The 543811-nt window shown below is 41.2% G+C and overlaps 3 protein-coding genes, 1 long non-coding RNA gene and 2 pseudogenes across 34 annotated transcripts; 2 read left to right on the forward strand and 4 right to left on the reverse strand.

Moving 5' to 3' along the window:
• Window positions 1–980: 980 nt before the first annotated feature.
• On the reverse strand, window positions 981–71487 carry LOC120891841 (uncharacterized). Of its 13 annotated transcripts, none has more exons than XR_013435358.1 (7): window positions 71294–71483; window positions 70882–70993; window positions 54777–54925; window positions 52345–52491; window positions 43728–43840; window positions 4883–4976; window positions 981–1098 (listed from the first exon to the last, which is right to left on the reverse strand). XR_013435358.1 is itself a non-coding variant. In XM_078040560.1 (4 exons), the coding sequence occupies exons 1-4, from the start codon at window positions 71340–71342 to the stop codon at window positions 59214–59216; spliced, it is 405 nt and encodes a 134-aa protein (XP_077896686.1). In that variant the 5' UTR covers window positions 71343–71487; the 3' UTR covers window positions 59092–59213. The 13 variants fall into 13 exon arrangements, 1 of the variants encoding a protein (XP_077896686.1); XR_013435356.1 differs by lacking the exon at window positions 52345–52491 and adding an exon at window positions 36698–36816 and having other exon boundaries at window positions 4941–4976; window positions 71294–71481; XR_005736407.2 differs by lacking the exon at window positions 52345–52491 and adding an exon at window positions 36698–36816 and having other exon boundaries at window positions 71294–71481.
• Mkln1 (muskelin 1) lies at window positions 6653–309638 on the forward strand. Of its 19 annotated transcripts, XM_078040543.1 has the most exons (23): window positions 6653–6777; window positions 71904–72046; window positions 75335–75438; window positions 83965–84064; window positions 91453–91573; window positions 123359–123523; window positions 183828–183897; window positions 192775–192917; window positions 194220–194308; window positions 200589–200698; window positions 202410–202602; window positions 221170–221247; window positions 224188–224253; window positions 239555–239667; window positions 250921–251133; window positions 257883–258104; window positions 260426–260555; window positions 282135–282282; window positions 285346–285460; window positions 288155–288294; window positions 293001–293103; window positions 300378–300432; window positions 309281–309638. In XM_078040543.1, exons 6-23 carry the CDS (start codon window positions 123504–123506, stop codon window positions 309400–309402), a joined length of 2130 nt encoding a protein of 709 aa, XP_077896669.1. In that variant the 5' UTR covers window positions 6653–6777; window positions 71904–72046; window positions 75335–75438; window positions 83965–84064; window positions 91453–91573; window positions 123359–123503; the 3' UTR covers window positions 309403–309638. The 19 variants fall into 19 exon arrangements, with proteins under 19 accessions (XP_077896669.1, XP_077896678.1, XP_077896668.1 ...); XM_078040552.1 differs by lacking the exons at window positions 71904–72046; window positions 75335–75438 and adding an exon at window positions 42429–42582; XM_078040542.1 differs by lacking the exon at window positions 91453–91573.
• LOC120891840 (uncharacterized) lies at window positions 131152–142304 on the reverse strand. Its single transcript, XR_005736406.2, has 3 exons — window positions 142044–142304; window positions 137027–137098; window positions 131152–135301 (listed from the first exon to the last, which is right to left on the reverse strand). It is a non-coding gene; the product is annotated as an uncharacterized LOC120891840 (long non-coding RNA).
• On the reverse strand, window positions 165642–165993 carry LOC120891839 (immediate early response 3-interacting protein 1 pseudogene; annotated as a pseudogene).
• Window positions 260952–265787, forward strand: LOC101960395 (succinate--CoA ligase [ADP/GDP-forming] subunit alpha, mitochondrial pseudogene; annotated as a pseudogene).
• Window positions 309639–321035: 11397 nt separating the features above from the next.
• Window positions 321036–368642, reverse strand: Podxl (podocalyxin like). Its single transcript, XM_078040559.1, has 8 exons — window positions 367899–368642; window positions 330786–331367; window positions 328870–329138; window positions 328534–328605; window positions 326943–327093; window positions 326651–326712; window positions 326308–326475; window positions 321036–325039 (listed from the first exon to the last, which is right to left on the reverse strand). Exons 1-8 carry the CDS (start codon window positions 367972–367974, stop codon window positions 324845–324847), a joined length of 1575 nt encoding a protein of 524 aa, XP_077896685.1. The 5' UTR covers window positions 367975–368642; the 3' UTR covers window positions 321036–324844.
• Between the last annotated feature and the right edge of the window lie 175169 nt (window positions 368643–543811).

Consider the following 543811-nt stretch of genomic DNA (forward strand, 5'->3'; position numbering starts at 1 on the left):
CTTATAGACTGTTTCAGTGGGTTCGTAATTGACCTTCCTGGCCACGTTCTCTCCTTAATCTAGTTCAGCCTCCATCTTGCTGCCAAAATTCATATTTTTATTTTTGAAACATAAATACTTATGTCTCTCCCTTCTTTAAGGACCTCTAAGAATTACTTCTTGTCTTCTGTGTAAAGTCCATATTCCTTAGCTGTTCATCAAAGTTCTTGAAACATACCTAGAACCTACTTATCAATCATCTCCAACCTGCACCAGACCGCTTCCTGTTCTCTGGACATTTTCTCTGTTCACGCCTTTGAGCCTATTTATTTATTTATTTTGCAGTGCTGGGGATTGAACCCAGGGCCTTGCACAGGTGTGGCAAGCACTCTACCAACTGAGCCTTTTTTAAAAAAAATTTTTTTAGTTGTAGATGGACATAATACCTTTATTTTATTTATTTTTATGTGGCACTGAGGATTGAACCCAGTGCCTCACACATACAAGGCAAGTGCTTTTCCACTAAGCCACAACCCAGTCCTCTTTTCTCATCCTCTTCCCCTTAGGGGGAATAAAAACTCTACTTTCTCCTCTTGGCCAACTCATCTCTCTTCCTTCAGGGCCCAGGCCAAACTTGAGCACCCCTGGGGAAAGAAGTCCTCTTCAGAAGACAGGTCAGGGTGACAGAGATGGTATTTGTCTATTATTTTTGTGGTGCTAGGAAAGAAACCCAAGGTCTCATGAACCCTTTGCAAGTTCTACCCTTAGCCATATCCCAGCCTCCAGGGTGTGGTATTTATAGCAATGGACTGACTGGGCAGTGACAGAGGTGCAAGCCCAGGGTGACTTCCAACATTCAGAGATCAGAAAGAGACCAGCAAGAGACTAAGAACAAGAAGGAAGGAAGACAGCAAGTGTCAATAAGAAGGCACCAATCATCTGTGCTAAGAGGCTACCGAGGGGGTGAGATGTGGTCTGAAAACAAACCATCGGAATCAACATCATGGAAGCCACTGAGACTTCATGGCTTGTTTAATGGAGTAACGGGAGCAGAAGGCTGATGGGGTTGGCTTCAAGAGATAGAGATGAGGCAGGAGATGCTTCTTGAATGGGTGAAGCCTGGATAAATGAAGAAATGATATGTCAGAGAGGATCCCATGAATTCGGAACTAATATCAATGAATTATTTTGAACTCTTAAAGTAGCTGAAAAATTCCCAAGTACAAATAAGGGTGTGATTTCAGGGTCAAAGTTTTTCACAAGTGACAAGAGAAGGCAGAGTATGATCACTGAGGCAGTCGATTAGTCTAAGGACAGTTCTTTGTGAATTCTATTGTGTTTGTATTTCCTCTCTCTCTCTCTCTCTCACTCTCTCTCTCTCTCTCTCTCTCTCTCTCTCTCTCTCTCTCTCTCTCTCTCTCTCTCTCGCCTCAATTCATACAGGCCTCCATGCCAGCCTTCTCAGAGGGGAAGATGGAGTCCCAGGAAAGAGCTGTCACTACAGGGACTTGGTGTAGAATTTTCAGAGGCCATTTCCAACTACCTCCTCCTGGTGTTGCCAATAAGAAATTTATAAGGCTGGTTCTGTCCTTTTGGAGGCTGGGCAGCTCCAATCTGAACAGTCTGAAAGAGGTTAAGAGGAAAAACCTGCCCCATCCAACCATGCATTTGAAAATGCTTCGGGGTGTTTGTTTGTTCAGGAATTAGAGTTTAAACCCAGGGGCACTTTACCACTGAGTATTATTTTAAGACAGGGTCTCATAAATTGCCCAGGCTAGTCTGGAACCTGCAATCCTCCTACCCAAATTCCCAAATCACTGGGATGGCTGGGGATACATCTCAGTTGGTAGAGTGCTTGCTTAGCGTGCACAAGTCCTGGGGTTCAACCCCTAGTACTGCCTCCCCTCCAAAAATCACTGGAATTACACATGTGAAACCACCATACCTGTTGGGTGCAGAGCAGGCTGAACTGTGTTGTCTGCAGGGCAGGCAGAACAGATGTTGGCTGCAAGATAGCCCACACACTCAAACCCCACTCTGTCTGGTCCTTTATCACCTGTTGCCTCAAGTCTGAACATTCAACCCTGCTCAAGGCTGAACACTTAACACCCCTTGGGCCAACAAGGCAGCTTGCAGACCCAGAGGCCCCATTAGATTTGGGCTATAAAAACTCCCTCCTGCCAGACCTCCCCTCTCTTGCGCTCTCTCTCTCTCTCTCTCTCTCTCTCTCTCTTTATCTTTCTTGCGCGCACTCTCTGTCTGTCTTGCTCTTGCTCTCTCCCTCTTCATCTCTCCTCTTCTCTTCTTTGTCTCTCTCTCTCTCTTTTTCCTTCTTTCTTTTCTCTTTGTTGCACTGCTGCAATAAAGATCTTTTGGTTGCTCCGAGTGTTGTGGTCACTTTCCTTTCAATACCCACTTGTATTTTGAAGTATTTCTACATACAAAATTTTTATAGTAAAATATAATGGAAATGGGCTAAGAGACCACCTAGATTTGATGAAAAAGTCCGCTGTTTCTATTAGTCCCTGGAGGATAATAGTAATGAAATATGGATAATACAAATCTTGGGGAGACTAGAGAAACCTTGACTGTGTGCTTTTCCGTCTGTGATAATCCTTAAATAGTGAGTACAGATCCACATAGAAAGTGTTTTTACTTACACTACTGCAGACAAGACATTTCCCTTTATAGAGTCATTTACGAGGATCTCAAGGCCTGAGATGGCAAACAGGACCAGTCATAGAATACCTAAAGCACCCGCCATCATACAACCTTCTGCAGTTCTCCAGATGCATAGAGTGATCTTATTCACGTCATTGCACATGCTGTCCCCCATACCCGGAATGCACAGGTCCTCTCCCAGGAGTGCTTGGCTCTGAGACCACCTCTGTCCAAGGCCTTCCCTTTTCTTATTCACTCAGGGACTAAATCAAGGGTCAGGCCTGTTTCCTCCCCAGGAAGAGCCATCCCTTTGACCTTTTTAGGTTGGTGACTCCCAAAGCCTGTGGGCACCCCATATAGATCAAGCCAGATTTTCTCTCAGTGCTCCCCAAACTATTCTTGTGCTTATCTCTATCTCCTCACCTTCCACAATGAACAGCAATTGTTTCATCTGGCTCTTTACTAGGCTGTGCGTTTCTTAAAGTCTTTGATTTTGTTTTTATCCTTAACATCTAGAATAGTGCTTGATATCTAAAATAATACATTTTGGGCACAAGAAGTTTGTCAAATGAATGCATGAATGCTTGAGAGTGTGAGGGAATGAAAACATGAATAAATACATTAAAAGATCAGAAAAACTCTCTGACCTGAAGCTCATGAAAGAACAAGAGTATCAGTGCTTTTACGCATGTGCTAAATTTGTATAGGTAATGGCGCTTCCCAGGTCAAGGCAACAAGACCATTATGACATAACTCCCACCGAGAGGGGATGACACCAGAGTGGCTTGTGGTGTGTGTGGTGCTGAGAGCCCTGCTGAGCATGAGCAGAGTTGGCCGGGAGTTGATTGGTTAGCTCTAGATTCCTGAGGGCAGCTGGATCTGAGGAGCACGTGACTATGTTGGTCCTTGTTATTTCTCCCTAAGAGATTTTTCATTTTCAAATGTAAGGGCGAGATACACCTTTAATAAACATGTTTCTCCAAAATGTGGCTTCATTGTTAATAAAAAGTGAAAAATAAACCAGCAATGACACCTCTTAAATGGAAGTTACATTGAACCAGTCATTTCATTCCCACCTCCCTGGATTTCTTTCATGCCTCATTTATAAAATGATAATAGCCCTTACTAGTATTTACATTATAAAAGCGTTGTTACTCTAAATTAGATAGTCCTAAGTGGGTAGGGTGTCTTCTGTGAAAGACAAGCATTATACACAAATGAGGTATTATTATTTAGTTTTTCCTTTTCAGTCCCCTCAAATGAGAATTAGATGAAAATTCTGCTTTAAGCAATATCTAGCAGGTAAATGATTATTGACTTTAGGGAAATGGAAAAACAAAACAAAAAAAAGTCTTCAGCTGAAAGCTCGGTTGGCCTTCTGCACACTAACCAAAAATATTGGGCTAATCCGTGCTGTTTGCTAGTGTTCTCTCTCTTTTCTGTGCTCTAATCACAAACTGAAGACCGTTAAGCCTTTCGGTTTCCTCACAGTGTGCACTTTAGAGCACCTAGATGTCCTGGAAGGATCATAATTTAGAAATCATGTTTCCACTTTTCAAGTCACTAGGTAGTTTTCTTATTCACTCAGGGACTAAATCAACGGTCAGGCCTGTTTCCGCCTCAAGGAGAGCCATTCCTATGACCTTTTTAGGTTGGTGACCACCAATGCCTGTGAGCACTCCCTTAGCAGCTCCTGGGCCAGAGCTTTGCTGTCTCCTCAGAATACAGGGTCATGATGGTAGGAGAGGGGATTAAAGTTGGGGGACTGTTGTGAATGTCAGAAACTTCGTATCATGAAGGCCTGAGAACTAAAGCAGGGCCTCAGAAGCATGCAGAGTGGAGATGTGGACATGTGGACAGCGTAATCGCATCGGGCCTCTGAGCTTTACTTCCTTTCTGGTTCTTTGGTCCCTGTTCTTGCACGGCCCCCTGGACTCCTGCAGCATCCAAAGCCCCTCTAGCATCCATCCATTATGTCCTGGCTCACCTTCACTCCCTGGGACCAACCTTCAGCATGGCTTGCCGTTCTGGTCATCTGTTTTCCACCTGACCCACTTATTTTGGCTTCTGGATTTTGCTCTCAGAGAGACTCCCTGCTTGCATAGCTGCCTGGCCAGCTGTGGGGCCAGCTGCCTGTTCCTGACTCCAAGGTGACCAGACTCCTCTCCCCTCCCCTGGCTGCTCCCATTACATGAGCCATGACAATAGGTGAGAGATAATGACTGTGAGAACCGTGTCTGACCAGATGTGTCCCTCTGTAGGTCATGTCGTTGGTGGATTGCTCAGAGAGGTCAGCGTACCTTCTTGCATCTCAGCAGGCCTTGGCCCAGGAACACCTACAAGGAGAACATAAAATTATAAATAAATGGCTTACCTTACAGTTCTGGCCTAGTCTGGGGCTGCTGGTTGGACCATGTCTGCCCAGAGCATTGCCAACAGTGGTCAGCTGAGCTAGTGTAAATAAAAATCCTTGAAAATGGGCCTCCCTCAGGACTCAATTTCCTTCCCTTGGGAAGAAGGTCTAGGGATCATGTCTTCTTCCACTTTGAAGGCAAACTTTTGACATATTGTCTGAATTCATTGGTTCCGTGGTCTCCTCAATTCACTGTGACCTGACTTCTGTCCCCACCAGCCCAGCTCCTTACCAAAATGGTCAGATATTTCCTTGGTGCACCTGTGGGGGCTTCTCAGTCTTTCTTACTTGATCTCTTGACAGCATCTGCCTTTATTGCCCCCACCCTCGTGTACGTGAAATGTGCTTCCCCTCATCCTCTGAGATAAGCTCTGCTTCCTGTCGCTCCTGTCTCTCTGGCTGCACCTTCTGGTCTGCTTCTCAGGGACCTTCCTCTGCCCACACTGTGAGCTTCACTGTGGATTCTAGGGTCATGCTATGATTTCTAAACCTGTGTCTTCTGACTTCTGGACCAACCGCCCTCTGCTGCTCTGACTGCTCACCAGGCATCAGAAAGGAACCCATCCAGGGCTGAATGGGTCACCTGCTCCCCCACCTACTGTCCATGTCGTTTTCATGTTTTCCACTGTCTTATGAGAGACATCACTATCCACCTCATTGCCCAAGCCCAAAATCCGATCTGCAGTCTCAACTTCTCCCTCTTTGAAATGTCAACGTGTCATCAATCACCATTCCCGTGCAGGGTACCTCCTCGATAACATGGCTTGCACATTTCTGCATAATGCAGTCCTTTTTACCTCTCCAGTCTCATCCCTGACCACTTTGCCTGATTCTCTCTGCCTCACCTGCATGGAAGTGCATTCAGGGCTGGTATCTGGCCTTCACGTTCCGTTCTGTTATTTCCACAGCGTGTGCTGTGCCTCTACCTGAAACGGACATGCCACCTCCTTAGGATTAACTCTTTCTGCTTAGAAGTCACTGACTTCCCACTTCCCATCCTTTTCTCTGTTCAACACACTGCTTCCTTAGAGCTGGCTTTCCTGTTTCTACCTCCCTCTCTATTGTGAGCTTCCTGGAAGCAATGACCATATTTTATCCTATTCCCAGCACCAACAAAGTATATGGTACAAAATAGATGACTGAATGTAAATACCAAAGGTATCATTGTGAGGTATAAGATGAATTTCCAACCAAAGGGCACAACTAGAATTTTAATAAACAAAAATTTATCAAGTCCCTTAATAACAGAGGGATGTAAAGATTGGAAATATTTAGAAGAACTGGGCATACCTGTAATCCCAGAGACTTGGAGACTGAGGCAGGAGGATCACAAGGGTGAGGACAGCCTCAGCAACTTAGCAAGGCACTAAGCAAGTTAGTGAGACCTTGTCTCAAAATCAAAAAATAAAAAGGGCTGGAGATGTGGCTCAGTGGTCAAGCACCTCTGGATTCAGTCCCCAGTACACACACACACACACACACACACACACACACACACACACACACATATTTTAGAAGAATAATCAACATTAAAATCATGAGCAGAGAGCAGTTGATAGAGGCAGATTTCCAATCTGTCACTATGGACTTCTTTTCCAGAATTCAATGTGCAGACTCTCTGAGCCGAGCTTTGGGGTCACCTAAGTACCCCATCCTCCAGATTCTTCGCAGGCTATTGGACTTGGAATTCACTCCATTCTTGAGAACATGGGGATTGGAATAAGGTAAGCAGTACTTTTCAGCTTTTTCCTCTATTGTTTTGCTTTCAACCATGTACTGTGCCTGTAGTCTCAGGAGTCTTCATTAGGAGATGTGACTGACTTCCTGGCAACTCCACTTGTCCTTAAGATATTTGAATATCCTATGTGGACAGAGAAATGTGAAGTCCTTTCAAATTTTCTTTTTTTGTTTCATGACTAATTAAATTCTTCATCATTGCTCTATTGATTTTTGTTCTAATATAATTCCATATAGAGAAAGGGGGTGTTGAGAAATCAAGAAAGACTTGCTGCCCACTTGGGAAGAACTTTTGGGTCAGATACATACCGGGAATGCAGGACCTGCGCATTTTGCTTTAGCCATACAGCCTGTAGACAGTCCCCACCTCCATCCCTTTGTCCAACTTCTCTAGTCTTTTATTTGCTTTCATTTTTCATAAAATTGAATGCAACTTACATATCTTCTTATTTTTCATTGTCTATTTCCCCTTCTAGAACAGAAGCCCCAGGAGGGCAGAGATTTTGTTTTGTACGGCACTTGGAATAGTTCATGGAAGGCACTCAATAAATATTTGATGATTGAATGAATGATTTTTTTTTTTGAGATGGTATCTCACTAGTGCCCAGGCTGGTCCCAACCTTGCGGTCCTCCCTCCTCAGCCTCCCATGTAAAATGTTCTTCCATGTAGCTAGAAATACAGCTGTGAACCACCATACCTAAATGATGTCTTTTATAAAGGTCTTTAAAATATATATATATATTCTGGTTGTAGTTGGACAAAATACCTTTATTTCATTTATTTATTTATATGTGGTACTGAGGATCAAACCCAGGGCTTCACACGTGCAAGGTGAGTGTTCTACCGCTAAGCCACAACCCTAGCCCCTAAAAGTGTCTTGTTTTTAAGAGGCAGATGCATACCCAGGTTTCTAGATCCAGTACAGGTTTGGCTTGCAACCATGTGCCCCCTAACACTTTTATTGATGACTAAGCTGGTGACATTGATGGGCATACTGAACAAAGTTACAGATGACACACAACAGTCAGGATTTCCTCCCCCTAGCTCCTGACAAATGTAATAATGACTCATATCTAACAATCTAAAGCTAATGGGTACAAATATAAAGTGCTCAACGATCCCAAAATTCAATTATACAAGTATAGAGTGGGGGCGGGATAGCTTATAACTGCACATGTCACAAAGATTTAGTCCCCTGTTGATTGTGAGTGGATGATGAGTCAACCTGGTGTGATGTTGCTTCAAAAAAAAAAAATCAATCTTTTGTGTTAATAGAAATATGGTGTTCAAAAGGGAACTAGTTCTCTAATACTCTCTGGTGATCAGACCACATTTGCTCTATTTAATGAATGCTGGACTTCAGACATTCAGATGTTGAAAATCAGGAGATTATTCAAGAAGAGTAAAAAGTATTATAAAGAATCTGGTAAACAGTGTTAATCAGAAATAGCAAGAGGAGCTAAGGCTATGTGTGGGCATGTGAGAGGAAGGTGAGAACTGGCAGTTCATAGCTGCCTTCTGAAGTTCCAGGGACCATTCCACATTGGACAGATTCTATTTCTTCTAGGTAATCCCAAATGATGGATGGAAGACCGATGAGTGGAAGATATAAGAATGCATAGCTCAATTCCCTGAAACTTAGCAGCAACTCAATTTGCTTAGCAACCAAATGGACAAGCATAGGATGTAGTAAATTCCTGACCCTGGTGGGGTAGCCAGGCCCCATTTGCAATGGAAATTTGCAATGGAAATTCAAACAGTGGGGTGAGGGAGCCGGGAGAGTGGGGTTAATCATCACAGAGAGCACACATTGTGTGTTGTTTATGTGGCAAGTACCATTGTAAAAGATTCCCAGGAGTTTTCTTTCTAACTTACCAATCCTATTAGCTCCATTTTACAGATGAGAAAAATGAGGCATAGAGGAATTTTTCTCAAGTTCTTACATCTTGTTGCAAACCAGATCCAGGATTTGAACTCAGGCAGTCAGATTCCTTACCTTGATTATTATTCTATAAAGACCTTTACTTCCAGGAACCCATTCTTTCCTGTAATCCAATCCAATATAGTCATCAAACCAAGGAGTTTATTATTTCAAAGAGTAGGTGATTCTACAACAAGTAGTTTCCTTCTACATGTAGTATGTAGGGACTAAATTCATCTGGGCATTTGCCACTCTTGGCACACTGGACGGAGCTCAGCTTTGGACCTTGCAGTCAGCAGGTGCTCAATAATATTCAGTGAAAAGAATAAACAAATGCAAACACATAAAATTGGCAGAATCTCAGTACGTTCTAACTGGAGAAAAACAAGCACTTCCTGTGTGATCCACTGAAGACACCAAGCAAAAGTGACAATCCATCCAGCAAAAGGCCTCAAGAATTCCTGCTCAGTTGTTTGGACAAGGCTCATTTGAATAAAAATTAATTGAGTAACTATCTGGTGCTGAGGATGCAGAGGTGACTCAGATACACTGTTGGTTGGGGAGTGGAGTGGACAGGTAAACAGATCACTATTGTGTGTATGTGTGCACACATGCATATGTTTTAAGTATCATGGAAACAGAACAAAAGAAAGGAACTGATTCTTCTTGGTTGAACAAGATGTCTAAAATTTGATTATGTTTTAAAAATAACTTATTTAAATTTTTTTTAGTTGTAGTTGTACACAATACCTTTATTTTATTATTTATTTTTATATGGTACTGAGGATCAAACCCAGTGCCTCATTTATGCTAGGCGAACGCTCTACCGCTGAGCCACAACCCCAGCCCCTAAAACTAACTTTTATATATGTTATCTTGTTTGAATTAATTCTGTCTTCCTGAAGACCACACGAGACAGTGATCCCTTCTAGAGTAGAAGATGAGATAGAGTCCCAGAGAGGGTCAATGTGATCCCCAAGGTCATGCAGCTGGTACTAATAGTTACTCTGGGCTGAGGCTCTGTGCTAAGCCCTTTTAGAATCTTGAAGCCTCACAAAAACTCGGTATGGTAGTTATTGACATCATTGCTGGCTTATGAATGAGAATATTGAAGCACAAGATTTAAAAACCTTGCCTAGAGTCACATAGCTAGAAAGTGGGTAAGTCAGATTGGCACTTGCATAGCCTGCTTCAGCGGGCACACCCTAGCCCATGGCTCTAAAACACTTTGGTTCCCTGAAGAGCTGGAGCCACACATTTGGACTCTTGACTGCAAGTTCAGTTTTCTTTCACAGTACCTGGCTCTTTAGCAGCTGTTGCATCTAAATGAGAAGAAGTGGTAGGCTGGGGCTCTGGTTCAGTGGCAAGAGTGCTTGAAGAGCATGCAGGAGGCTCTGGCTTCAATCCCCAGTAACCCCTTCCTAACACACACACGGTGGTAATGTAGGTTGTGCTCTCCTGGTATTTCAGGAGCCATATGGTGAAATCTAGAAGGTACATTGACCCAACAACTGATCAGTAGCATGGCTCAAGCTTTAGACTTTCTGTGTTAGGTCTGCAGGGTTTTTCATGGCATTTAGAATTTGGCCTGCTGTTCCCCAGGACAGTGCTCTGGGTTCTCGGGGGATATGACTTGTTACTCATAGAAACTAGCCACCAACACTTACCCTGCAGCCTTCTGAAATGTAGTTTAAATTTTTATAAAAGGAAGAAGACGAGATGTAAAATATTAAGAATAAAGCAAGTTGAATTCAAAACCTTGTAAATTAGCAAGAATGGAGATACAGCTAAGGAGAAATAAAGCATATAATTGCTTAAATTGTCCAAGCGTTCTCTCTATAATAAAAATTCTTGGGTTGAAAAAAATAGTTCAATCCGATATTATTGTGCTTTCTTAATTAAGTTGGGCTGGCTCTGTGGCAAATCTAACTGAGAAAGAACTGGTTACTAAAATGAATGAAGTAGATTACCCCTTCCTCAATAATTACCACTTAGGCCAATGTGGATTTGACCTATGAGATCAAAGCTATTGTGTTTTTAAGATACCCATCTCCCATAATTTTTTGGAGATGTGGTAATTTTAAAATCAGCTGCAGGCCGGGATTTCTGTGGTAGGCGGCAGGCAGAAAAGGTCAAAGCTCTTCGGCATTCTTTCCTTCAAAGTAGGTGGGGTTTTTTTGGTTTGTTTGGTTTTTAGCGTTTTGTTTTGTCATTTATGGAAACTTGGTAGATTCGGCTGATTATCTTAGCCTTTGTGTTTATGGATTTCTATTTTCTTGGCTGTAGGTCCCTGGAAACATTTGTTCCACCAGTGGCAGGAGAGTGAGTTTTGACATATTTTATTTTTGTAGTTCCAATTGATTCCTAATATCCCTTAGTTCAAGTCTATTTCCAAGGTGTCTATCTCATAGCCCATCTTTATGTCTCCATGGATAAAATGTTCCTGGTAATAATCGTTGTGGCCTTATAGGAACAGTTGATGTGAGGCTCCCCCGTGGATGCTCATCAGGATGATTCTGTAATAACAGTAGCTAGAACATTGAATTTTACCACTGGATGTAGCATTTAGCATATGAAATTTCAAGTTTCTTAGATCAATTATTTTTGAGTTACCAAGTAGCTGTAATCTTATAAACATTTTTTTTTCAATTCATTATTGAATCAATAAAACTTGGAAAATTCTTTCCTCATATATTCCATTCTTTAAACCTGAAGGTAAATTACTTTGAAAAAACCACATCACAGTTTCTCATAAAGCTAAGAGCAAATGAATAGAGGGGGCTCTGCTAGCATTTGGGATGTACCTCTAATTAGAACTCTCGGTATTTTCAACATATAATTTACTAAAAGTGAGGGTTTTGATTCCAAACTTTGAGTCCATGGGGATGAAACAAGTGACCCGTGTTGGAAATATGACAAGAATCAATTTTCTCAGGTTGACCTTTAGCTCATTCATCGTTAAATCAAAACATTGTCTATGCCTAGATTTCAAGATGTCTGAACTTTCTTAAGTTTGCTACAAGATCAAAGCAGAAGGCTAGCTCTGCTTTGCCCTTGTGGAGAACAGATTGCCCTCTCCCTCCTCCCGGACCCTTGACTTTGATTTTGCATGAGAGCATGTTCCACCTCAGCTAGCAACATTTTTGCTCCGCTATTGAGTCATCTTTACCTCCTGTACATTTCCCAGGATGTGGGGGGGAGCAGGGTACCTTGTTTTCACAACCAAAATAGATGGATATCAACCTTGAGCCAGTTTGACCTACTCTCCAATACCAGGCTGGGTCCTAGACACGGAGGACTGTTACAAATGTTCTCAGTTGTCATTATTCATAATGTAAAAGTGGATAACACAAGACTTGGAATAGCTTAATTACTATGTGACCTTGAACAAGCAATTGAAACTCTTTCAAAAATAACTATCTCACAAGGTTATTGTACTAAATGATTGGGATTATATATAAAAATAATTAGCACAGGGCTGGGGCTGTAACTCAGTGGCAAAGCACTTGTCTAGCATGTGGGAGGCACTGGGTTCAATCATTAGCACCATATTAAAAAAATAAACAAACAAAATAAAGGCACACTGTCCATCTACAACTACAAAATAATAACAATAAAAAAAAACTTAGCACAAAGCCCGGAAAATAGTTGCAAGTGTAGACTGAATTTATGTGAAGCATATAATAATCCATGGAAACTCAAAAGAAAAAAATGACATTATCTTCCTCTAGCAACTTTTTAATTAGAAAGTTTCACTTCCAAAAGAATAACTACATCTACCTACTTTCTTTGAAGTCTACATTCAGAACAAAAAGGTACTTCAATGATGATCCATTAATATTTCAGAACATTTCACAACAGTTTATATAGGAGAAAATTAGGTGAATAAAAGGAAGAATGAGAATTAGATAAGTAACATTTCTCTATTTAATAGTGATGGAGAGATTATAAAGCATCGGGATGATTTTATAATTATATATGCAATTATAAAATATGCAGTTATTTTAAGTTTATTTGGTTATTAAAAGTTTTATTGATCTGAAAGGATTGATTTTAAAAGATTAATTGAATGACTAACCATGTCATACTTCATATTAGTTTTTAATATACTAAAAATACCCATTAATTATCTTTCTTTCATTGCACCTGTCCTGGCCTACATTAATTTTAGTGATACAAAAGAAGCAATTCAATTTGATAAGTGTTTGTTCTCACTGCATATCAGAAAATAGGGAAAAGAACCCTGAAAAAAGGACTCTCCCACGTTGTCAGGAACTAACACTGTAGCAAAATTACAGAGAAATTTTGTTAGGAAACCTTTGCTCATCTGCAGGTTATTTGACTGAAATCGGAGGTGCCATATTTCAGCACAAAGGTGATTTTCGAGGAGAAAGTTTGCGCCAAACTGGATCAGTTGTTTCTATGTTACGTAAAAAGGAAGGGAAAAAAAATAACCATTTACTTCCAAGCCATAAATTCAAGATGATTCCGTTACGCCAAAAGACAGAATTTCCAAGCCACAAACTTGATGTTAGGGATAGATTTTCATAAACTATTACCTGTACCCACTCAAAACTAAATATAATTAATACTAAATGAGTGGCCTTGCCTAATTATATTTATAAAGTATGAAGTTATTTTATTCATGGCGTCAGAGTTGAATTATAGTTGAATTGTAAAAGTGATATTGTTAAACAAAATATTTCTCTTTTCAAATAACTTTTTTCCTGATCATGAAGAATGCATGTGGGGGCTGAGGGTGTAGCTCGGTGGTACAGCGTGTACTTAACATGCATGAGGTCCTGAGTTCAGTCCCCGGCCTCAGAAAATAAAAAGGAATACATGTGCAATGTAAAATATATATGTAGAATATACAGTACAGCAAAATAAAGAAAATAAAAATCACCAAATCACTCAAAATTTTATCATACAGAGATAATCACCTTGAAAACTTTGTAGCATTTCCTTATAATGGTATTTATGCAGTGTCTGTGCACTGGCATGTGCCTAATGCGCAAGCCTCAAAATACTGACTATATGAAACGCATATTAAATTTTATTATAGAAATTTTAAAACATAAACCAAAGTTGACAGCATAATGAACCCCATGTGCCTATCATCCTACGCTTGCCAATCAAGAACCCCTTCTACTCTCTTGTTCTTATTTTTTCTTTGTAGTGCTGGGGATCCAACCCAAGGCTTTGAGTATACTAAGCAAGTGCTATGCTACTGAGCTACATCCCCAGTCCTCTTTACCATTTTATTTTGAGACAAGGCCCTGCTAAATTGCCCAAGCTGGCCTCAAGCTTGTGATACTCCTGCCTTAGCCTCCCAAATAGCTGGGATTGCAGGCTTGCACCACCGTGCCATCTTATTTTGAAGTAAACTCCTGATATTGTATCATTTCATCCATAAATATTTCAATCTGGATCTTTAAAAGATAAGAACTTTTAAAAAATTCACCATTTTCACATCTAAATTAATGAATTATTTAAAAGTATGAAATATTCAGTGTTCAAAAATTGTCTCATTAATTTCCTAATGTTTTTATAGCTTGCTTATTTTGTTGTTTTGAAGTTTTGGGTACTGGGGATTGAACCCAGGGGCACTTTACCACTGAGCTATATCCCTGGCCCTTTTTTATTTTGAGACAGAGTCTCAACTGAATTGCTTAGGGCCTCACTAAATTGCCCAGACTGGCTTCAAATTTGAAATACTCCTGTTTCAGCCTCCTGAGTTACCAAGATTACAGGTGAGCAGGCCACCAAGTGTAGCCTGCAGCTTCCTTGTTTGAAGCTTGAAGCAAGACTCAAATATATTTACACATTGAGATTGGTTGATATTATCTGTCTGGCCTATCTATCTCAGTCTGTCTTACCCTCTGTCTTTCTCGTTCATTTTTTTCCCCCTGTGTTGGGGATCAACTCAGGGCCTTAAGCATGCTAGACAAGCACTCTACCACTGAGCCACATTCCCAGCCTAATATGCAAGAGAGGCGGGGAGTGGAGAGAAGAGGATGGGGATGGGAAGAGAGGGGAAGAAGGAGAAAGACAAGAGAAGAAACCAAACCTGGCTGTTTCTCCTGTAGTTTCCCATAGCTGGATTTTCCTGCCTACATCCTCATGGTATAGTTAACATGTTTCATGTTTCTCCATCTTTTGTATTTCCTGTAACCATCTACAGCTTTTACCAGATTCAGTTTTTTTTTTTTTTTTTTTTTTTTGCTTATTTGCTTCACAGGTTGTGGTGTTTTGTCATTAGGATGTGTGTGATGTCTAATGAGCTCTTCATTTGTGATGTTACCTAGGTCCACTAGTTCATTAAGGATTGGAAAAAGGTAGTATTTGAATCTTATTATTCCTTGAGTTGATATTTTGGCATGTGTCAATCGTGTTTCTGTTGTTTGGTTGTTTTAAAAAGCTTTTGTTTTTTGTTTCTGTTTCTCAATTATCATTAGAACTCATTCCTTGAAACAGACTTAATGTATTACAGTATGTCTGATTTTTTTTCTTCTAGTTTTGTTGTTGTTGTTGTTTGTTTGTTATGGTACTGTGGATTGTACCCAGGGTCTTGTGCTCATTTCTTCTACTTATTGCTCAAATGATCCCTATTTGGTCTGTGATAGCATTTCAGACTGTCTCCTGACATCTTCTGACATAGCTCCAGGTTGTCTTTGATAGCTGCCCTGCTATTGGTATAAGATGACCTCGGCTCCCCTTGTATATTTCCACATAGTAAAAATATGTTTGTATTCAAAACTTCAGTGTATGTGTGTGTGTGGGGGGGTGTGGTGTGTGTGTCCAAAAGCCATAGGGCAGAAAGGACCTTCTATAATAAGACTAGAAATGAAGCAAATGTCCATTAATTGGTTGAATAAGCTATAATACTCCACACAATGGGGTTCTCTGCAGCTATAAAATGGAATTGGGAGGCCAAGGCAGGAAGATTACAAGTTCAAGGTCAGCCTCAACAATTTAGCAAGACCTTCCTTAACTTAATGAGAACTTGCCTCAAAATAAAAAGGGCTGGAAATGTGGCTCAGTGGCAAAGCACTCTTTGGTTGAATCCCCAGTACTGGGAAAAAAAAAAAAAGATATTGGGAATCTTTAAATATAGGTATTATAGACTGATCTCCAGGATGTATTATAAGCAAAGAATCAGGGGAGTGCTGGGCAGAATGGCACACTCCTGTCATCCCAGCTATTCAGGAGGCTGAGGCAAGAGGATCACGTGAGCCCAGGAGTTCCAGACCAGCCTGGGCAACATAGTGAGACCTGTCTCAAACAAACAAAGAAAAAAATATGAGGAGAGAAAAGCAAGTAAAGGATACTACCACATATGTAAGAATGAACATGTGTGTGTGTGTGTATATATATAAAATATACACACAAACATATACATGCATATATGTATACATATTTGCTTATATTAAAAACACAATGGAAGGATAAACATCACAAAAATCATAGTTACTTATAGAGAAGAAGGGAATAAATTGGAGGGAATAGGGACCAAAACTGGACAGCTTTGAATTTACCTTACTTTGTAGATTTGACTTTGAAATCATGTAAATATTTTACATAATTATGAAAATATTTATTTTAAAAATGCAGTTCCTAAATGTTTTTAAAAAGACCTTGTGTATCTTATTGGTGGCCTACAGGGAACTATGTAAAGTGACTTCAAAACATACTAATTTAAGCCACACACACAGCATGTCCCTGTCCCAGCTATTTGGGAGACTGAGGAAAGAAAATTGCTTCAGCCTGGGAGTTTAAGACCAGCCTGGGAAACATGGTAAAATCTTGTCTCAAACAAAACAAAACAAAACAAAAAACTCTGCCTAATTTGGCTATAAATACTTATATGGATATATGCTAAAGAAAAGGCAAAAACATTTTAAAAGAGTTTTTAGTAGTTATGAGCCAGGCATGGGCACAGGTGGGATTACACCTGTAATCCCAGCAGCTCAGGAGGCTGAGGTAGGAGGATCCCAAGTTCAAAGCTAGCCTCAGCAAGAGCAAGGCACTAAGCAACTCAGAGAGACCCTGTCTCTAAATAAAATGCAAAATAGGTCTGGGGATGTGGCTTGGTGGTCAAGTGCCCCTGAGTTTAATCCCCAGTACTCCCCCAAAATATAAGTTTTTAGTAATCATATTGTTGATGGTAGTGTCAATATTGCTATTCTGGGAAACATGAGATAAGCTAATATGAAGGACTATTATATCATGCTTGGTGTCCTTGGGAGTCAGGATCCACCTGGGAGAATAGGAATACAGATGTAAAATAGAAGAGGTTAGATACAACCCTGCAGGCCTGAATTTGAATTAGAAGTTATTGATATAAACTGACAATATATATGTCTATATATAGATATATTTCCCAGCTCCTCTGTTCACTGAAAAGACCTAGAAACAAAACCAGCAGCAGTGAGCACCTCTAGTATCTATATTATGATCTGGCTGAGGCTAGAAAAATATTAACACTTGTATACATAAACACACATCATAAATATATGTTCACATGTATATTTAGCTATTCTTTTTTTTTTCAGTTCTTTACACTTAGATTTAATGATGCGACAAAGTCTTTGTGCATCTCTTATTTCCTAAGTACAAATTTCTGTAAGTGATGAAAATGCCCAGCAGGTAGGAACACTTTGAAGCTCTTGATTGATTGTCAAATTGATTGTCAAATCGCCTCTAGAAAAGTTATAACAGGTTCCATGCCACGTGACAGGGTGGGAGAGAGTGACTGAGTCACTGTGCTCACAGTGATAGATAATTTTTGGACATTTACGCCAACATGCTTCCATCAATCTGATAAGTAAGCTAGAACTACTCCTGTATTTCTTTGTCTTCCTCTCTTTGGTTTTTCTTGTAAAGAATTTAAAAAAAATTATAAATGCCACATGAAAAACCATATTGACGTAACACTCTCATATTTATGTTATGAATTAATAATTATATATCAACAGAGATTGAAATGGCCTCTTTAAACTTAATGTATTACTTATCATTAATGTTTTGAATTTATACTTTAGTTGTACAAGTACACATTACAAATGTATTAAGATATGACTTGTTATAATAAAGTTTTGGTAATTTTGGTAGGTATCTTTGAAATTCCTGAGGATTTTCATTGTAACCTCATCTTTGCAGAACTCTTTATATGTGAAACTTATTTCCCAGACATAGTTTAGGAAGTTAACTAATTATGTAAACACTGTTTTATATATCTTATACATACAATTCCCTAGCACTATTCCCAATCACCTATGAAAGCCAAAAAAAAAAAAAAAAAGAGTAGCTTACAGACAAAATCATCTACTGCTGCTGCTAGAGACCTCTTAAACTTCATCTGGTCTAACTCTTTCATTTTATACTTTGGAAAACTAAGGCAAAGGGCAGTTATGTAACTTTATTAAAGTCACACAGCTTCTTTGGGACAAAAAATCAAATCTGATTGAGCGCAGTGCCCTGTTCATGTAGCTTCTCAGAATGAGCAAATCTTGAAGGCAGTGTGCAAAAATGGGAGTAGCCACTGTGCTAGGGAACTGGAATTTGGGTGTCTATCTTCAAAATTATGTTTCATTTTTAATAAAAAACCTTATAGAAAATGGATCAATAACAACATTGTAAAATCAGATAAAATATAGTAATATTTGAGAAGATAGAAATAAAGTATGGTGTTTCTAATATTTAAGAGGGATTTACAGTAATCAAAATATATGGCATCTGAATATACACACATACATATAATATATAGCATATATAATATGTAACATATTATATATGCTATAAAGTACATATTATATAGCATATAATGCATATATTTTATATAATGCATTGTATGTATATATAGTATATGTATATGTGTTTGTATAATTCAGGTGCCATATATTATATATTATATGTATATATAATATATTGAATAGTATATTATATATATGCTATATATGTATAAATAATATATTGAATAATATATTATATATATGATATATATGTATATATTTCTGTGCACTGTTGAAAGCACTTTATTTACATTATCTCATAATCGCAAATGCGGGGAGGTTCTATGACTTGCCCCAGGTTGCTCCAGAGTGTCAGACTCAGGATTTGAACCTGGGCAGACATAGACATACTGATTCACTTGAAGTTTCAAGTCTCTACTATCAATTGCATTGCCATTGAGGGTTGGTGATCGACTGAGTCTCATCAGTTATTTCCCTACAAGGTCAAAGTGACACCTTAGAAACCCATTTGTTCGAGTAACTTCAGTGGTAGAGAACTTGCCTTGGCATATACCAGACCCTGGGTTCAATCTCTAGCACTGCAAAAGGAAAAGGAAAAGGAGAAGAAGAAATCTACCACTTTGAACACTATGATGAAATTTCTTGGTGCAAAATTTCTTAGAGATAGTTCTTCTAAGCCCTCATCTGTCACTTGCTCACTATGTGATTTTTCAATCCCTATCTTCAAAATGGGTGTGATAATATCTATTCATAGTATTTTAGAGAAATAAATAAGGTAAATTGCATCCATTTTTAAAATTTTTTTTAGGTACCAGGGAATGACTCTGGGGCACTTGACCACTGAGCCACATGCCCAGCCCCATTTTGTATTTTATTTAGAGACAGAGTCTCACTGAGTTGATTGGTACCTTGCCATTCCTGAGGCTGGCTTTGAATTCACAATCCTCTTGTCTCAGCCTCACAAACCAATGGGATTGTAGGCTGCACCAACATGCCCAGCAAATTGCATCCATTTTTAGCAGAATATCTAACACTGTTCAATAAATAACTGATACCTTCAACCATCACTGATATCCTTGTTGGTATTATTAATATCATCATTAACAACAGTATCGCTGTTACTTCTTTCTCTCTGTTGACCTCTTTTTTAATGCAAAAGCTCCGGGAAGGGATGTTGCATTACCCTTGGGGCTAGTGACTCATTAGTTGTTTTTTCTCCTGACAGGAGTGAGCAGAGAGGTATTAAAGGCAAGAAAGGAAGGGAGATCTCAAAGAGAGGTGGGAGACCCCAAAAGACTATTCAAGCTGAATTTTCCCCTAGAGTAGGTGGGATAAGTTTTCAAAACAGCTCATTTGAAGTCCAGTGCTCTTTTATGGGATCCTGGGATCTTTCTTAGGATTCCAAGAGGCCTGAGAGGGAATGAGGAAATTCCCTCTTAGCAGATTGCAGACACCAACTGCCCAAGGACTCCCAGACCCCATGGTCACCTGCTTATTAAGCCAAGTTTGTAGAAGTAGCAAACAGCCTTCCACAGTCTCTTATGTTTACTGTGCCTGGAAATAGGCCTTTTGCCATGGAAAAGTTCCTTATTGTACCCGCAAGCCCAGGACTCGAATTGCACAACATAAAAGGTCTTATTAAGACTTCTTATGGGGGCTGGGATGTGGCTCAGTGGTAGAACACTTGTCCAGCCTGTGCAATGCCCACAGCCCCCCCAAAGACTTGTTCTTTTTTATTTTTTCCTTTGGTACAGGGGATTGAACCCAGGGGCACTTACCCACTGAGCCACATCTCCAGCCCTTTTTTGTATTTTATTTAGACAGGTCTCAACTGAATTGCTTAGGGCCTCAGTAAGTTGCTGAGGCTGGCTTTGAACTTGTTATCTTCCTGCCTCAGCCTCCCAAGACCCTGGGATTATAGGTATGCGCCTCTGAGCCTGGCTCTGAGTGCCTTTTCTGAGGTGTCCTTCCACTCTTAACTAAGAGGTTAGACGTCTAAGGGTGGCCTGCAGTGACATCCTCGTATCTCCTTCCAGAACCCCCAGGTGGTCACTGAAGTTGAGGCCACCAGTTTCTCCCTCAGGTCCGGGGATCTTTCTATCTCCTGTATTTTATTTTTCATCTTTATGGAAAGGACATAGGCAAATGGTACAGAATAAAATGGTGCACAGGGTATTCAGTGAAAGGTGCATCCATCTCACTCGGTGCCACGGCCCAGAGGTCCCCACCATTTCTGCATCCTGCTATTCTGGGTGCTTGGGATCGAGCACAAACAGCACAGTCAGGTCCCTGCCATCTAGTAGGAGTCGATGGCCACCAACAAGACATGTGATCAGATGATCATAGAGCATGCTAGAAACGGTGAGTGCTATAAACAGAAATGGGCAAAGGTGGGGGCAGCATTAGAAGTCACCGAGGCCACACTGAACAAAGTCCAGAAGGAGAAGAGGGAAAGAGCTGCTGTGGGAGAGGAGTGTTCCAGACCCCAGGAGAACAAGAGCGGGCAAGTTACACATGGCGTGGGGACAGGGTTTGATTTTCATTTATAAAACGCAAAGCCTCACAGAACAGGCACTCTTCGGAGCACCTGACATCTGTTAACTCTCTGCTCGTCACAACAAGCCCAGGAACTCTTGTCTTCCATTGTAAAGGGAAACTGAGGCATAGAAGAGTTAGGGGAGGTATCCAAAGTCACAAAGCTAGCAAGTAGGGAGACCTGGACTTTAACACAGGCTGCCTGGCTCTGGGCCTAACCACTGCTCTCCATGCTCCACAGTAGGGCAGGGGGCTTGAAGAGGGGTGGGGCTGGACCTGAGAGTGAGGTGGGACCCTCAGACAGTCTTGAACACAGGAGTGACAGGTGCATTTGCTCAGAAAATCCTGACACACCACATGCTTACCTGTTTATGTACCTGTACATGCATTCGACCTTTAGGTTGGACAATAAACTTAATGCTAAACTTTAAAGCAATTTTCTTTCTTATAAATATTTTTTAGTTGTTGATGGACCTTTACTTTTAATTTATTCATAAGTGGTGCTAAGGATCAAAGCCAGTGCCTCACACATGTTAGGTAAGCACTCTACCACTGAGCCACAACCCCAGCCCTAAAGCAATTTTCATTTATGGAAAGAAGAAGGAGGTTTGCTGTTACATATGCTTTAGTTAAAGATGATATCAAACAATATTTCGGTCATGAGTGATTGCTTCTATTTTTAAAGTCCTACAAATGTCTATTCTGGGGCTCTGGCAATACTTGTACCTGTGACCAGATTTCCTTAGGACAACAGATCAACTTTTTTGTTTCAACAATTCATTGGTATTTTACATTCACAGTGTTGTGCAACCATTGCTACTCTCTGGTTCAGAACACTGTGGAAAGAAAGTCCCACACCTGTTACTCTCAGTTCTCCCCTACCCCTGGTTAACCATTTCAATTAACAATTATATCAGCCACAGATCTATATTCTTCTCCATGGATTTCCCCTTTTTGAGCTTTTCACATAAGTGGAATTATGCAGTACCTGACCTTTTGTGATGGGCTTCTTCACTTGTTTTCAAGATCCATCCCTGTTGTAGCATTATTAGTCCTTCATTCCTTTTTATGGCTGAATAATACTCCTTCTATGAATCTACCACATTTTGTTGATCTATTCATCAGCCTGTGGACATGTGAGTTGTTTCCCCTTCTTGTCTGTTATGAATAATGCTGTAAGAAACCTTTGTGTACATGAATTTGTGTTAACATCTTTTATGATTCTCTTGAGTATGTTCCTAGTGAAATTGCTTGGTTTTACCACAACTTTTTTTTTTTAAGATTTTTTAGTTGTCAATAGACCTTTATGTTTTATTTATTGATATGTGGTGCTGAGAATCGAACCCAGTGCTTCACACATGCCAGGCAAGCGCTCTACCACTGAGCCACAACCCTAGCTCCAACAAATCAACTTTTAATCACAGTGTGTTGCTTAACACCCTACTACGTGGAGGAAGGAAAAATATAGGAGCAGGTGACGGCTTTCACAAATGTCTTCTCATGTCATATTTATATGAGAAGGTGACAAATTAGTAGTGCCTCCTTCTTGGGGTTTCACGAGTTAGTACTGGTCACTGGAGTTTACTGGGTATATTCTCCATAAAGATCCATGCATCAGATGGGGAGCGACTTTAAGGAGTCACCCCTAAAAATAATCTGAGGACCCAGGCTTGAGCAACCAGCCTCTTCAAGGCTCCTAAGAGCATCGTAGACAGGATCAGTCTGGAGAAGCGTTGAAACGTTTCCGGAGAACTCAGACTAATATTGATGATATTTTTTTTGCATTCACTAGATGTCTAGCATCATGCTAAGGACTTTGCAGCTTTTTCAATAGATTCACATTCTCCATACTGTAGCCACGAGGCACATATGGCTCTTTCTTGAGCGCTGGCAATATGGTTGGTCTGAGTGGGGAGATGCCATGTGGGTCAAGTTCACGTGGGATTTCAGAGACTCTGAGAGAACCTAGAGTCGCTCACTAATATTTCCTACAAGTTGAAATGATAATTTGGACACGAGTAAAATGTAACACTAAAATTAATTTCACCTGTTTCTTCTGCCTCTTCTTAGTGGGCTACTCAATTTAAATTACCCATGTGTTTCACATTGCGGCTCGCATTATATTTGTATTGGGCAGCCCTTGTTCTAGATTATTCCTCCCAGTAATTTGATCAGCTGGACGGTATTATCATCCCCACATTATGGGTGAGGAAATTGAGGCTTAGAGAGCTTAAGTAAATTGCCTGTGATCACACAGCTGTGGCTTCAGCACAAATCTGTTTGTCTCCAAGCCTCAAATCTTACCCATTACTCTGTGCTGTCTCCCCCAGTCCAGAAATACAACCCATGTAACACAGAAACAGTTATGATCATTAGCTATGGCAAAAAGCTGTCTCCATTACAGAGTACAAGAAGAGTGGCCCGTGCCATTCCATAAAGTAGAATTCAAAGCTAGTTGGGAGGAATTGCTTATGGGCAGGTTTCTTAAATGCTCACTCTTTGTTTATATCAGTGTGGGGTCACCTGCCCAGGACAGAAGAGAGGTAAAGCTTCCGGAACCTTCCTTTCATTTCTCTGACCTTGGCTTTCCTTGGACGCTCAGGTGGCCGCAGCTCTGACCCTCCAAGGGAGAGGAAGGACAGCAGGGTGGATGAGTGCTCCAGCTTCATCCCTGCCTCTAGCAAAGCAGAAGGCTTTCATTTCCTCCTGTCTCATTCAAATGTCAATGGAACATTCCTCACAGCAGCCCTGCCTTCCTCTAGTTGCAGTGGGAAGGGAAACTGTGAAGCAGACAGCCCTTCTTGTTCCTTTAGCGTTCTCAAACACACGTCTTAACTCTGCCACGTCTTTCCTTTCCTTAGGGCCTCTGTGTTCCTGGCTCACAAAGTCTCGTGAATGCATCGTTAATGCTAGCTGTTACTATTTTTTAAATGCTACGACTTAATTTTATTTGCATTTTTACTTATACTGGTGTATAGCGTGTATCAGGAGTATAATTTGCTTATTTAAAGTTCCAAGGAGGAAACCCAGTTTAGGACACATTAGCTCTTTGACTATTTTTGCAAGTCGGGAAAAGGGGGGACTAGGATAATGGCGAATTGTACTTGGCCACTGAACCTCATTCCCAAATGTTTAAATCCTTCTCATATTTTTTAGGGACTAGAAATGTTGCTGGGAGCTGTTAAGCAAAGGAAAAGGAAAACAATCACCACACACACATGCTTCTTTTCTTTTTTTCCCCCTAGACTGCAAATTTACAGCACACAAACTGGCAACTCGATTACTATAAACACAACTCAAAAATCAAAATCTAGAAAGCCAAAAAGTTTCTAGAGGTGTACATGGTATGTGTTTTTATTGTTTGTTTTCCCCTTTTAATTCAAGTTTTTAGTTAAATTTTCACTTTGCCTTACATAGCTACATGGAAAATAGATCCCAGCATTTGTTTTTTTTTTTGCTTAGTCATTCTTCCTTAAAATAACTTAGCGGTTTCAGATGCAGTTCAGATGAGATGACAATGAACTATAGAAAGAAGCCAGAAAGATAGAATGGTGTTGGGAAAGGTATATGGAGCTGGGAACAAGATGACCTGAATTCTAATTCTGATGCAAGAATGAATTAGCAACAAGGCCTTGGGGACATTAAGTCCCACCAACATTTTATTGAACACCTAGTATGTTCAAGGGATTGTCATAAGTGTTGCGGGAGCTATAAAGATGTTCAAGGAACTTATCACCTACTAGGGAAGACAGCACATTCACAAACTGGGGTACTACATGGTGCCCAGTGTGTGAGTAATGCCAAATTTATGTGAGCACAGAAGGAAATAAGCAGAAGTGCAGCCAGGGAGATTGGAGATGGATTTGTGAAATGGTGGTATTAGGAGTGTATCTGAGGTGGTCCTAGGAGTGTGGGTAGAATTTCTCAGTGGGGCTGGGAGGGGAGAATTTTGTTAGTTTGTCTTGTTTCATTTTGGCCATCCTGGGGATTGAACCCGGGGGTGCTCTACTGCTGAGCTGCATCCCCAGCTCTTTTTCATTTTTTTGAGGCAGGGTCTCACTAGATTGCCCAGGCTGGCCTTGAACTTGCAGTCCTTCTGCCTCAGCCTCCCGAGTCGCTGAGATTCCAGGTGTGTATACCAGTGCAGCTGGTAGGAAGGGGCTTTTAGATAGAAGGTTCAAGGACGGAGAGGCCATGTGAGCAAAGGTGTGCAGAGCTGGTTCAGGAAACTTGTTAGACAGGAAGGCAGTTCCTCTGAGTATTAAGGGGCGATAAGGTTTAACTATGAGATTAGAATGGAATTGTGGCAGGGCTTGAATTTCACTCTGAAGAATTGGAACCTGGTGCAGAGCAGGGTGACAGCAAAGGTGAAGAGCAGACCAGTGAACTATCAGCCTTGCCAGAGTGACAGTTCTGAAAGCAAGGGTAGCCTGAGTGGAGGAGCAAAGAGAGAGCTGGGATGGAGACCAGTCAAAAAACTGTCAGGGCACGTCTAGGCAGCAGGACTGGACAGAGAAGGCAGAAGCAGGAGATCTTTTGGAGGCAATGTTGACAGGGCTTGGTGACAATTAATTTTGAGATATAAAAGATGACCATGACCCGGGCTCTGAACATTATTGAGTCAGATAATAGAGTTGCCAAGAAAGGAGGAGGTCATAGGAAAGATGCTGAGTTTGGTTTTGGGCGTGTTTAGTCTATTCTGAACACGTTGGCTAAAGCAATCACAGAAGAGCCAATTCCCAGCTCCTCCTGCTCAAACACCTCTCTGCCTTCTCATTTTACTCGAAGGAAAAGAATCTTTCATGGCCAGTAAGTCCTCACCCGCCCTGCTGCCCCCTTTCCTTCTGACCTCATCTCCTTCCACCTTCCCATCTTCTTACCAGGCCATATGGGCCCAGCATGGATCTGCCTTAGGGCCTTCATGTTGTTTCTGCTTGAAAACTCCTTCCTCAGACAGCTCTCCTTCTTTTCCTCCTCATTTCCTTCATCTCTCTCATTCAAATGTCAACTTTTTAAAAAGGCCTTTCCTGGGTTGAATCGTCCTGTCTGAAACACCCCACGTCCCCCACTCTCCTCTGTAGCACCGATCACCGCCTGACATACTAGATGTTTACTGGTTTATTATCACAGCCTGAAAACTGAAGCTGTAAAAAGAAAATTAATAATGAAACAATCCAGTGTTTTCAAGGGTGCCGTGAGGTTTGTCGATTCCACACACCCTTCCTGGGACTGGGATGATAAGTAATTTGAAGGCAGTCTGGCAGGTAAGTATGAAGAGTTCATAAAATGTTTATGTCCTGGAACATTTTGTTTTGGAAATTCTGAAAGTCAGTTCTAAGAAGGTGATCTAAAGCCTGGAAAAGAAAATGGGCAGGAAAATGTCGACTGAAATGTGAAATATTTATAATATCCAAAAAGTTGGAAAGATTCTCAACGTCTAACAATATAAGATAGTTAAATTAAGTAAATTACTGTTCATTTGCTTAATGATATATTATTCACTTGTTAAAAGGAGAGTTATGAGAAGTTGGTTAGCAACAAGGAAAATGCTCATGAGATAATTTAAAAGAACAGGATCCACAATTGTATACCCTGTGATTTTGATTTCAGTTTTCTTTAAATATGCATACTAAAAAAGATGAGGAAGAAATTAACCCAAACACTGCTATCAAATGTGCTAGGCTAATGGGATTCCAGATGGCTTATTTTTCCTAAATCTTTTGGATTTTCTGTATTTACATTATATCATTGTTGTAACGTGGTTATTTGATTTTTAAAATTTTTTTTTTTTTTTTTAAAAACACTCAAAAGAAACTGTGGCTACAACTCAGCTCACCCTCTAGACTGCACTGTTGGGTCTCAGTGCTCTGTGTGAGCTTCCAGGTTGATGGACTCTGCCTTTAACACCAAGGGTCACCCACATAGACCACTGGCCCTGCCACTTATTAGCCTTCCACATCTCAGTGCCCCTCAAATTGACTCCTTCCTGGGCTCTCCTTCCCTGCACGTCAGACTGTGTTCTTCTGATTATGAAGTTCACAATTATGAAACAATAAAGGCTAAAAGAACACAACTTGCCCCCGTGCACCTTGATGACATTTAGTGGGTTTAGGCTAAACCACCTTATTAATGGCTCTTATTTTAGCTACCCCTGGGTAGACATCTAGGGTACCCATTTTTCTGTCCTCCATATTGCTGATCACCAGCTGAAATATTATATCTTTACTTTTTATTATCATGACTGAGAAACTGAAGTTATTAAAAGAATAATAATATTCCAGTATCTACCCACTAAGCACAGGGTAAACTCTTTGTATATATGACCTCATTTTATCCTTACAAGCCAGAGAAAGAAGTGCTACATGTTAGAGATGAGGAAAGTGATGCTTAGAGACATTATGTCATTTGCTTCCTTACAAAGGAAGTTACCAAATTGGAATTTAAATCCTCATCTTGGGGCTGGGGGTGTGGCTCAGTGGTAGAGCACTTGCCTAGCATGTGCGAGGCCCTGGGTTCAATACTCAGCACCACATAAAAATACATAAATAAAATACAGGTATCGTGTCCAACTACAACTTAAAAAAATATTTAAAAAATAAATAAATCCTCATCTTTCTGACCTCAAATTCCATTGCCTTAGCTGTTATGTTGAGGAACATGTATCAATTACTGAAAGGGCCAAAGTTAGTATATTATGTAGACATTGCCCAGGCAGACTAAACAATTGAGAAACTGAACAACTCAACCTAAAACTCATCATCAATGGATGCTAAGTGTCTTTATGTCTGAGTTAACCAGTCAGATGCTTTAAACTTTCCTGGTATATGTCCAAGGTATCTTTAATAACTATTCGAGACTCTAAAATTAACAATTTAAAGTATTTAACTGTTTTGGGCATCTACAATATTCTAAGCAGTTAGTTATTAGATAAAACTTAATTTTATCTGCTTTGATTGATGCCCTCCTTTGAAGGGTTTAGCAGATTTCTTTGGGACAAACAACAACTTATTTTGATAAAACAAAATCCTTAGTTATTAAATATTAAGTGGGAGCCTTTAAAAATGGTTAGTTGGACTTCAGAATTGAGACTATTAATAGGAGACATATACCATGCCAAAAGGAATGTGCACGTTATAACTAATACTATTTCAGAGGAAATTTCTAACAAAAAGAGATTTTCCATGCAATAAGCCATTTATTTCAAGCAATAGAAAGTTTAATAAAGACCCTAAACAAATCTGTTGTAGGATGAAAGAAGGAATTGAATTGAATTTCCCAGGAAATATCACTCCCAATGTTCACCAGCCTAGCAGTGTTCCTGAATGGCTTCTTTGGCTAAAATCCTACCTAGAAATGCCTTCAGCTCCTGACATAGATATGAGCAGCCACAACAGGACTGTCCCAGCCGTTTGAAAACTTTCTGTGGGCCAGAATTTGTGGCACACTAAACTTAGTTATTTCATTTTCATGTCCAGCATCCGATAAAATAGGCACAAGTGCTATACTTGTTTTATAGATAGTCAAAGAAACTGAGGCATAGATAGGTTAAGTAACTTGTTCAAGGGTCCATACTGAATAAAACACCAGATATGTTATATTGGCTGTGTCGCCTTCTCTGTCATGCTGAGTGAATAACATTTTTTTTAAAGGAATGTTAAGTTAGACTATAGCTTTTATGTGAAAATGAAAAATGAAGGGATTTTTGAATTGCTGCAGTTCTTATATGCCAGTGATTAGTTCCATTGGAGAATTGGTTCAGTGAGAGTTCAGATTTTAAAAAAGTCTGAAAGTGTGTGTTTCCTTTGGATGTTTTGTGCTTCCCTCTTGGCTCCTTCCTGCTCTGGCTGGCTGTAAGATGGTTTCCTCTTGGGTGTGTGACTGCTGGAGCTGTCCTTGGTCTGAGAGGTCAGAAGAGAAAAGTCTTGCCTGGGGTCCCTGACTTCTCACAAGGCTGTTGCGTTGCTCGGCTGATTCATAAAAATCCTCCAACAGATTAAGAAAATTGTCCAGAGAGGCCATGAGAACTCTAAAGGACTCATCCTAGTACATTATCACCTTTCTCTCATTCGAGCAGAGTTTTTCCACCTTAGATCAGGAAGCAGGGAACCTGCTTGTGTTGAATTCCCATTTTCTACACAATACAATTCTAAACTCTGCAGAAGATCAAGATATCTTCGCTCTCAAAGATTTTACTGCAGTGGTAAGACACTCCCACATACGAAATTAAACAGCCCAACACCAGAAAGAGATGAATCAGAAGCCAGCAGAGTGCCTGGATACTAAGTGTTTGAAATCCAAGGCAGGGTGATGGGGAGGAAGTCAGCAGATGCTGAAGCAGTGGAGAGAAGTTTATCATAGGACTTGAAGAAGAGGAAGATACCCACAGCACTGAGTATACAATATCACCCAACTTGTATGTGTGGAGAAGGATACCTAGCAAGTAAGAAGGAGGGATGCCTTAGTCCGTTTTCTTTTGGTATAATAACAATACCACAGACTGATTAATTTATAAAGGTAAAAAAGTTTATTCAGCTCATGATAAGCCCAAGAGCATTATACTGACATTTGCTCACCTTCTGGTAGGGGCTTAGATGCTGCATAACACTGCAGAAGGGCAAGAGAGTAGGAGCAGGAAGAGAGCAGAAGAGTCCAAACCTGCTCTTTTCGACAACTCTTGAAATAATGAGCACAATCCCAGGAGAACTCACTCACTCGGGAGAGGAGGGCATTAACCCTCTAAACCCTCCTACAATTCCCACCCCTGACACAGACACATTGGGAATTGGGGTTCAACTCTAGAGGGAATGCATTCAAACCAAAGTGGGGAGAAGATGCAATTAGTGGGTGGTGAGGGAGGGGAAGGAAGGACTAGAATTCCTAGGGACTTTCAGTTCTTACTGCACTTCTTAAATTTCTATATCGTTTAGGTCTGTCTCCAGTGAGAATGTATTCATGCATTCTTTTTTATTACTAGGAAATATGAACTTACTCTGAAGGGATAGGGCTTGGGATTACAGAACCAAAGGAAGAAGGTTGTTTCGGGTGAGAAGAACAGCTAGAAAAAATGCCTGCAGGTGACAATGTACAGGGTGTGTTTAGAGATCAGTGAGAAGCATGGGACCTGCAGAAAAGGGATGTAATAGGACAGTGGGTTGGGGTTAGGTGGAGGACAGCTGTGAACACAGAACCCGGGGAGGTGAGTCTTTCACCTTTGACCAGAAGCAAAGATGAGCCTTTGATGACTTGGCTTGGGGTTGATTAATCTGGCCACACAAAGGTTAATTTATAAGCAGGCACACTTGGAAGACCCAGCAAAGTGAGATCCATGAATTCAAATCTACCTTTCTTGGACTCCATGGAAGTCCATGAGAATGTCTCCTACAGTAACTTCAGCAAGAAAGGCCTGAGAGACATAAGCCTGTTGGTAGAGTCTTCAAGAAAATGAAAAATGAAAATGCTGTGAGATGCGACGGGGGAGCAGCCACTTATACTTGATCCATAGTATTAATTCCACTATAAATCTTTATGTAATAGTTGACATCTGTGTTGAATGATTCAAATGTATGGGGGAACATGTTATCCCTAGCATATGAGAAAGGATGGATTCAGATCTGCAAGTCAAATAAAAATTTTTTGATTAAAAAAATGAAAATCAAAGAATTCTATCACAGGTTCTTTTAGCGAATTAGTCCTTTCTTTGGGTAAGTTGATGAAATCAGTATTTTATTTAAACTTATGTTTATAATGACAGTACTATTCAAGTGTACACATTATATTTTGGACAGACACGCAGACACTCCTTCATACAGCAGAAATCTATGGCTACCTGGGGGTGGGGAAGTAGCTGACCTTCCGGCTCATCTAGGAGGACACCAACCCTAATATGAGGAAAAATCCCACAGCTGGTTGAACCTTGAGTCATGCATTGTGACTCTTTTCCCGGTGATTGGAGGAGATGAATTTCTTTATTGACCAAGTGGAGGAGGGACACATCAGAGTCCCAGAATGATGATGTGAAATAGGTTTATAAAAGCAGTCTGCATCTCCTGAAATGATCTGGTAATCCCAAGTGCTATTTGAGAAAGAAATTGACAATTGAAGTTGGTTGTCAGTTTTCACTTTCCTCCTTCTTCAGGCTTGTAAGATGTAATTCCCAGTGTATCCTTCACCCCATGTTCCCCACTCTGACATCCCACGCTGTCCCTCCTTTTTCAGAGAGGCAGATGGAACTCTTAAGAGACAAAGCTGAGTTTCCTTGTCTGGTGATGGGAAAACAAATAATGGGACAAAATTACATGGAAAGAGAGTTTCCTAGTTTCATTTTCCTCCTGTCTCTTTTCTTAATCATTTAAAATTTATTTTGTGGCATCTCTTTCTATCACAAGGGTGAGGACAGTAGGAGGTAGACCTCTGCATGTTGGGAGAAGGCAGGAACACGAGATGACTCTGTACCTTGTGTGCTCAAACATGTACATTGTACCCTGACATTTTTCAGAATAAACAATGACCCTTAATATTTTTTTTCTAATCATTTTCTTTTTCTTTCTTTTCTTTGGTACCAGAGATTGAACCAAGGGGTGCTTAACCACTTAGCCACATCCTCAGCCCTTTTTTTAAAATATTTTACTTTGGAGACAGGCTTCAGTAAGTGCTGAGGCTGGTTTTGAACTGATGATCCTCCTTCCTCAGCCTCTTGAGCCACTGGGATTATAGGTGTGCCCCACACGCTCAGCACGCTCGGCTCAAATCATTTTCATGTAGTTCTCGACACTGATTTTGAGAAGAATTTATAATTCAATACAGCAAATATTTACCTCTGTCTTCCAAGTTAAATTTAAAATTGCTCTTATAGTCCTGATAACATTGTGTTAATCAAAAGGGTTGCAGAAAACAAGAATCTAAGAATCTGTAGACTCCAAGCTTCTAGAATAATTCAGACTGGGCAGTTCTGTTCTCTGTCTTTCTCCTCTCTCTTTACTCTGTTTCTCCTCCCTTCTCTTCTCTCCCTCCCTGATAAATGGATACTCTGTATAAATTGTGAAAGGGTATACTAAAATCTATCACTACAGTAGTCATTTCATATATGTATACATATGAGAGAGAGAGAGAGAGAGAGAGAGAGAGAGAGAGAGAGAGAGAGAGAGAGAGAGAAAGAAACAGAAGCTAAAAGAAACTTCTCCCTGAGTTGGATGTTCTCCTACATCTGGAACATCCGTAAATGACAACAGCTTCAGCAGAGACTGGGAAAGAATATTTATGAATGCAGAAATTAATGAGAAGGTCATTCAAAGCAGAATACAGGAACTGGTTTTGCAATCACACAAAAATGTTTAAAAGAGAGAAAGGAGTAGAGATTGGTGAAAAATAAAGGCTCTAAGACGATGAAAACAAATTGTTAGGAATAGCTAGACAGGAAATACTGTGGACCAAAAAGAGAAAAACACCCTCCATTTACCTGTTTGTATATCCACATCTTTGAGATGGAACATGCAAATGTATGCAAAAACACAAGCATTACTCTGATGATGCTGTTATAGATCCCCAGAAGCAAAGGAACAAGCACCCTATTCATTCCCAGATGACTTGTCAGTTTATCCTGGGTTTGTGAACTAAAATGAGTTGGGGAGCTGACTGTCTTCAATGGATTTCTGTTTGCCCTCTAAGTTCAGGGCTAAAACTTAATTTTTAATATAATTGATATTTTTATTATGTCTTATTTTATTAAAAGTATATATCAAGATATTGAATATTTATAATTTGTAACTTATCCCATATATTTATAATTTGCTTGTGTGAAATAAATAATTTATTAAAATACACACTTAATATTATTCTTAATAGATGCACATATTTTCATAAATTAAAGTACTTGTTTCTGGAAGTTCTCGCCTTTCCTTACCTATTCTATTGTTGTTTCAGACACGGTCTCTCTAGGTTGTCTAGGCTGGCCTTGAACTCCTGGGCTCAAGTGATCCTCCTGCCTCAACCTCCCTAGTAACTGGGACCACAGGCGAGTGTCACTGTACCCAGGTCTATTTACCTATTTTTAAATGTTTTAAATGCTTCAACATTTTGTGGGTTGTCTTGAAGATTTATATCAGTGTTTTCCTTGTTCTGACCAACAGCTCAATCTAGGAGCCCTATCTTCTCTCCCCAAAAATCTTTGTTAACTTAAAACGTTAATATTTGGGGGGGGGGCTTATAAAGACTTCTTGTCCTGTAACCCTCATTGACAAAGTTTTTGTCGATTGTCTTCGACTGTCCTTCATACTAGCTTTTGCCAGCAATAAGCAGAAATAAAGCTGAGACTGTGTCAAAAAAATTCACTGCCCACATTCATCCTTCTTCAGCAGGGTTTACTCTATAGTGCTCCGCATTCAGCAACTGTGCCAGCCGGCGGAAACAGCCAGTTGTTGTCTGAAAGGAAGAATAATTGGAAACATGGTGCCTGTTTCTTTCCCTGCAAGCAACAATCCATCCATTTAACATTCTTTTGGTGCTCTTGAATTCCGTGGTAGACAGCCTGTGTTCCCTGTTCCGTGGAGGCCAGTCTGAGAAATGCTGACCTTCCAGTCTGCTGCTGGCCCTTCCAATATGGAGCAGTGACAGCCATCCCATGGCCCGGCCCCTCTTCACAGAGCTGGTTACACACCAGCAGCATTATGTAGGTAAATGGCCATCGGCTGGAAAGGACTAGGCTGGGTGAGGTTAAAATTAGGAAGGAGAAAATTTGGGACTATTTCCATCCCTACCCTATAGATAAAGAAACAAAGCCCAGAAAGGCCAAGTAACTTGCCCAAGGTCACTTTGCTGGCATGCTACAGAGCACACATGATAGAATTTGTCAACATTCCATATCCATATAAAAAGATTGCATATGCTCTTTTTGTAAGGTATAAATATCTAGTTTATATTCTGTTTACTATTCACATACATATACTCATATTATATATATCATAAGCTTTAAATTAATGTAATTATAATCATCTGTATTCTTGCTTGTTTTTAATGTCATATTCTATCAAGTTCTGTAAGGGGTATATTAAAATCTATCCCCGTGGTTGTCATTTCATTTCATAAAGTGCTACTTGTCTTTTGATATTTTTTTTTAAATTTTGTGCTTTGTTTTTTAGTGCATAATAGCTGACGACTGTTAAATCTTTTGTTCATATTTTTATTTATGCCAAATGAATTGGGCTCCCTTCATATAAAAAAAAAAAGACACTCAAAGAATAGTGGCTTCGGGGGCTGGGGCTGGGGCTCAGTGGCAGAGCACTTGCCTAGCATGTGTGAGGCACTGGGTTTGATTCTCAGCACAGCATATAAATAAATAAAATAAAGGTCCATTGACAACTAAAAAAAATATTTTTAAAAAAAGAATAGTGGCTTCAATACATAGAGATGTATTTTTCTCATGCATAAAAGATGTTTGGAGGCAGGGAGACCAAAACTGGTATAATGGCTTCGTGGTCACCTAAACTGCAATGGTCTTTCTATTCTGCCACCTTTAATATGTGGCGTTTACTCTCCAAGTCCTAGTTGCAAGATGGCTTCTGCAGCTCTCACTGTCACATACATACTCTGGGCAGGAAGGAGGAAAAAGAGGAAGGTCAAGAGGAAGAGTTCCCCACAGAATTGAACTTCATCAGGCTTCACCCACTAACCTCTGCTTACAACTTAGTATAAAAGGGGGTGGGAAAATCATTATTTTAAAAGTCTGGACACGTTGCTGTCCTTAATTAAACTGAGATTTTGTTAGCCAGGGTGAAGAGAAATAGATGGTACAGGCATCTACCAATCTCTGCTATGTACCTTTAAACATTCAGTCCTCTTGTTTCTATCTAATGCTTTTGGTGTTCAGTTTGATATTAATATTGCTGTTTGCTCTTTTGGATTTGCCTGATGTATATCTACTCAATCATTTATTTTAAAACTTTCTCTGAATTGAGTTCCTTATCCATGGCTTAATTTTTGTGGTTGAGCCCAATCTGAAAGTTTATCTTTTGCAAGGGAAATTCAACGCATTTCAACATATATCATTTTTTATTCTTATTGTTTTGTTTCTACTATTTATTATATACTTCCTTGTTATTTCCTTTTTCTTCTTTCATTAGGTTTTACTGACTTGATCATTTGTTAACCTATCTCCCCACCCCCCATCAGGTAAAAAGTTTTCTTCTAAGTAAGTGCTTTCATCTCTTAAATAAATAAATGCCTTTTCCTGACATAACCATATCCTTGTGTCTCAGAGATTCACCATGAAAATGCTGAGGAAGAAATGCAATTTATTTCTTCAATAGTGACATAATAGGCAAGGTCACTGGTGCCATCTAATAACTAAGGAAGCTCATTTTCCTCATTTCCTTCAATATCATATGCAGATAGCAACAAATATCTTGCCAAGTCTCTTAAGTAGAGCTGGAAATGAGCCCTGTGTTGACCAAGGTGCAACAAACAGCACTTCTCATATACCTTTCAGGGTCCACCAAGTTAAGAAAAAAGGAAACCTATTATTCCCAAATTCCAAAAGTCTACATGGGGATGAATTATAGGAAGTATGTATCCTTATACTTCTTATTCTTTAGTGAATGCAAAATGAGTTATCATGGATGATAAGGCAAATATCAATGAAGACTGCAGTACATTTTATAGCTTGCTATCCACATTGCATTTATTTATTTATTTTTGGTACCAGGGATTGAACCCAGGGGTACTCAACCACTCAGCCACATCCCAGCCCTTTTTATTTTGACACAGGGACTCACTATGTTGCTTAGAGCCTTGCTAAGTTGTTGAGGCTGGCTTTGAACTTGTGATCCTCCTGCCTCAGCCTTCCAAGTCACAGGATTTCAGGTATATATCACCACACCTGACCGCATTTGTTTTTAAAGAGGTATGAGCTGGACACAATGGTGCACACACCTGTAATATTAGCTACTCAGGAGGTTGAGGCAGGAGGATTGCAAGTTTGAGGCCAGGCCTGGCAACTAAGTGAGAAACCTGGGTCAAAATAAAATAAAAAAGGGCTGGGGATGTAGCAAAGTTTGTTATAACTCTATATGGAACTTGCATATGAAATGTAGCTTTAGATTACTTGGTAAAATTATTGATTTTTTTATGCTTCTACATTTAGGTGAATAGATTGTTTTGCAAAGAAACCTTTTTTCTCTTGTCTGGCTCCAAATTATACCTTCCACTTCATGCCACAGCGGTATACTTGTTCCCAAGAGCAATCAAGGATCCTAAAATTAAGCAAATAGTACAAGTGCTACCACTTAGATAGGAACGCTGCTCTTTTTACCATGGGGAACAATATATAAGAAGAAACCTAAGTTTTATTAAAGTCATATAACTTCTACCCAACTTCACAAGTCTAATTTACTTCTTTCTTTAAAAATTATTTTAGATCTCTTCTGGGTATGATTTGACTATAAACTGTTATACATCTTGAAAAATCTTAGAAGAATAATTCTATGCTGCAGACTATTTGTACTCTGCAGAACATTTGTAATATATATGAAATGAGTTAAATAAATAAGTAACATATTACAAACAAGAAATTGAAATAAATTAAATAAATAAGTAACATATTATATACAAGAAATTCTCTACCTTGGACATTTGGGTTATAATACCTGTCCCCAGCACATTCCCTTCCTTCAGCATTAAAATCACAGAGATGCCCCTGAACGTACCTGCCACTCCCCATCTACTGTTGTGGCCAAGGGTCAAAAACGCAGTTGGGCTGTTGGCAATGCCTCCCTTCCCATTATCACTGTCTTCCTGCAACTCTCATTCCTAGGGGCATGGCGTCCTAGGAAGAGAATCATTAATAAGTTTAAGTCCCCGCTTCCTCCTCTTCTTAGATACTTCCATTCTGCTACTGACTATGACAGGGCTTGGCCTCACATCAGCCCCAAACGGGGAGAACCTGAGAGGGACAGAGAAAAGTGCCTAACAAAAATAAAATTATTCAAAAAATGTAACTAGAAATAAGCATGTCATCAGGTTTGAACACTGAAACGTATTAGTGTATAGTGAGAGTATAATTTTACTGGCTACTCATATATCTATTAAAAATGAGACTTGGCCAGGTGTGGTAGAGCATCCTGTAATTCCAGCAACTTGGGAGGCTGAGACAGGAACTTTGTGAGTTCAAAGCCAGCCTCAGCAACTTAGGAAGGCCCTGTCTTTAAATAAAATATAAAAAGGGGTGGAAAGGTGGCTCAGAGGTTTAGCACCCATAGATTCAACCCTTGGTACCAAAAAAGAAAGAGGCTTGAGGAGGAGTTGGGGGTATAGCTCAGTGGTAAAGCTTGCACAAGACCCTGGTTCCATCCCCAACACCAAAAAAAAAAATAAAAAATAAAAAATAAAAATAAATAAAAGCCTTAGTAAGAGAAGGCAACACTTAGCAAAGCCAAGTCATTGGTTTTCTAGATATTTCTAGTTTTGTGTTATTCAGGTTTAGAGAACTCCATGGGGAATCAGACATTTATATAAACTAACCTAGAATATGCCATTTAATTTAACTCTTAGTGTCTCTTTTTACTTTCTCTCTAGTTAGAGGAGGGAGTCCAGAGACTACATTTTATATTTTCTAGAAGCATTCTGAGAAATAATTTTGTTGGAAAGATTTTTCCAATGTATGATATAGAATTCTGTTACAACAGGAGATTGTCTTCTTTGCTAACAACACATAGGGAATAAAGACTATAAACAAATTAATTGTTCTTAGAGTCTGTTTTATAATGTCAACTCTTTGTGAAATTTCCCACATAAGGTACCATGTTTTTCATTTTCTTCTCAGCTGGCCTTGGCTTACAGCCGTGATCTGCCACACTCATGTATCAGTGATGTGCTGGAATACAAAATATACAGGATCCTTGCCTGGGGTGCAATTTCAGTGTTCTGCTAGCAGCATAAGAAAGGCTCTGACACCCTAGTGGGGTATGAATGCCTTGAACTCCATGATCCTTTGTGATTGATGTGAGCATGACATGCGTTAGGACTTTTTTGGTTGGCTTACTCGGATTTCAATCAAATGTTAAGGTAACTATGGGGTAAAATGCACTAGGGAATGTATTACATGGTATCAGAAAAGGCGCAGAGTGGCTTTTCTACTCAAATAAAATTAAATCCTGAGAAATAAAACCCTCAAAGGAACTGAATGTAGAGGAGAAAGGGAAAGACAATACCTTATCATTAAAAATCAATCAGATATTTACTAAGTGCGTCTTCTGAGGATTCCTTACATTTCAGTAGCTAGCAGATCTGGGTTTACAAAATAGTCTCACATGCATTATCTTATTTGATCCTCCCAACAACCAGTGAGAGAAGAGAGGCAATCTGAAGATGAGAAAATTGCATCTCAGACTTAAGTGCTTCCTGAAGACCTTACACCCAGCTTCAGAGAGTGGAGGGGCACTGAAATTCCCCCCACACACACACACACACTCTGTCCTGGGCTCACTCTTCCTCCACCCCTGGGTATTGTGCTGTGTTTGGTTCTCCAAAGGAGTCTAAAGAAGTGAAGACATGATCTCAGCCCTTAGGAAGTTTATGATCTTAGATGGGGAAAATGCAAATTTTCATAATGAAACAAGCAGAGAATCCTTAAGTGTTAAACTGTAGTACGCAGGCTATAAATACAACAATTGGATTACTTTAATTGAAAAATAAGGTGCTATAAATTCTACTCAATGCCCTGAAAAAAATATGTGAATAGGTATTTCTGAAGGTTTTCAGATAGGCCATCAACATTTTCCTGGAGAAGTTCCATGATTAATTCTTATTTATTTATTTATTTATTTATTTATTTATTTATTATTTTTGGTAGTAGGGATTGAACCCAGGGGTGCTTTACCACTGAGCCACATCCCCAGACCTTTTCATTTTATTTATTTAATATTTTGAGACAGGGTCTCACTAAGTTACTTAGGGCCTTGCTAATTTTCTGAGGCTGGGCTTTGAACTTGTGATCCTCCTTCCTTAGACTCCCAAGTCACTGGGATCACAGGCAATGTGCAACTGTGCCCAACCCATGGTTAATTCTTGACCAGGAGGAAAGCCAACAATCACAAGCTTGCACAGTTTTACAAGGACATTTGGTTGACTGGAGGACCAAACTGCTGAGTCTCTGACCTCATACTGGCCTCTGTTATGCCTCAGACTGAGGACTGGAAGTCTGTAGGAGCTGGTCCTGGCCTTGATATATTTGTTAGGTCCTCTAAAACATCAGTGGAGGCCATCGAGAAAGGCTAGTTGGCCTCCTGTTATTTACCTAATTTGCAAAGGGAGTAAAGAAAAAGAGGCTTTTTTTTTTTTTTTTTTGAGAAAACTGCCAAGAGACAGAAAAATGGAATACATTTGCTCTGTACTCAAAGGGACCACGGACTTCAAGGCTCTGTGGAGATCCTGTGATCATTTGAATGTTCTACTATCCTAATGTTCAAACCTAACACTTTTCAAGTCCCAACTTGTTTTAGAAGCAAAATTCTATTCCAACTACCTGTTTTTTGTCTTTTCGGCAGAGCAAGCCTGTGCTGAGAGACAGTTATGAGACAGTCCCTGTCTGTCACTGTCTTTGTCTTCCCTAAGGAGTTGATGTATTGCTTGAGAGGCCCCATGGGGACTTCCAGAGCCACAGTGAGTGACTGGCCCCCAAACTTTTACCAAACATTGCCCGTGCCAGCTTCTCAAGCATTGTAGCAGTCCTGGGTAGTCTTCATCAAAATGCCCTTTGCTTCAGCAACTTAACAACAGTAATTTGTAACATAAGCTGGGTGTCCCTGAGACTCTGCATCCTCTTCATCTTCTCAACACCTAGCAATGTCCAGCGCAGAGATTTTAAGCTCATCTCTGGAACAGGGTGGCATGGGTGGTTCTACTGGACGATCACCACCAGGGAAGACAAAGACAGCCTGCTGACGGTGCCCGGGAGTCACTCCTCAAGCGCCAGTGAGTGCCACCCAAAGGGAGGAGAGGATGGGGGGGGAAATCAGATTGCAGCTCAGAATGCAATTGTTACTGCAAGAGCGGAACAAGAGCAGACCTTGCAGGTACCGCTAATGCTACTCACAACTCTACTCACACGGCGCACTTGAGTGTCAACGTGAACACAATGCCATCAACTTGTAAGCCCAAGCATATAACCACTGTCACGCATGACCTCGCAAGCGCCTCCTTTGGAGCCGTTTTTTCCAGGAGTAGAAATAAGTTAATGCTGAGTCAGTCACTAGCTTTCACTTCACCCCACAGGTGTGAACAGGGCCTCTGGGACCCGCTCTGTCACCTACTGGTTGTGTGATCTTGGTAAAGTTATCTAAAAATTCTCTGTGTCTTCGATTCCCTGTATGTGAAATGGTGATAATTATATCAGCTCCCCCATAAAGATGTTATGAGGATTAAGTGAGGTTAGAAATATACGGGTCTTAGAACATGCTAGAATGTATTCTATACTGGGTTCATCTAATATTAAAGTCTTTGCTCCAGACACTGTTAGGTTTTGAGAAGTGAAAACAAAGAATAGGCAGTTGGTGCCTCCGTGGGTCTACAGTCTACATTGTAAATCGCTGTTTTAATGACTTGTGTAGCCTAGCCCAAGAGTCAGAAAATGCTCAATCAGGGTTTCTGAATGTGATTGGCCTGGGGAAACAAGCAAGTTATACCACCAATTTTAATTAAATGACGGTATATACGAGTGTGTGGTGTATATATATGAGTTCTGGTCCCATAGAAGCATTACCTCTTTTATTTATTAGTTCTGTAGCATGAGTGCTGAGACTGAGTGTGGTCTGGAGGTTGAGGGTGAGGAAGTGGAGGTGCACTCGGGGAAGTCTTCCAAGAGGCTGTATCATTGAGCTTGGTTTTGATCAGTGAGTAGGCGTTAGCCAGCAAGAGAAGAGGGCTAGGAGTGTTCCAGGCAGAAGGAACATTGTGTGCACAGTTAGAGAGGCGTGAAATAGCACAATACATTCAGGGAACTCCAAGCAGGCAAAGTACAAGAGCAGCCCCATCATCAGTGTAACACACAGCCTGTGTTTGTGAAATGAGTAGTTGAGATTAGAGGCTGTTAAATCAAACAAAACAAAGGAGACTTTGCTTGTATCATTCTGGCCTTTAGCATGAACTAAACAACCAGCCAAGGACAAGCGGCTCTGGAGTTTTAGTGATGAGGTATTGTATAAGCCTGGTATAAGCGCTCTATAGTCAGTCCCGTTGTGTATCCTAGAAGAAGTCAGTCCACTCAATTTGTCTTTTAATTTTTTTTTCAAAGTAGTAGAGGTGAATTAACAATAAAGTTGATGGAATCATGGTATAGGTGAAGATGTTTTGGAATAGTCCTATATTGCTCTAGATCAGAGGTCAGCAAGCTGTGGCTTGAGAACCAAATCCGGTCCATGGCCTGCTTTAGTAATTACGTTTTACTGGAGCGCAGCCATGCTCATTTGTTTGCATGTTGTCTGTGGCTGCTTCAGCGCTGCCACAGCACAGCAGACTGTACAGCCTGCAAAACCTGAAATATTTCCTACTTGGCCTTTTACACTAAATGTTTGCCAATCCTTACTCTAGATTCCGTTTTCCTAATCTGATAAATCAAAACCAATATTTAAAACAAGGGCTTGGGTTGGTTGAGAATCAGTGTGATAAACAATAGGTTTATTGGATTTTTTTAAAAAAATTCACTAGTAAGGAGCAAGAAGATTGCAAATATGTTAGCCATAAAGTATGAAATATATACAAAATAAATGAATCAATGTAGATGCTAGGATTACCTTTCAGATTTGACTCTGAGACTCCTGGCTGTCAGATACCAACTAAAAGACAGGAATTGTTCCTCTAGTAGTTACCTATTTCCTCATAACAAATTATCTGAAAATTTAGAGCCTTAAAGCAACGGTCCTTTAGTATGTCTTATGAATTGGTGAGTTAGCTGGGTGGTCCAGCTGATCTTGGTGGACTTGTTCATACAGTGGTCAGCTGGCTTGTTGGCTTGGGGCTGGCTGGTCTAGGGTGACCTCAGCGGGGGACAGTTCATCCCTCCTGCACACACTCTTGTCCTCCAGCAGGCTGGCCTGGGCTTGCTTAGTTACGAGTGGGAGGTTTTGAGAGAGAAAGTGGAAGCACAGACTTGAGGCTAGCTTGGAAACAGCACACTGTTACTTCTGTTGCGTGGCCAAAGCAAGTCAAAAGGCCAGCCTAGATGCAAGGGGGAGGGGGAATAGACTCCCATTCGTGATGAGAGGAACTGCAAAGTCACATTGCACGGGGAAGGGAAACAGGAGGGATGGAATTGAGGCCACGTTTAAAATCACAAACAATCAATCATAAGCTAAAACAGCATGTATCCTGACCACGCATTTTTAAAAAGTCATCTCTGTGGTCTCAAGTGGAAAGAAATATTCATCATACATGTCTCTTCAGCCCCACCCACAGATATGAATCATCAGTGTCTTCGACTAAGAGGACCATTATCCTGTAGCTAATGACAGATACAGAGGAGGAGTGGAAAGAAGCCTGAACCAGACCTGTACTCAAATACCACTTGACAGATTTCACTAGGAACCAGACGCAGCAGGTATAACCAATGACCAAACTGAACAGCCTTTGTCACTAAAGTCTAAATTGACCTATGACATCACTGCCAATCCTTCCATTCCCCTCCACCTTTTTTATCAGGTGGTGGCAAAACTGGTCCCTTAGGACATTGCTATCTGTTGTTTCTGGATGTGACTGAAAAGGCAAAAAAAATGGGATAATTTTTTTTTAACTCACCAGCCATGGGATGATTTTTTTAATTTCTTGCTAAAAAATCTTCACTATTACAAACTTGCCTCGATAAATAATGTTAGGTATAAATAGCAACAGTGATGTCAGAAAACCTCCTTCACTGTTCCTTTCCTGGTCCCCTAGGGATGTCAGTAAAAAGACAGCGAACTTGGTAGCCATTGCTTCTTAGACTATCTCAAAATCTTCAGAAAATCTAAAAGCGAAACTCCCAAACCACTCAGACAAAAATCACACAGCTTTGGGTTTGAAAAATGTTCTTTCTGGCCCAGAACCAGTGAGGGTCATTGGACTTGTCTGCAAGAAGCCAAAGCCTTTACACTCAGACTTCAACAGAAATGCCACTACCAGAATGCTGGAGAGGAATGTGCCAGAATTTAAAGAACTATTTAGACTCCTGTTGACTGGCTTCAGAACCAGCTGTGAAGGGGACTATATTTCAACTTAGATACAGTGAAAAGGAACAGAACTGTTGACATTATTGAAGAGGGTGGAGACAAAAAACCCCGGATGTTTGCAGATAACTAATTAATGCACTGGGGGTTGGGTTGGCTTTGGAAGAACAGAGGACACTTCAAATTTTGGTTGTAGAAAATCGGAAGTTAACCTTGGGCAGGTCACAGAAAGATTAAATAGACACAACTACCTGGTGGAGTACCCTAACAAATGTTGGTTCCCTTTCTCCCTCTGGATCTCCTACCCAATTAGGAATTTCTTTAAAAAAAACAAGAATCCTGCCAGCCTGCTTCTCCTGGAAAAATGTCAAGTAGGATAAGCTGCTGATAGATGATAACAATCAACAAACTTCACGTTCAGCTGGAGGGAGCAGGGCGTGTCCCCTCCCCTGCCCCTCCCTCCCCTCATCATGGCTCAGTAGCAGCACAAAGATATTCCCTCCTTCCTGCGGAGGAAGTGTATGTGTTCTCTCAGACCTACCTTGGCATTCCTTGATGTCTTAGAGAAGCAGATGACCCCGGCTGAGCAAGACAGTCAGCAGAACAGCAGCCCTTGATGCTGCATTTGGAAATTTCCATTCTTTGCTTGCAGCTCTGAAAAAAAAAAAAAAAAAAATCTAAAGAGCCCAGTAGCTGGGAAATTTCCACGATGGAAAATTTTAACATATTCTTTAGCTCTAAACTATGCAGGTTTATAGACACTTTTTTTTTCTTTTGGTAATTTCCTTCTTTAACAATAATTTATGAACATGGTAACTCTGGCGCTGTGGCAATAAAGAGGGCAAGATGACCTGGAGGGGAATGGGCTCCGTTTGCCCAGTGGGAGTCTGCGCTATATAAGCACTTGACCACCCAAACCATAGAAATGCAGATCGCTGCAAGACCCACTGGTTGGGAACTTATCCAAAATCAGAGATAATTTGCCCTGGAGCCCTACACAGAAATCTGTATAGAGACTGGAGGTGGAAAGTGATGGATACAACTTTGAAGCAGGACATGGTGAGTTGCAATCTTAGGTAGATCCCTTAGACCACTGCTTCCTAAATCTAATTGTGTATGGGAATCCCCTGGGAATCCTGTGAAGCTGCAGATTCCAATTCACCAGGTCTAGGGTGGGACCTGAGTCTGGGTTTCTAACTGGCTTCTAGGAGATACTGAGGCCTCCCTTCTGAGGACCACAGTGTGTGGGCACAGCAAGGCCATAGACAACAGGTGCTCATCTGTATGAGGTCAATGATGGCAATAGCAGAGCACTGCCTGAGGGGGCCGGAGGTGAACTCCTTTGGGGTGGTTTTCTCAGGTTTTGAAGCTGAGGTCTCAGTAGAACTGAATGTCTCCTGGAGAGATGCACCATGCCGTCCTGGATACTGTAGAACTTCTGGAATATGGGAGCACATGCCATTATCAGCAGGCTACCTATTCTAGCAGATTTCATTTGGGGGATTCTAGAAATCAGTGCCTTTCCAAAGAAACCCCTGTATCAAGTTGATGAAGATTCTTGAACCGGTCAGAATCCTGTGAAGGGGAAGAGCACTCAGAGAATAAATTACCTTCATTCCAGCCAAAATATTTGTTTTACTATTTGAGGAATAAAATAAAAAGGGAATTGGAGAATTTTTCATTTTCTTAATAGCTATCCCACCTTTGAACTCCCTACATGAGACAGACAGACAGACAGACAGACAGACAGATATATCAAAGTCTACCGCATCTGTCCTCCAGGATGTTACTTTCACTTGATCTGTAATGTGTCTGTTTTGTACATTTTTAAAGCAACATTGGTCCCATTTTTCATTTTCCATTCAATTGAGTTCTGCATGGGTTATTACTCCTTACTTTTCAAATAAAAGTACACAGAGGAACAGATGGAAGGAAAGGAGGAGGGAGATTACAATCATGAAAATGTGATTGAAGTCAGAGTGTAACAAGCATGGAAAGAATTTGATTACATAATAAAAAGAATTAATATAGATTAAGAGTAAATAAGTATCCTAGTATGCTAACAGCCACATGATATTTAAAAATTCTAAATGGCATACAGGATTGCTTTAGGGGTTTGGGCGTCAAGAGGTTGGTTGATGTCTTCTCTTTCAGAAATCTTCACCGTAGGGTCAAGGCATGATTCAGCATTGAAACAGGCATGCTGATTACTTGAGTAAAAGAAATCAGATGATCTTTTCTAGGTCTCCATGAGCAATTATTCACCATTCACCTACAGCCAATCAAATAGAATTTGTTTGATCCACCTAAAGCACATATTTTAAAAAAAAATTTTTTTTGTAATTGTAGAAGAACAGCAAGCCTTTATTTTGTTTATTTTTATATGGTGCTAAGCATCAAACCTCACATGTGCTAGGCAAGCGATCTGTCACTGAGCTACAGTCCCGGCCCCTGATGCCACATATTTAAGGAATACTTTTAAAAATAGATTTGAGGTGAATTTCCAAAATGAAAGGGAACATTTTAAAGTGAACAGTTTGGAGGCATTTAATATATTCATGACATTGTGTGACCACCATTTGTATCTAGTTCTAAAACAACTTCATCACCCCTGAAAGGAAATCCTAAATCCCATGAAGAGTTTGCCTCCCAATTCCTTCTCCCCCTATTCTCTGGCAACCACCGACAAACTTTCTTCTCTGTGGATTTAACGATTCTGGATAGTTCTGATAAGTGGATTCCTGCAATATGTGGCTTATCTTCTTAACAATAAACATAATAATTATAATAAAATTTAGCATTGAGTGCTTATAACAGGTGAGGCATGTAATTGTTTTTTATGTATATATTTATTTTTTAGTTGTAGTTGGACACAATACCTTTATTTTATTTATTCTTATGTGGTGCTGAGGATTGAACCCAGGGCCTTGCACATGCTAGGCGAGCACTCTACCTTTGAGCCACACTCCCAGCCCAAGGTATGTAATTCTTACAACAGACTTATAAACAAGTACTGTCATTATTATATAGAAGAGTGTTATGGTCCCCCCAGGAAGTTCAGAGGAGAGCTTTAATCTAGTCATTGGCTTCATCTACACATATGGATTAACTAACTGGATTGTAACTGTAGGCTAGAAGAGGCAGGTCACTGGGGACATGCCTTTGGGTTTACATTTTGTCCTTGGTAAGTGGATCTTGCTCTCTGCTTCCTTGTTGCCATGTCTCCAGCTGCTTTCCACCACCATGGCCTTCCACCATGATGGCCTGCCTCATCCTGGGCCCAGAACTGCAGAGTCAACCAGCCATGGACTGAACCTCTGAGACCATGAGCCAAAATAAACTTTCCTCCTCTAAGTTGTTTTTGTCAGGTTTTTTGGTCACAGTGATAAAAAAAATTGACTAAAACAATGAGAAAATTGGCACTTGGCTAAATGAATTGCCTGAGATCCATAAATTATGGCCTAACAAGGAATAACCTTTGGTCAGACCCACTTACACTAGTGCTTTTTCCAAATGCCTCAGCTATATCTCAACTTCATTTCCCTTATCACAGACAGATGGATGGATACTCCTTCTCAAGTTTAACAACTTCATAGAACTTGATTCAAATACTGAATGTGTTGTTACTTGCTTACAGCTGCTATTTCTCTAGCAGTGCAGTAAGTCCAGGCAAACTCTTTTGAAGAGCTCATTAAAACTGCTAAAATAAAGTCTTAGAAGCAGGTGCATTCATTAGTTGAAATGCAGACGATTATGTTAATATCGCATTCAGGTGACAAATTTAAAGGCATCAAAATCATGGAGGATAAAAGGATTTTCAAAGCTAAAGTTAACTTCTTCCTTTGTAGAACTCTTTGTTCTGTTAAGCATGTGACTGACTGCAGCTGTCCAACTTGGGGACCTCCAATGTTATCTCACAAAAATAAAGCTGTTTTGCAATAATTTATTTCCCTTACAAATTCTTTTTTTTTTTTAAAGAGAATTTTTAACATTTATTTTTCAGTTATCGGCGGACACAACATCTTTGTTGGTATGTGGTGCTGAGGATCGAACCCGGGCCGCACGCATGCCAGGCGAGCGTGCTACCGCTTGAGCCACATCCCCAGCCCTCCCTTACAAATTCTTGAGCCTCAATTTAGAAAAAGAAAGATAAGGAATTGTCTCCACCCTTGCTGCTAGATCTGGCACCCCATTTACAACTTATTTTCCACCCTGGATCCAAGGGTAGGAGAAACACATTTAAAAAGATGATGGAAATATGTAGGCAGAATTGGGGACGTAGCTCAGTGGTACAGCCACATGTGTAATATGCTGAGTTTGATTTCCAGCATAAAAAAAGTTGGGGGGCTGGAGTTGTAGCTCAATAGTAGAGCACTAGCCTAGCATGTGTGAGGCACTGAGTTCAATCCTCAGCTCCACATAAAAAATAAATAAAATAAGGTATTGGGTCCATCTACAACTGAAAAAAAAAAAGTTGGACTGTGAGCCCTAATTTGAAAAAGATGGGCCAACAATTCTTTTATTTTGCCCTTCTTCCTTTTCTTTCTTTCTTTCTCTCTCTTTTTTTTTTTTTTTTTTTTTGATACTTGAGCGCTCAACCACTGAGCCACATCCCCAGCCCCTTTTAATTTTTTATTTAGACACAGGTCTCACTGGGTTGATTAGGGCTTCCTCACTAAGTTGCTGAGGCTGGTTTTGAATATGGGCTCCTCCAGCCTCCGCCTCCTGAGCTGCTGATACAAGCATGCACCACCACGCCTGGCTTGCCCTTTATTCATCTGAAAGAAATGTTGAGTGTGAAATGTGTATGTGACCACTATGTATTTGGCATATTATTTACATATTTATTTTGTGGTGGGCTGTTTGGCTGCTGTAACTAAAGGACCCAACCAGGACAGCTGTAGAGGAATAAGTTTATTTGAGGGCTCATGGTTTTAGAGGTCTTAGTCCTTAGCTCCATTCCTTGAGGCTCAAGGGCAGGCAGAGCATCATGGCAGAACAGTGTGGAAGAGGGAAGCAGCTCAAGAGATGATCAGGTCTCCCCTTGCAAGATAAAAATATATACCCCCAAACCACACCCCAAATTCTCACCTCCTCCAGCCACACCCCACCTGCCCTCAGTTAATACTCAATTAATCCCATCAGGTGATTAATTTACTGATTGGGTTCAAGCTCTGGTAACCCAATCATTTCTTCTCTGAACCTTCTTGCATTGTCTCATACATGAGCTTTTGGGGGATACCTCACATCCAAACCATAACATGGGGACTGAACCCAGGGGTGGAATTTGCAATCCTCTACCTCAGCCTCCTGAGTAGCTGGGACTATACAGGCATGTACCACCACGTGGGGCCAACATATATGTATTTGAGAGCCTATATGCCAGAATATTAATAAGAGTTCCACCAGAATAATTTAAATTTTCTTTTTTTGTCAATTTTTATATTTTATAAATTTTCTGCAATAAATACAAAATTTAAATTTTTTAAAATTGATTTTTAAAATTTTTAAATCTGTGCCTTTTAAAACAATTTTTTTTAACTTTTTAAAAATTATTTTATTTGTTTACTTTTTATGCGGTGCTGAGGATTGAACCCAGGGCCTTGAATGTGCTAGGTGAGTGCTCTACTGCTGAGCTACAACCCCAGACCCCAAATTTGTGCTTTCTAAACTTATGAAAAATTATTGTGGAGCACATAGCCCTTCCACATTCAATAGTTTTACTGGTAAGATTAGGTTACCATTTAGTTGTCTAGCACATGGAAGCTGGGTGAGGTGTTTCTGTAATTCCCTTCCTCTTCTCAAACCCAGGATATCTGTGGAAACATTGCTTTTTCCTTGTAGAAGGAAATATAAGAAAATACAGTTCAGTATCAAGTTACTTAATAAGAATACAAGCATGGTTAAATAGTTTTATATTTTTCTTCAAAACCTCAGTCAAGTGGGCTTGCATTTGATGAATGTAGTTTACCTCTTGCAATGGGAAAAGGACTTTAAAAAACCTATTTAGGACAAACATTTATTTTTAATATTTTAGTTGTGCTCTCTGTGAAACCTTTGTAAACTATACTTGACTTTCTTTTTTAAAAAATGTACAAAAATAATTGTGTTACTGATTAAAACATAAATACTGAAGCTGCTATAGACTTGAACCTTGCTACCAATAGAGCATGTTTATGTAGTGTGTGTGCATTGCTCAGTAGCTTGAAATTAACAAGCTGAAAGACCGCTTGTACAGTGTAATAGTCGTATTTTTGCCTTTCTCCCTTTGTCTTCTACTTTATCTTTCCCCTGTTCAATATTACTTTCTCTTTTTTTCCTCTACATAATTTAGAAGTCCATCAATGCCATTTAAAATGAAAAGCCATACATTTAAAAAGTCAGAAAAATCCCCTTGGGATGGGTTTGGACAGTACTTTCATGTGGTAGTACCACATTGAAATCAGCGGGTATGTTCCAAGACCCCAATGGATGCCTGAAACCATCGATAGTACTGAACCCTATAATTTAATACCTTTTCCATCTTAACTAAGCACTTATCAAGCACATGGCCATAACTTTTGCAGTTAGAGGTGAAGCAAAGCTAGTCCAGATTTTCTCAGATAGAACCATAGACCTCATCAACCACAGAATAGTTTTTTTTTTCCTTTCCTTATTAAGTCAAAACTTTCACCTCTTTCCTTGGTCTCTTGTTGGCATATTTGAGTTGTTAGTACCACTACTCTAGTGCTTCGGGGCCACTATTAAATAAAATAAAGGTTGCTTGAATAAAATCACATGACACATAACAGTCAATCTAATGATTGAGATGACTACTAAGTGACTCACGGGCAGGTAGCATATACAGCATAGATACATTGGACAAAGGGGTGATTCATCTCCCAGGTGGGATGAAACGAGATGGCATGAAATTTCATCATGCTACTTAGAACAGCAAGTGATTTAAAACTTATAAATTGTTTAGTTCTAGAGTTTTTTATTTCATATTTTTGGACCAAGGCTGATTTGAAGTAGCCAAAACCTGAGATGAGGGAAAACTGCTGTATACCTGCCCCTCTTTTTGGTTAGCAGTAGCCTAGCTGAATCTTGTTCCAAACTGCCATAATATGTCTCATTAGCTGAAACTTACATGGATACAGCTCCTTTGACTGCTGGACAGCTCCGAGTCTCCTAGCAGTATTTTCCCACCCACCCTCTTCTCTTTCTGTTTAATTCTCAGAGCTAACACCCTCACAAAGCTGCAGATTTTAGACAAAACAAGGAAGATAGCTAAAAGAGACTCTTGTTCTTCTAGTATGATCCATCACTACCATAAGATAAGAGGGTAAATTTCAGACCATAGAATTTAGAGATGAACATGAGAGGTCACCTTAGTCAAGTTTCCTTTTCATGGATGTGTTTCTTCTAGAGAGTACCTGGTAGTCATCCAGCTTGACTTTGAAATTTTCCAATGATGAAAAACTGTTCTACTTTCGCCCCCACTTTTCTCCTGATAGATGGGTCGATAGAGCACAAATAGCATTATAACCACAATGCCAGAAAGAAAATAAATAAATGAATCCTAATCCTTAAAAAAAAATAGGCTTTTTTTTTCAAATTTCTGTTACTGATCCAGAACCCAGTCTCAAGGAAATATAACCCCTTAGGATTCATGAGGAATGCAATGAGGTTGAATCATTTGGCTGAAAGACACAGATTTTATTGGTCCAGAGTGTCCATTACACCATGAGAATAATACCCAGAAAAGGAAAATTGTATAATTTATTTATAAGCCTGAATACCAGAGTGTTGTTCAAATCTCTTTCTAATTCATCCCCTTTGTCTCCCTGATGCCTGTGCAACAAAAGAAAATTTCTGAAATTATTTAATCCAGGAATCTTGCCTTCAAGGATATGCCAACATTTACAAAGACTAAGTTGAGTAGTGTGTTTCCAAGTTACCTAAATGTACATATTATGATTTTCCTTTCAGAAGAATTAGAGAGTTCAGCAGTATTCTGAAACAACTATATATGAGAACACAAAGAAAAATAATAGCAAAAAAAATTTTTCAGAGACAGGGGGTCCTATGGAAGCCACCGGATATCCTGTCTTTTCACATTGGTTATGTCATCAGACCTTTTTTTTTTTTAAGTGATTGTAATGATTAAAGTGGGGTTGAATTTGGAAAATCAATTCATTAATAGAGAGGATAGAATACTGTGAACTATAATTTTATCTAAGTAAATATAAAGGAGAGAGTTTTTGAATGATTATTATTGTAATGAATTGTAAAAAAAAAAATTCAAGTACAAAAGAATGCAAAGAAGACAAGAAACCACCCTACATCCCATTGCCAAATAAATAAATAAATAAATAACCACCATAAATGTTAGGGGTATATCAGTTCAGTTATAGAAGTAAGGGTACTTTAGAATTTTAAAAGGCAACTTATATTTGGGCAATTGAACATGGCCTTATTTATGGCCCAATTGAAACAGACACAAAACCTGGCATTTAAAAATTATCTATTTACTCTGAACAATTTTGAGAGGAAGGGTATTAATTAGAACATTGAATCTATAAGAAATTCTGAGAATGTGAATTCAATAAGAATCAACAAATGTCTTTAATTTCTTCTGTATATCCATCTTCAATTCAGCTGCATCAAAAGTATATTATGGTAAGATATGTTTTCCTAATTCATTTCAGTTTACAAATCAACTTTATACTGACTTTCAAGACCCTGTAAAATAATCAGGGCTCCAGTCAGCTGGTGCATGCTAGTTGGGCCTTCTAGTTTATTTAGTCTATCCTGGTTCCTTGGACACACATTGTGATTGGTCTTTGTCTATGCTATAACAATTATTAAAGTATTTTTTTTGGTACCAGGGATTGAACCCAGGGGCACTTAATCACTGTGCCACATCCCCAGCCCTTTTTCATATTTTATTTAGAGACAGGGACAGGGTCTCACTGAGTTGGCTAGGTTCTTGCTTAAATTGTTGGGGCTGGCTCTGAACTCGAGATCCTCCTCCCTCAGCCTTCTGAGCCGGTGGGATTACAGGCGTGCACCACCACACCCAGGCAGTTATTAAATATTTTGAACATCATCCCTGAAATAGGAAATAGAGGAAAACCTAATAATTTTGTCTAGCAATTTAAGTTGGAAATACACACTTATCTGCTGACCACATTCCCATTGTTCTTCCCTTTGGAGCAAATACTGAAGCAAAACCACCTTCTTATGATTCTTTTAGTACAACTTTGTGCCGATTCATACTTCCACGTATTGGCAATACGTTTTGTTCCCAGGACGATAGATTTCTGTAGGGAAGAGGTGGATAGATGGAGAGGCATGTGGTAAACACCTTGGTTTATCTGAGGAAGAGGGTGGGTGGCAGTCATTTTACCCTTGGTCTTCACTGAGGTCGGAGCAGTGACCAGCAAGGCTGTGACAGGAGCTCAATTCAGCAGGGTTCCAAGATTATGGAAATCACATTATTCCTGGGACAGGAGATTCTGCCTGCTAGTCATGCCCATCATTATAAATAAATGATGAATGCATGCCCATCATTAAGGCAAAAACACATACTCTTCAATCCAAAGTCCCCATTTTAATATTTACCTAAGAATGTTTTTTTCCCCCCTTTGGCCAAATCTACCTCCCTCCCAGAAGAAGGGAGACTTCTTGTTATTGTAAATAAATGCAGACAACAATGGGGAGATCCTAATGCATCACATCAAGGTCTATTTATACTAGTGATAGCTTGTTATATGGCCATACTAAACATTCCCATGAGCTAAATTTGTGTGTGGGAGGGGTGCTGGGGGTAGAACCCAGAGTCTCACATTCGCAGCAAATGCTCTGACTAAGCTTCACCCCCAGCCCAAGTTTTATTCCTTTGATTTTCTAATTTGGGGGCTGGGGTTGTGGCTCAGTGGTAGAGCGCTTGCCTAGCCTATGTGAGGCACTGGGTTCAATCCTCAGCACCACATAAAAAACAATAACTGGAATAAAGGTATTGTGTCTATCTACAAAGAATATATTAATAAATACATGACAAATCTTTAAAATATATGTATATATATATAAAACAAATCTTGAAAAAAGTTAAATAAATATGTCTCTTTTTAACTTCATCTACTTATTAAGGAGGTCCCTCTCAGTTTCTTTCTATTGAAGAGGTGACGTAATTTTTGTTTATTTAATTTTTCTTTATAAAAAGGAATGAGTAAACTCCCCACACACTTCCCTGCTCTTAAATATACTTCATTAAACTCATGTTGGGGCAAAAAAAAAAATTACAGGAAATTTTCAAACTCAAAGGAAGTTCTGCTTCTTTATGTTGCAAAATCAGAAACATCATGGTCTCCATGATCTTTGTGAAATTCAGGGATATTGCTTCTAACTCTCTAAATGGCAGATTATTACAATTATTTCTGTTTGAAATTTGTACGGCACTTCTCCCATCCTACTTACACTTGAGTAATGGTAATACAAAAATTAGATGCCAGGTCCTGCCTTACTCACCAACTTACATTGAAAAATACAGGCCAGATAGATGGAGGAAGAAAGCCACTACTTCCTGGTAACCCACATATCACAATTGATGGTAATGGCCTAATCAAAAGTACAGATTTCTGTGTAATAATAGCCCTGTTTGCCTCATAAACACTAGACCACTTGATTGTTTTTCCTGGAAAAAAAAAGTCCTAACTAATTTTAGTAAATTAAATCATATTTTTCCACTGACATGTTCTAATTTAAAGATATGACTTCATTTTTTAATTGATCCCAAACTGAGAGTGACACTCAACTGTCCTTCTTTTCTTTTCTTTCTTTCCTTTTTTTAAACCCAGAAGTGCTGTGCCACTGAGCCACATCCCCAGCCCCTTTTATTTTTTTTATTTTGACATAGGGTCTTGTTAAATTGCAGAGGCTGGCCTCGACCTTGCAATCCTCCTGTCTCTGTCTCCTGAGTCACTGCGATTGCCCTCCTGCACCAGTATGCCCAGCTACTGTTTAAAATTTCAAACTTGATTAGCATTCACTAATTCGGTACTTTAGGGAAAGGGCTAATTTGGATTAGTGAAAATTTTGAATGCTAAGATATAAAAATACAGAGTTATATCACCTCATAGTACAATATGCAATTCCAGGACTCTATAGAGAAGTATTTCTGAGAAGAAGGCTACTGTGAGGACTGTTTTAATAAAATTCCTCTTTAAACCTTAGGTAAATTCATGCTGCTAATTGATCTGAATATGTTTAGCTCATCTTCACTCTGTAGTTATTATATGCTTGGCATCATTCTAGAAAAAAATTTTGTCCTCAAGTTAACAATTCACTCTAAATTATCATTCATTTTGCCTAGTGACATTTTATCTCATGCTTCATTCAGCACCTGTCTCCGTGTACTCATTTATTCAAAAGACACTTTAAAGTTATAATGGGATATAAGCACAAATTCAAAATGACTGGGGTCTTAAGGTGAAAGTCATTTATCATGTGGACCAACACCAATCCATCAGTAGAGCAATCGATCAACCAGTCCTTTGTTCTAGCTAGCACAGCTGGGTCAGGGTTTCTCAACCTTGGCACAACTGACCTTTAAGACCAGAGAATTCTTTATTGTGGAGGGCTGTTCTGTGCATTCCAGGAGCTTTAGCAGGATCCTCGCCTCTTTCCATTAGATGCCAGTAATGACCCCACTTCCAGGTCTGACAAGCCGAAATGTCTCCAGACGTTGCCAAGTCCCTGATGGAGAACCAGTGGTTAGTGTGTGTATCATGACTTCTTTATTAGATTATAAAGACTTTGAGGGCAGAGACCCAGTCTGATTCATCACTCTACCACCCCTTCTCTACCACCTAAATTTAGTTTCTGGCACAAAAATGCCTCTTGATGAATGTTCTGAAAGGAACAAAATATCTCTGGAGTGTCTCTGCTGCTGTCAGCCCTGCACAGGGCACCTTGGGAAATCCAGAAGCTGAATAAAGTAAATGGGATGAATTGTCTAGCAAACTTTTACGATTTGAATAATCATCTGTATTGTAGAACCACTTGGCTGCAAAATGTCTACGTTTGTATAAGACTTTCCTATATTCGAAGTATGTCTCATATAATAATGCTGTTTAATTCAGACACCATGTTAATCAATCTGGCCACCACTGTTTATAATGTAAGCTCCCAAGTCCTAGGAACATATTCTTAGGCAAGAGTGGGAGGTATTCCGGTTTCAGTAGCCTTGACTTCGTTTATTAAATGTAACTCTTAGAATTGGCTTAATAATGTTAAATTTAAAGTTCAGATTCTCTTTTGTCACGTTAGAACATCTGAAAGGCTCTCCAGTGATCTAAGTAATTTGGGTTTGTTTAGATTCCTGGAAATTGCCAGAAGACTTTAAGGGAGGAGGGGGAGAAAAAAAATGAGTGAGGAAATTTTCCCCGTGGGCAATTCGGGAAAACAAAAATATTTTTGTGCTGTGTGGAGACTTCTCAGGAAAGGAGGGTTGGCCAGTACTGGCTGCATCTGCGCAAGGGGAATTTCCACATTTGGGAAAACATGATCATAATTAATGACTTAGGAAAGCCAAGAAAATGGACCATGTTGGAAAAATATGATCTTGGATGGCTAAGTCACTGTCAATGGATTGAGCTAGAAAATTGGATTGTTTTAGACAGAGATTTTTATTTGTGGATATTTTCCTATAGTACCCTGCAACTGGGGCCATAGGAAGTCCTGTCCTTGGAGAACTGGCTCCCATATCTAGATCCACTCTCCCTGTCTCCCTGCCTTCAGGGTGTGTTTGCTTTAGACGTCTGGCCTAGCCACTAACTGGTCTGGAGTCTTTTGGATTGAACATGACACAGAGGTCTAGCCAGCAGGGGCCGTTAGTATCTGTTAGAACCAAGATGATTATCCAGGACTCTGGGGTAAGGACAAGAGGATGAGATTGCCTGGTCTGAATGCAGCCATCATCCCAGGCCTGGTGCTCAGAACATTCAAAACTGTCTTGATGCAGACTCACAAGCAACTGAAGCTCAACAAATTTGAGCCACTTGCCCAGGGCCATGCAGTTTTTACCAACCAAAGTAATATTTCCCTCCCTTCTGGTCCTTCACAGAAAGTCTACTTCCTAAATTGGAATGTTCTTCCTCGGAGTACAACCTCCTGCTTCCTTAACCGCTACCTTCCTCTTGCTCTTTCCCAGATCACTTTGTTTAAACTAGATCTGCTCACGGGAGTTCTCTATGGTTACCTCTCCATACTCCAGAGGAGAAATCCGGGTTAACAAGTTCAGCACCATTCACATCTCGGTTTACTTAGGGAATGATTATGCGCTTAAAACATTCTTGACCTGCTTTCTGGTTTTCTTTTACCTGGCAAATCAATTTTATTGAAACAGGTATGATCCTCTTATGCCTCTTCTCTCAGGATTTTCTCAAGGTAGAAAGAGCTTGCCAAATTTGAAAAGATTTTTTAAGGTGAAGGTCAAGTTCTTCAAAAAAGGAAATCTAACTAGGAAAGAAAAAGATCCCTATATTTGACATGTAGACGGAGTATCCAGTGGATCACTGATAAAATGCAACACAATGCTTTGCAAATTAAAAAAGATTACAGGTTCAATCGGGTCTCTCGGAAGGAACAACTCCACACCCTAACCCATATGACGTAGCTTCTAAAGTTAGCTCTGTCCTGCAACTGCAATGAATCCAACAAAACAAACGTAAGCAGCATTGAAGAGTCTAATTGTCCTCGATTGACCCTTGAATATTGTAATTAATATAAAAATTACAGCATTTGGAAATAATTTAATACACTCTATTAAACCTAAAACAACATAATTTGTATTTGGAGTATTTCTTGGGCATAGTCAGACATTATTAACTTCATTTAGAGATCTGAAAACTGAAGAGATGTATTCGTTTTCTATGACAATGGAAAAATTATCACAACCTTAAGGATTAGAGCAGTATCCCACTTATTCTGCAGGTTCTATGGTTTTATAGGTTGCTGTGGTCCAGGTGGGCTTGCCTGGGATCTCTGCTTAGGATCCCATAGGGTAGAAATCAAGAGATGAATTGGGCTGGACTCTCATCTAGAGGTTCTGGGGAAGAACTCTGGTGCAGTAATGCTCACATATTCCTTCTCACTTGGTTTTCTCCATTCTCACAGCCAGCAGTCATGCTGGAGACTTTCTCACAAATGAAATCTTTTCATCTTCCTCTAGAAAACTATTCTTCTAAAGGATTCACTGGATTGGGCCAGGCCCACTTAATAATCTTCATATTTTAAACTCACCTGGGACTTAAAACCCTCCCCAGCTTGAACTCCAATGACAGTCTAACTAAATAACCAGGGGATGGGAATTTGGGGCTGCCATCTTTAGAATTTCATCTGCCGTAAGGAAATAGTCACCCAGTTAATCTGAGACAAAATCTAGAGACAGACTCTCAACAGTACTGAGTCCAATAACTTAATTTTCCCTTTATTCTTCTTATTGTTTTGTTTCTAAACATATATGTATGGTTTGTTTTTAATACATGTGTTTTGGGGGATGCATATCCTCATATTTTTCACTGATGCATGATCAAAATCCCGTTGCCAAGGCTGGTTTGGGACATCGTGTTTCAGAGGCCTATCTGAGAATTATTATCTAGGACTAGAGCTGGACACTGTGCATGGTGGGGGAGCAGTGTTGATAGGTAAGAAAGGACAGTGGCTAAAGTTTCACTGAATACAGAGGAGGAATAGTTTAGTCTTTTCTTTTCTTTTTGTGGTGCCAGGGATTGAACCCAGGGCCTTATCCATGTTAGGCAAGCACTCTACCAACTAAGCTTCGTCCCCAACCCCATAGTCTTATTTTTAGTATATTCACTAAAGACAGTTGAGGATGGAGATTCTCTTATTATTTTCTTTTTTTAATATTTATTTTTAGTTGTAGTTGAACACAATACCTTTATTTATTTATTTATTTTTACGTGGTGCTGAGGATTGAACCCAGGGCCTCGCATGTGCTAGGCGAGTGCCCTACCACTGAACCACAACCCCAGCCCCTCTCTTATTATTTTCTATAGGCAATTCCAGAAGTTCAAAGATCAGGAGACAGAGGAAGGGAGGGGAAAGGGAGAGGGAGAGATTGATTTGTGAATAGAATTTGAGAATCTATTTTTTTCCCAACAGGGAGATTTGGGAATGTGCTGGATAAGCATCACTAGCAGCTACCTAGTGTGGATCTGAATGAACTTCCCAAACTTTTTGTTGTACAATCCCAATGAGTCATGGCCTGCAGGTGTGCTGGAGGTCTTGAATGTGGGCTGAGTTCTTGGTCCCAGCTGACCGTTGATCCAGAAACCTGGGCCTACACAGGGTCACCTTGGGATTGGGAAGGTCTGGAAAAAACTGAGAGGATCCTAGAAAGAGAGATGGAGGAAGATGGCGTATTCATTTCTCTGACTTTATCATTATACCTGGAGGATAACCTAATAAAAGAAAAATCTAGTATTTTGGTCAAGGGAGTGGAGATGAATTTAGCCTTTGGAAAGTCATAGATAGAAATATGAAAATGTAAGAGAAAGGCAAGACATTTCAGAGGCTAACTAAATCTCTCTCTCCTCTTTCAAGTACATTTGGGTTTTCCCTTCCTTGAAATCCTGGGCCAGAAATGGAGAGGAGCAAAACATTCCCCAAATGTTTCTTTTCAGAGTCTCCCAAACCTTCAGAAAATGGTGAGACAATGCAATCATGTTATTAAGCAAAGAGAAAGAAGTCAGTGGAGAAGACATTGAGAAAGAGCAATTTGGTTCAGAGGACACGTGGTTTGTTTGGCTTTGGAAATGAGGACACAAGGAAGAAAGAGGTAGGGCGGGAGTTAATGTTGCTTATTAATTGTGACGTCTTAAAGCAAAACACATTTGAGATTTTTTTAACTGAGTGATTTTACTCTATAAAGGATAACTCTAGGGATCCTGATAACATGTTGCAGATGTTATTTTGATTCACAAAGTTTTCCACTTAAAAGTCTTTCCTTTCATGTCTTCGTTCATTCAGAAATATTGGATGAGAACTTCCAGCAATGAATGCAACAGATGAGGTCCCTGCTTGCATGAAGCTTCGTCCTAGTGGGGAAGTTAGATAATACACAAATAACATGATGCGTGAAGAGGTAAATACCGTGAAAATTAGACAGTGATAGCAATATGGAGAAATAAAAAGAGAGTGAATCGATGGATGACCTGGTGACATTTTAGACTGCATGATTTGGGAACCCCTGTCTGAAAAATGACATTAAACCGTGATCTCACTGACAGAGAGGAACCCATCATGAAAAGATAGGAAAGAACAGCAGTCTAGGTAGCGAGGACAGATGACTCAGAAGTCTCCAAGATAGTAAGAAATATGAGTTTGAGAAAGAGAACCCAAGAGCCTGGAACTCATTGGCAAATGGAAAAGTGGCCCAAGATGAAGTTGGACAGGTGGACAGAGTCTAGACCATTTAGGCATGACAGGCTAGGATAAGGAATTTCAACTTTGGACAGATGGGAAGCCATTGGGAGGTCATAAACAAGGAAGTGCTTTTTTGTTGGGGCATAGAATTGTAGAGAGCAAGAGAAGAAGTTGAGTCGGGAAGTCTTTAGGAAGCAATTGCCATATAGGTGAGAATGGTGGTTTGATCTAGGACGGTAGCAGTGAAGCTGGTATCTGGGGCAGGTGCAGAAGGTGGAGTCCACAGGACTCTCTGTGGGTGTTTATGTGAGATATAAGAAAATGCAAGGACTCAAATCTATTGCCTCTACTGTCAGCTCAGGTACCAGGTGGATGGTGATGCCATTGGTGAGGCAGGTGACATAGGAATAAGAAGAATGGCTGACCCTCTTAATTCCCTCCCCACTCACTGTTCCTTTCTTGCCTCTAACAGAGCCCTGCCTTTGTTTAGAAGGACAATATGTCCAGCCCCAAGTGATGAATCATGATTGGTATAATTCAGTCATAATAGTCCCATTCCCTTTTGCTGGATACTCAATTTTCCCATTTCCTTTGCAGCTAAGGGAGCCTTATTTCTGGCTAATGAAATCTCAGTGAAAGCCTCTGGGCATAGATATGTCTGTCTGGAACACCCTCATAATGGGTGGAGCTATGGTAGATATCTTCTGACTTTAAGACGAGAGGTCTGAAGATTAAAAACCCATATGCTAAGGATGGTAAAGGAGAAAAAAAGATCACCTGAATCCAGGATAATATGGTGGAGTTAGCTGAACCTACACCAGAGACCTTGTTTATGAAAAACAGAAATTAAATTTTGTTTAAGCCTCTTATTGTTATTTGATATGAGATGGTTCAAGAAAAGAATCAAGGGTTCTCCTTTGACTGTGTTGAGTTGGAGATGCCCATTAGATCTTCTTGTGGACATCGCTGTATAATATTTCCCTTCTCTTACCAGTGGAACAAAAGTTTCTAGACCTATTAAATCTCTATATAGACAGAATCATATAGTATATGACTAGAAAACTATGAAAAGATAAATATAAATGTGAAAAAAACTTGCAGTGGCTATGAGGAAGCCCAAATTAGAATCTGACCATCAATATAGAAGACTGACTCCCCCCATTTGTTAGGTTAACAAGATTGAAGTTTTTAAAACAGGAAGTACAGCCAGGTATGGTGATGCACACCTATAATCCCAGAGATTTGGGAGGTCGAGGCAGGAGGATTGCAAGTTTGAGGCCAATCTCAGCAACTTGGTGAGATGCTGTCTCAAAATAAAAAAATAAAAAATGGCTGGGGATATAGCTCAGTAGTAGAGCACCCCTAGGTTCAATCCCTGGGACCAAAAACAAAACAAACAAACAAACAAAAACAAAGCAAAAAAAAAAAAAAAACTCCCCAAGAGAATGGCCAAGCTGTGTGGTAGAGAAAGTCTGAAGACCAAATGGGTCCCTACATTTCCAATAACCTCCATCATTTTGGCAGGGCAATATTGCCCTAAACTAGAGTACATATTTCCATTAAGACACTTTCGTATCTATATATTACAGTGTTCATGTATTGCTATATTCCCTCCTTGAAAAACTTACTAGGGAGCCTAAAATAGGCTAAATTGGGCTTTTAGCACAGTTCTGGTTGCTGATAAAAATCAGCATCTACAAAACCAATTGCACTTCTTCCCATTAGAGCTCTCACCCACTGCTGGATCTACAGTTTTATATATTAAAAGTTTGCCAATCCATGTATTTCCCCCCCCCCCCAGACACTTTATCTGTGCTGGATGGCTTGGACTTTATCTACAGAAAAAAAATATATATATATTTATAAATATATAGATGTATGTATTTTGTTGTCTGTTTGTTTGTTGTTTTTGCCAGTACCCTATCAGACACAGCTATTGATTTTGTGTGGACGAGTAACTGAATCTGCAAAATTGGCTCTGCAGGATAAGTACCTTGTATTCTGCCCATACTGTGAGTCTGTGTTCTCCTGAGGTTGATTGGCTCATCATATTCTGCTTTCGTGTTCCCTGGTTTATCACTGTGCTTGGGGGGTTTTTGCCCCTACACCTTTCACTTTGTCTTCTCCTAATTTATTACAAACAACTCTGGTATTTTTTGAAGTCTTGGATCTGCATTAATTTTTAAGTCCCCAAGGAACATTATGTTCCCAAACATTATGTTCTGCACTCTCATGCTCATATCACTTTGTGTAGTGCCAGACACCTCCTGGGATCCCAAGAAATGTTGTTTCTTTTTAAAAGATGGGCAATTATTCCAGGAGGCCCATAAAACATCTTTCTCAGTTGATTTACTTTCACCATTTACTTATCCCCAGTGGTTTGGGTCAAAATATTGGTTAATAGAAAGATGTCGTCTTTGAGGTCTTGCTAGCTTCTCCTCATTTCTTTAAAAGCGGAGGAGAATATTGACTGATTTTATAGGAATATTGGAAAGAAATGATGAAAAGCATTGGGATGAGAAAGGCTTTCGTTAAAAATATGAAAAGCTAGGGAGATGACAGTGTCATTTTTACTGAGCAGGCCTCAATACGGGCAGAGCTCACTTCACTGCTGGAAGCTGTTCCTTCATTATAAGAACAGCCATCCATGGCAAACAGTAGGAGCTTCTTTGCAAAGTCTCAAGACCGGCTGTGTACACATTTCCTCTTCTCTCAGCTTCTCAGCCAGATCTGTAGCCCTTCAGTGCTTTTCTTCCATGCAAATTGGAACCTTCCTCTGAATTGCTCTAGGGCTAGAGACACGGGATAGGACCATGGACAGAGGTTCAGCCTACCAATCACTGCTGCCTTGGGAAAGCTGTTCTCTTCCTGCCAAGAATCCCTGGGAGAGGGTCTGCAGAGAGACTTCTTTACCCTGGGGTAAATCTTCCCTTCTCTCACTTCCTTTGGAGTGGCATACGTTTCTTCCAGAAGCACTAGCTTCCTCCACCAACTCCATGCTCCTGAGACAGAAGGAATTATCATGTTTGCAAATGGCAGCTCTTAAATGTTTGAACCTATTTCCATTAGAAAATAATTTCAAGCAGAAAAGTACAATTTCAAATAGAAAAATGGTTTTAAAAACATCAGTGTATAAAAAACCACCTTAACAAATCTTAACATTTGATTTATTTGTTTTACAGTTTGCATATAAGAAGTCTTAGCAGTACTGTTGAAGCCTCTGACTGACCCCTGGTTTCATTCATTTCTCAATTTTTTTCCTTCCCTTTTTTTCCAGAAGTAACCACTATCTTGAAGTTACTATAAATTATTCTCATTCATGCTTTTAGACTTTCATATTTTATATATATAGAAACAATATATATACTTTTATATTATATGTATATAAAACAATATTACATAAACAATATGTAATATTGCTTTGTGTTTATAAAGTAAAATGTATTATGTTGTACATAACATTCTGCTTGTGTGTGTGTGTGTGTGTGTTACTGGGGATTGAATTTAGGGCCTCAAGTATGCCAGGCAAATGCTGTGCCACTGAGCTATATTCCCGATCCTTTAAAAAAATTTTTTTTTTATTTTGAGGTAGGGTCTCACTAAGTTGCCCAGGTTGGCCTTGAACTTGTGATCCTCCTACCTCAGCTTCCTGAGCTACTGTGTCACAGGGTTGAGTTGAGCCATGGTGCTCAGCTGCCATTTTAAAATGCATCATTACTTTTTAGATTTATTCATACTGCAACCTGAAATATTAACTCATTACTTAAAACTGTTGAATATTATTCCTTTGTTTGAATATACACACATTCTGTATCCATTCTCTTGCTTTAAGGTTATTTTTAGTTTGTTGTTTGCCATAACAAATAATGCTCCCATTAACATTTAAATACCAGTTTCCTGGAGCACATTATGTGAGGATTTTTCTAGGCCAGAGCTTCTCACCCTTACCTTATTGACATTTTGGACTGTGTAATTCTTTTTTGTGGGATACGATGCTGATCCCTCACCTCTACCCACTAGATATGAGTCACGCCACTTCTCCCTGCCCCCAGTGTGACAATTGAAAATGTCTTCAAAGGTTGCCAAATGTTCCCTCAGGGCAGTCACCCTTGGTGGAGGACACTAATCTAGTCAATGTAAGAAAGAAAGAAACTACTGGGTTTTAGGATGTATTTTAATATATTTTGTCATTTTTGCCTTCCAAGAGTTCTGTTTCTCTATATCTTGTTAACTCCGGATATTCTCAGAGTTTGAAATTTTTGCTAATTTATGGATATGAAACAGTAACTTTCTATTATTTTATTTTGTTTTGCCTTAATTGCTAATGGTATGGAACATGTCCTTGAATCTCTATTGGTCATTAGGGATTCTCTTATAAGATTTGCCTATTCATATCCTTATGCGATTTTCTTTCTAGTTTTTTTTCATTATTATTGCTTTATAGCAGTTCTTAATAATTTTTGAATACCAATACTTTGATGGTTTTATGTCTGAAAAAAACTCTCAGGCTAAGCTTTTCACTTTGTTGATGATATTCTTTTCTTTTTTTGTTTCCCTACTGGGGATTGAACCCCAGGATGCTTAACCACTGAGCCATATCTCCAGTCCTTTTTTATATTTTATTTAGAGACAGGGTCTCAATGAGTTGCTTAGGGCTTCAGTAAGTTGCTTAGGCTGGCTTTGAACTCATGATCCTCCTGCCTCAGCTTCCTGAGTCACTGGGAGTAGTACATGAGGGTGCCACTGCACCCAGCTGATGTCTTTTATTTTAAGGTCCTAATATGCACCAATACTTTCTTTTATGCTTATACTTCTGTGCTTCATTTAATTTCTTCCCTATCCTAAAAGTATAAAGACATTTTTTTTAAAAAAATTATTCTAATTTGTTATATATGATAGCAGAATGCATTACAATTCATATTACATATGTAGAGCACAATTTTTCATCTCTCTGCTTGTATACAAAGTATATTCATACCATTCGTGTATTTTTCATACATATACTTAGGGTAGTGATGTCTATCTCATTCCACCATCTTTTTTTATCCCCTTACCCCCTCCCTCCCTCTCCTTCCCCTTTGCCCTATCTACACTTTGTCTATTCTTCCCACGCTCCCCGTCCCAACTCCACTGTGAATCAGCCTCCTTATATCAGAGAAAACATTTGGCATTTGGTTTTTGTCATTGGCTTACTTCACTTAGCATTAGATTCTCCAACTTCATCCATTTAGATTTATTCATACCATTTACCTGCAAGTGCCATGATTTTATTCTCTTTAATTGCTGAGTAATATTCCATTGTGTATATTTGCCACATTTTCTTTATCCATTCATCTACTGAAGGGCATCTAGGTTGGTTCCACAGTTTAGCTATTGTGAATTGTGCTGCTATAAACATTGATGTGGCTGTGTCCCTGTAGTATGCTGTCTTAAAGTCTTATGGGTATAGCTGGGTCAAATGGTGGCTCCATTCCTAGTTTACCAAGGAATCTCCATTCTGTTTTCCAGATTGGCTGCACCATTTTTCAGTCCCACCAGCAGTGTTTGAATGTGCCTTTCCCCCCACATCCTCGCCAACACTTATTGTTGTTTGTATTCTTAATAGCTGCCATTCTGACAGGAGTGAGATGAAATAGTAGTTTTGATTTGCATTTCTCTAATTGCTAGAGATGATGAACATTTTTTCATATATTTGTTGATTGATTATATATCACTTTTTGAGAAGTGTCTTTTCAGTTCCTTGGCCCATTTATTGATTGGGTTATTTGTTTTTTTTTTTTTTTTTAGAGTTTAGCTTTTTGAGTTCTTTATATACCCTGGAGATTAGTGCTCTATCTGATGTGCGAGTGGTAAAAATTTGCTCCCAAGCTGTAGGTTTTCTGTTCATCTCACTGTCTAAGGTTTCTTTTGCTGAGAAGCAGCTTTTTAGTTCACATCCATCCCATTTATTAATTCTTGATTTTTATTCTTGCACTATAGGAGTCTTGTTAAGGAAGTAGGGGCTTAATCCAATATGATGGCGATTAGGGCCTACTTTTTCTTCTATTAGACACAGTGTCTCTGGTTTAATTCCTAGGTCCTTGATCCACTTTGAGTTGAGTTTTGTGCATGGTGAGAGACAGGGACTTAATCCCATTTTGTTGCATATGGATTTCCAGTTTTCCCAGCACTATTGTTGAAGAGGCTATCTTTTTTCCAATGCATGCTTTTGGCACCTTTACAATAGCCTCAATAAAGATAATATTTTATATTTTTCCTAGAAATAATATTTTACTGTTCACCTTTAGGCCTTTAAAGCAACTTAAGCTTGCTGCGGTGTGCAATAGTAAATGCATGTGCAATTATTCCAATGCATATTTATTGAATAGTTCACCTTTCACTCCTGGTTTTTTATGCCATCTCCAGTTTGAAGTTTTGATATTTAGTGGGAAAAAAACATGCTAACTTATTATTCTTTTTCAAAATTGACTTGACTATTATGGTTGTTATCTGAACAATAGTTATTACCTCTTTCTTCTTTCTAACTGAACCTCGCTGTCTTCAGATATCCCTGGATTCTATCCCTTAGTGTGTACTTGAAGCTCATCATGAGGGCAATTCTCTTCTATCAGAATTGCTTTGGGTCTGGGATGTGTTCCATCTCCTGCCAGTGAGAACTAAGTATACAGAATTGTGCTACACTGAGGATGGAAAGGCATGGGAAAATTTTCCTCTTAAAAAGGTACAAAAGAAAAAAGAGTTACCATCCCTTTCTTTGAATAAAGTTGGAGGAAGATGTGATGCCTGATACTATGGCAGCCATCTTGCCACCCTGGAGGCACAAGCCACACACCCACACACTGAGAGTGGCTTATCAGAAAGATGAAAAGGTCACAGGTCCCGACAATGGCATTGTGTGGCTGAATTAACCCAAACCGGAATCTCCTGTGATCTGAACTAACAAATCTCTTATTGCTTAACCACTTTATGTTGTATATTCTGTTATGTCCAGCAAATGCATCCTCAACTACAATAAGATTTTTGACCCCTTACTTTCCACTTGAATTTTGTAATCATTGTTCCATGTTCCCAACCAGGCCAGGAATTTAAAAACTTGAGTTTGCATTAAAAGTAAATGTTAACTTTGGGAGAACTGACATCTCACAATAATGAATGTTCCAATTCACGGATATGGTATGTGTCTCCACTTATTCAAATCTTCTTTAGTGCTTTCTATAAAAATATTTTATATATAAAATCTACATTTTATTTATACATAAAAATCTATATGATTTTAAATATTTATACCTAGCCACAATGCTATTTCTATTAAGCCTGGTAGCTTTTGTTTGTTATTAAGTATTATACATTTTGGCATAGTGGTGCATACCTGTAATCCCAGCTATCGGGAAGACTAAGGCAGGAGAATTGCAAATTTGAAGGCAACTTAGTGAGACCCTGCCTCAAAATTTTAAAAAAGGTGGGGGAGGGGGAGTTACTGTGGATGTAGATCAGTGGTAGAGCATCTCTAGTTTCAATCTCAAACACGACAATAACAGCGTGTGTGTATGTGTGTGTGTGTGTGTGTGTGTGTGTGTGTATGTGTGTGAGAGAGAGAGAGAGACTGAATTTTGTAACTGATCTTATACCCATCAACTTTGCCAAATTGTCTTTTAATTCTAAAAAGACAATTCTTTTCCACTTCTATGGAGCCTGTTTGAGTTTCTTCATAGAAAATTATATTATACAATAAGAAGAGTTTCTTTTCCTTCTCAGACTTGCAGTAAAGGAATAGAGGCCATCAGGGAGGCCTGTGGTTGCTTGGTCCAGTTGCCTGTCACGTGCACTTTCTCCTGGCCTCATTATTCCCTGGTGGGAGGCCCATCACCAGGCATCAGGCAGCTATTCCAGCCTCTAAGTGTATGGGGTGGGGGCTCAGTGTGGCCTGTGGTTTCGGGCACTGAACCTGGCTTACCACCTACCTCCTCACCCTAGGCAGTCAGTCCTCATTCCCTGGCCCCTCAGAAGCCCACGCTGGCATCCTGGGCCACCGTTCAGATTTGAGACCCAGTAACCCCATCTTCTGCTCCACTCATGGCTTTGTGTCTCTAATCCATGGGAAAGCTCATACATGGAGCCAACTGTGCCTTTTAATTTTTCTTGTCATATTTTAATCACTGTTGTTTTGAATGTGACCAGCATTCCCTGTTGAAATTTAATCCCCATTTTGAGGTATCTGGAGGGTGAAAAATCTGACTATAGTATTTAGAGGTGGGGATTGGGGATGTGGTCAGGATTGGTTAAGGTCATCAGGGTGGATCCCTCATTTGAATACTGGTGACTTTATAAGAAGAGGGACAGAGACCAGAGGACATGTACACAACACACACACACACACACACACACACACACACACACACATGTGTGTACTCTTGGTCTCTTGCCGCATGATGTCCTGTGCCACTTTGGGACTCTGCTAGCAAAAAGATTATCACCACATGCAGGCTCTTGAACCTCTAGAACTGTGAACTACATAAACCTCTTTTCTTAATGAGGTTACCCAGCCTCTGGGATTTTGTCAGGGTAATGTAAAACAGACCAATATGATAACCATTGCTTTGTGTGTAGAGATGAGCATGAGCATCAAAGGCTTAGGTACAAAAATCCTACCTTGACTAGAAATTATGATTCCAACATGTATTTTTTAAAGGGGCACAGAACTAGCTTCTGCCACGGCTGATACTTAACACAGTAGTTATCATCAAATACAATACTATTTTCAAAAAATATTTATGTTTCAATTGTAGTTGGACACATACCTTTTGTTTATTTACTTATTTATTTTTATGTGGTGCTGTGGATGAACCCAGGGCCTCGCACGAGCTAGGTGAGTGCTCTACCGCTGAACCACAACCCCAGCCCTTTCAATACATTTTTAATCATCAAATACAATACAGAATTTTCACAACTTCCTTATGCTTTGTAAACACTATAGTTGTGTTTCTGTTTGTCATCTGGCTAACAGGGAATGGAAATAAACACTATTTTCTGTACCTGAGAAAACCAGTGTCTCTTACTTAGTAGTAATCAGGAATAAGCAGAGAGAGCCATAATTCTGTGAGTTCCTCCAGAGATGGAGCTGGGTGTTGTTGATCCTGTGCTTCATCCAAAATAACCCCAGGGAAAGATTTTGAGCTGAGTAAACCAAACTCCAAAGCCACGCCTGGCTTTATTCAACAGGATGTTCCATGGTCTGAGGGACCCCTAATGAATACCCTCAGGATCTAACGGTGCCATGACTTGAGGGAAAGAAAGGGGAAGAAAGGCAGGAATAAAGGTTGGTTTTAAGCAAGGTGAGTGGGAAGGAATTGTCAATAGCATTTCATCTAGAGTGGATTTTGATTGAGATTTGGATTTTTTTAAATACTTATCTCCTTATATAAACTAGCTTACTATGTAAATATAATCAAAATAACATTCATTAAAATTGCAAAACTTATTTATTAAAATATGTAAAGCAGCCAGCTGCAATACTGGAGACTAAGAAGTGTAAAAATATTTTGTTGAACAAATATTTTTGAGTTCCTACTATGTGCCCACACTGTACGGGAAGTGAGCATACCTGGATAAATAACAGGTTCCTGTGCAGCTAAAACTTCAGGTGGGCCAAAGGATGGGTAAACAAATAATACAAATATGATGGAATAAGCTTCTTTAAAGAGTGTTAAGTTTGTACAACTGTGTTTATTGTAGTTTGGATGCGAGGTGTCCCTCAAAAGATCATGTGTGGGACAATACAAAAAGGTTTAGAGGAGAAATGATTTTAACCCAATCGGTGAATGGATCCCCGATGGGATTAACTGAGTGGGCACTGGAGGCAGGTGGCTGGAGGAAGTGGTTCATTGGGAACATGGATATAGGGTATATATTTTGTATCTGGTGAATGGAGTCTCTCTCTCTGCTTCTGATCATCGTGTGAGTTGCTTCCCTCTGCCACACCCTTCCGCCATGATGTTCCGCCTCACCTTGAGCCCTGCGGAATGGAGCCAGCTGTCTATGAACTGAGACCTCTGAAACCATGAGCCCCCAAATAAACTTTTCCTCCTCTACGATTGTTCTGGTAGGGTCTTTTAAGTCACAGCAGCTAAAAATCTGACTAAGACAGTGCTCATAACAGCCTTATTTACAATAGCCAAGAGGTGGAAGCAACTCAAGTATCCACGGTCAGGAATGGACAGGCCAAGTCTGTTACACATAGGATGTAATACTGCTCAGCTTTAAAAGAAAGAGAAATTCTTGATACAGGCTATAACCTGGACGAACCTTGAAGATATTATGCTGAGTGAAATAAGCCAGTTACAGAAAGACAAACAACTGGCTGCCTCCACTTCTAGGAGGGAGCTCAAGTAATTAAATCCATAGAAACAGAAAGTAGAGATTCTGGGGGTGGAAAGGGAAATGGGAGCGGTTTACTGTGTTGGATGCATGTTCAGTTTCAATTTTACAAGATGGGCGATTTCTGGAGATGTCACAACCATGGGAATTATTCTTAACACTTTAGAACTGTATGCTTAAAAATGGTTAACAAGATACATTTTGTGTATTTTACCACAATCTTACTAAGTAAAAAAAAAAAAAGAAGAAGAAAGAAAGAAAATGATCATTGGGTTCCTGAGGGTTCACTCCTAGCTTCTAGCAGAAGGCCTGATACGTCGTAGGCACTTGACTAATATTTTGCCTTCCTTTGGTGTCTCTCCCTGCCCAGTGTCCTCCACAGCAGGACAAAGGCCACGTAGTTCCGTAGTTCTAGGAGCCAGTTCAGCAAACAAAGGCACTTCTCTCCTCTGGGCACAAAGGGGAAGAATTTCAAATATTTGTGATTTAATATTTGTCTCGATCACACCAACTAGGCTTTGCTTCTCCATTATGCTTATCTGAGCTTTTTGGCATTTAAATTTCCTAAAGATAGATCCTGTTCCTACTTCCCAAAACAGAATAGAATTGTGATGGCCTTTGTAAGAAAAAGGAAAAAGAAAAAAAAAAGTGGAAGGAAATCTGTAAAATGAAATCATTAGGAGGCCAGCGTACAAATGGCTTGTGGGCTCTGGTTGCAGCCCAGCGCAGGAGGAAGGGTGGGGTAATTAGCATGCATTTCACAGTTCTGCAGTTTGTCAGTTGGTTCCTTCCCTTCACGGGCTCTGTCTGAGTCTCTTGGTTTTTTTTTTTTTTTTTTTTTTTTCACTTGGCCAAAAATAGAGAGACAAAAAAAGTTTTCTTGTACTTACTTAGGCTTTTCTACTTTTTTCCCTGGTATGTTTGGTTTCCTCTCGCCATGATCCTTCCTTCTTCCTGCCACCTGCCGGCTTCTCTGCTCCTCCTCCCCTTCTCTGACGTCTTCTGTGGGATGCACACTGTGGAGCCACCACAGCCCGCAGACATCCCAGGAGCCCCATGGGAGGTTCTCGGGGCGCTACTCCTTAGGTTCTGGAACCCTGGCTTGGTGCAGGGTATCCATGGGGGACAGCTGTGTGCAGCGTTTGGCGCTGTAAAGGCAGGGAGCTGGCGAGGGTCTGAGGGACTTGGGTGGGGGGATTCTAATTTTCTGGTCCACACACTGGACAGAGCTTCTCCTTCTGGCTGGGCCTTGGTCTGGGTGTGCACATTGTTAGAAGTCAGAATGAAGCAAAGGTGCCTTACCTTTTCTGCAGGAGAAAATCGTCCGGATGTCTTTCTTCTGCCTTCTCATGCTGGAATGATGGGAGGGTACGCACAGAGCCCACCCAAGACTTTGTCAATTAGGAAACAACCAGTGTCCAGGCGTGGAGATTTGATTATATTACTTTTTAAACATTCCACTTACGTATCTCTCATTATGTGACAGACACTGTTTTAAATATTAACTCAATCCTTTAAATATTAACTTATTTAATCCTTACAACCACTCTATGACTTGGGATCTACTATTGTCTGAATTTTTATGGATGAGGAAACTGAGGCCCGGAAAGGTTAAATGATTTGCTCATGATCACAGAGCTAATCTCTCACAGCCTGGCTCTTGCATCCACTCTTTGAACCTACTACTCTTTGCTACTGGTTTATGTACAGATCCCCAGCATTCCCTTGGAGATTCCATGCCTGATTTTACAAAATCTCTCTCCCCAAGTATCACACTTTCTGCTGGGCGGTGGGCAGTGTGCACATCCCTCTGAAATGTCCACGTGGCTCCTGGGATGTCCGCTGGCTGTCACAGGTTCACAGGCGTCCCTTCTGTAGGAGACCTCAGTATCTGACTTTCTTTCTCTTCCAGAATCAGGGCATAAGGAAGCAATTTCTACCCATACAGACTTTAAGACATAAAATTGCAGCACATCACAAACTCTTCATCCTTGTATGAAGTGCCCTGCCTCCACACAAACAAGGAAACCATCTTGGGATCTGTCACCAATCAGGGTGAGTTTGCAAGGAGTCTTCCTGGCCCTTGGGAACAGGGTCATGAATTTTTTAGATAGTTGGCTGGAGTGGCTCGGAGCTGGAGGACAGACCTTCCGGTGAGTGTAGCAAACTGGTCTGGAGAGAAGCCCGTGACCTTGACCTCCTTACCCTGGGATTCCAGGCGGGGACCTGAACATCTCAGGGTGCTTTCCTAGTCCTCTGACCTTCCTCAGGTCCCTCCCGGTGCTGGTTTCCCTGGTGAGAACTGGGCGAGCAGAGAAGGATTTACAGAAAGGCAGGGTGACTTGTCTTTCTGCTGTGAACCTCTGACTTGTGTTTGGGCCTCACTGTTATACACAGAGAAATGTCTCCAGCTCTTCCATGCCTCCTGCCAGCTTCCTGCTGGTAGTTCCCAAGGCCTTCTCCGCCCCCAGAATGCTTTTCCTAGATCCTCTTCCCACAGGGCCCCAAAGCTAAGCTGCCTGGAAGTAGTGGGAAGTGAATTCCTGCTATAACATCTAAATTCTCTGCACATTGCATTTTTATCTTCCTGGGGACATCAAAACTGAAAAGTTTAAGAGTAGGAGTGGAATGTCAGGTACCCTGCCGTGAGAGGGATGTCGGGGTCTGCTGTCTTAGTACATAATATCAGAGACCAGGTAGTTTATGATCACGATTTTTAGAGGCTGAAAGTCCAAGATCAAGGCACTGGCAGATCTGGTGTCTGATGAGGGCCTCTTTCTGGTTCCTAGAGAGCCATCTTCTCACTGTTTCCTCACATGGTCAAAGGACAAAAGCAGCATTCTGGGTTTTTGCTGTTGGTGGTAGATTTTTTTTTTTTTTTTTTTTGGTACTGGGGATTGAACCTAGCAGTGCTTTTATCACTGAACCACATTCCCAGAACATTTAATTTTTTATTTTGGGACAGGGTCTCACTAAGTTGCTGAAGTTGGCCTCAAACTTGTGCTCTTCCTGTCTCAGCCTCTCGAGTCACTAGGATTACAGGCAGGAGTCACCACACCCAGCTTCTGGGGCTTCTTTCATGAAGATACTAATCCTATTCATGAGGACTCTGGCCTCATGACCTAATCACTTCCCCAAATCCTACTCCTAATGTTATCACTTTAAGTTTTCAACGTATGAATCTGGGGGAATGCATTCTGTCTATAGCAGCTGTGGTCCAGTAGACCTTCCTACGTGTGGATATGCATCTGAACTTGGCCCTGATGTCAGGGCCAGGCCCACAGGTGTCCTCAAGTCCAGAATAAAAACCTTTACTTTAGAGCCACAGTGCTCCCCCTGTCCCCTGCCCCCACCACCGGTTTGTAGGATTCACTAAATCTAGGACCCAGATCCCGGTAGGCATGGGGTCCAGTTTAGGCAACTGGAGTAGAGGCCTTTGTCCAGTCGGGTATTTCCTCTGACATCCCTGGGCTAATGGTCAAGGCTCCAAGGTGGGTCTCTGCCAGGAAAACCTGAACTGAAGAGGAGGAGACTTGGCCTTCGGGGAAGAGGGCCTGTGTCCTGGCAGGCCGGAGGCTGGCTTCTTTTTGCTGCTGATTCTCTGGGTTAGTGCACTTTTGACCCAAGAGGAGGGAAAAAAGGGAACAAACAGTGGAACTGTGACTGTCAGATGTTGCGGCGGGAGGGACTTTTGAACCGGTGGGATGGTGACAGCCATCAGAGGCTGCTGTCTCCCCTGGCCCGTCCCCCTTCCCACCTCCTGCCCTCACCTCTGTCCTCCCTACTCTACTTCTGAACGCCAGCTGCCTGGGCAACACCTTTTGCTTCCCAAGCCTCCTTTGTTGTTTTTCCTTGATCCCTTTCTCAAAAACATTCTCCTCTCTTTCCCTCCGCTCAGTGCCAGACTCCTGGCATCTGACTTGCCGGCTTGCGCAGGCTGCCATCTCTCTCTGGCTCACCACGGTTTTATAATTGCCTCTGGTTAAAGTTTAAATAGATGGGTTTCAGCCCAAGAGAAAAATGTAAACAAGCCCTCTCTGCAGTCTCTCAGAACTGCTGGCCTCCAGTGCTTCTGGATTCTGTGCTAGGGATTCATCCTGCTCCTCCCTAACCCCGGGAGCTGAGACTGGACGCTGGCCTTTCAGAGCCACCAAGGCCTCTCTGAAGCCATCAAGCTATTGAGAGACTTTTAGATGGCCTGGCACTGTTCCTTTTAACTCAATCAAGCCAGCAGGATCCGGTTCCCATTCTAGCCAGGGTATCTGGTGTGATCAGGTGAAGCAGGGCAGCAGTCCTCATGGGCCGGCTTCTAGATAGGAAGGAAGTGACAGGGATTGTCATTTCCCTGCTGGAATTTTTTTCTCTGGGGGAGGATGGGGCTGGATTTGCCGCCCGCCCCGGGGTTTTGGTGGTTGAGATGGTCTCAGGAGTCATTAGAACGGGGCCATGTGGAGCCATCACAGCAGGGAGAGGTAGGCCAGGGTTGAGCTCCTGTGTTCAGGCACAGATTCCCTCCTTTGCTGTGATTGCTCAGAAATAAGCAGGCCTTCCTTTTTTTTTTTTTCTATTTTTTTTTAATTGTTGGGAGTTTTGATTTGTTTGAGTCTTGATTAAGAATATTGATTTTTCTGGGGCTGGGATTGTGGCTCAGTGGTAGAGCACTTGCCTGGCATGTGTGACGCACTGGGTTTGATTCTCAGCACCACATATAAATAAATGAATAAAATAAAGGTCCGTCAACAACTAAACAACAACAACAACAAAAGAATATTGATTTTCTATCTTTTTCTGCTTTGTGTACTTTGTGTACTTATGATCTGGTGTCAGATGGATTCAGCAATACCTTGGAATGGTTTAGTCACGAATTTGATTGAATGATTGCCTTCCCCTACTCAAAAACCTTCCATGTGTCCCTGTCTTCAGTTCAGGGTCTTATTCAAAACCTTCTAAGGCCTGGTTCTGTCTTCACCTTGCACCATGCCAGCCCTGATGAACTCAGGTGACCTCTTCCTCCCTACTCCTGTGACCCATTCCCTCACTCCCTACTCCTCTGCCCCACCCCTGCCCTGCTTAGCACCTGCTCAGAACCATCTCCCTGTGTTCTGTGGGGTCTCCTACCCTCCCTCAACAACCAGGGCCAAGCATCCTTCCTTTAGTTCTCCAACAGCCACGCCCAGCCCCTTTCCTGTAACCCTATTTCCTTGTCTGATTTTCAGACTGTTCCATCAGCCTTGCACTTGATGCTTAGCTCTTTGGTTGTAGGGTGATTTTGTTTTTCTATCCCCATCCTCATGTGTGACCCTCTGGTCAGTGCTCAATAAATATTTAATCTTTGTTTTTCAGCCTCTCTGAAAAGATGTCAATATGTTTAAAACAGAGGAACCAAAAGGAGTGAAGAAAGAATTGGGGAGTCATTAGATTTGGGTTCAAACCTAAGTTCTGCTGAGGTTAGTACTAGGACTGCTTCCCGGTCACCATCCTTTCCCACCTTTACTTTGCAGGTAAAATGAACACAATAAGCTGACTTCTATGGGGTTTTGTGCAAATTAAAATGAGATCTTTCAAGTAAAGAACCTAACATAGTTCCATCTCATCCTTATCCTCTCCTGATGTTAAAACAATTTGAATCTTATTAACCAATTTAAAAAGACAGGTGCCACGTTCTCCCATTACTCACACAGCCTTCCTCGTTGGAAGCATTTCTTCTCATTCACACTTGCAAGTTTTTGAAAGGCTATTTTTTGGGGGGTGGCACTGGACTTATTTATTGGTTATTAGAAGTTCTCTCAATGAGGCTGGGGTTATGTCTCAGTGGTAGAGCGCTTGCCTAGCATGCATGAGGCACTGGGTTCAATCCCTGGTACCGCATAAAAATAACCAAATTTAAAAAGGCATTGTGTCCATCTACAACTAAAAAAAAAAAAAAAATTAAAAAAGAAGAAGATGGGCTGGGGTTGTGGCTCACTGGTAGAGTGCTTGCCTTGCAAGTGTGAGGCCCTGGGTTTGATTCTCAGCACCACATAAAAAGTAAATAAATAAAAATAAAGATACTGTGTTCATCTACAACTAAAAAAATTAGAAGAAGAAGAAGGAGAAGGAGAAGGAGAAGGAGAAGGAGAAGAAGAAGAAGAAGAAGAAGAAGTAGTTCTCTCAGTGGTAGGGGTGAAGGTGAGGCAGCTGGTGTTCTTTATTGAGTTAATGTCACATGTCATCCATGGCGTAATGTCACCTCTTCACTGCCAATCTTAACTGGAAAGAGAGTCTTGAAATATCGGTACACGAATGTGCCCAGTCAGAAGGAAGCCTTGATCCTTCCCATTCGGTCCCTTCGTGCAGCCTCCCGCACTGGCTCTGCCATCTTTGACTTCAGTTGTTCAGCCAGCTTCTCCTTGCTCCAATGGCCATGAGAGCTTCCTTCGAAGCAGCATTTTTAGTGTCAGAGAAGTGACACTGGGAGCCCGCTGCTGCTTTTGTTGCCAGGGCTAGAGAACAGCTGGAGCGGTTTGAGCTCTCTGGGGGAGGCTGAGCGAGCCAGGCTGTGTGCGTGTGTGACTTGTGCGTGGTGTTTGTGTGAGTTGAGAGCGCGTGGGTGTGTGTCCTTGTGGATGGGCGGCCAGATGTTTACATGTAGGTGTTGCCACCGAAAACAGAAGTGGAGATTCTGAAAACAAAGTGGCAGCTCAGGACCTCACGGGCAGGAAAGGGGGAGGTTGAAACAGCCCCGACCAAAACAAAAACAGAGGAGGAAGTTGCATCAGAAGAGGAAGAATGCCAATGTCATGCTGAAGAGCCACAAATGTCACAAAATAAAAATAAAATGTGCTATTCCTATTTTACCTAGGCAAATACTGTTACACTGTTTTCCTCTTTACAGTGTGTAATAAGATTACCGAAATAATATTTTGTGCGGCAAAAGTGAAGAACAACCAGAGAGAGCCACCCACAAACAAAAATTGCTCTATTTTTAAAAAAAATTACATACATCATATTTTATTTATTTGGTTCAGTGATTGATTATAACTTTGCTCTCTAGCTGCATTTAAAGTTTCTTTTTCCTCCAGCACTTAAAACTATTAAAAACCAGTTATGAAACTGACTTATTGAAGAACATTTCAAAGGTCTTCTTACTATTAACACAAACTGAGAAATTCTAATAAAGGTGTTCAAATAATAGCAAAGTGACTGAAGATATCAAAGCAAGAAATAGAGATCCCAGGGATGTTATTTACTTTTTTTCATTTCAGTTAAAGTAGAAATGTTAGTCCCTTTACTGAAAACATTAAAAGGATAGTTTTCCTTTTGATTAGGTTCTCATAACTACACACATTTTTAAAAATATATATAGGACTGGTTTTAGATGTAGGGGTTCTATTTAAAAAAAAATTTTTTTTTAGTTGTAGTTGGACACAATATCTTTGTTTTATTTATTTATTTCTATGTGGTGCTGAGGATCAAACCCAGCGCCTCGCACGTGCTAGGTGAGCACTCTACCGCTGAGCCCCAGCCCCAGCCCCAAGATGTGGGGGTTTTATAAAAAGGTGATGTAATTCTGGGATGAACTTTGCATCTGGGGCTCAGCTAAGCTTTTTGGATCTATTTCTTTATAAGTATAGTCAGGGTTATTGGCTTTCTATCACCTTTCTAGAATTGTAATGACATCAAATGATTAACTGAGTTGCCAATTTTGCCAATAGTTAAATGTATATTGAATTTTTGGCAGTGGACTGGGCAAATATGTGCTCTGGCTAAAGTAATTCTCAACTGAATAAAGTTTTAAGCACATACACTAGTTGACCTGCAAATGTAGAAAGAAGCTTAGGTCAATCAGACAAAGACAAGCAGCCAGAAATGAGGAAATGGAACAACCAAGTATGCCTTTTGCTCTGTGTATATACAGTGGGTGCTCCCTAATAATGTGGAGGGCAAGCTGGAGTTGCAGCTCAGTGGTAGAGAGCTTGCCTTGCACACATGAGGCAATGGGTTTGATCCTCAGCACCACATAAAATAAAAAGTAAGTAAAATAAAGATATTGTGTTCATGTTCAATTAAAAAAATTTTTTTTAATAATGTGGAAGGAAGAAATGGATGGAATGTGTGAAGGAATAAGTATAATGAAAGCAGCTTGAATGCCTAATTCAAAATGAGGTTTAGATTTGGCTTCATGATAGGGTTATAGCATATTTTCCTTTGATTTTCAGAAGTTGTGAGACTCTTTAAAAAAGAAAATATCTATAAAATTAGTTGGGGGAAAAATGAAAATACATTCAAAACTAAGTTTTTAATTTTAAAAGTTTATTTATATATATAAACTTTATATATATGGTTATTATATGTAAATTAAACTATATATTTATATATTAATTTATATATATATATTTTTTTTTTCAGTGTTACTTTAGGAACAAAAAATTCATTAGGGGACTGAGGATGTAACTCAGTGGTTGACCACTTGCCTAACATGTCCAAGGCCCTGGGTTCAGTCCCCAGCACCACATATCACACACGTGTGCACAGACACACACATCCACAAACTGGGAAAAAATAGGTTTATTCATAAAATTATTAAATGTTTAGGGCTATAATCTATTCAAATAATAAAAATCCACTAATTTGAAATGACCTTTTTCTTCTTAAAACTAATTACTACTGGGGCTACAAGCTACTGTATTTTATGATAACAAATGTCATTTGGCTTTTGCAACTGAGAGGAAACCAGTAAAAAATTGGAGAAGAAATCATAAACATCATAATAAAAACAAACAGAAGCATTAAGTTTATTTTTTCTAGATCTACTACCTTCCATATAGCATTTATTTTTCAGAAAATATATAGAAATAAACATTTATTTTTAGAAAATAATTTAAAGGAGTGGGCAAGGAAGAGGGAGAGAAAGACCAAACCCATAGGCTGCAACATTTTTTCAAACAATATTTTTGTTTAACGAGTCAAAGTTCCCACATTCGCCCGTTTCTCTGCTTTCTGAACTTCCACATCTCTAGGGGCCCTCCACCTGGACATACAGTTGGCTTTCTGGGTCCACAGTCCAGCATCCTTGGATTCAACCAACCATTTCATTTCAACCATTCGAAGTCTTTGATTTCAAAAAAAAAATTGCATCTGTCCTGAACATACACACTGTTTTTCTTGTCATTATTTCCCAAACAATATAGTACAGCACCTATTTATACAGCATTTACATTGCTGAGGTATTTTAAGTAATCTAAGATGGACTTGAAGCATACAGAAAGATTTGCATAGGATATATGCAAATACTATGTCATTTTATATAAGGAACTGGAGCATTCTTAGATTTTGTTATCCCAAGGGGGTCCGGAAACCAATCCCCTATGGGTATGGAGGGAAGACGGTATTTCCTGACTTGGAATTTGCCCAAAATCTAAAACATTGCTCCAGAGGAATTACGCAAACTCCCTGGCCCAGCTTGTGTTCTCTTCTGATGGTGTTCTCAAGGAATGGGCAGGAGGAAAGATAAGGTGTGAACTAGGAGATGTTACGTTCTGTTTAACGTTGTGGATCTGTAGCTCTTTCTGTCAATGAGTTGCAGGTCATTCTTAAATTCTGCTCTTCTGCACTGAAGGATCTTAGCCTCTCTTCCCCTGGAGAGCCAAGGAACTTTGCTCTTTGCCCAAAATACCTTTCTCACCCGAAGCAGTTTCCCCTCCTCTGAGAAATGCTGTCGTGTCAGGCTGCACTGCCCTTGAACCAGACAACTTTCTCTGCGTGTCTTTATCTGTCTAAATAAAGCTAACCTACATTTGCTGTCTAATTCATTTGGATGCTTGCTGATGCTATTTAAAGCATCCCTCAAGGCCCAGAGGAAAACAAGATGCATTATCTCCAGTTGGGAACCTTTAGGTTTGCTGGTCATTTAAGGAATTCAAGAATCTTAAGAATTCATTCAGTCTTCACTGGTGCTGATGCAAAGGACAAAGGAACTCTGGATTTTTATTCTAGACAGCTTTCTTTGACTTTATGCATGCCTGGGATCATTTCACAGAGAGGTAGTTACGAAGTCAGTCTCTCTGTGTGTGTGTCTGTCTGTCTGCATCCTGCTCCTCAGGCTTCATGAAATCAACTTTCTGAAGATTTATTGCTTCTCAGGCTTCATGAAATCAACTTTCTGAAGATTTATTGCTCCTTAGAATATATTTTTCATTCTAGACTCCGATGATCGGTTAGTCCACTGTGTGAGCTTACTTATCTCGGGGAACAAATGAGAAAATTCAAAAGCTGCTGTCACCTTCATAAGGAGCCTTTTGATGAGTTTTTGACTTGTTTCCACCTCTCCCTCTCCAGATACCATATGTCCTTTCATTAGAGAACCCTGACATTTCTACATTCCAGAAAAGAAAAGGAAATTCTACAGGGAACGGAGCAGAACACTGGTGTTGTAAATAGGACTCCACTGTGAATTCATGTACGACTGAGAGTTCAGAGAGGCTTCAGATCTGTTGTTTGTTTTTCCAGATCCGGCATTTCTGTGGGTCTGTTGGCTTGCTGGTACAATGGGGTTGTTTTAACCATTAGTGCCCCGCTTCTACCTTAAGCACAAGCTTATTATCAGCATCCACTTGTTCAGCCAGGATTCTGTGACGTCCATTGCAGTGGGTGAGTCAGAAGCCACAAGCTAACAGGTCTATTCCTTCCCACTGTCACCTAGGAAACCATCGCATCATCCACAGGAAATGCAGGCCCCGATGGGGGTGTGCCCGGATCGGGTTATAAAGCTGGCAAAGAGTTTTTCAAAGGAGGTCAAATAATAACATGCAGAATCTTGGTCTAAGGTGGGAGGTGAACCCAGCCTCTGAGGCATGGATTGAGAGCTGTGGGGCAGAAATAGCAGGAGAAATTAATCAGCGCAAAGCACATAAGATGTCTGCTTTATAAGAAAGTGATCACGGGCAAGAGACATACAGACATGATTTGATTCCCCCAGGAAGCAGTATTTATTTACCCGATGGCTGAGGGTATTTGGGGAAGGTGCGGTTGTACAGTGTGCAAAATGAGATGAAGAAATTGACAACACATCAAACCAGGCTTTTCTGTTGAATGAAATGCATGTCTCTGTTTCATGGTCATTATCCCTTAGCTTAAGAAGGTGCTAGGCAGTACCTTGGAGAAAAGCACATAGCGCCCACTGTTTTGTTCTTGTTTGCTGGTGCTGTGCCTGATTTTTTTTCTTTCTTTGGCTGCTACAGTCCTTGATCTGTATATCCCAGTTCACTGCACAGTATTCAGATACCTGTGGATAAGCTTAGTGCAGCTGAGAAAAATTACCTGTACCATTTCATGTTGTTCCAAGCTTGATGGGAAGCTTTACATTCCCATTGCTGCTATGAGTCATTCTACGTCAAAAGATGTGTACCCCCAGGTGTTTTGAGGAGAGAGGAGAGGTAGAAAGCTTGATCACAAACTCAGGGAGATTTAACAGGTGATATGGCCGCCTTAAGAGATTAGGCTGCTTTGACTGAAGGATGGTGTCTAAGAGAGGCAATGGGTTCCAATACCAGCTGGTCAGGTGCATGTCAAGAGTACGTCCATCCTGAGTACCCATTGAAGGAAGAGCAATGGCAAACCTGAGTGTGTTCAGAGGAGGGCAAAGATTGTGATGACAGTTCTAGAAACTGTAACCTTAGGACAATTAAAGAGCATTAGTCTACTTACCCTGAAGGCCAGAGGATCTGTCATGGAAGAGATGGGAATGGGTATCCTCAAACAGTTGAAGTGCTGTCTCAAAGAGGGTTCAGACTGATTTCGTGTGCCCACAAAGAGTGATCATAAATTGTTACAAGTTAAAGGGTGGTGGAGTTTAGCTCCATATAACTAATTTTCTAATCATTTAAGCTGATCAAAGTGTATTAAACTGACTAATACAACAGTGAAATAATTTTGTACCTTTGGAGTTGTTCCAATATTCCCTTATTCATCCAAAAGCATTCATTGAGTACCTGCCATATGCCAGACATGTTAGGTACTGAAGATACAAAGATGACTAACATAGTCACTTCCTCCAAAGGAATTGCAGTCCAGTAGAGGTTCTGTGATCATTTATATGCAGGGATTGTATTTTAGTACATTTTATGTTACTATAACAAAGTACCCAATGCTGGGTAAAGGAAAGAGGTTTAAATACCCTCACAGTTCTGGAGGTCCCAGAGGACAGTACAGTCTCTGCTTGCCTCTGGCAATCGTATTACATCCCAACATGGCAGATGGCATCATGGTGGAAGTGTGAATGAGAGAGAGAGAGAACACATGGCCAGACAGGAAGCAAGAGACAGAGAGTTGAGACAGTCAAACTTGCTTTATAAAAACCCATTCTCAGAAGAACTCATCCATTCCACGAGACCAGCGTTGTTATTCTGTTTAGTACCCTACGTCCTCATTATCTTCTAATAGGTCCCACCTTTTAAAGGTTCTACCACCTCAACAGGAAAATTCACATAATATTCAAAGCATGTCAGACAGGATGAGCAGTAATGTAGAATGTTGTGGAAGAGATTCATGCTTTCATGCCTTGCACAGAAGATTAGATGAAGGCACTTTGAGATTGCTGTCTGTGTTAATGAAGGCAATACTGGCTGCTGTGACAATCAACCCCACAATGTCTTGTGGCTCATGAAACATGATAGGAAGCTTTTGTCCTCACCATACACACCCAAAATGGTTATTTCTGATGGTGGGTGTCTTGCTTCTAAATGGTAATTCAAAAACCCAGTTCCTTCCAATTGGTGATTCTGTCATCTTCAACTTGCAGCTTACGGGGGAAATTCTAGGCATTGGCATTTTGTTGATAGATGGGAGAGAACATGGAGGATCTGGGGGGTTTGGTTATGAGTTGGACCTAGAAATAATGCTCAGATACTCTCCTCCCATTCTATCCAATGGAATTTAGCTGCATGTCCACACCTAACCAGGAGGCAGGCGTGAAAGGCAATCTGGCACGTGTAGCTCAGTGGCAGGACACTTGACCAGCAGGTGCAAGGTCCTGGGTTCAATCTCCAGCATTGGGGGGAAAAAACACAAACCCCTCAACTGGTCGAGCTATTTTGCCAAAAAAGAGCAGAAACTGGTTTCAATGTCTGGTGGCAGAACCAAGATAAGGAATTTGGGTTGGGTGGGGGGGGGGGCTGAAGAGATGGGCAGGGTGCTCCATTTATTTATTTTAATATTTTATTTTTATTTATTTATTTTCTTTTTTGACTAATAAAATATGTATTTATGGCATACAACATGCTTTGATATATACATGCACTGGGAAATGGTTAAATCATGTTAATCGACGTATTCATTGCCTCACATAGTTATTTTAAAAACCATTTTTGTGGTAGATGGACAGAATGTTTTTATTTTATTTATTTGTATGCGGTGCTAAGGATCAAACCCAGAGCCTCACACATGCTAGGTAAGTGCCCTGCCACTGAGCTATAGGCCCAGCCCAGTTATCATTTTTTTGTTGTGAGACAAAAGTTTTAAAAAAAATTTCTTGTTTAAGGCCAGTATCATCATGTCCCATGTTTACAGTAAATGTCTTCCTATTGAAGGTCTCTACTCAGATGTATTATTATTACTTATGGTTGTTGTTGTCCAGCGGTGCTAGGAATCAAACTCAGGGTCTTGCACTTATGAGGCAAGTGTTCTACCACTGAGCTATACCCCAACCCTCAAGGTATAATGTTAGCTCAAAAAAAAAAAAAAAAAAAAGCAAGGTAGAGCATGAAGCAGAGTATGCTACTTTGTGTATGAAAATGAAAGCAATAATACTATTTGCATTTGTTTTCACATATGATGGAACACTGGAAAAGTGAAAGAAACCACAGAGACCCGGATAAAGGCAGAGGGAGGATGGAGACATCAGTGGGAATGAAAGTTTATGTATTCCTTTAAATACTCATTTATTACTTATTTATAAAAATATATAATTTTAAAAAACCAATTTTATTCTATTGCAGGAGAATGTTTCACTGACTGACCTCCTTTGCGTTCAAATGAAGAAAAGTCAACAATAAAATTTCTTGGGAATGTAAGCAGGACATAACTTTTGAGCCTGAGGTATAAATAATGATGAATTCTGTGTCTTTCTTGTTATACTATACCGGATGAATTAGAGTTTTTGAAATAAAATAAAAGAATATTAATGCAACAGCTTGGTTTTATGTGAAATCATCTAAAAGTCTAGAATGCTTTCATATTCAACATTCTTTGTTTATTTTCATAACATTCCTGAGTTAGTCAGTTTTCTGTTACTATAATAAAATACTTGAGATAATTAATTTATGAAGAGAAAGGGTTTATTTGGACTCACAGTTTTGGAGATTCCAGTCCATGATTGGCTAGCCCTTTGTCTTTGGGTCTCTGGAAGCGCTGCATAACATGGTGGAGAAGGAGCTGGGGTCCCACAGTTTCCTTTGAGGGTCCACCTCCAATAATCTAAGAACCTCTCAGTAGGCCCTACCTCTCAGAGATTCTACCACTTCCAGATGATTTCACTCTGGGGACCAAGCCTTTAATACATAGATTTTTATTTTTTGCTACATTATAGCAATTTATAATAACTATTAATGTTCAAATTAATATCTTGTTTTTGTAGGATTCTGTCAGAACCAAGAGTAGGAGTTCAATTGTCTACAAATTCATGTTAGAATTATAGGCCAATGCTTTTTAATTTTGAGTAGACTGATCATTGGAAGTATGTGATAAATATCTTTTATGTTTCACAACATTTTGAACCCAGGGGCATTCAACCAATGAGCTACATCCTCAACCCTTTTTATTTTTTTTATTTTGAGACAAGGTCTCTCTAGGTTACTTAGGACCTTGCTAAGTTGCTGAGGCTGGCTTTGAACTTGCAATCCTTCTGCCTCAGCTTCCTGAGCTGCTGGCAATATAGGCATGTGACCCCACACCCTACAGCCAGGTGAATTAATTGCAACTGGTATGACCTCAAATTTAGAGAAGCAAAAACAATGGTGGCCACTATTGATAAAGTAAAAAACCTTATGAAGCTTGCAGCTGTGGCTCAGTGGTGGAGCGCTCGCTTAGCACGTGTGAGGCCCTGGGTTCTATCTTCAGGACCACATGGAAAGGTAAGTAAATAAAATACAAAAAAAAAAAAAAAGGCTGGGGATATGGCTCAGTGGTTGAATGACCCTGAGTTCAATTTCTAGTACCCAAAAGGGGGAAAAAAATACACACACACACACACACACACACACACACACACATACACATACATATCAGGGCTGAAGTTGTGGCTTAGCGGTAGAGCACTTGCCTAACACATGTGAGGCACTGGGTTCGATCCTCAGCACCACATAAAAATAAATAAACAAAATAAAGTTATTAAAAAAAATAATGAAAAGATGGGGGAAGCAGAACTCTCAATATGTAAAGCACTATTACAACTCACAGTTGCCATTTTTTTTTTAGTTGTAGATGGACACAATACCTTTATTTTATTTATTTATTTTTACGTGGTGCTAGGGTTGAACCCAGTGCCTCACACATGCTAGGCCAGTGCTCTACCACTGAGTTATACCGCCAGCCTGACCAATTTTCTTTTTTTCTTTTTTTTTTTTTTTTTTGGTGGTGCTGGGGATTGAACCCAGGGCCTGTGCATGCAAGGCAAGCACTCTGCCAACTGAACTATATTCCCAGCCCCTGGCCAATTTTTTAATAGAAATGTTTTCAATAAAAAAATGGCAACAGACATAAATGAAATTTATAGGAAAAGATCTAAGTAACAATTTATAAACTTTAGAATTATTTGTTTCTTCTAAAAAATGAAGAGATATAAAATAAAAATGGTACCTAGTAGACTATAAAAAACAGTAACTGGTATCAACAATTGGTGGCAATAGGAATATTGGTATTTTTTCTGGTAGAAATATTAGTTACCAAAACCTTTCCACAGGTAAATTTGAGAACATAGTAAAATGTTAAACATGTTTACATACTATAACCTGTAACTTCACTCTACTAATTTATCCTAATAAAATATTCAGAGGGGGGCTGGGGTTGTGGCTTAGGGGTAGAGTGCTCGCCTACCACATGTGGGGCCCTAGGTTCGATCCTCAGAACCACATAAAAATAAACAAATAAAATAAAAGTTAAAAGGAAAAAGAATCCTTAAAATACAAGGAAAAAAATATTCAGAGGAACATAACAATTTATGACAAATGATATTAATACCAGCATCCTTATGAGATAAGCAGAAGATGGATCAGGTGACATACGGAAATGGGATACAGAGTCACCATTAAGAATTTATGTTAGCTGGGCACAGTGGGGGCACGCCTGTAATCCCAGCAGCTTGGGAGGCATGAGACAGGAGGACTGTGAGTTCAAAGCCAGCCTCAGCAATTTAGTGAGGCCCTAAGCAACACAGTGAGACCCTGTCTCTAAATAAAATACAAAAAAGGGCTGGGGATGTGATTCAGTGTTTAAAAGCCTCCGAGTTCAATCCCTGGTACAAAACAAAACAAAATTAAAAAAAAAAAAAACTTATGTTACAGAACCAGCTAAAAGCTAAAGGAAAAATCTGACTACCCAATGTTCAGTGAAAAGGCATGATTTTTAAAAAATACAGTGAATTCTGTTAGTGCATAAACTAAGACACATTGGTCCTTCAGAGCTTTAAAACTAGGCAGGGTTCTCTCCTTCTTGCTGATATCCATTCTCCTGGGCTACTTTATTCAAACTAGACTAGTTCATACAGACGTTGAAAATCGGAAAAAGCAGCACTTGGTGAGTTTTGCCAAATGTCAAAGAATTCCGCCGGGTGCAGTGGTGCTCGCCTACAATCCCAACAGTTTGGGAGGCTGAGGCAGGAGGATAGCAGGTTCAGAGCCAGCCTGGGTAACCTAGTGAGACCCTGTCTCAATATAAAAAGTAAAAAGGAATGGGGGCGTAGCTCAGAGGTAAAGTGCTTACTTAATGCATGTGAGGCCTGGGTTCAACCTCCAGCACTACAAAAGGAGAAAGCAAAACAAAACAAAAAAACTCCTTAGCAACTCCAATGAGGGAATTTAATTTTGTGTAGAGGGAATTTAATTTTGTGTAATCTAACAGGTCTTTTTTTGTTGCTGTTGTTCTTTTTAGTTATAGACGACAGTAGAATCTATTTTGATACGTTTATATACGCGGAATATATTTTATTCTATTTAGGATCCCAGTCTTGTCGATGTACACAATGTTGAGATTCACTGTGCTGTATTCATAAATGTACATAGAAAAGTTATGTCAGATTCATTTCACTGTTTTTTCCTATTCCTATCTGTGGCCTTCCCTTCATTCCCCTTTGTCTAATCCACTGAACTTCTATCATCCCCCACCCTTATTGGGAGTTAACATCCACATATCAGAGTAAACATTTGACCTTTGGTTTTTTGGAATTGGCTTATTTCACTTAGCATGATTGTCTCCAGTTACATTCATTTACCAGCAAATGTCATAAAAGTCATTCTTCTTTATGGCTGAGTAATAGTCCATTGTGTACATGTACCATAATTTCTTTATCCAATCATCTGTCGATGGTCATCTGGGTTGGTTTCATAGCTTAGCTATTGTGGAACCATCCCTGGCATTCAGCAAAGATTTCAGAATGAGTATTTACAGTATACCTGGATTTTAAATGCTTGCATATAATTTTAGCCCTTATCTGAATAATTATTTGGATCATAGGCATTCAATGTTGTTGACAATTCTCTAATCACACATCCAAACTAGTTTCTATATCTTGGATGACGTTTCCTCATCTCTTGCAAACTGATGTTCAATGTTGCAAGACCTAGACAAAGTTTTTCACATATTTTGAGACTCTCTTTGATTTTCAGGATCACTCCTGTGGGTTGGGGGTGTAGCTCCGTGGTAGAGCACTTGCCTAGCATGTAAGAGGCACTAACATTGCAAAGAACACAGAAAGAATAACTCCTGCTTATTTGACCCACGTGTAGCCTCAGGGTACACATTCTTGCCACATTCATGTTGATCTCTTTATTATCATCATAATCATAAGCCTCTTCCTGATAGCATACTCAACATTCTCATTGCTTTTGCAATAATCAGGCCTATTGGGCTTTATTAATGTTATGAAACACCTAGCACTGAGTACAGAAAACCTGCTGGTAGCAGAAAACTAGTTAACGGAGACTAAAACCACCTTAACCAACCACTGTTGCCATGGGTTGGGAGCAGGTGAAGAGGAACTACTTCTGCTTTTAGAGCTAAGTATTTCTCATCTCCACAAAAGTTCACACGTTGACAAGCTGCCAAAGAACCTGTGCCTTTCCCAGGCATGGTACCACTCTAGTGAAGTGCACTGGAGACAATAACCATCAAATTACATAGAAATAGGTAATCAACCAAAATAATTTTTAGATAGCTGATTTGATTCACATTGACTGAATTAGACTGAGACCATGGGTTTGATTTTTGGGGGGGTTATTTAGCACATGGAGAAAACCCGGGTATTCTCTACCTATATCTTGCCATCTTGCAAATACATGCTCTCCAGAAGGCCTATCTACATTCTTTCTTTTTTTTTTTCTTTTTCTTATTTGGAGCCTGGATTGTAACTAGGGTCGCTTAACCATAAAACCACATCCCCAGCCCTTTCTTGTATTTTATTTAGAGACAAGGTCTCACTGAGGTGCTTAGGCCCTCACTGTGGCTGAGGTTTTGAACTGTAATCCTCCTGCCTCAGCCTCCTGAGCTTCTGGGATTACAGATGTGTGCCAGCACCTTGTCTGGTCATATCTTTTCCATGTGGTCCTTATAGGGCAATGCTGTCACTAGCCTTGATAACAGTATGCAACCTGGCATCTCCAAATTCAGAATCTCAATTAGCCATTAACTAGAGAGAAGATACCTCCGTTGTATGTTTAAAAAATTTTAAGGTATATTTCTAATCATAGGTTGGATCAAATGGAAAATACTAATGAAACGGAAAATACTAATGAAAATCAAGAGGCTCACTTTCCTTGTTGAAAGTATTACAAAATTCAACGTTGGTACCTGCTTCTTCCCCTCTACTCTCCAAGGACCTGATGACAATTAATTCCTATTGAGTCCGTCCGTATTCTGTGATTTGCCAGAGAGCAGGGCAGTGTCACTGGAGAATGTGACGCGTTTCTCAAAGCACAGAAGGCTATAGATTATAACTCCGCTTCTGGCCTCAAATGTAATTTTCTCCCTCAATTTTCAGGACCCACCCCTCCCTCCAGCACCGGAACGGCAGGCAGTTCTCTAAATAACACCATGTCCCTGGCTGCCTAGCTCCCATTTGAAGGGTTCAGCGGGGCTCCTTTGAGGTCTGTCCCCCACCACCCTCCCTCTCGCAGGCGTCTCGGTCTGAGTCTGAGTCAGCCTGTGAGTCACCTCACTCATTAGCAGAACTCAAAATGCCTCTTCATCCTCTAGATCCCTTTTGTCTCCCTTCTTCTAACTGGTTTCCTGGCAGCCTAGGGTCTGGGGACAGACAACCTTGAAGCCAGGGGCTGGACTGCTCCTAGGCTGGGCTGCTCAGCAAGGAGATTGGCAGACGGCAAGTGGAATCAGAACAAGGACACTGTTGCTCACGGTGGCCTCGGGAGGACTCAAGTGGCCAGATTTGGCATCTCTGCCTGTGTCAGTTTATAGGACAGCACAGGGGTCCTTGGATCTTGGTCCTGTCTCTTCTCTTCTGACCCTTCCTCTCCCCACCTCTCCTGTCCCTGCACACCCCCCTCAGGGGTCAGATGGTGAAAACTTGGGGGCTCCACTCTCTGGGGAAGTACCGGGGAAGAGAAACCTCCCTATGGTGGTGGGCACTGAAACTCCCACCTTTTCAGATCTCTTGTTCTCGTCTGTGCTCACTTGATTTTACATTCTTTTTGTGAAAGATGAACTGGAAAGGTCGAAAGAGAGGAGTTATGTTCTGTTGGTGCCTCCTGGGCACACCGAGAAGCCCAGTGAAATGATACTAATGAGAAACTCTAAATTCACTGTAGCCACCTCGGTACCAATGCACTGTTATTAATTCATTAATCTTACTTAGAGCCTTTGTAAAATGGGTGACGCTTTACTCAACTGACTACAACAGTTGCATTAAATCTGATGATTTAGCTTTGAAAGGGACCCCAGAGACCATCCTGTCCACCTTTCACTCAATGAGTCAACATTTACTGGGCACCTTTGAGGAGCAAACCCTAAGCCAGATGCCATAGGGCAGTACTTCTGCCTGTCGCTGTCACTGTGTGCACATGTCACCTGGGAAACCTGTTAAGATGCAGATTCTGATTCAGGAATCTGGGTGGGGATCAGGAGTTCTGCATTTCTATAAGTTCCCCAGAGATATCCATGCTTCGACCCACAGACCACACTTTTGAGTATCAAAACTCTAGGGACTCTGCAAATAGGGACTTTGCATACAGCCAGATAAGGCTCAGCCAGGCTCCATGGCCCACACCTGTAATCCCAGCCACTCTGGAGGTTGAGGCAGGAAGATTGCAAATTTGAGGCCAGCCTTAGCAACTTAGTGAGATCCTATCTGAAAATAAAAAAAGGCTGGGGGATGTAGCTTGGAGGTAGAGCATGCTGGGGTCCAACCCCTGGTACTGTGGTGGGTCCAGAGGGCAGACAAGGCTTGACTTTGTCCTTGAAGAACCTCACGAGGCCCACAGGCTCCCAGCTAAAGGATGCTTCCCTCCATAATTCTCCTTTTCTGCCACTTATATTTATTCATGAGGCCCAAACAGTGCCAACCTGTTCTTCCAATGGTCTCTGCTTTCTCTCATCATTAGCCCCAGTGTAGATGTTAAAAATTGCAAGATTTAGGTTTGAGTGTAGGACAAGAAAAAGGGCTCATATATCTTCAATCTTATCTATGATATCTAGGCTATCTCAAATTACTCTCTCACATTTGAGGCAGAACCTACCCAACAACAAAATATTTCTTTAATCATTACAGTGATCTCCTTTTATGATTGGACAGTTCCTGTCCTTTGCTAATTTTTTTTTATTGTTGTCTTTGTCTCTTAATTATTAAGTTGTGATTTCTCTTTATTAAGACATTAAAGAGAATAAAGTTTTCTTTCCATTTTTTTTTTAAACTTCATCTATTACTTTTGGAGTTTGCAATTGTTGTCTCTAGACCAGCATTAACTTTTTTCTTGTTAATCTGAGCAAGCCCCCTTTCTTCCTTTCCTATAAATGTGACCGTCTAACTTCTGATCCTGGGGCAGTGTGAAGAGAAAGTGCACGTGAGATCCTGCCGGACAAATACAGAACGTGGTTAGTTTATTTTCAGAGTTGTATTAATCCCATTATTTTACTGAAACTAGTAGGAGACACAGAGGCCTGGTGTTGATAAGTTCCAGTTTTGTTTTTGTTCTGCTTTGAGTTTGGTTTGGGTTAAATAAACATGGATTGAGCACTTATAAGAACTCTGAGTTCTGTTTTAGGTTCTTGTTCAGAGTCTTCGGGCCGAGTCAGAACCTGCTTGTGGAGAGTGTCGTATGTGCAAATGTGCTCCTGCTTTCAGTCTGCCTTTTGCCTCCCGGGCCACCCCTCAGTTGTCAACAGGTAACCTCTTCCACCAGAGCATGTCCAATTGTGAAACTGCCTCAGGACTGAGGTTTTTGCCCTGGTTGTTTTTTGGTTCCCACATTTGCTGTCTCATCTCTGTTGGAGGCTTTTATTTGTTAAAATTACTTATCTCTATAGTAGAAGTTATAAGAGTACTAATATTCTCATTTAGATTGACAGGTTTTTGTTTTAATTTTACTGGGAAACCTTTTACTCTTCCTTGCCCTCCTATCTAGAGTGTTCAATGCCTTTAAATTCTATCCACTATTGTCCATTAAAAAAATTATATATATGTATATATTTATATGTTATATTTTGCTATCTGTGACATACAAATATATAATACAATAAAATACAAATATACACAAAACCATTAATGGTAAAATATAAATATACAATATATAAATATAAATGCCTGAAGGCAATGTGTTTTGCCTCTGATGGGTGTTTGTTCTCTGAGAGTATCGAAGCAAAGAACCTCTAAAGGCAAAAATTTAACAATCATCCAGTTTGAGAATGCTCCCCCACCCTTGCTGGTACCCCCATTATTCCTTCCACACACCAATGTACCTCTGAGTCCCTCCACTGAGCATAGATAAAACAAGAAAAAGTCAATATTATTGAATCCCATCCATTTGCCAAGCACTGTGCTAAGTGCTTTCACCTACGTTTTCTCATTTAATGGATCCTTTGCTTACTGACTGCGGAGGAGAGAGTGACACTGCACCTTTGAAGGCTCCCTCCTTCTGCCACAGGCCTTCCTTCTCTGTCTGTGACAGCCTTACACCGGGAGCAAGGGAACTCGGTGTGAGACAAAACCCCCTCTTTTCTCATCTCATCCAGCTCCATGGCAAAAGTTGGTTCCTCATTTCTAGAAGATGAGAGATGCGTTGATTTAGGAAAAAGTGAGTGGGACAGGCTGCCTGCTGCCTAATACCACCCTGTGTACCCACGTGGGTGGGCACCTGCCTTTGTTCTGGCTTCTCTCCCAGACAAGCTTTGCATTCTCTGGGAACAAGGATCCACATAAGTTCCACTTCTCCCCTGACCGACTGATTGACTGATCTCTGAGCACAGGTCATTTATCACCACCACCACCCCCGACCAAAGGCCAAAAGTAAGACACAGTCTCCTGGAGATACTTACTGGTCTTATCCATTCCTGAGATCACCTGCCATTTTCTCCTCTTACGGGGATTCAAATCTTGGACACCACTAAGGAAAACATTGCCAGAGTGAGGTTGCACCAGCACTGAGAAAGGAATCTTCCCCTGGCCATGGGAGGAGGCCCGTCTCACTATCTCAGCTCTTAGGAATGGCTCTCCAGCTGCTGACAGAGCTACAAGGCCAGAAAAGTCCTCCCTGGTGACTAACAGAAAGGAGGCAACCAGAAGTAACCAGAGCTGAGCAGAGGCGACTGTCCCTATTGTAGAAGTGTCCCCAAAGACAGTGGCCAGCAGTGCAAGTCACCAGGCATCAGCCGTGTGACAGAGTCATAGCTGGCCCATTCTGGTGGACGATTGGCACTCAGCAAAAGAAGACTCTGGAAAAGAATGTACTGATCATCAGCATATGGTGACATTTTTATTCTAGAGACTTCTTATTCATCCTTTCACGTATACAATGGACGTGTGAATGAGTGTGCTAGGTGCTAAGCTGGAGGTGGGCATGCTCAGTGCCCCCCAGGGGTTGACGGTTGAGCAGAACGGAGATAGACACAGGAAGCATTAGGAGAAAACAGCAGAGGCACTTAACAGGGGACTGAAGAGTCAGGAGAGCCAATAATGTGCACAGGGCTTATATAAAGGGACAGGAGATGGACACTGCAGGAGGAGGGGCCAGCAGGGCCAAGTCACAGAGGTGAGACTGTGACTCACTGCAGAAGCAAAGGGTGTTGACCATTGTGGTCAGATAGGCAGGGAAGGGGACAAGAGGGAAGGCTGGGGAGGGGAGCAGAGGTCAGGCCATAAAGGTGTGGTCTTGCACGTCATGCTAGAGGGTCTGAAGTCTGTCTCGAGGGTCAAGAACCTATAACTGGCTTTTTGTGGGGAGAGGTCAGGGGCTGCTTTGATTTCTTTTGCACCTTGGGTGTTTATTGTCATCGTTGTTTTGGAGTTAGGGGTTGAACTCAGCACCAAGCATGTGCTAAGCATGTGCTCCACCATAAACCATATCCTAGGCTTATACCTTGTGTTTATAGGGGAAACAATGAAATAATTATCCCTTTAACTTTCCATTAATAATACTTTATTTTTTAAAAATGGAATTAATGTTTTGAAGAGACTAATACTCCAGAAGGCTCTGGAATGGATTAATACTTCTACTTCATCCTGACTCTCCTAACAAACAAATAAAAATTCAAAAGGGAGTTACAAATTAGGTTACAATTAGGGTCATGCCAGGCCCGGTGGCACACTCCTGTAATCCCAGCTACTTGGGAGTCTCAGGCAGGAGGATCCCAAGCTCACGGCTAGTCTAAACATAGGGAGACCCTATCTCAAGATTTAAAAATAAATAAATAAATAAAAAGGACTGGTGATATAACTCAGTGGGAAAGCACCCCTGGATTCAATTCCTACTACTGAAAAAAGAGACAGAATAGTAGTAATAATAATTAGGCATTATTATTTTTATAATGCCTGATATTTAACTCCAAGTATAAAATATTTTGTAGTTTATGGCTACTTTGATTTCTTCCCTTTTGCATAGGATTACAAGAGAACTCTAAAACAGAGCAAAATCTGTGATATACAATATCAAATTCTGACAGTTTGGTTCTACTATCTTATTTTTAAAGCTTAATTTTAATTGTTCAGATTTATGGGGTATGCTGTAACAAGTTATACGTATATAATGTGCAGTGATTAGAATCTGGGTGATTAGCATTTCCATCTGGTGAAACATTTATCATTTCTTTGTGTTTGGAGCCTACATATTCCTCTTTTCTAGAACTTTATAAAGTATATAATAAGTTACTGTGAACTACAGTTACCCTACTGTGCTGGAGAACTCTAGATCTTATTCCTCTTATCTACCTATATTTTGGCACCTGTTAGCCAATCTGTCTCTATCTCCCATGCCACACCCTGCCTAGTCTCTTTTTCTGGACATTTTATCATGGTTGTAGTGTGCAGACTGGACACAGGAAAGCAAACGTGAAAGTACAAGGACCAGTTCAGAGGATCCTGCAGTAATTTCAGAAGGAAATAATGAGGGTCTGGGCTTTCACAGAGGCAAGGGGGATCCAGAGAATGGAGGGTCCCAGAGATACAAAGGAGCTTCACCAAATTAACAGTGGTGGTCAACACAGATGGGACCTGAAGAGCCCACAGTGGCTCTAAGCTTTGGTGGGTGCAGGGTGATGCTGAGAGAAGGCTTGCTGGAGGGAGATAAAGAGTTCATGCTCAAACAGGAAGCTAGGACAGAACCCTTCCCTTCCACTGATAACTGCCTGAATATGATGGTGTTGGGGACTTTCCAGGTGCACCCCCAGCGACTACAGAGAGGATAGAGTTCCTAACATCCTGCCTGGCTTGTTAAGACCAAATCCATGGAGGCCAGGAGCTGCAGATGAGAGGTCTTCAGTACCTGCTGCCAAGCAGGGCCTGACAAGCTGTTTCCATGGAGACGCAGTGGCGTGCGCAAGAGGGAGTAGGAGTGTTGATCCATTCCAGAGCCCTGGGTCACAAGGCTGTAGCAGGCTAACATATAAACAGGAAAAAGACACGATCGATCAGAAAAGGATGTTCAAACCTATTGGCAATTAATTGGGGTTGTAGCACCTTAATTCTAATTTAAATCTAAAATTCAGAAGTATTGGCAGAACACACTTCATGATCCTGCTAGTTATTTTGGGTACCACTTAATGAGAACACAAGGAAGTGGATGCCAATTCAGGCTAACTCCAAAGGTACAGACATCCATCTTAAGCCCTTGTACATCCCTGGACACTAAGTGGCTGCATATCCCTTCTGAGTGTTTGGAGAAATAGGAAGAGATACAGGAAGTTAATTTATTTTGCATTCGCCATGCTAATGACAGTAATGTGGGAAACCTATGGAGCTCTTTGGAAAACTCAGGTGCTAGCAAAGCCCCAGACTGAATGCTGTTGTTCAGCAATTTGAGTAACAGGAAGAACAGAAAGACAACAGCAATGGAGCCCCGAATGTTTGTTGTGTGTGTGCATTTTAAAATAGGCATAACATGAAGTTTACCATTTTGAACATTTTAAAGTGTACAATTCAATGGCATTAAAAATATTCACAGTTTGTGCTGGGGATGTAGCCCAATGGTAGAGAGTATGCTTAGCATATGCAAAGTCCTGGGTTCCATCCTCAGCACCACCTTAAAAAAAAAAAAAAAAAGTTCATTGACAGTGTTTTGTATCCAACATCATTATCTACTTCCAAAACTTTATTATAAACCCAAACAAGAACTCTATAACCATCAAGCAACAACTTTCCCTTGGGCCCTGTCTTCATCCATTTTGTATCATTATAACAAAATGGGGACTTTATAAAAGAAAAGAGGTTTATTTGGCTCACAGTTCTGGAGATTCAAGCATGGTGCTGGTGTTGTTTCCTTGGTCTGGTGAAAGTCTCCTTAAAAATAGCATCACAGTAGTGGAAGAGATCACATGGTGAGATAGGGAGCAAGAAACTGGGGAGGAATCAGGCTCAGTCTTTTTTTTTTTTTTTTAAGAGAGAGAGAGAGAGAGAGAGAGAGAGAGAAAGAGAAAGAGAATAAATCTTTTTTGTAGATGGACACAACACAATGCCTTTATTTTTATGTGGTGTTGAGAATCGAACCCGGGTCCCACCTGTGCTAGGAGAGCACTCTACTGCTGCAGGCTCAGTCTTTTTATACCAACCTGCTCTTGCAGAAAACTAAACCACTTGTAAGACCCACCTTTGCAAGACCAACCTTACAGTGTGAATCCATCTGAAAGGTTAGAATCTCCCTAACCTTATTACTTTCCACTAGGTCTCACCACCTCACTGTGTATCAAGCCTCTAGTACATGAAACTTTGGGGTTCATATCGAGACCATAGCAGGCCCCAAAGATTTTAAACAACTTTGTTGTGCTGTAAAATCTCTGCAGGCAAGATGATGGTTTTTAACTGCTGTGAGAAAACTGGGTTGGTTTTGGTTTGATGAGTTCCCCTCAATTCAGGAATGGGAAAAGGTTGGCCAAAAGGTTCTCATCCTGTTGATGAGCTTGATAAGCATAATCTTTGGAAGAAGACTGATTATAAATATCTTAGTGACTGATGGAACTTATTAATCTTGACCTCCAAGGTATTTAAATGGCTGAAGGCAGTTCTTATGAAGAAGCCAGCAAAGCTAAGTCAGGGCCACAGTCCCTCATAAAGATTCTACTGGAGGCAAACTTGGTCCCAAAGATAGTGGGACATAACTGTGAGAGGAATTGTCTAGAATTAAATTCACTCTAAGTTACCAAAAATGGTAATGCTTGGGAGGATGAGACATCAATCTGGTGGAGAACATTGGCAATGACCAGAAGATCAGAACCTGAAATAACAAAAGTCTAATTACATTTCTTTCACAAATCAAAACATTTTGGGTGGATGGAGAAAAGGTTTGGTGACTTTACTTGCTCATCCAATAAGCTCAAGGTGTTTAGAACATGGTTCTTGGAGGTCAAGGCTCAGTCTGGTGTTCTCGGCTCCAGAGCAGCAACGACCCTCAAGTTCAAGCAGATATATCACAGACACATTGTGTTAGTCACAAATGACAGCTAGAGAGAGAAGATGTGGGGTTGATTTAGTGAAAACTGCTTCACTACAATTGCAGTCTAAATCAAATGTGTTTGGGGAAATACTTTAATATGATATATTCCTGAAAACTGGAGCTCAGAGGAGGTTGACTAATTTACTCTCACCGAGAAAACCAGAGAAAGAACTAAAAATTAGTACCTGTGTTTCCTGATAACCCGGTCTAGTGGTTTATTTTGATCAGTATCTGTGGTATGTGCTTGGAATGCACAAGGGAGATGGTTCTTGGAGCCCTTCTGAAGATTTCCTTTGATGAGAGTCAAAATATAAGTTCCTCATCTCCAAATTCACCTCCAATTCAGTTTTCTTATTTCATTGATTTTCTCATCAGAACCCAAAAACTGAATGGAAACTTGGAAAAACATTGTTAGCAGTCATGAAATGTTGAAGGCTATGAAGATAATACCTGGTGGAACGAGAAGCTCTACAGATCCACTCTGAACAAAACATTCATAACTGATGAGACAATTTTTGAAAACAACTATTTAAAGTCTCTGAAAATTGTCTTAAGGGCATAAAACAAATGGCGAAACATTTATTCAGGAAAATCTACTGCATCTCCAGAAAAGTGGGAGTCTATGGCAACTGGATCAAAAACTGTACTCTCTCTTCCACTCCCCTCCCACCTAGGTTAGTGTGATAGAAGTTCTAATCTAAGTATATGTGACTGGATAAACAGGGTATGTTCTCCCCAGTGACCAGTCAAGGATTTCCATATCTAATCCTAGCTAACTCCATTTCATAAAGACTAAAGTGCAGCCAAGAGGCGGGGAACTCAATCCTTTCATCAACCCCCCACTTTTAGGGTAGAAACTCCCCCCCCCAGGTCCAATAGACTGATAAAACTGGGGCCTAAATTGTAACTCAGTTTACAGGTGGGTGGTGTACAGTGTCCTCAAGGGGAAATACAAGCCAAGGAGATCAGAGGCTACTGTTCCCATCCAGATCTCTTCAAGAAAAGTGGAACACTTTTCTAGACTGCCCCAAGTTCTAGAACAGAGTTTCAGAGATTTTTGCCTGAGAGAAAAGGTTCAGGATAAGAACAGAGAGCTCTGAAGTAAGGGAGTTGATTTTATTTGGACTGTGGAGAAGTTCAAGCTGAAGATAATTTTTGAGAATAGAGATTTTGGTGATAAGCAATTAATAGAACTCTGGTGGCTCCATGACAGCAATAAGCTAAGCTCTAGGTTGGCTAGTTTACCAGAGAAAACCAGGGAAAGAGAGAACTTTCTGAGCCTCCTGGGCTCAGAACAAACCTTAAAGACTGACCTCAAAAACTACCACTGCAAAGATGCTTAAATATAATTGGATCAAACTGTGTAGCAATTTATGTCTCAGAGCATTGTGGAAAATAATAGAGCATGTGAACATACTTTATATACAAACAGAGATATGAAAAATTGTGTTCTATATGTGTACTAAGAATTGTAATGCATTCTGCTGTCATGTATTTAAAAAATAAAAGCAATTTAAAAAAAAAGAAAATAATAGAGCAGTTAGCTGGGAGCCAGTGGAACCTAACAGCTAGGGATCATAGTAACAGAGACAACTTAGAACAAGCAGGAATGGAGACAGTCAAAGAGAACTTTGTTAAAAATATTGTCATCCCTGAGTGACTGTGCATACAACCAAGCCTGTATCTTCTAAGGAGTAACATCAGAGGATTTAGACCATGGGAGGTAGCATTCATTAAAACAATCTAAACAGTTGTCAAAGAAACAAACAGCAATTATCCCTAGCTTAATAGAATCAATAGTCAATATTGCTGCAATAGCAAAAATGTCCCTGAACCACATATATACATACGGGAAGAAAAAAAAAGGAAGAAAGAAAGAAAGAAAGAAAATAAAGTCCAGTTTTCAACAAAAGGTTAGGAGACAGGGCAAAGAAACAATAAAATGGATTGTGACTCACACAAGGGGCCCAGGGTGGGGTTGGGGAAGGACTCAATGAAAACTGCCTGTGAGAGGAACCAGATATCAGACTTATCAGATAAAGACCACAAAGCAGTTATATTATAAGTATGTTCAAAGAAATAAAGGAAATCATTCTTAAAGAAGAAAGAAAGATATGACAATGTCTTATTAGACATTATCAATACCAATAAAAGGATGGGAATTATTAATTATTTTATTCAAGAATCTTATGGAAATTCTAGAGTTGAAAAGTGCAATAACTGAAATGAACAACCACTTGAAGGATTCACTAGTAGATTGGGCTGGCAGAAGAAGCAAATTTGAATATATATAGAGATTATTTGTTCTCAAGACAAGATAATGCCAAGCATAATGATGCATGCCTATAATTCTAGTTATTTGGGAGGCTGAGACAAGGGGATCAAAAGGTCAAGGCTAACCCAAGCAGTTTAGCAAGACCCTGTATTAAAATAAAAAAAGGTTTGGGGATGTAGCTCAGTGGTAGAGCATACTGGTTTCAATCCTCAGTACAAACAACCCTGAGAAATAATTAAGAAATATGGGGGAGAAAAAGTCTCAAAGAAATGTGGAACACTATTAAGCACATCAACATATGCAGACTGGGAGTACCAGCAGTGGGTGGGTAGGGGGATAAATCTGATGAAATAATGATGAAAATTTCTGGAATTTGATAAAATACATTAATCAACACATCCAAAATCAACTAACTCCAAGTACAATAAATACAAACAAATTCATATATCAAGAACTTCAAATACAGTTTTAACACAGAGTCCCACATCCAGATATACCAAAGAAAAAATATCAAAAGATAAAAAAGAAAATCTTGAGAGCAACAAGGTAGAACAACAAAACAAACAAAAACCCAGCCAACCTCATCATGCAAAAAATGTACCCAAATAAGATTAACATCTGACTGCTCAACACAGACAATAGATTCCAGGAGGCAATGGAATTATTTCTTCAAAATGATAAAAAGAAAAAAAGTCAATTAATAATCTCATATTCAGTAAAGTTATCACTCAAAGCTAAAGATAAAATAAAAGCTTTCTAAGATAAACAATATGAGATGCTCTTTTTTGGGGAGGAAGATTTCTGGTAGAGATATAGGGATAGAGATTGTTAAAAAGATAAGGTCAAACCAAACATGAGCATAATGACTTGGTGAATAAAAAAACCTTTAAAGTTCTTTGCAAATCAAAGATCCATTAGAGGAAGCTCCACATTTCAATATTTTAAAGTAATATTTTAACCTAGAAAGAAATTATTAAAGTGGTTTGTTTTTTATAGCAAGGTTCCAGATATTTTGGGCAGGAAAAGCCATCTATTTACTGTCCCATAGATTTATTTTATTAGTGATATGTGTGGCTAGTTTTCCCTCTTCTTCCTTTCTCTTCTGAGCTTACTCTAGTGAGGGTACACTAGACAGCAGGTCAGTCATGAAAAGAAATATGGATGAAGATGAGCTTTGCTAGAGATGCAGGCTAGTGATTTGTTTTTGGTGCACAGATTTGTAAAAGGGAAATGATCTACAGAGTGCCTTTGATGAAAATAGTCCCTTTCCCCTCTGTTTAGCTTCCAGAAATGCAACTGTCTAGTCTTTCAGTATGATTAAGTAGATCAATCCTTGAGGGAGAATGTGGAGGTAAATGAAGACTAGTTACAGCTGAGAGCAGTAATTTCCCTGAAGAGATTTTCTGCACTCTGGTCAGATTAAAACCTTTTCTCCACTTTTTTCTATATCCATTTTATTTCTTGTAGATGGACAGCATGCCTTTATTTTATTTGCTTATTTTTGTATGCAGGCTAACGACTGAACCCAGTGCCTCACATGTGCAGGCAAGCACTCTGCCACTGAGCCCCAAGCCCCAGCCCCCATAACATTTATTTTTTAAAATTTATTTTTAGGAGGTGCTGAGGATCAAACCCAGTGCCTCACATATGCTAGGCAGGTGCTGCACCACTGAGCTACAACCGCAGCCCCTTTTTTCCACCCTTGAACTTTCCTTTTTGATGTTTTTTATATTCAACACCTCTGTTAGACTTACCAGATTAGGACGACTAGCACTCATCATTTGCCACCCACTTTCTTAGCCCTTGAGAGTTTGTCCTTCCAGAGGGTATTGCCACAGGGAACTCATGTTTCCAATTTAGAGTTCCAATCCCAATTGAATGGCACAGACAGCTTTTTTGTCCATGGTTGTAGAATTTAAAAATATGGAAGAATATTTATTTGGATGCAGGAAAAAAAACATATCTTTTGATGTTTCTTGAGGACCACTCGAATTTTAGCAAAGGAAAGAAAACAGCATATGTGGGTTCTTTTTGTTTGGTGCTTACCTCTTGAACAATTGATTCAATGAAAATATAAAGAATGAAGTTAAAGGACTTCATTGTTAAAACTAAGAATTTGTACTTATAAGGGAAAAATGAGTTATTTTTAATCTCCAAATAAATACTTTATTGTAGAGCAATTAAACACCCATGTCAGCTAAACTCTACCCAAAATTACCCTAGATTTCTGGATCCCCAGAGGGTTTTTTTAAAATGGTTATTATTATTGTCTATTTTTTTAGGATTATTTTGTTATTTTCTATTTTAGCTAGGGCAGTTGTTGTGAGTTTTCTGCATAATGAAACAATTTAAACTTAGGATACTAAACTTGTAATTTTTATTATGCAACTGGAAATAGTCATATACCTTTTTCTATATTTATAGTATGATTTTTAAAGTTTCTGGCTTAAAATTTACCAGTTGGGTAAGAGTGTTGATAAAAATCCCTTTGAGGAAATAATCTTTCAACAATAGGCCTCCCAGGGGACCTAGCCACCCCACATGCCTGTCACCTCCACTTGGGTTATTAGTTATTTGGTGATGAAGACCCCACAGTGAGTCAAGCCAAATAGTGTAAAGCATCCTTCTTCATTCTTGTTATCTCTTTTCTTCTTCCTCCTCTCCCTCTTTCCTCTGCTCTTTGTTTCTTCTTCTGCCTCTGTCCTTGTCCCTTTTCATGCCACCCATCTAATTTTTTTTTCTTCCCTTTCTTTGCCACTCTGGCCTATGTTGGTAAGCTTCAATGACTCCCCGATTTCCATTATCAAACTTTGTTTGCCATAGGATCCTCCTGGTCACATTAGCCCATGGTATGTCAACGAACACTTAATAGAAGCCAAGGAGTGAAAGAATCCCAGAGGAGGAGGGTGCTGTGCCTAGGTCTGTGTTCCAAACTCCCCTTTGGCCAACTTCCATTTGTTTTGAACTGCCAGCTGTTGTTTCCAGGCTGGGTCTCCTAGACTCTCAGATAATATTGGAGTTAGTGAAACTATGTCCAGTACTTGAAAAATGCCTGGAAGATATCGTATATTTACCCACAAAAAATAAAACCTGAATAGATCAATTAGAATAATGATGGAAAGTTTCTTTCTTCCTTTTTTTTTTTTTTGATGGGGGGAGGATAAGGGCTGGAAGGTGGGGAAGATTATGCCACACCACCTCATTGTGAAGACTCTATCCCAGACTAGGATGTTCTGATTGGTTGTGGGTTGTCTATGGAGTCCCCTCCTTCTGGAGTCCACAGGAGAGAAGGTGAGTCCAAACAGTATTTAGTTTGCAGCGATAAGACTTAGGCAATTTCCCCAACATCTCCAAACCCTGTTTACTTATCTGTGTAAGAGAGACAATAATTTCTATTTTACAGGCTACTTGAAGATTCAAGATAATGTCTGCTAATCATTCATTAATATAATACCTACAGTAATAAATACTTAATTTATTTTTACAGAGGTAATTAATTTGTAGAGAGAAGTATTTCAAAGCATGTAACTCTTGGGGAAAAAAATGAATCTGGCCATTAAGAGGTTGGGAAGCATGCCCTTGACATAGGTCTACAAGGCTCTATCAAGTATTCCTTAAGATCTTATGTCAATTCTAAGGCTCTGACTTGGGGATGTACAAGGAAGTCCCACATCCTTTGGGTTGATGAGGATCCTGTCTTGAGGGAGAAACTCAGTTTCTTGACGGTGCCTTAGTGACGATTCCTTTATGCTACCTGTTCTTCTGCTTGATTCCTCTGTGATTTTGACACAGCCCTGACAATGAGCTTCGAGAAGTACCAGGTCTGCTCCTGCATACCTTAGTGTCTAAGGCGACTTGGAATTTGGGGTGGGAAGAAAATGACATGGAGTGTCTTGGATGTGGAAAAGATGAGATAAATGAGAGGATTATCAGGGCTTGGGTTTCACCACTTGAAAGGGAGACAATAGAATTTGTTTTCCTCCGTAAGAGAAAAGTACTGTCCTCTTCTCCTATCTCAGTCCCATGGGGACTCTTCTAAGAAATGAGACTTTCTCCTAGGCCTCCCACTTGTTCCCTTTTTCTAGGGGAGGGCACTTTCTCTAGGCACTCCTGAGACAGAGAGATCAGTTGCCACCTTTCCGTTACTGGGCATGGGTAAACCTCTATCAGGTAGAAGCTATCTGACATTTTCTAGATGTCCTGGGCTGCTGCAGAACTTTATTTGGTGGAGCATAGGTGGCCTGGAGGATCCAGCTTTTAAGCTCAATGTTCTACTGGGCAGGCCAGATGAACTTGGAGAATGTATTTTGTTTTAAGCTGAATTTATCCTTTATTATTTTAAAGGCTGTAAGAAGTTATTTTTTAAATGTTTTCCATCAGCACTTTTTTTTATGTATTGTCCTTAACACCCTGAGGCTACTTGAAGAAGGATTTAAATTTCAAAGTCTGGTTTTCAAAGTCTGGTAAGTAAACAAAAAAGTTTCTCAACAACATCTTCAGGCAAGCACCCAAAGTCCTCATTTCTGACATGGTGTTTGGGTCCCTCATAATTGTCCAATAGTATTGTAGTACTGTGCCTAACCACAGTGTTTTAAAGATCATTTTAAAAATACTCCTAGACACAAAGTTGCCTACCAATTTACTTGTTCTTATTCTTCATCATCATGTTTAGCAAAAGGAAGGAAGGAAGGAAGGAAGGAAGGAAGGAAGGAAGGAAGGAAGGAAGGAAGGAAGGAAGGAAGGAAGGAAGGGATTTAAATGTGGAATTATTTGACTAGACTCTAAGCATATTAAATGTAGTAGGCTGTGTTGGGGATTCATACAACAACTAATTTGGACAGGGTTATTCACTGTTCTCCTAAGAGTATAAAACTGTCCAGAGGGATGGATAGAGAAACAGAGGCTAGCATGCCTGGCCTCAGCTCTGCGGGAATTTCAAAGGCTTTAAAATTCACTCCAGAATCCACTCAATGCAGCATGTTGAACTTGGTCTCTGCTACCTTCTTTTACCTCCATCATCTAAGGCTTTGCACTCAGGCGCCAAAAAATTTACTCATCTCTTTCCCTGCTTGAGACCAACAGGAAAGTTTTGAAACAGGGTCAATAGGTCAGAACAGGGTCATTGTTATAACAAATGACCTCAAAATCTCAGTGGTTTGCTCCCACAAAATGTATTGGACTGCTCTTTCTGCAGCCCAATACACATGGGTGCGAGCGGAGGTGGGGGGAACAGGTGATTAGTTCAGTCCCTTAATTCAGGGGCATAAGCTTCTTCCCTCCTGTGGTCATCCTCCCTGAGGTTCAAAAGGTCCTTATTATTCAGCCAGGGGGACAGAGAGCCTGAAGAGAATTGCACAGGAGACTTTTTAATGGTGAAACTAGAAACTGGCATCCATCACTTCCACATTCCATTGACTGAAACTCAGCTAATGACCCTGCCCAACTTCCAGAGAGGCCGGGAAATAGGGGCTAGCTGAATGCCCCGCTTAGAGCAGTTTCTGCCACAGGGGGACACAGAAGGCTCCTCCGGGCATGCAGATAGTTCTGTTCTTGTGTATCATCCAAGGTGTACAAAATAAATGTGCTCTCCTATTTCAGTTTACTTAATACCTAAGACCTATGTTTCATCTCTTGGTCAGTTTCTGGAAAAATTCCATCCACCAACAGAAGCACCAATATCATTATCACCACAAATCAGTCCAAACTGGGAACTTGTTCAATGTAGAGATGCTGATTGTAAATTGCCCTTGCACTTGCATTGCCTGTCCCTCTCTCTTCCTCTCTCCCTCTCTCCTTTCTTTTTGTGGTGCTGGGGACTAAACCCAGGACCTTACACATGCTAGGCAAACACTCTACCACTGAACTACAACCCCATTCCTTTTAAATTTTACTTAGGGACAGGGTCTCACTAAGTTGCCCAGGCTACGCTTGAACTTGGGATCCTCCTGCCCCAGTCTCTAGAATAGCTGGGATTACGGGCATGCGCCACCACCACACCCAGCTCACATTACCTTTGTCATCCATCAGATGGTGCCCATGATGAAGCTGTCAAGTAATCTCCATGTGGACTGTCTAAACCAAACCTTGTCACAAACATCCCATGAGGAGAATCAATGTGTCACAAATATTAAAAGGACTGTCTTCAGATCCATCTTAATCAAGTAGGGCTGTTATCCCCAAGTACCATTAACTGGTAGTTTATAAACAACAGAAATTTGTATCTCACAGTTCCAGAGACTAAAAAGGTCCAAGATGAAGGCACTTGGAGTTTCGGTGTCTAGTGAGGACCTGCTTTCTGGCCCATAGGTGGAGCCTTCTTGCCAATTCCTCACGGGGCACAGAAGTGAGGGAATCTCTCTGGGGTCATTCATGAGAGCTTTAGCTTCACCACCTAAGCACCTTCCAAAGGCCCCAGCTCCAAATACCAGTGTCTTCGGAGTTAGGTATAACTTAAGGCTCTTGGGAAGTCATAACAGTCAGTCCACAGCAATACCTCTGCAAAAAATATTTAAAACGTGTTTCTGTCTTTCTTGATCAGTGTGCTTTTCATAGTTGTCATGACTCTGTTACTGTCTGCGTCCTTTCTTCCTGTTTCTCTCATTAACCAATTTGCAAAGGCTGTTTCATGGTCCTGCCGTTTCAGAGACATCCATTTGTCCTCATTTACTCACAGGCTAGCATTCCCTTGGAGATTTTAGCTTCCTCAGATAATGTTTGTTCATCTTCTTACATAAGGCCGATAATGACATGGACTGTGCGAGGTAATGGTGACAAGGTCCTGATGTGCACTCTGAGCTGTTTTCCCAGTGATTCTGGTAATTTCTTTTTTTTTCTAATCCATCCATTTTTTCCTTTTATAATCCAAGTCATGTACTTATATGACTCCTGGGGTTCAAAGTACAGTCTTCATTCATGAATTTATTCATTTCTTTATGCATTCATTCATTCCAAAATATTTGTTGAGTACCTACCATGTCCTGGACAGTTTGCTAAGTGCTGGAGTCAGAGCAAAGAACTACTCCCATGGAGCTTATTGGAAAGATAGATTCCTTTTACTTTTTGCAGGTGGTGGGGAGTGGTGGGAGTTGGATGGGGCAGGTACCAAGATGGAACCCAGGAACCTTAACCACTGAGTCACATCCCCAGCCCTTTTTATATTTTATTTTTATTGAGTTGCTTAGGGCCTCCATAAATTGTTGAGGCTGGCTTTGAACTGGTGATCCTCTTGCCTCAGCCTTCTGAGCCACCAGGATTATAGGTGTGCACCACCTCACCTGGCCCCCGTGATGACTGTTCTCATAGAGAAAGGTGCAAAGTCCAGTGGACAAGGAAAAGGAGGACCTAACAGCCTTTGCAAATACTAAGGAAATAGCATTTGAACTGGGAGTTTCCTTCTCTTTCCCAGCTGCCAACTCTAGAAACAAAAGACTCTGAACCTTAAAGGATGACACAGCCGAAAACAGAGGGACCCTGAGAGAAAGGCTTGCTTATGACATGACTAAGAAAGAAACTTCTATTGTGTTCACCTACCAATATTTTAGAGCTCGTATGTTAAAGCAGAAAGCTTTATTCTGGTTAATATGTTAATATACGACATTCAAGTAAACTGTGCAAACACAGGTGTGAGTGTCTAATAGAGAGTGCAAATATCAATAAATATTTGATAATGCCATAAGGACATTGTGGGGGAAGTTCAAGTGTTCTCCTGTTGCTAGAATATAAAATACGTGACTGGACAGATAAGCATGGGCCAATCGTGAAGAACTTCGAATGCCACCCTGGAGAATTTTGGTTTAATCTTGTGTCAGAAAGGAAGCCAATGGAGAGCACAATCACTGGAATAAACAGGGTTTCTGCAAAACATGACACTTAAGAACCTGCTTTAATTTTCTCCAAACGTAAGATGCTAATCCATTGATGAAAGAACTTTAGATAAAGGACTAAAGATAAAGGGATTTAGAACCAGAAGGCATTATGGTCTGGTTCAATCTCACTTTAACAAATGAGGCCCAGAGATGTCAAGGGCCTTTGCCAAGATCACCCAGCTGAAATTTGGCAGAGCTGGAGACTAGAAGGCTAGTCTCCTGTCACCAGCCCTACAGCCTTGCTCTCTCTACTGTACCACAGTGTTTCAAAGCAGTTGAGACCAGCTGGTGTGCCTGTTTTCGGTTGCCTAATGAAGACATTAGGGATTTGGAAGCAGGGTATTTTCCATGGATGGCCATCTTTTCTGTAATTCCTCATCTGGCTTGAACCAACCATTCTTTTGGATAAGGTCCATCTCTTCGGCATCAAATTTCCCTGGAGGACAATGAGGAATGTGCTTATTGGCCTGTGGGGTGCCCTTGTACTTTCTGCGTTTTTGTTGAGAAGAAAGTAGCAGTGGCTTGAGCTCTTGTAAACACCGCCCGGTCCCTTGGCTTCTGGGGAGTTTGCTGGCTCGTGGAGAGTGACTGTGGTTCCGCTGGCCAGCGGACTGTCCTTCAGAGGTCAGATCCAAACATCTTCTTCAGCTCGTCTGCTTCAAGGGTGGGTCGGCCACCTATGGCTAAGATTTTAACGTCATTTTCTGTTCATCAATTCACTATTTCTGGTTTTCGTACATTGTTCAGCTGATCCACTATTCATTAAAACGACTGCTCCATATGCTCCCCAGGCAATAGGACGTACATTTGTTTTTTAATGAGAAGTAAGACTGAAGGGCAACCGTGTTGAGGCCCGTCTCAGAGAAGCACGACATGTGGTCTGACTTAAGTAGGACTGGGTATTGTTGAGTTATTTTACAACTGGGGAAGCCAGAGCCCAAGTTGTGGGGAAAGGGAGGCCATTTGTACAAAAGTCTCCAAGAAACCCAGGGGAAGATAGATTTCTGGATTTTTTTTTACTCTGGAGTTTAATAATCACTTTGTTCCTTGTCTTTCGGTTGCATAATCTTTGCTTCCTTTGGATGTTGGTTGCTCCATTGATATCTTAGTTCATTATTAATAGAGGTATTAATCATAATGAGGTATTAAATGAAGATTGTTCTCTCAGTCTTCAAGAATTAGCACCCAGGACAAGCTCTTGAGAAGGGAAAGTGCTTGGGCTTTGAAATTAGAGAGATGTTTGCCAATTATTAACTGTGAGAACTAGGCCAAGATGCTTAACTTCTTTGAGTCTCAGTCTTCTTATATGTAATATGTGAGAATAACAGGGTGATGTGGGGATAACATGCATAGTTAACATGTATAAAGCTCCTTTCTTACTGCTGGGGAGATTGAACCCAGGGGTGCTTTACCACTGAGCTATAATCCCTGCCCCTCCACCTTTTTTTAAAATTTTGAGACAGGGTCTTGCTAAGGCTGGCCTGGAACTTGCAATACTCCTGTCTTAGCCTCCCACGTTGCTGGCATCATAGGCCTTTGACATTCTACCTGGTTAATTATTTCCTTTTTGAGTCCCTGAGAAGATCTCACTAATAGCATTCCTTTGCCCACTTCCCATCTCTGGCTGTAGTCAAGATGAGAGACCAAACAGTGAGCAGATAAAGAGGAGACTCCTGCCTTTACCGTAGGTGATATGTTCAGGTTGCTATAATAAGGTACCCAAAACGGGGTGGCTTATCAACAACAGACATTAATTTCTCACAGTTCTAGAGGCTGGAAGTCCAAGATGGGTGCCAGCATGGACAGGTTCTGGTGAGGGCCTAGACACCAACTGTTAATTTCTCACTCCAGAAAAAGAGAACATTGGCATCTCTTTCATAAAGACATTAATCTCACTCATGAGGGTTCCACCCTCCTTAATCACTTCCCCAAGTCCTCACCTTCTAATATCATCACCTCATTGGGGGTTAGGGTAAATTTGGGGAGAATTGTCATTAGTCCCTAATAATGTTGATTATTCATAAAGCCTGTTCATTGTGAGAGCTAATAGGACTGCTAATTGATTTTCACAATTAGGTTTTACAATTCACTCCTTCGTGGGTAACATTTTATCAGGATAGGCCTATGTACCCTGGGGTTGGGGGGGGCTTGGAAGGGGACCCTGCACCCCTACAGGAGCAGAGCCAGGTGGTATCCTCACTGTGGGCAACGGATACCTATGAGGAAGAAGAGGGACTGTGCTGAGCATGCTCTGTGAATTTGCAAACTCACCAAATTTAGTGATTCCTCTAAGGAAGAGGAAAAAGAAGAGGAGTGGGGGGAACTAAGACAGCCAAATTAGTATTTGGGAACTAAGGGGGAACTAAGACAACCAAGTCAGTCTTTGCCTTCTCCCCCCCCCCCCTTCACCTTCATGTGATGCCTGTTACTTTCCAGCCATTTCTGCTCATGGTGAGTGCAGGTGTTTGTGTGGCACTGAAGGCAGCCTCAGAGAGCCAAAGTCTGGAAGCAAAGTGTGAGGGAAGGGAGGGAACATTGGGTCAGACCTTTGGTTGAGAAAGGAGTGGACACTCGAATCCAGAAAGAAAAGTCTAAGTTCAGAGTCAGGGGTTAGAGGTCTGAAGGTAGGGTCAGGGTTCTAGACAGCAGTTGGAATTTCCAGGCAGGAGAGGAGTGTCCTAGGACCAAATCTCAAGAGGATGGGTGGGCAACAGCTGGAAGTCCAAGAACAAAATGTCAACAAGTTTGTCAACAGGCTCTTAGTGGCATCCATGTCTAACCATGAGCCTCAGAGCTGCCTCTCCAGAGATGACTCTTGGTCCTGGCATTAGGTTATATACCCTCTGCTCCCATTTTTAATCTTTAATATATAAACATTTTTTGTGATTATAAAAATAATAATACTCAATATGAAAAGTAAATAAGTACAAAAATGTACAGAAAATAAAACAAAACAAACCCATAGTCTCATCATAAGGAAAAACTGATGTTAACTTTGACTATATATTTAAAAAGTCTTTCTTCTATGCAGATTATTATGCAGTTAAGGTGATTCTGTCTATACGTCTTAATTTTGCATGCTGAATTTTTCAATTACAATATAATCATCCCTCCATGTTATTAAGAGTTCTCAGTAATTAAATATCATTTAAAATGACATTTTCCCTGGTTTGAAGCACATCTGGACCAATCTCTACCAATTTATGAAAATCCTGAGGATCTGGAGAGACTTTCTTCTAAGGGTTCACCTTATTTTAGATTGGTGAACAAGGCATTCCCAAGGTCCCCCACGTGCCTGTGCAAGGCAGCCACTTGATCTGCTTGAGATTTCTCATGTTTCTAATCACTGTTGACAGAGGGGATCAAAGATACCACCCACCACCACTAGTACAGAGGCAATAATTCAAACCATAGGCTTTTAAAAATGCATCATGTCGTTACGTACTTCAAAGAACCACTGTATTAGTTTGCTTGGGCTGCCATAACAAAATACCACAGAATGGGTATTTAAAATAGCACACATTTATTTCTCATAGTTCTGGAAGCTGGAAGTCCAAGAACAAAATGTCAACAAGTTTGGTTTTTTCTGTGTCCTCTCCCCTTGGATTGCACGTGTTTGCCTTTTGCTGGGTCCTTACATGGTTTTTTCCTGAGACAGCCCTGCTGTCTCTCTGTGGTCCAAATTTCCTCTTGTTGTAAGAACAATAGTCATATTGGATAAGGGGCCACCCTAAAGACCTCATTTTCACTTAATTTCCTTTTTAAAGACTTTACAAATATGATTACATTTTGAGGTATCAGGGGATAGGACCTCAATACATACTGGGTTGGAAGATAGCACCACTCAGCCCATTACAACTATACCTCCTTAAAGAAACCATAAGTAGTCGCAGGCTTGAGATTCAGGGAAAAAGCCTAGCCACCAGATAGTAAACAAATTCTTCATCCCCTAGAAATACAGTGACATGATTACTGTAATTCACAGCTACCAAGTACAGGAATATGCTCTTTCCCAGCATCCAAAGTCATCAATTGCACAAAACACCTATTTCCTGAAAGACAGGATGCCTCAGCCCCCAGAGAAGTCAGTGGAATTGTCCTGTGACTACAGAGCCCAGCAGGGCTAGAAGAATCCGCAGAGGTCTGAGAGGGTCATCGTGTAAACCGCGTTCTCTAGAAAACCGGACTTCTCAAAGGGCTTCTGCTCCTTTATTTGTATTTTTTACGTTTATATTCCTTGTCTTGGAACGCTAAATAAATTACCATATATATTCCATATATGGTAATTTATTACGTTGTATTTGCAATCCCATTTCACATGTGCTTATCATTTTCTTCCTTACCCAAAAGAGCATCATTGAAATTTATAATAGAAACCCCTTTAGGTGTCACCACCCACCCCCACCCACACCTGAGTTCCAAATTTTGTGAAGACAACCTTTGGTAAGTTGTGTTACTCTTTTCTAAACCTTCCAGGTTTCTTCCTTCTGTACTCTCTCCCTTTTGGAAGACTGTGCCTCCTTCCCTCACTGCTTTGGTCAGTGAAATGTGGGTAAGATGATGTGGGTCCTTCTGGGCAGAGTTTGGTTCACCACCTTTCTTTTCCCTCTCCATGACAACCAGTGATGTTTCAGATGATAGCTGCTCCATCAGCCTGGGCCTCGGAATGAAGAGAAGCTGGAGCAGAGCCACGGCTGACTTACAGTGGACAAGTAGCGCGAATGAGGCATATACTGTTGTTGTAAGCTGCTGACATTTGGGGGTCATTTGTTCTTGCAGCATAACCATAATTTTCATGATTGATATGCCACTATAACATATCATTTCTTTCACAAAAGACAGTAAAGCACAGCTTTCTATGACTCGGACTTTTAATGAGGGTTATAAAAATGTGATAAGCCTAGATAGATGCTGATCAGTAATACAAACCACTTCCTAGCTATGTGAAACCACCTCACTCCTCAGGTGGTTCACAGTTATGCTTCAATAACTCCATGTCATGGATCTTTTAAGTCAACAAGGAAGAGGCAAAATTAAGTGACTACTACTTAAGTAGATACTACATCCTTGTGGAATGTAAAATAAGTGGACAAAAAGAAGATTATGCTCAATACATAGATCAACCCACTCTCTTATGGCCATTTTTCTTTAGTCTTTCTTTTCTCCTTCCTTTTCTTTCTTCATTTCTTTTTTTAAAAATGTCCTTTCTTTATAATGCAGGTGATTGCAATAATAGTTACAGATATTGGCCTTGGACAATGATAGAGCACATCTCCTTAGCATGACAAGGCCCTGGGTTTGAACCCCAGAATCACCACCACCAACAGCAAAAACAACAAAGCTGTAGCTATTATTCATTGAGTGAGTTTAAGAAGGAGACAAATTCTGGAGTCCTTGAATACAAAATTTGTCCAACCTTAAAAGCAGGACCCAAACATTACTTTTTCATTTATCTACAATTATCCACATCTGGGTCATTTTAATTATAGACTAGTAGTGGCAGGGCTGGGGATATAGCTCAGTTGGTAGAATACTTGCCTGGCATGCACAAGGCCCTGGGTTCAATTCCCAGCACCACATAAAAGAAAAAGGAAAATATATTAGTTATGGTGGTAGAAATAGTAATAACAATTATTATCAACATTTATTGAATGTCCACATTGAGCTATGTTTTTGCATATGTTGTTATTTAATTCTTCACAAGAATGCAATGGGCTAAGTATAATTGTTATTATAATGCCATTTTGTAGCTAGGACATGAAGATTTAGAGAGATTAAGTGGAGTCTGGAGATTAGCCATTCATTCAACATCTAATAAAATTATCGGATTCTGTAGGACAGACATTATTTTAGACATAAGTATACAGTTGTGATGAAATTAGGTCCCTATTCTCATGGGAGAGACAGATGAGAAACTAGTGAACTAAGATGCTTTCAGATAGTGATTAACACTATAAAAAATAAAATAAGATAATTTATAGTGATTGACAGGAGGGAGAGAGATTGACAAGACCAGGGGAGGGATTCTGAAGACCTAAAGAATGAGAAGCCAACAGTGCAAAGACTTGGGGTAACAGAAACCAAGATCCCGAGCGGGGAATGAACTTCTTGTATTCAGAAACATTAACTGAGCTGGAATTTAAAACTGGATTATTTATGCTTTATTTCTTTTACAGCTTTATCAAGATATATTGTATACATAAAAATCTCCTATTTAAGATGCATGGTTCAATTTTTTTTTTACTACTTTCATAGAATGTGTCACATCTCAACTATCTGATTTTAGAATATTTTTAATATGTTGAAAAGAAATTTTGCATCCATCAGCAACTATTTCTCGTTCCAGCCTCCCTCTAGCCCCCCCATCCCTAGCCCACCACTAATCTACTTTCTATCTCTATGTGTTTGCCCATTCTGGACATTAAAGTAGAATCCCATGATGTGTGGTCTTTTGTAACCAGTTTCTTTCTCTTAGCATAATGTTTTCCTGGTACATCCAATCGTATCCTGTATCTGTACATTATTTGTTTATTATATGGATATACCAGTTTGTTTATTTACTCTTCAATCAAGGGACACAGATTGCTTTCACTTTTTGTCCATTGTAAATAATACTGCTATGGGGCTGGGACTATAGCTCAGTGGCAAAGCATTTGCCTAGCCCATGTGAGGCACTGGGTTCGATCCTTAGCACCACATTAAAAAAATAAATAAGCAAATAAAAAAGTCACGCTGTCCATCTACAAGAGAAATTTTTTAAAAATAATAATGCTGCTATGAACATTCACATGTGAATATGGAGGTTATGTTTTCATTTCTCTTGATATGTGTAGCCTAGGAAGAAATTGCTGAGTAATTTGGTAGTTTTTTGGTTCAGCATTTTGAGAAACTGCCAGTTTTCCAAAGTGGCTACACCATTTTACATACTCAGGGGCAACAGGAGCGTTCTGATTTCTTTATATCCTCCCTGATACTTGCTATTGTCTGTTTTTATTATAGCCTCTTCTTGTGGATGTGAAAAGGTGTCTTGTTTTGATCTGGATTTGCATTTTCCTAATGACTAATGAGATTGAGTAGCTCTTCATGTGCATTGGGGTCCTTTGTATATATTCTTTAGAGGAATGTCTATTCAATTTCCTTGCCTGTGTTTTAATTAGATTATTTATCTATTATTGAGTTGTGACAGGTTTTTATGTATTTTTATGTACTCTGGATATAAGGCCTTCGTCACATAGATGATCTGTCAAGATTTTCTCCCATTCTGCAGGTGGTTGCCTTTCCACTTTCTTGATGGAGTCCTTTGAAGCATAGAGGTTTTTACTTTTAGTGCCAATTTTATTTATTTATTTTTTAATTTTTTCACTTCTGCTTTCGGTGACACATCTAAGAAAATATCACCAAATTCAGGGTCATGAAGATTTACTCCTATGTTTGCTCCTAGGGTATGTATGAATGTATGTATGTATGTACTGGGGATTGAACCCAGAGTCTCACACAAGCTAAGCACATGCTTTACCACTGAGCCACACCCCAGCCCCAGTTATATAGTTTTTAAAAAATTATTGGTGCATTATAATTAGACAAAATAGTGGGGTTCATTATACCATATTTATAAATGCACAGAACCTAATTCGAACAATCTCATTCCCTAGTGCCTTCCCTTTCCCTCCCATCCTCCCTTCCCCATCTTTACTTCTCTTCTCTACTGATCTCCCTTGTTGTTGTTATTATTATTTTAGTTAGTGCATTATAATTTATGTGTATATAAATTATGTATATAACATATTATATATATATATAATTTTTATATGTGCAGGACTCATTGTAGTGTGTTCATACATGGACATAGCAATATTTGGTAGATATTGTACTTAGAACTTCCCTACATCCTTCCTTTCTCCCTCCCTCTCTATTCCTTTCCTCTACTCTATTGGTCTCTGCCTTCTTTTTGTGAGATCCTAGTTTTATAGTTTTAATTCTTACATTTAGATCTATAATCCATTTTGAGTTAAACTTTTTTTTTTGCATAGTCTTTGGAGGCTCCAGCTTCATTCTTTTACATGTGGATATCCAGTGGTCCCAGCATCATTTATTGAAAAAAAAAGTTATTCTTTCCCCATTAAATGGCACCCCTGTCAAGAATTCCACTGAGCTGGATGAAGCTGTGCATGCCTACAGATTCCAGCAACTCAGGAGGCTGAGGCAGGAGGATCCAAAGCTCAAGGCCAGCCTGGGCAACTTAGTGAGAACTTGCCTCAAAAAAAGGGGGGGGCAGTGTAGCTAAGTAGTGGAGCATCCATAGAAATACAGTTGAGTCTCACATATTGATCTCGTATCCTGTCATAATTCTGAACTTTTTTTTTTTTGGTACTGGTTATTGAACCCAGAGGTACTTCACCACTGAGTCACATCCCCAGCCTTTTAAAATGTTTTATTTAGAGACAGGGTCTCACTGAGTTGCTTAGGACCTTGCTAAGTTGCTGACGCTGGCTTTAAACTCACGATCCTCCTGCCTCAGCCTCCCTCGCCACTGTGTGCACCACTGTGCCTGGCACATTTCTGAACTTCTTGACTTTATATTTGTAATCATGATGCTTGACTACTTTCTCCATGTGAAGCATTGTGTTCGACACCATAGAAAACACCAAGATGAACAAGATACGGCCTTGGTTCTAAAGCTCATAGCTGAATTTAAGAAATAAGACATAAGCCTCTTAAATAAATAATAGCCTGTTTTAGCAAAGTTCAGGGAAGTACATAACAATGGGATTAAGATAGGCATTGACCCACATGTGGAGATAATTATTATAATTATATCCAGAAACTTCCAAAGTGAAAATCAGATAAAATTTTTAATGCAGTTGTCCATGCCCACACTATCTGAGGAATATGATACAGTAGTTCTGAGGTGAGGTTCTGGAATCTATTTTTAAAAGGCTTGCCAAGAGATTCTGATGACCAGCCAGGTTTGAGAAATGATAATGAACCATGGTTGTGTCTACTAATGTTTTCAAAGAAGTTGGGCAGAAGCCAGGGAGAAAAAGAAGCAAGAAAATTAAAGGAGGAAAGGGAGGAAGAAGGAAGGGAAATAGGGCCATACTGGGCCTTTCAAACCCAGCTCAAATCCTTCCTACTATATTCATCCTGGACCTCTCCTGGACAATTCCTCTTGAATTGTCTCTCATCCCCCTGAACTTTGCTAGAACTCTATCTGTAGCATTCTTTTAGCAATTCTTATGTACTTCCCTTGTGGTCTCCTAGATGTGTGACTGTTTAGGATACTCACATGTCTAGGAGACCACAAGGGACCTGGGTAAGAGATTGTAAGTGGACCTATACAACAGCTCCTCCACTAACCAAAGACATCTTAACCAGCACACACAATTTGAAGGGCTCACTAGCGTCCTTTGTGTTTATGAGGATGGGTGATTACACAGAACAAACTTATTTTCCAAAATTGAGAATCCTAGGAATTTCAAGAGATCCTTCTGAAATGCATGTCCATGATCCTCAGAGTCATGTATCCATTATCTGGATTTAATAAATAATATCGTCTTACCATATTTTCTTAATATTTTTAAATAAAATGTTTTAGTTGCAAGAGAAGGCCCTTCCATCTCATCTCTCCCCAGAGATAACCAATCTCTTTTAAAGATGGTAGGAATCTTGTCCACGCATGTGTTCATATTTTACATACACAATATATAAAATTTGAGAGTTTAAATGTATACAAAGAGTATACATATTTTTCTGCCGCATGTTTCTTCAACACCATTTTGAGATTGATCCATGTAACACAGAGTCAACCCATTCTTTATAATATAGTAATATTATACTAAAAAGTACTATATTGTATCATCCCACTATGTGTGTATGTTTGTTTATTTTTTTGTTTGTTTTTTGTACTGAGGTTCTTTTTATTTGTTTTTAAATTTTGAGATGTGGTTTTGCTAAAGTTGTTGAGGCCTGGCCTCAAACTTGAGATCTTCTAGCCTCAACCTCCTGAGTTGCTGTGATTATAGGCGTGAGCCACCCCACCCATATGTATAAATATTTTAGACTCTATTTTCTTATAAGTGGATAATTGCTACGTCTAGTTTTTTGCTATTTCAAACCATGATGCAATTCCTGTCCTTGTATGTCTCTTTGGACACATATGTGAGGATTCTTCTAGGGAATATATCTAGAATGAAAATTGCTAGCAAATAGGATATGCATATTCTCAGCTTTACTGGATTGCTTTCCAGGTTATTCTCTGTAGTAGCTGAGCCAATCTTTATGTTTACCAGAGATATATGATAATTTCTCCTGCCCCACATTCTAACCAATACTGCTGAGTTAAGAACCAGTACACATACCTGGGTCCTACTTTAGTAGATTCTAATAGGGTAGCACCGGATTGTGGTTTGAAACTGGCTACACTTTCAAAGGATTATTGTTTATGAGGATGGCTGATTGCATAGAATGAGCTTTTATTTCCAAAGAAAATAAATTCTAAAACACATTATTGAGAGCCTCTCTGCTCCATGTATGTGTGTATGACTAATAGGTCAATAGGCCCACAGAGACTCTGGTACTTCGTGGGTTGCATTTAGAGCTTTAAGGAAAGAAGGGTGGAAAAGTACTAATGCCTAACATACCTTGCAGATGGATTCGTTTAATTAATCAATTTATTTATTTTTGCCCTACCAGGGATTAAAGCCAGGTCCTCATGGATGCTAGGCCAGTGCTCTACCTCTGAGCTATTTATCTCCAGCCCTTTATTTTGAGACGGGGTCTCACTAGGTTACCCAGGCTACCCTTGAACTTGTGATCCTCCTACCTCAGCCTCCCGAGTACCGGGATCACTGGCGTGCGCCACGGTGTCTGCTGCAGATGCACTTTAATACCACAGCAACGTGATTTATCAGTCCTCGGGGTGGTACTTAATCTACCGTCCTGCCTCTGCCAGCGAGGCCGATGGGAGGTGGGCCCTTTCTGGAAGCCGACCTGCCTCTGACGAGCATACGGGTGGGCGTCGGTGGGCGTCGGTTGTCAGGGCTTGCGTCTGTGCGATGGCTCAGGGCAGGACGCATGTCAGCGCTGTCTGCCAGCCTGCTGGGTGGTGTCACTGTGTGGAGCATTTGTGGCTTTTTTCAAAGCCCCGAGGAATCTGAGAAGCAGTGAGGGGAATGATGCATGAAAACAAAAGGCAGTGGAAAGAGTGACCAGCCAGCAGGCTCCGGCAGGCGGAACGCTCTGTCCTTGTTATTACTGCTTCACGAAAAGGCCGCCGGCTTCCTGGCAGGGGCTGGAAGGTAGAGGCTGCCTGAGAAAACAGGCACCAGAGATGGGGACGCTGGGGCCGGGATTCTGACTCCCCAGCGTCCCCAGCTTCCAGTGGCAGCCACCCGGTGAGGGCAGGGAACCCTGTGCCCCTTGGTGGAGCCTGGCCAGGCTTTTCCTCTCTCCTGGCTGATTTCCCAAGAGGCTTTCCTCCCACTCACAAGCTCTGGTCTCAGGGGCCTGGGAGAGAAGCTGGGCGGTGCCGGGGACAGAGCTGCTCCCCACGGGGGATCTGAAGGTCAGCCTAGGGGAGGAAAAGGGGCCTGGACCTGACTCCCTTTCAAGGAGTGTTTATCTCAAAGAAGGGCCTACTGATGGCGGGCGGAGGGACAGGGGCTGTTGTCAGTCCTTGCCTACTTTCCCCAGGGCTCTAAATGCCCTGCCACCACATTTTCTCCCAGGACAGCCTAATTCAGTTTTCAGAAATGAGGTGGACACGCAGGAAAGGTATGTTTCCATTTAAATGCACTCTTGGATAGCTATTTGGGCTTGCCAGGAGTCGACCTCTACTTTCCCTCCAGATCGGCTCCTTTCTCTGATATACAAAATACCTGGATGCGAAACAGGGAAGTAGCTGCCATTCTCTTCTCTTAAAAAGTAGCTAGGAGGATAATGCGTAAAAATAGGCCTCTGTGGATACAATGGGACTGAGCAGGGTGTGGTTGGCTTGGCAACTGCTCAGGCAAAGTTATTTCTCTTGGTCCTGGAATGCTCTTGACTTTGCCTCTGCTTGATGAAGTCCTGAAAAACGAGTGTCACTTTTTGGGGAGTGAAACTCCCATGGCTGGGATTAATCACTGCCTTCTTTCTGGTCCCATAGCATTTGCCTTTATAAAAAGCATTCATCCATATTGTGTGTCAATTACCGACTTGGGATCATGCTTTATTCTGTATGTGTGCCTCCTTGGCTTCTATGACTATATTTGATAAACATAGGTCATAGTTCTTTGATAAATATTTATTGAATGAATCAAAGTTCCTGAATAAACACAGATCTTTGGCTCTTCTATTTTCTTAATTATCCCCTGCCTGCTCCTTCTTCAGTCCTACCAGCTCTGCATGGACTAGAGAGACTCTCGAAAACTAAGTGTCATTTTTTTCCCTAAGGAATTGCTCCAGCAGGAATGGTTGCTTCGATATATCATTCTGTTACAGGTACAGAAACTGTTTCCAGGAAACACTACCATCATTATCTCTGAAAGCCAAGTCAGTGGAAATTGTTATTTTCCATTTACAGATAGACAAATGGAAGCTTTCTTTTTCATTTACCAATTATGGCATGTCCACTCTGTTCAAAGTACTGTGTGAAGAGTTTTATGGGCTCCAAAGAGAACCTGGTGAGACAGGGTTCTTGTTGTAAAGGAGAATGTCATAATCTTACTGGGATGAAAAGCTATTTGTATGCAAAATTAACTGTTGTTGGGAACGTATAATCTGGACCGTTTGAGTGGTTCCAAGACAAGTACCAAAGGGAATAGAAAAGGTAGGAACAAGAATGTCCGGCTAATGTGATCAAGGATATATGTCACTGAGTCATTGAAATGAATAGATTTTGGCTGGCCATTGTACATTTGGCCCTGGGTTGGTTTCCTGTGACCACCATAACAAATTACTTTAAACCAGGTGGCTTAAAACAATAGTATTTTATTGTCTTACAGTTCTGGAGGTCAGACGTCTGAAATCAAGGTTTTGGCAGAGCCGGTGGCTCCTGAAGGCTCCAGGGAAGAATCTGTTCCTTGCTTCTTCCAGTTGCTGTTGGTCCTAGGCTTCCCTTGGCTTGTGGCCACTTCACTTGGTGGTCACATGTCCTTCTTCTCTCCTCTCTTAAATTCCTTCTGCTTCTCTCTCTCTCTCTCTCTCTCTCTCTCTCTCTCTCTTTCTCTCTCTCTCTCTCTCTCTCTCGTTTTTAGTAGTAATTTGACACAATACCTTTATTTTTTAAATTTATTTTTATGTGGTGCTGAGGATCAAACCCAGCACCTCGCACCTGCTAGGCAAGCGTTCTGCTACGGAGCTACAACCCCAATCCCCCCTCTACTTCTCTTTTAAGGATGTGTGTGATTGCAGGTAGGGCCTACCCCAGTGATATAGGATCTGCTTCTTCTCTTCTTTTCTGAAGATCCCAAACTTAATTACATTTTCATCATATAAGATCATATCCTTAGGTTCTAGAGATTAAGCTGCCCTGCTCTGGGCCCACATGTCACGTCACCTGGTTTCCGTTGCCTTCTGGTTTACTGTTGGGTTTGCCAGTGGAAGGTGCCGGCAAGTAGCAGAGGGTAGGAGGAAAAAGAAGTCAGGACATTTCTTCTCTTTTTCTCACTGCTTTAGCACAGTGGTTTTGGCAGTAGCTGTTCCAGAATTCCAGCTCTTTCCCAACTTTGATCAAATAATTTCCTTCCCTTTTCTCTCAGCCTTGGGCTCCTACCATTGCTAGTCCTCGGGAGCCTGAATATCCTCTTAATATGCCTAGTCTCTGTAAATATGTCTTCATCAAAATTTTTTCAGCCAATTGTGCCTTCATGTTTCCTGCCATGATCTGATCTGATAGAGATTCCAGAGGCAAAAACTTAATTTTCAGAACAGAGATACTCAGGTTTTGTCCATCTAAATTCAAGTGATAGGGATGAGAAAAGGGGAGGGGAGGGGAGGGGAGGGGAGGGGGGATAGTAGAGAATAGGACAGACAGCAGAATACATCAGACACTAGAAAGGCAATATGTGAATCAATGGAAGGGTAACTGATGTGAAACAGCAATCTGTATACGGGGTAAAGTTGGGAGTTCATAACCCACTTGAATCAAACTGTGAAAGATGATGTATTAAGAACTGTGTAAGGTTTTGAACGACCAACAATAAAAAAATAAATAAATAAATAAATTCAAGTGATGAGGGGAGGGGAGGGGAGGGGAAGGGAGGGGAGGGGAGGGGGGATAGTAGAGAATAGGATAGACAGCAGAATACATCAGTCACTAGAATGGCAATATGTAAAACGGCAATCTGTATACGGGGTAAAATTGGGAGTTCATAACCCACTTGAATCAAACTGTGAAATATGATATATTAAGAACTATGTAATGTTTTGAACGACCAACAATTAAAAATAAATAAATAAATAAAATAAATTCAAGCGATGACTAGTGGGCACTGGAAGATGGTCAGCACACAGTACAGCCGTAGCAACTGGGCCATCCTGTGGGCTCTTTGACAGTAAATATCTCTTGCTGGACTGTGATTATCTGCTGTTGCTTCGACTCTGCTGTGGCTGCTGTTGTTCTTGGTACTTGCTATTCTTTTCTCTGTCTCACAGCTTCTACTGCCTCTTGGTGTCTGCTGCCACCTGACTTCAGCTTTCTTCCTTCCCTCCATGCATCTTCTAGCTTCTGCCCCTGCTAACAGCTGACTCCCTCCAGTGGATTTCATATTCTACTCCCCGAAAGGATCCGACTGGCTTGATGGTTCACCATCAGGTGCAGGCTACCGGGCAGAGCTTTCTAAACAAACCATCTCATCAGCATGGACTTAATGCCCAGACAGGTGCCCCCTCCAGGCCTGCGAGGCTTTGTTTGGGATGGCAGAAGAAGATGATACACAATTCAGTGTCCAATTAGAAACCCCTAGAAGGGATTATGGGTGGGACAGGCATTGTGACACTTGTAGGGGAGAGGAGTGGGTTATCAAGATCCACAGGTATATTTGTTGTCCACATCAATAGCAGAAAAAGAAAATATATACTTAGGGAAAAGTAAGCTTCCTAGGTTAGCTGGAGGCATAAATCAAATAGAGGAATATAATAGCTGGTTTGATAGCTGCAGATGTAGGTCGCAAAAGCGCATGGAAGGTCCTGAGTGCCCGGCTTTTGCTGTTGTCATCTGAGGTTAGTCTTAGAGGGCACTTTAGGCATTATTCTATGGGCAGTGAGAGGTTACTAAAGGTTTTAGAACATGTGGGAACAAGATAAAATCAGTTCTAAGACTATTTACCTGACGGTGGCAGTGGTATTCAGGTTAAATCAGGAGTGGAGAATGTGAAGGCAGAAAGACAAATTAGGAAGCAATTGTAATAGTCTAAGTGAGAATCATGGGGACCCAAACCAGGACAGGCCTGGAAAGGAAGAGGAAAGCTAGTTCAAGACACTCAAGAAATGAAAGGATTTGGGGATTTGGGGGCTCAGTATCTTTTTTAGTGCCAAAGACCCTTTTAATTACTTTTCTTCCAAACAAGTTGCATTTTTTTTATTGTTTTGAAGGGAAATATTTAAATTCCCCTCAAAATATGGACAATATTATCTTCAGGTATTCCTATCTTTTGGAGCACATTCTTTTATTTTTTTTATTTCTATGGGGCACTGAGGATTGAACCCAGTGCCTCACACATGCTAGGCAAGCACTTTACCACTGAGTTATAGCCCCAGCCCCTTGGAACACATTCTTAGAAGCTTTGGCTTTGAGCCAAGAAGATGTAGGAAGTGATGGTTGCATTGGGAGAAACTGAACCTGAATATTTTAGCTCATGTTTTCTAGAAAAAATAGAACTCAAACCAAGAATTAATGTAATGTTTTATTTAGGAGATGCAATCCCAGGCAGTAAGAGGGAGAGAAAAAGGGAAGAGAGACAGAAGAAGATGGGAAGCGGCCTTATGATGCTTGGGTCATCGGCAGAAGGCAGTAAGAACATCTGTGCCACCATATACAATACTGCCAGACGAGTGGCATGGCCACACCATGCCTCAGGTAAGTACTCAGAGGAGAAAGGACAAGGAACCATCTTCTTGATGCCTTCTCATCTACTTCCCAGTGGTCCAAGTTCACCCCCAGTAGGAAGGACATTCCTCATACTTTGGGTCCTGGCCCCTGTTCTCACTGTTAGTCTCACAGCAAGCCATACCCAGTGTTCTGTGGTGTGGCTTTTAATCTCGGTTGAGGGAAGAGTGAGAAACCAGCGTGGCGGATAGCTGGTGAGCACAGCCAGGGGAGAGGGCCAGGCAGAAGAGTGGCAGATTTGGTAGCAGGACTCTGTGGGCCCAAACAGAGCAAGTCAGCTGCAGCAGTGACTGAGACAGAATCAGCAACTCAGGATTTGTGAGATGGTGGTGAGAGCATCTGCTGAGGCCTCCAGGATGTAGCTGATAAACTGAGAGAAGAAGGCAAAGGTGGAAACTTGCTGTTATGGAAGTTCACTCTAGAATCACTTGAAGTTAAGAAAATTCACTCTAGAATGATGGAACCACTCTAGAAAAATCGTGTTTTTGAGGGTTCCAGAGGAAACATTCATATGCCCTAGAGGATTGTATTCCTAGACAGCACAGCTGATGAGTGGGAACATGGGCTTTGGAGACCAGCAGAGCTATGCTTGAGTCACACGATGTATACTTTGACCAATTAATGTTTCTAAACCACCATTTCCTTGCCCATAACATGTTTGGGGCTGATACTAGGTAACTCATGTTCAGGAATACAGAAAATGCTAAATAAATGGTGACTATGATGCTCATTAATAGGATTCTTAGATGACTCTGTAATCTTCCCCAACCTTCTCTTCTGCATAAGGACGCTACTGTGCTACTCCTAAATGTTCCTTAAATGGGCGAATGTTCCTTAAATGGGCGAATTGCTGGAGCCTGAGTCCTTTAATTATTCTCAATGACATTTGCTTCAGGATCACTCCATATTCAAGGTCATGGAGCCCCAGAGGGGCCAGTGGCCTAACCAGGGTACTGATACATTATTCCTTAAGAAGGTAGCAACATTAACCCATCACCTTTGGCATATAGATAGGACGTATCTTAAATGGTCCATTTGTTCTTATACTTTTTTCCCCTTCTCAGTAGGAAAAAAAAAGTTTGTAGTCAAAACTGTGCTTTGAGGGCTGGGGTTAGAAATCAGTGGTGGAGCGCTTGCCTAGCACATGTGAGATACTGGGTTAGAGCCTCAGCACCACATAAAAGTATATAAATGAAAGTTATTTTTAAAATCTTAAACGAAACGAAAATACTTTGCTTTGGTGCCCCCAAGAAAGCATCACCAAGTACATGATTGTCATTAGAATCATGTAATAGAGGTTCTAGAGAGACTTCAAAAAATAGGAGATTATGGGGCTGGGGTTGCGGCTCAGTGGTAGAAACTTGCCTCACAAGGGCAAGGCCCTGGGTTCGCTCCTCAGAACCACAAAAAAAATAAAAAAATAAAATAAAATAAAGGTATTGTGTCCAACTACCACTAAAAAATAAATATTTTTAAAAAATAGGAGATTACCTTATGTATGGTAATTGATAAGGTACAGATCATATTTTCTTTGTTCCCATAAATCAAAACCTTTTAGAATCTATTAGAAACATATTAAATGCCAAGAGTAATATAGACCTAAAATATGTAAATACTTTGGAAATTTCTGAAAAGACAACAAAAATGCATTTCCCTCTTCTGTCTAAGACCCATACCATTAAGGGTAAATGCCATATCCTCCCTTCCCACCCAGGACCTCTCCCACCCATACCGCACTCTGACACTGAACCCCATCCTAGCCCTAAACACCAAGTCTTTACCCAATAGTCCTCAGTGACCTATGGGATCTAGTCCTCACCTCTCAGACCTTACCTCTTACTACTAAGAAGAAACGCAGCATCCTCTGGTGCTTAAAGGCTGGAAACAGACCACTCAGTTCCAAACCCAGCTATATCACAAAATAGCTGTATGATTTGGGGGGGCAGTTATTTAACCTTCCTGAGCCTTAGTTTCCTCATCTGGAAAAGAGAAAATTAGTGTTCATATCCTATAAGTTTTGGGAGGCCTACCTACTATTTTTTTTAAGTGCTTAAAACAGTGCCATTAGTGGAGGCTATTTGAAGTGTTAAAGTCCTTCCCCTCCTCCACTGCATTCCAGCACACTGGCCTCCTTGCTGTGCCTCCAGCAGGCCAAGCATACTCCTGCCCAATGGCCTTTGTATTTATTGTTCTTCCAGATGGCTACATGACCAATTGCCTCACTTCTTTCAAGTCTCTGCTCACATATCACTTTTTAAATAATGTCAGTCCTATTTAGAATTGCAATTCTCTATACATTCCCTGCTTTGTTTATTTTCCTCATTTGCAGTCGCCTATTTTTAGCACTCTATTTAATTTGCAAATCTGTTTATTTTTCACCTATCTCCTCCAACTAGCGGGCAGGGATGTTTGTTTTATTCTCTGATGTATCCCAGGTGCCTGGAACACAGTAGGCACTCAATATTACAGTCATGGGCCACCTAGACATTTTGTCTAAAAGTGGACTGCATATATGATGCTGTGTCATAAAATTCTACCACCGAGTGACATCACAGTGAGCTCTAAATATGTAAGAACACTTTGTAATGTTCACTCAATGACAAAATTGCCTAACCTCCCATTTCTTAGAATGTATTCCATCGTTATTTGTGGGACAAATGAAATCCACTGTTTCCACATGGACAAAAGTTGGAGTTTATTTTGAAGACTGTGATTTTATAAAAGAGCTTCTTTTTTTGAGGGGGTCGGCCTGGGATGAAACTCAGGGGCACTGAGTTTCAACCATTGAACCACATCCCCAGCCCTATTTTTGCATTTTACTTAGAGACAGCCGTCTCATTGAGTTGCTTAGTGCCTTGTTTTTGCTGAGGCTGGTTTTGAATTTGTAATCCTCCTGCCTCAGCCTCCGGAGCTGCTGGGATTATAGGTGTGTGCCACCGTGCCTGGCTATAAATAAGCTTCTTTAAAAAAAATTTTTTTTAGATGCTGATGTTTATATGTGGTGCTGAGAATTGAACCCAGTGCCTCACACATACTAGGCAAGTGCTCTACCACTGAGCCACAACCCCAGCCCCATATGAGCTTCTTAATGTGCGTGTAACATGCTAAAGATCTTCCTCAAAGTTGTTCCCTTATGTTGAATAGACATGATATTCTTCCTACATTTTTTTTTTTTTTAAACTGGGGAGATCCAGGGCTTTGCACATGCAAGGCAAGCACTTTGCCACTGAGCTAAATCCCAGCCTCACCTTTCTACAATATTAAGAAAATGATTAATGAACTGTTTTGTTGTTGTTTGTTTCTTGAAAGATACTTAAAGGCAAACTTTAGCTGAAACTTAGGTTAAACTACCTTTCATTCCTAATGAGCACCTTCAGAATTAATGAGATAGATGAATCCTGTTTAGTTGCTGGTGGACCGAGAGTCCTAGCCTCTCATCAGGCTACCTAACAGAGAACTAACAGCAAACTAACAGCACCTACTCTCTGTCAGATAAGCTGCTAGGCTCAACCTATGAGGCAAATGTCATCATCACTGATAGCAAGATAAACAAACCAAGGCTGCAGAGGCCCAAATCACACACCAATAAATGACAGAGTCAGGATTCAAACCATCAGTTACCAAAATCCATGTTCTTTCCAGTATCTCACTTTAAGTCTCAGATTTTTGGGCTGGGGTTGTGGCTCAGGGTAGAATGCTTGCCTAGCATGTGTGAGGCACTGGGTTCAATCCTCAGCACCACATATAAGTAAGTAAAAATTATAGGTACATCTACAACTAAAAAATATTTTTAAAAAGTCTCAAATTTCTCATTTGTAATATGTAGAAACACTACTTATGCACAGAGTTGCTGTGACAGTTACAAATAAATACATGTAAAGCAGAACACTCAATAAATGACAACTTTGATTATGGCTATACATTAGGAATGACAATGTGACCTATCAGCTTGGGGAACAATCACATAACTTCCGGGAGGAAAACAAAAGCCTGTCTTAGCTGGATGACAGAAAAGGGTCCCGTAGAAGTGGGTGAGTTGGAGCGATCATATTCAATATTTCTGTTTTAATTTTTAAATATTGAAAAAGTTTAACAACTTATTTGTTCTTTCTTTTCCTAAGAGTTGACCTTAGGGACTCTCACTAGTCAAGTCTTGAGACAATTTGATCATGAAAATGTTGTTTGTATGGTTGTATAAAAAGAATGGTTGCAGGGCTGGGGAAATAGCTCAGTGGCAGAGGGCTTGCCCAGCATGCACGAAGTCCTGGATTCAATCTGTGGCATTGAAAAAAAAATGATCGTATACAAAGCAAAAAGCCATGAACATAAATGATTCTAAAAATGAAGGAGAGAAGAAAGGAGGAGAGAAAGATGAGAAATAGGAAAAACAAAACTTCTTCTCTTTGGAAAAATGCCAGCTAATAAAAGTTGAAGAGACAATGAAACTTTAAAAAAACCACAGTTGTGCAATCGGCAAGGTGATAACTAATGCAAGGAGAGACTATCAGTGGATAGTAAAACCACTGAGTGAAGGTGATGGGCATTACCAGTTGAATTATCTCCTCCCCCACCCCCAATTTTGATATCCTAATCCCCCTAATATGCTTTTACTAGGAAACAGGGTTGATGCAGATGTAATTAGTCAAGAGGAGGCCATAGGGAGTAGGGCAGGTTCTTAATTCAAAATGACTGGTATCCTTACTTAGGGTAAGTGGCCATATGAAAACACAGGCACAGAGAGGATGCCACGTGAGGATGCAGGCTGAACTGCCGTGCTGAGGCTGCAAGCCACACAACGTCTTGGGCTACCAAATGCTGGGAAAGGCAAGGAAGGCTTTGCCCCTACAGATTCCCAAGGGAACACACTTCCCCCTACTTCCAGCCTTCATACATTTTTATAGTTTTCAGCGACTCAATTTGTAAGTACTTTGCTACTATGGGCCCAGAAAGCCAAGACAATGGAGAAAAGGACTGACACCATGCACCCAAGTATCACCCCACATGATGGAAAAGATAAGGATTTCCGTGGAAGACATTAGTCATGACCACTTAACCAAGGATCAAATTTTTAACATCACTAAGAGTGGGACAACACGACACTGTATACATACTGGTATGGCGCAATAAGAGGACTCAGTATCACTGTGATAAATGGATTGCAACAGGAAGTAGAGTGTACTTCTCTACCATTCCACTCTGGGTTGGCTTTGTTACTTGCTTTTGCCAACAAAATCTGTTGAAGTGACCAGAGTGCCTGGTCTAAGCATAGGTCTCAATGAATGCTCCCCCTTTCTCATCTCCTGTCCTCCCAGAAGGTAGCTCATTACTCAGTAGTAACCAGCTGGTATAGTCATCTATTTAATATTCTTGCTATTAGTTAAATGGAAACTATTCCTGAGGAAATAATCAGAAAAAATTACCATGTGGGACAATCTACAAAACAACTGGCTTTGATGGTATAGAAGGATCAGAGTCATGAAAAACAACAACAAAATTTCGAGCCGGTTTTAGATCAACTAGATGTGTTGGTCAGCTTTTCGTTGCTGTAACCAACATACCCGACAAGGACAACTTAGAGGAGGAAAAGTTTATTTTGGCTCATGGTTTCAGAGCTTCAGTCCATGGACGGCTGACTTTGTAATTCATTCTGGGACTGCGGTGAGGCAGAACCTCTTGGCAAGGTATGGTAGAGGAAAGCGGCTCAACTCAAGGCAGGAAGGAAGCCGAGAGGTGAAGGGGCTGAAGTGCAGATGCACCCTTCCAGGGTACGCTCCCCAGGGACCCACCTCCTCCAGCCACACCCCACCTGCCTATAGTGACCACCCAGTCAGTCTATTTATACTATTTAAACTAGGATCAGGTTACAGACCTCGTGATCTGATCATTTCACCTCTCAATATTCTTGCACTAACACAGGAAATTTTGGGGGACACCTTGTATCCCAGTCATAACACTAGAACACGGTTTTCTAATCTTGGCATTAATTGACATTTTGGACAGGTAATGCTTTGTTATGGGAGGCTGTGGATCATAGGATAGTTAGCAGGCACCGGTGGTCTCTATCCACTTGATAACCTGCTATGGGCTGGATGAGACTTGTTACTCAAAGGTGCCTGTGTTGTAAGGTTGGTGATGTTGAGAGGTGGTAGAACCTTTAAGAGGTGGGGCCCAATGAAAGTTGATTAGTTCTTTAGTGGCCCTGGCTTGGGAAGGGATTAATGAATGTAATGCTTGCCAGAGCCCAGTTAGTTCTTGCAAGTGTAGGCTGTTATAAAGCAAAATGGCCCAAGGGTGATTGGTCCTTTCTGTATATTGGATTCCTTTTTCTCCGACATATTGAGATGCAGGCAGCGTGGGGGCACTCATCCGAGGTTAAACACATAGGTCCATATGATCTTGGACTTCTAGCCTCCAAAATTGTGGATCAAACAAATCTCTTTTCTTTATAAAGCGTCTACTCTCAGGTATTTTCTTATAGCATCAGAAAATAAACTAATACAATGCCAGTAGCCCCCCTAATCATGACAAAAATGTCTCCAGATGTTGCTAAATGGCCATCTCAGGACACTGAATTAGAGAGACAGAATCAAATGCAATGTATGGACTTTGTTAAGATCTTGGATCGAAGAAAAAAAATGCCTATGTAAGGCATTTGGGAAATTGAGGACATTTAAATACAAACTTAAAAGATTATTGTTGAATCAGTACTAACTTTCCCAGGCCTGAGAATGGTATCATAGTTATATAGGATGCCCTTATTCTTAGGAGATGTATACTGAATTATTTAAAATGAACTATCAACTATAAGTATTTTCAAATGCTTCCATAGATAAGAATGGCTATTACAGAAATAGAAAAGGCAAGGGTGAAAAATGTTAATTGCTGAATTGAGGTGAAGGATATAGGGGCATCTAGTGAGTCATTCTTTCAACCTTTTATTTTTCAGAATAAAAGCTGGGGTTGGGGAGAGAGCTCATCACATTTCTACTGCCTGACTCCTTATTAACCTAACGTGTTGCAAGAAGCAGTCTGTTCTGAATGAATCTGAGCATTCATTTGGTGTTGCCTGAACAATAAGCTAGCTCAAGCCAGGTGTGGAGGCCTGGGCTGAGGCAAGGGGCTTCTCCCTGCCTGAGGAACTTTACATAAACTCAGCTTCCCGTGGAACCCCTTGGCCTCCTTTCTCCCCTTGTGTAATATCCCACAGAACCCAAAGTCTAGGTGCTGGGCAGCTTTGTGTGTGTTTCCCAGACAACTCTGGCACCAAAATCCAGGCTGTCTGTTTGGTGCCAAAATAGCCGGATTATTCCTTCTACTGATAAGACTGTTCCCGAGCTTGTATATACAAAACAAAAACAAAAAGAGGGGAAAGTACTCTTCCATGGAACTTAACCGGATTTTGTGAGGCCAGCTAGTTGCCTGGGGACAATGGGAGGAGTCTTCTCTTTCCACAGGGAAACCTAATTTCTTCATCTATACCGTGTGACGTGGTGGAATTCAAATCAAGCTACAACTGCAGAGAGACCCAAATCAAGACAGCTTACATTTAAAACACAGGCAAAGCTCAGAAACTAAAAAAGAAAATGCTGACAAATGCATTTGTGTAAAACACTTAAAACTTTTATTTGGTAAAAACAAAAATGATGACAAGAACAGCAGCAAGAAAACACGGTCAACAGAGCCAAGGATGAACGACCCAATAGAAAAAATTATCTCAACCCAACAGAAAAAGTGCATATTTGGGCTGGGGATGTGGCTCAAGCAGTAGCGCGCTTGCCTGGCATGCGTGCGGCCCGGGTTCGATCCTCAGCACCACATACCAACAAAGATGTTGTGTCCGCCGAGAACTAAAAAATAAATATTAAAAATCCTCTCTCTCTCTCTCTCTCTCTACTCTCTCTTTAAAAAAAAATTAAAAAGAAAAGTGCACATTTATTTATTGCACAAAGAAAGCGTACAGTCTTACCAGGATAAAATAATCAGAAAAACAGATAAAGAATATGAATAAATGTTTCATAAAGAAAACATGAAAGGCAAAAATTTCTCGGAAAAAAATGCTCAATTTCATTAGTGCTTAGAAAAATGCAATTCATGACAGCATGCTAAAATTTTTTTCTATGAGAAAAAGTTTAAAGTTTGATAAAATCTAATTTTAGCAAAGTTATAGTGGAACATACACAGTGGATGGAAATGTGAATTGGAACAACTTCATTGGGGTTATAATTTAGGAACAACAAACCCAACTTTAAATATGCTTACATTAAAATATAGAATTTCAATGAAAGGAATTTATCCTGCAAAGTCATACGAGTTACCAATGATAGGTATATAAAGATATTCATAGAAACATTATTTATAATAATGGTATAGTGTAAAAAATTAAGTATTCATTGATTGGGGTGATGGTTAAATAAATTCATGGCATATCCAATGATTCAAAGATCTATATGTGCTGACATGGAAATATTTTTGATACATTTTTAAGTGAATAAAGTACAGGGTACATATTATACAATATGCTCTGTGTTAAAATCCTGTATATATTATATATCCTTCCATGGAAAAAATAGACAAGAAATAGTTATCAGTGCTTACCCTATGATAAAAGTGGGAAGGAAATTTTTTCCCCTTCCATTTTAAATCATTTTTGAAGTTTTGGTTTATTTTTATTAAGGTCATGCCTTACTTTCCCAGTTAAAAATATACAGATTGTGCTTTATAAACAACTTTTAAAATGTCAATCAGTGTCCCTTTCAGATAAGTTTGTAGGAAACATTTTCATTACAGTAACAAGATAAGGTTGCGTGGGGGTTAACTTGCTTTTAGCTGAAGATGCAAATATGTAAATGATAGGAGCCACTGCAACTAGGAGTATAATTTTCAGACTCTCAAACCTAGGAAGGTCACATGGGTGCAGTTAGCAAGCTCCTTTAGGTCATGACCCTTATGTGGCTCAGGCCCAGCTTTCAGCAAGACTCCTATTTGGAAAGCCAAAGTGGTCCAGCAAGGAAAAGTAATGTGATAGACATTTTCTTTCCGCTTCTCTTTCTTTCCCTCTCTTTACAGTTTCTTTAGGAACATGAAATTAAATATATAACCAGGATTCAAAGATACTGAGCTATGGGAAATTTTTGCAAAGGTGTTTCACAAATACACAATGTCCATGCCTGACTGCTCCTCCTTAAAGGTATTCATCGGAGAGAACAGCCTCTATCAGGGGAACATTTTTTTGTTCTCAGTGAAGTGGCACATTCAGTTCCTGGTGCAGGCTCCCTTAATTCCTATTAGTCATTTCACAGCTGTATCTTGGGAAGAGAAAATCTCAAATACTTTTGGCTGATTTCACAAGTAAACTAAAAACAAGGCCTTCACAGTTCCCGTTTGTTTACAATTTTCAAGTCAATAAAACATGTCTGTCTTGGTGGCTGTTTCTCCAGAAGATTTTTAGTTGTGTGCTGATCTCCCTACTTGCCTTCTACTGTCCCCATGTACCTAGGTTTGCTGCCATCATATTGCAGGTGGATGCTAGGCCACCCACCCTAGTTTGTAATTAAATTGATGATGCAATTTTTGTTTGGCTATTTATGAGTCTAAGGTTATTCAGGGACACTGTTTAGAAACATAGGTCAACCACCAAGTGAGACATCAGATTTGATCATAGGTTTGCTATTTTTTCGGTTGTTTAGGGACATTAGATGAATGCACAAATCTGTTATTGTAGCGTTGCTATGAATACTGAAGATGCACATACGGGGATCATTATTGTAGATTGGTTTGTGACAGCTGGCCCTGATTTAGTTATTTCCTCAAGAAGACACTTTGAACAATTATTGAAATGCCTCCCCTCTGTAATTACAATAATAATGATGATGATTTTGCAACTGAATATGCAATTCAGGGTGTATACACTCAACTACTGTTTTTAGCTTGTTGCTCTTTCTACATTGATGTCAGCTGCTGCTGTCAGAATTATTGGAGAACAGAGAATCATTTTTCTATTGAGGGTCAATGAACTACATGAAAAAAGTAACCTAGGGCCAATATAGGAAGTTATTAAAATAATTATTATAGGGCTGGAAATGTGGCTCAGTGGTAGATTGCTTGCCTAGCCTGTGTGAGGCTGTGGGTTCTATTCCCAGTACTGGAAAAAAAATACACACACACACACACACACACACACGTGCACACACATTATGGTTTGTATTTTATGAGCATTTTTTATCTCTTTGATGAGTGAAATATATTTTCAGTACTTATCTGTTTTAAAATTAACAAAATAGCTTAATAATTATAAATATCTGCCAAGGCCTTTTTTCTGTGTTAATTAAGGAGCTGTAAGGGAAAGAAGAAAGTTGTGTGCTGTGGGAAGAGAATAGACAGTAAAAGAAACCGAGACAGATACAGAAAGAAGAGGGAGGCCCAGATAGCAGTGGAGGATGAACCAGGAGTGAGAGGAAGGACACAGAAGGACAGTCATGAGCCTCCAGAGCAGGCAAAGGAGACAGCCGGGGTAGGAAGAGAAGGGGGAGGAGAAAGATGGGTACAGAGGAGAGGGAAAAGACAGAGAAGCTTGGAGGATTTCTTTTTTAAAGTACTTGTTTGCTTTTGAAGACCGTGTGGGATCCCTGGAGCATGGCGATGAAACACGATGAAGTCCTGTTCACAACCCTTTATGTCACTGTAGAGCTGGTGAATGAGGCGGGAAAGTCGACATGGACACCTTTGAAAGTGAGGTCCAAGCTGGACATCCTGGTTTCCTGACGCTGGCTCCTTGGGAGAAACTGATAATGGAAGAATCTTGATGGAAGAAGACACTAGCAGCTTCCTGTCTGTTCATTCTAAGGCAGGAAGATTCTCAGCCTTGGCTGTACATGGAAGTATTTAGAGGATCTTCAAAACAATACATCAAGGCCTAAGCCCTACCTCTAATATGAAATTGGTTTGGGGTGTGATGTGGGAGTTGATTCCAATGCTGGGCTAAGAGTGAGAACTGTTACTTCCGGGCTTCACTATTGAATGTGCTCTCCAGAGAATTCCATTATAATGCTGGCTAGTTTTTGGCCTATGAATGCAGTAACCCAAATATTAAGTTGGATAAAATTAAGCCAAAGGTCAGAGCTTCTCAAACTTTGTGCTATGTATTTAGTAACTGCCTTGCTATAATTTGGTTGTGTAGCTGGGAAGAATGGGAGATCATTTAGAACTTATTTGAAAATGTACACGTAGAAAATAAATCAAAATTATCAACATGATAAAAAAGCGCTCTATAAAAATTTGCCTTTGAGAAATGATTTGATTCCAACAACATGAGGGCATCTGGTATATTTTTGATGGCAAATTTCAGTTGACCTCAGAGTGATCTCGCATGTGGAAGAACCAGGAGACATGGTTTGCTTCCCTTTTGCTTGTTTGCTGTAGTCTTCTTGCTCATCTCTTGCTGACCTGGGCAGCTCTGTGTCCCCTTGCTGTCTGATTTGCCCTCTAGGTTCCCTATTCAAGTGTGGAGCTGTTTGGAATCTGCTATCATCACCGAGCTCTCTTATCTCTGTTGCTCTACAGTTCCCTGTGGTTAGTAACACCGAGACATTTAACCTGCCTATCACCTGTACTAATATTCTTACAGGGAACAGGTAGAGGAGGAAGCTTTCCCAGTTAGTCTGGTCCTTTCATGCCAGGTAATATATTCATGTTTCCATTTATAGTGGCTTTTGGGAGCCAAAGCTCCTAATCCAGAAGGGATTCTGTCACCTTTGATTTGGGAAAAAAAAAAAGAAAAGAAAAGAAAAGATTACCTTTACAAACCCACAGGGGAAAAACCTGGTAGGACTATGGGATTATTTCTAGTTGATTCTACTATATCATAGAGATAGCTGTCATTCAGCTTATATTCAGCCTCTGTACTTACAAGGATAATGCTACTTCTACCACCACTAGTATTATGTTTTTTGTTTTTTTTGCCATCCCCTTCTGAATATATATTACTTCTCTATATAGTATCTGACTATTCACCTAACCTCCTTAGTAGCCAGGTATATTCCCAGAACCTGGCAAATAGGAGGTGCCTAATAAGTGTTTATTGAATTAATAGATGGGAGTTGAAGCAAGCAACATGAATCAGAGCAAACAGGATGAAGTAGGGGGAAAAAAAAAGAGGAACTAGTTTTACCTTATTCTTCACAAAGACCAGGTTGACCCTCTGGCTGTGGTGATGGAAGAAAAGCATAGAAAGGTCCCGACTAAACAATCTCCTTAAACTAAACATTTCTACCCAGAGGGCTGGGATACTCTTTTTTTTTTTTTTTTTTTTTTTTAGAGCCAATGTCACTCTTCCCCAAAGGCCTTTTAATTTCAAATACACTAGGAATCAGTGTTAATTGCTCTTTTGAAATATCATTTTGTTAGCTTCATTTAGATGGGGTAATTTGCAAAGTAGCACCTAGCAGCTGACAGTTCATCCATAGCTGTGTGGTGTCCAGACGTTTCCTGGGATTTCTGCCCACCTCCTATGCAGCTGGCAGAATCTGCCAAACTAGGGTTTGTGCTCAAATGGAATTAACTTGGAACCAGCAAAGCTTTGTTGTGTCTGAGATTTTAAAAATACTGAAAGGGTGAAGACCCAGCCCCACTTAATCCAGAAAATAAAGGTGCAGTAACTTATAAATTAAGAATTAGCAGGTGCTGCTGCATGCCTATAATCCCAGCAACCGGGGAGGCTGGGGCAGGAGGCAGTCTCAGTAATTTAGCAAGACCTTAAGCACCTCAGTGAGATCCTGTCTCTAAATAAAATATAAAAAGGGAGTGGGGATGTTGCTCAATGGTTAAGTGCCCCCTAGGTTCAATACTGATACCAAAAAAAAAAAAAAAAAAAAAAGAAGGAAAGAAAAGAATTATCAGGTGCTTTAGGATCTCCTGGTCCACACTGGGTGAAGGAGGGAATTTAACCAGCATATTTCCTATGCTAATATTCTCATCAGGAACCCGTAGGTGGACAAGGATATTGCAGCTCCGACAGATTCGATGACAAGGTCAGCTGGCTGGTAGCTGGGAAGAGGTCAGAGTCTATATTTTTTTTGTATGTGGCACCAAACCGTGAGCTGGTGTCCTCTGGATGTACGCTAGTACGGATGTAAGTGTTTCAATTACTATTTGTTTCTCTCTGAAGCTCTTTTTCTCTGACCAGAGACTTCCTGACCCTCCTTCACACATGCTTCAAGGTCACAGCCCAGACCAAAATATTTACTAAAAAAAAAAAAAAATAGGTACTTATAGAGAGGAATCTGTGCCAGCTCCTTCCCTATGCCTTGTCTCCAACCAAGCTCAGCAAACCGAAGAAGGGATAAAATGGTCTCTGGAATCAGGCATTTTTAGGTTTGGATGCCAACAGAAAAACAGATGAGTTCTGTCTGATTCTCCAGCAGGCTGAGCCTGCTGCTGCTGCCACCTCCTGGGAGAAGACAAACCTTAGCTTCATACCTGGAGCTACGCTGATTTTCACCTGTGACTTGGGCAAAGACTCCATTGGTGCAGGGCTGAAATTCCTGGGTCCTAGATAATACAAGGCATATCTCATTACTCCGAAAACAAAACATTGGTATTCTTTGTATTTCATTTGCCCTTTTTTGGTAATGTTATGCTTAAAGAAATGATCTCAGACAACAATAACAAAGTTTGATGAGTTAGTATAGGAATGGGGAGAGAACAGAACTAAGATTGAGGCAGAACTGTTAGTTTTAGGAATACATCAGATTCCTTTCTTGGCTTTCTGAACCTTGAATCCTGAGTGATGTTAGGAATGCATACAACTGAGAATTTTATAAAAGAGAGGGTACACATGAACTCAGTGAATCCACACCTCCTAGAGACTTGGTTTACTTGTGAGGCTGTTGTGAGGGTTGAGATAGTTAATACGTATAAGTTCTTGGTATGTAAAAAATGCTCAGTGGGAATTATAATGGAACAAATTCACTCTTTCAATCTCCCTTGTGATTTTCATCATTTACTGACCAAAAAATTGGATCAACAGCCGCATGCCTTTAATTCTGCCTAGTCTTTGGATTTACAGATGATCCCTAATCATCTGTAAATGATGATTATTTGTTTTTTTTTTTAATTAAAAATAAGTGAGAAGCAATTCGGGAGATACTAAGAGATTCAATTCAGGAAAGATTTCTTGAGTATCTATTATGTGTTAGCCTTAGAGGATTTAAAGAGGAATAATGCAGATACAGACCTCCAAATTTCCCATCAGGTGCATTAGGAAAAAAAAAAAAGGAGAATTAAGGACCTGGGTTCCAGATTCAGATCTACAAACAACTCAGTGTATAAATGACTTAGGCAAGACAGCTAACATATGGGTACTAGTTTCTTCATCTACTGAATAATACTATTGTTAAGGGCCATTTTTTTTTTCGTTTAAAGCAGAGTTTGCTCTGACCATTGTACATTGAATACTGTGTTGTACTTCATCTGTCCTAACCACCGAAAGCTGTTAAAGAAGCCATGAACTTTGAGTGATCCTGGTGAGTTACAGCAAGATCCTTAGGTGTGAAAAATCTTCTTCCTTGACTAATGAATTATGGGTCTTATTTTACCCATTCATGTACACAGCTCTGGATTTATTCCAGCATATTATTATTTGTTTTTTCTCCCCAATGCAATGGTATTAAGAATTGGTGATCTTAGGAGATAATTAGGCTATCAGGGCTCTTCCCTCATGAATGGGATGAACTGTTATAAAAGGGCTTGAGGGTACTAGCTAGGCTTCTCTTTTCCATCTCTTCCATCATGTGAGGACACGGCATTCCTCCTCTCCAGAGGATGTAGCAACAAGGTGCCAGCTTGGAAGCAGAGAGACTGGATCAGCACCAGACATTGAACCTGCTAGCATACTGATCTTGAACTGCCACCCTCAAGAACTGTGAGTTTCCAGAGCTGTGAGAAATAAATTTCTGTTCCTTATAAATTACCCGGTCTCAGGTATTTTGTCATGGCAGTATATGAATTGACTAAGAAGCATAACAGTTATGAGATACTTTCCTTAACAATGAAAAAACACTCTTTGCCCTCAGCCAACTGTATATTCCTTTGCCTGAAAATAAAAAATTCAGCTGTGTTTGTTATGCTTTTTAATTCTAGTGGCTATTATTATTATTATTATCATCTGACAATGTCTTACAGCGGAGTAGTACTTTATAGTTTGTAAAATCTCTTCCCATATATCATCTCATTTGAGAAGAAAAGTGATAGTACTTTATAGTTTGTAAAATCTCTTCCCATATATCATCTCATTTGAGAAGAAAAGTGATATGAACAAACAGAATGGGCTTTTGAACCAAAGAGATTCTGGCTCTATTCCTGAAGAGCTATTGGATAAGTTATTATATCAGTCAGTGTCCCAGTCTCTGCCTGAAATTTTTAAATCATACAACTAGCTCTTTTTCATTGTACAGGTGTTAGCTCATATATTACCATCCTAGAGAAGCTTTCCTTTACCATCTGATCAAAATTACCCTGGTTGGGCTGGGGATGTGACTCAAGTGGTAGCGCACTCGCCTGGCATGTGTGGCATGTGTGCGGCCTGGGTTCGATCCTCAGCACCACATGCAAACAAAGATGTTGTGTCTGCTGAAAACTAAAAAAAAAAAAAAAAAAATTCTCTCTCTCTCTCTCTAAAAAAAAAATTACCCTGGTTTATCCTCCTTTTTAGCATTAAAAAATGAAAAATAAAATTATAAAATTATGTTGTTTGTTTATTAATTATATGTTCACCACCAGAACGTAAGCTCCATGAAGGAACTCCTATCTTCCTAGCATCCAGGACAGGGTCTAGCATATCACAGGTTCCCAATTAGTCTTTCTTGCAGCAAAAGAAGGTGGACAGCAAAAACTCAAACACAGTTACTCTCATTGGGAAGTATTTAATATGAGAAGCCTACTGAGAAGGTCTGTGGGAGCTGATAAGATATCTGGATTACTGGAGCCATTGAATCACCATAACCTCTGTTGATCCCTGAAAAAAATGAGGTCCATTGATGATCCTCCTGTTCTCTGTGAGATGTCCCCATCTTTGAAGTGAAAGGGAACTAGGGAGACTATACAGTCGATTCCCAGGCCTTCCCTATGTGTCATTACCATACACTGCACCACCTACAGTCATGCTGCCAAACACAGAAGAAAGATGTACCTCTAGGAGATCTCAAGGTATAGCTACTAGCAGCTTTCTACAGAGTTTGCAATTTTTGAGTCTTCAACTTTATCTTTACGATTATACAAATTTGAGCTCAGTATCGATACCTCTCTCTGGATTCAGGTTGACATAGGAATGTTTTAAATTATTTTACCATTTATGAAATTTGTGCTAGGAAAGACATGCTATCTTGGGTCTTTATACTATGCTGACAGTCATACCACAGGGATACATATCTGCAGTCTGAGAAGTTTCGGCATTCTTTTCCCTTGGCAATGCACAAGTCTCTAATTCATGTTTTCTTTTAGCACATTCATTCATTCTTCAACAAATATTTTTAGTATCTATCTACCTGCATAGCGATATAAGATACAGCTGTGAACAGGATACCCATGAGAGTTATCTTTTATGGAGAATGGAAACTAAAGAAGAAATCAAGCATGTTTGTTAATCTAAGGAAGGAGAACTCAGGATAGTATGGTAATGTACCTAGTCTCAAAATAGGTGATGAGGACTATATATTTTTATATGGAGGCCTGGGATCGAACCCAGGAATGCTTAATCACTGAACCACATCTCCAGCCCTTTTTATTTTTTATTTTGAGACAAGGTCTCATTAAGTTGCTGAGGCTGGCCTTGAACTCGTGATCCTCCTGTCTCAGCCTCTCTAGTCACTGGGATTACAGGAATGTGCCACCAAGCCTAGTGAGGATAGATTTTTCAGAACAAAACAATCTGATTAATGAGTAGGAATTAGCTAGAAAAATGGTGGGAAATATTCCAGGACTGGAGGGAGAGATTACATAGAACGTACAGGCAACAATACAGCATGCTGGTTTAGTGTTGCTTGACAAGAGCTCTAAGGAGAAAGAAGAGACTTAAAGATTTTATAGATTTAAAAAAGATTGCTCAGGAACCATAACTCTATATCATGAAAAATAATGAGTTTACTTCCTAATGTTATGGTAAGAGGTGGTATTGACAAAATTTGGGCCCCAAATTAATTGGAGTGAGTCTACATCTTAATCTCATTCACTTTCTTTTTCCCAAAGATAATCACAGATCATCTCTGGCACCAAACTCCTCTGGCCCTTTTCCACTGTATCTCAGGCAGTTCCCTAATCAAAGTCACTGGGCTACAGTAATCCTTTAAGGATTAATGAACCAACATGGTGCAACATACAGAACACATGCACTATCAAAAGTTAATATATGTGACTGGGTGCAGTGATGCATGCTTGTAAACCCAGCTACTTGGGAGGCCTAGACAGGAGGATTGCAAATTTGAGGCCTGGCTCAGCAACTTGGAAAAAAATAAAAGGTTATTATATATATGACCTTTCTTTCTACTTGGCATTTTTGATGTGGCATCCTAACGGAGGCCTCTATTAAAATTTTCTCCCTATGGAAAAGGAAGTCAAGACAGGACTGGAGGAGTTTGGACAGGTTAATGATAATAACAGAAAAAATACAATTACTGAGTCACCTGGATATTCACGGAAAAACTCTTTGCGTTTCTGCATCCGTCAGGTGAAGATGATGATATTTACTATCCAGGTTTTCAGGAGTCCAACCTCTTAGACAATTAGTAACACAGACTTTGGTAACTGTAGTAGCTAAACCAAAGAATAAATATGCCTAATCCTAATAAACAGGTACTTGATAGGAGCATTATCTAAAGTTGCCAAATATTTAGCCCAAGTGTTCCTTTTGTGCTAAGAAGTTGGGATGGTGTCCTTATGGTTTTCACAGAACAAGGGCTGTGATTCCCTTCAAGAAGACAAGGTCTCTTTCTTGAACTTTTCGGTCTCTGAACTTTTGGGCTAAATTTCTTTCCGAATTAAAAGTGGACAGATTTACCAACTGGGAAAATGATGACCCAGCATCCCAACTCCAGATTTTCCTGGTCTGTGGGTTAACGTTATTTATTCCTGAGCAAACCAATGCACAAGATTAGTAGGAGAGGGCTCACAAGAAATGTTTATAGTGAAGGGCATCACAAACTGAAAACGGATTACGAGGGCAGACTAGCATTTCCTTTACCTGACTCCATCTGACCTGGGTACACGGTGACTCACCCCCTGCCCCCACGCCCCGCAGGACAACTCCAGAAGGAAAAAGATTTTAGTGATTGCATTCCAATTCTCTTCAGTGCTGTTTCCTTAAGGGATTTACAAACTGGCTAAAGAGGTGGTTTTCAAAGCCGCGAGGGCGTCCCTTTTCCAAATCGGTTTTCTCCTTTTACCTTACTGGTTCATGACTACCATTTCTTTCTTTTCATAATATTCTTGGCTTTATCTTTACCTCTGCTTGTAAGAAAAGTCCTTTGCGTCACTCCTGTAACCGAAAATCCCCGCAAGGGCTCACACCCCAGGACCAGCTTCGATCAGCCATCAAGGCGCGGGGAGTGTGGGAAACCCTAGGATGAGACCGCTGACCTGCGCGCCCTGGCCTCGGATGTCGGAGGAGGCAATGCGGGCCGCGGCCCCTTTAAGAGCAGGCCCCGCCCCCGCCCAGCCTCCCGGCGCGGTCGGCGGTCGGTGGCGGCCGCTACGGTGCTGACAAGATGGCGGCTGGTGGGGCTGTTGCTGCGGCGCCCGAGTGCCGGCTTCTGCCCTACGCGCTACACAAGTGGAGCTCCTTCTCCTCCACCTACCTTCCCGAGTAAGTGCCAGGCCCTGGGCTGGTGCTGTCCCGCTCGAGGGCGTATCTATGGCTGAGCCAGGGGTGCAATGAAGGGTAGTTAAGGCGAGAGGCCCAGGCGGGGCCTGTGAGGGGGACGCGCGGCCTTCGGAATCTCAGTCCAGCCGCCCAGAGCGCTGCCCGCCGCGGCCCCGGAAGAGGCCAGGGTCCGGGGAACGAGCTCGGGGTGGCGGCCAGGCGTGTGGCGGTCCGGGTCGGGCGCAGGGGACGCGGGAGCCCGGCGCTGCGCCGAGACTGGGGGGTCGAGGCTGCCGAGGTCTTGGGGCCGCGGCCCGGGGCCAGGGCTGGACTCCGGGGCTCTCGGGGGCCGGCCCGCGGGTGGACTGCTCCGGACGCGCGGAGTCGTCCCGGGCCGGCGGCCGGGGACCGATCGGTCGTTTGCTGCCGGGACGAAGAGTAGACCTGAGGAGGTCACTAAAAGTGATTAGCTCAGGAGAAGTGGGCGAAGTCACGGGAGGCGGAGAAGTTGTGGACTCGGAATCCTCGCCAGGCGCGGGGAGAAGTTGTAGGACTGGCCAGAGGGTCTCTCTCTCTCTCTCTCTCTCTCTCTCTCTCTCTCTTTAGACTGGAAGTTCTGAAAAAGAGAGGGAGTGGGGAGGAGGGATCTTGCAGAAGAATTCCAGCACGTTAAGGCTCATTAGAAGATGAATGTGTAGAGACCCAGCACTTTCACCGCCCAGGAATTCAAATGTAAACACAGAAGTCTGGCTTACTGACCTCCATGAATTTAACTTTTAATACCCACTTGGTCTGGAGCCCTGATTTAGGTGTTAAAAAAGACATCCCTTGTATCACTACTCTAAATTTTTCTGTAGCAGATGCCTTCTTTTCCGTAACCAGTTCTGTCTTTAGCTTATCTTTGGGAGGAGCGGATCTAACTCTAATTCTACATGCAGATGGAGAATCGGCCTAGTAAGGCTTAAGATCTCTGCACATCTTGAAGAAAAGTGCTGGTGATATCCCGTGGACCATCACCTCACATGCCCAGAGATGGTTTTTTTGAACAAAACAAGTAATTAATAATACGTTACTAAATAAATGAAAGGACGGGATCTGTGAAACATACTCACAAAGTTTTCTACTTATATATTTCAAAAATTCTTCACATATCCCTTAATTTGATTTCTCTAGTCAAGTGGGTCAAGAATTTCAAAAGGAAGGCGTACCTAGAAGAATGTAATTCTCTTGACTGCCAGCCCATCCTCCTGTCAACAGTTGGCAGTTAGGCATTCAGAAGGATCTGCCTCAGTGGAATATGCCAAGTGACCTGTGGTCTTATCTGGCCTGTGTTACCTATCGGTGGCTGCTGCATGGCAGTGTCCCTGATTGATGCTGGAACCCAGCTTTCAGTTTGAGGGTGAGCCAGGTAAACACTCTAACCCTCAGCCGAAGTTGAAATGTGTCCATAGGTACTTGACCTCTGATTTTCTGGGCCAACTTGTTTTTACATCAGCATTTTCTATATTCAAGTTAGGATCACAGACATTTGGGGATTGGGTGGCATTGTTTGATCTAACACCAGTAAAGATGTTTTTCTGGCCTCGAGGTAGGATAATTTTAGGATCTCATTCCTTTAAATGTCTGGTCTCAGATAACTTCTTTTCTAAACATAACTTTTTTTCTAAAAATGTCTACATAACAGATAACTCAATTTATCAAGTCATCTGTTGTGTAGACATTTTTAGAGTACATTTTAAACAGCAAATGATTTGGTGAATGGCAACTTTAATCTGACTTATGTCTTGTTATTCTGGCTTTTGATTTGAAGTGTTCAGAAACTAGTTTTAGAGAAGGCAACTGTTTGAAATTGGAGGAACCTATCAGTATAATTTTCTCAAGTATATTGATAGAAATAATATTTAATACACACACACACTCACACACACACACACATATATATATATAAAACTTGAAAATATTCTCATATACTGTGCTTTATTTAATCCTGATGATATTCTGTTGGTAGATATGGTGTAGTTTTTAACTTTAAAGCAGTAAACTATTTTAACTGAAAAAAATAAACTTACAATTGAAGAGTAATCTGAACTTTTTTTTCTTTGAAGGAGTATTAGTTGAGTTTTATGGATCTTGAATTTGAGCTTTTTGTGTCTGCTCTGTTGGTGTGTGCCATGCCTAAATTGTAACGCTCTTGGTTCTGAACTTCTGTTAGAAACTAAGAATGGTATACTTTATATGATAGGAAGTGGATTAAAGGATTTGACTTTCCATTGCCCTAAAATTCCCTCTAAGGACGATACAGCAGTATCTTTACTGGCAGTGGAAGTCATCTTAAGGACCTTCCTAAATAGGTCTCATTTTAGGTGTAGCCATTTGTTGAAATTGTTCAACAAAGTAGCAAACTTTTTTTTTCCCCTATGAATTTGGATTTTTGGGATGTGTGTGTGTGTGTGTGTGTGTGTGTGTGTGTGTGTGACAATAATATGACAATGACAAAATGGTAAACGCTTATGATATACCTTTCATAAACTCTGAACATACTAGGTATTTTAACTCATTTGATCCTTGAGAGTTTAAAACTTGCCTGAGTTCGTATATCTCAGTGAAACAAATCAGGCAGTATGGCTCCACAGTTGATGGTCTTAACCATGGTGCTTTACTGCTTCTGCACAAAGGTAGTGAAATCAGATATTTGAAAGAATTCTTATATTGAAGTCACTTGCATATAATGGTAAAGACATGAGAAATTGTGAAAAACAATTCCTATCTCTATTTCTTTATTAGGACTTAGAATTTCCTTCCTTCTCTCAAAGGTGGAAAGAACAAACATTTCCTATTTTAACTCTTTAGACTTACTTGGACCTTAAAAACGTTAAAGCTTGGGGCTGGGGATGTGGCTCTAGCGGTAGTGCACTCGCCTGGCATGCGTGCGGCCCGGGTTCGATCCTCAGCACCACACACAAACAAAGATGTTGTGTCTGCCAAATACTAAAAAAATAAATATTAAAATTCTCTCTCTCTCACTCTCTTTTTTTTAAAAAAGTTAAAGCTTGTTTAGTTACAGATAGCACACTTGTACTTTGAAAGTAATGAAATAGCGTTTTATTTTTTAGTATGCTTGAGTTTCCCTATATTTTACTCTTTTTTTCCTGAAATTTATACCTAATTTGGGAATTAAGAAACATACATTTATTTAAATGATAATTCATAGAATTAAATATCACATGATTTCCCATTGTGTATTTGTGAATGGCTGGTTTCTGAGATTGTTGCTTGTTAAGAGGTTTTGTGGTCAGATAAGTTTCTGAGAAGTCTAGCAGTATAAAAATATCTTAATATGGAGGACTTTCTCCCTTCCTTCCTCCCCCCATCCCTCTTTGATAAGTAATAGCTTTTAACATCAGTGCACTTTGGGAAGATCTTTCTCTTAAAAAATTCTTGTGTGAGCTAAGTATGGTGGTGCACACCTGTAATCTCAGCTACTCAAGAGGCTGAGGCAGGAGGATCACAAGTTTGAAGGCCAGCCTGGGCAACTTAATGAGACCCTGTCTCAAAGAGGGCTGGGGATATAACTCAGTATTAGAGCGTCCCTGGGTTCAATCTCCAGAAACTCCTCCCAAAAGTTGTGTGAGGCTGGGGATGCAGCTCAGGGTAGAGCAATTGCCAATGTGTCCCAAGATGTTCAGAGCCCTGAGTTTAATCTTGTGGGGGTGAGGGGGAGAGCTGGAGGAGGGAAATTTTTTTGTTGAGAAATTAGCTGTTAGGCTTGTTGCTGCTTCTTGGAATGTATGTGACTTGACTGTGCAATTTTAAGACTTTGTCTTTGAGTTTTAGCTTAAGCTTTATGACGATGTACCTATGTATTTCTTTGTATTTGCTCTTTTTTGGGTTTCTGGCACCTCTTGGAGTCAGTGATATGACTCTCATCATTTTTGAAAAAAATCTTGACATTTCATAAAATATTGTTTCTCTTCTATTTTTTCCTCCTTTACTCTATGATTCCCAATTAAATCAATATTATACTTTCTGTCTTGTCCTATATGTCTCTTCTGTTTTTTTTTTCTGTAATTTTTTTCTCGTTCCATCTGGATAAGTTGTGCTTGCCTGTGTTTTATTTATTTTTATTTTTGTGGTGCTGAGAATTGAGCCCATGGCCTTGTGCATGCTAGACAAGCATTTTTCCAACTTATCTATATCCCCAGCCCCCTGTGTTTTTTAAAATTTATTTATTCTAATTTGTTATACAAGACAGCAGAATGCATTTTGATTTATAGTACACAAATAGAGCACAGTTTTTCACTTCTCTGGTTGTACACAAAGTAGAGTCACACCTCACACCATACCTATGATACCTAGGATAATGATGTCCATCTCATCCCACCATCTTTCCTGCCCCTATTCCCCCTCCTTTCCCCTCCCTCCTCTCTGCCCTATCCAGAATTCCTCCATTATTTGCCTGTGTTTTAGTTCACTAATTCTCTATTTCAACTCTGTCCAACCTGCTTTCAATTCTTGTTTCTTAATTCCAATTATACTACTATTTAGTTCTTTAATTTTTATTTGATTGTATGTAAATAACACATGTACTGAGAGCCTTAACTGTGTTTGTATCTGTAGATACTCCAGTCTCATTTTCTATAGCATTGCTCAATGTAGTATTCTGAAATAATAAAGATATATTTAACACCCCCCCATCTCTACATGACCATCTTTCATGAACATATTAATCAAATCACTTTAAAGTCTGTCTGAAGACTCCAGTGTCTGGACCACCTGCAGGCCTATTTCCATCATCTTTTTTTCTTTTGTTTTTGTATCTGTTATGCCAAGCAATAGTTTACTGTTATTATTATTTGGCAACTTTTGATGTAGTAGCATTATATCAATAATTTTAGATACAATTATAAATTACAATGACAGATTATGTATCTTTAATGATATTCTGCAGAGAGGATTGCCCATTATCAGGCAGGCAGAGAGTAGATAAGGACTGAGCTGACTTCAGATGGGGCTTTCGGCCTTATTAAACTTGTGTCTAAAAAATGTAACACACACACACACACACAAAAAAAAAACCAAAAACAAACAAAAAAAACTTGTCTCTAGTTTGCTTTGAATGGTAGCCATTCAGTGATACCATTTGAAAGACTGGGGTGTTTCTAGGGTTTCTCTAGCTTTTTTCTTTTCAGCAGCATGAGAGTTTAAAAAGCTTCTTTCCTTTTAATTGCTTTCTGCTGGCTTTTTTAGCCTCTTTATCTGTGTGGTTTGAACATTGACAAATGCCTCAAGGAAAATTTGTACACAGTGTCAGATTTGTTCCTCTCTGCATTCCTTCATTGTGGGACCTTGACCCCTTAAGATGTCATGGGTATCATGGCAACACTTAACTACCAACTTTTGTACCCGTACCCCTATGAAATTGCCAAAAGCTTGTTGACTTCTTTACCCCCTGGTGGCTGTTCTTTCCTAGCTTCTCAGCCTATTGTCCTGTGCCAATAAATAGGTGGAAAGACCTGACAGGGGAAATCGCACAAAATGAGAAGCTGCCTCTATTCAATGAGTTCCTTCGGCACCTTAAGTCTTAGCTGCCTCAGAAAGTTTCTGATACCTTAAAACAACTATTCTATTTCTAGGAGGAAATGTTGGTCAGCTCTAGGCTATTCTGTGGTACTCAAAAAAGCAGAATTCTTTCCATATTTAGTGTGTCTTGTAAATCTATACGTTGCTCATGGTTATGTTATTTAATAATGTCAGACTTGAGCACTGAATTTATTTGGGTTCTTATTCAGTTTTTCTTCATCTTGCATTTGGACATCTGAACTGACTATTCCTGATACTTGATGGGAAAAATTAAGGGACATAAATAACACGTTGTTAGCAGGTTTTTAAGCAATAAGCAGTTGCTTATTGTCTAAGAGTTAACATGAGATTTTATTTTTGGTTTGGCTGGAGACCTGCAAATCTCTTTTGACACTTATGAGGTCTACAAATTGAGAGTTAATCTTTGATATAAGTTCATAGTATTTTCCCTTCCTTGTAATATGATTTTTACATTAACCTATGTCTTTATTAGAACTTTTAAAAATTTATTTTTTACATACATGACGATAGCGGAATGCATTACACTAGTTTATTAGAACTTTTGTGGTGGGAGTATTATATTTATGTGAACACATATGTTTAGAAGGAAGATAATTGAGTGTTTTTTTTTGGAGGGGGCTTGTAAATGTTAGTATTTAAATAAAGTATCCTTTTATTCTTTTAGTATATCTGATTATTGTCAATGTCATGACTGGTATTTAGCATAGTCTGTATCACCTGTGTATTTGTTGTTAAGGAAGTTGTCTTCTATAAAGAAAAATGCTAATTTACTTTCAGCAGCCTTGGATCTGTCTCCTTTGTCCTTCCTTTCATTATCCTTGTTCTTTCTCTTCCCTCTTTGATTGAAGTAGTTCCATTAGAAGAGCTATAGAACCTAATTCCGAAGTGGCATTTTTTAAGGAAATTCTGTCTGACCTTTCTTCCCCAGTGAGTCTGATATCTATTTCTAGAGATTAAATGCTTTCTTAGTAATGTGTATCTGATATTTTATTTCTTGCAATTTTCAATTATGCATATTGTATGTTACTTGACTAATAGCTATCCCCCAACTAGACTATAAATTCCATGGTGAGTTTGGAATCCACTCCCCATCATTGTAGTTCAAGCATTAAATTTTTTAGATAAATAAATGAGTGAATTAACTGGCCATTTTTGTTTATTTTTCTTTTTTAAATATAATTTTGATTTTGGGACAGAGACATATATTAGCCAAGTTCAAAACAGAAAATAATTTGTAATTTTTCAATGTATTCTATAAATTTTTCATGTTTTTGTTCTTTATATTCCTTTATCTTTGTTATCCATATATATAAACAGATGGATTGACTTTATACCTTCATTTTTATTTGTTTTGATGGTGCTGGAGATTGAACCCAGGGCCTTGTGTCTGCTAGGCAAGTATTCTACAAACTGAGCTATGTGCCTAGCCCCCTCATACCTTCATTTTCAAGGATATCTATCCATACTTATCAATGTATATACTTAATAGAACATACATATATGTACACATAATTTGCTAAGCAGTTTATGCTCTGGAAGTTAGTTGATAGTTGATATTTTTTTTTCCCCCTGAAATTTATATTGTTTTTTACATGTGAAATACTGAATAGGTGATAATTTTGGAAGTTATCACACTTGTTTATGAGCTGTGGTACAAACTGAGGCATAGATTTTTTTTTTTTTTGATTGAACCAGGTGTGCTTTACCATTGAGCTACATCTTTGGCCCTGTTTATTTAGATTTTAAGATTGCCCAGACTGGCCTTGAACTTGCAATTCTTTTTACCTCAGCTTCCCAAGTAGCTGGGATTACAATCATGTACCACGATACCTTGCAGAGCCATAGCTTTTTAAAGAGCTAAAAATAACTTCTAGTTTCTTCTAGAGCTTCGAATTTCAGATGATTGAATATTCATATATCCTAGGTCTTTGTTTCTTTTGAAATCTCCATTTTTAACAACCTGCAATGTCTGGCAGATTTTGTTTTTTAATTTGTTTTTATTGATACATTGTGGTATTTGAGTCTAATTATGGCTTTTCAATTTTCTGGCTATCTTTACTTTAAGGAAAGTATTGGGTGCCAGCTGACTCCAGGAAATAGCCATGCCTATTTGAAGGTAGGAGAGAGAGAATCTAGCGATTAACTACTTGTACATATTATGATTCAGTGTAAGGAAGCAAAGGTAAAGTTCAGAATGATAAAAGTAGTAAAAACTACAGAATGTAGAAGCAAAGTTCAGAGGCTGGTGCCTCTACTGTTGAGTAGAGCTTGAGGGGAGACCTCTTGAAAGAGATAAATGAGCTTTGCCTTCTTTTATATGCAGATGTAATTTCTTTTTTTCTTCCTTCCTTGTTTCATTCATTCTTTTTTTTTTTTTTTTTTTTTTTTTTTGTGTGTGTGTGTGTGTGTGTGTGTTAAGAACCCAGGGGCACTTAACCATTGAAGCATATCCCCAGCCCTTTTTTATATTTTATTAGAGACAAGGTCTCACTGAATTGCTTAGGACCTCTCTAAGTTGCTGAGGCTGAGTTTGAACTTTCAGTCCTCCTGCTTCAGCCTCCCAAGTTGCTGGGATTACAGGGGTGTACCATCACACCTAGCTCATTCATTCATTTTTTATTTTTTTTGTGATATTGGTGACTGAATCCAGGGCCTTGTGCATGCTAAGCAGGTGCTGTATTGCCGTGCTATACCTATAGTCCAGTTCTTATTTTCTAAATGCCTTTACTTTTGATTATGCTCAAAGTTTTAAATATTATTTCATTTTAGCAAATAACCAACTTTATATTCAAACAAGAAAAAATAGAGATTGTGTGCATTGGAATGATTTGTTTGCTTGGTTATAAACACAAATTACAAAGGATCTTATATCTCCTTTGTGAGTTTGAATTTTTTTTGGAAAGTGGGGAACTATCAAGCTATCACTTTTAAGTAGAAAAGTGATGTGAATAAAATACCTCTATGGCTTAGAATTTTACATTTTTAATATTCTTAAGACCTAATAATTTCAGTTTTTAGTAACTTTTAAGCATCTTCAAATTGGGGCTTGCTTATCCTTTGGAGTACATTAAAGCATTCAGTTTCCTGAGTTTTATTATTCTTGTGTATTGTGTATTAAAGTTGACCTGAAAATTTGGCTTTGCCTATGTTCTTCCTACTGCAAAGTGCGATCCATTCACCAGTAGTATTGTGGTCCACTCACCAGTAGTATCATTATTACTTAGTGCTTAGAAATGTAGAATAGGGCCAGGCATGGTGATTTGGTAGTTTACGTAATCCTAGCAATTCAGGAGGCTAACATAGAAGGATTGCAAATTCAAGGCCAGCCTCAGCATTTTAGACTCTCAGCAATTTAGACAGCCTGTCTCAAAAAATAGAAAAAAACTGGGAATGTTGCTCAGTGGTAAAGCACGCCTGGATTCAATCCCAAGTTAAAAAAAAAAATGTGTGTGGTTCTAGGTTCCTTTTTTTTTTTTTTTGGTGGTGATGGGGATTGAACCCAGGGTCTTGTGCGTGCATCAGTTCCTTATTAAAAAGTAATTAAAAGAGGAATTAATCAACTTGTCATTTGGTGGATAAGTATTTTTTTAATGATAGCTTATTATGTAATATCTGACATGTAATGCAGAAGGTAGTAAAATTAACAATATGAACAGAAACTTTCTATGCATTGATTTATTTGAGCAAAGTTTCATGTTTTATCTATAAAAATGAAAATAATAGTGATTTAATGCTGAATCCCATTTTATTCCAACAGTGATATTTATCCATATGTACATTTGTATATATGAGTATATGTATATGTATGTATGTATATATATATGAAATATTTGTTTTAAATAAAAAAAGACCTACCCATGTCTTGGAGAATCATTTCTAGTACTATTTTGCTGTATATTTAATCATTATCTGTCAAAATTTATAATATATTATTTTGATTAATGTATGCTATGATATTGATAGTAGTGTCTAAATAAAGTTTTTTTGATCGTTTAGAATCTCATACTCAAAACCAAAAAACTTAACTCTTTTTTTTTTTTTTTTTTTGGTACCAAGGATTGAACCCCAGGGGTGCTTAATCACTGAGCCACATCCCAGCCCATATGTGTGTATATATATATATATATATATATATATATATATATATATATATATATATGTATATATATGTATGTATATATTAATGTTTATTTTTTAGTTGTAGTTGGACACAACTATATTTTTATGTGGTGCTGAGGCTGAACCCAGGGCCTTGCACTCGCTAGGCAAACGCTCTGAACTCCTGATTCTCCTGCCTCAACCCCAATCCTCCTTTTTTTATATTTTATTAGAGACGGGGTCTCTCTGAGTTGCGTAATGCCTCACTGTTGCTAAGGCTGGCTTTGAACTTCTGATTCTCCTGCCTCAGCCTCCTGAGCCGCTAGGGTTACAGTTGTGTGCCACCGGTCTGGCTCCCTTTTATTTTTAAATTTTGAGACAGGATCTCGCAGAGTTCATTAGACTGGCCTGGAGCTTGCAATTTTCCTGCCTCAACCTCCTGATTTTCGTGGGATTACAGGTGTGGCTACCACATGTGTAGCAGGGTAATGCTTTTTGACCTGGATGTAGGACTTGAGTGAGACATAGCTGAATTTTAGCTTTCAGTCTTCAGAGTGACTATCTGTAGATATGTATATATATATATGAAATATTTGTTTTAAATAAAAAAAGACCTACCCATGTCTTGGAGAATCATTTCTAGTACTATTTTGCTGTATATTTAATCATTATCTGTCAAAATTTATAATTTGTCATTTGGTGGATAAGTATTTTTTTAATGATAGCTTATTATGTAACATCTTCTGACTAATGGTAGATCTAAAAGAGATCAGAAAAAGAAAAAAGGGAGGAAGAAAATGGAGAAAAATTTCTCTGAGGTCAAGAACACTTCAGTTAATTTGTTTGAAAAGGCCTGCTGAATGTCAAGAAACTGAATGCAAAAATATCCACAGTTTGTAAAGTGTTCTGTGATGTAGAAACCTGATGCTAGAGAAATTGCTCAAGCATAGGAACTGGGCATAGGGTAGAAGAACTTGTCTAGTAGGAGCCAAGAACCGGAAAAGCCACGTTGCTACAGGAGTCTGCAGGACAAGCATACTTGAATTAAGAAGCAAAACAACAACAACAAAACAATGTCTTTCAGTTCCTGGTATGACTCTACTGACCCCTCTATTGACAAGGCATAATATTGTGCTACATGGCAAAGGAAAAATACTTAAGGGCTCAAATACATTTTCAAAAAGGGTGAATTTAGTTGTGAGAGTCAATAAATCCATTAACTGACACCTGTACATTAGCTTTTGATATGATTTTAAAAGCTATTTTCTCAGCATTTAATTTATGCTTAAACTGGTTAAATTTACTTAAGTATCTGAAGTTTTCTTCTTCTGAACCATTTGATGCCCATTATTGTTTTAATTTGATTAATATTATTATTTTAATTTCCCATTCATTATTATAAAATATTAGGGATAGTGCAATAAAATATTTTACAAATTGTGCTGGATGCAGTGACACACGCCCCTAGTCCCAGCAACTCAGGAGGCTGAGACAGGAGAATTGCAAGTTCAAGGCCAGCCTCAGCAACTTAGGGAGATCCTGTTTCGAAATAAAAAATAAAAAGGACTGGGAATATGGCTCAGTGATAAAGCACCCTTGGGTTCAGTCCCCATTGTGTTCGCACTCATGCCTGCAACCAGACACAAAGACACAGATTTTTTTTTTTTTTTAAGAAATTGCAATAAAGGACAGTGAAGTAAAGATAAAGATGGAAATTGATATGTAGGCCACCACGTGGGACCATCATAGTATAGTAGCATAAATTATTGGTTTATCAAACAACTTAAATTTAACAAAGGCTCACTTAAGATACTTAAATGTGAGTTTTCTGAAAGTTGATTATCACCTATAATATACTTGATTGAAAAGTTATTATTAAACTCATATATTGCCGAGAGCCATCCGTAAACTGTGTGTGAACTATAAAGCAATGTGGAAGCCATTAGGCAGGAAAGCCTGGGATTGGCAACTCCCAGTGGCTACCCTGCTGGTTTCAGAATGCTTGGTTCATGTGGCTTCCTACCTAGCTTGATCAAAAGTTCAGCATAGGGCTGGGGTTGTGGCTCAGTGGTAGATCTTTTGTGTAGCACCTGTGAGGTACTGGGTTTGATCCTCAGTACCACGTAATTAATTTTAAAAAATAAAGTTAAAAAAAGTTCAGCTTAGCATTGGGGTGACCCATTGGAGACACACAGCCTCTAGGAGCTGGATGTGGCTTGCCAAAATGCCAATCAACTTGATTGCTTCAAGACTTCTGCCACACTGAGAAGCAAGAACCCAAGACTCCTCCCGCTGAAACCTCATTCCTGGCTTTGATGTACTCCCCCTTAAATAAAGAATCGGAGCCATTTTTTGTCCTTTGGTTCCAGCTCCCATCAGGACTGGAAGACCTGTTAGGTGCTCAGCTTATGTAATTTCTGGCTTTGTCTCTATTTCTTACTAATTAGTTAAGAATTTCTATATCTCTGGTGGCTCACTCCTGTGCAGGAATCTACCCCTGTGGGGTGCTGGCTACCCTGCAATAATATATATTAATTTAAATAGTCAGAAAAGTACTCCAAATTCATAGTCAATGAACTGTAATGTGACTTGCCATATATCGTACTTTTCAATAATCTATATGGAGAGCATTAAAATGTAGAGACTAAGGGAAATTTCCCCTATACCCTCTGAAAGTTTGCTGGAGTAGACTTGAGAGATAAAAATAGGAGAAGCAGCATTTAAAAATCAGTATGGAGGAAAATCACAGGAGTGTGATTACCCAGTGGCTCAACATTATTCAACTTATATAAGAAACTTATATACTCCAATTTTATAGGGCAGGATGGGGAATACAGACAGTTTCATTAAGTAAATATCTTTGGGTTAGTTAATATTGGTTTGATCTCTTCTCATTAATATAACTTAAATTACTGTATTGTACTGGGGAAAAAGTTAGCTATCTGGTACAAAAAATATGGAAGAATTGAGACAGTGTAAAATAGTGGAAGCACTGGACAAGGACAGAGGAGCTTTCATCCCAATTCTGTATCAATTAATTGGTAATTTTAAATCAATAGTTTAGCTGTTTCTTTATTCCCATACAAATGAGGGTCTAGATACGTATGATCTTTTGGCACCGGATACAACAGAGTTGATATTACAGAATAATTTTTAAAAGGCAGGTATACCTTCCCCCCCACCACCAGGTGCATGTGTGTGAGAGACTCAAATTCATTAAACTCAACTGTTGTCCAGCAAGGATATTTTGAGACTTTGATGAAGTCAGAAGATGATAGTAGTTATTTCAGTAAATTTATTTACATATAAATGTAGCTTTGGGGAGTGCTTGTAAAATTTGATCTTTTAAATTTTTAAAATTCCTCTGTGTATATATTGTTATTTTGTCTGAGGTTTGAAGAATGTATGTTCTAAGAAGTAAACCTTTCCTAGATCACATCCAAATTTAATAATCTTTGCTTTAGGTGGAAAAGGGTAGTTTTTAGTTTTGAATTGTAATCTTAAGGGCCAATCATTTGATTTCTGAAAAGATTAAGCCTTCTGAGATATTCAGTAAATGAGGACTATTTTTATCTGAATGTTTTAGCAGATTTTTTTTTTAATACACTAAGTCATCTTAGTGAGCTTTATAGTTTGTTTTTTGCCCAGTAAGAATTTCCTATCTTCTTCTTCCTTCTGTTGAGGAATGTTTATTTTGTTGTCATTGTCTTTTCCCAGTGGTTGCTCTTAATCATTTGTGTGAAGTATGTACCTAGGTTTGTGTTACCAAAGTACTTTGAGTCTGTAGAGATAATTGCTTAGGTGCAAATATTTTCAAGTGCTTGAGGATAATAAGCTGACTTGAGTTTTGTTTCATATGTTAAGCAGATATTGCAGTGGTCTACTGTTTGCTAGGCCATTAGTGTCCTATTTTTCTCAACTTTTATCTGCACCTACCTGCTTTTCTTTTTTTCTGGTGTATTTTAAAGTAAATGTAAGTTATATTATTTCATTCCTAAATACTTAAGTATTTAGGACAACATCAAGATAACATTATGTTAACTCTTGCTTCATAACAAATCACAGCAAATTTAGTAGCTTTAAACAGTAAGCATTTGTTATCTCATAGTTTATGAGAGTTTGGGTAGAGATTAAGGGATCCTCTGCTCTAAGTCTGTTATAGACTATAGTCAAGATGGCTATTTCATCTGAATCCTTGAATGGGGAAGGATCTCCATTCAAGCTTATGTGGTTGCTGGCAGGATTCAGTTTCTTGCAAGTCCTTGGTCAAACACTGCCTTCAGTTTGTTGCCACGTGGGCCTCTTCAACATGGAAGTCACAGTTTTATGTACACTAGGCCCAGAAATGATATCTTGTCACCTTTGCCATTGTTCTAGACTGTCAAACACACAAGGGAACGAATTATGCGAAGGTGTGAATACCAGGAAAATAGGGATCATTTAAAGCCATCTTTGAATTTCTCTTCTAGAGAACTTTTCATTTCTTATAACTTCAGTACTGTTATTTTGCTTAACAGTGTGGCAATAATATTTTAATAACAACTGATACCCACCTCACTAAATTTTCTTCTGTTTTTTACCAAAATGTCTTTTTATAGTTAGTATATTTGAATCATATCCACTCACTTTAAAATTCTTTTTATCAAGAAGAATCTTCCCATCTTTTTACCAGTTTTCTTTCAATCCATTGATATTTTTTTAAGAAATGATGTCATTTATCCTGGATATGTTCACTTGCTTTTTTGTAGTTGCATTTGACTAATTCCTTTAATGTTATGCTTTATGTACAGCAGTACTTGGAATTAAATGGATCTGGGTAGATTTTGTAACGCTTTTTTTTTTTCTTATAACTTCTCTCTAGGTGGTGTCATGTACTTTCTATTTTAACAATTCAGGATGTACAAAGTCCAATTTTTTTGTGAAGTTTTCCATCTATCTTTCATTTATGATGTTACTATCCAAAGACTTTTAGTCATTATAGATAAACTATTTCAGTAAAGACATCAAAACAAATGTTTCTGTCATTCCTTTCACATTTACTGGTTGCATTTTTTTTTCCTGTATAGGTTTTCCCCTTAATTAGAGCTTTTTGGTTACTCTGAAATACAGTTGTATTGGGAAAGCAACATAAATGCTTATTTTTTTTTTTAGAAAGATAGTGACATGATCCATGAAAAATTAAAAGTTTTATTTCAAATACCAACTGGTATTTGGTGTATTTCTTTAAGTATCTAATTTTATTTTTAAAAGAAAAACATTATCAACATGAGTTTATTATGTTTTAAGTAACTTTAATAGTCATTCTTTTTGATGACAGAGTATTCCATTTTTTGTCTAGTAGGTGCACCTTCAGGGTTGCTCCTGTATTCCTTTGAATAATTCCCATTCTAATAGATTTTCTTGCTTTTTGGTATAATACTTTTGTGTGAGAATGATGCTTAGAATGCAGAGTTGGAAACTAGGAACACTTATTGCTACTATAAATTGTCATTTCTTTTGGACCTTCCTAGGATATGTAGCTGAGAAATAAAATTTTTTAGAAGAAAAAATAATTATGAGTTTATACTGTTTCCAGTTCAAATTTGATTTACCAGATTGTAACTTCTTTCATTTAACATTTTTTTTACCCCATATACAGATTGCAGAATCACATCAGTTACATTTCCATTGATTTACATATTGACATACTTATGTCTGTTGTATTCTGCTGCCTTTCCTATCCTCTGCTATCCCCCCTCCCCTCCCCTCCCCTTCCCTCCCCTCTTCTCTCTCTACCCCCTCTACTGTAATTCATTCCTCCCCCTTGTGTTATTTTTCCCTTTCCCCTCACTTCCTCTTGTATGTAATTTTGTATAACCCTGAGGGTCTCCTTCCATTTCCATACAATTTCCCTTCTCTCTCCCTTTCCCTCCCACCTCTCATCCTTCTTTAATGTTGGTCTTCTTCTCGTGCTCTTCTTCCCTAGTGTGGTCTTAGTTACTCTCCTATATCAAAGAAGACATTTGGCATTTGTTTTTTAGGGCTTGGCTAGCTTCACTTAGCATAATCTGCTCTAATGCCATCCATTTCCCTCCAAATTCTATGATTTTGTGTATAAATGCCACATTTTTTTTTTTATCCATTCGTCTATTGAAGGGCATCTAGGTTGCTTCCACAGTCTTGCTATTGTGAATTGTGCTGCTATGAACATTGATGTAGCAGTATCCCTGTAGCATGCTCTTTTTAGATCTTTAGGGAATAGACCGAGAAGGGGAATAGCTGGGTCAAATGGTGGTTCCATTCCCAGCTTTCCAAGAAATCTCCATACTGCTTTCCAAATTGGCTGCACCAATTTGCAGTCCCACCAACAATGTACAAGTGTACCCTTTTCCCCACATCCTCGCCAGCACTTGTTGTTGTTTGACTTCATAATGGCTGCCACTCTTACTGGAGTGAGATAGTATTTTAGGGTGGTTTTGATTTGCATTTCTCTGACTACTAGAGATGGTGAGCATTTTTCCATGTACTTGTTGATTGATTGTATGTCCTCCTCTGAGAAGTGTCATTTAACATTTGTTATTTTTTTCTTATGCTGAAAATATTTCCTAAGATCACCATTAATATGATTACTGTTTTGCCATATCTCTGTGTGTGGGGTGAACATATCTCATAGTTTATGAGAGTTAAGAGTTTGGGTAGAGATTTAGGATCCTTTATGGTTTAAAACATAGTTTAAATGTAATAACATCAGTGTTGTTACTGGGTAAAGTTTGCATATCTTTGCAGGTTCTTCTCCCTCTTCTCTTTATATTGTAGTGCACTGAGGATAGTAAATATTTTGTTTTTAAGGTAATTGAAATAAAACTTAATTTTTCATGGATCATGTCACCAACTTGATTTGTAGTTAAGTTCATTTGTTTTCAATTTTTAGGGGTTCATTTGTTTGCTGTGCTTTTACATTGTGTAAAACATCAACTTGATTTCAAATTTTAAACTGTACAGCTTGCGTCTCTGTCGCTTTAAGACTTTTCATCCCCTCTAATATGGGTAGCCAATTTATTCGTTTTTCGTCCATCCTTCTGTTGTTTCCTTTTGCAAACACAAGCAACTACTTATGTATCCACAGTTTGTTTAATCATTCACCAATAGAATGGCTTATAGATTTTTTCTAGTTTGGGGTTATTAGAAATGAAGATGTTTTAAACATTCATGTACAGTTTTTTTTTTTTTTGCTTGAATGTCAATTTTCATTTCTCTGGGATAAATGTCCAGAGTCTAGTTTTTGGGTTGTATGTTAAGTGGTTAGTTTTATAAGAAACTTCCATACTCTTTCCTAGAATGACTATACTATTTTATAGTTCCACCATCATATATGAATGATCCAGTTTTTCTGAATACTTGCTAGCATTTGGTGTCATTGTTTTTTTTTTAATTTTGATATTCTGTTAGATATGACATCTGATTATGGTTTTTGTTTGGATTTTCCTAATGATGAATGAAGTTGTCCATCTTTTTGTGTATTTATTTGCCATCTGTGCATCTTTAGTTAAATGTCTGCTCATGTCTTGTCTGTTTTCTAATTGAATTGCCTGCTTTTTTTTTTTTTTAACTGTTGAGTATTCAGAATTCTTCACATATTCTAGATGTAAGTCTTGCTGATATGTAGTTTGGAAATATGTTCTTAGTTTGTAGCTTTCTTTTTCATCCTCTTAACAGTCTTTCTTAGAGCAATTTTTCAATTTTGCTGAAGTCCAATTTTTGCTTTTATGGTCTGTTTTTTTGTGTAAGAATTCCTTGCCTAGAAAGGGAAACTTATCTTGTTGGTGGGATGTAAGTTAGTATAGCTATTATGGAAAATAGAATGAAGATTCCTCAGAAAACTGGAACTAAAACTCCCATATGATCCAGCAATTCCATTACTGCCTATACATCCAAAGGAAATGAAATGATTATATCAAAGAGCTATTTCACACCCATCCACCACTGTTCATAAGAGCCAAGATATGGAATCAACCAAGATGTTTATTGACAGATGAATGGTTAAAAACAAGTGATATATATTTACATAATGGAATATTTTTCAGCCATGAAAAGTATGACACCTCCATATTAATTTTTTTAGTAATTTATTTGTATCTGTTTGGATTCATGGGTACTTAGTTTATACTTTTAAGTTATAATCAATACTATTCTAATTATTTTGTTGCTTTACTTGTCTTCATCTTTGGCTGTATCCTTCCTTCTTTTCTTTCTTCACTTCCTTAACTTTTGGTACCACAAGATGCTCCATCTTGTTATTTCCTGCTCCTATTTCTCTATGGAAACTATGATTCCTTTTATTGGAGAAAAGCATCAAAATCCAGGTATTAGGTGTACTGCTTTTGGGATGTTATTTCTTTTAGACCCTTTCAACTGGCAGAGCAAAGAAAAATGATTGTATCCTAACTGTATATATACATATCTATAAATATTTATATATGTGACCAAATATGCTGCTGGTTATATTCAATTAAGAGTGAAATAAGTTCTCCTACTTTAATCTCTTACCACATGAATAATTCCAGGCTCTTCCGCTTCTAAACTGTAAATTTTCACCTCAGTAATAAAAAAAAACTGGACTCTATTTGTTAGACATTTGATTCATTGATTGATTACAGTATATGTATACAGCAGTATTAAAATTGCTCATCTGTACTTTGTAAGACACACTTTTATCCACCAGAGTACAGTATTCTTATGCATATCCTATTGTCTTTAGTTTTATAAACTCCATTTCATTTCCAGTGTCACTTAGATCTGCACCTTTTCCTCTACACCTATCAGTAAGGCCAGTTAGTTGTACAAAGTGGCCAAAATATTTTGCATTCCCTTCAGCAGTGAGTGAGAGTTACTGTTGCCTTGCTAGTACTTGATACTGCCTCCTCCCCCCATTCTATTTCATTTCTGTATTTAATAATATGTGATATTGAATGTCTTTTCAAATGTTCATTTTCTGTCTTCTTAAGTTTATATCTTTTGCTCATTTATGAATTGTGTTGTTTTCTTATTTTGCAAATATTTCCTTTCCATACCTTTGGGTTATCTTTTTACTCTTGTAATAGTGTCTGCAGAGCACAAGTTTTAATTTGAATAAAGTCCAGCCTAACTGTTTTTTTTTTTTTGCTTTCATAGATTATACTTTTGATGTTGTATCTGAAATATCATTGCTTAACCCAAGTCTCTTATATTTACATATAAACTATATTTATATGTTGCTTTCTAGAAGTTTTATACTTTTGTGTTTCACACTTCTAAGATCCATTTAAGTTGATTTTTTATAAAATGTGTAAGATCTTGATTTATTTTTCCTAGGTAGATATCTGATTTAGTACCATTTGTTGAAAATTCTGTCTTCATTGAATTGCCTTTGCTTTTGGTCAAAGATTAGTTGATTATATTTGTTTGGATCTGTTTCTAGAGCCTATATTCTAATCTGTTGATCTGTATAGTTATTCTTTTGTTATTACTGCACTGTCTTGACCTCTGTAGTAACTTTTAGTTAAGTCTTGAAGGTAAGTGATATCATTTCTTCAACTTAGTGCTTCAGTATTTGTTGGCTATACTGAATCTTTTGTTTTTCATATAAACTTTACAATCTGTTTTGTCAATATTTGTAAAATAACTTGTTGGGATTTGCTTATGATTGGATTGGATATATTAGAGCAAGTTGGGAGGAACTGATGTCTTAAAAATATTGAATCTTCCCATCTATGAACATGGACTGTCTCTATATTCATTTATATTATCTTTGATTTCTTTCATCAGCAATTGAAGTTTTTCTCATACTGATCTTATGCATATTTTATTATATTTGTTCTTAAGTACTTTATCTTTCAAGTACTAATATAAGTGGGTTATATTTGAAAGTCCAGTTATTCATTGTTTGTATATAGAAAAGCAATTGACTTTTGTACATTCTTTTTTTTTTTTTTTTTTTTTTTTTTTTGTGGTGCTAGGCCTTGTGCATGCAAGGCAAGCACTTTATCAACTGAGCTGTATCCCTAGCCCATATCAATTTTAAATGCTACAACCTTTGTATAATTACTTACTAGTTGCAGGAGTTTGTTGATTCTTTGGGATTTTCTGTAGACAATCATGTCATCCATCCATACACACACACACACACACACACACACACACACACACACATACACTTTTCCTTTAAAAAATTTTATTGTACTAGATAGGACTTCTGGTATGATGTGGAATAAGAGTGATTTATTCCCATCATATAGGTGAAGCATCTAATTTTCTACATTAAGTGTAATGTTAGCTATAGGTGTTATGTGTAAATTTTTTTAAATCAATTTAAGGAAGGTCCCCTTTATTCCTAATTAGCTCGGGTTTTTAATTATGAATTGATATTGGATTTTTTGAAATGCCTTTTCTGTATCTATTATATAACTTTTATTTCTTTTACCTATTGATGGAATGTATTAATTGTTTTTGGAATGCTGAACCAGCCTTGCATACCTGGAATGAGTACTTTGATTATGCTATTATTACTTTTATGAATTGAGTTTGATTTGCTAATATTTTGTTGAGTAATTTTTTTTGCATCTATATTTATAAAAGATACTGAGCTGAAATTTTTCTTAGGATGTCTTTATTTGGTTTTGATATTAGGGTAATGCTGGTCTCATAGAGGAAATATTTCCTTTGCTTATTTTGTAGAAGACATTTTAGAGAATTGGAATTATCACTGTCCTTAAATGTTTGGTAGAAATCACTAGTGAGGCCATTGGGCCTGATGCTTTCTTTTTTTGGAAGATTATTAATTATTATTTTTTTGAATGACATGAAATTTAATAACCTTGTCTCTTGTTTTTTTTTTAATGTTTATTCTTTCATTTTTTTTGGTGGACACAACATCTTTGTTAGTTTGTGGTGCTGAGGATCGAACCTGGGCTGCACGCATGCCAGGCGAGCGCGCTACCACTTGAGCCACATCCCTAGCCCCAATCTCTTGTTTTTAATTATTGTAGCATTCTACACATTGACACAGAAGTAAAAGAAAAAGACTGAAACTTAAATGTGAAAACTCTTTACAAGTCAATCCATAACTTTATACATTTAAGAATATGTTAATGGACAGTTGAAGAATAAGATTATTAATTATTGATTGAATTTCTTTAGTAGTTATTGGCTTTGTCTCCTTGAGTTTTAGTATTGTATCTTTCAAGAAATTGGTCAATTTCATCTGTGTTATCAATTTTGTGAGAATAGTGTTATTCATAATATTCATCTTATAATCTTTTGATATCTAAGATCAGTAGTGATGCTTCCTTTTCAACAAATATTAGTGATTTGTATCTTTTCTTGCCCCACTCCTCTTTGGTTAACCGAGCTATAGGCTAGTCAGTTTTATTGGTCTTTTCAAGTAACCAACTCTTTGTTTAATTTTTCTCCCTTTGTGTTACCTGTTTTTAATTTCATTCATTTTTACTCTAAATTTTTTTCCCTACTTCATTTATTCTTAAATTGCTTTTCTTTCCTGGTTTTCCTCGGGTGGAACCTTTTAAATCTTATTAACTAGCATATATTCAATGTTGTAAGTCTCCTTCTAGTCATTGGTTTCATTGTATCTCACACATTTTGCTGACTATTTTCTTTCATTTTTACTTAGTTCAAAATATTTTTGAATTTGTCTTGAGACTTCCTTGACTTATATGTTACTTGGAAATTTGTTGTTTACTCCAATTATTTTAGTATTTTCTAGGATTTTTAGGATTATCTTTCATATTTTGCATAATATTCTGTCCTTTTATATTACTAATTATGTGTTCTGTAGTATGCTTGATTTTTTCCCCCCCTGTGCCAGGGATTGAACCAGGGCCTCCCATGTATCAAGCAAATGCTGTACCACTGAGCTACATCCCCAGCCCCTTACTGCATTTGAAAAGAGTGTATATTCTGCTATTGTTGGATGAAGTATTCTGTAAATATCAATTAAATCTTGTTGGTTGATGTTGCTGTTCAATTCAGTAGTATTCTGAATTTCTGCCTGCTGAATCTGTCAATTACTAAAAGAGGGAGGTTGGTGTCTCCAGTTATAGTAGTGCTTCTTGCATTTCTGTCAGTTTTTCTTTCAAGTGTTTTGACACTTTTTTGTTCAGCACAGACACATTAAGGATTGTAATGTCTTCTTAGAGGGTTAATACTTTTTCCATTAATGCCTCTCTTTATATCCCTCATGATTCTCTCTGTTCTTAAGTCTGACTGATATTAATATAGCTATTCAGTTCTCTATTTGAAGCATGATAATATCTTTCTCCATTTCTTTATATTCATGTATTTGTCTTTAGGGTGAGTTTTTTTTTTTATAGATAACGTATTTGAACTTTGTTTTTCTTCATCCACTCAGTCTTTATTTTTAAATTGGTTTGTTTAGACTGTTCACATATAAATTTATTATTGATACAGTTGAATTGATGTCTACATTATTTGTAACTGTTTTCTGTTCAGTGCACTTGTCTTTGTTTATTCTTGTTTTCTTTCTTTTTTTATTTGAAAATTCAACTTTGTTTACAAAAGTTCTATCAACAAAGATGCCATTCCACCCCTTCAAAATAACTGATAATTTTCACAAAAACCATTTACATAGTTTAAACCTTTCTACATAAAACCATATTATAGGATAAGCAAACAACCTTACAAGATGATTCAAGACATATAAACAAAAAATAAAAAACAACATCTAGCATGAATGCTGTATTGACAGAATGAAGAATTAAGAATCACACTTTTTAATGTGCTGCTCCACCAAGAAATGGAAACCTGATAATATTTTAGGAGGTAAAGGCTTCACAATAAACAGTGTTCTTACATAGGATAGTTTAGTTGTGATTATTTAGGGTTGATATTGCAGGCTAATATTTATGCTGATTTTATAGAATAAGTCATCATCATTGTAAAAAGGGTATAGACATTTCTATACAGATTTTTCTACCAAAGAAAATTCGGATACTGGCTTGATCTCATTATTCAGGTCAATTAATAAAATGCATAAAAAGAACTTGACATGACAATCATCAGGTGACTTACAAAATTAGAATTTTCCCTGAAATCAAAGAGTATTATCCTTTATAGTATATATAAATCTTAATTTTTCATAACAAGACCATATAGACTATTTAACCAACAGTTTAAAATAAAATTATCTAAATTACTTATTTACCATTTACATGTGATAATTACTTAAAAATTCTTTAAATTTAATCTAGGGGGATAATTACTCTCACATCACAGCTAAGTCATGAGGAACTTCAAAACTTTGGAAAAAAATTCATCCCTGAGAAGTGAGAGAAAAACATCTAAAAACCCAAACAAACAACCCAGAGAGAGAGTCTTGTACCCTTTAAACAATCTTTACCATGCACAAACTGTTATTAATAGCCAGCAATCAGATGTATTTCAATCCTGGACAGCTACTACCTCTGGTGACTTGATCTTTCTGTAATTAAACTGCAAGTGCAGTATTTTTTAAAAAAATCAGATAAATAGAAACTCTGGTTTTATTTTCAATTTTACATTTTTGTCAAGTGAAATATCAGCCTGCTAAGAAATGAATATTCTAGTAATGACTGAAATAATAACTTCACTGGCATCTCTTCTTCTGGGTCTCCATTTCTCCCATTGTTGTTCACCCAAATAATAAAATCAGTACGATAGCAACTGAGTTTACTATTATCAATGGCACTCGCATTACAGTTCTTACAGATCGAATCAGGTTCGTTAGCTGAGATTTAATTCCTGGTTCCTCTCAGAATCCACCAATTCCCTGGTCCGTTCCCCAGCCAATGTTTTTAAGGAAGCGCGTTGACACACAGCAGGGCTGCCTGAAGTAGTGAATACAGGGTGAAGGCCATGGTCACTGGGAGCCCAACTGAACCCTCTCCCGCCACTGCAGCGGACATGGTGCCGCCACCACCCCCGCTCTATTCTTGTTTTCTATCCCGATTTGAAATGAACGTTCAATGTGATTTCTTCTCTTGTCTTTTAGCATATCAATTATACTTCTTTAAAATTGTTTTAAGTGGTTGTGCTAAAGTTGTAATACATATTATGATTAATCTAAATTTAGCTTTAAATGTGTATGTTGCTAGTACAGGTATCTTATATCAGAATATTTGTTATTCCTACCTTTTTTGGTCTGCTTTGTGCTGCTGAGACAGAATAACACAGATTGGGTTTGTAGTTAACAGAAATTTATTGGCTCAAATTCTGGAGGCTAGGAAGCTTAGGATTTACAGGCCAGTGTCATCTTGCCACATCATTTCACCGCAGAAGGACAAATGGAGGGATAGAGGATTGCAAAAGGAAGCCTAATTAACTCTTATAAAGAACTCGCTTCTGCTTTGTTTAACCCACTCCCACAATAATGGTGTTCAATCCATTAAGGAGGGCAAGAGCCCTCCTAACCTAGCCATTTATTGAAGTTCCCACCTCTTAATACTATTAAACTTTTCAAACTATAGTATCTCTCCTATCATAATGTAGTTCATGAATTTCACTCATCTATATGCTGTACTCATCCAATGTCAGTTAAGAATAAGAAAAAAGTTTTTAAAATCTTAATTTAATCTGTTACCCTATTTATGTAGATCCATGTATCTAACTGTTGTAGTAAGCTTTTTTGCTGCTGGGACCAAAAGACTTGTCAAGAACAATTAGAAGAGGAAAAGTTCTGGAGCTCAAGTTTCAAAGGTCTCATTCCATAGGTGGCTTACTTCATTGCTCTGGGCTTGAGATCAGGCAGAACATTCTGTCAGAAGGCATGAGAAGGAGAGCAGCTAAAAACGTGGAACCAGGAAGCAAAGAGAGAGAGAGAGATCCATCATCAGGGACAAGATACATACATGGAAGGCTCCCCTCCAATGACCCACCTCCTCCAGCCACACCCTACCTGCCTACAGTTAGTACCAGATCAATGCATTGATTAGATTAAGGCTCTTATAATCCAGTCATTTCACCTCTAAACTTTCTTGCACTTCAACACTTGAGCTTTTGGTGGACACCTAATGTTTAAACCATAACCCTAACCTATATAATTTCCTTCTCTCTGAAGAACTTATGTTAACATTTCTGTAAGTAGCAGTTGGTTTACTATTACTGGTATGGGTAACAAATTCCCTTAGTTTTTGCTTTAGGAAATATTTTTCATTTTTGAAAGGTAATTTTACTCAATATAGAATTTTAGGGTTTTTTTTTTTTTGGTTCCCCTTTCAGCAACTTTAAATATTTTATCCTACTGTTTTCTTTTTTTCTACCATTGAGTTATGTCCTCAGCCCCATCTTACAATTTTCTTGCTAGTGGGATTTTTATGTGAATTCCAAGGTAATTCTTATCCTTGTTCCCTGGTAATGACTTTTTTCCTGTGCCTTCTTTCCTCTCTTTCTTTCTCTTCTTGTATTGCAATTAGGCTTTTTGATTTTCTTAAAGTCCTTGGATATTGCCTCCCCCACACCATTTTTTTTTCTTTTTAGTTTATGAATTTTCTGTTGACATATCTTCAAGCTCACTGACTCTTTCCTTGTTACATTTCCCACATTTCTGGCATCTTGTCTACTTTTTCCTTTAGTGCCCTTAAGATATTAATCATAATTTTTAAAAATTCTCTAATGTCATATTCTTAAGTCTACCTGAGGAAGTTAGCTGGGACCTCTAGCCTTTATTCATTATCTCCTGGCATCTAATTTTAAGTGATAGTCTTTTCCTCTCAGTTAATATTTTTAAAATATTTTATTCTAATTTGTTATATATGACAGGAGAATTCAGTTAATATTTTTTATGAAATCAATAAGAATGTTCTAACTTGCACCTATTCTTGCCATTCATTAGTTTGATTTATCCTTTCTACGTTTTTTTTTCAGTACACATTTATATTCTATTATGTTGTACTTACCTTCATCCTTAATTTTAGTTGTACCTTAATCCTTAATTTTTAGTTGTGCAGCTAAACATGTTTTTAGTTCATATGACCACATTTTAGGGCTTTCAAGTCATTTTGGGATTTGTATAGTTTGCTTTTTAGTGTTTTTTTTCCAGAAGAGTTCAAGGAACATATTGTTAACTATGCCTTTAAACTTGAAGAACAGTTTAGCTATAAAGTCCTTGGCTCACATCTTTTGTGCCTGAGTATCTTAAAATTTCTGTTTGATTGTATGAAAAGCATAGCTTTTAAGTTTTATACACATACACACACACACACACACACACACCTATATATAGTTTTTTTTTTCTTATAAGTGACTTGATGTTTTTACCTGAATGCTCAAAAGCTTAAAAAAAAAAATTGTAGTAGGTATCTTCTGGGTTGAATTAACCTAGTATACCATGTGTCCATTTAGTGTATAGATTTCAGTTTTAATTTGAAGTTTTCCTTGTAGCAGTCTGAAATATCTGTCTGCTTCCAAGTATATATTTTTAAGATCAACTACTTACTGTTGCTTTCCTTTATATCTTTTTCATTATTTTTGTTCATTTTCTATCTTGTTTTTCCCTTATTGGCTTTATTTTCAAGGGAGAGGTCTTTTTCTGTGTGTGTATGGGGGGTTCTTTGTAATTTATGATCTTTGTTTCTGGGGAAAAGGAAAAAAACCAACTGTTATCCCTCACTTGTGAATCTGGTCTTATTTTTTTTTTTTTATCTGTTATAGTTTTAGTTTATTTCTGCTAAAGGAAATATTTTTCTTCATTACTTTTAGGTCATTTTGCAATACTAAATTTAATAGTTTTCTTTGGGTCTACATTGCTCAGTATTTTTATTATTTGTTACAATGCTGTTTTTCCCACAGCATCTTAGTGTGGGCTTTCCTTTTATGTTTACTAGTATATAAACCAGTTGGTTTTCTGGTAGTTATAGAAAGAAAAACTTCTATAGGGAAGGAATGGACAAGGGTAGTTTTTGAGCTTTGTAGCTCCAGGCCCCTCTCATTTGTGACGTATTTTTAAAAATTGAACTTTTGAGAAATAATAAATAAAATCTTTTTGCCTTTGTGTCTGTGTTTTCCAGATGTTTTGTTTTCGGAAGCGGCCCCTTTAAAAGTATTTTGCTGTTGTGATACTTTTTGAGGTCTCTGTCACTTGGCCCTCTTCTCACCTATGTATTTTCTTTCTCTTTGGCCAAATTCTCATTCTTTTTGCTTTGCTTAGACTCCCCCCCCCCCTTCTCTCTCTCTCTCTCTCTTTTTCTTTCTTTCTTTCTTTTTTTTTTAATTTCTGTTCTGGGTGGATCTCTATCTTTCTGAAAGTGAGAAAATATTGAGAGCATAGTTTTAAAATCCTCTTAGGATCTAGAATTAGCACTTTTTGAATATCTCTGGCTCCCTTACAGATTTCTTGCCTTCTCTGTGTTTACCTACATCTTGAAGTCTGTGAAAGATATTATCTGACTTTCCCTAGTTCTCATATTTCTTTATTCACATTATTTTCTATTGCCTGGATGTGAACTTGTTGGTCCTTTGTGGAGAATAGACTTTTCCTTCATTTTTACAGGAGTGTATCCCCCCCTCCTTTCCTCTTTCTCTCTTCCACCCCCCTTAATGGACAGAATGCCTTTATTTTGTTTATTTTTATGTGATGCTAAGGATTGAACCCAGTGCCTCACACTTACTAGGCAAATGCTCTGCTGTGGAGAGCAGTGACAGTGACTGGGAGACCAGTGTCTGAGATTGAGTCCCTGATGACTTCAAGGCTATATTTCAGAAAAAGAAAGTTTGGTGAATCTAGAATTAGCACTTTTTGAATATTTCAGAAAAAGAAAGTTTCTGTGCAAAGGCATAGGATGCCCAGTTGCTATGGAGATATCCTCTATGCTAGAGTCTTATCAGCCTCGACCTAACATTCTCAGGCAGGCAGCTCCTTGGAATGAAGGAACTTCCTTGCTAAGATAATCACAATGTTTCACCAGTTTTGCTGCTCCTGAATCTGCCTGCAAATTAGTAACTTTAAACAATGGACTTTCTTGAGAGCTGCACAGTGCTCTCAACATTGCACATTGCAACTGTAATGTAACTGAGGAAATAGCTGCATACTGTTGCTACCTCTGTAACTTTTCTGAATACAAAGAATAATGCTTGCATAGTCTTTAATCTGATTTAGAGACACATATAATAAAGATTGCTGGTGTAATTTTTTAGACCTGCTTCTTCATCCATCCAACCCCAGCTGTTTTATCTTCAAGATCTGCGTGTGTTGACTCTCTGTTTCTTCCAGTCTCCCATCGCCTGTCACCAGAACCTGTTATTTTTGTCGCGGTGGTCCGGCACTCTGCCACTGAACTGCAGCCCCAGCCCACGAGTAACTTTTTATCTCCCCCCACCCCCCTAAGGAGAGAGAGAGAGAGAGAGAGAGAGACAGACAGAGAGAGAGAGAGAGAGAGAGAGAGAGTGTGTGTGTGTGTGTGTGAAATTTTATGCATCCTATTTCTTTTTATAGCATTGTCTGTAATTATCTTGTTTTTAACTCTACTTATTTTGTACTTCTCATTTGAATGTTAGTATCACAAATTGGGGACCTTGTCTATGTTAAATATCACTGTATTCCCAGAGCCTAACACACTGGCATATGGTGGGATTCAGTGAATATTTGTTGACTATGAGCAACTCCAGCAATGGTTGACTCCTCTACTGGCTGTGCTCCTGTCTTAAAATTGAGAAATATTTGGAAGTGAGTCTAAACCTCTTATATGTACAAATATTTGATTTAGGGAAAAGCTGTAATTTATAGCATACTCTTTAACTCTCTAGAGGTAGATATTTAAAATTGACTTAAGAGTTGATCCTTGTTTTACATTTTGAATTATAGTATTTTATTGTATACTTTTTTGTCTCTCTTAAATTTTGTGCTATGTATTAAAAAATAGATTGTAATCTCCTTCCCTTTTTATACTGTTAACCTAGCAGAATATTTACACGTAATGGAAGCTCTGTTACATAATCAATTGATTATGTATTGTTATTTTTTAAGGAAACACATTGTTTTCATTCTTTGTTATTTCTTCACTGCTACTTTTTTTCATTCAAATTCTAATTTGACTTTTTAATAAAAAGTTGTTTTGATTATTATTGTTATAACATTGAGGATTGAACCAGTATAATAAATTGCTTTACTGCTGAACTATATCTCTAACTGTTTTTATTTATTTTTCAAATTTTGAGACAGGGTCTTGCTAAGTTGCTGAGGCTGGCCTGGACTTGTAATCCTTCTGCCTCAGCCTGCTGAGCAGCTGGGATTATATGTATGTACCTCTGTACTTGACTTTTTATTTTTAATTGACATATAGTTATTATATATATTTATGGGCTATAGTATGGCATTTTTTATACATGTATGCAATGTATAATGATCAGATAAAAGTAATTGGCTTATCTATCACCACAGAGGTGTCATTTGTGCCAGAAACATTCAAAATCCTTCCTTCTAGCTATTTTTAAATGTTCAGTTGTTGTCAACCTTAGTTATCCTATATTGCTGTTGAACATTAGAAGTCATTCCTTTTAACCAACTGCACCCCTGTACACATTAACTAAGCTCTCTTCATCTCTTTCTCCCCCCTCACCTATCTCATGCTGGGATAATCACTATTCTATTTTATACTTTGAGACAAACTTTTTAGTTTTGCGTTTGTTATTATTGACAGATTTGTAGGAGGAACATTATACATGATACTTTGAACAAAGTCTAAAAGACTATTAATTTAGCCTCCTAAATGGTGTTTCCTAGAATATGTAACTAAACTGCCCTGATTAGAGCTGGAAGAAATTTGAGATTAAGGAACTCACATTTCCCTTCACACTACAGATAAAGGAATTAAAGCTCTGAGACATGTGATGGGTTATCCAATCAACTGGTGGCCAAGATCCAAAGTCTTATGATTCTTAATTGATTTATTTTTCTATTATTATTATTATTATTATATTTTAATAAATTTTTTTTCTTTCTTTTTTTTTTTGCGGTGCTGGGGATAGAACCCAGGGCCTTTCTCATTCATGCTAGGCAAGTTGCTATAGCTACATCTACATTTAGATGTAGATCCTTCCATTTTATCACTTCATTGAAAGGGTGCAGGTTTTAGGAGTGTTTTTAAACTACCATGGAAAAAGCTAGGTTGAATTCCTATGTTGAATCCTTTTACATTCTTTTAAATACTTTACATGATTGATTTTTCTTTATATCAGAATTAGAAGTGGTTTTTGAGTGTCAGTTGAAAATCTGGAGGATTTTCTGATAGGAAACCTGAAGAGCCATTAGCAGAAACAATTTAAATGCTTCATTTTCCCCCAACTACTGCTATTTATATTTAAGTATTCTTAACAGCAGTAATCTGAATATTACTAAGCAGACATAGGATTTGAGCATAAGTTTAATCAAGAAAAAATTTTGGTGACTTGAATTAAATCCCAAATGTCCAATAAACTGTTTATTTTTTTTTGCTTTACTGGAATAAACCCAGGGGCACTCTACCACTAAGCTAAGTCCCCAGACCATTTAAAAATATTTTGAGATAGGGTCTCTTAGCCCAGGCTGCCTTGAACTTTTCAATCTCCCAAGTAGCAGGGTTTACTGCATGTACTGCTATGCATGGCTATTTTTATTTTTAATTGACACACAATAATTGTATATATTCATAGGGTTCAGTATGACATTTCAATACTTTTATACAGTGGTACTGATCAGATTCCAAGTAGCTGGGATTGTAGGCATGTACTACCATGCACAGCCAATAAATTCTAAGGTTGAATTTTAATAGTTTGTTTCTAAAATTTAATTGGTAGTGTACATATAGATACTGTACACTTAAAAATATGCAAAAATAGAGATATTTAACTTGGAAAAAGTCAACACTGTATTTTTCATTTACCCATGTGTTTCACTATGAATTTTTATGATCAAAATAAATGGATTTAACTACTCATATCCTTCTTTGTAGTCTGTGCCCAAATATGAAATTATTGTTCATTTTTATTAACCTGTTTTTAATCCAAATGTGGTAGAAATGAAAATGCACATTTAAAACTTAAATTAACTTGATAAAAATAGGAAGCCATTTTAGCCCAAGCCCATCTCCTTTTCAGTTCTTCTTAACCAGTTTTTAGCTATTATTTGTATTTTGCGTTGTAAATATTTTAAGCATCGTGGATATTTTATTTACTCTTATTAGGTAACTCTTATTTGATTCTTATAGCCTTGGCACTGAATTGTGCTTTGTATAACTTTTTTGTGGTTTTTTATTTTTCTAGACAGTAGTATAAATTAAAGTTATGGGATGCCTGTAAGATGTTGTGTTCACATTGTTTTAGTTGGCAGAGCAGAGATTCCTGGAAACTGGAATTAAGAAACCATTGATTTTTATTTCCTATTTCCTGGAGTGCATGGTCTTCAAAATCTTCCTCTTCACTTCCTCTGTCTGCTACATTTTTATCATGCTACTGACTGACTTATTCCTTCATTTATATCTCTTATTCTATTTATCATTTAGCTGTTTTATTGGTTCTGTTTATTTATACATTTGTTTGTGTTATAATTTCTTTTTCTGTTTCATATTGATCTGTCTCATCTCCTGCCATAAGAGGAAGGCAGTTTAAATTGGCTGTCTTTGAGATAGTTGTAAGGCAAAATGTCTTACTACAAAATTTCAATTCTAATTGTGTTAAATTTCAACTTAACATGTTACAATTTAAGTTTTAAATGCACTGTCCTATGGCTCTGGGTAGAATAATCCTCTTTTGCACTGTCCTGTGACTGTGAGTAGAATAATCCCCTTTTAGAAAATGGAGAGGTGAGCTGGTATCATGATTGACATATGCAATATGAGAGGTTAATGACTTTAACTTAGTCCTAAGAATTAGAACAAGAAAAGGCTCTGTACTGCTAATGATGGTAGGTTTTATAGGTCTTTGGAAAATATAAGAGGAATGATAATAACGAGCACATTTTATAGACTGCTACCATAGCAATAGTGGCTCTGTTACTGTTGGTGAGGGACTGATGTTAAGAGTCACTGCCCTAAACTAGTTTCTTATTTGCCTTGTATGAGAGTGGAAGAAGGTTGAGGAAGGATCATTGTGGGAGGGCAAATTAAAAGCAGTCTGGAGCTGACTTTACATTTTGGGATATGATGTGTTTTCTAAAAATTTCAAAAGGAAAATAAGCCTTTTTAGTTTCTTTTCAGTTTAATCCCAGAGACCCTAGGGACTCAAGAAGAACTCAAGTTTGAGGCCAGCCTTAGCAATTTAGTAAGAACCTATATCAAACTATATCAAAAAAAGAAAGAAAAGAAAAAATAAGGAAAAGTTAAGGTGGATTTGATTATGATAATGAGTCAGTTTGACATAAATACTGGAAGTTTGTTGTCATCTCAACCATGTTATTTTCTACAATAATTATTTTTACTGATTATGTGAATTATGCATATTATAAAAAACCAGAACAACATGACAAGTAAAATATTGTAATGATATTTATAACTTATTTTGGGTTCATATTTATACTTGCTTTATATGACTTGGTAAATATCCACTTGTTTATATAATTGCATACAAATATAAACATACATAAAGAATAATTTATTCTTGTAATAACTAGTTACACATGCTTCTATCTTGAGTTGTAGAAATCCCTCTGAGTTAGTCAGCATAGATCTGCATTTTTTATAATGGCAATATAATATTCCATAATATGTTACATAATTTAATCTCCTCCTCCCTCTGTAAAAAAAATGTTGCATTAAACATCTCTATACATACATCTTTACATACCAGTGATTTTATTTTTGTGATGAGAGTACTAGATGAAAGAACATGTATGTTTAAAAATTTTAATGTATGCTGCAAATTTATTTTCCACAAAGACTAGAGTAATTAATGCACATATACCTTTTCTTGCTGATTTTTGATAATTAGAGATTAATTTTAACTTTTTGAAAAGAATATTCTTTTGTTTTTCTCTGGCATGAAAAATACACAGAAATTTTTTTAATATTTATTTTTAAGTTTTTTAGGTGGATACAAGATACAATATCTTTATTTTACATTTATGTGGTGCTGAGGATCGAACCCAGTGACCCGTGCATGCTAAGCGAGCACTCTACTACTGAGCCACAACCTCAGCCCCAGAAAAAAATTTTTTTTTATCCTTATTTATTGACCAGTTGAATGACTTGGTGAGTTGTATTTTATTTATTTTGCATTCTGTTGGTCATATTATACTCATTAAGTATAATAATATTTTACACATTTTAAATAAAATTCTTTATTAGTCATAAGTTGAAAACTTTCACTTAAACTGTTGCTTGTATCCTGTTTTTCTTTATGGTATTTTTTTACAATATAAAATTTGAAAGGTTTTTTGTAATCAAAAGTTATTTTTCATATATACATACACACACACAAACACACACACACACACACATATATATATATATACTTTTTTTTTTTTTTTGGCAGAAAGATTTCCTCAACACTTCACTTTGGCACCTATTTTTTCCCCTAAGATTTTTATGTATGTGTGTACATATGCTTAAATGCTCAATTAGGATTAATTTTGTATATGGTATTAGATAAGGGTTAACTTCTGATGGATAGTCAGCTCTGCAAGATCCTTTAGTAAGCCAACTACATTTACTGCTGAATTAAAATGCTTATCAAATATTAAATTACCATCTATCCTGGACTTAATTTCCTGTTTCTTTGAGCTGTTTGTTTCTATACTAGTTCCTTTTACCTTTAATTTTAGAAGATTTAAAGTGGTTTAAATCTTTTCAATTCTTTTTTTTTTTAAGTGTTTTAAAAGCTGGTGATTTGATTTTTCTCTCACTATGTTTTATAAATTTTCTTGGTTCTTTTGTATGTTTATTTTTTTGTTGCATGAACTCCTTGGGTAAAGAAAACTTTCCATAACTCTTAGATCTGGCAGTCTTGTAGGCCATTTCTTGAGTTGTTTATTATCTGTGGTTCATGGAGACACTTCAGCTGAGAGGGCAAGTTCTTGTTGTCTTCAGAGGTGAAGAGAACCAAGAGAACCAGCTTAGCTCTCATGAAGCTCTTTAATTCTTATTTATTTATTTATTTATTTTGAGAGAGAGAGAGAGAGAGAGGGAGAGAATTTTTTTTAATATTATTTAGTTTTTGGCAGACACAATATCTTTGTTTGTATGTGGTGCTGAGGATCGAACCCGGGCCGCACGCTTGCCAGGCGAGCGACCGCTTGAGCCACATTCCCAGCCCTCTCTTGAAGCTCTTTATGGGATAGGAAGACTAGCAGATTGTCGCAGCAAAGCTCATGTTGATGACCTTCTCTTGGGGACAGAGGTATCCTTGGATCTCATGGTTCTTCTCCTAGGACCAAGATTTGTCAGGATTCTTAATTTTTATTTTGGCCTCTATCATAGACTGGGCTCAATAGAGGTATTCAGTAGTTGTCTTTAGTGTTGGGACTGGAGATCAGAAGAAATATATTTCAGCTTCCATCTTTCCAAACCCTACTAGGCTAACCTCACTCAATGTCTGTTCTGTATCATGCTGTGGTGGATCCACTGTAATGTATTTTAAGTGCTATCTACTCATATATTTTTATCAAGTATTTAATAAGTACCTTGTATGTTGCAACATTTAGGCACATGAAGATGAATACTACAGTCCCTTTCTATTTAGAAAACTTTGCATAGTTTTTTACTTCTTTCTTCTTAAAAAGAATGCTTTCTTTATTTATCATCTATAATTTCTGGATTTTCATTTTCTTTATTTTTGGCTCTATTCAGTCGCCTTTGCTTGATTGTTTTCTTCTGGACCTCTAGAACTTAAATAAGTCTTTGATCTTCTTTTCTCTAGCAGTATTTCATTCCACAAATCATCTTACTCAATCATTGTTTTAAATAACACTGATATACTTAGATCTCTAAAGATGCATATTTTATTCTGCCCCATTATTTTCTTGGAATTTTACCCTCTGACATTTAACTACCATGTCTCCATTGGGCTAATAGGCACTTTATAATTTTCACAAGACCAAAACATATTCTAACTGTTTGCCCCCCATAACTTTGCATCCAGTGATCATCTGCTAATTTTTTAGATGATGACATGGCTAGCTCCCTTACATCATTTTATTTCTCCTTTTATTTTTCTTCATAATACCGTCATCTTTTTAACCACTACTTTGAATTATGTAGATATTTGTGTTTTGTTTAATTTTCCAGGTGCTTAAAAATACTAATTTCCTATTTTTGTCAGTCTTTATATTTGTATTTTTGTTAGTTTTAACAAAGTTTTTCTCTGCCTTATATGTTTTTTTATTTGTCATGAGTCCCTTTGTTATGTGGGCCTTTAAATAGATAGTAATGCTGGATGTGCTTGGTGGTACTCTCCTATGATTCTAGCAGCTCAGGAGGCTGCAGGGGGAGGATTGCATTTCAAAGCCATCCTCAGCGACTTAGTGAGATCCTGTCTCAAAAAAATTAAAAAGAAGGCCTGAGAGTATGGCTCTGTGGTTAAGTTCCCTTGGATTTAACCCCCCAGTTCCAAGGTAGGTAGGTAGGTAGGTAGGTAGGTAGATAGATAGATAGATAGATAGATAGGAATTTGTCTGTTTATTCACCTAATATAAAGGATATTTAAATGTATGGCTGTATTGATGCATGATGTTAATTTTTTCATTTTATTTTAAAAGTTGTGATTTTAATGATTTTATCTTTATTTAGTCTTTATTTCATAAATTTTGCAAAAAAGTGTTTTTGTTGAGTTTTCTATCAGTATTAGGTATGTTTTTGTTTAATTTTAAACTTTTGAGTGGTATTCTTACATCTCTTTTTTCTTTTATCACCTTCAAAAACATTCCTTACTAAGAACTATGAAGGAATTATCTCACATATTATCTGATCTCCCTCTTCTCAAATTGATTACATTTTCTGATTTTCATGGTTTTAATTATTTGTAGTTATCATGAATTAGATTTTCTTTCGTGGTTTATAACATTGATATCAGTGGAATTTTTTAAATCCTAGCTTTTTTAAAGATTTTCTTTGTTTTTTAATTTTTTTAAATTCTGATTTGTTATATATGACAGCAGAATGCATTACAATTCATATTACACATATAGAGCACAATTTTTCATATCTCTGGTTGTATAAAACGTTTATTTACACCATTTGTGTCTTCATACATGTACTTTGGATAATGATGTCCATCTCATTCCACCATCATTTCTAACGCCATGTCCCCTCTCTTTCCCTCCCACCCCTTTGCCCTATCTAGAGTATACCTATTCCTCCCATGACCCCATCCCTACCCCACTATGAATCAGCCTCCTTGTATCAGAGAAAACATTTGACATTTGGTTTTGGGGGATTGGCTAATTTTACTTAGCATTATATTCTTCAACTCCATCCCTTTACCTGCAAATGCCATGATTTTATTCTCTTTTTATTGCTGAGTAATATTCCTTTGTGTGTGTGTGTGTGTGTGTGTGTGTGTGTGTGTGTGTGTACATACACACATACACACCACATTTTAAAAATCCATTCATCTACTGAAAGGCATCTAGGTTGGTTTCACAATTTAGCTATTGTGAATTGTGCTGCTATAAACATTGATGTGGCTGTGTCTGCCTAGTATGCTGTTTTTAAGTCCTTCGAGTATAGACCAAGGAGAGGGATAGCTGGTCAAATGGTGGTTCCATTCCCAGTTTTCCAAGGAATCTCCACACTGCTTTCCATATCGGCTGCACTAATTTGCAGTTTCCCCAGCAATGTATGAGTATGCTTTTTGCCCCACATCTTCACCAACACTTATTGTTGCCTATATTCTTAACACTGACTGGAGTGAGATGAAATCTTAGAGTAGTTTTGATTTGTGTTTCTTAATTTCTAGAGATGATGAACATTTTTCATATATTTATTGATAGTATATAATCTTCTGAGAAGTGTCCAGGTCCTTGGCTTATTTATTGATTATTTTTTTCTTAATTTATTGATTTGTTATTTTGGTGTTTAGCTTTTTGAGTTCTTTATATATCCTAGAGATTAGTGCTCTATCTGATGTGTGAGGGGTAAAAATTTGCTCCCAAGATGTAGGCTTTCTATTCACCTCACCGATTGTTTCTTTTGCTGAGAAGAAACTTTTTAGTTTGAATCCATCCCATTTATTGATTCTTGATTTAAATTCTTATTCTGTGGGAGTCTTATTAAGGAAGTTGGGACTTAATCTGACATGATGGAGATTAGGGACTACTTTTTCTTCTATTAGACACAGGATTTCTGGTTTAATTCCTAGGTTCTTGATCCATTTTGAGTTGAGTTTTGTCCATCGTGAGAGGGGTTTAATTTCAACATATGGAAATTAATAAATGTAATTCACCACATCAATAGACTTAAAGGTAAGAATCATATGGTCATCTCAATAGATGCAGAAAAAGCATTTGACAAAATACAGCACCCCTTCATGTTCAAAACACTAGAAAAGTTAGGGATAACAGGAATGTATCTAACATTATAAAGGCCATCTATGCTAACCCAGGCCAACATCATTCTAAATGGAGAAAAATTGAAGGCATTCCCTCTAAAAACTGGAACAAGACAGGGATGCCCACTTTCACCACTTCTATTTAACACAGTTCTTGAAACACTGACTAGAGCAATTAGAAGGTGAAAGAAATCAAAGAGTATGGGTAGGAAAAGAAGAACTCAAATTAGCACTATTTGCTGACAATATGATTCTATACCTAGAAGACCCAAAAAGTTCTACCAGAAAACTTCTCGAACTAGAAAATGAATTCAGCAAAGTAGCAGTATATAAAATCAACACCCATAAATCAAAGGCATTTCTGTATATCAGTGACAAATCCTCTGAAAGGGAAATGAGGAAAACTACTCCATTTACAATAGCCTCAAATAAAAATAAAACACTTGGGAATCAACTTAACGAAAGAGGTGAAAGACCTATACAATAAAAACTACAGAATCCTAAAGAAAGAAATCAAAGAAGACCTTAGAAGATAGAAAGATTTACCTTGCTCTTGGATAGGCAGAATTATCAAAATGACCATTCTGCCAAAAGCACTATACAGATTTAATGCAATTCCAATCAAAATCCCAGTGGCATTCCTCATAGAAATAGAAAAAGCAGTCATGAAATTCATCTGGAAAAATAAGAGACCCAGAATAGCTAAAGCAGTCCTTAGCAACAAGAGTGAAGTAGGTGGCATCATGCTACTACAGAGCGGTAGTAACAAAAACAGCATGGTATTGGCACCAAAATAGACTGGTAGACCAATGGTTCAGAAAAGAGGACACAGAGACTAACCCACTAAGTTACAATTGTCTTATATTAGACAAAGGCACCAAAAACACATTGGAGAAAAGATATTCTCTTCAACAAATGGTGCTGGGAAAAGTGGAAATCTTTATGTAACAAAATGCAATTGAATCCTAGCTTTTTAGCTTTAGCTTTTAACTGTAGTGAAATATTTTCATACATGGTCGCATATCTTCATTCTGTTTTATAATTCATTCTTGAAAAAAAACCCAATCTTTTTTCTAATAATAAAAGAAAGATGTTAATTTTAGAAAATTCGAAAAGATACAACAAAGCACAAAGAAAAAACTCACTTATGATCTTATCATATGCTTGAGAGCTATATTAACAACTCTGTAAATGTTGGTTGTCTTTTTTTCCATGTGTGAATATTATTATTGCATATAATTCTTGATTCCTCACATTTATACTACTTTTTCTTTTCTATGCAGTGAACATTTTTCCATGACATTAAAGTTAGGCTGTGGAATACATGATTTCTTTGTGTTCTGTAACATAGGTACATCATATTTTAACTAGTCCTCATTGTTAAACAATCAGGCTGTTTATAATTTGCTGTTATAATTGTGCTATGATGAATATGGATGGTTTACACCTTATAGAATTTTAAAAGTTAAGTTCCAAGAAGTGGAATAATTCTGTGATTAAGAGCATAGAGTTTATTTTCAGACTGCTTGGGTTCAAATCCTTCCTTGTGTGTATATAGTTAGACAAATTAATTTATTTCTGTCTCAGTTTTTTAATTGATACTTTAAAGATAATAGTATGTACATGGAAAGCACTTACAAAACTGACAAACAGAACACATTGTCAAGGTTAGTATCACCATCATTTTTATTTTAAGGAAATGAACATTTTATATATATATATATATGTGTGTATATATATATATATATATATATATATATATATGTAAAATTAAAATTTTCTCCTGAAAAGTTCTATAGGTTTCATTCTTAACCAGCAAAACATGAGAGTACCATTTTACCAGCTCTGACCAACCAACAACTGTTATTATAATCCAAAATCTTTTAACGTGTGCATAAAAGCAGTTCTTTTCTTTATAGTTGGCTTTTTAAAAAATTTTATTCACCTATTTGTAATCACAAATCTATTATTTATGATGGTGTAAATAAATACATAATTTATTCACTCATTTATTAAGTTCTTTCTCTTTGCCAAGTATACCTCTAACATTTTTTAAGTATTATTTTCATTTCAGAATAATTATGGATTCATAGATGCCCTTACTGTTTTCCCTATTGCTATCATGGCACATTTGTCACACCTAAGATACCAACATTGGTACATTATTATTAACAAACTTTTCTTTGGATTTTATCATTTTTACCTGTAATGTCCTCTTTCTGACCTAGGATCCCATCCAAAATACCCCATTTCATTTAGTTGTCAAGTTTCCTTACTCTTTTCTCATCTGTTTCTTAGTCTTTCCTTGTTGGTTATTATATTGAGAGCTTGGAGGAGTAATGTATTTTGTTAACTGTTTCTCAATTTGGGTTTGTCTGATTTTTTATTTTCCTTGTTAGACTGGGCTGGTTAATATCAATTAAGACTGTTGGATGTTTTTTATTTTGGGTTGCACTCCATTGTTGCATTCTTTATTTTGATGCCAGTATTTTTTTAGCTTTGGCCATTTATTCTTTCATTTGCCTTCTCTGTGTTCTTTTGACATGATCCATCCTTTAAAAAAATTTTTTTGAGCATTTTTCTCCTTTTGGTATAAGGGGCTCCAGGCTCATTTACTGTTCCCTTTTCCTGACCTACAATCAGCCTTTTCTCCAAGAATTCCCATTTTCTTTTATTGGAAAATGGTATGCAGAAATCAAGATCTGGGTGCTGGGTGTGCTTTTGACTCTTTGATGTGTTGCTGTTTCTAGTCCCTCCTCAGTGGATAGAGATAAAAAGACTACTTGTGTATACATACATCTGTAATTATTTTGGTATTTGTATCTCTCTTAATATATCTCTGTTAAGCAAAATATCCATGTTTATCTCTCCCACTCCAAAAGTGAGAAACCTGGCTCACTTTTGAATACATAAACATTTACATATTATTTCAACCCCAGGATACATAAGAAGTATTTCAGAATTGATCCATATCCCTGAGGAAAATGATTCTACCAATTAAAGTATGCTGTTAATGTATAGTTTGGTTTCCAGTAGAAGTACTATCTTCTACTTATTTCAGTATTTTTTCCCCACCCATTTCTCTGCTTTTGATGCCGTGATTAAAAATCCTTGCTAGGAACAGTGGCATTCCTGTAGTCCCAGCAAACTGGGAGGCTGAGACAGGAGCATTGCAAGTTCCAGGCTAACCTCAGCAATTTAGTTTGGCCCCGTCTCAAGAAAAAAAAAGGAGGGGGTTTTCTGGGGGTGTAGTACAGTGGTAAAGTGCTCCTGGGTTCAATCCCCAGTAGACCCCCCAAAAAAATATTCTTGATTCAAAAATTGATTTTATGTACACACACACAATGTTGTATAGTATTACACAATTGTATTATTATAAACAATATGTGGTGCATGTACAAGTTGAGTATTCCTTATTCAAAATGCATGGGACTATAAATATGTTGAATTTTGGAATATTTCCAAATGCATAATGAGATATCTTAGGGATGGGATCCAAGTCTAAACATGTCTCACATAGACTATATACAAAATAGCATGAAGGTAATTTTATGCAATATTTTTAGTGTGCCTGTGTGTTGACTACAACTTCATGTGAGGTCAGGTGTAAAATTTTTCATATGTGGTAATAATGTCAGCGGCCAAAAAGTTTAAGATTTTGACATTCTGGATGTTTGGATTAGGGATGCTCAACCTGTAGTAAATATAATATATAACACTATAACTGCCTGCAATGTAATAATTAAAAATATACAATGTGTATATATGATGTTTATTTTTAATTACTTTGTTTTTACCTTAAATTCTTAAATATCTTTGAAAGACTATTTTGTCATTTAGTATAAAGTAGAACTTTTTTTTAACAGAAGTTGCTGTATAGAAAGTTTCCTTTCTCAATTGTTTGAACTATGACTTTTATTGTATTTTAAAATCTTATATATAGTAGATGCTTTCTGTGCTTATTCTCTTTCATATGCTATTCTTATTCAAATTTCAAACATGTAATTAGGATAATTTCAGCATTTCGAAGATTATTTTTCTTTTAATATTTTTTAGTTGTTGATGGACATTTTATTTATTTTTTATTTATTTGTATGTGGTGCTGAGGATCGAACCCAGTGCCTCAGGCATGCTAGGCCAGCACGTTACCACTGAGCCACAACCCCAGTCCCAAGATTATTTTTCTTCGTGTTCTTTCATGTTCACATATTATTTTAATTAAGTGCTATAATTTTCTTTTTTTAATTTCAGGAATATTTTAGTGGATAAACCAAATGACCAGTCTTCAAGATGGTCTTCAGAGAGCAACTATCCTCCTCAGGTAATAATACACGTAACCCTTAATACTATTTAAGAGTCAGAATTCAGATAGGAACTTATTCAATTGATACATCAGTTATCTGGAATCTATTAATAGTTTATTCTGTCTTTGGCATTGGGATATAAACTTTTATTTCTTTTGTTTGAATTTTGAAAGAATTTTGATTTTATAGATAAGTATAGTTTGGGATTTGATGAAATATATGTTTTGTTCTATCTTGTGGAAGATTTAAATTCTAATTTATAATTTTCTATATTACTAATGATGCAAAACCAAATTGTTAAAACCAAGGAAATTGTTAACCAAGAACTGGTTAGAGTGCGGTTACTGTTCCATTCTGAGCAGAGATTGTGACCTTGACCTCTGTTTCATTGTGCTCAGGTCATTCTGTAAATATTTAAGGAAATGTTAGTAAATTGAGCTTTGCCTTTGAGGAAAAATGAACTTAATATAGTTTGTTATTTTACTGAAATAATGTACTTAGGTGGCATTAGGATGGAATTAGACTAATTTCTTTTACCTGATAAGTGGTGTCTGAATTAATTAATTAATTGGGGGGCTACTGGGGATTGAACTCAGGGGCACTCAGACCCTGGAGCTACATCCAAACAGCGCTAGTGCCTGGCTTTTGCTGAGGCTGACCTTTGAACTCAAGATCCTCCTGCCTCTCCTTCCTGAGCTGCTGGGATTACAGGCATGCACCACCATACCTGTCATGATGGTATCTGAATTTATAAAAGCATTAATGCTTATTATGTACTCAGCATGCTTATAATTAAATCCATATATATATATATATATATATATATATATATATATATATATCCTTAAGGAAATTAATGTTGTAATAGGTAGAATAGACACATAAATAAAACTTTCTTTTTCTTTTTTAAAATTTTTTAGTTGTAGATGGACACTATATCGTTTTTAATTGTTTATTTTTATGTGGGGCTGGGGATTGAACCCAGGGTCTCACATGTGCGCGGCAAGTGCTCTACCACTGAGCTACAACCCCTGACCTTTATTTTTTGTATTCTAATGAAATTCATGGAAACCTAATCTCTATGCTTATTTTCCTTTTTCGGTTTGTACACTTGTTTGGATCACTTGGTATTTACATGTTTATTATATAATATATGTCCAAAGACTATACATTCAAAATTTATATGTTCAGGGTAAAGAATCATAAAGCTACTTGATAATTCATCAACCATTTTTAGAAATGGAAAATGACCATAGCCTTTGAAGTCTGTATGTGAGCCCTCTCTTAAATCAGTCCTAAGTAACTATTGCGTATTTTGTTAAGCATTTTCTTAGAGTATTATATATGTGTGTATTATAAATACCCTTTGATTTAGTTTTTCTGGCTTTGATTTTTATATAAATATAAATTGATTGAGTCATTTATAAGTATTTTGTAGCTTGATTTTCTTTTTTATTTTTTTAAAATATTTTTTTAGTTGTAGATGGACACATTGTCTTTATTTTTTATTTATTTATTTTTTTAATGTGGTGCTGAGGATTGAGCCCAGTACAGTGCGTCATACTTGCTAGGCAAACACTCTACCTATTGAGCCACAACCCCATCCCCAGTAGCTTGATTTTCTTTTGCTTATTAATATGATGTTAAGCCAACACATTAAGTTGTTGTGTATAATGGTAGTTTGTTCATTTTCTCTTCTATATAGTATTCCAGTATATAAATATGCTGGTGAGAGGCATTGGGTTTTTAATAATTTTTTGCTATTGGAGTTTTCTTTAAAGTATATATCTTGGAGTAGAATTACTGAATCATAGGGTAGGTGTTAAGGTTTAGATTGGGAGTATCGCCAAAAGCCTCATGTGTTGAAGACTTGATGTCCAGTGCAGCTGCATTCAGAGGTAGGTCTTTTAGGAAGTAATGAGATCAGGAGAGCTATAATCTCATCAGTAGATTAATCTATCTGATGAATTAATAGTTTGAATGGACTACTGGGAGGTGATGGAAACTTTAGATAGATAGGACATGGTTGGTTATGCACTTGGGACATATCCTTGGGGGTTACATTTTGTCCTTCGCCCTTTCCTCCTTGCCTCCTCCAAACCCCTGCTGCTTTCTGGCTGCCATGAAGTGAGCAGTGTTTTTCCATCAAGCCCTTCCCCCTGGTCCAGAGCAATGGAGTCATCTGACCATGGACTGAAACCAGAAGCCAAAATAAATCTTTCCTCCCTTGTTTACTTTAGATATTTTGGTCACAGCAACAAAATGCTGACTAATACAGTAGGTATGTATATATCCAACTTCATTGGCTAAAGCAAAGCCATTTGCAAAGTTGCTGTGTAATTTATACTCTGACTAGGAGTATATGAAAGTTGCTGTTGCATTACGTTCTCCTCTTCACTTCTATGACTGATTTAGATTTTTTCAGTCTAGTGGATCTTACATTATGACTCAATGTAGTTTAAATTTTTTTTTTTGCTTTTTCCTGTTCAAGCCTGTTTGTATATGTTAATGGCTTTGCATTTTTAATCATGTTTTTCTTGATTTACTTTTTAGTTTGAACTTGAATATCCAAGTTTTCATGTGTTTTTCTCTTGTTTAGCTTTGCTTATTAATGAATTATTTTTATTTAAAATTTTTTCTGTTTTAATTGAAACTGTGATAACTCCTTACTGTGAAATTCCTCTTTGAACTATATTTTAAGGACAGTAGAATTTGATTTTTTTTACTTGTTTTTTGTTTATTCATTTAAAACTTTATAAGTATCCATGAGGTGCTAACTAAGCATTGGAAATTCAACAGTGAATTAAATATTATCTTTTCTTTTGATGAAGCAAGAAAATACTGAATCAGTTAATATCTAATGCATAAGTCCTAGAGAAGTAGTCTAAAGCTTTTGTAATTAAGACAGATTTATTTTAGAAATATATGGAATCCATTTTCTTAATTGTAATTTAAGAACTCACTGTAGCTGGGGTTCCATGTGGCCAGTATCAAATGATAGCATTCTTACCAGAAAAACATAAGGAAATAATTCTTATTTTTCCTATTATGAAAAATATCCAGGTTGGATAAAATGGATATAATTTTGGTATCTATAGGTAGTAAGGAATCTTGCATGATAAGTGGTTATGAGCTATAGTACTTCTGAATCTTGCTCTGAAAACTACTAGAAGAGTTGGATTGAAAAAAAAACATACACATATATACATAAAGTTTGTGAAAACTAGGACCTCAAAGTGATTCATTTTCAGGATAAGGATAAAACAGTGGAAGTCCCCACCTCGGGGAGAGTTGCACTGGTATTTAATAAAAGGAGAAAATGAAAGAGAAACCATCCCTGAGGGGTTATAGCTATATGTTTTTCTTTGTTCACATTTGGTGCTCAAAGTCTCAGGACTTCACTATCCATGAAATCTTATGGTATGATTGTGGATGAATAGTGCTCTTAAGATTCTCAGCAGAAGCAAATACAAATTCTCTTGGAGGTGGCTACCTTCTTGCTTAAACCTCAGGAAGTCTCTACAGATTATTATAGAAGAAAAGTGAAGGGTACACACTCAAAGTTAACCTAATATATCCAGGAATGAGACACTTGAAGAACTAGCCAAAAACTTAAAAAAAAAAAAAAAAGATACTAGAATTAAAAATGCAAAAAGATGCTAGAATTAAAAAACTACTTCAATTTTAAAAAGAAAGAGAAGATATCTTCAAGGAATTGGAAACTATAAAATGTGATCTAGCATATTGAAAAAGAAACAAGTAAAACTTCTAGAAATGAAAAATATAATAGCAAAATATTAATTTTGAGCAATCTTCCCACTAAAGACAGATTTCATGTTAATCCTGGATTATCGTTGCTGGTAGAGAATAATGTTGCATGAATAAAAACCCCATAAATACTTTAGGATAGTAATTTTATCCTTTTCCCTCATCAGATATATTTTATAGAAATTATTGATACTGCCATAGAAAATATGTTTTTTTGGTGATACTCTAAGGGTTGATTAAGATGTATAGGCAGTTACAGATGTCTTGATAACTTGCTTAAAGAAAGATTAAATCATTAACTCTTCCACTGTGATTATATGCTCCTTCTAAAGGTGTAAGTAGAATTATAAAATTAAGTAATATTCTTTATGGGGCCAGAGAGGCAATTGAAGTTGACCTGCTTTTTTATAATCTACTAAGCAGGTCAAAGAAACCTCAGTGATTGTTTAATAAAATTGTGTGTGAGGGGCTGGTGTATGCTTTTGCTTTTGCAGTGCCCTCAGATTATTCCTTTTGTTTGATGAACCATGACAAGAATGTTATAGAACTGAGCTATAGAAATTTTTTTTAATAAGTGCATTTTGTCCAAGTTTGCAAAAGGATCATTGTTTAAATTGTTTAATACAGTTTTCATTGATATAATTTATACAGTAAAATGTGTGAGCCTTCAGTATGTGTGATATCTACTTTGAAAATGTTTACCACTGTATAATTCACACTCCTGTGATGATATTAAACATTTCCATGACTTCAGAAAGATCCTTTCTGCCTCTTTAGCAAAGAATCCCTAACTATTCTACCCTCTACCCAGAGGCAGCCACTGTTCAGATTTCTTTTGCCATAGGTTGTTTTTGCCAATTCCAAAATTTAATTTAAATGGAGTCAGAGAGAGAGAAAGAGAGAGAGAGAGAGAGAGAGAGAGAGAGAGAGAGAGAGAGAGAAATAAACTTCTATTATATGACTTTTTATGCTCAATGTATGTTTTATGTTTATTCATAATGTCATGTACATTAATATTCCATTTCTTTACATTGCAGAATACTATTCTATTATATGCAGATACTCAGTTTGTTTATTCATTCATTTTCTTTTTTTGGACATTTGTGTTTCAGTTTTTGGTGATTATAAATAAGGTTCAAATAAATATTGTTTTATGAGGTTTTAAAAATAATACATATTTTCTGTATTTGGGATAAATATCTGGAAATAGAATTACTGCATCATAAGGAAGGAGTATATTAATTTTATGCAAAATTACCTGACCATTCACACTCAATTTTAGTGATTATTGTTAATGTGAAGTGGTTTTTAAGTTACAATTCCTAGTAACTAATGGTATTAAGCACTTTTCCATTTGCTTATTAGTTGGTTTTTTTAAAACTTTTTTTGTGAATTCTTTACCCATTTAAAAAAGGTTTGTTTAATTTTTGATTATTGAGTTGTAGGAGTTGTTTGCATTTATTCTGGATATAGGTCCTTTTTTTAGTTATATACTGCAGATATTTTTGTCATTTTTGACTTTCATAATCATTTTCTTAGTACCTCTTTAGTCACTTTTTAAATACTATTGAGGTATCTGTGGGAATTACATGAGGATCTTCTCTCTGTACAGAAGCCAGGGTGATTTAGGTTTGGCATTACGAAATATGTATTGCTCTCCCATGGCAACAAATTGTCCAGTGCACATGACCTTTATCTCCACTCTGCTAGGAAGATCCCTTATAGTAGCTCCTCAATATAGTTTTGATTTGCATTTCCCTAATTGCTAATGATGTGGAACATTTTTTCATGTATTTATTGGCCATTCATATTTCTTCTTTTGAGAATTGTCTATTTAATTCATTTAGCCATTTGATTATTTAGTGTAAAGATTTTTGAGCTCTTCATATATTCTGAATATTAATCCTCTATCGAAGAGTAGCTAGCAAAGATTATCTCCCATTCTGTGGGTTCTCTCTTCATATTTCTAATTGTTTCCTTTGATGTGTAGATCACTCTGCATTTATAATTTTAACTTCACCTAGTAGCACAGACTTTATGATCTGGTGACTGCCTACCTCTTTATTCTCAATACTTAAGGTTTTTTGCCTCGCTTATTGGCTCTAACAACACTGATATTTTCATAAGCCTTCGTTTCTTTTTTGCCTGGCTAAATAAAATGGTTGCATACATTCCCCGGGGTGGGGGTCGGGGGAGAGCTATGTGGAACCTTGAATGTGACCTTATTTGGAATAATGGTTTAACAGAGGTAATTAAGGTAAGGATCTTCAGTCAGGATCATCCTTGATTAGGGTAGGTCCTAAATCCAATGATGAGTGTCTTTATTTAGACACTGAAAAGTAGAAGAAATGAAACACAGGAAGAAATCTATGTGAAGATGGAAGCAGAAATTGGAGTTAAGCTGCTGTGAATCAGGAAACACCAGGAGCCATCATATACATTTGGGTTGTTTCCACCTTTGGGCTATTATGAATACTATTGCTCTGAGCATTCACATACAGATTTGTTCAAATACCTCTTCACTTCCTTTGAGTATGTACCTAGAGTTGTTTATATATTAATTCTTTAACTTCTTGAGGAATTGCCAAACTATTATACAGTGTATATACCATTTTACATCCATCTGTGCCTTTGGACTATTTGTTTATCTTTTTTGGAGAAAAAGTTATTTAGGTCCTTTGCCCATTTTTAAATGGGATTGTCTATCTTTTTATTGAGTTGTACGGAGGGAAGTCTGTACTCTGCTCTGTGTTAATCCATAATGACTAGCACAACAGTTTTCATGCTGTGCCTAACTCAGAGCAGTAGTTTGCCATGAGTTACTACATTTTGAGTTTTTTAAGTGCTGAGGCAGAATGATTCTACACTTTATTTGTACAGTTAAATAACTACTATTTGCCTAGCACAACCATAAGGCACAAACCAGTAAATAAATTAATTGATAATAAAAATGACTATCTATGAACTTATTAAATTAAATCAGAAGCACATGGGTGCATTGTGCATATCAGCTTCATCTCAGAATAAAACAGGCCCATGAGCTTTTCACAGGTAGCAGATCACCAAATGAAGCAGTCCCCTCACCTGAGATCCATAAAAGGAGGAATACCTGCCCCAAGATTGGACACAACAGTACACTGACCTGTTACCTGGTCATTTGCACAGAAGAATCACCACAGTGATGAACTGGTGATCTTCTATCCCCATGCTTTAGCTCAGCCTCGTTTCTCATGACTGTAACTATGATGCATGGCCCACTCCAACCTGACACTTCAAGCTGACACTCTGAAAATGACATTTGACTGACACTGACATAGAATAAGTTTTATTTCTAACAGCTCTGCACCCCATCTAGTTCTTAATTTTATCTGATCATCTCCAGTGACGCTGCCTTTGCTCTCAGTTCAGCTTCCTAGACCCCTGTGGCCATCTTAAACCCTTTAGTAGCTTTTCTGTAACCTATTCATATCATATACAAAATATGATACATGACTTGTGTGTTAAAGATATTAACATTGATAAAAGAACTTGTGATTGCCCAACATATGACTATCAGGTGATCTACTAGTACACCAAGAATAGTGAATGATGAAAGTGGTGTAGTTTTTGAATTTATTGTTCAATAAATTCTGACATTGTGGAAAGACACAAATGTTTTTGGTCTTTGTTAATGGTATAGCTTGCTCATGACAAGGTTTAAGAGTTATTTCTGTATTCTGTTTAGTAGACTAGGTTATCTTTTCATTTTTTTGATAGTTCCTTTGTTACAAAAGTTTGAATTTTAATGAAATCAAATTTTACACCTCTGTTTGTACTTTTGATGTCAATATTTAAGAAACCATAGTCGAATCCAAGAAGTCATTGATGCTGGGCATGGTGGCAAATGCCTGTAATCCTGGCGGCTCAGGAGGCCGAGGAAGGAGGATCTTAAGTTCAAAGTCATAGAATAAGTTTTATTTCTAACAGCTCTGCAACTAGTTCTTCATCTAATTCTTAATTTTATCTGATCATCTACAGTGACTCTGTCTTTAAAAACAGCGAGGTGCTAAGCAATTCAGTGAGACCCAATCTCTAAACAAAATACAAAATAGGGTTGAATATGTAGCTCAGTGGTTGAGAGCCCCTGAGTTCAATCCCCAGTATGTCCCCCCGCCAAAAAAAAAGTCATTGAAGATTTATATCCCTGAGTTTTTGTAAAATTTTTAAATTTTCAATCTTCTGTTCATATCTTTGATCCGAAAGGATTGATTTTGGATCAGTTTTGATCCAAGTTAATTTTTGTGTATAGTGAGAGGTAGGAACACCAACTTCATTCTTACCACCATTATCTACCTATATTATCTATTGTTACCATAAAACATGGACTCTCTCCAACAAAACATATGAATTGTTTTTCTAAATAGCTTTTTGCAAATGTATTCCATCAGTGATAATTTTCTCCTTAATTTTTATAATTGAGAACAGTCTTCATAATGTTTTTTACAATTAACATTTTATTGAGTGTGTGGTAGGAAACCTTGAGCTATATTGACATATCTATAGTAGATCTGGGTAGGTTTAATTTTTTAAAAAAAAATTTTTGTTTTAGTTGTAGTTGGACATAATACCTTTATTTTTTATTTTTATATCATGCTGAGGATTGAACCCAGTGCCCCACATATGCTAGGAGAGTGCTGTACCACTGAGCCACAACCCTAGCCCCAAGGTTTAAAATTTTACCACAGATTTTGAACATTGATTTATCTATTAAAGTATGATCCATGGGAATATGTAATTGTGATTTTTGCGATCTAATCTTGTGTTGTTTGGTTATTCAGAGTCTTCTGATAGCTTTTATTCCATTCTATCCCTTGATTAGAAGTTTTCTCACTGGTTCTATTTTCGTCCTCCATTTACAGCATGCAGGATAATGTAGTTTCTGGGCTTTACTAGAATGAAAAGTGGTGATGTTATGGGAGCCTTTATAAAGTTGTTGTATACTACTCTTTAGCTTAAATTAAAAAAACTTACCATTATAAGATGAGCCTTAGTCGTCATTCTGTCAAGTCAAAACATTTAAAATTTTTTTCAAGTTGTCTATTTGTTTTAAACAGAGGAGAATATGACTTGATTGTTTCTTTTTTTAGTACTTGATTCTGAAACTTGAAAGACCTGCTATAGTTCAGAATATCACATTTGGAAAATATGAGAAAACTCATGTCTGTAATTTGAAGAAATTTAAAGTCTTTGGCGGCATGAATGAAGAAAATATGACAGAGCTATTGTCCAGGTGAGTTACAGTTATGGGGAAGAAAGGGTTGTCTTCTAAACAAACAGCAGTCTTACTTTAGTTCCCCTCAACCCCTTAAGGGAGTAAAGATTATTTAATCCTATTTTACTCCTGTTTCTTATTTTAATACTGTGGCTTGAGTTAGTTTTTTTTTTAGCCACCAGTACTATTAATGTTGTTATTAATGACAAGAATCAAAAGAATAATTTAATTTCTTTTTCAGTCATATTTTTGAACTGTTACTGACTTCAGAAATATTAAACTTTTTATTGCTATAGAGAGAGTTAAGGATTGGAAAGGAAGGGTGAAAAAAAAAACTTTGTTGTCGTCTTTGCTATAAAAATAGAGACCCTATTCAAAATATTCATTGTGCTAATCTAGAAATGGTATTCTAAGACTTCACTGGAAATTTGAAACCAAAAAAGGAGGTTTTTGTAAATGAAAAAGTATGTGGCTACTCCTAGCGCAGTGCCTACTACTGGAAAGACCTCAGTAAATTGGAGTTTTAAAACAGATCACCTGGAGTGTTAAATTATCTGCCAGATAATAAAAAATCAGGTAGTCAATGGAAGGGACAAACAAACCCATGAATATATTTAGAATATATTTGTGATATGGTATGTTCATTAACATAGTACATAGAAGTAAATGTTACTTTGATGCTGCATTTTATTTGAGTCATGAAAGTATTTCAGGATATAAGGCAGTCTGAAGGTAAGTGATTTTTCTGTAAGTACTTGTATCAATCCTTGTTGCTTAAGTAGAAAGGTAATATGGGTTGATTTTTACTAAGATTAAAGATGTTGTTAAAAACCAACAGAATAGGATTGTCTCTGAAATTTTTTTGGACTATAAAAGGAGTATTAACATCTCAGAATTAAGAAATTTAATTCTTTGATATATTCTAATATTCAGGCTAAATTGTCAGAGACAATTTGAATTTAACTTTTCCAAATTTCTCTCCTGCTTGTAACTTTATGTTACATTCAGTTATTCATTAAGGACCTTAGGTTCTGTCACACATTTCCATGCACTGTAGCCATATCCTTTAATACTAAACTGTTTTTTTATATAATTTCTTGTATAACCACTTTCATATATAGAGAATACAATTTTATTGAAGTTGATTTGAATGTATAAGTTTTAACCTATATTCCCACGTTCAACTACTTACTATTGTATTGGTCATTTATTATGAACATAGGTTTAAACTTAAAATCTGAGTTTGGCATTAATCTGAGTTTTCATGTGTTTACTAAATTATGAAATCAGATTTGATAACCTTTTTTTTTTCCTCCATAGTGGCTTAAAGAATGATTATAACAAAGAAACATTCACTTTGAAGCATAAAATTGATGAACAGATGTTTCCGTGTCGCTTCATTAAAATAGGTAAGGTTATTTAGCATTTTGGAATAAAACTTTTTTTTATGCCATTTGTCCATAGATTGCCACTCATAGATCAAATCCTTTAGGCTCCCTATTTTTTCAATAAAATTTTATGGGGACATTTCTACACTGGTTGGTTTACATATATTGTCTTTGCCTGTTTTTGTGCTCCAAATGTGAGTAGTTGAAAAAGATCACATAGCTAACAAAATCCAAAAATTTACTATTTGGCTTTTTACAGGAAAAGTTTGCTGACCCTTGCTTTGTAAGTCTGTTATTAAAGTGACAGTTATTTCAGGTTGAACTTTTTCCATTATTTTCTCATTTGAAAGTTTCTTTAGAAAATTTTATGAGGTATAGTGATTTGATTGCTTTAGTCATCTCATGGAAGGTTTATGAGTTATTCTATAGCTATCTAAAACCAAATATGGATGAATCTCTTAAGGCAGTGTATTATAGTTATTTTCTCTGTGTGTGGCGGCGGGGGGTTGTTTTGTTTCTAGTGAAATGCTGGCCAAACCCATTAAATCAATTTCATGGCTCACTAATGTGTTACAGACTACTATTTGGAAAAACACTACCTCAAGCCATATATGTATTTAGAAAGTATTTGTAATGTATCCTCAAAATGATATTTTTTAGGTTATTTTTTTTTTAGGATTTATTATTTAGAACACAGGAAAGTTGAGGACTTGGGTCTTTTAAACATTTCCATCTTTATTTACTTATTTTATGTGGGGTACTGGGGACTGAACTCAGGGGCACTCAGCCACTGAGCTACATCCCCATCCCGATTTTGTATTTATTTAATTTGTATAGGATTTCACTGAGTTGCTTAGAGTCTAGTTAAGTTGCTGAGGCTGGCTTTGAACTTGAGATTCTTCTGTATCAGCCTCCTGAGCCACTGGGTAATTTCCATCTTTATTGCATACCTTTGAAAATATTATATTCAACTGGGATTAAAGTGAATTTGATCCCACAAAGAATAATAAAAAGCCAGAATCTCACATTTTGATTTGGGAGAAAATTTCTCTTTTGGAACAAACGATGTTCTTTATAATCATCATTTGCTGCTCTATCAAGAGTAGGCCTGTTTGTTTTGTTGAGCCCAAAGAAATATCTGAAATCCTAATAAAAAGTGCTTATAGTGGAAGGCTGAGGTTGTGGCTCAGTTGTAGAGTGTTCGTCAAGCACACATGAGGCACTGAGTTCGATCCTCAGCACCACATAAAAATAAAATGAAGACATTGTGTCCAACTAGAACTAAAAACGTAAATTTTTTTTAAAGTGCTTGTAGTGTAAAGTATAATTTCTGTTCAATTTCCAGCAAAGCATTAATTTGTAAAAACCTTTTAAAAATGTATTGTAGTGAGGTTTCTTCTACATACCAAATGTTCTAATTGAAGTTTTGGAAGGGAAACCCTCATGAGATTAAATTAGAGAAGAGAAAATCTAAAATGTAATGAAATGAGGGTATCTGTTACAAATGACTAGAAGAGTTTACATCCTCTTTCATACCCAAGATAACAACTGTGTGAGGAAATTAGGAAGAAGGAGATTGGAAGGATTCTGGAGTCAGTCCTGGTTTTGTGTAGATAGAATCAAATGGATTTCTTTGAAGGAGTCATTTTCAGTTTAAATAGTTGTGGGGGCTTCAGAGATAGGGTTTAGCTCTGACTGTATGCAGTATACATTTTGGATCTCAAGTGTTTGGAAGTCTAGGATGGGTACTAAGTCGCGGTGGGGGTGCTTATCCTCGAGGTTTGCTTGGGTAAGTGTGGCCTATTATGAGAATATATATAAGGGCGATATTTTAAAAGTATATTATTAGGAATAAAATTCATATAATAATAATGGCTAATAATGATAAAAGCTAATGTTTACTGAACTCTTAGTATGTACCAGTTATTATGCTAAGTACTGTGTGCTTGGTCATTGATTCTACAGTAGAATAGATAAACTCTTTCAAAGTGGTTAATATTAGATTTTAGGATCTTCCAGAAACTTAAAATGACTAGCTAGACATCTGGAAAAGTTCCCAAATAATATTGTTAAAATACATTGAATGTGTCACAGAGTTGTTTCGTTGTGTTGAGATATTGACTCCTTCAATTCTAGAGTAGCAGGAGCCCTAGCCTGTTGTTCTTACATCCTATATGTATCCCATTTTATGAAAAAGGATGACAAACATGAATCTTGATCATTTTTGTATATGGTTGTACTACAGGAAAAACTGGTGGTTGAACCCTAGAAACTCCTCATCTTGAGATGTATATTAGGAGCATCTTATCTTTTTATTTAAGGTGGGAGCAGAGGCTTGATTTATCAGGGAACCTAAAATATGTGGCTGGAGCGTCAATGCACATTTAGATTTCTTATATATTATGTGTAGTACCTAATATGCATTATTGAGGTAGCTAATGCTACCAAAAATCATTGGTAATTTTGAAATGAGCATACATCATTCTGTTCATTTCATCCATACCCCTTTAATCTGTTGAAAATTAATTTATATGTTCATTTATCTGTAATATATGACTTATATGACTTTTTTATGGTGAGATGCTTGATAATTTACCTCCCTCCCTATGTTCTTTATAAAGTATATAAAATTAGAACAGTTTTTTTTTGTAGAAGTATGTCTTGTGGACTTTTTAAATAGTTATTTTAATTTTTTAGTTGTAGATGGACACAATATATTAATTTATTTATTTATATGTGGTGCTGATGATCTAACCCAGTGCCTCACATGTGCTAGGCAAGTGCTGTTACCACTGAGCCACAACCCCAACCCCTTTTTCAAGACTTTTGCATGTACAGAGGACATCTCATTAGAGCACAAGTGTTTAAAGTAAAAAAGTTTTAGTTAATGAATGTTTTGCTGGGACTTAAATAGATATAATAGAAAGATCTCTTCTTCCTTTCTTTTAATTTATTAAACTTGGACCTCAGAATCTCTAACTAATGTTATGTATCTGGTTACATATAGAGAACTATGTTATTGGGGCTTTGAGTTTTGAATCTTATTTTCATTCAGACTACTTGATGGTATTTCTGTGTGATGTGGTAATACGTTTAAATGTTAGTGCCACATTAAAAAGTGAACAACAAAACAATGATAGTAATTTAATATTTCTTGATAGAAAACATGTTAAAATTTTTATTGGTTGCACATAGAAACTGAAAGCTATATTAAATGTCCCAGGGGTCCTTCATATATCCACATAGTTAGTTGCTACTGCCTATCCCTATCTTCACTCAGAGCTTCCTTTAAATAATGGCCTTCCATTATATCTGAGCCAGTACGTCCTAGCCCCTTATTTAGTCTGTTATACTGAAAAAGGCAATGAACCTGGAACTCAATAGGCCTGGTGTGAGATGCTGTGGATGTAATATTTTAATATTTCATCAAAACTTGGCAAGTGTTAGATTTTTATAGGTAGTTCCATTATTGACTCCAAAACCATGTCAATGAACTTATTTTGTTACAATAAAATTATAGGATCTATCCTATACTTTTTAATCCATTTATCATTTTGTAATGCCATTCATTGATCTTTCAAACTTTGTAACATTTCATACAGTATTTTAAAAATCATGTTCATTAATATCACCTGCAGACAGAAAAATTTACAGAAGCAGTCCAAACTCAAAGTGATAGATACTTGTTTTCCAAAATTCTAATTTTTTCTTGAAAGTTTGAATTTTTATCCTCTACAGCAGATATCATTTGTTGTTTTTTCTTGAAATGACAGGTAAATATAGCAAATACTCAAATTGAAATAATCATAAGTTGTTTGTCAGTTTTTCTTTCAAGAATAAGAATACCGTGAAAAAGCAATGATTATTGTAGCTCACAACTCAAATAGTAACCAAGTTCTAAAGATAACTATTATGCTTTGATATGCAGCAAAAATGCTTTGTATAGGGCTGGGGTTGTGGCTCAGCAGAATAGCGATCATCTGGCACGGGCAAGGCCCTGGGTTCAATCCTCAGCACCACATACAAATAAATTAATTAATTAACAATATTGTATCCAACTAAAACTAAAAAATATTTCAAAAAATGCTTTATATGTATTTCCCAATTTGACACAGAGGATAACAAAAAGATTACTTAATTTACTTAATGTTAGGGATTTAATAACATTAATTTTTACTGCATCATCAAGAGCACCCCAAATGAACTTGCTTTAATTAAGGTTTCATTTTTAATTAAGTATAGATGGTAGTGAGAAATACAGTGTAATTTGTTGTGTACCAAGGACTACTCATACTTTTAGGTGCCATTACTTTGGTACCAAGTGCCAGTAATGTTATTCACCGTTGCTTTTGCACTATTAGTGCAGTGTTAGTATTATTTTTTTCAAAAGAAGCCTGACAAACACGTAGTGTCATTACAAAAGAATTTTGATGATGTAGACCTTCCTGAAAGGGTAATAGGGATCCCCAGAGCTCAAGGATCATGTTTTAAAAACTTCTGTGTTCTGTCATTATTGATGTGAAATTTTATCTTCATCATGTTAAATTCCTCTGAATACTTCAAGATTGTTGGATACTCTTCTTTTCCTGTTTTACTCATCTGCTTTCCTTTTCCCAGACTAATATCAGATTGTATCTTTGTACTATACTTGTATTATATAATTTTTTATAATTTTGGATATTTTCATGTTATCTTTTCAGATTAGCTTGTTTATTTACATGGCCCAAAATGGATATATGCCATTGGGATTTTGATTGAGATTATACTGAATTTGAAATGGAGAGAATTGACATGTTTATGACCTTGACTTTTCCTGTCCAGGAATACAGAATATTCCTTCATTTATTCAGTTCTTCAGTAAAAATTCATGTCCTCTTTTATTATAAAGATAGCATTTTTGGTTGTTTATTTTGAAATATTTTCAGCTTTTTATTGTTATCATTATCATTATTGCTATCATAAAGAGGACTATCAAACAAGGGGCTTTTGGGGAGTTTTTGGTGGTACTAGGAATTGAAGCCAGAACCTCATATGTTAGGCAAGCACTCTACCACCTAACTACTTCTCCATCCCTTTTTGCCATATTTTCTAATTGATTATTTTAATTATAGGATAGTTAATTTTTGCATATTTACCTTGTATACAAACGTTAAACAGTATTTCAATTGAATTTGAATTTTTTAGTTAGCTATGTCATCAAGTGGCATTTTTTTTTTTCTTAGTATGATACAATTTTCCCCCCTTATTGCACTGGCCAAGACTTTTCATATTGTGTTGGGCAATGGATGTTGGACCTCTTGGTCTTGTTTTGACTTCAGTAAGCATATTTAATATTTCCTCATTAGTTTCATTTTTAAGGTTTGTAACACTTTCAGAAAAACTAGGTAAAGACTTGTCATCTTGCCTTCTATTCCTTATTGTATAAATAATTTTTAAAAATAATGAACAGAAGCTGGGTGTGGTGGTATATGCCTGTAATCCCAGTGGCTCAGGAGGCTGAGGCAGGAGGATCAGGAGTTCAAAGCCAGCCTCAGCAAAAGTGAGTCACTAAGCAACTCAATGAGAACCTGTCTCTAAATAAAATATAAATATACGGCTGGGGATGTGGCTCAGTGTTTGAGTGTCCCTGAGTTCAATTCCTGGTACAACCCCCCCCTAAAAAAAGTGAACAGAACATATATTTTATTAATTTGTTGTTAATATCAAAGTAATTGAGCACATTTTTTCTTTTAGCAGTTTGTTAAAGTGGCAGATTACATTAATATACTTCCTATTGAACAATTCTATTCCGAGAATGAGATCCATTTGATTATATTGAAAATCTGGTAGAATTATTTTCATCTTTTTTGCCCCTTTAATTTGGATAAATATTCATAACTGATATTGGCCTTAAATTCTTTTAAAATCCTTTTTCTTTGATTTTATTTTTAGGGTTATTTACTGGCAAATGAACTTGTAATGTCTTTCTGTACTCTGTTATAGCTTAAATAATATAATTATTTGCTGCATCTAGGTTTGATAAATTTTACCTGTTAAATTATCTAGTACTAGTTGTGTTTAATTGGAATCGGTAATATGACAATTTTAAGTTTATTTTACAATGTTTTATTAACTAAGGAAACCTCATATGGTTATTTTTGCTATTGTAGTCTTAGCACCTAGCACAGTGCTAGGCATATAGAAGATGCTCAGAAAAATTTTGTCAAATGAATGGTTATAGGTTTAATAGTGATTTTTGTTTTGCTGAAGTTTTATTTGAATTATGTTAATTTTTTTCTTCTCCCCTCTTTCCCTCTTAAAGTTCCACTCTTGTCCTGGGGGCCCAGCTTTAACTTCAGCATCTGGTATGTTGAACTCAGTGGTATTGATGATCCTGATGTAGTACAACCCTGTCTCAACTGGTATAGCAAGGTAGGACTGTATTTTAAAATCCCATACCTCTACAGAAGGTGAAATATGTCAATTTCTATCTTCATTGTGAATTATTGAAAATATTGAGGATAATAATAAAAATTATAGTGATTAATCAGCGAACATTTATTAAGTATTTATAGTCTGCCAGCCTCTAAGCCATCCTGATAACTTGATTGTTATCATTCTATGAGATAGGTACTGTTGTAAGCTCATTATTTTACAGATGAAGAACTGTACTACAGAGAGGTTAAATATTTTGCCTTGGCCCACACAGTTATGAAGTACTCAAGGCAATATATGAACTCAGATAGTCTGGCCCTACAGTCTGCCCGTTACCTTATTAGACTCATTTGGCCCATGGATTTTGTTTTTAACCACATTGATACTCTTTGATCATAGTGGTTTTTCCTTTTATTTTTTTTGAATACCTTTATTTTTATGTGGTGTTGAGGATCAAACTCAATGTCTCACACATGCAACATATCTTTTAGTGGGTTAGTTTTATAGCCTGATGGAAAATTTGAGATGTGAATATGATTGAGAATCCCAAAGTCAACATAATAAACAGGTGTTATTATTTAATATAATTTTATTCTTTTGTATAGATAAGCTAAATCTGGGGCTGGGGCTCAGTGGCAGAGCCATTGCCTCGAACATGTGAGGCACTGGGATTGATCCTCAGCACCATAAATAAACAAAATAAAGGTAAATCTTTTTTTAGAGGCAAAATTAAAAGGCTATTAATATAAAATTAATTGAGTACAGAATAATTCTTTGTTTATTCAATAAGGTTAAATCTTTGCAATTGTAGTCTGAAAGGAGTGTTTAATAACTTACTAATCAAGAAGTCATCTCATTGTAAATTGATTTGTGTTTTAACTCTTCAAATTTTATTCTCTTGCTTTATTAAAAGGTAATGCTTTTTAAATAAATCATTGTTGTTTGATTATCATGCTGTGGTTCTCTGTTTTCTGTTTTATTTGAATTGTACAATGGTATACTTAGAAAATTTTACATAATCCCAGGACATAGTCTTGAAGTTGATTTTAAAAAAAACAAAAATTTTTTATGAGTTTATATTTTTGGCATTTATCCTGTTAGGGGAAAATTTTTATAAATTGAGTACCTACTTTTTAGGTTCTCATTAATTGAAATATCTACTTTAAATGATCAGGTACCCCAGTCTTAGAAAATGATAAAATTTAGTCTCTTCATACCATACCTATTTACAAATTTAGAATACCTCGACATTTGATAATACTTGTCATTCAAGTAGTAGTTTATCAATAAGAATCGAGAACAGAAAGCTTATAATTTGTTTATATTATTTCATTGTGTCTGTGCTTTCAGGACCTGCATTGTACTGTGGTTAGTGGATGTCATGGGATTTACAATTTTTATAATTTGAAGTGGTCTTTAATACATAATATCTTGCATCTTTTAAAAAATTCAGACTCTGGAATTAGATCTGATTTAATCTCTCCTTCAGCAACATACTTTGTGTCCTTGGGCAAGTTATTACAATGGGCTAAGCATTAGTTTCGCTACTAGAAAGATGCATATAATGGTATCTAATGAATAAGATTAATACAGTGCTTGGGAGATATTAAATATTCAGTTTAGATTATTTGTTTTCCCTTTTTATTATTTCTTGCAGTAACAACCAAGCAAATCTCTTCTTTTCATACTTTCTCTTGTGTTCTAGTAGTACCGTGAACAGGAAGCCATTCGCCTTTGCCTAAAACACTTCAGACAGCACAACTATACAGAGGCTTTTGAATCACTGCAAAAGAAAACCAAGATTGCATTGGAACATCCTATGTTAACAGATCTGCATGACAAACTGGTGTTGAAGGGTGATTTCGATGCTTGTGAAGAGCTGATTGAAAAAGCTGTAAATGGTATGAATTTTTTCTTAGGGTCATTTCAAGTATATAGGGAACTTTTTCAAAAAGAATATAGCATTATGCTTATTAATCTTATACTTTTTTCCTGCCTTTTTAAAAATTTTATTTTTTAGTTATAGATGGATGCAATATTTTATTTTGTTTATTCATTTTTATGTGGTGTTGAGGATCGAACCCAGTGCTTCGTATGTGCGAGGCAAGCACTCTGCCACTGAGCCACAACCCCAGCCCATTTTTTCCTGCTTTTTTACTGTATAATGACTATTAACTCCGTGAATGAAGGAATTCTTTCATGTACAATAGTCCAAAATGTAATGAGACTCAAAGAAAAGACAGAAAGAAACATACATAAATTTAAGTACCTAAATTTAAACTGTCATTATGGAAAATCATTTATTTAACTAGCAATAAGCCAAGTTACTAATCATCTTTTGTTGCTACTTTTCTTCAATACTCTAGGCCTGTTCCTTTAAGTATTTTTGTCAGTATTCTAGCCAGTATTTACTGTTAAAATATTAAGAATTAATTTTGAGGGGGCTTGGATATTAAAAAAATATCATTAGTAGACAATATAATGAGCAAAGGAATATGACTGAAAAATAGTGTCTGTGTGGTGTGAACGCTAATAATTGCTGATTTTTCTTAATGTAGCCTAATCTGACTTTGAAAAAAATGTAAATATTTGAACATGTGTATAATCTCCGAAGGTAATAAATAACTGCTTTGGAGACTGACACCCATTTGAATACTTAAAGCTTGATAGAACATCTTTTTTTTTTTTTTAAACCCAGAAACTTTTATAATGACAAAGAACAGAATAGGTGCTTGTGTTCAGTATAAAACTTATAGGATTGAATTTGGTGTATCATTTTATAGAAAGAAGAATAACAGATGTTACTGCTTCATTTTTATATGTTTTAGTCTTCTTGCTATTGTTATTATCCACTTTTAGGTATTTATATTTATTAGATATTATGTTGAATATTTTACAACTAAAGAAATCAGAATAATACTGACTTTTTAATTTATAAATTTAAAGAATGAAAAGAATGAATTACTTACAGCTCTGATTTGTTAAATATGACATTATATCCTAGTGGCTGTAGAGCTGAGGCAGGAGGAGCATGAGTTCAAAGACAGCCTCAGCAAAAGCAAGTCACTAAGCAACTCAGTGAGACCCTGTCCCTAAATAAAAATACACAGTAAGGCTGGAGATGTGGCTCAGTGGTCAAGTGCCCCTGAGTTCAATCCCTGGTACCCCCCCCCCAAAAAAAAGACATTATAATAATATAATATTATGTATAAAATCTTGTTAGGGAGCCTTACACATTGTTATTATTGCCTTTTTAAATTAATGCTGATCGATGTTTAAAAATAAATGATTGGTACTTTTGAAATAGGATATACTTTGTAGTGTAAGCAAAGAGTATATATGTAATAATTTTCTACCAAACCATTAAAATGCTGCCAGTGAAAGTATATATAATATTTCTAAGAGTGAATTCTGTATTTTTTTATCTCAGGATGAATGAAGCAGGTGATTTATTTTTTTCAGTTGGTTTGTTTAAAATCTTTATCATTAAGGCATTTGCTATCATTTTGTTAAGGGAAAATAAAGCAACCCATGGGTAACTTTATGTAATATAAATATAGTTACCCTTTTTGTTTTTTGGTGCTGGGGATTGAACCCAGGGCCACTTTACTACTGAGCTACATCCCCAGTCATCATTATTATTATTAAGTTGCTTATGGTCTAAGTTGTTGAGACTGGCCTTAAACTTTCCATCCTCCTACCTCAGACTCTGGGATGAGTTGTTGGGATTACAGGCATGTACCACCACATCCAGCTAATATAGTTAACCTTTTAAAGGTGTCTCTTTGATAGGATACTCAGATAAGAAAAACTGTTAAAAGCATATGCATCTTAGAGTACTACAAATACTTAATGTAGGAAGTTTAGGAAAATTGATAATAACTCTAGTTTTGAAACTTAGAGCCAAATCGTATTTTTATACTGCAGTGGGCTTTCCCCAATCAGCTAGGAACACTGTTCATTAATAAACACTCTTCCCAAGGTTGTTCAGTTTGCTGCTAACCTCACTGACGATGATTTGTTGGACAAATAAGGTAGTAAACAGTGCAGTTTTTTGGCTCGTGCTCATCTAAAAACAACAAAGAAGGACAAGAAGTTCTTGCCTACTAAGTAGAAAGGTCTAGTGAATCAAAAGCATCTTTTGTAAAGCTTCTTATAATAGAAGGGGGAAAAAACTACTTTCAGTATATTAATTTACGTGATCTTCAAGTATGGTTAATATTTTTAAAAGTATCAGGCTTACTTTTTAAAAATATATATTTTTTTTGTCAATGGATCTTTTATTTATTTATACGTGGGCTGAGAATCGAACCCAGGGCCTCACACATGCTGGGTAAACACTCTACCACTGAGCCACAGCTCCAGCTCCTGGCTTATTTATTTTTTTATTCTGTTGGCTTATATCTCTGTATTTATATTTAACTTCAATAGAGAAGACTCTTGAACCAATGACTGCTACTACTTCTGACAATCTAAAATTTATTGATGATGGGCATAAATAATCACCTAGAAACAGGAAAGTTTTACACAAACTCCCTTTGTGTAGCTTATCTTATTTAAATAGATAAGTTTGCTTTTAGAGACCATAGACCTTCCTTTTCTTACTGTTTAAAATTCTTACAGAAGAGTTTGACTGCCTATGTTAAAAAAAAATAGATGAAGTTATATTTAACTTTACAGAGCTTTACTGAGATATAATTGACATTGTGAACTGTACATATTTAAATTGTATAAATTAATAAATTTTGACATACACACACACACACGTGACACCATAACCATACTCATAGTAATGGTCACCACTCTCCAATTTTTCTCATGCCCTTTTGTAATTCAGCCCTCTTTCTCAATGCTGCCATTCCCTTCCCTGGCAACTGCTGATTTGCTTTAAGTAACTGTGGATTAGTTTTCATTTCTTTATAAATCAGTCCTACTGTATAACACTCTTTTTGTCTGACTTTTTCAATTGCAGTTATTTTGAATTTCATCTATATTGTTGTATGCATCAATATTTCTTTCTTTTTATTGCTGAGTAATAATCCACAGTGTGGATATACCATAGTTGGCTTATGCATTCATTTGTTGATAGACATTTGGGTTGGTTACAGTTTGGGGCTATTATAAGTAAGATTGCTATGAACACTTATATACAGATCTTTTTTTTAAAGGAAAAATATTTATTTTTTAGTTTTAGGTGGACACAATATCTTTATTTTATTTTTATGTGGTGCTGAGAATTGAACCCCGTGCCTCATGCATGCTAGATGAGCATTCTACCACTGAGCCACAATCCCAGCCTGCGTATAGATCTTTTTGTGGAAATATTCTTTTGCTTTTCTGGGTAGTTACTTAGGAATGGAATGTCTGTGTCATATGGTATGTATACATTTTAGTTTTTAAGAAACTACCAATTCTTCAATGTTGTACTGTTTTATATTTATAGCAGTAGTGTATGAGAGTTCCAGCTGCTCTACATCCTTGCCAGTATTTCGAAAGTCAGTCAAGTGTTAGCCATTATGATAGACGTGTATTGGGATCTTGTGATTTTAATTTGCATTTCCCTAATTACAGTGATGTTTCTCATTTTTTCATTTGGTAATTTTATACCTTGGTGTCTTCTTTGGTGAACTTCCTGCTCAGATCTTTTGTCCATTTTTTTATTCAGTTATTTGTCTTCCTATGATTGCATATTAAGAATTCTTTATAGTTTTTGGCTACAAGCCCTTTATAAAATACATATGGGACTTGAAAATATATTCTCTCAGTCTTGGCTTGATTTTTTAGCCTCTGTGTCTTTTGAACATCAGAAATGTTTAAATTTGGGGGCTGGGGTTGTGGCTCAGAGGTAGAACGCTCGCCTACCATGTATGAGGCACGGGGTTCTATCCTCATCACCACATAAAAATAAAATATCAATATTGTGTCCACCTATAACTAAAAAATAAATATTAAAAAAAGAAATTTTTAAATTTTGATGGAGCTTAATTTATCTACTGTGTTGTTTACGCATCATACCTTTGATACTGGACCTAAGAAATTCTTATCTAACCCAAAGTCACAAAGACCTTTGTTTTCTTCCAGAAGTATTATGGTTTCAGATTTATAATTAATTATATGATTCAGTTTGACTTAATTTTTGAATATGGGACCCAGTAAGATTTTTAAGAAATCATATGAAAATCAAGTATGTTTCATCAGTTTATACTGTCTAGATTACTATAGCTTCATAAATCTTATAATCAAGTAGTTAGTCTTCTAACTTTATTCTATTTCATATGTATTTTGGCTATTCTAGGCTGAATTTTCATAAGAATTTTAGAATCTGCTTGTCATTTTCTACCAAAAAACAAAAGCCTGTTAGAGTTTTGTTTTGCTTGCAATAAATGTAGAGATCAATTTGGCAAAAGTTGAAATCTTAGCAAAGTTTATCACCGTGTTTATGAATGTGATACATATTCTTCATTAATTAGTTCTTTTTAAAACTTATCTCAGGAATGTCTTAATTTTTAGTTTCTTGGTCTTGCACATGATTGTCAAATATGTTGCAGAGAATTTTGTATTTTCTGTTACTATTAAAAATAGTACTTTTAAAATTGTTAATTGTTAATTGCCAGTTATAATATAGAATACAATAGATTTTTGTATATTGCTTTTCTAGTGTACAGCCTCCTTAAATTTATGACTTAAGTTTTACTAGCTGCTTTTGTAGATCCCATAGTTTTCAGTCATGTCATCTGCTTTTAAAAACACCTTTAAATTGTCTTGTCTAATCTTTTTTAAAAATATTTTTTTAGTGTAGATAGACATGATATCTCTATTTTATTTATTGATTTTTATGTGGTGCTGAGGATTGAACCCAGTGCTTCACATGTACTAGGCAAGTGCTCTGCCACTGAGCCACAACCCCAGCCTCATTGTCTTGTCCAATCTTGATGCATTTTATTTGGTTTTCTTGTCTTCCTACACTGGCTAGAACCAGTAGAATATTGAATAGAATGGTGAGAGTAGATGTCTTTGCTTTATAAAACAGTCATTAAATATATATAAATATAATGTTAGTTATAAGGTGTTTTATAGCTGCCATTTTAAATTGTTTTTATTTTATTTTTTAAAGAGAGAGAGAATTTTTTAATATTTATTTTTTAGTTTTCGGCAGACACAACATCTTTGTATATGGTGCTGAGGATCGAACACGGTCCGCACGCATGCCAGGCAAGCGCGCTACCGCTTGAGCCACATCCCCAGTCCTTCCTTTTTTTTTAGATTGAGGAAATTTCTGCTCCTACTTAGCTAGAATCTTTATCATGAGTGGTTTCATTCTATCAGCTGCTTTTCCTGCAATTTTTGAGATGATAATGAAAGGATTTGGTTTTGACATTTGTTAATATATTGATTATATTGGTTGATTTTCAGTTTTTAATCCAACATTCCTATGGGGAAAAAAAACTTACTTAGTAATGGTGTCTTACTCTAATTTTTATATAGTGTTAGATTTTTCTTTTGAAAAAAATTTATTGGGCATTTTTATGTATATCTGAGTATTTTGTAGACTGGCCTACAATTTTGTTATAATGTTCATGTCTTGGTCTGGTGCCTTCAAGAATAAAATGAGAATTATTTCCTTTTCAATTTTCTGAAAATATTTATGTAGAATGAGTAGTAACGTGGTAGAATTCAGAGAAGGCAAATGGCCTGAACTTAACACATAGTGATGAGGTTTTTAACTACAAACAATGTTGTTAATAGAAGAATTGCTATTTTCATTGTTTCATCTTAAGAGAGTATTAGTAGTTTATGTCTTTTGAGGAATATGTTCATTTCTGACTTAAAATTGCACATAATATTTTATTATTTTCCTCTTGATGTCTTTATATCACATCAGAAGTCTGTCTAGAAGTCTTCTCATTTTATGTTAAGAAAATGGCTCTTTATTTTATTTGATTTCTGCTCTTTATTAATTTTTTTTTCTTTTTCTTTTTTCTTGAAAGCCAAAGCCATTGATTTGAGATCTTTTTCTTTTTCTTTCTTTCTTTTTTTTTTTTTTTGTAAAGGAGGCATTTATTGTTAAACATTTTCTCCTTAGCACTACTTTAGTTGTCGTCTCACAAATTTGGTTATGCTATGTTTCATTTTTCATTTCAGTAAAAAATACTTAGGCGTAATTTTTTTTTCTTTCTTGCCAGCCTTTCCCTCTTGTATTTAATCTTTGAGCTAAGTTATCTAATAGAAGATTGAGGAAGATAATGATAGTATATATCCTTATATAGTTCATGATCTCAAATGAAATGCTTTCATCATTTCATTGTAAAATATAATTTTTGATTTGGAGTTTTTTGAAATCTCTATGTTAGATGTCTAGATTGCTAAGAGTTTTTGTTATAAATGAATATTGTCTTATCATTTTTTTCTCTACTTTTATGATGTGATTTTTACTCCCTACTTTGATTTTCTAGTGTTAAGCATACTTTGCATTGCTCAGATGTGCTAGCTTTGTCATGTATTTTTTTATGGTGTATCTTGGATGTAGATTGATTAATATTTTCTTAGCATTCTTCCAACTATTTCCCCCGACTTTTTTTGCATTCTTATGTTCCTTTCAGGTTTAATATTAGTGTTATCTTAATTTCACATAATGGGTCCTGGTTTCTTCCTAATGTGTTAAGATTTCATTCTTATATACTTGATAGAAATGAAATACTTGGTAGAAGCAGTCTGTGCTTGAAGTTTACTTGGTGGCAGTAGTTTTTAACCAATTTAATTTTTTTAAACATTGTAAGAATAATCAAACTTTTTTGGTAGCTTTAAAATTATATTTTTAAGGAAATTATCTATTTGATTTAAAATTATAGACTTGTGGGCATTGAAGTACACTCATCCCCTGTTATCTGTTTAATATTTGCAGGAATTCCTGGGATGCCCCTTTTTTGTTGTTTATATTGGCTATTTATGTTTGTTGTTTATATTGGCTATTTATGATCTCCTTCCCCATTACTCAGAAGTTTCTCAAATCCAGTAGTCTAATTTTGAGAAAACCAACTTATGGTTTGTTGATCCTTTCTGTTATTTTCTATGTCCCTTGATTTAAGCTGTTTACTGTTGTTTATTTCTTTCTTCGGGCATTGTTTTAATCAGCTTTTTTGCTGTTGTGACCAAAAGACCTGAAAAAGAACAATTTTAGAGGAAGAAAAGTTTATTTGAGGGGCTTACAGTTTTCCGAGGTCTCAGTCCATAAATAGCCTGTTCCATTCCTTGGAGCTTGAGGTGAGGCTGAACATCATGATGGAAGGGTTTGGCAGAGTAAAGCTGGTCACCATATGGCCACCAAGAAGCTGACAGAGAGAGTTCACTCACCGAATACAAAATATATACCCAAGATGCATGACCTCAATGACCTACTACTTCCAGCCACACCCTGCTTGCCTTTAGTTAATTAACTCAGTTAATCCTCATTGGGGGAATTAACTCACTGATTGGATTAAGGCTCTCATAACCCAATTGTATGCATTTAAGGATATAAAATTCCCTCTGCTTATTTTTTGGTTGTACAGTGGAGTATTTCCATTTTTGTCCAGTTCATTATTTTCATTATGAAATGAAGTGAGTTTTCTATGAGCCATAATTATATAAAAATGTATTTTTTAATTATTTTATTTATTTTTTATTATTTCTTACATACATCACAATAGAGGAGTGCATTACATTTATAATTTTTTTGCATCGCAATTCTTAATACACCTTTATACCACAATTTATCAAATCTCTTTTTGTATATAAGGTATGTTGACACCAAATTCACATCTTCATACATGAATTTTGTATAATGATGACTGTCTCCTTCCACTAAAATAAAAAAAATGTATTTTTTTATCAGTAAAAAAATAACCAGAAAACATTTATGTATTTGGAAACTAGCAAATACATAAATGTTTTCTGGTTATTTGTAACCGATTTCTAGCAAAATTGCATGATGGTTAGAGTATACATTCTGAATATGATTTCAGTTCTTTGAAGTTTGATAAAACTTGTTCTATGGCTTAGTTTGTTCAATACACACACACACACACACACACACACACACACACACTTGAACAACATGTAAATTCTTCTGTTGTTGGGGGTAGTATTCTCTCTCTCGCTCTCTCTTTTATATATATATATATATATATATATATATATATATATATAAAATATAGTTAGTCAAGGTTGCTAAATCACATTGCACACATCTTTGTCAATAATAATTATCTGTTGGATTCTCAGCTATTGAGAAAAATGTGTTTACACTTTTCACTGTAATTGTAGATTTTTATATCTCCTTAAAGTTCTGCACAGTTTTTGCTTCATATATTTTATGCCATTGTTTAGTTACACACAGATTTTAAATTATTTTCAATTAAATCTTTTTTTTGCACCAGGTATTAAACCCAAAGATGCTTAACAACTGAGCAGCATCTCCAGCCTGTTTTATTTTGCGACAGTGTCTCACTAAGTTGCTGAGTCTCCTTAAGTTGCTGAGGCTGGCTTTGAACTTGTGATCCTCCTGCCTCAGCCTCTCAAGCTGCTAGGATTACAGCTGTACCCAGCTCAGTTAAATTTTTTTTATTATTTTTTATTTCTAGTAATATTTTTGTCTTAAAGTATAAATTGTCATATTAAAACATCCACTTTCATTGAGTGTTTGCATGACATCTTTTTCAGTATTTTATTTTCAAATTTTCTATATACTTCTTTTAAAAGAGTAGCTTCTATAAATTTAGTTGGATTTTTAAAATATCCAGTGTTGACTGTCTTCTTTTGATTTGAATATTTTACATTTCATTTATGTGATTGAATTTCTGATAAATAAATGGATTCAAACTTACAGTTTGACTTTGTAAACTTTGTCATATCTGTCTTTTGGGTTGTGGTCTCTTGCGTTTTCGCTTTGTAAACTTTTCATTTTTTTCCTTCTATTTGCTTTGCTGTAATGTGTTCCATTTATATTTTTTTGTATGGTTGGTCTAGAAATTATAACAAATATACCTCATTAACTTAATAAAATTGGTCAATACCTTTTCTCTCTTCCCATACAAGGACTTAGTGGACTTTAAGTTTTAGTGGAACTCACCTTCCTAATTCATATGCTCTGTTATTATCATTGATTTTGACTCCACATTTGTAGACCCTGTAAAATATTACTATTATTATTTTATACAGTTAGTGTTCACTAGTTTAACCCAAATATGTACTGATTTTTTTCTTCTTAACCATTTACATATTTGATCCATATTATATCTAGGATTGTATTCTTTCTGCCTTAAGCACATCCTTAAAAATGTTTTCTAACTAAGGTTGGCTGTTTTTAGTTATACATTGACACAATATCTTTATTTTGTTTATTTATTTTTATGTGGTGCTGAGGATCGAACCCAGGATCTCTCACATGCAAGGCGAGTGCTCTACTGCTGAGCCACAACCCTAGCCCCAAGGTCGGCTATTTTTGTCTGAAATATTTGTCTCTTTTCTGAAAGGATATTTTGCTGGATGTAGAATTTTAGGATGGCAGTTGTTTTCTTCAAATACATTTGAATATCATTCTCCTGTTACGTGGCTTCCATTATTGCTGATGAGAAGTATGCTGTAATTTTCTTTGAATATAATTTCTCTTTTCCTCAGGCTGTTTTAATACTTCGTGTTTGTTTTAGATTATTGTTTAATTATATTAGCAAACTGTCTGCATTGATAGTGTTAACCTACTATGTGGTAGCCTTTTCATTATTGCATAGTTTGGTTTTCTTTCAGTTAAGTCTGTGTTGCCTTTGCTCTCTTGCATTTCTTTTATTTTTCTTAGTTATTCTTTTGAACTACACATTCTTCCCCAAATCTTTTATTGTATTTACATCACTATTATTAGCATCTTTTCTCCTCCTAACACTTTGATTTTATTTCTCTGATATTTTCTATTTTTTTTTTGCAACTCTGATAATTCATGTTTTATTTCTTTTGTTATCTTACTCTTATCTTTTCAGTTGTTCTTACCTTTGCTTGCAACTGTTTCTGTTCTGTGCTATGTTATAAGGAGAGCTGTTTAACTTTTTTATGTTAATGGGAAAGTATTTGGAGATTTTCATCAATTGAATGACTACATTTTTCTTTTGGCTCATATTCATTTGGCACTTTTTAAAAATTCCTTTCTTTTCCTTTTTATATCTTGGTATAAACCCTGGGTTGGTTCTTTTTTATTATTATTAATCTTTGAATAGATGTGAGTTTTTCCTAGGTATTTTAAGGAGCTTCTTCTGAGTCATGAACTAGGGCTGTGTTCCAGGATAGCTCCATGTTTCTTTTCCATGTTTCTTTTCCTTTAAGGTGCTGTTTATTCTCAGAAGTGCTGATAATGCAAACTCTTTTTTTTTTAAGAGAGAGGAGAGAGGAGGGAGGGAGGGAGGGAGATTGAGAGAGAGAGAGAGAGAAACTTTTTTTAACATTTATTTTTCAGTTTTCAGTGGACGGAACATCTTTATTTTATTTTTATGTAGTGCTGAGGATCGAACCCAGCGCCCCGCGCATGCCAGGCGAGCACATTACCACTTGAGCCACATCCCCAGCCCCAATGCAAACTCTTTTTATCCCTGGTACCTGACTGCCAGACAGCCTCCTGAAACATGGTACTTTCCATAATTCCTGCCAACCCATGCCTTCTTGCCTATGTTTATGTCATTTTTCTTTGCCAGCTGCTTCCTTTTTAATGTCATTACTTAAAATTCATTTTCACAGTCACCTCTTTAAAGATAGATTATTTTTTTATTCTCTTGTGTGTTGTTCCTTCTTTAGTGCTATATTTCCCATTTTGTGCATTTTAAAAAGTCTTGTTAGTTTTCTTCCAAATACAGTTCCAAACACTACATCAGTTAATGATGTAGAGATCTTTACTATGAGATCTTTATAATGTACCATCGATTCTCTTAAAGTCTATGACTTTAATTCTCAAACCTACCTTCTTTAGTTGTCCCCATTAAATGAATGAGAACAATTAAATAATTTGCCTAAGACAGCATAGCTAATCAGTGACAGGACTAAGATTTGAACTCTGGTAGTCAGGTACCAAAATCTGTACCACTATGGTTTACTATCCTAGTAAATTATTACAAGTTCATTTTCCCAATGTTGATTATGTATTATGAACTGATATAATTCACATATATTTTTTCAGAATTGAACAAACTGGTGAAATGAATAATATTTTAAAAATCTGTTTCAATTAAAAAAAAAACTTTTTTAGATAACAAAAAGAATTTTATGCTCCGTAAGTTTTTACCTGTGAATATATTTTAAGTTATTTTCTTAGAATGCAGTCTTTGTTTTGGTGATAAATGAAAGTTGATGGAAGTAATTTAGTCTGTTTTTGTTTTATTTTGATCCTAGATGACCCTTAAACATTTTATTTTCCTTTTGTTAAAAGCGTCCTCATATATTTTTTTACAAGAATATCTGTTGGGGTAAAGAATATACTGTCCAGTGAGAACTTTATAAAATATATTTATTTAGTATAGTTATACTCATAGAAAAAAATGAGGTGATATTTCATCCAGAGACATTAGTTAAGTAGTTTCAAAACTGTTAGCAACTTTTTCTTAGTGTGTTTTATCCTAAATGATATTTTAATTTCTTTTGAATATTTTTACTTTCATCAGACTCTTCTGATTTCCTGCTTTAGATTTTTGTCAAAAATAGGCTCTCCAAAATATTAACAGTGACTTTGTCCTGAAACATATATGTAATTTTAAAAAATCATATGATTCACAGGCATCTTCAAATTCATTTTAATATTTGTTTCTGAGATTTTCAAAGCAGGATAATGGGTGTTGTTTTATTTTTATAGATGGATTGTCATTATTGTTTCTATAGAGAACATAAGGTTTTTTTTTTTTTACCAAATCATAAAGTATCTATAAGTAAATATACTAAAACTTTTAAGAGTTAGAAATATAGAGAACATTGTACATTTATTTGGGGTAAGAAGTATTAGCTTTTTATTTGTTTTTAGATCCTGAAATGTTTAGAAACTTTTTTACATTAAAACAAGGTAATGGGCTGGGGATGTGGCTCAAGCGGTAATGCGCTCGCCTGGCATGCGCTGAGTGCTGGGTTCGATCCTCAACACCACATAAAATAAAAATAAAAGGTGTTGTGTCCACCGAAAACTGAAAAATAAATATTAAAAAATTCTCTCTCTCTCTCTCTCTCTCTCTCTCTCTCTCTCTCTCTCTCTCTCTCTCTTTGTCTCTTTCTCTCTCTAAAAAACAAAGCAAAACAAAAAACAAAAACAAAAAAAACAAGGCATTGAAAGCAGTGTATTAAAAAGTCTTTACCCTGTGTTTTAGTCAGCATTCTCACTGCTGTTACTAAAAGATCTGACCAGAATAATTTTAGGAGAAAAAGTTTATTTGGGGACTCCTGATTTCAGAGGTCTTAATCCACAGAGAGTAGGCTCCATTCCTAAAGGCTCAAGGTGAGGTGGAACATCACTGCAGAAGGGTGTGATAGAGGGAAGCAGCCTACATGACGTTAAAGAAGCAGGGAAAGAGCAATCTACACTTGGCAGACACAAATATATACCCCAAAGCTATGCCCTCCATGCCCTCCCTCCTCCAGCCACATCCCATCTGCCTTCAGTTACCACTCAGTTAATTTACTAAATGGACTAAAACTTTCACAACCCAATTACTTCTCCTCTGAACCTTCTTGCATTGCCTCAAGATATGAGCTTTTGGGAGGCACTTCTCATCCAAACCGTAAGCACCCTGCTTTAATATTTACATTATTTTTATTGATTGCCTTATGAGATTTGAAGCTTATGGAAATTTGTTTCTAAAAATTTAACGTTACAAAATAGTTTCTTTAGCATGTCTTTATGGGTTTGAAATGATTTACTGCTTACCAAGTCTTTAATAAACATTTGTGTTATTATTTATCTTTTGAAGGTATAAAAGAATATTTTTTTAAATAAAGCTTGGCATTTCATTAAGAGTAACTACGTAGTTTGCTTTAGATCTGTTTTGACCTAATTATTTGTAAGCCAGTTTCCTTGTGTGTTAGTCACCTTTTCATGGATATAATCAGAATACCTGACAAGAATGCTCTAGAGAAAAAAGGCTATTTTGGCTCACCATTTCAGAAGTTTAGTCCATGGTGGGCCAAATCCATTGCTCTGAGCCCAAAGTGAGGCAGAACATCATGGCAGAAGGACATTGTGGAGGAGTACTGCTCTATTCTTGACAGCCAGGAAGCAGAGAGAGAAGCCAAAAGGGGAAGCAGGAAAGATGCACCCTTCCAGGAAATGCTCCAAGTGACCCACCTCCTAAACCACACCCCACTTGCATAGGGTATCATACAAATATGATGAACTGTCTAGCTCTTATAATCTAATTATTTCACCTCTGAATATTCTTGGATTGACACAGGAACTTTTTTTTTCCAGCCCTGTAATTTATTTTAAATTGACAATAGTAATTATCTATAACTTATGAGGGACAATATGATGTTTTGATATTAGTATATATTGTGAAATTATTAAATTAAACTAATTAACAACACAAGAACTTTTGAGGGACTCCTCATGTCTAAACCATAATACCTGGCAATAGGCAATAAATGTATTAACATATATGCGATCGATCTTTAATTTATTATACAAAATTGCACATTGTTTATCATAGGTCTTAAGTAATATTTATTGTACATCATGGTTGATGATTTAATATTATAAAGTGAGTGTCAATATTTGGAGGTGTGAGTGTGTTTTATTTCTCTGTGTATATATAGGGGAGTGAGAAGACTGGAATTAATTAGCTTATAAAGTATATCTTAGATTAAGTCATAATTTCACCAAAATAAGAGATGGTTTGGTTTGGAGTTTGGAGTTTGTTGTTGGTTGTGGTTTGGTGGAATATCCAGCTTCTCAAACTAGCCATTGCTAGTTCCACCTGACAGGAATGCTTCTGGAATGATGCCAAACTAGTGTTTTCAAGAAGAAATAAAATGTAACCTCCAGCCATAGTAGCCAATAGATTTTTAAGGGAGGTGTCACATTTTCCCTTTAAATCATAAGTAATATATTTTAGCTTTGTTTCTGTTTTATTATATTGGATTTGCTTAATATTGTGGTAAAATGATCTGGAATAATGAATTTTGTTTCCCAAAGTTTAACTCTTTTTCATATGTTCTTGCATATGTAAAATTACCCTATCTGTAGTTATATTTTAATCTTAGTTTTTTCTTTAAGGAACTACTATATGATATGTGTAGATAAATGTATGTATCTCTTACACACATATATATGTATGTATGTATCTCACATATATAAGTGATATATATGTGATAAATGTGGAGTACCTAATGTTTTAAATTTTGTAAGTAATCTTTGCCAGGTTGATTGTAAATGCCTTTGGATATATTTGGCTCTTTTTATCCTTGTTTAAATAAGCTGATGTCAGAGTACACTGCTTATAGAAACATGATATGTTTAGTAAACTGTGAAGAAGAGACATTTCAGACATAACAAAAGGTATGAAAATAGCTTATTTTCGTCCCCCTTAAACAAGTCCTCCCCTTATCTGTGGTTTTGATATCTGTTTAAGCTATCAGTAATCACCCGTATTCTGAAAATGTGAAATCAGAAATGTCAGAGTTTGAAAGAGAATAAGAGTACATTTGTAGAACTTTTATCATAGTATATTATTACTGGCAATATGTGTGTTCTATTTTATTATTGTTAATTTCTTTGTTTAATTTATAAGTTAAACTTCATCCTTGGTATGTTATGTATGGGAAAACAATAGCATATAGAAAATTATACACTATCTGTAGATTCGGGCATCTACTGGGGGTCTTGGAATTTATCCCTCATGGATAAGGAGGGACTTTTGTAACAATATGGTATAAAATTCTTCTAAAATTTAAAAAATAGTTTTACATATTTATGTGTTTTCTGGTTTTTCTTCAGGTAATTATACTGCTTGGAACAAAAAATTTGGAAAAATTAAAAAGTTAAAAAAAAATTCCCAAAAGTATCCTAATCCCACCAACCAAAGAAATTACTTTTACCTTTCTGATGTATGCTGTTATATTTTTTTCTATCTTCATGTGTATGTATTTACAGAATTCTTTAACAAAAATTTTGTCATGTTTGAGAGTTTGTTTTTTTTGCTTTAAAAATTTTTGACAGTATTTTTTTAGGCCAATTACTTTGTGTGTACATGATGTGTTTGTGTGTTCCAGAGAGAGATATCAAACCCAGAGCCTTATAAATGCTTAATGTGTGTTCTTACATTTGTTTTAAATGGGAAAATTGTGTTTGATAGAAAAGAAATAAACATGAGATCTGGATATGTAGAGTATATTAAACTTTTTAGGCTAGTATGAATGGGGATAGAGGGTTCTTGGAGAAGCAGTTAATTTTATCTGTACTGTTCGGCATGACTTAAAGATCAGGGGTAGGATCCTTTATCTGATTACAACTATTGCTTTGATCACTGACTTGTGAGCATTTAGGAGAATTTCCCCCAGTGAATTTGTGATTTCTCTTTTAATATAAGAATCACAGAAGGTATAAAGGACAAAGAAAAGATAATAACTCTTCTAAGATAAACATAAAGTAGAATTAGGCATACACACAGAGTGCAAGTAAATGTATTAGTTCAAACACCTCAGAATTTAGAAGGAATCTCAGGGCCCATCCAACTAATAAATTCCAATTTTATATTCCAAGATACTTGACATCTACAGTTTCCTCATTTTTTTCTGTTTTCTGTATGTATTTCCATCATTTGCTTTCCTCACCCCAGCTATTGCATGGACTTACTGTATATTTCAAAATCTAGGTCTTTGAATAATTGGATACTTTTATATTACCTTTAATTTTTTAAAGGAGCATTTTTAAACTTTCTGTCCCCCTTTCAAAGTTGAATAAAAGTTCATTACTGCATTTTATTTCTAGATATTCTAAATTTACTGTTAATATTTTTATATTGTTATATTATTACCATGAATAAGAGCCCCACGTATTTTATCTGAGAAAAAAGGGTTCCCACCTTTTATAATGGAAGAAAGGTTTTGGTCAGAGTAGGCTGGATGGGGCAAAAGTCATTGGAAAAGTCCATGAAGGAGTAAATTATATGATAAAAATTCACTAAAGTAAGTTATGAATCTCTTTGTTCCTCTTGCTGTAACAATTAAATGTAAGTGCCAATTTAGAGTGTAATTTAAAAAGAAACTTTTCTTTGGCAAAAATTTTGACAAGTCCCAAAGGCAAAGGAAAAAAGAAATTGGATCAGTGTGTAGGATGGAATTTCCCATTAAAGTCAAATGAAAGATTTGAAGCTGAAAGGGTCGATTACAACTGAGTTTCATAATTATCCAGAAAAGAAGGGGATAAGGGAGATTTGTCTAAACTGCATGGTCACTGGCCAGTAAATAAGTCATGAAGAACATACCTGTTTTACTTACAAATTCTTTGAACAAGTCTTTGCTTTCAATGTCTACTGGGGAAAAGTCTGGTTTTTGTTTGTTTTGTTTTTGTTTGTTTTGAGATGGGTTTTCACCATCTTGCCAGCGTGGTCTTTTAAGGCATGAGCTTAAGCAATCTTTCTGCCTCAGTGGCCTGAGTAGCTGGGATAGAAGTAGTGATTCCTATAGATAGGCATCACTACCCCCAGCTAAGAAAATCTTTATTCAGGTTGAAGTCTATGGCAAAGGACAGAATTTATAGTAAAGGTAGCTAAAAAGTATGATCTTTTTGGCTCCATGTAAAAGAAAATCCAAGCTTGGTAAGGAAATATTTCATCACTTAAAGTCCTGAGGTAAGGTGGATTTCATGGTTGGTTGATTCTATGTTCCAATTTCTTTCTCTTCTGTCATTAGAGAATACATTTCATTCCCATACAGACTGACCTGAGCAGTTGTACATTGCATACAGATATATCAATGTCTGGAGGAATAAAAGTAGTTTTTCTTCTTCTGTGTTTATTTGTTTCAAAGTAAAAAAACATTGTCTAGAAGTCCCTTACGAGTTTCCTCATGTTTTCTTGGCTGGAATAGGGTTCCATACCAATTGATAATCATTTGGGTTAGATGGATGCATGTGGGGATTCAGTCTCATTTAATTACAGTAACTAGTGTAGAAACTCCTCTTAAGAAGTAGATTAAGAATTTATTGATGTTTCAGAAGTGAACAGTAGAACTTGAGTCCCAACCTCACTACTTAAGAGTTATGTGATTTTGGTTAAGTTACTTAATTTCTCTAAGTATGTACTTCCCTGTTTGTAAAATGAAGATGATAGTTCTTAGGGTTGTTTTTAGAATTAAGTGAGATAAATAAAATAGCACAGATTCTAACATTTAGTAAGTATTCAATAAATATAGTTCTGTTACTGCTGCTGGTACTCTTATTGGTAAACAGTTGTATTCAAAGAAAAGTATATGATAATAGAATTTGTACTTTAAAGTGTTAGTTTTATCTTTCCCTGAAGAAGTACTGTTGAAGTCCCTAGTCCAAATATATTGGAGCTCCCACGTCCTTCTCTAGTTCTTTTGGATTCTGGTAACAAAGTACTGACACAGAATACTCTGGACTCAAAGGGATTGGAGTGCAGTGAATCTATTTCATTATAGGGCATAAAGATGAAAAGTTTGGCGATTCAAATAAAGATGAGTGTTGGGAGATCACATAAAAGAATTAAATATAACTCTTAATCTTTAATTATCCTTTTCTCTTTCCATTTGTATTTATATTAATGCCAGAACTGTCCCCCTCCCCAGTAGTAGAGCTGGAATTCAGGAATGCTCTATTCCTGAGAGCTATATCAGCCCTTTTTAAATTTTTATTTTGAGACAGGGTCTCTCTAAGTTTCCCACACTGCCCTCAAATTTGTGAACTTCCTTCTTCAGCTGGAATTATAGGAATATGCCACTGGACTTGGACAGAAACAATTTTGAAAAGGTGTACAAGTCTTATTTCAATAATATGGAACACTTACTCAGATTATTTATAAATTATTTTACTTTCTACTGGTTCTATTTTGCAGCCTTGAATTTTCTGCCTTTTTTCCCCCTCCCAGATAATTCCCTTTTCTTTCTTTCAAGGTCTCTGTTTAAACACCCCCACCCCTGTTAATGTCATGTACTTGACCATTGAGTGCAGTAATGACTTTATATCTAGTAAGTGAAATAATAATGGGAAACATAGTATATTTAATGGGAGCTACCACTAATGCAGTTTGTTTATGTGGTTGTGTCAACTAACACTTTACAATTTCTGTTTGGGGTAGCATGACAGGAAACTGAAGTGATAACATTTTATGAAAGTGTGCTATTGTATTAGTGACATATTAGTAGTTTCTCTTAATGTAGAATTCTTTTTTCTTTCCTATGATAAAAAATCTTGCTAAGATGTAATTCTTTCTCGTTTTTTTTTAAATATATATTTGCAGATGGCCTGTTCAATCAGTATATCAGTCAACAGGAGTATAAGCCACGATGGAGTCAAATCATTCCCAAAAGCACCAAAGGTAAACTATACATTCTAGATGTGATGCTTCTTCATTAGTTTCTCAGTGTTCCTATGATAGCTCAAGTTTCAGTATAATATTAATAAGAAGCAGGTGTTTAAAATAATACAAAGTTTCCTTAACTGGATGGCAGACTTAGTATTACTATAAATGCATGTGGGGTTTATATGTGTTTGTGTGGTGCTGGGGTTGAACCCAGGACCTCACACTAAGCAAGTACTCTACCACTGAACTACATCCACAGCCCTAGTTTATTGTCTTTTAAACTCTTGTTTTATTGCTCTAACACAAAATTGGCAGTTTTGATGCATGGACTATATTGTAAACTACTTTTATGGAGACACTGTTAAATTATAGGCTATGTTGTATTACCATACAGGTGGTCCTGAAAAACCTTAAGTTTGGCAAAATGACTTTCTAAACCTGAAGAAGCTTCTGAGAGAAATCAGGAACAGACCATTCTAAATCTATGGAACTTTATAAACAGATACTATTAAAAGCTAGTATAATAATTATTATGAAAACAGTGCAGTTAAATCTTCAAAGGAGTTCATATTGAGTACCATAGTGAATTTAAATTGTAAACCTTGGGACTCATGCCTTCTTATCCTGAAGGCATTTGCTGCTTCTAATAGGGACTATATTCATCAAAACTTGAAATCTGAGTTAGAGTTTAGACTTCTTAATTAATCCTTATTTTCTCATGGGGGAAATTTTTGTCAATACTTCATCTGCACTAATTACTTTGCATATAATAACACAGTGAAAAGTGTAGCATTTCTTTAGTTCAACTACCAACAGTAAAAGGAAGCACTTTTATTGATATGTAGCTTTTTTCCTTATGATCTTCATATATTGCTAAGGCCTTTTCTTTAGCTGTGAGAAAGCTTTCTTTTCTCTGATAGATTAAACAATATGCAGGGGAAAACTACATGTGAAGTTCCATAATTTTGTCTATAATATATGGACATGATTCTTGTATTTTATCAGTCACATATGAAATAATTTTCTTCAAAGACAGAGATGCATTTACAAATTATGGATTAAATATGAAAAATGAAGACATACTGAAAATGAATATGTTAGTGTTTTTGAAATCTGTTCTTGGAAGTGGCACTTTTGACTGGGAGAAGGAAAAAAAAAAAGCAAAGTTTTGGTGTTAATGAGCTGCAAAATCTAAAAAAACCCCCCAAAACCCCTAAGTATTAGAAAGGAGAAAGAAGTTGCAGGAAACTTATAAATGATTAGCCATTGAATATACTAGTAATGAAAAGATTTGGTTTTACATTTTATTTTCTGTATTTGGTCATGTACTGCCCAACATTTTTCTCAATGATGGGGGTCCCATAAGCTTATAATGGAACTGAAAAATCATATCACCTAGTATTTTCACTGAACCTTTTCTGTTTTGATATGCAGATACTTGATTGTCTTACAGTTGCTTACAGAATTCAGTACAAGATTGTAGTACAGGTTGTAGCTTAGAAGCAATAAGCCTTACCATTAAAACCACGTATTCAGTAAGGTACACCATCTAGGTTTGTATAAATGTACTCTGTGATGTTTACACATTGACAGAATAGCCTAAAGACACATTTCTCTGAAATTATCTCCATTCCTAAGTAGCACATGACTGTCTAAGCACTGATATTTTAGTTGTTTGTAGTACCTTTTTACTAATTCTGGTGAAATTAGTAAAAAGTTAGATGTTTTCAATTTTACATCAGTGAAATTAGCCTAAATTACATATTTGATCTAATGAGAAACTTACCAAGAAAACCTTGCACTTTCTGGTCATATCAAGTAAGATATTAAAATCCAATAACCTTAACTGGGCACAGAGCATATGCCTATAATCCTACTTACTTGGGAGGCTGAGACAGAAGGATCACAAGTTTAAGGCCAGCCTCAGTAACTTAGTGAGACCCTATCTCAAAACAAAAAGAACTAGGGATGTAGCTCAGAGGTAGGGCACTTAAAAAGCAAGTGAAAGGACCTGGCTCAATTCCCAGTAACACTCTGCCACCCCACCAAAGAAAAATAGAGAAATAGGAGGAGGAGAATCCTATAACTTTTTGAACCATTAAAATGAATTATTTCTTTATTTATATAAGCTTTGGTGTGAATTAGGATTAGATATAAGTAGAACAATAGTTTTCTCCTTCAGAAGTTTCTAAAAACTTTACTCATTATATTCCAATCTATTAAGATCCAAGTAGAAATAAAAAATCAAAGTGAAGTAAACCTTATATTTTCTCAGTCGGTACTCAAAATAGCTAATAAATTATGTGGGAAGTGATTTCTGAAGTAATGGCATAAAATAATTGCAATAAAGAAATTATTAATATAAAACTTGATAACATCCTAGTTTTATTTATTTATTTTAAATGTTTATTCCTTAGTTTTAGGTGGACACAATATTTTATTTTTATGTGGTGCTGAGGGTCAAACCTAGTGCCCCATGCATGCCAGACCAGCACGCTACCACTTGAGCCATATCCCAAGCCTCATCCTAGTTTTAAATAGCTCATTTTATGAACCTTAAAATTGCTCATTATACTAATAAAATATGTCTGAAATATAGACATGAGTTCTAATTTTGAGATTATTTTACATTTTTACTTTGGCATTCAAGTAATTTAGAGATTTCATCTTAGGTTTTTATAAGATATCCAGAATCTTTGCTGACTGATAGCTTTATTCATAAATAAATTGAAAATAGCTTCTAGTTGTGTTAATAGCCTAAAAGCAATAGGAAGAAAAATCAAAATAATTATTAGAAATATAGATTTAAGTTGATGTCTTTTTACTTACTTTTAACATTTTGAAAGAATAAATGTAGGTATTTTCACTATCCATTATAGACTTATGAATTAAGCTACTCTGGATTTGCAGTTGCTTTTTATTATTTCTTTTAAAGAAAATATGTTTCTGCTTCAGGTGATGGAGAAGATAACCGACCAGGAATGAGAGGGGGCCATCAGATGGTTATTGATGTTCAAACAGGTGAGTAACACTTGTAATGGAAGCAGAATCTTTTTCAAAATTATACATATTTTGTATTATGTTAAACATCAATAGTAAATTCAAATAATAGACACTAATAACTCATTAGCGTACATTTTAAAATGTCAGATAAAATGAATATACTTTTTTCCATTCATTCTAATGGTTAAATGTTATTGATTATAATCAAGTAACAAAATAAGCACTGTTTGGAGGTATAACCTAAACCATACAGTAGCTAGATGAGAAAGGAGATGCTGCACAAATGATTTTAGGTAACCTAAAAGAAATATTAATGTGCAGACCTTTATGTGTGTGTGTGTGTGTGTGTGTGTGTGTGTGTGTGTGTGTGTGTAGTTTACATGTATTGAATTTTCAAGGAAAATTTTGAAGTATTTCTGGATTTTCAGTGCACTTATATTTTAATATAACTGTATGGAAATTGTTGGGATTTAGAGAATTAAATTATATTTTTAGGGAGATATCAAATTAGGAATTGAAGTGTTCAGAAATCTTTAATTGTTTAACATTCTTCATAGCATATAAATAATTTATTTTATGTGTTGTTCTTTGCTGCCTTTGAAATTTTATTCTGAAGCTTGCCTATCAAAAGTTTTTCTTACTTTTCTAGAGCCTAGGACAACTTAATTACTATTATATTAGTGAATCATTACAAAAGTATAATACTTTTCAAATTAAAATCTTGAAAACAAATAATACCAAGAATCTAGGATAATTGTGTTTATTGTTTGATTTTAGAAAATGTTACTTCATGGAATGCCAGTATCCATCCAAGTGACTTTTACTTTTTCCTTATCCACATAATAACCAGTCTTGTCCATTTTTAGCCTCTAAGATCAGACGAGGTCAGGTGGATTCAGTGTGGTATTGCTGTAGACACATTTTACTTTTTCTTAATTATTTTTTGAGGTCTCACTAAATTACTGAGGTTGGTCTCCAACTTGTGATCTTCTTGCCTCAGCTTCCTGATTTGCTGGGATTATAGGTGTGTACCACCATGCCAGGAATATTTTACTTTTTCTTAGAGTCATAAATTCTTGGTTCTGTTGCTGTGTCATGTTGACTCAAAGTCCTTTGGGAATTTTTTTTAATTGCTTTTGTAGATTTGTGTTGTAAAATAATTAAGAAAAAATCGTAATAGCATGTCATGAATATTTTCATAAAGGTTTTAAAAACAATGAGAGATTATTTTTCCTTTGAAATTTGCTGCTAAATATGTGTAGTAACCTATGAGCCAGTTTGAGAATATTGTTAGGATCTCTTTGTCAAAAGTTTATTTCAAGGTATAAGAATTCATCTTCCTAACTTGGCCCGTCTCTCCAAACACCCATCTAATCCATAGAAATGGGCTCAAAACTACTATAGAGTCTTGGGCATTTTCTCCCCTGCCTGAGAATCTAATAAATGTGCTTGTGTTTGTTTATTGAAGAGTCAGATTTATGTACAAATGTTTTCTTTATAATAGAAAAGTTAGATGTTTTATAAATATAGACATAAAATTTTGTTTTTAGATTGTGTGTAGTAGCCATATTAGTCAGAATTTTGTTGCTGTGACCAAAATTTACCTGACAAGAACAATTGGAGGAAAAGTTTATTTTGGATCATGGTTTCAGAGGGGTCAGCCTATAGTTAATGACTCCATTTCTCTGGAGCCACGATGCTGCAGAACATTGTGGTAGAAGGATATGTGGAAGAAAACTGCTCAGCATTTGGCAGCTGGAAAGCACAGGGAAATTGAGGAGATAGGGATAAGATACAGTGTAAGGCCATGGCCCCAGTGACCTACTTCCTCGAGCCACACCCCCTGAGTAGAGTTAGTACCCAGTAGCCCATTCAAATTATTAATCCATCAGATGGATTGATCCACTGATTAGGTTAAAGCCCTAAAAGCCTCACCTCTGAAACTTGCTATATTGGGGACCATACTTCTAACACATGAGATTTTGGAGGACATTTCAGGTACAAACCATAGGAGTAGCCTTTTCCCTCTTGAACAAAGTGGGATTTGTAATATCTTTCTTTTGTTTCCCCTCAGTTCTATAAAGAAAGTTTTATCAAACTCATCTGTAAAAAAAAAATGCTAATATTATAATAAAGAACAGTGTTTATTTGAAAAGATCCTTAAATTTTCTAAGCAAAATGCACTTTCCTTAAATGTGAAAGTAATATGGTTAACTTTAACATTTAAAGCCCACCTTAGCCAGGCACAGTGGCTCACACCTATAATCCCAGTGGCTTGAGAGGCTGAGGCAGTAGGATCTTGAGTTCAAAGCAAAAGCGAGGCACTAAGCAACTCAGTGAGACTCTGTCTCTTATAAAGATACAAAACAGGGCTGAGGATGTGGCTCAGTGGTTGAGTGCCCCCGAGTTCAATCCCTGGTAACCCACTCCTCAAAAAAGCCCACCTTATCTGAGGGCAAAAGTGGTGTTTACCGTGCTGTTTATGGGAGATGGACTGTATACGAGGTAAAGTACATATGTAAAAAAAGAGAGAAAATTATTTCCTTTTTTTAAAAAAACAATACGTGAAATTTGAAGATAAACTGAAAAGATTTCAAATATCATGACAGAGTTTAGAGTGAGCAAAGTAAAGATTAAAAATTAACATATCAGGTAAGAAATTCTTGAAGTGAAATTTTTAACAGTAGAATAGTATAGGTTCAAATATTTTTCTATAACCTTTGTTTTATGCACTAGGGGTAGAATTTAACCTCTACTTGCTTTTTAAAAATTCCCAGAGAGCAGAAAAGAGTTTTTAGTAATTTGCTTATTTGATTTACTATATAAAGTGTAATTGTAAGAAATGACTGTAATAATCATGTGATTTAATTCTGGTGGAATCTCTTAGTAGCTTCTGAAAGGGAAATAGAACATATCTACACTTCATTATTAGTACTAGTTTATAGAAAGTAACAGAAGTACTTTCAAAATATATTTTTAAGCAACTCTTTTTCTATTTCTAAAATAGAAATTTTAGGAGCTGAACATGGTGGTGCATGCTTGTAATCCTGGCAACTTTGGGAGGCTGAGGCAGGAGGATTGCCAAGTTCCAGGCCAGTCTTGGCAACTTAGCGAGATCCTGTCTCAAAATAAAAATTTAAAAAGGACTGAGGATGTAGCTCAGTGGTGAATTGCCCCTAGGTTCAATTCCTTGTACCAAAAAAGAAAAGAAAATTGGGAGACTTATCTCACTAATAAAAGCATTTTATTCAGAGTCATTTTGTTCAAGTCGTCCCCCTCCACTACACCCCCATTGGTTTACTTTTTGAATGAATGCTAGCTAAAGCTTTATTTAAGTCTCTGGATGAAAACAAAACTTTTCAGCCTTTAAAAGGAATCAAAAACTTAACAGAGTAATATATAGCTACATAATCATGGTGGTCATTTAATATTAAGAATTGTTTTTCATTGTGTCATATTTCTGCTTAGATGGTAGAAAAAGTACTAGCTATACATGAATGTTAAGATCAAAAGGATTTAATTAGATTGAAGTGACCCTTGTAGGAGTAAGAGAGATGCTGTGTAAAACATTTTTGTGTGAAATTCCTCCTCCTTTTTGTGTTTGAAAGATGATGCTGAGATCCCCATTTTCTTATCTTGATATGAGAATTGGGATAAACATGGATTCCTTTTAAAGAAGTAGATCCCTTTTAAAATTTATTGATGGTAACATAGATGGTAACACTTGAAGGAGACATACCAAAATAATGATGTTGATTATTTCTGTGTGATGCATTCACCAGTGACTTTAAATGTTCTTTAAAATGTTTAAATTATTAAAACATTTCCATGATTGATATGTACTATAAGAACCATTGTTCTTTTTAGGAAGGGAATTATGTTTGCTTATGAATGTTCTTTAGTAACAAAGTAAAACAGTCAGGAGAACTGATTTTAGAAAAGAATTGGTTTGTTCGGATAGGAGAAAGGAAAAGGAGGCAGGAGCAAAGTAGTGTAGCCAGCAGAATTGCAGAATGCCATGCTTTATGACATGACTTTTTCTTTGCTCCTCAAAATCCTGGATTTTTTTCTGTATTAAAGTTGATTTGGGAGAGTTGAGTTTAAACTGGAGTCTTACTATGTTGCTCACGCTGGTCTTGAACTCCTGAGCTCAAGCCATCCTCCTGCCTCAGCCTCCCAAATAGCTGGAAATTCACGTGCATGTTACCATGCCCAGCTTAATTTGTGAGTAGGTTTTTATTTATTTATTTGTTTGTTTGTTTATTTGTAGGAATTGGTGAGATAGCTAGGCTTTGAGGTCCATATTGAATAGGGAGGGCAGAAGTGAGGTAGCTTTTGAAGGTTCAGGTGTCTAGAAGGAAAAATGCCCTGGGACTTTAATAAGTCATAGAGAAGGCTTTGAGCTTTTGAATGACTCTGAAATTATGGTTCTGGTTAAATTTAAACAGGTGTCTTGTTGTGAGGGTCAGTGATCCAGGAATCTGCTCTGATCAAGAGAAAACAAAAGAACCCCAAAACACTTTTAAAAATAATACTTTCATATTCTTTTCTTTCAACTAATCAGTGCTATCCATGTTTCTGTTGTGCGGAAGTTTTGTGAATGGCCATAAAGGGGGCCCATGGCAGTCTTGAAATAGTATACAAAGTTTTTGTATTGTATAAGTTTTCTGGGAAGATTCATTATATTTTTAAGTTTTAAGTATCTGTTATTTTTTTAATTGTAAATATACTGAATTAGGTATTTAGATAAAATTTCAAATAAATACCTTATTCCATATGGATGATATTCATTATTGAAATAAAATTATTATATAGTAAGTTATCATCAGCTTTTTTCCAGATTATTTGTTGCTAAAATCAGAGGTACAAAAGAGAGGAGTAGGAAATGAAGTCAGAATAGAAGAGAGAGGACAGATTGTATTGTATCTTGTAGGCTTTGTTTAGGACTTTAGCCTATAGTCAGAGTGAGATGGGAGCCATGTTGGGTTATGAGAAATGCTATAAACTGCCTTTGCATTTTAACAAAACAAAATGAATCAAGGGCAGAAGCACAGAACCATTTTAGGAAGCTCTGCCTGAGAAATGATAAAAGAATTTGGTTACTGTTAGAGTGGTAGTGTAGTGTTGAGAAATGGTCAGGTTTTGGTTGTATTTTCAAAGAATCTGCTATGGTTTGGATGTGGTTTGAGTGTGTCTCTGAAGGGTTCGTTTGTTGAAATATAATTCCCATTGTGAGATATTAAGAGAGTGGAAAAGTAATTCAACTGTGGTGTTCAGAGGTGGGCTTTTTGTTGTTAAAATTTACCCAGTCTTTGGTGTTATTAGCAACAGAAGGTTTGCCGATGGATTAAATGTGGGGTGTAAGAAGTGAAGGATTGTTCTGAAGGTTTTGACCTAAGCAATTAGAAAAACAGTGTAGCCATTCTTTAAGGGTGAAATGAGGATCATAAGTGTTGAGTTTTTTAGCAACTTAATTTTAGACAGGCTAAGTCTGAGATGCCATTTATACATCCAAATAGATAACTAACGTCATAAGCAGTTGGGCATATTAGTTTAGAGTTTGGGAGACAGGTTCAGTCAAGAATAAACATTCCCTCCTTACATTTACATAATGCTTTGTTCATATGATTATTTCTACTACACTAATTCCACATGGCTTTAGAATTGCTTGCATAATGTATGCAAGCAATGTGTATATAATCCTATCTCTTCAGCTCACCAATCTCAGTGGACTTATTGAGGAAGAAAGGACAAGAATTTAGCCTATTTATTTTTATGGCCACCAAGCTTGGCATGAAGTAGACATGTTCTAAATATGTATTCAACTGAATCAAAAACCCATTTCCCTTGAAGTGGAAAGAAAAATATTTACTTGGAAATCATACTCACACATTGCTATCCAGCTTTATAGCAATGTGTGAGTATGATTTCCAAGTAAATATTTATGATTCTTTAGAGTAATATTTAGTGCTTTCTGACCTTAATTTGGGCTCAAGAACAGAAACTGGTATGTCCTTGGGACCTTCTCTGACTAAACTCTATTATAAGACTCTATTAAACTTAACTGTAAGACTATTAATTGCATTATTTTCTAAGGTGCTTTCATATACTATATTTATTTCATCCTGTAGATACCAGAGTTCTCTCATAATTGCTACCATCAGATTTATTTCAGTCATCTTTAGAGAGATTGTATTTATCAGAAATCTTTGAGAGAACTTTTCTAGATCAGTCTTAATAACATAGCAATCAAATATAGTGGTTAGGTGCTGAGTTTGAGGGAAGATGGGGGTGTATGACCCACATATCTGATATTGAATCCTGCCACTACCACTGATTTTTTCCTTAATCTTGAATGAGTTATGTTAAAAATGGGAATAATAAATTAAATTGGTAGGAGAGTTAGATGTTAGATGAAATAATTTACTTATGTATAAAATATGCTATTTGTATAACAGACATACGCAGTGTATTAACTTTGCAATGTATAGTGATTAATCATTCTGATAGGATTTTATGTAAATGTAGAGAACTTTGCATTTTTGTATGATTTGATAAAATTTTACTATGGGAATTTTTTTAAGAGAGAGAGAGAGAATTTTAATATTTATTTATTTATTTATTTATTTTTCAGTGGACACAACATCTTTGTTTTTGTATGTGGTGCTGAGGATCAAACCCTGGCCGCATGCATGCCAGGCGAGCGCGCTACCACTTGAGCCACATCTCCAGCCCCCTATGGGAATATTTTTAAACAATTAAATATTTTTTTGAAAAATATTGTTTAGAACAATTTAAAAGGCAGTGTTGAGATTAAAAGTGATTTACCTGTGAGTCCCACATTTTAAGATACTAACATTCTGCCAGGCATAGTGGCTCATACCTATAATCCCAGCAACTTGGAGATTGAAGCAAGAAGATCACAAATTTAAAGCCAGTCTCAGGAACTTAGGGAAGGCCCTAATGATCAACTTACTGAGACCCTTACTGAGGCTTTTCAAAATAAAAAGGCTTGGGGTGTAGCTTAGTGATGAAGTGCCCCTGAGTTCAATCCCTAGTACCAAAACTCAAAACAAAAACTATGTTCTTTTGATGTTTTTGTTTTGTCTTTTATATATAATGCCCTAATTGGTGTTTTAGAAAGGAATATGCTTTTAAGATTTTTAAAGAAAAAATATTAAAATTTATTTAAGAATTTTGTTGATTAAAAATAGAGCTGGAGATGTAGTTCAGTGGTGGAACACTTTCCTAGCTTGTGCACAGCTCTGGGTTTCATCCCCAGTATCACCCCCTGGCCTAAAAACAAAAAGAAAACAAACAACAACAACAAAACAGGTAGGTTCAGTAGTAAAGAATGATTTTCCCTAAGTGGTAGAATTTAAAGAAGCCCAGTCATTTCAAAATATGCATGTTGAAGATTTCTAGAGCAAGGATTCTACATCTGTTGAAGTTAGATGCAACATTTTGTCCAGTTGTACATTTTTCTGGGACAAAAATCTATGGCCTTAGGTTTTCAAAGAGTCTCTTAACCCAAGAAACTAAGAGCACATCACTAGAACAAAACTAGTATTTCTTTTATCTTATTAAATGTGGCTTATATTTCAAAAACATTGCTTCCCAGTGTTTCACATACCTTACTGAAACATCTTAAACATTAAATATTTAGTGATATCTACTTATCTTTTTTCCAGTTGATAGGTTTTTTTTGGTTTTGTTTTTGCATATTGTCATACAAGTGTTCATAACATACATTTTACTGTTTAATTTTCAAAGCTCTCTTCCTTCCTAAGGGAATCCATTCGTTCATGCCATAGTGGAGGAGAAGGAATGTAGTGTTTGGTCCTACTGGATTTATATACAGCTTTATTGATTGTAATCCCTGTCCTGACACCTTGCCATTTAACAGTATTCTACTAGCTGTGAGTTGGGTTTTAACTCTGGGTAAATAAAATAAGTAGAATGGAAAGAGAGAAAAGCCATGTCTATTTAGTATGGTAGTCTTGAGTTAGAAATATAAATGTCTATTGGGTGAGGCAAGTACCTCTTGTATAACTCTTTGTTAAAAGTTTTGTTAATTTGTCTCCTCAATCACCAAAAGTACTAAGACTGGGACAAAGCCCTTATAGTTGGCATCTACGAAAGAAGTTGAGAGGGAGTTCCTTGCCACTTGGAAGAGCCCTTCTGTAGATATCAGGACCTTGAACTGTTTCTGCACCACTTATGTGAAAGTGTTTTCATTTTGTTATATGTGATGCCACATGTAGTTTTCCTTAAAGAAACATTTGAAGGAAGTGAGTAATATGAGTTTTAGTTATTAATTACTAATGTATTTCTGTGGCTATATTTTTTTCTTTCATACAAAGTATATCATCATACGCATAAAATGCAACTTTTTAGCAAAGAAAGTAACTTTACATTGAATTCACACAAAAGGTCCATTTCTAGATATAAAAGAGGCATGGTTTCACCCACTTGATAATCTGCTGGGTCATGATGGTTCAGGGAAATGGCTAAAGGGGGAAGAATAAAGAGCACATAAAATTATCTTTCCCTTTCTCCAAAAATTCTCATTTTAAGAGAAGGTCTTACCTATACTTTTATTTTAACTCTTAATATCAGTGTCCTCATAGGGTTTCTTTTGTTTTAAAGATAAATGTGTTTTATTAAAACCTTTGTTTTGTTGATTTTCATTTTACTTTTTTTTTCATAATGTCTCATTAAGAATTAAGCTAACTGCCTTCACCAATCTGTTAACCCTGGTACTACTTCTTTTTGAATATGAATTGTGTGTTTTAGGCCTAGACTGTATGTAAGCTTTCTATGTAGTTTCAAAGTGGAAAAACTGATTTAATTATGAAGATAGTGTGCCACCTTGTGGAGGATTATGCAATTAGCAGTCTCATTTACCCTGAGAATTAGAGTAGAACTAGGGATATTGTAGTTGAACACTTCATAGAAAAAGTGTTTTTACATGTTTTAACATATCTACCTTATTTTAAATGCATATATAAGATGTATAGGTTGGTCCAACTGGTAGCAGATAGTTTTAGAGGTTATTTGGTACTGATACCATTCTTTGGTATAGAATATTAATACATATTCTGTACCAAAGAATATGGTTGAATTTTAGTATTTGTGGCATGAGTAATGATTGATTGGTGATTGACTGACTTAGTAGCTTAGGATTTGTACATGGCTGGATATTTTAAACATAGACTACATTATTGACCACATTATCTTCAATACTTCTTAGTCCCTGGCTTCTCCTTTTAGTCCTATAGGCTGCAAATTCAGATCTTACCTTGTCACACCTCTGCTTAAGATCTTGTGTAACTTCTTCACTGTCTGAGGAATCAAGTTCAAATTCTTTATCTTATACTCCACTTTCTTTTAACCTCATGTCTACCTACTCCCTATGTGGTCTCTTTACAACAGACAGTGCATTTATTTATTACACAGTAAAACCGCTATAATTGCAATACTTAATTTAATTCTCATGGTAGCTTTAGGAGGTGTAGGTGCTCTAGGTAACCAGTGGTTTAAGAAGCCTGCTGGTGACCATGTAGCTCTGGTAATAGGAATATCATAGCTAATATCTGCCTGATTTTAGAGTCCATGTTTTTTAAAGCATTCTTGATTTGTTTTTCTATTTGTGAATCCTTGGGGGTTTTTGTTTGTTTGAGATATTTCTTTGTTTTTTATTATCTGCTTGAAAAATCCTCCTTTTTTGTCCCCTAATCTGCCTACATGAATACAAAACCACCATCCTCTGATGCATAGAATAAATGCCACTGAAACCATAAACCTTACCTAAGTTCCCTCACACACATATACACTCTCTCCACTTTTGAACTCCAGTGTACTTTTTACCTCTGTTATGGTACTTAGTCTGTCCTGCACTAAGATCATCTATATAATGATCTTATTATATAAATAAGATCATTATTAAATGATCTTATTCTGTTTTGTATTCTTAACTAGATTGTAAGCTCCATGAGGATAAGGACTATGTCTTTTTTCTTTTTAATTCCCTAAGCTGCTTTGCTAGTTCAGATCTGTACTAAAAAGATATTGAACAAATATTGCCCTAAGGGCTGGGAGAAATTGAGAACCACTGTAGGCTGTCCTTTATTAAGAAACAGAGAAAGCATTATTGCTTACAGATTGTATTACCCTTGGATGTACATGAATTGTTACAGAATCTCTGTGCATAGAATGAATTTCCAGTAAATCTTAGGACTATTTACTACCAGTTTATCTTTTGCATCACTGTAAAGAAATGCTTTCTGTTTTCTCTTTTCTACTTCTTTCTCTAGTTTTCTGCAATTATTACCATAATTTTTAAAGGCCTTTTATATATTTTATGCATTAATTAATACTTTTGCTGCTGTTAGTTTCAAGATAATTTATTTTTTGAATGTCTTAAATAATTAGATGATTAAATTGAAAATTTTTGTTATATATTTTATTCAGGTGTGTCAAAAGGTCCAGTTTCCATCCAATTCATTTAATTTTACTTTAAAACTTCAACTGGGACCACAAAGCTTCCATGGATAGGAATGACATCTTGGCTTAATTCCATTGGGATGCATGCTCTGTGCCAGATTTTATTTTGCTCAGCTATCAATGAGGCTGTTGTGGAAATGTGGGTTTTCTTTGCTGTGAGAATTTATGTGTACAAAGAGACCTGCTTTTCAGAAAGAACATTGAGAACCCAGAGCCTAAGAGGAAGGGTTATTAAAGTTAATGAACCAGGGTAACCTTATCCAGAGGGTGCTCAGAAACACCATAAAACAAAAGGTCAATTGCTCTTGCTATTTTAGTTATGTGCCCCCTCCTTCTCTTGAGTTTCGGAATTTAACAGGGTTAATTGCCTTTATTGTGAGGCCTTGGCAAATAATTTTTAAGCCAGATGAAAAATTCTTTAAATTTTTTTCCCTGTAAAATTGTGTCTGGACATCACTGTGTGCCATTTGGGAAACAACATTACTAATGACAATGGATTGTTTTATAGTTTTGAGATATGACAGTTTATGACTAGTTTAAAATAATTGCCATTATTTCACATGTATATAGTGTCAAAGGGTTCTAGGTGCTGAATTGGACATGGGATAAGATAGAGTAATACCATTTTTTTAATATTTATTTTTTAGTTGTAGTTGGACATAATACCTTTGTTTTATTTATTTATTTTTATGTGGTGCAGAGGATCAAACCCATGGCCTCACACAAGCAAGGCAAGCGCTCTACTGCTGAGCCATTACCCGAGTCCTACAGTAATACTGTTTTTATTGCATCTGTAATACTTAGGAATGACATAGAGTATTTTTAATTTTTGCGCATTTTAAAAATTTCTTTAATTAGTAGACAGTAGAATGTACTTTGATACTTCATATATAATAGAGTATAATTTCTCATTCTTGTGGGTATACATGGTGTGGAATCCCACCAGTACATATGTACATTTGGGTAATAATGTCTGATTCATTCTACTACCTTTCCTACCTCCATACCACTTTTCCTCCCTTCACTCCCCTTTATCTAAAATAACATTATTCCTCCCTAGTCCCACCTCCTGTGCATTGTGAATTAGCATCTGCGTATCAGAGAAAACTTTCAGGTTTTCATTTTTTTTTTTTTTGGATGGCTTATTTCACTTAGCATGATATTCTTCTCCATCCATTTACCAACAAATACCATAATTTTATTCTTCTTTAAAGCTGAGTGATATTCCTGTGTGTGTGTGTGTGTGTATGTATAGCTATAACATTTTTTTATCCATTCATCTGTTGAAGGGCACCTAGGTTCTTTCCACACTTTAGCTATTATGAATTGAGTTGCTTATAAACATTGATGAGGATGCATCACTGTAGTATTCTGATTTTAAGTCCTTTGGGTATATGCCAAGGGGTGGGATAGCTGAATCAAATGGTAATTCTGAGTTTTCTGAAGAATCTCCATACTGCTTTCCAAAGTGGTTACACCGATTTGCAGTCTTACCAGCAATGTATGAGTGGACCTTTTTTCCCACATCCTTGCCAACATTTATTGTTGCTTGTATTCTTTTTTTTTTTAATGTTTTTTTAATGTTTATTTTTTTAGTTGTTGGACACAATACCTTTATTCCATTCATTTATTTTTATATGGTGCTGAGGATCAAACCCAGGGCCCCGCAAGTGCTAGGTGAGCGCTCATGCCACAATCCTAGCCCCTGTTGCTTGTATTCTTGATGATTGCCACTGGAGTGAGATGAAATCTTAGAGTAGTTTTGATTTGCATTTCTCTGGACTGCTGGAGATATTGAACATTTTTTCATATATTTATTGATCGATCAATTATATTTTTTCTTCTGTAAAGTGTCTGTTCAGTTCCTTAGCCCATTTATTGACAGGGTTATTTGATTTTTGTTGTTAAGGTTTTTGAGTTCTTTATATATTCTGGAGATCAGTGGTCTATCTGAGGTACACATGGTAATGATTTTTCTCCCATTCTGTAGGCTCTCTCTTCATGTTGTTGTTTTCTTTGCTGTGAAGAAGCTTTTTAGTTTGAATCCATCCCATTTATTGGTTGATTTTACTTCTTGTGCTTTAGGAGTCTTGTTAAGGAAGTCAGATCCTAAGCCAACGTAGTGAAGATTTGAGCCTACTTTTCTGTTAGGCACAGGATCTCTTGTTCTGGTGCCTAAGTCTTTGATCCACTTTGAGTTGAGTTTTGTGCAGGATGAGATAGGGGTTTAATTTCACTTTGTTATATGTGGATTTCCAATTTTCCCAGCACCATTTATTGAATAGACTATCTTTTCTCCAGTGAATGTTTTTGGCAACTTTGTCTATATGAGGTAGCTGTATTTATGTGGATTTGTTTTATATATTGTACCACTGGTTTATGTGTCTGTTTTGGTGCCAATATCATGCCATTTTGATTACTGTGGCTCTGAAATATAGTTTAAGGTCTGGTATTGTGATGCCTTCTGCTTTACTCTTCTTGCTAAGGATTGCTTTAGCTATTCTGGGTTTTTTATTTTTCCAAATGAATTTCATGATTGCTTTTTCTATTTCTATGAAGAATATCATTGGGATATTAATAGGAATTTCATTAAGTTTTTATAACGCTTTTAGTAGTATGGCAATTTTGACAATATTCTGCCTATTTAGGAGCATGGGAGGTTTTCCATCTTCTAAGGTCTCCTTCATTTTTTTTTTTTTTTTTTAGTGTTCTATAATTTTCATTGTAGAGGTCTTTTTTTTTTAAGCTATTGTGAATGGGGTAGTAGATTCATCAGTGATGTAAATCACATTTGATTTATGGGTGTTTGTGTTATAACCTTCTACTTTGCTGAATTCATTTATAAGTTGTAGAAGTTTTCTGGTGGGATTTTTTTGGCTCTTCTAAATATAGAATCATGTCATCCACAAACAGTGATAGTTTGAATTCTTCTTCTCCTATTTGTATTCCTTTCTTTCTACTATTTAATTACTCTGTCTAGAGTTTCAAGGATTGTGTTTTGTTCATGTAATAAAAGTGGAAATTTTCTTCATGCTTGACAGCCTGTAGAATATTTTCATGTAACTTAGAGCTGAAGAACTTCACAATGCTCAGAATTTTTTAAATGAAAAAATAAGATGTGTGAAAGTTACATAACCTGTACTTGATCACCCAGTTAGCACTAGAACTTAGTCCTGCTCCAAAACGCTATTCTTATTTAGAGAGTAGAGAAGCATTATTTTTGTATCTCCAAGTTACTTGGGGATAAAATGGATGTTTCACTTAGAAAATTTACTTAGATTTTGAAATTATATTAAAATATGACAGCTCAGCTCTGTGAATGGCAAGACATTTCATAGTGTAACCTAATTTCCACATGCACTTTGAAATATAATCCTTCATGGTGGGACACCATTTAGATGACAGGCCTAGGGCAGCTTTACAGTTTTCCTGTGGTGTTTTACTTAACTTAAAAAAAAAAAAAAAATGGTGGACTTGTGTAACCAGTACACATAAGTATGATATTTAAAAAGGGGGAAATATTTGGAAAATGAAAATGCAGTGTCATTGTATAAGGAAGGATCTGTGATGTAGCCTAATGTATAAAGAGTCACTGTTCATCAAGTAAGACACCATTTTTTTTACAGTGATAAAGTCCATAAATGTAATAGACATTTTAGTCAGAAGAAACCTAATTTTCAAGATATCCAGAATGATACCTTGAAATGTTAATGTATGAGGCATTAAACCTTCCACAGTATATTTGAAAAAAATTTCACCGATTTCCATGAAAGCTATAAGCTATAAATCAGTTTATTCCTAAAATAAATAACTTCAACTTACAGCCAGTTTTTTTTAGAGAAATTTAAAAGCCTTTTTAAAAGTTGCTTTTTTCAGAAATAGCTAGGTGTTCTTATGTTGTAATTTTTGTTTTTTTTTTAGTTGTAGTTGGACACAATACCTTTATTTTACTTATTCATTTTTATGTGGTGCTAAGGATTGAACCCAGGGCCTTACACATGCTAGGCAAGCACTCTAACACTGAGCCACAACCCCAGACCTTATGTTATACTTTGATAATGATAATTCCAAGATTTCTTATTTTTATAATCTGAGAAAAAAATGTCATAGGTCTTTAGTAAATAAAAAAGTGGTTTCATTGTTAAGGAACTGATAAATGTGAGTTTTTCATTACCTAACTCAGAAACTCCACTGCACATTAGGTTCCTCTGGGTACAATAAAAATAAACTTTTTTTTCTTTTTTTTAATATTTTTTAGTTATAGGTGAACACAATATCTTTATTTTAATTTTAGTTAGCGCTGAGGATCAAACCCAGTGCCTCATGCATGCTAGGCTAGGGCTGTACCTCTGAGCCACAACCCCAGTCCCCAGACTCTTCTTTTTTAACCTATTAAAGAAGTATGGAATCAGAAACTTGAGGAACATGTCCTAGTGATCTCTTTTTAAAATAAATCTCTTGCAATAGTGATTTGCTGCAGCTTTTCCATATACTCATGTTTAGGAAATGCTAATCTATGCATTTTGAAAGTTATCAGTTTTTTAAAATTTCATAAAAATTTAGTTAGATACTTTCTTACATAATATCTGAAACAACTGACTAGATCTGGTATCTACACTTTCTCCTCAAGTTCTTTGGGTTTTGTTTTGTTTTAATTTGATGGACACAATACCTTTATTAATTTGGTTATTTTAATATGATACTGAGGATTGAACCCAGTATCTGACCCTCGAGTGTGAGGCAAGCACTCCAATACTGAGCTGCAGCCCCAGCCTTTGTTTTTTTTTAATACATATTTTTCTGATTTTTATAGAGACCGTTTATTTGTTTGGTGGCTGGGATGGAACACAAGATCTTGCTGACTTCTGGGCATACAGTGTGAAGGAGAACCAGTGGACATGTATCTCTAGAGACACTGAGAAAGAGGTAAGTTTTCAGACTTTTTATACACCCATATTGCATTAGAAGCATGGGTATACACTTTGCAAGATTGTTTTTTTCTCTAATATTTATCAGCAGTAGTTGTAAAAGAGTTTGTCATATACAAGCTTGGTTTAAGTATTCCTACATTTTAGCTTCCATACCTGGTTTGTTAACTACTGGCACATAAGCAAGACTGTTTTGTAAAGATGAAAGAAAATGGATATTTTTATGTCATTGAATTTTTACACTCCTTAGCCCAGAAGTGTAATTGCATGACCATCCTTTTGTCCTTGTCACCTCTACTCTTGTATTTAGCATTTGTCTCATTTTAATTTCCTTTGGCAAATGTACTTTTGGTGTTCTAGCCTCTCTCTCTCACTATTTTGGCCTCTCACTGTTTTACTGTATAGTCATGCACTGCATAATGACCTTACAATCAATGGCAGGCCACATATGTAGTGCTGGTCCAATAATATTACATTGCCTAGTGACATTATACCTGTGCTGGTTTGTATAAATGCACTCTATGATGTTCGTACAATGATGAGATAGCATGACAATGCATTTGAGGTTTTTTTGTATTATTCTAATTAGTTATACGTGACATGACAATGCATTTCTTAGAATGTGCCACCAACATTAAGCTACTTCTAGTTGTGTGTCAGTTTTCATAAATTATGTATATATTTTAAACTTTAAATTGCATATATATGTGTATTTTTATATCTATCCATATGTAGATATGTAGACATACATGGCATTTCCATACTGAATAAAATGATTTGCTTTTATGGCTTTGAATTAAACAATTATATGATTATATTATACTTTGAAATAAAACAAATATTTTTCTCAAAAATTTTATAGAACTTATTGCTGTATCCTCCATCTGGGCTGTTTGAAATTATGAATTGAAAAATAAACTATAAAATAACAGAAGCTGAATGTGAAGAGGGGGGAAAAAGATTTAATTCAAACCCTCTGATTTTCATTTTGGAAAGACCATTTCAAAAGATCTGATGCTGTGTCTTCAATCCTAGGAAACTGGGTTCTTGCTTACTTAGCATGTTTCAGCAATTAGTCATTTGGGTTATTTTTATTTTCTCAAAAAGACCTTGAAATTCTGATTTCTGTTTTGTAACCTTGACAAAAGTATGTAAAAATGGCCTTCCCTTGTCAGTATAGAAGTACCATGTTCTGAAATGATTATTTCTGTCCTCAACAAAAAGAAAAGACATCTAATTTTTAAAACACAAGCACACACTTAACACTTCTTTTCAACGATTTTAAATCTAGGTTGGTTACATCTCTAATTATTCTTGCAGTAAGCCTAGGATCATCTTAAAATCCTCCTTCTTCATTAAGGGTATATAATTTGTGCCAAAGTTACATTAATATCCTATACTTTATTTCAGATGTCTTTTCCTTTTGGTGCTGATTCCATCTTTATAATTTCTTAAACTTTTTTGTTCACTATTGATGATCTCCAGATCTGTTCTCCATTCCTGAGCACAGTCTTGAAAAACATGTTTGGCCACTGATGCCTCTGCTTAAGCCCTGTGATTACTTTCAGTCCCTGTTTCAGTTACCAATTATATTTTATCTGTTACATTATATGCACTCACAAAGCCTCAGTAATAAGCATTTATTTGCTTATGAGTCTGCAGGTTGGCTAGTCCATTCTTTTGGTTTAGTCTGGGCACACTTATTTGTCAGTGATTCAGCTGTCTATTGTCTAGTTGAGGATGCCTTCCATTGGTTGTGTTCTGCACAGTTGCTTACCTTGCTCTGGGATAGCTGGAACCATGGCAAGGGCAAAGCTGCAAGAGGGGTAAAGTAGATGTAAACAATCCATCAAATTTATTCTTGTCTCCTTAGCAAAAAGATCTAGAGTCAGCATGTGGTGGGAAACACTGTTAAAGACATAGACACAAAATAACAACAATAATAAAACTATTTATCTACCTCTGTTCATTTTGCTTAGAGTAAAAACTCCAAATTTCTCATCAGGATTTAGTCTTCATCTACTTTTCCAGCTTCATCTCCTGACTTTATGTTCTAGCCTTCCTGGAATTATTCAATTTTCTGACCTGTGTTATTTGGCAATGTTGTTTTTCCTGTTTCAGATTAACAGAGGGTCTTCCCCTTAAGCATTTACTAGTAAATACTTACTTATTCTTTAAACTCAGTTCAGACTTCACTTCCTCAGCTTGCTGTGGTGTCCACTTAAACTTTTTTTAGTTCTTGAATGGGTTGCTATCCGTTTATAATCCTGTTTGCATCATATCCTTTAAAATGTAACTAAGCATATATAGGATTATATACTGTCTGTAGTTTTAAGCAATCATTGGTGGTCTTAGAATTTCTCCTCTCTGGATAAAGAAGGATTCATGTAATAATATGACAAAAATTTTTCAAAAGTGTAGAAAATAGTTTCATAAATTTAGTTGTTTGATGGTTTTCTGTCTGGTAATTATAGTGTGACATGTATGTTTACTCTCAGGGAATAAACAGATGAGATGAATTAAATTAAAAGTTAGTACTAGGGCAAAGCAAGGGGATAAATGCAAAATTCAGGAGAGTGGCTTCTTGGGGGTGTTTATAATTGATTTTAGAGGTAATATTGATATATTCTGCTTCTAAGGCTGGGAAATGTGTAGATAATTGTTCATTCTATTACTTTTTATACTGTTTACACAGGTGTAAGTAATATTTAGAACTCAGTAATTAAAAGTAATGCTGAAAAACTGTAGAGGTTATTTTGATGGAAACACTTTGTTTTTGTTATTTGAAGGTAAGAGAGATAAGTAACATCGTGACTTAGTACTAGATAGAGCTCATATTTATTATAGTTTATTATTACTTTCTTTATATGGACCCCTAAAAGTCTTTTGTTGGTCTACCTGTGAATTGAAAGGTAATACATGGCCCTGACTACTGCTCATTGTTTTTAAAACTGAGCAGTAAATATTTCACATATCTCGATTTATTTATTTGTTTATTTTTTATTTATTTGGTACCAATGAGTACAAATTTATCGCTAGCTAGACTTGAGCTGGGTTCACAAGAGCTGGCTACATCAATGACTGAGAAAATGGCAAAAGAAGCATGCAACACACAGAAATACCTTTTGCTTACAGGAATCAGGAACAGCTCTTGACCTTAAGGGTCCGTTGGAAAGAGAGAGAACATGCCTGAAACCATCCATCCTATTTATTGAGGAGAAAGACATTCATTTGAGAAAGTTCAACCCCAATAAGGCAAGGGATTAGGTTTCAGGGGGTTGCTTGGTGATGTCTTGTGGTCAGCAGATTGACTGACATCTTGGAAAGCCACACCCATCTCAGGTGCTATGTGGGATGAAAGGCAGAGCGAGCAAAAAGGAAACACAGTCCAGTCAGATGAGCAATGTCATTCCAGTCCCCTCAAGTGCTCAAATGCTCATAGCTCACATACAGCCCATGGCTGGCTCGAGGCACAAACTATTGTTTGATGATACCCCATAGGATGTATTTTTTAAAATAATTAAAAAGCAAAATTAACTTAATTTACTTAAATGTATATCTAATAAAAGATTTCAGAGATTTAAAGATAATAGAATGACTCAGCTCTTAAGGAGAAAAAATTATTTTAAATGTTTATATGTGCAAGTAAGTTTTTATAAGTTTGAAACAAGTGTATTATTGTTCAAAGTAGTTAATTAAAAAGATATTTTTATGAACCTCAATCCAATTCCATTAATATTCTTAAATTTTTTTTATTTATTCTTTTTAGTTATTCATGACAGTAGACTATATTTTGACATCATACATGGAATATAACTTTCTATTCTTGTGGTTATACATGATGTGGAGTTTCACTGGTCATGTATTCATAGTTTTGGGGACCAAGTCTTGGAAAGTAAAAAGAAAAGTTGAACCTTTGTTCGTTTTTCATTATGTTACAAAAATTTGAGGCATGATGAACAATGCCGTGTTCAACAAAGATGGAATAGTCATGTTCCTTTAATATTCTTGTAGACTAACTATAAAAGTTCAATATTTTGTAATATGACTATCAGCCATGATTATTAATGAAAATGAAATTTAAAGCTGGAGACATCTTAGAAAAGACTGGATTATACCTTTTCATAAAAGCAGGGTAGGAAAATGTCCCTTACTTACATTTTTCTGAAAGTAAAGTTTTGCTTTCTTACGTAATTCTGACTTCATTTCTGAAATTAGACAGGGCCTTCCTCTTATTGGATGATACTTATACTAATGATTCTCAAACTTTATGACCTCAGGATTCCTTTATACAAAACTCATTGAAATTTGAAATTTATTTGGGTTATATCTATTGAAATTAAAATAGATCTTTAAAATTTCTGTTGATTATTTTAAAATAGCAGTAATAAACCTATTACACACTAAAATAAATAACATTTTTTTAAAAATAACAATTTTCCAAAAATTTTAGCAAGAAGAGTAACATTGTTTTGAATTTTCATAAATGTCTTAGTTAATGAAAGATAGATTCTCATAAATCTGTTTTTCATTTACTCTCTTGTGACATATTGTTTTGCATGAAATACTGAGGAAAGCTGGACCTCAGATAGCAGCTTTTGGAAGGAGAGTGATATTTTAATATCTTTTTTCAGACAATTGCATATGTTCTTTGATCCCATATCCTAAGTTGACAAGTCATTGTTTTTTACAGGTAGTTGTAGTGTAGACTCTGAAACCATACCAGCTTACTTTTTTGTATTCTGTTACATTAAAATCCATTGGTTTGTTTTGCTCTTTGAATGTTTTTTTTTTAATCCATGCATGGTTTTTAAACTTTTTTAAAATTTGTTCTTTTTAGTTATACATGACAGTAGAATGTATTTGACATATCATATTGTTTTTTTAAACTAATGTGTTGGTCATCTGAAAAATACTGGTTCCCTGAGTTACAGATATTGACCTTTTTATGTAATATTCAAAAAAAATCACATTTGTTAATATCACTGTCAGTTGTAGGTATTGGGATAGTGTTGATCACAGTAGCAATTTTCTAAAATTCTGAGGCATGCTTAAAATAAATATGACATCATTGGCAACAGATTTTCTCATTCACTTTTGAGATACTGTCTGACATAACCACAAATTCTGAATAACCATGCTTTTTTAAAAAAATATTTTTAGACCTTCATTTTATTTACCTTTTTTCTTTCTTTTTTTTTTTTTTAATGTGGTGCTGGGGATTGAGCCCAGTGCTACATGTGTGCTAAGCAAGCACTCTACTACTGAGCCACAACCCCAGCTTAAATAACCATACTTTAGTTGTTCTCTCAAGTAAATATAGAGTTCTATGGAAAAAACACCTTTACCAGCTTGCAATGCAAACATTTGCATAGGTGCTTTTCCTTGAGAAAACATCATACATCAAGTAGCATTGTTTTTTCGTTTTCTAGACCTCTTGAATGTTTGGCTTAATAGAAGACAGCTAATTTATACATCTGTTTCTGCATTCAGGCTGCTATATCAGAAAATCATGTAGCCTCTGGAAATTTTCAGAACATTCATAGAGAATGAGCATTAAAAAAAATGTATCCTTGTATTGTTATGAAAACAACTTTGACCTTGTGGACTCCCTGAAGTGCATTGAAGAACCCAGACTGTACTGAGAACTGTAGCTTTAATCTAATTCAGTCCCTATTCAGATATAGAAAGTTATCCCAAAATGACCCAGAGTTGTCCTTTAGAAGCATCCCATTGTCATCATCCCCATAGCCTCTGACCCAGGATTTAGTCCATTATCATGCATTGCATTTTGTTTTCATGATTCTTTAGTCTCCTATTCTTTTTGACTAACATTTTTGAAGAGTACAGGGAGTCATCTTGTAGAATATCCCTCAACTGGCTTTGCCTGATATTTCCTTAGGATTGGATTCAGATTATGCATTTTGTATTAGAGTATTCCAGAGGAACAGAATCGACAGGAAGTATTATTATAAAAATGGGATTTATTAGGTTGGCTTAAGCAATCAGAAGCTGCATAGTCCATAGTGTTTGTCTTCAGGCTAGAGAGGAACCAAAACCTGCCACAGTCCAAGACACTGAAGCCCTAGAACAAGAGGGATTAACAGTGCTACCCTAGTCCAAGTCTGAAGGCTTATGGAAACTCCCTGGTGAATCACCACTGGAAGAGTCCTTTGGAAAAGTGAAGAAGCGAGAGTCCAATATCCTCAATCAAAGCAGCAATCAGGAACCTGTTCAAGAAGAATTGAGCTTGCATCTGCTGCTGTATCCTTGTTTTTCCAGCTTTTATTCCATCTAAGCCACTATCCTATAGAACAGTGCTGCCCATACTTAAGGAGGGTCTCCACTTCAGTTGGCTATCCCACATGCCCCCCATTCCTAGACACACCCTCGCTGACATACCCAGAAGCCTCTTAATCATTGACATCTCTTAATTCAATCATGTTGAGAATTCAAATTAACCATTACACGTTTTTAGCGGGCATAACACATGGATTACATTGGCTTCAGGAGACAGACACATTATTTCAGTTCATCTGATGTTAGTTAGCTTTGATCACTTGATTAAGCTGCTGCCTACCAGATCTCTCCTCTTTATAATTAATACTTTGTGGTAAACATTTTAAAAATATGAAAATATTCTGTTATTCATCAAACTCTTACCTTTTTAGCCTCCTTTCATTAATCTGTTAAATCTCTTCCCAAAGTTGTTGTGCCATTTTATATACCTGCCAATGGTATGTGAGGCTTTTGATCGCTCCCTATTGCTCTAAAAAGTTGCTTTGTTCCACACCTGAGTTGAAAATCAATTGTTCTTATATGTTTCTGTTTGCACTCTCTATATCTTGTTTCATTATATTTGGTCTCTATTTATACCAATATGGCATTCCTTTAATTATTGTAGTTTTATAGTAACTCATAGGGTCCAAGAGTGAAGTCCTCTTTGTTTTCTTTTGTTTTTGTTCTTGGGGATTGAACCCTAGGGCATTTACACTGAGCCAAGGTATTGCTAAGTTGCTGGCCTTAAACTCGTGATCCTCCTGCCTCAGCCTTCCAAGCTGCTGGGGACCTCTTTGTTCTTTTCAAAATAATTTTGGTTCTTTTAGGTCTTTTACATTTTTGTATGAATTTTAGAGTTATCTTGTCAGTTTCTAAAACTGTGGCAATTATGACAGGGAGTGTGATGAGTCTATAAAACAATTTGGAAAGAATTAATGTCTTAATGATATTAAGTCTTCTAATCCATGAATATGGTTTAATCTCCACTTTGGGGTTTTCACATTAGAGTTATTGGATATTTTAATTGAATTTATTCCAGTGTATTTTATCTTGTGTGTATTGTGTTATAAGTGGGATTTTGAAAGTTTTTTACTTTCACTTGTTGGCAGTATGGAAAATCATGTCATTTTGTTAAGTTAACTTATTTCTAATAGATCTTTTTATTTTTTAGGACATTTTAAACAACAGTTGTAGTGTATATGAATAGAGACACTTTTATTTTGTTCCTTTCTTTTTTTTTCCAAATGTCAAAATTGTAGCTGATTTTTTTTCTTTTTTTAAATTTTTAATTCATGTTAAGTAGTTATACGTGACAATAGAAAGCAGTTATGCAGTTTGATATATCATACATAGATGGGGTATAATTTCTCATTTTTCTGATTATACATGTTGTAGAATCACATCAGTCATGCATAGGATAATAAATACACATACATAGGGTAATAATGTCTGGTTCATTCTACTTTCCTTCCTAGCCCCAGACCCTCTCCCCTCCCTTTACTCCTTCTACCTAATCCATAGTAACTCTCTTCTTCCCTAGTCCCTCCCACCTTATTGTGAATTAGCATCTGCATATCAGAGAAAAGATTTAGCCTTTGATTTTTTGGAATTGGCTTATTTTGCTTAGCAAAATGCCATAATTTTATTCTATTTATTCTTTTTAAAAAATATTTTAGTTGTAGTTGGACACCGTATCTTTATTTTAATTTTATGTGCTAAGGATCAAACCCAGGGTCTCGCATATGCTAGATGAGCACTCTACCGCTGAGCTACAACGCCATCCCTCTATTTATTCTTTAAAACAGAGTAATGATCCATTGAATATATATAGCACATTTTCTTTATCCATTCATCCATTGAAGGACACCTAGGTTGGTTCCATAGTTTAGCTATTGTGAATTGAGCTGCTATAAACATTGATGTGGCTGCATCATTTTAATATGCTGATTTTAAGTCCTTTGGGTATATGACAAGGAGTGAGATAGCTGGGTCAAATGGAAGCTCCATTCCAGGTTGACTGAGGAATCTCCATACTGCTTTCCAGAATGGTTGCACCAATTTGCAGTCCCCCAGCAATGTATGAGTGGACCTTTTTCCCTTCATCCTTGCCAACATTTATTGTTGCTTGTATTCTTGATGATTGTCATTCTGACTGGAGTGAGATGAAATCTTAGAGTAGTTTTGATTTGCATTTCTCTAACTGCTAGATATGTTGGACATTTTTTCATATATTTGTTGATTGATTGATTTTATTTCTTCTCCTTCTTTTACTGACTTGGACTTCCATCACATTGTTAAACAGAAGTGATGAGAAAGGCATCCTTGTATTGTTCAGTCTTAGCAGGAGAATATTCAGCATGTCACCATTAAACGACAGGTTAGAGTTCAGGTTTTCTCATATTCTTTTTTTTTTTTAATTTTTTTTTTAGTTGTTAGATGGACACAATACCTTTATTTTGTTTTCATTTTTATGTGGTGCAGTTCATTTCTATTCCTGTTTTGCTGTGAGTTTCATGAATTTATATTGCATGTGAGTATTATGAATATGTGTTACATTTTATCAAATTGTTTTCTAAATTGGTATTAATATAATCATTTTTACCCTTCATCCAGTTAATATGACAAATTACTGTGATGGATTTTTATATATAAAATCAACTGCATTCCTTTTGTTTTGAAATATTCTTTTTATTTATTGTTGTATTCTATTTGTAAATATTTTGTAAAAGATTAACTTTGTGTCTTTGTTTAGGGATACTTGCCCATAAATTATTTCTTGACTTCCTTTCCCCTTTCCTCTTATTCCTGCTATCCCTCACCTCTTCTTTGTAATATCTTTTGATTTTAGTGTTAAGTTAAATTAGGAATGGAGTAGAATATAGATTTTATTTTAATTTTTTTATTTGTTTATGGACACAATACCCTTATTTTATTTATTTTTATGTAGTGCTGAGGATTGAACCCAGTGCCTCACATATGCTAGGCATTCTACCACTGAGTTACAATCCTAGTCCTAGAATATAGATTTTAAAATGGAGTTTTTCTTCTTCCAGTATATTCCAAATAATTTCATCTAAAAATGATGAAATTTCTTCCATAGGTATACCAGGATAGAAATCTGGGCTTGGAAGTCTCTTTATGGGAATATTTTAAATTGTAAATTCAATTTTTCAATAGATATAAGGATTTCATGTTTTTCATTTTCATCTCAGTTCATTTTACTGTTATATATTATTAAGGAATATGTCCATTTTATCTACATTGTCAAATTTTACCAATTTTTCTTAATAGACCTTTATTTTGTTTTTAATTTTTAGAGAGTCTGTAGTACTTTCAGTTCTGATAGTGGCAATTTGTATTTCTCTCTCCCTTTATAAAAAATTAGTCTTGTTAGGGGTATAGAATGCTGTCAGTCTTTCAAATAATCAGCTGTTAATTTTCTCCATTTCTTAATGTTTTCTATCCTATTAATTTCCTTTATCTTTTTTCTTTGTTCTTAGGGTGTAATTTGCTCAGCATTTTAGAAGTACTTAAGTACTGAAGGAAAAAATTTGATAACTTTACTATTTAAATCTCAAATTTCACATTCTCAGAAATATGACAGATTTATTAGATGTTATCCCATATTTATTTTTGAGGTTAATTATAAAGTGTACTGGCCACAGCCCAGTTTGTGATAGCCCAATTGGGATAGGCAGCCAAGAGTTCAAAGAAAGTACCCAGAGACTGCATGACAGTGCTCTAAAAGGGAAGACCTGGTGATGACAGGCTAGACAGATAGCACCTCCATTCCTAAGAGTGCTTTGCCAGCTAATGCCTCTATCCCTCCTGATATTACTCCAGAAAGCCTAGTGGCAACAGGCTATACTAACACCTCTGTCCTTCGTGCTACTTTGCCAGAAAATAGCATTTCATTTCTCCTGATGCCTTGTCCAGTGGTGGCTGACTGGACAAGTGTCCTCAGTTTCACACCAGTTAAGGAGAGGAGTTTTATAAGTGAGGCTGCAGAAGCAGTGGCATCACTAACTTAGCTTGCTTTGAATGACTAGGCATCCCAAGGAACTTGACCTGCATGTAAGAAAGCATGGAGGATATGCTAACTCACCTTAATTCCTAGTATTCATGGGAGAAAACCAGTGTCCATCAAGATAAAATAAACCTGGACATTTCAGCCCTTGAGTTGACTAGGTTCTTGGGGAACACAAAGAGGCATTTCAGTACCTAGTGTTTTATTATCCTCCTTTTCTCTGAAGATGACACATGGAGTCAGTTCTTTCTTAAATAAAATTTCTTCTTTATCTTCTAAAATCTTGACAAAAGTCTTTAAAAGTAAGTTTTTAAAATAGTTAATTGTATAGATTCAAATCAACATACTATCTGGATTAATAACACTAATTGTCAAACTGTTTTCCTTTCCAATATATCTTCCTTTAGTCAAGTTAATACTGCTACATTATTGTTCTGATAATACTGTTTTCCCACTGCCTACCCTCTAGTATTGGGGATTGAATCCAAGGCTTTATGCATGCCAGGGAAGCACCCTTAACCCTGAGCTACAGCCCCAGACCATACTTGTTTTGTCCTATATTCTGGTGAGAAATATAGAAATGTTCTTAAGGACAAAAGTGATATGTAGTATGGAATTGAACTACATCACAAATGACTAAAATGTAATTAATACCTGATTGAAGCCATATGCAATTTGCAAATGAGAGTCATAGTTTACAGAATAGTTTGGTTTATCTTTCCTAGTATATTTTAAGCCTTTCCAGGATAAGATTTGTGTCTCCTACTGCTTCTGTTGCTCTTCTTCAGAGATTTATGCTTGATGTTGAACCCATATTAGTTGATTTGATATTAGTTTCTAAGAAAAACTTCTAATGAAAAGTAACAAAAGGGGCATTTAATTTTATTTTTTGTTTTTTGTTCTTTGAATCACCCTCCCCACTTGCCCTTCTTTTCCTCTCTACAGAATGGTCCTAGCGCCAGATCATGTCATAAAATGTGCATTGACATTCAGCGGAGGCAAATCTACACATTGGGACGTTATTTGGATTCCTCTGTGAGGAACAGCAAATCTCTGAAAAGTGACTTCTATCGTTACGACATTGACACAAACACGTGGATGTTATTAAGTGAAGATACTGCTGCTGATGGAGGGCCAAAACTGGTGTTTGATCATCAGGTTTGATGAACAGTTAAATATGTAGTGGAATTAATTAGTGATGAGTAATTCTTAGCTTTTAGACTACTTTTTTTGATGTTGTGCAGAATGGTCTAATAGTAAACACTATAAACACCTATGACAGATTATAAAAATAATTATTGTTTCAGTATGTATAATGTTATTCTTTATTTTAATTGAGCCTACCCCAAATTTATACTACATCCTGAATTTGGTGTAGGCTCAATTACCAAGATCTCAGAACATTATTGCTAAACGTAAGAACTTTAGTATGGAGAGTAAATAGAAAAATATTAGGAAAAAACAAATTTAGTTTTATAGTAAATATCCACAAATTATAACATAATAACTTGCCTTTTTAATCTTTTTTCTTACCTGGCAGAAATTTAAAATCAATTTATAATGAATTCAGGAATTTGAAATCTTGAGCTTTTCTTCCAAATGAAGTAAAATATGCTCAGTTTTGTTTATAGCCAGAAACTTAGGAACCTAGGTAGGAATTTGACATATGCTAGTTTAAGGTTAAACTCAGTACCAATAGAAGTCATGTAATGGTGTTAAGACAAGGAGACTGCATGCAGTAATTCTAGAAGCCATTTTGACACTAATGTGCTTATAGCCATCATCATCATCCCCATCAGTGTTATTCTTATGGTATCTTTGAATATTTATTCCATATCATTTTAGGATAAGTCAAGTAAAACAGTAACCACTTTGAATTTTTATAGGCAGTTTTATTTGGTTCAGCCCATTGGCAATGTTTTTTTGGAATGTTGGGGAAAAAAGACTCAAGATCTGTCACACTATTGATGGTAGCATTATCTAGTACTTGGGAAATGAGAGGTGGTGCTAGACTTATGACAAAATCAAACATAAGTCTAAAATCTTACGTAGGAGTCAAAACCCAGGTCTTTTTTTTTTTAATCTTTTCAGATTTTTGTTAATTCTTTACTTTAAAGCTATCTTATTACTATACTATATTAATACTAATATGTAGTTTTTATAGGAGAATGGCAAAGAGAGAGGTATGTATTATTGCCTATGAAGTGAATTAGGTGGTAAATCATAAACATTAGTCTTCAAAGTACTCCCCAGAATGAATGTGGAACTTTTGCTGGCTATATGTAACTGAGCTCCTCAGAGCTGTGCACACTTTGCTGACATCCTCAGTGGTGTTCCTGTAGAAAATAAGAACTCCAAGAAAGCGGTCTGGTTTTGGTCTTCTAAAACAGCATCAGCACATAACAATGTTAGGGAACAGTTTATTCTTTTGATCCCAAGTTCCTGCATATTCTTTTACTGAAGATGGTGATGTCTTTTATTTTTATGGATTAAAAAAAGAATAGTATAGGGATAGTCTGACTATATATAGTACATGTAGAGTTCTGTGAGGCTGGCCTTTGTCTCTTGAATTTGATAAAGTAGGATGTTCTTTAGAAGCTGGGTTCTATTAAATAATGCTTGGTCTTCACCTGAATCAGATGGTACTGCAGCATATTGGGGTGAAGAAACTAGGATTTTAGTCCTACTTCAGCTAACAGCTAGCTGTGTGGTGCTGAAAAAGTAACATAATTGTATAAGTCTCCATTTTCAAGTTCAAAGACTTTTTTATTTCTAAAGAACGTAATGACAGTTTAGTTCTCAAGTTTTCCACATTGTTGCTTTATGTGGTTTTCAGAAACAGTGAGACTCAAACAGAGAGGGTTTTTGTTTTTGTTTTTGTTTTTTAAACACACACACAAGACACATATTTAGCAAAACTAGGAGACAAGGTAATCCCAATTCCTAATTCCTTATAAGTTTACCCAAAAACAACCAAAATACTTAAAACTTGTGTTGAAGCCCACAACAATCAATGAAGAGAACTGGGAATGCTGAGGGAGGTTAGCAATGGTACATCATGGTGGGAAGTTTTAGGAGCTGAGCAGCACGGCGGTCAGTGAATTAACATGTGGAGAATACCAGAAAGGTCCCGAGGTGGTAAATGTCTAAATGTGCAGGAAACACAGTGACAGTGGGGCACAGTGGCTCCTTTTGCAATAAATAGCTAGAAGGAACTGGAGGAACTCAAAGCTTGAGATAGAGCCCCCTGAATCAGATGAAACTCATAAAGTTAGAGAATGCATGACATTTTAAAGAAATCATCACATTTTAAAGAAATCATTCAATTCAGTAGCAACAGAGGAAGAAATTGTTGATAAAGATCATGCCCCTTCCATTGGAATCCAGTTGGAATCCTCTAAAAGGTTTCTGGTTCAGGGAAAATCAGCACACTTAAATATGAAAAACTGTGAACAGCAATAAATACCAAATCCTTAGAGAGCTATTTCAAAGAAGACTAGTGTAAAGAAAAATAACAGCAAGACTTTCCTTCACACTAAAGCAAGTGAAAATTATATCCCAGTATCCTAACATGAATTAAATGACTTAATGAAGCTTGAAACTCTAAAGAAAACAACAAAGCATGAATTTATAAATGCAGACCAGATAGCTAAATAATAGAAACAGGTAAAACCAGACTTGGTAAAACTCAGGAAAGAAATTGAAGAAAACCATATCCCTTTTGGAAATGAAGACTAATCTACAGGAGCATAAAGAAGAATAGGTAAGAATCATAAATAATAAAAGTAGTATAAAAGAAAAGAAAAATAAAGAGATAAAAAAGATTAGCCAGAAAATTACAGAAATTAGAGGAAAGCCAGCATATACATAATTGGAGCCCTCTTAAAGAAGAATACCAACCAGGTGCAATTGCACACGCCTATAACCCCAGCATCTTGGGATGCTGAGGCAGGAGGATCATGAGTTCAAGGCCAGCCTCAGCAATTTAGTGAGGCTCTCAGTAACTTAGCAAGACCCTGTCTCAAAATAAAAGATAATAAGGACTTGGGATATAGCTCAGTGGTGAAGTACCCTGGGTTCAATCCCTAATAAAGAAAGAAAGAAAGAGAGGAGGGGGGAGAGGGAGGGAAGGAGGGAGGGAGGAAGGAAGGAAGGAAGGAAGGAAGGAAGGAAGGAAGGAAGGAAGGAAGGAACGAAGGAAGGAAGGAAGGAGAGAAATCAACATTCAAAAAAAAATGTAGTTAAGAATGACTTTCTCTATATATCAGATGTACGCACTATATTTAGGGAAAAGTGACCCAGACATTTAACTCTAAGACATAGAGTAGTAACATTAGATTTAAAAAACAAAGAGATTGTATGTTAGCCACTAGACAAAATGATGAAGTCACCTATAAAAGAACTGAAATAAGACTGATAACAGATTTCTCTATATCTGCATTCACTAGGAGAGTTAACTTACAAAGAGAAAGTTTATTTTGGCTCACAGTTCTGTAGGTTCTAGTCTATGATAAGGTGATGTCTTTGTTTGGGCCTCTTGGCAGGGATGGCACTTCATGGTAGGAACATGTGGCAAAGCAGACTACTTACAATCATGAGCCAGGAAGCAAAAGAAAAGGTGGGTTGTTCTCCCAGAATCACTGTTGGGGGTCACACTCTCCAATGACTCAGGGACCTTCCATAAGGCACCATCTCCTGAAGGTTCATAACATCTCCCAGTAGCACCACCCTGAAGACTAAACCTTTAAATCATGAGCCTTTTGGAGAGACAATACCTATACTACAACATAGCAAATGTCAAAAGACAATAAAACAACATCAAGAAAATATTCAAGAAAAGACAGTGTAAGCCAAAGATTTTTTATTAAACCAAAATGTCTATTGAATAGCAACATTTTGAGGAAATTACTAGAAAATGGGGAGCAAAGTAGCAGGAAAAAATTTCAATAAAAGAATTAAAGATCTCAGCTCAATGACATTCTCCCTGGACCAAATTGGGTAATTGGCAAGCTGAACATATACTTTTTTTTTTTTAAGAAGAAAGAGAATAGATTCATTTCTTTTTCTTTTTTTCTATTTTTTTTATTTGTTTTAATTAGTTACATAATGTCTTCCTTATTGTATTCTCTGAAATAATAAGAATACATTAGCAGTAGTGTTGAAAAATAGTGTCTTCAGAGAACCTCAAAAATTTGTGGAATCTTCCCGAAAGGTAGAAAACAGGTAGGATCAGATTCAACCAGAAGAAACTAGGACATCTTAAGATAGCACCAAAAGCTAGGACATAGCTTGAGTTTCAGAGTTTATATATTTGGGCAAACATTAAATAATCAGTGACTAAATAGCTGAGTGTTCTCCAGTATGACGAAGTAAGCACTTGGCAGTGATAATTATCTAATGTTAAGGGCTGGAAAGACAAAGCAAAGGGCACTGGCTGCTGAAGAACCTTCATAGCATCCTATCTCTCTTCTTCCTATCCAGGACCCTGAGAAAGTATAGCAATATGGATTTTATGAATATGGATTTTCAGATACAAAGAGGACTACCCCTCAAATCTAGTTATTTGGGAAAAATTAATGAGAGAAGGGTACCAACTCAACAAATTAATGATTAAAGAAAATAGCTAGAAGTAAACTGAAGAAAACTAATTTAAAGTGATATTTTTAAAGTAGTTCTGGAAGATGCACTTCCATAAAAGAAATCAAAAAATTATGAATTAAGTATTTGTCAGTGAAATAAAAATTTCAGTAAGTTGTACTCAAGGAAAAAAACAAAAATTTCCAGATCTGAAGAAAGATTACAATTATCAGATTAATTATGACCAATTAAGCTTAAATATCACCAAAAGAAAAGAAACACTCCCCTTTTAGCTACATGAAATAGAATCATAAGGGCTTGGTAAACAGAGATTGGCCATTAGTATGTATCTGTGAATTTAAGAAAATGGAAGCAAACTCACTTAATGTGGGCCCCTCAAGATTTTCTGCATGATCTCCAGTTATTTAGAGAGCTGGGTCTTAGTAAGTTCTTAGGATAGAATAATGTGATCAAGCTTCAGTGACACCTGAGTCAGAGTGTAGTATCTGAGTGGTGCCAACTGAATTGTCTTCAGCAATGTATGAATTGTTTTTAAAGATATCATAAATTAAGATTAAAAAGTAGGAACATGTTCTGTGCAATGCCAGTGAAATGAAAACTTTGACATCTTTAGTTTTCCAAACAGAATTACTATGATTTCACCCTTGGGAAAACAGTATTTACATCTTAATTTGTGGAAGTCAAGAAACTTGGGAAATGGCAAATAAGGACAGGTACTTTTAGTATTAGGTAAAATTGGGAGATGCTAGACTCTTTCTTTCTCTTTCTTTCTTTCTTTCTTTCTTTCTTTCTTTCTTTCTTTCTTTCTTTCTTTCTTTCTATCTATCTATCTATTTTTGGAATTGTAGAAGGACAGAATGCCTTCACTTTTTTGTTTATTTTTATGTGGTGCTGAGGATCGAACCCAGTGCCTCGCACATGCCAAGCAAGCACGCTGCCATTGAGCTACAGCCCCAGCCCCTCTTTTCTTTCTTTCTTTTTTTTTTTTAAAAAAAGAATACAAAACAAATTTTCTTCTCACAGTCTTTTTTAATATACCTTTATTTTACTTATCTACTTATTTATTTATTGTTTTATGTGGTGTTGAGGATTGAACCCAGGTCCTCGAACGTGCTAGGCGAATGCTCTACCACTGAGCCACTGCCCTACCCCCGAGAATCTTTTCTTTTTATAGTAGTACTTTTTAAAAAACTTTACAATTATTCAAACAGCTTTTTGTTAAAAATACAAAAATAGATGAATGACAAAAACAATCTGGTGGGAGGAGCAAATTGAATACTTGAAGGTCAGTTTGTATTTTAGGAAAATCATACCATGTTTTGTGTACATGATTTATTCTTTTTTCTTTCTTTCTTTTTTTTGGGGGGGTGTGACCCTGGGAATTGAACCCATGGCCTTGTACATGTGAGGCAAGCACTCAACCAATTGAGCTATATCCCCAGCCCTAATTTATTCTTTATAAATGTCACTGTGTTTAACATCCTAACTTCCAACTTAGACTTATATATTCTTTGAAATAGAATTTGATTCTTACTGTTGTGACAAATGGCTGTTTCTCATATATTTTTATGAAAAGCTATAATATTTAATTGAAAGAATGGAAGCATCAAGATTGGCTTTTGAATATGAATTACATGGCTTAATTCAAAAAGAATTAAATTTAAAGTTTTATAAAATAAATGCAGGACTGAAGTTAGCTGTATCACTCTGATTTGCATATATGCTCTCTTATTAAATTGAAGCAATATTAATAGGTTACCTAGAACAGGAAGAAGGGAATTTCTGTAAGGAGGATAAAAATGAGGGTATGATTTCTATTTTCCCATAGAGTATGATTAGGGTTCACTCTTAGGAATAAATCAACATATTATGTTCATTGATAAAAAATTATGTAGTTTTGGGGCTGTGGCTGTGGCTCAGCAGTAGCGCACTTGTTTGGCATGTGTGAGGCTCTGGGTCTGATTCTCAGCACCACATATAAATAAATAAAATAAAGGTCTACCAACAACTAAAAAAAATTTTTTTTAATTATGCAGTTTAAAGAAAGCAGAAAGTTCTTTGACTCAACATGCTTTATTTTCACTGGTACAAATGCAAACCTGGAAAGGTATTTATAACTCTTAACTTGAATCTCTGCCAGGCTGTAAACAGTTGCAGTATGTTCATATGATAGGCAGGGGTGGTGTTTAGTGTCATTAAGGACAAATTCAGGTGGCGGTGGTCATTGTTTGAGAATGTAAAACTGCACACACACATTGGTTTCATTTGAGCACATGTCAACAATTTTATCTGTTGTCTTGTTCTGATAGATGTGTATGGACTCAGAAAAACATATGATCTACACCTTTGGTGGTAGAATTTTGACATGTAATGGCAGCGTAGATGACAGCAGAGCCAGTGAACCACAATTCAGTGGGTTGTTTGCTTTCAACTGTCAATGTCAAACCTGGAAACTTCTTCGAGAGGACTCCTGTAATGCTGGGCCTGAGGACATCCAGTCTCGCATAGGACACTGCATGCTATTCCACTCAGTAAGAATATTCTGTGCTTCTATTGTGTTATTTTTTCATGTATATTTTTGTAGGAAAAGAAGTGGTTAAATCTAAATCTTCACTAAGAGGACAAAGCTTTTAATTTTCTAGAAATAAGTGATTAGTTGTAGCAATGAGAGAGAAAAATGAAATTTCCTTTAACAGAAAATTATTTGAGACTCTTTCCATCAACCTAGTAACTCCTAAATAGCTGTTACCTGAATACTAATCTACACAATATTATGTCTAATTTTATTGCTTATCTAGATAGTAGAGCTCTTTCCCTTTCTTATGACTTTGCACTCACTTTTAGTAATTAGAAGGGCAATATTTTTATCTGTTCTCATAGCACAGGGAAAACCTTTACTACTCTCCATTAAGTACAAAGAATAAGGAATTGATTTTATATAATTAAAATTAAAATTTACCAGTAAAACCAGAATTTAGACTTTAATCTTTTCAAATGTTTTAAGGAAATGTTAGTCTTTATTTTAAGGACAGTTTTAAATCAATATTAAAAAGTATTTCATATGTGTCTTTTAACATGTAGTTTAAACAAGTTCTCTCTCTTGAAGTAGCGAGAAGAGTATAATTATAAATTTCTGTATACTCATGAGTTCCAACAGTAATTAATACTCTTCTGTTCATTTCTCACATATCTACTCTGCCCATATTTAATTTCATTCCTTGATATGCCTTTGATTTTTATTCTTAAATTTTATTGTGCTTGAGTATTTTGTCCCATTTTGATAGATATGGAGCACCTATAAATACCTAAAACATAGTATATAACATTTAATATAGTTATAAAACTAAGAATATAGTTATAATATTAACACTATAATTATAATATGAAGATTAATAATTTATGTAAACTCTAGATTATGATTTTTACCTGTTTTAGCGTACCTTTGTCAATTTTGTTGAAATATTTGCAGAATTGAAAACTTGGAACTTAATGGGTTACATAGCAGATCTCAGGTATTTTATTTTAATGTAGTTGTCATATCCATGAGTTCTGCATTCTAAGATTAAACCATCCATGGGTTGAAAATATATATTTTTTAAATCTTGAAATTGAAAATTGTTTTCTTTCACTTAATGATTTTGATTTTGTACCTGTGTATCTTTTAAGGTTAAAACCTGCTTCGTGCAACAATACTGTATTACTTGCTTTATCTATAACAATTTTCAGAATAATGAAGCTAACAACAAAAATTTCTGAGAACTGTTTGAGATTGCTTTCTGATTATTTTTCAGTTTAGGATTTAGCACAATAGGAATGACTAGTCAAAAAATTATGATTTTAAAAAGCACTACAGATAATACTTTCTCAGTATAGTGATGTTTCCATTTGGTCAGATCATTATGTACAGATAAGTTTTTTTTTCCTTTCTTCAAATTTTAGAGGTTTTTATTTTTGTGTTCTGAGTAAATAATAACATATACACAGTACTAGAGTCAAAACCCTAAGTCAAGATACTTTTTGGAGAGATCTTTTATTTGTTTTTCAGGGTTCCCTTCCCAACCTGGTATTTGGGATTGACCCAAGGCCACTTATATCTGATTAAACTCTATCATAGCTACATTCCTTTTCGGTTTTATTTTGAGACGAATCAACCTGGCGTTGAACTTATAACCTTCCTTCTGCCCTCAGGCTTTGGAATAACTAGAAATATAGGTGTGCACCACTACACCTGGCTGTGAGATCTTGGATTTTTTGTGTTTTGTTTTTGTGTTTTTGTTTTTTGAGTGGCATTTTAACAACAGAAGTTTATTTCTCATAGATAATTCTGGAGGCTGGTACATACAAGTGAGAGATCTGGTTTTTATCCCTGTTTTCTGGATAGGGATTAAAAAGGATCATTTCCCTGTAAATAACTATCCTTTATTAGGTTTTGGTTTCTCCTTCCTTTGTTTAAAAAAAAAAAAAAAGCAGTAGCAAATGCACACATACACATAGTTGAAGCACACAGTGTGCGCTCGCGTTCTCGCTCTCTCTCTCTTTCTCTCTCTCTCTCTGTCTCTCTCTTGCTGTCTCTCTCATACATATACAGATATTACTTGTTGTTTCTTACACAAAGGCAACAACCTGTGTACATTATTTAGCACCTTGCCTTTTTACATTAACAGGGTATCCTTGAGGTCATCTCTTAGCAGTATGTAGAAAGATTTCTCTTTGCTCTTTATTCCAGCATGGTTCTTCACTGCATGGGATCTATCATAAACTACATTTGTAGTGATTTAAATTTTAAAAGAACCATTCTGAATTCTTCACAGAAGTGACATATTTCTCCCTTCTTTGTCCCTTTCTTTTTCAGAAAAATCGTTGCTTATATGTGTTTGGAGGCCAGCGATCAAAGACCTATTTAAATGATTTCTTTAGTTATGATGTGGACTCTGATCATGTAGACATAATATCAGATGGCACCAAGAAAGACTCTGGGATGGGTAAGAGCATTTAGGGATTGATTTCCTGTCTCGTGCCTTAACTGCTTTAGGTAGAACACTCTAACCCATTTTTTTTTAAACCATCCTTAACCCTTTCTCTATTTTTTATTGAAATAATTCTGAGTTAGAGGAAGAAACTCCCTAAATCTTTTTTAAAATATGTGAATAACTATTGTTATTTTATTCAAGCAGAAAGATATATGACTTTATACAGCAATTTGTGTGTGTGGGGGGGTATATGCACATTTATGGGGGGAGGGTTATTACAAGAAGCAATATCTTAAAAACTGTAATATTTTATATTTGCTAATTCTTTCTACCTTCTGTTTTCACTGTAGTGATCTATAGATTAGATAGCAGCATAGTAGGAAATATCTTTGTTCTGAATGAAGATTCATGTTATTGGTAACATCTGATAAGTTTATAAGCTTAGTATCTAAGAAGTTATTAGCCTAGTGATAGGGTAACTGGTTTGCCCAGTTTATGCATGTTGCCCTGTCATAATTATTTTTTTAATTTTTTTTGTTATACCTGAACACAATATCTTTATTTATTTTTATGTGGTGCTAAGGCTCAAACCCAGTGCCTCACATGTAAGAGGCAAGTACTCTACTGCTGAGCCACAACCCAGCCCCTGTCATAATTATTAATAGTTCCCTTTGTACTCTCAAAAGTGTCTTGTTTTGATAGTTTATGGTTACTCTACATAATAGCTGATTTACCTGTGATTTCTATACCCAATAGAATGGCTTTGATCAAGCCCAGTGGTTTAAATTGCATATGTGTGTGTGTGTGTGTGTGTATAATTATTATTTGGGGGGGGGCTGAGATTGAACCCAGGGCTTTGTGCATGCAAGGCAAGTACTCTACCAACTGAGACACATCCCCAGCCCTACAAGATAGATTTTTAAATTGCTGGTTGTTTGAATGTAGATAAAATGGGGATAAAAACACCTGTCTTAAGTATATCATTTCTGGATAATATGTTGATTAGTCTTCTAAAACAGAGCCAAAACTAGAAAAAATATCTTTTTCTTGAAATTGTTCATATTAAAGAAGAAACACCTTTAAAAATATTCTTCTATAAATAGAAGATAGCACCAAAGTTTAAAAACTACCTGTGAAGTAGTTTGACTGGAGGACTCTACTCCAATCTTTTCTGCTAGACAGAAAGCAAGAGATTCACCCTCTAGAGATTTATCTTCACTACTACAACTAATAAATTGATTAATCTTGATGTCCAGTTCCCAACACAGTGGCTGTGTGAACACAGATTTCTATTAAGTTTTTATTTCTGTACTTTTGCCACACAGTTTGTTAGACATCTTCTGGGTAGGACCTTGCCCATGAGAGAGAGACAAAACCTAAACAAATCTGAAATAATGAGCAGGACACAATAAATAAAAACTAATCAAGATCACCTTAGAGAAAAAGATATTATAACCATTAAATTATAATAGGATGCAATCAGAGATAGACAAAAAATAGCTTTTAAGGAATTTGTTTTGCTAGAATAAAAAAGTGGAAACACTGAGATTAATAGAAAGAAATCTCCCTTAAAGTAGAGAAAAAAAATCAATCTAGCCAGGCACCATGACCCATATCTATAATCCCAGTGCCTTGGGAGGCTGAGGCAGGAGGATTACAAGTTTAAGGCCAGCCTCAGCAACTTAGCAAGGCCCTAAGCAACTAAACAAGACTCTGTCTCAAAATAAAAAGTGGTAGGGATGTAGCTCAGTGGTAAAGCACCTCTAGGCTCAACCGCCAGTATCCCCCAACACACACCAAAAAACAATCAATCCAGAAAATCCACTTTTTCTTCAGTGAGCAAAAAGAATGTAAGAGACTAAAATAATAATAGAAATTTTCCAGGGCTGGGGATGTGGCTCAAGCGGTAATGTGCTCGCCTGGCATGTGTGTGGCCCGGGTTCGATCCTCAGCACCACATACAAACAAAGATGTTGTGTCTGCCAAAAAAAAAACTAAAAAATAAATATTAAAAAAAAATTCTCTCTCTAAAAAAAAAAAAAAAGAAATTTTCCTCAAATTAAAAAGTATTGACCTCCAGATTATAAATGTTCTCCTACAGAAGTCAGTAAACTGAATTTAATGAATAAATTCATGAAGTCCTCTTACCATGAAGTCATATCATTATGCATTGTGCAGTTCCATTTATCTGGTATAAAGAGAAGTTCTTAAAAGTTTCTAGAGCAACATGAGGTTCAAAGGAACAGGACTTAACAACGATAGAAATTCTCAGCAACATTAGAAGCTATGAGATACGGGGAAACCACATTCTTGAAAATTTTGAGAGAAAATTATCATCAACTTGGAATTCTATTTCTAGACAAACAGTAAAACAAAAGGGAAAAGTATTATTTTCATACATGCAAGGTTGATCAGTGAAATATGTTTTCCTCCTAGTAATAGAAAAATCTATTAAATGCTAGGCCTGGTGGCACATGCTTTATAATCCCTGCAACTCAGGGAATTGAGGCAGGAGGTTGACCCTGTCTGAAAATAAAAAGAATTTGGGATGTAGCTTAGTGGTAGAGTGACCCTGGGTTCATTCCCAGTTGGGAGTAGAAGGGCAAGTAAAGAAAAGCCATTAAACAGTGGCTTAAACAATTATAGAATCATTTCTCTCACAGAATAAGAAATCAAGAGTTAGATTGTCTGGGATTAATGTAGTGATTCAACAGTTTCTGTTATGCTCTTCTTTAACATGAAGCTGTAGCATCATGCCAGCAAGTTGTGTGAACTACCTCAAACATAATTCCTTTGTTCCAGGTAAGAAAAGAAAGAAACAAAGCAAAACCTGCCCAGCAAACTCCTTGTGGTACTCTGCATACATTTATTTCATTGATTAGAACTGTGAGACCTGGCTTCAGTAAGTCTAGGAAAGCAAATATTTAGCATTTCCAGTCTTCATGTAGTACACTGGGGGTAGTGGTTTGGAAATGGCTATTGGATCATGCAGTTAGTGGTGTCTTAAGCAGTCTTTCTTGGGATGTTAGTACACCTTACACACTAATAAAAATCATTAAAAGTAGCAAAAAGAAAACATAGGAGCTGGGAAAAAGAAGATCCAATACAGGAAAGCAACAAAGGGGCATCCCAAGATGACACTTGCACAGTGAACTTAATGGATATCCAGTTCAAACTAGTGCAGGATAACAGAGAATAGACCTTTTTTTTCCTTACAAAAATGAGGTTTATAGAGCCACTGCAGTTGCAACCGCAACCGTAGCCTCTGGCAGCAGCTGCCTGGCTGCCACTTGCCTGCTGTCATGTGCCTTTCTGCTGCAACAGAATGCAATTTAGCATTGTTCCAGTGTAGCTTTCTAGAGACATCAAAATACAAAGGTCGTTTGCCAGGGTTTCACAGGTAAGCTGGGCACCTTTCATAGCTAGCCTGCAGGCATTGGACTATGGCACCAAACTCAGTGAAGGAACCACTCCAGGGAAAGGAGGCAAGACACATCTGGATTTACCTGCCTTTAATACTGTGAAGGAGGCCAAAGAACAGACAGGAGCAACAGCTTCTGTCATGTATGTTCCTCCTTCTTTTGCTGCTTTGGCTATTGATGAAGCTATTGCAGCAGAACTGTCCTTAGTTGTGTGCATTACTGAAGGTATTCCACAACAGAATATGGTAAGGTTCAAGCACAAACTGTTAAACCAGGGAAAAACAAAGCTAATTGGGCCAAACTGCCCTGGAGAATGCAAAATTGGCATCATGCCTGGCCATATTCACAAGAAAGGAAGAAAAGGTATTGTGTCCAAATCTGGCATCCTGGCTTATGAAGCACACCAAGCAACACAAGTTGGATTGGGGCAATCTTTATGTGTTGGCATTGGGGGTGATCCTTTAATGGAACCAGTTTTATTGACTGCCTTAAAATCCTTTTGAATGATTCAGCCACAAAAGATATCCTATTGGTTGTTGAATTGGTGGTAATACAGAAGAAAATGCTGCAGAATTTTTGAAAAAAACATAATTCAGTTCCAAATGCCAAGCCTGTAGTGTCCTTCATTGCTATTTTAACTGCCTCCAGGCAGGAGAATGGTTCCTGTAGGAGCAATTATTGCTGGAGGAAATAGTGGAGCTAAAGAGAAGATTGCTGCTCTTTAGAGTGCAGGAGTTGTGTTACCATGTCTCCTGCACAGCTGGATACCACCATCTAGGAGGAATTTGAAAAGAGGAAGATGCCAAAAAACAAAAAGGTCCTGAAACTGTGGAATGAGTCATGATAGATTTATGAACCATTGAAGTTTACTTCTGTTGTCCACCAATTGTCAGCCTTTGTGCCTGGCCTTGGTCTTTCATCAAAACAGGAAGCCAAAGTAAAGTTTTAGAATGTCCTAAATTGAGATATTTTCACCTGTTGTGTAACAGGAACAGCCATTTGATTTGGGGAAGGAAAAAAATATGAGGTTTCTAGACAAAAATAGACTAAAAGATGTGCTTAAGCTTTTGGAATAAAAAGGTAATTAGGTAATTAGCATTATCTGAGAAAAGACAGGAACACACACACACAAAAAAAGGAAAAAATTTGTAAGAAAGGGGATATCATCACAGTAAATTTATTAGCTATACAAGTGAGTAGTATTTCTCTAACCATAATTGTGCAAAAACTCCAATAAGTTTAACCAAAAAAGGGATTAAAATTTAGTGGGAAGGTGTGTCATACAAATCTTAAAATGGGAAGTCTTAGGTGATGTCTAAAATAGTAACTTCAGTGTATATGATATAGAAGTATGGATCTAAATGGCTAGTAACATTACCTTGTTTAAAACTATCTTTTTTTTTTAATTCATTTATTTTCTGTTGCCATAAGATAGTGTGGAGGCATCTGATTTAATCTTTTACTTCTTCTGGCTTTTAAGAGTTAATTTAGATTCCCAGCATCACAGAGAGAGAGAAAGAAAGGGGTTGATTTTTTAAAAACTTTCCATTAGAATAATTAGGAGGAGATTGGTAAGACTCCTACAGTTCTGACCATAGCTCTCACTGAAAAAGATAGTGAATAATAATTGATACAACAAATGTGCTGGCTCAGTGTTAGACTTGGGTGCAGTTGTGAAACAAGGAGATCAGAATATTTCAAAGTGCTGATAGTCTAGCTAGTAGATAATATTCTCATGGATAATAATGACTACTCTTTATTTAGACAATGTTGGGGATGCCAGAATATCTTCAATTGTTGGTGTTATTTACAAGTTGGAAAATTGAAATTATTGAGGTTAAGTAATATATTCAACATTACACAATGAGCATTGAATTTAGTTTAGAATATAATGGAAAGAGGGTATTTTTTCCTGCCATTCTGAACTGTATTTTTCAAGATTAGAAAAAAAAAAACCTGCTAACTGTGATAATGGCAGAATAGTAATTTTAAAAAAAATCTAAAGTAAGTAGGCTTTAATGGTTATCATCTGAAAAAAATTTTAAATGAGTTATTTGTAATTAGATAGTAGTTTGCAAAATTGTTTATTTGAATGCTTTAGTCATAGTTATCACTAGTTTTAGAATTAACAAAGTATGGTACTTGTTCTTTTTTTCAGTTTTTGTTGTGATTCTACAAGTAATAATATTGTAGAGAATTTTTTAAATATACAATGATACCAATAAAAATTATCAAACCATCCAAGATAAACTATTAACATTTTGGCATATGGCATAATCTTTGATAGAATTATTTATTATATAAAATCTGGTGTAATTTTTGTCTTCTGTATTTTTTTTTTTTTTTAGGTGTCAATGGACCTTTATTTTTATTTATTTGTATGCAGTGCTGAGAATTCAAACCCAGTGCCTCACACATGCTAGGCAAGCGGCTCTACCACAGAGCTGCAACCCCGGCCCTACTGTATTTTTTAATTTACATTAAATTGTAATTTTTTTCATCATTCTGGTTTTATTACCATGAACTAGAGTTATTAGTAGAAAAGACAAGTGGACTCATTCCCTAATTACTACTATAATCACCTTTTCTAAAATCAGAATCACCATTTTTCCTGTGCAATATTCAGTTTTTAAATGATTTATGGTGAGCTGCACCACAATGTAATAATTTAATTCATTAATAATATTTGTTGATTGTCTGCTAGTATCTAGGTTTGTCTCTCTTATTCCCTCCTTTCCCACAGAGTTCATTGACTTCTGTATGGAAAGTATTATTTCAGGCATTTGGGAGTCAACTGTGGACCTAGAGAATGAAATTCTCTCAGAGGATTCACATTCTTGTGGAAAGAAACCTACAGTGGTGTTTAAAGTACTGTAAAGAAAATAATTAGATGCTATGGTAATGAGTAACATTGAGGTTTCATTTAGATAGAGTAGGTTAGTAAACCATGTCTGAGGAGGTACTCTTTAAGATTTAGGATGAGAATAGAAAATGAGGAAGAACCACATGAAGAACTAAGAGCAGAGTTCCTGAAGCAGAAAAGAAGTTGATATGTTCCAGAAACAGATGGGCTGGTGCAAAGGAGGAATGTGGGTATGAAATGAGATTAGAGATATAGATATGAGGGTCTTGTGTACATGCTAAAAATTTTGTTCTGTTTCTAAATAAATTTGAAAGTGTTAGAAAGGTTTAATGTCAGTGTCTTGATCTGATTTGTTCTGAAAATACCACTATGTTGTCTAGGTATACATTTTCCAAGTAGTTAATTTTGATAGTTTTCATTGAGTTGCACTGATCAAAGGCTATGTGTATAATGGGTGTTATACTGAAGATTTTTATGACAGAGTTGAGCATCGATAGGATTAATTGGAAATCCCCTCCCCCAAAACTGTTACAGTTATACTTGGAATTGAGGAACTTCAGTGGCTCTGTTGATATAATAGAGTGAAACTGAAATTACTTTCTTGTCTTCCTTTTTTTTCCCCTATTCATTTCTATCTCCCTCCTTTTCTGTTTTCCTTCCCTTCCTTTCTTCTCCCTTTCCTTTTACCCTTTTCCCTCTTCCCCTTCACTATTCTAGCTTTCCAGGACCTATTTCAGTTATCAGAACTATGATATATTGCCCTGTATTGTTCCAGAGCCTGTTAGTCGAGACACTTTAGGCAAATTACCCAAGGTCTCAGACTTTGTTTCTGCATTTGTGAATTACCAGAATTATAATTTAAGGAAAATAATGTGCCTGCTCATAGCTTCTCTGTGAGTGGAGATGGATTAACTCTCAAGTTTGAGTTGCTGTTATTGTTACATGTCTCAGTTTTCTCAAGAGGATATCAATACTATCCTCAGGTAATACTGATCTGTCCAGTAATTATCAAGTCATGTCAGTTTTACTCCATCTATTAGCATTGCTGTTTTACTGTGTACTAGTTTGGACATTATTGCCTATTTGGTTTGACTCTAGTCATTCTCTTGTTGCGTACTCCATATTTTCCCCAACCCATTCCCCATATTGCATGTACAATACAGCTGTTCTGTTTTACCTATTAAGAATAGAACCATATGCCTTCACATTTATTCAATAGATATTTTTGGCCAACTGTTAGATGCCAGATAGTAAGCTAATAAGCAGTAGGTAAGCAGCTTGGAACAAGCGCTCTATTTTCAAGAAGTTTATGGTTATGTATGGAGAAGAAAAGGAAATAAATTGACCTTATCTTTTTGATGAGTGGTAATTAAGATCAGAAAATATCTTTAAAAAAAAATACACAACTGGTGGTTTTTCTTTCTTGCTTTAAATCATTTAATCATTTGTGCTTGCCTTCAGGATTAAGTTTAAACTCAGCCTGACTCAGTCATGACAGGCCCCAACTTAGTTCTTCAGTCCCATTCTTGATTTCTCCATCCTCTCTTCTACCAACTCTTCCTTCATGATCACTATAAAATATTAAATTTTTATGGTTAATATACATTTTCTTGCTTTTGGACTTTCCCTCATTCAGTTCTCCCCAGCTTTCCTTCCTACATTCAAAATATAGTTAACTCATGTTCTCTTCTTTTAGCTTGTAGATAGCTGTCATCTTAAATTCTTCTGTAACTCCTTAAGTCCAGGTTAGAAATTCAAGTATATGGCTCTAGCCATAATTGTTAACACAATCATTGGTATCATCTGGCAATATAATCTTTTTTTCCTCAGTGGGTTTTTTTCTGATTATCTTTTTAAAACTTTATTTATTTATATTTTATGTGGTACTGAGGATGGAACCCAGTGCCTCACACATGCTTGGCAAGTGCTCTACTCCTAAGCCCCAGCCCCAGCCCCTGGCAATATAATCTTGACTCTTGTTTTTAAAACCTGTGAAAACCTCTGACCAAATAAACATACCTTATTCAGGATTTCTTAAAGAGGATTCATTCTTTTAAGTATTCTAGGTCTCCCAAAAAGCATACTGAATTCAGAACTATGATGTACTGTTTGTTCTTCCATGAAATTACTTCACTTTAAAAAGTACATTTGCATTTTATTTGATCGTCCTAGATTACTACTTACTCTGTAAGGCTTAAAAAGTTCTTTTAAGGGGCTGGGGTTGTGGCTCAGAGGTAGAGCACTCACCTAGCATGCATGAGGCTCTGGGTTTAATCTTTAGCACCACATAAAAATAAAGATATTGTATCCGTCTATAAAAAATAAATTATATAAATTTTTTTAAATGAAGCAGTATATTAGCTGGATGCAGTAGTGCATGCCTGTAATTCCAGCAGCTCAGGAGGCTGAGATGGAAGATCTTGAGTTCAAAGTCAGCCTCAGTAAAAGCGAGGCTCTAAGCAACTCAATGAGCCCCTGTCACTAAAGTACAAATTAGGGCTGGGAATGTGGCTCAGTGGCTGAGTGCCCCTGAGTTCAACCCTCAGCACTCAAAAAATTAAAAAAATAATGGAGCAGTATACTATTTAAATTCTATTATTATTATTTGTGTGTGTGTGTGTGTGTGTGTGTGTGTTACTGGGGATTGAACCCAGGGCCTTGTGCATGCAGGGCAAACACTCTACCAACTGAGGTATATCCCCAGCCCTAAATTCCCACATTATTAAATATTCTTAGAAAATACCAATTTTACCCATTATGTATATGCTATGTAGCTTATTTAACCAGTCTGTTGTTTATTAACTGTTCTTCTAAATCTTGTTTACTACAATTAATTACTGTAATTTGAGATGGATTTAACATATAATTACTGTGCTTATGATTCACTAATGCGGATTATTTGATTAAAACTATATTTACAATGTGTGTTGCAAATTATATTTTTGGATGTCACAGAAGAAATTTCTTTGAACTATTGAGATCAGTAATTAGAAATGAGATATCTCTAATTGCTGCTTTTAATGATTTTGTATAGTCAAATACTGTAAAAATCTTAAGTCATTGCTCTTTATAATGATTTGAATGTATTATATTAGATTTAACATCTATGAAAAAACTTCAACTCCAGTTTTTTTTATGAGTATAACAATTTTCTGCTTCGCTCAGAAGGAAATTATAATTTAAATCAGTGGACTTGGCAGCTACTTAGAAATAAGAGATTTATTAGCATTGTGTCTAACACATACATAATTACATCAAAATTCAGCATATCTAATTTGGGTTTATCTCTTAAGTTTTGGCAATATGACCATGAACACAAGGGGTTTAGCAGACTCCCTGTATGTAAGCTCTGTATTTAACAGTAATTATGTTTAGAAGATGATCTGTCACAACACTAGAGTTTTATGATTTGCTATAGAACCTGTTTTATAGTAGAAGTACTTTCTCATATCTGTATTCACTCAAGGTAACATATATGGAGTTTTCACCATTTGCCAGATGCTAATGTAATAGGGAGGGAAAAGCTTTACTGCTTCTCACTCCACTGAAACTCTCAGGAGACAGGTTGGTGAGAAAAATAGATTTATTCAAAGCCAGCTTTGAGGAAAATAGAGGAGATCTTTTTATTTTTCAAATCTCCATTTTTGGAGATACCAAAAGCGTTTTTAAGAGAAAAGGAGAAACCAGGCTTAGTTGTGCCTACCTGTAATCCCAGCTACTTGGGAGATTGAGGTAGGAAGATTGCAAATTTAGGTCAGTCTCTGCAATTTAGTGAGACCCTGGGTCAAAAGAAAAAATAGAAAGGGATGGGGTTTTAGTTTAGTGGTACCATACATCTAGGTTCAATCTCTAATCCTACGGGGGTGGGGAAGAGTAGAACAAAAGGGCAGGAACTAGACACATGTAGATTTAAGTTAGGCTGTGTTAATCCAGGAGCATGTCAAATTTAAATTCCTTGACATCTGTTCTCAGCAAGAGGAAATAAGAGCAGTTATCAGGAAGTTGGGATGCAGAACAGTACTTATCAGGTAGTTGTTTATAAATTCAAAGGGGTCTTGTTTCTTTAAGTCAAGCATTGGTGATATAGTGCTCTTACAACTGATCCCTGTTCTATAATAGTTATATGTTTACTTTTTAAATTTCATAAATTCTTTTAACTCTCTTTGTTCTAACCATTTTAGCAGATTGGATGTATTTGAAGAAATGGAGAATTGAGAATCAAAAGATTTGGCCTCTATTCATCTGGGTCTGCCTGTAATCCCTTTGCAACTTTGGCAAATTTATGTAATTTCTCTGAACCTGATTATTCATCTGAAAATGAGGGGATTGGACCAGTTGATCTTAAGACTTCATCTAGCTCCAGAATCTTGACAATTTAATTTCATTCCCTTCTGCTGTTTGGCTGTAAAACTAACATTAAAGGGCTGTGTGAGTTACATCTGCAAGAACTGATATATCTATAAATATATTTTCATTAAAATTTTAAAGGCAAAATCTTATTTTAATTTTGGCTCCAGGACTGCACTTATTAACAGTTTTTAAAAACATAATGAGTCTTTATGTTTTTTGACCCTTTTAGACTTTTAGCAATTAACTAAGACCAAGTTATCATTATAGAGAAGACTTTGACCTAATGATTTGCTATAATTAATATATTGCTGAGCTATGAATGATAATATTATTTTCAATGTAACCTTACTTCTTTGCTGATTTTAGTATCTTTCATATCTGGTATGTTATTACCTCTGATAAAAACAGATTCTCTCAAAACTATTAGTAATAGTAATTTTTCCTAATTTTTTCTTCTACCTGTTAATATAGCTTTGCTGGTTACAAGCTTATGAAAATATTTTAAATTGTTAATATAATAATTTTAACTTATTTGATAGTATATGTGAATGAATTAGTTCATCTAAAAATATTCAAGAATACTAAAGACAGCTTTGAAAATGAAAGATAATGAAATAGTACTAGCATTACCCGATATTTATAAAGCTACACTTTGTTACAGATTAACAGAATAGAATAACAGCATTAAAATATCCCTAGATATGTTTGATAATTTAGTATATGGTAAAGTTGGCATTTCTAATCAGAGAGGGAAAGTAGATTATGATATAAATCTTTAAGAGTTGGCATTTTAAAAAGAAAAAATGAAGATCTGGATCCCCGTTTGACTCCAAAAGCATAGAAAACAAAAAAGGAGAGAGGGAAGGGGGGAAGGAAGGAGGATTTATAGAGATAAGCATATTTATCTCTATAAATCATATTTTTTTTCATAACTTTCTTTTTTCTAATTCCATTAATACCACTGTAATAGCCCAGTTAATGAAGATGGAGATAGTGGGCTTTTCATTCTTCATATTGTATGATGACTATGATTTTATAAAACTTTATGTAAAGTTAAGTGTGTGGCCAAGTAATATATATACATATATTTCCAACCATATAGGACTGTGTGTTAAAAGTGATGACTTTTCAAAAGTGGGAATTTTTCAAAAGCAAGGTATTTTAATTATAAACTATTAAGAGTATTGTTTCTTCCATTCTGTCTTCCCTTCTTTTAAGAAACTTTCTAGTGGCATGAAGACAGTTTTAAGGATTGGACCAAGACAAAATTTAGTTTAAGACGAATTTAATTTGGCATTTTTGGAATATTTTTGGATTGAGATCACTTCTGCATATTCAGTTACTCTGTTAATATCTAGGAATTAGAATAGTTTTAAGAAATGCTCATACCACCACTATGCTGACTCACCTGCCCAATGACACAAAGCTACAAAACCAGTTACAAGGCCAAAATTGTAATACAGATTTTTAAAACAATGTAGGATTGGGAGCAGATATTTTCAAACATTCCATAAAACCCAGAAATCATAGAGAGATTGTTTGATATTTTGCAAATCAATAAAATTATATATGAATACTTAAATATCAAATAGTAAATGACCAACTAGCAACTAAGATAAAACTTAGTATCTTACTGTAAACAAAAACTCTTAGAATAAATCAGTCAAAAAGGGATGATCCTCTAGTAAGACAGTGGCACATGGCTTGAATAAATACTTCAAAGAAAAAAATAATTCAAATAATGAGGAAATGTACTTCTATAAAGATGCTCAACTTCATAATTTTTAAAATAAAAATTAAAAGATCATTCATGAATGTTGGTATGGTCATGAGAAAGCAGACATTCTCTTAACTCTGGATGAAATGTAAATTAGTACAGTCTTTTGAGAATACTTTTTATCAAAATATGAAAGATGTATACTCTTTATTTATTTTATAATACTTTTTTTAATTGACAAAAAAATTTTACAAGTTTTTGAGGTACATATAATGCAGTATATGTATACAATGTATGATGACCAAATCAGGGTAATTAGCATTTCCAGTTCCTCGGATATGCATCATTGATTTGTGTGAGCAACTTTTGAACTCTCTTCTAATTATTTTGAAACATATAACAAACTGTTGTAAACTACAGTCACCTTACTGTTCTACAGAGCACTATTGCTCTAATCTAAGTGTAATTTATCAACTTCTATATTCCCTCCCCTCTACCCTTCCTAACCTCGAGTGAGAACTCCTCTACTCTACTTCTAGATCAACGTTTTTAGCTTTCATGAATAAGTGATATTATACAATGTTTGTCTTTCTGTGCCTGACTTATTTTCACTTAACCCATTTTGCCCCATCATCCCAGATGTGATGGGGCAAAATGGGTTAAAAACTTAAATATAGAACAACATGTGATTATATAATATATAATAGGAATATAATTATAATATTAATATAATATATAAGCTTGAGATTATTATTTCCAACCTATTTCAATGCACCTGTGTGAGTTTTATTGAGATATATATTCTTTAAATAAGCACTTTTCCCCCAGGAATTCATGCTACTCACATAATTTACAGCTACATTTAAAAAATAAATGAATGAATGAAGAAGTAAGTAACTAAGTAAATAAAGATATACAGATATATTTATTGCAGTACTCTGCAAGGGGAAAAAGTCTGGAAACAACTTTTAATTGTTTACCAGTTTATGTGGTTAACCATTGGTTAGATGGTTGATCCATTGAATGAGATTAATGTTTTGTAGCTTAATATAAATGAGGTAGATCAGTAAATACAATATTGTTGAATGTCAAAAACTAGTTACAGTTTTACAAAAAATAAATGATGAGTGATGGAAACCTAGGTTTAAGAAAAAATAATAATAATTTGAAACTGGAATTGTTGCTAGAGCTTAATAAGGTTCTAGCCAACACTTAATATATCCCAAGTTTAGATGATAAGAATGTGGCAACATAAGAATTTGCCTACCCAATTATCTATTGATTCTTTCTTATTAAACAAATCATAATTTTGTTTAATGGCAAGTTGCCCAGTCCCAGAGAATGAATCATAATTAGTTTAAATCAGTCATTATTACCCTTTTGCAGATTATTTCTTCACATCTTTCCCATATAACGTAGTTCTGGCCAGTGAGACATAGAAAACTCAGCTGGAGGACTTTGGAGAAAAAAAAGTCCTTTATAATGAAAATGGAGCTAAAGAGTCTTTTCCATCCCTTTGTTAGGTGTTCCATACAAGGATATGATGTTTAGAGCTGATACTGACAACTTTCAAAAATGAGGGGAGGAAAAATCCAAGATAATTGCAGAGATGTTAATCTAGTACCATGACCATGTTTTGGTTGAACTATCAAAATAGTCCTGAGACCAATATGCAAAATTTTGTTATATGAGCTAATTAATCCATGTTAGGTTATCTTGATTCCTAACAAAAAGAGAACTCTTATTTATTAAGTTTCTTATTTCTGTGATAATTCCAAAGCTTGTTCTTTTCCTATGCTAAAGTAATCAATAATAAATATGGGATTTTGACCATGAAGTTAAAGGAGGGGTGTGTAATGCAGTAATGTGTCTTCTTTTGGAATTGAAAAGACTTTAAAAATATTGCTATTTTTATCCCCCCTCTAAGATTTCCTTATAAGTTAAAAATTCTGACAACCATCCTCATTTGCTTATTAGATAAATCAAGAAATGAGAAAAAAATATGATTCAGACTGTCAGATAAAATATTGTTTGACTTCCTCTTTTAGTTGTCCTATTTTAAGTTTTGAAGGTTCTGGAGAAGAAATAGGAAAATTGGAGGATTATTATTGTGATTTCTTACAAAATTTATAAAAATAACAGATGACAGTGATAGTTGTTTATTATATAATTCTCATCCTCTTGTTTTTTCATACAAGTGTCCTTTCAAAATGTGTTCATTATTAACATATAATCTCATTTATTCATCTTCTTGATTAATTTTTCTTTGAGTCAGTTTATTAACTACTCTTTTAAGATTCCTGGCATTGAGTCAAGCTTTTTGGCAGTTGAGTTTAGAAGTCTTTAAAGTCATTGTAAATTTGTCCTTTTTCTCTCCTTCTCCCCCACCCATTATAAACTATTAAATTGAAGGTTGTATTAGTAGTTGTGACATGTTAATATAACAGCTTCTTTCTGGGTTTTGGCCTTTAAGTCTTTTTGGTTGTTGATAATACCATTTTTATTGAACCAATTATTGTAATTATAAATGTACACGTAATTAGTGAAGCAAAATTCAAACAACGTAGACTACTATAAAATACTTCTGTCAATGTAGTAGACTAACATAGACTCTTAATTCCATTACCCAAAATCAAAACTGCAGAAATAAAATTGAAAGGCAACTAGATTTCAGAAATTAATTTTAAAGGAGTCTGAAGGCTGTCTTTCACCCACCTTACATCAGTTCTTGACGTTTCACTATAGAAGCAAAGAGCAACATTATGGCCTCACAGAAACTATTGGATTTCAGAAGTGATACAGATATATACTGATATCTGCTTTCAATAGTTTATTTTTTCTTCTATTCCTCCTTTAAGTCCAGGGAGACTGTCATCTGCTTTCCCCAAAGATTGAAAAGTGTAAATCCTTACATAGGGGCATGCTAGTATACAGAAGTGATTAACTGGTTCTTTGTACCTGGGCATCACTGCCCTATGACTTTTCCCTTCATTTCCCTTAAACTCACTAGTACTGTTGCCAGTTCAAGCCTAGCTTCTGAGTCCTCTGAGATGTATCTTATCAGAAGGAATAGCTTATGTCCTGAAAAGTATTACCACACAGACCAACATAACTAGACAATTATCTCAAAAGAAATTCATAAATTTACAATATATATCATCTAAAGCAGTGTTGTTAGAGTAGATAAACCAAGAATTTAAAATAAATGTGATTGCCTTTCAACCAGAACCTCCATCTTTCAGTTGTTTGCTAAAATGAGGAACACGAAGGGAAAGAGGACAGGTTCCTGACACAGGTTCTCTAGGCATTATAGAAAATATGGAGTTGTTCCTTTGGTCACATACATCTCAATCTATATGATAACTGGTACTGTAGACCTCAAGGGGATGAGTACTGTTCAAAAAGGAATGGGTACATGGCAACAAATTTTATCATGGCAAAACTGAGTGTACATTCTGTCAGCAGTACTGGGTACTGTGGCCTACACCTGTCATCCCAGTGACTCAGGAGATTGAAGCAGTAGGATCACAACTTTGAGGCCAGCCTGGATAATTTAGAAAGACCTTATCTCAAAAATAAAAAGAGCTGGGCGTATAGCTCAATGGTAAAGTGCCCCTGTGTTCAGTCCCTAGTACCAAAAACAAAGCAAAAATTCTTTCGATATTTTTGTAAGCAAATAGAGACAAGATTTTTGCCAAGAGAATTAATTTGTTTGTTAAGCATATCAAGTACTCTTAAGACTCATGACGTCTTATTAAATTGCATGAAGGTAATGATCAGGAGGACCAGTGGAAAGGAACCTGAACTGCTAGAACCTATTCTCTATTAATTCATAGCATAATTAAAACAAAAAAGTCTGTGTAAAAACAAAACAAGTTCTGTATACTTAAAGCTATAAGGGGACATATGCTACAATCATAATATAGGCTAGGCATGTTGTCACACACCTGTAATCCAGCAGCCTGAGAGGCTGAGATAGGAGGATTGCAGGTTCAAAGCCAGCCTTAGCAAGGGACTAAGCAACTCAGTGAGACCCTGTCTCCAAAAAAAATACAAAATAGGGCTGGGGATGTGGCTCAGTGGTTGGGTGCCTCTGAGTTCAGTCCCTAGTACCCTCCCCGCTCCCCCAGAAAATAATACAATATATGTAAGCAGGGTGAGTGAATTAATCATTTGAAAAATTAGAATGAATACACTTCCAAAAAGAAGTAGGGAAAAATAAAGAGAAAGTATAAAAGAAAGGCTACATGTGGTGGTGCATACCTGTAATCCTAGCTATCAGGAGGCCGAGTCATGGGGATCGAAAGTTTGAGGCCATCCTGGGCAACTCACTGAGATCCTGTCTCAAAATAAAAAGGGCCAAGATATAGCTCAGTGGTAGAACACTTATTAGAGGCCGGGGTTTGATTCCCAGCACTGCTGCCAGGAGAAAACAAACTAAGAAATATAGAAAAGAGTTGTACACATGCCAACATCTTAAAAGGAATTTCAGTTAGAAAAATAAAAATTTTAAGAAGACAAAGGAAATGAAAAAAATAAAAGAGGAGGTAAAATTTTCAGAATGCAAAAAAGATGAAGGGCTTCATATTGGTGAAAGAGTTCATGGCATATCAGACAAGACAAGGAAAAATGCAAACTTAAGCATATTAAGAATATAACAGAGAAAACTCTGAAAGATTTTTGAAAGGACAGATAATGTATATTGGAATAATAAGGTAGGAATATATCAGAGTGTTTAACAGCAGTACTAAATGGAAGAAAACAGTAAAGTTAAGAACTACCCAGGGATGGGGCTGGGATTATGGTTCAGTGGTAGAGTGCTCGCTTAGCACATGCGAGGCCCTGGGTTCACTCCTCAGCACCCATTAAAAAAAAAGACAAATAGACACAGGAAGAGATGCTAAGCCTGCTTAATCATTAGGAAGTACAGATCAAAACCATGATAAAAATGCTACCTCACACACACTAAGATAATTATATTATGAAAGACAAACAATAGCCAGGCACGGTTGTATATACCTGAAATCCAGTGGCACAGGAGGATCCCAAGTTCAAAGTCTGTAAACAAAAAAATAAAATATAAATTTTAAAAAGGGCTGGGGATGTGACTCAGTGATTAAGCACCCCTGGATTTAATAGTTGGTAGCAAAAACCAAAACCACAATAACAAAAGTTATTAAAAAACAATATGTTGATAATGATGTGGAAAGATTGGAACCATTATAAAATGGTAAAATGTTGTGGGCATGAGGAGATGGAAAGTGACTAATAATTAGGATACAGTTTTCTTTTTGAAGTCATGAAAATGTTCTAAAATTGGAAATGATTTCACATCATTTCACAATGATGTGATTATACAAAAAATATCAGTGTCCATATTAAATGAGTAAATTGTATGTGAATTATATTTGTTTTCTAAAGCCATAAAAAGCTTGAGTAATAGCTTTGAGTATAAAACTTGTAGGCAAAATCAACAATATGAAGTATAAGTGTCATATTGGATATCAAAGATGAAAGAAATGGGACATGAATAGTTTGTAGTATGCTTTGGGTAAAAACTTTTTTTAGTTTTAGGTGGACACAATATCTTTATTTTATATTTATGTGGTGCTGAGGATCGAATCTAGTGCTTCATGCATGCTAGGCGAGCGCTCTACCACTGAGCCACAATCCCAGCCCCCCAAAAAACAATTTTTAATAATACCTAATAGTACAGCTTTATAAACATTGTAGTCTTACCTCTCTGGGTATTATAAACCTACTCACTGCTTCTGTTTACACAAGGCAATCCTTTCATTTTCTCTTCTGCCACCAATATTCTTCTAAGCAGAATTTGATATTATATAAAATGAAATGTATAAAATTTGATTTTATACTTTCTATGCTCGTACATGCACCTTTCAGTCCATTGTTTCTTTAATCCATTCTCTTTGATGGCATCCTCCCTACTGTACCATTATATAGAATTTGGATTTTCTTTCCTTCTCCATTAATTTCCATTCCTCTTCCAAATTTCTATTCCTTCAGCGGGTCCTTATGTAGGGATTCTAAGGTAAATAATTTGTTGCATGGGCTCATTTAAGATTATGCTTCCTTAATGATTCTGTTTTATTGTGGAACAGAGGTCAACAAACTTTTCATATAAAGAGCTTAGATGTGAGCTGGAGTTGTGGAGTTGTGACTCTGAAGTAGAGCACGTGTCTCACATGAATTTGATCCTTAGCACTACATATAAATAAATTAATTAATTAATTAATTAATTAATTAATTAATAAAGGTATTGTGTCCATCTACAACCAAAAAAATTTATTTTAAAAAAAGAGCTAGATGTGATGATTATTTTTACTTTTGCCTGCCGTACTTTGCAGTAACCTTTCTATTTTGGGGTGAGAACAGCCATAGGTAACATATAAATGAATGGACATGGCCTGATATAACTGAGCAGGCCAAATCAAACCATAGTTTGCCAAGGTGTGTTTGAGAATTCTTAATTTATATACTCACTATAAAGACAAAATAAGATAAATTTAAGTGGAATACATTTAGGTATTTATATCTTCTACTTTCACCACTTAGGAAAGAGGTCCCATTTCTTCACTGTTTTATCTTTCTTCAGAATTATCTGAGGAACAGTGGTTAGAACCTCAGCACATCCCTTGAAAATTTACCAAACTTTATTAACAGAATACCAGACTTAACCACTAAAACTATGGTGTGAGAGTTGTTATTAAGATTAGATCAGTGACTATAAAAATAAATATAAATATTGTGCATAGATGCATACAAATTATGCATTATATTTTATATGTGCTTATAATTTTGTAATATATAGACTGTGGATTACATTTGGATATTCTTTGAAATGTTCCAAATTTATTGAATAGGAATGTAAAAGGACACATGAATTTAAATAAACTCAGAATAAATCAGTATATGGCTGTACAAAATTAGACTAAGAATCAGTCCAGGCGTGGTGGCACACACCTGTAATCCCAGCAACTGGGATGGTTGAAGCACGAGGATTACAAGCTTGATGCTAGCCTTAGCAATTTAGCAAGATCCTCAGCAATTTAGCCAGACGCCTGTCTCAAAATAAAAAAGGACTGGAGATGTCCTTTTTTAAGATGTCCTTTTTTATGGGGAATTGAATCCATGTGTTCAATTGAACACATGGATTCAATTCCCCATACCAGAAAAGGAAAAAAAAAGAAAGAAAGAAATCAAGATCAGTATAGCTAACATCTCCTGCCATCATATTCTAAATTGATATAAGTATTTTTCTTCAATCTGATGTTTGTTAAGCTTTTTGAGGATTTGATAATTGTTCATGGTTAAAAGAAATGTAGTGTTGAAGCAGTGACATTATTTTATATCATAGCAATTATGTTGTCAAATTGCTGAGACCATAAAATATATAAACTATATATATAATTACTTTACAACTAATGTGTCCAAATAATAAGAAAAATTTGCATTTGCTATATCAGTGTATTATAAATTACTTGATAATGCAGAATGATCATAACTTATTTAATGGATTCCTTAGAAAAAAATTCTACCTGGGGAGTAAAATATTCTCAGGAAAACAAAATGACATAATATATCTCAGATTTTTAAATTTTTTGTAGAAATTATTATATGTCATGAACAGATATTTGAATGATCCTGATCTTATTAAACAAACATATCTCATTTTTGGTCTAATTTTTTTTGTTTACAGGTCAAAAATTGAATATTTTATCTCTACTTTTAAATGAAACTGACCCAGTAATAAGTTAATTAAAGCATTATCTTTTCTACCTCAGATTAAAAAGATTATGTTGTATACCTCTCTCTCCTTCTAGCTCCATTCTGATAGTGGACATTCATTTATTCTTTCAATAAAAAGTTTTTAAAAATGTTCAACATCTATAGTAATTAGAGAACTGCAAATTGAAACTACCCTGAGATTCCATCTCTAGTCATAATGGCAGTTATCAAGAATACAAACAACAGGGGTTAGGGTTGTGGCTCAGCAATGGAGTGCTTGCCTATCACACAAGGTCCTGGGTTCAATCCTAAGCACCACATAATAGATAAATAAAATAAAGGTATTGTGTCCAACTACAACTAAAAAATATTTTTAAAAATTACAAACAACAATAAGTATTGGCGAGGATGTGGGGATAAAGGCACACTCATACATTGCTGGTGGGACTACAAATTGGTGCAACCAATCTGGAAAGCAGTATGGAGATTCCTTTGAAAACTTGAAATGGAACCACCATTTGACCCACTCCTCAATGTATACCCAAAGAACTACATCAACATTCTATAGTAATGCAGCCACATAAATATTTATAGCAGCTCAATTCACAATAGCTAAAGTGTGGAAGCAACCTAGATGCCCTTCAATAAATGAATGACTAAAGAAACCATGGTATACACAATGGAATATTACTCAACATTAAAAGAGAATAAAATTATAGTGTTTGCAGGTAAATGGATGGAGTTGGAGAATATCATGCTTAATGAAATAAGCCAATCCCCAAAAAACAGGGCCTGAATGTTCTCTCTGATAAGTGGATGCTGACCTATAATGGGGGGGGGGGATGCGCATGGGAAAAATGGAGGAACTTTGATTGGGCAAAGGTGAGGGAGAATGGGAGTAGGAAAGATGGTGGAATGAGATAGACATCGTTACCCTAGGTACATGTATAACTGCATGTATGGTACAACTCTACATCGTGTATAACCAGAGAAATGAAAAGTTGTGCTGTGATTGTGTACAATGAATCAAAATGCATTCTGCTGTCATATATACCTAATTAGAATTAATTAATTAATTCAAAAAGAAACAGTTGAGTAAATATTGTATGTCAGGCCCTATTCTAGGCTCTAGGAATAAAATAGTGAACAAACAACCTCTGCCCTTATGGAGGTTACATCTAGACAGGGAAAAGGCAATAAGCCATCTTCTACTGTTTAGTGAAATGGATTATGGGGTTGGAGCTCAGTGGTAGGAGGGCTTTGCCTAGCATGTGCAAGGCATTGGGTTTGATTCTCAGCACCACATATAATAAATAAAATAAAGATATCATTGACAACTAAAAATATATATATATATATTTTAAAAAACAGATTATGCCATTTGTTAGAAGATAAGTACTGCAGATACATAGAACAGGATAAAGATGTATAATATTAATCTATGTAACATGAATATTGTCATCTTATTTTTTTTTTTCCCCAATTTATAGTTCCGATGACAGGATTCACACAGAGAGCAACTATTGATCCAGAACTGAATGAAATACATGTCTTATCTGGACTCAGCAAAGACAAGGAAAAAAGGGAAGAGAATGTCAGAAATTCATTCTGGATCTATGACATTGTGAGGAATAGTTGGTAAGCAACCCTTAACTGTGCTGTAGTCCCAATGTTATATTTATGTGAGGTTTATTCAAAAGATGAGAGAAATAAGAGGTTTGTGTTAATTTAAATATCCATATTTTTAAAAAATCGGTGTTTTTATAATGTCAGTATCATAGATAAAAATTTGTGTGTATACAGGAGTGTTGAGTGAATGGAATTCTGTGTTGTGCAGTTAGTAGATAGTTCCTTGTCAGGGAGTCAGGAGAATTACAGTTAGTCTGCTACAAAATAGATGTATGAACTTGAGAACAATGCTTTTTTTTTTTTTAGTTGACACATTATATGTAAATGGTGTATAATTTTTCATTCTTCTGGTTGTACATGATGTAGAATCACATTGGCCGTGTAGTCATATATATACATAGGGTAATAATGTCTAATTCATTTTACTGTTCTTCCTAGCCCCAGGCCCCCTCCCCTCCCTTCACTCCCCCTACCTAATCCATAGTAAACCTATTCTTTTACTAGCTCCCCCAACACCTTATTGTGAATTAGCATCCACATATCAGAGAAAACATTTAGCCTTTGGTTTGGGGGGGATTGGCATGATTGGTAAATGGATAACATGATATTCTTCAGCTCTATCCATTTACTGGCAAATGCCATAATTTCATTCTTCTTTAAGGCTGAGTAATATTACATTGTGTTTATATACCACATTTTCTTTATCCATTCATCTGTTGAAGGACTCCTAGGTTGGTTCCATAGTTTAGCTATTGTGAGTTAAGCTGCTACATCACTGTAGTATGCTGATTTTAAGTCTTTGGGGTATAAACCGAGGAGTTGGATAGCTGGGTCTGAGGAATCTCCATATCACTTTCCATAATAGTCACACCAATTTGCAGTCCCACCAACAATGTATGAGTGAACCTTTTCCCCCACATCCTTGCCAACATTATTGTTGTTTGTATTCTTGATGGTTGCCATTCTGACTGGAGTGAGATGAAATCTTAGAGTAGTTTTGATTTGCATTTCTCTAATTGCTGGAGATGTTGAACATTTTTTCACAAATGTGTTGTTTGATTGTATTTCTTCTTCTGTGAAGTATCTGTAAAGTTCCTTAGCCGATTTATTGATTGGGTTATTTGGGGGTTTTTTTGGCATTAACTTTTTTGAGTTCTTTATATATCCTAGAGATTTATGCTCTATCAGAGGTGTATGTGGTAAAGATTTTCTCCCATTCTGTAGGCTCTCTCTTCACGTTATTGTTTCCTTTGCTGAGAAGAAGCTTTTTAGTTTGAACCCATTCCATTTATTTTTTATTTTTTAAATATGTATTTTTTAGTTGTAGATGGACACAGTGCCTTTATTTTATTTATTTATTTTTATGTGGTGCTGAGGATCAAACTCAGTGCCTTATACATGCTAGGCAAGTGTTCTACCACTAAGCCACAACCTCAGCCCCCATCCCATTTATTGATTCTTGATTTTACTTCTTGTGCTTTAAGAGTCTTGTTAAGGAAGTCAAATCCTAGGCCGATGTGGTGAAGATTTGGGCCTACTTTTTTTTCTATTAGGCATAGGATCTCTATTCTAGTGCCTATTAGGTCTTTGATCTACTTTGAGTTTTGTGCAGGATGAGAGATAGGGGTTTAATTTTATTTTGTTACATCCATTTTGTGGATTTCCCAGTACCATTTGTTGAATATGCTATCTTTTTCCCAGTGAAAGTTTTTGGCGACTTTGTCTAATATGAGACAGCTATATTTATGTGGATTTGTCTCTGTGTCTTCTATATTGTACCATTGGTTTATATGTCTGTTTTGGTGCCAATATCATGCCATTTTTGTTACTATGGCTCTGAAATATAGTTTAAGGTCTGGTATTTTGATGCCTTCTGCTTTACTCTTCTTGCTAAGGATTGCTTTGGCTATTCTGGGTTTTTTATTTTTCCAAATGATTTTCATGATTGCTTTTTCTTTCTTTCTTTTTTCTTTTTCTTTTTAGTTGTACATGACACAATATCTTTATTTATTTATTTGTTTGTTTATTTATGTTATACTAAGGATTGAACCCAGTGCCTCACATATTCTAGGCAAGTGCTCTACCACTGAGCCACAACCCCAGTCCACTTTTTCTATTCCTATGAAGAGTGTCATTGGGATTTTAATATAAATTGCATTAAATCTGTATAACGCTTTTGGTAGTATGGCGATTTTGACAATATTAATTCTGCCTATCTAGGAGCATGGGAGGTCTTTCCATCTTCTAAGGTCTTCTTCAATTTCTTTCTTTAGTGTTCTGTAATTTTCATTGTAGAGGTTTTTCACCTTTTTTGTTAGATTGATTCCCAAGTTTTTTTTTTTTTTTTTTGAGGCTATCAGATATGGGGTAGTTTTTCTAATTTCTCTTTCAGTAGATTCATCACTGAGAGAACAAGCTTTTTTAAATGTCCCCAGGTCTTAGTTTTTTAAAAACTGTAAAAGTTTGATGAAAGTAAATTGAGGACATTATTACTTAGCATTTCCAGAGAGGACCCTTTGTCACAGAGCATCTCACAAAACTGGTTCTGCACAGTTTGTTTGGGAAATATTGACCCAGAAGATCCAGCTGTCACATTCTGTGGTGGCACCAGAAATGAATATTCTACAGGACAGAAACACTTCAAAGAACTTCCTCCATTTGGTAATGGATAGTAGTACTCAGAAACTAAGAGATTTATTGTTTTCTAAATAGGATGTTTATTTATAATCAGAATGAAAGCAGTGTACTGTGAGTCTTTTTATTGTAAATAATAAACAGGATTGCCTCCCTTTCAACTTTCAGTTTGAGCCTTTATATGTACTGTTTGTGTTTCACAGCATGAGATAGGTTGTTTTAGAGTGAGCTATTTGATGGCCATTAAAAGAATTTCAGAACTCAGTTCTAACAAATGCATATTGTTTTATGAGAGTTATCAGAACTTTAAGCTTTGATGAGAACAAATATATAATTTGATTTTTTGTTGGTAATTGGCAATTAATTTGCTTGCTATATTTGTATTAACATTGCTGCAAATTTTCCAGAGTAGAATGCCTTAAAAGCAATGTCTTGTAGGTCTTGCGTCTATAAGAATGATCAAGCTGCAAAAGACAATCCAAGTAAAAGTCTGCAGGAAGAAGAACCATGTCCAAGATTTGCCCACCAGCTTGTTTATGATGAGTTACACAAGGTGTGTTCACTACTTTGACCTGTAAATATTTTGTGGCCTAGTCTGAAAAAACCTCCAAATATATCTCTTTCTGATTTTTTAAGTGGATTTGAATAAAAAGTTATGATCTATAGCAAATAGTAGTATGTGTATTAGATATTCAGTATCAGTTCTCTCTAAAATTCTTTAAGAGAACAATTATTTTTTTCATAGGCTATAATTCTTGGCACTTCTCTTTTGAAAACTGTTATTGGCTGCTTCTACACTTGTATAGCATATATAAAGTCCTGGGTCTAATCCTTAGCTACACACACACACACACACACACAAAGTACAGTTTTGAGTATTTGGGTACCTTTGCCAATGATACGAAAAGGAGGAGATAGATTTGTAACTTCCTGGTTTTAGAGACTTTCCATTGTGTAAAGAAGCCATTTTATCTATATTTTTCTGTATGAATGACCTGTCTTCCACCATCCTTTTGAAAATCATCGTGCATTCTGAAGTTTGAATATAACTAAGTATTTAAAGTGGTTTCTTTAACTATTTCTGCCTTTAATTAAGCAGGTAGTTTAGTGATTAGACACAGATTATATGGAAATTTACTGACAGAGCCCTGTTCTTTCTGTTAAAGCTATAGGTATTAAAAGTCTGGGCTATATAGTTTGAGACCCCTAGGTGAAAGATACATGAGATGAATAAAAGTCTCTTAGAGTCTTCCAATTTAGAAGGTTAAATGAATTTCACATGTGGAACAGAAATAATATCTCTATGGTATAATACTGATACTGCCCGTTATCAGTGACGAGTTCTGCTCCCTCACATGTTGAAGTTTGAACAGTAGAGAATCATACTGAGGCAAGCATATAAAGCAAGATTTACTTTAAAAGGGGTAATATAGACTTCTCCCTGGAGGGAGGAGGAGGCCATAGCTGGTATCCTGGTATACCAAGAAGCAATGTGTTCTACCTCTTTATGTCTTTCTTCCCCTTACCTATTTCCTTCCTGCATACCTGTGACTAGCCCAGGATATGTTCAGTGGGATGGCCAAAAGGTGGGAAACAGGTGGGCTGAAAGGGGAAGGGCAGAATGGAGCGGCCCTGGGACACATTAATTAACAACTTTAGAGCTCCCTGTAGGTACCTGGGACAGTTCCTCAGCAATAGATTGGAGCAGAGTAGAATGCCTTAAAAGCAATGTCTTGCAGGTCTGGTATTGTGATGTCTTCTGCTTTACTCTTCTTGCTAAGGATTGCTTTGGCTATTCTGGGTTTTTTATTTTTCCAAATGAATTTCATGATTGCTTTTTCTTTCTTTTTTCTTTTTTTTTTTTAGTTGTACATGATATAATACCTTTATTTATTTATTTGTTTATTTATGTTGTGCTAAGGATTGTGCTAAGGTTCTTGATCAGGGTGGAGGAAGGGCTCTAAAGGAATTAACATTTCAGTCCCTCAGGGAGCAGTCCCCAACTTCCAGTACTCACTCAAATTGACCTCCTTGATCTGACCTGACTCAGTTCTATCTGTATTGACTTCCTGTCTAATTTTGGATTTAATACCATTGACTGTAGTGTTTTAAAATTTCAGGAAATGCTTTAAAACTTTTGACAGAATAACATTAAAACTCTAATATAAGCCAGGCACAGTGGTGCACGCCTGTAATTCCAGTGGTTCAGAGGCTGAGACAGGAGGATCACAGATTCAAAGCCAACCTAAGTTGTTGAGGCCAGCCTCATTCTCCTGCCTCAGCAATGGTGAGGTGCTAAGCAAATCAGTGAGACCCTATGTCTAAGTAAAATACAAAATAGGACTGGAGATGTGGCTCAGTGGTTGAGTGCCCCTGAGTTCAATACCTAGTATGGGGTGGGGGTGGAGGGGGGAGAAGGGGTAGGGGGTGGGGGGGTGGAGGGAGGGAGGAGGGGGGCTGGGGGAGGGGTGGGGAGGTTGGGGGTTAGGGGCGAGGGGGGTTGAGGGGCCGAGGGGAGTTGAGGGGGCGGGAGGGTTGGGGGGTGGGGGAGATTGGGGGGTAGGGGGCAGGAAGGGTTGGGGGGGATGCGGGCCACAAAGCATCTAATATAATAGTGAAATCATTATTGCTTTCCTTTTACATTTCTATTTTGGTATTAATTAAATAATTTTAAAACTATTTTACAAATTATATGTTCCATTTAATATTTGGTATTTAGGTTAAAATAAGATAATATTTTTATAAGGTTTTTAGATTCAGTGATTCAATTCAACACGTATGTCAGTTTTTAAAAAAAATATTATTTGCTATTTTGATCAATACTTGATTAACTTGATAATGCCTATTATTTGTTGTCTTCCACCAATTTATCTTGGATTAAATTCTTCCCCTAAGTATTTGTTTGTTTCTTTTCTATCATTGCTTTTGTTTTATGTCTTCTGCTATCATTCTAATTGTGGTAATACAACTTATTTCAGTATGAAGTGTAGTTTAGGAAAGAGCCATAGTGCTTTATAGCTCAGTGGTAGAGTATGCATGAGACCTAGGTTCAATTCCTAGTTATTTAAAAAAAAAAAAAAAGTTTGGGGGACATTGGGGGTAGAAGAGGAGGGGAGGGGAGTCTTTGGTAAAAATTATATTTGTAGTATTACATATTACTACCCAAATGAAAACATTATACCAGGGCTTCTATAGTTTCTTGAAAAATATGAATTTTTAAAAATTTGGTTTGTTGTGTTTATCATAGGTTCATTATTTATTTGGTGGAAATCCAGGAAAATCTTGCTCTCCAAAGATGAGACTTGATGACTTCTGGTCACTGAAATTGTGTAGACCTTCAAAAGATTACTTATTGAGGCATTGCAAGTATCTCATAAGAAAACACAGGTATGAAAATAATTTACTGAAAACTTTAACATTATTGGCTATTGTTGGTAGCTAGCTCTGGAGACCTGACTTTGTTTTTGCAACTCTAAAGAGTATAGCCACATGTGGTGGTGCACACTGGTAATCCTAGTGATTTGGGAGGCTGAGGCAGGAGAATGAGGCTAGCCTCAACAATTTAGCAAGCCCCTGTCTCAAAATAAGAAAGAAAGAGGGATAGGGGTGTAGCTCAGTGGTAGCATGCTCCTGGGTTGAATCCTCAGTACACCTGTCCCACCAAAAAAAGAAAGAAAGAAAATAGCATAAATACTGTGAAGATCATATTGTTTTGTAGATGCTTATTTTTTGCTTTTCTCTCAAAGGCAAAGTGCTAAGATTTTTAATACAGAGAAAGTGAAATTCTGTGAATATTAAAATAGTAGAAAAAAATTTTGTGAAGGCTGTGTACCTACTTTGGAATAACTCAAGTCCTAACTACTACAAATAAGATCAGCTTTAGAGTATTAATATATGCCCGACTTGTTCTTAACTCTTCATAGTGAATGTGGTGGTATATTAGATTACATATCTTTATGGTTTGATTTTTCACAATATAACTTTAAAATATGGTTATAGTTTTCTTTGCCAATTAAGTTTTGTTTTTGTTTTAATTGTCACTTTATTTTCCCTTTTAAAAATATTTTGGGGGCTGGGTACAGTGGCATATGCCTGTATACCCAGTGATTCGGTGGTTGAGGCAGGGTGACTGCAAATTCAAAGCCAGCCTCGGCAACTTATGGAGGCCCCAAGCAACTTAGCAAGACCCTGTCTCAAAATTAACATTAAAAAGGGCTGGAGATGTGGCTCAGTGGTGGAGTATTTGCCAAGATTGCATGAAGCCCTGGGTTTGATTCTCAGCACCACAAAATAATAATGGTATTCATAATAATGCTTTCATTAGATAGGTAAAATGGCAGTTTATGGTGCAAACATCATTGCATCATTGTTAGTGACTTTTCCTAATTAAGAAATAAAGTGAGCCAGGTGCAGTGGCTCATGCCTATAATCCCAGTGCTAGGGCAGCTGAAGCAGGAGGATTACAAATTGAAGACTAGCCTCATCAACTAGCTAGTCTTGAGACCCTAAACAACATAGTGAGACCCTGTCTCAGAATAAAAAATAAAAGGGGCTGGGGATGTGACTCAGGATTTAAGTGCCCCTGAGTTTAATCACCAGTACACCCCCACCCCATAAAAAGGAAAAATAAAGTCAAAGTGAGGAGTGAAAATGGATAAAGAATTTTTTTAAATGAATCATTTAAATATATGATGAAAGATTAACAAATCTTGTGAGTGTGAGAATAATTTATGAAATAAAGAAATTGAAATTAAAAGATAGGAAGTTTGTGGTTGGAAACATTAGTCATGGAAATTAGCTACTATGGGGAAAGAAATGTGTTACCTTATCTCAGAACTTAAAAAAAAAAACCTTTAAAGGAGAATTTAAGAATATATAAAGAACTTATCCATTCATATAAACTGTTTTCAACTAAAGTTAATAATAGTAACATAAAAATATGAAGCATAGTATTCTTTTCTGTTTATGATTGCTTTTTGCCTGTATTCTGATAGCTAGTGTCTAAATGGAAAAACGACTAGGTCTTGATGGATAGACCTGGTATTCATTTTAAGTCTTCTGTCTTGACCTCTCTGGAGATCACTTTGCTCATTTGTAGAATGGCAAAAGCAACCACATAAATGGTGTGCTAGATTTTGTCCTAGCCTCTATGGATTTATCAGTGAAGAATAGAAAGAAAAGTTCCTGCCTTCAAAGGGAGATTAATAATAATTATATAATAAGTACTATGGAAAAAAAATAAAACAGGTTAAGAGCTATTGTTACAGGTGAAAGAGCTAGAGGGTTGTTGTTTTTGTTTGTTTGTTTGTCTGTTTTGTTTTTTTTTTTGTACTAGGAATTGAACCCAGAGGTGTTTTACCCACTGAGCTACATCCCCAGTCCTTTTTATGTTTTATTTTGAGACAGGGTCTTGCCAAGTTGCTGAGTCTGGCCTCAAACTTGCAATTCTTTTGCCTCAGTCACCCAGCTCACTGGAATTACAGAAATGTGCTACTATACCTGACTTGGAGATGCAATTTTAAATAAAATTATTAGGGTAGATCTCACAGCCCCCGCCCCCCCCAAAAAAAAGACTTTGTTTATTTGCTTCTACTTAGAGACCTAATGGATATGAGGGAATGTATTGTGTAGATATTTAGGGGGAGATGTTCCAGAAAGGCAAGGCTCTGAGGTTAAAAAATATGCCTGGATTATTTGAGGAGTATAAGAAGGGTAGTGTGGTAGAAGTGAAATGAGTGAGGTGATTAGGTGAGATGAGGTCAAAGAGATACAGAAAGGGAAGGACTTTGGCGCCTTCTCAGCATTTGAACAGTGAGGCCCAAGGAGAATGTTTAGAACAGTTCTAACTACCAGGAGCTGCAGTAGTCACATTTTTTTTTTTTTTTGTACTTTTTTCTGCTGCTTTGTCTGCTTCTGCTATTTAACTGACTGCTCCTAACTTTGTTCTCTTGGCTTCAGGACCTGGAGAGAGAGGGTTAGATCCAACATTTCATGACTTCTATTTATTGCCCTCTCTATTTGCCTTTTACACGTCCTTATATATCTCACCTTTGATTCTTGGAAAGAATTCCTAGGAGAGAGTGGCCCTTTTGGGAAAACTTTTGCCAAGCCACTTTATAAACTGTTGATCAAGCTTGAGACTGTTGACAGGCTCATGTTCCAAACGTCTGGTTTAATCTGTTGTAAATAAAATGTAAAATGACCTCTGCCTAAGAGACTCTCATTGAGGACTAGCAGCTTGGCTGTCCCTTTCAGGGTATTACCTGGTACATGAGAGTTGTGATATTTTCCTAGTCTTTGTCTCCTATCTAATGTACAGATAGCTTGCAACTAAGATTGCCATCAGCCTGAATACCTCTGGGAAAGGCCAAAGCAAATTATATGAATTTTCTTTGTCTATGATATTTAGAACAGTGTGACAATTTATTAGAAATAAAATACATAATTAAAGCATGTATAATTATACTTTAATAAAAGGACATTATCTTATTTAAATAGACCCTGATAGTTGTGTTCTCCCCACCCTTCATGGTATACAAGATTAAACCTAGGAGTGCTCTACCACTGAGCTACATCCACAGCCCTTTTATTTTTTATTTTGAGACAGGGTTTCCCTAAGTTGTCCAGGCTGGTCTCAAACTTGCAGTCTGGGCTGGGGTTGTAGCTCAGTGGTAGAGCACTTGTGTAGCATGTGTAAGCCACTGGGTTTGATCCTCAGCACCACATAAAAATAAATAAATAAAATAAAGGTATTATGTTCATCTACAACTAAAAAATTAAAACAACAACTTGCAATCTACATACCTCATCCTCTCAAATTACTGGGATTGCAGGTATGTGCCATTGTACCCCGCTACATTTTTTTTTTTTAAGAGAATGTTGCCTGGAATGCCCAAAGCCCTGGGGTTAAATCCCTAGTGTGTGTGTGTGTGTGTGTGTGTGTGTGTGTGTCTGTGTCTGTCTCTCTCTCTCTCTCTTTTACACACACACACACACACACACACACACACCCCAAACAAGCAAAAACAGAGCAAGAGAACTCTTTTCCTTTTCAGTTTTGGAATCCACCTGTATTTTATTCTGTTTTTCTGCTCCTTACTAGCTCTTATCTTTGCCAGATTCATTTTAGAGGCCTCAGGTTCTTATTTATTTGTTTAAACTGTTGAGCTGGATGTGGTGGCACATGCCTGAATTCCCAGCAGTTTAAGAAGCTGAGACAGGAGGATCACAAGTTCAAAGCCAGCCTCAGCAACAACTAGGCACTAAAGCAACTCAGTGAGACCCTGTCTCTGAATAAAATAAAAATAGGGCTGGGGATGTGGCTCAGTGGTCAAGTGCCCCAGCTTCAGTCCCCAGTACCAGAAAAAAGCAACAAAAATATCTGTTGAAAAATGTTTCACCATCATAGAGTTATTTTGATATAGCTTAAAAATGATAACAGAGCAGGTAATAAAAATTGAATAGGCATATTTTCTAACAAATTTAAAATGCTTGCTAAGTGGTTGGTGCAGTTGTTCTGTTACTTTCTGTTACTTTCTGTTACTCAATGACTGAAACATGGAAACATTCTCATTAAAAATATTGAATTTTAAAAAATATATTGAATGTTAATGCTACTCATTAAAAGAGACCATATTCATTTCAGTTTCCAATGTATTTATTAAATATCTCCATGGGAAAATATATTGTACAAATCTAAGCAAGTAGATTTTATAAGCACTTGTTTTTGATGAAAGCATTGAGCTCTTTTGGAGTTCTGTTATCCAAAATAAATGACATAGAGACTGTTTTGTAGTGAACTTAATTCTCAATTATAGTTTTAAGGCAAGGGTAGGATGTACTCTCTAGGTAGGATGAATTCTCTAGCATCTCAACTGCTTGTGGCCACCTGGCATTGCCATTGTGTCTCTATGTGCTCTACATCTACACTATTTGCATGTTAGTATTCTTACCCAGGAATCCCAGACTCAAGTTTTTTAGATACTAAGAATAACTCATCTTGTACACAATGTATTTCATTCTGGGTCTTAAAAGACATTTCTTGTGTTATATTATGACTCAAAATAATTATTATTCTGATTTATATTTTCTAGGTTTGAAGAAAAGGCTCAAATGGATCCCCTTAGTGCTCTAAAATATTTACAAAATGATCTTTATATAACTGTGGATCATTCAGATCCAGAAGAGACAAAAGAGGTAAGGAAAGGTGGTAATGACCTACAAGAATTGAGTATGTTTTAAAATGTCTTTCTAACTTGAGTGTTGAAAATGAAAATTTGACACTAAGCTTAAAAATGATAACAGAGCAGGTAAATTAAAAATTGAACAGGCATATTTTCATTTGATAAAATTCAGGTGACTCAGGAAACCCATTCGAATTCTCACATATAAAGTTTTAACTTAGACATTAGTTTTGTTTTTCAGGAAGAAAACAAAGTTTTACTTTTTCCATAATCCCATGATTCTTTCGCTTAAGGATTATGTAATAGTTCAGTACCAACTTTTCTACTGATATTTAAGATCGCTCAAGAGTAAAGAAAACTTAGGTTTATGGGAGTAGCGTCCTTGCTTATTATATGAATGTTGTAGCAGTATAGCTTGACTGTAGGTTACTACATTCAACAGTAGTTCCTAAGCCTGAGAAACAATAGCTGACCATGATTATTGAAGTTTTTGTTACATGGGATAAAGCAACTGTTTCAAAAGATTTCACATTCTTAAGGGCATATTTGCCCATCCACTGTGTGAATGTGCCTGCAATAACTTGCATGGTTTTATATTTTACAGTCTTTCTTCCCACTAACTGCTGAGATTCCTTTGTCATTTTTTTTTCTCTGCCAGCCATCTTGCAGCATCTGAACTATATTCCATTTTGTTTTTCTGCTCATAGAATTGGTACTAATGATATGTAGTTCTCTTCTTTACATCCATTTCCCTTTTAGCTGTTGCTTTGCTTTGACTTTGTAAAAACAATATCAAGCAGTGTTTGTCTCTCCTCAGCATCAATATAAGTGGTTTCAGATTTAACGTCAAATCCCTTTCAGGCACCAGGTTCATTGTACTTTTAAATCAGTAGAGCCAGCCATGTCCTCAGCACCAAAATGAAGACAGATTCTTTCATAGTATCCTGCTGTGAAAATAAGTCCTGTTGCTCTTACTCAGTATTGGTTATTACCCCAGGATAGGTAGAGAATCAGCAGAACATACTTTAGAACCCTCTGTGGGGACAGTTAATTTTAATTGTCTTTTCTTGAGACTTACTCAATTCATGATAACTATTTGAAAGAGGGGAAATTATTTAGTTTTGCTCAGAAGCAAAATACATTTGGTATAATCCATTTTTACTTACAACTCTACATAGTTGCAGAGAGAACATTAATGTTAATTTTGTTGGATCATGCATTTAAGAGTTGTAAATAGATATTCTTGTGATCTGTCCATATTCTATATAAAATGGCTATAACTGGGCAGTCATTTTCCTCTTATTTTTAAAACCAAAACAAAGTATTTCAAAGTAAATAATTTCAGCTGTGTGAGCTGTAAGTAGGCCAAAGAAAACAGTTTGTTCTTAGCTAAGTTAATAGGCAAAAATCAGGACAGGGAGGAATTTCAAGTTCACATAGACCCATTTATTAATTTTGGTAGCTAATTTCTATTTTTTTTTCTTTTTCAAATAGTAACAACTTCTCTTTTATATGCTATATATTTCCATTTTATTTCCTAAAAAACTTAAGCCAGAGTTGTTTGGTCCTGTTATAAGTTAATAAAATGACATTCTGGGTGCTGGGGTTGTGACTCAGCAGTAGACTGCTCGCCTAACACATGCAAATTTCTGGGTTCCATCCTCTACACCACATATAAATAAATAAATAAAAATAAAGGTGTTGTGTCCATCTACAACTAAAAAATAAATAAAATAAAATGGCATTCTGTGTGTTAGTATCAGTTATCTCAGAAAATTTTACAAAACCAGTACTCCTACCCAAATTCTCCTCTAGCTGCATATCTAACAAAAAACAGAAAACACATTTGATATTGGGGATTATTGGTCTGAAAGGCGATTATTTTGTTTAAGAATGCTTGAACAGATATAACTTTCAACACTTCTTATATTCCAGTAATCCATTTTGGGGAAGGAAATCCCCAGTGACAGAGTATTTATTATATTTGCAGTACTTTTCAGTAAGACACCTAAACTTTCACTTTTCATTATAGGAGATCATTCCCCTCGTTGCGAAAGGCCTATTTCTCATTTTCTGTAGTAGCTTGCTTTTGTTCTATTTGTATGTTTTACAAATTTTTCATTATTTAAATGACTTTCAGAAACCAAAAGGTTTTTTGGATTTTGTACACATGGTTGTCAATATGATTATCATCATTGTGCCAATTATTAGGATGAGGACAGTAAACTACCAGCTATATACCAGAACATGGTTCTTTGTTTCCTCTAGTCTCCACAACATGTTTTCAGAATTGGTGATAAAATTCAATAATTTTATAAACTGATTTTTTAAAGTATTTTTTTTTCTAGAAAAGGCTTGAAAAATGTGTACCAAATTCAAGTCTACCATTTTCAGAGGGTACTTATAGAGAAGGAATGAAAAAAAGTAGTTTTCAGCCAGTATAGCATGTTCTGAATTAATTATATAGTGCCTGCGCTGTTTCCACAGTACTTGTATCATTCATTTAATAGTTTGATTTCCTACAATGTGCCAGGCATTCTAGGCTTAGGAGATACATAGCAAACAAAACAAGATCCCTGCCCAGAAGGCTCTTATGTTCCTTTGGGAGAGACAATAAACAGTAAGCATATTAAATTAGTAAGGTATATAGCATGATAGAATTTGATAAGCATTACAGGAAAATAAAATAAGCTGCAGGAAGGATAAAGGGATCAGAGGTAAGAATTGGGCAATTCTAATAAGATGATCATAATAGACCTCAATTAGAAATAAGACTTGTGCAAAGACTTGAAGGATTGAGGAAATGAGCTAGGCAGATAATTTGGTAAAGACAGTATCTAGCAAAGTGGGAGTTAGAACAAAGATCCTAGGGTGGTAACATTCTGGCATGATTTAGAAGAGTGGCATGCAATCCATGGTGACTAGAGTAGAGAAGAAAAGTGAGAGCAGTCAGAGATGAGGTCACAGAGTAAGAAGCAAGGACTGGGAAAACAGATGGTGAATGCCTTCCGAAGCCTTTTTAGGACTTTGGCTTTTAGCGTGATTGAAGAAGTCAGTTCGGGCTTATTGTGTAGAAGAATGATGTGATCTACATTCTGTTTTAATTAGATCACTGTGACTACTATATTGACAACAGACTAAAGGGGAAAAAGTATGTTGACAGAAAGACTCACAAAGAAGATTTTAGAAATCTAAGCAAGAAATTGTTCAAGTTCAGATCAAAATAGTAGAAATAGAGAGAATAGTAGCAATAGAGAGATAAGCAAAATCGACCAAATTTTCAGTATATTTAAATGTAGAACCAACAAGTTTTTATGGTGAATTGAATGTAACATTCAAATAAATAACTCCAAAGTTTTTTACCTAAAAAACTGGAAGGATGAAATTAACTTTCAGTTGAAATGAGAAGGTTCTGAGGGGAGTTGTTTGTGGTGGTAGGTGGGGACTTCTTACTGGAAATCAGAAAGTTGATTTTGGGTTTGTTCATGAAACAACCAGCTAAGGTGGTAGTTGGATATTTGAGTTCAGAGTTTGGGAAAGGGGTCTGTAATGTCACTTGGTATATGTTAAAATCATAGGCCAATACATATCAGTTTCACTTATTTAATCAGATTGTTAAAATAAGTTTTCGACTCCTCCTCCTCTATGTAGAACCAGTTAAGTTTATCTTTTACCTTAGGAGTTAGAAAAGATGAGCAAGTTAAACCCCAAATAAGAAAACGGGAAATTAGTGAAATAAGAAACAAGCAAAAGAGAAAAATTCAAAAGTGAAAAGTTGGTTTTTTGTAAAGGTAAATAAAATTGATAAACTCCAAGCAAGACTTATGAAGAAAAAAGTGAAAATTATATCAACATTACAGATAAAAGGTAGAAATCACTATGTTTCATTAAAGAGTAATAAATTTAAGATCTTGATGAAATGGACAATACTTTAATGATATGATTCACCAAAACTGACATAAGAAGAAACAAAATCTTAAGGAACCCATATCCATTACAGAGATTGACTTTGTAATTAAAAATATTCCAATGGGGCTGGGGTTGTGGCTCAGTGGTAGAGCACTTGCCTGGCATGTGTGAGGTCCTGGGTTCAATTCTCAGCACCACATATAAATAAATAAGGTTCCATTGACAACTAAAAATATATATATATAAAAAAAAACTTTAATAAAATGTTCCAAGAAAGAAAGAGCCTTGGCTCTATCAATAAATTCTGTCAACCATTTAAGGAAGGGGAAAAAAAATAACTAGTTTTGCATGGACCTCAGAAATCTGAAGGACATATGTGAGTCCTAAATCCTTTTATGAAGGTAGTTTAAAATTATATAAAATTTTGGTAAAGACATTACAAGCAAAAAAAAAAACACCCAAAAACAGTATCCTTCATTAATGTAGAAGTAAAATTCTTAAGAAAATTTTATCTGATTAAATTCAGCAATATATTAAGTAGTTAATATTCTATTACCAAATAGAAGTTTATCCCAGGGGCCAGGCCCAGAGGCACATGACTCAGGAGTCTGAGGCAGGAGATTACAGGTTCATGGCCAGCCTCAGCAACTTAGTGAGGCCCTAAACAACTTAATGAGATTCTGTCTTAAAATTAAAAAATCCAAAGAGCCGGGGATGTAACTGATAAAGCACTCCTAGATTCAATCTCCAGTAAAAAAAAAAAAGTAGTAGTAGTAGTAGTTTTATCCTAGAACTACATGATTAGTTTAACATTTGAAAATCACTGTAACTAACCACACTAACACAATGAAAGAGAAGAACCATAGATTATCTCCATAAATGGAGAAAAACATCTAACAAAATTCAAACTCATTATGATAAAAATTCTTAGCAAACTAGGAATAAAAAGAAACTTCCAAAAATCTCATAAAATACATCTATGAAAAACATGTAATAGGACCATACCTAATTGTAGAATATTAACCTCTTTCCCCAGAGATTATGACAAAGAAAAGACATATGCTCTCCTTACCTCTGTTCAACATATACCAGTTTTAGCTAGTGCAATAAGTTAAGAAAAAGAAAGAAATAGCATGAAGATTGGAAAGGAAAAACTAATTTTTTTTTTTGCATTTGTAGATAACTTGATTGTATTATAGAAAATCCCATACAATATACAAACCAATATAAATGAATTTAGGAAATTTACATAATACAAAGTCAATAGAAAAGAACAACCATATTTTTATAATAGCAATAAGCAATTAGCAAATGGAAACTTAAGTCATACTGATCATATTAGCATAAAGAAATGTCAAATATGTAGTCCTAAGTATTATAAGAATTTATAATATTGGAGAGATTTATGGATTGAAAGACTAAAATTTTTTCAAAGTTGCACATTGTCCCCAAAATGGTCTTTAGCTTAATGCTGTCTCTTTTGATAATCTGCGAAGTTTTGTTTTTGTTGTTGTTGAGGACATAAACAAGCTTATTCTAAAATTTATGTAGACATGCAAAGGATGTCGCTAGACTACCTGATATCAGGTCTTTTGTATAAAGCCACAGTAATGAAGGCAGCATGGTACTGGTCTAAGGACAAACAAATGGATCAATAGAATAGGATAGAGTCCAGAAATAGACCTGCATATATACATATATAATCAACTGGTTTTCGACCATGGTGCCAAATTCAAGGAAAGTTTATTTATTTGTTTAGTTTTTTGGACAAATGATTTGATTAACTGGTAATCGTAACCTGTGTTACTCTTTACATAAAAAATTAAGGTAGATTACTGATCTAAATATAAAATAATAATAAGTTTCAAGGAAAGAAAACAGATTTATTTTTACAACCTTAAAATAGGCAAGATTTTATAGACAACACAAAAGACACTAAATATGAATGAGAAAAACTTGTTATTGGTCTTCAACAGAATTTAGATTTTTACTCATTAAAAGACATTAAGAGGGCTGGGGATATAGCTCAGTTTGTAGAGTGCTTGCCTTGTACGCACAAGGCCTTGAGTTTAATCCCCAGTACCACCAAAAATTAAAAAGACATTAAGAAAAGAAAATAGACAAACCACAAACTAACCAGTATTTTGCAGTAGAGATATCTGACTGAATATATATAAAACTTCCATATATTTTTAACTCTTTCTTTTATCCCCCCCCCTTTTTTTTAACTTGTACTTAGATAGATACATCTGGAATATTTGTACCATTTATGACCTTCAAAAAACTGTTAGGGCTTATAAATATTAATGCAATTAATACCTGAAAATTTAAAGGTTGCAAACGTAGATCCTGAGGAAATTGTGCTATCAATTGCTTGAGCATTGACAAGTGCTAAGTAATTCCGTTGATACTCTACCCATTTGTCTACTCTTAGTCTTTCCTTTAACTTTCCTTTTTTCCAGCATCCTCCTTCAGGATAAATATAGTTTTGTAAAAATTTTTATTAATTTGTTAAATTGTCAGTGTTGCAATGGTTTGTCTTACCCTATTTTGTCATTATTTGGTTGCATTTTCTATCTTAAAGTAACTTTAGCTGGCTAGCCTGCAGATAATGTTTACAATATTATTTCCATTTGAAAAGGGGCTTTGAGGGCTGGGGTGGTGGCTCAGTGGTACAGGGCTTGCCTAACACATGTGAAGCACAGAGTTCGATCCTCAGCACCACATAAAAAATAAATAAATAAAATAAAGATATTGTGCCCATCTACAACTAAAAAATAAAAAAGAATACAATTGAAACCCACTTTAAAAAAAAAAAGAAAGAAAAGGGGCTTTGAGTTTTAATAATATAATTATACATGATTATGGGATCCTAGTCTACTTTTTTGGGGACCTGCATGTTTCTCACAGTTTGATTTACACAGCAGAGATATCAGGTGTTTTATAGGGATATGGTTTTGTTGTTGTTGTTGTTGTTTTGTTTTGTTTTGTTTGGAGATAAGAGTGCATTACACTAAAAATTCAGTGACTACATCTAGGGTCTATTCATCTGTGACAAAGTCCCAAGTGAGTTATTTTATTTATGAGTTATTTTATTTTATGGCAGTAGACCTGCTGTTCCTTAGTAAATATATACTTTAATAATTTTTTTAAGAAAAATAATTTCAGTACTTGGTCTCATGTTTAGGAAAACAATAATATCAGTCCAGTAGAAAAGTCAGCATATTGTTTAAATGTGATGTGCTTGCCAATATTTGTTGAATAGACTTGGGCAACACATGTGCAAAAATACACAGATACTAATAAATAGTCAAAGTTATAGAAAGTATTATTCTTAAATGTGCTAGCCATCTGATTTTCTTCTGTTTTACTTTGCAGTTTCAGCTCCTAGCTTCAGCTCTATTCAAATCTGGTTCTGATTTTACAGCTCTAGGTAAGTACATCAAGTAAGTAAGTCTAGTCAGGTGCCCTAACATTTAAGGTTGGACTTTGGTTTCTTTAAAATGAAAAAGTTCTAGAGATATTCATCCAAATAAGTGGAACAAGTTTCAAGATAGGGTGTAAAATTTCTTATAACCTGCTTTTGCTTTTAAGGTTACTTTCCAAGTATCCTTGCCAGTTTGTAGATCAGTCTGTAATTCCTGTTATGCCACTACTGACTGGTGATACAATAGATGGCAGTAAAAGCATGGTCAAAATAAATTAGTTTAATACTGCTTGGAATGTCCACTCTATGTTGTACTTGCTATGAGATAGCACTTATTGGTTGAATGGTTTTTCCTTTTAGTTTGTTGTTTGTGGAATTGTATGGTGTCAAAAGAATGGTAATTGGGTAAGGCAATGAAATAAATGTTATGAGAATAGAGAAAGTGAATAACCTCTTCCTTTAAAATTATAATTTTTGTTTGTTGCTATTTTAATTGTTCCAAGAAAAGTTCCAGTTAAAACTTAAGTTTTCTCAAATAGACTGTAGTAAATTGAGGAATTTGTAGAAATTCCAGAACCAAGAGCTTTAATCTGGTAAATTTTTAAGAATTATTTTTGTTAGGCTAACTCATTATTGGTCTCTTCAGTTTTTCACCATCACATAGTAGTTGTTTGAAATGAGAATATCCACCTCTCTACTTGTCATTATAAAATGGTTATACAGTGAATTGTATTAATTCTATTGATACTAATATTGTTGTTATTTGCCTTAGAGTTGGGCAGTAGTGTTGGAATTTTCTTGTACATATAACATAAATACTACTTTTTATATGTGGAATAAAATAACACTTGAGGATATCAGTTTTTGATTTCTTCATTATTTGCCTTTTCTCTCTCAAAGGTTAATTATTCCTCACAGTTTTTAATACAAATGTAATTCTGGTGCTTTACACTGGAATGGAAAAGAATATTCCTTGGGGTCTTGTTCTTTTCCATAACAAGTAATTGGGGCTTCTTTACTGATCAAGGCAACTCCAGTCCTAAGTTCTAACTCCAGAATATGTAGGATTCCACAATACTAAACTAGCAGATTGCTGTGAAATGTAACTTCAGTAGGATCTCCTAGAATTTAGATAATAGCTTAACGCTATCTCATACATTCAAAAGCTTTTTTTAAAATTATTTTTTAGTTGTAGTTGGACACAACAACTATTTATTTTTATGTGGTGCTGAGGATCGAACCCAGGGCCTGGCATGTGCTAGGCGAGCATTCTACCATTGAGCCACAATCCCAGCCCCTCAAAAGTTTTTTGAAAAGGTCTTCAGACTATTAGAAATCACAACCCTGTGAGGATGGAGAATCTCTGGCCTTTCTGAATTTCATTATTTGAAATAGAAATCTAGTGATACATGATTTGGAAACTTGGCACATAGATACCCAATTTGAATGAATGTATGCCTTATTATATATGCATACCACAGCCCAGGGCCATTATTTTTATTTATTGGTGAGCCGTACTAAATTGTCTCTGGCTAATTTTTAGCTTTTGGAACAAGAATTTCTTGACAGTTATTTGAATTATGTTTGATAGTGTCAGCAAATATTCTACCTTCAGCTCTACTCCTTTCTACCCTCTCTTCCCTTTTCCCTGCCAGCTAATATATTTTGTCAGGAACAATTTGTTTTACTTGGATGTTCAACAAACCTCAGATACACAGAGAAAATACAAACACAACAGAGAAAAATACAAAAAGGGAAAATTCCTGTGAGACTTTGTTTCCTATCTTGTCTGAAGGGAGGCAGTAGTTTAGTGGTGAGGAACTTGGATTATAGCACAGTGGTTACCAGTTAGAGTTAAGGTTCAGATATGAGCTCTGCCTTGGCTGATTTTAGAAGTGACTTTGGGTCTGGAGCTCGCTATAGAGGCCTTACCTGGACTGTGAAGTCTTGGGTTCCATCCTACCCCACCCCATTGCCCCACACACGCACACTCTAAGGTGACCTTGATTTTTCTTTTTTCTCTTTTTTTTTCTTTTTTAGAATTTTTTATTATTCATTTTTTAGTTTTCGGTGGACACAACATCTTTATTTTATTTTTATGTGGTGCTGAGGATCGAACCTAGCGCCCCGTGTATGCCAGGCGAGGGCCCTACCGCTTGAGCCACATCCCCAGCCCCAACCTTGATTTTTCTAATCATCACTTCTTTATCTATAAGATAGAGATAATGAGAGTTCTTACCTGATTTGTTCAGAGAATTAAATGAAATAATTATGGAAATAATCATAGTAAAATACCAAATTCAGGTTGTAAATTTTAATAATGATAAATTTGATATGTTAATTATAAAAGGTTCTTTTTATAAGGTTTCATGCCTATTTAGAGTTTGTGAGTTTTGCTCTGATTCATTTTCTGTCAGACTATTTTAGATAATCAAATGGAAAGTAATTTATAAACAACTGGTGTTATCTTATTTTTAGAAAAATGACTGATTTTAGAGACAGATAACCTCCAGGGATCTTTATTTTAAAGCTTTTGGTGACTGTAAGCACATTTGAGATTGAACAGAATTATTATGCTAACTTGAAGAGCTGTTTCTTCTAGAAAGTATTGGAGCAATTGAGCTTTTTTCAGCAAGATATCTGACAAGTAGGAAAAATATGGTGTTTATAGCACAAGTTGCCATTTTCACTCTTCATTCCTCTAGAAGTTTACAGTCCAAATATGACATACATATAAGAATCCAGACAAAGGCTTAAAACATTTTATGCCTCAAATACAAACTTTGGGGCACTCTATTGATATTTATGAATTAGAAGCTTTAAGAATTTCACATTTGGGGCTGAGGTTGTGCCTTAGTGGTAGAGCACTTGCCTAGCATATGTAGGGCACTGGGTTTGATTCCCAGCACCATAAATAAATAAATGCCCATCAACAACTAAAAAATTTTTTTAAAATTCACATTTGCTTTGTACTTTTTAAAAAAATATATTTATTTCTTAGTTATAGGTGGACACAATATCTGTATTTTATATTTATGTGGTAATGAGGATCAAACCCAGTGCCTCACACATGTTAGGCGAGCACTGTACCTCTGAGCCACAACCCCAGCCCCTGCTTTGTACTTTTAATCTTTATATTTTTGCTGTCTATCAATCTTATATTTCAGCAGATACTTTCTTCAGCCTCCTATCTGTAACCCACATGTGAACAGGGGCTTTTATATAAATTATAAGTTTACTATTAGAATAGAAAACATAGGTGAAAGGACATACTCATATGCCAGTGGAAGAATTAAAATTCTCACATTCTCTTCTTTACCATAAATAGGAAAGGCCAGCCAGTCTGTGTAGGGTGTTAAAAATATATTCCTAATTGATCATCTTCCTTTTAGAACAGTCATTGTCTTCAGTTATAGTACAGCCATAGAGTGATAACTAGTTAATATTTATTGAGCATTTACTATGGGACCAGGTGTTATCCCAGCCATTTAGCATATCATAACTCATTTATTCCCCCACAGTAACTCTATGAAGTAAGTATATTATTCCCTTGAGTGTACAAAATGTTGAACACAAGCTGAAGTTACTTGCTTAGAAATAGTGCTAGTGAGCAGCAAAGCCAGGAATCAAACCCTATCATTAGTCCTTCAGAGTTCATTCTCTGAATCATAGACTATTACTGTCTCTTATAGAGCTTTCCCAGTTCCCATTGTTCCTGTTTCCATTTTATGGTGAAAATAAAGTGAGAGAAAAATAGTGATTAGGAGAAGAGTTATATTACTAAAGTGCGTTACTACCTTTCCAATGTGTTTAAAAAAGAAAACAAAACATTGACTATAGATAAAGTTTAAGATTTTCCATAAAGAATTTCCTCAGGCTCTGTCCCCTACCTTTAGGTATAATCACTGTATCTCCTGCCATGTCTGGTAGATCTTTCCATACACACATCTGTATAAAGATACTATTGTAGATAAAGTTGATTCTCATTATTTAAAGTAATTATGTTTATGAAGTCATAGGGAACATTGACTTAGTGAATGTGAAACATTGCTCCTATGGGAAATTCAGAGTTAGGTTTCTATGAGCCTTTCTGGTCAAAATAGTCTTTTAACTGCCTAATACCTAACTTTGACTTATATGTGTTTTTGTTTAAAGTTTTCATATTATATATATATATATATATATATATATATATTGTTGATTCGTTAAAATTGAACTCATGGTCAGCAGCACTACAATTTGTACCTGAATGAAGCTTATCTAACACATGTATTTTCTTCACCAGGCCTTCTTACACTTAGAAACAATAGACATCACTTCAGCACTGTACTTGGGGGGGACATTTTAAACAACAAAGTCACCAACAAAATCATACATATTTGAAAAATGTGTCACCACATAGAGTGTGAAAGGACGTTTGAGTTTAGTATGAGACTTGAAACTTGAATATCACATACTTCACCTTAGTTAGGGATGTGTATGTGGTGACTCAGATATTTTGTTGCTCTATACACGTCTACGAATGTCCACAAAAGTGTGCAACAAGTCTTGACTTGAGAGTTACAAGCAGATATTAGTGACTACATGAATTTGCATATATAGACTCTAAATCATCAAGATTGACTATTTCCACACATATAAATTTGTATTTGTGCTAGTTTTTGTTAATAACAAGGCATTTTGCAACATAATTTTTTTATAAAACTTAATGATGTGGATCTTCATATTCTTGTGAAGCGATACATATTCCATAATAGGGACTTGCCATAATTTACTTATTTCATCTAATGATTGTATAAATCTCAATTTCCTCATTTTTAAATAGTAAATAAAAATTAAAGAATACTTTTTAGGGTTAAATGAGAATGCATAGCACATTGCCCTGCAATTGAAGGCCTCAATAAATATGAGTTAATAAAAATAAATAGATGGGCTTTGGAATCAGGCAGACAGGGATTCACATTCTGTCTCTTTCCTTACCGGCTGTGAGACCTTATTAAATTACCGAATCTCTTTGTCTTATCTGAAAGTGGAGTTTATATGTACTTTATTATTTTTGTGACAGTTTAATATAGTCACACATGAAGTATCTAACATATAGAGTAACTTAATGTTTCCCTCTCATATCATTTGATATCACGAAAATAGTATTAACTTCACTAGACTTTGTTACAGAATTAAGGTCTTTTATTAAAAATACAGAATACCATGTATTTTTACAAATTCACAACAAAATAAAGAAGAGAAAAACCCTAAAGTTGAATACATACAAAAACGAACCTCTTTATGAAATTAGTAACATGATTTCACAGTAGGGGAAAAAACTATTTTAGTATGGTATTTAGGCTACATACTGTGTTGGAAGTGGTACAAGCATAGTAATTCTAGAACTCTAAGTTAAGTAAATGAGTAAATATTATAGTGTTGCTGGGAGTCAGACTTTTCCTGGTCAAAGAAAGGAAATATGGGATGAGATTAAAAAGAAGAAGAATACCTGTGGAGTTTTAAAAAATGAAATTAGCAATAAAAGTATGAATTCATGATTTTGTTTAAGTATGTAAATATATAAACCTAGAAGTGATGATACCATGGCAACTAGCATAACTGATCTTGGATTTCTAAATATCATTTGCTACTGAAAGAAATTAGGGCTTCTTGGAGAAAACCTGACTCCAGAGCTGTACACAGGTGAGCTCTGGTGTCTTGGTGAATCAGAAAGTAAGGAAGTGCCTCAAATTAATGAGTGTATTTCAAGAAGGCACAAAAGCCAGCCTTTAAGAACTCTCATTGGCCAAATCTGAGTGTCAAAATGATTGATGACTGTAATAACAGTGAATAAGAAAAGAATCTAAGAGTACATTTTACTAATCTAAACAAAAATAAATAAAATGGAAGGAGTAGAAGAAAAAGCACTTTATACCAGAGTGTCAGGTAACAATTGTAGAAGGAATTGTAGAATTCAAAAATTACCATCAAGAATCATTATTGAGGGCCAGGGATGTGTCTCAGATCTTGCTTAGCTTGTGTGAAGCCCTGGATTCAATTCCAGCATCTCCATGGGGTGGTGGGGAGGCTGGCAGGGGGATAATCAGTGATTACTAAATTATTGAAGGGAACAAGATATAGATATTTTTACAGTATCCAGCTATCTCCCCATCAAGAGTTTATTAATTTACCATTAAGTGATTATGGCAGTGAAAAATGATGGTAAGTAATTGAGTTATGCAAAAGAACAAAGGGTGATTTCAAAATTTTAAATCAGTGAAATAGGTAAAAACATACATATGATTGAAAATATCCAGTCAGTTCAATAAAGGCTACACAAGCAAAGTAATTTAGCCATCAATCACATAGTGATAATCTGTTTATGGGAGAATAAATACTAAAGTTATCTGGAATAACAAAGACATAAAAAATAATTAAGTTAATAAAAATATCCCTTTCAAGAAAAAAGAGTTTATTAATTTAAAGGTAGAAAAGAACAACTTTAAACTGGAGAAATTTTGGTTCAACCACATGAAGAACAGTTAATATCATTGAGCCAGGTATAGTGGGGCATGCCTATAATCTTAGTGACTTGGAAGGCTGAAAAGAGAGATCAAAAGTTTGGGTTCAACCTGGGCAACTTAGTAAGACCCTGTCTCAAAATAAAAAATAAAAAGAGCTGGGCTGTAATTCCAGTGGTTCAGGAGGCTGAGGAAAGAGGATTGCGAATTCCAAGTCAGCCTTAACAACTTAGAGAGGCTGTAAACAACTCAGTGAGACCCTGTCTCTAAATAAAATATAAAAAAAGATCCCCAGTACCAAAAAAAAAAAAAAAAAAAAAAAACCCAAACAACAACAAAACGGTGGGGATGTAGCTGGATGTAGCTCAGTGGTATAGCACCCCTGGATTTAATACTCTGTATGCCCAAAAAAGTTGACATAGTGAATAATTGGGACAAACCTCTTGCCTTCTGAGCTGACATACTAAGGACATACAGTCTCACTTCTATAATATTCTGGCCATACGGCATAAACTGTATCTCGTCATATTGGACAACCCAGATTTAATACATTCTACTCAAGTTCTCAGAAAAAAATCTATCATAAAAAAACAAAGCACTGAGAAGCTATTTTGGATTAAAGAGACTTGAAAACTGCAGTGAGTTAATCTTGGCTTAGATTTCAGATTAGTGGGGGGAAATGACTATAAAAATGGTTATTTGGATATCAATGTTAAATTTCCTTAATTTAATATATAATGGATATGAAGTAGGCATACTTGTTCCTAGCTGAAATGAGCTCAAGAAAATAAAGATGTATAACATTTATTACCAAGTAGTTCCACAGAAAGATTGAGTGGGGTATATATATATATACAGTAAGAACATATTTGGCAAAAACAACTGTGATTTAAGTGAAGGATATATATGAGTGTTCACTGTACTCTTCTTGAAACTTTCCTGTTAGTTTGAAATTTTTCAAATAAAAAATCGAAAATAAAGCAATTTGGAAAATTCAGAAGAGCATAACATAGGGGAAAAAAGATGATAATCTTACCAGGTATAAGCTATGCTAATATTTTGGAGTATTTCCTTCTATACATTCCTATGATATCCTAGTAGGCATTGTTACAGCTTAAGTTCAGCTCAGAAAAGGAAACATTTTCCCTTCAAACTTAAAAAAAATAATAATTTTTAATTTTTTTAAATAAAAAGAAATGTACCATTCTTAAGGCATTGTTTATTTCCTTCCAGGAAATTGGTATCCTTGACAAAGTTATGTTCTATTCCTGTTCTTGACAAGACTAAAACAGATCAAACCTAAAATTATTCTAAGTTAAATGGAAATTAGTCTGATTTGAAACAGTCTCCATGGAACCATCATAGCATATATAACTCTATATGGCTCTAGTTTTGTTTCTGATGACACTCAACAAGGCTCACATGTTTCAGCCATTTTAAGAATGAAAAGATTGTTTATTTTATTATTTAAATACCTCTTTGGTGTGTAAGAAATCTGAAGCAGCTGAGATCAGTATACCATCTGACTAAAAGGAGGAGGCATCCAACTGGATATTGCATTAGTTGATGTGAATTTGAAAATTAAATGTCTACTAGAGGTTAAGAGTGGGGGAGATCCTTTAGATTAACCATTTTTACCTTTTAAGATTATTGTTCACTTTCTAAATTTATGTGGAAAAAGCCTTCATCATTCTTGTAATATGTGCTTAGTGTAGAGCCTGGTATGTAGTACCACAACGTATGGCATGTGCTGTATGCTAGGTACCATTCTGACTGTTACACATATATTCTTGACAAGATTAAAAATCAAAATCCCTCAGTTGTCTACATTTTTACTCAATTCTCTGATAGTTCTCCCAGCTCTCAACATCTTAGTGATTTTAGACCACTTTCTAAAGATCCCTTTCATTGTGATTTTATCGTAAAAAATTTAATGTATCAAAAGCATTAAAAAGTCAGAAAAGAAGAGTGGAATTTCCTCAGTGGACCAGCAGAGGAAAAATCTTGCAAGGAAGAGAAATCAATATTATTTAATTACCAAAGTGCCAGTCTTTATGCTAGGTGCTTTTCATGGGAATTGCATTTAATCTGCCTAATAATCTCATGAAGTGATCAGGATTATCACAGATTCACACCTGAGGAAACAGAAGTGCTAAAAGCCAGAGAGAGGCTGGTACTGCCACACCACTGCCAGGTAGCAGAACTAAGACCACATTTAGTAGTGTCTCTGTGATTTTAAAGCCTGATTTGATTTTGCATTTTCCAGTATACTTTGCTGCTGGTCTCAGCTAACTTTTCCATTAGAGTTTTAAACACAGTGGATGAATTTGTTATCTCTTCTTCACCAGGCTTTTCGGATGTGGATCACACCTATGCTCAAAGAACTCAGCTCTTTGACACCTTAGTAAATTTCTTTCCTGACAGCATGACTCCTCCTAAAGGCAACCTGGTAGACCTCATCACACTGTAACTGAAGAGTCCCCAAGCACAGAAACAGAAAACGAGAGTCTGCTTTCAGCGTTTTGGAGTGCAACTCTGTTGACTGAGGTGAAGCTGCAGTGATTAAGGACTGTGCTGGAGTTTGAAAGGGATCTTTACCATCAAAAGTTTTAACCCTCTTCCTTCATACTTGACCTCAACCCTATTCTCCTCATCTTATTTCTAAATTAGGCTAATAAAGTGAAATTGGTATACTTTCCATTTAAATATACATATTTTTCTTTAACTTTTAAGAATTAATGAATATTTAAAAAAATAGGCAGTTTACCCTTTTCAGATTTTTCTTTTTTTTTTTTTTAATTGGGAGATCAGCATTACTAACAGATTGAGTACTACAAGAATTTTGGGTTTTGTTGTTGGATTATTTGGTCTTTATTTCTTCTTTCTCTTCTTTCACTTTACCTCACATAGTGCAACTGCGTGTAAGTGGTGTCACTAGTTGACCTTAACAGGTATATAGTTCTGTAGAACAGTTGATGTACGTTAAGGTGACATGTGAATATGTTGACTTGTCTAGTATTACATTAAACAGTAGACAGGATAGAGAGCTCCAGTTTGCACTTCTTGCCATAGAAACTCAAGATTGACCCAGGTATCCTATCAGAGATTGGTATATAATGTTTCTATAATGATATATTTTATAGTAGATATTATAGTAGCATTTGGCTTTAAGTCACAGAAACCTGAAACAGAAGATTATAATTGAAAAATGTTAAGAGCCATTCTAAAAATGACCACCAAGAGAGATCCAGTGAGTAATTAATATGTTTATTCTATCTTTTTAGCAATTTTAAAAGAAAATGGCTCTTTTCTCTGATAGAGCTATGCAGAACCAGGGCTCTCTTTTCTCCTTTGTGCTGTCTGTATGTAGTAGTTCCCTTTGGGGGTGCAGGCTTCCAGAGCTGCACTTGCATTTTTTTTCCATGCATCTCCCTGCATCTACTTCTAAACACTGGTATTTTGAAGAGTAATAATTTTTGCTTATTCATTAGTATACAGCTAATAAGCATTTTATTAAGCACATGGATCAGGCTTTTTTAAGTGGAGAAAAGGAAAATAATGGTACAAATTAAACAGAAACAAAATCATAATAGGTGAGGTGTTCCATAGTTCCACTTTTGTGAAGGAATGGGTATATATCTTCCCATAAGAAGTTGTGGAATGTAATATGAGAAACCTACATATAGCTAGGGCTCACATTTGCTCAAAAAGTGTGCCTCATGCAACTGATACCATGCTGAAAGCAGACTCAATATAATGTTCATCTCAGCTGTTAAAAGAGTGGAAGACTTTGTAGAATTACCTCCCTGAGTAGAAAGATGAGGTCTCACTAGAAAAGGAAGAAATTGACCTGCACTTTCAAACAGTATCATGTATAGGAATGAGATTTTGAGATATCTTTTCACTCTCTTTATTACTTGGTTTTCCTTATTTTGGGGATGAGCAGAAGTATATTTTTGCTAGTTTTATCCTTGAATCATGGACTTTATGATTTTCAAGTGTCCCAAAAAATAATAGTGATTTATTAAACATTTAGGTCTGTACCTTTATCTTGTGAAAAGTATACTGTGTAATTCAGCAAATGCCAAATTATGTAGATACACAATAATTCATTGACTGTACAATCAAGTAAATTTATTCTAGTTAGACTTGTACAGTTTCATAAAGTAATTCCAAGTGACAGTCTGAACATAAAATATTAATATCACTAATATTATAGCACATTGAATTTGATTTTGTGGAAATAGATGCAAATTAGAAGATTAACAGAAAAGAACTTGGACTTGATAAGACTGCCAAAATTTAAAATCTCTAGTTTGGTTAGCATGAATTCTGGCACTTTAAAACATTTACCAAATGAAATTTTGCTGCCCTCCACCATTTGTTTTAACAGTGCCTTTTTTATCATTTTTTTTTTTTCATCAATTCCTCAGTCTCCATATTATTTGGAGAAAGTTTAGTTCTTAATTGCAGTGATTTTTGTCTTTTTTTTTCCTAATTACATTTCTCTAGTTTTTTTTTAATATATACCTATTTTAATTTCATGTTTTCTTATATTTAGGTGAAAATCCCTCCCCCTTTTTTGTTGTTGTTACATGTTTAAATGTTGTTGAATCATAGTGAAATATTTTGTGTTGCCTAAGTGAGATAGACTTACTGAGGAGAGAACTAACTAGATAAGTTAGGATCTGTCCCTTGGAAATTTAATGGAGCACTGCCAGGATTGACTGCAGAGAACATAGGGCTTTGAATATCCACGTTCAAGATCGATACATCATTCACCCCATTGCATATCAGAACCCTCGTTTGGAACATGTTCAGTGAGGACCGACGTACATTTCTCAAAATTCCAACATTATATTATATTTAGCTGGCCAAATATGTATGCTCTATTACTTAAAAATTCTTTCACTCTAGCTTAGTACCAAATTCAAACACCTGGCTGATGCTTTAGACACATTAATTGGTAGGGTACAATTTGCTTAATTTTATCCTCATTCCCAATTCTCTTTTCCCCAGTGGAATATATTATATTCAACCAAAAATAAACTAGATCTCTAATATCATTTTTAGTGCTTGTATTTTGTGAGAAATGATTTGATTTGCAAGTCACTTCTCAAATGCATTTTGTTTTGTGAAATAACAGAGACCTCACATGGACAGCTTGATTAATTCGGAGCACATCACTCTCATTCAAGCAAAGGAATTCATAATTGGGTGCCTACCTCTGTGCTGCAGTTGACAATGTTAACCTTTATCAAAGGTATCTTTTTAGTTGTGACTGTCCATGTCTAATAAGTAAAATCTGAAAGAAAACATTAAAAAGTGAAGTCACTGGTTTGTCAGAAAATCTTGTCGGATGTAGGGCTCAGTAATTCTGTAAGCTTGAAAAGCTGCATTTGTGAGTGAAATATGTATATCGTTTATAAGTGGCTGGCAATTTGTTATTCCAGTAGATCTCTTCACATCTGCCTTAAGAGTGTTGTCATACTCTTCAGTCTCAGTTACTTTGAGGAAGCCAGTCTGGGCAACTTAGGGAGATCCTGTGTCCAAACAAAAACAAAAAACAAAAAACGTATTGGGGATATAACTTAGTAGTAAAATGCTTCCTGGAATCAGTAATGCCAAAAAAAGAAAGTGCTGTGTAGATATACACATTAACAGAGTTTTGTTTAATAAAACAAGATTTTAAAATCTAACTAACAAATGAAAACCAGTTTGAGACTTTTGATCATTTTGTGAGAGATTAAGAATGATGCTTAATAGGTCAAAAAGCACAAGTATTTTCCTAATTTTGTTTCCTGAGTTTTAATTTCGTGGTAATTACACAAAGATGTTAATCTGTAATTATTCTTAACACTACGTGAAATTCTTTGGTATTGGTGAGTCATTTGATTTTTCCCTGAGTGAAAGTTGTGTGAAATCCTTGGCTGAATGGTGCATAACAGTTGAGGATTATGGTTTGAAGTGATTTCTCTGGGAGGAGATCATTACAATGTGTACTGTAAGTCATACAGCTATAAAATATGTACTCTCTAATGCTTCTTAATAATCCTTGTTGATCCACAGTCTCATCCCCTTTGCCAAAATTTCTGGCTAAATTTCCACCAAGTTGAAATTAGGAGGTGGTCTAGGATGTGAGGTTCCCCCAAAAAAGTCTATAGTGGGAGGAGTATCATGGAGGTCGGCATATATCAATACTGTTAGATTATCTTTGGGCTCTTTAATAATACAAAGATTTTTGTTTTCCATATTAGAGAAATAACATTATTATTTTGTGGGTTTGACTGTGGCTTATATCTCTGTATGATTTGTCTTAATGCTGATTGGCTATCCAAACCTTGTGGTCTAGCAATATATCATTTAAGGGTCATAGTTTCCAAGTTGGTTGAAGTAACATGGAGCCAGTTAGCTCAGCTGAATGACATTGCCAAAGTCACAAAGTGGGGGACTTATTATTACAGTCTGTTGATTTCTTCACCAAATGCTCTTTTTGTTTTTCTCAGACCTATTTCAGAGTTTTTATTTATTCCTGATTTTTTTAACCTTCAATTTTTCCTACTCACCAAATACTGTGAATTGTGTTTCCATTTATTTTTTCTAAGCTAATTTAACTTTTATTAACTTTTGTAGCCCTGGACTTCCTTGATATCCATGCATTGCTTAGGACAATTGTAGTGCTTGGAAAAAACAGGTCAACATCATTTTGAGGCAGATATGTTCTGTTATCCTTGCTTATGACAAGAGAGTAGTGAAATTTTAAAATGTATATTATTAAAGAAATAACATTTTGATATTGCTATAAACATGTACGTGTCATTTTCATTGGGGAATAGTAATGGTGGCTTTGCAGGGCAGCTCTTATGGAGGAGCTATTGGTAGAGTTTAAATTTTATAAGAGAACACGTGGAATTTGGCATGCCATCAGAATTTTCACTTGCCTAGTTTCTTTTTATTTTATTTCTGTCCTTTTTATCTCCGTTCCCATTTCACTTAAGTAGTTTTGATTTTCTGTTGAAGTTGGAATTTGGGTTAAGAACTGGCATTTGACTCCTGATATAGTTGAATATTAGAAATAGCTTTAACTGCCATGAAAATGATGGATATTCTCTTTTTTTCCCCCCCAAATAAAAATAACATGGCCACATAACATTTCTTCCCCTCAAGAATGTGAATTTAGATCCAGTTCCAAATGACAAATTTCCTTCTCATACAGCCAGTGATGAAATCATCTTATAGTAACTTGTATAGACCTTAACCTAAGGAGTCATTAGAGGATAGAGTAAATGAGAGAAGACCCTTCAGCATCTTGAATTGTATCCCAGGTCACTACTTAACACACACAAAAAAAAAACAGGATGATTCTGGTTGATCTTCTAATTAAAGTCATCATTTAGAAATTCTATTAATACAATCATGTCCCCCTAACACTGTTAAACTTGCTTAAAACTAGAATTTTATGTGGATGTTATCTGAGAACTAGAGTGTCAAGGAAACATGGTGGTGAAAGAGGAGAGTGTTTGGTAGGGAAGGTAACCAGTTGTAAGAAATCACAATTATGAGATCATGTGTGTTCCTTTTCATCTCCTGTTGAAACAGCATGAAGTGTGTGTGATGCCCTATTTTGACTAAAACATTTTGACTTTGAAGTATTGAACTTCAGAAACAGTTGAAGAGGTGAGGCTATATTAGAAAAGATAGTAGTAACTTCATGAGTTTGAAGTTTTGAATTTAAATAAAGCAGAAAACTCTTCGTTTTTAACTGTGAATAATTTTCATAATGTAGTACTATGGAAAAGAATCAAAAGTAATCAAAGCTTATGTGTCTAGAATATTCAGTTATTGTTACTAGTCTTTGGAAAATAACATGTCTTTGTTAGTTACTGTTCACCTCTTCTCAAGTAGTTGTTGGAGATCTTAAGATAAAACAGAAACCCCAGTGTAAACAATTTCTTGATAGGTATCCAGAGGAAAAACTAGCAGTAAAATATTTTAACATGCAGTTGTTGAGCTCCCAAAGGACTTGCTTCTTCATCTAGTTTAAGCACTTGCTGAAACATGGTTCTGGACCATCTGGGATGCTGGCATTCCCAGCAGTGAATTCAGAATTCTGAGCAGTGAATTGTGACTGCCACACAAATACCAGCTTGAGGAGATACCCTTCTTCACTTTCAGTCATGAAAGCCAGATTAATTGGCAGAAGGAGAAATATACAGATATATAGAACAGTTCTGTGTGTGTGATTAAGAAGTTGCTCAAGTAGCCAATTTTGAGCTTTATTTCTTTCCTTTATTAGCATATCTCAAGAAAATCTTTCTTACAGTTAGCAAGTGTCATTAGGTTGGTATTCATTTCGTAGGCTTTTAAAATAGGAAGAAAATTGTTATCTCATGTATAACTTACAACCCATACAGTATTGACATGACATTAGTTTCATGCTTTAAAAATGAATTCATCATATATATAATCCTAGGGGTCTCAGTTCTGCTTTGCCAAGAAATACATGAGTCCTGGATATTACAGGTATTTGATAATTTTGGTTTTTTTCTTTAGGTCTTCTCCACATTTGTAAAGTGATTGATTAGGTAGCTAGAATAAGCCCCAACTCCCTTGCAACTGGCATAATTTTACAAATTCAGTTGAATCAAAAGAGTGGATCTTAAACTATAAGCATATATTTGCGAATGACTCTTTAACATGTCGCATTGTAATTGCCGTATTTACCTTTGATTATTTGTTTGTGGTGCATGGGATCAACCCAGGATTTCTATCAGATTTCAATCAGAGGATTTCTAGTTTCCCTTCTGACCATTGAGGACATAGATGGGTGGCTTTATATTTTTGAATTGCATCCTTATGAGATCCCACGGTACTTTTACCTTTGTAAAATCTTTGCTGTTTTACATACACATTAGCTATGCTCATAAAAGCACTAACTGCAAAGTTGTAAGGCATAGGAAAGTAATTGTCAGCCCAACCCCCAATTTGATAAGATATCAAGGTCTAAAATATGAGATTAAATATGAGGAGAAGTCTTCTATAGGGGAAGACTTTTTTTTTTAAGTCATGTACTTAATTTTCAGATTTTTTTTCCTTTCCCAGAAAAAATGATTTGTGAGTAACCAGTTATAAGTGATTTTCTTCCTTAATTATAAAGCTCCTATTTAGAAAAATAAAAGTGGATTACCTTTCTTACCCATTACATTTAGCCTGAACAAGAGATACTTTTGATTGTATTATTCTTTAAGCTAGCCTACTTTTGTGACTTGTGTGAAATGTCTTTTGAAATTAGATTAGGAAGTATGAATTATCTTTTTTATTGTTTTTTTAGTTATAGATGGAAGCAATACTTTATTTTATTTATTTATTTTTATGTGGTGCTGTGTGTTTCTTTTTAAAGATTCCTTCCCTTACCATCACTTCAAAATCTATGTAAAGTGGAGTCTTCAACCTCAAAATAATATGACAGAAAACCTCTTTGTCTTAGTCTTGGGAACATACAGTATTCCATCTTTCCAAATGACATATTTATAAACAGCTTGGTAAAGATGTTAGAAATTTTTTTAAAGTCAGCTCATTTATGAACTAGAAGTACTTAGTGGCCAGAAACTAAGATCCCTTCAGACAGAAAGAGATCTTCAAACCCAAAGTTGGACTGGAAATTAGATTGAGAAGATGAAGCTCCACCATCACCAGGGGAATCTCATCCTTCAGGGAAACATGCTATGATAGCAAGCAGCTCATTTGACAGTTGGACTGTGTTAAATGCCATTTATGTCATTTTAAAAACATGAATTGATTTTGTGATTATAAAAATATGCTTATCATAGAAAACTGCTATTTGTAAAGAAGGAAACCCCTTGTTAATTGGTGAGGCCTCTCCACTTTCTTTTCTGACTTTTTTCATTATGAAAAATGGCAACGTCCTGAAAAAATTAAAAAAAAAAAAAAAGTTAACAGAGTTTTCTACCACCTGCATGTAGGAAGGCCCAGACAGCAAGATATATCCCACCTTTACTTACCTTCCTTAAGCATTATCTTCTGGACAGTCTGAAAATAATGATGTTGATAAGTATCTTTAAGCCTGAAAAGTTCAGGTCATTGGAAATTTCACCCCAAGACTCATTTGAATTTTTATGCTCTTTAGATATATGGAATCTGTTCAGATTATGAGGAGCCTTGTGTTTGTGATACACTTCATTACATGGCCAAAATTCAACACACACTCAAAAAGGTAGAGTTACTTTTTTGCAGAGCAAAACAAAATAGACAAAATGAACATATTTCTCTAAACATCAGCTAAGATTAACAAGTTTTTCACCTCCATAATATTTCAGATGAGATTGTATGAGAAAACACCTTGTTGGGTTCTCCTCTTTCCTTTAACCCTCTCTTATGGGGTTAGACTGTATCCTCAAGTACCTGAATCAGATGGAAGGCTGGCAAGAGCTATTTGGAGAATTTAAAGAGTGCTTTTTTGGGTATCAGATCTCTTCTAACATCAATTGTTTAAACATTGTTGGGTTATATTATATTCTGTGGTCTTCCCTATCCGTTTTGTGATCCTTTCTGGTTTGCCTTTTATCCAATTCATGTGGATATTTTGGGATTTTTTTTTTTTAAGTACAGGTAATTTTCTAATCCCAGGTTTGGTACATATGTTACCACTATGTGAGTAAATATGAGTGATCTGCTGAACAACTGCAATTGTAGAATTATGTTGTATGTAATGTACATATGGAGAAAGAATGTATTTTGTTCATTTTCTTAATAAAAAGTTATATATGGACACCACAAGATGTCTTATGTTTGCCAAAATTACTTTGAAGTCAACTTTTAAAAGGTGCTTTATTCAGTTTTCCAGAAATGGAAAATGATACAGTGTAGAAGGGCCTTTGGATGTTTGTCCTTAGAGACTGCTCAAACAAAAAAATATTGGCTGAGCTCACAGAGTTTCTGGGAGATGTTTCCATTTAAAAAACAAACAAACTCTGATGAAGTCGGACACCATAGTGCACACCTGAAATCTCAGCAACTTGGGAGGCTAAGACAGAAGGATCGCAAGTTCAAATCCAGCCTCAGCAATTTAGCAAGGCTCTAAGCAACTTAGACCCAATCTCAAAATAAAATTTAAAAAAAAATTGTATTAGTTACACATGACCATACAATGATCTTGACAATTCATACTCAAAATAAAATTTTAAAAAGGCTCAGGATGTGACTCAGTAATTAAGCACCTCTGGGTTCAATCCCTGGCACCAAAAAAACTGGTGGAGCAGAGTGTGGTATATACCCCTGATTTTGGTGACAAGAGCTGGTGAGATAGCTCATGGTGAAGCACACCAGCAGCAATAAAGTAAAGGATCTAGCAAATTATTTGTTTGTTTGTTTGTCTATTTATTTGGTTTTTTTTGTTTGTTTTTTGTTTTGTTTTGTTTTGTTTTGTTTTGTTTTGTTTTGGTACTGGGGATTGAACTCAGGGACACTCAACCACTGAGCCATATCCCCAGTCCTAATTTTAGAGAAAGGCTGTCACTGAGTTGCTTAGCGCCTTGCTTTTGTTGAGACTGGCTTTGGCAGTCCTCCTGTCTCAGCCTGCCCTACGGCTGGGATTACAGGCATGTGCCACACCTGTCTTCATTTCTTCTTCTTGTTTTAACCACAAACATTTTTCTGTGTATGTCTGTTTTGTGAATTTGGACTTGTTTCCCAAGTCTTAAGGGATCATGCTTATACCAATTAGGAACTAAGAGAAAAAACTGGACTGAAACAGAAAATTGTAGAAAAAAATAGTAAAGAGAGAGAACCTGCAAGTGTTGCTGAATTTGAAAAAATTAACTCAGAAATATGCCAAATAAAGGCCCTAGGTTGTCTGGGTTGAGTTGTGTGAGCTCTCCGTATGGCCTCAGAATAACAGAGAGGTCTCAGCCTTTGACATCTCCTGTCTGGCTCTGTGGTCCTACATTTTGGAGTTGTCAGCTATTCACTCCATGGGGATTATGTTTTCTCAACTTACAAATCAAGCCATATCTTACTGCATAGCTTTCATTTCTAGGGTGTGCTTTAAGTGTGGCTCAGAAGTCACATTTCTTTGTGTTCTAAAAACAGGAAAACATGAGCTGCTGTGATAAGGTAAGGAATTGACCTTTCCTTGGTTAATTCTCCAAAGAATTAACACAAAGGGGTCAAACTGTAGGACACCACCCCTGACATCTGTCACTATCTTCTAGTGGGAAAACAGCAGTGAGCAAAGACTTGGTGCTGAACACCATTGAGGTGTCAGCTGTACCAGTCCGGTGAGCATGCAGTTGCTGTTTTGGGCCCTATATGCCCATACTTAACTCCCGCCTTCCTTTGCCTGTTGCATGTCTGAGGCAGAAAAGGAAGAGTGGAGCTTTTTGTCACAGGGAAGAGGACAGCAGAGCAGGGTGCTTTGAGTTAAGCTGATGTAAGCTTTTCTGATGTCTGCAGTGGACCTTCCTGCTAGGTTTCTCACCCAGGAAAAGCAAGGGGAGTAAGATAAATGGCCTTGCCAGAAATATTTTCCTTACACGGGGGAGAGAACGAGGTAAAAAATGGCTTGGCTAGGGAAGTTTGATGATCGGCAAAACTCAAAATGGGAGCTGAGGACACTTGGCTGTATTTGTAGCACTACCCTCTGAACTTGGCCAATAGGATGGGCAGTCAAGGAGCCAGGAATCCTGTTTACCTCCACATCCACCACCAACCTCCAGGTAGCCTTAGAAGTCTCAACTTGGTTAAGTAAATATTGGCAGCAGATGGTCTTTGCTAGGGTTCCATTGATTTTTGCTTATCCATAAATTGCCAAGGTCTTTGAAAAATACTCTGTATTTATCACAAGTATTCTCACTTAGAGTAGCCAGACCTATTCTTCATCTATTTTTCTCCAGCAGTGGGGGCTGGGAGGGTATGCAAGACATAAGTGAGTGGTTTGGGAGGGAACTTACAGAACAGGGAGTTTGTAAATGGCAAAAGAGGCATACCGTTGAAATGCCAACTGAGAGCACCTCTTAGTAGGCAGGGAGCAGGGTCAGTGCCCTATTCAGGAAGAATGGAGTCTTAGAAGAATTTGTGGCCTTTGATAAACTCTGAGTCACTCAGATCAGTGTGCCCGTGATCAGGGCCAGGGACCTGCAGGAAGTCCTGGCATTTGGACTCCTTCCAGTATCCTTGGCACATTCGTGAAGTTAACCTCAAAATACCCAGGCCCAACTCTGACCCACCCCTTCAGGGTGGCGTGACCTTATAGAATTACCAAATGAAAGGAAAATCCTGTTAACAGATACTACATTCTAGAAACAAACTGTTGGAAGTCAAGCGTGAATGCTGTTAAGAATATAGGCCTGAAGAGAGAAAAGATGTAGTCTAGGCCTAAGACTAACATTTAAATGGCTGTGTAAATCTCTGCACTTCATTTCCTTAAGTGGTGCCAGCTCCCTAGACACTACGTTAAAATGTTCTGTAAACTGAATGGTGGAGGCAAACGGACCAAATCTATCTGCCATGTTCTATAAACTGGGAATGATGAAGCCCTGAGCTAACGTGCAGCTGTAGCACTACCACCCTTGGAGATGAAAAGAATCAGAATCATCTGAGGCCTTCCCTGAACCTCCTCCTTCACTGTGTACCTGCAGATCAGACAGAAGTCTCTCCTGACAAGTAAGCAGATCCTCTAAGGGGCAGAAATAGGACCCGAACAGAGTTGGTTGTTTTTTATACTTATATTTGTGTTCTTCTCTTGGCCAGTTTTTCATACCTGATCAGGGCTCAGCAACCCACATGGGATCTTCCCTGGTGGTTATTCAGCTGAACCCAAAGCATAAGCATCAGGGAGGGAGAGAAACAACAGTAATTGAGAGAAAATGACATCCTCTTAGGATCCACAGGGTGGCCTGAGGTTGAGTGGAGAACTCGCCACCTCTAGGATGCCCTCCTTCCTTCCTACTTCATCCCACTCCCCTCCTGCACCACATAGATCAGTGTCACTGGTCAGTGTCACTAAGAGCAGGGGAGTTTTTTTCTATGATGGGACAGCTCAGTTAAAGAATTTAAGTCAAGCAAAATACCAGAGCTTGAACCAGCTTACAGAAAAGCATTTTAATTGACAGTGTACAATTTCTCAAAATATATTTTTGTAAGAAAATGCAATAATTAACTATAGTCTTTACAAACAAGTTTCTCAGTAAATTCCAGTGTACTTCAGACCCCTGTCCACTAAGACACATGCTCCCCCAGTCTCCTGGGCAAATTATTTTTAACATTCACTAATAAAAACAAAACCCCATGAAATAGTAATCCCCTGCTTTCCCTGGGTGTTGGGAATCAGCGCAACATTGACAAAAAGTAGTCTCTGGTTTTCTCTTGCGCTGCCTTCCCTGACTTGTTCCCTTTGATCCTCATCTACTAGTAGGTTTCCTAAGGGAGAGCTCACATAACACGGTTTCTTGGCAGAAAGAATTGTTCATTTACATCTTAGACCTATATGATGTAGTGACATAAAATAGGAACATCACTAGACTGTTAAAACTGCTGTCACTCTGCATCTCTGGCCTTGTTAGGGAAGTTTGGGGGAAGAAATGGTGTCGTGTCTATGTCAACCTGCCTGCAAGTGGCAGTCCTTAGTCCCCTGATTTCTTTGGAGGCACACAGCATGGGACCATCAATGGATCCAGGCTTTAATCCTGTTTCTGTCACTTTACCTATGTGGACTTCAGGTTTATCTGTGGAAAAAGACTGGAAGAGATCTCTACATCTCTGTCCCTGTGACCAGAGTATCACTCTTCATCTAGTGTACCTGACCCTAGCCCTTACTGGGATGGGACTGACACTTGGTGGGAGAAGAGATCATATTTTAAAATGAAAATGCCCAATCTGCAAGACAAATATTTTGTCCCCAGCCTGTCTTATTGAATCTTTTTGTTGTTGTTAAAAAAGAAATCAAAAACTTGCCATTTCTAGTAAGATAGACATTTACATTCTTGTTCAGAGAAAAAAGCCTCGCCATCTCCCTTAGCTAATGGATTTATTTTCAAAGTGTATTTACTTAAAAGCAGTGCAGGGTAGATTAATATGGCTGTTGTATTTACACTGTCAAAAATATGTATATCTATATATCAGTTTGAACTTATTCTTCAAAGTTTCTCCAGTATGTCGTCAAAAAAAAAAAAAAAGGTAAAGCTCAAAAATGGTTTAAATAAATCTTCTGATAGTTTTTCTTACCAAGCAGTGGGCGTGCCTGGTGTCTGCTAGATTAAACGCGGACTCCGCCTTCCAGTGCAGATTTGTCTGTACGTGCTACTCTCCCACTCACAATGCAGCATGCTGCCCACTGAGTTTCATCCAATCAAAATCTTCAGATCTATGGTTTTTGTAACTTGGGGAATTATCAGATTCACGGTTTTTGCAGCATGGGGAAACAGTGGTTTGCCACTGAAATGGAGTTCTTAAATTCTCTTTGGTACAACTGGTTCAGAGTCTTGCTAAGCCTCTGGTGTTGTCATTATCTCTTCTTGGTCCCAGAATCTGAATTATCAGACAGCACTCGGACTCAGGCATGTGGGAAGATGAGTTTTACACTTGCTGGTGGCATGGCCTGTTGATATAGAGGTCCTAGCAGCAAGAGCGAGCCAACGCCAGGTGTCAGATCCAAAGTGCCACTAAAAGCACAATTTGGATGCACAAAAAGAAGGAACCTCTCAGTCAGCCCAATGCTTCCCCAGGTTCTCCCTGGATAAAGCTGTGTTTACTGCCCCTGACCAGGCATGGTTTCTGCTCTCTAGTCTTCACAGTCGTCATCTCTAAGAGGCCCTGGGGCTGCATCCTTTGATCATTTGCAGAAGCAATATTTGCTGTCTGTCAAAAGCCCTTGCCAGTGAATGTGACCCAGAATCAGCAAAAGAGCAATAATCCACTCTAGCCTCTCACAGGCCATGACAGAAACCCACTGGACAGACAGAACCCTGGGAAGAAAGGAAGCAAACAGACCTCTCTCCATTGTCCCAACATTCCCTCTCTTTCTCCTCAAATTGGCACTGTTCCCCATCCTGCCCACCTCCAAATACTAGTGACAGAAGAGCAGAGCAGATGCATTTGGATACTGATAACCTAGCATCTCTCGAGCTCTTGGAACACTTCCTGGGTACAATCCATGATCACCTGGACTTCCCTGTTCCCTAGGATATTTAATGACTACAGGCCTCAGAGCAGGATGCAGGGAGCTAGGAAAGGATAGACCTTTCCCCTTTGTTCCCCATCTATTCTGTTTAAAATAAACTGTTCCAATGCAGATAGCTGGTTCCAGGGAATTTATGCCCAGGAACATACAGGCCATGGCCAGAGTTCAAAAACTCCATGCAGGAGTTCCCCTCTCAGAAAACCAGATGAAGCCTCAGTACGCCCCATCCTCAGATGCCTTCTACAAGACAGCAACTGCTGAGCCTAGAAAACCCTGTGCTGTGGAACAGACATAGCTTTGTGTTTCCCTGAGATGCCACCAGAAACAGAACTGGAGTAGCCCCACCAGCAACACAGGGGAGAGGAAACAGCAAGGCCTAGCTCCATGCCAGAAGAGTGGGAATTCAGGCACCTTAGAGTGCACTCATGTCCTGGCTTTTCTCTCTCTCTCTCTGGAGAATCAGAATCCATGAGGTGAGCTAACTAAGAGTCTCCAGTAGCTAAAGCTTTGGCCTTTGACAGTGGAGTGCTGAATTTAAAAAAAATACAAAACTCTCAGCAACTTGAAAAGTCCCTGAGTATCCTGTGAAACAAGTATCACCTGTCTGCCAGCAGTTTGATGAATTGATTGTCTGTTCAGGCACACCTCTGCTGATCAGGGTGGGGGTGGGAGGCCTGCACAGATCTGTCTTACCACTATTGCTCTTTCTGGCTGGGCCTTGCGGTATTCATCCATTGGCTGAGCAGTGACCAAAAAGAAACATCTTACTTTCTGTGGCTACTGCAGATTTTAATCCCTGGTGGGAGTAGAAGGCCAAAGGAGATCTTGGAGAGTGTCCATTTTCAAGGGGTGCTTGGGTAATGGGCCAGTGTCATTTCTGAGCCCTGAATCAGCTGCCATGAGGAGGCAACCCTGGGACCAAGAGCTCCTCTCTTCACCTGCCCACTGTTCCCTTGAGCGGGCCTCAAGCACACTGGGAGGCCTCTGCATCATTAAATGGATGCAAAGAAATCAGAATCCAGGAAAAGAGGTTCAAGGTGATAAATGACCTGTGCTGATCCCTGGTGCCCTGGGGCAGAGTGGGACTGAAAACTGAGTGAAAAGGGGTGAGAGGAGAGGAGGGAGAAGAGTATTGGCAGGTGAAGCTGGAGTCAGAGATGGAAACACGGGACCTGTCCTTATAATCAGATCCCACTGAAAAGGGTACAGGCCAGCTCGCCTCCCTAGCCCCCTACTATCGGGAGTGTTCCCCTACCCAGGGCTGCTCTGGAGAGAGGGCACAAGTGAAGAGAAGTGTGCTTGGTACAGATGAGCCCTGGAGTGAAGGGAGGAATCTGTCACCAAGTAACTGTGACCTTGTGCAAGTCGCCTGCCCTCTTCAATCCTCAGTTATCTCACTTGGGAAACGAGGGGTTTGTTCTAGAGTCTGAGATCCTTTCCATGACTCTTCATCCATCTCCCTTCTCATCCTCCAGCAGCGATGAGCTCAGGCACTAGTGGGTTACTTTACAAGAGGGATCTAGACAACAGGATATGATCAGCTTGAAAAGGAAAAAATTAAGGCCCTGTGGGGATTGGGAGGTAGCAACCCTTGAAGTCCACTCTTCCTCCCCCAGTCTTTCCCTCCTCAAACGGAGGAATTTTCCCCCTCTGTCCAATGGCACTTCAGGTGGTCAGTCTGGAGCCTGTGGCACTGTCGAGGCACCAGCAGACCCGGTTAGAGATGTGTGTCTTCCTCATCTAGGTCATCCTTGGTCAGGTTGTCCAGAGGGACGATCCAGCTGTCCCCCAGCTCCCCATTAAGGTTCACCACCTTCTTCTCCTGCATCTCGGAGGAGGTCTCCATCACTTCCAAGGTTGGGTTGTCATGGTAACCATTCTCCACTGTCTGTAGCTCCTCTGTGAGTCGTTGCTAGCGTGGGGAAGATGACCCAGGGAGAAAGAGTAATTTTGGAGGGTTATAACCCTTAAGTTTTTCTTTCTTTCTTTTTTAATTTTTCCTTTGCAATATTGGAGATCAAACCCAAGACTTCAAGCGTGCTAAGCAAATACTCTATCACTGAGTTACTCCCCATTCCTTTTTATTTTATTTTGAGACAAGGTCTCAGTTGGTTGCCAAGGCCGAGCTCAAACTTGCAATCCTGCCTCAGCCTCCCCCGTAGATGGGATCACAGGTGGCACACGGTGCCTGGCTTAACATAGTGTTAACATGTGCTACCTCTTTCAACTCAGGGAACCCAATTTGACTAAAGCAAGCACTCTGCTCACATGTAGGTGCTGGCTGTCCAGGAAGCCACCCTGGCTACAGGCCTGCCTCACACCCTAAAATTCCCCAATGGTTTCACCTTCATCCCGTGGGCAAGTCTGAATCGCTGATGTCAGCGAACATGGACTTTGTTCTCCAGGACCTTCTAAGTATTTTCGTCTCTCCTCCATTACTTTCCCTCAAAACCTCTCCAAGCACCCACATTACCCCATAGTCGTGGATTGAGCAGTAAGTACTATGAGAAAATGACCTCCCTTCAGGCCAGGTGACCAAGGACCTCTCTCCAAGCCTGGACAAGACAGTTAGGGCAGTCACCATGGGCATCCCTGCTGCAGCAATGGGACAATCCCGTACCCGCTCTCTCTCAGATTTGGCTGACTGTATGTTAGAATCACCTGGGCAGCTCCGAACACACACTGACCCAGAGATTGGGTTTGAGGTGGAGCATGAGGAAGCTAGGCATGAAAATTTTCCCAAAGCTCCTTCAAGGGGCAATCGGGGTGGGGGGCGGGGGGGACCACAAATCTGGGTGGAACTGAAAGATAAAGAGTTTAGCAGATGAGAGAAGTTTGGTGAGACAGCACACACAGGGCCATTTATTTCAACCCCCAGAACAGCTCTGCAAGATGGAAACTGTCTCTACTGTGTGGGAACAGCTGAAGCTCCAAGAGGTTGTATGATGGACTCAAGGTCACACCAAGAACAGGGCTTCAACCTAATCTTTTTCTTCAAAAGTCCTGCTCTTGCCTCAGGCCATGGTGCCTCCTCAGCAGCTGGCGGCTGCCTAGGCGGTGCTCTGCCTGCCTGAAGGGTCCAAGGCCACTCACTGTCCCCTGCTGGACTCCAGGAGTGATAAGCCGAGAGCTCGTCTGGTGACGGGACTGCTTCCCTAGTCAGAGGAGGGATGTGCTCACCTGATCCTTCCTCTGGGAGAGTCGCTGGTGGCAGCAGCCATAGAGGGCCGCAACGAGGAGCAGGAAGGATGCCATGCAGACGATGGTGATGATGAGCGGCATGCTGAAGCGGTCTTCAGCCTCCTCCGGCGGTCCTTCATCCCCCAGCTGCATGTGGCTGACTCCCACCTGGCCAGGTAGGAGACATCATGTGGCAGAGAACAGTCTCCGCTCCCCGCTCCCCCAACCCCCCGGGATGGAGAGCTCTTCCATCTGCTGCAGAAGCTTGCACGGGCAACAGCCCTGCCATACTGAGGGGTCACTGGACTTGAGAGAGAGGCTGCATACGGAGCAGCCCACCTACCTCTCTTAGGTCATCCCACTTGTCCTTCAGCAGGGCGTACACATTCTCAGGAAGGAGATTTGCTGTAGGAGAGAGGAGAGGTGCTGCCCCAGAGCCATGTGGTGGCAAGGGAGAGGAAGCCCAAGACAAGGGTGTTCTGCATGGCCTAGCCTCTTGGGTGGCCCTGAGAGGATGCGTGGCTTGACAGTTCCTAGTGGCACCACCCTGACCCACACTCCAAGCAGCCCCTGGACCGTCACCTCCCATTCTGTTCCCACCCACACAGGCCTCGGCCCTCTTGCCTTCAACTCACTTTGAATAGTGATTTTTTTGAGGGCCACCGCCTGGCTTTCCTGAATGGGAGCCAGCTGTACTGTACACGAATCCTGAGCCGGGTTGAAGGTGGCTTTGACTGCTTGGCACAGCTGTGTGATCAATTTGTCATCCGCTGGAGGGCTCTTTGCCTGTTGTGAGGAGAACACAGGCATTGCAGAGGGGTGTGACAACAGTCTAGGCTTGTGGGGCTGCCCTCTGCCATCCTGCTTAACCCGCGCCCCTCCACACTCCACCAGTGCATTCCAAGTCCGGCCAAGAGTCGGTCTATATTCTTCAGCGCCTGGCTTCTCTGCCCCGAGTCTCCTCAGACTGTGGGCGCAACAGGGCCTATCTCCTCCATGTTCTTTGAGACTCGGGAATCAGTGCCCTGTAGTGTGGGGCAGGGGAACACAGCACAGCACCCCACCACTGGCAGCAGGGGCTCCAGTGCTCTCTGAACTTGTCATTTGCCAGCCTCTCCTGCCCCTTTTGAAGACCGCAGGAGTGGAAGACCTCAGCTCTGGACTCAAGGTGGTCTAGTCCCAGAATGATGCACCTGTGTCCCCCTGAGGCTCGGACTGAGGCAGTGAACAGGCTGATGGGGAAGGCGAGGAGCCATTGAATGTGTGCAGAGAACATGGAGAAGCAGAGAGTACGTGGCAACGGGGCTTCAGGGCTCGGGGTGAGGAATACAGTGCAGGGAGGTCATCAGGGCTCCCCTAGCTGATGTTTCTCTGACCTGCGTCAAGACCTCCATAAGCTACCCCTGGAGGTTAAAACTCTGATGGTCAAATGTATACTTCTGTAAGGTTTACCTAGAAAAGCCAGCAAAATGGATGCCCAAGGAAAAAGCACAATGGCAGAAAAGCTCTCCAACCTGTAGAAACCAAATCCTGTTCTAGTTCCTAGAGTGGGTGCAAAAATAGGCACTGGCAAGGAGAGGGCAGCAGTGAGCCAGCCACCACCTGCACTCACGGGGCTCAATAGCTACTCACTGAGCAACAGAACATCCCCAGCTCAAGTCCTTGGTCGCCCTCTCGCTCATACAGTGTCCACACATCACTCAGAATAGAACAACTACAGGCAGGGGCTCCCTTATGTTCTGTACCAGGACCCTTTTATCTCCCGCCCACCCCCCAACTCCTTGGGTTTGAAGAAGGAGACTCTCCCTAATGGCTTGCCACCACTGAGGCTCTCAGAAAACACTTGGACCAGGAAACAAAGCCACTTTGAGAACAAGGGAAGTGAGGCCGACTTAAATTCCCATTTCCAAACAGACCAACTGTCTGAAGTCACACCCAGAGCTAGAGGCCAAGGGCAACCAGGATCGGGGCCTCCTGCCCCTCAGACCACTGTGGGTAAGCACAGTGAAAGGGAGGAGACTTGGGAACTTGTTCTGGCCTGTGGCAGTCCTATCTGTGTGACCTCAGAGAAGTCTGAACCTTAGTTTGTTGCTCTGTAAGATGGCAAGGGGCAGATCCCTAGGTGAACACACCACCTGGCCCGTTCTAGACGGAGCACTTTGGTCCCCTCTGCTTCCTTTCCCCTGACAGCCTGCAGGCTGTGGAGGGCTGATGAGCAGTACTCACACAGGGGCTGGTTTCCGTGAGGTTCAGGATGAGCAGCTTCTTATCCAGCCTTTCAGAAGGCATGCAGTCTACCTGGAAGAAGCCATGAGAGGAAGGGTCAGGCCCAAAGATCCAAGGACCCTGTTCTCCATCCCGTGGGTAGTAATCAGTTCGTGGCAAGCTAGGGGCACGGCTGGGCCAGTTTAAAGTCAGGAATGTCTTTGGAAGCCTTAGGAAAAACTAGGGGAGATGGGGCAAATGGACAGTATTCCTCATTTTGCTCCTGGCTGGAGCAAAAATAGAAATAGCTTTTCTTGGAGCATGGGCTCTCTTTTTGTCCCACCTTGCTGGAATTACCTTGGGTTTCCCAGGAGCCAGGGTAGAAGAGGTTGTGCTGAGGCCTTGGGGGGCAGTTGAAGCCGAACGAGTGCTGGAGTGGGTGTCTCCCCCAACAGTAGATGTGGCCCCAGTTCTTGACCAAGGACTGGACGAAGAGCCCTCAAGTGGAGATGTCATGGAGGAAGACGGGGTGGGCTTGGGGGGCATCTGGCTGGAGGTCTGCCGAGTTCCTTCTGGGGTGCATGGTGGGTGCTCCTTCTTGGGTGCTATGGTGGAGACTGAAGAGGCTAGAAGAATAAAAGAGCAGAGAAAAGTCCAGTCTTTTCTGGTTCCAGTGTGCAGAGGCAGGGGGATGAAGTGGTGTCCTGTACTATTTGACAGGACAGTCACACTGGACAAGCTAGTTTAAGAGCTAAGTCAAAGAGGTCCAGGAGGACTCAATGATTTTCCCAAGGTCATGTGGTAGCAGGTGGCACAGCAGGGAGCTGCATTTATCCAATTCAGAGTCTCTCACCATAGGAGAGGGCCACCCTAGCCCAGTGTGATGGGCTGTTTCAAGATGTATCTATGTTACCTGGGAATGCCTGATCTCCAGATTCTTCAGTTACTAGCAGAAGTTCCAATTCAGCAGATCCCAGATGGGTCAGGATTTTGAGGCTCATGATCCATCTGTAGATTTTTCTCCTGCCTCAATTTATTTATTTATTTATTTATTATTTGTTTATTTATTTATTTATTTTTATGCTACTGGGAATTGAACCCAGAAGCACGCTACCACTTAACTACAACCCCAGTCCTTTTTAATTTAGAGACAGAGTGTTGCTAAGATGTTGAGGGTATCACTAAGTTGCTATGGCCAGCTTCAAATTTGCAATCCTCCTGCCTCAGTTTCCCAAAATAGCTCACCCAGCTCCATCACTAGATTTTGAAATTATTTTACTAGGTTAAGATGAGCACTTGAGAAATCAGTTAATAAAAGGAAAAGGAAATGGAACAGAATTGAAAATATCAGCTTATATAAAAAGTCTTATATAGTGAAATTTGTTTCATTTATATGCATTATATGTGGTTTTTTTATTTATTATTTTTGGGGCAGCAGGTACCAGGGATTGAATTCGGGAGCACTCGGCCACTGAGTCACATCCCCCAGCCCTATTTCTTCATTATATTTATTTGTTAGTTGTAGTTGGGCACAATACCTTTATTTTATTTATCTATTTTTATGTGGATCAAGCCCAGGGCCTTGCATGTGCTAGGGAAGCGCTCTACCACTGAGCCACAACCCCAGCTCCCCCAGCCCTATTTTGTAAGTTTTTTTTAATATTTTTTTAGTTGTAAAGTGAACATAATACCTTTGCTTTATTTATTTTTTTATGTGGTGCTGAGGTTTGAACCCGGTGCCTCACATGTGCAAGACAAGCACTCTACCACTGAACTACAAGCCTCCTTTTTTGTATTGTATTTAGAGACAGGGTCTCACAAAACTTCTTAGTGTCTCACTGTTGCTGAGGCTGGCCTTGAACTCAGATCCTCAGGCCTCAGCCTCCCAAGGCACTGGGATTATAGGCGTGTGCCACCACACCTGGCTATGTGTGTTTTTTTTAGACCCTGATGTATTAAAGTGTGTTTCTTATGATGGGTTGTCATCGAACAAGTCTGAGGAGCACCATTCTAGAATATTCTAACACCCTGCTGCCACCACCACAGCGCAGTCTTGCCTGTGTGTAGACGGTTGGCGTGTTTACCCTGGGCAGGCCAAAACCCTCAAATGTTGGCCTTGCTCCTCAGAAATGGGAAACCAGCTCTGAGTGAAGGAGTGTCCTCGTGTTCAGGTCTCAGCATGACCCTCCCAGAGAGAAACTGTGTAGAGGAAAAAAAGCACAGAAAAGTTTCTTTTTGCTTGAAAAACAGTAACAAGTCGAGGCCCTACTTACTTTGGGTGGTGGGCAACACCTTGGATGTGGGGCCGCTAGTGCCAGGCGCAGGGCTTGAACCACTGGGGACCAAGGAAAGGCTGTGTTGTCCACTGGTGGAGCTCTCTGGGGTCTTCACAGTGGCAGCGGTTGAATGGCGAGAGCCTGGGCTGCCAGGTGAATCCACAGGAGGGTTTCCTGTGGTAGTGGACCCTGAAGGAAGAGGGCTCGGCACCTCTGTTCTCTGAGTGGCCGGGGTGGCTGTGGGAACGTGGCCACTACTGCTGTATCCAGGGGCAGTTGTTCCTTTGTCCGTGCTCTGGAGAGTTGTTTTTTCAGAGGTGGTTAAAGTGGGAGAGGAAGGCGTGGTACTCTGTGTGACACTGGTGATTATAGAGACTGTAGTCACCGCAGGGATGCTTGGCTGAGTGGGGTTCAAGGACCCCCCTCGGGATGTGGATGCCGAAGAGCCGGCCGTGTTCAACTTGGTGGATGTCGCTGGGTCTGAAATGGTTCCTGAAGTTTGGGGCTTCGCACTTGAGACTGTGCTAGTTTTTACTGTGGTAGCCGGGGCTGCTGGTGTCGAGCCGTCCTTACCTGCTGCTGACAAAATAACACAGATCAAGACAGGGATCTGAGGGAGGTTTTTCTCTCTGCCATCCTCTACCTCTGCCCTGGGATTCAGCGGCCTTGCTCCTATCCTGCCATTTGCCTTGCTGGGTCCGTCATGAGTCCAGAGTTTTCTGGAATTCGAGAAACTTCTAGCAGGCATATTAGAGTGAAGCAGGGGAAGTAAAAGGAAGTTCCCCAGAAGAGAAGGAAGCCAGCGGGACGGGGCGGCTGCACGCTGAGCTGGTGTCCTGCCCTCCCCACCTGGGCCCGGGTCAACAGCTCTGCCCCCCAGCACCAAACGCAAGGCCCCACAGAAGATTCCAGACTGATGCTTCCTGAACTGCCCTGGCCCCGTTGCAACTATCCCAGGTTAGTCCCAACCTAGGAGAAACTGATGACCACGGGAGTCACACAGAGGATCGTTTCCATGCAGCTGTGGCCTGTGCCAAGGAAGAAGAGTGCAGAGTCATGGGCTGTGTCCATCATGGCGGCTTGACCTCAAGTGGAAGGGGGTCGGGAAGGAAGGCCTTTTATTGGCTGATTTCATAAGATATTTATGGAGGGTACTGTGATCTGATGGGTCCTGTGTTGGTGAGAAAGCACCCACACCCACAGGGAGGTGACAGGCAGGCAGAACAAAAAAGTCAGATTCTGGTCACTACAGGAGGGATGTGACCAGTACAGACAAGGGGTGTGGACAGGCGAAGAAAGGGGGCCCTAAGGTGACCATTATTAAGCCAAGACCTGAAGGATCCAAGGAGAATGTTGTGTGGAAAGTGGGAGGACAAGTGTCTCTGATAGAGGGAAAGGGGCCAAGGGGACGGGTGCACACACGCAGCTCAGAGGCGAGGGGCAAGGGGGACCTCACAAATGCAGGGCCCGTGTCTGAATTTTTGCAGTGCTAGGGAGTGAACTCAGCGGCACTTTACCACCGAGCTTCATCTCCAGCCCCTCTGAAATTTTTGAGACAGGGACTCGCTCAGTTACCAAAGTTGGCCTTGAACTTGTGATCCTCCTGCCTCCACCTCAAGTTACTGGGGTTATGGGAGTGCACCTCCATCCCCAGCTTAAACCAGACATTTTATTTTTTTTCTAGTTGTAAATGGACATAATACCTTCATTTTATTTGTTTTTATTTTATGTGGTGCCAGGGCCTCATGCATGCTAGGCAAGTGCTCTGCCACTGAGCCACTACCCCAGCCCCTAAACCAGACATTTCTGAGAGTATAAGATGGTGCTCTTAAAAACTGTCCCCTTGGTAAAATGAAATCTAAGCTCAGAGGTCCAAATAAGGATTTTTGGATTTTATTCTGTGTAAAGATGCCGTGGAAGGTGTTAGGGCAAGGAAGGTGCACAGGTGAGACACAGGCTTTGCGCAGAGCTGCTCTCCGGCGGTCCTGCAGAGGAAATGGATCAAGCCAGACAGGAGGGACTGTGACTGTTCGAGGAGATCGGCTGCTTGCTGATGCACCAAGTGAGAGGAAGGAGAGAATCTGGGGTGAGCAGAAGGGAGGGCCTGGTGGGAAGAGAGGTCATGGACCTGAGCTGCTCCCTGGAACCAGTCGGCACCTGTACCATTTGCCTCTGCTTGGGCACTTCCCCACCCGAGACTGGGTGGCGGAAGAGTGCCTCCTCTCTCAGGCTGAAAACACCAGATACCTGCGTCTCCAGCCCCCCAGGGACAAGCACAAGCATGTCTCAGCAGCTCACGGTTGGGTCCTCTATTGCCAGCTAGGGAGGGAAGAGACCACAGACCAGGAGGAACTCTGGTGGCACACACTCACTTTGCTACTGAGAGGCAGAAGTTTCTCAGGAGCCCCTAGGGGGGCCCAAGGCAGTCACAATTCTAAGTAACAGGGCTCTACCCAGTTTCCTAAGGCATCTTATGCATGAGAAGTCCAAGAAGTGGCTTGGTGGGACTGAGTATATCTGCCACAGACAAATGAAAGGCCCATTTACCAGGATGCATGTTAAAAAATCAATGTAAGCTTGGCACAGGGGCACACATCTATAATCCCAGCAACTCAGGAAGCTGAGGCAGGACGATCCCATGTTTGAGGCCAGCCTCAGCAACTTAGTGAGACCCTCAGCAATTTAACCAGACCCTGTCTCAAAATAAAAAATAGAAACAATTAGTTCGGTGGTAAAGTACCCTGGGTTCAATCTCCAGTACTTGTTGGTGGCTGAGGGGGTGGGAGGGGTTCAAGGTGAAGCTCTTGTTTGACAGGGGTCTCCCCTTCTTATAGTTCATAAAGTAATGTGCTTCTTATCATTGATAGTTTCTTTTGTCAAAAGATACTATGAGAGGTATCAGCACAGTTAGGGCATCGTGGAGTGGGATGGTCACTTCTTCCTGGGGTAAACTGCTGAAAACTATTGACATTTTGCACTGGATTCTTCTTTGCCATGGAAGTCCTATGCATTAGAGGACATTTAGCGACCTCACTGGCCTCTGTCCAGCAGATGCAAGTAACACACACACACACACACACATACCCTTCTCCAGCTGTGACAACTAAAAATGTCTCCAGATATTGCTAAAAGTCCCCTAGTGGAATAAAAAAAAAAAACTACTCCATTAAAACTACTAGTATAAATAAATAAAGAGTAACTTGAATTCCTAAATTCCTAATTCCTAAATCCCATCATCAATTGCTGTTTTTGGTTTGGTTTGGTTTGGTTTGGTTTGGTACTGGGGATTGAACACAGGGTTTTCCCACCATTGAGCCCCAGCCCCAGCCCTTTTTAAAAATATACATTCTATTTACAGACAGGGTCTCAGTAGGTTGCTTAGGGCCTCGCTTAGTTGCTGAGACTGACTTTGAACTTGCAATCCCCTTGCCTCAGCCTCCCGAGCTGCTGGGATTACAGGCATGAGCCACTGTGCCCAGTTAGGGATTGCTTCTTCTTTGCAGCTCAAGGGCTGAAAAGTCCAAAAGACAGATACTTGATCCCATGAGTTGGCAAACTACAGTGTTAATTTAATTTGCAGCCTCACGGTGCTCCATGTGGAAACAGAACCTTGATTGATTGGGTGGGGACCTGTAGATTGAAGATGAAGACTACTTGTAATCTCTATCTTCAATGGAATTCACTTGCCAGTCCTTTCAACCACTGTTCTCCTATCTGTTCAGGTTGCTCTGACCTTGTTTAAGGCTCTCAATAACCTCAGCAGAACTCACCCAATCAACGGAGCAGAAGCCAAATCTCCGCAGTATTCGAACCACTCTCATTTTCTTCAAACCTATTGACAGTCAAGATTCTAGTAGGACCCAGAGGTACACAGTCTCACCTAGAAGAATGCTATTACATTAAAAATACCTGCAGAGACCCACACATCTACAGTCATCTGATCCTTGAAAAAGGTACCCAAAATATATATTGGAGATAAAACAGCCTTTTAAACAAATGGTGCTGGCACAACTGGTTGTGCATATTTAAAAGAATGAAACTAGACCTTTATCTCTCACCCTGCACAAAAAAATCAACTCAAACTGGATCAGACACCTCAGAATTAGTCCAGTAACTATGCAACTTCCAGAAGAAAATGTAGCTTCAACACTTGTTTAGGCACAGGCAAGACTTCCTCAATAGGACCCCTAAAGTTCAGGAAATAATGCCAGAGTTAATAAATGAGTTAATAAATCAAATTAAAAAGCTTTTGCTCCGTAAAGGAAACAATTAGGAATGTGAAGAGAGAGCCCACAGAGTGGGAGAAAACCTTTGCTAGCTACTTTCCTGACTGAGGATTAATGTCTAGAATATATAAAGAACTCAAAAATCTTCACACCAAAAAAATTAATATGTGGGCAAACGAATTAGACAGATGCTTCTCAAAGGAAATACAAATGGCCAACAAATGTACAAAAAAATGTTCACATCATTAATAATTAGGAAAATGCAAATCAAAACTGCACCGAGAGTTCAGCTTACACCAGTCAGAATGGAAGTCATCAAGAATACAAATAGTAAATGCTGGGGAGGATGTGGAGGAAAAAAGAATTTACCACCCAACTGTTGGTTGAATGGTGAATTAGTACAACCGCTAAGGAAATCAGCATGGAGCTTCCTCAAAGTAGAAGACATCAAACCACCATATGATCCACTTATACCGCTCCTCGGTATCTATCCTGAAGAGTTAAAGTAATCCCATTATAGTGATGCATGCAAACCCGTGTTTGTAGTAGCCAAACCATGGAACTAGCTTAGACATCCATCAATAGATACATGGATCAAGAAAATATGGAAATATACACAATGGAATTTTATTCGGCCATAAAGAAAAATGAAATTATGTCACTTGCAGGGAAATGGATGGAACTGGAGATTGTGTTAAGCAAAAAGTCAAAAATTCAGAAGATGGAGGGTTGTATGTTTTCTTCACTTGTGGAAGCTAGAGAGGAAAAAGGAACAGAAAGGTAGGGGCGAATTTCCTTAAAAAAAAAAAAAGGGGGGGAGATCAGTAGAGGAAAAGGTTCAAGGATGGGAGTCAGGGAGGGAGGGGGAAAGGGCTGGGGAGTGACACTGGCCAAATGACATTGTGCGCATGTATGAATATGTAACAACAAACCCCAGCAATATGTACAACCATAATACACGGGTAAAAAATGTGAGGAAAAAAATAAAAATACCTGTAGGAAGAACTCTAGCCAATACATAGCTGTATTTACCAACATGGGTAACGTATACCAGAGGCTTTACGTTCAACAGACTGGCTCAAGCAGCTAGGAGCAGTTTGAATTGTTTCCGTAGCTGGCCGAAACCAGGCCTCCATGGTAGCCCACGTTGAGTCAATCTGCTGCCATGGCTGGAGTGTGTGTTGCCCCCCAGAGGTGCACTTACTGCAAGCTTGACCCCCAGTATAACAATGTTGAAAGGAAGTGGGACTTTTAAGAGGCAGGATGTGATGGGAGGTGCCTGGATCATGACTGCCCTCATGAGGGGATTATTGCTGGTCTCCTGGAGTGGGCTAGGTCTTACAGGAATGGATGACTTCCTGTGAGAGCCAATTCTCATAACACAAGAAGCCTGATCCTCTCTGTCTTACTTTACCCCTCACCATGTGAGCTCTCTTATAGGCACTCCTGCCATGATACCACCTGCCAAGGGGCCCTCACAAGACACTAACACCATGCTGTTTGGACTTCCCACCTATCATGAACCAAATAAACCTTTTTTCTTAGTAAAGTACCCAGCTTCAAGTGCTTTGTCATAGAGACACAACATGGACTGGAACAGGTGAGTTTTACCAGAAATTCCCTGCAATAATGTTAGAAGAAATCCAAAGCCTTGGAGAGATACAAGAGTGTTTTATCTTGTATGATTGGACCACTCAAACTCTCTTTTTTCCCTAAAAGAGCTCAAAGGATACTCCATTCACAAGGCTTTCAGAAATAAAGGATTTCATGAGTTCTAATTCTCTGAAGTGATGACAGCAATTGACTGAAGCTCACACTTTGATATAGTTTGTTTAATCTAAGTGGTTCATAAAATAATAGTGCATGTTATAACTGATGGTGGTTAGAATTTGATTAAATTTGAGATCTAATTGGGAGGGCTGTTAACATATTGTAAGATCTCTGCTGTGGCTGTTCCTCATTGGGCAGATGATAGTAGGAAATGCTGATTTCAGTGGGAGAAAACTAAACCACTTGGGTAGTAGAGATAAGAGTAGAATTTAATTTCCAGGGGAAAAGCTACAAGACCAGCATGGTCAACAGAATAGTCCACCAAGGGCATTTTGAACAACAGCTAAAAAATCATGTGTTCTAAGGATTAAAATGGATGGGCAGCTCACTGGTATTCCGTTCCTACTATGGGCCCAGCAAATGAGGCCTGGGTTGAAGGATAATAAAGAACAGTCACTCACAAGGTTCCCAGGACTCTTCAGTGACGTGTATACTCCTTGCAAAAGGCTGCTATGGCTTAATACCACACAAGTGCATTTCCCCCTTGATTGACAGGACCAAGCTCCCTATGGAACCCTGGGGAAGAATCTTTCCTTACCTCCTCCAAGCATTTCTTGATCTCCCTGGCTTGTAGTTATCCCTACGATCTCTGACTCCATCAACACGCACCTCTATATCTCTGTGCATGGCAAGGGGCCAGGGGTTTCTGGGAATTGAGCCCAGGGCCTTGCATGTGCTATGTACATTCTCTCCCACTGAGTTACACCCCCAGCGGCTCCCCACATAAGGACACCAGTCACTGGATTTAAGGACTGTCCTAATCCAGTATAATTTTATCTTGACCCTATTACATCTGTAAAGACCTATTTCCAATTAAGGTAAAATCCACAATATTACGGTTTAGTAGTGAGGTGTTCCCCAAAAGCTTATATGTGAGACAATGCAAGAAGATTCAGGAGAAATGATTGGTTTGGAGAGTCTTAACCCAATCAGTGAATTAATCACCCAAGTGGTCACTGAAGGCAGATGGGGCATTGGGAGCATGGCTTTGAGGTACATATTTGTACTTGGCAAGCAGAGATGTCTCCCTCTGCTTCCTGATCATCACTGTGAGCTGCATCCCTCTGCCACACTCTTCTACCATGATGTCCTGCCTTATCTTGAGCCCGGAGGAATGGAGCCAGCTGTCGGTGGACTGAGACCTCTGAAACCGTGAGCCCCCTGGATAAACTTTTCCTCCTCTATTGTTCTTGTCAGGTCTTTTAGGGAGATCAGTGAAAAAGCTAACTAACACACAGCATCAGGGTGGGCCCTGAACATATCCTTGCGGGGCCCGACTATTGAGCCTCCTAATCTTCCCCTATATCCTACTTCTACGAGAATCAGGGTCTCGGTTTCAAACATTAGAAACCAATTCTGTGTTTTCAACAGAAAGTGAATTTATTAAGAAGAGATTCAGTTAGCTAATAAAACACTGGGGTAGCCAAAGAATCAGGCTTCAGTCAGAAGCCGTGTCCAGACTCTCCCACACTGCTCTGGTGAGGTCATGGTCTGCTACCACCAGGGCACTACAGTTAGCACCACTGACGCCATGCAGGCGGATTCTAGACTGCATTTCTGAGAGATGCAGCTCTCAGGGACACTGTGGGTAAGAGGTCCCTCCATTTACTTTTATGACTGGGCACCACAGGGAATCCCCTGGGTCCCATCCATATTCCTCCCTGCTTCATTATTTAGCAGCATGAGGCTCACAGCAGGAAGAGTAGACCCGGGCTGGGCTTGTGCTCAGTGGCAGAGCGCTTGCCTAGCACGTGCGAGGCCCTGGGTTGGATTCTCAGCACTGCAGATAGATAAATAAATAAAGTGAAGGTCTACTGACAACTAGAAAAATATTTTAAAATATTAAATATAAAAATATTAAATATAAAAAAAATGTTTTTTTTTTAAAAAAAGAAGAGTAAATCCTAAAGTTTAGTGCTCCGCTGACTTTGCCTTGCGGTGAGTCCCATGGAGAAGCTCTGTGCTCTGCGGGCCACTGTGGGGGACAAGGAAGGCCTTCCAAGTCTGTGCAGAGCGGGGCCAGCACAGGTCCAGAAGGTGCTGCTTTAGCAGTCTCCCTACCCCAAGGCCACTTAGTCGTGAACCTGACAAGCAGCCATGAGGTGACAGAGAAAGAAGGGAACTGACATACACAAGGAGCCCTCTAGACCACCAGATTCCCCAGTGCCTCCCCGAGTGACACACAGCCACACTCTCCAGATGCACCCAGGCCATCTGTGCCTAAATCCCATGCACCACTCCTGCTCCCTCCAAGTTCCTAAGAGCACTCGCTATTGTCTGTAAACCTGCTCACATCCTCACCTCAGAGTCACTCTCCTTCAAAATAAGTAAGTAAATAAACAAATTGCCATGAAACGCACTATTCAAAGTCCTGGCCACTGGAAGAATTTTCTTCCCAGCCTTTTCTTTAGGGTCTCCCCTAAATAGGGCTATTATCCTCTAGCAGCCCACCGGTGGCACCTGTGGCCAGCACCAGCCCCTTATCCCACCCCATCTACAGCAGTCTTGACCCCCACACTCCTCAGACACCAGCTCCCTCTGGCCCTGGATAATGGACTGAGGGGAGGGGGCCACCTGCTGAGGATACGAGGCACCCTAGAATTTTCATGAGTCTTTCTTTAGGACCTACTCAGGCTAAATCTGATAATGGAAAGCTGCAAAATAATCCTTGGGAAAAACAGGAGGTATGAAGTAATGATGATAAAAATCAACAATGAAATAGAAACCAAAATCCAATAGCAGAAATAAAAAACAAAAAAAAGAATTTTGGTCTTGTTTTTCTTTTTGAAATTGGGTCTCACTATGTTGACCAGAGTAGACTTGAACTCCTAGGCTTAAACAATCCTCCCTCCTCAGCCTCCCAAGTAGCAGGGACCAAAAGCATGTGCCACCACACCTGGCAATCAATCAATCAATCAATGATTTCTTAAGGGTAATAAATAATAAAACCTTTGGGGAAATTAATCAAAGGGGAAAATCCAAAGGCATAAATAATAAGATGTAAAAATAATAACAGACATTTAAAGCATAGGTCATTATGAACGAATGCTGATAAATTTAAGGCAGAAAAGATGGACATTTTCCTTTAAAAAAAACTTCAGAGTAACTGTAGAAGAAATAATAATTTGTCCTATGATTGAAAAGAAAGTGAATAGGTAATCATTACTTTTCCAAAAGTGGGTTTGAAGATCAAATAATTCTAGCCTTGCACAAACTTTCCATAACACAGTCTGCTCTACTGTAAAATATCTGTAAAAAGAATTAGTTTATAATAATAGTGATTGGCCATTTATAATGATAGTGATTGACCATTAACAAAACATGAACAGTACAAGCCAAAGAAAGAGACTGATGGCTTCATCGAAGTTAACAACTTGTGTTCACCAAAAGAAATCACAGGACGTAAGGTTTCAGCTAACAAGAGCAGAGATGCTGAGCAAGGTGTGGTCTTACCATCTGTAATCCCAGCTACTCAGGAGGCTGAGGCAGGAGGAGTGCTGGTTTTGAGGCCAGCCTTGGCAATTTAGCAAGACCCTGTCTCAAAATAAAAAACACAAAGTACCTGCCTAGCACGTGTGAGGTCCTGGGATTAATCTCAGGTACTAAAATAATAATAATAATAATAATAATAATAATAATAATAATAATAATAATAATAATAAAAGAAGAGAGATCTGGAACAAAAACCAAAACAACAACAACAACAAAAAAAAAACACTTCACTCTTATTCCTACAACAAAAAAAGGACTGAGAAACCCAAAAAGAATGATGACTCTTCTCAGCCCACTGGAGACCTGAGGTCATGAGGGAAAATTCTACACTGAAAACTGGAGGCAGGGGGCAACTTCAGGAAAAACTGGCCAGAGCATTTGCTTACCCAGGGACAGCCAACTAAAAGATTTTTCCATCTGTTCCTTCGCTCACTGTGATGCTGGGAACGAATCTCAAGACCCCGTGCATGTTAAGGGCTCTCCCATCAAGCTAACGCCCCAGCTCCAGGTAAATTTTTACATGAATAGCTAAAGGCTGGGCATAGGCTTGTGGAAGTGCAAAGCTCCAGGAGCGTGCACATCAAAAGGCTTCCAGCAGGTCATGAGAAGGAAGCCAACAGCCGGGCAGCCGGGCGCAGTGGTGCATGCCTGTGATCCCAATGGCTTGGGAGGCTGAGGCAGGAGGACTGTGAGTTCAAAGCCAACCTCAGCAACTTAGTGAGATCCTGTCTCTAAAGAAAATATAAAATATAAAGCAGGCTGGGGCTCAGTGATTAAGTGACCCTGGGTTCAATCCCCAGTCCCCCCAAAAAAGGAAGGAAGCCATAGCTGAAACTCCAGGCAGGCCCAATTCCTTTAAGAAGCGCGTTGGGGGGTGGGGGTGAGAAGTGGCTTTCAGGTGGAAGCCCTCTGAGCCGGGGAAGAGAAAGGAACAGTGACAAAGCCCTTGAAGGGCCATGTGCTAAGCAGAACATGGAGGGAAGAGGCAGGAAGGCTGGTGAAGGCCATGCCCTCAAGCAGCAAGTTACCAGTGCCTAAGTGACTCTTAATCAGAACATCAGAGAATGTCCCTCCCCTGCTCCACAAGGCCAGCAAGTGGGTGTAACAACGGATACTGCTGGGGGCAGCCAGAGAAGGGAGACTCTCAGGGGACCATCAAAAAAGACCCACAGCCAGGCAGAGAGAAGGGCGGTGTTACCGAAGGACTTTGTGGGGTGCACTGAAGTTTCTATAGCAACAGCAGACATCAAGCACAACCCCGGACTAGATCAATAAAAACCCACACTAAAGACACAGCAGAAGAAAAGTGCCTCTGGTTGCCGTGGGCAACCACTGATGGACCTTCCGTCTAAAGATCTGCCTGTCCTGGACACGTCATGTACATGTTATCATACAGTATGGGGTCCTCTGACAGTTTATCTGCAAGCTTTCCTTCTGCCTTTTATTTTCAAAGTTCACTCATGTTGTAGCCTGTGTCACAATCTGCTGAATGATATTCCACTACATGGATCGCCTACATTTGGTTTATCCATTCAGCATTTGATGAACATTTGGGTTATTTCAACATTTAAGCTATTCTGAATAATGTTGCTATGAGTATTTGTGTACGGGTTTTTACACAGACGTATGTTTTTGTTTCTCTTGGATATAGACCTAGGAGTGGAAGTGCTAAGTCATAAGGTGACTCTGTGTTTAGCATTTTGAAGAACTGCCAAACTATTTTGCACTGTGGCTGCACATTTGACGTGGCAATCACCAGTGTTCTGTGGGTCCAGTTTTCTTGCCTCCTCACCAACAATTTCATCTGCCCTTTTCATTATGGCCATGTTAGTGGACATGAAGTGGTTCCTCACTGTAGTGTTAATTCTCGTTTCCCTGATGACTAATCAAATCCGGCACTATATAAAAAAGACAGTATATCACGACCAAGGGATGTTCATCTCAAGGACAGTCCAGAACTTGAAAATAAACATTCTCTTACTCATGTTTAAGAAATAAAAACCAGGGTTGGGGATACAGCTCAGTTGGTAGAGTGTGTGCCTTGCAAGCACAAGGCCCTGGGTTCAGTCCCCAGTACCACAAAAATAAATAAATAAATAAAAATAAAAACCAGCAATGGAAAATAACTTCCCTTACCCAACAAATGATGTGTCCAAGTAGACCTACAGCCAGTGTCACACTTATTGAAAGATGAGTGTCTTGCCCTGAAGTTTTGGGGAAAGACAAGGATACCATACCCTCTCTCACTGCTATTGAACATTATACTGAAATCCTGGCCAATTCCATAGGGGAAAATTTTTTCTTAAAACTCAACAAAAGCCTGGTGCTGTGACACCTACCTATAATCCCCGCTACTTGAGAGGCTGAGGCAGGAGGATGGCAAGTTCCCGGCCAGACTCAGCAGGTCAGTGAGACCTTGTTTCAAAAGGGCTGGGGGTATAGTTCAGTGGTATCTCACCCTGGGTTCAACTCCTAGCATTGCAAAAATAAAGAACTCAACAATTAAAAAAAAGAAAAAAAAATTAACGGGCAAAAGATCTACAAGGAAAATTTGCCAAAGATATTCAGATGACAAACACAAAAGGATGCTCAACATCTTTAGTCGTTAGGCAAATGAAAATTAAAACTACGATGCAATACCATTATATAACTATTAGAATAGCTAAAATCAAATGGGCAGTAGCAAATGCACATCAGGAACTCTCAAACAAGGCTGCTCGGATTGCCAGCTAGCACAGTGCTTTGCCAACAGCCTAGTGCTTCCTTTTAAGTTAAGCATATGTTTACCACGTGACCCAGCAGTTCCATTCTAGGAAAAGAAATAAAAACTTGTGGTCACAAAAAAACATAAGTGTACATGTCTATTGCAGTATTATTTATAATCACTCAAAACTGGAAACCACCAAGATGTCCTTCAACAAGTGAATGGATAAGGAAACTGGTATGTCCATTCAACAAGTACCCAACAGGAACAAGGAACGAACTTTGTTCATAGCAGCATAGATCAACTGGAAATTTATGTATTTTGCTAAGTGAAAGAAGCCAGGGAGGCTACATAGTAATTTGATTCCATTTTACGATATTATGGAAAAGTTAAAAACATAGGAATAGAAAACAGATCCGTGGTTACCAGAGGTGAAGGGATGGGGGAGAGGAACTCCGCCCCTCCACACAAGGTTCTTATTAAGACAATGGAATTGCTATGCATCATACTAGGGTGATAGACATAGGTCTACCTTTGTTAAAACCCACAGAATCATAAATCCTATAGAGTTAGCTTCACTTAACACAAAGTTAGAAAAAGACTCAATTGAGATCTTCAGGAAGTTCCAGGATGTAGTGGAGACTCAGAAAGTAAGTTTACACACAACGTAAGACATAAACTCACCGGAGGGCAGGGTAGCAGGTGTGTAAGTTTTTCCTCCAATAATGAGAAACCTGGCTCATGTTTTCTGTATTTGTTTAATTATGCATTTGTTTTAGTCAGTTTTTTCACTGCTGTGACTAAAAGACACAACCGGAACAATTGTAGGGGAGGAAAAGCTTATTTAGGGACTCATGGTTTTAAAGAACTCAATCCATAGATAGCTGACTCCATTCATCAAGCTCAAGGTAAGGATGAACATTATGGTAGGGGGGTGTGGCAGAGGGAAGTGGCTCACATGATGATCACTAGCACAGGGAGACTCCACTCGCCAGATATGAAATATTTATACCCCAATGCCACACCCCCAAAGCCCAGCTCCTCTGTCACACCTACCAGCCTGCAGTCACCACTCAGTTAATCCCCATCAGAAGATTAATTCACTGATTGGGTTAAAACTCTCACAACCTAACCAATTCAACTCTGCAAAGTCTTGCATTGTCTCACACTGCGCTTTTGGGAGATACCTCACATTCAACCCTACAGTACATATGAGGTTGAGACGAAACTGTAACCCATATCCTTGGGGAAATTGTAACCCATATCCTTGAGAGAAACAATTTTGTCGCTATTTACACACAGTTCTTTATGTTACAGTATCCAGTCAAAACACTACCTTTAGGGACTACAAATAAGCAAGGGGACGGGGAGGAGGCTCCTGAACCCAGGATACCTAAGAATGATGACAGAAGGATGCCAGTACTGCCTCATGTTTTAATTTGCATACAGATGGAGAGACAGAAATAAAGCAATGTGGGTACTTACAGTGAAGTACCAAAATGTGTACTTTCTAGCTCTGTCCACAGAGAGCACCTAGAAGCAGTGATCAACAAGCAGCACAGAGCACACGCAGTGCCCAAATTTTTTCTAGTACCATTCTCCAATAAAATAAGTAGAGCTCCCTGGAGAAATGGCTTGATTCTCAGCAAATCCCCAGGGGAAATCTTTTTCAGCAGACATGGGGAAGATGCAAGATGAGCCGGAATATCTGATAATGCCAGAAAGTGAGAAACTGCTAAACAACCAAACAACAACAAGACCCCAAGAAGCAGTCAAGTTCAAAAGACACAGGACACAATTCTGGAAAAGGGGCACACTGAGAGAGCTCCCAGCGACCAAACCCGGAACAGTTTAAGCAACAGAATAAAAGAGCTGGGGAGGTAGCTCAGGGGTAGAAGGCCCCCTGGGTTCAATCCCCAGTAACACAAGCAAAGCAGAAGAATTAAACAGGTACTCACAGGCGGGGAGGAATGGTACAAATAGCCCATGAACATCAAAAAATGTTAGTAACCAGGGAAATGCAAAATAAGAAGGAATGATCATTTCAAACCCAACCGAATGGTAAAAAATATTAAAGTCAGACAAGCAGCAGCAAAACCATGGAGAGGTATAAATTGGTACACACACTTGGAAAATAGTATAGCCCCAAAGTTTCTGGGTCAGCCAGTCGAGAACAGAACACGAGAACCTGCACTTCTAACGAGTTCCCAGACGACTCTGATGCTGCTGGTCAGAGGACCACACTTGAGGAATAAAACTGCAGTGCCAGGTGGCATTCCGTGCCAGGTGGAGGAGTGGTATCATGAATTTAAATCCAATTAGCCAGACTGTGCGAGTCTCCTCTGACAGAGGATGGAAGGTGGAGGTGCTGGCTCCCCTGGGCTTTGTAGGTGAGCGTGACAGCAGGAGAGGTGCAAGGGCTTGGGGATATCTGTCAGACGTGGATTATGAAGACATACTAGGAAATACAGGATGGATCTAGAGGAAAATAAAGGTCATAGACTGAGAAAGGCCACAGGCTGGCCATCTCTCTCTCTCTTTTTTTTTTTTTTTTTTGATACTGGGGATTGAATTCAGGGGCATTCAACCACTATGCACATCCCTGCCCTTTTATATTTTATTTAGAGACAGGGTTTCACTAATCCCTTAGGACCTCACTAAATTGTTGAGGCTGGCTTTGAACTCATGAACCTCCTGACTCAGCCCCCTGAGCAGCTCAGATTACAGATGTGCACCACCATGCCTGGCAGACTGGCCATCTTGAGCTCATGCATTGTGATGTGAGTACAAAGTCCGCCCTCCCTATCCACACGATTCACATCTGCAGATTACACTACCAGATTAGAACTATTTGAAAAAAAACAGCCAGGTGCATTGTTGCATTCCTGTAATCCAGGCTACCAGGAGGCTGAGGCAGGAGGATCACAATTTGAGGTCATCTTTTTTTGCGGGGGAGGGGAGGGGCGTGGTGCTGGGATTGAACCCAGGGCCTTGTGCATGCAAGGCAAGCACTCTACCAACTGAGCTACATCCCCAGTCGAGGGTGTGTCTTAAAATAAGAAAAGGGTGGGATGTAGCTCAGTATTAGAGTGCTCCAGTGTTCAATCCCCAGTACTGGGAAAAAAATTTTTTTTTTTAAATAAAAATCTGTGTCTGTACTAAACATGCACAGACTTTGTCATTATTCCCTAAACAATACACTATAACAACTATTTACATAACATTGATATTGCATTAGGTAATGCAGGCAGTCTAGAGATGATTTAAAGTGTGATGTGCAAATACTGGGCCATTTTATACAGGGAGCTCAAGCACCTGTGGATCTGGGTATCTGTGGGGTGGTGAGAAGGGGAAGGTCCTGGAGCCAGTCTCCCGCAGACACCAAGGGATGACTAGGGATGACTGTGCTATGGTTTGGATGTGGTGTCCCCCAAAAGCTCACACGGGAGTCAATGCAAGAAGATTCAGGAGAAAAGATTGGGTTGCGAGAGACTCAGTCCAATCAGCTAATTAATCTCTGGTGGGGATTACCTGAGTGGTGACTGAAGGCAAGCAGGGTGTGGCAGAGGGGAGGCGTTGGGGACGTGGCTGGGGGTATGTATCTGTATCTGGGAAGTGCAGTCTCCCTCTGCCTGCTGATCACCACACTCTTCTGCTGTTAGGTTCAGCCCCACCTTGAGCCCCAAGAATGGAGCCAGCCTTCTATGGACGGAGACCTCTGAAACCACGAGCCCCTCAAACTTTTCCTCCCCTGCTACTGTGATGGCCGGGTCTTCTAGTCCCAGCAGTGAAGGAGTGAGACACGGTGCAGCGGCCAGTGTTGGTCTGCGGGCCGCGGTGATCTAAGAACAGAGTTCTCAGCGCCCCATTTCAGAAGTGGTGCGGCCTGGGGTGGCGATGAAGTTCAGGGCGCAACAAGGGAGTGGCTGGGGAAGTAGAGATGGGAAGGACGGAGTCCAGAAACAGAGGCTGGCATCCCACCATTGACCCCAGTGGGTCCTGAAGTCACTGAGAACGAGAAAGACGACATGAACCGCTCAGCAGGAGATCGCAGACACCCACGAGGAGGAGATGATGACACTGACACGGACACTGTGTCCTGAAGGCCACCAGCCGCGTGCCAGTTCCTCCAGGACACTGTGTCCTGAAGGCCACCAGCCGTGTGCCAGTTCCTCCAGCAGGGTGGAGGTTGGAAGTGGAGGAGAAGGCTGAGTTGGCCTCCTCTCCAGAGAGAGGTGAGCACTGCTTAAACCCTCCATGAAGGCTGCTTCCTCCTCTCCCTGGCCATTTCCAGACTGGGACTGACTCTCGACTATTAATAGCAGGAAAGGAAACTCGAAAGAATGCCCCAGGAAGAGGGTGTGTGGAAGGCAGGCAGGAAGGCCAGGGGACGGGAGGTCCAGGCGTGGACACTCGTATCTGCCTCTCCTTCCTCCCTCACACCCAGCTCATCACCCCAGCTGTCATCTCCGTGGAAGTGGAACCCTCAAACTCCAAGAGTAGAGAGTGCGATTCCAGCTGCTGTCCTTCAGGATGGGTGTGATCAAGGGGAGCACACAGACGGGAGAGAGGGACTCAAGCCTTCTGGTCCTGATCTGCCTCAGCCCCTGAGGCTCTAGGCATATCACCTTGAAACTGTCTGTGAAGTGGGCCATGATATTTATGGACCCACAAGATGTGGTTGCACTTCCTGACCCATGATTCATACTCGTAAGTCTGCTTCTGCTGCCACTTCAGAGCCACCCCACACAGCCACTGCGGAAGACTTGCTCGGGGCCTCTCTGGGGCTTCAGGCAAAGCCTTTTCCGAGGACTGCCCAACCCCAACACATTTTGTTCCAGCAGGTCACCTGCTTGGAGAGCCCCTTCCTCCCCAGAGCTCCTTTTATTGGAGAGACACGGTGTGATGCTGTCCCAGGCTCGGCCAAGTTGCGCCCTTCCCAGTTCTCCAGGGCCCATTCTTCATTGCCAGGTTCTGGGTGGCAGCTGAGAAAGACAGCAGAGCAGAATGGCCTGGGAGAGGGGCCCAGGCTCACTGCAGGCCCACCCAGCACCTTCTCCAGGCCAGTACACATACACACACACACACACACACACACACACACACACACACTCCCCTACCTTCATTCTGAAAGATGTGGCCTACCCGTCTCAGGTTTTATTATTTAAGTCAGCACCCCTCCGGGGGGTCTTTACCACCCCTGTCTCCACACAGTCTGGCCTTCCTTCCCCACCACTCCCTCTCTGCTGAACGGAGCTCATGTTATAATTTAGATATGAAGTGCCCCCCAAGGCTCATGTGTGATGCAACGCAAGAAAGCTTAGGTGAAGTGATTTAAGATCTGCTGGTAGGTATTAACTGGGTGGTAACTAGGCAGATAGGTCGTGGCTGGAGGAGGCAAGTTCCGGGGCATTTACTGGTCTCTTTGGGGTATACACTTTGATCCAGGGGAGCCTGGCTTAGTCTCTTTCCTCCACCACCCTCTTCTGCCAGGATGTTCTGCCTGGCCTTGGGTCCAGGGTCATGGAGGCGGCCATCCATAGACTGAGCCCTCTGCAACTGTGAGCGCCAAATAAGCCTTTTCTACTCTGTTGTTCTTGTGGGGTCTTTTGGTCACAGAGATGAAAAAAATGACCAAAATAACTCAGTTCCTCCTACCAAAGGTCTTTCTGGACCCCCCTCCAGCCCAGTGCAGATCCTCTCCTCAGAATCTGTGTGCTCCAGGGTTCTGCTCTGGGGATCCCATGAGTCCTATACCCGCTTCCTAGAACCACTCCTCTGTGTGGCGGGCCCCCTCCCGGCCTCCAGCTCCCACCGCCTGCAGGTCCTCCTGGTGCTCCGAGGTGGGCTCTGGGGAAACAGCACCGGCAGAGGACCCCCTGGGAGAGAAGTCAGAGCGGGGGGCCAGGAACCTGGAATGGGGACCCAGGCACTGAGTCACCTCACTTCTGCCACCCAGCTCTGGCCATCTCCCAGGCTGCACTGAGCCTGGGTGGTGGCACTTGGATCCTCTCTGCCTTGTGGGTCCTTGCATTAGTTTCCTGTGGCTGCCATCAGTCATCATGAAGGCTTTCAGACAACAGAACTGTGTGACCCCCCCCCCCCAGCACGTCTTCCTTCTGCCTTCTCTGGTGTGCCATAGGTCTCCATGTGGAAAATGGGGACATGAGGGCACTGCCCCTGGTGTTGCTCTCTATACCGTTATTTATTTTTTTTTTTAAGTATTAGGGATTAAACTCAAGGATACTCACCACTAAGCTACATCCCAGCTCTTTTTTATTTTTGAATCGGGGTCTCCCCAAGTTGCTGAGGGTGGCTTTAAACTTGTGATCCTCCTGCCTCGGCCTCCCAAGTTGCTGGGACTTCAGGTCTGCATCTCAGCGCCTGGCCTCTCTGTAACTATTTAAATGGCCCCCAGCTTGGGCTAAAGGCCCAAAGATGGGCCTGCTCAATTTCCTTGGCATAAGGGGTATGACAAATTGAATATGTCCTCCCTCCAAATTATGTCACAGCCCTTACCCTAAAGTGATGGAGTTAGGAAGAGGGGCCTGCAGAAGGTGATGAGGTTTAGTGGAGGCCTGGAAGGTGGGACCCCATGATGAGACTAATATCCTTTAAGAAGAGGAAGAACTTTCTTTTTCTTTGTCAGGTGACGTCACAGCAAGAAGGCAGCCATTTCTAATCCAGGAGGCAGGCCCTCACCAGAACCCGTCACAATGTACCCTGATCAACTTCCAGTCTCCAAACTGACTAGAAAAATTCTGTTCTCTAGTTATTTGATACAGTATTTTGTTGTATTGTAACAAAACCTGAGCTCGCTACAGCAGGGCGGTCCTGGGTAGAGCCCATCAGAAGGGCAGTTCCCACCGTCTGGGGAGGGACAGTCCCCAGTCCGCCCTCATCAGCCCCACCCAGGCTGAGTGTCAGGTAGACACATGTGGCCAGGGGTTCTGGCCATGCTCCGCCCTGTCCCTTCCCGTTGTCCACTGTGAATCTCACTATTGGACCACACCCTTCAGCCCACCTCCCCGAGCAGCCCCCTCAGGGGCTAGTCCCAGGCGTTCTTGATCTGGAAGTGTTTGTCCCATCAGTAAGTTTCAGCTGGCCGGCCAGGCACCAACTCCCCAGGGCAGGGCCCTGTCCACCTACATCCCGAATGCCACTGCTGAGTGGGGACAGCTGAGTGACGCGAAGGCACCCTTCACCTGCAGGCCCTGGTTCACAGCACTGCTTCTTCCTCAGGCCACACTTCCTCGTGCGTCCCGGTCCTCTGCACCTGGGAGTGGGGGCACAGGGACCTAAAGTGCCCGGCTCCAATCTGCCACATGTCCCTGCCTCATCTCCACAAAAATAGTGAGGACAGCAGGGAAGAACCCAACCACCTGGCCACACTACCGGGGTGGCCAGGCAGGTGTCTCGATTTACTACAAGGGTCTTCACCTCCATCCTGCCTCCTCAGCTGTCCAAGTGGACAGGGGTGTCCTCATAGCAGCCCACTCGTACCCGTGAGCACCCAGAGCAGTGTGTGCACACAGCAGGTGCTCAGCTAACGTGGGCCACTCCCTGCAGAGCGGTGCCCAAGGGAGAGGGGGCGAGGCACCTCCACTCCCCTGCCCCACCCCCGGCTCTGGAACAGGAGCTCCACTCCTGGAAGCTCACCCCCGCACAGGCCTTGGCCAGGGCAAGGAGGACCAGGCTTGTGCAGACCCCCGGGCTCTTCCCTTCCAGGTTTCAGGAGAAGCCTGACTGATTGGAGGGAGAAAAGATGGCAGCCCCAGGGGGCGTGGTCCACGGAAGACTGAGACCAGGGACTGAGGCTGAATCTGCTGGCAGAAAGAAGAGGAAGGAATCGAGGCCTGGGTGGGGCCTGGCTCCAGGAAGTCCGTCCTCCCCACCTCAGAAGCCAGGGGAGAGGGAGGGGTCGCAGGCAAGGCCTTCCTGCTGCAGGACTGAAGTCCTGCCCCCCCCCCACCCAGACCCCAGGCCTGGCAGGGAAGGGCTAGTCAGCTGGGGCCTCCTCTATCAGAGCTGGGCTCCCAGCTCCTGGTCAGGACCACGTGGGGAGGTGGCAGAACGGAGCAGGAGTGAGCAGCTCAGCCTTTCCTGGAGGCACCCTCTCCTAGGCCTGGGCTTCCAGTTCAGGGAAACGGAACTCACGCTCTTCGGCCTCTTCCCCCAACCCCCCACCTACCACCTGCACCCCCCGCCATCCTCCTAAGCAGTGTGGATGTTGATGAGACTCTGATAAGTGACTCCAGGGAAGACAGGGCGCAGTGGCACACTCCTGTAATCCCAGCTGCTCGGGAGGCTGAGGCAGGAGGATGGCAAGTTCAAAACCAGCCTCAGCAAAAGCGAGGCATTAAGGCATTAAATAAATAAAATATACTGACCATCCCGAAGGGCCAGGTACTTCTGTCTAGTACCTCACTTAACTCTGAAAATGACAGGAGGTATGTGACGCGATGCCATTTTGAAAGTGAGGAGTCCCTGGGGCTAGAGGAAGGGGTGGGCAGTGTTGGGGGGGGGGCGAGCTTCCTGTTGGGCAGGTGGAAGGTTTGCAGGTGGGTGCTGGCGATGGCTGGGAGCTGCTTACTGCACTGTCACCTAAAAGAGGAGTCACATGGTACACTTTATGTTATAAATACTGGACCACAAAAAAAGTAAAGAAACCAAGGTGAAGAAAGGTCACCTATTCAACACCCAGCAAGTAGGCAATCGGGTCACTTTGGGGCACCAGCCTCAGTGAATGGCTTTTTTTGCCTCTGCACCTGCATTGTGTGGGCGAGGAACTACCCCCTCAGTGACAACGTGACACAGTAAGGTACAACAAGCACTGGCAAACTGTTCTGTTGGTCTGTTTACTAGCTCGTCTAAGCTACTCAACTTTGCCATTGCAAGCCCAAGGGCAATCACTGTCAGGTGAGGTGGTGTCTCAATAAAACTTTATTCACAAACACAGGCAGCCAACCATTCAGTCGTCTACTAACTTTTTTTGAGGGTGCGGTATATGAGGGGGGTGCCAGGGATTGAACTCAGGGACACTCAACCACCGAGCCACATCCCCAGCCCTATTTTGTATTTTATTTAGAGACAGGGTCTCACTTCACGGAATTGCTTAGCACCTCACCATTGCTGAGGCTAGCTTTGAACTTGAGATCCTCCTGCCTCAGCCTCCTGAGCCTCTGGGATTACAGGCGTCTGCTAACCTTTGATATATAAGATCCCTCCGGGGTCTGGGGCTAGAAGCCTATTTCTATCCAGCTGCAACAAGTGCCACTCCTACTAGCCTATCATGAGAAGCCCAGCCACATGACAACAAATGGCAGACCATATGTCACCAACAAAGGAAACAACACCCCAAATGGTTACCTGTTCAAAAACAAATTAAAAGGCAAAAATATGTTCATGAATCTAAACATTCCACTTCCAGTAAGAGACATTAGCAGTGACCATGGCAAGCTGGAGATCTTACAGAGGTGCCTTCCCCTCTGTGCACAGAGGTCACTGCTCAGGATTTGGGATGCAAAGGAGACTGTGACCACCCCCCTAATATCCTGGGAACCTGCACAGCACCCAGTCTCAGTGGATGCCAGTAAGTGTGTTCCAGGGACGGTGCCAACAGATGCCTCGCAGAAATTCCCAGTGCCAGCTGGTGTCGGGGCTGGGGGCTCACAGCAGCCAGGTCAGAGCACCCGGCTTGCTCTTCCCTTCCCTGCTCCTCAGCGGGTCCCTGCTTTTGGTCCCCACAGCAGCTCACCTGAGCTACCAGGCTGGAGCCTGATGGTGCATGTTGAGCATCTGCTGCCTCCACAAGTTCACGGGGGTCCTGGGAGAATATCCCCTTCCCATCCATACATCCATCCATCCATCCATCCATCGATGCGTGCTGAGAATGGCAGGCAAGTGTTCTACCACGGAGCCACCTCCCCAGCCCACCCACTTCATAGAAACCAAAACCAAAACCATTTCATTGACATTCAGAACACAGTGCATATCACAGCAAAACAGGGAGTGTACCTCAGAAGCCCACCCCAGGTTCCCGCTCCATCCCCCAGGATGATCACTATTCTGATACAAAGCATCAGGTTAGTTCTGTCTGTTTTTAAGTTCTGTATCAAGGACAGCCTGGTCTTCCTCAGTCCTCTGGCTCTGGTTTCGACCACCCAGTGTGGTCTGCACCCAGCGTGACTGGTTCTTCTCCACTTGGGGCCTGCTCGTGCTCAGTACAGCATTCTCCTCTGTGAACATGTCACTGGGAAGCATTCCACTGCTGATGGGCATCTGGGTGGCTTTTAACTTAGGGCCATTATGAAGAGGGCTGCCATGAGCCTTGCAGACTCTGACTTTGGGGAACATCTGTGTGTACTTCAAAGAGGTCAGTGTCAAGGCTGGGCAGGGCCCGGTGCTGTGGTCCTGCAGAGTGTGGGGTGAGATGGGGCGGGAGCCTGGTCCAGTGCACACTGTGCTCCAGCTCCAGGCTGGCCTCACCCAGGGTCCCAGGCCATCCCTGCACGGGCAGCTCCATCTGCTCTGTGTGTCAGACCCACTTCCTGGAGGGCATCCGTCACTCTGGTGACAGGTACAGCAGAGCACTCTGGGGCCAGGGACTGCTCTCCAGCAGGCCACCCCTCCAGCTCAGCAGGCCTAGTTTCACAGACTGCAGAAAGGGGTGGGGCTCCTGGACCTTTGCATCCCTTCTAGAAAATAATCAGAGGCCCAGGACTGGCAATGCCTCCCCACCCTGTCCCCCTCAGACCCTGTGACAGAGTGATGTACGACAGGGGCCAGACCCCACCCTCAGTCCCACCCCTGAGCCCCTGAGCAGGAAGCTGCTGAAGACATTCCTTGCATTGCTCACTAGTGTAATTCTGAGGCTGGAGGAGGAGAGGCAAGAGGAGAGCTTGGAATTCTGTCAATTGTGCCATCAAAGGCTGGGGCCCTGCTGCTACCTGGAGCTGAGTTCACCCTGCCTCCTCTGGCTCCTTTCCCCGCCTCTGCTCCCATCCTGTGCCCATGCCTGTCATGGATGGTCCCAACAAAAGGTGGGGGCCGAGTCCCCAAGGCTTTGTCCAGGGGCTGCCGGAACGCCTGCCCAGGGCAGGGGCTGGGTCTTCCTGAGTTGGAAGGAGTGGACTAACCTCCTTAAAACAATACCCTTCCAGGGCCTCCTAATCCCTCCGCCTGCTGCAGACCATGTGAATCCTGATCTGTCTGGCCGGGCAGGGCGCCCAGGAGCAGCCGACCCACTGCCAGCAGGCAGGCAGGGGCAGGCTGGTGGCCAGCTGCCCCAGCTCCCCTCACCTGCCAAGACAGGCTGCGGGACAAAGGTCAGGACAACAGGACAGCACCTGGGGGAGGTGACAGAGTGCCCTTCGCCCTGTCTTCAGGTCAGTTTCACTGGCCACCTGTGTGTCTTGTTACACTTACGACCTCTCTGGAAGCACAGGGCAGAGGTGTCAATGTGCTCTTGCTCACACACTGGAATTTCCTATGCATTTACCCGTTAAATATCCACCTCCATCACTGGCTCTCTTCAACTTGACAGAGGCTTCCCACCTTGGCCCGGACCCTGAGCCAAGTCCCTCCCTGTGAGGAGGTGTCTTTACTACATTCCTTGTGCAGACAGGAGACCTGGACTGGGGACACAGGTGACTAGGCCAGGGGGGACCCCACAGCCCAGGTCAGGGAGGCGGACTGCAATCCATCCCCTGGGAAATTCACAGGCTCCACTTCCACAGAACCTTCTCTCTTGTTCCCAGGGGCCACTCTGGGTTTGGAGGCGACGATCCCACCACCGTGGAGGAGGGGACTTCTAGGCTGTCTATGCGCCACTTCCTCCCTCCCCGCACCGTGGCTGGGCAGGCAGCCCTCCTCCCCGGGGCGCCTGCTCCGCGACCTCGGGCACACACACACTTCCAGAGCCATGGCGCGCACACATTTGGCACTGGGCTCTTCCCTTTGCAGTAAGTTCAAAAACAACCTTGGTAAATATTTTTCTGAGGGAGCACACTGTCATTCCCACGCCACCTCCCGCCTCCCGCAGCCATGAAAGGAGGCAGATGTGTAGTTTTCTCAGCAGCCCCAGGAAACCTCTAGAGGCCAGCCTCCACTGTGGGCCTGAAGCAAACAAGGGCCGGGGACCAGAGGGAAATCCCCACACTCACGGCTGTGGGACAGTCGCCGTCCAAACCCAGAGTGGCCTCTAGGAAAGAGCTGTGTGAACTGGAGCCCGTGAGTTTCCCAGGGAATGGCCAGCTCCCACCTGGTGGAAGCCAAAGGTCACGGCCACCAAGTAGGGCTTTCCAAATTCCCAAACTCTGTGTGTTCTATCCTGGAGAGCAGTCTCTCCTTCCAGCAATAACACTGTGTCTCCAGGCGTGGGGGCGCACGCTTGTAATCCCAGCCGCTCAGGAGGCCGAGGCAGGAGGATCGCGAGTTCAAAGCCAGCCTCAGCAACAGCAAGGCACTGAGCAACTCAGGGAGACCCTGTTTCTAAATCAAGGGTTGGGGATGTGCCTCAGTGGTTGAGTGCCCCCGAGTTCAATCCCCAATACTCCTTCCAACAAAATAACACCTGTGTCCTTACTGCCGGGTAATCCACAGTGGGGTGGGGGGATTCCCCAGGCTAAATGCCTGAGTGCTCAGGGTGGGCTGGGGACTCATCCAGCTCTACCCCTATCACCCCATTGACTCGGCAAATTAAGAAAAATAAAGCCCAAACTCCATTTCCCCAGCACCCCCTGTTCCCAGTAGGTGAAGAAATCATGGCTGCCTGCCCCCAGGGTGCACAAAATCTGGCTTTCATTGGTGACTCCAGTGGAGTTTGGGGCCTGCTCTCGGGGAACAGAGTCTGATGGGGAGGGACAGATGGGGGCGGGGGTGTTGCTTAAAAAGAACAAACAAACCAAGTGAATGGATATAACCAAACAATTGAGGACCGGCTGGCTCCCCCATCTCCAGGAAAGTTAAAGGCAGGTTCCTTTTAAACAAAGCCAAGTCTCACCCTGTTGGAGAGCCAGCGCCAGCCAAGGAAGCCGGCTTCCTATGGGCTCCACCTAGGAAGTGAATCAAGAGTCCCAGGCCAGCCCTGGGTGGAGCCAGGTGTCCAAAGAGCTGCACACTCATGCCCTAAAAGTGGCCCAGGAGGCTCATGACCTGTGTGACTTTCTCCAGACACTGGGAAGACCCCTCTGTAGCCTGGCGGTCAGAGAAGGGGCAGGCGAGCTTAGGTCCCGTCAGACTATTTCTGAGAGCAGACCTGAGGCTCCTACTGGGTGCAGGAGGGAGGGCAGCACCTTCTTTCTCTGCTCCCTTTGGCCACTCCCAGGTCCAGAACATTCAGGGGAAACTAAGGTGGACGGGGCCTACACAGAACCCTGAGAGGTGACCCTGGGTACGGAGTAAGTCCCCACCATCTTCCCGCCCTGGAGTCCCATCTGAAAGGTGGCAGCAGTACCTCAGCGAGACCCCCCTCAGCTGCACAGGCCAGCTCCACAGGACTTCGGAGACCATGGTCCAGGGAGCCTGCCTTTGTTTCTCTTAAGCCTGGTCCTTGTGGTACAGTGACAAGATGCTCGAAGACACCCGGGGAGAAGAGCTGATACCAACGCCTCAGGATGGGGGAGGAGGGGACAGAGCCAGGCACCGAGCTACAGAGAGCCCAGGGCCAAGCTGCGGTTGACTCCCAGCGCCCAGGATCCAGTGGCTGAATATGCTCCCTCTTCCTTCAAGGCCACAGGCAAGGGTATGGCGGGGCATGCCTGAACTTGGGAGGCTGGAGTAGGATTCCAAGTTCAAGGCCAGCCTCAGCATCTTAGCCACACCTTGTTTCAAAATAAAAAATACAGAGGACTAAGGATGCAGCTCAGTGGCAAGGTGTCCCTGGGTTTAGTCTCTAGAATAAGAAAGAAAGAAAAAATTTAAAAGGCTAGGGATGTAGACTGCTGAGTGCCGTCCCAAGCCGGGGGGGGGGGGGGGGGGGGGCAACTTTCCTCTCCATCCTGGGTTTGTAGTTTGTAACACATCAGAACTAGGGGGACCCTTGGCATCACTGATCCCACCCAGTAAGAGAGAGATGGCAATGAAGGGTTAGTGCTAGGTCACCCTTCCTTGGCCTCTATTCCACCCTCAATGTGGCTGTGCTAGCCGGTGGGGCACAATGCCCATGGACACCTGCCTTCAGCTCCTGCCTCTTCTCCTGGCCACTGGACACAGAAGGAGAAGAGGAGAGGGGCCCCAGAACACATGGGGCAGGGACACATGCCCTCCCACGTCATCCAGGACCTCACGGTATCCCTGGCTGTCCCCTCCAGCCACCCCTAAGAGCCTAGGTGTCCCCTCCCAGGTTACCTCAATCTGTGAACCCCGTCCACAGAGGAGGAAACTGAGGCCCGCAGAGGAGACCTCTGACCCAGCATGTTCAAAGGGACCACCTCCTTCTGCAAACCTATTTTCTTTGTCTCCCTTCTCCGCAGTTCAAACCCCAGCTGGCACGGACCCTCCTGCGTTTCGTCCCCAGTACTGCCGCCAGTCCCCACACCCCACCTCACACCCTAAGCCAGAAGAACGGGACCCCAGGAGCAATGATGGCTGGTGTGTGGACACAACTGCCTTCAAGCGCCTGTGGCATTCACAGATGTAATTTTGTGGACAGGATCCGATTTCCAAGTTCTCCCAGGATCAGGGGAAAGACAAAATCAGGTGCCCTCAAAATGAGAAGCTACTTCATGGAGGGCTCTAAGTTGGGCCACGGGCAAGAGTGCAGGTGACAGCTCAGGCCTGGGCAATGGGTGCAGGTGACAGTACAGGGCTACTGCATTTGCCCAGAGTCACTCAGCAGCGCTCCCCAGGGCTGGGATGCAGGGCTGTACCTGGCTGAGCAAGAGACCCCCCTCACTCCTGTCCCACCTGGGGAGGGGTGCCCATGTGTTCACTGCAGCCAGACTGCGCATGCAAACCGGTGGCTCCCTGCAGCCACCGTGCGGCTCCCAGAACTAGGACAGCCTCGAGGCGGCGAGATGCGTGCGCTCCTTGGGTCTTTGCTCGGTCAGCCCTGCTGAGCAGGCTATGGAGCGACTGCGGCAGGGCCAGGGCAGGGTGACAGCGTCCGCAGCAATCCACTGCTCCAGGCTCCTGGGGCAGCAGGCAGATGGCAGGATGATGGGACTCAGACTGAATTTAAAACAGAAGCTGTCAGGGTCACGAACTCCAACAGCAGCAGGGGACAGAGGCACAACAGGAAAGAAGCAACCAGCGAACCACAGAGATCAAAAGGACATTCACTCAGAGCCACAATTTTTTAAATAATACCTCCAACTTCCGTCCCAGAAGAAACACCATCGTTAACAGCCATGAGGGGACCACAGGCCTTGAATGTCACTGGACTCTGGTACTTCTAGTGGCCACAACCTCCCATGGGGTTTCCTATACATTCCCAAAAGGCCCTCTGAGGTTCCATTTTCATTTCGACAGGGTCTCACTTGGCCACCCCACCCAGACACATCCTTGGTGTGAGTTTCCAGTGGATGCTTCTTCAGTGTGGTCAGTGACACCGGGCTGGCTGTGCTTTAGCCTGTTAGCCCTCGGCAAACCGCGGCAGTTGGTCACTCTTCCCTCATGTGGGCATTTCCCCCCAAATGTCCTGGGGACACCAGGGCTTCACAATGGTGGTCCAGAGGACATTAATAGCCAGGCCTGGTGGTGCACACCTGTCAACCCAGAGGCTCAGGAGGCTGAGGCAGGAGTTTGAAGCCAGCCTCAGAAATGTAGGGAGGCCCTGTCTCAAAATAAACCATAAAAAGAGCTGGAGAAGCCGAATATGGTGGCACATGCGTGTAATCCCAGTGCCTAATCCCAGTGCCTTGGGAGGCTGAGGCAGGAGGATCACAAGTTCAAAGCCAGTCTCAGCAAAAGTGAGGCACTAAGCAACTCAGTGAGACCCTGTTTCTAAATAAAATACAAAATAGAGCTGGGATGTGGATGTGGCTCCGTGGTTGAGTGTCTCAGTCAATCCCCAGAACCCATCCCCCACAAAAAAAAAAAAAGAGAGAGAAAATAGGGCTGGGGGTGTGGCTCAGTGGTTAAGTGACCCTGAGTTCAATCCCTGGTACCCAAAACAAGGAGGGGATGTGGCTCATGCTAGAGCACCCCTGGGTTTAACCCCTGATACCAAAAGAACAAAACAAACAAAAACCAGGATGTTAATCTACCATCTGGAGAAACACGTGTGGCCCCCTGGTTAAAGTGAATTGGAGAACATTTTAATACTGGTTCTCTGCAAACCAGCACCACTGTTGGGCCTCAAGCCCCAGGTTAAAGGTAGCAATAGCCCTACTCAGGGGCATCTCAGGGCACAGAAGACCGCAATGTGCACTGGCCTTCCAAGAAGGGGAAGAGCAGAGGGCATTTCCAAACTCTTGGATCTGTTTCCTTTTATTTGGATAACAATTCTTTACTCATGTATCAGTCATTCATGGAGAGCCTATTAAAATCCTGAGGAGTACTACTGTTCTTCTTGGACAGCTGGGTACGCAACTTGCTTTACAGAGCATAAAAGTAATGGGGGCTGGGGTTGTGGCTCAGTGGCAGAGCGCTTGCCTAGCATGTGTGAGGCACTGGGTTTGATTCTCAGCACCACATATAATTAAATAAAGGTCCATTGACAACTAAAAAAAAAATTAAAAAAAAAAAAAGCCCATATGGGTTGGGTGCAGCAGTACACACCTGTAATCCCAGTGACTTGGGAGGCTAAGGCAGCAAGTTCAGGGCCAGTTTCAGCTACTTTGCAAGTCCCTATGTCAAAATAAAATATTAAAAAAAGCAAGGATGCAGTTCAATGGTAAAGTGCCCCTGGGTTCAATCTCCAGCATCAAAAACAAAAAGACCCCAAATGCACAAAATCTCACTATTTGGGTAAACCAAGGCATAGAGCAAGGTGCCTCCCAGGTTTGTGCAGATCTGTGAATACTTCCCACCTTCCCTTCCTAGCTCCCTCCCACTTCTCTGTAAGTAACTACTCCTTTCCCTGGTCCACATTAGATTGCAGTTTCAGGTACCTCCTCCCTGGCTGCCCGCTCCCTGAAGAGGAAACCGTGGAGCTGGCTGCAAGAGAACCGCTGTCTCTGGCTGCAGGAGAACCGCTGTCCCCTTCACTGTTCCGCCGCCTGGCTCCTTGACATCACTGGGATCTGGTGCCGGAGTCCAGGCGGAGTCAGATGATGCCAGAAGGAAGCTGCTTCGAGGAAGGGAGAGGGAGATACCCGGACCTTTGAGCAGGTCAAGGTGTGCAGCAGGCCTGGCCAGAGAAGCTCAGAGGCATTATGGGAGCACTGGTCCAGCGGGGGGAGGGCCACGGAATGTGAGACAACAGTAAACCATGTGATGGCACAACCTCAGGACTGTAGGGAAGGGGCGCAGGCTGGGAAAGCCTCCTGACTCAATGCCCAAAGTGGAGAGCAGCGCCCCCTAGAGCTGGGTGAGGTGCATCGGTGTGGGGACTGGGAGAGGTGGGAGCACAGCCTGGCTGCCCTCATCAGGGACTGAGGTCTGCAATTACCGGTCCCCCAAGGGACTGGCCATGGAGCAGTAACCAAATGGTGAAGGACCTCAAAGGAGAAAGCCTGAGCCTTCAAGGTCACAGGGGACACTCCACCATGGCTAAAAACCTCGCTTTTGCTGAGGCTGGTTTTGAACTCACGATCCTCCTCAGCCTCCAGAGCTGCTGGGATTACAGGCATGGGCCACTGTGCCTGGCTCTTCTCTTCTTTTTGACAGTAGCACTTTTTTCTCAAAGGCACTCTTCATGGAGACGCACGATTCAGAACAGGGAAGGGTAGGGCTGCACCCAGTGGGTGGACATGAACCCTGCCCCTGAACTGTCCTACTCTTCCACTGCCCCCAAGAGTGCACCCCAAGGTCTCATGGCACCTCCAGGAGGTAAAGTCACCTGCTCCCAGCTGCTCTCACCAAGGGTGCAGAGAACCAACTCCTCAGAAGGTGTCTCCCTGGGCCCTGACCTGGCCCACATGGGGGTAAGAGGAGAATATGGGACTCAGGGACACTTCTTCCCTACCCAGAGGCCCACGGGGAAACCTAAGTTGTTCAGTGCCTGCCCTGGGCAAGGCCTGGCTCATGGGGAGTCCCCAGGGCCCTGGCTGGAGCTCAGGGCTGAGGGACCGAGTGGGAGAATCCAGGTTCTGCCTCCTCAGTGCCACGAGGCCAGAGCCTGAATACTGGGCAAAGCTGGGCAGAGCTCAGCCAAAGCGGGCCTCAGCCTCAGCCCACGGAGGAGGCTGCTCACTGTTACCCTCCTGCAGGGGTGGAGTTGACCTGGCTACCACGGGAGGACAGAGGGCAGCCAGAAGCCCAAAGTGTTCAGGGACCAGCTCTGTGGTAGCATTTGCCAATCATCCACTCCAACATCCACTGTCTGATGCTCCTTTCTAACTGAGCCATTGATTTTTGGTGAGGTATCTAGGTACCTGAAATAAAAAATTACTCTAAGGAAAGTTCTCTTTCCTGCTTCCCTTGCAGCTAGATGTGGACATGTAACTAATTTCTGTTCAACAAAACCTACTTGTGTGTGGTTTTTAGGAGAAACCCTCCAAGAAGGAGCTGCAGCCTTCTTGTTCCTCCCTTTTTCCTGAGGGATAGGACCCCAGCAGCCATTCTGGGCCATGAGGCTTTATGTTAATCATGCAGAAGCACCATATCAGCCCTCTGAACTCCCATTACACGAGAAATGTAACTTCTGTCTTGTTTAATCCACTGCTTATTTTTTTAACTATTTTTTTATTTTTAGGTGGACATAATATCTTTATTTTTATGTGGTGCTGAGGATTGAACCCAGTGCCTCATGCATGCCAGGCAAGCACTCTACCACTGAGCCACAACCCCAGCCCCCCCCCCCCGTCCTGATGGTTTTTAATTACTATAAGCAGCCAAATCAAGTCCTAGTAAACAGCAGCCCTAATGCTCCACTGAGGGACCATGAGCCTGAGCCTGCTGCACAATCCATAGCCCTCCATCTGCCAGGAGTCTCCTGCATGCTTTCATGCCCACCACCCATTCCTCTTGAGACCCAGGGGCAGCCCTGCTTGCCACCTCCTCTCTTCATCTAGAGTCAGGTAGAAAAGAAGTTCCTGCCCCCGTGGAACCTACAGTCTAATGGCAGGCGGGGGGCAGGTAGGGGAAATAGAAGAAAATGCAGACATCGGGTAAAAGTAGCTAGGGAGAAAATAAAGCAGAGTACAGACACAGGGTGTGTGGAGGGAAGAGTTTTCCGCAAAGCGGCCCTGGAAGGCTTTCCTGAGAAAGTGGCCTTCAAGCAGAGGTAGAAAAGAGGAAGCCCTGTGGACTCCTGGGAGAACAGCTGGTGGTACGGGGTATGCAAGCCCAGGTCTGTGCTCAGCCTCCCCCCTCTGGACTGGGCGGTGAGAGATACGTATCCAATGGCAACCTGGTGCCAGGCCAGGCGAGTGCACAGGGGCTCCTCCATCATCCTGCCGAGCAGGCTGGCATGGGAATCAGGCTGGATGGAGACTGTGGGACCTGGTGTCTCAGACCAAGCTCTTGTGCATTTCAGCCAGGTGGCTGTGACCTCACTCAGAGCCAATCACAAGTGCCCCCTCATTAGGCCTGGCCTTGCCACCACTGTCCCATCTATCCCAACCAAGGTCAAGCAGCTGGAAGGTTAGAGATCAGACGTGTTGGCCCAGGTCTCCAGGGACCTGGTTCTGGGAGGGCCCCCTGCACCCCAAACCAGGCCTGAATGCAAGCCACACTCAGCCACTCCTCAGAATTCTCCTCCCCTGGGCTGAGGCACGCAGTCTTCCGGCCATGACAATTGGCGGACGGGGTGCCACCCCATGCCCTGGCCCTAGGGAAGTGCGAGGTGGCTGACCTGAGGGGAATAAGGCTACAAAGGAAGAGAGGGTGGTGGTAGTATGTGTCAGGGAGAGGGGTGGGAACACAGGGAGGAGAGAAAGGACTGGTGGCCCAGAGGCCAACTCCAGCTGCGGGGGGTCTGTCTGGCCACTGCTGTGGTGGTACAGGGTGGGGTCAAGGCTGAGACCACCTAAGAGCTGGGGATGTGGGACTCAAGAGCAGGGGCTCAGTATTTGTGCAAGTGGCTCAGTATTTGTGTGCTGATTATCCCCTAGCAGTTCCTGACCACCTCCTTACAGCAGGCACTGTGGACACTGCAGGCTTACAGGCCTCGATGGGAGAGAGAGACTCAGTCACAAGGCACAGCAGCCAGGAGCTCTTGGGGAGCTGAGCTCTAACCCGGTGGCCCAAGCCTCAGTTTACCGTGATGGTGGAGGGGTGGGGAAAGATTTGAACAATCTAGAAATTTCCTCATTACTGCGATTCTCCCAGGAGAGGACTGGCCCTGAGACAGGCTCCGTTGTCTAGTTAGACAGCTGCCCACACGTGTACACATACTTCTGGGAGCCACCAGGAACTCTGGGCAAGTGACCCACTTTGCTGGCCTGTTCTACCTCAACTGGAAAAGGAGCAGGTGACAGCAGATGACTTCCAGAAGGCTCCGCAGCTCTAGAGCTCTGTGCCCTATGGCTGTCAGGCCCATTTAGAAATGGTCCAGAAATCACCCTTTGCCAACTGGCTTCCATTCGGAACAGCCAGCAGGCTGCTGCGGGGAGGAATCTTATGGGAAATCCTACTGCACATATGAAGAGGCTCCTTGAAATAGATCCGTGATGTAGATTTTCCCGAAGGCTTTTCTTACAGAGAGAATACCTTTGTCTTCCGCGGCCCCGAGTGTCAGCATCCCAGATCTGCTACTTCTTCTGATCTTCTAACGGCCCAACAAGGGTATGGGACACATGATAAAAGAGAGATCTGTCCAAATCCATGGTGTTCCAGGGAACAGGACGTGACAGGAAGCCCCACCAGCCGAGCTCCTTGCCTTGCCTCACACCCCGTGGGCACAAATAGGAAACGACTGGAGCTGAGGAAAGAGCTTTTGGCCCCAGGTCTGCAGAGTCCCCAGGGGGCTCTGGGGGGTGAGGGGCAGGGACGGCCTCTTTGTCCACTTCTACGGGAGCCACTCCCACTCCATCTAGAGCACAACCTGGCATTCCCAGACCTGAAGAGGGGCCCGAAGCCGGAACAGCCACTTTCCTGAGGGGTAAAGGGCATTGGCTTCCCCTTCCCAAGAAGGGCCCGAGCTGTAGACAGGGCTCCTCAGACCTCCCGCTTGGAGTCTGGGGTTCTGAGCCAAGCATTGAACTGTCTTCCTGCAGCCACCCTGTCACGGCAGCCCCAGTTCCAAGCCCACAGCCCTGGTGCCCAGCAGCTGCTCCTGCCAACTCTGGCTCCTGCAGAAGGAGCCCACCTGCCAGGTTCCACCGCCCGCCCAGGACTCAAGCTGCCTGGGGCGCCCCTTGCAAGAGCTGAAGCCAGGGGCTGGGGGCAGTCCAACAATACAACACTAAAAACTCCCAAGTCGGTGGAGACGGACACGGGGCTGACCCCACCCTTGAGGGACTCACCACACGCAGGACCATGGAACACCACGGAACACCGTGCAGTTCCACCTAGGACACCCCCAGCCCTCCCGCCCTCCCGCCCAGGCCAACTCTAACCCCAGAGGGCCCCTTCCTCCTTCCCCTCTCAGCTTCCTGAGGGCAGAGGCAACAGAATCAGTGGCTTCCAAGTGGATTCCTCAGAGAAAGGCAGGCTCGGGAGCAGCCTGCAGGGTTCTCCCCACACCTGTGCATGGCCTGATCTAGGCCCAGGGTGACCCCTAGGGACCCTTCCTGGAATGCATAGCTGCTGGCCTTACCCTCTAGAGCTAGCCACACTGCCACCTGGTGCCGGTGTCTTTCTGACACTCTCCCCTCAGGCCTGGCCTGACCCCTCTCCCACTCAGAGCACCTCCCCCCACCTCATCCCATGGAACCTTCTCTCCAGCTCTGACAGTTCAATTCTCCCCAAAGCCCTCCTGAAATTCACTGACCCCACCTGAAGATTTCCCATCATGTTCCCTCCTAACCTGCATCTCCCCCACATCCTACAATTAATTTCCCCTCCGTCAGCCTGGGAGGATGTCTCCCAGCTCAGGTTAGCGCTCTTTACATCAAAATCCCTATATGAAAACTTTCCCTCCTCACTGGGCATGGTGGCCTGTAATCCCTGGAGGCTGAGGAAGGAGGATTGCCAAGTTCAAAGTCAACCTCAGCAACTTATGGAGGCCCTAAGCAATTCAGCTGTCTCAAAAAAAAAAAAAGAAAGAAACTGTTTAAAAAGGCTGATGATGTGGCTCAGAGGCTACGTACCCCCAGGCTCTCGCCTAGCATGTGTGAGGCACTGGGTTCCATCCTCAGCACCACATAAAAAAAAAAAAGTTAAAAAAAAACAACAAACAAAACAAAGAAAAAGAAAACCTTCCCTTCTTCCCCAGGGGTCCGACAGGCAATCTTACCCCTCTTTCCCAGGAGTCTCCCTTTCCCCTACAGGGCTTCTGTTTCTCTCACTATGTACAGACTACACCCACAATCAGCAGAATCCTGAAGCTTGAGGTGCCTCAAACTGATCAGCGCTCAATAATCAGACTTTATTAATCATCAATACTTTTGCTGCCCAGGAGCTGAGCACAGAGCCAAATCTGTCCAGGTTGTCACCAACAGGGCAAATGGGAGGCAGGTCTGCAGTCACTTTACAGGAGGAAACTGAGACTCAAAGAGGTTCACTATCCACAACCACATAGGTCATCTGACCCTAAGTCTGACCCCTTTCTTGTGCCCAGAATTGACCCATCAAATGCCTATCAGAGTGTGGGTGTTTCATCAGGCTGTTCTTTCAGCAGCTTGGAGAACACGGAAGCCCAGAAACCTTATAATGGGGAAACGAGATCCCTTCCATTTTTATTCTATCTCACATATAAGAAAACTCAGGTGTGGAGGTATGACTTGCAACGTCAAGAGGATATCAAAGCAAAAGGCTCAGAGCTTAATGCTGTTTACCTTGGAGACCCCATAATCTACCTGTATGGGAAGGTAAGCTTGAAAGACAAGCTTAGTTAGGAGACTCACCACTGTAAACAAGTTGTTTTGCATCAAATCACAGAATTCCAGGGCTCATGCCAGTCCACTGAAAACAACCTGATGGAGCCTCCCCAGCTCCCTAGTGTGCAAATTGTCGAGGGCAGCAGCAGCAGCCCCCCTGCCACTGTGCACTGCTCAAGCACCTCACACTGTAATAATGGCATTGGGGGGACTGAGCACCCAGGGCTGGGAAAAGCCAGGCGCACTGAAAATAAACACGGCAGTGTTTGTGGTGGGGTGTGGGGGTTATGGGCATTTTTGTGTGTACATATCAAGCTCCCACCATGGCTCATCTCTATCCTGGGCTTGGGGAGGGTTTGTGGCAGCATAATCTGAAGCATCTCCCTCTTCAAGAAAGAACAGTGGGGGTCTTAACTCAGAAGCACCATGAACTAAGCCATCTGGCTTTAAGGTAGTGCTAAAAGCCTCCCTCCTCCAACAGGGTTTCAAGCAACTACCTCAAGAACAGAGCTAAGGGGAACCAACACCTCCAGCAACTCCTCAACCCTGAGGGTTGTGCAAATCTGCAGAGACAGCCATCCTAAAAATTCCTCACAATGTGCCCCCTTGCAGGGGCATATAACCTATCCGATTGGGGGTGGCCTTCCATTTCAGACCAGGCTAGAGTCCAGAGCCATCCAACCACTGGAAGCCTGCATGATGTGAATGCCAGCCCTCTCACACCTCCAAGGTTTGCTGAGATGCTGAGGAAACATTGTACTGCCATCTCATTGTCCCTCCACAGAATCTAGTCCCAAACGCAAGCACCTGCAGCAGCAGAGTCCCTTCCCTGTATGGAATGACACTAAAGTCATCCTGTCTGCTTTCCACTCTTTCTCCCTGCAAACAAGTGCTAAGGTGACAATAATATGAACCCTGCCTTTCTCTTGGACTGAGTCTGTGGCCATTTGCAGGGGCTTTGGGACACCTGCTATGGTTGGGTTTGCAGCCATTGTTGTCTCTCCAAAAGAAAGTAACACTTTGCTTTTAGAAGTAAGACAGTGAAGGTGTCCCTGAGATGCAATTCTCTCTTTCATATAAGCCTGTACAATCTCTAAGGTGTATGTAAGAGCAGCTCAATCCTCTTTCAGGAGAGAAGTTCCTGTTTTCACAAAGGGGCTAGAGGGAGTCCCACCACTCTGGCTATGCACTGAGAAGGGATCTGTTCCTTTGGCAACAGGGCGGCAAGGTCCCCATTCAGACCAGTGATTCTGGGACTGTGGAAGGTCCACTTACTCTCCTATACCAGCTCCAACAAGGGCTCAGGTGGGTCGAGCCTGAACACCCTTAGAAATCCGTGAACCAGAAAGCCACCGCCCGCGTGGGCCCATATTCGAAGCTTATCACCTGCTTTAGGGACTTCCTCGTGAATCCTTAGCAAGCCGCTTTGCCTAGAATCCACGACTGCCAATTCTGTCCCTTACCCGCTCCAACACAAGAAGGAAGTGTAATACGACCCTGAGGGTCCCGCGGTATCGTGGAGCCTCGCTATGCCCAAAGTTTCCCTTCTCTTCCCCGTAAACCCATTCAGCTTCGGGGCGCCCGTTTTGCCACTGCACGCTCCAACGCCCGCTCCAGGAAAGGCTGAGCTAATCCACGCTCAAGGCATCTGAGGCGTTCTGGGTTTGGAGGGGGCGTGGATGTTGCAAGGTCAGGCTCTGCGTGTGGCCCGGGCGCACAGTGGCTGCTCAGGGTCGGACCACGCGGCGCAGCGGGTTTCCCTGTAGCCCTGCCGGGCTGGGGGAGTAGGAGCCCTGCACGGGTCTCAGCGGAGCCTGGGCTGGCTACTCACTGTCATCCTGGGCGAGCGACGCCGGCGGCAGAAGCAGCAGCAGAAGCAGCGCGGAAAGCGCCAGCGCGGAGCGCATCGTGCCCTCGCCTCCGGGCCCGAAGCAGGTGGCTGCGGGGTTGGCGCAGGGTCTGTGCGTCTGGAACGTGGGCGCCGCTCTGGGAGGCCTGGCGGTGGCTCCCAAGGCCTGGCGGTGGCCCCGCACTCTGGAGTCGTGCTCCGGCGGCCCCTCCTCCCTGCCGCAGAGCCGGGTTGGGGCGCAGAGCCAGCGGTAGAGGAGCAGCGGCGGCTGCGTCCGGGCGGTGTCTGAGCGTTTGCTGCTCCGCCGGCGGCTGCGGCGACTCCCGCCCCGTCCCGTCCGCGCCGGCCTCTGCCCCCTCCCCCAGGAGCGCGCCAGCAAGCCGCAGCGGGGCCGGGCGGGGCGGTGGCTGGGCGGGCGCTGGGCCGCGAACAATGAGCAGAGGAGGAAACTCCGCCCTGGAGCGCAGCGGGAGGGGGAGCGCGGGCGGGCGGCCCCTCGCCAGAGGGTGCGTGTGTGCGCGTGTGCGCGAGCGCGTGGGGGTGGGGGGTGCGGTACTGGCGGGGAGTTCCCGCTGGGCAGCCTGCCCCGACGCTGGGATATCCTGAGCAGTTTTTGGAGGGACCTAATGGGATCTCCCACACCTCCCGGACCCCAGGAAGTCTTAAGCGAGGCAGACCCCCAGCCTTCAGTGTTAGCTAGTGGCCTCGCGTGCTGTGGCACATGCTGCAGCTACGCCCAGGAAGCGCGTCTTCCACTAGGCAGGTGGAATTCACCTGCAGGCGGCCCGATCCTGCACGACTTCTGAGCAGATGTGTGGTGCAGGATGCGCACCCGGCAAGCTGGATCAATTCATTGCTTAATCTCTCCAAGCCTGTGTTCCTCCCTGTGAAATGGGTGATGGTTTTTTAAAAGGCAAAATTTTTAGGGAGTAATGTATGCCAATCTGTGTTCTAAGTGCTTATATTCGTTAATTAACTTATTCTCACAACAGCCCTATTTTAAGCTTTAATTTTAAGACAGGGAAATTGAGTCAAAAAGAAGCTAAGAAATTTGTTCAGGATCACATAACTGGTAAAGTGGCAGACTGCCTCTGAGAGTAGTTTGGGGAAATGCTTTGTACGATACCTGTCATGTAATAATTGCTTATTCTTGCTGTATTAAAAAAAAAAGCAGTAATAGGGGCTGGGGTTGTGGCTCAGTGGCAGAGCGCTTGCCTCACAAATGTGAGGCACTGGGTTCGATCCTTAGCACCACATAAAAATAAATAAACAAAATAAAGATATTGTGCCCATGAATAACTAAAAAAAAAATTCGGAAAAAAAAAAAGCAGTAATAGAGATTTAGGGCTTTGGAGGCAAACCAAACTTGGGCTCAACCCTAGGTGTGCCAACTTATTCTCTTCATCCAAAAACTAGGGATGATAACACCTACCTCCAAGAGATTTAAATATGATAATGCAGGAAAAGCGCTTAGCCCAGGGCCAGGAACACGGAAACCCTCAAAGCTACAAGCAGTTCGTGTTCACCGTGAGGATGAGAGAAATTGGGATAGGGAGTGGGAGTTGGAGGATTCTATAAAGGCGAGTTTACCCAGCGAAAGAACAAAGAAGCCACCCGCTTCCCCACCGTCACCCTAACCCCCCCACACACACACAGCAGCATTTAAAAAACAAAAATACTGCTTTTGGGGATGCAAACCCAGTAACCTGCTACAAAGTAGGCACTACAGTGTCGCCCGGATGAAGAGCTGCAGGGGGAGGGGGGATTAACACTGGAATCGGGGAAGGCGTAAATTTGTCTCACGTGACTCCTGGGTTGCTAATCCCGAGTCTCTCTGCCAAATGGAGCCTAATGGGGGGATTCCCCCCGCCCACCCCAGGCCCAGCCGCGTCCCACGGACTCGGGACTCTGTAAGCTACTCAATTCGATGGCGCGCAACTGCGGCCCGCAGGGCCCCGAGTCCATGGATCCACTAAGGAAGCGCGGGAACCCGGGCTGGGGTTCGGCGGCACTGGGCCTCAAGCTTGAGAAGGGCTGACCGGCTGTTTTCATCAGGAAGTCTCTGCAGGATCGTTCTGGCCCCATTTTCCACGCCACATATGGGAAACTTGGGAAAGACAAAGGGTGTTCCCTCTGAATACCCTAGGGTGTGTGTGTGTGTGTGTGTGTGTGTGTGTGTGTGTTATCTGATGTTTTTTTAGTGTTGTTCCTCTGACATTCGTGCCAACAAAAGACTCGCTTCTCATCTGAGACCAAACAATACTTTTTTAAAACTAAGATTTAATTTTTTTTTTAAATCGTATACTCTCTGATTTAAGCAATGTTTTTACACTGGTGAATCAACTCTAAAAACGATCACATTAACTTTGCAAAACCTGGAACATTTAAAATCCACACACTATTTAGGGTTGGTCTCATGACCAGATGAGCAGATATGTGGACTCAGTAAATGAGCTACTTACTCTCAGTATCTGAAGACAAAGTTGTCAGAATTGTGCTGGACTGTCCCTGGGATCATAAAGGCCTCCCAGCTTCGGTACAACAGAGCTTCAGGAAAGAGGCAGTCTGGCTTTAGAGTTCACCTGTGGTCAGTGAGCAGAGCTGTTCCCAGGTAACTGGCTTGTGCCACTGGCCTCATTTAACAGTGTGCTCCAACTAATGAGCTTGCTGGCCCAGAACAAGAATTTGTAGTTGAAATAAAAAGCCCTTTATAGATGCTATTCCACAGTCTTTCTGGGATTTGTTGCATTTCGGTTATTTGTATACATGTGTTAACTCCCCGAGTAGACTTAATACTTTTTACACGGGGTCCTCCTGGTTATCTTTTACTTTCTCAGATCACCCAGAAGGACATCATATATAAGATATAGATACTGGATGCAAGTGTGAAAGGGAGACGTTATACAGGAACCTATGGCACAAGACTTTAAATAGTTTTCCATCATCTCTGGCATGCAGTGTTAGAGGTCATGACTCTTGACTACAAGTGTAATTTGGTGATGTTGCTGACCTCATCCTGAATAACTTTTGATGCCCCATCACAACAACTGGGGTGAGACAGAGCCTCCCTTCCCTACCACATCCCTAATAAAAGTTAAGTGCACACATTTAGCCCTCCAGAAGACAATGTATCAACTCCTAACTCATAAGAAGTCAGGGATGCTTTTGCTTTTGTTGTGCTGGGGATTGAGCACTAGGCAAGTGCTGTCACTGTGCTATATTCCCAGCCCAAGATGATGGTCTTACCTTGGCTTTCTAATCATTGGCATGGGAGTTCTCTGAGGGCCAGAGCAGTGTTTTGTTTGCTTTGGAATCTAGTGCCCAGCAGGTCACTGACCCCAAGAGGGTGCTTAGTACACAAAAAGCTGAATAGATGAAGAAGTATTTGAATTTTATCAACAAGATTGGGCTTAATCTGACTGCTGAGTTATGTGATTCTACGAAGATCAACCGGAGTCTGATCTGGACACCTCGCCCGGCGTCATGCCCTATGTCATTATTATTCAGGCACATCTACCGTCACAGTCAGAGTGTGCCAAGTCTGAGCACCACACTGAGAATGCAAACACAAGCAGTGTAGCCTCTACCTCTAGGGAAAAGCAACACCCATACACACACATGGCTAGCTTTTGGTAGGGGCTGTGATCCATGGTGCAGGCAGACACACAGACAGCAGAGAGCAAGACCACCTATCAGCAAAGGCTCCTGGAGGAGGGACATGGGTCTCTGAGGAAGATGAGGACTTCACCAAGGGAAGAGAGAATGAATGGGAAGGCATCCAGGCAAGTGGAGCCACAGGGAAAAGCAAAGAGTTGAGATCAGCCGAAATTTTTTCCTAATCCGAGCACAGGTGGTGTGACATCAATGGGAAATGAGCCTGGAGAGGTGCATGGAGGCAGGATCTTGAAGACCGGAATCCCCAAAGAGCTGTAAAGAGGGAGGGGCAAAACCCTCTTTCCACGTGATCAAGATCATTCTAGTTGCAGTGGACTTCGGGACCAGAGAATGGAGGTGAGCAAGGGCAGCAGTCCTGAAGGCCTTGAACTTGGGCAGTGGTGGCAGGAGAGGAGAGAAGGGGCTGATGTGAGAGGTGTTTGGAGGGCAGAAGGATGTGCACAGTGGGCACAGTGTGTGAGGTGTGTTGAGGCAGACAGGTGCTTCAGGGGTCCAGGCTTCCAGCATGGGTGGCTGGGGGCATCATCTGAGTGCCAGGGTTGGATGTGAGAGGGAATGGCATTAACTGAGACGGAGATGAGGAAAAGAAACATGGAGAACATGATGAGTCCAACTTCAAACGTGTTGACACTGAGGCTGTGCGGCATACTCAGGGGCCCGGTCTAGACAATAGCAGGAGCAAAAGAGGTGCACTGTGGAGATGGAATCACAGGGTTGAAAGGTAAGAAGCCTGAGCCTGGCTCAGCCCCCATGGTCCACTCCAGCCTGCTCCCTAGGCTCTCTGAGCCCAGGGCCATCTTCCCATGGCTGTGCTCATGCAGAGGAATGAAACAGCCTGCCTTTAGCTGCTTTCACCCTGGATGCTGACCAGGCCAGAGCCTGCACCCACGTGGTGCTGAGTCGAGCTTCACCTATACCCTGGGCAGGATGGCAGCACCTCACTTCTTCACTTGATGGAATTCTCATAAATCCAGAAAGGGAAATGTGTTACCATTACCTGGTTATACAGACGAGGAAGGGAAAACCTTACTTCCCTGGCATGCACCCGAAGGTGGATGTGACTTTGTCATGTGGCTTCCTCCTTGGATGTTGATGTGGGGATGCTGCATCTTCAGACAAGCTCTGAGCACCTCAAGGAAGAGCCGTGTCCTGCTGCCCTCTGAACTCTGGGCGGTGCCTGGTGCTTGCACCTGCACCTCTCTCCTCTCCTGCCTTCCCTTCACCTGCCACCAACCCACCAGAGTGTTGGTCTCAGATTCAGAAGTGACCATATTCATTACCTGCTCAAACTCTTCAACTCTTCAACTTTCCTCTTGCCCAGATTCCCTAATGTGGTGCTCAAGGCCTTCCAAGTTCTAGCCCCAATTAACCTTTCCCTCTTCCCTCCCATTGCCTGGTAGGTGGCCTTTGAGTCTCAACTCTGATCTTTGAGATTTACTCTCAAGTCTTTGCGGATGCCAAAGTCCATTCAAAGGCGCAGTTATGGTGTAGCCAGTTCTGATCTGGCCTCTGCCCCTCAGGCCAGAAATAACCATTTCCTACCTGAATAACCCTTGCCTTTTATTAGTGACTTAATCTACTGTCTGACTTCACATGTTTTGTTACAGACTTCTAGTTCTTCCTTTGAAGGCAAGAACCTCACTTTATTTATTTATTTATTTATTTGGTACTATAAATACCCTGTAAATGCCCAGAGGCTCTTTACCATTGAACTACATTCCCAGTCTTTTATTTTTCCTTTTTTTCTTTTTAAGACAGGGTCTATTGGTGCTGGGATTGTGGCTCAGCAGTAGAGCGCTTGCCTCGAATGAGCGAGGCCCCGGGTTCGATCCTTAGCACCACATAAAAATAAATAAATAAATAAATAAAGGTATTGCGTCCAACTACAACTAAAAAATAAATATTCAAAACAAAACAAAACAAAAGATAGGGTTTACTAAGTTGCTTAAGGCTTCACTAAGTTACTGAGGCTAGCCTCAAACTTGTGATCTTCCTGCCTCAGCCTCCCAAGTCACTGGAATTATAGGCCTGCACCACTGCATCCTGCAGAATTTCACTTGATTTCATGTGCATTTAATACTTAACACAGCATCTGGTACATAAGTTCTGGATAGTTAAATACTTGTGACTTTGTCCATTTTCTATTGCTATATCTGAATCCCTGAGACTGAGTAACTTATAAAGGATACAATTTTATCTAGCTCCTAGTTTTGGAGGCTGGAATGTTTCAGAGCAAAGGTGCTGGCATATTCTGGGCTTCTGCTGAAGGCCTCTTGCTGCACCATTGCATGGCAGAGGGCATCACAGGGCAACACGGAGCAGGCACGCTAGAGAGAGCTCAACTTGACAACAAGATAACTCATTCATCCATTCATGATGGCAGGGCCCTCCTGACTAATCACCTCCCAGAGTCTCATCTCTCAACACTGGGGATACGCTGCATTGGGGATTAGGTTTCCATCCATGAAATTTGGGGAAACGTTTTAACCACAGCACGTACCAGGGTCTGGTCCCCAACCCTGCAAAAATGAATGAATAAATAAGTAGTTGTGTTTCTAGTCTTTGCTCAGCTATCCACTTGCTTTGGGCTTCAGGAAACTCTTTAAGTGTTCATTCCTTATTAATCACATTGTGACTAATAGCTGGAGTTTATTGATCCTCACCGTGGGTGCCAGCACCAAGCCAGATAAAAACACAGCCCTGTTTAATCTTCACAACAGTTCCATGAAGTAGGTGCTACCATTAATCCTGATTTACTGATAGGGCATTGAGGCTCTCGTGGGAAAGTGCCTGAGATCACCCAGCAGAGTCAGGATTCACCCCCTCCAGCCTGACTTCTAAGCCACTCCCATTCAAAGAGTGAATGAAAGTGTTGTAACTGCACACTGATGTTCATTGTACCACCGTTTGGCTACTGTGTCTCATAAACAGTTAAAAGATGAAATGTCTGCTCCCAGGAGCAGACAATATAGGATGCAGATGAATATAGGATGCCGACCTTGAGTGCTTCCTTGATACAAGGAAGTGATTGGTTGACCCACACCCCTCCCTTGTACACAGTCACACCAGCCCTACCCTGTATCCCCAACAAAACCCACCCAACCCAAATAAAAGTGGCCATGGCTCAGCCTCACAGTTGGCCGTTACTTAACCTGCTTCACACAATGCACAGGAGACCATGCCTTGCATCCAAGTTAGAAAGTGCAAAAGATTGGCTTTGAATCACAGGACCCCTCACAGATACAGGCTATTTCCTCCACCAGTGAAAATCAGAAATTGCTTCGGGCTGGGGCTGGGGCTCAGTGGTAGGGCGCTCGCCTAGCATGTGTGAGGCACTGGGTTTAATCCTCAGCACCACATATAAATAAATAAATAAAATAAAGGTATTGTGTCTGACTACAACTAAAAAACTATTTTTTAAAAAAATCAGGGCTGGGGATGTGGCTCAAGCGGTAGTGCGCTCGCCTGGCATGCGTGCGGCCTGGGTTCGATCCTCAGCACCACATACAACAAAGATGTTGTGTCCGCCAAGAACTAAAAAATAAATATTTAAAAAAAAAAATAAGAAATTACCACCGCACCCCCACGTCTTCATGCTATTGTTCGCCTTTCCGGGGGTTTTCTAAACTGTCTTACTTGGTTGGTAATTGTTAAAGATTTGTATTCACCTTCCTGGTAGTTTGGTGAACAACACCCGGGTTTTAGGTAGCCCCATTATTACTTCCGTCTTGGGGTACACTTTCCATTGGGGAAGCTTTGGGTACGTGGGGAAAGTCAGTAGTTCAGGTGTTCTTCAGAATGAGTACCACCCAGCAGTCCTGCCAGGAGCCCCAGGGGACAGGGCTGCAGACCCTCAAAGGTAAACACACTGGCCAGATAGGGACAATTAACAGCAACTGGAGGTTCAGATTTAGCAGGGGACGTTCCCATGACTTCATGAACCTCTGAAGCATTGTTCCTCCCCATGTCACAGGGGCGTTTTGATAACAATTGCCCTCCAGAGGCACACAGCTGAGTGGTGGGAGCTGCCTGTCTTCACCAGAAAGAGAGGCCAGCCTTTAACAGTGTGGGGGTGGGGTGGGGGGTGGGGGGAGGGGGGAACTCCCTGATTTTTGCAGAGATCAAGTAGGAACTATAAAATTCTCAAATTGGAAAGAATCCTCACAATTGTATAGCTCAGGAGTTTGAACAAAATCACTGATTGGGCTGGAGCTCAGTGGTAAAGTGCTTATGTAGCACGTGCAAGCCCCTGAATTGGATGCAAAGAAAGACAGAAAGATCACGGGCTTCACGGACTTAGAGAAGCCTACAGCTTAAGAGGTCTCCCAGGACAGCCCCTTCTCTTCCTTCAGAGCGTGACTGGTGCATGCGTTTCTAGATCTATCTCTCTGTATGTGCAATATGGTCCTCCCTACTGCACTCAAAACAAAAGGTCACCGCCATGTCTGTGTTCCTGCCTCCATCCCGACCACAGTGCCTGGCTTTAGTATGTGCTCAGGAAATACTGGCTGGAAAAATGGAGCAATCTCCAGAGATAATTTAAGAAGGAAAAAATTGTCTTTTATGGGCTGGGGATGTGGCTCAAGCAATAGCGTGCTCGCCTGGCATGCGTGCGGCACGGGTTCCATCCTCAGCACCACATTCAAACAATGATGTTGTGTCTGCCAAGAACTAAAAAATAAATATTAAAAAAATTCTCTCTCTCTCTCTCTCTAAAAAAAAGGAAGAAAAGAAAAAATTGTGTTTTGAATTGCCCAGCAGGAGGATTACAATTTCAAAGCCAGCTTCAACAAAAGAGAGGTGCTAAGCAACTTTATTTAGAGACTCTGTCTCTAAATAAAATACAAAATAGGCTGGGGATTGTGGCTCAGTGGTCGAGTGCCCCTGAGTTCAATCCCTACTACCCACCCCCAACCAATTGCATTTTTAGCTGGCAGTGTAGATCAGTGGTAAAGCACTTGCCTGGCATGCACGAGGCACTGGATACTGTCTTAAGCATTGCAGAGAAAAAAAAAAAAAAAGGTTTTGTTTCTACTCTGCTCCACAATCTGCCTGCTTATGATAGCAGGAACTCTTCAAGTGTAGTTCCCTATCTGTGAAAGGAGGGAAAGGATATCTGTCCTAACTCCTTTTTGAAACACAAGACCAAACTCTGCCGGTAAAACCATTGAAGCATTTGAAAAACCCAACTTTCTTTGCAGCTATCAGATTTGTTCATATGACTGTTACTATTTCATTGCAGTCTCTTGTGGACTCGATGCATGTAGCTCTCTAATACTGACCAGGGCAAAGCATTCCAACTCCAGGGATGGACACTGCCTCTTACAGCCCAGAGCTCCTCAAGATTCTGTTCTTTCAACTTTCAGACCTTGGGGTACCTTCTCCATGCTCTTTGCTCTGAGCCTTTTACCCGTGACACCCTAGACAGAGACCGTAATGGGTATAGGAGGGCGACTGAGATGCAGGGTCCGTTCCTCTCCCTGTTTCCTTGGGAAGCAAGCACTCTTTCACCTCTTGGGAGGGATCTAAGCTCTTCCAAGGAGTTCTTACACCCAAGTTCTTCTGTTCAGGCTGCAAATTTACCGGGTAAAATAGTTCAGACTCTTTAGAAGTAACCCTGGGTCCCACGCTAATGAAGATATCTCCTTGCACCTCCCCTTCCCCGCTCCCCTTCATCATCTGGTGACAGAAGGGGCCTTCGCTTTTCTAACAGCAGCTGACTACTACAGGATCAAGACTGTCCTGTCTGTGCTACTGTTGATAGGCTGCCCCAGCCTGTTGCTTTATACCTAGAAATAAGGCTCCAGGCTTCCTCCTTCTGCCCAGCGCCCTGGACATTCCCAATCCCCAGGACACCGCCATGTGGACCACCCCTGAGCTCAGCTTCCTTGCATGACCCACCAGCATTTTCCTCCCTTCTTTTCTTTACTTTTCTTCCCTCTCTTCCTCCTTCCTTCCTTCCTTTTTTTGGGTATGTGTATGTGCTGGGGATTGAACTCAGGGGCACTCAACCACTGAGCCACATCCCCAGCCCTATTTGTATCTTATTTAGAGACAGGGTCTCACTGAGTTGCTTAGTGCCTTGCTGTTGCTGAGGCTGGCTTTGAACTTGCAATCCTCCTGCCTCAGCCTTCCGAGCCGCTAGGATTACAGGCCAGCTTTCTTAGGAGTGACAGAAGAAGAGCATACCCAAGCTTTTGCCAGAACTATTCCCTGTTTCTTTCCCTCTTTCCTTCCTTCCCTCTCTTTCATTCTTTTCTACAGTACTGGGGCTTGAACCCAGGGCCTTGATTATGGGAGACAAGCACTCCAGCCCTTCACAGTACTGCTGGGGCTACAGAAAGTTAGCTAGCCTGGAGTTGTCTGTGAAATTTCTACCCTTGGATTCCAGCCTCGCAGATGTTTTTTCCCCCCAATGCATCAGGTGATAATCTATGATCTAATAATAGCTACCGTTTGCTATACATTCACTTTGTGCTGGGTCCTCACTGAATTATCTCATTTAATTTTCACAACAAACCTATGAAGAAGTAACTATTGTCTTCCTAACTTACAGATAAGAAAGCCAGATCCTATCGGGTTAAATAATGTGCCCCAAGTCACCCAGGGAGAGGCAGAGTTAGCCTTCAAAAGCCACACAGTCAACAGCCCACTCTGAAGCACGCTGCCATGGCTGCTTGAAGAGCTGTGCCCTTCAGGTGGAAGTCCTTTCTCGCTGGGCACCCTCTGCGTTTTTGAAGTCTGGCTTAAAAGTGCCCCAATTGCAAAGCCAGTAGTCTGCATTTTCCCGCCCTGCGGAGCTCTGTTCATATCACCTCGGGTTCCTGCCGAGCTCTGATAAATGGTGGCAGCCACACTGATGCCCCTTCTCCTGAAGTAGAGGATGCTTCTGCTTTATGCCCGTGGCTGGCTCCCCGGCTCCCAGAAGCAGTTGCATGAATGTTTGCTGATTGAAATCACGGCAAACACTAAGGCGCTGGATTCAGCCACAGGCAGTTCTGGGGACCAGGATGAGCTTCATGCATAGTTGGGAGGGTAGAGTGAATGAAAAGCACGATATCAGGCTTTTTTAGACGTTTAAGATCTAACTGGGAAATTACATATGCATGACTTGAAGCACGACAAATCCTAAGCTTTATGAAGCTACGTAATTGTAAGGGCAAAAATATGCATATCTAGATGTTGACTGGGGAGGAAGAGCAACTTCAAATAAATTTTGGAATAGATAATAAGTCACGTCATTCAAAAAGTACAAGTAATACAGGTGCAGTGGTGCATACCTGTAATCCCAGCAACACGGGAGGCGGGGGCAGAAGGATTGGAAGTTCGAGGCTAGCCTCGGCAGCTTAGTGAGACCCTGTCTCAAAACATAAAAAGGGCTGGGCACATAGCTCAGTGGTAGAGATCCCCTGGGTTCAAACCCACTGCAAAAAGCGAAGTATAATGACTGATCTCCTTCTTATCATATCCCTTAGCCACTCATTCCCCACCCCATAGGCAACTAATGTTCTTAGTGTTTTTTGTATCCAGATACTCTATGCATAAGCCTACACACACACACACACCTGTATATATATACAAAATATTTATATATTTTTTATGTGTGGACTTTGGATGAGGATATTCAATAATATAACAGCCCATCAATTAAAATCTACTACTTAATGAGCTTATCATGTGCACAATATCTGTTAGGAATTGGGCCCCCAAGATGAATATCTCAGAAAGCTGGAGCCCTCTCTGCAAGGAGCTCTGTTCAGGATGCGTTGAGACAGGTCCACTTTGGTCTTTAGCTGGGGATGCCTGGGATCCGGTGGAGAATAGGGAAGGAAGAGAGAGGAGGGAGTGAAAGTAATTTTTTAAGAATTAATTACTGGGGCTGGGGATGTGGCTCAAGGGTATCGCGCTCGCCTGGCATGCGTGTGGCCCGGGTTCGATCCTCAGCACCACATACAAACAAAGATGTTGTGTCTGCCGAAAACTAAAAAATAAATATTAAAGTTCTCTCTCTCTCTCTCTCACTCTATCTCTCTCACTCTCTCTTAAAAAAAAAAAAGAATTAATTACTCTTTGGGCTGGGGATACAGTTCAGTTGATAGAGTGCTTGCCCTGCATGCACAAGGCCCTGGGTTCAATCCCCAGCAACACACACACACACACACACACAAGAATTAATGGCTCTTCTCCATTTCCTGCCCGGGAAACTAATCAGAAAGTAAGTCGTTGTAAAGCAGATCATATTGTCTCCATAAAAATAATGCTGTAGTTGGAGCTTTCATTCTGAAATAAGAGCTTGACATCAAAATATCCAGATGTGACTGGAGAGCTATAAGGGCAAAGAACTATAAGCCTTCATAATCACTTAAAATAATAAACATATGCTCTGAAGCTCTTAAAAATGTACAAATCACACTGATTACCCTGGAAAAGGCACATATGAACCATAAAATGAATATGTAGCACAGCATTGCTGTCTCGTAAATGTTCCCTGATATATCACTTATGATAATCATTAATTAAAAGATCCATTAACAGTAATTCATTCTGCCCTTCATATACTTTAGGAAGGTTTTTTTAAATATATGATAATTTGAGATATTTTGAGATAATGATTGCAGAGGCCTTTTTTCTTTGTGCTGGGGACCAGAACCCCGAGCCTCCCGCATGCTCGGAGAGGGCTCTACCACTGAGCCACATCCCTGGCCCCTGGAGGCAATTTTGACTTAATAATTTCACAAAAATTGATAGACATTAGGAGCCCAAAGCTCGTTAAGAACTTATTCCAGGAAGGAAGGAAGGGAGGGAGGGAGGGAGGGAGGGAGAAAAGAAAGAAAGAAAGAAAGAAAGAAAGAAAGAAAGAAAGAAAGAAAGAAAGAAAGAAAGAAAGAAAGAAAGAAAGAAAGAACTCTAAAATTGTGAGGGGCAGGTGATGTGTGGTTCAGTGGTAGAGCCCATGCTTAGCATGTGGGGGACCTGGATTCAACCCCAGCACCAAAAGCCAAACCATCGGGAGAAAAGAAAGAAAGAAAGAAAGAAAGAAAGAAAGGAAGGAAGGAAGGAAGGAAGGAAGAAAACTCTAAAATTGTGAGGGGCAGGTGATGTGTGGTTCAGTGGTAGAGCCCATGCTTAGCATGTGGGGGACCTGGATTCAACCCCAGCACCAAAAGCCAAACCATCAAACAAACAAACTTATCCAAGAAAGTTTGAGGTCTGGAGTTGTAGCTCAGTGATAGAGCACTTGCCTATCACGTGTGAGGCCCCGGATTCCAACCCCGTCACCAAGGATTCAAGACAGAGGGCAGTGCCATGTGACGATACTGAGTCTCTCAAGGGAAGATGGCCATGTGGAAATGAAGGCAGAGATTGGAGCACCAAGTCGACAAACCAATGAATGCCAAGGATTGCTGGCCACCCCAGCCAGAGAGAGGCACCCAACAGATTCTCCCTGAGTCCCACATGGCCCACAGCCTGATTACAGATTTCCAGCCTCCAGAACTGGGAGACCATCAGTTTCTATTGTTGAAAGCCACCCAGAGCAGGGCATGGTGACACACACCTGTAATCCAGCAACTTGGGAGGCCGAGGCAGGAGGATCCAGGGTTCAAAGCCAGTCTCAGCAATTTAGTGAGGCCCTAAGCAAAAAAGTGAGGCCCTGTCTCAAAATATAACATAAAAAGGGCTGGGGATGGGGCTGAGGTTGTGGCTCAGTGGCAGAGCACTTGCTCAGCAATGAGAGGCTCTGGGTTAGATCCTCAGCACTGCATATAAATAAATAAATAAAATAAAGGTATTTATTATTTAAATATATAAAGGTGTTTATTTAAATAAATTTAAAATATATTAAATAAATAAAGGTATTAAAAAGGGGGTGGGCTGGGGATGTGGCTCAGTGGTTAAGTGGACCTAAGTTCAATCCCCAGTACCAACAAAACAAAACAAGCCACCCAGTGTGAGGTACTTAGTTATAGCAGCCCTGGGAAACTGATACGCCAAGGCACACAGCTCTTGGATTGGAATCAGGGTAGGGTCTGCCTCCAGGGCCCACTCCAATGTCACTTGAAACAGAAGTGCCATGCAGAACAGGCAGGAGCTATCTGAGGCTTCTCAGAGGAGGAAGGTTTTGAGCTGGATCTTAGTGATTAAGTAGACGTTTGCCAGGGCAGAGGGGTGCGTGGAAGGGCACATGGGCAGTAGGATCAGCATGCATGAGGTGTGAGCTGTGCACAAGAGACTCAAAGAGAGGGCAGCAAGTTTGTGTTGCTGGTGGAGATGAGAACGGTTTGGGCTCCAGAAAGAATTCCTTCCAGAGCAAGGACTGACTCCCCTTCACCCTTTCCTACTGCCTAGGGACAGGACAGACAGAGGTCCGTTCTCGATTGCCTGCCCAAGTGCCACCAGTCTCCTCTGACTGCTATTCTACCCTCGGAGTCTCTGCTGTCCCCATTCCATGACTGACCCCTGTGGTCCTCAGATCTCAGCCTAACGCTCACCTCCTTGGAGAGGCCTCCAGGAGGACATTGACGGAGTGCCCCGTGCATCCTTGGACAGAGCGTCAGGCTCTGTTCTCATGGTAGCATTTTACTGCCTGAAACTGTCTGGTTATAATTCATACACTCTGTTATCTGCCCCTCTCACTCCCATGTAAACTTCAGTGCTGTGGTGGCCAGGGATGAAGTCTGGCTTGTCCTCAGAATTGAGGGTAAGGTTTGGGACTCGGAAAGGGTTGAAGACTGGTTGAATGAAGCTTCCCCCAGGAAGAGCAAGTTTGAAAGTAGAAAGCATAGCCCAGGTGGTCCCATGGCTGAAGGTTCATGCAGCCCACCCATGCACCTTCAGGCCTGAGAGGGCCAGCTCAAAACACTGGGAGACTCCATGTGGTTCTGTGCATAAGCTGGGGCCCTGCCGGTTTGCAAAGGAGGCCGTGCTTACCAGAGGGAGGCCTGCACCTGCTCAGGCAGCTCAGGCAGCAGATTCTTCCTAAGGGACAAAAGAATCAGGCACTTCACTGATGTCCTAGAACAGGCCCAGGTCAGAGCAGATTCAGTGCTGAGGCCAGACAGGATCTGTTTCCAAGGCTGTCCTCTGGGCTAGCTCCTGTAGGAAGGGGACTGGATCATGGAGAAAACAGGAACAGAGAGATGCCTCTGTGACATCTCTACTGGGGGTGAACCAGCGATCGACCTCTGTGACCAGCCTGCAGTAGCTGGACGTGGTCAGCAAGTGACCGGGCAGATATTGACATCAACAGCACCCAGCGGGGCCATCGTTTCAGGGGCCTGAGGGACCATGGCACACCGTTAGGTGGCCTGCCCCAGAACATGGTGCCTGTAGAGGTGTCAGCTGGGGCTAGAACCCGGAGATGGGCAGGAGGTTGGTGAGTGGCTCACAGGTGTTGGGTGTGGCCCTGCGACTCAGGGAGGGAGGGAAATACAGTCCAGGCTAGTCTTTGGGCTGGGTTTGTTTGGTGCCTTCTGCTATTAAATGATGCTTCCTGAACCTTGAGTGTGAGGCACTTCCTGACCCTTCCATAGGTCAGTGACAGGCCAGAAAGGAAGCCAATGGACCTAAAGCTGGGAAGGATCCCTCGGCGACTTGGTGAGAGTGGACAGTTTCCCTGACCCTTCCAGTGTCACCACGGAGGGAGAGTCCGGCTGGCTGTGTCGGTCCCTCCCTCCCAGGAGCCTGGAGTCTATTTGGGGAAGCAGAACACAGAGCATGTTCCGGGCTGAGACGGGACGATTGCTGTGACATCCAGAGCCCCATGGGGAAGGAGTCTGGAAGCATCTTAGGCATCTGCACTGAGCAGATAGAGTAATTTAGCCAGTGACTGGGTCTGTGTGACCTTGAGGGTGCTTTTGGAGAAAGAGCTAAGCGTGACAGACATAATTATGTGTCTGATGTGTCATATAAATCAAGTCACTGAATTCTTAGACTAACGGCTATGCAAATAATGACACAATGCTTAAAGAGCTGTCCCAACCTGCTGCACTGGCTCATGGGACTAACACAGGGACCAGGGGAATGGAGGCAGATCTGTCCTGTGAGGACAAGCACCATTGTGGCTTTCCGCTTCTTTCATCACCGGGTCCTCAGGGCATCGTGGAATGGAGTAAAAACGTCTGTAACGCGAGTGAAAGCCTGCTCAGCTATCACGGTGTAAGTCACGAGAGCCCGCGCACAGGCACGAACTCACTTGATCTCCACATTGACCTTGAGACCTGGTGGCTGTGGCTGGGTTGTTATTGTTGTAGTTTCAGTCTCCTTTTTTACAATGAAGGGAACTGACAAGAAGCTCACAGAGTTTAAATATCCCCAAGGTCAACAGTTGAAGGCTGGGGCTGGGGTGAAGTTCAGTGGTGGAGCGCTTGCCCAGCGTGAAGAAGGGCCTGGGTTCCGTCCCCAGCATCACAAAACACAAATGAAAACACACAAGTTGAGGCTGCCAGAGCTCACGTGTCACGGTTTTAAATGTGGTGTCCCCCAAAAGCTCATCTGTGAGACAATGAGAAGGTTCCGAGGGAAAATTATTAGGCTGGGAGAGCCTTAACCTCATCAGTGGATTAATGCCTTTGGGGATTAACTGAGCTGTAACTGAAGTGGCAGCGAGTGGCCAGAGGAGGTGGGAATTGGGAGCGTGGCTTTGGATATGCATTTTACATCTGGCAAGTCTCTCTCTGCTTTCTGATCATGATGTGAGCTGCTTCCCACCACCACACTCTTCCACCATGACGTTCTGCCTCACCTTGAGCCCCGAGAAATAAGAGTCTGCTGTCTATGGACTGATACCTCTGAACCCATGAGCCCCCAAATAAGCCTTTCCTCCTTTACAGTTGTTCTGGTCAGGTCCTTTTAGTCACAGCAGTGAAATAAATAGCTGACTAAAACATCATGGCCCAGGGCAAGTCTCTAGCCCCACATCCCAGGTTTCCCCCAGGGCACTCTGGTGGCAATATGTGACCTGAAATCCACCACAATCTTCCTTCTTCTTCTTCTTTTTTTTTTTTTTTTTTTTTTTTTTTGCTTCAGGGATTGAACCCAAGAATTCTTTTTTTCTTTTTAACTTTATTTATATTATTTTTTAGTTGTAGTTGGCCACAATGCCTTTATTTCATTTATTTATTTTTATGTGGTGCTGAGGAGCAGAGCCAGGGCCCTCACGTGTTTGCTCTCCCACTGAGCCACAATCCCAGCCTCTGAACCCAGGAATTCTTAACCACTGAGCCACATCCCTAGCTGCCTCACCTTTTCGGAAGGGTACCAGGGATTGAACTCAGGAGCACTCGACCACTGACATCCTCAGTCCTACCTTATATATTTTTATTTAGAGTCAGGATCTCACTGAGTTACTTAGTGCCTCGCTTTTGCTGAAGCTGGCTTTGAACTCACAGTCCTCCTGCCTCAGCCTCCAGAGCCGCTGGGATTATAGGCATACGCCACCACACCTGGTTCCCCAGCCCTTTTTATGTTTTGAGACAGGGTCTCCCTAAATTGCTGAGGCTGGCTTTGAACTTGTGATCCTGCCTCAGCCTCCTGAGCCGCTGGGATTACAGGCGTGCACCACCACACCTGGTTTCAAACCCCCTTATTCTAATGAGGAAGCTCAGGTCTTCCTTGGGACCCTGTGGTTGTGCTCTCCTGCCTCCTCACCCCCCCACCCCACCCCCCCACCACTCAAAGAAAACTCTGTCCTCGCCCCCTTGGAAACGGATGGCCCCTGACACCAACTCTCCCCTTCTGGCTTCCCGCAGACTCTCCAGTAGAGAGTTGGATGCATTGAGAAAAGCTTTGGGATGAAACCTGCTTCCTGGATGGAAACCCAGCCCTACCAGGCCCTCCAAGTGCGGGCAATACGGTCTCAGGTTCGGGGAGTTGGTTAAGTGAAACACAGGACAGTCATGGGTCACCTAATGGCAGGGACACGTTCTAAGAAACACATGCTTAAGGCAACTTCATCATAGAAGTGACTTATAGAAATCTAGATGATTCCTGGTGCAATTAGGAGATACAGTAAGCACAAGATGCGGGAGACTGGCTGGGGTTGTGGCTCTGAGGTGAAGCGCTCGCCTGGCATGCGGGAGGCACTGGGTTCGATCCTTAGCACCCCACGAAAATAAAATAAAGATATTGTGTTCACCTGTAACTCATAAATAAGTAAGTAAATGTGTGGGAGGCTGCTTTAGGCATAAGAGCATACCATTTCACGGTAATTTTATTTTTATAAGTAGTATATAAATTTTATATAATTTTATTTTATAAGTAAAATAACAATAAAAAGTATAGTATAGGCTGGGCATGTGGCTCCACAGCAGAGCGCTTGCCTGGCCCAGGTTCCATCCCCAGCAGCAACAAAAGCAAAAGCATAATACAGTAAATATGCAGCCAGACGCCCAGGCATGTGCTGTCGTTATCAAGTGTTACGCACTATCCATATTTGTCTGTGCTGTATTTTTATGTGACTGGTGGCTCATTGGTTGTTTACAGCAGCATCCCCACAAACACATGCATAATGAATGCCTTGCACTGTCATGGTCCTTGGCCTACATCCCTAGGCAATGGAATTTCAAAGGGACCATCATGGAATACCTGGCTTATCATTGTGTGTTAAGTCCTATGTGAATTTCCAAGTTGGTGCAAATGTTAATTATCCTCCTTTTCTGAGCATTTTCTCCCTGGAATGCCTCTGTGTGGCCTCTCAAAAGGCCTTGGACTTCCAAATTGTACTCTGAGGATAGGTGACGTGTAATTAATACTTCATCCCGTTCCTTCAGGGTTGGAGCTCCCGTAGGGGTGGGAGGCAGGTTGGGAGGACAGGAGGGGACACTGTGTTTCATAGGAGGAATGGGGAGGAGAGGGATTTTGTTAAATGAAATGAGCATATAGGCTTGTCCAGCTTCACACCTCACAGCTTAACTCCCAGATAAACTTGAATGAGGCAGAATTTTATTTAGGTGATTTTTTGGTACTGGGGATTGAACCCAGTGTCACTTTACCACGGAGCCGCATCCCAGCCCTTTTTACCTTTTATTTTGAGACAGGGTCTTGCTAAATCACTGAGGATCTTGCACAGTGGACCAAGCTGGACTCCAATTTGCAATCCTCCTGCCTCAGTCTCAGCCTCCAGAGTTTCTGGGATTACAAGTGTGTGCCACTGTGCCCGGCTTTAGGTGAATTTTTGAGTAGAGGCAGAGGGTAACCTATCTAACAGTAATTTATTAGCCTTACTGTGTTCCTTGAAGGCCTAACAGAACTACGTAAAAAAGTTAGAACAGCACCTCATGGTTCAGACAACTTTATCTCTGTAGAATAAGGGCAAGAACTAGGTAGGGAAAAAGTCATTAACTAGTCCGAAAAATGACACAGGATACACATAAACTGTGCACTTGTGTCCTTTGGACCATTTACTCTGCACATAGTTTTCTTTTTTAATATTTTATATTTTAGTTGTAGTTGGACACAATACCTTTATTTTATTTATTTATTTTTATGTGGTGTTGAGGATCCAACCCAGGGCCTTGCATGTGCTAGGCGAGTGCTCTACCGCTGAGCCACAACCCCAGCCCTGCACATAGTTTGAGTAGATTAAGAAGTCACAAACTGAGCTGCACGTGGTGGTGCAAGCCTATAATCCAGTGATCCAGTGACTGAGGAGGCTAAGGCAGGAGGATCACAAGTTCAAAGCCAGCCAGCCTCAACAACTTAGCAAGGCCCTAAGCAACTTAGGGAGAACCTGTCTCAAAACATGAAAAGGGCTGGGGTTGTAGCTCAGTGGTTATCCTCCTTGGATTCAAAAGCCACACACTGGAAAGAAAAAATGTTGCCACTACAGATGAGGCCATAATTAATGATCTAAAATTAGCTTAAAAGAAGGTAGGGGTTGGTAGAGCACATGCTTAACAGATGCAAAGTCCTAGGTTCAACCCCCAATACCACAAAGAGGAAAAAGGATAGGATAAAAGAGAATCTACCAAACACAGAAATGAGAACTTAAGAAGTCAGCCACGGCTTAAGCTTTTGGGACAAATGGCCTTATGTTCCTCGATAATTTTTGCATTGACATGCCTGTATGACCACATGGTCCTAAACAAATCGCGGAGCTGCAGAAGATGAACATTGAGATGAACACTGTGTCGTCAGGCCAACCTCTGCAGCTAGAGAGGTGGAGGGCCTGGCTTCAGGCTGGATAGCTCGCCGGGCAGGAGAGGACTGGAGCCCAGGTCTCTTGGACCTCTCTGATCAGGGATCATCCTTCTACTCCACACAGGACTCAGAGCCGAGACCCTAAGTTTCCAACAGAAGCTCAAATTCTGTACGGCATCTTCTATCTGAGACAATAGGGATAGGTGTGATTCCTTCCTTGTGGAAAGAATTCCACCATAAGTGCTCATAGTGGAGAGAGGATTGGGGATGTAAAGTGATCTTTCATGCACCATTGCTGCCCCCCCACACACACACTGGTTATCCAGAAGCTACAACAAAGGTGTTCCTGTGTGGAAAGAAGCAGCTCCCTCCTTCAAGATGAACATGGGCTCTGAGCATCTGGCAGGCAGACCAGCTCACAGGCAAAGGCAGAGGCCACAAGCACCCCAGGGTGGTAGGTCCCTAGCAAGGCTACTGTCCGGGCAAATGGATTCCCCAGAGCGAGCCAGAGGAGCCGGGTGGAAAACTGAGCAGGTATATAAATAACATACGGGCTTTTATTGAGTGTATATGGCCACATTATTTTAATTCGGCCGTCCTGCCCCTGGTGGGCATCCTGCCAGTCTGCATTCCCACATCCTGCTGCCGGCTCCTGGGCCCACCCGTTTCTATATTGAGCTGCTCCTCTCCATAAATAAAGAACAGGAGCCAGGCACAAAAGAAAGGCTGTCACATGGGCCAACAAAGGGCAGGAAGTGCCGGGTGGTGGCCCATGCGTCCATCCCAGGGTTCAGCTCACCTGGCTGTGCTATGGGGCCTTTGTGCAAAAAAATGTCAGGCCCAAGTCCCCAACTTCCTGCCATTTGTCAGGCTGTGTCGTGACCCGGAGTTCACCGAAATGCTCGCTGCTCCCAACAATGCGCACATACATCCTTTGGAAAAATTCTCCCTCTCTCTCCGCGTAGCAGCAGTGACTTTTTATGGAAGTGGCTGGAGGGATCCAGGGCTAAGCAGTGGAAACTTAGGTTGGACTTCTGCTCTGCAGAGCTGTGCTCAGCCAGGGAGGCAAGAGGCGGCCCCCGGATGGGCCCTGATGCCCCAGGAATCGTCAGCCATGGTGCCAAGGGATCTGTCCTGTGCGACCTGCCACCTCTGAGTCCAAGGATGCCGCTGTGCAAAAGTTGGATGCAGTCAGTCACCACCATCTGCAGGCCTACGGAATGCGGCTCCCAGCTGCACCGAATCAGGAGAGCTATCTAAGGCCACTCCCATCCCTATAGATGTGGCCTATAGGGATCGCCCACTGCAAGTACCAGGCATGTTCGAGGTGAGGCCACGGGCTTGAGGCCGCCAGAGGAGAGTCCAGACAGCTGCTCCAGCCAATGACTGAACAATGCATCTACCAACCACTCCTCTTGCCTGGGCTGCACTCAGCCCTCCGCCAAGGCTGTAGACAGGGTGCCCAAACTTTGGGATGGACTTTGATAGATGGTCACCTGTCCTCCATGAACGGAAGAAAAGGAGACCATGCTGAATTTTTCATCTTGCTAAATTTATTCCACTGAAAGGATGGTCCTTTTACTCTAAGATCAGGTTCTGAAAAGAAGAAAAAGAAAAATGTGAATTTTCCGTACTGCTGGGTTTTATTCCGCATAGAGTTGTCCTCTAATATGGGACTCTCCTCCTCCTCCTTTCTTACTGTTAAACATGGTTGCACATGGCAACAACCGCGTGATTAAAGAGGGTATTTGTCTGATAAAACAAAAGCTGGCAGTCCTGTGTTGGTCTTCCAAGCACAAATGAACGTCAGGGCTGTGGTTTGTGTTTGTGAATTTCCCACATCCAGGAGCTCTGCCCTGAGGAGCAAGGCAGATGTAAGAAAGTCCTTGCCCTCAGGCAGCTTATGACACAGTTGGAGGACCACAGACCCAGGATGTGACCACGTGAGTGGCAGAAGTTTGCTATGCATCTCAAAGGGGGGGCTGGTCTGCCGAATTTGCCTGATCTATATAGTAAGTGCTCAGTTAATGCCGGCTGAATAAACCGGGCACAGTGGCACACACCTGCCATCCCAGTGACCCAGAAGGCCGAGGCAGGAGGATCAGCAAGTTCCAGGCCAGCCTTGGCAACTTAGTGAGACATTGTCTCAAAAAAAAAAAAAAAAAAAAGGCTGGGAATATAACTCAGTTGGTAGAGTACTTGCCTTGGATGCACAAGGTCCTGGGTTCAATCCCCAGAACCACACAAATAAATAAGTAAGTAAGCAAGTAAATAAATAAATACAAAACAAAAAGAACTGGGGATATAGCTCGGCGGTGAGGTGCCTCTGGGTTCAATCTCTGATATCAAAATAAATAAATAAAGGCAGGGAGGAGGTCTAACAAAACTGGGAGTTGAAGGGAGACGTCTTGATGGAGCGTGGAGGCCCAAAGAGCAGGCTTGTGTGGGAGCTCCCAGGGGCCGTATCTGTAAGAGTCGTGGGACGTGATGTTGAAATGGAGGTGCCAGATGAACGTGTTCAGACTTGATGCAGCCAGAAGCAGGGAGCCATGGAACATTCTTGAGCAGGGAAGCGCCAGGTGAAATGACAGCTGAAGTCTACTCTGGCTGCCGTGCGTAGAGGCCAAGAACCCCAGAGCCCAGGAGAAAGGCTGTCAGAGGACTCCTCTGAGGAGTCCACCTGGAAGGGCTGAAGGCCTGGGCTTGGCAGTGGTGCTGCAGGGAGACCCTGTCAGGATGCGAAGGCTCTGGTGAACAGGGGAGCCCTGGGAGGGGGCTGCCAGGCCTCCCCAGGAGGTCTCCAGCTTGGATTCTGGATCTTGTGTGTGTGTGTGTGTGTTGCTGAGGATTGAACCCAGGGCCCTGTGCATGAGGCAAGCACCCTACCAACTCTATCCCCAGCCCCTGGCTCTGTCTTAAAGGAGAAGGACCTCCAGGGCTGAGCTGGCACTGTCCCTGAAGCGGGCTGGCCACCAGGCAGGCCCTCCACTCCACAGTTCAGATAACCCCAGGCTATTTCAGGAAGAGAGCTTAAGAAGATAAAGAGGCCAGCAGACGCACAGATAACCTGCCTTATCCCTGAGGAAGGCAGAGAGGGACCTTTGGGGACAGGAAGGTGCTGAAGTGCCTCAGAGGGAGGGTGGGAAGGGGTGGAGCAGGCCCTGGGAGGAGCGGTGCGTGCGCGCCTGCCCAGGCAGGGCTGGCCGGAGTCCTGTGACCCAGTGGACGATGAAGACCAGAGTCCCCTCAAGTCACCCTACTCGGGAGCCCTGCACCTTATTTGGGGTCTGAATGCCCAAGGATGGCACCAAAGCCCCGGGGCCTTTGTGTTTTGCTCTTTCAGGTGTCTCACGGGTGGGGCAGGTAGGGGTGTATGTTACAGGTGATGTGTGTGCAGGTGTGTGGGTCAGAGTGTGTGTGTGTGGTATGTGGGGTTAGTGTGTGGTGTATGTTGTGTGTAGTGTGTGGTGTTCTGGAAGTGGTGTACGGTGTATGTTGAGTATCTTGTGTGTTGTGTGTTGTGTGGGTGTTGTGTGTTTTGTGGTGTGTCGTGTGTGGTGTATGTTGAGTATCATGTGTTGTGTGGGTGTGTTGTGTTGTGTGTCTGCTGTATAAGTGGAACAGAGCCACAGGCGTCTCAGGCTTTGGACCCAGCTCCCACCTGCGTCTCTCTTGGAAGTGGAGCTGGCCTCTCTGGCCAGCCCAGAACATCTGGGGACCAGGTTCCCGCAGATCTTGGTCCCCACACCTCAGGCCATCACAGCCTGCATAGCCTCTGTGCAGGGACCTGCCTGTCCCCTCAGGCAGGCCGTGTGTTTCCTGTGTCTGGGTCTCCATTTGCTTGACCTGCTCTCTGGGGAGGCCCTGCCCATCCTCTCCACCTTAAACAGAGACTGTCTTGGAAGGCTGGTCCCAGACTCCTTTGCTGGCCAACTCCCGGCCCTGGTCCTCCCCTGGCTGGCCTCCCCAAGCTTCCTGTACACCCTGTGCACCGCCATCCATCCCAGGGTGAGCCCAGGGGGCTCGGGTGTGGCTGGGTGCTGCGCTACCACAGCCGACACTCCCAGGGAGCAGGGGCAGGGGCCTGGCGCGGCTCTGACCTCTCCTAGGGGCTTGTCTGGGCCAGTTGGGGAGTTTCACTCTGAGGACAGGCCTCACCTCAGGTCCTGGCTGCTGTGGGCATTTCCCATCGTACCCTCAGGGCCTCACCTCAGTCCTGACCTTCCCCAGGCCTGGGCCACTCCCTGCTCCAGGCTAAACCACACCCCACCCCCGTGGTGACTTCTCTGTTCCTTCTTTGTGTCACCATGTCCTTACAGTTTTTATTGGGTTTTTATTTCCCCCTGATTAGACTACAATCATGACAGCAAATATTTATAGAGCAGTTTTTAGACTCAGGGCCAGAGGTCGAATCTATGAAACCCCTCAAAGAGCGCTGGCCTCCAACTCCAGGCCCCACCAGGGAAAAGCTGCAGTGAGCAGCCAGGCCCAGGGCCCCATGGACCTGGGAGAGCGCTTCTTGATACTCAGCAGCCAAAAAGCTCCGTGAAGCCTGAGGACTGTCACAGAATGCCCAGAAGGGATAGGCCACCAGTGTCCCCAGCATGCACTTCTCTGGCTTACGGCCTCTGAGCCTTCCTCACATGCTCTCCACAGCTGTCTAATCTAGACTCATCTCCCCCAGCCCCAGGACTGGGGATCGAACCCAGGGGCACTTACCTACGTAGCTTCATCCTGGCCCTTTTTATTTTTGTTCTGAGACAGGGTCTCCCTAAGTTGCCCAGGTTGGCCTCAAACTTGCGATCTCCCTGCCTTAGCCTCCTGAGTAGCTGGGACTACAGGGGGGCACCTCACACTGCGCCAGTCTATTCCACCTTTTCCCCCTTTTCTGTTGGGTTAGGATCCTCTACTTGTGGATATCTTAGAGTCCATTGTATATTCTAGATATTAAAATATATGAAATAATAGAATAAATTCTACATTGGTTTTAGATCCGGCTTCTCCCATTTCATATCTAGCTACTAATTTTGTTCACGGTATCCTTCACTGGCAATAAACCCTTTAATTAATTAATTAATTAATTAATGTTTAATTTATTGCAGTGCTGGGGCTCAAACCCAGGGCTTCACGAATGCTGGAATGGCATGCCACCATTGAGCTATAAACCCAGCCTGACACTCAGTCTTTTAAACAATGGCAAGTGCTTTCAAAGGTTTTTTTTTTTTTTTTAGTACCTATTGGAACTTTTAAAGGTTTTTTTTAAAAAAAATATATATATTTTAAAAATATATATATTATATATGTATTTATATATAAATATAACATAGTATATTTATGTATAAATATGTAAATAAATATATATATATTTTAAAAAATATATATATATATTTAGTTGTAGATGGACACAATACCTTTATTTTTATGTGGTGCTGAGGATCGGATCCGGTGCCTCACATGTGCCAGGTGAGTGCTCTACCACTGAGCCACAACCTCAGCCCCTGCTTTTGATGTTTTAAGCTGCCTTCTAATTCCTAAGCCACACAAAATATTCTCTTACATTTTTTTTTCTTTTTCTTTGGGGATTGAACCCAGGGCGTTTAACCACTAAACCACATGCCCAGCCCTTTCTAATTTTTTTTTTTTTTTTTGAGACAAGAGTCTCAGTGAGTTACTTAGAGCTTCACCAAGTGGCTGAGGCTGGCTTTGAACTCCCAATCTTCCTGCCTCAGGCTCCCAAGCCTGGCCTCTCCTGCATTTTCTTGTATTAGCTTTACATTTTTGCCTGTTTATTTTCCAAAGTGACAGATATTCTGTAGAGAGCTCTGCAGACATGGGCGTAGCAGGCAGAGACTGTTTTAGATACTGCCTGCATTAACTCACGTGATCCTCCTCATAACGGTGCTGTGAGGGATTGCTCTTCCTGTACCCTTGATCCAGGAGGAAGCAGAGATGCAGGCAGGTTGAGCAACTTCTCCAGGGTCACACAGGTAATGGGTTGAAGAGTCAGGAGGAGTCTGGCTCTAGGCTTGTGCTGACCATATTTGCCAAGGATCTCTTTAGCTGACTTTCACAACAACCCTCTGATGAGATGATGAGATGAGATGAGATGAGATGAGATGAGATGAGATGAGATGAGATGAGGCCTTTGACCCAGCTCCCGGGCCTGGCCAGCGGCAAAGGCAGTTCAGACCCTGAGTCTCTGCAGTGCCCTTAGCCTCACTCCTACTGGAAAAGAACTCCCGAGAGCTGGATGGACCTGGACCCAGGCAGTTCATCTGGGCAAGTGATTCCACAGAGCAGCAGCAGGGGACTGTCCGAGTGATGGAAAAAGAGGGTGAGCCGTCCCTGAGCCCATTCAAGGATGAGTTTTCAGGCCACTTGCTGCTTTGAGCAGTCAGGGCGTGGATTCTCTGAAAATGGATCTCACCACCATCCTGGGAAGAGTGGAAGGGAACAGCACCAACTCCATCCCACATTGGCCAGGCATTGTCCTGTCCCATGTGTGAATGCCCAGAGGGCCCTCCTCTTCACAGGGGAGCCCTGGGGCAGAGCGAGTGGGCTGCAGGGGCAGCAGAGGGTGGGTGCTCTCAGATGACCTCTGGGCAAAACTGGGTGAGAGCAGGAGGGGCCGAGGCCCTACCTGGTGTACCACCCTTGGTCTCCTGAAGCTTCTCTTCCCACGTGTTTGGCTCACCTCTCAGGCAGACAGCTGGCGCTGGCAGGGGACACTTTGGTTTCCTCCCCACACACGGAGCCCAGCACTGGGAAGAAGCACCGTTCGGATAATAACAACGGCTGCATTTCACGGAGATCTTTAGGCCCCAGGCACCAGGGTGGGTGCTCTGTGGCTACCATGGCCTTGAATCCTGGCTTGCACCTGCTCTAACAACTTTAGGGTGGGAACAGTGAGGTTAGGAGATTAGGGACTCAGGGCAGCAGAGTTAAAAACCAGAACCCAGCTGGAGAGTAGGAGGCCCCAGAGCTGCCTTCAGGCGGGCTGAACTGGGGAGATCCCTGGGTCTGGCAGAGGGCTTTTTTTTTTTTTTTAATACTGGGATTGAAATCAGGGGTGCTCTACCACTGAGCTGTATCCCCAGAACCTTTTAATTCCTTATTTCAAGATAGGGTCCTGTGAAGTTGCTGAGGCTGGCCTGGAACTTGTGTCCCTCCTGCCTCAGCCCTCTGAGTCACTGGAATTACAGGCACGTGCCACCACACCTGGCTTCAGGCAGAGGAAACAGCTGGAGCCTTCTGCCCCAGGGCCCTCTGTGACCAGGATGGGCACCTGGACATTCACAGCTGGCGGTGGGAATCACCCTTGGCCAATGCTGGTGGGAGCCGGAGAGCAGACGCCAACCTCTTCCCAGGATGATTCTGAGCCCTGTTCTCCCTCCTCCTCAGAGAACACCAGCCCTGGCTGCTCAAAGCAGCTAGGGGCCAGAAAATGCATCCTTGGACTGGCTTGGGGTTGGCTTGCCCTCCTTTCCTACCCCCTCTATCCAGTCCCCTACTCCTGCTCCTTGGGACCATGTGCCCAAATGAAGGGCCTGGGCCCAGATTTCTCTCTCAGGGGTTCTTTCCCAGCTGGTCAGAGGATGAGCAGTTTGGCCAGGTGTGGAAACTTGTGACAGGGCCTCAGGAGAGTGGCCGCCTTGTTTGGGGCACCAGAGGGGAGGGGGCTATAGCAGGGAGGGGCGTGTCCTTCCACAGTGGGTGCAGGGCCAGTGCTGGTCTTAAAAAAGCCCCTGTCACACTGCAGCTCCCTGGAGGCCAGAGGTGCCCGCTTATTCTTTGTGTTGGGAGAGGCACATGGAGTCCCTTCACCCCACCCTGGTTCTGTTATGGGGTGTGTCACCTTCGTCATGCACATGGAGGACAGGAAGATAAAGCCTGGTGTCTGACGGGATGAGGACCACCCACCAGATCTCCCCTCTCGCCCCTTCGTCATCACTTCCTTATAAGAGCTGCAAAATCCGGAGGCAGAGAAGCGCTGCTTTCCCTGTGGCTTCCTGGAAGCTGCACCCCACCCAGGCCTGCGCAACTCCACGGCAGCGGGCATGAAGAAAAGGGGGTCCCTGGGGCCAGGGCCAGACAGCAGCAGAACTGATCCTTGTTCTCCCTCCTGCATAGCCCTCTTCTGACTTGGATTATCTGTCTGCAAGTTCCAGGCCTTGTGTTGGCCTTTAGCGTCGCCAGGGCCTGACTCCTGGCTCCTCCTCCAAGATGTAGGAGGTGAACAGGCAGCTGTATGGATTTGTCCTCTCTCTCTCTCTCTCTCCCTCTCCCTCTCTCTCTCTCTCTCTCTCTCTCTCTCTCTCTCTCTCTCTCTCTCTCTCTCCACATACACTCACTTACATAATACACATCTACATATATATTGACATGTATACTCACACAAAATCCCATGTGTATTTGAGTATCTATTTTTTCAATCTCCATTCCTCTTCAAATTGCTTCTGGGTGCAAACCCTGGTATTAAAAAAAAAAAAAAATTCTCCCTTGCCTCAGAAATATGGCCACCCTTCCAAGTAGGTATTCCACATACACTCAACTCATTCTTCTCAATGGCTGCTAAACATTTTATTATGTGAATATGTTGTGGTGGTTTTTTTTTTTTTTTTTTTTTTGGTCGGTGGGCGTGGGGGGTACCCAGGGATTGACTTCAGGGGCACTAGGCCACTGAGCCACATACCCAGTCCTATTTTGTATTTTATTTATCTCACTGAGTTGCTTAGTGCCTCACTTTTGCTAAGGCTGGCTTTGAACTTGTGATCCTCCTGCCTCAGCCTCCAGAGCCACTGGGATTACAGGTGTGCTCCAGCATGCTCAGCTATGCTGTGATTTTTTTTTTTATTCTTTCCTTATTTTCTGGTGTGTGTGTGTGTGTGTGTGTGTGTGTGTGTGTGTGTGTTGCAGTGCTAGGGATTGAACCTTGGTGATACCAGTGAGCTGCACCCCCAGCCTCCCCATTGTTCCCTGAGGTCTTGTCATGGACACGGCTCTGTTGTGGGTACCAGAATTCACATCCTGTTAAAGGAGACAGGAAATAGACAAGTAATTAAGCCGATAAGCAGGAGCATTATGGATAGTGTGAGAAAAATAAAGCAGGGAGGGATGTGGGCTTCAGGGAAAGTGTCATTATGGAGGTGACATTTGACAACTCAAACTGAACTTCTGGGTAACATGTAGGATACATACTTAGGTTGTGTCCAGTTTCATGTTAGGATACACACACAGTGGCATCTCTAAGCCCATGGGATGCAGATGTGGCGATAACTGCGGCTCTGATCTCAGATGGGTGAGCCCCGTGACACCAGCCCTCCCTCTCCCCCTGCATCCTAGGAATCGGGCTGCTGTGGGATGGATGTGCAGGTGGTCAGTCCTGTGTGTGAGTCATTTCTACAGCCCAGGGGACATGACAGGGCACTGGATCAGGCCCAGCCCTCACATGGTAGCCTTAGGACCACTATTGGATAAAGTTAAAGGGCATTTCTTGCTGGTCAAGCAGAAGAAGATGCCTTCTGGATGGGTGGAGTGGTGCACATATGAAATCCCAGGGACTTGGGAGGCTGAGGCAGGGAGGTCACAGATTGCTAAGTTTAGCAAGAGACCCTTGTGCCAAAGTTAAACAAGTTTAAAAGGTACAGGGATGTAGCTCAGTGGTAGAGCCCCCTCAATTCAATCCTCAGTTCCACAAAAGAGTAAAAAGAATGAAAGAGGTGGGCACTTGGGGCACGCCTGTAATCAGTAGCTTGGAGGCTGAGGCAGGAGGATCGTGAGTTCAAACTCAGCCTCAGCAAAAGCAAGGCCCTAAGCAACTCAGTGAGACCCTGTATCTAAATAAAAATCCAACAAGTAGGGCTGGGGATCTGACTCAGTGGTTGAGTACTCCCTCATTCCCACCCCTAGAGAGAGAGAGAGAGAGAGAGAGAGAGAGAGAGAGAGAGAGAGAGAGAGGATGCAGGTCTGCCCCAGGCCTGCATTTTGTCCAGAACTCCGGTGAGGCCTGCATATCTGTAGGTTCTGTTTGTTTGTGTTCTAGGGATTGAACCCAGGGCTTTGCAAATTCCAGGCACGTGCTTTACCACTGAGCTACTACCCCAGCCCTTCTTAAGAGTTTTTATTGGGAGACAGGATCTTGTAAAGAAATAATAGAGAGGAGACAGGTGTAGAGGCAGGAAAGGTGGCAGAGGGAGCTATGAAGTCATCAGGGACCCCAGTCCCAAACACGAACTCCTACATGATGCCAAGTTACTGAGGTTGGCCTCCAATTTGTGATCCTTCTTTTTATTTTACTTTCCCAAATAGTTTGAGATTATGGGTGTCTACCACAGTACCTGGCTATGCCTGTGGTTTAGACCTTGTCTCTGTCCCTTTTAGTTCCTGCAAATCTGTCAACACCTCTCTAGTGTCAGAGCGGACTATCAAAGTAAGGTGGCAGAATCCCATACCAAAATAAAATGATCCAGTTTGCTTAAGGATGGGTTCTTGATGTGTTTGCTTTTTAACATTGATTCTCTGTGATGATGATGATGATAATGAGGGTGCTGATAATGAAAGGAGGTGACATTAGATACTGTTGTGGGTTAGAATGTGCCCCCCCCACCGCCCCCGGCATCCTCCAAAAAGGTATATTCCCCTTCTACCTGCAAATATGACCTTACTTGGAAATAGGATCTTCATGGATGTCATCAACTTAAGGCAAGGTCATTAGCAAAAGGTCCTATCCCAATGACTCATATCTTTATAGAAGAAGACAGAAACGTGGACACAGACACAGGGAGAAGGCCACGTGATGATGGAGGAGACACTGGAGTGTGGGTGTCTCAGCCCAGGAATGCTGAGCGGCCAGGAACTAGGACAGGGGTGTGGAGCAGATTCTCTCCCTGAGCCCCAACGAAGGAACCATCCCTACTGACACCCCCACTTCAGATTTCTGAAGCTGAACTTGTTCCGGCACCTCTAGCAAAGGAGTCCAGCTTCTTTCGTCTCTGACAGCACTTCCCCAGGCCTCAACCTGTGAAGGCAGGAGCCAAGAGGCATTTTCTTTTTTTGTGTGTGCACCAGGGATAGAACCCAGGGGCGCTTAACCACTGACCACATCCCCGGCCCTTTTGTAAATTTTTCATTTTGATACAGGGCCTTGCTAAGTTTCTTAGGCCCTTGCTAAGTTGCTGAGGCTGGCCTTGAACTTGTGATCCTTCTGCCTGGGCCTCGAGTCCCTGGGATTCCAGGTGAGTGCCACCACCCCTGGCCTGACATGCTGCATGTCTTTCAAGCTCCCAGGAGAGGCCTTAACTGTTGGTCCTGGGGCCGTGCTGTGGGTAGCAAAGGGCCTGAGGGGTCTCTCCCTTGCAGACCTCTGCCCTGCGGGAGGCCCTCACATCTGTCACCACGTGGGGAATGGCAAGCCCTTCTCACTTGCCAGGTCCTTCTTTACCTTTGTGATTTCAAGAACCAACCAAGTGGTGCACAAAACTGTGCATCACGTCCCACTTAGGTGGTCCCAGCTGTGATGTCCCCTCTCTTTTCTCAGCATCCATTAGTATTCCAGGGAGCCAACCTCCTGACGTGGAGACGTGGATGCACTGGGGGATCCAGAGGAAACAGACCAAAGGAGGCCGCAAACACATCGGAGCACAAAACACACACATTCGGCCCAAAGACCCTCATTCCTGGACCCCGTCCAGACCTGTCCCTCTATTATTTTTCTTCTCTTTCCTCTTTAACTAGATCTTGCCTGAAACAGCCTGGGCGTTGCTAAGGTAACGCCTCAGAGTCTCCCTGAACACATCATTGTTTAATTCCAGCCACGGCAGCCGGAGGAATTTGCTATTTGTTTAAGAGATGAAAGCCCCAAACTTCCACACATTCTTCTCCGATTTCATTCTCCTTCTACTAGATGGAGCCGCCAGAGCAGAGCACATTGGGTGGAGGGGACTCAGGGGACCCTCCCCAAAATATCGGGTGGTTATGGACGGATGATCCTGGGTTATGGTTTGGATGTGAGGTATCCCCCAAAAGCTCACGTGTGAGAAAATGCAAGAAGGTTTAGAGAAGGAATGATTGGGTTACCAGAGCCTGAACCCAGTCCGTGAATGAGTCACCGGATGGGATTAACTGAGTGGTAACTGAAGGCAGGAGGGGTGTGGATGGAGGAGGTGGGCAGTGGGGGCGTGGCTTTGGGGTACGAAGTGTGGAGACCTCTCTCTCTCTTTCTCTCTCTCTCTCTCTCTCTCTCTCTCTCTCTCTCTCTCTCTCCTCTCTCTCCTTCCTGATTATCATGTGAGCTGCTTCCCTCTGCCCCACTCTTCCACCATGATGTTCAGCCTCACCTCCAGCCCCAAGGAGTAGAGTCTGCTGTCTGTGGATGGAGACCTCTGAAACTGTGAACCCTCAAATAAACTTTTCCTCCTCTACCGATTTTCTAGTTGGGTTCTTTAGTCGCAGCAGTAAAGCTGGCTAAGAGATCCTTGCTTCCCAAGGAGAGAGAGGTTAAGGGTCCTTCTGCGTGGGGAAGAGGAAAGGCTCACCCTCATGGGAAGGACTGGGGAGGGTGTGACGGGAGAGGAAAGCCTCTTGCTGATGTCCCCCCAGCTGTATGTGGTGAATTGACCTAAACCGTCTCGCTGTCCCCCACCTCAGTTTCCCTGACTGGTGGAAGGGTAGCAGAGACCCTGCTGAGCACAATCCTGGCCTCTGGGGAGAACACATAAGAATGGGCTCTGGAAAGTAGGGTCATCTTCCCAGGGACACGGGGGAAAGCCACTCAGCCACGAGGAGCAGAGGTCATCCAAGGACTCAGGGAGAATGGGGTGTGGTTTGGGGGAGAGGAGAACTTCCAAGGATTCATAGAGGCCTGGTAAGGAGTGCCGTGGAAACCCATGGTGCACCTGAATGCCCAGAGACTGGGGGTCCAAGGCGCACAGTGACAGAGGTCCCGGGACTGTCCACTCCCTGGAATCAACTTCTTGTCAGCAAGAGAAGACACACGCCTCTCACCATGTGGCTCCACCCCTGTGTCTCTGCTCTACTTACTGAACCATCCCTTCTCCCACTCATGACCACCTGGCTCCCTTCTGTGTTGCATCTGGAAGGATTTGTCTTAGGTACTTAGCAGCTCCTGGGCCCGGCTACCTCACAGTTCCCCTGTTCATCTCAGGGGAGGAGAGGAGGTGCTGTGGCTGGGGGAATCAATTCTCTCTCTCTCTGTCTATCTCTCTCTCTCTTGAACTGGGGATTGAACTCCGAGGCACTCAACCACTGAGCCCCACCCCCAGTCCTATTTTGTATTCTATAGAGACAGGGTCTCACTGAGTTGCTAAGCGCCTTGCCATTGCTGAGGCTGCCTTTGAACTCACCATCCTCCTGTCTCAGCCCCCTGAGCCCCGGGGATTACAGGTGTGCGCCACCACGCCCGGCAATATAATCTCTTTATATAGGAAATCATGTCCCTTTAACTTAAAAACCAAAAACTAGCACCAAAAAAGCAGGAGTCTCCTGAGGGACTGGAGAAGTGGCCGGTCTGAGGTCTGAGCATCACTTTTCTCCTCTGAAACAGAAGGGCCGGCCCTGAACACCTCTGGGGTTCCCTCCAGGCCAGCAGCGTAGGACACAAGTGTGCTGCCCACACCCTCCTGCAGGACTCCTGAGGGCTCCCCAGAGGCCCTGCAACTCATTTGCCAAGGCCACTGCCCTTTAACTTGGGTCAGTTTTCTTTCTACCTCTTGGAAGGTTCCAGAGCTGGGATAGGGACAAAACCTAGTTACAAGGTCTTTGAGGGGGTTTGTGAGAAGGTCTTGAGGAACTGTCAACCAATTTTTGCTTCTTTTGCCGTAGGATATTTTTCTTCCTTTTGATTGAGGAAGACTTCACTTCGGTGACAAAGGGGACAGGGTGACTCAGGGGACCCCCTTCTCAGTACTACTAAATACATTGGAAGCTGGGCATCGCTGCCTGTAATCCCAGCAACTCAGGGAGGCCCAGACAGGAGGACTGTGAATTCAAGGACAGCTTCAGCAATTTAGTGAGGCCCTAAGCAACTTAATGAGAACTCGTCTCAAAATAAAAAGGGCTGGGGATGTGGCTCAAGGGTTAAGTGCCCCTGGGTTCAACCCTCAGTACCCCCCCCCCCCAACAAAAAAGGGAAAACACCTGGCCTTCAGAGTGTAGGTGACCTGGAGGCCCAGAGCAGGAAGGGCCTTGAAGCCATAAAGTCCACAGACAGAGGAATAGGGCCTCATCTTGGAGGTTTTGTGAATCAGTTGGTTTGGGTGCAAGGTGGCATGTGGTGGGAGAGGGGCAAGCTATTCATGGGGGCTGCAGAAGGACCCATATCTCAAATTGGAAACAGAGGAATTGGAATTCGTAACAGCTGCGAAAGGAAAGCCTTCCTGTACAGACAGGGTGTGAAGTCTGCAATTTCTGGGCAAAGGGGAATTCTGGGCAACCTCTTTATTTTTATTTATTTACGTATTTCTCTCTTTATTTTTGAGGTGCTGAGTTTATAGCCCAGGCCTCACACATCACAGCACATGCTGCACCACTGAACTACATCCCCAGTGCCTGGCTCACCTCTTGATGGAACTCAGTCATGGTGCCCTTATCTACATGCTTACACCGAACCTGCTGAGATCTTGTTGCCTTCTGTGGCCTTACTCCTGTGACAGGAAGTGGGAGATCGGGCCACACTCCCCTGTCTGCATTGGGAGATAGAAGGAGCGCAGCTTGAGGCCCACAGGGTTGGCTTGGAGCCTTGCAGAGCCCTCAGGCCCAGGTGTCCTGGACCCCCCACCTGCACACAGGTGCCTTGGAGCTCTTCCCATCCCAGGGAGGGCCAAGGGCAGCTCTTCTCAAAAGGGGCATCGTATTTACATCCCTAAGGACTTTGGGCCAGAGGACAGAGGAGAATGCGAGAATGGGGAGGAAAAAAAAAGCAGCCTAAATCCCTGCCACCCTCCACCCCCCAAACAGCTCAGTTTGTCATTGAGATGAAGAAGGAGCCCCCCCCCCCAATCCCGGGGCTTTGCTGGGATCTTCCTTTTGAATGCAAAGGAGATAGCGGGAACTCTCAGCTGAGAGAAGCAGGTCTCCATCTCAATGCCCAAAGACAAAGGACAAAAATGTCAGGAATTTCCAAAGTGCCTCCTTCAAACAGCATCTCCCCCAGCCTCTGGCCTTGCTCCACAGGCGCTGCAGATGGGAATGGTGGCTTTCTTCTCTGCCTGTCCTGGCCTGCTGCCCCCTTGATAAAAGCTTGTATCCGTAGAGGAACGAAATTAAGAACCTCCTTGTTCAGCCCCTGTACTTGTCTTTGTGTAAGGAGATACTTCTATGAACCCAGTGGTCTATGGGGCCATGTGCGTGGCTCTTCCAGTCCCTGGCAGGGTCCTTTGCATGAGCAGAAGGCATTCTTGCTTGCTTACCTCCGCAACAACAGGCAGTGGGTGGCAGGTGGAGAAGCACCCAGCCCCTCCCGGGCAGGGGGAACACGCACTCTCGGAGGAAGGCCTTTAAGAGGAACCTCCTTTGCTCAGAATTCTTTTTTTTCTCCTTTTCCATTGGAAGCTAAAGAAAAGAGAGGCGTAATGGTGTACGCCTAGAATCTCAGCGAATCAGGCCAGCCTCAGCAGTTTAGTGAGATCCTAAGCAACTTCAAGACTCTGTCTCAAAATAAAGAAAAAATAATAAGGGCTGGAGTTGTGGCTCAGCAGTAGAGTGCTTACCCAGAACATGGGAGGCCCTGGGTTCGACCCTCAGCACCGCATAAAAATAAGTAAATAAAATAAAGGTATTGTATCCAACTGCAACTAAAAAGTAAATATTTAAAAATAAAATAGGGGCTGGGGATGAAGCTCAGTACTAGAGTGCTTGCCTTGCATGCACAAGGCCCTGGGTTTGATCCCCAGCACCATTAAATAATAATAAGCAACAAATAAATAAATAAATAGATAAAATAGAAGACACAGGTGCCTTTGAGCACAAAGGAAGCTGGTGTGGTGGCCCACCTCTGTCATCCCAGCAGCTTGGGAGGATGAGGTAGGAGGATGGCGAGTGCAAAGCCAGCTTCAGCAACTTAATGAGGCACTTAGCAACTCAGTGAGACCCTGTCTCTAAATAAAATATGAAAAAAAAGGGCTGGGGATGTGGCTCAGTGGTTATGCGCCCCTATGTTCAACCCCCAGAACCAATAAAGAAAGAAAGAAAGAAAGAAGGAAGGAAGGAAGGAAGGAAGGAAGGAAGGAAGGAAGGAAGAAAGAAAGAAAGAAAGAAAGAAAGAAAGAAAGAAAGAAAGAAAGAAAGAAAGAAAGAAAGAAAAGAGAAAGTGAACTTTCATTGTTTCGTTAGGAATGAAGACAGCATGGCTGGGGATATAGCTCAGTTGGTAGAGTGCTTGCCTCGCATGCACAAGGCCCTGGGTTCAATCCCCAGAACCAGGAAGAAAAAGAAATAAGAAGGAATGAAGAAAGCAACTGGGTGGGCTCCTCCCTTTGAGACATCCTGGGAAACAGGGACAGTGGCTCCTGGCAGTCTGGGCAGGCGTCCCTTGGCCCTGGCTTTGTCTGTTAACTCCCCCTCCCCTCCTGTCTCAGCAGGATCTGGGATCTGGGACAACCAGAGCTGCTCCAGGCAGCGACCCCCATTGCCTCTGCCTGAGCACCAGCCTGAGCACCTCGCAGCTGGCAGAGAACCTTCCCTGAAACACGGGTTTAGTCCCGCCATTGCCAACTCCAGAACCCGCAGTCGGACCTCAGGCCCCCGAGTCCGAGTCTGGCTCCACAGCAGCATGGTGCCCCTGCTTGCTCCCAGGCTCTGCCCCAGGCCCCTCATTGCCCTTCAATGTGACTGTCTGGTGCCATGTCTCTCATTTGTTCCTTCTCCCCGTCCCATTTCTTTCTTTCTTTCTTTCTTTCTTTCTTTCTTTCTTTCTTTCTTTCTTTCTTTCTTTCTTTCTTTCTCTTTCTTTCTTTCTTTCTTTCTTTCTTTCTTTCTTTCTTTCTTTCTTTTTTTAACAACTCTTTTAACATTTATTTTTTAGTTATCGGTGGACACAACATCTTTGTTGGTATGTGGTGCTGAGGATGGAACCCGGGCTGCGCGCATGCCAGGCGAGCGCGATACCGTTTGAACCACATCCCCAGCCCTCCCCTCCCATTTCAACAGGACATGTCACAAACCCGTGTTCCTCCCTCACTCCCACTTTCCTCATCCAGCGTGCGTGGCTTTTGCTCTAGGAAGCTTCTCTGACCAACCTTCCCGCTCTTGGTGTCAGGCCCATCTGGACTCAGAACCCCGTGCTTCTTGTTAGTTGCTAACCCTTAGGCAAGTGAGGGACCTTTGAGCCTCTTTCTTCTCATCTGCAAAATGCCTGTGATTTATGATCTAGTGAGGTAATGACAGGATTGTGGTAGGCACCCAAGACACAACGTCTTCTCTCTTTCTCTCTTTTTTTGGGGGGTTGGGGGGAGTACTGAGGATTGAACTCAGGAACTCTTGACCACTGAAGTATTTTATCTAGAGACAGGGTCTCACTGAGTTGCTTAGTGCCTCGCTGTTGCTGAGGTTGGCTTTGAACTTGTGATCTTCTGGCCTCAGCCTCCCAAGTTGCTGGGATGACAGGCATGCGCACCACCATGCTCTGCTGTCTCTCTCTTTTGTCCTTAATCTTCTCTGTCCTAATGAATTCAGGCTGCAACCTACACAGCCACTAATTCAGAAGCAGGCAAGGGGCGAAGGGGGATTAAGAAAAACACACAACATGGAGAGAGAAAGTTGGGATCAGGCGGGAAACTGAATTCTGAAATTGAATTGAGAACAATGACCCAGTGCTGTCTCAGTATGTTTATTATATAGGTTTTATCATCAAAAGGTTATTTATTATATGAGTGCAGTGGTGCATGCCTGTTATCCCAGTGGCTTGGGAGGCTGAGGCAAGAGGGTCACAAGTTCAAAGCCAGAGTCAGCAAAAGCAAGGCACTAAGCAACTCGGTGAGACTCTGTGTTTTTTTTTTTTTTTTAATATTTTATTTATTTTTTTATAGTTGGATACAATACCTTTATTTCATTTATTTATTTTTTATGTGGTGTTGAGGATCGAACCCAGGGCCTCACACGTGCTAGGCGAGTGCTCTACCGCTGAGCCACAATCCCTCCCCCCACCCCCACCCCACTCTGTTTTTAAATAAAATACAAAATAGGTCTGGGGATGTGGCTTAGTGAGTTCAATTCCTGATACCCGCCCCCCCAAAAAAAAGTTATTTGTGGGACAATTTCTTTTTCTTTTTCTTTTTTGGTACTGGGGATTGAATTCAGGGGCACTCAACCACTGAGCCACATCCCCAGCCCTATTTTGTATTTTATTTAGAGACAGGGTCTCACTGAGTTACTTAGTGCCCCACCATTGCTGAGGCTGGCTTTGAACTCCTCGAAATCTCCTCTCTCAGCCTTCGGAGCTGCTGTGATTACAGGCCCACACCAACATGCCTGGCTATTTGTGGGAACATTTCTGCAAAACAGGCAGGCTTGAAGTTCATGGTGCTGTCGAGACATTATAGTTATCTTGCTATGCTCAGAATCCTGTATCCCTGAGAGCCAGTGTCTGAGATTCATGGTCAGAAACTGATAACTCTGCACTTCTGCACAAAGTGACCACGGGCTGGTGTCGCATGGCCACTGGGCAGTGTTAACCTATACTTTGGTACAGGAGAATCCTAGTGCAAGCACACCACAACCATGAGGCAATCAGACACCTTGGTCCACTTCACTGCTCCCCACACATTCAGTGGGAGTTTTTGCTTTGAAACTGTTGAATATATCTCGGGCTGGTATTGATTTGTAACTCAAACAACGTGTAGGCTCCTTGAGGTCAGGAGAGACCCTATTCCAGGGGTCCTCAAAATGGGGTTCCCTGATGGGTGGTCTCCGTAGCATTTGTTGGGAATGCAGATTTCCAGGCTCTCTCTGGCTCCTAGTAAAACTAGCTTTGGGGGTGGGCCCAGCAATCTGTGTGTAAGTAAGCCCTCCAGATGCTGCTGCTGCCTGTTCAGGTGTAGGAATAAGGGCTTTGTTCTGTTGCTTGAGAAGTGAAAGGTCTGATGAACAGCACAGAACTTTCTGAGAGGCCTGGGCATCAAAAAGGCAATCATCTAGCTCTCCATACTGACAAGGTCCTGACCAGCTACCCCCATCCTCAGAACTGCCACTCCATTCTGTCCTTAGACACAAATATCTTTAAGACAGCTCTCCCCCCACCACCCCTTTCAGCTTATCAGAAGAAAACATGCTTTGTTTGCGTGAGTGTCCTGTCTTGACACATCATGGAAGCCAGGGCCTTTTGATAATGACAGAAGAGATAAATAGTTTCCCCAAAGACCTGCGGCTGTCATGGGCTGCCTGGCCCTTGTGCTTTGAACTGGTGTCAGGATTTCCCAGAAGGTGACTTGGGTCAGAGGAAGGGAATTCAGTCGGCATGGGCTTGGCCTTCAGGGACACCAAAGGAGGAAGATTCACCCCACACCCAGGCAGCTGTCCTCAGGAGCAGGGGTGGCCTGTGTGGCCAAGAAGGGTGAGCCTGGCATGAATGGAGACCTTGTACTGAAGCCCTTATTGGAGCTGGGAGCCACAACACAAGGGCTTTTCACGAGGCATCTCACAACAGAGATGGCATTGAGCGTGACTGGTGGCTTGCAGGCAGACGCGGGCTTTGGCGGACCCGTGGCATTGGTAGAACAACATTGCTGCTCCTCCTGACCCTGCCTTGGCAGGGGTGGGGGCTCAGAGGTCTCTTCTTGGAGGGAAGACACTTAGAGTCACATTGTGCATGGATAAAGCCTGATGTCCCCCACCCCAGGGGCATTCAAGGCTGTACAGGGGTACAGTAAGTGAGAGAAGGGGTCGCTGTGGGCATGGAAGGGGTAGTGGACAGGGGCATGTTAAAGGCAGAAGGTTAAAGCCATCGGCAAAGCACAACTCCATGGGGCTGAGGTTGGGAAAGAAGGGTGTGTAACAGGTGCCTCTGCCTGTGGAAGGGGACGGAATCCCAGTGTGTGTCCCTTTAAAGGGTCATTGAGCATGAGGAAGAGCCGCAGATAGACAAGGAACTGTCCAGGGTTGACCAAGGGGTGACATTGCACACTGGGATATGGTGGGTTTATTTATTTGCTGGGGAATACGGTGGGTGCGGTGCTTCCAGAGGAAAAGGGTTTCCCTTGCCCATAGATAACTCTCGCTTATCTACCTACAGCCAACTGTCACCTCACCAAGGTGGTTATCAATGAATTGACCAGACCCCTGGTGGCTTTTTTTGGGGGATGGGGCACTTAATCATTGAGCCACATCCCTAACCCTTTTTGTGTTTTATTTTGAGTCAGGGTCTTGCTAGGTTGACAGAAGAGATAAATAGTTTCCCCCAAGATCTGCGGCTGTTATAAATCTCACTAAGTTGCTAAGGCTGGCTTTGAACTTGCAATCCTCCTGCCTCAGCCTCCTGAGCCACTGGGATTACAGGTGAGTGCCACTCTGGCCATTTCCCATTGTGTTTTCTTGTAGAATGGTCAACTGTCCTGGTGGACTTGGGACAAAAGGATTTCCCCGGGGCATGGGATGTGCATGTATGTATACATACGTATGCTTGCCTGTGTGGTATGTGTCCATGAACATAACATGCACATGCGTGCATGCCCCACGCTCTCCGTGCTTACCTCCCATCAGCTCCCAGGAATGTGATGTGATCCCCTCCACGGAAGGACTGTTTTGTTTTATTTATTTTTTGTATGGGCTGCTACATGGAAGGTTCAATCAGTGCCGATCAATGAGCAAATCAGCCCCACCCAGGTGAGAGCATGAGGCAAGACTTCACGGGGGCGGGGACTAAAACGTTGACTTGGACGTTGCAAGGGAGAGGCTGAGTGGTGACTTTCTGGGCCGGAGAGGTTTGGCACCCTCACCTCAGGCCTGACTTCTTAGTGTCGCTCGACCCACCCCATCCAAGCTCTCCTGTCCCTTGGCAGCCCTGGGGAAGCCCTCCTCAGTGTCTGCTCCTGGGCACAGTTGCTGTCAACAGCCCATGGTGACACTAGGCTCCCCGGAGCTTGGATTGTTCCTAAGCTTGTTGAAGAAAGCCCAGGGGAGCTGGGAGCCGTCCTGAGGCCTCGTATGGCCCACCCTTCAGAATGACATGGGCCTCACCTTGGGGGCCCTAGGTTTCCAGGGAGAGTGCTGCTGTGCTGCAGTCTTTCTCCAGAGACAAACAGATACCCCAACCAGGCCATGTCGGGGCTCCATAGTTTGCATCTCCCTCCTTCAGAGGCCTCCCCTGGGCCCAGGCCTCTGCCCAGGTCTCTCAAGCGTGGGGCAGAGGAGCCGCATGGAGAGGAGACTGGGGGCCTAGGGGAGGACTCCACCAAGCAGCCAGCAGGACTGGGGCCCTGGCCACCAGCAGCTTCCTGTTCCTTAACCACCCAGCTAAGGAGGGCAGGTGGAAGCCGCCCACGCTGACACGGGACCCCACCCCCAGCCTCTGCAGGCTGCTCTGCTCTGGGAACTCTCTCTCCTCTTTCCTTCCTGCCCTCTTTCCTCTGCTCTCTGCCTGGCCTATAGCAAAGCTTTCTGCTCAGCTGTCCAGGCCTGCACCTTCAGGCGGAAGAAGGCAACCCATCTCCCCAGCCCCGGCTCTGTTTTTCTCTGCAGTACTTAGGAAAACCAGAAACTGATCAGGTTTTTTCTTATGCGTGTGCTGGCCTCCTCCCCTGGGGCGGAATGAGGGCAGAGGCCGGCTCACTCGTGGCCAGCTGAGCAGATCGGCATGGAGGAGTGCCCGAGAGGCCCAGCCTTCAGTCTCACACTCCAGCGGAGGGTGCTCTGGGTTTGGACGTTCCCTGGGCACCTGAGGCTGGGGGAACCCTCTGCAGTTCCCCAACCTAGTCTTCGCCCCTCAGGGGAGACAGGGCAGGCAGAGGAAGGTTTTGGAGTATAAGGTCTTGACAGCCCCGATCCCCAGCTCTGCCTTCAACAAGTGGAGACCCGCTGGCCCTTTGCCTGGCCCTTGGCCTTCTCTCCTGGGTCCTGCTTCACCGATGCCCGCGCTCCTTCGGTCCAGAGTGCTGAGTTCATTTCTGTCTCTGTCTCCCAGTTCCACCTTTCTGTGGCCAGAGCCCCTGTGTGACATGGCGATTGGTCCTGGGAGGGATGATGCCACCCCTGTGTCCTTGTTCTTGTAATACAGAGGAACTGACTGAGACCCACAGAGGGGAAGAAGAGGACAGAGGGGACCTTGCTGTCCATTGCAGAGCGGAGAAATCACTGATTCGTTCATTCTTGGACACGTTTCCTGAGTCCCTATTCTACTCTGTGACAGAGGCTTTCTAAGGCTCTTGTGGTACATCACTGTACAAAACATAAGGGACAACAGAGCTGCAGATGCATCTCAGTGGTAGAGCACTTGGATGTTAGGTGGTGGGTTTGATCCCGAGAACTGGGAAAAAAAAAATCCTCAAACCAAAGGAACAACACCATTGAGATAACCATAGAACAGAATTAGCAACTAAAATAACTTGCACTTGTTCATCTTTTGCCACACAGTGAGTTTTGTCCAAATACTTCCCATCAACTCTTTTATAGACCTAGAGGAAGTCCTCATTATTCAGATGGAGACCACTCAGCTAATAAGACCCTGACTCAGTCACCCAGGCTTACAGCCACTGGGTTACATCTCAACTTCTCAAGTTACAGCACCTCAGTCCTGGCTCCCAGAATAGTCCAGGGCTGTGCCTGCCCTACTTTCTGTCTTTCCCACTCTCCCTTGACTCTGTTCTGTAGTCGAAGAGCATCTACCATTTAAAGGTCAAAGTTTGTATTCTTGAATAAAGTCCAGACACGAAGTTCAACAATAGTCCCTACTGTCTTCAAGGGATTGGAAAGATATTGCAAAATTCAGAGGTTTTGGGGGAAGGAAAGGTGCTCCTCAGCTCTGGTCACGCTGGAGCATGAAGTGGCAGAATGAGCTTTTCCTCTGGGAGTCCTGGGACAGTTGGCCCTGCGATCAGCAGGTCCTGTATCCTTGGATTCAACCAAACACAGATCAAAAACATTTAGAAAAAACAATTATATTAGTACTGATTATAGACAGACATTTTTTTTGTTGTTATTCCCTAAACAACACAGGATGAAAACTATTTACTTTGCATTTATGTTGTATTAGGTTATTTAAATAAATTAAGTAATTTAGAGGTGATCTGAAGTCCAGATAGGGCTAGGGGTGTAGATCAGTGGTAGAGTGCTTGCTTGTATGTTGTAGGCCCTGGGTTCCATCCCCAGCATCATGCACAAAAAGTAATAAATACATAAAATAAAGTACAGGTACATGGGAAGATGTGCTCAGGTATGATGTTGGTATCTGTTGTGGACTGGGAGGTTCTGGAAGCCACCCCCATGGATATCAATGGAACACTGTTCTGGAAATGTGTTCAGTGCTCATCAGAAGAGGGGTACTAAATAGGGGCATGTCCTTAGTGAGCAAAAAGCCTCACATGTTACAGGGAATGTTTAGGCACTGGACAGGCAGAGACCCCACAATCTTGCTTCACTTTTTTCTACCTAGGTATATGGAAAGACTACATCCTACTCTCTAGATCTGGACCATTAGTGTTCTGACCATTGGGATGTGACAGTGACTTTGGAAGCACATGAGTAACATGACAGGCTCACATGTAGGGAAAAGCCTGAAAGTAGAACCACCTGACATTTATTGGAAGATGACTCATATTTATGGCTCATTACTATAGCATGGGTCACCTAATTTGGCAAGAAAATTAGCACAATCAGGGGAGGGAAGAATAGAAGTTCACTGGATTAGACAAAGGGGAATGAAGGGAAGGGAGAGGGGATGGGAACAAGAAAGACAGTAGAATGAATCGGACATAACTTTCCTATGTTCTTATGTGAAACTCCACAATGTACAACCTCAAATATGGGAAGTTATGCTCCATCTGTGTATGATATGTCAAAATATAGCCTGCTACCATGTATAACAAAGAGAACAAATTTTTAAAAAGAAAATTAGCAAAGTTTAAAAAATAGTAAACATAAAAATAGTTTTTTTTTTTAGAATGTGTACATACATATTAAAAATATATGAAGGGGCTAGGAGATAGCTCAGTTGGTAGAGTGCTTGCCTTGCATGCACAAGGCCCTGGGTTCAATCCCCAGCACCACACACAAAAAGGATCCTCAAATGTGTTGGTGATGTCCTCTTTACTAAGTGGAGTCATTCATACATGGGTATTTATTAAGGTATTTTTATATATTTTTGTGTGCGCACGTGGGCACCTGTTGGAGATGTAGCTGGGTGGTAGAGCACCGGTCTAGCACATGAAGCCCTAGGTTTTATCCCCAGTACTGAAAAAAAAATTGCTTAATACAAATTTTGAAAATAGGATGGTGCTTTATATGCCCTACCTATCAATCTACCTCTTGCCCTATCTATCAATCTATCTCCTGCCTACCCACCTGCTCTCCCCATCCTCCTTATGTGTCCATCAAAGCCCAAGGGAAATGTGGAGGAAAGGGAGTGACTAAGGAAAAGAGTGAAGAAAGTGGGAGTGGACCTTTTGTAAAGCTGGTGGTCCCTCCTGAAGGAGGTGAAGAGCCCCTGACAGGGGAGGAGCGGCTAGGAGTCAGATGACAGCCTGGGCAGTGAGGTTGGGAGATGGCAAGTCAGGGTCCCTGCAAGAAAACAGCGGAGCAGTAAAGGAGGCCACTGAGGAGAGTTTAATAAAGGGACAACTCACAACAGGTGGGGAGGGCTCAGGGGGACCCATAAGCGGTGGCACAGTCCAGTTTAACAACAACAGCTGGGGGCCTTTTCTGCCACAGTGGCTGGCAGGGAGGGGAGCTGGTGGAACTTGCATCTTAGACTCATGTCCCGCTGGGGTGTCCCACTGGCCAAGGCAACCAGAAGCCAGTGGGAAGCCCATTCCAATAGCCCATAGAAGAAGAAAGTCTTGTAAGAAGTAGGCTCCAGAATGTTAGAGTGCTCTATGAGGCCAGGGTCCTAGCCTAAGTTAAGGCAATGGCATCTAATTAAGCAGCTACCATTGTATTTTTTACCTTTGGATATTTGCAAGTGGGGAAAAAGAGATCAGTTTCATTTAAAAATGTTTTCAATGAAGCAGTAAGAAATATTTATTTTATTATTATTATTTTTTTGTAGTACTGGAGATTAACCCAGGGGTACTCTACCACCAAAACTACATCCCCAGCCCCTTTTAACTTTATTTTGAGACAGGGTCTCACTAAGTTGTAGAGGCTGGACTCAAACTTGAGATCCTCCTGCTTCAGCCTCCTGAGTTGCTGGGATCACAGTTGCTGGGACAATTCAAACAGGTGGAGAGGGCTCAGGGGGACCCATAAGTGGTGGCACAGTCCAATTTAACAACAACAGCTGGGAGCCACTGTACCCAGCTATTGTATTAAGTCTTAACCCATGATTCTTTTTATTTTTCCATATGATAAAGCAGGAAGTAGGCATAAACTTGTAGAATATGCTAAAATATGATGGTTAGTTAGGGCTGGGAGTGTAGCTCAGGGGCAGAGTGCTTGCCTAGCACATTCAAGGCCCTGGGTTTGCTCCTCGCACTGCAAAATAAGTAAGTAAATAAATAAGTAAACAAGTAACATGGAGTATGATGGTTGACTTAAGGAAAGAACATGGGTGATTTTTTTTGTTGTTGCCTATCAACATTTCAGCTTTAAACAGAAATTGAAATTTTGCAAAAATTAAATCTGCCATGTTTTTGATGGCTGCCCAATATGGAAAGACTTTTCTGATAAGATTGGTGTTGATGGGTAATACATGTTGCTTTTGATATTGTGAGACATTTTTATAATTCAATGAACCAATATATTTTAAAAACATTAATGTACAAGATCACAAAATTATGCATAGATAAAAAGATCCATTCCAAATATAAGAGAAGGAGATTGGGATGTAACTCAGTGATAAGCTCCTGCCTGGCTCAGGGGAGGCCCTGTGTTCAATCCCTAGCAAGGAAAACAAAACAAAACAAAACAAAACAAAACAAAACAAAACACAAACACAAACTTTCAAGGATGAAGAATACAAGGACATCCCCATTGCATTGATTTATGCTGGGACACTGGCCTCAGAGCATTCTGACATTTTGGAAACTACTTCCTACAAAACTTTCTTCTTCTATGGGCTGTTTGAATGGGCTTCCCTCTGGATTCTGGTTGGGTTCTGCCAGTGGGAGCCTCCAGCAGGAGATGAGTTTATATTTCATTGGGACAGAGTATAAAAAATTCCCTGATGGGGCTGGGGATGTGGCTCAAGCAGTAGCGCGCTTGCCTGGCATGCGTGCAGCCCGGGTTCAATCCTCAACACCACATACCAGCAAAGATGTTGTGTCCGCCGAGATATAAAAAATAAATATTAAAAATTCTCTCTCCCTAAAAAAAAATTCCCTGACACTAGGCGCAGCGGCCCATGCCTGGAACCCTAGTGACTTAGGAGGTGGAGGCAGTGGAATCCCAAGTTCAAAGCCAGCCTTGGCGATCTAGTGAACCCCTGTCTTAAAAAAAAAGAGAGAAGAAAAGGGCTGGGGTATAGATTTGTACTCAGTGGTAGAGCACCCCTGATTTCCATCCCCAGCACACACACACACATACACACACACGCACACACACACACAAGTTCACTGATAGGTACAGGGCTGGGGGTGTAGCTGGGGTGGTGGAGTGTGTTGAGAGCCACAGCCGAAGGGGCCCCAGCAAACTTCCAGCTGCCAGCAAACTTCCAGCTGATGATTGGCTCACAGAGGCCCCAGCAACATCTAGCTGATTGGCTCCTCTGTGGTGATGCTCAATGGAGATGCTCATTGAGCTGTTTCCCTACCCTTTCAGACTGCCAGCTGATGATTGGCTCACAGCAGCCCCAGCAACATCTAGCTGATTGGCTCCTCTGCGGTGATGCTCATTGGGCTGTTTCCCTGCCCTTTCAAACCACGGAGCTGCTCATTGGGGGACTTCTTTGGCTCCGCCCACACGACCCAGCCAATCGGCCTCAAGAGCAGGAGGATTATGGGAGGTGGAGAGGCGTGTGGGAGGGTGAGAGGCTTGTGGGAAGCTGGTGGTGGCAGTTGGGCTCTGAGGGTTTTTCCTGAGGAGCTGTTTTGTTTGGCGTGTATGGTTCTAGAAATAAAGTTAGTTTCTTTTGACAAGTGGCTCCTGAATTGTGCCCAGCCAGACTGCAGCATTTGGTGGCTCCCACAGGGAGCGACTGAGGGTAAGTAAACTGCTCGCCCCTGAGGGCAGGGTGAGAGGATGGGTAGCCATTCTAAGTTTCCTCTTTTGTTTTGCTTCATTTTTGTTTTAAGTTGCCTGTCCCTGGAGATGAGTGAGCGGAAGAAAAACCGCTCACATCTGAGGAAAAACTATTTCCGTCTGAGGAACAGATAGGGAGAAAGGCTATAATGATTTTTTGTTGTTCCATTTTTATTTCATTCTGTCTCGGTTTTTTTTGGCGTCATCTTGTTGGGTTGTATTATAATAGAAATACGGGATCAGAAATTAGTAAAAAACAAACCGAAAGAGTGTTAAGTAAATTGTTAGAGGAAGGAGGCATCCCAGTAAAATCAAGAACAATCAGGGCATACGTTGATACAATACAAAAATGTAGCCCATGGCTTTTTAAGGAGGAGTTGTTAAATATATCACAATGGAACCATCATGGTGAAGATTTAAAAAGAATAGAAAAGAAAAGCCCAGGGACTCTGCCAGTTGGCACATTGCCATTGTGGACGTTAGTATCTTGTTTGCTTAGTCCAAAGCCTTCAGTTCAGACAATGGTAGAGGAAGGAGAAGACATATTGATTCAAGTAAAAGAGAGGGTCTCTCAAGTTAGTCAGACAGAGGAAAAGATTCAAGTAAAAGAGAAGGTCTTTCGAACTAGTCAGACAGAGGAAAAGATTCAAGTAAAAGAGAAGGTCTCTCGAACTAGTCAGACAGAGGAAAAGATTCAAATAAAAGAGAAGGTCTCTCGAACTAGTCAGACAGAGGAAGAAAATTTAGAGCAGAAAAATCCATCAGGGGAAAAGTTACAACAGGAGACTGCTACTAACACCTTTCTATCACTAGAGGGTGTAAAGGTCCAACCAACAGTGCCACCTCTACAGGAGACTGTTACTAACACCTTTCTATCACCAGAGGATGTAAATGTCCAACTAACAAGGCCACCTCCATATGCTGGGAGGCCCCCAACCTCCGCAGTTGATAGTTGGGATCCTGAGACAGGATCTCAAGTATTAACATGCCCTGTATTTGAGGTAGGAGGGCAGTGAATTTACCATGCTTTAAATTTCAAAACAGTGAAGCAGCTAAAAGAGGCTGTAACAACCTATGGTCCTCAAGCACCCTTCACTGTAAGCTTGGTCGAATCCATTAACAACTTGAACATGACACCAGCAGATTGGGCTAATATGTGTAAAGCTGTGCTAAATGGAGGACAATACCTGTTATGGAAGGTTGCCAATGTGGAATTTTGCAAGGAAATGGCTAGGCGAAATGCAGCAGCTGGTTATCCTCAGAGAAATCTAGATATGTTGTTAGGAAAGGGACCTTATGAGGATCAGCAGCAACAAATTGCATATGATCCTGGCGTATACTCACAAATTGCTGTAGAGGCGATTAGGGCATGGAAGACTTTACAAGGACATGGAAGTTTACAAGGTCAATTATCTAAGATAATACAAGGAGCTTATGAATCTTACCCTGAATTTGTAGATAGGCTTATTCAAACAGCTACCAGAGTTTTTGGGAATACAGAACAAGCAATGCCATTAATAAAACAACTGGCTTATGACCAAGCGAATCGTTGGTGCAGAGATATCATTAGACCATGGAAGCATGAAGATTTAAACACATATATTAAATTATGAAGAGACATTAATGAACAAGAGCAAGTCATGGCAGCTGCAGTAAAACAGGCTTTAGATGCCAGAGACATTAATGAACAAGGGCAAATTGTGGCAGCTGCAGTAAAATAGGCTTTAGGTTCCAGGCCAAGAACATGCTACAATTGTGAACAAACAGGACATTTTAAAAGGAATTGCCCCATAGGAGGAGGGTTTAACAAAACTAGGTATCAAAGAAGTAGAATACCGTGTATTTGCCCACGATGCCGTAGAGGGAGACATTGGGCTAATGAATGCCATTCTCAAACCACCATAGAGGGTACTCCATTATCAAAAAACGAACAAAGACCAGGTGTTTATCCACGATATCGTGGAGAAAGGCATCGGACTCTGTTGCCAAAAAATGGACAGGGGGGCCCAATGCTCCGGGGCCCAAAACCACAAATATACGGAGCACTGGAGGAACCCAGCAACCCCATCAGGGTAGTACCTAGGACACATTGTCCATCAGATCCCTCATCAGACAAACCAGAGGGAGCGCTGGGTTGGACATCTGCGCATCCGCCAGATCAGTACTAACTCCAGAGATGGGAGTTCAAATCATTCCCACAGGGGTAAAAGGACCTCTTCCCAAAGGAACAATAGGCTTATTATTGGGACACAGCTCTTCTACTCTAAAAGGACTTATGATAAGTCCTGGGGTAATTGATCCCGATTATGAAGGTGAAATAAAAATTATAGCCAGCTCTCCAAAGGGTATATCAGTAATTTCACCAGGAGATAGAATAGCACAGTTACTAATAATACCCAGCCTGCATGATAAATTTTCCAGTCATGCTGTAGAAAGAGGTTCCAAGGGATTAGGCTCCACAGGTATAGATTGGGCTATGCTTTCTTTAAATTTAGATTCTCACCCCATGCTAAAACTAAATATTCAAGGACATGAATTTAATGGGCTACTGGATACAGGTGCAGACCTTAGCATCATCTCTCGTCAAGAATGGCCAAAACATTGTCCATTACAACAAGCCACTCAAACGCCTAGGAGTGGCGACTAATCCCAATAGAAGTGCAATGGTATTAGATTGGAAGGATCCTGAAGGATGTGAAGGAACTATACAGCCATATGTATTGGATCATCTTCCCGTAAATTTATGGGGACAAGATGTCCTAGATCAATTAGGTTTGACATTAACAAATAACATTAACCAAAATGCACCCACTATTATGACTAGACCAGGTTCTAGGAAAGGAAAAAGATTAGTAAAACAAGAAGAAGGTATAGCAGCACCAATACAAATAGATCAAGGGACAGACAGACATGGGTTGGATTTTCAGAAAGGGCCACTGAGACAATAAAAATTACTTGGAAATCAGAAAGACCAGTATGGGTTCCTCAGTGGCCCCTGACTAAAGAAAAGATACAAGCAGCCCATGACCTGGTCAAACAACAATTAGTGGAAGGACATATACAACCTTCTGTATCTCCCCCATATAAATACTCCTATTTTTGTCACCAAAAAGAAATCTGGCAAATGGAGATTATTGCAAGATTTAAGAGCCATTAATAATGAGATGGTTATTATGGGACCTGCTCAATCAGGGATTCCTCAATTGTCTGCTTTGCCAAAAACTTGGTATGTTTTAGTTATAGATATTAAAGATTTTTTTTCAATTCCAATTCATCCTGAGGATAGTCCATGTTTTGCATTTACTCTCCCTGCACTGAATCATGAAGGTCCTGATCAGAGATATGAATGGAAAGTACTCCCTCAAGGGATGGCTAACAGCCCAACTATGTGTCAAATTTATGTTAACAAAGTAATCCAGCCACTTAGAAATCAAAATCCTGAACTAAATATTTCACTATATGGATGATGTATTATTAGCACACAAAGCTAAAAACACATTGCTAGAATGTTATGCCACACTCACAAACTTATTAAAAAATTATAATCTAGAGATAGCAATAGATAAAGTACAATTAAATTTTCCAATTAATTATTTAGGAGTTCTATTATCCTCAACCATGGTCCGTCCACCAAAAATTCAAATACGAGTAGATCAACTCAAATCACTTAACAACTTTCAAAAGTTATTAGGAGACATAAATTGGATAAGGCCTTATCTAGGTATACCAACAGGAGAGTTGGGACCTTTATTTGATATCCTAAAAGGTCCATCAGATCCAAATTCACCCCGCATGTTAACGCCTGAAGCAAGAAAGGCATTAAAAATCATTGAAACATATATGGAAAATATGCATTTGGATAGAATTGATGTAAGTTTGCCTTTATTATTTATTGTATTACCAACAAAAAATATTCCTACAGGAGTATTTTGGCAAGAAGGTCCATTATTAAGGATACATTTATCTTATTCTCCTAACACTATTCTTACTAGGTATCCTGAGGCTGTAGGACAATTAATACTCAAAGGAATAAAAGCAGCAAAGGGAGTATTTGGAATTTCTCCCAATAAAATTATTACTCCATATACTATGAATCAAATTGATGAATTAGCTAATGAGTTAAATACTTGGGCAATAATCATGTGCAAATCTAATGTTTCATTTGATAATCACTTACCATCTAATCCTTTATTGTCTTTTTGGTCATCGCATCCTGTAATTTTTCCAAAAATGACAAGAAAAACACCTATCATGAATGCTCCAAACATATTCACTGATGGGTCAAATAATGGTACAGCAGCAACAGTTACACCTGATCAAACTTTTACATTTTTAGTACTCAAACAATCAGCTCAAAAGGTAGAGCTTAATGCAGTATTACAAGCTTTTGTGATGTTTTAAGATTCTGTATTTAATTTATTTTCCGATAGTCAGTATATAGTTAATGCTATAGAATCCCTTGAAGATACTGGTAGGATTTCCCCTTCCTCTACTGTTTTCTCTTTGCTTTCCACTATACAAAGTCTAATCTGGGACAGAAAAGATCCATTCTTTATAGGACATATCAGGGCACATACAGGATTGCCTGGAGCCCTTAGTTTGGGCAATGATTTAGCAGATAAAACTACACATGACATACATATTTTCTCTACACTAGAAGAAGCTATAAATTTTCATAAAAGGTTCCATGTGGGCGTTCCAAAACAGTTAAAAACTTGTCTAGCAGGGGCAAAGCCCTAGGTTCATTCTCCAGCACCACAGGGTGGGGGTGGGGGAAATGGCATTGTCTCAGATTACAAGCTTCCATTAAGAACTGACCACTTGTTGAGTCTTGGTGCGGTATCAAAGAGGAACATTCAGAATTATCGGAAATGGTTATTAAAATGCTCTTCTTTTACACAAATCTGCAAAGCCTGATTTCTCTCCTATTCTTCAAGCACAATAATGTATCACAGCAGATTGAATACAGAGCAGATAAATGAAGCAGGTGTCTTCTACTAACCCAGACAATAAAGAGATTTTCAGGCAGGTAAAATAATACCATTCTTCCCATAAATATACTTTTGTTATAATGTAATTACATTAGTAAAATATCCTATTTATTAATCTAATGCATTATATTTAATGAAATATGCATAACATGCATTTAATTAAAATATATTAATAGGTTTGCATCTAGTGTGTATTTATTTATTTATTTACTTATTTATTTATCTATCTGTTTATCTTTATTTTTAGATGCTCAGAATCAAACCCAGGGCCTTGTGCATGCTAAGTATATTCTCCATCACTGAATTAAGCTTCCAGTCCTTGTTATTTTTTGGGGGGGCAGGCCCAGGGATTGAACCAGGGTCACTCAGCCACTGAGCCACATCCCCAGGCCTATATATATATATATATATTATATTTTATTTATAGACAGAATTCACTGAGTTGCTTAGCACCTTGTAGTTGCTGAGGCTGGCTTTGAACTCGTGATCCTCCTGCCTCAGCCTCCTAAGCCGTTGGAATTACAGGCATATGCTCGGCTTCATTTTTTAATTTTCAAACAGGGTCTTGCTAAATTGCTGAGAATCTCACTAAGTTGCTGAAGCTGGCCTTGAACTTGTGAGCTTCCTGCCTCAGGCTTCAGAGTAGCTGGGATAACAGGCTTGCACCATCAAGCCTGGCTTTTAATAAAATTTAAGATTGTAAAGGAGTCCTGAAATCCTGAAACCAAATCATACCGGAACCACTGCAACTGAGGGAGCATAATTCAGGCAGCCAATTTCAAGACTGGTAGGATTTCAGAAAGGTCAGAGGTCAGCAACCCAGAGTAGCTTCATGGAAGGCTGCCACTGCCCTTGAGATTGCAGGAACAAGGGAAGAGATGGTGATCCAATGACCATGCACAGGAACTGCCCTTAGGACCTGGCATCGTAAAGGATGTCCACCAGGATTGCAGCAAAGGCTGGCAGACAGGAACTGCAAATATGAAGGCCACGAAGCTCCTGCTGGAGAGCCCACCCAAAGCAACAGGAGGGGGAAGAGAGGCCCTGCTTTCTTTCTCCTGTTCCCCGACTCTATGGGGCAGCTCTGTTTGGGAAGCCAGTTTGCACTAGAGCTGGGGAACAGAGCTTGCCCGAGTCATTCTCCTGCAGCACAAAGCAGAACAGAGCAGACAGGGTGGAGCTAAGAACCAATCTGAGAGCAGCAGGTGTATGATTGGCATGGAAAGGGAAGGGAACCAGGAGGTTGGTTGGCTTGAGGGAGCCACAAGGGTGAGAACCAGATGGGATGCTCATGATGGTCGAATCTTGGACTTGCAGAGTAGAGGAAGACGGAGGTCGACCTAGTCTGGGAGAGTATGCGGCAGAAGGAGGGATGGGGGACTTTAGGCAGAATGGTTGGCCTCAGAGAGATGGCCACTGGATCTAGAATTTCCATATGAAAAGGTTTACTAGGTTAGCTAAATTTAACTGGAAGTAGGAACTTGTTTAGAAATTGAAAGATTCAACTTAGGATCTGCTCATTTGGGGGAGATTGTTACATATTGGGCATGGCAAGGCTGAGCTATCTGTTCCCAGCCCAATCACTTTCAATTTTCTATGTAGACCCCTCTCACATCCTGCCTGCTCACATCCTGTCCATTTGGAGTGTTGATTCTTTTTTTTTTAATATTTATTTTTTAGTTTTCGGCGGACACAACATCTTTGTTTTTGTATGTGGTGCTGAGGATCGAACCCGGGCTGCACGCATGCCAGGCGAGCGTGCTACCGCTTGAGCCACATCCCCAGCCGCCCCCTCCCTTTTTTTAAAGACATGATTTTTAAAAAAATTTTTAAATTTTTTTTTAGTTGTAGTTGGACATAATACCTTTATTTTTTATTTATAATATGGTGCTGAGGATCAAACTCAGGGCCTTGCATATGAGAGGCGAGTGTTCTACCACTGAGCCACAACCCCAGCCCCGGAGTGTTTATTCTTGTTATCTTGTTATCTAGATGGATTCTTCTAGCAGTTCTTCCCTGGTTTCTAGACCAGGCTCACATAGCTTGGGCATTATTATTATTATTATTATTATTTTATTTATTTTTGTGGTGCTGGGGATTGAACCCAGGGGTTTGTGCATATGAGGCAAGCACTCTACCAACTGAGCTATATCCCTGGCCCTGGGCCTTATTTTCAATAGTTGTTTAATGTCCTCTCTTCCCACTGGAATGTAACTGTATCTCTACCTCCAGCTCTTAGCACAATACTTGGGACAAGGTAGGTCCTTAACATACATGTGATGAGAGGAATAATGGCTGGTTGTCATGGGAGAGGCGGACTGCTGGGGTGTGTCTCCATCCTTGGGGTTCCACAATCTCCTCTGTCCTGCCTCCAGGAGATGCCAGAGGAGAGAACAGAGCTAGACCACTTTTCCTCCCTAGTGTGTGCAGTTCACGTCGAGGAGCCAGGACTAGAGGTTCATCTGGCTGTCACACACTGTGTGAAATCTGGGGGGAGCCACAGGGCTTTTCTTAGCCTCAGTCTTCTCAATTATGAAACAGAGGCAGCAATGCCTGCTCTCCTCACTTCTCAAGGTCATTGCGAAAGTGAGAGTTGACGTTACTGACACCAAATTCAGAGGGTTCCCTAAATAGTCCTCCCTGTCTTTAAGCACTGGTTGGTCCCTTGATGTTATGGGACCCATTGTTTATCCCCCCAGAGAGGAAATGTTTACTGGAAGCACTTCAAGGGAGTCAGCTGTTTGTAGAGCTGGCCCCGGGAGGCTCCAACAGGGTGGTGTGCACTGGCCCAGCCGAGGGCCCAGCCCACCTTCCTTCACCACCTCTGTGGTGGGTGTCAACTACAGGTGCAGTACAGGCAGCAGATGCAGAGTAGAATGGCTAAGATGTGGAGATTCTAACTCCCAGCTTTTCTCCGGTCCCAGGAGAGTATCCAGTTCTGCCAAGGATAAAAGACATAGGTCCGTCTTACAGGTGTGGTCGTCTGTGATCCCAGCCACTCAGGAGACGAGACAGGAGATGGCAAGTTCCAGGTCAGCCTGGGCAACTTAGTGATAATCAGTCTCAAAATTAAAAATAAAAAGGGCTGGGGATTTGGCTCAGTATTAGGGAGCCACTGGGTTCAGTCCCTAGTATTGGGGTGGTGGAGGGAAACAGTCTTGGGGAGAGAGGAGCCTTCCAGAAGGGTCCCCCCCTTTTTGGTGTGAGGAGGGAGTACCAGGGATTGAACTCAGGGGCACTTGATCATTGATCCCCATCCCCAGCCTTATTTTATATTTTATTTAGAAATAAGGTCTCACTGAGTTGCTTAGTGCTGCACTTTTAATTGAGGCAGGCTTTGAACTCGCGCTCCTCCTGCCTCAGCCTCCCAAGCCGCTGGGATTACAGGTGTGTGCCACTGTGTCCAGCTCAGAGGTGTCCCTTCCTTGCAGATGCTTCTCAACAGAGACCTATGCTAAGCCCTTGGATGTAGGGACTAAAGACGCTCAAAGAGCTTGTGGCTGCTCTTGTCTGGGCCAAGGACCTTTTAAGAGTGGTGAAAACAGAAGCTTGTTGGGGACAGGACAGTAGCTGATGGTGACTGTCCCTCCGCTGCTGCTGACTGGCTCCTTTTTTCCTGTGGGGCTTGGCCAGGGTTTGCCAGACACTGAGGAGGGTGCTTCCTGGCTGCAAGCCTGGGGTGGATTCACAGGGCAGTGAGGGGTGGACACCAGGAGAAGGGGCTTGTCGGAGAGACAGGCCCAGGTGTCTGGCAGAACCCGACTCACTTCCCGTTTCTCAAGCTGAACAGCTTTCCTTGGGACCCCTGGGCCTGGTCCACAGAAGGCTGAGAGGCCCCTACAGGCAGTCCGTGGGAGGTGAGGTGGTCAAAGGAATGCAAGCGCCCCCACACCCTAATCCCCAGGGTCTGGAGGAAGGTGCGGCTGGTACGGGCTGGGACCAGAACTTTACCACCAAAGCCCCCCTCAAGTGGGAGGCCGGCTGTATGAATTATAGGCCTGGCCCGGTCAAGGAAGAAGGCTGAGCTGGGAGCCCTGGGCCTCACACCCCTTTGGGGTAGATAAGGATGGATCAAAGGAACGGCTGGTGGGCCCACCTCTCACGCGCTCTTCCCAGAATGCGCTGCCAGTGGAGAGAGTAGCAGGCAGGCAGTGTTTCTATTTGTCTTGTGAGGCCTGTGCACACTCCTGATACTTGGCATCCCACCAGGTCCCTTCTAGGTCTGCTGCCTCTGTGGATTATCTCCTGGAGTCAGCTTGGCCTGAAACGAAGATCAAGAGCAACATCCAAGAACCCGAATAAGAGCTACTCCTGGTGGGGACCTCTGTGTCTGTCCTGTGCCAGGCTTGGGGGCCTGCCAGCACTTCGTCATAGCCTCTAACTGACCCCTGAGCCCTGAGTGGAAATGTGGATCTTCCTGGATGCCTGTGGACGTATGGAAGGGAGGTTCAGGCCACACTTCAATCACCCAGCAACACAGGGCCTCAGACTTCCCTACCCACCAGACCTCTCGGCTCTCCGCGGCTTCCTTGTTCTTTAGACCAGGCTGCCAAGCCTCCTCTTCCCTTCCTGCTCCTTATTCAGACTTTGAAAACCCCTCCAGACTCCCAGGCTATGGGGCCTTTCCCAGATCTTCCCCATGGCCTCCTTGGGAAGCCCCTCAGCTTGCAGATGGCAGTTCTCATCTAGTAAGAGGAACCAGAACAGAGCTCAGGGATCTGCTGAGCAGTGGCTGCCTGCATGTCCCAGGGGGGCACAGGGGCCCTCACTGCATGCCTCCCCACATGCAGAAGAGGTGAGCCACAAGAAGTCTGATAGTTGGGGATGCCGAGCCCAGCAGGCAGCATGCCTAAGCCTCTGTCTGCCACAGGCTGGGTTTCTAAGCATTTCAGGGCCAGCAGGTTGGTCCATTCCCAGGATCCAGGAAATCACCCTGACCACCAAAACCCAGACAAATTTTCCTCCCTTCGAATAAAAGCCCTTTTGATCTTTATCACTCCTTGGCACCAATATGCCAAAGGTCTTATATAATAAACATAAAATTATCAGCAGGCACTTAGAACATACGAGGTGTTATGCTGTTCGAGCACATTACAGTTATTAACTCATTTAGTCTCAGTAGCTGGTGGAAGTCTGTCTGGTGTCTTTCCTCTACAGTGAAGTCCTCAATGACAGGGACCAGGGTGACTGGTGAACCTCGTTTCTTACCCCGAGGGACCCTCCAGGAGTGTTTGCTGACCACTGGGTCTGCTGTTTCTAGGTTCCATGCCATCCTGGTCACTCGCTGTCTCTCTTCAAACAGAACCAAGATGTCCCTTCCTACTCCCCTCAGTGACAAAGAGAGCTGGAGAGGTTTTGGGTCCCCTGAATGTGTGTGGGACGGAGTGCTCCTCAAAGGAGGAACCTGGCAGGGACACATGCCTGAGCCTCCTGGGAAGGAGGGTAGAGGGAGGCACTTGGTGTGTATGTTTGCGGGGATTTTCTGGATGGTGGATTGGGAGGGATTCGGGTTCCATTTTTGTGCCCTGTTAGATTTCCTACCATGAGCAAATACTACTTTTATACTCTTAAAGGAAAAATTAGAAATTATAAAATACCTTTGTGGCGCATTTGAATGGCGACCTTGGGACTGACTTTCCAAGGATGAGTACAGGAGCCACAGAAGCTGGGAGCCTTCAGCAGGTCCCTCCCAGTCTGGCTGGCACCTGTCCTGATGGTCAAGGATCTGCTCTGAATAATCGTTGCCTGGGCTGTACCTTGAAAATCCCCCAGCCTAGAGGTCATAATTGCTGCTCTCGAGGGAGGACAATTCTGTCTTGTGACCAGTTCCTTCTGCTGAGCCAGCAGCCTCTGTCCAATGAGGCACTTTCCATGTTGATTGCTTTGACTTTAAAGATGGTGGCTTGAGGGGGATGGTTCCACTTCCTTCCTGGGCGACCCATTCCAACCTTCCAGCCCTGAGCATTAGGAATTGCTGGCTCCACATTGGTGTCCACACTCTGCAGCGGGAGTTATCAGCCCAGTCTGTATATTTGAAAGAATACCAAGGTCTGGGTGGCATCCCACACCTGTTGAATTGGAATCTTCGGGGTAAGCTCGTGGCAGTAAGATTGTCTCAGCGTCCCTGGATGACTGTGCGCAGTCAGAGATGAGAATCATTGAGGCCATGGTGCAGAAAGATCCTGGTATTGGCAGAGGAAGAGTATGAATGGTCTTAGGCTGCACTGGGTGTCTGGGTGTGCGAATGCCTCTGAGGGCTTCCAGTGGATTTCAAAGTTGGCAAGAGAACCTGGGCATGGAGATGGGTGCAGGCTTGAGTGTGATGTCCACCCAATATCTGTGAGTTTGAACATGTGGTTTCTGGCGTGCTGAGGAAGGAGGTAGTTCAGGTATGGGAGGATCCTCAGGCTAGTGTTTCTGCAGAAGGTTCTGGAAGCAGTGTGAAGGAGAGTCCCTCACACTGGTGAACCAACTCTTCTGGTCCTTTAAGGGTTTCCTCAGAGCTCCTTATCTGATGAGCCAGCTCCAGTGTGCCTTTGGCTCATACTCTCTGCCCACCCCCCTGCAACCCTACAGGGTGTGGCTGGCTACTCTTCAGTCACTGCCCTGGCTCTCCAGGACACCCCGGCAGGACTAGGCCTGGACAGATAAGAGCCGTACTTGTTAGCACAGCTGTTCTCTGCAACACCCAGCCTTGTTTTCAAACCTACGGAAACTTGGGTGCGGAAATGTGGCTACATCCACCCAACTTCAGAGTTGGGCTTGGTTCCAAATAAAAGGAAATTCAGTCAGTTTTCCCAGACACGGTGACAAAAATAGAGTTGACAGGAACCTCCTAGGATCTGCTGGGGTCCCAGCATTACACTTTGAGAAATCAATTGGACCTTTGGTCTGGGTACTGTCACATGTCCTGTTCAAACTTGAACCTCCAGTATCAACAGCCACCCTTGAAACTGGTCCCCATGGAGGTCCTTTGGAGAAGACGCCCTGCAACTTGATGTTCTCTTACAAAGGAGGTCATCTTGTTCCTTCTGCTGTTGTCCTAGACTTTCTGTGGGCTTTACTGAGCTGCTTTGGCCACTAAATTTAGTACAAGGTTCTAAGATAAATTGCACGGTTAAGGAGATTGCACTTGAAGAGGGGAAAGAACTGGGTGGTGTAACTCATGTTTGGGCAGATTGGACCCTCGCATGATTCGGCCTTGGTTTCCAGCTCAAGCTTCTGTGTCCTGTGTATGCTCAGGAGGCAGAATGGGGACCACCTTCTCTGGCCACTGGTTCTGCCTGAATGTTCCCGGCAGGACTGTGCTGAGTGGGTAGTCTTCAATCAGCTCAGCACCAGCTGCTTGTGCTCAGCAGGGAGGGCTCCTGTGGGCCTGCAAAGACCCCCTAAAGGGGCCAGCAGGTTTCCCACCATCAGACAGTGGAGATCACACTGCCAGTGAGTAGCAGAACTCAGATCTCCTGATTTCTTTGTGGTCCTCATCCGCGTAATGGGCTGTGTGAGGTGAGGTGGTTCTGGTCACTGAAGGGCCCCAGAAACTAGGGGTGACATAAAGCAGGAAGTGTACCATCAGGGTTAGGCAGGACCATACGAATCTGTTTTGCCACCCATGTCCATGTGCTCATGTTGTACATGACCTAGATGGGCAGGGGCCATCCTTATGGACACTAGAACTACCTGCTCTGCTCTTGGCAAGGTTCCTGGAGGACTTGGGTCTCTGGTTGTGTTGAGGGCATTGGGAGTGGACGTAGGATGGCTGGACAGTGAACGGTGGCCCAGATGTGCTTGGGAAAGATCATTTGGCCCTGTGGGTCATTAGAGTCCTCATCTACAAAGTGGGAGCAATAAGCGTACCTCCTTCACGGGATGTGGCTAAGGCAAGGCTAAGGTGAGGTGACATCCGCAAGCTCTGCACTGGGGACACTTTCTATGGCTGCCAAACCTGTCTTTCTTAAAGGGCCCTTTGTTCTGAGCTGGCCTTCTGTGCCCTAGCCCTTGCCTATGTCCTCTGAGTCCTCCAGGGGTGGGTGTGGGATGGGTCTGTCCCTTTGAGGAGGAGGCAAGGATACCCTCAGGGGAAGTGACTTGCCCCTGACACATGCGGTGAGTCAACAGCTAGGTGTCCTGGAGCCTGGCGTCCCTCTGACTCCCTGGTCTCTCTGCCTTCCACTGCCAGCCAGGCCTGCCTCCCTTCTTGCTGCGTCCCCCTGCCGGAAGCCCCGCCCCATTGTCCTGGGCTGCAGCCTGGGCCTAGGGAATCCAGCTGCACTGGGCTGACATTTCCTTGTGTGGCTGAGATAGCTCCAGGAGATGCCTATCAGGTTCAGGGAAAGCAGAGGCTCTGAGCCAGAGCCCTCGGGCAGGCAGGACTTAGAAAGGAGGTCACAGGACCCCCCAACCTGGGCAACTTTTTCCCTTCTCGCTGCTCTTCTTGCTTACTGCCTCCCAATGGCCCTGGGGTGGAGCTGGTGGGAGGTGGGGTTGCTGGGCCAGGAGTCAAGCTCCTCTAGCACTCTCAGGCCATGGGTGGGAGACTGGCAAATGTGCCCTCCCCGGGCAGCTGACAGTCCCCAGGGAGCAGGGACAGGGCAAACAGGGGCAGGGGCAGGCTTTAAGTAGGGACGGTTCAGTCGCTCTCATTTTGACCCAGTAAAAAGCTTCCTTGAACTTTGGAGTCAACTGGATCAGAATTTCAGCCTGACTCCATCATGGATAAGCTCCATGAAGTTGGGAATTTGAAGTTCCCTCTCCAAGCCCTGGTTTCTGTCTGTTAAGTGGAGATAAAAATACCTATTGCTTAAGGCCATCATAAAGAACGAACAATATAATACATGCAGAGACCTTAGCAGAGGGCCTGGCACAAGGGAGCCAGACTGGTAGGTGTCCTTGTCACAAGAGTGACCAGGAACACTCCTCGCCCCACACCCTTTACAGGAAAAAAGCAGCTTTTTTTTTTTTTTTTTTGGTTTCCTCTCTCTGTGGTCTGGGGGTGAATCCAGAGCATTCTACCTCTGAGGGACATCCTCATCCTTTTTTAATTTTTGAGTCAAGGTCTCACCAGGTTGCTGAGGCTGGCCTTGAACTTGTCATCCTTTCCCCTCAACCTCCCGAGTTGCTGGGATTACAAATATGTGGGCCCAAGCAGCCCAGATTCTAATAGTAAATCTCATGGGTCACCTTGGTGTGGAAGGACTCACGTTTCATTCACTCAGGAGCTCCTGATTGAAAGCTTCCTATGTGCCACCTGTGGTTCCTGCAGTTCAGGAGATGACAGGGAGAAAGACTATCCGCTTCTCAGACTGTGGGTAAATGTTCAGGGTCAGGGCCAGAGGTGGGGAGGGGGTGGGGCAGGAACAGATAACAAATAAGTAAAAACAAGGAAAAATGATCTGATTTAGGCCTGGGGGTGTAGTTCAGAGCACTTGCCTAGCATGTGTGAAGCCTTGGGTTTCATCCCCAGCTCTACAAACAAAAAACAAACTTCATGTAGAGATGGGTGCTTTGAAGACAACTAAAATAGAACAAGGGGCTAGAAGGGGGCCCATGGCATAAAACTGTGTTTTAAAATTTTTTTTTAAGGTGCCAGGGATTGAACTCAGGGGCACTCAACCAGTGAGCCACATCCCCAGCCGTTTTTTGTATTTTAGAGACAGAGTCTCAGTTTCTTATGCCTTGCTACGTTGCTGAGGCTGTCTAGAACTTGCGATCCTCCTGCCTCAGCCTCCTGTGCCACTGGGATTACAGGCATTCGCCACTGAGCCTATAGGCATGTGCCATGGAGCCTGGCTGGAGAGAAGGCCATTCTACAGAGAGGTAGGGGGCAAAAGGTGAAAGAGGGAAAGAGTGAGCAGTGAAAACGTGAGGCTGGACTGTTTTTTGGATGTGAAGAACAGCACGTTTGGGAGTCCCAGTGCAGAGACCAGCTCATAAGAAATCAGGGAGACCAGAGTAGCTGGGGAATGTGTGTGTGTGTGTGTGTGTGTGTGTGTGTGTGTGCACGTGCGTGCAGGGTAAGCAGTTGATCTGGGGTCATATAGGTCACACACACACACACACACACACACACACGCTTGCAGGGACACACACACGCAACCCTGAGAACCCCTCTGGGCCCTGGGCTATACTCCCCAGCTGTGACCTTCCTGCCTGTGCAGGTGGCTGGTGACCTGCCTGTGTGGAGGGGGAACCAGGGAACCGCAGAATGCTGACCGTGGTGGGTTGTGTATTTTTTTTTAATTAGGGTGATGGCAGGCAGCTGTCGGGGTTTCTTTTTATTTATTTGTGTAGTCCCTGCTTTCTGATTTGACTTTGTGGTGCGATTTGCTGACGCCAGAGGCAATCTTGAGTTCTGAAAACACAGCAGGGCTCAGCTACTCCCCTTGGGCTGGCCCCAGCTTTAGGACCAGCTCCCCCATGTGCCCGTGTGCAAGAAGCAGCAGGCAGCTGCGGGCAGAGCCGCCTCGTGATGATGCTCCAAGCTCCCTGTGCCAGCCGAAAGCCCTCATTAGGACAAGAATTCAGGGAGAAAAAAGTCACCTCTGTCCCCAAGTCAAGCCAGTTGCTTAACTAAACAGCCTAAAATTTCCCCTCATTAAATTGATGCTTATTCAAGTCATTTTGATGCAACAAACATTTCTTGGGACCTGGCACTCTGTAACCCAGTGGCAAACCCAGTTGACAATTATGGAGATGGTATGTTGGTGAACAGCTGTTCTGAAGGAGGGGACCCATGGCCCAGTTACATATTTCACATTATCATAATGCTAGAAAGAGGATGAACAAAAAGAATATCTCCCCCCTCCATGGGGGCACTCATGACCAGCCTGGATGGACTGGGAGATTTGACAGTTGAATAAACCAAGCAAGAAGACATATGCCAAGGAGATCAAAAGTCAATTTCCCCTCTATTTATCACCCTAAGCCCCAATCACACACTGCCTCCTTCCTGTGCCCCTCCACACCCGGGAAACCCCATCTCCAAAATCTGTGCTTTTTCTTTCTTTCTTTTCTTTTTTTTTTTTTTCCATTTCTTCAGGGCCTTCGCCAGGGTTGTCACCTCCGAATCACTGCAGCTTGGGTAACTCAGATGCCACTCATTATCCGACAGCAAGCACGTTGGAGTTGTTACATGCCAGATGCCCGCCTTCTCCTCCTAGGATTCCTGGCATGCAGCTCAGGGTCTTTTGGGGGTTTTGTTCCCTAGACTCCCCACTCACCCCGTTCCCCTCGGCCATCCTGCAAAACTTCAGTTTCCAGCCTCTGGCTTCTCCGTCTGTCGGTGGACCGTCCAGCCTAATTCTGCTTCGGGGTCTTCTTACTAAGGCTTTGGTCTCTGGGGACTCTCACAGTTGCCAAGCACCACTGTTTTCCCATCGCAGCCCCGGGTTGTTCGGGTCCCCACTTTCTGTGGTCTCCCCAGGACCTCCTCACAGCCCCTTCATCGTTCGGTCTCAGTTCCCCCTTTTCAGCTCTGATGAGATAATGTGATTTGTCCCCTTGCAGCTGGCCAGGGAAAGGGAAGACCAAGGAGGGGTAGTGGGACCTGCCATAGAGTCTCCCTGTACAGTGGAGGGTGGGACGCCTCTGGGCGACACCCAGGCCAGGCCAGGGGTGGGCACTGGCTGAGAACACGCTCAACATCTCTTTGATGGGCTTTGGATGGGAGGGTCAGCACACGGTGACCACAGTCTGCCCCAATTCATTCCAGGGTGTCCTTGGAAAGGGTGGGGGTGTGGACAGGGTGGGATGTCACTTCTCTGACCTCATCCAGCCTGTCTTCTTTTGCTTTCCTTGGATCAGAGGCCACTCCCAGTTCTCCTCTGTAAATATCAGGACTCTCGGTTCCTGGGCTCTGGGTTGCCTCTCTTTCTGTCCATTTTCTCAACTTGAGTGCAGGGCCTCAGGACAGGGATGGACAAGTCCCCTCCGAGTAGGGGCCCCTCAGAAAGCCTGTCCTGGCGGCTGGTGTGCAACAGGGAGTGGTCCCAAACTTCCCTTTCAGCCTTTCTCCTTGAACTGGACAGTGACTCACTCAGAACAATGACATGACCACGGGAACATTCAGGGAGTGACATCCAGGGCTGCAGGTCATGGAGTGTGGGGGGGCCCAGGACAGTCAGGAAAGACCCTGGGAAAAGACCCACAGCAGAGCCCTGGCTCCTGCAGCCTGGAGGGAGGAGGGAGAAGAAGGGGAACCGGTCCAAAAGACAAAGACATGGGAGGCTGAGGCAGAAAGATGACAAGTTCAAAGCCATCTTGGTGAGACCCTGTCTCAAAATTAAAAACAAAAACAGAAAAAGTGTAGCTCCGAGGTAGAGTGCTTGCCTAGCGCGTGCAAGGCCCTGGGTTCAATCCCCAGCTCTGCAAAAGACAGAGACGACTCAGTTGGGGAGAAAGTCTCAAATAACAAGACAAGGGAAAGTGCGCAGGAAGCATCTCGGAGGGAGGCAGATTCCTGGCGTGCAGCCAGCTCTCCTGGAGAGCTGAGGGGAGGCCCAGGTGCCAACAGAGAGAACCTGAGGCTCCGAGTTACAAAGGGGACAGGAAGCTGAAGCCCACCCAGCGAGGTGAGGAGAGCTTGGCTCTGGATCATCCAGCCACAGAGAGGTCAAGCGGACCCAGGTAGAAGAAGATCCTGGGGCTTTTTCCTCATTCCTTTAGACAATGCTTGGGGTGAGAAAAACTGGGTAAGCTGAGTGGGTGAGGTTTCCTGGGTGGGAAGTGATTTGTGTAAATCATGAGGGTGGGAACACTGAAAAGGAAGCAGGGGGTAGCCGTCAGAGCTCACAGCTGGCTGGGTGCCGTGGCACACGCCTACTCGGGAGGCTGAGGCAGGAGGATCAATCACAAGGTCAAGGCGCAGCCTGGGCAATTTAGTGAAATTCTTTGTCAAAATAGAAATTAAAGGTCTGGGAATGTGGCTCATTGGTAGAGCACCCCTGGGTTCAATCCCCTGTACTAAAAAAACCCAAAAACCAAAAACCAAAAAAGCAAGGTCTCACGGCTGCCCCTTGGAATGTTCTTTTTCTCCCTCCTCTATCTTCCAGGTTCATCTGTGTCCTTGTGTCGTTTTCTTGTGTCCTCTTTAGCGTCTCTCTTTCTCTTCTCATCCAGTTGAACACTGAAGCCTGCATCTTTCCCCCTGATCCACTTTGGTTCCCAGTCAGGTCTGTTCTGTTGTTACAGGGCATAGACTAAGGAGCACTGCGAAGAGTTAAGGAGCCAGGAGGCCAGGCTGCTGCCCCTGAAGGGTGTGGCTCCTCAGGGGGACACGTTCATCTAACAAAACTCATGGAGTAGCTAGTGCTGCTGGGTTCTGGGCTGGGCCCTGAATTTCCCTGTCCTCGGCTCACCGTTTATGGGGGAAGACTGACACGTACAAATAACTCAAGTATTCCAAAGAGTGAGGTGACAGCTCAGGATGATGTAAGGCATGTGTCATGGGCAGGCACCCAGTCAGCTCCCTGCCTTCTTCCTTTTCTCTCTCCCTCCCTTCCTCTGTTCTTTCCACCGTCTTGGAAACCTCTGTTGGGCTCTGAACCTTCATTTCTACTTTCTTGACAGGTATTTCCACTTGGCTGTCCCACAGAAGACATGTCCCACCCAGAGATCTTTGCTCACTTTTCCATTCCTGCTTCTCTGCATCTCCCATCAGGTGAGAGCAGCGGCCCACGGCCCCAGCCAGAAGAAACCTCTGGTGTTCTCACTCCGCCTCCTCGACACGCGTACACCTGTAACACACCTGTGACGGGCCCTTCCCAAACTTGCCAGTCTGCCCAGCGCTTCTACCCATCCACATGGCCATGGCTGACTGGTGCTCTCCTTGCCCCTCTGCCAGCCCTCTCCAGGGTCTCTAGCCCTGTGCCCCCACAGACGACTCCTTGAGCGCACAGCCCTGCCAGGAATGTTTCTAAAGAACAAAGCAGGTTTCATTTATTTACTCCATGAATCTTGGCAGCATGAATATTGGAATCATTATGTTCCAGGACCATCCTAAGAACTTCATAAATAGGAACTCATTTGACCTCCAAACATGCTTATGAGGTTTGTGTGGTTAGAGCCCCATGTCACTGACCTGAGATGCCACCAATGGTAAGAGTCACATTTCTGTAACATTAAGAAAGGAAAACGAGAACACCATGTTTTCTTGTCAATTAGAGCTTCTATTTTATATTTAGTGAAAGAGTTCTTCTCATGCAGATGTGGTATTTCGTACTTGTAATCCCAGTGATCTGGGAGCCTAAGGCAGGGCTGCAAGTTTGAGGCCAGGCTGGGCAACTTAGACTCTGTCTCAAACAAACAAACAAAAACAAACAAAAAAACTCGAAAGGACTGGGGATGCAGCTCCATGGTAGAGCGCTTTCCTCGTATGTGTGAGGCACTGGGCTCAATCACAAGTACAGAAAAGAAGGGAGGAAGAGGAGAAAGAAGAGGAGGAAGAAGACGAGTGAGGGCAGGGAATGGGAAGGAAGGATAACTGAGATCCTCCTGCCTCAGCCTCCAGAGTCACTGAGATTACAGCACACGCCCTTGTACTTGGCTCCCAGACCCCAGATTCTTCAACTATTGATTTGCATGCATACGTGATGACAACCATGTCTTTGCAGCCTCTGAGCCAATGATTCTAAGATGATGTGAGATGTGTTAAAATATCAAAACCCAAACAGAAGACACCGAGCATCTTATAATCGGTGGAAAATGTTATTCGATTTTACAGATGACAACATGGAGGTGAGGAGAGGTTACATTGCTTGTTAAGTGGCAGAGCTGGGCTTTGAACCCGGGCCACCTGGCTCTGGCGGCTGTGCCGTCACCAGAATGTTGCTGTACTCTGAAGTCCTTGCTAGGTGTCTTGTGCTTTGGCTGCTGTCCTCTGCTCCTGGTGGCAGTGGGTGCACAACTCATGGCACCATGACTTAGGCATCCCAGGTGGAGGACTCATGGGTGGACGTGTGTGCACATGAGTGTGTCCTGAGTCGGGTAGGAGCATTGGTGGACCGACCTCCATCTTCTCTGCTCAAATCTCCTTTCTTGGAGGCTCCGGGCCCTCTTCTCGGGTTCCGCCCTGGGGCTGTGAGCCAGCAGCTCTAGAGGGAGAGACCCAGGCCAGCGTCAGCCCTGGACTTCAGTTGTCCTCCTCCGTGACATGGGGGTGGCAAAAGCCTGTGTGGGAGAAGCAGAGGAGGAATGTTCCAGGCCTGCTCCGTTATTAAAGACGGCTCAAGATAATGAGGCCCAGGGAAGAACAAAGAAACAGAAAGCAGCTAAATTAAAAAATACCTTCCTCTGCACTTGGGCAGTGAGATCCAGGCACAAAGCATCTGCAGGGCGGTCAAGGCTGTCTGCAGGAAGGAATTCCTGGCTGCATCGGGCAGGGAGGTCTCGGGTGTCGTGAGGATGTAAGATGTCCCACCTGTGAGGGTCTGAGGTCTGCTGGGCTACGTGGGCTTTGTCTCTTCTAACCAACACCCTGGATTTGAGGGTGATCATCCCCTGGATGTCAGCCTTCAAGATCAAGGATTTAGAGACAAATTGCTCCTTGCTCTTAGTGTCCACTATGGAGAGACTTTATCTACAAACTTTTTTTAATTAAAAATTTTTTTATTTGTTCTTTTTAGATATACATGATAGTAGAGTGTATTTTGACATAGTATACATTCTTGGGTATAACATCCTATTTAGGATCCCATTCATGCAATTGTACACATATTAATATATGAACAGAGGAAAGTTATGTCCAATTCATTCTACTGTCTTTCCTGTTCCTATCCCACTTTCCTTCCCTTTATTTCCCTTTATCTAATCCAATGAATTTCTATCCCCTCTCACCACCACTTTATTGTTATCATTCACATATCAGAGAGAACATTTAACTTTTGGTTGTTGGGGGATTGGCTTATTTCACTTAGCATGAGAGGCTTCAGTTCTATCCATTTACTGGCAAATGCCATAATTTCATTCTTCTTTATGGCTGAGTAATATTCGGTTGTGTATATGCCACATTTTCTTTATCCATTCATCTGTTGAAGGGTTTATCTAATACTTTTGTGATCATATTCCATAACTGATTGGAGCTGTCTCTGAGAGCAGGGATTGCTCAGCTAATGCTTTCTTCCTTGTTCCTAACCTATCTCTGTCTGAGCTTTCTACTGGGCCCTGGAATTTGGAGAACAGGCTAGTCATGATAGAGATCCCAGCTATTCTTGTGTGGAAAGATTTAAGAAAATACTTGTCTGGTTAAGAGGCAGCGCATCAGTGCCTTGGATTCTACAGGTGGGGTCAAGCCCCCAAACTAGGTTTTAAGAGTCTTCATGAAAGCACAAGAAAAAAAAATGATTAGACATTTCCTGCAGACAAGGTATGAGTTGAGGTGGAACTGGAGAAGTCATTTCTTTCTTTCTTTTTGTACTGGTGATTGAAACCAGGGGTGCTTTACAGAGCTACATCCCCAGTCCAGCCTATTTTTATGTTTTATTTTGATATAAGATCTCACTAAGTTGCTTAGGCTGGCTTCAATTTTGAGAACCTCCTGCCTCAGCCACCTGGAGTTACTGGGAGTATCTGCGTGCACCGTGCCCTGACGGGGTGTGCTGGCCTGGGCCTCTTCCTTGTCCCAGAGGGTCAGGAAATGCACCGCTGAGTGGGCCAGAGCTGGGTGGTCATCTGATCCTTCCTCCTCATCTTAGAGTCAGGGAAACAGGCCTTGAGAGAGCAAGTGACCTGCTCAAGTTGACACAGCTCAGCCCATTAGCTCCTGATCCTGGGGCTACTGACCTCCCCACAGGACCACCTGGCCCAAAGGAGCCAGCCCCAGCTGTGCTTCTTACTGTAGCCATGGCCCTCTCTGGGCCAGGACTCAAATATTCCAGGGTGGGAAACAGCCCTTGGAAGGGACATGTGGCCACCTGGCAGGAGGGCAGCAGAAGGAGCATGAGGACTTTGGGAGATGCGTGGTTTAAGTTGAAGGAATGCACGTCCAAGCGAGGAATTTGGGGGTCCGCTGACAGGGGATGAGGTTCTTTCCTCAGAGCCCTCCAGTGCGTACCCAGGCCTGGGCTTCTAGGTGGCACTGGCATGGGCCCTGCCGCCGCCGTGGCAGTCTGTCAGACCTCACGTACACACTGCCCAGGTGGAGGCTGGGGTGGGCTCGGTCACATCCTGGAGGATGGGGAATAAACGGAGCAGGCAGGATGGGGCCTGCAAGGGAGCCTGGGGCCCTGCTGTGGGAGCCCCAGACGGGAAGGGCCCCGGTGAACCTGCCGAATTTCTTGCTGTGGCCCCTGCGGGCAGCTCAGGGTAAGCCTCCCAGGAGACCCCCCCACACCCCCAGCCTCCTTATCAAGGGGAGCAAAACCAGAGCTGCTGAGAGCAGGTACGGAACCAGGGCCCCAGGCCACATTCCTCTCATAAGTGGAATAACACAATGGCCCTTTTAACTTCTTCTTAATTGCCTGAGCCGCAGAGAAAGCACTCCATCATCCCCTCACCTCCGGGCCTCTCCTTCTGCGGGTCCGGTGGTGGTGCTGGCCTGACAGGATGATAAAGGCCAAGCCTGGAGCTCTCCGGGGCTCCCGGCCGGGGGCTGCGGCTGGAGCTGCCTTGTACCCAGGACTCCCTGGACTCGGCTGTTTAGAGAAGCAAGCATTCTCATCGGCGCCCCGTTCCTGGTACAGCTCGGGGAGTGATGTCAAATGGTTTTGGTCAGGAGCCCTGGAATTCCAGCGGCCGTTTCCCAGCCTCCTCTCCAGCCAGGCGGTGCTCTCTGTCTTGGAAAGAGAAACACTGGCACCTTAGAAACAGGTGGCGTGGGTGTCCACCATCAGAGGCTGGCGCAGCCCTTGGGGGAACCTGGAGTGCCCAGGTGAGGTACAAGTGGAGAAGGAGGAAGTCCCCTCCATCAGCATGGCTGGCGCCGGGTGGTGGTACCGGTTGGCACAGGCCCCTGGTCTGTATAGCGATTGGCATTTGCAGGATTGGCAGGGCAAAAAGTGCCCCAAATGTGCATGGCACGTTTCTAGGAGAGCCAAGTGGGATTGCTGAAGGGGGAGACGCTTTAGAGAGTGGGTGCGACGGAGGCCTAGAGGTGGAGGAGGTCAGGCTAGAAAGGCTTGAAGGCCCCAGGGAACCAGGGAAAGCTGGAGAGGAAGAGAGGAACCTGATCAGACCCACGACTTGGAAACACATCTCTGGTGGCCCGTGTGAGGTGGCCTTGGGGGTCCGGGAGGCATTGGAGATGCACGGTGGGTCACCCTGGCAACAGATGATGCCAACCTGAGTGACAGCCATTGTGGCCAGGGGCCAGAGGAGAGGACAAAGGGGAGAGGCCCGCTGACTTTGGAACTGCCAGCATCTCGAGACCCAACCCACAAGGGGAGCAGAGGCAGAGGCAGAGGCAGAGATGCCCGCCCGGCATGTGGCTGCAGAGTGACAGAGAGGAAACCCAGGAGAGGGGGCCAGTTTGGGGAAGGAAATCATTACTTTGGAGTCAGTCTATCTGGTTTGTAAGGAGAGTCAGGAGGTCACGTGGGGTTAAACGTAGCCTGTTTAACCTAGGGCCTGGGGGACTGAAGCTGGGCTCCACCAGCAGAGAGGTGGGTGTGGGTGAGACAGGCAGAGGGTGAGGACAGAACCTGCAGTCCCCTGACTTTTAAGTGGTGGCCATTACAGGACTCAGAGAACAGAGATAGCAGGAGGGCCAGGGGTCCGAGTGACGGTATCCCAGAGGCAGGGAGCACTGAGCTTGGAGAAGAGGGGGTGAGCAGCACACTCAGAGTCAGCACTGCCTGACTGAAACCAGAGGTCCTGAGCTGGAAGCCCTGTGGACCAGGACACCCTACTTCTCCCCATCCCGTCTGGCGTGTTGGACAGATGGAGGAAGTGCAGTTGATAGAGTTCAGAAGGTGCTAAAAGACCTCAGGGATGGCAGGTGCACGAGGCTGTCAGATTCTGGGAACACCGGCTCCTTCCTGTGGATGTGGGGGCCCCAGGGACCCTGGGCTGCCACCCTGGGGAATCGGAACACCTGGGGCTGTCTTCACGGTTGAGCTGATTAGAGCCTTGTCATCTGTTCTCATCTGTCTCTGTACTGAGCCTCTCAGGTGAACAGCTCCTGGCAATCCTGAGCTGCTTAGGAGGCTAAAAATACTCCACGTTTTAGGGAAAACACCTTGTATTGTGGGGAAATTCCTGTGATGACCTCTTCAGTCGTCATTTCTCAGAGACAAGCCATCTGGGACACTCCTTCCCACTGACTCTTCCACATTCCAACAGGATGCGGAGGCTGGGGGCAGGCAGGGCCAGCGCAGCAGCACAGGGCAGAGCCTGTCTCGGCTCCTGGGGAGGGGCTGCTGTCTCCAAGGCCCCTTCTTCCCAAGGGTGTCCTGTGGCAGCATCAGCCTGTGTCCACAAAGCAGACGCGCAGAAGATCTGGGTGCAGTGCACGTGTTTCACAGGCCATGAGGACTTGATTCAGGACGCTCTGGGAGGTCCCATCTGAGCCCTGAGCCCCGTGGTTAGAGGAGAGGCTTCGTGGCATCCCAAGGATAGGTTAAGACCCCCACACTTGAGTTATTTCTAAAGCAAAAATTGAGTCACATTACCCCCTGCTCAAACCCCTCCAGCTGTTGCCTATTGGCTTTAAAGAACCCAGGCTGAGCCCGGTGCTGGGGCACATGCTTGTAATATCAGCAGCTGGGGAGGCTGTGGCAGGAGGATCACAAGTTCAAAGTCAGCCTCGGCAACTTCGTGAGACCCTAAGCAAGTCATCAAGACCCTGTCTTAAAAAAATAAATAAATTTTATATAGATAATATAGACAGAGACAGAGACGTAGACATAGATATATATGGCTGGGGATGTGGCTTAGTTCCCTTGGATTCAATCTCTGTCCCAAACAACAAACAACCCCTCCCCCAACCCCCAAACCCAAACAAAGGAACAGAAAAATCTAGGCCATTCAGCAAGTACTGCTAGGACCCTGGTGCACCCAGCCTACCTGCCTCTCTACCTCTGTCCCTTCCTCAGCCCGTCGCTCCCCCCCTCCTCTGGCCAGCCCATTCTGGACACCTCTCTGAACTCCTAGGGCTTATTTGTGGCTCCAGGTTTGGTGTGAACTGTGTCCTCTGTTTGCAATACCCATCTGCCCGGTGATGCTGCCTCCTCAACCTGTAGGACCCAGCTGAGGTGTCCCCTCCTCAGGAAGCCCCCCGGCTGGCAATTCCAGCTCAAGTCACCCACTGCTCTCCAACTCTCTGTTCTGTTTCTTCCCATTAATGGGTTGTGTCCTTGAGAGACCTTATCACTCCCTGTCTGTCTCTTGGATATTAGTTTGGGTAGTTATTATCTGTCTCACCTTCACAGAGTACAAGTGCCTTGAGGATGGGGACCCAGCCTGTCTTGGTCATCACTGTACCCTCATGCCCAGCATGGAACTGGAGCATGGGTGCTGGTCGATGGTGCTATGTCCTGGCCACCTACTGAACCTTAAGCCTTTAGGGAAATGTGTTTGTGTTATCAGAGCACGAGCCATGGAATGTAGGTGACCCACAGGAGCCATCAGCTCTAGGGATTTGGGTAGTAAAGAGCACAGGTTTTGGCCCCAGGTAGATCTGAGTTCAACTCTCAGTCCTGGCATTGGAGAGTCTCTTAATTCTGGTTACTTTACTTTCCTCATTGAAAAAAAATAAATAAATAATGATACAATACACATGACATAAAAAATTACCATCTTACTCATTTTGATGTGTACAGTTCAGTGGCTTTAAGTATATTCACGTTGCTGGGCAACCATCGCCACTGTCCATTTCCAGAACTCCTTTCATCTTGCAAAACTCAAACTCCCTACCCGTTAAATAATGCCTCCCATTCCTCCATCCCGCAAGCCGCCGGCAGCATTCTTAAGTCTCTATGAATGTGACTTTTCTAGGTAACTCGTGTAAGTACGATCGCATGGTATTTGTCTTTTGTAGCTGGCTTATTTCACAGCATAATGTCTTCAAGGCTCATCCATGTTGCAGCATATATGAGAATTTCCTTCCCTTTAAAGACTGAATAATATTCCATCATATGCAAATACCACTTTTTTTTCTGGATTTTTTTTCTTTTTTCTTTTTTTAGTACTGAGGATCGAATGTAGGGCTTTACATGTGCTAAGCACGCTATACCAATGAACCACATCCCCACATTTTGATTTTTCATTTGTCTGTCAATAGGTATTTGGGTTGCTTCTCATCTATGAATTATTCAGCTACTATGAATATGATATATGAACATGAATATATATGTATTTCTTGAGGTCCCTACTTTAAATACTTTTGGGTATTACCCAGAAGTGAAATTGCTGAACCTACTGTAGTTTTATTTATATTTTATTTTTTTTTAAATTCACTCTTGGACTGGGGGTGTAGCTCCATGGTAGAGCATTTACCTAATGTGCTCAAAGTCTGGGTTCAACCCCCAGCACTGCCCCTCACAAATACACACACACACACACGTGTGTGTGTGTATACATATATATATATAAAATAATGCATAATCTGGCACATAGACATATGCAGCCATGTATATTTTTGCAATTTTTAGGTTTTTGAGGAAACACTGTACTTCTCGCAGTCGCTAAGCCATCTTACCATCCTACCAACAGTGCACTAGAGTTCCAATTTGGCCACATCTTTGCCAAGACTTATTATTATTTTTTTGTTGTTGCTGAGTGTGGGGTGACAGCCCATTGTGGGTTTTTTCCCTTCATTTTTTGAGGGGGTAATGGGGGTTAAACCCAGGGGTGCGCTATCACTGAGCCACAACCCCAGTCCTTTCTGTTTGGAGAAGGGCTCTGGCTCAGTTGCCTACCTGACCTTGAATTTGTGATCCTCCTGCCTCAGCCTCCTGAGTCCCTGTAGATGACAGGCATGGAACACTGTGCCCTGCTCCAATTGTGGTTTTGGTTTGCATTTCCCTCATGATGTGGACTCACATTCCTAATTTGAACAGTGGTGGAACCTCTACCTCACCAGGGGGCTCCAAGGGGGAACAAGCCCCTGTGCACAGCAGAACTCCTGGTGGAGTGCTCACTAAAGTCCTTTTCCTAATTTCTTCTTAAGACTCAGCCCAAAGCCCAGGCCCTTCAGGAGGTGTGTGCAGAGTTCTTCTTTGACTCTGGTCTCCCTGTTGGACACTGGATCTTCCCAGAGGCCCCTTGAACCAGTACTGTCCCCTGCAGCCGGGGACTTGCAGGAACCCTAAATTAAGGGAGAAAATATGGTGGGGGGCTGTGAAAGGTGCAAAGAGACCAGGTTGTCCCAGAGTTCTCACCAGTCCGTGAGGACTGGGCACTACCTGTCCCTTTGCTGCAAAAGAGGCTACCTGGAAAAAGATTTACAGGCAGGACTGTAAATAGCTCTGGAATCTTCCCTGACAGCCTGACTCTGTGCCTGGGACCCAGAGAGGTGGGCTGGCCCGCTTCTGTTCCTTCTCACAGTTTTACTGCTGCCCGAGGGACAGGCTCTGATGGCCAGAACCCCACCACTAGCACTAAAAGTGCCTTTGAAGTGAAGCAAGCACTTTTAAGTGCAATCAGCTCCAGATAACCCTAAACTCCCTGCCCCCAACCCAGGAATGTCTCTCCCCCTTCCCAAGCCCACCTCTGGAATTAGAAGGCTCCACGTCCATCTGTCCATCCCCCGGGGGTGCTCCCAGGCTCCACTGCGCATTCTGTTGGTAGTGGTTGTGTGATTGGTTTTTGTCTTTCTTTTGTGAATATAAGAGATTGAGGAGGCTAGATATGATCTTGGTAGGAATATTCTGACCAAGATTATAAAACAATCCTCAGGGCTGATAAGGAGAAAAGAGAAAGAACTGCAGAAAACTCAGAGCTGGAGCAGAAGGAAGGTTCCAACGGGCAAGGATGCAAAGTTTGAGGTCAATTTTTCCCCAAGCCTGGGGTGATCTGAGGCTAGCAAGGCAGGAAGGAAAAGTCTATTTAGAATCGAAAGTTAACAAAAGTTCACGTAGATGGAATGGAAGGGCCAGGACTGGTGGAAGCTGGTGGTGGTTGGGAAATGCAGGGAGCTGGGGACAGGTGTTGGCGGCTGGGTTGAGACCCTCACATTAACACTTTCTATTTGGAGGGTTGGTTTGGGAGATTCGCTCTTTAGGAGTGAGCTAATCTGGTGAGTGTTACCATGTCTGGCAAGTTGTCACCATGCTGGGGACCTGGACCTTGTAGCTGAATGCTCAAGTGGGAGGCAGTGGGGTGGGCCTCAGAGGTAGATCTCCTTGGCCTTGTGAGTGGATAGTCCACATCTGGGAGCCTCTGTTTCCATGGGATGGAGCAATTAGCACCTCCTTTAGGGTGGCTATGAGGACTGAATAAAAGTGCTTGCCATATGTCATGAGCTCAAGCAGCATATCCTCACAACGTCGGGGAACGAGGGATGCTGGTGATGGGGCTCTGCCTCCATCCCCAGCCAAGTCAGGACACACTAGCTTCTCCATGCTCAGACCTAGGCTTTGTGCCCCAGGGATTAGGAGTCCCTCACCTCTGGTCTTATTGGTGGAGGCACCTGGTCCCACCTTGCCAAGGAACTTGCTACCCTTGACTTCCAGATGAAGATGCTCACATCTGAATGGTGGCTTCCGGCAGAGCATACTGGCATCTGTCTTTGATTCTGCCTGGGCGGACGCTACCAAGGGGTTCTTGAGCTGCAAGAGTGTCATGGAGCCCTGGCTGTGTGCCTCTGGCTAGTATGGGCTGGGAGCAGGGGCTCCAGACATTGTTCCACCAGGGTGCACCCCATGCAGGGCTGGTCCCTGCAGTTTGGGAGCTGGATTGTGTTTGAGGTGCCTTGGAAGAAATCACTCAGCTGATGCTCAAAATGACCTTCAACTCAACTCCCGGAATGGACCTTGGACTCATAAATTCTCCCAACCAGCATGTAAACAGACTCCCTTCCACCTCCTCCACTTGGCTCTTTGTGACTTCCTTTCGCCTTTGAGGCTGGTGTGGTTGTTTGTGGAAACCTGGTCTCAGCTGGGTGAAACCTTGGGGAGGGAGGAGAGGCTGTTTCCAGCCGCATCCTTGCAGATTTCCAACCCAGCACCCTCTCAGACCACCATTCACTTGGATTCATTTATGTATTATTAATAGACTTTTCATTGCAGCAAACCCCACATACCATCAAATTTACCATCTTCACCTTCTTCTCCCCTTCTTTTTTTTTTGTGATACTAGGGATTGAACCTCAGGAGTACTTTACCACTGAGCTACATCCCATAGCCCTTTTTATTTTTTATTTTGAGAGAGGATTTCACCAAGTTACTGAGACTGGCCTCAGACTTGTGATCCCAGCCTCCTGAGTCACAGGGATTATACGCAGGGACCATCATGCTTGGATTTATTTATTTATTTATTTTGCAATTTTAATTCATTCTTGGATCTGTGGAGCATCCAGCTTGGTTCTGGTCCTGATCCCACTGGCCCTTACTGGATCCCCCTTGGCATCCACTGAATGCCAAGAAGGACTTCATTGTCTTCAGTACTGAATATTAATTATTAGGAAGGTCTTACACTTTTAGGACCCTTAGAGTAGGGTTTTTGTGGCTCTTCCTTGTCTCCCTGGATCACCCTTCATGTTTGTTTTGATACTGCTTTTGAACAAAGGATTAGCTATGAACCTACTACTGTGTGTGTGTGTGTGTGTGTGTGTGTGTGTGTATGTGTGTGTGTATGTGTGTTGCTGGTAATGAAACCTGGATCTCAACAAGCTAGACAGGTGCTCTACTCCTGAGCTACACCCCCAGCCCCTAACCTGCTCTACTTTTGAAGGATATGGAGAATAAGTGCAAAGACATTTCCCCTATCTGCAGCTGTTCCCCCACCTGCTAGTCTTCTGCCTTGTCTGGTGAAATTGAAGCTTCTGTCATACAAAAGCCATGGCCTCAAGCAGAGGGAAGGAACACAAAAGGAACTCGCACCTGACTGGCACCTGACCCCCAACAAACCCCAGGAAATTCCCTATTCACATTCCTGTCCCACCCGGATGGATCAGCCTGCCCCAGTACAAAGAACTGCAATACTCTCCCTAAATGAAGCCCAGTAACCCAGATCTGCTGCCTAGCCTGCAGCTATTTCCCTCCCCGAAAAGGAGCCACACCAGGTGTTGGATCGGATCCACTCTGCCACTTGCTGATCCCTGGGTCTGCTTCTGCCTTTGTCATTTATGCATAATTTGTGCTTATAGCTTTTCTTTTGGTATGGGGGCAGGATTTAACTCAGTGACACTCAACCACTGAGCCACATCCCCAGCCCTATTTTGTATTTTATTTAGAGACAGGGTCTCACTGAGTTGCTTAGTGCCTCAACATTGCTGAGGCTGGCTTGGAACTCGGGATCCCCCCATCTCAGCCTCCAAAGTCGCTGGGATTACAGGTGTGGGCCACCGTGCTGGCATGCTTATAGCTTTAATAATAAACATTTGAAAAAATAAATATAATAAGAGTCAATGACACATTTTTAAAAATATTGTTTTTGGATGTTGATGAACTTTATTTTATTCATTTATTTATATGGGTGCTGGGAATTGAACCCAGTGCATGCTGGGCAAGTGCTCTACCACGGAGCCACAACTCCAGCCCTCAGCGACACATTTTGTATCTAAAAAAAGTTAGGACATCATTATCCAAAGTACATGTGTGAAGACACGAATTGGGTGTCAACCTACTTTATATACAAACAGAGATATGAAAAATTGTGCTCTATATGTGTAATAAGAATTGTGATGCATTCCGCTGTCGTGGATTTAAAAAATAAAATCAATTAAATAAAAAAATTTAAGGAAACTCTGGGTTGTCTCCTTCCATGATCACATCAATGGAGTGAGGTTTTGGAGCCCTGCTTTTCAATGAGGAGTGGGATTCTCAGGATCCTGGGGGAGGAGGGAAGCACAGCCTGGAGAGGTCCTGCAGGCCCTGGGGAGGTGCTCAGGGCCTGTCCTGAGAGGGACTGCCCTATACATTTGTTCCCAAGCACCTTGCTTCTCTCTCCCTAGTCCCTGCACTGGGGGGGAGGCTGAGCCTAAGAGAGGCAGGCTCAAGGCCAGGAGAAGCCGTCCCCAGCCCTGTGATCCGAGGGCTTCCCTGGAGGGGAGCATCAGCCCGAGAGAGGCTGAACCTCAGGATCCACACTGTGTCTTGGGTCACCTGCTGTCTTAGATGGACCCCCTTTGCCTGTCGGTCAAACCGCCTCTGGGAATGCCCCTCGCCTGTCTCCATGGCACCAGGCAGCCGTGGCCAGGAGCCTATGGGGCCTCAACCTTGCAAGGGCAGGGACTCTGCCTCCTCATCAGAAAAAGAGGGTAATATTTGTGTGGTGGGAGAGCAAGTGAGCGAACACTTGGCGAAGCAGAAAGTGCCCTGTTGGGGAGGTTTGGTTTGTCCCTCTGAGGAATCTGGGCGGGGACAGGGAAAGATGATGCAGAGAGGCACGGAAGCTGTAGATGCTCAGGAAGAAAAGGGCGGGGAATGAAAGACAGATGATCTGGAAAGGGAAAGCAGGTGGACCCCCAAATGGTGGAGGGGAGCATAGGCCATATGTGTGGGTTGTGATGTGTGTGTGCTGTGTTCTGTGTCCTGTTGGGTATGTGGATGGTGCAGTGTGCGTGGTGTGTTTAGGACACTGTGTGTTGTGTGTTTGGGGTATGTGTGTTGTATGGTGTATTAAGTGTGTTGTGGGGTGTCCGACTCAGCCTGTTCCCACTTTTTCAGTGAGGCCTCTGTCCCTGGTTGTCCTTGGGGCTGCTGTTCCTGAGCACAACTGTGAGGTCAGGTTGCCTGGGCCTGCCACCTGGTGGCCATGAGTGGCAGGGTGCCTGGTGTTTCATCCCAGCTGTGGTGGGGGACCTCTTCCAGGAGTGAGTCCTCTCCTGCTTCCTCCTCCTTCTGTCCCTGCGCCCCTCAGCCCCTCGTCTCCACCTCTTCCCCTCCTCTTCTGCACCAAGGGTGCCAGTTTCTCCCTGGGTTTCCCCAAACTTCTTGGCCATAAAGGGTGCCACCCCTCCTGGGCAGCCCACCTCCGGGGGCAGCTGTGGGGGTGACCTGGACGAGGAGAGGGTCTGTGAGAGAACTTGGTGGCTGGCTGGCCCTGTGGGAGTGTCAGTGTCAGTGTGCCAGACGTTCCAAGTCAGGTGACACTTGGTGGACTCATCCCTCCAGGATTCCAGACAGTTTCCATCCCGACAGAACCTGGGAGCGGTGATGGGGTGACAGATGAGATGTTTGTATTTCACAACATCCAACAGCTTCATTTTTCTAATAGAATTTTAAAAACAAACACACAAAGGGATTATGGAAAACTAACAAAACCAGGTTGTGCATTTTTACCAAAACATCCAGGCAAACCCTGACCAGTCTCGGGTGTGCTGTGCAGGGACACGCTGGTTTTAACAACCGATCCCTCCTCCCCAAAGAGCTGGCCCTCTCTTTGGTGGCTCTCCTGCTCACTTGGTGACCCGTTCACGTATTCATACTCAGTTGCTGGTACAGTCAACACAAACTGAAGGCTCAGCGTGCTCCAGGCCTGTGCTCTGCACACCATGGCTCTGCGCTGGGGACCAAGAGGTGACTAAAACTCATAGTGCCCCCTCCCCTCCCCCCGTGGCTGAGGTCATCTCAGGACAAATGCTCCACAAGGCTGTGGCAGGGACTCTGGTCCCTCACGGTGGCTCAGGGCTACACAAATTCAGGTCTCATCTGACCCATCGGTGTGAGATGCACATCCCGATACTCTGAGAAGTTAATCCAGTAGGTTGGGGCTGGACCTGGGCATCAGATTTTCATCATGCTCCTGAAGACCAGGTCTGTGGTCCTTCTCTAGAGGACCGGTGAGTGGAGAGAAGGCCACAGATTTCAAGGTGACCGACGGATGGCTTCATGGAGCTGACTGGCTCTCAAAGTAGCCAGGCACTTCTGCTGATTGGCCTGGGGTTGGGGGACCACACTTGCACGTGTCTAGTTTGTGGACCAGGTTTTCATGGCTGTCACTTAAGGGCCCTCCACACAGACCCTGGAGGTCCTGCCAGGGGCAGCTTCCTTCTCTGGCACTATGGGGGCCATAGCTGTTTACTCAGAAAGCCAAGGTTTAGGGACCTCATTATATCTTTCTTTCCCTGTCGTTATGGCTAGAACAGCTCACAGTGACTGGGTCCCTCTGTGTCCTCTGGGGATTTTCCGTCACTTCTCAGTCACACTGTCTCAATCACTCACCAGGAAGATGAATCAAGAGGCCCACATCAATGAAAGACTCATCTTGGGAAACAAGGCAACTCTATGGCAGTATTTGAAACAAGTAATTTCTGGAACATTAGCTCAAAGTAATTTATATTATTAATTCATAACCATCAATTCCAAATGCCCCATCCCCAGCCCTTTTTATTTATTTCTTTATTTTTGAGACAGAGTCTCTCTAAGTTTCCCAGGCTGGCCTGGAACCTGCGATCCTCCTGCCTCAGCCTCGCGTTGCTGGGGTAATGATCATGGGCGACGGCACCTAGCTGAAATTGGTCCTTGCAGAGTGGAAAATCTTACTCTTTATGTAGGAGCACAGATACACATCCAGCCCATACACAGATATACTGTTTATCTGTGGCATCACAGTTTCATGATGGAGGGAATATTACGGAAAAAATATCTAAAAAGTCTCCTTTCGAGGGCAATTATGAAAGCGAAAAGTCTGGGAAATGTTGACGTAGATGACTCTCCGCTGTGTGTCTTGGGGTACGTTTTTCTCTGAGCTTCAGCCTTCTTACTTGAGAAAAAGAGATTATTGCCATCTCATAAGATTACTGGAGGCCTCTCTTCATCTATAGAGAGATGGCTGTTATGCTCGAATTCGGGACCCCCAAAGACCACCAGAGACCCAGATCGATGTAAGCAGCAAAGAGGTGCTTATTGCGAGCTAGCTCGGTCCTCCACGAGCACACACAGCAACTGGTGACGCTGAGAGGCCCTGAGCCCAGGGTTTGCAGCAGTTTTATACACTCTTTGGATAAGGCAGGGACTTCACATACATCATAGCATCTCTTAGCAAATCATCACACACCGCAGGAAAATCAAACAACAACTCTAATTAGCACATTCACTGGTGGGAACAAGTTGGGTAAGGGTGATCGGTTAGTATAAGAGAGGGATTTGTTTGAACTGATTGATTTAATCCACGAGGCATGTACATGCTGAACTACATGGTTTCCCAACACGTTATCAACCACCATAATCTACTGGAGGGTCATCTGACATCCCAGGTATTTCCCTGTCTCATGCTGATTGGTGGCTGCTAGGGGGTTGCTATGGATCCCCACGTAGCCTGACTGAGTCAGGGACACCTGGTGCAGCAGATCTCTCCTGTTATTTGTGGATAAACAACTCAGCAGGGTGGGTATGTGCCTAGGTGTGCTCTGTGGGTCTTTCCAAGGACAAGGGTCACGCCCCCTTCCTTGGACAGGCTTTGCTCTGAGGTAGGGGCTGGTTTTTCAATGGCCTTTATTTATCAGCTTTGACAAGTAAACTCGTGTGTGTGTGTGTGTGTGTGTGTGTGTGTGTGTGTGTGTGTGTATACATATATAAAAATTACTATAAGATTTAATGACAGAAGGAATTTGCAAAACAGAGGCCTGGGTACTGCTCAGTGGCATGAAGTCCTGGGTTCAATCCCCAGCACTACAACAAACCAAAAAGCTCCTCAGATGGAGCCTACCAATGGCCCTTCAGGCCTGAAGCTCTGCTGTCACGCTGGGCGAGTCGTAGCAACGGCCACGCACTGCCACCTTGGACATATCTGCCTTCAAGGCTGCAGAGCTGGCTGATGCATATAGACACAGGGAGCTTGGTACTGCCAGGCCCAGGGAAACGGGCGTAGGCTATTTTAAAGCTCATAAGGGAAACAATGAAAGCAACTAAGTCTGTGGACACAGTAAGTTGGAGCTGAGCTGGGAGCAGCTGTGCCACCTGCGGGGGCTAAACTCTTCCCCAGACACCAGAGACTCTGACTGGGGGAACCAGGGACTTCAGGATCACCCTACATGCACCCTAATAGCAGAGGATGGGAGAGACACGAGGTGGGTGGGGCAGGCCGGGGCAGGCCAAGGCAGGAAATGTCGGCTGGACCTAAAAATAGTGTGGGAGGGGAGCAGGAAATAGAAACTTTGGGCCAACGTGGAAATGCTTTCTGAATTACCAGGAAATCAGGACTAGAGCTGGCCGGTGGGGGCAGCTACCGCCCTGCAGCAGACCTGTGATTCCCTGGAACCCTCTTGGTGGAAGCAACTGGAGAAACCCTGATGGGGAGGGTGGGGGTGCGTGTCCCACCTGGGAGCCATTATGCTCCGCCCTTTGCTTTGTTCCTAACACAGCACATTTGTATCCTGTTGATCTTTAATTGCATGTAGGTGTCATTTTGTACTTGGGTAACTTACAGTTCTGCTTTCCCATAAGTGAGGAGAATCTTGGAACTTGGGATTTCGAGGGTTATTTTTTTTTTTTTTAAATTTTTATTTTTTTGGTGTGTGTGGTACCAGGTATTGAACCTAGGGGTGTTCTACCACTGAGCCCATCCCCAGCCCTTTTTATTTTTTGAGAACAGGGTCTCCCTAAATTGCTCAGGCTAGCCTTGAACTTGGAATCCTCTTGCTTCTGCCTCCTGGGGTCACAGGTGTGTGCCCTGGTGGAACTTTGAGTTTTGAAACTGGGCATGTGTTAGGCTGAATGACAGGTTGGTTACATTATTCTCGAGGCAGTATGCTTAAAGGTCCTAAAGCTTTCATGCTGGTGAATTCATCTTGCTTGCATAATCACCTAGGGAGATCTGAAAATCTGGCTACCCCCAGACCAGTTAATTTAGACTGTGGGATGGGGTTTTGTTTATTTTTGAAAACTCTGTAGTGAAGACTGAGGCTTTGCTTAATGCTGCGCTGTGTAAGGATTCCCCCGGTACACTTTGAGAAATACTGATCTGGAGTTTTATTTCCTTATAGAGATACTAACTTTGAACATCTATCTGAGGCCAGGTATATCATTGCTCCCCATGCACAATGCTGATCAGCTGGCATGAAACACCCCAGGGCTCCTAAGGGGTGTTGTTACAAGCAACACTAGTAGACAGTACACGTCCTGACTTGGCTGGGGTCAGTTTTCTGCATGCATAGCTCTGATTTCGGAAATGTAGGTTAGACCAATCCCAGACCTGTGCAATGAACCCTCACAGCTCAGGGGCTCAGGGAAATCACCAGGTGATCCTCTGCACTAGTTACTAAGTTCCTTGATTCTTCTCTTAATGTGTGGGATATTCATGTGGACCTCAAGGATAAAAATCTGAGGCTGCTTGAGAGGCCAGGCAGCCCTGTTCTCGTGCCCTTGAACCTGGGTAGGGGCGGGTGGTTTACATCTGAATTTTGTGCGGCTACTTTTTTTTTTGTTTTCTGTAGCTTCCTCCACTTGAGTCCCCTCTCTTCCCCTCCAGCTGCTGCGCTGAGTCTCCGCCTAGCTTTTTGATTCCAGACATGCTATATGGGGCAGAAGGTGCCTTCCCTCGCTCCTGGATTGATGCGGAACATTCTTTGATGTCACAGGGAGTGAGGGTAAGGGATGGTGTGAGGGGTGCTGACAGGTTTTCACCCACGGGCACTTTGCTCCAGGGGGCTGTCCAGAGCCAAGGGTCAGTAAGCCTGGACAGCTCCAGGGAGCAGGAGCGCTGATGTCTTGGTGTTCTTGTCCAGTCGGCTGGTGCTCTGTGGAGGAAGCCACATGCTATCCAAGGGCCACTGCAGACTTGGATAGGCGGGGGCATCCCCACATACCAGTCTTGGGGAGCCAGAAGAACGAGCTAGAAATGACCACAGCCATTTCCTCCAAAATGGAGGTAGAGTGAAGCCTACAGGGAGGTGGGACAAAGCGGGACACCATGATGGCAAGGTGGATCCAGTGCTGTGCCCCCAAAGGCCTGCTTCATTTCCAGTCCAGCAGGGACAGCACCCTTACAGAGCTTGGGTCCTGGCTGAATCTAAAGAGATGTAAAAAGGATGGGGGAGAGGAGAGAGAAGAGGGCAAGCAGGTCCTAGGGTCAGCAAAGCAGCCTGCAGAGATGGGGAGAGTAGATGGAGGCCGTGGTCATGTTTTCTGGCAAGGTGGAAAGCTCCAAAGTGGCACCCTGCCCCAGGTGGGAGGGCATCTCAACTCATCAAATTATGAGTTTGAATTTTGTTTTCAGGAATATCAAAGGAATGCAAGGGGCTAGAAAGGGCTTATAAAGGGCTAGAGAGGTGCATAGATTGGGGAGTTCCCCAGGCAATGTTGTGTTTCTCTCAGTGGAGTAAATGACTGCTCATTAAGTGTTTGGGGTGGGTGGTGGCACAGTGAAACGGGTTTATTAAGTGGCTTGTGGTGGGTTCAGCTGGTTACTTATGTATTTTACATCCGCTTTATAGTTCAAGATTCTCTTGAGTAATCAATATGCTCATTTGCTCTTATGTGACTTAGGAGCAAAATTTTATAAGTTTATTTTAATTTTTAAACAATTGTGGAGGCTTGGAGTTCTGGAATCTTTGCATTTGGCTGTGTATTCCATTGTGTGCATTATTTGATTGACACTGAGACCTTGTGTGTTTAAGGAGTGAGTCCTGGCTTGGTCCCTTATTTATTTATTTAATTATTTTTCACTGGGGATTGAACCCAGGGGTGCTTTACCATTGGACTATATCCCTAGTCCTTTATATTTTGAGACAGGTGGTCACTAATTTGCTTAGGGCATAAGTTTTGCTGAGTCTGGCCTCAAACTTGTGATCCTCTGCCTCAGCCTCCTGAGTTGCTGGAATTATAGTCATGCACCACTATGCCTGGTCTGTCCCTTTTGAGCTGTATGACCCTACCAAAGTGGTTCTCTGAGCCTTGATTTCTTCTGTGCAATGAAGAGTATATATTGCCAACCTTCCAGGATAAAATGCAACTGTATATATGAAAGTGCTTTTTGAGCTCAAAGTTGTATGCAAGTGCAGGGTGTTATTCCTACTGTTGTCATTGTTTCCATGGGAAAGCCCAATTTGCTTTATGACAATTGGATTTACAATGTCGTTTCCAGGAATGCATTTGTCTCAAAGCTGTCATTGGCCAAGAGCAACATAACCTGACTTCAGGATAAAATGCACGGTGGCAAAAGTCAGGAACTGCCTTTGTAGGTTTTAATAGAAAAAGAAAATGATAACTTGTATACACTATGATACCCTGATAGCCTTCGTGCTCTACTTTGACCTTCCCTTGCTAAATCCTTGTATTAGTCAAGGTTCCCAGACAGAAAAAACTGTGTGTGTGTGTGTGTGCGCGCGCGCGTGCGCATATGTGTGTGTGTGTTTGTGTATCTATCTATCTGCCTACTTGTCTACTTACCTACCTATATATCTATCACCCATCTCAAAGAATTGGCTCATGCAATTGTGAAAGCTGGTAAATTCAGATTCTTCAGAATGGACCAGCAGGCTGGCGACCAGTGAACCAGAATCCAAGACCTCAATCTATCGCTTCCCCACCAAATATCATAAAGCAAATTGCAGTTCAAGGTCAAAGGCAGTATGTTGGTAGAATTCCCTCTTGGTTGGGGCAGGTCAGTCTTTATTCTTTTCAGGCCTTCAACTGATTGGATGAGGCTTGCCCACAAGTGTGCTTTACTCAAAGCCTAGTGATTAAAACATTAATCCTATATAAAAGTTCCTTCGTAAAAACATACGAATAATGTTTAATGAAACGTGTGTACTGCAGCCTAGCCAAGTCGACATAGAAAAGTTACCATCCTGGAGCCGGGGAGGAGATCGGTGGTAGAGTGTGTGCTGAGCCTGCGTGAGGTCCTAGGTTCAGTCATTACCTCTCCTGAGCCCTTTTCCTCACCTTTTCCCTCCACAGGGGCATAGCAGCCATCCTGAAGCGGGAGTGTTTCTTTCATGCTCCTGTTTTTATTGCACAAATCCAAATAGGTCTGTGTGTCTGTGTGGTAGGTCAGGCACGGCCACTGAGGCCCTCAGGCGATAGATGAGGTGTGAAGCCTGTGGGGGACTTACAGAGGAGGACTGGCTGCAGAAGCCTTAGCCAGGGGAAAGCTCATGTTGCTATTGAGCTCCAAGTCACATGCACCATTCTCTAAAGGGAGGGCTGGGAGGGGCCTAGCTTCCAGTGAAACATCTGCTGGCAGGTGGGGTCTGCAGGTCTCTGAGGCCCTGGGACATTATTTCAGGTCTTAATGGTGGGCTATGCCCTCGAGTGTTACAGCCAATTTCTTCTTTTTTGGGTTTTCTCATGAATGCACAGAATGAAATCCACCGATAAGGATGAGTGAGTGTGAGCAGGATTTATTGAATCCTCCCCCAGGGCAAGAGGCACCCAAGAGGAGTTTCTGGTCTAGGGATTTATATAGTCCTGGGGCAAATGCTATTGGTTGAAATTTATGCTAATTAGAGTTTGGGAAAGTACTAACGCTATTGGTCAGCCCTGCAGTTCCATTCAGTTCTGCCCTGCTTCTCTTTCCCCCACTACTGGTGGGGAAGCGACAAGTTGAGGTCTTGGGATCCTGGATGCTGGGGGTTCCGGTTCCTGCATTGGGTGGAGCGGGCTTCTGTAGCTGGGACACATACTGGCCCTGGGAGGGCTGCTGGGGATGACAGGTCAGTGCACTTTGGTTCACCTCAGTGCTGGCCTGCCCTGCCTCAGGCCCTCTGGCATGGTGGGCTGCGAATGGCTTTCTGGCTGGCCAGTGCTGCCCTTCTGCAGCTCAGGGACAAGGGTTTGGCTTCACTAGCACAAGCCTTGTGGGGCATCCTTTCCTCTTGGGGCTGGAGTCAGATCCTCACTGGAGAGATCTAAAGGGTGGTCACTGGCAGACCAGGTGCTTTGAAGGTGGAGGTAGGAAGAAGTGGTTTCATAGGGGGCTGCCTGTCCTTTCAGATGCTTGGGGTCCAGACAGACAGGGTGAGCATTGGCTAACATCAGGACATTGGAACTCTGCAGATCCCTGAAGACCTTGGTCAACCAGGAAGTGTCCACTGGCCCAAAGTGACCATTCATGGCCCAGAGATTGTGGCGCCACTACTGGTCAAATAGGAATTCTCACGCTCCTTTCTCTTCTTCTCCCTCCTTTGAGGAGGTAGAGGAGGAGGGAGAACCCAGCCTCTTCACTAGATGGCTTCTGTGGCTGTCCTGGGTGTGCAGTGGGAGAGGGGCTTTTGATTTTGTGGACATTCCCTCTTCTCCCTACCCAAGATGGTGGAGTACACTTCCCTGTCCTGTGGCTTTGGGCACTTGCAATGGGCTGTGGGCTGATGTCCTGAGAATGGAGGCTTGCAATATGCTTGCACTGGGGACTTTCCTTTCCTACTCTGCCATCACCAGGGGAATATGACCCGGTAAACAGCTTCTTCAAGATGAATGTTGTAGCCATGCTCAACCTGCACCACCAAGCCACCTGCTGATCCCAGACTCCTAAGCTAGAAGTTGATGCATATTTCTGTGTGCCACTGAGCTTGAGGGAGGTGGATCACGTACTGCTATTATGGCAATAATGGGCTGATAAAGGAGTAACCAAATACTATTTAAAATTATGATGATTACACGAAGACATTATTAATTGAGTGGAGAACATTATCTATCGACTAGAGCTGCCTCAAATTCATTCTGGGGCAAGGGATGAACATGCTTAACCAAATAAATTTAAAGAAACATTAATAGGGAACAATAAAACTGCTTTCTGATTACACCCCCGAGTCCTGCTTGTTCACCTCAAGTTACAGATATCCTCATAAACAGTATGTAAGAATGCCACACATGTTTAAAAATTTACATAAATAGCATCATATTGTATTCTGCAAATGGCTCCGTTTACTCAATGTGAATGTGTGTGTGTGTGTGTGTGTGTGTGTATGTGTGTGTATTTCCATCTCTCTTCCATATATACATATGTCTTTTTTTTTTTTTGGTACGGGGATTGAACCCACAGGCCCTTACCCACTGAGCCATATCCCCAGCCCTTTTCATATTTTATTTAGAGACAGGGTCTCATTAAGTTGCTTAGGGTCTTGCTGAGTTTCTGAGGCTGGATTTGAACTCACAATCCTCCTGCCTCACTCTCCCAAACTGCTAGGATTACCGGCATGCGCCACCATGCCCAGCTCAATGTTAATATTTTAAAGATTTGGCCACATTGATGCTTGTAGCTTTAGTTTTTCATTTATCTGGTAAAAAAATATTTCATTATGTGAACATAACACAATTTAAAACATCCATTCTCCCAATAACGTCCAGGTAGGTTGTCCCCTGCTCCTTTTGGCTGTTAAAAACTATGTATGAAGTTTGTAGTGAGTCTTTCTGTTCACAAACACAGGAGGCTCTCTAGGTTGCAAATCTAGAGTGGAGTAATCATTGGTGATGTTTACCAGGCACGGATATTTCTATCTCTCTTCCTGTTGGGCACAGACTCAGTCACATTGACTGTTCCCTTGAACTTAGACCTAGCTAGGTAGCTTTTTGTGGCTAATGTAAGTGCCATGGCACACGCAAAGTATGTGTGCATACTTTGAAGACCTAGTGTGTGATCCCCCTTCTCCTTCCTTCTGTCCTATGACCAGCCTCATTCCAGATTGTGAGGCTCTGCCAACTGCTCTGGGATGAGAGCAGTGTGGAGCTGAACCCCTCGACACCCTGAGAGTGACCCTGATTTTAACCCCTTAGATGTAGGTTACTTTGTTAAGTCAGCATAACGTTTGTAGTCTGTCTAGAACAAAGATCAGTACTAAGGAGGGGACTCATGACTGAATGCCTGACTATGGTAGTGGGGCACAGGAGCTGTGGGACGTGCACGGAGAATGGCCTGAAGGTGGAGAAATGGGTACCCACATTAAGCAGGGGAGGAACATTTTGTAAAAATGCACTTTTAGGAATTTGGGAGGCTCATCATTTACCTAATGAACTTGTAGGTTTAGGGGAAGAGGTTGGAAAGTGGAATATTGATTGAGTCTGTTAGCTTCTCTTAACCGAGATATTATAAGAACGAGATGAGTTCAGAAAAGGGTGGGCAATGTGCAACCCTTTTGGGCCTGGAAGAGGCAACTGCTTCTCATCCCCAAAGAGTAAAAATTGAGAATGCTTGGTGGAGACAGAAGCTGATTAAAACTCAGTTTGTAAGCCTGGATGAAGTGCAGGCTGTGAAAATGAGGACCCCTTCAAACATCTCCAGATGTATGAAGGTATCTTTTGGCAAAGATCTGGATTAATTCAGTTAGATGAGATGCATCAGGATAAATGAAATATAGAGAATGGACCACAATGCCTTCAGTTACATCCAGAGTTGGTAGCAAAAAAGTAAAGAAATACAGTGAAAGAGAGATTTATGTGTAAAGAAACTTGACACTTGGTGTTCCTTGGAATCCAATGGTAAAGGGCTGTCACCCCGGGCCTGATCTAGACTTTGATTAGAGCAAATCCCGGGTCCTCTAGGAATTATGCTTGACCTGCAAGGATATTGCATCTCTGCTGTCCAGTTTGGTTTTGGCCAAGGAAGATTACAGAAAAAAGAGATCTCTTGAAGGGTAAGGTCAGGCCACAGAGAGCCTTCCAGAGGTGGAATCAGGATTTATTCCCTGGGGGAGAATGTGATTTTGGATTTGCTATGGATGAATACCTACCATGTCCCATTGTTTTTTCTTCTGAATGGGAGTATTTTTTTTTTTTTTTTGTATGTGTGTGCTGTTTTCCTATTCTGGGTTTCCTTATTAAATATCAGAATGCTGGAGAAGATAATTTGTCTTTTCAGTGTCCTGATACAGGGACACCCCATGTAGAGATAACTACCCATCACTCTCTTTAGAAATTACTGTGTCAAAGAGAAGATCTTGGGCATTGAGCTGGGTGTTGTGCTGGCTTGGGCCTCTTGGGCTGTCTCCCTTGGAGAAAGGTAGAGTATATTTTGTATGCAGGAAGGAGAGTCAATCAAATACTGGGTTTTGGATGAGGGTAGACTGTGGGTATCTTTAGCATCATTCACCAGTATTTCTGCGTCTCCTCTTTCTAGCTCTGGCTCTTGGGCTCAGTGGCTCCTCAGGGCTGATCTTGGTAATGCCAGGGGTTGAGTGAATTTTACAACCTCCCAAGACATGCCTAAAGAAACAGGCATTACTTAAGAGAGAGAGAGAGAGAGAGAGAGAGAGAGAGAGAGAGAGAGAGAGAGAGAGAGAGAGGAGAGGAGAGGAGAGGAGAGGAGAGGAGAGGAGAGGAGAGGAGAGGAGAGGAGAGGAGAGGAGAGGAGAGGAGAGGAGAGGAGAGGAGAGGAGAGGAGAGGAGAGGAGAGGAGAGAGGGGAGGGAGAGAGGGAGGAGGGGACTCACAAGAGCTGGCTCAGCAAGACAGAGATGTAGGGCAAGGGCTCTTCCTCTTGGAGAGACCTGGGGTCATTCAGTGGAAGGCTCCTTCATGTTGCAGTTCCCCTCTTTGTAGGAAAGCATCAGAGTGATTTCCTTAGAAAGGAAGACCGGATGCTTGGTGTTGAGCAGTCTGGATTTGGGGTGCTGGCTTTTCCTGATTTTTTTTAAGGAACTTGAGGCTCATAGGATATTTGGGTATCCTCTGCTGGGGGAGGGTACCATACAGTTAACTGAGCATGGGTACTGTCCCTTTCCCTGGGAGTAGGGGTCATTTCCCCAACACCCATTTGTCAGTGGTCTGGGCAACCCAAGGTGAGTGCCTAAGCTTGATGTTCCCTTCCTCCTTGAAGATAGAAGCATCCCCCCAGTACGTACGATGTACTCGCTTTGGCCAGTATAAGCATTTGAAGCCCCCAAGAGCCTGTGGGCAGCTCACCCCTTCCCTTCTCCACGCTTCAGGGATGGCCGAGGTTGCGGATGAGGAGGCTCCCTGAGGGAGGACCCATGAAACAGAGCCAGCAGAGCTGGGACAGGTAGCCCGAGGTAGAAATAGACCTTTGCTGCCTTAGCCAGTTATTTTTCTTTCTTTCTTTTTTGCAATAGTAGGGATTGAACCCAGGACCTTGCTCATGCTAGGCAAGTGCTCTACCACTGAGCTATATCCCCACCCCTTTTTATAATTTTATTTCGGTACAAGGTCTTGCTAAGTTGCCCAGGCTGGCCTCAAAATTGTGATCCTCCTACTCCAACCTCCTAAGTAGCTGGGATTGCAGGCATGTGCCACCATGCCTGGGCATTGTCTTAAGCTACTGATCGTCGTGAGTTGTTCTTCACTGCATTCTGACTGTCCTAGTTGGATATGGAGAGATCTTGTGGGTGATGGGTGTGCACGTCTTTGGCTTTACTTGATATTGCCAAAGTGCCCTCCAGAATCATTGTTCCTTATGGGAGGCAGCTCAGGGCTTTGTGTTGGTCCTTCTATCCTACAGCAGCCACTATTGGATTCTAGTTGGCCTGCATTGCCACTTGTTATCCCAGGGCTCGGGGAGGCACTTAGGAAGAACCAGGAGTGAGACTCTAGGCAGATAGGATCAAGCCTGCAAACCAAGCAGGTCTGAAATCCAATAGAGAGGCCAGTGGACATGGAGACAGTGAGTGAGTTCCCAGGTCCAGCCAGACAGGGTCGAGTCAGGTCAGCCAAGGCAGCGGCTGTACTTGAATTATGAGAACAAAGAAGGACCTCCCGCCTGCATCCCTCATCAAGTGCCTGTGCAGCCAGGGCTCAGGATTCTGGCAAGGACGGCCCCAGCAGGGATGGAGCCAAGAGCTTCTTGCGGGGCTGGCATTGGCACAGTTCACAGAAAAAACAGACAGCCACACCTGAGCGGAATAAAGGCTGAGCAGAAGGGGAGGGGGAGTCCCTGGAACTCCCAAGACCCCCACTGCCTTGAGATAATGGGCTAAGTGTTTCTCCAGTGCTGCTCCTGCTCTTTCTTTGATCCGCCTGGCCCAGTCCTCCTGCGGTCTCGGTACAAAACTTTTTTCTGCAGCATCATTGGTCCATTCTTCAAATCTTCACTTGTACCTGCTCGTGGGGAAGAGGAAAAGTGAAGGGAGGTAACATTTATCAAGCTCCTGCTACCACTGTGCCAGGTATTTTCTGGGTACCATCTCATTTACTCCTCAGAGGAATCCCTAGGGGTAACTTTCATTATCTTGTTTTATAGATGAAGCACCTGGGTTTGGAGTGGCAAAGTCATTTACCTGAGGTCACATGAGCAGCAAGTAGCAGAGCCAAGGTCCAAGGTCTCTCTGAAGCCAGAGCTGGGCTTCTAACCACAGAGCTGCAGCTCTAGCCCTTTTTTATTTTTTATTTTGAGACAGGATCTCATGAAGTTGCTTAGGACCTTGCTAAGTGTTTCTGAGGCTGGCTTTGAACTTGTGATCCTCCTGCTTCAGCCTCCTGGGATTACAGGTGGGCACCACTATGCCCTGTGGGGGCAACCTTTAGATAGTCAACCAGGCTTGAGCAACTGGTTGCATGTTCTCTAGACCTTCTGGGGATCCTGTCTGGCTGCTTGTCCTAATAGGTGCAAGACAAGGTAGCATAAAGGCATCACTCATTATTTGGGTTTGAGTTTTCTTTGGGTAGCTGGGCATGGTGGCACACGCCTGTAATCCCAGCAGCTTGGGAGGCTTAAGCAGGAGAATCATGAGTTCAAAGCCAGCCTCAGCAATTTAATGAGACCCTAAGCAACTCAGTGAGACCCTGTCTCTAAATAATATACAAAATAGGGCTTGGGATATGGCTTAGTGTTAAGCACCCTTGGGTTTAATCCCCAAGAAAAGTTTTCTTTGGATCTTTCCATAAACAGCTCATTCTTCTTTCTAAGAGTGTATTCCCTTTCTACTTTTATTTCTTTATTTTAAATATATATATATATTTCAAATACACATGTGTGTGTATATATATATATATATATATATATATATATATATGTTTATATAATATAAAATTTAGAAACAGAGTCTTGCTAAGTTGCTTGGGGCCTTGCTAAGTTGCTGAGGCTGACTTTGAATTTGCGATCCTCCTGCCTCAGCCTCTTGAGTCACTGGGATTACAGCCACCATGCCTGGTGCTTAATTATTCTTATTTTATAGTCTATCAATTTTTCTTGTATTTCCAATTTTTGGGGTTCTAATACCCTTGTTTGTTTTGTCTGCTACCTTTTGCTCTAGTTTTGAGAGATGTGGATTGTGATCTCTTTACCTGGGGATCTTGTGCAGGTTACTCCTGGGTGGGTAGTTTTGCTTCTTTCTGGCTTCCTACCCTCCCTGTCCTTTCTTGCCACAGGATCAGTTTTATGTTCACTTCTCTTCTTGGGATCCCCAGATTCACAGGTAGTACAATTCCAAACCCCCAATGCTTGTGAGTCATAGTCTCAGTGTCTAGAATTCTCAGGGGAGATGTCTCTGGTAAACCAGAAGGAACAGGTACGTTTTCCTGTGGTCCCCTGGAACCAGTAAATGCATTTTTTGAATCCATCCTTTTATTGAGGTCAGGTCTCTTTGAGAATTCTGCCCTGGCATGGGGATCTTAGTGCCAACTCCTCACTTTACGAAGTCTCATTTCCTACACTTGGGGAGAAGAAGCTGCTGGGCACTGAGATCAGCAGCTCAGATGTGAGGGGGCCCATGAGGTTCCTCAGCCTCCCTGGGCAGCTTTGGCATGGCTCCAAACCTGCATCTTGGATTTCTTTTCTCTCTTGTTCCCGGCACTTGGGAATTTCTCCCTTTTTTTCCCCTTATGAGCTCAACTAGTTATATCATTTAAATATCATTAAAATATTTTTTTGTTAGTTTTTTTCAGTATTATTTAGGTTATTTTTATCTTCATCTTGTTGGAATCTAGTTTTCCAAACACTCCTTTTTTACTGACTAGAAATTATACTCATGTGAAAGGGGGAGAAGGCACGGGAGCAGCAGAATGGATTGTGCGCATTTGTAGATAGTCTCTTTGAAAGAGATGGTTGTCATCTCAGTCGTTTTTTAACCTTCTTTCAATTGAAAGAATTTTGGAAAACATTTATGTCTTGTAATATGTCTTAAAAATATTTTCAAAATAAGTTGAAAGAATTGCAGAAGATCGTTCTCAACATAGTTGAAATATTTTCATTTAAAAAGAGAATGGGGCTGAGGTTGTGGCTCTGTGGCCCAGCGCTTGCCCAGCATGCGTGAAGCACTGGGTTTGATCCTCAGCACCCCGTATAAATAAATAAAAATAAAAGTACATCAACAGCCGCCCCCCAAATTAATTAATTAATTAAAAAATTAAAAAAAATGGTGATATCCCCTTTAGAGATCTGTTCAATGTAATCTAAAATTTTTAATGATTTCCTTTGTTATGGTTTGGATCTGGACTGTCTCCTAAGGAGTCATGTGGTGAAGGTCCCCAGTGTAGCAATGGCTAAAGGTGGGGATTTTGGTGTAGTCCTTGGATCAGGAGGGCTCTGACCTCATGAGTGGATTAATCCATGATGGATCCATAATTGATGATGTCAGTGGGAGGTGATGGAGTCGGGAGGAGGCGGGGCCTGGTTGGGGGAAGTAAGTCCCTGAGGGTGTGACCTCCGGAAGGTATTTCTTGTCTCTTTTTGCTTTCTCTCTCTTTGCTCCCTGGCTCCCAGGAGGTGAGCAGCTCTCCTCCACCATTCCCTTCCGCCATGATGTTCTGATCACACCTCAGGCCCAAAACAATGGAACCAGCTGATTATGGACTGAAATCTCTGAAACCACAAGCCAAAACAAAAATAAAAACAACAATAAAAAACCTCCCAAAATAAAAAAACAAATCTTTCCTCCCCTAAGTTTTTTTTTTCAAGTATTTTGTCACAGTAACGCAAAGCTGACTAACACACATCTCTACCACCATTCATTTAAAAAAATGCATATGCAACTTCTTTAAAGTTTGAAACTTGTCATTATTTTTCTCTTCTAACTCATTTTTCTGCACTACTTCTTCCTAACTAATTTTGCTCTGATGTAATATTTTGCTTTTGAAAGTGTTTTATTGATCACCCTCTCCTACTTCATAGCAATACAAACATGTTTATAGAATTAAATTTTATTTCCTGTGATCATAAATCCCTGAAAGTTGAACACATTTCTTCCGGACTGAGTTATTTTTGCAATTATTATTAATATGCTATCAATTGAAATAATATAAATTTTGAAAAGTAATTTGAAAATGGAAATGGATCATTTTATAAGATGGATAAGACTGATGCATTGGGTCAGGTACCCATGGGCCAATATTGCTTACTGCATGAATGATACAGGATTTGATCTATATTTGGCTCTTATTTTTTATTTTTATAGATGTAGGTACTGGATGACTTTGTTCACATAAATAAAAGCATAGGAACTTGATTCTACTCAATTCTTTAGCTTTCTTCTAACTTTAGTAAGCCTAAAATTGCATCAGGATCCATCAGAAATTACTTTCAGCAACCTATCAGTTAACAACTTGATTAGCGACTCCTCTGATTTTGTGAGAAGCAAAGAATTGAGCAATCCCATGACCTGCAAAGAGGAAATGGAATCCCGTATTTTGTCATCATGAAAACCAGTGGTTCAAAATTGCTCTTTGGTTTGGTGTCCTGGGTTTCTGCATGTAGGGATAATGCAGCACAGTGAGGTTCTGCAAGGGTGAGAAAAGGTGTTTTTCTTTTGCAAAGTAGGAGAAGTTGAATATCTGAAGTGGAGATTTGTTTCCTTAGAGGCCGCCTGTCCTGGGCACCATCTGCAAACGTTTTAGACCCTCAGTCACTTGTTTGAGGTCAGCTTTCTGGAAGAGGAATCTTTATATCTGATTCCATGTGGGTCAGAACCTTATCCTACACTGTGACCTCAGTGCTCCTTATGTTAGAGGAGGCAGTGATTGGCTGGTGTTTATTGAGTTTACTGTGTGTCAGCACCTTAGAGATGGTATGTGTGCCTTAGCTCAGCTAATCCACCTATCAACTCTGTGAGGAAATTATTTTCATAAACCCTGATTTATAGGTGAGAAGGTAAAGATCGGAGGGGCCAAGTAACTTGCCCTACGTCACGAGACTGACAATGTAAGATTGGGCACTTTGTTAGTTAGTCTCATATCAAAAGCAATATCTTAGACCAAGTGCTACAATGCAGAAGCAGGAGAAGGCCTCAGGGTGCACCCCTGGCTCACCTTTGTTTCATTCCAGTCATGAAAAGAAGAGAAAAAACTTCTTGGGTAATTGAAAATAATAGAATGCTATTGTTGGAAATGGATTTTTCTCCTTTTTAAAGAAATGAACAACATGCAATGGGTGAATTAGTTAACTATTAAGTCTTAGTCTTAATATTACTGTCTGTGGTGGTGATGATGATGATGTTGGTGGTGATGTTGTTGTTGAAGTGATGGTGGTGGTGGTGATGGTGATGGGATGATGATGGTGGTGTTGTTGATGATGGTGGTGGTTTTGGTGATGATGGTGATGATGATGGTGGTGGTGTTGGTGATGATCGTGATGGCGGTGATGATGACCATGGTGTTGTTGTTGATAATGGTGATGGTGTTGGTGATGATGGTGGTGATGATGGTAGTGGTGGTGATGATGGTGATAGTGATGATAGTAATGGCAAAACCTGCTCCACAGGGGAGCAATGATCTAGTAGCCAAGACTTCCCATTGCTGGACACACTTATCAGTATTTCTCATTCTCTAGTCTGTTAGACAATATTTTACCCCCTAGTCTACAAAACACTTTTATATAATAAGTCCTTAGCTATTTGGTGTTCAAATATATTTTCTCTTTGCTGTCTTTTCTCCAGGATAAATCTTAACAATTTTTTTTCCAGTGTTGGGATTGAACATGAGTTTTTTTGTTTAAGTGGGATTTATAATTTTAGTACTCCTTATCATCTTGGTCATTCTCCTCTGGATATAATCTCATTTGTCAAAATGACTTTTAAAATATGGAACCCAGAATTTATCATCACATTCCCGATATGGTTTGACCAGGGCAGGATGCTGTGAAATTACTCTCTCCCTTGATCTGTAGATGTCATCTGAACACTTAATAGTTTTTCCTGGGCATCCTCACTGTTGACTGTGTATCTGTTAAACCGTGTGTGGAGAGATTCTGATGCAAGTCTGCTGCAACCCTCTCTTTCCTCCTACCCTATAATTTTGTAATTGATATTGTGACCTTCACTATGGGACTTCACATTTACCTCTGTGAAATTCCATTTGGATGCCTGAAGTCCATGTTCTAGCTTGTTAAAATGATTTTGAATCCTGACTCTGTTCATTAAGGGGGATGATGCCTGATAGTCTAGGGGAGCAGGATTGTTTAGTGGAAAGAGCAAGAAATGGTATTGCAAATTAGTCAAGCCATTAGGTCACTCAGTAGTTCTGCTTAATGTCAGCCACTTATATAGACATAGGTGAAGGACATAGGCTTCTCCCCCGACCCTTGCTAAACATACCTCATGATATGTTCCAATGAAAGTAAATTCCAAAATGAATTCTGTTATATGCACAAAAGTTTATCAGCAGACAGACCCAATAAGGGTCGTAAAAGCCACTCATGTGAGCTCCACGATGTCCCAGCTCCTTGCCTCTTGAGTTAAGCACTTGGCATACTTGAGTGCATGAAGAAACCTGAGCAGGAGATAACCTTAACCTTCTAGTTGGGGATCAGGTGATGATCCTCCTCTGTAAGCACCGGGTGGAGCCTAAGAACAGGGGTGTCATTTTAGAGGACCTGGCTACTGGCTTTGGTGGCTTCTCCCAGCCCACTTACACTTGGATGAGAATGTTTGCAAATATGTTTATCCAACACATGCATCTTGAAACTGCACTCACTTCAGCAATGAAAATATTTTCTAACATCCGTTACACTAATTAACAAAAGTTGTCGTGTTGATCAGAAATCAAGTTGGTGGGAAAGCTTGTATGCAGCTGCCTCTTAAGCTGGGTTTCCATGAGAGTATTTCAAACACTAGCCCTGTTGTGAGTGTTCCCCATTAAGGAGCTTCAAATGTTAAATAATAACTTCCTCTAGGCTCTGTATCCAGAACTGTGACATGTGCCTACACATAGTAAGTTATAATAGCGTGGCAGATTGGGAGTCTGGAACTCCTTCCCAACTACTGCTGCCAACTGGCTCTATGAGAGGTGTCCTGTCATGGTCACTACAGCCACACAGGGAAGTCCCACTTGGATGCCCACCCACTGAGCTCAGTACGTATTCTACATTGCCACATAGTATGGGTTAAGACATAGAGTTCTTTTATGGGATGGGAGTGGGAAAAGGAAACATACAAAGCCAACAAAAAGAAAACGTACAGATGCTGCCTATCCTACTGTTTCTGCTAAGAGGGACATGCACTCTGTGGATGTGCAGTATGGCTTCAGTCCCCGTGGTAGGGCCTTCTCCACATGGGGAAGGGTCCGCCTCTTTGTGGGATCAGTGTAAGGGCAGTCTGGTGACAGGCAAGGGGAGTCTGCCTGGCCCTGGGCAGTGTGGCTTTCAGCACCAGCTGTACCAAAAAGTTTCTGGAAATACCTGCTTCAACACCCAGAGACCTTGGCCCATGAGAAGCAGTAGCCATCTGCAGAGGTGTGAGGACAGGAGCGGGAGACCCACTGGCCATGAGAAGCCGGGCTTGGGTGCAGCACTTCTTGGAGGAGAAGTTGGGGAGGGGACTCCTTGAAGCTGGCTCAATGCCCGGGAAGCTCAGGGTGAGGTCTCAGGGTTGCATTTATAAAATCCTCCCTTTGCATCATATTTTGTGGCTGTGCAGGCCATGCCCCTTCCTGGGCCTCAATCTTCTCATCTTTCAGAACGAAGAAATTGGTTTTTGGTGGCTTTCAGGCTCTGCATTCTAAGTAGGAATAGACACCCACCTTCTCCGCGTTAAACAAAAACACTGCACAGATACTTGATAAAGAAACGGTGTGTGTGAGATATATAAACCCCCCAATTCAAAACACGGAGAAATTTTCCTTGCACAAATGAGTAAAATCATGTAAATTTTAATATCTTGCTAATAATTATGCTAAGTGGTTTGACTGCGGAAAGAGATTTTAAATGACTGATAGGGGCTTCACATTCCTGCTGTGACTCAGTGAGCATTTGCAGGATGACGACCATGTTTCCATCATTTTTCTGAATGCATTAAAAAAAAAAAGCCACGGGAGTTTTGTGCTCATACAATTATTTTTTCCCCTTAACACCATTACATTTGTTTTCACTTTTTGTGTAACAAATTTTGGCATTAAGGCCCTATGTAGACCTTCTGAACTTCAAAACACTTAAGAGATTCAATGTGCATGTTTCAGAACCAGAGAACAAGATTGTGGAAATACTTGGTTTGTTTGTATTGGCAGGTGTGCTAGTTAGCTTTCTGTTGCTATGACAAAACACCCGAGATAATCAGCTTATAAGGAAGAAAGGCTAATTTGGATTGACAGTTTAGGACCTCTGGTGAGGCAGAACATCATGGTGGGGAGTGGGTGGAGGAATAGTTGTGCACATCCTGGTGGTTGGGAAGGAGAGAGAGAGAGAGAGAGAGAGAGAGAGAGAGAGAGAGAGAGAGAGAGAGAGAGAGAGAGAGAGAGAAAGGAAAGGGCAGGGTGGTGGTGTCCAAATATCCCCTCCAAGGGCACAACTCCAGTGACCTAACTTTCTCCCACTAGGCTCCACCTCCTAAAGGTTTCACCACCTCCCAATAGTGCCATAGACTGGGTACCAAACTTTTAACACATAAGCTTTTGGGGGACCTTTAAGATCCAAACCATAAGAGCAGAACCGGGCAAGCATCAGATCAGAACATCAGAAAAGATGTTCTGTGGAAGATTTTGTCTTCCCATATTCACTTGGTTCCGGTGCAGTTGAATTATGATGGTATCATTTTCTTGCATTTGGCAAAAATTGCACACAGAGCAATCTCACTCTCCGGACCACTTTCATTATAAAAGCCTGTGCATTTGTCTTCTTTCTCTCCATGACTCATTTCAAAGGCAGATCGCTGACTGCTCAGGTACAGATCTCCCCGCTTTCAAAATCTTCAGGATATTTCTCTTCCAGTTTCCTTTTCCTGTACTTAGCAAAATGTCCTGCATGAAACAGGCAGTCAATAAATATCTGTTGTGGCTGATAATGACCGGGAGTGAGATGGAGGAAGGCTTTCATGAGTCTGTAATGGCGATGCCGTGCGATGGATCGGTGTGAGGGGTTGCCAGAATCGTGGATGATTACGGCTGCAGCCCCATCTCCCTGGGCCGACTGAGCGAGCCTTTGATTGAATGGTGATAAAGGTATCATTTTGCTGCATTAGGAGGAAGAGGTATATGGAGATGGGACGTGCGTGGTGTTTCATAACTTTCTCTTGATAAAATAGCAGCATTTGTCTTCTTTCATCTGGGGCTGCATCATTTCTGAAATGGAGTCCTGAAGTTTAAGGGATGGAACGGTTCAAGTTAAACATCCTCGGGAAGGCTCGCTGCATGCTCTTCTGCCCAAATGGGGAGTGAGATTACACAAACCTGTTCCCTCATGATAAAGGCGCTCGCTTTGGGACTCAGAGCACGGCCAGGGGGGCTGCCAAGGCTGCCCCACGTTCCTGGGAGTCTCATTTCTCCACGCTGGCTCGTTGGCTTTTATTTTGTCTTCCTGCTGCAACTCAGATGGGTGGGACCTGGCAGGGGGTGGGCAGCGGGAGGGGGAGCCAGGAGGTGGTTTTGGGGAGCAGGGATAAAGGAGAAACTCTGCACAGCTGTTTCTTGGGTACCCCTCGTGTGCCGAACGTTGGGACAGAAGGGAACATGGGTGCTGGGAAGGTTCAGAGGATGGGGACCTAACCCAGCTCAGGGAGTCAGGAAGCTTGCTGTGGTGCAGGTGCCTCCCGAAGGCGGGGTGAGTGATGGAGGTAGAGGTGAGCTTGGCAGAGGGACCATTTTGGGAAAAAAGAAAAATCACAAAGAAAGGTAGATGACGCCAGGCAGAGTGCACGCCTGTCATCCCAGCGGCTGGGGAGGCTGAGGCAGGAGGATTGTGGGTTCAAAGCCAGCCTCAGCAAAAGTGAGGTGCTAAGCAACTCAGTGAGACCCTGTCTCTCAATAAAATATATATATATTTTTTGTATATGAAGGTAGATGAACAAGGAAAAAAATCAGATCTGGAAGTGAAATGCCAGAGAAAAATGAAAGGACATTGTGACTCAAATACTTCAAATACTTCCATTCTGCTGTCCACCTAAGGCGATGCTGGTCCTTCTTCCTCATGCTCTGTGGGGATGCTCAGCTCTGCTGCAGTGTTTGCAGGACGCCAGCCATCTCACCACCTCTCCTACAGTCCAGCCAGGAGGAGGAGATGGAAGGAGGGAAGGGAAGGTGTTTTCCTTCCTTTACAAAGATCACCTGTAGCTTCTACTCACCTATGGCTAGCCACATCTCTCAGTGAGGAAGGCTGGCGTCTTAGTCCATTTGTGCTGCTATAACAAAATACCTGAGAGCTGGGGTTGTGGTTCAGCAGTAGAGCGCTCACCTAGCACGTGGGAGGCCCTGGGTTCAATCCTCAGCGGCACATAAAAATAAATAAATAAAGGTATTGTGTCCAACTTAAACAACAACAACAACAACAACAACAACAAAATACCAGAGACTGGGCAATTTATAAAGATTTATTTCTCACAGTTCTGGAGGCTGAGAAGTGTAAGAACAAGGTTCCGGCAGGTTCCATTGTCTGGTGAGGGCTCTCTACTTCCAAGCTGGTACCTTTATGCTGTGTCCTCTGGGGAGGACGGAGAGTGTCCCCACATAGTAGAAGACAGAAGGGCGAACTCTTTGAAAGATGCTTGGGGTCTCTACACAAGGCCTTAATACCTTGCAGAGGAGGGACCCACGTGGCCTAGTCAGCTCCAAAAGCCCCGCCCATTCCTGCCCTCCAGGAGGCCATGACATCTCAACACCTGAGTTTTGGAGGGGACCAACCGTACCACTTGGTAAATGTAGATTATTATCATTTTTCCTGGATGACCACGAACTAAGAGGGAAGAAGGGCTTTTTGGAACATCTGGTCACTACCCCATCTGTCCCTCCCCATCTGTCTGCTGCCTCATTCTGAAAGAGCAGGTCCCGCCCCCAAGCCACGCCCACTCAGCCCCGCCTCCGGCTGCCTGGAGACGCCCACCCCTGGGTGCGCCGCCCCTTCCGGCCCCACGTGCTTCTGGGGCCTCTGGGGTCCGCTGGAGAAGCGCGGAATATGGCACCGAGGACAGAACCAGGTTCAAATCACTGTGGCCGTGGGACCCAGGTCGGCTGCTCGGTTGCTCTGAGATGGGTCCATCCATCAAAAGGGGATCATGGTTTAATTTCCGGGTAGGACAAGGGTGGGAATCAGGTAAAGACAGTGCTCGGTGAGTGGCAGTCCCTAGGGCCAGCCTCCCCTGCGGCTCCTCTGGGGAGAGCTGGCTCGTCCTCAGCCGGGATCTGGTCACTCTCCCATGAAGACATCCTGGGGGGGGGTCCTAGGTCCTGTCCTCAGGGTGTGTCGATTCAACATCTGCAACTCCCTGGTGCTTTTCACCCATGTCCACCTTCCTGCTGGACTGATTTGTGGCGTCTCTGTCACGCTTGCCGTTCCTGGTAACCCCTCTGTTAAAGCAGGGGTGTTGGTGAACGCCAATTAGATTGAAGGTGGCTGAGCCAGACCCAGGGAGCGAATCAAACAGGCTCAGAGAAGCAGAGGCTCAGAAACAGGCACCCCAGAGCCTTGGGACTGGTGGCCACAGCTGGGTATCTGGCCTTTCCTTGAGGTCAAAGCCTTCAGTGGGTGAGACCAGCCTGGCAGGCAGACAGTGATGAGGACCTGGCCAGGAGACCTGGGAAGAAGGGGTCAGGTGCAGGGGAGGCCTAGCAGCATCTGGGTCAGGGTGCCAGCCACAGCGAGGGAGCCAGATGGTAGGGAGGTACTCCCTGAATACTGGGGTCAGAAAGGAGGTGCTCCTGGTCGGAGGGAGGAGATGAGGGGAGAGGGCACGAGGCTGCAGAGAAAACCCCCTTTCCACCATTAGTCTGGCCCTGGTGGCATCAGGTCCAGATGCAGCATCTGTGGGAAAAAGAACAGATATTAAAGGGGTAGTGTAGGGGACGAGTAGGTGACTTGTGCTTTTGGGTTGCACTGCTGAAGTCTGTCCACCAGAGGGCAGGAGAGACCCACACATGAGGCTGTGTTGTCCAGGAGGCTGAGCGGTCAGGTAGGACTGGGAAGGCAAAGTTAGGCCTGAGTCTTCCTGTTCTCCCCAAGAAAGACTCTGCACAGATGTTCCCAAGCCCCTGTGCTACACAGAGCACGGCAGAAGTGGTGGGACAGGGTTGCCCCAGGGCACCAGGAAGGACCCTGGTTCTGACTTCTAGTTCAGGCTGCCTCACTGTCCCCCTTCGCTTCACGGTTCAGCAGTGGGGATCACGGGTCCCCTCCCTTGTGGCACTCTTGGGAGAGGACAGCTGGTCTGTGAGGGAAGTCACTCAACCTGGCCCCACCACATTCGAGGACCCTGCCAGTGGCCCTGTCTCTGCCACGAGGACCAATCAGACCCACCCCTGGAGGTATCTGAAGGACCTGCCTTCGCCTTCAGTGGTGGGCAGGAGGCTTGGGGTCCGGCTCCGACTGGGCATCTCTCTGAGATTTCATTTCCTATTCCATGAAGTGGAAAATCGAAAACCGGCTGTTACCCAGGGCTGTTGGGAACCTGTGGTGACATCAGGACATAAAGGTCCTTTTTATGAGGCAACTGACACAGACATGTGACGTTTTGGCATTGATCACTCCTGTCAGGCAGGCAGGTTCAGCGATGACGGGTGTGTGTGTGTGTGTGTGTGTGTGTATGTGTGTGTGTGTGTGTGTATGTGTGTGTGTGTGTGTGTCTTACTCATCTTCCCACCCCCTGGGGTTGAGCACTGTTTGGCACATAGCAGGAGGTTGGGCCTGTAAATGAGGGAGTGAGCCACGGTGAGTCTGTGAATCTCAAAGCTGTCCAGGCCTGACCTGTCCCCAGCTGTGGTGCCCAGGGGTGGTAGGTCCCCAGCTGTGGTGCCCTGGGGTGATGGGCAAAGACCCCAGTGCTCTCCACAAGGTGATGCCTCCTACTGGAAGCATTTCTAGGGTCTGACGAGCCCATTCCCCAGATGCCATAGTCTCACTGGCCTCATGGAAGCAGAGAGAGGTCAGGGTGGGAGACCTTGGCTGGCCTGGCAGGACCAGCGCTAGACTGAGCCCACGAGCTGCAGGCTGAGGGTGGGGTTGGGAGCTGGGCCTCCTTTCCCTCGGGAGCTCCCCTTTCCAGCTGGCAGGAGCAGTTGGTTGGTGCCCCTGCTTGGCTGCACATCGTATTTCCTGAGATTGCTCTCTAGCTCACAGGGTCTTGAGTTCCTTCACTTGTCTTTCTTCTTCCTGGAGAGCAGACGTGTGGGGGCGTTCAGAGGCTCTGAAGAGTCTCATTTCCGCACTAATAAATATTCCTCCTCTCTTCTCTAAGCATTAAAAAGAAAAAAAATCCAGAGGAAGCGCAAGTTGCCCATTTGTCACCTGCTCCCTGGTCCCGAGCAGCGGATGCACCGTGTTCTCCTGTGGCTGACTCTTAGGGAGGAGAGGCAGGCTCGCTTCTGCCCATCAGTGCAGTCCTGCCCTTGACCCTGGCATGGCTGCAGAGGAGGATGGCAGCACTTGACAGTGGTCAGGGCAGGGCTGGAGGAAACCAGACCAAATGAGGGCGGAAGAAGCCAGATAAAGGTTGGGGCAGTGGCCCGGGGATGATTTGGCCCTGGGGAGGAAGAGGAAGAGGTTCCATAAGAAAAGAGGAAGTCCAGCCCATGGTGAGCCCAGAGGATCTGGCTGCCTTCATCTAAGGACCTCTGTCCTTCGTGGTGGTCACTTGCTGGGAAATGACAGAAGAACACAACCTGCAAGCAATCACCCAAACTAGCTTGCCACAGCGGGAGCCCAGTTGGGCATCCTAAGAGGGTCTGCCTGCCCCTCTGAGAGGATCCTCCAGGCTCTGAGAGGCCTGTTTTCTAGGATCTGTCATCTCTGTGCATCTCAGTCGGCTCCAGAGAGCACAGGCCATTTCCTTCTAGATGGCACCTGCCCGTCACCAGGGGATGTGCGGGGTCTGGGGTGGGGGTGGAGGGAGCTGTCGTCAGGACAAGATCTCATAAGGTACAGGTTCTGGGGTGCATCTCACGGGCCTAGAAATGCCTGTTTCATGTCACACGTCAGGGCCCGGACAAGGTGTCAGGCACTTGTGCTGTGTTCCTTCTGCATCTGGCGGTGTGGCTGGGGATGAGGGGTGTCACTTATCTGGACTTCTACACTCTCATCTGCAAATGGAAGAAGCCACAGCTGCCCAGCCTCTCAGGGCCGTCCAGGTGAGGCGGGATGTCAGTGAGTGTGATCGCGCTTTGTTCTGTGTGAAGGTCGGTACAGGTGGTGGGGTTATTCAGGTGAGCTGGGAGCTCCCTTCTCTCCTTTCCTCTTCTCCCACAGTCCTCCTGAGTGTGGCCCGTCCCACTGCCCCAGAGAACTGTCAATGATATTTATTCCCCTTTGAAAAGTGGGTGGAGGAGGGGACCCTGCCCTTCTGGCCGGTTCTTTCTTACCTTTGACATCAGCTTGGAACATTCTGGGAGCTGCCAGCAGGGGGCAGTAGCACCTCATGCCTCGGTTCCTCCCTGGTGCTTCCAGGCCCCAGCCCTGGTCTGGGCCAGGGGGGCCACCGCAGAGTGTGTACGGCGTGTGGCAGGCAGGTCGAGAATGTCTTAATGACCTGTGCAGTGGGCGATGGATTAGCCACGGGCCTGATGTGGCAGGGCCACCCTGAGAAGCAGGCTGGCTCCATGTGCTGATTTCCTAGAGGAGCAGAGGTTGAAGGGGGGCTGTCCTGAGTGATGCTAAATAATCATGAGGTCCACGTCACCCTCCAGAGCTGCTTGGGTGGCACTCTGCTCTGTGGCTGCAGGGTCCTGGATAAGGCTGAACTGAGTCGCGAGTTGGGGATGGAGAGTGGGCAGGTGGATCCCACCTGGACGGGCGCTCCAGGCCCTCTGCTGAGCCCAGGTGGTCAGGGCTCCTGGTCCTGACCTGGGCCTCTCCTGGTTCTCGCACAGCCCCCTCCATCGCGCTCAAGCTCCACTCTGGCAGATGCCTTGGCCCTGCTGGTCCGGCTCCTGGAAGCCCTGCTACCGTGCTCTACCTCTGTCCTTTCTGGAGAGATTTCTGGGACAGGACTAAGAGCCACTGAGTTGAGGTTGAAGGCGGGTTCGAGTTCCCACTTCAAGGGATGATTCCCTGGCTCCACATCCGGGGCCTCGCAGGGGGGTGTGGCAGGATGATTCTTACTACTGCAAAGGACTCAGCCCAGGGTTTCCAGCATCTTCTGACACGCGGAGGGGACAGTATGACCTGGGTCTTAGGGTGCTCTATTGGGTTTGCCAGGAGGAATTTTGAAGGGGCAAGGGTCTCAAGGTAGGAGGCAGCTCGTTCTCCTCTCCCCTGTCTGGAACAAGAGGCAGTCCTGTGTGGAGCCTTGCACATCACTCTGGCGTCCCAGGCATGATGGCGAGCTCTCTCACAGGATTCCTCTCCCCTGAAGGCAGGGATTGAACCATGTTTACTCAGACCTGAGAAATGCTCTATGTTGCAGAATATTCTGGCATGAGGGCGGTAGAGTGACTGAGACCCAGTACCACTGATACCAAGTCATTCATTCAGAAGCATTCATCCCCTCACTCATTGGTTGAAGGTGTGTTCACACATTTATTGAGCACCTACTATGAACCAGGTTCTCTCTTTTTCTCTCTAATTTTGTTTGAGAGAGAGAGGAGGAATGACATCACATTTTGGGGCCCCATGAGTAATCTGGCTCCTCTCTTCCTAATGAGAACTGGCTATGATTCTAGATGCATGGCTAGATGGTGAGGGGAGAGGAGGACGGAGCCAGAGGACAGAAGAGTACTACTGGGGACAGCATGGTGGCATAGAGCAAGGATGAAGAGGATAGAGCCAGACGGAAAGGAAGGCAGATGGGGGGACAAGGTAGAAGGGACAGGTCAGACCTGGGAGAGGGATGAAGACAGAACAGGACACACCTTGGGGAAATGGCAGTGGAAATACTGGGACATGACTAAGCTGGGGACGGGCCAGGAGGGGCCTGCAGAGAGGACCAGTTAGTTGCAGTCTGCAGGGGGGGACCGGAGAGTTTTGGATTTGGCGTTGGCAGCCCTGAAGCAGGTCCCCCGGAGACCTTGAGGTCACAGCTCTAGCTCCAGTGCCCTGCAGATGGTGACAGCAGCCTGTATGTGGGTGGGTCTGCGGGTGTGTAGGTGTGGAGCGTCCCAGACCATGGGCCAGTGAGGACTAGGCCCTGCGTTCAAGGAGTCCTGCTTGAGGGCTGGGGCAGAGGAGCAGAGGACTGTGGGCAATGGCTTTGGTCCTCCTTCTCTCCTGCTTTAGCTGAGCTCTCTCCAAGGCCACTAGCCAGGTCCTGGCAGCCAAGCGTCTGCCTGGGATCCTCAGCCCCGCAGCATCTCCGCCTTTCTCTGCTCTAAGTTCATGACATAATTGTTCTGTATTCCTTTCCCGAAATTCTACTGATTGACAGGAGCTGGAGGAACACAGGGCGGAGCGTTAAAGACTCTTAATGACCCAGCTGGGCGTGGTGCACCCTGTAATCCCAGCTAAGCAGCAGGCCAAAGCTGGAGGATTGCAAGTTCAAGGTCAGCCTGGGCAACTGGGTGAGACCCTGTCGCAAAACCAGAAAATGAAAAGGGCTGAGGTAGGGAGCTGGTGGTACAGCACCCTGGGTTGGAGGGGAGAGAGAGAGAAGAGGAGGAGGAGCAGCGATTGGTGAGGGCTCAGTGGGTAACACCTCCAGGTGGCAGCTGTAGTCTGGTGGAGCCATGAGTAGTTCGGGGGAGCTAATAAGTGCAGCAGGAACGTAGGTGTGCGGCGGGCTGAGCCGAGGGATGACGGGCGGTTTCCACTCATCAGCCAGGCTGCTGCTGGCCACACGGATGGCCACGTGGATGGTCAAGCTTTCTGCTAAGAGACCAGCTCGTCCTCATCCAGGGGTCTGTCCCTGGGTTTTAGGAACCTGAGGACATGTCCAGGCCATGATTTCCACTCTCCTCTCCTGGGTTCTGTGATTTCCAACAGTCACCCTGATCCACTCACCCCTCCTGGCCTAGTCAGCCCGGGTCCTTGTCTGGCCCTGGTGGGAGGACACCAGCCCATCCCTCCTCTTTCTTGAGAGCAGCTTGTTTCTCAGTGCCTTTCCTCATGAAGCTCAAAGAAAATCCAGTGTTGTTTTTTTTTTTTAACCTTTCCTCAGGCATCCTACTCGTTAATCCCTAATCATCTTTGCAATTTCTATCCTCTAAATCTTTTCCAGGTCTTGCTTCTCAAGTGAAACTTTAAATTGGACACATTAGGAGTTTGGGGACGTTAATGAAACCATTGCTTCTTGCTTTCCATATGTTTAAAAAATTCTTCCAACCCAGTAATGATAAAATATGAATGTTTTCAGACTCTTTTTTTCTTGTGTCGGGCTGTTTTCAGGGCTTCTTGTCTGTATTTCAATTTAATCTTCATAAAAATGACCCTATCAGACAGGCATTATTACCCTGTGGTAGGGGTGAGAAAAATTTGGCTCAGAGAAGTCAAGTAATTCCTCCAAAGCCACACAGCTGGTTTGGTGGTAGAAGTGAATTACAGACCTCTAAGATGACTTTTTTTTTTTTTCAAATATTTTTTGGTTGTCAATGGACCCTTATTTTAGTTATTTATATGTGGTGCTGAGAATTTTTTTTAAAGAGAGAGAGAGAGAATTTTTTTAATATTTATTATTTAGTTTTTGGCAGACACAACATCTTTGTTTGTATGTGGTGCTGAGGATCGAACCCGGGCCGCACGCATGCTACCGCTTGAGCCACATCCCCAGCCTTGTGCTGAGAATTGAACCCAGTGCCTCAGTGTGCTAGGCAAGCGCTCTACCACTAGGCTACAACCCCAGCCCTCAGTTGACTTTTGTAAATATAGAATTGTGTGTTAAGCCAAATTTTCTTATCTTAGTAATTAATGCAGAAATCATACACTGTGCTTTATATAAAGCTTATATTTGCTTTCATGTGAAAATAGTATTATTTCTTTCTATGAACCTTGGAATAGTGCCCTTGAGTTCAAGTGCCCTTGGGTTCAATCCTCAGTTCCAGAATGCAAACACAAACAACACACACACACACACAGACACACACACACACACACACAGCAAAAAGACAAAAAGAAAGAAAAGGATTGATGAGTTGGGGAGACACCTCCCATCTCTGCTGTGGCCTGGCGTCCCCTGGCTGCTCTATGGAAACCCTTGGACACCCCTCGACTTCAAATACCCATCAGGAGAAAGTGTCCTGTGGCTCCTGATTTCTGAGCTCTGGCCTCACCAACGGCTCTGGGGCCTTGTTTATATCCTCCCCCTCAGTATCAGTCCCTCATCTTCTCAGGTGGGAATGATTGTTTCTTAAAATTGTTTTGAGGGTACTGTGGAGTAATGGACAGGAAGTGAGCCGCGGCTGCAGGGCGGGCGTTGGGGTCAGCATTTACATTCTGACATCAGGAAGCCATTTGACCCACACTGAGCTTCCGATTTACTACGGCTCTCGATTTAGTTTATTGCATTTCCACAGATTTATTTTGCCTAGAGTTTCTCTTCTGCTCAATCTCAATTTCCCAGGGTCCAGTGGAAGTTCACATTTCCCTGACTTGATTTCTTTGCCTGGTTAATAGAATTTCTCTTCAAGAGACGCGCAGAGCGGGGAAGCTGCAGTGTGGGTGTAGGTGTCCCTGCCCATGACAGCGGACGTGATCCAGGCCCGTGGCAGCCCCTAAAGTTGGAACTTGCATGCAGCCTCCCCCCTGGATGAACATCAGTATCTTCTGAGCACCCAGTGAAGGATGGGTGCAGGGACACTGCGATGATCCAAGGTGATGCGACAGTCAGTGTAGGCCTGTGCAGTCCTGCTCCGAGCCAGAGACTGTCCTGGGCTGGAGAGAGACCAGTGAGCAAAGCAGACAGAGGCCCTTGCCCTTGCAGAGCCTGGACTCTAGTGCATTATGCACTAGATGTGTACAGAAGTAGACGTGCGAATGAGTGAATGTAGATTCCATGAAGAGAAAGAAGTGGTTTGGAAAGAGAGGGGGAGACTGGAAGAAGGGCATGGGGCCCTGGGCCTGTGGTGTGGCCCTGTCTGTGAAAGCCTTGCCAGGCAAGTGAGGTTTGCACGGGGGCTCCTGCGAGTCCACTGGATGGGGAAAGGCTGGTCCTGGAGACAGAGGAAGGCCATGCACGTGGGATTCCGCCCGGCTGCAGAGGAACCCCAGAGTGGCCAGTGTTGCATGTAGGGAGGAGGAAGAACAACAGAGAGGGGGTCAGAGGCAGGTGAGGGGAGGACCAGACCTACACAGAGTGCTCCAGGCTGCTCTAAGTGAGCCGGAGCCTCTGCTGGATTTGAGGTACAGACAAGCTGTGCTCACACCCCTCCCTCCTGACCGTCCCCTACGGTCCAGCATGAGTCCATTGCTGAGGCTAGTCTGTCGGGGGCCCAGGAGGTTCCTGAGTGGAGAGTCAGTTGAGCTGATGACCACGCCACTGGAGGGAGAAGGGATCCCTCCGTGGCAGAAGCAGTGGCTGCCCGTGGCCACCACCAGCAGCTGCCCGTGGCCACCACCAGCAGCTGCCCGTGGCCACCACCAGCAGCTGCAGGTGAAAATAGGAGCCAGATGCAAATAAGATCCAGGTGAAAGGCCGTGGCATTCAGGGGAAATGGGATTCAGGGTTCACTTGGGGGATGTCATTTAATCTGGGACTTAGTTGATAGGACTTGGATAGGCACACATGGGAAAAGGGACATTGTACTTACTGAAATAAGTGCAAAGTGTGCACTCGGGTAGACAGGGCCACAGCTGGTCAAGTGTAAGGCAACAGGCGACGGTAAGTGGTTCACCTTTGCCGCACTGGGGAAGGTGTGAGGGGCAGGGTAGAAAGACGAGGAGCAATGGGTTCTCCGATGCCATTTTGGATGCTCTAAGGAGTAGCATAGCATCGTAATTCTGTGATTAAAGAACCCTGATCTAAACTTGATAAATTTCTATAAGAACATTGCTTGGTAGGGAAAGGGATGAAGATAACTACATTCAGAGAAAGGGGTGGAGTTAAGGACCAAGTTTGGAAAATGAGTGGACTGTCATTGGGTATGTGAGTCACCTCCAGAGACGAGACCAGAAATGTATTAAAACAATCCCATAATAGGTTCAGACCTTAGAACGATCTGCAATGGACTTTAAAATAAAAACAAATGAACAAACATTTTCAGGAAATTAGATGACAAGGTACCTTGAGAATTTCAGTAGAGAGTCAGAAACTAAATGAACAAGAGGGTGGAAAATAATAGAACTGAAAAATGTAGCACAGGGGAGTGGATTTGATATGCTTGAATAAAATAGTGAGCTGAAAACAGTTGAAGAAAATATCCAGACTAAAGCAAGGGGGAAAATAAGTAAAATTCAGAAAAGCATACAGAGAAGGAACATGCCTGTAATCCCAGCTACTTGGGAGGCTGAGTCAGGAGGATCACAAATTTGAGGCCAGCCTCAGGAATTCAGTGAGAACCTGTTCAAAGTAAAATGAAGAGTTGGGGATGTAGCTCAGTGGCCGATTGCTTGCCTAGCATATGCTAGACCCTGGATTTGATCCCCAGGACCACAAAACCACCAGCAGCAACAACAATAAAAACATACTTAATGGGAGTCCCAGAAGGAGAGGAGAAAGATCATGGGGTAAAAACACTTTCTGAAGACGTCATGAGCAAAAATTTTGAAAAAGTTATGAAAACCAAAAAGTCATGAGTTCAAGAAGCGCCACGAACCTCAGGAAGGGTAAATAAACACAAAACCCCATATATAAGTAAGACCCCATATCTAAGCCCCTCACTGTAAATGGTCCAGAAATGAAATATAGGAAGAAAAGAATTAAATGAATCCAAGAGGGGAAAGACACAAGCCGTTTAAATAACCAAGAAAGCCAACAGCTGACTTCCTGTCAGACATGTTGGAAGCCAAAGACAATGTGATGCTATCTTCCAAGTGCTAAAAGAAAATAATTCGCCAACTAGAACCCCACCCGCTGGAGAGATCCTTCCAAAGTGAAGGTGAGGCCGGAGACAGTGGCCCACGCCTACAACCCCAGGTTGCAGCAGGAGGATTAAAGTTTGAGGCCAGCCTGGGCAACTAAGTGAGATCCTGTTTTAAACTAAATAAAATGGAATAAAATTAATAAATAAAATGGGCTGTGGATGTAACTCAGTGGCAGGGAAATTGCTCAGCAAGGTCCTGGGTTCTCTCCCCAGCACTACCCAAAAATAAATAAATAAAACATATTTTTGGCAAACAAAACCAGAATTTTTTTCTTTTCTCTTTGTTAAAAGGAATAGAACTCAGGGGGCATTCGACCCCTGAGCCCCAGCCCTATTTTGTATTTTATTTAGAGACAGGGTCTCACTGAGTTGCTTAGCACTTTGCTTTTGCTGAGGCTGGGTTTGAACTCGCGATCCTCCTGCCTCAGCCTCCTGAGCAGCTGGGATTACAGGCGTGCACCACCAGGCCTGGCCCAGAACCAGAATTTTTCACTAACAGACGTATCCTAAAGGTAATACTAATCTATCTATCTATCTATCTATCTATCTATCTATCTATCTATCTATCTATCTATCTATCTATCTTTAGGTAGAAGGGAACTATCCCCGATGGAAGCCCAGGGACATGGGAGGAAGGAGAGTCAAGGGGACCATGGGGGCCCGTCTCCCTGAGTGCTGACTGTCTGAGTCAGCGAGTTATTCTGTTTGTCGTACATCTCTGTTCCAGGCATGTGCAAGCGTTATTTCTTTTTCCTCCTCGACAGTCCTGAGGTTGGTACTGTCTTTGGTCTCATTTAGCACACAAAGAGCCTGAAGCAGGGAGAGGCAGGATCCCTGGCCTGAGGCGGCCTGACCCTGAACTTGAGCTGGTCTCACCCTCCAGTCCTCCTTTCCCTGACTGCACTGGGCTTCACTGAGGTGTCAGCAACGGTCACCTTAGGTTCCGGGGAAAACCGTGGGGAGTGGATCCATTTCTATGCACCTCGTACTCACCGTCAGATTAGGAGACCGTGGAGAGCAGAGGCCCCCCTTGGTTGACTGTATCTACCAATGTGTTTGGTCAGTACCAGGCCCTTGGAGGGTGCTCAGGCCGTAAGTACCCATGGACCTGTTACAGTGCACCCTGGGCACCGCGGGAAGCAGAGCTGCAAACCTGTGTCTTGGCCATGTCTTGGCCTCGTCAGATGCCTAGCATTTCGAGATGCCTTGATGTTAGCGGAGTGGCAGGACTCAGTGAGTCTAACCATGGCTGTATTTATGCAGCATCAGACCTCTGGATTGGAATATGAGCAATGAAGTCCAGTGACTTCTATAGCGATGTCAACCAACAAAACTCCTAAGCACCACTCACAGCAGTTGCTTAGTGGATTTGACTTTCTCATAGGATCGTTTGTCTCACCAACCTGTAAATGGTTCCCCAGTCTCAAAACGCTCCAGATGGCCCCCTCCACCCAGTCACATGGAGCGCCACTTCAGAGCTCTCTGTCCTTCCTGTTGACTCACAAGCGCCACTTCAGAGCTCTCTGTCCTTCCTGTTGACTCACAACTGGTTTTTAATCTGCATTTCTCAGTGCTGATATTCATGGAAGTCTAGACATATCGGTGGGTAAAGAGGATGCCCATGAGGGTACCCGTGGTGAATATTAATGAATACTCCATAATGGGAGCAGGACACTTGTGTGCTGGGGGGAGGGTGGAGGTAGAGACAGCCATTTGAAGAAGATAAAAGAATAAAGGGGGGGGGTGCATACACATGATGGACTATTACTCAGCCATAAAGAAGAATGAATTACGGCATTTTCTGGTAAATGGATGGAACTGGATACTATCACGCTAAGTGAAATAAGCTAGTCCCCCAAACCAAAGGCTGAAGGTTCTCTCTGATATTCAGATGCTGACTCACCAGTAGGTGGGGGTGCAGGGTAGGGAGGAAGGAGTGGAAGTTCATTGGTTTGAACAGAGGGAATGGGGAAAGGGAGGGGAGATGGGAATCGGAAAGACAGTAGAATGAATCAGACATCACTTTTCTATGTTCATATATGAATACATGACCAGTGTAACTCCCCATCATGTACACCATGTGACACTCCATGTAACTAACTAAAAAGAGCAACCGCCCCCCCCCCCCAAATAAATGGCATTTCTGGCTGGGCAAGATGCAGGGACGAGGAGGATATGGATTTCAAATGACCCTCGTAGATGCTGGCTCTCTCAGCTTTGTAGGGTCCAGAAGAAAGTCATGGTATAAAGTGACCAGGCAGAGAGACAGTTGTGAAATTTACTGAGGACCTCATCTGTGCTTAGCTTCCTGCAGAGACAAGCTACAAGGGAGAGATGTATCTCCCACGTGGGTCTCAGGCAAGGAAGAAGGAAGGAGAAGTAGCATAGATGTGACATATCAAAGCCTTACAATCTTCTTTATTTCATGTGGGATTCTACTGTGTGTTTCACACAAGCTGAACTGAATGGGAAAGAGGAGATTTTCAATGTGTTTTCTTCCCATGAATAGCCAAGCACAATCATGGGCTGAATCTCATTCTAGTAAAGTGAGGCTTAAGCTGATGCTTACACACGCATACATATGCACACACACACCACACACACACACATACACACACACACACAGGTGTGCACTCCCTTTCAGCTGAAGTCAGTAAAAACTGGTTGATATAAGACACTTAAAAATTGTAATACATTGATATTTTGGTAGTAATTTCATTAAAACTGTGTATCCATTTGAGGAAAATTGACATCTTTACTATGTTAGTCTTCCAATCAATGAACACAGTATGTGTCTCCACTTAAATTAGATCATTGATTTGTTTCATTAGTGTTTTGCAGTTTTCAATACGCGAGTCCTGTACACACTGGTTTTTGTTTTAGATTTACGCTGAAGTATTTCATTTATTTTTGAGTGATTGTATGTGGTATTATAATTTTATTTTTGGTTTTCGTGAGTTCATTGCTAAAAAGATAGAATTGTAACAGACTTTGGCAGGTTGATCCGTGTCCTGCAACCTTGCTGAACTCATTTACTAGTTCTAGGGATTTTGTTATAGATTTCCTGAAATTTTATGCATAGATGATCATGTCCTTTGCAAGCAGAGACAGTTTAATTTCTTTCTTTTTAAAATCTGCATGCCAACTGGTTTTTGAAAAAAAGCACAGAAATAATTCAATAGAGGAAGTTCAAGTTTTTTTCAACAAAAGTGTTGGAGCAACTGAATAGCCGTAAGCAAAATAAATAGATAAAATATAAAAATCCAAACCCAGACTCCAAAACCCCAAACCAAAGATGCCTTGACTTAACCTCACAACACTACTGCAAATATTAGCTAAAAAGATTATAGATTTAAATTTAAACTATAAGCTTGTAAACATTTTAGAAGAAAATAAAGGACCTAGAGATAGATATTTGTTAGATATGACATGAAAAGCGCTATCTAAAAAGAAAAAAAAATCAATAAATTGAACTTCATCTAAATAAAAAATCTTTTGCACTGTATAAGATGCTGCTAAGGGAATGAAAACACAAGTTATAGATTTGGAGAAAGTATTTGCAAGCCACATATCTGACAAAGAACTCATATTTAGACTATTTAAAGAACTCCCAAACTCAACATTAAAAAACAAAACAAACAAAACAAAACAAAACAAAACAAAAAAACAAGAAAACACCAAGACAAGAAAACAGTCAAAAGACATGGAGTGAAATTTCATTAGAGGGGGCTGGGGTTGTGGCTCAGTGGTAGAGTACTCACTTAGCATACGTGAGGCATTGGGTCCGATCCTCAGCACCATATAAAAATAAAATAAAGATATTGTGTCCACCTTAAAAAAATAAATATTTGGAAAAAAAGAAATTTTATCAGAGAATCCTGATAGCAAGTAAGCACATGAAAAAAAATGTTCAAAATCATCGTTGTTGGGGGTATGCAATTAAAACCAAGATGAGCTATTATTACACATCCATCAGAACAGCTAAAAATTTAAATAACAAAAATATCAGCAATGCCAAATACTGTTGAGGATGTGGAGAATCCATATGTCTCTATATTCCTGGTAGGAAAGTAAAATGATCTAGCTACTCTGGAAAATAGTTTGTCAGTTAAAAAAAATACACTTACCATGTAACTCTGTAGAATCACTCCTAAGCATTTATTCTAGAGAAATAGAAAAAGTTATGTCCACCCCAACCATCTTAGTATGATTACACAGCAGTGTTGTTGGTAACAGTCCCAAAGTGTAAACAGCCAAAATGTTCTAGAAAAACCAGTGAAACAATATGTGGTAATATATTCCATGGACTATTATTCAGAAAGGAAAAGGAACTATTCATACATGAAACAACTTGGGGAGACCTCAAGGACATTATTTTAAGTGAAAAAAGTCCCACTTCAAAAGTTTACATATTGTATGATGATATTTGTACAACATTTTTTGGGGGATACTGGGAATTGAGTTCAGGGGCACTTGATCACTGAGCCACATCCTACCCCTATTCTGTATTTTATTTAGAGACAGTCTCCCTGAGTTGCTGAGGGCCTCGCTAAATTGCTGAGGCTGGCTTTGAACTCTTGATCCTCCTGCCTCTACCTCCTGAGCCGCTGTGATTATAGGTGTGGGCCACTGTACCCGGCCTTTGTATAACATTTTAAAGTGACAAAAGCATAGCATTGGAGAACATTAGTGGCTTCCAGGGTTAGGGATGATAGGGGTGGGGAAGGTCAGGGGTGAATCTATTGGAGTAGCATGAGGGAGGCTTGTGGTTATGGAATAGTTTGATATCTTTTTTTGTTTTTGTTTTTGTACCAGGGATTGAACTCAGGGGCAATCAACCACTGAGCCATATCCCCAGCCCTATTTTGTATTTTATTTAGAGACAGGGTCTCACTGAGTTGCTTAGCACCTCGCAGTTGCTGAGGCTGGCTTTGAACCTGGGATCCTCCTGTCTCAGCCTCTTGAGCTGCTGGGGTTCTAGGTGTGCACCACCGCACAGAGCAAGTTTGATACCTTGATTGCAGTAAAGGTCACATCCGTCCACACCTATGGTAAATGGATTCAGAGCCGTAATGCCAAGTACTTGTTTTGATATTGTATCACAGTCATCATGTAACATGTACTCACTGGGGAAACTGGGTGAAAGATACAGGGAACATGTCTATACCATGTTGGCAACTTCATGAATCAGTCATTATTTCAAAATACAAAAGCAGAGCTGAAAAACATTTCAGCCATCCTCAGAAGACAGAGAATACAGAATACACCCTGTGCCCAGCCAGCATAGGAGAAAAAGATCACAAATCTCCCTGTGTACAACTCCTTCACTGCCCAGGTCATATTCCTCTTTCTCTACTTCTCTGATAAACCGCTGTCTTGGTTTTGGTGTTAATCATTTATATATATGTGTGTGTGTCTGTGTGTGTGTATGTATATATATATATATATCCCACTATAAGCATATGCATCTTTAAATAATGTATAGTATTATTTTGCATATTTTAAAACTATTTAAATAGGATTGTGCTATCAAGCTGTGCTTATCCTTCTATAATTTGCCTTTTTTTTTTTACAGAATTATGTTTCTGAGATTTGTCAAATGGATCTATGTATAGCTTTAGTCATTTTCATGGTGGTGTAGTAGTCTATTGAATCAATTTGCCACAATTATCCACTTCCTCGATGAACATTTAGGTATTTCCAGTTTTCCACCTTTATACCCAATGCTGCAACAGTCGTCTCCTTGACCATGTGTGGAAGTTTTGGGGGGCTATGTCTTGGGGTGGAGTTGCTAGGTGATGGGTCACATGCACCTTCAGCACTATTAGGTATTGTCCAAATGTTCTCCAAAGTGGTTCTCTTGACACCATATGAGAACTATTGTGCCACGTGGCTGCCAGGATCTGGTAATATAAAAATTGTTGCCAATCAAATGGGTCTGAAATGGAACTATATTCTGGTTTGAATTTGCATTCTCTGTCTTTGGTAATTTTTGAGCACTTAAAATACGTTCTTTTGAACATTTTGGTATATTCTTTAATGACTTCCTATTCACCTTCTTCACCCATTTTTCTGTTGGGTGGTTTGTTTTATTCTTTGCAGAAGTTCTTTATATAATATAGATACAATTTTGGTATTGTTTATGTGCATTATGAATAACCTCGGTAAGGCTGTGTCTTGTGGGGTCATCATGTTTATGGAGCCTTTGATGTCCAAAACATTTCAATTTTAATCTGGTTGAAATTGTCAGTGTTTTCTTTGATAGTTTGTGCTTTTTATGTCTTGCCTAGAACTTTATTTCCTGCCTAAATATTATATTTTCATACATTTCAAATATGTCTAAAAGTCTTTAAGTTTTGCTTTTCATTTATAGATCTTAATTCATTTGCAATTGATATTTTGTGTATAATATAAGATTGGGACAAAATAGATTACATCTCCACGTCAATAATCATCTTGGCACTATAGTTCTGTTCACTGTGTATTATATCCTTAGTCCTAAGAGCTGCAAGTTCACCTCTGTCATAAGTCAAGTTATTTTTATATACATGGTTCTCTGGGACTCCTTATTCTGATTAATCTAATCGTCTCTTTTCATGCCAACACTACCTTGTTTTGATTACTACATACTTATTAATAGTGTTGATTTCAGGCAAGGCAAGCCTAGCTACCTCAATTCTCTTTCTCACATTGTCTTGGCTCTTCTTGGTCATTTAGTTTCCCATAGAATTGTCAATTTCTATGAAAAAAAATTCTTTTGGGATTTTTGATTAGAATTCCACTTTATTATGCTATAGTTTGGGGAAAATTGATACCTTTATGATATTGAGTCTTCCTGTTCTTTAACAATAACCATTTTACAATGTCTTTAGGTCATCTTTAATGGCCTTAAGAAGTGTTTAATATCATATTCATAAAGGTCTTGTGCACTTATCTTTAGATTTAGTCTTACTTTATAGATTTTTTTTCCCCCCTGAGATAGGGTATTGCTAGGCTCTCCAGGCTGGCCTCCATCTGCTGGGCCCATGATCCTGCCTCAGCCTGCTGAGACCTGCTGGCCAGGTGCTATAGACACGCACCCAGCTGCAGATGCTTTATGTTCTACTGTCAAGTGTATCTAAATTCCTCTATTTGATGCTGACATACAGGATTATGGTTCATTTCTATATAATGATTTTATATCCCCTACCTTTGCTGAATTTTCTTATTAATTATTAAAAATGGTTATTGCTGTTTTATGTGGAAATCATATTATTTGTGAACAATTACAGTTTTTACTTTTAGTAAAATGCTGAGTGGAAGCAAGAAAGTGGTATCTTCACCTTGTTCCTGATTTGAAAAATGCTTTTTTTTTTTTTTTTTACATTTTGGGGCATTGATCCCAGGGGTGCTCAACTACTGAGCTACATCCTCAGACCCCTCCCCTGGACTCCCCCCCCCACTTTTTATGTTGAGATGGGATCTTGCTAAGTCACTGAGGCTGACCTTGAACTTGCACTGCTCCTATCTCAGCCTCCCAAGTTGCTGGGAGTACAGGTGTGCAGCACTTTGCCTGACTGAAAAATAAAAATTTATTTTACTCTTAAGTATGATCTTTTGTAAGGTTTTTGATGCTATTAAGATGTCACTTATTTTTAATTTGATAACTCTATTGCTTTTTTAAGCAAAAGGTTTTCTGTCACTATTAAGTTGATCATGTAGTTAATGTGATTTACGGCATTAGTAGATATTCTGGTTTTTGACCTTCCCTTGCTCTTGTGGGTAAATCTCACATGGATTTGATGTATTGTGACTTTACACATTATTTTATTCAGTTTGTTAAAATTTTATTTCACATTTATCATGTATTTGCATAAATGAGGTTGACTGAAAATATTTCTCTTTCTATCATAGTCTGATTTTTGGAATCACATTTTTGGAAGTCTCATAAGATGATGAGCTTTCTTTTTCTCTTCACTAAAACAGTGTGAAATCATTTCTTATGGTTTTGGTAGAAGATGTTTGCAAAACAGTCTGGCCCAGGGATTCTCCTGCCCCTGGTGAAACCAGTAACCACTGATTCAATTACTTTCATGATTCTGTACTCCATTTTTCTTGGGTCAGTGTTTTTAAGTTTTACTAAAAAGTATCCGTTTGTTTAGGCATTCAGTTTTGTGGTTATAAAGCTTTTATCCTCTCTGCTTATCTAACATATGCATTTACTACTAGAATTTTTCCTCTGGTGAGTGGAAGTTTTGATGTGTATGTTCTCATTGCAAACATATTTTCATTTCAAATTAATTAGTTTGAATCTATTTGTAAATTGGTGTTATAGTTTCTTTTTTGACCTGTGGGTTATTTAGAACCATGTTTCCTTAATTTCCAAGCATTTGGGATTTTTCTAGTTATCTTTGTTTTTAATTGACTTCTAGCTTAATCACATTCCACTCATGGACACGTGCCATGTTATCTCAGATTTTGAGGCTTATAGAACTCTTCCTTATAACCACAATGTGGCCGATTTTATATGTGTGAAAATAGTTGTATCTTATACTTACTTTTCCATCTATACTCATCAGGCTAAGTTTGTTAATTTTAATTTTCCAACTATTCTATATTATTACTGATTTCTTGGCTCATTTTAAGTTTCTGAGATAAATGTTACAAATCCCCACTGTTCATGTAATTGTTTATTTTTAGTTTTTGGTTCTATCAAATTTGTTTTTATGTTTTGTGGGCGTGTTGTTAGGTACCTATGAATTTAAATCTGCTATAGTTCTCTAATGAGTTGGACCTTTCTGAAGTCATTCTGTTTTATTTTGAATAGCATTCCATCCCATTATGTGCATATATACATTGACTTATCTGTTCACCAATAGGTGGACACTGATGGTTTGCAGTTTGGGGCTACTATGAAGAATGCCGCTATTAACATTTTTGTATAAGACTTTTTGTGGACATATGTGTTTAGTCTCTTGGGGAGATTCTTAGGAGAGAAACTGATGGGTTATAAATTCATGGGTAACTTTTAAGGAATTGTCAGGCTGTGTTCTTTCTAATGTCTTTTATTTTTGCATTTTTATTTGTTCTTTTTAGTTATACATGACAGTAGAGCCTATTTTGACGTGGAGCATATCTTATTTCAGTTAGGATCCCTGTCTTGAGGTTGTACATGAGGGGAGATTCACTGTGGTGTGTTATATATGTACTCAGGAAACTTAAGTCAGATTCATTCTACTGCCTTTCCCATTCCTGTCCACATCTCTTCTCTTCATTGCCTTTTGCCTAGTCCAAAGAACTTCTATCTCCCTCCCACCCACATTGTTGTGTGTTAGCATCCACATATCAGAGGGAACATTTGAACTTTGTTGGGGATTGGCTTATTTCACTTAGTATGAAAGTCTCCAGATTCATCCATTTTATGACAAATGTCATAGTCATTCTTTTTTATGGCTGAGTAATATTCCATTGTGTATATATGCCACATTTTCTTTATCCATTCATCTGTTGAAGGGTACCCAGGTTGGTTCCATAGTTTAGCTATTTCGAATTGAGCTGCTATAAACATTGATGTGACTGCATCACTGTAGTTTTAAGTTCTTTGGGTATATACTGAGGAGTGAGACAACTGGGTTAAATGGTGGTTCCATTCCTAGTTTTTGGAAGAATTTTCATACTGCTTCCCATAGTGGTTGCACCAATTTGTAGTCCCATCAGCAATGTATGAATGAACCTTTTCCCCACATCCTCACCAACATTTATTGTTACTTGTATTCTTGATGGTTGCCATTCTGACTGCAGTGAGATAAAAATTTCTAGAGATGCTGAACATTTTTCACATATTTGTTGACAACTTGTATCTCTTCTTCTGTGAAGTGTTTGTTCAGTTCTTTTGCCCATTTCTTGATTTTTTTGTTTATTTATTTTTATGTGGTGCTGAGGGTCAAACCCAGGACCTCACACATGTGAGGCCAGCGCTCCTCCACTGAGCCCCAGCCCCAGCCCTGTGTGTTGAGTTTTTTGAGTTCTGTATATATCCTGGAGATTACTGCTCTAACTGAGGTGTGGGTGGCAAAGATTTCCTCTCTTCAGGCTCTTGATGGCTCCCTTTGCCATGAAGAAGCTTTTTAGTTTGATGCTGTTCCATTTATTGATTCTTGATTTTACTTCTTGCTCTTTAGGAGTCTTGTTGAGGAAATTGGTTCCTCAGCAATGTGATGGAGAGTTGGGCCTACATTTTCTTCTAGTAGGTACAGAGTCTCAAATTAAATTGATTTAAGTCAGTTAAATCAATTTAATTGATTTAAAAGTGATCAATTTTAAATCATTGATCCACTTTGAGTTCAGTTTTTTGCAGCGTGAGAGACTGGGGTTAAATTGCATTCTGCTACATATAGATTTCTAGTTTTCCCAGCATTTGTTGAAGAGGCTCTTTTCTCCAATGTTTACTTATGCTCCTTTGTCTAGTATAAGAAAGCTGTGTTTATGTGGGCTTGTCTCTGTGTCTTCTATTCTCTTTCATTGGTCTTCCTGTCTGTTTTGGTGCCAATACCATGCTGTTTTTGTTACTATAGCTCTGTAGTATAAGTTAAGGTCTCTTGCCTCTCTTGTTATATTGATTCCCAGATATTTTATTTTTTAAGGCTATGGTGATTGGAGTAGTTTTCTTAATTTCTCTTTCAGCTGATTTATCATTGGTGTATAGGGATGCAATTGATTTATGGGTATTAATTTGATATCATGCTACTTTGCTGAATATGTTTATGAGTTCTAGAAGTTTTATGTTGGAGTTTTTTGGATCTTCTAAATATATAATCATGCTATCAACAAATATGGTAATTTGAGCTCTTCTTTTCCTACTCATATCCCATTAATTTCTTTCTCTTGCCTAATTGCTCTGGCTAGGGTTTCTAGGACTATGTTAAATAAAAGTGGTTAAAGGGGGCATCCCTGTCTTGTTCCAGTTTTTATAGGGAATGTTTTCCATCTTTCTCCATATTGGCCTTGGGTTTAACATATATTGCTTTTAAAATATTTGGGTATATTCTTCTATACCTAGTTTTTCTAGTGTTTTGAACATGAATGGATGCTGCATTTTGTCAAATGCTCTTTCTGCATCTATTGAGATAACCTTGTGATTCTGGTCTTTAAGTCTATTGATGTGGTGAATTTCACTTATTTATTTCCATATGTTGAACCAACCTTGCATTCCTGGAATGAAACCCACTTGATCATGTTGCAATATCTTTTAGATGTGTTTTTATATGAGATTTGCCCGTATTTTATTAAGAATTTTTGCATCTATGTTCATTAGGGATATTGGTCTGAAGTTTTCTTTCCTGGATATGTCTCTAGTTTTGGAATCCGGATGATACTAGCTTCATAGAATAAATTTATAAGTTGTCCTCCTTTTCTATTTCATGGAATAGTTTGAAGAGGATTGGAGTTAGTTCTTTGAAGGTCAGATAGAACTCAGTTGAGAATCTAACCCGTCTTGGACTTTTCTTTGTTGGTAGCTCTTTGATGGCATCTTCAATCTCATTGCTTGAAATTGATCTGTTTAAATTTTCTATGTCCTTCTGGGTCAGTTTGAGATGGAGTCTTACTCTGTTGCCCAGGCTGGTCTTGAATCAGGAGCTCAGTGGTCCTCCTGTCTCATCTTCTTGTGCTGGGATTTACAGGTGTGCACCATCATGGCCCGCTCATTATACTTTTTATATTATGAAGGAAACTACTTACTTACTAAAAATTTGTTCATCATAAAATTTGCTTTGCCCAGTATCAGTATAACCATAGTAGTTTTCTTTTGGTAAATGTTGGTGTGATATGTAGTTCCCATTCCTTTTCCTTTTGATATTTATGTAATTTTTGATGAATATATAGAAAACAGAACATAATTGTCTTTTAAAAATATTTTTAAGTTGTCAATCATCTTTATTATATGTGGTGCTAAGAATCGAACACAGAGCCTCACACATTCTAGGCAAGCACTCTGCCATTAAGCCACAACCCTAGTCCCCATAATTGGGTTTTTAAAAACTCCAGTCTGATAATATTTAGTTTTTACCTGGAGTATGTAGTTCATCTAAATTTATTATAATTACTCACACATATGGATTTACATGTACTTCTATAGTTTGTGCTGCATTTTCTCTACCTGTTCTGCTTTTTCTCTTTTCTTAACTTCTTATAGATTGATTGAGCATGACTTTTATTTTTTAATAATATGATAAAGTCCCATAGATCCACATTCATACTCAACCTGGCTATCATGTTTTATTGATATATTTATCCCTATTTCTCTATTCTTCTAGATTATATAAAAATATGTAATTTTCTTTTTAATATTTCAGGATGCATCTCTAAGGTAAGAATTCACTTTAAAACGTATGACCACAACACTGTGATTACACCATTATTAATAAATTTAAAAATTTATTAAATTATCACTACTTAGTTTCCAAAATTTTCTTTCTCTCTATACTTTCTTCTTTTGAATCAAAATTTAATAGATTGACTAACTGCAAGTCATTCATACGTCCCTTACATCTCTTTTAGTTTCTTGTTTTCCCCCTTCTTCTTTTCATATTCTTCTTCTAACTTCTCATAGTCTGGACTTTGCTGATTTCATTGTAATTATGTCACTTACCATGTTCCTCAGTTTCCTACATCACCTGTAAGTTAGTGGTTAGGTCTGGAGCTTGCTTCTATTAGGATTTCCTGTCAAGGACACCTGGTGGAGCTGGGCGCTGAGGTACTTGCCTGTAATCCCAGCTGCTTGGGAGGCTGAGGCAGGAGGATCCCAAGCTCATAAGCCAGCCTCAGCAACTTAGGGCATCTGTCTCAAAATAAACAAAACTAAAAGGGTCTGAGGATGCACCAGAGTGGTTAAGTTTCCCTGGCTTCAATCCCTGGTACAAAACGACCCAACAACAAAACAAAAACAACACTCATGGGTGATTCTTCCTGTCTCCATTGAAAGCACAGAGCACCTATTTTTCTGACTTTTCTTTTTATGATATTTTCTGATATTAGTGATTATTCCCTTGGGTGTTACAAAATGTGAGTATTATTCAATGGGTGCTGCAAAATGTGAGTACATCTCGATCCCACGGTGTCTTCCTCACTGATCAGCAGGGTTGCCTCTCTGAAGAGAACCGTCCCCGCCTTCCCCATCTGGTTTTCCTAAATCACAATAAGGTAAGATAAATGCTTGATTCTTCCCCTTTGATCACCTTTCACAACAGTAGTTGGATTCCCTGGCACCCTCCGCAGGTGACAGGTGACAGAAACACCAAAGTGCAGGGAATCCCGTGCACGTACCTGAAGTCTCTGTGGTTCCGCCCATCGCCGTGTCCTCCTGGCTTGTGCACAGGCTGCCCCCCCTTGGCCAGTGTGGCCTTCTGAGGTTGGCCCCTGAGTCCTTTCTGGCGTCCCTCCATTCTCATAGGAAAAGCCTCCTGTCCAGCTGGTGACGTGTCCCGCCTTAACTGCGAACAGCCACTTGGAGGAGTCCCGGTTTCCTCTAGTGATAAACAGCATTGGAACGCCACACTCCAGGTGCCAGGGTGCTCTTTGCCTTTCTGGGGGACCCAGCTAGGAACTCTGTGAGGAAGGAGAGACGGGGAGTTCATGTTGGTCTTTCCCGTTAAACTCAGGGTTACAGACTTACTCAGCCCCAGCAGTCTTCCACGCCATGATCCTTGGTTTCAACATTTCGCATTTGATTTTTCCACAATAAATACAAAATAGTTTAGGATTTTTTGGCCCCCCACCCTGCCCCTCACTTTTTTGGGGTCTATATGTCCTCTCAGGGTTGTTCAGTTAATTCACTTGGGGAATTCCTTTGTGCTTTTGCTGCTAATAGACGGCACAGAGTAAGCTAGATGAGGTTTATTTATGTAAATCAGCTTTTGATATTTTAGGAATTATTTATAATTTTCTAAGGCAAAATATTGACCTAGTTCCACATATTCAGTAAAGTCTGGCTTCTATTCACGTTTCCTTTACCATCTTTCAATTCTCCCTTTATGGGAAATAGGTGAAAGATTTTTATGTCATGTCTTTCTATTATTTATTTTTAATATAGGGAACATGAATGTTCATAACCTCTTGCCTTAAAGTTTAGCATACCATACCTGTTTTTCTCTACCTGATATGTCCCACGTAGCGATGTGTCTTGACATCACTAGATAGGACCATACCTTTTTTGCAGTTGCATAATAGTCCACTTGTGAAGATACAAGAGTATTCAACCAGTTCTTTGCTGATGGAGAGTTGACGTGCTTCTAGGATTTTTCTATTATAAAGATTGTTACAATGAATAGAACTCTGTAGTTTTTTAACCAATGCCCCTTTCAAATGTACAAAATAATGACTTCTGAGTTAAAGGATAAATAATATGTAATTTTCCTGATTATTGACAAAGCAACCTCCATGAGAGTGCACGGTTTTGCTCTCACTAGCAATACACGAGAATGCCTGTTCTCTATGGCCTCTCCACAGGCCGTGTTGTCATACTTGGCGGGTTCTGACAACCTGAGAGGTGAGAAACTAAATTTAGGGTGGTGTAGTTTACAGTTGTCTTTTTTGAGCAAGGCTACATATCTTTTCCAATGTTTAGTACCATTTTCATAGTTTCTATTTGAATAATTAGGGTATCACTGTACATATAGTAAAACCATGCTTTTTAGTTTAAGTTCTGCATTTGGACAGATGCACATGTAGCCAACACCACAATCAAAATGTAGAATTAATTCATCACAGTTCCCCCGAGCCTCTTGGAAGTCAAAGCTTCCCCTAACCCGTAGCAACCACTGATTCTTTTTTTTTTTTTTTGTCCCTGCTGTGATTTGGGTGTGGTTTGTCCCCTAAAAGTTCATGTGTTGGAAATTTGCCCCAGAGGTGAGGGGTCCCACCCCAGAGGTGAGGGGTCCCTTTAAAAGGTGGGGTTTAGGGAAGTCACTGAAGGCTTAATGTAGCTCTCAGGGGACTCCAGGGAGTTCTTGTGAGAATAATTGTATAGAAGAGCAAGACTGGCCCCTCCCTGACCTCCGGCATCGTGTTTCTTATGTGACCTCTTCCTCTTATATTCACTCTCACAAGGACGGCATCTGCCATGACTTGTTGCAGACAAGAGACCCCTCACCAGACCCAGTACCATGCTGTTTGGACTTTAAGTCTTCTCTCCAAAACTGTGTGCTAACTAAACCTCTCCCCCTCCCCCAAGTTACCCTGCTTCAGTTATTTTATTATAGCAAGGGAAGAATAATATAGTCCCTATACTTGTATTTTTGAAAATGTCATCTAAATGGAAAATACAATATGTAGCATTTTGAATCTGGCTTCTGTCACTTAATGTAATACATTGGAGATGGTTGTGTGTCACTGGTTCATTCCTTTTTATTACTGAGTCATATTGTTTTATCATGGTATGGAATTGTCACATTTTGCTCATTAGCAGATAAAGACATTTGGGCACATTCTAGGTTTTTAAATTTATTTACTTTTTTGGAGATGGGATCTTGCTACATTTACCCAGACTGATCTCAAATTCACAGGCTCAGCCTTCTGAGGAGCTAGCTGGAATTACCATGCCTGGTGAGATTCTAGGTTTTGGATACTATGAACAAAATTGCTTTAAATATTCATATGCAGGTTTTCTTTGTTGTTTTTGTAAACACAGGTTTTCATTTCATCTAAGTAAACACATAGTAGTGGGATTGCTACACAGTAAGAGTATGTTTAACTTTATAAGAAAATGCCTAATCGTTGTTCCAAATGTCTATGTTTGGTTTTTATTTTTGTTGTCTTTTTGCCATTAGAATACGTGTGCAGTGTATGTCTTTGTGGTTTTAATTTACATTTTCCTAGTGACTAATGATGTTGAGCACATGCTTACCTGCCAATGGCATATCTTCTTTGGTGAAATGTATATTTAAATTTTTTTGTGTATTAAAAAACAATTGGGTTAAAAAATTGGGTTGATTATTATGGAGTTTTGAAAATATATTCTTCATATAAAATTCTTCATATAAAGAACTTCATATTTTTCAGAGAAGTGATTGTCAAATAGTCTCTCCCAGCACATGGCTTGTGTTTTCACTCTCTTAATGGTGTCTCTCATAGATAAAAATTAATTTAAATTTTGTGAAGGTGACTTATCAGTGTCTTCTCAAGGGTGGTGCTTTTGGTGTAGTCACTGGGAAATTGCTGCCTAATCTGAGCTCATAAAGATCTCCTCCTGTGTTTTCTTCTAGTTTGATGCTTACAGCTTTTACATTTATGGCCATTATTGATTTTGAGTTGGTTTTTATATATGATGTAAGGTATAGATTGTGGTTCATTTTTTTTGCATATGGATATAAATTTGTTCCAGTATCATTTATTGAAACCATCATTTCCTTTCCATTGAATTATGTTGGCCTTTTAGTTGAAATCTATTTACCATATATGTGTAGGTATTTATGGGCTTCCTATGGGTTCCATTGATCAGTAGATTTATCTTTTCTTTGAAACCACATGGGCTCGACTCTAAAAACCTCATGGCATGTGTGGAAATCAGGCCGAGTGAGTCTTCACCCTTTGTTTCTCTTTTCTAGATTTGTTTCTGGTATTGTAGTTCCTTTGCCTTTCCATATAAATTTGAGAATCAGTTGTCGATATATTCAAAAAATATGCTGGGATTTTTATTGGAATTATATTAAATCACTAGACTATTATCGAGTCTTCCAATCTATGTTCATGACATCTCTTCTATTTATTTATTTTCTTCCAAGTATATTTGGTGGAGATTAGCATACTGATCGTGTGCATACTTTATAAGATTATACCTAAGTATTTCATGTTTTCGTATGCTTGTAAATGACAATTTGAAAATTCAATTTCTAATTTTCATTGGTATTATATATAAATAAATTGATATTGTATACTGACCTTGCGTTCTGCAATCTTGATAAACTCACTTATTATTTCCAGTAGCTCTTTTGGTAGATTTTGTTTTGTCAAGAACACCAGTCATTTTGTTAATACAGAGAGACATTTCTTCCTCTAGAATCGGTGTGCTTTTTATTTCTTTTCCTTTTGCACTTCTGGGGCCTCCAGTGTGAGCTTGTACAGGAGTGGTGAGAGTAGAAACCTTTGCCTTATTCCCAGTCTAAGCAGAAAAATATTTTCTCTTTTACCATTAAATATGATGTCATGAAGTCTTCATTATTCTGCTGGTTATAGAGTTTGGGTGATGCTGTTTATCAGCTTGAGAAAGTTCCTTTCTATTCTTAGTTTGCTAAGAGCTTTATTTTTCATCAGGAATCGATGTTGAATTTTGTCAAAGGCCTTTTTATATTTTTTATTGAAATGATTTAGCCTGTTAATATGGTGAATCACAAGGACTAATTTTGAGTAATTGAACTACCCTTGCATTTCTGAGATAAACTCACTCAGGGATGATGAATTATCCTTGATAATTTTGGATCTGACATGTCAGTATTTTGCTAGAGATTTTTGAAGCTATATTCATGAAGCAGACTGATTTGTAATATTCTTTTCTTACAGTGTTTTTGTCTGATTTTGTGCACCGGTAATGGTGGCCTTTATAAAATGAGTTGGGAGTTATTTCCTCTCGTAAGTTCTTGGAGATTTTGTGTGGAATTGGTATTATTTCTTCTTTGCTGTTTGGAAAAATTGCCCCTGAAGCCATCTGGGTCTGGAGTTTTCTTTGTTGAAAGGTTTTAAACCAGGGATTCATTAAAAGCACAGACATAACAGTATTCAGGTTTCATTCAGTGGTTTGTAGTTTTTTTATTCCCTACACCTAAAAGTCATGGGTTATCTCTTTTCCTTTGTTCTGTACAGCTGGAAATGGATCACTTTTATTAATTTTTTTTTAAAGAACCACGTTTTTGTTTCACTGATTTTCTCTATTTTTTTTTCTGTTCTTGATTTTCTCTTTTGCTTTAATTTAAAAAATTTTTCATTTTGGCAGTGCTGGGGTTTGGACATAGGGCTTCTGGCAAGCACTCCACCACGGAACTGCAACCCCAGGTTTCTTTAATTTTTTAAAAATTGAGACCAGCCCATGCTCCATGGTACCACGTGCCACTCTGGTTTTCAGTTTCCTCTTTATTATTATATTTCCTATGTGGATTTTCCCTTGCTTCCTTCTGAGATGCATTTAAAGGATGCTGGCTGTCTTTACCCACTATTGCCAAACATTTGGTAACAGGAGTTTCTCTGGCTATCTTATCTGCCACCTTGTTGGAAATGAAAATCAATCATTTTTTTTTTAAGGGAGAATCTACATGATGTCCAATCTCTAGTTTGGATAGTTGCTGAAAAAAAGTCTTGACTGATGTGTTTGAAAACTAAAAATAGTGAAGGCCAGGTACATGCCATACTTCTCTATTTCCCATACATAGATATAAAGCACCAATAATTGGTGAAAAGGAAAAACTAAATGCATCTAGGGCACACAAATCATTCTCTCAAGCCTGCACTCCCTTCTAAATAACAATAAATAAAGCCATCTAAAGATTAAAAAAATAAATAAAGCAATTTATGGATTGTTCTCAAGCAGACTTTCGATTAGAGTGCTTATCCAGAAAAGGCTGCTTCAGATTTTGTGAATATCAAAGCTTTGCTCACCTCTAAACTAATGTTGGCATGTAGGACAAAAATCAGGTGTTTATCCGGGCCATTTCCTCCTATTTTGGTGACTTCTGTCCTGGGTCAAGTCTGCATGTGGACACTTTTATTCCATAATGGAGTTGGACACTACTGGATGCAGTATGATTACATTAAAGTAACCCCTCCCCTTGTTACTTTAGGAGTTTGCATGCCCAGAAGAAGGGCATTGCAGACTGTGATCAGCCTTGGGAAATGGGAACCCGTGTAACTTCTGCACTCCTGCCACTCCAGCACCGCCAGGGCTTCAGCCCAGGGCTTCTGGTATGAGGCTCTGCCTGGGCTGATTGAATTGCCAACCAAGGGAATCTCTTGAGTGGACATTCAGGAGGAAATCGAGTTAGTAACTGCCAGATCCAACCCTGCCTCCATACCTCCTCTCTGGGATGTGCAGGATATGAAGACCTTCAGGCAGTTTCCGCATAAGCTGGTGTTGACTACACTGTGCAGCTCCAGGCAGACCAAGAAGCAGCAAGTGGCAGATGGTGGGATGGAAAGAGGGGCAGGGGAGGTGGCAGACTTTAGAGGTGAGAGTTGGAGCAAATGAGACTGAGTTTCCTCTGTGCCTGGTATAGGGAGTGGGTGTGGGGAGGCAGGTCTAACTCAGAGACAGATGGATTCCTGGGAGCTGTGGTTTATCATGTCTTTGTCTGAATATTTACACTTGGGGCTTCAGAGGGGCTCTGATACCAATGCAAGTGGATGTGATATTTACTGTCAGGCACTAAGAGACCACAGACCCATTTCCCAGCACCTAGTTTCCTAATTAGGTAGCCAAATAGGCCTGCCCATGCCATGCCTTCTCCTGCAAACATTAGCTGAAATCCAGCTAGCCAGAGTGCCAATCTGTGCACTGTCCTGCCAGATTCTGTAGGGAGAAACACATTGACTATATAGCCCACGCATATATGCTGTATTTAATTCTTGTATAGAGATTTGGTCCTAAAACCCTACATGAAAGCCCAGGTCCTAGTAAATCAAGTCAGATCACTTCTGGTAGAGCTAGGGGATGAGGGAGGGGCTGCTGAGAGGAGCCAGGAGCCCTGCATAATGATTGCAGAGGCCACTGCTTTTGAAGATGGCAGGTTATATGTCCCTCGGAAGATGCTGTAGGGGCAGGGGACTCTGTTGCTCAGAGACGGCTTTTAGGGTGCTTACCTTCCCACTGTGATTCTGTGTGAACGTGCTGAAGGGATAGGAAGTGTTGTAATCCTGTTATCCTTGTCCTTTCCAGCTCAGGAGTCCAAAATGTGATTCCCAGAGAACATCTGCAAACACAATGGGTGCAGACCAGGGGACACGCCAGAGGGCTGGGGTGTCTTTGCCAGCTCCTGGCTTCAGTCAGCTCATCCCTGACGGATGAGCTTGAGAAAGGCTCAGCTTGGCTCTGGGCCTACCCTGCCTCTACGCTGCCTCCCTCCCCAGGGCTACTGCTTCATCTCCATTGGGCCCTGGTGCACCCCAGTCTCCCCCATATGCCCCTTTCATTCTGCACCCTTCCTGTCCCCACCTTCCTAGACAGAGGATCCGCTTGTCAAGTGAAATCTCTTACAATTGATGCTTTGCCTTCTTGGCCTCCTTAGCTCCTCCCCACCTTGGCAAATGCTGCCTTCCCTGGTGAAATTTCCACCTGCCCTCTCCAGCTAGGGGGAGTAGCTCCGAAGGCATTGACCAGCTGACCCCAGGTTCACCCACCAGTTTCTTTCTCCCAGGGGCCTGTCTGGAGCTGCTGTCTGCGGTCACAGCCTGCGGTCTCCCTCTCCTGACTCTCGCAGAAAGCTGTTGATAATGTGCTTTCAAACTGGTCTCTTCAAATGCACCAAGGGCCGGCAGGCTGCAGGCCCCATAGCAAGCAGACTCTTAAGAGTACTAAAGTAATTAAGGGGGAGCGAGAGCTGAGGAGGGAAGATCTGTTCAATTTTAAAAAGAAAATGAAAAATCACCCCATTCCAGGACCTGGAAATAGCCATGGTGAACACTTGGTGTTTCCTTCCAGGTTTTCCCAGGTGCATTTGTAAAGCGGTGGGTGCTGTGATCACACTGCTGGGGCCTCTCTTCTCCAGGCGTGTCTTGTGCAGAGGAGCCTCAGCTCTGGGAGGAGCAGACCAGGCCAGTCCCCTTCCTCCCTGGGCTGAGAAGCTGGCATTTTTCATCAGTTTCAAGTTCAAATCCAAGTGGGGCTCCCCCTGCACTTCCTCGCCCCTGGAAGGGCATCAGTCCTCCATCCCTGGGCGTAACTCTGAGCTCAGCAGCACTGCCCCTGACCTGGCTCGGAGCAGCAAGGACCACCTAGGCTAGCTGCGTCCCACCTCCCCATGGCAGAGGCAGCCGAGCCACTCCATCTCTGTCTCCTAGGTGCCCCCGACCCTTCTTTTGCTTTCTTTCTCCAAATGGGATTCAGGGCACTTTTCTGCCTTTTCCCTTCACACAAAGGGCCACAGGCAGGTGACTCTCACCTTACCAGCGAAGGCCACCATCTGCAGGCAGCACTTCTCAGGGATGAGCAGGAGAGCAGCTGCCAGGCCCCACCGAGTCTGAGGAGGGCACAGGTGGCCAGGGCTTCTCCTGACAAAGTCAGCCGTGACTAAAGCTCTGGAAGACAGGAGAAGGACACTACTTTTGTCCCTTCTGTGTCTCCACTCCGCCTTGTGGCGCTTCCCCGAGCGGGATTTACTTCACCCTGAGGGAGTGGATTGTGTCCTCTGGTCAAGGCCCATCCTTGGCATGAGTGTCTTCAGGCCCTTTGTCTCTCCAGGTCCCGCCACCAGAGCAGACTGCGTGTCACTTTCCCAGAACCTAGAAATCTCTCCTCCCTTCTCCTGGTCCTTGCTCTGAACCCCTTCAGCTCATGCTGTCCCCGTCACCATGACCCTCCCCACACAGTGAAGTCTCTTTCTCAACTATGTTCCACGTAACCAAGACCCCAGGATTCGTCACGCATGTCAGGCCTGGCCCTGCCCTGTCCTGAGTGTGACACCCAGCTGTTTGGGAGAGGCGAGGGTAGGGGTTGGGTGTGAAGACTGGTGTGTCTGCTCACAGGTGTGCAAGGACCCTGCAGGGTGTGTAAAGAGGCAGGGAAGGGACAAGAAGAGGTGGCTCCAGGCCAGGGTACTTTATGTGAACTCTGATCTGTACTCTTGCTCTGGCTCTGCAAATGGTAGGGGTCTCTGGTCCCCACAAATGTTAAGCTTCTCTTCTTCCTCATTTATTTGCTTTAGTCTCTAGCCAACAAGAATGGCCTTACTACTGGGGTCAGGGTCATCGGTCCTCTTTAATCATCTCTCCTGTCAGGGGACTCTGGCTGAAGTGAGAAGCTCACCGTGTCTACCTGTGAGGACTCTGGCTCGTGGACATTAGCTGGGTCTCTCTACACCTGCCAGCCACCTCTGTCCCTCCTCTTCCAGCCTGTGGTTCATGAAGGAGGCTAGAGTCTCCAGCCCTGAAGTAGCACATCACCTTCCTCTCCATTGAGAGGTCACTGTCACCTCCAGCATTCAGAGGCACGGCCTTCTTCATTCCGGTGTTTCTTTAGATTGGAAAGATGACTCCCATGTCCTAGGGACCAGCACCTCCTGGGTGAGTGAATAAATGTGGGGACCTAGCACTTGATTCTAGAGACCAGGGTAGATGACACAGGCCCCCGAGGGATGTGTGAGAGGCAGGACGGGATGCCATGGGAGGGACATGGCTTGCAGGGGTGTTTAACAGGCCAGGAAGGAGGAGGCCTCAAGTCAGTAAGATACTCTGGACGAGTTCCATCATAAAACACTGCCGCCTGCCTCTGCAGACACCTGAGGAGCACTTGGTGGGAAGTCACAAGGACAATGAGTGTGCAGGGGTGGCTCTGTGGTGAGGTGCCTTGACTCTGGGGAAGGGGGCCTTGCCTCAGGGCTGGGGGTGTAAGGCCTGGCCTAGCTGCTGGGGGTCCCTCTTCTGTGGCTGGGCTGTGAGAGCAGAGTCTGGCCCCTGTGTGGGGGATCAGCAGGAAGGAGGAAATCCTGCCTCCATCCTCCCTGGCTGCCTGGCTTTGGTCCCAAAGATACTATCAGCCTGAATGTCCCAAGGAACAGAGGATGCAACAGCTAGAATTTAAAAATGGCCCAGCTCTAGGAGCTCTCTGGGCTTTTGGGATCCCTTATCTACCCTTCCTGTTTCTCCTAATCGAATGCCTAGAACTAGATTCAACTCAGTTAGGAGGATTATATATCTAATAGATTTAATATTTAATATTCAAGCACAGGCTTCCCCCTCAGTATATTTATTTATTAAAGGGGTCCTGGGAGGAATGTCAGAGTCATGACGTCATAAATATTTAGAAGGTGCTGGAGGCAGGAAAGGGGGAAGAGAGGAAAACAGATCATTTTAAGAATCAAAAAGGAATTAAGTTTTCCTCTTGGATTGGGTTTGTCATGAGGCTGCCTGGGCTTCCTGGCGGGGGCAGAAATTCGATTTCAGGATTCAGAGGTGTGAGCTGTGTTCCTGTCCAAAGCTGAGTGGGACTGGGGTGCCATGTGTGCTGGCTAAGTCAAAGTAGTTTTGGGAGCATGCTGTGCCTTTAGGATGCCAAAGCACACATTTTAATGAATAATGGAGGAAAACCTCCTAGCCGGATGTTGCACCCATTTGTATCTTTGATCCTATGGAAGTAGCACTGATTCCGCAAGTGGATGCCTGACTTCGAAGTGGAATCTCCACCCCGAGGACTGGTACAGTATCATCAAAACAGTGTTTCCGTGGGTGGCAGGTGATGGGGCAGGGAGAAGGAGGGAGGAGGTTTCCCCAGGGCTTTGCAGGGGCCAAAAAGCTCATCTCCAGATCCCGAGAAGAACTTTTTGATGATTCATGCTTCCCAGCCCCCTTTTTCCTCCAGATCCAGAGGATTCCCAGATCCCTCTCTCCTGATAGAATCTGTTTATTGAACAGTCTGGTGGAGAGGGATAGGAAGATGCTAGGAGGGGTTTCCCTTGCCATCCCCTGGTGATGCCTCAGACAAGAGTCCTTGCTTCCCAGCCGTTTCCAGAAACTAAAAAAGAAGTCAGGTCTAGTGCAGGTGGATGCGAATCCCACCCCACATCCCATCCATGCTCCTGCCTTTCCTGGGGTCTCTCTGGACATGGTCCTGTGCTGAGAGCCGTAGCCGAGTCAGAATGACACATGGCTGGGTGTGGGCTGCTCACGATGCTGCAGGATTTGGCTCTCTGCTGTCTGTGCCTGGAGAGCGGGGACTGGGGCACGCTGTCTAGCAGAGCTGGGGCACACCGTCTAGCAGAGCTGGGGTACACCCAGCTGGCCTGCTGCTGGACTGGCTGAGATCCGCATGTCCTTTCACAGGGACCTTTTGCCTCTACAGATGTTCACCTGACTCAGACTACATGGGCATCTTCCCCTCCTCCCCACGGGAATGGAGGAAAAACCCACAGCACCCCTAAGCCCCAGACCTATACCCCTGTATTTCTGGAAATGATCTTGACTTTTCTGTTGTCTTCTGTGTAGATGCTAAGTGAGGGATGAAGCTTCGTCATTGGAGATAGGGCCTTCTCATAAATTTCTGGCAGCTTCCTTAAGAATATGGGAAGTACTTCATGCCTATTATTTTCCCCTTTGAGGCGTTGGTTGGTATTCTATAAAGCAAGACATTTGGAGTCTCTCATTAACTTTCTGTAATTGAAATGGTATAAGGAATCTCACAGATGCAGATTCCTCTCCCATGTTCCCCTTCCTTTCTTCCTTCCTTCCCACCTGAGTTCCTTAGCTCTGGTGTCCTGGGAGGCGCTTAGTGTTAGGGGTACAAAGGTGAACAGAAGCAGTTGCTTTGTCTTTAGGAAGCTCATAAGGGGAAGGCTGGTAGACCAGTTGATGACACGGCCTCAAGGAGAGGGAGGATAAAGGGGAGAGCACAGGGGCTCCCAGATTGGGGGCTACCACGGAAGAAGTGAGAACTGAGTCAAACCCGGCAGCTAGATGGAGGAGATGAGCAATCTAGACAGAGGGAATTGCATGTGCAAAGGCTCAGAGGGGAGGACATCTGGCATGTTGGGGAATTCTAGGAAGCTCAGGAGCACGGGATCATGGAGGGCAGGCGAGTGTGAGGGTCAGGGAGGAAGGACTAGATGGCACTGAAGAGGCGGCTGGACCGGATCATGGAGGGCACCAGGAGAGGACCTGAAGACAATGGGTGCCTGGTGAGCCTCCAGCAGGGGCAGATACAGTCTATTTCCCGCTCACAGAATGTCAGGCAGACCAGTGGAGAGGCTGCTTCACTGTTCTCTGTCCTGTCTGCCACAGTCCAGGGGAGAGAATCTGGTGGCCGGGTGGAGTGAGTGGCAGACAGCCCCAAAGAGAAGCAGGCAGAGTTGAGAATGGCCTGTTCCTCCAGGGGTGTGTTATAGGGAAAGCAAAGAGCCCCCACAGAGCAGGAGCCCCTCCACCATGATGGCAGCGCTGTGTCCAGTGTACCTACCAGCCTGTGGGTGCCCTCTCATCCCCAAAGATTTATGAGCACAGACCCCATCTCTTAGTGCCAGGGTCAAGATAGACGTGATTGGGATGAGCGTTGCCATGGCAACCTAAGGCAAGTTCGGCTTTGGCCTGGCAGATTAGAAGTGATAAAGGCAGAGACGCTGTGGTGAGCAAAGGGGTTTGTGAGGGACCTGGAGCTGAAAAGGTGTTGCTGCCATATGCCCAGCAATGTCTCCCTGTGAGGCAGGGCGGTGAGGCCAGGCAGCCCTGGAGGGGCTGGTCTGGCTCTGGCTGGGGCAGCCATTGGGAGGGTTGGGCTGACCATGGAAACCGGAGTGTAAGACACCAAGGAGTGAGCCTGCATGCCCTTCCAGTGTTCCTGTCTTCCCCTAAGGGCCCCACCTGGGGATGCACACAGTAGCCTTGTTGGATGAGCTCCGAGGTCCCAAGGGGAGGAGGGTGCTGAAGACACAGGGCGGGCAGCGAGCAGCCCGCAGGGAGATGGAGCATTGGCACTGGAGACGGGGCACCTGGTGCTGGCCCCAATCACACCCTCATGAGGATCTCGTCCTTAAGACACACTGGGCCCTCAGCTCTCCAGGGCGTTTTAGTCATCTGCTGCTCCCTAGTAACGTATAGGTCAGAGTGCAGGAACCCTGTCCTCCTCCCGGCCCCTTCCCTCCCGGCCTGCACACCTGCCTTGGTTCCTCTCGACTACCCTGCTCCAGCAGTCACCTGTGCAGGTGAACTCCGGGGCCTGGCTGGAATTCCCCTGCAGCCTTAGAGTCCTTGCCTTTCCTTCGGTCCTTAGACCCTGTGAAGGGCTCTGGGGACACTCCAGTGGGAAGGCTCTGGAACAGTGTTCCAAAGCCAGAGGAATAGGAGCAGAAGTGGCTGAAAGTCATCCATAGGGAGCCTGCCCCCTTCGTTTCCTCCCTGTGAAAAAGAGAAGGGAGAGAAGCCAAGATATAACATTGCTCCTGGCTGCCATTTGCTGAGTATCTCATGTACCAGGCATGGTGACAGAAACTTGACATTATTTTCTATTTTCAACATAAGAGTTCATCCTCACCACCTAGTGAGGTGAGTACCATGACATCCCCATTTGACAAACAGAGGACATGGTGCCTAGAGAGCAGCATGAACTCATCCAAGACCACACAGCAGAAAAATGGCAGAGTATTAGCCTAGCCCAGCGGCCAGGTCCCCTCCCCACGTTGGCCTGGCAGTAGAATTTGGTGAACCTCCTTTTCATACCCTTTTTGGGTCCTCCTTATCTTCCTGACTTCCAGCCATGGCAGGTTTTGCTCCCAACATCAACCTCTCTATGCTCACTTCCTTGGGGAAGGCAAAACATCAATTTCCTCTGAATGGGGATTCTGAATCATCCATGAAATGAAAGCTTGTTCCCTGAGAGACAGCACATGATGTGGCTCCCAACATCACATCTCTGTGCTTACTTCTTTGGGGGGACCTCCTTTAGTATCATGGCTTTAAGTAGCATCTCCACGCTGACCACTCCTTTATTTCATCAGTTGTTTATTTTTATCCAACTGACTGACACCTTCACTGTGGTGTCTAAAGGCATCCATCCCAGAGTGCACATAACCCAACCAATTCTGCACCTTCCGTTCTAAACCAGTGTGTCCTGCAATTTCCTCTCGGCAATACATGGCTACTCCATCTCTCCATTGCTTAGGCCAGTCATCTTTGAGTCTTCCCAGAATGCTTAGTCTTCACACTCAATCATCAGCTTTCTCCCCAAAATATCCAGGTTCTGACTGCTTCCCCGCAACTCTTCCACTCACCTGGCCACCTCACACTCATCTCTGGCCTGGTGACTGCATGCCCTTCCAGTGTTCCTGTCTTCCCCTGAGTCTGTTTTCAACACAGAGTGGCAGTGATGTTTTAATATGTAATTCAGGTCATGTAATCTCTTTGCCTAAGTCCTTCCATTGGGCCCCATCCCAGGGAACAGCCACCACCTAACTTGGCCCTCAGACCTCACATCCTGCTGCTCTTCCCAGCTCACTTGGCTTTGGGCCTTTGCTCTTGCTGGTCCTCCTATCTGGAATGTTCTTCCTCAAATAAATGCCTAGCTGTTTAGTGCATGTTTGGGAAGTCAGTGGAAGTTGGAGCACAAACTTCATTCTGTGGAAGCTGGGGCATCTACAGGGCTCTGGACACTCTCAGGATACGTTTTTCTAACTTGCAGAGAGGCTCACTATGGGCTGCTGGCTGTCATGTGGTCCCTAAACCATCAGCCTCAGAGATATCTGGGGGTGCCCTAGAGGCCATCAAAGGCTGGAGGTGGGCCTAGGAAGGTGGCCATGAGGGTGAAGAAAGCACCAGAGTCTTTCTTTAAACTGCCTCTGGAGATGTTCCTGGTGTCCCGCTGGAGCTCTTGCTGACCCTGAAAGGGGTTGAATGAAGAGTGGCTTATGGCGTCTTGCACTTGGGGCGTGTGAACAGCGTTTGTAGAGTCATTTCCAACTACCTGAGAACTCAGAGATTCACTGGCAGAACCTGCAAAGGTGAGGGAACAAGGGTAGACTTGTAGGCGTACAGATTGGTGGAATGAGAAGATTAACAAAGAAAAGGAAAGAGATAACTGTCTCCCACCTTAAAACAGTACCGTGACTATTATTGTCAATTCATAAAAGAAAGATTATTTTACAGGAAGAAGGAACTATTCCCACGAAGGGAAAAATATCAGAACAAAGGAAAAATTTCCCAAGAAAGGTCAGGTGGCAACCTTACATAGATTCACATCACACCAACACATACACATGCGTGCGCGCGCACACACACACACACACACACACACACACACACGCATTTCTGCATTATTCTGATCTTTCTTTCTTTCTTTCTTTCTTTCTTTCTTTCTTTCTTTCTTTCTTTTTTTGGCTAAAGTCTGATGCAAATGTCTCTTTGGTTAGCTCTGGTCTGTAGATTGGCTTTGGGGACAAATGACCGTGTGGCTGACCTAGCTGTGGGGTATGGAGACAGGATAGGGGAGGGATTAAATGGAAGGCTCCTTTGGGCTGAGAGAAGGCCCCTGAGGCTGGGAGGGCTGGGGACATTCAAGAGCAGAACAGATTGATTCTTATAAGCAAGGAGTTAGATTCAGGGAAGGAGATGTGGGGAGGGAGGAAACAACAGGTCCTCTCCGAATGTCAAATACAGTGCCCCGCTGTGGAATCTAATTCCCTTCCTCTCCCTTTTTCATAGACCCTCTGCTGTTGCTGTTCTAGTGGCCATTGCCCTGTCCCTAAGAGTGGACTGAAATTTCCATTTTCAGAAAGAATCTCTGGTCAAGCCAAAGGCCTGGGTGAAACTTCAGGAGCCCCAAGGAGAGACCTGTTGGGAAACCCAGCCCAGAGCTCACTGCAGCCAGCTGACGGGCCACAGGCCTGGAGTGGGTCTTGGCTGGCTGGTGGAGCTCTCCTGGGGGCCCAGCCACAGGCTATTAGCAGCTTCCCCTCCGGACACAGGTTGTAGCTGCATCACCTTTCAAGACCTTTCTCATCAGTTCTGCTTTTTTTTTTTTTTATTTGTGGTTCTAAGCTGCTGACTTACATTGTCTCTATCTGCTTTGACGGTGAGTTCTGATCATCTCTCATGTGGGAAAATGCCTGGCAAAACATCAATTTCCTCTGAACGGAGATTCTGAATCATCCATGAAATGAAAGCTTGTTCCCTGAGAGATCTTTAATAGAGCCACAGCACAGAGGTGGCAGCTGAGCCACTGGACTTCCCCTCAATATCGAGGTGCACAGCACTCCGTCAGGGTGCCCATATGGTTATGCCTGTGTCTTTACACACACACTCACATGTACACACACCTGCTGAGCGGGGGCAGGAAGGGCAGGGTGTGGGGGATGGAGAAGGGGATTTAAGTGTTAAGTTGTTTTCCCCTCTTTCACTGAAGAGCTCTGGGTTGCAGCGAGGAAAGTTGATTCTGGCTCCAGCTCTGACTTCTAAGTTGCTGTGGGACCTTGGACAAGTTATTTAACTATTTTTTGCATTTCATCTGTAAAGTGGGTACCTTTGTATCAGTCAGAGTTTACAGTAGGGAACAGAAACCACTATATTTTAGGGAGAAAGGGATTTTATATAAAGAATTAGGTCTTTACAATATCAATGCAAGAGCCAGAAACAAGGAGTCACAGACCACCAGGCCAGGAAAGTGCTGCCATGATGGTTGTCTCCATTGTCACCATCATGCCTCATGCCCTTGAAACTGGTGGCAAGATCATGAACCCCAACATCCAGCCACAACCAACAAAGGCTGCCCTGCTGCCCACCTCCGGAGAAAGAGGGTGTCTTCGAGTTCTAGTCTCCAAATCCGGCACCAGACATAGATTGTGTGAATCCTGAGCTGAGCCACGAGAAGGGCCGGGCACTGTCATACTCTCTAGAGATAGAATGGTGACCCTGAGAATTGATCTGAACATTCTTTCAAGACTTTTCTCATCAGTTCTGCTTTTTTAATTTGTGGTTCTAAGCTGCTGACTTACATTGTCTTTATCCTGCCGCTGGGGAGATTAGACCTGGAGAATCTCAGCAGAAATACCAGCTCTTTCTGGTTTTTACTGGTCTTGCCACACTTGGCTTGCCCTTGTGCATGCGCCCAGCCCAGAAGGGGTAAGGTACCCTGTAGGCTGGTGTGGTGGGGCTGTCACCTCCCTTGGGTTCTCCTGCCGATGGGAGGGTCATGAAGGAATCTACCAACTGTCTTGTCTTCCTGTAATTCCTTCTCCCCAACTCCCAGCCTTGTGCAACATCAAAGAATAGAATTTGAAGGACAGAGAAAAAATAAAGGTTGGGAGCAACCAAGAGTTCTCCTCGGGGGTCACATGGACCCCTTAGTTAAGCAGAGGTGACTGCTCCTCTGGGAGGGACCTGAGATAAGAGTGGCAGGTGTGAGTTCCAGCGGGGCTCTGGTGGCTCCAAGTCCCCACCTAAGGGCAATGTGAGATAATGAGCAGGATGGAGGTGGGGGGGGGGGGACGCTGCTGCTGCTGGATTACAAGGAGCATGCGACCGAGGGATAGAACAGAGTTTTAAACATTGATGAGAAACCTTCCCCGTGCTTGAACCACTTTCCTAAATTGGCACTAATCGCCACCTTCTCCCGCTATTCCTGTCACAAGGGCAACAGGAGGACAGATGACCCAGGGAGAGGAGCTGCTTCTTGCTTAAAACTTGTTCCAGATTCACGCGGAGGAAGCAGGAGAAGGTGGCCAGGATGGCTCCTGAGGAGGGGGCTCTGGTGGGGCCCTGGGGATGCCCAGAGGGCTCTAATCTTTCCCACTCCTGCGTGTCCTGAGGACTTTGTTCCGTGGAAACTTTAAGAGAAAAGCCTGGGATACAGGCTTCTTTTCTAATAGTGGCATCATTCAGAGGTAGGCCGGCAATCATACATTCCATCCTTGGGAGGCACCTTTCTGTGTGTGGCCCTGGCCCTGGTCCCCTGGAAGCAGTGATGGTACTTGTAGGGACTACAGCTGGTCCTCAACAGAGGGCGTACCATTTGAGAAGCACGGGAAAGCACACCACGTTTTTCGAATGAAGAACTTTATGGGTTTAAAAGAAGAGCCCGAAGGTCTTTGTGGACACTCGGTGCAGACTCATCAAGAGGGGCCGGGTGGTTTAGTGGAGGATTCCCGGAGGCTTCCCCATGGGGACAGAATCGGGCTCCATCACTTCACCTCTCCGGGTCAGGGGTCTCACCTGCCTGGGGAGGGTGGCCCGGATTGCCTGGCTCTAGGTCCAGGGCGCACCTGTCCCCTCCCGCTTCCCACAGGACCACGTTCCTGCTCTCCGGGCCTCTGTGCAGTTTCTCCTGCGGGAAGGATGGTCTCGGGGCGCCCCGAAGTCCCCCTCCAGCTCTTGGGAAAGAGCCCGGATGTGCGCTGGCTGCGCTCGGCGGTGATTGTTATTCAGCGGGAAGAAAGAAGAGGGAGACAGCAAAGGGAGAAGAGACTGTTTGGGTACAATCTGTGTTTGCAATTTTCCACATCGGTTCTTTTTATGAACGCTCCCAAACAAGACAACAGCAGCGGCTGATTCAATATGCGCCATGCAGGAAAACAATAAGGAAAAAAAATAAGGGTTTTTAATAAGCACTTGGAAAGGCTGTAATTAAATCTCGGGCTCTGTTTGGAAAACAAGAATCTCATTTAGTGCTTTTGCCCCGGCGCTCCCTAACATCTGCACCCGTGTTTTCTGCCGGGCAATTACTGCGTCCTCCGCGGCTTGATTAACAAATACAGGTGCGGGACGCGCGCAGGAGGGAGATCCCGGGCTGCAGGGAGGGGCGGCGCGGGGAGGGCGCGAGCGCACACTTGGCTTTCACCCCAACAGGTGTCGCCGGGACCTGAGGGAGCTGGGGAAGGAGGAGCCGAGAACGGCGGGCACTGGGGGCGGGGGTGGAGGGAAGACCTTCCTGCCTCTTTTGCCTGCTTTTCTTAAGAGTCTCATTTCCACCAAGGAGCCAGGAGCTTATGGGAACAGGAGGGGCCTCTGGCCCAGGATTCAGGGACTTAAAAAAAAAAGGCACATTTCAGCTAGAGTGAGAGCCCCCAAGTCAATAGGGGCTGTGCATTCCCAGAGACATTTCTTTGCAGGAATATTGCTGAGTGGATGGATTTATCCCCTGTATCTCCTGCAGTTAAAAATAGTGCCTTGCCCCCAGGCCTCTACCTGTCCTGTGGAAGTGCCATGCCTTCCCCGCTGGTGTACTGAGTGATGTTTTTACGGAATAGTCATGGCCAGGTACCATGCAGAGCCCTCTGCCTGCTCTCTCACCTGAGCTCCTCCGCATGGCTGAGCTGACAGTGCTGGTGGACCTAAGAGCCAGCTCTTGCACCTAAGTGGTGTGGCTCCAGGTTCCTCCCTCTCCAGCTCTGCCTGCCTTGGCTCCCTGGTTGTTTATCAGAGATACTTTCCCCCTTCTCTTCCTGTGCCTTATTCTGGGACCCCATCTCAGGCATTTAATAGTGTCTACTGGGAAAGGGGAGAGGAGGAATCCAGAACAGGTTTGGGTTAGGGGACATCTCAATATCCCAGGGACATGGTTGAAGTTTGCACTGATAGATGTCTCACTGGTAGTAGGATCTGCAATTTTGGGTAAAGCTACGAAGACTCAAAACCTTTTCTAGAAGGCTATTCTAAATATTAATGCAGTATCCAAATGTTCTGTACCATGAGGACCTGTAAAATTGGTGGTATGCCTGTCCAGAAGTGTGGCTCATGTTGGCAGTGCCCAGAGGGCTGAATCTGTTGGCTCTACCGTCTTGTGCTGATTTACAGGCTGGCTGTTTTTCCAGCTCTCTGACGCAGAGCCGGAGTCCTTTGGAAAGTTGGCCTTTCCTTTCCATCTCCCTGTGACCTTCAGGAAAGGATTCTCCCTCCCAGAGTCTCAAGGACAGATGGATTTCCTTGCTAGAGATGGTGTCCAACTCCATGGTGCTGCCTTATGGCTTTGAGATCCCCCACTCGTATCCCGGCTGTGTCTCAGTTCTAGCCAGAGCTGGCTCTGGTCCTTCCTTCCTTCCTCAGCTCCTCCCAACAGCACTAAGAATACAGCTCTCCCTGCCAGCTGGAAGCCACCCTGTTTGGTGTGTGTGCTCATGGCAACTGCTGTCCCCAGTGCCAGGCTCCTGGAGAAGAACTGAGATTCTGGAGCAGCCAGCCCCCTCGCCAGCACTTGGCACAGCTTCCCCGGCTTCCCAAGATGAGGAGAAGGAAAGCTCTGGAAGCTCCGCTCTCGGCTGCCTCTTTTGCGGCTGTTGAGGCTGCTGTGGCCTACTGCTGCTGTGGTGCTGTGGCTGTTGGGGAAACAGCTTTTGAGAACTTGTAGCCTGTCTCAACAACAAAGGAGAGAGGGGGGGGGGAGGGAGAGGGAGAGAGAGAGAGAAATGAGCATCACCAAATAAGGAAGTTAATTAATATTCTTGGAGCTAACTCTCTTAGCAGCATCTCCTGTCATCAGTAAGCCCATGCAAAGGTGAAAATCCAGATAAAGACGGGAGCAGCAGGTCATTCCTTTAATGCTGGGATGATCTGCATAGTGTAGTCTGAGAAGATGAAACAGTTAACCATTACCTTCTTGTAGTAAATGCAGACTTTAGGAAGCACTTGACTCTGTCATTAATAACACCACCTGGCATGCATTTTATACTTTCTTCTGGGAGTTCTGATGGCTGAGAACGCATGGTTTCATTTATTGTCCCTGCCATGCTGGGACCTGGCATCCCCCCTCCCCCATTTTTCAGATTAGATCATCGCCTGTTAATGGCTAAATGAGGTGTCTCTATCCCAAGCCATTGCTTCTCCACTGAAATTCTGTAATGTAATGGGAGCTTGAATTTAGGTCTCCTTTGAGAGGCTCCATGTCACCAGGGCTCTTAGCATGCTGTAGGGAAAGGTGGATAAAAAGTCTGATGCTCAACAGATGGCTCTTCTACAAGGTGGCTGCTAAAGTGATGCCTGTGCTCATTGACTGTCTTTATGAGGGTCGTTGAAGCAACTCTGGTGGCCCACACTCTTCCCCCATGACCCAGGTGGAAATCAGCCACAGCTATGGCTTCTCCACAGTTTGCCAAGTCTGACTGTCAAGCCCTTCCTCTTGGATTCTTGCATATTGTCTCCGCTGAGTATTTGTGAAGGATCCACCATGATTTACTTTAGTGACTTTGAACAGACATGGCCCTACCCTAGGTGAGTACCAAAGAGCATGTACATGGGCATTAGATGCATCTGCAGTGATGCAGGCCCCGATGAAGAAAGGACTGGGCTTTAATCATTGACTACTTCTTTTCTCTGCCTGCCACACAATCCTTTGAGCAATGACTTTTCTAGGTTCCCATGTGCATGGTTAGAAGTGATGAGCTAAAATCAGAGGTGACTCTGCTTAGTATTAGTATCTTTGGAGAAGCAAAACTTAAAAGCAAGATTAAAAGACATCAATAGTCTGGGACTGGGTTGTGGCTCAGTGATAGAGCGCTTGCCTAGCATGTGTGAGTACCACATATAAATAAATGAATAAAGTAAAGGTCCATCAACATCTAAAAAAAGAGAAAGACATCAATAGTCTACTGGAACACAGTATGTCTCCAGGATTCTCTGGGGGAGGCTGGGTGGCCATATATTGTTTTTAGTCTTTCCTGGAGAAGTGAGAGCAGATCTATCAGCCAGATCTTGGATATGCCAGGCCCTCACTTTGGCTTTATTGCTTTTAGAATATGGATCAACAGCCTTTCTGCTAATCATAAATGCAAACAGGTTCATACCATATTTGGATGACCCTGGATGGTCACATGCTTAGCAGGGAGAAGTGGACAACAGAGAGAGAGGCAGATTTGTATTGGATGGCGCCTGAGCTGTTTGGCCTCTAAGGTTTCTTTCACATGAGTCTCTGTGCTTCTGTGACTCTCTTCATAGTCGAGTAGAAGGCAAAGAAGATAAATATGAAGATGTACATGGTGCGACACAGGAGGAGTCAGGACTAGCTCCTAAGGGTGACCTGTCCTCTCTCTTCCACCTGCCATGGGTGTAGTGACCTGGTTTGTGACTCTGCCCCTCACAGGATTCACTTTTGATGGACTGGGGCTAGTTTCAAAGGCCATCTTGTAGCAGAACCAGAATTTCCAATTTCTCATTTATTCCTTAACCTGCCTTGTCCTGAGTATTCTTATTTAACCCCCAAGGCTCAGTGTTTGGAGAAAATAACTTCCCCCGATGGGCTTTGCCAACCCAAGTTTGCAATGTTCTATCCTCCAGAGAGTCCTTTCTTCACTGGGACAGTCTTGGCCCAAAAGGTTTTCTTGTGACCTCATCCTGGGCTTAGGCATTTCTGCACATGAGGAAGTCAGGCTCATCTTCTCCCTTATTCCTGGCTCCAAGATAAAGACTTACATAAACAGGTTAGATTAGGAACTCTGGCTGATTTGGAAATGCAGGTGATCAATGCGGAGAGCACAAGGTAGGAATGCTCCCTTCCTTGTGCCTCACACATGGCTCTGGGCAGAGTATGGGTCTCAGGAGGCCAGGAGGGGAGCATGAGGTTCAGGAGCAGGGTGGTTCGTGAGATGCCTTGTTGGAGGGGGGACTGGGATGAATCTGATCTATCTAACCCTGGTGGCATGGACTTCTCAGTCTGACTCCTGCCTAGCCTTGGCCGAGCCCCCACATCAAAGGTCTCAGGCCAGGAAGGTCCATTCGAGTCAGAGTTCCTAAGTGTGCCTCTGGGGGTGCCCACTGAGCCAGAGCTTTGCCAGTCTTCGGCAGCCTTCTCTGGGTAGCACAGAGGATGAAGAACTGTTATCCAGTACTGGGACCTTCTCAGACTGTGGCTCCCTATACCACATCCGCATGGGCTGTTGTAAAATAGATTAAAGGATTGGCTCAATTCATCATTTCTGTTCTGTCAGCTTGCATTTTAGAGGTGGATCACATTTTTTTTTCTATGTTTCTGTTTGTACAAAAAGAGAAAACCATCCCTGAACAACCATTTTGATAATAGTAATAATAATGCTATTTTCAGCCAGTGTTTTTGAGCACCTAGATTATATCCCAGGTGCATGGAATGGCAATACAAGTGAACAAAACAGTTAATTCCCTCATGGAACTCACATTCTAAGAGGAGAAAGAGAAGATAAAAACACAAAGATACTCTTTAGCACCTTGGATGGTATATATTTGAGGAAGAATAGTCAAGTGAGAATGGTAGGTAGGGAGCACGGGAGATGGAGAAGCCTCAGGGTGTGATCAGGGAGCTGTAGGTGAAGGGGGCCAGGAAGCCAGCCATGTGGCTATTTTGGGAACAAGCTTGTAAGCATAGGAAATAGCAAAACTTTGGAGGCAGGAGTCTGTTCAAGCCATAGCAAGGCCTCCAGAGTGTCCGGGTAGCAGTATGATAGTAACGATAATAACAAAATCAATGAGGCAGCTAGTATTTTCATTCCTATTTTGCTAATGACTGGCCCATGGTTATACAGTTACTGTGTGGCAGAGCTTATCCCAGAGAGCTTGACTGCAGGGCCTTTTCTCAGTCAGCAAATGGCAGGATGTGGGAAGGAGTTTATGGTATTTGTCAAATGCATTTGGCTTCTTTGATGGGGAGAGAGCTATGTGCATGCACAGAGCAGGGGCCTGCTTTTCCTTCTCTTCCTTCTCAAATAATCCGTGAATATGTTACTAGAACCTAATTGATCTTTATGGACACCTAGACACAGTGTTCCTGAGTGAACCCAGAGGGAAGAAGCATCAGAAACAAGAGAAAGAAATAAGTACCCCATGACTGAGGATGGAGAGAAGGATTATGTTTTCCTGGAAGCCTCTTCGGGGTCTCTCTCCAGCTGCCTCAGGCGCTGGCCGTGGTGCTGAATGCTGATGCTTGGAAGGCAAGGGGAAGTTGTCTGTGATGGGTGATTTTTGCTAGTGCCGCAGTTAGCTTGCATGCGTACGTGTAATATCAGTAAGGGCACACAGCAAAAAAGCAGACAGGAAGAAGGTGTGATCCTAGACCTTTCACACTGTCACCTTTGATTGTCTAGTTTTCCCACCCAAAAATGTTCAAAACCTGCTTTGAATCATCTTGGACATCACAAAGCTACATTAACTATTTCTCTTTTAAAGTGCAAATTTATACAGAGCTTATTTCCCACAATCTAATTGTTACCTATTCCCATTCCACTATGCGATTCACATTTTCTTGAGGTCATAGAAGTTATTCTCCGTTTCTTTTGTGCTTCTTACTGCGTCGTTATGGGTGTATGACCAATTTGCAAAAATCTCAGATTGTTTTTTGAGTCTTGGTGCTTTTCAAAAGCTTCTTATAGTCTTTCCTGGAGCTCTTGTTGATCAGAACCATGATAGTTTTTTGTTGGGCTAAAATCTCATGTGTTAAACAATTGATTTTTTAAAAGATGTAAAATAGCTGTATAGGAGTTAAGCATTATAGATAGAGAATGGGATGTGGAAATGTGACTGAATGATGAGGAGGCAAGGGTGGGTAAGAATCAAAGTGACAATATTTGTGTCTCTTAGAAGGGAGGGTAATTGTGTTGCATTTTGTGGGTTAATTATGAAAACTATGAATCGCTTTGGCTTGTCCTAAACTGCTGCTCCAGATGACAGCTTGTCAGGTTATGGATGCATAGATTTTGTGCTTGAATTATTGGCATTTGGCTATATCCTTTTCTTTTTGGAAGAAGATATTACTTCATTATTTTAGTCCTTTGTCCTGGATATTTGAGTAGAACCAGTAAACATTATTCTTCCTTGGAGGAACCAAATTGTGCTCTCCTGGAGTCCAAGAGAAAGGAGCAGAACAGAAGAAGGGCCACCAATCAGGCCTCTTCCCTAACCATATTTGTCCCATGAGGTGATCCTGGTAAAATCCATTGCTATCTTTCTCCAGGTCTTGGCAGCAGCTTTTGTAACTTGGACAACAATAATATATTAAGTAACAAGAAATTTTTTCTCATCTCTGGAAGAAACTTGCGGATGTTTGATGACTGTGGAGATATCACAGAAAAAGCATTAAACTTACTTTCTTTTTTAGCATTAAACTTTCCAACAAAACTGGGCCCAGTATTAATCATCTGTCATCCAGGAATCTCAGCAAGCAGGAATCAGAGAATGAATTGTGTGTGTGTGTGTGTGTGTGTGTGTGTGTGTGTGTGTGTGTGTGTTTGGGGGTGGGGAGGTGAGGGTAAGAGGCTGAGAGTCAGCTCTCCAGGAGCTAGGAAGAATGAGAGGTGGAAGGAGGGGGAGGAAGGAGTGATCTGGAGATGGTCAAGTGGGAAGGAATGCAGATGAATTGAGGAGGAAAGTGAAAGAAATTAGAGCAGTGAATAGGGGCCTGGGAAGGCGAGAATGATCGTTATAATCCGAAGTGAATAATTTTGAACAGTGCAGTGTGGTTGTAGGTAGGCAGGCAGAGGTGTGGGAGAGGAGAGGCCAGAAAGAGAAGGAGGGGCCGAAAGAATGTGGACATTGACTGAGAACAGACAGGGAAAGATCCAGGCAAAGAGGAAATGAATATGCCAGGGTCACAAGAAACCAGGGACTAGAAGTATGTGACATCCACAGAATGCAGAGGCTGCAAGACAAAAGGCAACTGAAGCCATTTTCTGGTCTGTTAAGTCACCCAGAGCAGCACAATGTGCTGGGAAATGATGTCTGCCTGTGATCATTGTTTACTTAGAAAGCTGGCTGACAGGAGATGAAATTAACACAATAGGATGGAAAATTGCTAATAAAACAAAAATCCCTGCCGTTAGATTTTCATAGCCTAATTATTCAGCACGTTACTCACTAATGGCATGAGACATTACCATGCTAATGTGTAGTCTGCATATGTCAGAGGAGGAAGGGTGGGGGGACTTTGACTCTGTGCAAGAGGAGATATCACGAATCCCCAGATGGAGGACAGTGGAGATGAGTGAAGTCTTGGTGGCCAGGGAACAGGCAGCCGTGGACTTTTCTGTGGGCAGGAATTAAAGCCATAGGGTTTGTTTCTCTGCACTAGTCAAAGCACCACAGACCCTTCCAATCCAAGCTGCTCTCCGAGGGCCACCATGTGCCCCTTGTCTTTGAGGATCACATTACTGATGATGAATAAGATTTGAGCACAAATGACAAGAAGCAAAAGCTGTCTCTAAGTGCACTCCATAACTGTGGGAACCTGTCTTTGTTTAAAATTTTGTACTTGGCACCCTGTAATCACTATCTGATTTAAATCATACATGGTTAATTTATTCTTGTCATGGCTTATATTTGTAAATCTGTTCTTTTATATTAAGACATTTTCTAATCATGCTAGACCAAATAAAAATGTCCTGGAAAGCATCTTGTACTTCCTTGGAAGCTTCTTATTCTGCCCATCCATGAATCCCTAGATCCAGGAGTTTAACCAGTTCTGGCTGAATGCCATTTCTGTGCTACATGGTGAAAGGCAAAGAAAAACCCAGACCAGCATTTTTCTCACCATACTCATGGGACACAGGTGGGCGTGCATATATTATGGTTTAGATATACGGTGTCCCCCAAAAGTTCTTGTTGGAGACCATGCAAAAAAGTTTAGAGGTGAAATGAGTGGGTTATAAGAGCTTTAACCTAATCAGTGCATTAACCTGCTGATAGGAATTAACTGGGCGGTGCCTGTAGGCAGGTAGGGTGTGGCTGGAGGAGGCTGGTCGAAGGGGACTTGCCTTTGTGCAGCTAGCTCTGCTTCCTGATGACCACATCCTGAGCTGCTTTCCTCTATCACACCCTTGACCTCAATGTTCTGCCTCACCCCTCAAAGATCAATGGTGGTGGTCAGGTGTGGACTGAGGCTTCTGAAATTGTGAGCACCAAATAAACTTTTCCTCATCTACAAATTGTTCTTGTCAGGTCTTGTGGCCATGATGGCAAAACCCCTCCCAAAATCCAAAACAACAAAACAAAACAACAACAAACAACAACAACAACAAAAAATAACAATTGACTAAAACAGCATATTACAAAGGGAGTATTCGGCTTGGAAGGTGCTGGAAGAGTGTCTTCAGGCAAATCTCATCTCCATGGAGGACAGCCACAGGGGGGCAGCTCTGGAGGAGTAATTCTGCCTCCATCCTTTTGTTTTGTTTTGTTTTTTTAAATTTTTCTTTGGTAGTGGTAGAGAGACAGCAGCCTTTATTTTTCTTTGTTTCTTTTTATGCAGTGCTGAGTATTGATCCTGGTGCCTCACACAGGCTAGGCAAGCTCTCTGCCACTGATCCACAACCCCAGCTGCTCTGCCTTCTTTCTTAGACAGTTCTGGAACCACCCAGGCTCATGTCCAAGAGGGGCAGTCTGAGGATGGAAGGGCTGCATAAGCGTGTGGGTGTGTGTGCCTTTGCTTGACCCTCTCCGCCCTCATCGGCCGGCTCTGGAAGCTGTAGCTCTCTTCTCCTTTTCTTCTCCTCTGGAAACAAACATCTTTTGTAACAAGAGGCCTACTCCATATCGATCCAGTGGGATCATGGCGATTGGCTCAAGAACTGTCACTTGTCCCTAATCAATTAGGATCTTCAGCATCTGTTTTATAAACATGTTTTTATGAGTGCATTATAGTTCCACGAGATAGTGGGGTTCATTTCAACATAAGCATACAGGCATGGAATATGATTTGTTCCATTTCCATCTTGAGTATTTCCTCTCGTCCTCCCCTCCTCCCTCCCTGTTCCCCTTCCTTTGTTCTACTGGTCTTCCTTCAACTTATTTATTATTTTTCAAATTAGTGCTTTATAGATATACATAAAGGCAACATTAGCTGTGGAATATTCATATATGTACAAAGCACAATCTTGGTCAGTTTCATTCTGCATTTCCTCCTTTCTCCATCCTCCATCCTACCCTTTATCCCCTTCCTCTGTTCCACTGATCTCTCCCTATTTTTGCGGAATCTTTTCCCACTCTCTGCCCCTTATTTTGCTCTAGTTTCTGCAGATGAGAGAAGACATTTGACCCTAGACTTTCTGAATCTGGCTTATTTCACTTAGCATGGTATTCTCCAGTTCCATCCATTTACCAGCAAATGCCATAATTTCATTCTTTTTTTTTAATGGCTGAATAAAACTCCACTGGTATATAATACCACATTTTCTTTATCCATTCATCTGTTGATGGGCACCTGAATTGGATCTAAAAGTTGGCTATTGTGACTTGTGCTGCTGTAAACATCAATGCGGCTGTGTCAGTATAGGATGCTGATTTCAGTTCTTTTGGATAAATACCAAGGAGTGGAATGCTCAGCATTCTTCTGACACTTGCTGGAAGTAGCTGAGGTATTTCTTTCTCTGCCTTTGTATTTCTGTCTCTCTTTCTGAAAGGCTGAACTTCCTGAAAGTGTGGGATCAATCTAACTCACTGAGCCAATTTCATAAGCTATCTAGGGGATAATTACCTTAGAATAAAATCAGTGCAGAAAAACAAAGTCAGAGAGAGTGAGAGAGAGGAAACAGACAGAAGAGAGAGAACGTGTGCAGGAGTGAGAGAGAGAATCTGTTGGTACTGTTGAATCAATTCCTGAATGCAGACATGTTTGAAGGAGCCTGTCTTTGGACTTCTTGGTTACACAGAAGAGCCCATTCTTTTTTGTGCTTAAGCTGGCTGGAGTGAAATTTCTGTCACATGCAAATCAAGTAGTCCTTAGTAATACCTTTTCTTTCCCTTATCTCAGCTTTAGAATGCTTAAGGCATTCTTGGCCACCATCAACAGAACATGACTTTATAATTCTTTACAGCTAGCGTGTCCTTTTGTAGCCTGCCATCTGCTTTTGTGGCTGCCAGTGAAGGGACAGGTCAAGCTGCTTGCTGAGCAATGCTCAGTGGAGGGAAAGCTGATACTGAGGTCCTTGATCTTCTTTACCTACAAAGCCTTTTTGAAACACACTTTTCTCAGCCTTCCTTCTGTTGCTCTCTGGACTTTTTCCTTCTTGTAAATTGATACTGAGAGTATGAAGCCAAGGGGGAATTTCATAAAAGAACTAGGTTTTTCAGGAAGGATTTCAGAGGGAAGATGCAATTAAGCAGGTGGAGCTTGCTTGAGGCATTGCAGTGTCACTGACAGGCCTTAGTGGGCCCGCAGAGCCTCTGTCTGGGAGCAGCCGCCATGTTTGTCTACCTGCTGGCACAACAGTTTCCCTTGTGTGTGTGTGTCTGCGTATGTGTGTGCATGTGCACGCACGCCTTGGTGTGATGTTGGGCCAGGAAGCGGGGGTGGTAGTTATTAGGACTAATGACTGCTATTCTGATTTTTCTTTCTCTGGCTACATGATAAAATTGCTTTCCCACTCCCTTAGGTAGGTGTGGCTGGATGACTGGCTTTTAGTGAAATGTGAGCTTGTGGTGCATCTTTTTTTTTTTTTCATTCATTCTTTTTGTTTGTGCTTGGAACTGGGGATCAAATGGTTCATCTTCTTTGAGAGCCATTGTGTGGTTTTCTACACTTCATCTTACACTGACTGAGGATATTCAAGACGGGGACCTTTCATCTTCTTGATTTGCATGTGACAGAAATCTAACTCAAACCAGCTTAAGCACAAAAAGAACGGGCTCCTCTGTCTAACTAATAAGTCCAAAGACAGGACTTCCTCAAACAGGTCTACATTCAGGAGTTGATTTCAACAGTATCATCATTTTATCCCCCCTCTATGAATGAGGAAAAAGCAACCGGTCTGATGTGGACATTAGTGTGAGCAAGAAAGAAGCCATTGTTTTAAGCCACTAATTTTAAAAAAAAATTTCTAAACTTTATTATTTTTATCACAGTTGTAGATTTGTAGAATTGAGCAGATAGTTCAGCGTTTCCATATATCTTCCCCACTGGCAGCTCCTCTATGATTATTATTATTATTATTATTATTATTTGTGGTGCTGAGGATTGAACCAGGGCCTTGTGCATGTGGGGCAAGCACTCTACCAGCTGAGCTATATCCCCGCCCAGTTTCTCCTGTCATTAACTTTATGCATTAGTGTGGTATATTTGTTACAATTAATGACATTATATTGACACATTATTATTAACTTTTGTTCCTGTACAGTTCTTTGGATTTTTATAAATACATGTCATGTATCCATCATTACAGTCCCATGCAGTTCACTGATTTAGAAATACTCTTTGTGCTTCACTTATTTATCCTTTTTTATGGTACTGGGGATTGACCTCAGGATCTCATGCATGAGAGGCAAGTGCTATACCACTGAACTATCTCCTCAGCCCTATCTTTTTTTTTTTATTTTTTATTTTCAGACAGGATCTCACTAAGTTTCTGAGGCTGGCCTTGAACTTGCAATCCTCTTGCCTCAGTCCTGAGTAGTGGGGATTCCAGGCATGCTCCACCACGCCTAGTCTGCTAACCTTTTTAATGTCTGTAGATTTTCCTTTTCCAGAATGTCATCTTGTTGAAATCATATAGAATGTACATAGCCTTTTAAGACTAGCTTCTTTCACTCAGCAATATGCATTTAAGTTTTTTTCAAGTATTTTCATGAGTCAAGAGTTCATTTCTTTTTGTCCTGAACAAAATTCCATTGTGTAGAATATGGTTTGCTTATCTATTCACCTACTGAGGACATCTTGGCTGCTTCCAGCATTTGGCTAATATGAGTAGAGCTGTGGTAAATGTTTGTGTGCAGGTTTTATATGGGCCTAAGTTTTCAACTCAGTTGTATAAATGCTCAGGAGTGTGATTGCTAGATTTCATGGGAAGACTGTGTTTAACTTTGTAAGAAACTGCCACACTGTCATTCAGAGTGGTCAGACCATTTTGGTTTCCTGATAGTAATGAATGAAGTTTCCTACTATTCTGCATCCTTGTGATATTTGCTTTTTCTTTCTAAATTAGCCATTCTAGTAGGTATGTAGTAGTAGCTCATTGTTTTAATTTGTAATTCTCTAGTGACATATGCCATTGAACATTTTTCATATGCTTATTTGCCATCTGTATAATTTCTTTGGTGACGTGCTTGTTCATTTTCTTATTATTGAATTTTGAGTTTTTTTTTCTACTTTGGATACAAGACCTTTATCAAATATGTGTTTTGTTAGTATATTCTCCCAGTCTGTGGCTTGTCTTTTCATTTTCTTAGTAGTACCTTTTTGCAGAGAAGAAGTTTTAATTTTAAATAAGTTCCACTTATTAATCTTTTTGAGTATTAGACTTTTGGTATTGTAGCTGAAACTCATCTTCAAACCCAATATCCTAGAAATTTTCTTCTACATTGTCTTCTAGAAGTTTATGTTTAAATTTAGGCCTGTGATCCATTTTGAGTTAATTTTTTTTTTTGACGAGAAGTAGAAAGAAAGTCTGTATTGAGGGAGCCTAGATTCGTTTGTTTGCATAGAGATGTCGAATAATTCCTGTACCATTGTTGAAAAGAGACTGTCATTTCTTCACTGACTTTCCTTTTCTGCTTTGTCAAAGATAGGTGGTGTATGTTGTGTGGGTCTGTTTTGGATTCTTCAGTGTTTCATTGCTCTGTCTGCTCTTTCTCCAGTGCTATGCTGTCTTGACTTTTGAACGTTCATGGTCCTGAAGTCAGGTAACAGTTTTTTAAAAATTTCCTTCTTCAGTATATTTTTGGCTATTCTCTGTCTTTTGCTTTTTCATATAAACTTTTTTTAAAAAAATATTTTTTTAGTTGTTCATAGGCCTTTATTTTATTCATTTATTTATATGTGGTGCTGAGAATTGAACCCAGTGCCTCACACATGCAAAGCAAGTGCTCTTGAGCCACTCAGCCCCAGCCCCAGCCCTCATATAAAATTTAGAATCATTTGTTGACATACAGTAAATAACTCACTATGAATCTAGTCCATAAATCTATAGATCAAGTTGGTAGTTTTGACTTTTTTTTTTTTTTTGGTGGTGCTGGGGATTAAACCCAGGGCCTTGTGCATGCAAGATAAGCACTCTACAAACTGAGCTATAGCCTCATTCAGTTTTGGCATCTTAATGATGTTGAGTCTTCCTATTCATGAACATGAAATTTATATTTATTTATATGTTTGACTCTTTCATGAGAGTTGTATAGTTTTCCTCATATAGGATTTCAAATTTTTGGTAGATTTATACTTAAATATTTCAGATTTTGTTACTTGTATAGATAATTTTGTGTCATAAATTTCATATTCTAATTGTTCATTGCAGGCATATAGGAAAGCAATTTATTTTTTGGATATTAAACTTGTATCCTGCAAACTTGTTATCAGTGTAAAGTTCCAGGAAGTTTTTTTAAAGAGATTTTAAACATAAACAACCAAGTCATTTACAGACAAAGAAATTTTATTTTTTCCCTCTATCTGTTTTAATTTTATATAATTTTCTTGTCTTATTGCATTATCTAGGACTTCCAGTATGATGGTGAATAGAATGGTGATAGAAGAACTTCCATCTTTGTTCTTGATTTGGGGAAATCATCTATTTTCTCATTATTAAATATAATATTAGCTGTTGGAGTTTGTGGAATTTCTGTATCAAGAATAGTAAAGATGTTTCCTTCTGTTTCTATTTTGAGGAGGAATTAAAAAAATCATGAATAAATTTTATCAATTTTTTTTCTGTAACTGTTGATATGAATGTATGTTATATTGTTCTTTTTTAGCTTGTTGATGTCATGGAATTAGTGTGAACTAATTTTCAAATGTTGAATCAACCTTGCATACCTGGAGTAAATCTCATTTGATCAGGCATATAATTCTTTCCCCATCTTGTTGAATTTGATTTGTCAACATTTTGCTGAAGTTTTTTGTCTCTGTGTTTATGAGTAATATGGTCCGAAGTTTTTCCTTTCCTTTCTTGTAATGTCTTTATCTGTTTCTGGTATCAGGACAATGATGAGCTCATGGAATGAGTTAAGAGATGTTCCCTCTGCTTCAGTTTTCTGGAAGAAATTATAGAGAATTGGCATCATTTCCTCCTTAAATGCTTAGTAAAATTCACTAATGAAACCATCTGGACCTGGTGTTTTCTTTTGGAAGGCTACTAATTCAATTTCTTTAGTAGATGTAGGCTGTTCCTATGATCCATTGCTCCTCATGTGAGTTTTACTAGTTTATATCTGTCAAAGGATTATTCCACTTCATATAAGTTATCAAATTTGTAGACATAGGATTTTTCATAATAGTCCTTTATTATGCTGTTAATGCCCATAGAATCCATAGGCTCCTCTTTTTTATTTATTTCATTTTTAATTTTTTTTCAGTATTGGATATTGAACCCAGGGCCTCACACATACTAGGTGAGCATTCTACCACTGAGATACATCCCCAGCCTTTGAAAAACAAACAAACAAACAAACAAACAAACAAACAACAACAACAATAACAAAAACATTTGAGACAGAGTTTCACTAAATTGCCCAAGGCTGGCCTCAAACTAGCAATTCTTCTGCCTCAGCCTCCCAAGTAGCTGTGATTACAGGTCTGTGCCACTGGGCTCCAATCCTCTTTCATTTCTGGTATTAGTCATTTATAGCTTGAATGTACGTTTATCATTTAAAAAATTTGTTTTGAAAGAACCAGATTTTGGTTTTGTTGATTTTTTTGTATTGATTTCCTGTTTTCAATTGTACTGATTTCTGCCCTCATTTTATTATTTCTTTTATTATGCACCTTTAGGTTTCTGTGACTCTTCTTTCTTTAATTCTCTAAGATAGAAGCTTAGATGTCTGATTTTAGATCTTTCTTCTTTTCTCGTATATGCATTTGCTATTACAATTTCCCCTCCAAGCCCTGCTGGTGTCCAAAAATTTTGATAAGTTGTGCTTTCATTTTTATTTAGTTCAAAGTATTTAAAAACGTGTCTCAGGAAATTTCAGGCAACCTACAGTAGGCACAAAGTGTGATCAAGAAAGAAATCACTGTTGTTTTAAGTCACTAATAATTTTTTTTTTTTTTTTGGAGATGTAGAAAACCTTCTCTATCCTGCTGGTAAAGGGGAACAAAGGATGTAGTAAGCCCAACCGTCATGGTTCTTAGTTTTAAGCAACAGAAACCAAATCTGGTTAATTTAAGCAAAATTGAATTTATTAAAATGAATTTGGGGAGGTTCAGAGTATCTTCAGGAGGACCTGCCTGGGTCATAAGTAGCACACCTGGGAACAGTCTTCCAAATCATACACAGAACTAAGGTGGTGAAGGCATTTTGTTGCTGCCACCAGGCACTGCCACTGTTGTGCTTTGTAGACACCAGGAACACTGGATGCTGCCCAGGTTCCTGGAAGTAACTGCTGCCACACGTCAGCAGAGTAAATGCTCTCCACGGCTCCTCTTTATAGTCCTTGCTTGGAACACAAAAGTTTGTATTGGTAACTTCAACACAATATCTGTTCTACCAAGTAACGAAACAATGTAACTAGAAGCTGCTGCTCTGCCAGGTGACCTGGGTTGGAGTCTAGAGTCTCACTGTGGGAGGCTGAGCAAACTCCTTCACCTCTGTGAGCTTGCAGGGTGGCGTGAGGATGCGAGATCAGGGCTTTGGGGACTGTGAAACTCCCCATAAGTCTGTCATTATGTGTTTGCACGCTTAGGTGGGGTCACATAGTGCCAACAACCACCAGACAGATTGGGCACTCAAATATTGAGAGCAAATAAAGGGTCCAAACTTGTCCAGGTTATAGACCTTGACCTCTCCGTACCTGTTTGTATCCCCTACCAGAAGAGAAACATTTTTCTAGGGGCTTTTGTTTGATTTTTTTTAGTGACATAGTCCTACCAATGAGAACAGGCCTAGAAGAGGGCTCCTCAATGAATATTTGTTGAATCAGTGAATGAGCAAGTGAATGAATGAATGAATGTCTCTATTGTGTCCTCTGAGATCAGAACATTCCTGGTCTAGACCCTCACTCCTAGGTTCATCCGGGAGTGTCTTCCCCACTTAGTTTCACCTTTCTACAGCTTCAGTGAAGAACGTTCAAAAAAAGCATCCAGCTATCCAAGCAGTAGCCTCCATCATTGTTCTTCTGGGTCCTGCGATCAGGGCCTGCTGGTGTTCTGAAAGGAAGCTGGCTCCAGTCTCCACGGTATTCCTTTCCATCCACCACCCAAACATTTCTTTGTTCTTTTAGTTCTATTTCTCTACAGTCGTGGTTATGATCTTCCCTTGCTGAGTTGGTCCCTGGTAGAACCAGTCCAAGTGCATCCCTGTCCAGCTCTCTGTGACAGTAATCAGCCCTTAAAAGAACTGCCATTTGACTTACCCCAGTGCCATCCTCAAAAGTCCCATCCAGACCGCAGAGAACACAAGAGGAAGACGGCTGGACCTCGAACAGACTTCACAAGCCACCTTTCTTCTAAGGCTGCCTCTGCATTTTCTGTTTCCTCTGCCTGCCCAGCATCTCCCCTTGATCTTCAGATAGCTGGCCCCTTCTTGTCATTGGAGGTCTTGGTATAAATTCACCTCTACCCACAGGTCTCCTAAGTACTCCACTGAAGTAGTCACCCAGGATGTCTCCATCATAAGACCAGATTATAATTAACCTGCCTGTTATCACACACATTTATCAATTTATTCACCCCATGAAAACAGCACCTGGCACATAGTAGGAGCTCAGTAATAGTAGTTGAATGATTCCAGTTCCACCCCCACTGGAAAATAAAGCCCAGCAAGTAAAATGACCTTAACAAGGTCACACAGCTCATTAGTAGAACAGCACAGACCAGGACCTGTGGCCCTTGACTCTTGTCTATATTTTTGCTACCGTCACCAGTTTTTTCATAAAGAGGGTGAACATTTCTTGGATCCCCAGTATGTGTCAGTCTCTGTGCTGGTTGCTGTAGACATGGCGGCCCTCTTACAATAACCCTCCCGAGTTGGCAGTGTTCACATTTATATAAATAAGTCCACGGAGTCCTTGGGATGCTGGGGGATTTGCCAGGCATCACACTGTTGCAGAGTCAGGGCTGGGTCTGAACCCAGCTTGGGGTGACTCTCAGTTCTTTGTCCTGCTTCAGCTGCACGACCTCCTTCAGCTACGCTTGCACTTTGTCAGTGTTTCTGCTCAGAAAACCGAAGCGGTGAATAATAGGGGAGTTTGAGGCACTGTGTTGGGCTGACAGAAGGCCTGGGGTAGGGAGGCTCCGCAGCTTTCCCTTTGTCCTTCAGATCACGCTATGGAGGTGACATCTGTCTCTTTGTCTCGCAAGTGAGGCTCACCGCTCTGAAGTCCTGGAATGTAACTGTCATGCTGGGTAAGTGGCCTCCACAGGTGTGTCATATGAACGGAAGCTCCGCCTGCCTCCATTTACTTCTCTCCTTGGGAGGACGAGGAAAGTGGGCATGTACACAATCCGTGCCCAAATGGCTGGAAAATAAAACACCTCATCAGTGATTTATATCTTCCCCCATACAGAATAGAACTTGCAGACCTTGCGGTAGCCGAGGGCACACAGCCCCGGGTTCTCTGCTTCTGTGCACAGCCTGGCTCCTGCTGGGTCTGGCTGGGTCCCTTCTTTTGTTCCTCTGCTCTCCTGCTCTGCCTGCCTGGATGACCTCACTGTGGACAGACTCAGCCATCTCTTTCTCCAGGCTGCTGAACATTTCTGGAGAGGCCTCCTAGTTCCCTGGCTCTCCTCCTCCTCTTCCTCACCGAGTCCTCTTCTCTTGCTTCTGCTGGGCCTCCGATGTGGCTCAGTGAGGTTTTGCTGGGCTCTGGTAGCCAGCCCCTTCCTGCTCTTCACTGTTGAAGGAAAAGCTGTTCCCGATGCATTCAGAGATGTACACGCCAGGTGTGATGGCGTAGAGCAAGCTGCAGGATTGAGAAAGGTGTTTTCACTCCCAGAACTGCTCTGCAGAGAGCAGCCATCGAGGAGATTCCAGAAGGCACCCAGTCTCCATGATCAAAACCTAAAGACCACCTTCTGGATGCAAGCTCTGGCCTCTAGACCCCTGACAGAGGATTCACAAATCCCTACTGTGATCTAAGTACTATTCTAGGTTCTGGAAAATGGAGACCTAAATCTCTAAGATCCTGGAACTTCCATGTCATATAATGGTTGTCTTCCATGACACACCTCACAGGGGTGCACTCCTCCCCAGTCCCCTGTGTGCCCGATGCACGATGGTGGGCCTCTCCTCCAGGACTGTATCGACTTCCTCATTAAAGCTTAGTTATATTCTTGGGCTGAAACAACCTCTTGGGGCTCAAGTCGAGCTCGCTGGATTTCTCTTTCGGAGACGGGAAGAACAAAGGGCAAGGCGATAAGGATGCAAAGAGAAAGATACACCTGTTCTACAGAAACCCTCAAAGCAGCTTTTGTAGCAAACCAAACATTAAAAGTAATTTTGGTTGAGCTGAGATCTCCCCGAACTCTAAAGCACAGGTGTAGGGAGATGAGAGGGAAGAATTATCTTGGAGATACAGTAATAAGCTAATACAGTGCGCATGACAAGTTAGGGACCGAGAATTCATAAATATATTCATGTTCTCTTCCCGGTAAGATTGATTAAATACCCGAGCACAAAGTTACAGTCAAAGAGATTGAAAGAGCAAGAGAGAGAAATGGGGTGTGAGCTGCAGAAGTTCTGGTAAAACATATCAACTCTAGACAAAGAATACTTCATCAAACACATAAACAGCCACTGCCTGGTACGTTCGAATCTGGAAGGATCATAAATTAACCTGCCAAGGAACTTTGCAAAAGGTCATATTTAACATTAATCAGGCTCTGGCAGTGTGTATTTTCATGGCTGGAAGTGAGAAGGGGGAAAGACTGCTTTCTTTGCAGCGCATTTGCAAAATCACTTCCTAATTATTCAGCAGGAGAGGGGGAAAAACATTTCTAACTGAGTTAGAGATGGAGAATTGATTTCTTCAACCCCTTGAATGTGGGTGCAGAGGACACGAATGGAAAGGGACATTTGCTTTCATGTTGAGTCTATTTTCCTTTTGACAGCACAGAGGTCTGATTTGGCAAAGGGCTTGTGAAAGGTGCATAGTGGGAGGGGCTCAGGAGGAAGGTCACTGTCAGCAGAAAGTTGAAATCAGGGGCTGGGGATGTGGCTCAAGTGGTGGCGCTCTCGCCTGGCATGTGCGGGGGTGCTGAGTTCAATCCTCAGCATCACATAAAAATAAAAGAAACCGAAAACTAAAAAATAAATATTAAAAAAATTCTCTCTCTCTCTTTAAAAAAAAAAAAAGTTGAAAGCAGAGGAAAACCAACAGTTAGCGGCCAGTTTGGAAGATAGGTCTGCTTCCATTTAGACTATGGGACGAGAGCTAAGGTTTATTTATTATTATTATTATTTATTTATTTAAAAAATTTTTTCTTTTCTAGTTGTAATTGGACACAACACCTTTATTTCACTTGTTTATTTATTTTTTATTAGTTGCTCATGACAATACAATGATCTTGACATATCATACATTTGATTCAAATAGGGTATGAATTCTCATTTTTCCACGTGTACAGGTTGCAGGATCACATTTGTATGTGGTGCTGAGGATCGAGCCCAGGGACTCGCACATGCGAGGCGAGCGCTCTACCGCTGAGCCACAACCCCAGCCCCTAGAGCTAAGGTTTATAAGTTGGAGTCATTTAGGAGGATCATAGGAGACACTGGACTGGCCACTCCTAGGACTTGGTTTTGCCATCCAGCGAATGGTGTGATGCCACTTGTCTAAAGAACGCTTGAGAACCATCTAGCTGGGATCCTGGGTTTTGCGTTTCTTCTCTCAGAATGCTCATTTTCTTGACCTGACTTTTCTGTGTTTATTGCTGGTTCCTCCAGCTTCTTTATCTGTTCCTTTCTTATCAACTGCCTGCCCCAATTGAAGAGTGTAACTTGCCCCAAGGCAGATCTGTGCTAACATGTGCATTTCTTAGCAAATATTTATTAAGCCCTCGCTGTGTGGTCAGGCTCAGTTGCAGTTGCTAAGATTGCAGCTGTGAACGAAGCTGACGGACCCACCTGCCTCCTACACATCGATACATAGGCACAAATAGGGATCAAAAGCATCTCAATGCGTCAAACATAGTAAGGGGATAAAGTGGACCGTCAGTTACAAGGTGAAGAATGGTGTGGGAGGGTGTCAGTTTTGGGAATGCCAAGGTGGTTACAGTTTTAAACACAGTGGTCAACGTGCCCTCACCAAGCACTTGGCATTTAAACAAAGCCTTGCAGGAGCTGATGGAACAGTGACTCAGGTACCTGAGGGATAGAGTCTTCCAGGCAAGAGAGTGGCAAATGCAAAGGCCCTGAGTTGGAGCATTTGTGGCCTACTTGAGGCTGACGTGGCCAGTGAGTGGAGGGGAGCAGAGCTGAAGAGGACCCTTGGGAAGTTTTCCTAGGAGAGAACCAGAGTGGTTGGAGGACTTGGAGCAGAAGAGACAGAAGAGACAAGTTGACCTAAAGATTGATTTACAAAGGACCACTGTTTTGTTCAGCTCGGCTCTAAGAGAAGTAAAAGGGGTTCAGCCTGTAAACTCTCAGGTGCCGGGGGAAGCTGTGGGTGACTAAGGGCTCGCCTGAAGTGTGCCCTCCTTGGTTTCCAAAGTCCTTGTCAGCAGTGATCAACAAGGCATGGGCCAGATGCCGCAGGACAATAAGACGTTGGTCGTGGGCCAGACTGAGACCTTTGGGCAGCCACAGGCAGAGATAGGGAACATATGGGGACTCTGGATGGAAAGCAGATCTCTCAGAGAGTGAGGCTGAAAAGCTGAGATTGTTCATGATCCTTGTAGTATCCACTGTCCCTTTCTTTGTAAACAAAACTCCGGCTTTATCAGGCATTGTCCAGATTTCTTTGCAACTAGGAGCATCTAATTATAAGCAAAAGTCATAGAATAGGGCTTCCAGAAAATCTTTTTAAAAGGGCTGACAGTACTCAAAGGAATGTCCCATGGTCCCCTCCCTCTCCATTTCATCCTGAAGGCCGGAGCCTCAGCAGTTATCTCAGGACCTTGAGGATGAAAGTGAAGAGCTTGGGATGGCAGAAAAATAAGGGTCTGGGTTCATAGGGCCCCCTTTACCAATGCTATTCTGTTTACATTTGGTTTTATTTATAAGAAGGTACAACCCTAATTTCTTTAAGTCACCATTTTTCTTAGAGGCATGAAATTCCTGATTGAGAAAGTGATTTAGCTTTAAAGGCTGCTTTAACCACCTGAATGTGACCACTGATCTAGGAACTGAAAGAGCTGAGTTTGACTCCTGGGTCTTCTCTCAATTCTCTGAATGATTTTGGCTAAATTATGTAATAATAATAATAATAATAACAATAATACTAGCATTAATTGTACGATTACTGCAAATGCTTAAAAATTTAAATGTATTTTTATTTTTAATCAACAAATAGTAATTATACATATTTACGGGGTGCAGCATGACATTACATGTTCAAAATGTACAATGATCCAATCAGGGTAATTGGTATATCTATCACCTGAGACATGTTTGATTTCTTTGGGTTGGGAACACCCAAAGTCCTCTCTACTAGCTGTTTTGAAATATTCAATTAATTGTTGTCAACCATAGTTATCCTCCTGTGCTGTACAACATTAGAAGTTATTCTTTATATCCAGTTGCATCCTGTACTCATTAGCCACCTTATCTCCACCCTCCCCTGTACCCTCCCTGGCTCAAGCAGGTGTTAAGTGCTTTATTTACTTTGCAATCTCATGTAAGCCTTACAAACCACCAATTATAGGGGATAGGTTATATATGGAGACAGACAGACACACACACACACACACCCCTTAGAGATGAGAAAATAAACTCCTGGGGATTAAGTCCAAGGCTATAGAGCAAGGAAATTGTAGAGCAGGAGCAACAGCCAAGTTCAGGCTGATCCTGAGCCCTTGTTCTTCACGGCTCTGTCGTCCTTTGGACCTCAGTTTCCTCTGTGCAGTGGTGGTAGGACTGGATGATCTCTGAACTCCCATTTCAGCTCTGAAACTCTGGAATATCTGGTCCTTTTAATGCCATCCTGCCTGTTGGACCTTGACCTTGACATAACTCCCTCTTGCCTGATTCCCCGACGATTGTCCTTGTCAAAGATGCTGTAAGAGGACCCTGGTCTCTCCCTCCATCTGGAGAGGAGCAGATCCGTTAGCTGGAGGCGGAGCCCAGCCAGGAGTGCTGCGGTGGGTGAGGCAGTTCTGCGGGCTGCCGGCCCCGGCCTGCTCCTGCCGGCTGGAGAACCTTCTGTCAGCCACTGAGATGACTCACTGTGGGAGGCCGCCTCTCCACACAGCCAATCTGTCTGTTCAACGATCAAGGAGGGACAAGTGCTGGGAACCCTGGCACAAGCCCTCCCAGGTGATAAAACTTCCCTAGGGCACTCTGGAGAGGTGGGCTGCTGCCGACCGGCACTGTGCTGTGTAAATACATTTACAGGCTGGAGCTGCTCTGTGGCCCTCTGGGCCCATTTCCTGAGCCTGGCGGCAGGAGGGGTCTTCCTCCACATGGTTGACAGGGCCGGTGGGGAAAGCTAAGCAGACCTTGATTTCTCTCCTTGTGTTGGCACATTTAACTAATGAGCAGAAGGAACGGGTCTAGAGAGGCACTGAAACTGGGGACCACAGGTGGTTTCAGAGTGAAAAATTCTTGTTCTTCTTGCAGTACAGAAATTTTCTTGGTCAGACCTTCCTAGGGCAGGCAGACACCCCCCTGGGGACTTGCCTGGGTCAGGGTGATGCTGTTTACTGCAGGAAAGAAGACTTCTTGTTTTTCAGGGTCCTGCCTGTCACTCTGGCTCTCCTGGGGGTGGGGACTGGGTAGAGAGAGGATGGGTGTCAGCTGGGGGTGCTGACTGGGGCACACACATGGTGGACAGCAACTTCACTCTGTGAGTGCAGGACCAGCCCCTTTGATTAAATTGGGGGATTCTGGGCTGGGGTTGTGGCTCAGTGGGAGATCACTTGCCTTACACGTATGAGGCACTGGGTTCGATCCTCAGCACCACATAAAAATAAATAAAGAAAATAAAGGTATTGTGTCCATCTACAACTAATTTTTTTTTTTAAAACTGGGGATTCTTTGTGGAGGAAACACAGGGGCCACACAACTCTCAGTGCCACAAAGGGAGGATGAGGTCCCTTAGCAGTGAGCACTGAGGGGAACATCTCATTCAGTCAGGCTGCTGTCACAGAACATGGTAACCCAGGTGGCTTATAAACAGCTAATTTCTCACAGTACTAGAGGCTGGAAGTTCAAGGTCAGGGTGCCATCATGAGTGGGCTCTGTTGAGGGTCCTCTTCTTGGCAGACTGCCAACTTCTCATTGTCTCCTCACATGGCAGAGAACAGGGAGCAGAAGCAAGCTGTCTCCTGCCTCTTACAAGGGCACTAATCCTATTCATGAGGGCTCCACCCTTGTGACCTCATCTAATTCTAATCACCTCCCAAAGGCCTACCTCCTAGTACCGTCACAGTATGGGTGGGTAGGGGTTCAATAGATAGATTTTGGAAGGACATAAACATTGAGTCTGCAACAGGCACTTCATCAGGTGAGGATATTGAAGTGTTTCAGGGTCATTCAGCCTAGAGGAGGCAGAGGGGTCGGTATCTGGTGCTGAAAGTGGCCAACAGGGTCTGTGTGGATCTCCTTTGGGGCTTGGGGTGGTGCTCTCTTATGATTGCCCCGTGACTGGTCTGGAGCCCTTTCTCATGAATGGGCCTGCGACTTCCAATTCTTTGCAGGAGATTAATTGGAGGCCTCTCTCTTTGCAGGGTGGGCTTTGGAACGGGCTTGCTGATGTGAGTGAATGTAGCTCTCGGCAAATTGACATGAACAGCTGGGAGGGAGCTACTGCTTGGCAGGAGGGGCCGTGGTTTTGTTCTTCTGTTTCAAGATGAGCAGCCCTGTCATCCTTCTGTTTGGTATCCTGGGGAGGAAGAATTTCAGGCACTGAGACATATTAGCCTGCAGAATCCTGCTCTCTAAGAGAAGTAGCACTGACTGCAGGTTTTGAGTCATTACAAGAGGATTGGAGCCATCTCTGGAGATGACTTGGAGATGCACTGTCCTGCGCCAGCTCCCTGGAGACGAGGCATCTGACCCACTAGGCTGTCTCTTTCTCAATTTTCTATAACTTGTCAGTTTGGCATCAAGAGGAAAGAAGCCAGACAGCTAGGATTCCCTGAGCTGCAGCCCCTGGAATAGTTGCTGCTGAGATCAGGGCCCCTTCATTTACAATTTTCATGCATTTGGCCTTTTGACTTTTTCTATTCACCTTTGGCTCCAAGGACGGCTGGTGTGCAAAGCCACCAGGTTGTCATCCCTGGGTGGGAGGCGGGTGAGGGGGGATTTTCTATTAGCTTGTGCTGGAGACACTTGGAAAGGGAAGAATTTGCTGCAATGCAAGCCAGGCTCAGATTTCTTCTAGCTCAGAGATTCAATGGAGGGAGGTGGATTATAATTGGGGACTTGGTGTGTGCCTATGGAGCACAACTGTGAGAATGTGGAGATTATTGAGGGAGCAAGTTGGCCTGAGCCCAAGAAGCAGGGAATGAGTTTCTAATGCTGAGGGCAAACCAGGCAAGTTCTTCTTACTGCCCCACTCCCAACCAGTCATAGCAACATCGTGCAGGCCACCCCTAATGGAAATGGGCTGGAGTTGGAGCCCTGCTCTGTGTAAAGCAAAACTTGCAGTGCTTCACTATTAATGCCCCAGGCTAACATAAAGCACGGAAGTTGGACTTTCCCCAGTTTTCCACTAAACAACAGAGAAAGAAGTGATCTTGATAATCATGTTTGCAACATTCTTAGTTTGCAGAGAAGGAAAGCGAGTCACAGTGGACATAATAGTAATAATAACAGCAGGAACAAATGCCTTTTTGTTGCTGACTGCGTACCCTGTACTGTTCTAAGTGCCTCCTCATTTTATCCTCATGAATTCCTACCAACGGTCATTGTATTATCTCCCTTTTATAAATGAGGAAACGGAGGCAACAGAGGTGAAGAAACTTGCTCCATGATGAAATGAAACCCAAAGCCAAGTAAGCCTGCTTCTGCTGTCCAGACTCAACCACTACATTGTCACCTGGTGGTTGGTTGAGTCAGGACTCTCATCTTTCCAAGTCTCCATCCATCCATCCTTCTGGACCCACACCATCCAATATGGTAGCCATTAGCCAACCATCTATGGCAATTAAGCACTTACAATGAGACTCGTCCAAGTGCAGATATGTTGTAAGTAGAAAATACACTCAGGGTTTCAAAAGACCTAGTTTAAAAAAAAGGGCCCTTGACATGTCCTTAATATTTTTTATATTGATTATATGTAGAAATGATAATTTATATATATACAAATATAAATATATTTGTACTGGGGATTGAACTCAGGGGCAATCAACCAAAATAAGGGCCCTTTATTTTGTATTTATTTTGTATTTTAGAGACTGGTCTCATTGAGTTGCTTAGTGCCTCACTATTGCTCAGGCTAGCTTTGAACTCGTGATCCTCCTGCCTCAGCCTCCCGAGCCGCTGGGATTGTAGGCATGCACCACTGCAGCCAGATAATTTATTGGATATATCCACTTAAGTAAAAACATTATTATAATTAACGTCACCTGTTTATTCTTCCTAATGTTATATAACCCACCAGAAACTTGAAGGTTACACATGTGGCTTGCATCTTGGCTCACGTGAGATCTAATATCACACGTGTGACTTGCATTTGTGGATGGAGCTGTTCTGTGCAAAGCAAAACCTGAGCATCACAGTGATGTTGGGGCTACATCTCAGCCCCAGCCCCAGTGACTGCAGTGCCTTGGGCAGAGGGCACCCCAGCACTTGGCCCTGTCTGCAATTATGATTCATCTCCCTCCCCTCTTGAAGGACCAGAAGCCCCCTGCTGACATGAGGATGACATCATCAGAATAACAATCCATCAAACTCTTTGGGGCTGGCGAGGCTTCATGAATGGGCAGCAGGCCCAGAGATCCATGTTTGTATGTTTTTATTCCATGTTAGCTGTGCTGCTTACCTGGAGAAAGGGGCAATAATCCATGTACCTCAGAGCCGTGGGTATGCATGAAGCGTCATATCTACAGCACTCAGAGCAGAGTAGGTCCCACTGAAGATGGTGTCTTCTGTTTTCTACCCTCTGTGTAGAAGGGATGGCTCCTCTACAGCTGTGCAATATCACATGCTAGTGACCAAACTCAAAATTAGAGAAAATTTCAGGGCAAAGAACCTGGCTGCTTTTGCATTTCTGGATTTCCTATGGGAACTTCAGACAAAACTGAGCCTCAGGTTCCTCTCTCCAGGAAGGACGTGAGGGGATTCAGACTCTCCTGCCCTAGTCATGGTGGGAACCCAGGTGCTGATTGGTAATGTTAGGTGAGCAGAAGACTGCATGGGGCCAGCTTCTGGGTCCTTATCTCCCCTCCTGTCTGTCTCCTGCTCATGCAGCTCCACTGGCTCTGCCACTAGCATAAGCCTGGGTCAGATGCAAGGTGTGAATCTGGCACTAGGAACACTCCAGCCATTCCGGCAATAAGAGTGGCCAGGGTGGGCCATACCCCACAGGTCTGCCCAGGGAAAGTGGAAAGATGTCTATAGCAGCACGCTCCCCGGCTGCCATTTGGAATGTGCATGTGTGGATCCAGGGTGCTTCCTGCCCTTTTCTATTACTAATTTATTTTTTAAATTAACAGATAAAATTTTGTGTATTTTGAGGTATCTATACATTGTGTGATGATTATGCATGACCTCACTTAGGGATAATTTTTGGGGTGAGAAGCTCCAGTTTCCTTCCAGTTCTCTAGGTTATACATCTAGAATCCCCACTGTGTGTGGGGTGAAGTCATGGGCAGGGCATGGTGGAAGTGCACTTCCATACATTCAAATCCTGAGCCTAAGCTGGTTAGGCACATGACCATGGACAAGTCATCCAGGCTCTGTGAGCCTGTCTCTTACTTTTACAGGGAAATAATGCCCAGGTCACAGAATAGTTGTAAGAGACATGGCTCAATGTATAAAAAGTACAGATTAAGAGTGTGCATGGTGGATGGTCATTAGTGGCCACTACTAACACAGAGCCCTGTCTGATGCTGCATGCTGTTAGGAGCTCTGAGTTTGTCCATAAGAACACGGCCAGCAGTTGCCTGTGGAAGGCAAGGTGGAATGCTGAGCACTTGCTACCCTCTCCTCTTCCCCAGGTCATACCCTTCCCTCAGCACCATCCATGTGATGGTCCAAATATAAACACAAGCCTGGCAGGCAGAATCATTTCCCTTTCAAAAGTCTATAGGTAAAAATTAGCAAGTATAAGTACAATTTGGGACTAATTTCAGTCCCTACATGGTTTTGAGCAAATAAATGAGTCACAATATGCCCTTGGCCAATCCACGCATTCCCGTGGGGCTTCTGCTTCCTCTTTAATAAAATGGGATGAGTAATCTTTACCTCTCCTTCATTTTACAAGCATGTAACAACGATGAATCCAGTAATGGCTGAAGAATCCTTTGAGGTCCTTGGAGAAACAGTTGCTATATAAATGCAAAGTATGATGTCCATTTCTATTACATTGTAATTTGCAAATAAATATATAAGCCTACAGCACATCCATGTCAATGTCTGCCTGGCCAGCTATCTGCCATGCATATTTATTATTTTTTTTTTTTAGTGGAATGATCATCTCCATATATTATTCCTTGAAAGCAGAACTCCAGATCTGTAACTTGTGAGGTTATCATTATTGTTAGTTTTCTTTTTGGATGCCCAGAGCATGCATCTGTTCTGCCTCATTGCAGCTGCTGGAATTTCTGACGGAGCCGTCATTGGTGATGTGTGCATGGTGGTATTTCCCAGCATCATCAAGGACCTAGATCCAGACCAATGAGGGTTTCTTGCACTGTCCTTGCCATTCCCTTTTCCTGACTCTTAATTGAGTTGTTCAGAAGAGAGGTCCTGCCATTCATTTGAAAAATAGCCCGCTTGTCCTTTCCTAAAAACTTTTAACGAAGTTGCTCCCTGATTTCAAGGACAGTGGAGCATACTTTGATTCCTGCAGTACTTTCGAGGCCCTTGGGTGGTATCTTATTTCACTACTTAGGCCATGATAATTGAGTCCAAAGATGTGTGAGGCTGTAATTTCCTACTCACGGTTCTGAAGCTTCAAGCTTATGCTTAGGTGAACCATGACTTTTAGGGCTATGTTTTCTTCCTTTTTAATAAAAATACACAGAAATTGGGTCCACGGGGGGAAGTGAGTATTGATCTTGAGTTGGAGGAAAGACATTTCTATGTTAAGAAGCCTCCTGTGCCTTGTACTCAAATGTAGACAGTTGGGGTCCTCTGGGCTCATGTCTCCCTGGATCACCCGAATTCATTGCGTATCGACCCTTCTCCAAGAAGCTTTGTAAGACTTGATTTGTGCTCATGAAATCCTCAGGCACAGAAGAGTTGAACTTCTGATTTTTTTTTCCCTTTACAGAAATCAACAAGGAAATTTGAGTTTGGTGTTCTCCTGAAAGGCTTGGACCCCAGGGGTCCTGTTACTCAGCCCACTGTCTGATAATTTTGACTAAATGTTAGCCTACCTAGGGTGCACCACTGGCCAGTCAGAATCAAATCTCCCTTACTGAGGCCTCTTCCCTGCTGCCCTTAAAATAAAATGGGGGTTCTCCCTAAGCTTTCCCTCCTTCTTGCTCAAACCAGTCTCCTCCAGGGAACCCATGTGTCTTGCTACCAAAGCTTTTCTTTTTCTTTATTTTTTTCCCCTGCCAGATTTCCCCTTCAGCTCTGGACCCCTCCTTGTTTGTTCTATGTCTCCCCCATATGCCCTGTAGGCATCTTAGGCTAAATGTTTACAGTCAGACTCTTTCTCTTTCCTTCACATCCACTTCCTACATTCTTTGACTTGGTGTGTGGAGCTAGTGAAGAAGCTGAACTGGAAACCTGGGACTCGTGTGTATTGCTCCCTTTCCCCACCCAGTTATGAAGTCCGTCATGTCGGCGCATCTCAGGTCCTCTTTTCTGTCCTCTCCACTGCTCTTGGAAGGGTTCAGCTCTTGGAACATTTCCTCCAACTCTGGCAATAACCACTGCCCCTTTTCAGATTGCACGGCCACCCCCTTCCTCCTCAGTGTGCCCATCTAGAACTTCTTAGGTCAATCTGACCATCTGATCATGTACCTTAGCAGTTCCACATAGTTCCCTCAATGTCCTGGGTTTTATTGCCTGTCTTTCCAACTTGACCATGAGATTCCTGAGGGCAGAGACCCCGAGTTATGCTTCTTGCATAACTCAGATGTTGGTACAGAATGAGCACTTAAATGCCAATAATCCCAGGGGTTAACATGCAGTGAGCACCACCCTGGGGTGCTGGTTCCCTATACATTCACCCTCACCTTAGCCTCACTGTCAAATGTCAAATAGAAGCAGGATTCTATTTGATATGCGTGTAAACAATTCAGCTCTGTGTGGTGAAAACAGTATTTAGTCTCTGACTTTCTTCCTCCTCCAATCTCATGAAGTCTTCTTGTAAAAGAAGCTGTGCTTTCGAGTTTAGCAGTAATGGAGCATTGTTTTCTAGAACAGGTTTTTCTTTTCACCAGCTCTGGCCGTTGGGATTCTCATCTCTAAGATGAAGGGTTTGGGCTAGATGATATTTCAGGCTATGTACTTTAAAAATTCTGGGATTGGCTTGTAACCAATTGGTTTCAGGGAGACCCAGGTGGAGTATTTGCTGGATAATGGCCCTGAGCACTTGCTATTGGCAGAGTACCTTCTCTTACGAGGGGGTAATTCACATTGCCTTTTCTTAGCCAATTCCCCACTCTATTTTCAGTCTATAATTTGAGCCAGAGAGACAGCACACCACAGTCAGGCACAGAGCTGAGAGCCCCGGCCCTCCCTACCCTCCACTTTGCCACTCGGTCTGGTTTTCTTTGCTCTTATCTCCTTGGGTCATTGACATGGGTCTTCTGGGGGACTCGTTGGGTGCTCATCCTTCCATCCTCATTCCCCTAGACTCTTGGGGAACTAGCTACCTCATTTTGTAATTTCATAGCCCCACTCACTGTGCTGGGTGATAATCCTTTCTGAAAGTTGACTTTGATAACTTTCTTTGGATTGGTCTCACACAATACGTTTTTTACTTTTGGATCTATCTATGTGCTTGTTTTCAAAATGGGTTTCTTGTAGGCAATGTGTAGTTTGACCTTGTTGTTGTCTAGTCTGTTAAACTCTTTTACTTTGTGTTTAGACCACTTGCCAGTCTGCCTGTCTATCTATCTATCTATATTAGTTATAGATGGACACAGTGCCTTTATTTTATTTATTTGTTTTTATGTGGTGTGAGGACTGAACCCAGTGCCTTGCATGTGCAAGGCAAGCTCTCTACTACTGAGCCACAACCCAGCCCTAGACCACTTGTTTTTCATATAATTGTTGAAATGCTAGGGTTTAGGTCCACCATTTTATTATTATTTTTTATTCATTCTCTTTTAGTTTTGTTCCTATTTTATTTTTCCTGCTTTATTTTGATTTCCTTGGGTATTTATTTTAGTACTCCATGTCAATTTAATTATTGACATTTTTTTCTTTATCTTTCTATTTTTTTCATGGTTGTTCTAGGAATTTTATACACACACACATTTTAGGATTTAGATTTCACTACATCAAGTAAAATGCAGAGACTGTACAAACATATGAATTCCTTTACCCTTTCCATTTTATGATTGTTGTGATATATATTACATTTACCTACAAATGTATGGCACCCACCTATATTGGAAACTCCACCAGACAACACTGTAATATTTGGTTTCAATATATCCTCAGATATGTCTTTTTGTGATGTATATTTCTTTAGGGTAAATATCAAGGAGAATCCTGTTCGGTCATAGATGATGTGCATTTTAAAATTTGAGTAGACATTCTTCCCAGAGTGACTGCCGATTTGTGCTTCCAGATATATATTTTTTTAAACTCAAACTTCTAAGACCCAGAATTTTGATAAATCTGTCTTGACTCTGTTGAACAGAATTTCCCTCCAGGCTGCTATAAGACCACTGTGCAGCTATGGATTGGCTGTCATTGGGTCAGGTGACCATCCCTGTTCCAATCATGCACAGTTGGGGAGGGGAGGTCAGGGGGGATGAATCTCTATTGCTAAGACTGCTGTTTAGCAGGGTCCCAAGCAGGTCTGAGCCAGTTTTCCTTAGAAGTGGCTCAACAAGTGTCCAATTTCAAAGAACTTTTACATATAATGTTTTAATACATTACCTGGGTTACCTGCTATATCTATTTTGTATGTTTCCTGGGAAGTTCAAATGAGATAGTAATATGACAGTATTTTGGAAAGACAAATGGCATGATGACATTACTATTGTCATTTAAAAATATTTTTGAACTGAGTCTGATAGCTATGTAAGAAAATTTTTCTTTCTTTTTTTTTTTTTTTTTTAAATTGAACCTACGGGAGCTTTACCACTGAACCACACAGCCTTTTCCACTTTTTTAAAATTTTGAGACAGGGTCTCACTAAGTTGCTTAGAGCCTCACTAAGTTGCGGAGGCTGCCTTTGAACATGCAACCCTCCTGCCTCAGCCTCCCAAGTCACTGGGATTACAGGCATGTGCCCTTGTGCTTGGCTTAGACACATTTCTATCTGGTGATAAAGATAGGGGGAAAGAACTGGCCAGTATTCACCATTTGAAACTCAGAGAATGGGATGCTACTTAGGTTTTGACTCATGGAGGGTCCTGGATAAAGACTTCGGCAAAAAGCTTATTTTTTTTTTTGCCATATATTCAAGCATTTTTTTTTTTAAAATATTTTTTAGTTGTTGATGGATCTTTGTTTTATTCATTTATTTATATGTGGTGCTGAGAATCGAACCCAGTGCCTCACACATGCTAGGCATCTTTTAAAACATTAAGCATTTACTGTGTTCTAGATCTTTTGTCTTTAGGCCTGCATTAGTCAGCTAGGGTC

This window comes from Ictidomys tridecemlineatus, chromosome 2 (genome assembly GCF_052094955.1).
Source record: "Ictidomys tridecemlineatus isolate mIctTri1 chromosome 2, mIctTri1.hap1, whole genome shotgun sequence".
Taxonomy (NCBI): domain Eukaryota; kingdom Metazoa; phylum Chordata; class Mammalia; order Rodentia; family Sciuridae; genus Ictidomys; species Ictidomys tridecemlineatus.

What these genes read in the sequence shown, in the direction of transcription:
- LOC120891841 (XM_078040560.1), bottom strand. Translation starts at nt 71,342, where the DNA reads ATGAGAAGGCAGAAGAAAGACATCCGGACGATTTTCTCCTGCAGAAAA. An exon ending in GATTTTCTCCTGCAGAAAAG is followed by an intron (nt 70,994 to 71,293) that starts GTAAGGCACCTT and finishes TGCATCCCACAG; the next exon opens with AAGACGTCAGAGAAGGGGAG. An exon ending in AAAAAAGTAGAAAAGCCTAA is followed by an intron (nt 62,620 to 70,881) that starts GTAAGTACAAGA and finishes CTTCTGTCTCAG; the next exon opens with GAGCATGGAGTTGGTGGAGG.
- Mkln1 (XM_005331092.4), top strand. Translation starts at nt 142,306, where the DNA reads ATGGCGGCTGGTGGGGCTGTTGCTGCGGCGCCCGAGTGCCGGCTTCTG. An exon ending in TCCTCCACCTACCTTCCCGA is followed by an intron (nt 142,404 to 183,827) that starts GTAAGTGCCAGG and finishes TTTTAATTTCAG; the next exon opens with GAATATTTTAGTGGATAAAC. An exon ending in AGAGCAACTATCCTCCTCAG is followed by an intron (nt 183,898 to 192,774) that starts GTAATAATACAC and finishes TTCTTTTTTTAG; the next exon opens with TACTTGATTCTGAAACTTGA.
- Podxl (XM_078040559.1), bottom strand. Translation starts at nt 367,974, where the DNA reads ATGCGCTCCGCGCTGGCGCTTTCCGCGCTGCTTCTGCTGCTGCTTCTG. An exon ending in TGGCTCCTGGGAAACCCAAG is followed by an intron (nt 328,606 to 328,869) that starts GTAATTCCAGCA and finishes GGCTTCTTCCAG; the next exon opens with GTAGACTGCATGCCTTCTGA. An exon ending in TCACGGAAACCAGCCCCTGT is followed by an intron (nt 327,094 to 328,533) that starts GTGAGTACTGCT and finishes TCCTCACAACAG; the next exon opens with GCAAAGAGCCCTCCAGCGGA.